Source organism: Lissotriton vulgaris, chromosome 4_1 (assembly GCF_964263255.1).
Source record: "Lissotriton vulgaris chromosome 4_1, aLisVul1.2, whole genome shotgun sequence".
NCBI classification, from domain to species: Eukaryota; Metazoa; Chordata; class Amphibia; order Caudata; family Salamandridae; genus Lissotriton; species Lissotriton vulgaris.
This window is the reverse complement of record NC_141691.1, coordinates 542,089,498-542,666,213: the sequence shown is the minus strand read 5'-3', so window position 1 is coordinate 542,666,213 and position 576,716 is coordinate 542,089,498. Positions and strand designations below refer to the sequence as shown.

The following is a 576,716-nucleotide window of genomic DNA, read 5'->3' as shown; positions in this document are numbered from 1 at the left end:
GCATGTCAGATCAACTTGTGCTTCTATCATATCTGATATCTGATGTTTAGGAACTAAGCTATCTGGGCAGAAAGGTCTCTAGAGCAAAAGCTATTCTATACTTGCTAGGAGTGCGTGTATAAGCGCCTGAGTGTCTGTATGAGAAGCGTGGGGGCATGGGGCCTTCCATGGAAGCATGACAACAGAGGCTATGAATTACTTGCATAAAGACAGGTCGGCCCTTTAGCCCTGTAGCTGAGGAAGGATGTTTACTGAAGCTAGCAGGCTGGAATGTATCTTCGGGGAGGAAAACAGATAACTCGAAGGTTATAGTCAATCTTGGCAGGCAGCAGGCTGAGCTGAGCACGGAGGGCCGCGCTAGAAGTAAGTCAGAGTTCACGGGTACGGGGGCTGCTTGGGCAGAGGCCCTCGCAGTCAGAAGCCAAAAAAGAGGCTCGGTGGCAGAGATTCAGGGCCTACTTTCAGCCAGGCTGAAAAACGTAGGAGTACACTTCAAAAAGACGTTGGCATAGCATACTTAGGAACGGACCATCAAACCCATTCATGGTGGGTCTGAAAGAGGACAAGTTAACGTTGGACGCAAATGTATTTGCGTCTTCATAGCTGGTACAGGAGGGAAGTTACATGCACTTTTAACTCGTACATGGAGTCGGTGGGGTACTCGCTAGGGAACACAACATGACCATAAAATTTATATTACCTCATTCCCTCCTTGTTCCCTACGGACCCTTCATGATATATCGATCCTCATAAATCGATCGGTTTGTTCTTGTAACATTATATGTTCATCTTTCTTTCTCTGACTGTTTGAAAGACAACTGGAATGCTCAATGCAGGATGTGGCACACAGTCCACATATCGCTGGCCCACACTGCAGGCATAGGCAACAACTGAATACTATAACAAGACCAATGCCTAGGAAGGATAAGATCTTCCATCCCCAAGCCGTTAACGTAGTCCAGAACCAACCGGACCAAGTCCAGGTGCCTGGATTCTGATGTATCTGATTTGCAATTTTATGTAAACGGGTGATAGCTTGATAGACAGATGGTGCATTTTGTGGAATGAAAACACAGCAACTTGACCCGATGACCTTACAGGCTCCACCTCTATCTGCCAAGATGACGTCAATCACGAGACGATTTTGAAGGACAACAGTCCGTATAGCAGACTGCTCCTCTGTTAAGTTACCTAGAGCGGAGGCAGTTTCGTTCACTACTGCTTCAAGTGTTCTCGTTAATCTGCGTATTAATTTACTGTTTTGGACAGGTCCTAGGAAGAAAAAGAATCCTTTATTGAAATCAGTGTACTGTTCCCATGCCGTTTCTGTGTAGTCGACAAGGGGAATATCTCTTTTGGGTCTATTCGGTGCTAGGTTTGTATTTCTATGGTAATCAGGGGGAGCTAGAAAAACAGGTGGCAGAAGGAATGCAATGTAACAGGTACCATCCCAGTCTGGAGGCAAACGTATGTATGCGGTATGACCACAAACAAAGTAGGAATGACTGGTAGCTTTAAAGGACGATTTACCATGGTCACTGAACTCGACCACAGTAGTGCATTTACTATGGCCTACGTGTACTGAACCTTTCTTGCTAACACATAATTCACCTGCGACTGGTAATACTATCATATGGGGCAAAACTGGAGCAGTTTCAGATTCAACAGTGAGGATCATAAGGCTAATTGTGTAATTACCTAATCCATATACTTCATTTTCTAGATCAGTTCCTATTCGAGTGGGAAGTCCCTCTTTATCAGGATAACAGACGTTGAGCAGGACTAAGTTCAAGTTTCCCCAAACCCAGCCCCCTTCGGAAACAGCGATATCAGGATCTAAGGAATTAATTATTTTAAACCATGCTCCACAGGAGCCATTGTGAGTGAATGGGTACGGAAAGAGGGGCAGAGCTCCCTTATAATTCTGGTAGGGAGGGAGTCGGCCACATATCCAACAATCGGTGGCATTACTTGTCTGATGGGAATGGTGTAACATACTAATGAATGTATTGTTGCGCAGCGCAAGTCTGTAAGAGAGTTCATGTGCAGGAAGTTCACTAAAAGTGTGTTCAGCAGAGACATTGTAAGCAGATTGTTCACGCCTGAAAATAGGCCAGTACATAGGAAGCAGAATGCTGGCAATAATAATTAGAATACTCAGAATAAACATGATTATTAGTGTCACTATACAGTGACTACGAAGTGATTTGCAATATGTTCTTCTCTTTTCCTCTCTCTCTCTAACTCGATCTAGGGGATACATGTCAGAAACTATTTAACCGATTCACCTAGGGGAGGACTTAAACAATTAAACTGTCTGACTTGCTAGATCGAAGCTTCATACGGTAAATTTCTTGAGGAGTCTTTTCTCTTTTAGGCACAGTAACGTCTTGTGCTTCAACACAGTCTTTGGTGGGGGTGGACGAGTCAGAGTCCTGTTTCAGTCCGTTTTTTAGTTCATTGCATAGCTTGATGTGACTCGTGTGGACCCACCCCTTTCTCCCCTCGATTTTCACGGCGGTCCTGGTGGTAAGCAGAACGGTCTTTGGAGACTTCCAGCGGGGCTCCAGCGGACTTTTCCGGTCGAAGTTCCTGACGAGTACCAGGTCCCCTGGACGGACCTCATGCGCCTTCACATCGGTGTTGTCAGGGAAGGCTGCGGCAACCTGTGAACGACATGATTGGAGTGCAGACATCAAGGAGGCAAGGTAATCTGTCAACATGTTACAATCAACATCAGTGATCTTTTTCGGAACGGGCGTCCCCCACATATTCGGTGGTCTGCCAAAGACCACTTCGTACGGGGATAGCCCTGATCTTGAGTGGGCGACCATTCTCATGTAGAATAGTGCCACGGGCAGGGCGACTATCCAGTCGACCCCTTTTTCCTGACAGATCTTGGCAAGACGGATTTTTAGTGTCTGATTATGCCTTTCTACAAGGCCAGCTGCTTCGGGATGTCGGACACAGTGGAACCTCCACTGATATCCTAGCAAGAGGGAAACTTGTTTCATCAACTCGGACGAGAACGGCTGTCCGTTATCTGAGTACACGACACGGGGCAAACCGTACCGTGGGAAGAATTCACGAACCAACTGTCTGGCAGTGGTCGGAGCAGTGTAGTCTGGGACTGGGTATGCTTCGGTCCAGCGGGACAGAGCACAAACAATTACAAGGACATACTTAAATCCTCTACAGCTATTCATCTGGATATAATCCATCTGGAGGACTTCAAAAGGGTGATCGGGAGGATGGAATCCACCTTGCTCAACAGGGACGCTTTTACCTGGATTGAACTGACAACAGATCATGCAAGTACGCACTTTCTGTTTTGCTGCTGCTCGTAAGTGTTTGTTGTACCAGAGATTCTGTAAACTGTCTAACATGGCTTTCTCTCCAAGATGAGCAGGACTATGTGCTGTATTTATCATGACTTGAACCATTGAATCGGGGAGAAACCATATAGATTTTCCCTTCGTCACCCAACCTTGATCTGTCTGAATCCCTCCTAGTTCAGTCCATTTCTTTATCTCCTCTGGAGTAGCATGTGTCTGGATATCAATTACATCTAGGGCGGGATCTCTAACTGCCATACACTGGGTCTGGACTATTGTCTTTGTCACATCAGTAGTCTGGGTGTGAGTCAGTGCTGTATGTTTTGCTGTCTGGTCTGCCAGGTCGTTACCCTGGGAAACAGAATCTGTGACTTTAGTATGTGCCTTACACTTCATGACTGATATGCCCGAGGGCAAATGTATTGCTTCTAACAGTGCTTGAATGAGGGGGCCATGTTGTATCTTGGCCCCATGGGAAGTCAGAAAACCTCGTTCTTGCCAGAGGACTCCGAAGTCGTGTACAACTCCGAAGGCATAGCGGGAATCTGTGTATATGTTAACATTTCTGTTCTTGGCTAGAATACAGGCTCGAGTCAGAGCGATGAGCTCTGCTGCTTGAGCAGACAGTGTGTCAATACGATGTGTTTCTTTAATTTCAGTTTCAGTGGTCACGGCGTACGCGGCCACTAATTCTCCTGTACTTGTTCTCATGCATGAACCATCCACATAAAGTGTCAGGTCTGGATTTGTCAATGGGACATCTGTTAAGTCTCGTCTAGGCTTAGTTACTGCATTAATTATTTCTATACAATCATGCGGAGCTGGATCTGTCATAACTGTAGGTAACAGTGTTGCTGGGTTCAGGACGCTGCAACGTCTGATTTCTATGTGTGGCTGGAATAGTGTTAATTCATACCCTGTCAGTCGTGCTATAGTTAAGTGTTGAGTCTGGGTTCTGTTTAACAAAACCTCTACAGAATGTGGTACTTGAACTGTTAACTGATGACCTAAAACAATTGAATCACTTTGTCTTATTGCTAACGCTGTTGCTGCTACTGACTTTAAGCACGCAGGGAGTGCTTGAGCTACTGAATCCAATGTACTAGAAAAATAAGCACAAGGCTTATGTGAACCTGCTTGATCTTGAGTGAGGACAGATAACGCTGTGCCATCACGTTCTGTAACAAAAAGTGTAAACGGTTTGCTGTAACAAGGTGTCGCTAAAACTGGTGCTTGGCATAAAACTTTCTTTAATTCTTCAAAAGCTTGTGTGTGTTCCTGAGTCCAAGGGAGGACAGTCGAAGTTGCTGCCTCCTGTGTCGTTAACTGGATGAGTGGTTTAGCTAGAAAGGCATACTGGGGAATCCATTGTCTGCAGTACGAGGTGAGGCCTATGAAGGCCCGCACTTCCTTTTGTGTCTTGGGTTGCGGCATGTTCACAATTAACTGAATGCGATCGGGAGTGAGCTGTCTCCCCACTTTGGACAGTAAGTGACCCAAGTACACAACTTGCTGAACACAGAATTGTAGCTTCGAAGGAGACACCTTGTGTCCCTTGTCAGCCAGGAAATGTAAAACTGTCAGTGATGCTTTTTCACATTCGGGCTCACTTCGTGCGGTGATCAGCAGGTCATCGACGTATTGTAGTAAAGCGGTGTTAACTGGCATTTGAATACAATCTAGTTGTCTTTTCAGTGCTTGACTATAGATGCTGGGGCTTTCTGTGAATCCTTGAGGTGCGCGCGAAAATTTGAAACTGCGTCCATTTAAACAGAATCCGAAGAGATATTGGCTCTCTGGATCAATAGGCACGCTGAAAAAGGCGTTCTTGAGATCAATTACAGTAAAGAACGTTGCTTCTGAATCAATAGCAGTCAAGAGAGACGATATGTCGGGGACCACAGGATACTGTGGGATAATGCATTTATTCAATTCTCGAAGATCAACCACCAGCCGATATACTGGCGGTGCATTGGGATCAGTACGTTTAAGAATCGGAATGATGGGTGAGTTACAGATATTGGAGTCGGTTTCGACGACCACTCCTTGGGCAATGAGCTCTTCAATGATTTTCAGTAAAGCCGCTACAGCATCGGGTGGTAACTTGTATTGTCTGATTCTGGGTAATACAACACCTGCCTTGAGGGTAACGCGGTATGGTGTAATGTGCATACATCCTACATCAGTCGGGCCTTTTGCCCACAAGTAATCAGGTACATTTTTCAATCTGACGTCAAACTCACGAAGGACGTAATGACCCTTGAAATCCCGCAGAAAGAGTCTAACTCCCTCCGGGGAGCAGCATATTATAGCTCCTAGAGCCTTCAATGTTTTAATTCCTAATAGATTCTCCGGACATGATTTTGTTAGTAACAGGTCTGTAACGCGTGATAATGGACCCACAGCCAGGGGAACTGGTTCTGATACTTCATTTACAATAGGTTGTCCTGAAAAACCAAGGGAAACATTTTGTGAGCCTGAGAGGGGTGCCCCTGGAACTTCGTCATGACTTATTGTAGTGCGACTTGCCCCTGTGTCAATTAAAAACTTTCTATCTTTCCCCAATACTTGACTGTGTACATAAGGACCTTCTTGATCTACAGGAATCTCGATAAGAGGCAAGCCACCTTCCCTCTCTAGGCTGTTTCATGTATATCGGGAATATTCGGGGTAAGCAGACTGGGCATACTGGTACATCTGTTGTGAGACTTGCTGAGTTGCAGCAATGGGCTGTGGCTGTGGTACTGCTACGGTCTGTGCTGTCTGTGCAGATGCATGCATGGGCTGTGTATTCTGTGTAGACTGATGCTGGTTATGGTCTTGTCTAGGCGGATGCGGTCTCTCTTTAGTTTTACCTGTCGCTATGTTATGTTTCAGAACTGCACATTCGTGTACGTAGTGACCTGGCTGCTTGCAATAATTGCATGTCCCTTTAACAGGAGCTGCAGTGTGACTTGTCTGGGTCGTACCTTTCCTGTGACTGTCGGATGGGACCGTCTGGGCTACTAACATTTTCATTTTCGTGTCTTTCATACGTTTCTGTTCCTGATCTTGTTCTTCCCTAATTCTATTCTGGTGATATTGTAACATTTGTAACATCTGGGATGGCGTATTTGCTTGCCATGTACTCTCGACCTTATACACTCTATTTTTAACTAACGGTAGGGAATTCTCGACTAACTTTGATACAAAAAGATGTGGGTACGACTCGCTACTTGGCTGGAGGCCACTATTGATAATAAAACATTTCTCGAATCTTGAATAAAAGTCGCTAGTATCCTCATCATGTTTCTGTTTACAGGACGAGATTGCATCCCAATCCTCCTTTCTAGTTGTCAATAATCTGGGCAGGACCTGTACTATTAAACCTGGTAATGCTTTCGTTTTGTCCCCAAGGCCTAACCCTGGAATCCGTTTTTTCTCTTCGTCTTCTATTTCTGCCCAGGCAATCTTTGTGTCTCCCACCTCCCATTCCTTTTCCTTTAATTTCTCGAATATCCCCGTAGGCAATAATACTTTCAACATTTTCATGATATCATCATATGTGTAGTCCCCCATCAGTAACATATCTTTGAGCTCTCTGTGAAAACCTGCGGGGTCTTTATCATGGCACGGGACTAATTTCTTCATTTCTAACAGTTCTAACTTAGTCAGAGGCGTGTGTACATACACGCGTTTCAAAACCTTGTCCTCACCCATAACAGGGTGTACTTCTCGTAAGGGGTTCTGACTTTCAATACCACCCCTGCACTGCATATGGTACATTTTCCTTTCTGGGGGTGGGGCGGGGACATATTCGGGGCTTACAAAGGTATCATATCTGCGTCGTTGTTCTAGAATTATTTGAACCAATTTTGTACTTAAGCCTCTCCATCTATCCATCAGTAGTGCTTCCAGTGTCTCGTGTAAGGGACCTGGATCGGAATAATGTTTTCTGTATTTGATGAGAAGGTGCTGAATCATGTATACACCTGCTAATTTCTGTTCGTCGGGGGAGAGGTTCAGAAATGTCTGTGCTACGGTGTCATCATTATATATGTCTGCATTTTCGGCCCATGATACCGCTGATCGGGCTAATTCTTGTTCATCCATAGAATTGAGTACATGGTACCCAACTCGATCTCGAAGCCGTTTATCAGTTTCCTGGAACTGATGCTCAGCAGAATTCGGATTCGTTAGGGCAGAGAAGAAAACTCTCTTGCTTTCTGGACGGATACCCTTCCTAAGATAAGTTCCCTTACCTACATATGCTATAGTGCTTGTAGTCGGTTCTGGTTCTTCAGATTCTTCTTCCTCCTCGGAGGGAGCCTTTTCTTTCTCTTTCTCGTGTACTGCTATCACTGCTTTCTTAATCTTTTTATACATGGCCTCTATGCAATTTTGTCTGTCATGTTTTCCGTCGGCTATATTTTGACCCCACTTATTCAATGCATCTAATTCACTCTGATCTGTTCCGGGCCTGTCTCGTTCTCTTATTAGACAATTTATGAAAAATCGTAGTATCAGTGCTTGCATGTTAACTTTCTGTTTCTCCAGGGCATCCTTAATACTGTCGGGGTCCTTTCCCGTTTGAACGAACTCATATATTGTATCTAGGCGCTCCTTCATTCCTGCATAACATAACAAACTATCAGTAGCAGATCTTAACCGTAATGACGCTAATATCATTAAGTCGTCCTGTCCGGGTTCTGGATCATATCTACAAACTGACATATTTTCCTTTAATGCGTCAAGCTGGGATGAATTAGAAGAACGGGGGGATCTGTGCGTAAGAGGACTCTGCATACCTCTGAGATTTAATCTGTGAGTCGGTGGCGGGGTCTGGAGACCCGCGGTCGCACCTCCTGAAGCGGAAGCTTGGGCATTATCTCTGTGTGTAGTCAGTATCTGAATTTGTCTTTTAGTAGGATCTGATTGAAGTGGTTTCGGCAAATCAGTTTTAGGTGAGGGAAGTGGCGGGGCTGGCGGAACGGAACTAGCCTTTTTCGGTGTCGGCTGAGCGTGATCTTGGGGAGCAGTACCACCCCCGGCCCCGTCAGTAGGCAGGGCACGAACAGGCAGATTTGTGTAAGCTGGCGCTACATCTTCGAGGTATGAATTTAGGAATATGTCTTTAGTAGTCTTATGCATTACTTTAGTTGGAACTAATGGTGACGGCAAATTTTTCGGTATTTCTGAAATGGCGTCAGGGGTACCATCGGCCAAAAGATACATGTTGTTCACTTTGCCATTTTGGATACGATCTATTTGTTCTACCTTTACTCGAATTCCCTCAGTAACTAATTCGTTTTCTTGGGCCTTTTCTGATTCTTTAAGCCTGTCTTCTCTACGGAGTGCTCTATCAGCACGCTTACGTGATTCCTTACGCCAAAATTCTATGGCGTCTTTCTGAGATTGTCTAGCTTTCTTTTTCCGTAATATTTCTTCTACCTTTATGATGCACTCGGCATCCCATGTTCCGTTAACTGGCCATCGGTATCTTTCTTCTAGGTGCTTGGTATAATCGGTCCATAACTCGAGATACAGGATGGCGTCTATGCCATGTTTATTGTACATAAAATTACCTGGAGTGTCCCTAGGGGGGATTGGAATCTCTTCCTCTAGCATCCCTTTCCTAGTTCCTATCTGCTTTAATTTGTTGAAAAACGGCATTGTGCCTACTTGATACTGAAATGCTTGATCCTTAATGCTTAATTTCGCCTGTAACTATTTAAACAAGAAAACACAATAATGCACAAAAACAATCACATTCATACCACGACATTAATCACATGAAACATTTAAAGACATAGCTAACTTCCCCCTACTCTGAATGTACCCCTCAACGATACAGATACACTGCTGTAACAGTGCAGAAATTCGGAATACTTTATATACTGCTAAACAGTACAGATACACTGCCTAAAAACAGTGCAGACCGGACTTGCGTACCCAAACCCGTCTAGATACGACCCAGCAATGGTACTCACCGGGAAGCACGGAAAACAGAAGGCCTCGGAAACTCGACTGGACTCGACTCGGAACTTCGGAAAACTTCGGAAAACTTCGGAAAACTTCGGAAAACTGGTGGGCCTCTTCACACCTCGGACCTTGCTTCCTTCGGCTGGGCTCTGGTCGGGATCCTCCGCACTCCTCACCGCCTCGTCTGGGCACTGATCGCAGTCTTCGTCACCTCCGTGTGTCAGAGGGGGATGCAGGAAATCCTGCCAGTACACGTGTTGTCCGTCTAACTGATGGCAGGGGACACGGATTGCAACGCACCTTCCGGCGCGTGAGGTGGGGGAGGGGTCCCTATTCGGGCGCCAAAATGATGTAAATAATTAATTTACTCTCTTAATTTCTATGCAGGTAAGTACTTAATCAATAATAACTCAATCGAAATGAAGGAAAACAGAGTCCGTGGTGTAAGAGTTTCTAAGGGTTTTATTCCTCATAAAGGAATCAGGATATCATGTTCTGACCACCACACAGGGTGTCAGAAGGGATAGATGAGCGCGCTAACGTTTATTGACAATACATAGCTTATATACTTGATTTACATCATAATGTTCAATGTAAGAGGCGTAACAGCTGAGAGAAGACAAGATAACAGTATACACGTGGTGCTAGTACATCATCAAGAGGCGTAAACTAGGCGTGAACTATAGGTGTGTGCTAGAAACGTCACTGATAGGTGACGCAAGTGGGTGGCACCAAGGGGTGGTGCTAACAGAATGTTGCAATGTCAGCAGAAATCGGAAGCCTGGATGCGCGCGCAGCTGCATGACGTGTGATAGACGGGGTGCAGGGGACTTGACATTTACACTGACGGAAAGAGACAGAAGTCTGGCATGTCAGATCAACTTGTGCTTCTATCATATCTGATATCTGATGTTTAGGAACTAAGCTATCTGGGCAGAAAGGTCTCTAGAGCAAAAGCTATTCTATACTTGCTAGGAGTGCGTGTATAAGCGCCTGAGTGTCTGTATGAGAAGCGTGGGGGCATGGGGCCTTCCATGGAAGCATGACAACAGAGGCTATGAATTACTTGCATAAAGACAGGTCGGCCCTTTAGCCCTGTAGCTGAGGAAGGATGTTTACTGAAGCTAGCAGGCTGGAATGTATCTTCGGGGAGGAAAACAGATAACTCGAAGGTTATAGTCAATCTTGGCAGGCAGCAGGCTGAGCTGAGCACGGAGGGCCGCGCTAGAAGTAAGTCAGAGTTCACGGGTACGGGGGCTGCTTGGGCAGAGGCCCTCGCAGTCAGAAGCCAAAAAAGAGGCTCGGTGGCAGAGATTCAGGGCCTACTTTCAGCCAGGCTGAAAAACGTAGGAGTACACTTCAAAAAGACGTTGGCATAGCATACTTAGGAACGGACCATCAAACCCATTCATGGTGGGTCTGAAAGAGGACAAGTTAACGTTGGACGCAAATGTATTTGCGTCTTCATAGCTGGTACAGGAGGGAAGTTACATGCACTTTTAACTCGTACATGGAGTCGGTGGGGTACTCGCTAGGGAACACAACATGACCATAAAATTTATATTACCTCATACACACGCCTGACAGCAGGGGAATTTGGCGAAGTATACCTGCTAGGTAAAACACTGTAACACACCCAGGAGATGTATGTGTATGTGTGCATGTGAGTAATGGTTTTCTCATTTACATATAGGGGACAGTGCATATGCCGTCCGCTCATTCATTCTGACACCCTACCTCAACCCTTCAACCCGTAGCCAGAGACGATACAACGTGGCACACAAATCCACCAGGAACGTTGTTGAGCGCACCTTTGGCCTGTTAAAAAGCAGGTTGCGCTGCCGCCACAAAAGTGGAGGGACACGGCAGTACTCACCAATAATCTGCTGTAAGATGATTGCAACTTGTGCAATTTTACACAACCTTGCTACAAAGAGGGGCACAGAGGTGGATTTAAGCGACTTTGAGGACCGCGATGATGAAGATGCACTGCCTGAACCAAACACAGCAGAAGTTGTGTAACCAAACGATGGCAGACAGAGACGGGCAGAGATCACACAGAACTTTTTTTGAGTAAGTAAATACACACAGACAGGTGGAGTATGCACCCAACGTAGTTTAATATTTGGCACTACGCAGGTACTCAAAAGCACAAAGTGCAACACAAATGTCATCCATTCAATAATGGTAATCCTGTCTCACTTCCCCATTTAAGCTCATGGAGAATGGGCTGTATGAGTCATTTCTGGGCACGCCTACCAGTGCCAGATGAAAGTGGCTGGCTGCCCTCACTGGGTGTTTGGGGTGTTGGATCACCATGGAGCCTGCTGCTCCTCTGTTTCTCAACTACAGGGGGGCTTGTCATGCTGCTCCTACTGGTGCTTTCCTCACTTTCCGGTACATCCAGAGCAGCAGTTTGTGCTGTCTGTGCATTAAGCAGCACCGCTACAGCACTGGTCACCCTGGCAAGACCCCTAGACACCTCATTGCTGCTGTGTGTTTGTCCCTCTTGTATATTGATGCATCGTCTGCATAGAAGGGAAGTGGCTGTGGCCAGGCGGTTCATAGCCTTAGTTTGTTGCTGCACATGTTGTCTGTCCTTGTGCCTTGCTAACCCGTCCTGGTCCATTTTACTACATAGGAGCTGCACTGATTATGTCATGTCCCGCACACCTGTGGCCATCTCCCGCATCCCTGCAGCCATCTCCTTCATACCTGATGCCATTTCTTTATTCTCATCTACCAGTGCACTGATGCCCTTCCCTATGTATTCCATATGTGTATTCAGGGTCCTCACCTGGTGTTGCACAGACTGGATGGGCTTCCCCTGCATTCTTTGGATGTTAACCATGCTACCCTCCAGCCCACGGAAGACACTGGAACCCTCCACATGTTGTGCAGCACTGCTATCTCTGGGCCTGCGGCGTCTATAACCTATACGGCCAACCTCTGCACTGGACTGCTGTGTGGCAGTGCTTCCTTCCCCAGCCAAGGTTTGAGTGTCTTCACCCTCCATTTCACCTGCTGAAGTCTCCATTTCTACCAGTGGAGCTACTGCATGCCTCCTGCTCTTTTGAGGTGCAGGTGTTGTTTGCGGCAGTGACGCAGGCAGTTCAGGTGAGGACAGTATCAGAGGGGATTCTGAACGTTCTGGGGACACCTGCAGATGTGAAGACATTTCAAGGTCTTGGGATGGTGGCAGTGGTGTTTGTGCACCAGTGTCCTCTGTGATATTTCTGCACTTGTGCCTGCCTCCTGGCTGTCATCTCTCTGTGGTGCTGTGCCTTCCTTCTCCCTGGTACGCCTGCGAGATATCTCGCCTGTGGACATAAAAGCGTACATTAGCTCTCTGCTCCTGTCTCACTGCTTGTATAATAAATTTTTTTTACTCAAATACTGTATATATTGCCTCAGCCTCATTATGGCTGATATGTTTAGCCTAACTTCTTCATTGCTGTGCTGTATGACATGGTAGGTCTTTCAAATACTACATGTCCCATGATGCATTGCTCCTGTCTAATACTACCTCTACTGCAGTGGGGTAAACTTTGCCACATAGGGAAAAGGGAAGGTGATGGGGTGGGGGTGATTGCTGTGCATGCGTCTTACCTTTTCTGGCGGGAGCTCTGGCAGAGCTGTCTGCTTCTCCCAGTCCACAGACGCTCTCTGGTTCAATGGTGGACCCCACCAGCTCCTCCAGCTCAGTCAGGGGAGGTGCACGGTTCTTCCCTCCTCCATTTTTGTTTGCCTCTTTGTGGAGCTCTGCTTTTTTCTTCTTGGTTATGCTCCTGAGGTCATACCACCTCTTTTTCAGGTTGTCTATGTTCCTTGGAGTCACTTCTACAGCATTCACCTTTGTCTGTATTTCCAGCCAAATCTTTCTTTTTGCAGATTCAGCCACAGTCAGGGACTGCTTTCCAAACAATTTCTGGTGTTCTCTCACCACCTCCTCCACAAGGACCTGCAGCTCCATGGTGCTAAATTTAATTTTTCTCTTCGTCGCTGGATGTTCCGTTCCACTGCTGCTTGCCATTTTCAAGTTTAAAAGCACAAACAAAGTTTTCATGTGGCTTAGTGACTCAGATCTGCTTGCTCTCCCTCTCCAGAAGCTTCTAATTACTTACAGCTGCCTGGATTTGGCCACTTCCTGGTTGGGAGGGGGTGGGTGGTAGCACCTTATTGGCTGACTCATAGGTTTCACTTTCTTCCCTTTCCGATTCGGTATTTACCGATATTTATATTTTGTAATATATTAGATTTGGATATGCAACTAATACCGTCCTGATGATGGTCTCGTGGATCTTGTAGACCGACGTGGGACCGAAACGTCGATGACAGAACACCGTTTTGTTTATATGAATGTATTGTTTACACAGAACAATGTTTTGTTTGATTTCTGACTATATGGTGTTTAGGTTTCCATATTTCTATAAGCAAGAGGTGTTCAAGATACTACTATGAAAGGATTGTAAAATATCAGTAGTATGTATGTTGCTTTTCATGATAAACAAAACAAAATAAGAACTATTGAAAATAAATAACAATAGTTACAAACTCTGGAGCTTTCCTGTATGAGTATAATAATGATCACGGATGTGACAATATTCTGATTTATAACTGAATTTTGAATGTTTCGCCTATGGATATATATATTGTGTGATTACTGTTCCCTCGGCATCTTAGCTCTCCTTTAGTATGCTTTAGGTTTGCTCCTTTGTAAAATCTGCCTTATGTCTTTGGAAAAAGCTCATGTTTTAACTTTGTTGTTGTAATCCTGATTTTATTCTGATTAATGAATTAAATATTGGGATGTTGGGATAGTCTGTATTGTTAAATAGCTCTGTGTTTTAATAAATAAATATATATATATATAATATATTATTGGTGTGCTTTTATAGTTATTTTTTATTGAATGAAGCTTTCACATGTCTGTTATTCTTGATATATTGTGCATCGGAGGCTGCTGGTGGTGTGGTACTTTTCCAACTTGGTCTGGAAAGCCTAGGTGTGAAAGATTTTAACATAATTAATGGGATAAAGGATTGCTTCCCCACAGCTCAGACAAGCATTGCAGTGTGTGAGGGAACATGTACCTGTGTGCTTCCGGGGGAGTGCATGCATGCATGTGCATACTTGTCTAAACAAGTGTGGACAAATGCCTGTGCATGTGTGCATGCATGTGTATGTGTGTGTGTGTGTGCAACTGAGCGCATTTTTATGTATACAGGGGTGTTTCTGTGTATGTCTGAGTCTATGGCTGTGCAGAAAATGCCAGGCATCTGGTGACTAACTCTGGCATGTCGTTTGTCCCCAAGCATTCATTTAAAATCTCTGACACACGGTAGCACACTTCTGAGGAGTTTTAGCAGATGCCCCTGGGATCAGGTGATTATTCTCTGATCGAAATCCCCAGCATAAGTTAGCCACCCCCGACATCTGGTCTTCATCTGTTGCAAGAGATGAGCATCACTGGCTTTGGTGTGTACTCCTGTCTTCTTGTGCTCACACCAGACAAGATAGGATTTATGTGCCCCCATTACATATTATGGCTGTAACATGCATACAACAAAAATCCCTGGTATAAGTAGGCCAACACTGAAATCTAATGATCTTTCAGGTGTAAAGAAGTCATCTATAGCTTTGTGTGGGTATTCGTGAGAACATGTGGTCATCCCTCTCTTAAAGTCACTATCATTGATTCATGTTGGTTATTCCAGTGATTAGGTAGGCATCTCTGGCATAAGCTGTCCTGAAATGATACTGCAGGGTACTTGACATATCGTGGTATCTGGTGGCCACCCCTGTCTTCTACTGCACATTCCTGGAATAAATAAATCAAATCACCTATAAAAGAAATTTGTCACCCATGCCATCTGGTGATTTTTGTGGAACATAACTAGGACCCTTGACACAGGTTTTGTTTTTCGCACCGCAATGCACTGATTCCCTTGATGTACCACTTCCTTTCGGTTCTCTCCTTTTCATTTTGGATGCGGTCGTATGATAGAAGACCTTGACACAACATTTCATGATAAGAGTTAGACCTGTACTGGGCCAACACTCACAACTGCCAAGACAACCTAGGTCTCAAAGCATCACTTCACACTGGAAGTTCCATGATTCCATCTACAAAGATTTGGAGGGTGTAGCCTTTCTTTCCTGGCTAAAATATAATGTGTGTGTGAGTGTGGGGAGGGGGCACGTGTCTCTTTATCAAACTAATGCTCTTGAGTGCAATGACACAATCAAAGTTCATATCTTTCTGAAACAAGTCTGATTCAAGACAAGTTCTCAAATATCCTGGCTTTACTGAATGTGCAAATGCTCACCCATCAATGCTCAAATGAGTATTTGCCAAGGTTGGGGTATCAGAACTGTCTGATAAGGTGCTGCATGAGTACAATGAACATTTAAACCCGCAAATGAAAGTAATTTGAAGCAAACAATGCTTTTAGTGGTAAAGTGTAATTAGTACTGGGATATGGATTAAGTAAATTCTTGTCAATCAAATAAATAGCTGACTCCACAGGACAATAAAAAATAAGTAACAGTACTTTGGAAGTAACTTGGTATGCACTGAAGAGCAAATCTCACAAAAATCTCTTCCTCGAGACACGCCCGATTCAAAAACCATTTTCCTGTGGGTAAATCCATTGAACTCCAGATTCAACTGTAACTTGCTCCTAAATTTCAGATAGTTTATCCGACCAACTTACTAAAAAACGATTCAATCAAGATTAAGAGAAAAGGATAGTTGATAACTGATGTATGAGAGGTGCAGGAATTACTGAAGGCTTTAGGTGTACCTCCAGTGCGATCGACTGCGATATGATGGGATATGGTGTAGCAAGCATAACCTAACTCAAAACAGGCAATATCTAACAAAGAAGAAACATGTTGAGATTAGTGGGAGTCACGGATCAATGGTATTAAAATGTAACTTCAACAGCTGGCAAAAAATACAAGATTTAAGTATCAGCAAAAGACAACAGAAAGGTAATTTTTCTTCCATCTCTTCATTGAACATACAACATATTCCATCATATTTATTTATGGATACAGTCGAAAGAGTGTGACAGAAACTACATTGCCAATAGGGACAATTGTGTTTAGTCCTACATTATGACACAAACCGAAGACAAATGTGGTGCTTTTTAATATGGGTACTAAAGTCTATACCATTGTGTTTAGGTGGATGCAAGAAGATAGCCAAGTGCCTGATTTAAATCGTCAAATTTGTAGAACAAATAAATCCTGAATCAGGAAGAAAAGCTACTTTTTGTATTATAGCCCCTTGCCACCCTCCTATTGAAAAGCATTCCACAGATGGATTTTCCTTGAGATTAGCAGTTCTTCTCCAAATCAGCAGATTTTCGAATAGTACTCAATCCAGCTCCTAGATTTTATTCACTGTAACAGAGGTATCAGTCAGTGTTTCTGGAAGTGGAGATTACATTTCATCATCAGGGTAGAAAGGGAACAGAAAGCAGGCTTGGGCACCGAAACAAAAGTAGTGATTAGTGAATCAAATGGCTAAAAAGGTGATCTACTTTTTCAAATCAGGGTAGTCTTCAACTTGTAAAAACACTCTTCAAATGTGTTTTGCAAGATGTGTGTGACTGCATGCATTTGTGTTTGCTACAATGTTGTGGTAATATCAGGGAAATCAATAGGAAAAAAACAACCCACCAGACTATAATACAGGTCTACAAACAGTCAGAAACTGGCCCGCACATTGACCTGTTAGACCAACACTTCGAGCACTGGCAGATTGCTTAATTGGCCAGGCCAACCCTGTCCATCTTTTATTGTCCTGATTGTACGGTAAAAACATTAAACATATTTGTTCATACTTAACCACAACTGCGAGAGTGGGCTAGGGACATGGACCATGCTATGGTTGCGGAGAAGACTGTATACAAAGGTCGAGGCCGTCCCCGAAAGTTGAATCTAAAGTGGGGGCATGGAATAAACATAGGGGGACATCTGTATCTCTCCCACGGTGTAACTGTGACGGGAGAGAAGTGCAATATTGGGTGGGTTGACATAGACGGGTCTACATAAGTCCCTGTGCCATCAAAGTGAATAGAAGTGGTGAGTCTCCGATCTGTAGAAATAAGTTTTGCCCTCTTTACTTACTACTCTATTGCCATGTGTTATTTGTGATACTCCAAAAGGTTGTTGCACACTGTATTCGTTGCAGAATGCATGTATCCATAGCTGAACTGCCAATGTAATGTCTTTGCTGCTGCTGTTTTATTTTTGGTCTCAAATAAAAATGTTTTTAAAAATACACACATTCTTTTAAGGAATCAAGTAGGTAAAGTTAAAATCACAAATAGAGCACAACTGAGATGCTAAGTAGGGTTATGACTTGCTCCCAAGTTATGGTGATAGGCTATCGATGCCTGCATACGATTAGGTTTTGAAAGTAGTGAAAGCAATTATGGAGCAATAACTGTATTTGAATTTTGTCTGAAAATGGGTGGGATCTGGTTTGTGATGTAGCTTGTATTGCAGAAGCATTCCACATTCCCCATTCTACAACGCCAAGTCGTCCACTCATATTCATATTAGAATTAATTGTGTTATTCATTTAATTATATTTCAGTCTGTGATTTAGCATATCTTAATTACTTTGGTGTGATTACATAAAACTCTGCATTTCGATGTGCGTGTGTTTAGCGAATAATGGCAATTTTTTTTCAATTGAGGTAGGTAAAATATTTGTAAGACTCGCCTGTATAATGTGTCAAAAATTGCAAAAATTTACAGTTTTCAGAACGTGCCTATTGAGCTGCAATTCTAACCTCTGTATTAAACCTTTCACTTGTTTTGATTTTTAGGCCTGGTCAAGAGACAGAGCTGTCTCGTCAGTTTAATCTGGTCAAAATAATGAATAAGCAAAACATATAAATACCTTTAAACTTATATTGTTGGGATTTGCGTCAACTCACTTCGTCCATTGGTCTTCCCAACTGTCCTTCACATTTTATTTCCACTGACCAAATCATGTAGCACGGAGCACTGGATCATCCCACTTAAGTCACTGGATCTTCTGTACTGAGTGACGACATTTTTCTGATTATATAGGAGACGATCTGCCGAAAAGGAAGTGCACTTAAGTGCCACGACTGGAGGGCCAATACTTCACTTTATCAATGCTTTTCTCTTTCCTTTCTTTATCCTTTTTCCATTCTTTGTTCCTTTTTATTTTTTTTGTTATCATTGTGCATTTAAACCACGTTTTCAGGTTACAATAGAACCTCTTCTATGCACCGTCAAGAAATATATTTTGCTATGACGTGCATTAAAATGAAAAGTTCTTTTATATCTGCTTTAAGCACACCTGCTTGCTTTTGTACGGCTTGCCTTCTGTCAGTTGAAAGCCATAGTGTTATCTTATAGGAGGCGTAGTGTCCACACATTGTTACCACTGGATGGGCTCATTGCTACACTTATGTTTGTGCTTCTTATTTGTTAGCTGTGAGGGCTTTCCTTCCTCTTCTGGGTCTCATTTATGAGAAATGACGCATCGCTACATGAAAGCAGCGATGCGTCACTTCTCAGTGCGCACTCCTTGCGACATTCCTGATGCATCATATTTATTGTATGACGCATCATGTCGCAAGAAATTACAGATACGTCAGTATTTCTGACGTATCTGTAAGCGCAAAAGTGACGCATTGCTGGAGTGTGTCACAAAAGTGACGCAACTCCAGCAATGCGTCCTTTCACATGGGACAAGCCCCATGTGAAAGGGCCTGCTTCAGTCTTGTGCCTGCTATGAGGCAGGCGCAAGATTTTGACGCAACGGCGTCCTAAAAGTGACGCAATGAAATCTCATAGATTTCACTGCGTCATTTCTACAACCCTTCCTTGCGCCAATACGCCCCCCTTACATACATTATACCTGGCGCAGGTATAATGTGGCGCAGGGGTTTACAAAGTGACGCATCTACCTAGATGCGTCACTTTGTAAATATGGCGCAACAGGCGCATTTTTTACGCCACTGGTGCATCACAAAAAGTGACGCACCGGCGGCGTAAAAGTGCCGCACAGCCTCATAAATGAGACGCCTTGTGTTTGTCCCGTGCCCCAGAGAATGAGCACAGAACTATGTCGTTTTGTGGCTCACTTTTTCAGGTAACAACAAACACACGAATTAAAGGAGGGTCTAAGGGAATGTTTAAAGACCTAGCGTGGATATACTCCCCATATGGAACAGCTGATTATGCTCTCAAAATTACCTGCTTTGGTAATTGACCTACAGATGTGAGCAGCTGCTATGTGTGGGAAAAGAAATGTGCAGTGCAAAGATAGTTTCGAAAAAGTGAATTCAAATTGGGCAGTGAGAGAAAAAACGTTACTAATATATCTCTTAGTGCTCAAATCTAAAAACAGTGCAATAGACAGTTTTCAACAAAAAAATAAAAGGCATTGTCATTTACAATGTCAATAGCTCAAACTTGCGTAAATGGGAGACCTATCACATTGCTAATGCTTATTTTGTTTAAGCACTCTGCAAAAGTGCATATATTTTGCTGTTGTCCTCCTTGTATGCCCCCTCCATCGACCACGCCCCATGTTCCCCTGTCTCTCTCCTATGTGTGTACTGCACATCAGCTCCACGTTGCTCTCTTTAGCCTGTTTCATTCCTCCACTCTTGCCCTCATGTTGCTTCCACCTCTGCCCATGCCCCGGTGTTGCTTCTCCCCATGTTGCTTCCCCGCCTGCTTTAAAAACTCACCCCAACCTGTGGCCCGGTGTTGCTTCCTCATCAAGTCCCCCATGTTACTTCCACCACCACCCACTCCCTGTGTTGCTCCCACCCACCAACATTTAAAAAAGACACTTTTGCAAGTTCTTGTTTTACTTTTAGTTTAAATTTTGTTGAGTCTAAAGTCTTTATTTTAATTCTTTAGCAATGTGGCTAAATCCTTTGGCAAAGCCACTAGGTCCAAAGGCAAGGGAGGGTGTGGAGGTGGAGAGCAGTCACAGTAACACAATGTAGTGTGGGGACAGAGTGAGGGGGGTGAAGCAATGTGAGGGATTTGTGGGGAGGAGTGAAGGATCAGCAGCACAACAGAAGCCAGGTGAGTGCAGGGTGCAAGCAACACAACTGAGGTGTGGGGAAGGAGGGTTAGAGTACCAACACAACAACGGGCACAGGAAGTGCGGGTGCAAGCAACATGAGTGAGGTGTGGGTAAGAGGGAGAGAACAGCAACACAACGGAAAGTCGGCAGGGGTTAGGGGGCAAGATTATTGACAGTGGGAAGAGGAAGAGTGGGGGACGTGCACTCTTCAAGAGTGCATGTAAAAAATAGCAAGCATTGGCATAGCATATAGGTCTTGCCTAAGCACAAGGTATTTGCTTTAGCAATGTTGTACATTAGAGTGGCTGCTGTTCAGCATGGCTAAATGTAGGTAGGGTAAAGGAGAGTGGCGTGGAGTGGAGTGTCATAAAGTGAAGTAGACTGGAGTGTTATGGAGTGGCATAGAGTGGCATGGAGTAGCGTACAGTTGAGTTTAGTGGAATTAAGGAGGAGTGAAGTGGAGTGGAGTGTTACGGAGTAGCGTACAGTGTTGTGGAGTGTCATGGAGACAGTAGAGTGTTGTAAAGTGGAAGGGCGTTGAATTGAGTTATGTATAGTGTAACACAATGTCATAGTTGAGTAGAGTGGCATAGAGTCGAGTGAAATAGAGAGTCATGGAGTGTTGTAGAGTAGAGTGGCATACAGCAGAGTAGATTGTCATAGAGTGGAGTGGCAGAGTAGGATGGAATGGAGTAGTGTGCCAGAGAATGAAGTGAAGTGGCATGGAGTGAAATAGATGGGAGTTGTGTCGAGTATCGTAGAATGGAGTAGTATCGTAGAATGGAATAGAGTGGATTGGAGTGGAGTGCTGTGGAGTGGAGTGGCATAGAGTGGAGTAAGGTGTCAGTGGTGCAGAGTTTAGTGGAGTAGAACATCATAGAGTGGAGTATGGTGTCAGTTGTGCAGAGTTTAGTGGAGTATAACATCACAGAGTGGAGTATCATGGAGTGGAGTAGAGTGGCCTAGAATTAAGTGGCATAAAATACAATGCTGCATTAGACTGGCATAGAGTCCAGTGGCGTAGAGTGCAATGTTGCAGAGTGGAGTACAATGGAGTAGAGTGTAGTGGTGCAGGGTAGAGTGCAGATGCGTAGAGTAGAGTAGCACAAAGTGCAGTGGCATAATATGCAGTGGCATAGAGTGTAGTGGTGTAGAATGCAATGGTATAGAGTGCAGTAGAGTGAATTAGAGTTGAGTGGTGCAGAGTAGAGTGTAGTGGCATATGGTGCAGTCATGCAGAGTAGAATGTCAGAGTGCAAATTCGTATAGCGCAGGGTCCTAGGGTGGTGCAGAGTACAGTGCAGAAGAGAACAGTGATGTAGAGTATAGTGGTACAGAGAAGAATAGAGTGGCATAGAGTGCAGTAACATAGAGTTCAGTCGTATAGAGTAGAATGTTGCAGAGTATAGTGGCGTAAGGTGCAGTGATGCAAATTAGTTGGCATAGGAGCAGTGGTGTAGAGTGCATTAACTTAGAGTAAAGTGATGTAGAATGCATTGGCGTAGAATGCAGTGACTTAGAGTACAGTGGCATAGCGTAGACTGCACTGGAGAAAAGTGGAGTACAGTGCCATAGAGTGCAGTGTAATAGGGTGCAATGGTGTAGAGTAGATGATTTCAGAGTAGAGTGGAGTGGTACAGGGTAAAGTATAGTGGTGCAGACTGTAGAGTGCAGTGGCATAGAGTAGAGTGGTGTAGAGTAAAGTGGCACAACACTGATAGCAGAGGCGTAGAGTGGAGTAGGGCAGAGTGAAGTAGAGTGGTGTAGAGTGCAGTGGCCTAGAGTGCAGTGCTGTTGAGTAGATTGATTCAGCGTAGAGGGAAGTGGTGTAGATTGGAGTGGTGCAGGGTAGAGTGGAATGGTGCAGGTCAGAGTGGAGTGGTATAGAGTAGTAGCATAGATTGCTTTGGCACAGAGTGCAGTGGTGCAGGGTGGAGTGGTGTGGAGGGGTGCAGAATGGAGAGGCCTAGACTGGAGTGGTGTAGAGTGTGGTGCCACACAGTGCAGTGGTGCACAGTACATTAGCACAGTGTGGAGTGCATTGGTGCATACTGCAGTAGAGTAAATTAGAGTGGTGCAGAATATAGTGCGGTGACATAGAGTAAAGTGGTGCAGAGTGGAGCGGCATAGAATAGAGTGGCATAGAGTACAGTAGCAGAAAGTGCAGTGCTGCAGAAGTAGTGTTGTAAAGTGCAGTGGTGTAGAATGGTGTAGAGTGCAGTGGGGTAGCGTGGAGCAGAGTAAAGTGACAAAGTGCAATGGTGTAGAATGGCATAGAGTGTAGTGTCATAGAGTAGAGTATATTGGCATACAGTTCAGTGGTCAAGTACAGTGGATTGGTATAGAGTGCAGTGGTGTAGAGTGTATTTGTTTGAGTAGAGTGTTGTAGGGAACACTGGTGTAGAGTGTGGTGACACTGAATGGAATGGCATGGAGTGAATTGGTGCTGAGAGGAATAGATTGGCATTGAGTGCAGTGACATAGAGTAGATTGTTTCAGAGTAGTGTGAAGTGACATAGAGTGCAGTTGTATAGAGTAGAGTGTCAAAGAGTGCAGTGATACAGAGAAGATTAGAGTGGCTTAGAATGGATAGGCTTAGGATACAGTGGCATGGAGTGGACTGATGCAGAGTGGCATAGAGTTCAGTGGCGGAGAGAGCAGTGTTGCAGAGTAGAGTGACATAGAGTGAAGTGGCATAGAATGGAGTGGTGCAGAGTAGAGTGGAGTGATGCAGTGTAGAGTGGTGTAGAGTCCATTTTCATAGAGTACAGTGGTGCAGTGGCATGGAGTGCAGTCGCATAGAGTGCTGCAGAGTGGCATAGAGTACAGTGGAGTAGAGTGCAGTGGTGTAGAGTGTAATCATGAAGAGCAAGTGTCGTAGAATGCAGTGTCGTAAAGTAGAGTGGCATATTGGTGCAGAGTAGAGTGGTGGAGAGTAGAACAGAGTGGCATAGAGTGACATGGAGCGCAATGGTGTAGAGTGATGTAGCATGTAGTGGCTTAGAATATTTGAGTGGCATAGAGCAGAACGTTGTTGAGTATAATGGCTTAAGGTGCAGTGGTACAAAGTAGCTGACATACATACAGTGGCATAGGGTGCATTGGTTTTTAGGAAAGTGATGTATAGTGAATTGGCGTAGAGTGCAGTGCTTTAAATTGATGTAGTGTAGAGTGCAGTGATGTAGATTGGGTCAGCCTAGAGTGCAGTGGCACAACGCGGTGTACAGTGCAGTGGCTTAGAGTGCAGTTGTGTAGAGTAGGCTGTTACAGAGTAGAGTGAAGTGGAGTCGAATGATACACAGTAGAGTATAGTGATGCAGTGGCATAGAGTAGTGGCAAAGAGTGCAGTGGTGTAGAGAGCAGTGGCGTAGAGTAGAGTGGCATTGAGTAGAGTGACACAGCTTTGATTGCAGTGGCATAGAGTGGAGTGGAGTGGTGCAGAGTGGAGTAGAGTGGCATAAAATGCAGAGACATAGAGTAGATTGCTTCAGAGTAAAGTGAAGTGGCATAGAGTAGAGTGGTGCAGGGTAGAGTGGAGTGGTATAGAGTAATGGCATAGATGGCCTTGGTGTAGAGTGCAGTGGTGCAGAGTAAACTGCAGTGGCAGAGAGTGGGATAGAGCACACTAGCATTGAGTACAGTTGTTCAGAGTAGAGTAGAGAGGCGTAGAGTAAAATGTCATAGAGTGCAGTGTCAGAGTCCAGTGATGCACGGTAGATTAGAGTGGTGTAGATTGCTTTGGCATAGACTGTAGAAGCGTAGCATAGAGTAGGGTGCAGTGGAGCATAGTAGAGAGGCACAGAGTGGCGTTGAGTAGAGTGGCATAGATTTCACTGTCAGAGAGATCAGTTGCAGAGAGTGCAGTGTTGCAGAGTAGAGTGTCATAGATTGAAATGGTGTAGTGTAGAGTGGCATAGAGTGCATTGGTGTAAAATGCAGTGGCATACAGTGATGCAGAGTAAAATGAATAGAGTATAGTGTCGTACAGTGCAGTGGTGCAGAGTAGATTGGCATAGAGTGCAGTGGCATAGGTGGCATTGGCGTGGAGTGGCATAGTGTGGAGTGGTATGTGTGGAGTGTCACAGAGTGCAATAGAGTGGTGTAGACTGCAGTGGCAGAGTACATTGTTTAAGAGCAGAGTGAAGTGGTGTAGAGTGCAGTGGAATAGAGCAGAGTAGATTAGTGAGGCTTAGAGAGGCTTGGTGTAGAGTGCAGTGGGGTAGAGTTCAGTGGTTTAGAGCAGCATAAAGTAGAGTGCAGAGGGTATAGTGTTGCAGAGTACACTGTCATAGAGGGCAGTGGGGCATAGCAGAGTAGAGTGGAATAGGGTGGTGTAGAGTGCAGTGGCGCAGAGTAGAGTGATTCAGAGTAGAGTAGTTTAGAGTGTAGTGGCGCAGAGTAGAGTAACATAGAGAGCAGTTGCATAGAGTACAGTGGTGCTGAGTACAATAGAGTGGCGTAGAGTGCAGTGACACCGAGTAAAATAGAGTGGCATAGGGTGCAATGGTGTAGAGTATAGTGGCGTAAAGTGATTTGGTGCAAAGCAGATTGCAATAGAGTGCACTGGTTTTGAGTATACTGGTATTGAGTGCATTGGTTTACAGTACAGTGGCATAGAGTGCAGTTTTTTAGAGTAGGGTGGCATAGAGTGGAGTGGCGTAGAGTGCAGTGGTGACCAGGGCAGTGGTGCATAGTTGAGTAGGGTGGAGCAGAGTGCATTGGCATCGAGTAGAGTGGAGTGGGGTAGAGTATAGAGGCGTAGAGTGGAGTGGTGAATAGAGAAGTTCAGTGATACAGTGTGGAGTAGAGTGGCATAGTGTGGAGTGGTGCATAGTAGAGTGGAGTGGAGTAACATGGAGTATGCATGGTATGGTAGCATATTGCTTTTACAGACAACACTTCTTCAATTGAAATGACCATTACATTTGCACTCACATACAGTTTTACTGATAAAAGTATATAGCGCACAAACAATAATGTGTGGAAATGTCATCACTCAATGTATTGATTTGATTGTCAGCACAGTTCATTTATAGACATTTCAATTTTGTTGAGTACTAGAAACAAAATAACATCTGTACAGCCTTCTTCAAGGAGACCTCCACCAGCCAGCATGATTGTCACATAAATCCTCTCATTTTGAAGTCAGAGAAAGAAACATAAACAGAAAGCTCAGTGGAAGACAAAGTCTGACATTTGACCTGGCTTTGAATGCATATCAAATGTGACAAGATTAGAACAAGATTTAAAGGCCTGTTTACAGAAAGCGAGTTTGTAGAAGAATACAGTAAATGAGATTTGGACAACTGGAGGGATGAAGTCGAGCTGGACAGCTCAATGCACCTACAATCAGCAAATAGAAAGGCAGAATATGTGAGCTACAAACCACAAAGCCACTGGTAAGCAACAGATGGAGTGCATTCATGGGTCAACATTCTGAACATCCCCAAGATGTCTTTAGCAAACCAGACAGTTGAACTGTCTGATATGCTGTGACTTAAAAAAAAATTCCTTGCAGGAGCATGAGGCCAAGTGGAAGGATAGTGGCCAAACAGAGGAAACAGTACTTGGTCCATGCTCCACAACAGGAACAAACACTTGAAGACTTAGCAGGATGCAGGTGGCAAGCAGGAGGCATTGAACAATAAAATGCAATGAAGAGAGTGACTTCAATGCCAGCCAATGGTAAGCTATGATTAAAAGTGGGGGGGCTATACGTCTGTTTTTAAGCTTTGTTTTGTTAACACAAGATTTGCTGAAGGTGCACGAATGCTGTCTCAGGCGAAACATAAACATGAATAAAGATGACTACATGTAAAGTTCTACTTAAGATTAATGTCCAGGCCTTTGCAGGATCTTAAAATATGAAGAGATCAACTACATTTTTCTCTGGGTAAGGTGGCAACTCTAGTCTGTTGTTTAAAGCATTGTGAGGGACAGACAGTGGATTATGTACCAATAAATTTCACAATTGTACCAGTCATTATCAAACCAGGGAATATCTGGGACTCTTATTGTTAATAATTGATGATGATGTATAATTGGGTTAAAGGAAACACTACTTATTTTCCACTGAATAGTCCCAATAAAGAGCGGAACAATAATATGTGACCCCTATGGCAGTGTTATACTAGGCCCTCTTTGCAGGGTTACCCCCAAACCTTTTACCTTTACCCCTCCTGATTTCTGAACCAGTTTTTGTTGGTTTTTAGGACGCTGCACTTAATTGCTGCTATTCCTTGATAAAGTGTGGATACTCTCTCCTTTAATATATGTTTATGTATGCATTATTTAATGATTTTGTATTACAAGATCCTGGCAGACAGCTAAGTAGAGATTCTAGCAACAATAATTGCACTGCAAATATACCAATAGGGCTTTTGAGAGACAGTAGCCAACACCAAAATCCTTCCTTACAAAGGTAATATGTGACTTTTCCTGTAGCATAATACCTATCTGTAGGCTTTAATTTTGAGAAATAACAATCCATCCTTAAGTGCCTATTGGCTGGAATGTATGATTTTCATAAAAAATATGTTATAACTACTACATTTATCATAACTTTTCATAATAAACAGAACAGACCTATGGCATCAGAAATACCAACTGATGCCTCCTGCACTGAGCGTAAGCTTTCTCACAATCCAGTCATCAGTCATATAGTCATAAAATTACACTGTATAGAGAATTATAGTCTGCAAAGCAAAATACTCTCTCTCCTTACAGGCCCTCACAAGAACTTTGAGAGTGCAAATCTTATATAGCCACGGATTGTCAAAGGAGGTCAGCAGTACCAAAAACTGTGCCTACAACAGTAATCTGTGAGATTCAATGTTACAAAATACTCTGTAAGCTTTAACATAGAGTGATAACAATCTGCACTTAAATTTGTATTGACTTTAACACATGCTTTTCACAATCAGTATGCCAGGCCTCCTGCCTATTTCGTAACTTTTCATTTTAAACAATCAGTCATATAACCTTTATCACTGGATTGTCACCATCATCAACTCTGACTCACTATGGAGGTCACGAGCCTTCTCAAAAGGCAACCATCATGTGTAAAATTGATTCTATAAATAATATTTACACATATTTACAAAATACATTTGTCAAGACATTATATATTTCCTACTAATAGGACCTAATAAGCATTACCATAGTACAAATTGCCTGTCGCAATTGGTTTGTTTGGGTGGGTAACCCGCAGCAAAACCCTTGCCTACTACAGTTATATGCAACATTCTATGTAACTGAATACTTGCCTACAGGCTTTAGCACAATGTATGAACAATCCCACAATAAAAGCCTGGTGCCTTTAACACATGATCTTCACAATGCTAGGTAACCTTAATTGCTTTATCATAGCTTTTTAGTAGAAATAGATCACACCTAAGCAATATGACAAAGCTTTTCTCGATTAACCAATAAGGCCACTAGCCTTTCCCAATGGCTTCATACTATATACAATCTAGGCCTCCTGAAGTGCTCATAAGCTGCCAACCAGCAGGCATACATTTATAAATTAAAAGTATGTATGAAATTACAGTTGGCAAAGCAATATACAACCCTTCTAAATGGTGCATAACCAGAATCACCACGGTGAACCTCCAGGGATCGACAGAGTGGGAGACCAACACCATAGCCCTTGCCTACTAAGGAAATCTGTGACAGCCCATGTACTAAAACAGCTATCTGTAGCATTTAAATCAGAGTAATAACAATCCACCTTTAAATGCCTATTTGCTTTAACATATACTTTCAGTGATCAATATACCAGGGCTACTGTTGTTAGTGTAACATGTCATAATACTTAATAAGACAATAGCCTTCTTCCCTGACCTGCCACTATAACCAACTCAAGACCACTGTACTGAGCATGAGCTTGCTGCAAGGCAACCAAAAGGCATAGAGTCATAAGAGTACAAATATATACATAAAATAATAGTTTGCAAATCAAATATTCTATCACCTAAGAGAGCCTTTCGAGGATGATTGTGATGTATATCTTCTTTCTCCATGCTTTGATCAGGTGGATCACCAACACCTAACCCTTGTCTACTACGGTAATCTATTAGATGCCATGGAAAAACTTGCCTGTCTTCAGGTTTTAGCACAGTATAATAACAATCCATCACTAAAGGCTTGTCTTGTCTGTAACAAATGTTTTACACAATAGGTAGGTCAGGCCAATGTCTTTGACATCATGTTTCATAATAAACTAATCAAACCCATGAAATCTGGCATGCAGGAGTTTTCCCAATGAACCAGTAAAGCATATACCCTTTTCCACTGGCTTTACACCTTACTCAATACTGGCCTATTCCAGTTCACATAAACTGGCAACCGTCATGCATACAGTTATAAAATTACAAGTATGTAGAGAAAAACAGCTGGCAAAATAATATAAAACCCCTCCAAACAGTGCCTAACAAGAATCTACATAGTGAAAACCCAAAGGATTTGTCAGAGTGGGTGGCCAATGCCACACCTCTTGCCTGATACAGTTATTGAGATATTACATGTAACAAAAAGAGTGTCTATAGCCTATATTATCATGTGATAACAACCGTTAAGGTTTTACTGAATTTAACAAATGCCTGTCACAATAAATAATCTAGACCAACTGCCTTTGTCATAAAGCTTCAAAATAAGCAGACCAGACCTATGTCATCGGACATAACGTTTCCCAGTGCACCAAATCACGTCTATAGCTTGTCACTATAACCAAATCAGACCTACAGTACTGAGCGTAAACTTTTCCACAAAGTAACCAACATGCCCACCATTATAAAATTAGAAAGGTATACAAAATTACAATAGGCTAAGTGTAATAATATCTCTCCCAAGAGGGCCTTACAAGGATTCTTACAGTGCAACACCTTCTATAGCCAGGGTTTGATACACGAGGTAACCAACACCAAAACCCTAACCTATTAAGGTAATCTTTGCGATTCCATGCATCATAATACCTATCTTTATGCTTTCTATAGATTAATAACAATCCTATTGATTTTAACATGCTCTTTTATAATAAACACGTCAGGCATAGTGCCTTTTTCATTGTATTTCATAACTAACAGATTAGGCTTAAAGTATTGAATATTGGCTTGCCATCATAAACAACTCAGTCCTGTTGTGTTGAATTTAAGTTTTGTCCTAAGCCAAAAAGAGCAATACAAACAGTATTTTTAGGGGAAGCACACTAATTTCACCAAATCAAATTATGTACTCAGGGAAACCAACACGTGGTTGAATCCTAAGCCCCCTCTCAGTAGTAATCTGAAATCTCTTTTTTGTTGGTCAGGTGACAGCTGTACTGAGAAGCCAGATATAAATGTCCATGTAAATTAGTGAAGCCCTGGGCAACCTGTAGGGCTTTCAACTACAAAGCTGCCTTCTGAAGTCTAAAGTTAATCACGGAAGAAGAGAGTGCAGGGACTACAATACATTCCTCATGACTGCCCTCTTCCCATCTGTGCTGCTGCCAGAGAAAAGCAAACACCATAAAATATCTAGACACCGAAGGCACTTTATCAACATTAGAAAGCCATGTGTATGCCCCTAGCTCAAGCATCCATGCTACTGCTGGGTAAGGCAGCTGGAAAAATAAACAAAATAATCGCAGCTTCATGTAGGCGAATAACTTTTTTATGTCGAAGCACACAATTTCTGGCTAAACAAAACATGTACTCCTGGCCACCAACATATGGGTGGAGCCAAATTCCCTTTTTGCAATACTCCTGAATGATCACATTACATCTGACAACAGATGCTCTACTAAGCCAGACCTATAAATTACTTAAAAAACATTCCTATCAGGTGAGGTTCACAAATCTTACGCAACTTTTAGGTTTGTCATGGAAATGTAGATTTTGGAATGCAGTTAAATGTAGATCAATGTCAAGGAAATATATATTTTTTAAATTGTGTAATGAATATGATGAAAAGAAAATGATATGCTATCAATGTATGTAGTACTAACAAGATTACAGTGTCACAGAATGGGGCGTGCTCAGGTAAACTTACAGCCGAGGTGTGTTGTTAGGTAAAAGGTACAAAGCACCACTGGACCATGGAGTCTTAAACTTTCACAAATAGCACGTGGTTCCCAAGCAGTTATTGGATGTTATTGCAGAAAGTCCCTTTTTATATTTTAGACACATAATAAACAAGGATAATTACAAAGACCCTTTTTATGCAAAATACCATTCAGTGAGGCATTTCTCAAATCCACTCAAGTCTTTATGTTGGTTCCCTAACAGTTGAGTAATATGTCACGGTTAAACTTTAACTTCAAATTTAAGTGCAAACAAGATTGTTAATTTATAAGACTACTTTGGCAAGCTAAAAAAACACACAGTGACATATGGCGTTTATTTGTAGTGTTCAGATTTTTTCGTTTACCTGACTGAAAATAAATAAAATAAAACTTTCATGGTGTGGTCACACCACACAGCCCCCTCGTATGTCTCCCCAAATTTTTAGTCTGCAACACAGCACATTAAGAAATTGTATGTTTCACTACTCATAAAGTGTAACTCAGTGGAATCATTGGAGCCAGAAGTGGGTGTTCCTCTGAGAAAATTAGACCACCCCATAAAGATACTTGCAATTAGAGTACCTTCATTGTGCTGTAAAATTCCTTGATATGTGTCTAACTTGGAGGTATTTAGTGTACATGTTCTGTGGTACATATAGATTGTGTAGTAGATATTACAAATGGGTACTGAATACCCATGATGGTCATAATCCAAATCTATATAAAAATATTGCCCACTGTTAGATCTGACATCCTTGGCATTGGTTCCCCTGACATTTTGCCTTATGACCTCCTGTTTTGCTGACTTATTTTTTTTTGCTGGCTTTAGGACCCTGGGCATTTTCCCACTGCTATCCAGTGATAAAGTGCAAGTGCTTTTCTCTAAAACATTGTAACATTTGGCATATCCACAATTGACACATTTGATTTAGTGAAGTGCACTACCTGTGCCCAGGGCCTGTAAATTAAATGCTTCTAGTGGGCTGGTAGCACTGATTGTGCCATCCATTTCAGTAGCCCTTTAAAAATGTCTCAGGACTGCCACTGCAGAGACTGTGGGCCTCATTTATGAGGCCCCTTGTGCCATCGGAACGTCACTTTTTGTGACGTTCCGTGGCGCAGAAGCCTGCTTGATATTTATCATGCGGTAAACGTCGTTTACAACGCGGCGTTTACACCGCACGACCTTTACCACGCTGCCATTAGAACGCAAGTCGTTACTACGACTTGCGCTGGATGGCGCTGTTGGTCTAAGGAATATTGTAATATTATATTCCAACACCTTCCCTACTGTTACATGGACTGGTGTTGGAATATAAAATTATAATATTCCTCAATCCGTGCCCTCCAACGCAAGTTGTTGTAACGACTTGCGTTGTAAAGTACCGCGATCTAAAAGATCGCGTTGTACTGACATCCTTATCATGCAGTACTAAACCACTTTTTTTGGCTTAATGCTGCCTGATAAATATCAGTCCCTTTACGCAGTGTTCTGCCTTAAAGGGGCATGCAGTGGGTGTTGCTGGGGGCGTTCGCAGCAACATGCATGACCCTTTGACACTGCCCCAGATTTACAAGAAATCGTAAATCTGAGGCAGTGCCAAAAACTTACGCTGAGGCGTAAGGGAGGCGCAACGGGGAGAAATATCTTTATTTCTCCTTGTTTTTTCTTTTTCTATGTGTGCAGCATTCTGCAGCACACATGGTAAGAGGAAAAGCCTCTTGTGATTTTTTTTGGACAGAAAGGTTTCCCTTACTGTACAAAAATAATCATCCCCGCAATGCAGGCACCCTTGCACCATTGTGCAAAGGTGCCTGCATTGGCGCAGGCAGCCCATTGTGCACCGGTGCAGGGGAAAAGGACAGGAATGCGCCGTATCTTATAGAAATGGGCAGTTCCTGCCCTTTTCTTTTGCCGTAGGGAAGTGCAGCAGGACGGCCTGCTGCACTTCCCTATGGGAAAACCTCATAAATGAGGCCCCCAGTGTGCAGATTTAAAATGCCATGTCGACCTGGCATTCCATCTATTCCCTCCCACCCATCGTCCTTGCAATGGCTTCTGCTCCTGCCCACCCTCAACCCTATAGTCTATGTCGCTGCACTCTATGCCACTGCACTCTCCTCTAAGGCATTGCACTCTATGCCATTGCATGCTACTCTGCACCACTCTACTATAAGCCACTGGTCTCCATTCCACTGCACTCCATGTCACTGCACTCTGCTCTACACCACTCTACTCTGTGCCACTGCACTCGATGCCATTCTACTCTACACAACTCAATGCTATGCCACTGCATTCAAAGCCACTTTACTTTGAACCACTTAATGCCACTGAGCTTTATGCCACTCTACTATACTCTGCACCAATTGTCTCAATACCACTGCACTCTACCTCAACTGCACTCTATGCCATTGCGCGCAGCTGAACTCTACTCTGCACCACTCTATGCCATTATGCTCTACACCACTTCACTCTGTACCACTGCAGTCTGCACCACTGCACTCTACTCTGCACCAGTCTATGACACTGCCCTCCACCCCACTGCCCTCTACTCTGCACCACTGTACTCTAGGCCATTGCACTCTATGCCACTTCATTCTATGCCACTCTACACCACTCCATTCCACTGCACTCTATGCCATTCTGCACCACTCTACTGTATGCCACTACATTCTAGGCCACTTTACTTTGCACCACTCTTCGCAACTGCACGCTATGCCACTGGACTCTACACCAATGCACTTTATGCCACTGCACTCTATGCTACTCTACTCTACTTTGCACCACTGCACTCTATGCTACTGTACTGTATACCACTCTTCTCTACTCTGCACTACTGCACTCTATGCCACTCTAACCTACCCTGCACCACTCTACTCTATGCCCTTGCTCTCTTCGCCACTCTTCACAACTGGACTCTATGCGAAATTACGAATTGACAAAGCACGCTGCAGGAATGGTTTTATGTAATTTTTGTCGTAAACAACGTTTTTTTCTGGGTATTTCAAATTCAACGGTTTTAAGAAAAATAACTGGCAGGTAATTTTCTCTGCCTGCTTTGCTCGTATGTTCAATAATTGGTAGAATCGTTTAAGATTAAGATTTATTAAAACATATATTGGACATTGTCTAAAAACCCAGTGAAATCTGAATACTCTAGGGGCACTTAAGTAATAAACGCTGTTGATACCAGTTACTACATAAAAAAAAATATGGAAACTGTGATGCAGTAAAGGGGCGGGATGAGAAAACGTAGGAGAGGGGGTCAAAGACATGGCTAGAAAAATAAACTATTTTCAAACTCTTTTCAGTCTTTCAACTTCAGGTAACTACATATAAAATAAGGCACAGCTTAACTGAAAATTAAATGCAAATTAAGATAAACAGAGGGAAAAGCACTATCGTACAATTATGAAACCCATACTAGTTAATGCACTACAGAGGTCTGTGTCTGTAACCAGAGAGTCACAGAATAGAATCCTGGTTGATGCAGTGGAGACCAGTACCTTGGGCATCGTTACTGCTACAAGCTCCCAGTCTGTTACAGAAAGCACTGTAAATATGTAAGTTATTATTTTAAACTTATATTACACATAATGCAATATAGGCTGCTACAAAATGTGCAAAAAAGTTTAAGATAAAAAAGTGCTTCCAAAATATAGATTTTAGTTACACCCTGACTGTACTTAGCACATTTTTAATACCTGTCCTTTAAAAGCACAGCTCTGCACAGCTCATCTGGTAACTCCCTCACAATAAAACACACAACATTCCGTCCATCATCTTGTGTGTTTCGCTGTTCACCCTATGTGGCAAGGGTATCACCAGACGTGGGTCCCGTGCTCACTAGGCCACTGGAGTCAATCTATCCTGGCTGAAGACGGCTGATAGCCAGAAACTGGTCCTAGGATGCTTGATTCCAGTCCAGGAAAGAGATGGCTTGGCAGTTCGGGCTGGACTGTTCGCATGGGGCACAGGGTCAAGACTGATTTGTATATGGCCATGTCTGAACTGGGGTGGCTTGTGAGCAAAATAACAATGGATTAAACCCAGATCTGTGACTGGGGGTGAATCTTTTGCCATTGTGCAACATTCCGTCCATCATCTTGTGTGTTTTGCTGTTCACCCTATGTGGGAAGGGTATGTCCACACGTGGGTCCCGTGCTCACTAAGCCACTGAAGTCAATCTATCCTGGCTGAAGACGGCTGATAGCCAGAAACTGGTCCTAGGATGCTTGATTCCGGTCCAGGAAAGACATGGATTGGCAGTTCGGGCTGGACTGTTCCCATGAGGCACAGGGTCAAGACTGATTTGCATATGGCCATGTCTGAACTGGGGTGGCTTGGTGAGCAAAATAACGATGGATTAAACCCAGATCTGTGACTGGGGTGAATGTTTTGCCATTGTACAACATTCCGTCCATCAACTTGTGTGTTAAACTCCCTTACAATACCACTCAAAAATAATAAATCTGTTCAAGAAGCTTTAAGTGCTTCCATCAATAAAAGCTGATACTGGCTTCTAAGCACCCTTTACATTTACACAATGACTAGTTGAATACATGTACATTTCTTTAAGGCAGCAGGCATCCTGGGTGGACCGCTTGTTTCCTGGCTGCCCCTCCCTCGTTTCACAGCACAGGAGACTACCTGCCTTACATTTCAGATGAAGAATTTCAACTCTTGGAATTAACCATCCTGAAACAGCTGTCTTTTCATAAAATTTAAAAGTATGGGCAAGTCACGCCGCTCAGATCTCGCCCACTTCGACCACTGGTTGTTACCCCACAGAAGATTACTTATGTTGTTTTCAAACTCAGAATGGTGAAAGGCTGAGCTATCGCTTTTGGGTTTCTACTCTGCCTCTTATGTAACAGGAAGAAGCCAACAGCAAGGGCACGACCTACTGAGCTATCGTACTGAATGATAGCAAGGCATAGCCGGTTAACTGATACACGTGATCTATTTATTTTGTTATTATTTATGGTTTAAAGCACAATGTGACAGAATTATTATCTGTGACATTATGTGCCATTAGATTTTGATTTTGCTTATGATCATAAAAGATACACAAAAAACGACTGTTCAATGTGATCCATACTTGGCGGAAGAATCTGATGAAAAGAGAATACAACTATGCAGAAGAAGGACACAGGGCTTGCATTTGTCACCAGACCCCAGAAAAACTATTACTCGACCATAAAACGTCTTTGTCACATATTTTTTAAATGGCATGGTGGGGGCTGAGGGACGGAGGGCTGAAGGCACACATAGAGGGGTTTCTCTCTAGTAGAGTGCTTAAACACAAAAAAAACTAAAGTAGAGCCTAACAAAATGAGCAGAGGACGAACAGAAATAATGCATCCATGCTCCAGGGGTGGGACAAACAGAGAAAAGGAAGCAAACCTATTACGGCTGACCAACAAGAAGCAAGCCAATGAGAGAGGCAATTAAGCCAACCAATGGCATACAATGTGCGGCCCTATGCCCACTGAAGGAAAACAAATGATCGTGTGCACGGAAAAGCGCATGCACGGTTCTAGATTAATAATTCTCGCTTCGGTGCCTGACCTAATCATGGGTTCACACTCTGCAACTCTGGGCATTAAGCTTTCTTAATCTCCACAACGGCCCCCCACGGCGGGATGCCTGGCTTTCACCTTGGGGATGCCCTGTAGGGGCTGTCTCACAGGGAAAAACCAAAATAATAATAATAATAACCTATTAAGAACCTGGCTGAAACAAGTGGTGTGTCCGTCTTGATAATATATGGGATGTATGTCATGACAATGCAGGCTTTACACCGCGCTACCATTACAACGCATCCATCACAACGCAAGTCGTTACAACGACTTGCGCTGTAGCGCTGGATTTAGGAATAGTATACTTTACTATTCCAACTCCAGCCTACGTAACAGTAGGGAAGGTGTTGGAATAGTAAATCATACTATTCGTTAGTATATAGTGCCATCCAGCGCAAGTCGTAACGACTTGCGTTGTGATGGCTGCGTCATAATGGTAGCGCGGTGTAAAGCCCGCGTTGTAATGGCTGTCTCCCTAATATATGCTTTAATCAGTAAACATCATGAATATGGATCTGTCACATTATAAAATAAGTGTGTGATGAAAAACAGACATGGATGGTGCTGTACCCAGGCCAAAGTGTTTTTTCCCTTGATGCCCTGCAGAATAACACAAGAAAGGGAGCTAAGAGGGAGGTTGGTAATCAGAGCAAAGAGAGAGTATGTCGAAGAGCGAGATTATAGGAATAACTTCCCCAAATAAATGTCATTCTTTTATGTGTGTGTGTGTGTGCGCGCGCGCGTGCGTGCATGCGTCCGTTTGTGTGTGTGTTTAGGAAAAAGAAGGAAGGATGGATAGTATAGCCAAATCTTGTCTGGGTGGCCTGGACGCACTTCATGACGTATGGCCTGGGAAGAGGAAGAATGATGAGGAGGAAACTGCCTTTTCCCCAGTATGAAAATTGAGCACACAAACACGTCCGATGTCCGGGGCAGAAGTTTCTGCCAGGTCGATTTACAATATGTCTTCATTAGGCTAAAATGTAAGAATTATATTTTGAGCAGTGTGACTGGCCTCTAGTACTAAGGTTTTATCCTTTCAAGATACATGTATCCCTTTGGCCTTTTGGGGCAGTACATGGTCCATCTGTGTGAGTTGGGATGCACTTGATTAAGTAGGAGATTTGTGGCTATGATAGCAGAACCCCGAGGTCCAATCATACCAGCCTGATATAAATAGCAACAGATTTACCGCCTTACAAAAGTGCCTTGATGTGGTGACTGGCATTAGAGGTGCTCTGGGAACAGCCAGAGGTGAGAGGATCCAGGACACCACCACTATTGATCGAGCCATAAACGCATGACTCAAAAGGGCGCAGAACCTATAAATTACACTGACCACATGGTAAGTGAGACCCAGCAGCTCTGCACATGAGAGGACAGAAGCTTTATGCCTGTGTCTGCGAGGAGTTTTTACTGCTTCTCTCGGCCTGCGGTTGTTTTCGTATCCGCTATGTTTTGATACTTAAGGTTGTATAGCTGCCTGGGTTAATTTATTGTTTTACTATGCTTCTATTTGTAGCCAGGTGGTGTCCTTGCGGAATACATACCCTTTTTTGACACCGGAGGGCAAAGGGACACACAAACAAAGGTACCACAATGTTCACTTTGTGGAAGTTTTTCATGGCAAGCATTGGGGCCAGACTTGCTGTCCTTCTCGCAAGGAATTGCATCAGGAAGATGCATTTGCAATGCAATAGGTCTCGCATTTACGTGAGTTTGAGCTATTGACATTGCAAATAACAATGCCATTTATTTAGTTTTTTGTTTTTAAAACGTAAATGAAAGGCAGTGTCATTTACAAAACCAATAGCTTAAATTATTGCATTGCAAATGCTTGTTTATTGTTATGCTGGTGGGCGGGATGCAACACAGACAACAGTAGGGTGGGAAAGAAGAGGCAAAGACATGACAAGGGGAAGTTGGGAACGAAGAAGCAACACTGACAACTAGTTGGACGTGGGAGGAAGGAAGCAACAGGGACAATGGGCAGGTGGGAGTGAAGAGGCAACATGGTCAATGGGCAGGTGGGAGGGAAGAGACAACAGGGACAATGGGCAGGTGGGAGGGAAGAGACAACAGGGACAATGAGAAGGTAGGAGGGAAGAGGCAACAGGGACAATGGGCGGCAGGTGGGAGGGAAGTGGCAACAGGGACAATGGGCGGCAGGTGGGAGGGAAGAGGCAACAGGGACAATGGGCGGGTGGGAGGGAAGAGGCAACAGGGACAATTAAGAGGAACAGGGCCACAATCAAAAACAACAGGGACAATAGTGAAGAATCAACAGGGACAATGGAAGGGGGTAGTAGCAAAGAAGCAACAGGGACAAGGGGGGTTAGGAGGGAAGAAGTAAAATGGAAGAACCAACAGGGACAATGGAACGACTTGCCAGAGGCTTTAAGGAGAATCGACAATCTACTATCTTTCAGAAAAGAGCTCAAGACATGGCTCTTCAGCCAGTAATCTCATCTGTGTCTTCCTTTTGTGCTATATGGGTCTGCCAGCGCCGGGACACTCTGTCTGAGTAGCTGAGCGCTATACAAACCCCCTAATAACATAACAAAACATAACATAACATAACATAACAATGCGAAACAAAGAAAAATAGTAATTGAATCGGAGCATGAGCAGAGGAAGGTAACTCATCTGTGATTTATACTCCTGTGTATGGGGGGAGGGAGGGAGGCAGACAAGCTGAGTCTTGGTGAGACCCCCAGGGCGGGAAGGGTGCATCTTTAATTCAGAGGACGGCTGCATTCAGTCTTGGTGTCAACTCAACATCCTGTGTTTCTGGGCAAATCATTTATTCTCTCTGTGCCTAAAAAACTAAAATGAACGTGTCCTTGTGTATTGTAACTGGTGCGAATGTAAAGCACTCCAATACCTTCGGCTCAAGCTTTCAGTATGTAAAACTGCAAAAAAGAAGGGACCCGACCCCCCACCTGTGTGAAAGTGTAGACTGAGAGAGACGCATGGTACAGGAGAAAGAAAGGGCGGATAGGCAAGTCTGAGGGAGAGGGACCGGTGGAGTGAGATTACAGTGGAAGTGAAAAACCACAGGGGTAAAAAAAGAGTACAAAGAGAGAAAACATGACACCAAAGAAAGACATGCATAGATAGGGAGCAAAGAAGAGACAGGGCGAAGAAGGGCAGAGAGTGAGATGTTGCAAAGAAGGAAGAGGGATGAGCACAGAAAGAAGAGAGGCAGGGCACAGGGGGAGATAATAAACATGGGTGTGTGGGTGGCTTGAGCCGTGGCACATGATGAAAAGACACGTACCAACAGCACATTGTGAAGACAATGGAAAGAATTCGAGGGGAGAGTGGAATAACTGGGAGAGAGACAGAATCACAGGTGAGCGGGAGACTGACATTGTGGATGGGGAGTGACGGGCAGACAGTTGGCGACAGAGGCCATTATGCACGTGTATAAACATTCCGCAGAAATGTGAAGTCATGGGGGAACCTGCACAGAGGTACACACAGACACACAAACATTCACAAGAACTGCTCATTGGCACAGTCACATGTGCACTCCACAGGGGAAAGGTCGAGGTGGGAGTTGCCGTCCTTGGGACCGGAAACCCTCCTACCTCACCCTCAACCAGCCACCCCCCACCATAGACAGCTGTCGTGTGCCGCACATGGGTCCGGGCACAGGCGCTCTACCGGGGATGGGGGGCGTAGGACACACTCTGCATCTGTCAAACATCCATGTTTGTTAAAATCACAGCTGGGCTCCTCCACCTGTGAATAAGTCTCTGGCATTCGGCAGCATCGGTGCCGCCCAGGGGATACACACCTATCTGGACGTGGGACTGTGTGGGGTGGAAAACTGACAAGGGAAAGGGGGGTATGGTGTCTTTGGGAGGGAAGGAACGCGTGGTGAGGGGGTGAACAACAGCACTGAGAAGGGGTATTGAACTGAAGAGACTTTGCAAAGTGAGTGTGTGATTAGGAGAAAGATCATCCTAAACCGGTGAGGAACGTGTGTGTAAACTTTTTCCGTTGATAATAAAAATGAATATAGATTGGCATTTAGGACATACAAAAACCAATTAAAAATTGCACAATCTTCTTACTATCAAGTGAAAATTGCTGCCGCTGCCAATTCTCCTAGGGAAATTTTTAAAATCTTTAAATCCTTGGTCACTCCCCCCTGTCCTTCTAATAAAGCTTCTGACCCCCAGAAACGCTGCGGTGATTTGGCCCATTTTTTTTCCACGAGGGTGTCCAATATCTATTCAGCCTTCCTTCCCATTGATATTACCAACAACACCTCCCTTTTCACGATACCTGCACCTCCTGTAGTTCTTGACTACTTCCCTGTGCTTGATCTATCCACACTAGAAAGACTCCTGGGGAATATTGAATCCAGCTCCCCGTCAGACGCCGCCCCTCCATCGGTCCTTAAGCAGGTTTCGGCGACCGTTTCCCCAGTCGTTAGGGATGTTATCAACTCTTCACTGACGGTAGGTGTGGTTCCATCTCTGTGGAAGCAGGCCAGAGTCAAGGAGCTCTTAAAAAAAACCTAAGGGCATATTATCAAGGGATTTATCTCCGCTTTTTTGGCTTTAAAAGCCAAGAAAGCGGAGATAAAATTATGTCCCTATTAGCAACAGGGTGCTAACACGCAAATTCGCATGTTAGCACCCTTTTTCTCTAAGCTTCCCCTTGCATCTCTAATGAGATGCAAAGGGGGCGTTCCAGAGAAAAATAATAGGAGAAATGTTGTTAAGCGACATTTCTCCTATTATCAAGGATTTCGCTAACCCTGTTAGTGATAAAAAAAAAGCAGCTCTAACCGCGGTTAGCACTGCTTTTTTTACACCTTGTATTTTCCTGACTTAGCCATGATATCCTATGGAAGGTGGACATCATGGTCAAGTTTGTGAGCCCCTATTATGAAGCTAACCACAAACTTCGAGAGATTATCGTTGATTTTCCAGAGATAATCTCTCAATTGGCAGTTAGCCCGAGGATTTTTATCACTACTGAGATAAACCTTGCTAATAGCAAGTTATCTCTGCGATGATTTCCGGCGATGCTTAGCGTTAAAAAATTCGTTGCTAAGCATCGTTAGCGGTAAATATCGCTAAACGTTGGTAATATGCCCCCTAGTCTTGACCCAGAAGATTGGTCTAACTACCGACCCATTTCCCTGCTTCCTGGGCTTAGCAAAATGGCAGAGAAACATGTCAATTCTGCTTCATCGTCCTTCAATGAGAACGAGGAAGCCCTTCACTTCACCCAAACGAATTTAGAGTTGAGCAAGGTACAGAGACCGCTATGGTTGCTGTAGTAGAGGAAACCAGGAAAATTGTAGATGCAGGAGGCTGCGCTGCGGTGGTCCTGCTGGACCTCAGCGCAGCCTTCGACATGGTAAACCACCCACTCATGGTTAACCGCTTGCGGGAGGTAGGAGTCACAGGGGTGGCCCTTAAATGGCTCCAGTCCTTTCTCTCTGAGAGAACCTTTTCTGTTTTTGAAGATTAATCAGCATCAAAACAACTTCCTCTGCATTATGGCGTTCCCCAGGGGTCTTCACTGAGCCTGACCATGTTTAATATCTACATAAGGTCTGGCTGATGTGGTTCTTCCCTGGGGAATTCTGTGGTCACCTACGCCGATGATACGCAGCTGGTCGTCTCCCTTGCTAGGGTGAACGCTGTGGATCCTGGGATAAATAATCTGTCCCCCTGTCTGACTAAGGTCCTAGAATGGATGGACTCCTCTTTCCTAAAGCTTAACGGCTCAAAAACCGAAATCATGTTGTTGGGATACAAGGACCCCATCAATCTCGACCCTTGGCGGCCTAATTGCCTTGGTCCCCCCCTTCACCCCAAAGAACCAAATCAAGAGCTTGGGGGTCTGGCTTGACCCTACTCTGGGTTTCGAAGTTCAGGCTTGAAAGGTCGCCTCGACATGCTACGGCTTGCTCAGGCTTTTAAGGAAGGTGCTGACCCTTCTTCCTTTTGAGGCCAGACGCCTTCTTGTCCAGTCCCTTATTCTCTCCCGACTGGACTATGCGAATGCGGTCTATCTTGGTGCACCTTTAAGCACTATTAAAATACTACAGTCCGTTCAGAACCGTGCAGCTCGTCTGCTCATGGATTTACCCAGACATAGCTCCGCTAGGGATGCCTTGCGATCTCTCCATTGGCTGCCGGTGCAGGAAAGGGTCCGGTTTAAAGCTATGTGTATGGTTCACAAGTCAATAACTAATAATGGCCCGGTAATCCTGTGCCCTTTGTTCTGCCACTATCAATCTCCTAGAGATCTAAGATCTAACCATCTCAATCTGCTGACAGTCCCTAGGGTCAAGCGGTTGCGTATGGGTGGCCGACAGTTCGCATTTCATGCGCTAAATTTTGGAACCAACACTCCAAGATTATTCAGCGTGAATCCAACCATCTGTCCTTTAGGAACCGGCTGAAGACCTTCTTGTTTTGCTGAGGGGTGGTGTCCTGTTCTGGGTCTAAAGGCGCTGGGATGCCTTCGGGTAGCCATGAGCTATATAAGTTTGTATTCATTCATTCATTCATTCATAAACTATATGGTTGGGGCAGGGGGATGAGGGAGAACTGAGCTGAAGTAAGAGAGACATGCGACAAGAGGAGAAACTGTCCAAGGCAGCAGGGAGGAGGCTGGAAAAAGTAGGAGATAAATGATAAGAAAAGGAACCAAGCTCTTGCCATTTTTTCAAAGGCAGCTGCTTGTTTAAAATTGCATCGCGCTTTCACTAAGTGAAATCCCGATGCAAAAATAAACACGAGGCCGCCTTTGCCAAAGGTGACTGAAAAAACATAGTGCTGACATGACTAATGAAGGAGACTGTGTCACGCCGCAAGGATACGATCAGTCGGGATGGGCGGGGCTTGTTTAAATTTGCATTGCGCTTTCACTTTAAGTGACCCTTTTGTACTGCTTTTGGCCGCCATAAGTGTGGCAGGGTATGCTCAGACGTGAGTCCCTTGCTCACTTTGCCACTGGATTCAAGCAAGCCGGGCTGAAGACGGCTGGAATGCCAAAAAACGGTCCTTGGAAGCTTTTTTCCGGTCCAGGGAAGACATGGCTTGGCAGTTCGGGCTGGACTGTTCCCATGAGGCACAGGGTCAGACTGATTTGCATATAGCCATGTCTGAACTGGGGTGGCAGAGTGGGCTAAAGAACGGTGATGGATTAAACACAGATCTTTTGACTGGGTGTGAGTGTTTGATTGGTTCAGATGCTCCGTCCATCACCACCCCCTTTTGTACCGCTTTTGGCCGCCATAAGTGTGGCAGGGTATGCTCAGACGTGAGTCACTTGCTCACTTTGCCACTGGATTCAATCAAGCCGGGCTGAAGACGGCTGCAATGCCAGAAACCGGTCCTCAGAAGCTTGTTTCCGGTCCAGGGAAGACATGGCTTGGCAGTTGGGGCTGGACTGTTCCCATGAGGCACAGGGTCAGACTGATTTGCATATAGCCATGTCTGAACTGGGGTGGCAGAGTGGGCTAAAGAACGGTGATGGATTAAACCCAGATATTTTGACTGGGTGTGAGTGTTTGATTGGTTCAGATGCTCCGTCCATCACCACCCCCTTTTGTACCCCCTTTTGTACCGCTTTTGGCCACCATAAGAGTGGCAGGGTATGCTCAGACGTGAGTCCCTTGCTCACTTTGCCACTGGATTCAAGCAAGCCGGGCTTAAGACGGCTAGAATGCCAGAAACCGGTCCTCAGAAGCTTGTTTCCGGTCCTGGAAAGACATGGCTTGGCAGTTCGGGCTGGACTGTTCCCATGAGGCACAGGGTCAGACTGATTTGCATATAGCCATGTCTGAACTGGGGTGGCAGAGTGGGCTAAAGAACGGTGATGGATTAAACCCAGATCGTTTGACTAGGTGTGAGTGTTTGATTGGTTCAGATGCTCCGTCCATCACCACCCCCTTTTGTACGGCTTTTGGCCGCCATAAGTGTGGCAGGGTATGCTCAGACGTGAGTCCCTTGCTCACTTTGCTACTGGATTCAAGCAAGCCGGGCTGAAGACGGCTGGAATGCCAGAAACCGGTCCTCGGAAGCTTGTTTCCGGTCCAGGGAAGACATGGCTTGGCAGTTCGGGCTGGACTGTTCCCATGAAGCACAGGGTCAGACTGATTTGCATATAGACATGTCTGAACTGGGGTGGCAGAGTGGGCTAAAGAACGGTGATGGATTAAACCCAGATCTTTTGACTGGGTGTGAGTGTTTGATTGGATCAGATGCTCTGTCCATCACCACCCCCTTTTGTACCGCTTTTGGCCGTCATAAGTGTGGCAGGGTATGCTCAGACGTGAGTCACTTGCTCACTTTGCCACTGGTTTCACGCAAGCCGGGCTGAAGACGGCTGGAATGCCAGAAACCGGTCCTCGGAAGCTTGTTTCCGGTCCAGGGAAGACATGGCTTGGCAGTTCGGGCTGGACTGTTCCCATGAGGCACAGGGTCAGACTGATTTGCATATAGCCATGTCTGTACTGGTTCAGATGCTCCGTCCATCACCAACCCCTTTTGTACTGCTTTTGGCCGCCATAAGTGTGGCAGGGTATGCTCAGACGTGAGTCACTTGCTCACTTTGCCACTGGATTCAAGCAAGCCGGGCTGAAGACGGCTGGAATGCCAGAAACCGGTCCTCGGAAGCTTGTTTCCGGTCCAGGGAAGACATGGCTTGGCAGTTCGGGCTGGACTGTTCCCATGAGGCACAGGGTCAGACTGATTTGCATATAGCCATGTCTGAACTGGGGTGGCAGAGTGGGCTAAAGAACGGTGATGGATTAAACCCAGATCTTTTTACTGGGTGTGAGTGTTTGATTGGTTCAGATGCTCCGTCCATCACCACCCCCTTTTGTACGGTTCACTTTAAGTGAAAGCGTGAGTCAAAAATAAACACAGGGCCAAAGGCGAATGGAAAAACATAGTGCCAACATGACTAATGAAGGAGACCGTGTCACTCTGCAAGGAAACAATCCAGTCGGGGTGGGCAGGGCCAAAAGGAGACAGGGTGGTAACAAAGAAGCCTACTTTTGAATCGGAGGCCAGTGTTTAGCACAAATGATGACGCCAGCCAATCACATTGATGGGCGGGGCTTCAACGCCACTTCAGAAATCCTATTGATTACAAAACGCCTCACAGAGCAAGAAGCGCATGCACGCTCCAACGCTAGGCGAGACCAAAAATCACAGCACTGCCTTGTACAAAAGTAGACCAGCACCAGGAAGTGTTGTAAGCCAATGACATAATCACTGGAGCTTGCACTAAACCGACTGTTCTGCAGAAGTTAGTTGTACAAAACCACATTTTCTTATGGTCTAGTCATTTCTTTTTTACTCTCACTGAACATCTCTAGTGGTAAACTTTGCAAATTGGAGCACTCAGTGAATATCGTATACTTCCACAAATAGTTATGAAACAAGTTGTTAATACAAATAAAGTGGCACATTAAATCTCAATCTAGGAGAATTCCTAAGAGAGTAGGTGTGCTACTTTTCATGCCTACTTCTTTCAATACAGGTCCTGAAGCATTAAACATGACTATTTAATACATTATTGAATATAAATGTTTTTCGCCTAATGAGGTCCAACACTTTCATTACTATAGTTCACACAATTGTACACAGGCCCTGTCTTACTTTTACTAAACATTGTTTAGTAGACAGAACAGTCAACATTAACACAGGAGCTACCACTTAATAAACGTGGTAATATGAGTAGCTAAAAGAGTTTGCTGAGACTACTGCAGTAGCATGGATTGAACAGTATACCTTAACACACAGTGCTCTTTTTGTTAGTTAGCATTGTGTTGCTTCTGTGGTGTTCCCTCTGGCAGCTACACACTTTCCTTCTCAAGTTGTTCTGGCTTTGGTGCCCCCCAGCTTTGTGTATTCCTTCCAGAAGCCAACCTGGCTTGGTGTCTGATTTTAGTATAACTTTCTCAGTAGGCTTCGATGTGTTATTCCTGGATTGCCTGATTCCAATATGACTGCCACATTGATTTTAGAGGGTTTGTCTTATCGTGCCTGTCTTCAAGATGGCCCCCCATACACTTCAATGGGCTGTCCCTCAAATTGCCTGACTTCAAAATGGATGCTGCTCAGCTGAAGCATGCATGGCTTGTAGCTCAGAGAATTTCTGCTTTCCTTTAATGCTGCATTCAGGCTTCCTCAGCACTGGTACTTTCTTTTGTTACTTGCCTCCTTAGTCCGCAGGCATGATCTTTGATCCCACCCTCGTCGCCAGTTGTCCTGTTCTGGATTGGTTTCTCTTCACAGCACTGGCAGGCATAACACTCTGCATGAAAGACAGCACCTGGCGTAAGGCAATTAACTTATCTTTATTAACTCCTCAGCTCTTATACATGGCCTACTGATGTGGAGCTAGTCTCCACATGTCGGCTTGTCTCTGCTTCCCTCTATGTAGTTAGTAGGAAACCAGTGCTTCCTGTCTCTTCCCAGGAAGTTCCTGGCATTATACTTCTGTCTGGACCAGCTAGAGCACTGACCTACTTATACAACAATGTCCATTTCTAGAGCACATGACAGAGCCAAATTATTTTACATTTCTCAAGGCTCTAAAAACACATCTGTTAAAATAACTCAGCCAGACTCCTATATTTACTTCTTCAGCGCCCAAACACCTTTGGGTAACAACTTTCTCAATAAATTAATAATAATAGTATCAAAGGAACTTCACAAATGCATAAATCTTTGGCAAAACAATTAATCAAAAAAGCAAATTATGACTTCTGACCAAGACGGAGGCTCATTCAGTTGGTGAAATCGCTGTCCTGAATCCCATCGCCCAGTTGGGCTGAATCCAGTGCTGTTGGCAATTCAAAGAGGCTGTTATAAGGCAACCAGGACACAAAGGAAGGGACACACAGCCCTACAACACCCCAATTTAAATTGTGATGCATAAGAATTAACCTATTCAGTTAAGGCTCAGCATCCCAAGATAACAGATGTAAGGAAGGCAAGGCAGAGCCAGAAAACGTACCAGGAATAGAGGTGGCCTTGGGAGAGAAGAGTAAGAGGATAGCACAACAAACACCAAATGGAAAGAAAAGAAGTGACAGGAACTGCAGCCAGCATCACTCAAACTAGTATCCTGGTGGTGGGGGGAGGATGGAGCAGCTACAAAACAGTTCCGGAAGACTGGCATTAAAACATCATAGACGATAGAACTTTTGCAAAGGGGTGTAGATGAGTCAGAGGAAGGGGGAAGGAAAACATTTTGTGAGGCCCACTAGAAATGTCCTGGGACGAGTTTGGGGCACTACTCACTTGACCCCTGATGAACCACACAAACACATCATTGATACAGAGGCCTAAACCTTCAGTAAGACAGTGGGAGCACGATCAGTAATAAAATTCAGGACATGCTTCTGTTAAAGTGCCCTTGATAAGCTCCCTAGCATGAAAAGCACAAGAAAATCTAGTTCTGTTCCCAGAACTTGAAAGTCAAAAGAGAAGGAAGGAATCAAGAAATACCTCCATATATAGCCCCTTCAAAGTGTCAGGAGCAGATCAAAGTAAGCATGTCAGTAGATATAGCAGCCTCCCTCACAAATGAGCTGATGACTGTCTAAGTGAACTCTAGACAGGCATAGAAAAAAAACTCATTGCACAACTCTGCACTGGACGCAGAATTATGACAGGATATATTAGAATTTAAAAATTACCTACAGACCTTAAATCAAAGAATTGAGCCAGTAGAAAGCCATCGGGACACAGATGAGGCATCTGACCGACTCATTTCATATTGTTTCTGAAGACTCACACTGCAAACTTGAATGAAACATGCGAAGACCTTAGAAATAGACCATTGATAGAGCATTTGCATTTATAATCTCAAGGAAGATACAGATGGTGACGATACTTATGCCTGTCTGACTGAAATGTTTCAGTGAGTGCTGAAAGTAGATGACGCCGCACACACTGGAGTAATTAGAAAGCCCAAAGCAAGGTAATGATCCAAAGAATCTGGTGCCAGGCCCTGGCCATACTATCTAAAATGGCAGATCACAGACACAAAAAAAGCTTGTCTCAAGTCAGGAAACTGGATCATTGTCTTTTGTGGGCCAATAAACTAGAACTCTATGCAGATCAATCAGCAATAACACTCCAACTGTGGAGAGAATTTCAGCCACTTAGCCAAGCACTGCAGATAAAATAGATAGATAGAGATGGACTTTTATTTGGGTTACAATTCAAATGGCAAGGAAAAGAAAGGACAATACAAGATATAGAGGATGGACATTGACTACTATATCTTCAATCATGGGGGGAAAAAGATCACTTGTCCTGCATAACCGGGGTATGCAGGTCGAGAATCTGTTTGTCCCAAATAAAAAACCCTTAAGCACGTTTACAAAGAATCGGAATTAGCGGTATATCTTGGTTCTCCGATATTTAGACACGTGTGTTCATAATCATAGGGTTAGTGTGATATGCATCCTCCACCCAGAGGTTCTTCGCCAAGGTTAAAAGCAGTAGTGATAAGTGATGTGGACAGTGCTTGTTTAAAATACCCAGACAGCCAGAATTTCTGATTTTTTTTGGTATGGATTCGGGTAGTCTGTGGGCAACTTGACAGAATGGTGCATGGATTCTTTGTACACGTGCATGAGGGTTTTTTATTTGGGACACACAGATACTCGACCTGCATACCCTGGTTATGCAGGACAAGTGATCCTTTTCCCCATGATTGAAGATATTTAAGTAAAGGAAGCTGAATGGATCACAACTTCCTTTTCCGACTCACATGATTTAATAACATTGACTACTCTATCCAGGAAGTCAGAAACCAACACAACTGACAAATTAACACAATGACCCTACAGAAAGAAACAGTATAAGGGTCCTTCCATTCCCGGCCAAAGTCATCGAGAAAGCTGTCAACAACCAACTCGCCGCCTTCCTCGAACCCAACAAATCCCTTGACTCCTCACAGTCCGGCTTCCGAGCCAAACACAGCACTGAGACCGCACTCATCGCAGCAACTGACGACATTCGAACCCTGCTAGACAACGGAGACACAGTCGCCCTCATCCTTCTCGACCTCTCCGCAGCCTTTGACACAGTTTGTCATAGCACCTTAATACAACACCTCAGAAACATCGGAATCCAAGGAAAAGCACTGGAATGGATCACCTCGTTCCTTGCCGGAAGAACTCAGAGAGTCCGCCTTCCTCCATTCAAATCAGAAGCTACCGAAGTCATCTGCGGCGTGCCACAAGGATCTTCACTCAGCCCCACCCTCTTCAACGTATACATGAGCCCGCTCGCGGCTATCGCACGACAACACAACCTCAACATCATCTCCTACGCTGATGACACTCAACTGATACTATCACTCACCAAAGACCCTAACACCGCCAAAACCAACCTACATGAAGGAATGAAAGAAGTAGCCGAGTGGATGAAGTACAGCCGTCTAAAACTGAACTCTGACAAAACTGAAGTCCTTATCCTAGGTACCTCCCCCTCCGCCTGGGATGACTCTTGGTGGCCAGAGGCCCTTGGAAAAGCACCCATCCCGACAGACCACGCACGGAACTTAGGTGTCATCCTGGACTCCTCACTCTCTATGAACAAACAAGTCAACGCCGTCTCATCTTCTTGCTTCAATATTCTTCGCATGCTCAAAAAAACATTTCGCTGGGTCACCCACGCACTGGTCACGAGCCGCCTGGACTACGGTAACACCCTATACGCCGGTACCACCGCAAAACTCCAGAAAAAACTCCAACGCATCCAGAACGCCTCAGCCAGACTTATACTAGACATCCCGCGTAAAGACTACATCTCTGGACACCTGAAAAACTTCCACTGGCTCCCCGTTAACAAGAGGATTACTTTCCGCCTCCTAACCCACGCACACAAAGCACTCTACGAAGTTGGACCCGAATGCCTCAACTCACGACTTTCCTTCTACACCCCCCCCCCGCCACCTACGATCCTCCAACCAAGCCCTTGCAACTGTACCTCGCATCAACAAAACCACCATGGGAGGCAGATCCTTCTCCTACCTGGCAGCTAAAACCTGGAACTCACTTCCCACTCACCTTCGCCTCACTCAGAACCACCTTACATTCAGAAAGCAACTTAGAACCTGGATATTCGACAAGTAAGTCCCCACCCTTCCTCAAGCGCCTTGAGACCCTCTGGGTATGTAGCGCGCTATATAAATTACTTGACTTGACTTGACATGTATCTAGAGATAAATACAACACCACAGAGGGACAAGCAGTGGCCCAATGCAAAAAGATGGGCCCCCTGTAGAATGTGAGGAGTGGTCTTGGAGTCTCCCGTAGCTCAAATTTATTCATTGGGCTTGGGCTGAACGGGGACCCAAGAAGGTTTGGGGGCCCCTTGAAGGGTTGGGCTCCCCGTCTGCCGCAGGAGATGAAGGGGACTCTGTTATGCCACTGGGGACAAATGAAAAGAACAGAAAACAGAGACTCTGACATGAAACATATCTGATGATACTTCTGACTGCATGTACAGGGAACTAGAGAATAGTGAGTTGAATAGACATTGCAAACCTTTTTTGCTGTTGACAGAACATTTTCTCCTCTCAGGAAATATATATAGAATATATATCTGCTGGTAAACTTGAAGTAGGGTCAGGCGGAGTACATTAAGTAACACCACCAGTAGGACCAACTGATTTCCTGATATATCAACCTTAGCATGGCGGACTTTGGAGGGGTCTTTTCCGATAGATAAACAACACTATGTCAGGAACTCACTAGTTTTGGATGGCCAGGTTCACACCAACTTAGTTATGGAGGTTTTCATCTGGCAGTGATAGGATGGGATCTTGTGAAAATCCTGCAGTGGTGGGAGGAATGGGCACCATGGAGAAAAATCCTATCCATAGTGTAATAGGCATGTTTAATTTGCAAAACATAAGGTCAAAAGGCATGTGATTATGTACTAAATTATCAAACAAGTGCACAATATTTTACCTCAAGAAATGTATCTACTCTCCTCAGGTCAGTTTAGACTGAGACACAAGGCATATCCCCCACAATTCTAGACCCAGCACCATCTAAGACCAAAGAAGATCTCAAGAGTTGTAATTTGTTTTCAAACACTCTTTCAAGGGGGAAGCTACCCAGGTGGTCAAGGACTGGGAAGGGCAATATATTAAAAATCAAATGAAGATGGCCTTTATTGCTGTCAAGTTCATATACGTATACATGACAAATACATGACAGGATACTTTTCTGCATAGCATTGTAGACAAGTTAATTGAAGAGATTATATGAAACTAATTATTTGGGGAGGACTTCAGGACTTCAAAATGGTTGTGGATCCACAACTAGATCGATAGAATTGAGGGTGGGTTGAGGGAGGCCTCAAATAGGTTAATGGAACAAATGTGGGCGTGTGGTTTGGAGGGCACATGGCACACTCTACACCCAGAAGATAAGGATTATTCATTCTATTTGCATGTCCAATAAACCTAATCCCATATAAATTAGTTGTATATACTGTATAGGTCATACTTATAAAGCTGAGATGTCTAATAACTATTCATATCCAATGATGCACATATTGAGGAATACGTCCGATTTCAGGTACACTGTTGGCTAAACAATTTCTTGCTCAAAGTTCAAAAGCACATATAGGGAAGATCAAAAGGCAAAATGGGTCCCAGACTCCTAGAAAAACAGACAAAGGGAAGCCTTTGAAGAGTAAGTATGCTAACAAAGGTATAATTCCATTGAAGAAATCAGGGCTCTCTTCAATTCCTCACATTTGCCACTCCAAAGCCAGACAGCCAATTCACAAACCAGCAGAGGCACAAAGGATGGCTCAGTAAAAAAAATACCTGCTTTCTAAAAGTGGTATTTTCAAACACAGAATCACAAAATCATCCTTAATAAAAGATGCCCATTATATTCTGAGTTCAAGCATAATAAACTTAACCTTTCTATCTTGTTCCATTTGGAAGTTATATTTATATGATGTTATAAATAAACTCCTATTCTATCCTATGGGACAGATAGCCTTTCAATAGTGAAAAGCGAGATTCACTATTGTTCACTATCAGGACATTTTACACACATCAGGACATGTCCTACCTTTCACATGCACTGCACCCTGACCACAGGGGTACCATGGGCCTACCTTAGGGGTGACTAACATGTATGAAAAGGGAAGGTTAGGGCCTGGCAAGTGGTTGCACTTGCCAGGTCGACATGGGCGTACCAGACTGCGCACAGACACTGCGATGACAGGTCTGAAAACCTTTTGCAAGGCTGCTTGTATGGGTGCCACAATCAGTGCAGCAGTCCCAATAGCAGCATTTGACTTATAGGCCCTGGGGACACACAGTGCACTGTATTAGGGTCTTGGTAGTAAATGAAACAATCCAATCAAGTAAACACCAATCCATATTCACAATTTACAGAAGGAGCATGTGCACTTTTGCACTGATCAGCAGTGGCAAAGTGCCCAAAGCATCTAGACCAGCAAAAACAAAGTACAGCACACAGCAAAAACAAAGGAGGCCGAGGCAATGATACATGGGAAAACCATACCAAGGATGCCTATGTATAAAACATGTCCCCTCCAGCTACCAACCCTCCTGGAACTTCTCTTCACAATGGTGGAAAATTCTGGACCATCTGCATTGTCATGTTCAGCACGAGGGCGGTGTTCCACTGTAAAGTACATTCCCAGTGGGGAAATGGACCACCTCAACAATTTTGGGTACTCACCCCTCATCCACAACAACCAACTGAACCTGAAAGTGAGTCCCAAACAAGTAGGGCATCAGCTTCTTCAGTGCCCAGACCACAGAAAAAGCCTAACGCTCAATTGCACTCCACCTCTGTTACCGGGTAATTAACCTCCTACTCATGAAGGCTACAGTTTGGTCTTGGCCTTCATCATTCAGTTGTGAGTGAACAGCCCCACACTATTATCTGAAGCATCTGTCTGCACCACAAATTATTTTGAAAATGTGGGCGACTTGAGCACGGGCGCCATGCACATGGCATATTTCAGGGGATCAAATGCTTTCTGACAGGCACCAATCCAGTTCGCCTTCCTGGGCTGCTTCCTGTAAGTCAGCTCAGTCAAGGGGGCACCAACTGTGCCATACCCCTTGACCAATCTTCTGCAATATCTGGTGAGACCTAAAAGGCTCTCACCTCTGTCTGGGTCTTGTGGGGTTCCCAAGCCAGAATGGCGTCAATCTTCGGCTGTAGGGGTGCCACCTGGCCGCTTCCTACCTGGTGTCCTAAGTACACCAATGATCCCTGCCTGATCTGGCACTTGCTGGCCTGGATTGCAAGACTGCCCTCTTGCAGGGCCTTCAACACTTCCCAGAGTTCGGGCAAATGTTCCTCCCAAGTGGCACTGAACACTGCAATGTCATCCAGGTAGGTGGAACTGAAGTCCTCCAGCCCGGCCAACACTTGGTTGACCAATCTCTGAAATGTGGCAGGGGCATTTTTCAATCCAAAGGGCATCACTCAGAACTGGTAGTGCCCTTCTGGCGTTGAAAATGCAGATCTCTCCTTGGCTTCATCAGTTAAGACAATCTGCCAGTACCCAGATGTTAAGTCAAACGTACTAAGGTACTTGGCAGCTCCCAACCGATCTATGAGCTCATCAGCTCTGGGGATGGTGTGGGAGTCAGGTCTGGTGACCGAATTGAGCCCTCAGTAGTCCACACAGAACCGGAGTTCTAGCGTGGCAATGGGTGCAGTAACCTTTGGGATCAAGACCACTGGACTGGCCCAAGGGCTGTTTGAGGGCTCAATCACCCCTAGAGCCAACATCTTGGAGTTTTCCTCCTTGATGCTCCCTTTAACCCTGTCAGTCAACCTGTAAACTTTGTGTTTTACTGGAGGACTGTCCCCAGTGTCCATATCATGGACACACTTCTAAGTGACACCAGGGGTCAGGGAGAACATAGCGGCAAACTGCCCCAACAGCTGGTGGCAGACCTCTGCTTTTCAGGAGACAGGGCGGGGGAGAGGTTTACACCATCCACTGACCATCATAAAGATGAGTGACAACAACTCTCTACTCTGTCACCTCCTCTACCATCGGCCAAGAAACACCTCCGCCTTCGCAGAACACCTCTCTGACCTATTAACTCATTCCTCACTCCAGGGTCCAAACAACATACTTCTAGGTGACCTCATCTTAAACTGGAAAGATGAAAACATTGCGCTGTTCAAAACCCTCAATGATCTTATAGGCAACCTCAACATCACCCAACACTGCATCGAGCAAACCCACAACAAAGGTTCTATCCTCTACGCCATTATTGCTCATGCAGACACAGTCTCCATCGACCACACCTTGCCTGTAGACTGATCGGAGCACCATATCATTTTGTTACACCTAACCCAAAAGATCTAAGACAAACCCATGACCTGGGACCCACTGCGCTGGGTGAGAAATCTAAGGCAAATCCCCCTTGCTGACCTTGAGGAAAGGGTAAGCTCCCTCCTCCCCTTACACACAGATGATCTCTCAGAAACTGAACTCACTTCTCGGTACAACTAAACCATGACCTCCATTATGGACCAAATAGCCCCCCTGAAACTAAAAAGAGTCAGGAACATTCCTTCCAGATCATGGTTCAATTCAGACTTAAATTCAGAAAGAAGAGAACTTAGAACGGCGGAAAGACTGTGGCAAAAACAACCCGTCCACAATCCTACGAGCTAGACTCAAAGCAGTAAGAGGGAAATACAACAAACACATAACAAATGAAAAAAACGTCCTTCTTTTGCAACACCCTAGACAAAGCTAAGAACAGACCCAAGGAACTATTCAGCCTCATCAAGCAACAAACCTCCAAACCTCCTCTGACACAAGTTGTAGCCTCCAAAGACCTGTGCGATAACTTTGCCAATTTCTTCAAAGACAAAATTTCTAAAATAGAACTCTCCCTAATCGTAATGAAAAGCCCCTTTGACAGCAAATTGCCCGCTGAGTCAGATTATTTCATACCTAAACACCCCCCCAACTTTTGGAAATCCTTCAACCCCATTTCCGAAGCAGAGGTCATCAATATGATCTCTAACACCAAACCCTCAACACACGCCACGGATCCCCTACGAGCTCAACTAGCCAAAAAGCTCAAACTATGCCTAGCTCCGCACTAGACTAGGATTATAAATAGCTCGCTGAGCACCGGAGTCTTGCCGGACTGTCTCAAAATTGGCCAAGTCACTCCTCTACTGAAAAAACCAGGCTCGGACACAAAAGATCTGAACAACTTAAGACCTGTCTCTAACCTCCCTCTCCTAGCAAAAATTCTGGAAAAATGTGTTCTCACCCAACTCACTCAACACCTAGACAGCACCAACCTTCTTTTTTTTTTTTTTAATTTTTTGAAAACCTTTATTTGAGGAAATGGATGCATACCAATACGGGCCTACAACCCGGGGGCCGGCCACGGAACCAAACTGGAAAGCACCATCATCAATTAAAGGCACGGAGTGGGTAGATGATATTACTATTGTAAGTCGATGTTATTAACTAACTGGAACCACTCGACATAGGATAAAAGGAGGTTAATTTTATGTATTAAATAAGAAAGGATCGGTTGTATAGGTAGCAACATGGTGTACGTGGCGGGGGATAATCCAACTGGTTCATTGCAGTACAGTCAAAAAACAATAATCAGAAAGGTCCATAGCATTTAAAACATAGGTTCGCTTATAGTTCCTCAGTGATAGTATCCACGCCTGACCACATGTACCCAGAAACAGACTGAACAGCGATTCCGCGGTAATAAAAACCATCAGGGAAACTGATAAGTTGCTATCATTATACATCCCAACCCAAGAAGTAAGAAAACAAGAATACTAAAGAGAAAGGGAAGTAGGGGGACTCCACGTTACTGTACCCGCCCCCCAGTGGTAATAGCGAGCAACAGTACAACTAGCGAACGTGCTTGGGGGTGGATCAAGCAATTCAGGAGAAACAGTACCACGGGGACCATACTACCCAAAATACCTATCACTCCCCTCACAGTAACTCACCCCGCGGGGTTACGCACAGTCGTGGAGATCCAAGAAAAGGACACAAAAGAGCCATAGAAACAAAGAACTACCTAATAGACCCTAACCCACCCATCGCACCCTGCACCCCTGCAGAAGGCTATGGCCTACCCCCCCCAGCAGTGTGCCTGTCGCCCTAATTATGAGCCCGAAATATAGAAAAGATAATATAGAGAAACGGAAAAAGAAGAGAAAAAAAAAGGAAAAGCCTGGGGAGAGGAACCATTTAGCCAATGGTACGGCCCCCTCCCCCCGCCCACACACGCCATGAGCATGGCCCAAAACGAAACTAGCAAGTGTTCAGTTATACGTAATTACTAAAGAATCAACAAAGCATCACAATGTAGGGCAGTCCACAATTCCATTCACCGATTAGTAGTCCTCTGAAGTAAGAAACGGGTTCATCCTAGTCCTTTCTTCGCCAACGTCGCAATGTGCATAGATCCAGTGGGCATAGGACATGGCGATGAAGAAAGGCCGTGGAGAAGTTACTGGACCTTCAACGGAAGCAGCCAATAGAACCCCCTCTCCCAAGGACAATGCAGAAACTGTTCACAGCATCCATGTATACCAGTGTCAATGAACACCAGCGGTTCCACCCGTTCTGGTATCGGATCATCGCTACCCCGACCAGAAATCGGGGAACAATCAACGACCTCACCGGGCCCATCCGTATCCTCAAGAGCAGCCCCGGGAGCAATGGCGGTCATCACATCCCCCTGTGCAGAGGAGTCCCGGACCATGGTCGACCTCCAGGTCGTCAAAGCTTGCAGGACGTCGCCAATCGTGGGTTCGAGCTCACCAGTATAGGCCCAAGCGGGGCACAAGGGCAAGAAATCGGCATCCCGGGACCCCGCACAGGACATGGCAACAGCCGCCATTTTGCGACAATTGCGCCGTCTCTCCGGACTCATCTCCAGGGCTGAGCTTAACAGCAGAACCCCGGCGGGACCCCCCTCAAGCGCACAAACAGCACCCAAAGCACTGAAATGGTGACCACAAAAGAGGGGGACCCGCCGGCGACACCACTCCGCCAAAATCCCTCTTCGCCACCGAGCAAGGAGCCCGGTACGGCCGGACGGCAACAAAGGGGGGAGCTACCAAACTCGGCGTCCCCAACCCACAACTCGCCGCACACCACCTCTGGAGCACCGGACGGTTGTCCCAGGCTCGTTCATTTGCCTCCGGGCTCTTCGCACATCGGCATTTCGGACGGCCCCAAACCTCCACCCGAGGCCGCCGCCGACACCTTCTCGCCGGCAACTCGCTAAGGGCGAGGCCCCGGTCTCAACCCCGGGGAGGCCGCAATTTCCGGGCAGACGCCGCTGTGGATCCACCGAACACCGGACCCACCAGGATGGATGGTAAGTGACTGCAAAGCTCTGCATATAAGTTGTTTTCCGTTTTGGGCAGGATAAGCGACAGGATATTCGAATTGAGGCAGGTAGGACGGCGGAGCCGAGCTAACGTGCGGCCATCTCGTTGTCGAGCTTGGCTCCTCCCCAGCACCAACCTTCTTGATCCCCATCAATCAGGGTTCAGAAAAGGATGTAGTACAGAGTCAGCGATATTAAATGTAATAGACAATATGCACAAATCTCTGGACAAAGGCCAATGCTGTATATTCATACTATTGGATTTATTGGCTGCCTCCAACATGGTTGACCACAAACTACTCATTAAAGCAGTGGTTCACCTCTTTCCTACAGAACCGCACCCAAAATATCAAAATCAAGTACTTCTTGTCTGACCCACTCCCTGCATGTAGGGGTGTCCCACAAGGATCAGTGCTCTCCCCACAACTTTTCAACATATACATGGAGCCAGTCACCACCCTACTAAAAATCAACAACATTCCCTTCCACCTCTATGAAGACAATACCCAAATTTACCTGGAAACCTCCTCCATCGAAGACATCCAGAGATTGAAAGGCACACTACAAGAAGTCCAGCACTGGCTCTCATGCAACCACTTAAAACTAAATCAGGACAAGACGGAAAATCCTCCTCAACTCCAACAAAGAGGAGACCACCCGAATCATAGACTGGATAAAAACCATCGAGGCTCTCAATCATAACCTCATCCTAGCTGACTCCGCAAAATCATTGGGAATTACTCTGAACCCCAAACTAGACATGAACAAACACATCAAAACACTGCAAAAAGTGCATTCCTCAATCTTAAACTTCTCCAAAAAAATCAAACTCTTCATCCCTCTTAATGACCTCAAACAAGCCACACAATCCCTGGTACTATCCAGATTGGACTACGGAATTGCAACCCTCACAGGAGCAGCTAAATCCCATCTAGCTCCACTCATATCAACTCTGAATGCAGCAGCCAGAATGGTCACCGGAATAAAGAAATATGATCACATCTCGCCAGAACTCAAAGAGCTAAAATGGAAGGGCATTTCTGCTGCTCCTTGCAGAATTCCTCTCTGGAGGGGGACCCTTCCTGTTTCTAATGGGTCATACCTTGGTTCAGTCTATCTTGAACCCTTGAGAAAGGTGCCCCCTTTTTGTAAATCCTTACGGGGTGATTGCACTCTACATGAACTACATAGCTAATGACCATTACGTCATTCGGTAGTCTTTCTCATTTTCCCGCGAAAACGCCCCATAGAGGTGAGGCGTCATCTGAATTACAACCACTAGCGGGTTTTTGAGACTAGGCATCTCCCCATACTTTGGCGAATCATATCACAACTCCAAGCGGAGGTCCAGAAACTACACAAGCTCCAAGCACTGCATCATTTTGTAGTTCTAGACACACGTGAGCAAATAAAATCGTCACTTCTAACTGAAGTCGGCCCAATGACCTACTCATATCCCAATGAACTACTCATATTCCTTGCACTGCATCACTTTGTAGTTCCCCAAATGATTGTCTTGTGAGACGATGAGCCGGGACCAGGCCCTCCCCAACATTAGATACACACGGGGACACAGCTTGACTCCTTTATCCATGTTAAAATAATTCCTGACATCAACGTTCGTAGGAGAGACAATACAAATGACAACAGCATTCATCGCAGTCCTTCGGCATAACTCCTCCCCAGGAGGTCCTGATTGGCTGTGAGTTTTCACATCAAACCATTGAAGTATGAGCGATGCAGGCAGCCCGTTGCCTCCCCCTGACTCAGTCACAGTTCGAGACAACGACGGACAGGTAGGATGTTAGCTCCTAAGCCTATCCATATTGGATAGAACCATTCTGTTCTTCAGAGAGTTTCTCGTCATTCTACTCTAGACTAGTCGAAATACATTTTGTAACATAAAGCTAACGACATTACGGAAAGTAATTTAGAAGTAGGAACTTACTGGTATATGTCAGTTTACTCCACGTTCAGAATACCGTATGACTTCGTTGATGATGTAGTATCAGAGTAGATCAACACTTGATCCCTCCGTTCATCGTAATCACGAAGTCGGTTTCTGTCCTTGTAGAGCGGGGTCTCACATATCCTGAGCCAGGTCCAGGAAGAGGTGAGGTCCACTCCCCGGACACACTGGGTGAGTATTGAATGTTGTAAATACTCTTGAAATGGTGTATTCCTCTGTACAGACCAGAGAAGCTGGATGTGTTTCACTTGTACGTTTGTCCCCCACATACAGTAACAAGACACCAGGTGCCAAAGAGGAGGTCGCACAGATGAAGGAACATCATATCCTTTACTGTTATACTTCACTTGTGTGTTTTTTCGTATAGTTTTTCACACTTTATTCAACACTTAGCAGTAGCATTACTAAAGAACAGAGACCCTGACGAAAGCCTGAGGAATCGCCCTCTGAGGCTGAAACATGTTGGTCTCTCCGCAGCTATTTGTGTGTACTGCGATGATTTTGCTAAACTGTTCTTGTTTTTAAACAGGAAGGGGCCAACGCTCATTAAAATAGGTTTTTGTTAGTTCCCTATCCTTTTTAATCACCACTCATATTATTTTTGCACTGCACATCCCCATCATGTCAACATCATGTGGTATATCTGAGTGATTGTGGTCGCTACCCCGAACCATCTACGAGGGTATGTATGTGGTCTCAATGATCAAGAGACACAATACCCGGTAAGGATTACCAGATGATAATATTGATCCATACAAGACTTTGATGGTAATCCTCAAACAGGGGTGACTCACGGTTACAGGTGTCTCACATTTTGGCGGTTTGGTTTGTTATCCTACCTATAATTTTTTGTTTCCTACGCACACGGGCTGGCATAGGTACAACATTAGTGAATCACTATTGGATTCTGATTCAGACCCCTAAGTTTATTGTTTATAGTTTAGTCCTATCGGGGGACATTACTTAGGCTTTGGTCTTTAAACGTCCCTCTAGCCCTACTACAACGTTTGGTTTTTCACAAATATAGTTCTGGGGTCAAGCCATATCTCCTTATTAAGGCTCCCTTCATAGGAGCATAAACTATCTCATACTCCTTTGGTAAGGCTAGCAAGGTATCCCTCCCTTCTGCAATGAAGCAGCTCCACAAACTCTTTCCCCAGTCTCTCAGGGTTTCTGTGGGACCTCATTGCTACCTCCTACCCCTTGAACCACTGACTAATGTCATCACTTTTCACATAATCCTTGATCACTTCCTTACGGATGTACACCCTCCCTTCCCCAGGCACTGATGACAAGCTGGCATCATTGGAACTGCACTACACACACTTTTATTTCCAGCTTCTTCAAACTTCTCTCATGCTTTAAGAGCATCATCTTTTCTTCTAGGTCTAGTTTCTGCCTCCAATTTCGTATCCTCCATGTCACCCTCTTTCCCCAACCTGAGCTTTGCAAGCTCCAACTCATGCACTCTGCTTCTCTCTCTGTCCTCTAGCTCCCCTGGAGACAGACCTCTTGAAGACACACTACTTCCCTCCCTGGAAAGCACCCTCCCTCCAGGCAGAACCAATGGCCCACCCTGCTGCCCATTTAAATTCTCTGCCTCCAGCGTACGCTCTTCTGTATGCTCAATGGCATTCCTTGATTCCAAACAGGCCCTCAGCACCTTTTGGTATGTCTCCTTCCTGGAGAGGTCTCTTACTGAGATTTAAAATTCCTTGCAGATAGTTTTCAATTGTGGCACAGTGTAGGTTTCCACCCTATCCTCTTCAAACTCAATATACACAGACACAACTGATGCTGGTTTTGTCATGGTGGAAATTGACAGTTCCACCGAATGTATGTGGTCGCGTAGTGGTCTGCATTATACCAGTCACTGTATCTAGGGCACAAATGCAAGTCCAGATCCTCACTGCTGACCTTCAGTGTTAGAAATTGGAGTCTCTAGTTGGCAATGGTTTGCACCTTTGTCCAAGTAGGGACCCTTCTTCCCAGTCAGGATAAGGGGGATGCACTTCTAAAATCACCCCTGCTCACACCCTGGGTAGCTTGGCACGAGCAGACAAGCTTATCTCAGAGGCAGTGTGTAAAGCATTTGTGCACACATACAGTAATACAGTGAAAACACTACAAATGAACACCACACCATTTTAGAAAAATAAGTAAAAAAATAAGTAATCTTTATCCAAACCAAACAAGACCAAAACGAATCAAAAAGTAAAAACAGTTCTTTCCACAGCAAGATATAGTTGCAACACTTTCAACACAAAGTACCTTGATGCGTTTCAATCATAAACCAAAACCAGCCACAGGGAAGCTGATGGGTCGGTTTGTTAAATATTGAAGGGATTTGTTAGCATGAGCTGAAAGACATTTTGTATTTTGGCAGCCATTTTAGGTAGCCATGTGCTCGCCATGTGCAGTTTTCCTTTTCAGAGCCGTGCACATGGTTAGAGAGGCCTAGCTAGTAGAATGCACCTGCTCCTCTAGTATAACTGTCAGTCTATTTTTGCTGCTGTATGGAGAAGTAACTCTCCTCCCACTTTGTTGAGCAAGCAGATCTTGCATGCCCATATTAGTCATTTTGCATGCTTACATGAGCCAGGACTGCCCCATGGTCTTATGCTGACTATGTAACCCTAAGCATATATAAGGCCCCAGTTTTCTGTACTCCTTATACTGCCTCATTCAGTTGCTAAGGCTTCTGTGTGACATAGTCCCCCTCATCTGAGGTGAATAAATGCATTCTTTTTATATTACAGCTTCTGTGCCAATTTCTTCTTTGCTGGTTTAAAAGGCCCAAGCATCAGTGGGACCCCTGAGAAGGTTTCTATTTTCTACAAATGGCGCTGTAACGTGGACCTCATCAGAGAAGTGGCTATCTAAGGAAGTGATCTTGTCAGGAGACAAAAATCTACTGAGGAGGGCAGGACAGGACTCTACTAAGGAGGTACTCTGTGCACAGAGATTCTGGGAATTCTTTGATTCTGCAGCCCAGTATATTTCTGATCTTCCTGATTTTGATCCTCCATATGATGTCACTCCTGACTGAGAACCTTTTTGGCGTGACCGTTAGGTCATTCAGTACTTGGCAGTTAGAATTTGGACACCAAGTGATTGGTAACGGTTGTTTTGATGCAACACTGGCTGTTGGTTTGATGCCTTTGATTGGTAAGGTAGTTAAGTAATACTTACTGTGGCTTTTGATTTGTATGATTGGCCAATATTTGTATTTGTATGTATATAATATATAAATTGCAATTTATATAGGCAGGTAATGAGGAGATTTTACTCTGTTTGAATTTGTTTGAACGGCGCAACGTACGAAGAGTACCTTAAGCGCTACTTTGGTTATAATATTTGCATATTCTGCAATATTTTTGGCATGCCTGTTTCAAGCACACATCGAAGAATGTGTTGTTTTTTGGAGGTACCATAGTGAGATGTGAAGTGAATTAGCCGGCTCCCCTAGAGGAAATTCATACATAGGGTTAGGTATAAAAACCTATTTCTTCCTTGGTGATTCTGTATCCTCGTGGAATTAAAATATGACAATAATACAAACAAGGATCCTTTTCTGCGCACTTTTATAAATGGAAAAATGCAGAGCGATATTTTGGTGTTCTGCCAGACAAAGCTAGTGAATTGAGTGTATTTTGGCTACTTGAAAATGAAACAGTTTGTTGGGCTGTTTTTTTGCAGTCTTTTGGAATACTATTGAGAAGCTCTCCTTGTAAATATGACTTACAACTAGTATTTACAAATGGTTTGGTTTAAGTACAGTCTGTGGGCTGTCCATTGTTTCTTTCCTAAGTGTTGATCTGTGGGTTAATCGTGTGTTTAAATGTTTATGTGGTTTGTGGTAGTGATACTTCTGTGGGTAAATAGCGATTGCGCTCTTTTGAGTAAAAATGGCTAGCCTTAAGCTCGCTGTATTATGTGATTCCGAGTGTATGACCTCTTCTGTATATGTCTGGAATGAGGTCAATGTGTTGGTTTGTGTTCTTTCTTGCTGTCATCAGTCTGTTATGCAAAATGTCATTTAATTAATAATAAATAAAAATAATAAAAATCCAGAAATTAACCATATGAAATTCTAAATAACTGCATGTTACTGTTAAATTTATAGAGTAAGCAACTATACACATGTACAAACTGACAATGATTAAAAGATAAAAATAGAGTTCACATTGAATAGGAATAAAATAGGCCTAAAAAAACGAAATTGTGTGTTTTGCAATAAATAAACAATTATAAAATATTACTACATTTTCCTTAGATACATTGAGTTAGATATAAACAGGCAAACACATCATCTGAGGAAATTTTGCTGAACTAAACACATATTATAGAACATGCATTGAAATGCTTCAGTTTTAAATAGACTGCCACTGTGCTTACAGTTCAACACTAAAAAAGGCTTTCCAACAGCTGTGCTTTAACTGCCCCTGAGGACCAGCTGTTGTTTTGATTGTAGGCCACGGAGAGACAGGAATGTTGACTCAGCTAGGATTTTGTCAGTTAAACACGGGGTAAAATCCTGCATTTAAGACTGCTGTTTTAAAAAGTTACAAAAATGAGGTTCATTTTTTTGGACAACAGGAAAACATTTAAAGTAGGGCTTCCTTTCTTAAGGCCTTTTTACATGAGCACAGTCTTGGTTCTGATGTTAAAAAATGATTGTCCTTTTAAAAAAGTGGTGCAAAATGTTTCAAGTTAGGCTTCTGTGCTTAGGCTCATGAATGAATGAGTCTAAATATGGTAGGCAAGGAATGAAGCTTGCTTTTCCTATGTGGAATTATCAAAATGATTGGTTTTATTAAAAGCAAAAAAAAAAGATTATGAAAAAATTATAAAAAAAATAACTGCTTTTAAATTCGTTTTTTAATATTTATGAAGCTTAATACTCATACTGTGACCTCCAAGCATCAAAATAAAATTTAAGATGTGTTCTAGCGCATAATGAGGAAATTTGCATATGAAATATCACTCTGCGCAGGCTTAAAAAACTCATTTTTATAAGGGTATATATGATGTATTTCTGACTTCTCACTCCTGGGCTATCTAGAGAACATTCTGAGGATGACTATTTTGCAAAAAAATTATAGGATATTCAATTTTTAAGTGCCCCAAATATCAAAGTCGAAATTGGGCAAAATTAACTAATTTATCCACATGCGCGCTGCTCTGATTCCGCTAGAATGCTGACTTTTTAAAAAACGCACTTTACATGACGAGCTGGGCTCGTCATCAGTGTGCGAGGAGGCTACACCATGACGAGCCCAGCTCGTCATCAGCCTCGAAGGGGTTAAAAACAAATTCTGCAATTCAGAGCAGCTTTTAAACTGCGGTTGGCTTCAGTAAATGTACACATTTAGGTATAATACAAATAGCTGACTTCTGTATTGTTAGACAAGTCTATTGCACACTGCTTATAATTGAAAATATGTATAAAACCAGCAGAAGTTATTATTTTAACTCCACACTGACAAACGGAGGGATGAGTGCTTTCCAGCTCTGTCTCTAGGGTAACTTTGTATTGGGACAGCCACATGGAAACCCTTGAATACAGAATAGGACAGCTGGGAAGGGTTAAATGTCAGTTCTATATTTAGAAGCCTGGCAAGGCTCTCAGAGTAAAGTCTGCTTTGAATTTTTGACCTCTCAAACTTTTTGAAAGAGGACAGGGGAGAGAAGGAGAAGTTTTACTTTTTTTGGCAAAAGCAAGCACTTTTTGGACGCATATGATAGAAAGCTATATAATGGTATATGTGAACTTTGATTAACAGATAAGCTTTGCCACATATATACAGCAGTAATGCTTTTAGTCAGAGGATTCAAAAGCTGAGGCAATGAAATTTAGTTTGAATTAATTCGCCCTCATGCTACATTTGTACATTTTCTAAAAGGATTGGGGTTTGGGAATTCATGTTTTATTAGCTCTCTCACAAGTGTTATGTACTTTCTATAACTTAGTTTATGCCCACTTGCTACATAGAGGTTGATAATGTTGACAGACGTGAAACCTGTTTCTGGTTTCCTACTGTCAAAATGGGGGGAGGAGGCTACCTCCTCTACAAATTAAGGCTAGGTAAAATGAATGTTGCACCCTCTTTTCCTCAATTTTTTAGCCTGTCTAAGCTGTCTGTGAAATAGCAATGAGACATTTAGTTGGCTATTCAGTGATACTGTTTTAAACATTGTTAGCATTAATAAATTGAATAAATATATATGTTATGTTACTGCCCATCCTGTTTGATGAAACTATGACAGTATCAGTAGTCTATATTGTTGTTCGCTTATTTTGATCTTTGAGGGGAACTAGATGTGGATAGTTTTGTTCTACAAGTCTTAAGGTGATAACACCATTATTGTATGTTATTCCATGCTACATAGTTTTGCAAGGGCATTGCTAGTTTTTATTAGCTAGTCTGTGTAAATAAACTGACAGTCCATAATAGAGCTGATGTTGCATAGTTTTGATTCTGAAAAGTAGAACGTAGCGAAGACGCCCATGTAATCCTTAGCAAAAAAATGTTTTGAAGGAAATGTTGTTTTATAGATAAGAACTCATGTTAAATTAGCGGTTTTAGATTTTCCTGTTGCTCCTATAACATGAGAGCATGGTCCTAAGCGTACAATGTAGGTGTTTTTATTAATAAGAATCATTTTAGAAGTGTCTGCACTCCTGTACAAGCAGGGCTGGACTGGCTACCGGGCATTTTGGCATTCTGCTGAGCTGGGGACTGATGTCACTGCGGTGGGGGCTAATTTCGTAGATGGAGACCTGCGTGTGCTTCGAAATCAACAATGCAATACGAATTTCGTTTAGTACACGCAGGTCCCCATCAACGAAATCTGCCCCCAGCTCTGTAGAATGTCAAAATGCCCGGTAGCCTGTCCGGCCCTGTGTACAAGTAATGTAAAGTTTATGAGCAAAAGTGTAGAACATTTCCTTTTTTGAGGGTTTTCAGATTAGTACACAGGAATACCCCAATGTAAGGATTTAGGGTATACATTAGGCGTGGGCGGAAAATCCGTTCCGCTCGCGGATTTTGCGGATTTTCGGGAAATCCGCAATCCGCGAGATTTGCGAATTTCCCGCAAAATCCGCAAATCCGCGAGCAGCGGATTTTGCTCGCACTGCTCGCACTGTTCGCGTGAGTTCGCGCCCCGCGAATAAGTGCAACATTGCAGAAATACGATCTTGGCAAAACTGAAAGTAACTACTTACCAGGTTCAAAAGTTCAGGCACATCATTAGTAGCCATTTCCTGTAGTGCTTCCTGAGGGGCCCCTCCAGAGTTCAGTTGCCAGTTGAAACTATTAAGTGACCCTGCTCTGAACCTCAGAATAGTTACACATATGCCACAAAGGTCCTGAATTACAGCTAAGGGAGACAAGCAGGAGCCAGGCTGGAAGTTAAAATCCATTAATCAGCCCCTAATTCATTATTGTCAGTTGGGGCAGGGCAGGTGTTGTAACTAATTTTGCAACAATGAAAGCACTTAGCAAGTGCAAAAGATCACTAATCAGGGCGCACTAAGGAAGCAGGTGCCAGCTAAAAAAATATTCTGTGACACATTAATCAGCCCCAAATTAATTCAGGTCACTTGAGGCAGGGAAGGTGTGCTTTGCTTTGCAGAAAATAATGTACACTGGACAACCAGAGGGTGTAGTGATGAAACAGAGGGTGGCATGGGTGGGCCAGAGGGTGGCATGAGTAGTCAGAGAGTGGCAGTGGTGACAGAGAGTGGCAGTGATGAAGAAGAGTGTCCCAAACAGGCTGGACACGTAGAAACAACAAGTTCGCAAAACTTGCGACCCGACAGGTAAGTTCGCAAATTGCGAAATTGTAAAAACCCTCGCGAACTGGCAGAAACACGGGCGAACACAAAAAAAAAAAAAATCCGCAAATTCGCGGGAATTCGCGGATTTTGCGGATTGCGAATCCGCAAATCCGCAAAATTCGCGGATTGCCAATCCGCAAAATCCGCTCATGCTTAGTATACATGTGTTGCTTTTCTATTTTCCTCACCATTTAGAAAATGAATACAGACTTCCTTGGCTGCTTGGGATTGGGTGATGTATTACTCTTGTTAGTTCACCAAAGAGTTCCTTTTATACTTGCCAATAGGTCCAGAATGTTTTTTTTTACTCTCTCATAGATAGATGAAAGTGGTTCTTTGGTGCCTTGCTAATATATGGAGCATCCCAAGATTAGGAAGTATTCTGTGACTATCCTCTCTGTTGATAGACTGTTTCTGTGCCTTATCTAAAGACCTTTTGTTCTGTCCACCAATAGATATTTTCTGCCTTATAACCATTGCCAGAGGGGCCCGGACATCAGATTCAACCTGGGGAGTCAGCATCAGCACTAGTCCAGCTTGAAGCCAAAGTGAAGGTAACCAGCGCAGCCATTGCTGGCAACTAGGACCTCAGTGAAGGCGGAAGCCCTGTGATCAAGTGCGTACCCCTGCCACTGTCTTGGGCGAAAGACGGGGTCACAAATCAGAAAGGAGAAATTATGGATCAAGTATTTGAGGCCCAGCTGAGAGTCACAGACCGACCAGAATGGAGAGGAGGATTCACTTGAGGTGACCTCTTCTGAAACAAGGGTTGCTTCAGAGATCCTAGCATCAGGCCTCTGAATCCTGGTCCCGAAGTGAATGCAAGTTTGCACCTTTCTTTGTTGGTCAAGAGGTGCCTGAGCACAATGGATGCAATGTGTGGCCCCAACGAATGAGCAGTGCACCAGCAGAGAAATAAGGGAGTTAGGGAAGGACTTGAGTTTAGGGTACAGGTGCTGTGTCTCTGGTGCCTGTTAGATTGAAGTGTACAAGGACAATTGCTGCAAGTGTGTGGACTAGATTTGAAGAATCCGTGCTTCTCACATGGACAACTGTATGTGGCCAGCTCACACGTTGGAAAACCTTCTGATTTCTTTGTGTACGCACCAGACTGAAAAACAAAAAATACTGTGTATCCACAAGCACTCGAATAAATAAACAGAATTAAAACAACACTTTAAAATGTTTTCCATATTAAAATGAATAAGTTTCAATAAAAATGACACAATGTAAATTGAATGTTATCATAACAAGTTTCTTTAAATTTCCCTTCTTCTGAGATCGCAGCAACGCGTGACGGGTAAGCTAGTCTGATATAAAATCCTAAATTTACTACTTTTGGTATTCACTTTACTACTAATAAATGCCTTCTGTGAATACCAAAAGTAGTAAGTTTAGAATTTTATCTCAGATTAGTTCATTGAATCGGCCCCATAGTGGGTGCTAGCCTAAATCCTTCTAGGAAGGCTGTCTCTTTTCACTCAACCCCTCCTCCTTTTACTCTAGGGTTCTCAGCACTTCCCCCTTTTGTCATTAGTCGTTTGTTCTGTATTAGCTCTCAGTCTCTCACTCTTTTGTTGGGGTCACAGTATGCCTTGGGCAGGCCTTCCACTCTCAGTCCATGTTTCTTCTTCATAGTAGGTTTTCCAGACATGGCTGGGTCATGTAGATGCCCCACTCATGTCGTATAGCGGTGTCCCGCCTTTCGACAGTAGCCCTCTGTAAGTCTTTTCGGTGTCCGTAACAGATGGGCCCTGCAGTTGCAGCAGATCTACTCCTTTTGGAATTGTGATACATTGTGGCAGTCACTTGGGTCGCCAAATGGATGAGGAGGTGAAGTTGTCCTCCTTCCAAGCTCAAGTCCCATGGCACAACTTGAAAGCTTTGAGGCCCTTCAGGAAACAGTGGCTGAGCCAGATCGGATGTGCTGGGAGTAAGCGCCACTTGCAGTCAGTCACTGATTCAGTACATGATGACAAATGCCTTGAAGCAGCAGCTTTTTCTTTCTGAAGCATAGTCCACATGGGTCAAGGGTGTCAAGTGCTGTGGCTATCCACAATAGTAATGTAGTAATCTGAATTTAGTTTAAGTTTATAATCTATGGTACATTACAAACTTAAACTAAATACAGATTACTACACTGACTTTGTGGATAGCCACAGCACTTGTGTTAAAGTGGCACCAAGTCCTACCTGGCTGGCATCAACAGTCAAACAACAAGGTAAAGTGGGGTCAAAGGGTTTAAGAACCGAACTCTTCATTAACAGATTCCTGACCTCCTCAAATGCCAAAACACATTCCTTGCTCCAAATAAACTTAGTGCCCTTTTTGAGCAGATTACTGATAGGACAAACTATTGTTGCATAATGAGGGATAAACCTAGAATAATACTCACAGAGCTCAAGAAGAGATTTGACTCCAGTCTTGTCAATAGGATTAGAGGCATTGGAAATTGCCTCCAGGCGACTAGGTATTGGTTTAACACCATCTTGGGTGAGAATGTGACCCAAATATTCCTCTTCTGTACAAAGGAATTAGTATTTTTCTAATTTTAAAACAACATCATGTTCTTGAAATAAACCCAAACCTTTATGTACAATTGAATCATGTGAAGCAATATCTTTTCCAAAAATGAGCACATTGTCTTGGAAGACTGATACCCCATCAACTCCTTTTAGAATGTTACCCATCACTCTCTGAAATACCGACGCAGCCGAAGCGAAGCCAAAAGGCATGCGCCGATATTGAAGCATGCCTAGAGGGGATATAAATGCAGTTAGATGACGAGAATCAGGATGTAACTCAATTTGGTGATATGCACTGGCTAGATCCAACTTGGTGAAAATATCAGCACCTTTTGTTGATGTGAAAAGATCATTAATCTTAGGGAGAGGATGCAAATCCAACCAAATCTCTTTATTCAGAGATCTTAAGTCAACACACACCCTTAGTTGCTCACATCTCTTCCTGGTGACAACTAAGGATGAAAGCCACACGGAAGACTCAGTGTGTTCTATGAATCCCTTTTCACAAAGTTGTAGTAGTTCTTTTTCTAAGTCATCCCTGACACTAAAGGGCACACACCTAAGTTTGTGTTTGACTCACACAGATTTTTGTTTGACAATAATCCTATGTTTAAAACCTTTAATTTTACCTAGCTCAGAGCTGAAAACAGAAAGAAATTTGTCTTTAAGAGATTAAACTTCATCTGAACAACTAAACACAAGGACTTATTCTTTATCTCCGGGTTTAAAGATCATTCCAAAAAGTCCCTCGTGAAACCACCCTAAAATGTTGAGACCTTCAACATTCACATAGATCTTACCTCTTATCCTCCTTCTCTTAAAGTACAATTCTTTTAGAATGTGTGAAGAACAAAGAGAACCTTGAAAAAACTCTTCATGAACATGAACAACGTTGGGTTTTCAGACTCCAAACAGATGTAAATGGGCTGAACGATGATATACCCTGGGGTGCTTTCAACCGCTAATACAAACAACCTCAATAGTGCATGTACTAGTACAAAAATATGCCTAAAAGAGAATATATAAGACCTGAAAAGACCTTTTGAAACAATTCAACCATAACCAGTATCTGTTTGTATTCATGACTGAGAATATCCCCTGTTTTTTTTGCTTTTTTCTGGTTTGTTCGGATTTGTTCATATTTATTTTCTGATTCTATGCCTACATCTTGTAACTCCACGAATGATTATTATTGTTGTTTTTTCAATATTTTTCAAAATTATCCTCAATATTTCTCCAGCCTTGTAGACAGATTGGACAAAAAACGATGGTTCACAATATACCTCTTTGCCAATATTTGCGAAATTTTTTGATTACATTTGGCAAAAAACTGAACCTATTGAAACTGAAAAAAGACTATATCGCAATGTTCATTTACATCCTCCTAAAATGACCACTCGAGCAAGACGGTCTAGTCTCAACCCGGAAATGGAGAAAACAAAAACAGCGCCCACGGAACGCATTCTAAGATGCGGTCCGAGGGGAAGCAGCTAGGTAATACTGCCCAGCGTTGCTGAATAGGAAGTAAGTGAACCATCTCGTTTCCTATGACAGAGAAAAGAAAAACAAGTCTCTGATACAACTACCGCCTAAATAACTTTCGGTTTCTTGGAAATTAACCGCGTTTTTACAATCCCGTAATTTTACAGCATTGTTTCCACCGAGGCGACACCGCCCCTCTCAGAGACCATGATGTGCTATTAAGCACCTACAAATGTAAATATTTGGCATTCTATCTGGTTATTTGTTAAATGTAGTGTGTGTTCACAGTCTTTGTCTTGTTAAGTCACTTCTGGATGTTTTGTATAGATACTTAACGTTACATACACCTCATGTGTTATTTATCTAGCAGACACCGGACCTGAAAACGTGCACGCACCAATATGGTGGAAAAAACACCATATAGAGTATGCATATATACGTATGTGTATGGAAAACGTGCATCATGTAGGACATAAAATGACCCCGATCTCTCTGAGAGAGGGGCGAGGTGTTTTTAAACTTTGTTTATTTCATTTTTCTTACAGGTTCTTCAGTGAGCAATACATTTGCCCTAAAGGTTTCACGTATGTATTCTGAACCACGCATGTGGAGAAGTGTGGCTCAATGGTTAGGGCAGCAGACCCTGATGCAGAGGTCTAGCCCGGGACCAGGGTTCAATTCCCCGCCTCGGCGGGTCTAGGCCTCAAAATTCCACGGACCTGATAATTCTCGCCTCGGTGCCTATTCTAATCATGGAGTCCCACTCTGCAACTCTGGGCAATAGCTTGCTTAATCTCAACAACAGCCCCCACAACGCTAAGGATGCCTGGCCTTCACCCTGGTGGTGCCCAGGAGTGGACGCCACACAGGGAAAGCCAGGACGGGTTCCACAGCGGTATTCGTACAAGCGCCTTGAGACCCTTGCGGTGAGTTGTGCGCTATACAAGTAGCAATTTACATTTACATTACATTTGTATCTGAGTAGAACAGTGTCATTCACTGTAAATACTTTCTTTCACTAATGAATCCTTAACCCTAAATTAGGTTTCTAGGAGTGGCATATACAGGGCTGGCCCCTGTATGGTCCTGACGAAACGCTAGGGGTAGCGTGAAACATGTTGACCATATACTGAACCTACCTACATTATTGGTCGGTGTACAGTATAACCCCATTTTTAACATACCAGTCTAGGAGCAAAATAAAACATTGAGGCCCACTAGCACGTTTTTTTTAACTCTCACACTCACCCACTCCACTTTTTCTGCACCACACATAGTCCTTCACAACTACAGTGCTCCTACGTAGTTCGCAAGTCGCAGCACGTTCCTTTTCGTCGAGAACTGGGATGGCCCCGATGATGAAGCATGTCACCGTGAGGAAACTCCGGTGAGTGAGGGGATTAAAGAAAGACATTTTTCTTTCTTTTTTGGCTACACTTAGACTTTAGTTTGTAGTTAGCCACCACACGAGACAGGTCTCCGAACCCATATACTGGGCTCATTTCTTCATATGTCTCTTTAGGAGGACGACCTGGTCTTAAGTACCAAGTACCTCCTTTTCCCTCTGGTTATACATGTTGGCTAAGACTCATTTTGTGGCACTCAAATCACTGCTAATGTCGATCGCCTCTTCAGGGTGAAGGCCACCTGGGCATATGAATGCAAGTGCCATGGCTGCAACAGCAGAGACAATTGGAAATTCACTTGGGATACATCAGCAGTGCCACAGAATCCTCCTCTTGGGTTCAATCACCATCTCTGAGTCAGGAGTACATCACTCACACTCGTCTTTGAGTGTCTGATGGACAGGTTCACATAACTGGGGGCAACTGACCTCGCACGCCTCCTGTAGGCTTGGCTGTCTCCTTCCCTCCTTCCCTCTTCTCTCATGCAAGACTTTACAGGCATTCTAGGACAGAAAAATCAGTTATTCCTCAAGACCAGACTGCAGGAGATGTACCTCTACTCTGGGAAGTTGCTTATCAGGCAGACACCGTCTGTGGTTGCACAGTAGCCCCCTGTGGAGCGCACCCTCATTGGTCAGAGAAAACTTGGAAAAAACTTGGAACTGGAATAGCAAGTGTGTGAACTCTTTCACTTTTCCTAGAGGAACACCAACTACTCCAATTGCAACAAGCGGGCTTTAGAGCACACCACAGTACTGAACTAGTGATGCTCTCGGTCCTTGATGACCTAAGAACTATGGCTGATAAAAAACAACCCAGCGCCCTGATCTTACTAGATCTATCAGCGGCGTTCGATACTGTCAATCACACCCGGCTCCTGGACTGTGCAACAGCTTTAGGTCTTCAAGGATCTCTTTCTCACAGGGCGATCCCAGAGGATTCAGCTGGGGAACGGGTATCGAACAGGGCTGTCCTCACCTGTGGTGTCCCACAGGGCTCTGCCCTATACCCGCTCCTTTTTAACATCTACCAACAACCCCTGGTAACAGCCCTGGCCCACATGGACTGCCGTGTCTTTAACTATGCAGATGACACCCAGCTCATTTTTTGGATTGACAACACCGCCTCCGCCCAGTAAACGGCACAAAATATTCTCAGATTCACCACAAATTGGATGACCGAAAATTCACTGAAAATTAACCCTGAGAAAACTGAAGTTCTTGTGATCCCCACAAAAAGCAACCCATGGAATTATTGTTTTTGGCCCCAGGAGTTGGGCAGTACCTCCACTCCCGCCTCCGCCGTACAAAACGTAGGCATTAAACTGGACCAAGAGCTCTCCATGACTAACCAAATCACCATGGTGGTAGGCACCAGTATAGGGCTTCTAAGACAGTGACAGAAACGTGCCCCCTTCTCTCCACTACTTCCCTACAAATGATTGTGCAAGCCACAATTGTCTCTAGACTGGATTAAGGAAATGCGCTATATCTAGGCCTTCCTCAAAAACTCATTAACAAACCCCAGGTAGTGTTTAATGACCATGCCTCCCCTCTGCTTCACAAACTTCACTGGCTTCCCATCAGGCAAAGAAGTTTAAAGTCCTTTGCATTGCCCATAAAGCGATCTATGGCAAAGCTCCTGCCTACATTAAGGAACGCTTGAAGATCTATGTTCCAGGGCGCACACTGCGGTCATCGGAGCCCTGTAACCTGGCCACCCCTAGATGCAACATTGCATCTAAAGGGGGCAGAACTTTCTCTGTAGTACTTCCACAACTCTAGAATCAGCTACCAGATCACCTACGCAAAGAACCAGTGCTTCTCTTATTCAGGAAACAACTCAAAACTCAACTCAAAATGCTTCTGTCAGAGAAGTACTAACTACCGTCTAAACCGCCTCATCACTGTGGGACCTCTTTTGATCTGCCCATGACCACTTGCCTCACCTCCAAAAGCGCTTGGAGACCTGCCGGTGATTAGCGCTATACAAATACAAATACAACTACAAATACAAATAAACAGTTGTCACTCTTATACAAGTTCAATGGACAGAGGATGTGTAGTCTCTGTTTACACTTTCAGGACCGGTTTTGGTAGATTTCCCTTTAATGTGTCCTTTTCACACTGTCTTCTAGGATCAGTGTTTGTCTTGAGTGATGCTACTTGTGGCAGGTTAATCCCTAGGTTGGTGCACCTACAACAGAGGAATATACAGTTGTGACAGTATTCCCGCACCTGGCAATCAATAGCCACATCTGCCAGTAATCAGGAAGAGAAACAAAAGGCTGACACCCTTCTAAAGACCAGTCATACACTAACAACAGAAACAGCAATCCCAACCTTAACTCTCCATCCAACCAACTGGCAGTCTTAATGAAGACTAATCAGCAGGCTCTGCATTAAAGGACCTAATTATATTTCTATGTGGAGCATGTATCCAATTTCCCCAACCACTTCAACAACTAGGTTCCTTACCCTCACACACCCCAGTCTCAAAAATGTCAAGAATAGACATCACACCCCCGTCTCAAGAATGTCAGTAATACACTTAACTGTCTTGGAATTGAACCTCAACTTGGTCCTATGCACATAAATACCCCAAGGCTTCCAAAATGGTACCCATAGGCCTGTACCAGTCTATTTGACTCAAACAATCATACAGTTTGCTCATCATACAAAACTCACTTACATCCATGCACTTGAGATCTCAGCTCAGATCTGGATTCATTGTTAGCAGCAGAGCTTTACACAAGCAAGCCAGTACATCTCAACTCTAGTGACACATATAACAAGCATTGGCATAGCCAGTAGTTCTCCCTTTGTGACCACTTGGCTATGTCAATGATTGTTAGTCTGCTGCACAGCCTCTTTAATGCTGTGTAGCATGGTTAAAGTTGAAAAAAAGCAAATGTCATTGGCACTGATGCTGACACCATGTAACTCTGTAGTCCCAGTCACCACCTATCTGCACACCAAATTGATAAGTGCACTTTTTTACTTTTAGGTACTAATCCGAGTAGGATAGGTAAATAAAAAGAAAATAAAACACGCAAAATTTGTTGTTGTTGTTTTAAAGAAGGTAATGAGGGGAGTAGAAACAACATGGCGGAAAAGCAAAGTAACACAGGGAGGGTGGGGAGAATGACACAGTAACATGGGAGAGTGTGCATGTAACACTGAAGCAACATGGGAAGGATGAAAAAGCAACAGGGGGAGGGCAGGAGTGAAAGCAACACAGGGTTGTGGGAAAGCAACATGGAGAGAGGGGTTGAGAGAAGCAATGGGGAGAAGCGTATGGGAGAGCATAAGAGGGAGGGGTGGGGAGAAGCAGTTGGGGAACAGAGAGCAACACAAAGTGCAGAGGGAGAGACGTATACAAGGGAAACAGCTCGAAAACACACACACTGTAGTGGAATGCTTCATACAAAAGAAAAAAACATTGCTTGAAAAGCAGGCAGTGGAAACAGTGATGCCAGCCTATTAAAAATATTGTAAAAAGGCATAGTTCCATGGGATGGACGAACAGAAGATTAACAAGCTGGGGCACTAATAAGAGGCAGGCAAATAAGAGTGACAAAGAAAACCAAACAATGGTAATCAAATGATGGGCTCCAAGCCCCATTATGTTCTTGGTAAGCCTCAAAATGCCTCGCAACAGGCAGCACATGCACTGTATAGTAGGTTTGACTTGAAAAGGTCTGGTCAAACTATGATCTCTACAAAGCACAGTATGCTGCAATCACCTTGCTACACGAATGAACCTGTGACAGTAGCCCTCTGCCACTATTGGCACTGTTGAGAGTATGCTTGGTTCACCCTTGCAGGTCCTCAAAAGTTTATTATCAGACAGTGATCAAAGGCAGACCTAGTTGTTCTTTCACATGCTTGTTTAGTGTGAGGCTTGGGGAAACATTTAAAACTGGATACCAGATACTCACAGTTGGGCCTGTATGGCTTGGATACTTCTGCCCACCATGCAAAGGACATTCCTGTCCCAACAACGTCCCTCCATTCCAGAAGTCTTGAACTAGTGGATCCTACCACTTATCCCCAAAGAATCTAACTCTGGAAATCAATGTCTTTGTGAATAAGGAGTGCTGACAGTCATCTCAAATTTGACAAGGCATTAAAGACATAAATTGATCAATTATTGTAAACACAAAAGCAAGCTATGATATATACTAATTGATCAAGTAGAATTTTGAAGCTCTGCCTTCCTTCACACTTTACACAACACTGTTTGCATGTCCTCTATGTTGATGTCTCATCTGAAGATGATGTGGTGTAACTGCTACAGCTGCAGAATTTGGAGCTGGGGAACCAGGTTCCAGTCTTGGCTTGGGCTCAACCTTCGTGAAAATCACTTACTCTCCCATGCCTAACCTAAAAAAAGTGTCCTCGTGTAATGTAACAGGTGCTCAAGTAAACCACTTCAATATCTTATATGTCTTTTCCCTGAGCTGGCACACAATGTGAGGCCTAGCACCAACGCTGGCACCCCTACACCAAGCAAGATTGTTTTTGTGCAGGAAGAGACATCTTCCTGCACAGAACAATCCTGAGAGAAGTTGAATCCTTCACATGCAGGCATGTACTCGCACACAAATTTGGCACATTTGTAAATACAATATTTTACAAATGACGTGACTTAGAAATCATATTCATATTGACTATAGACCAGTAAAACCAAAAGCACAAATAAATGACAAAGTGAAAATAGTAATGTAATGTAATTCCATATTTGTAAAGCGCAGCTGTCGCTCCGAAAGGGGCATCCTGGCGCTTAAAGAGTGAAAATCAGTACGTTTGAGAATCTAAATGGCGGCCATTGCCGAGGCATCTGGTAAATTAAAAATCCAGGTCTTTAATTGCTTCCTAAAGACGATCTCTTGGTCCAGGAGTCTGAGGTCTATAGGAATAGCATTCCAGGCCTTAGAGGCCAAGACGATCAAGGTCTCCCCCCCCTTCGTTTTATAGTGGAATCTGGGGATGTTAATCAGATTACCACCCGATGACCTCAGCTTTCTTAAGGGATTGTAGCGGGTAAACCGCTTGGAGAGGTACTTTGGGCCTATGTTGTTAAGGGCTCGAAAGGCAGTCACCAGGATTTTAAACAAGATTCTCTTATGTAGAGGCAACCAATGCAATTGCTTGAGGGCAGCTGATACAGAGGATTTCCTTGGTAATTTCAAAACCAGTCGAGCCGCAGCGTGTCGAACACTCTGCAGTTTTTTTTGCGTGGCATTTTTTTCCCCGGCCATTAGGTCGTTGCAATAATCTAAGCGGGAAAGAATAAGGGCCACTGCCACCGTCTTCCTTGAGTCAATAGGTAGAAAATCTAAAAATTTCTGTAAGGATTTGATAGTGCTAAAACAGCTTCCTGCCACGTTTCTCACGTGCTGGTGAAAAGAAAGTGCGGAGTCGAATAAGACCCCCAGGTTTCTTGCTGATTCAACTGAGTGGGGCGGAGCAGGGGAGTCCACTGGCCACCATTTGCTTGGGCAAACGTGGTTATTCTTCCGTAACGGTAGAATCTCTGTCTTGTTGGTATTGCATTTTAAGTGATTCTTTTCCATCCAATGGAGACGTCCGTCAGGCAGTTCTTTAGATTTTGTTCCGCCACGGTATAGTTTTTATCTAATGGAACAATCAATTGCGTGTCGTCAGCATAGGATGTGACAAGTATGCCGTACGACTCGATTATTGAAATAAGGGGGATCATATCAACATTAAATAGTAAAGGACTCAAAATGGAGCCTTGCGGGACTCCAGATGTTACTTTTTTTTCCTTAGAGAGAAAAGGTCCAAGGGCAGTGGTTTGTGATCTATCTGACAGGAAGGAAACTATCCAAGCTAGAGCCATATCACGGATACCTATGTCTCTCAGCCTGTTAATCAGTATTAAGTGGGAGATGGTGTCAAATGCCGCTGTTAAATCTAACAGGATGAGTACAGCACCTTTCCCTTCGTCCAGTAAAAATTTTATGGAGTCTGTGAGCTCCATAAGGGCTGTTTCCATAGAATGCTTGGAGCGGAAACCTGATTGTTGAGGATGGAGAAAATGATGTGTTTCGACATAATTTTTAAGCTCTTGATGTACCATCTGCTAAGTTATTTTACCCAGCACTGGGAGAAGGGATATTGGACGTAGATTGGATAAATCGGTAGGGGATTTATTGGGTATTTTCATGAGTGGTTTCACTATAGCCTTTTTCCAGTCTAGAGGGACCTTACCTGTGCTAACTGATGCATTGACGATCCCATTGATAATGGGATTGATGACGTCAATACTCTGATGGAGTATCCATGGGGAGCAGGAGTCCGACAGGGCTCCAGATTTGCAGGCTAGAATGACTTCCCGAGTTTTAAGCAAAGAGACAGGCTCAAAGGCACTGAAAGTAGGCCCTTAATATCTTGCGTATCAGGGTCACCCAACTTGGGGGAAGAAAGGGAGTCCGGGAAATTCCTCTGTATCAATTCAATTTTCTCTTCAAAGTAATCCACAATTTGATTACAAAGGCTTAAGGAGGGCGGGATTTCGGGCTGAAGGGCTTTAGGGTGCATGAAAGCATTAACTATGGAAAAAATGTTTTTTGTTTCAATTGGGCTTCTTTAATGGCTTTTATGTAATAATCCTTCTTCGCAGTTTTGATACTGGAAAGGTATTGTTTCCTTTGTTGCACGTAGAGGGTTTTAGCAGTAATGTCGTACGTTTTTCTCCATTTATGTTCACTTCTCCTGCAAAGTAAGTGTTTTTCGAACAAAGCTTGGGAATACCACAGAGCATTTGTGTCTTTCCCCTTTTCTCCTTCCCAGAAGAACGTTTGAGTGGAGCCCGTTCTTTGATTACTTGGTCCATCCAAATATGGAAAAGTTTAGAGTCATGAGTTACATCACCCGACATATTGGGGACCTGTGACTGAGTAATGGGTTTAGACTGGAGACTATCCCCCACCGCCACCCAGTTAAAATGCCACAAAGGAGACAAGGGAACCCTACCCACTGAGGAATCAGGGTCAGTACTTAATATCGGAAACAATGGTTCCAGTGGCACAACAAATGTATGACTGGTAGTCAATACAACCTGTGTTAATCAATAACAATTAAGGGTTGAAGGAGGGTGTTCGACAGAGAAACAACTCTACACATAAGATTTCATAGCATCATTCATTTTATATTTCTTTTTCCATTTTTACTTTCTTTTTCAATAATCAATAAATATTTATAGTGTTACAAAAATAAGTGCAAAGGATAATTGCACTTACAGTGAACTTGGCCGGGTACACTGTTGTGGTGCAGTAAAAGAGTAAGGCTGGATATGCCTATGAGTCTCTAGAGACTGAACCCGTATCGCGGAAGTTGAACTGAGTTAGCAGAGAGCGAGCTAAAATTTTAGCCAGCGGGTATCGTCCCGACTTGGCATTGCGATTGAGCAATTTTCGAGGCATTCAACACTACCGAACTTGGCAACTGCCAAACGCCGCCTTATACGCCATCCAGTATATGACCTACTCTACTAATCCTGGCATTTTCCTGTGCTGCCCCTGTGCAACTTGCAAGCTCATAGGCATATCCAGCCTTACTCTTCTACTGCACCACAACAGTGTACCCGGCCGGGTTCACTGTAAGTGCAATTATCCTTTTATTCACGCATGGTGGTTACCCTCTCGAGTCACTATTCAGCTCATGTGTATCTCAAACGTCTAGTTCACAGAAGTCCCATATTGCCCAGTCCTGACGAGATCCATTATACTGCTCGGGTCGAAACGCCGTCGACGCCCCCAGAAAACGAACCCTTCAAACAGTGCCTATGATTTTCGATAGCCATTGTTATATATTATTGTTATTATCATTAATTGATGGTCGTTTTCTTTTCCCTTGTACATTATTCCTTTTAGAAACCTTGTATGTCACTCCTGTTCCTACTGTTTTGTATAATTGTTGTACTAGGTTGTCACACTACACTTTGGGTCACTTTGCACTTATTTTTGTAACACTACAAATATTTATTGATTATTGAAAAAGAAAGTAAAAATAGAAAAAGAAATATAAAATGAATGATGCTATGAAATCTTATGTGTAGAGTTGTTTCTCTGTCGAACACCCTCCTTCAACCCTTAATTGTTATTGATTAACACAGGTTGTATTAACTATCAGTCATACATTTGTTGTGCCACTGGAACCATTGTTTCCGATATAATTTTTTTTTTTTTTAAAACCCAGTTAAAATGGGCGGGAGGTTGTTTGCTTAATTATGCAATTTTCAAAGTGTGGGGCACACAGATGTTAAAAGGGATAAGACTATGGTCTGTCCAGATTTGGGGAATGGGAGCCAGGGTCTCTAATGAGACAAAGTTGGAACACACCCCATCTAGAGTGTGTCCAGCACTATGGGTCGCCTGCGATACGTTTTGGTGTAGACCAAAGATTTCGAGGGTCTGGTAAAAATTAAGTGCTGGGGTATCGATTTTAGATTCCAGTTTCAGGTTGAAATCCCCCAACAATGTAAAGTGCGGGTAGCAGAGCAATAACTGTCCGAGGGAATCTCCCAAGGAATACAAAAACGTAGTTGCAGTTCCAGGGGGGCGATATACAAGGCCTCCCGAGAAGGAGGTGGACGGACGCGTTTAGTAAAAAAGAAAACCTGATCCCTTCCGCACCCTTAAGGGAAAATAGTCACAAGAAGAAGAAACTTAAATAGGGATACGTCTAATAACGCAAATGTCTAGTACTGCAAACAAGCCGCATTATTACCACATAAAAAGTAGAAAATAACAAAGGAGCTGATTAACCCTAAATTGGCAGATTAGTGTACAATCCACAAAAAGAGTCATACTTCTGCATAAAATAGCAACGCGTTTTACAGCTCATCAGTAGTCTCATTCCGGCGGGAAAATTCCAGTTTTAATGTCATAATGTGACCGTTTCACGAAAAAAGTTCTTCGTCCAAATAAAAACAACTTCTAAAATGATTTTCAGGTGAAAAAATGTCCGATATTTTTTATAACATTTGTACTTATTATAAATAATGGTCCAATAACACGAGCTACAGAAACCCAATGAATACTCCTTGTGTGGAATGCAATTCCCCAATGAAAGAAAGTCTGAAAGTTGTGTCAATGCCATCCTTCAAAGAAGCAAGATTCCAGTCTATATCTGTGACATGAAAAGGTGCAGCACGGGGCGTGGCTTGGATGCCGAGGAGGTAGGCAGCGTGAGCCCGGAGCTCCGCGCCCGATCCCGAAAATCATCCTGATTATCTGATCGGACCCCGGCGAAACTGGGAAAATTCAGAATCTAAAGGCATCACGGAGGGTACGGCACTCACAGCGGACGACCTAAGGCTGTTCCCGGCCCAGAACTTTGTGTTTGAAAGTTCGCATCGGGCGTGAAGTCATCGAGCTAAGATGGCGTCTTGAGCCTGAGACAAAGGAACGACGGGGACACGAGGCCGGACTCCTCTACTAGCCTGCTGCTAATGGTATTGGATGGGTTGACAGGTCCTTCTTGACTCATCCGGTGGTCTCGGGCGAACTTTCCTCGCGCTGACGCGAGTAGCTGGGCTCCGGGACTTCAGATGAGTGTGCTGAGGAGGTGACAATATGGCGACGGCCCTATAACGATGGCCCCGGCCCTTTGAGCACCACTGGCATCGGACGGCGTCAACGGCTCAACGGCTCATCGGGGACACCAGCCCCAGGGGGCGGCTTTATCCTGAGAGCTTGGAGGGGGGCTCATGGTGCGGACCACAGCAGGCCTATCTGCTCCTATTGGCCGGGGAATTTCCTAGTGGTGAAGCCCTGCGGAGTGGAGAGAGGGTGACGAGGTGACACTAGAGGCCGTTACTCTTTACAGCCAAGATGGGGAAGCCGAAAGGGAAGGGGGATGGCGCGACCGACACTGAGGCTGCGGAAGGAGCGGATCGTGACCAGTCTGCTCTTCAACGCATGCAAGACCGTATATTGGAGGCCATCTCCACCACAAAAGACGCCCTGCAGCAGGATATAGCCCAGGTGGCGACGGGCTTGGGCCTCCTGAAAGCAGATCACGACAAGCTTAAGGACAGAGTGAAATCTGTGGAAATTACTGTTCAAGAGTTGGCCCCGGACCACGCAGCGGTGAAGGCACAGATGGCGGATGCACTGGATCGGTTGAAGGTGCTGGAGAGAAGGTCCGAGGATGCGGAAAACCGGAACAGGCGCAATAACGTTCGCCTCGTAGGCCTGCCGGAAAAAATCGAAGGCGATGATATGGTGGGCTATCTTGACAACTGGTTACGCACTGAGGTGGCACCGGAGGGATTGTCCCCTTTCTTCTCCCTAGAACGGGCCCATAGGGTGCCAGCTCGGCCGCCAGACCCGGGCCTCCCACCTCGCCCGGTGGTGTTCAAGTTGCTCCACTACAGAGACAGAGACTAGCTGTTGCAGAGGGCGAGGGAAGCAGGGCCTTTTCAGGTGGATAACAACAGGGTCACCATGTTCCCAGACTATACATTTGAGACTCAGAGGCTCAGGGCCAACTTCCTGTCCCTCAAGCGTGAGCTCCGTGGTGAGGGCATAAAATATTCCCTGCTCTTCCCAGCGAAGCTGAGAGTGGTGGTGGATGAAAAATCACTCTTCTTTACGACCTCGGCGGATGCCTGGGCCTGGTGGGACACTTACAAAGCGGGAACGGATGGCGCTAAGGCCAGGGCGGAGGAGGCTAGAGTGGCACAGCCGATCAGGAAATCCCAACGGATCCGGAAGAATCGTCGGAGGACTGGCAGACCTTCTGTGTCACAAACAGAGACGGAGAGGCAGGCGGCTCTGCAGGCAGTCATGAACTTATCTAGCACAGCCAGGAGCCAGTCCGGGAAGGGCACAGACTCTGAGGAACCAGGCACGGGGTCGGAGATGGGACTTTCGGAATTTGGTGGAGCCAAAGGCCCTATAGTGACGCCACAAACTTCTGGGGAGATCCTTGAGGCATGATACGCTGGACGGAGGGAGCGGCCTACTGGTCAGACACTGGGGCGCTGTGCCCGTGGGCGCAGAACACTGTTATTTGGGGTTTCGTGATTCTGTAATGAGGGGATTGTGGGGCGGAATGTGCGGGATTGATTTGCTTTAACGAACCTTTCGACACCGATCCGCGCCCTACTGGCCCTTACGGTCATCGCAGTGGAGACTGCGAACGCTAGTGCCTTTCCTTGAGGGGTAGTTGGGTGTGACGGTTTGGATGGGGGTACTTCCATTTGTGGGGGGGCCTGTCCTGGGAGGGTGGGAACCGAGAGTAGTTGGGGTTGCTCCGGTTGTTGTTTTTGGGTGGGGGGGGGTTTCTTCTGTTCGGAGTGGGAGGGATGGACAGTACGTGGTTGGCAAACGCGCGTGGTCGATGATTTCTATTGTTCTATCTGTGTGTGCAAAGGGAAATGGCTAGTACGGGGGCTCTGAAATGTGTGACCTGGAACGTGTGGGTATGCAGACTATGACACGTAGACACAAGGTTCAGGCGTACCTCAAGCGTAGGGGTGTGCACATAGCGTTCTTGCAAGAGACACATCTCAACAAGCAGGAAGGGATTGCGCTGCAGAGGCGGTGGAGGGGGCAGTTATTTAACACGACGTATTCAGCCTTTGCAAGGGGGACGCTGATTTGGATACGTGCGGGGGTCCCCTTCCAAGTCACTAAAACGTTGGTAGACCCCGAGGGCAGATATGTAGCGGTGGAGGGGAGACTGAGGGGCAGGGTGGTGTCCCTCTGCAGCGTGTACGCTCCCAATGTGGATTTACCCACATTTTTATCCACACTCTCGGGCAAACTGGCGAGTTATCTAGCAGGGCCGATGCTCATGGGGGGAGATTTTAACTCGGTGGTAGATGTAGTTTTGGACAGGTCCCATCCCCCGCTGCGCGCGTCCCCAGCACATAGGGTGGCCAAGCGCAGGCTAGAGTGGCAGGAGAGTTGGGCTCTCAGAGATGCTTGGAGGACACTGCACCCCACCACTAGGGACTACTCCTTTCACTCGCATTTGCATGATCTGCATGTTAGGTTGGACGCTTTTCTGTGCTCATCGCATATGCTTTCCACGGTGGGTGGGGCGGAGTATTTGGCTCGGACGATGTCGGACCACAATCCTTTGTTGTTGTCCCTGAACTGGATGGTGGAAGTTAACTGTGTGCCAACATGGCGACTGCAACCTGACACCTTGGATGACTTGCTTTTCAGGGAGGCCCTTGGGGAACGCATAGAGCGTTACTTTGAGGAGAATAGTGGCTCCGCCTCCACTAGGGCGGTGGAGTGGGACGCGTTTAAAGTGGTGGTCCGGGGGCACTGTTTTGGGACCATTGCGGGGGCACGCAGGACTTTGATGGATGGTCTTGAGAAGGCGGAAAAGCGGTTGAGGGAGATGGAGAGGGGTCGCCCGAATCACCCTGAGCTACAGGAGGGGCTTAGTGGCGCCAGGGAAGCGCTAGCGGTGGAGCTGGAACGGCTGCGTAGCTTTGACCATAAAACATACATGACGAAGACGCATGCGGAAGGTGATAAGGCGGGGTCAATGCTGGCGTGGCTTGCCAACCCAGTCAGGCGGGGCATGCCGATCATGATGATCCAGGCGGTGGGGGAGGAACCCTGCCACACCCAAGCCGGGATACTGGACAGGTTCCGAGCGTACTATGAATGTCTGTACGAGAGCAGGGAGACGGGCGGGGCGGATGAGCTGGGCGTCTTTCTAGAAGGGTTACAGCTACCGCAATTGGAGGAATCGGAGGCAGAGGAGTTGGGTCGGCCCATCACGGTCTGGGAGATAGGATGTGCAGTGAAGCAGATGGCCAGAAATAAAACTCCGGGTCTTGACGGTCTCCTGATTGAGTTTTATAGTAAATATTTGGAATACCCTGCCCCGCAACTGCAATCAGTTTATAACGAAGCGCAATCGCGAGGTCGGCTCCCGGGTTCCATGTGTGAAGCCCTCATGATCCCGTTGTTAAAACCGGGCAGGGAGGGCGCGGCTCTATCCTCCTATCGTCCGCTGTCCATGCTCACGACGGACTATAAGATCCTGAGTAAAATCCTAGCGAATAGACTACTGGCCCACATGACTAGACTTGTTCATAGGGATCAGTGCGGCTTTATCCCTACACGTAACACCACTCACAATATCCGCAGGCTTACAGGATTGATGGGGGCCCACTGGCCGGATACCATCACTCCATTTGTACTCTCTATTGACATCGAGAAGGCCTTCGACAGTCTTGAATGGGGCTATTTGTATGAGGTGATGCGGCGTTTCTGGCTGGGGGACGGATACATAAACTGGACCAAAGTCCTGTATACTGATGCAGTAGCTAGAGTCCGGGTTGGCTCACTGATCTCGAAGCAGTACCCCGTGCGACGAGGCACTAGGCAGGGGTGCTCCCTCTCTCCCCTCCTGTTTGCCCTGGCAATGGAACCCTTTGCTGTGGAGGCCAGATCGAGCCGCCACTACGCCGGACTGATGTATAGGGACAGGCCGCATCTCATTTCGTTGTATGCGGATGACCTACTGATGTTCTTGGCAGACGCGGACGCAGAGCTTCTGGGGGCGAGACGGCTGCTGGAGCGGTTTGGGCGACTGTCGGGCCTGAAGGTTAATTGGCCTAAATCCTGTTTATTCCCCCTGAGACCAGGAGAACCGTGCCCTCTCACGGCGCAGGAACTCCGGTGGGAACCGCATTGTTTGCATTATCTAGGAGTCTACGTCTACCATACCCCGGCGGATATGCTGGACGGCAATATCACCCGTTGCATTACCGCTCTGAGAGGGAGTATGGAATTTTGGTCCACTCTTCCGCTGTCTCTGGCTGGTCGGATCTCTCTACTTAAGATGGTGGCTCTGCCCAGGCTGTTGTACTACTTCAGGACACTTCCGGTGTGGATCCCGGGCTCTGTTTTTCGGTGTCTAAGGTCACTGGTCATAGAGTTTCTCTGGGGCACAGGGAGGCGGCGCATCGCGCTGGACACCCTTTTGCGGCCCAAGGATGAGGGAGGCATGGCGGTGCCTGATTTTGAAAGGTACTATCTAGCAGCACAACTGCAGGTTTTCACCCAGGAGGTCGCGAGGGTATATAGAGGCCCGGAGCATGCTAGAGATGAGGGTACTCCGCGGCATGTGCTGGCGTATATTACACTGCACCAGAAGCTCTTGGTCAGAGACCTGACAGTGGAGGAACAGACGTACCGACTCTGCTGGAATCGGGCGCGCAAACGAGCGGGGGTCCGCCTTATGTATGCTCCTGAAATCCCGTTGGGGATGGTTACGGCCCTCCCTCATGGAGGGGACTGGTCGCGGCTGCTGGGCTGGGAAGAGACTGGGGTCCAGATGCTGGGCGACCTGTACGAGGATGGGGTGCTACTCCCGTTTCAGGAACTGCAAGAGCGGTTCGACCTGCCGCGAGGCGACTACCTGTTGCATGCGGCGGTCACGGGCGCTATGCAGGATCATTGGGGAGAAGGATTGCAGGAACCGGGGACCTCCATGGCATGTCAATATACGATGATGGCAGCCGGAACCTTCAGGGCTGTCACCTGTCTATACTCCAGAATGTTGCGAGAAGCTTTGCAGCCGCTCGCAGCTTTGAAGGCCAAGTGGGAGTTGGACCTTCAAATGGAGATCCCTGATGCGACCTGGGGTCAGCTGCTGCGACGGGTGCGGAAAAGTTCGAGAAACGCCAGGTTTCAGCTAATCCATTTCTACATCATTCATAGGGCGTACCTCACACCGGGGAAAATACGGCAACACTTTGGGGTGGAACAAGCTGCCTGCCCCAGATGCAATACAGTTGGAGCAGACTTGGGTCACATGCTGTAGGATTGCCCTGCCCTGGGAGATTACTGGCAAGAGATTGGGAGGGCCCTCAACAGTGCAACGGATAGAGACATTCAGTACACCAAGGCAGTGGGGGTCCTACATTGGTTTCCGCACACGTCTAAGAATAAAAATACCAGCAAATTCGTAGATTTGGGGCTGATCCTTGCTAAGCGGGAGATCACGAGAAATTGGAAATCGAGAACGGGACCCACATATAAACGATGGTATGGTGAATGTTTGCGGTGGGCGGCGTGTGAAAGCACCTTGAGGTACCAGGTGGCTTGGAGAACGAATGATGAGAAGGCTATGGAGAGGGCAACTGCATGGGAAATGATGGTACAGGCGCTCCGAGATGATGCTGACGAGGAGCATGAGGAGATGGAGGAATTGGGTACAGCCAACCCCGCCACCATACCGGGGGACACACCTTAGTGAATGTATAAAACCTTCCTACAACACACCAGACTTTCTTTTCAGTAGTAATTTTGTATAGCGCGGCCACGGGGGGGGGGGATGTTTGAAACTGTTGGGGTGTTGAGGGGAAGATGTCTGTTAGGGGTGGGGGAGGGGCGAAAATCACAAAAGCAGCCCACTTTTTCCTGCAACAATGACATCAGACAATGTAGGACACAGCAAGGAATGATCTACGGGTGAAGGCTGAACTGTCTTCTGTATGGGGACATGCCACTCAGGACGGGGGACGACAATCACTGTACTTTTTTGCTATGATTTCTGATTGCACTATGACCTCACTGTCTGTACAGTTATTTTGGTGATGCAATAAAAACGATGTTACAAAAAAAAAAATATGAAAAGGTGCAGCACTTGGCTACTACAAACCACGGTCCTTAGACTGTGTTCACAAGTCTTTATCATTTATAAGGACTGCGGAGTGTACGGCCTTACTTGAGGGGAGGGTACTCCCAAAGAGACAGAGGGGGCTAATTCCTGAAGGTTTGCTGCATGTGAGACTTCATCATCTAGTACTGGCTACTGGCGTGCTCTTGAATTCCTGGGGTGAGCCAGGCGCATGACGTGGGAACTCCTGCATTAGTACGAAATTCCAGGAGTAAGTCATGTATACCTCAAGAGTACGTCTAACCTACTCGTAGCAAAATATTTCAGAATCCGGCGGGCTCAGGTCGTTTAGTAAGTCCACGTGGTGTTTTGCGTTCACTTTGGGGCTACTGAGGCTACAGAGGGACCTCAAATAGAGATTCCCTAATGTTTTATCTTACCTGCTACTTAATGCTGGAAATGCAAATAGGTCAGAAGCAGCTCATATAAAATGGGTGCCAGCGACGCTTGCACATATTATTTCTCATTTTTGTTTTTGCCTTGATGTGCAAATCGAATGCAAAAACACGCAGGATAATAGACCCAAACTGTATTTCTGCAGGAGCGCTTTTGATCCAGATGTATATATTAGGCTCGTACCACAGAGTCCGAATTAATTATTAGTCAGTACGATAAGCTGCTGATATTTTATTCTTTCATCGTACTTGGTCCAGTTTGGGCTTTTGGTGACTTACCCACAGCTTGTGTTAGTAGGGATGCTCTTATATATGCCGTGGATTTACAACTGGGAGCACAGCAACACCATTTTAACCAGCCTGCTATAATTAGAAACATTTCAGCGCCTTTTAAAAGTGCCTTGATGTGGTGACTGGCTTTTAAGGTGCTTTCTTTGGGAACAACCAGATGTGAGAGAATCCAGGAAGCGAGGGCTGTTAAAGAGAGGAATAAACACATGCCTCCAAAGGGCGCGGGGCCTATAAATCACAATAGCCACGCAGGGGGGCCCAGGCCGAGCCGCGCCACACAGGAGCCCAGACACAGAAAGATTATATATAATAATGACTGTGAGGGGCTTTATTGATTCTCCTGGCCTGTGACGTCACCTATCTGCTATCTTTCACCATTAAGGTCTTGCAGCCACCTGGACTTATTTTTATATGAAGACGAATTTTCGTCCTTAAAAGATGCAGCCTACCATCCCCCTGTAGGTGAAAACGAGACCTTACTATACACAGTATGCTCATGTCCTAGGCACGGCTTGCAAGGATTCGTGTTACACAAAAATGTAACTTCATTCATAGGAAAATATTTCCGTGCGTGCAGATCATGGCCTTCAGCCCTGAAGACAATTGAGTTACCTTCATTGACATGCTTGTTAATGCGCTCGAATGCTTGACTGTAATAATTAAAGGTCAGAAAGTGTACTAGCGAGAATGGGCAAGGAGGTGTACCTTTACATTAATAACTGTATTAGTAAGTATTTATTTCGGGCAGAGTCTTTTTCAAGGTATTTTTGGGACCCATTTTGTCCTATTGACAAATAAAAAATTGTCCTGGTGATCTATTGGCTCATGAATCATATGATCCCATAACCAGACGTCTGATGACTTCTGGGCTCCTGCACGATCGTATGATTTTGCAATAGTATGCACTGGATATGTGTATCTGTCTGCGCAGCCATTAAAAAATAATTTTAAGAGCAGAGCCTAAGCGTTCGATTGTGCATCTCTCGTCACCACAACGTCCATGCCATTCTCGCACACAAGATAGTTGGGCATAGAATCAGAACGCATGTTGATCACTCAGCACTTTGGAGGGAATCAAGATTCCACTCACCTATTCGGATAAGCCACACAAGTTTGATGTCACTAACAGTAAATCTAAAGTCCATCCTAATACTCTCAAGACTGCCTTCTGTGTAACAAACCATTTCCCGCTGAGTCACAAGACAGGAATTACAGTGTTATGTTGTTTCCAAACTGGAATGGCTTCCTGTATATTCTCTGCTACCTAGAGTACTCCAATGCATCATAGCAAAATATTTTCCAGTGTGTCACTTCCTGTTTCCTCTACCTACCAGCTTCTGTTTTTATGTCTCGCATAGGAAGCACATGCGCTGCCTCTACGAGCCATCAAGTATTCTCTATGTGTTGGCAAGCGGCTAGTAGTTTCTCCTGATGTTTGCCATTTTCTGAATGTTGCCATAGCTCCTGTTAGCTGGCTTTTTAGTGGCTGTTGATGTGAAACTGACTTCTGTGTAGTCCTAAAGCAGCGGCCACTAACTACAATTTTCGTCCGCTTTTGGCTATGTGTTCGCACTCTTTCTTTGTCTCACGCATGTCTGCCTGACGTAAACATGGCATAGCTTCAAGGCGCATGCGCAAGGTTGCGGCAGGAGTGGCTATGCGTGAGGGGCGCTCGATCGGCGGCTGTAAGCGAGTGTCGGCAAACCATAATGAAGAGTGTCGATGGAAGAATGCTCTTCCAATGGCTCGCTGTATTTGGGGGAACAATATTATCTGAAACGGTGAGTTGCCTGAGGCTCGGAACTCTTCTCGGCTCAGAACTCTTTTTGGTTCCTTTTGTGAGAGTTTGCCAAGCTGCTCTAGTCTATGCGTGTGACTTGCTGCTTGCACTCACCATGGCTTTGACTGGCCACGTTGGAGTCCTGCGTGCTTGGAGCAGCTGTCACTGCCCTTGCCTTTAGTGTGTAACCCACTCGCTCTCGCTCTTATGGCCATGGATCACCATGACCATAAGAGTTTGATCGCATTAGGAAAGAGCATCTACCTGTGTATATTGGAGACAGAGTGCATTTTTACAATGAACTGTAGCAATCCGTGACCTGTTCTATTGCTGTGTTTTGTTTTCTGTGGTGTGTTTGGGACGTAGTGCACAGGCAAGACGCATGCATTATTAAGGGTCCGGCAGCACAAGATTACAGTCCGTGTTTTACTTAAATATGGTGATTTGCTAACTATGGCCTCTGCGGCAGTGTTGGGTAGAATATTTTGCTTGAACAGTGTGTTTGGAGCCAATAAAGCATTCTTCAAAAACTTCTGACGCAGCCTCTTGTTGTCATATAAGGACATTACAATAAAGTTTTCCTTCGCGGGAAGGTTTGACTTCTGAAGGAGTCACAATACGCCCCCTCCGTGAGTAAATCTCTTATGTGGCATAGTAGGATAGGTCTTTATCTCACTTTGGGAGACACCCCTACTTACATCAGTGTGTGACGGTGTTTATAGAGATTGGCTTAAATACTTTCAAATTTGAATGGGAGCGGTACGCGAATTGGGAGATGAACTTTCAACACCGCTATTGGTGTTTCTCGGCATCTTGTTGTGAGGATATTGGCAGATACAAGTAAGTCTTTGGGGTTGGTTTTCTTTCTGTTGGTCGTGCTATTTTTCGCCATTTTCTTTTGGTATGGAAGTGAACTTAGCAGAAATTGGGGTGTTCCGTTGAGGGTCTGTTGATTGAGGTATTATCTGTACGGCAGGAAAATTGTTCCGGAATACAGACCTGCGGTATGCATGACTTGTATAATGTATTAAGAGAAGAGTGATAACTGGGCCAATAGATTTGTGAAGCACTGCACATGACATAGGGGTCGTTTGACAATGTGACTTGCCTCCAAGGTACATGGGAAATTTAAAGGACACACGGCGATATGACACTCATTCGTCTGACTCTATCGGATATAATGAGCTAGACCTTACTTCATAAACATTTGATCTTTACTCAGTCTAGCCTTTCTGTGGCCGCCTTCCTGCAAAAGCTTCTCTCCTCTGGTAGGTGGGACCATCTGCCTCTTTCTATCTGTGGCAACTCGTGCAATACCTTCCTCTCCACTATAGCCTCTGTCGCTTCTCCATCGTGCCCATGAATATCATAACAGCAAGCCACAAAAGGGCTCCGCCTATGAGTCCAGACATCAGTTTTTCACTTTTTTATAACAACAAAAGACACAGATCTAAAGCAAAGCTCCTACCTATTTGTTTTTTTTTCTTCACTACAAAATGCCAAGCTTTCCAAACCACACAATTCAAATGCACGCATTTTCAATCCACACAACATAATAAAACACCAAACCGCACACTTAAACGCAAAAAAAATGTCACTACACACTACACACATCCAATCCACACCAAAAAATTCCACATCATGCCACAAAAAAATACAACTGCAAAAACAACAAGTGATGGACTGAATGTGGATCAGTGTCACACACTCCCCCAGTCAAAAGATCTGGGCCCAAATCCATCGTTTTTTTGCACTCCACACCACCCTGGGTTAGACAATGGCGATATGCAAATCAGCTCTGACCCTGTTGCCCCATGGGAACAGTCCAGTCCGAACTACAAAAGCCATGTCCTTCCCAGAATGGAATCAAGCATCCGAGGACCGGACCGGTTTCGAGGTAATACCTCTCATCAGCCCGGCTAGCTTGACTCCAAGTGGTGTGGAGTGCCTGGGACCCACGTCTGGGCATCCCCAGCGCACTTAGGGCGGCAATTGCAAAAACAACAAGTGATGGACTGAATGTGGATCAGTGTCACACACTCCCCCAGTCAAAAGATCTGGGCCCAAATCCATCGTTTTTTTGCACTCCACACCACCCTGGGTTAGACAATGGCGATATGCAAATCAGCTCTGACCCTGTTGCCCCATGGGAACAGTCCAGTCCGAACTACAAAAGCCATGTCCTTCCCAGAACGGAATCAAGCATCCGAGGACCGGACCGGTTCCGAGGTAACACCTCTCATCAGCCCGGCTAGCTTGACTCCAAGTGGTGTGGAGTGCCTGGGACCCACGTCTGGGCATCCCCAGCGCACTTAGGGCGGCAATTGCAAAAACAACAAGTGATGGACTGAATGTGGATCAGTGTCACACACTCCCCCAGTCAAAAGATCTGGGCCCAAATCCATCGTTTTTTTGCACTCCACACCACCCTGGGTTAGACAATGGCGATATGCAAATCAGCTCTGACCCTGTTGCCCCATGGGAACAGTCCAGTCCGAACTACAAAAGCCATGTCCTTCCCAGAACGGAATCAAGCATCCGAGGACCGGACCGGTTTCGAGGTAACACCTCTCATCAGCCCGGCTAGCTTGACTCCAAGTGGTGTGGAGTGCCTGGGACCCACGTCTGGGCATCCCCAGCGCACTTAGGGCGGCAATTGCAAAAACAACAAGTGATGGACTGAATGTGGATCAGTGTCACACACTCCCCCAGTCAAAAGATCTGGGCCCAAATCCATCGTTTTTTTGCACTCCACACCACCCTGGGTTAGACAATGGCGATATGCAAATCAGCTCTGACCCTGTTGCCCCATGGGAACAGTCCAGTCCGAACTACAAAAGCCATGTCCTTCCCAGAACGGAATCAAGCATCCGAGGACCGGACCGGTTTCGAGGTAACACCTCTCATCAGCCCGGCTAGCTTGACTCCAAGTGGTGTGGAGTGCCTGGGACCCACGTCTGGGCATCCCCAGCGCACTTAGGGCGGCAATTGCAAAAACAACAAGTGATGGACTGAATGTGGATCAGTGTCACACACTCCCCCAGTCAAAAGATCTGGGCCCAAATCCATCGTTTTTTTGCACTCCACACCACCCTGGGTTAGACAATGGCGATATGCAAATCAGCTCTGACCCTGTTGCCCCATGGGAACAGTCCAGTCCGAACTACAAAAGCCATGTCCTTCCCAGAACGGAATCAAGCATCCGAGGACCGGACCGGTTTCGAGGTAACACCTCTCATCAGCCCGGCTAGCTTGACTCCAAGTGGTGTGGAGTGCCTGGGACCCACGTCTGGGCATCCCCAGCGCACTTAGGGCGGCAATTGCAAAAACAACAAGTGATGGACTGAATGTGGATCAGTGTCACACACTCCCCCAGTCAAAAGATCTGGGCCCAAATCCATCGTTTTTTTGCACTCCACACCACCCTGGGTTAGACAATGGCGATATGCAAATCAGCTCTGACCCTGTTGCCCCATGGGAACAGTCCAGTCCGAACTACAAAAGCCATGTCCATCCCAGAACGGAATCAAGCATCCGAGGACTGGACCGGTTTCGAGGTAACACCTCTCATCAGCCCGGCTAGCTTGACTCCAAGTGGTGTGGAGTGCCTGGGACCCACGTCTGGGCATCCCCAGCGCACTTAGGGCGGCAATTGCAAAAACAACAAGTGATGGACTGAATGTGGATCAGTGTCACACACTCCCCCAGTCAAAAGATCTGGGCCCAAATCCATCGTTTTTTTGCACTCCACACCACCCTGGGTTAGACAATGGCGATATGCAAATCAGCTCTGACCCTGTTGCCCCATGGGAACAGTCCAGTCCGAACTACAAAAGCCATGTCCTTCCCAGAACGGAATCAAGCATCCGAGGACCGGACCGGTTTCGAGGTAACACCTCTCATCAGCCCGGCTAGCTAGACTCCAAGTGGTGTGGAGTGCCTGAGACCCACGTCTGGGCATCCCCAGCGCACTTAGGGCGGCAATTGCAAAAACAACAAGTGATGGACTGAATGTGGATCAGTGTCACACACTCCCCCAGTCAAAAGATCTGGGCCCAAATCCATCGTTTTTTTGCACTCCACACCACCCTGGGTTAGACAATGGCGATATGCAAATCAGCTCTGACCCTGTTGCCCCATGGGAACAGTCCAGTCCGAACTACAAAAGCCATGTCCTTCCCAGAACGGAATCAAGCATCCGAGGACCGGACCGGTTTCGAGGTAACACCTCTCATCAGCCCGGCTAGCTTGACTCCAAGTGGTGTGGAGTGCCTGGGACCCACGTCTGGGCATCCCCAGCGCACTTAGGGCGGCAATTGCAAAAACAACAAGTGATGGACTGAATGTGGATCAGTGTCACACACTCCCCCAGTCAAAAGATCTGGGCCCAAATCCATCGTTTTTTTGCACTCCACACCACCCTGGGTTAGACAATGGCGATATGCAAATCAGCTCTGACCCTGTTGCCCCATGGGAACAGTCCAGTCCGAACTACAAAAGCCATGTCCTTCCCAGAACGGAATCAAGCATCCGAGGACCGGACCGGTTTCGAGGTAACACCTCTCATCAGCCCGGCTAGCTTGACTCCAAGTGGTGTGGAGTGCCTGGGACCCACGTCTGGGCATCCCCAGCGCACTTAGGGCGGCAATTGCAAAAACAACAAGTGATGGACTGAATGTGGATCAGTGTCACACACTCCCCCAGTCAAAAGATCTGGGCCCAAATCCATCGTTTTTTTGCACTCCACACCACCCTGGGTTAGACAATGGCGATATGCAAATCAGCTCTGACCCTGTTGCCCCATGGGAACAGTCCAGTCCGAACTACAAAAGCCATGTCCTTCCCAGAACGGAATCAAGCATCCGAGGACCGGACCGGTTTCGAGGTAACACCTCTCATCAGCCCGGCTAGCTTGACTCCAAGTGGTGTGGAGTGCCTGGGACCCACGTCTGGGCATCCCCAGCGCACTTAGGGCGGCAATTGCAAAAACAACAAGTGATGGACTGAATGTGGATCAGTGTCACACACTCCCCCAGTCAAAAGATCTGGGCCCAAATCCATCGTTTTTTTGCACTCCACACCACCCTGGGTTAGACAATGGCGATATGCAAATCAGCTCTGACCCTGTTGCCCCATGGGAACAGTCCAGTCCGAACTACAAAAGCCATGTCCTTCCCAGAACGGAATCAAGCATCCGAGGACCGGACCGGTTTCGAGGTAACACCTCTCATCAGCCCGGCTAGCTTGACTCCAAGTGGAGTGGAGTGCCTGGGACCCACGTCTGGGCATCCCCAGCGCACTTAGGGCGGCAATTGCAAAAACAACAAGTGATGGACTGAATGTAGATCAGTGTCACACACTCCCCCAGTCAAAAGATCTGGGCCCAAAACCATCGTTTTTTTGCACTCCACACCACCCTGGGTTAGACAATGGCGATATGCAAATCAGCTCTGACCCTGTTGCCCCATGGGAACAGTCCAGTCCGAACTACAAAAGCCATGTCCTTCCCAGAACGGAATCAAGCATCCGAGGACCGGACCGGTTTCGAGGTAACACCTCTCATCAGCCCGGCTAGCTTGACTCCAAGTGGTGTGGAGTGCCTGGGACCCACGTCTGGGCATCCCCAGCGCACTTAGGGCGGCAATTGCAAAAACAACAAGTGATGGACTGAATGTGGATCAGTGTCACACACTCCCCCAGTCAAAAGATCTGGGCCCAAATCCATCGTTTTTTTGCACTCCACACCACCCTGGGTTAGACAATGGCGATATGCAAATCAGCTCTGACCCTGTTGCCCCATGGGAACAGTCCAGTCCGAACTACAAAAGCCATGTCCTTCCCAGAACGGAATCAAGCATCCGAGGACCGGACCGGTTTCGAGGTAACACCTCTCATCAGCCCGGCTAGCTTGACTCCAAGTGGTGTGGATTGCCTGGGACCCACGTCTGGGCATCCCCAGCGCACTTAGGGCGGCAATTGCAAAAACAACAAGTGATGGACTGAATGTGGATCAGTGTCACACACTCTCCCAGTCAAAAGATCTGGGCCCAAATCCATCGTTTTTTTGCACTCCACACCACCCTGGGTTAGACAATGGCGATATGCAAATCAGCTCTGACCCTGTTGCCCCATGGGAACAGTCCAGTCCGAACTACAAAAGCCATGTCCATCCCAGAACGGAATCAAGCATCCGAGGACTGGACCGGTTTCGAGGTAACACCTCTCATCAGCCCGGCTAGCTTGACTCCAAGTGGTGTGGAGTGCCTGGGACCCACGTCTGGGCATCCCCAGCGCACTTAGGGCGGCAATTGCAAAAACAACAAGTGATGGACTGAATGTGGATCAGTGTCACACACTCCCCCAGTCAAAAGATCTGGGCCCAAATCCATCGTTTTTTTGCACTCCACACCACCCTGGGTTAGACAATGGCGATATGCAAATCAGCTCTGACCCTGTTGCCCCATGGGAACAGTCCAGTCCGAACTACAAAAGCCATGTCCTTCCCAGAACGGAATCAAGCATCCGAGGACCGGACCGGTTTCGAGGTAACACCTCTCATCAGCCCGGCTAGCTTGACTCCAAGTGGTGTGGAGTGCCTGGGACCCACGTCTGGGCATCCCCAGCGCACTTAGGGCGGCAATTGCAAAAACAACAAGTGATGGACTGAATGTGGATCAGTGTCACACACTCCCCCAGTCAAAAGATCTGGGCCCAAATCCATCGTTTTTTTGCACTCCACACCACCCTGGGTTAGACAATGGCGATATGCAAATCAGCTCTGACCCTGTTGCCCCATGGGAACAGTCCAGTCCGAACTACAAAAGCCATGTCCTTCCCAGAACGGAATCAAGCATCCGAGGACCGGACCGGTTTCGAGGTAACACCTCTCATCAGCCCGGCTAGCTTGACTCCAAGTGGTGTGGAGTGCCTGGGACCCACGTCTGGGCATCCCCAGCGCACTTAGGGCGGCAATTGCAAAAACAACAAGTGATGGACTGAATGTGGATCAGTGTCACACACTCCCCCAGTCAAAAGATCTGGGCCCAAATCCATCGTTTTTTTGCACTCCACACCACCCTGGGTTAGACAATGGCGATATGCAAATCAGCTCTGACCCTGTTGCCCCATGGGAACAGTCCAGTCCGAACTACAAAAGCCATGTCCTTCCCAGAACGGAATCAAGCATCCGAGGACCGGACCGGTTTCGAGGTAACACCTCTCATCAGCCCGGCTAGCTTGACTCCAAGTGGTGTGGAGTGCCTGGGACCCACGTCTGGGCATCCCCAGCGCACTTAGGGCGGCAATTGCAAAAACAACAAGTGATGGACTGAATGTGGATCAGTGTCACACACTCCCCCAGTCAAAAGATCTGGGCCCAAATCCATCGTTTTTTTTTCACTCCACACCACCCTGGGTTAGACAATGGCGATATGCAAATCAGCTCTGACCCTGTTGCCCCATGGGAACAGTCCAGTCCGAACTACAAAAGCGATGTCCTTCCCAGAACGGAATCAAGCATCCGAGGACCGGACCGGTTTCGAGGTAACACCTCTCATCAGCCCGGCTAGCTTGACTCCAAGTGGAGTGGAGTGCCTGGGACCCACGTCTGGGCATCCCCAGCGCACTTAGGGCGGCAATTGCAAAAACAACAAGTGATGGACTGAATGTAGATCAGTGTCACACACTCCCCCAGTCAAAAGATCTGGGCCCAAATCCATCGTTTTTTTGCACTCCACACCACCCTGGGTTAGACAATGGCGATATGCAAATCAGCTCTGACCCTGTTGCCCCATGGGAACAGTCCAGTCCGAACTACAAAAGCCATGTCCTTCCCAGAACGGAATCAAGCATCCGAGGACCGGACCGGTTTCGAGGTAACACCTCTCATCAGCCCGGCTAGCTTGACTCCAAGTGGTGTGGAGTGCCTGGGACCCACGTCTGGGCATCCCCAGCGCACTTAGGGCGGCAATTGCAAAAACAACAAGTGATGGACTGAATGTGGATCAGTGTCACACACTCCCCCAGTCAAAAGATCTGGGCCCAAATCCATCGTTTTTTTGCACTCCACACCACCCTGGGTTAGACAATGGCGATATGCAAATCAGCTCTGACCCTGTTGCCCCATGAGAACAGTCCAGTCCGAACTACAAAAGCCATGTCCTTCCCAGAACGGAATCAAGCATCCGAGGACCGGACCGGTTTCGAGGTAACACCTCTCATCAGCCCGGCTAGCTTGACTCCAAGTGGTGTGGAGTGCCTGGGACCCACGTCTGGGCATCCCCAGCGCACTTAGGGCGGCAATTGCAAAAACAACAAGTGATGGACTGAATGTGGATCAGTGTCACACACTCCCCCAGTCAAAAGATCTGGGCCCAAATCCATCGTTTTTTTGCACTCCACACCACCCTGGGTTAGACAATGGCGATATGCAAATCAGCTCTGACCCTGTTGCCCCATGGGAACAGTCCAGTCCGAACTACAAAAGCCATGTCCTTCCCAGAACGGAATCAAGCATCCGAGGACCGGACCGGTTTCGAGGTAACACCTCTCATCAGCCCGGCTAGCTTGACTCCAAGTGGTGTGGATTGCCTGGGACCCACGTCTGGGCATCCCCAGCGCACTTAGGGCGGCAATTGCAAAAACAACAAGTGATGGACTGAATGTGGATCAGTGTCACACACTCTCCCAGTCAAAAGATCTGGGCCCAAATCCATCGTTTTTTTGCACTCCACACCACCCTGGGTTAGACAATGGCGATATGCAAATCAGCTCTGACCCTGTTGCCCCATGGGAACAGTCCAGTCCGAACTACAAAAGCCATGTCCTTCCCAGAACGGAATCAAGCATCCGAGGACCGGACCGGTTTCGAGGTAACACCTCTCATCAGCCCGGCTAGCTTGACTCCAAGTGGTGTGGAGTGCCTGGGACCCACGTCTGGTCATCTCCAGCGCACTTAGGGCGGCAATTGCAAAAACAACAAGTGATGGACTGAATGTGGATCAGTGTCACACACTCCCCCAGTCAAAAGATCTGGGCCCAAATCCATCGTTTTTTTTGCACTCCACACCACTGTGGGTTAGACAATGGCGCTGTGCCAGAGCAGCCGGTGAGTAATACAGGCTGGGGCGGGCTCCGTAGGGGCTACTGCTGGTGCGGTGGATGGGCGCAGCGTGTTGGTGCATTTTAGGGCGGCCCCGGATGGCAGTGGGTCGCCCCAACTTTATCTAGCATCGACGAGGCTCCCTGGGGGCATTTGTGTTTAGAGCCTCGAGGCTCCCATGACCACGGGGGCATTATTGTCTCAAGAGCCTGTGTGGCTATCCCCTGGCCTTATTTTAGGCACTAGTGTTTGGAGGCATATTTCGTTTTAAAGCACTAATGCGCTCCCGGAGTGCACATGTTGTCCTAGAGCCTGTGGTCTCCAACAGAGGGCGCAGATTTGTTCTAGGGGCTAGTGAGAGCCCCTGTCGCAGTTTTGTCTCCAGCTGCCCAGCAATTAGTGGCCAGCTGCACCATTTAGGCGCCAAGGGAGAAGCATGCCCTGTGTGGGACAGAGATGGCACAGAGGTGCCAGGCCTTCTACAGCTGCATAGCACTTATTGCCAGCTGCAACGTTTAGGCCTTGTGACTGTTCTCAGCTGCCCAGCAAGTAGTGGGCAGCTGCAACGTTTAGGTTTGCGCCGGTGGCACACCCCTGACTGGCGCTGCATTGGCAGCACGCCCTGACATTCTGGACACAGGGCTCTGGAGTCCCCTTGTTGGATGGCCAGTTGGCCAGGGGGCTGGTATGTGGGTAGGGCGCAAGGCCCTAATGTGATTTTACTATGTTTATGATAGTAATTGCCTAAGGGGATGTTTGCGCAGAGTCTAATGTGTTTAGACTAGTGAGGAGATTGCCTACTGTATTTTTACCTGTTAGGCCCAAATGTGAGTTATGCGTTTTGTGCTATGCCATTATGCCTGTGACACCTCTGAATGTGTTTTATGCATTATGTGTCGTACCTACACCTCTGAATGTGTTTTATGCATTATGTGTCGTACCTACACCTCTGAATGTGTTTTATGCATTATGTGTCTTACCTACATCTCTGAATGTTTTTATGCATCATGTGTTTCCCTGTGCTGCACCTCTGAATGTGTTTTGATGCATCATGTGCCTTGTTCTTACACCACTGAATGTCTGTTTGTGCATCTTGTGTTTTCCTTCCCTACACCTCTTAATGTTCTATGCATCATGTGTGAAACTTCTGATTGTTATATGTTCAAAGTGCTATTTCTAACAGTATTTCTAGTTCTAAAAGTGTTGATTCTGACAGTGACCCATGTGGCCCTGTCCTGTAAATAATCCCTTGTGAATATTGCCCGTACCAGTTGGCACAATGTATATTGCGTGATTACTATCTCCTCAAAAACTACCGCCCCATCTCGCTCCTCCCGTTCCCCGCCAAAGTCATTGAGAAGACCGTCAACAACCAGCTTGCCGCCTTCCTCAAGACAAACAGATCCCTCGACCACTCACAGTCTGGCTTCCGAGCCAACCACAGCACCGAGACCGCCCTCATCGCAGCCACTGATGACATCCGGACCCTGCTCGACAACGGGGAAACAGCAGCCCTCATCCTCCTGGACCTCTCTGCGGCGTTCGATACTGTCTGCCACCGCACCCTAGCACAACGCCTCAGCAACGTCAGTATTCAAGAGAAGGCACTGGAGTGGATCATCTCATTCCTCACTGGAAGAACCCAGAGAGTCCGCCTCCCCCCATTCAGATCCGAGGCCACCGAAGTCATCTGCGGCGTGCCACAAGGATCTTCACTCAGCCTCACCCTCTTCAATGTCTACATGAGCCCCCTCGCAGCCATCGCATGCCAACACAACCTCAACATCATCTCCTACGCCGACGACACCCAGCTGATCCTCTCCCTCACAAATGACCCTGCCACCGCCAGAACCAACCTACATGAAGGGATGAAAGAAGTAGCCGAATAGATGAAGAACAGCCGCCTGAAATTGAACTCAGACAAGACGGAAGTCCTCATCCTTGGATCATCACCCTCTGCCTGGGATGACTCCTGGTGGCCCCCCGCCCTGGGCAGCGCACCCAAACCAGCGGACCACGCACGCCAACTGGGCTTCATCCTGGACTCCTCCCTGTCGATGACCAGACAAGTCAACGCCGTCTCATCTTCATGCTTCAACATCCTACTCATGCTCCAAAAGATCTTCCAATGGATCCCCACCGAAACTAGGAAGACGGTCACCCAAGCACTCGTCACCAGCCGACTGGACTACGGAAACACCTTCTACACTGGAACCACAGCCAAACTGCAGAAAAGACTCCAACGCATCCAGAACGCCTCCGCTCGACTCATCCTGGACACCCCCCGACACAGCTACATCTCCGGACACCTGAGAGACCTGCACTGGCTCCCCGTCAGCAAGAGAATCATGTTCCTCCTCCTCACCCACGCACACAAGGCCCTCCACGACCTGGGCCCCAAGTACCTCAACAACCGCCTGACCTTCTACACTCCCACCCGCCAACTGCGATCGACCAACCACGCCCTTGCCGCGGTTCCACGCATTCGAAGAGCCACCATGGGAGGAAGATCCTTCTCTTACCTGGCAGCCAAGACTTGGAACTCTCTCCCCATCCACCTCCTTCGGACCCAAGACCACCTCTCCTTCAGGAAGCAACTCAAGACCTGGCTGTTTGAGCAGTAGCGGACCCCTCTCCCTCAAGCGCCTTGAGACCCTCTGGGTGAGTAGCGGCTATAGAAATTTCTTGATGGATTGATTGATTGATTGATTGACTATCTGATGTGTTTTGGCAATACAAAAGTTATTTTTATATAACCTTGTGTGGAGTTCCTTTTGTGGTGTGCCTGGGATGTTGTTGCTGTTGTGTGCGTCCTCAAATGCTTTACACATTGCCTCCGGAATAAGCCTGTCTGCTCGTGCCAAGCTACCAAGGGGGTGAGCAGGGGATATCTTGGCGTGTGACTCCCTTGACCTGACTAGAATGGTGGTTTCTGCCTGGCTTTGGCGTCAGCCTTCGCCAACCAGAAATCCCAGTTCTAACAGTTACCTGCTCCACGAATCCTGCTTCTGCTCCTAGAATCCTTTCCCTCTTATGGAACAAGTTATCCATCTATATATCAGTCAATGCTCTGCCGGGTATTGCATTTGATGGTTCTTGTCATGCTGCTCTGCCGTTCTCTTTGCTGTAATAAACTTACCTGTCACACATCTCTCTAATTTATGTCAGGGATCATCTTTTCTGGGGAAATGGCCTTTACAACACGGGTTGAGCTATGCATGCTGTTTCCCTGCAAGTGTAAATACGCCTGCATGAACCAAGCATCTGCCTTAACCACGCATATGAATTGTTGCGACAGATACTGCTCTAGTTTCCGGATGTGCGGGGAGAGGAAGAGGAAGCGTCGGATCAGGAACCTCCAGTTGCAGACAGGTAAGTGGGACTGGGGCCGGTTTGGGGGGTAGTTTTTAGGGCTCAGGGTGGGAGAATCGGGGTAGTTCCTGGAAGGGGGCAAGGTCTAAAGGGTCAGGGTGGGGTGGATTGGGGTAGTTTTAAGGGTCGGGCACGATTTGGTGGTTAGTTTTAAGGGTTGGGGTTGGTCTCAGGGTTCAGGGTGGGTGGGTTAGGGCAGTCTTTTTAAAAGGGGCCAGTGTTTTAGGACTCAGGGCAAGGATCGGGGTGTTTTAAGGATGGGGTTGGGTTTGGAGGGTGAGTTTTTAGGGGAGAGTGTCGGATTTAGGGCTCAGGGCGGTGGGGCGGGTCAGGGTAGTTTATTTAAAAGGGTTAGGGTTTTAGGCTAAGGGCGGTGGAATGGGTAGGGGTAGTTTTAAGGGCAGTGTGGGGGTAAGTTTTAGGGCTGAGGGAGGGGGCTGAAGTAAGGGTACTTTTTTGGTAGAGCAGGATTTTAGACCTCAAGGCGGGGGAGGATAGGGGTATTTTTAAGGGCAGGGCAAGGTAGGTTTTAGGCCTCAGGGCGGGGGAGGTGAGGCACGGGACCAGGATTTTAGGGCTTAGGGTGGGGAGAGGGGGTTGGGGTAGTGGTGATCTTTATTTCCCTATCCCTATACCATTCATGCCTTTACAATGACATTGCATAGTAAAGGCATGCGTCGTAAATGAAAGCCTGGTTGAGACGTATTTGTGGTTAGTTCTGTGTTGTAGAGGCATGCATGGTTCAGCCATGTGTGCCTCTGTCATACAACCTCTTTTTAGCTGCCCTTGACTCTGACCGTCACATCCATAACTTGAGATTTCCAGACACCAGATTCCTGAGAGCTACATTGGATTTTGTGGAATTTGAGAATTATAATGTTCCCTCACTTGCATGAAGTTTATCTCAATATAATATCACACAAATATGCTCCATTGAAGTTAAGAAATAAGTACATTTATAGCATGAGAAAATGTCTGGAACATTGCCATATTATATAGTGTTATACGGAGAGGTGGTCCCTAGGTCAGAATATTGAGTATACAAAGAATTCCTTCCATTTACTTCTGTATGTTTGAAAGCAGGACTGGGTTAATTACTTTTCCCTCAGCAGGAGGAACAAAGGCCACCCCACAAAGGTAGCAATTAACCTTGATTAGGTCAGCTCCTGAAGAGGAAGGAATGGATAGGATTGCTCTGCATCAATTATCAGCTGTCATCCTGTGCCGGGAAAGAGGCCTATCCAAACCCACTGAACAAAGGGAGGGAACCTAACCTCTGGAGCCAAACCAGCAGGAGTGCTTCTTTGAAGTTTTTGCTGAGGCAGCCCCTGGCAGTAATGTCAGCGAGGGGTGGAGCTGAGACCCCAAAACCTTATGTGTCAAGTGACTCCTGGGTGATGCCATCTTGAGGTTTCCAAGAAGGTTGTGCTGGGTGGTCGGGACAGGGGCGGAGAGGTGATGTGGCACAGCATGATGGGCAAAAGGTGCATACCTGCTGGAACCTCCCACTCCTACTTAAAAGGTGCTGCACAAGGGTGAGAGTTCTCTATTGGATGCGCTTTTCTTTTAAACACTAGGACTGGAGGCTCATGCCATTGACAATTGGAAGGAAGAACCCCCTGACTGCCATCAGGATGAAGGACTCTGCCTCTGATTGATCCCAAGACCAGGGACGCTTCCTTCCTTACATCCCTTGAGGGCGAGTTGCAGGAAAGACTGGGCATCTGCAAGAGAAGGAGCGGCCCAGATGAAAACAAATCACAAGGCTGGTGGAGGGAGCAAGTGAAACCAGCCGCCTGCAAAGATTTTCACCTCGGAAGCTCTGTGACCTTTGACATTTTTTGAGCTGGAGGTGAAGCACGTGCAGCTCTGCACACTGTAAATAAACGTGCCTACAGGGTGGACAGGGCCTGGACGCTGCCCTAAGGACCTGAACACTGTGCTTTCCTTGTGCAAAGATGGCAAGGGGCCCAGGACCCCATCTCTGGGCCTGTGAAGAAGATGTAGTGAGGAAGCAGCATCGTGCTCCCCTGTGAAGATCGGAAGGGGCCCAGGACCCCATCCCTGGGCCCCAAGAAGAAGGATGATGAGGGAGTGCCTTTGCGCTCCAACATGAAGATGGAAAGCGGCTCAGGACCCATCCCTGGGTATTGATGCCAATAATGGAGAGTGAAGAGTGCCTCCACACTCCCCCGCGTGATTGGTCTCCCTGCCCACTGCACCCTTGTCAGGGGGGAGCGATTGAACCAGGCACCTTCACGTGTATGCCTGCATGAGTGGGCAGGCCAAAATGCTGCTGCCAGCTCCCATGGCAGCCCACTAGATTTCTGGCCGCATGGGGAGCCGGCTTGGGATAGCCAGTGGGTTGGCTACCCACGCTGCCGCCCCCAATGTTTGCCAATGCATGTGTAGTGCTCAGACAGGACTGGGCAAAACAAGAAAAAGTTGAACTTGCAACCAGGCCACTTTGAAAAAAAGTAAAATCTAAGAAGAACAGCGAACCAGCTGTCACCAGTGCAGCAGGAGAGCTGCTGCAAAACAATTTAAAAAGCATGAGCGGAGCCCCCATAATACCCTGAAGGGCCTGGCTGCATTCCATTTACAAAATCACTTGTTTTGGACTTGTTGTGACCCCAGGAGGATGGGGTCACCACCAAATTATTACTGAAGTGTGGGGGATACAGCAGAAGCAGCGCAGCCTTCCTCCAAAAGAAGTTCTATTGTCCCCACGTAACATTGGTTAGGACTCTACAATGATAACACCTCAAGGGTTTCTTCACATGATCAAACATTCCCAGGGCTGACGCTTCAGCTCTACAGCTAGGAGTGCTGCTCCCTCTAGGGGGAATGGCTATGGCTGTTGTTCTTGTGGCCTAAAGTGATACAACGCAAGTTTTCATGGTCGCAGACACTGCCCAGGGATGAAAGGTGTCATTGCACATTTGTTTTTACAAAAGTGATGTCCTTTAGCAACTATGTTAAAAGTGCAGTTTTGTAGGCTAACCGGGTATTGGAAATGGCCCTTTTTTGCAGGTTTATCCCCAAACTTTTTGCTTCTTCCTCCTAATTTTTCTTGACCTGTTTTTGTTGGTTTTAGGACCTTTGTGGGGGGTGGCCTTTGATCCACCTGCAGGAGGAACAAAGGCCACCCCCCACAAAGGGAGCAATTAACCTTGAATAGGTCAGCTCCTGAAGAGGAAGGAGTGGGCGGGATTGCTCTGCATCAATCACCAGCTGTCATCCTGTGCCAGGAAGGGGACCTACCCAAGCCCACTGAACAAAGGAAGGGAACCCAGACTCTGGAGCCAAACCAGCAGGAGTGCTTCTTTGAAGTTTTGCTGAGGCAGCCCCTGGCAAACTGGAGAGTTTGTTTATAACATCTTATAAACATAACTGGTCCGGGGAATTAGGTAGGTAAATAAACTTTAGTATGCCTGAACTCAGAATCTAAAGAAGCATATTTTAATGAAGGTGATTTTTCCATACTATGTATGAAAACAGACTTCAAGCTCTTCTGCCCTTAGCACTGGGGATTGTGTGTTTTGTGCTGCAACAGGAGAAAAAGCAACCCAACGCTGCTACAACATCGCTGGTGACTCCGTGTCCCAGCCTCAATGTTCCACTGCAACCTTGGTCTCACAGACGATGTCTTCTGACGCCGCCACCGAGCTGCTGCTCGCACTGCGACCTGTGGGCACCGCACTTCCCAATGCCTCGCTTCATGACAGCGCCTTGGTATCCCTGACAACGCCGCTCCACGCCAAAATCTACGCTGCTGCTTGCACTGTGGTTCGATGGTACTGCTCGTAAAGTTACATGCTGCACCGCCCTCATCCCGCACCACAGCCTTGGCCTACAGAAGCCAGTGCCAGCGACTCCAGTTTGTCAGCCGACAACAGCGGTTCAGCAACCATGACACCGCTGCTTGCATGGTAACCTGCCAGCACCGCGACGAGCACCGCATTCACCTGGCACCACGATCCAGGTCTCACTGACGACGCCATCTGACGCTGCCACCAAGCCGCTGCTCGCACAGCGACCTGAGGGCACTGCATGCTGCACCGCTGCAATTCGCACTGCAGCACCCAACACCTGCTGGCGCAGCACTCCTGCCTCCAATAGAGAGGAGATCGATCTGCAACGCGTTCGACTTCTAGGGCCCAATAAACTGGAAAAACCAAGTTACTTAAGCACTCTCTAAGAAATTTTGATTATCTGGAAATTTTTCCCTAAGAAATTAATTTTGATGGCTTTTACACCAACTTCAACAATAAGTTCATTTGTAGTTCAAAGGCTTCAAAATATGGATCCAAAACAGTCGTTGTACTTCAAAATCTTTATTTTCAAACACATTAAAAGTTTTCCAGCTGCTGCACCGCTGCAATTCGCACTGCAGCACCCAACACCTGCTGGCGCAGCACTCCTGCCTCCAATAGAGAGGAGATCGATCTGCAACGCGTTCGACTTCTAGGGCCCAATGCCTCCTGCACTGACCTCCGGAACCGACTTTCGGAAGCTCAACGAGAGGTCGCCGACACCATGCATTTCTAAAAGGTACTGTTTGGGGGTCTTCCCACACTGTAGCTCGCCAGTAATCCCGCGGTCAGCCTGAACTGTTTGGATTTGTTTGTTCACGATGCCGTGATAGCCCGGGACGGAGCTATCAACATCAAGGAACTGTTTTTCAAGCATATTTTGATAACTGAAGATTTTTAAGTACTGTGATGGAGCAAGGTTTTACACGTAAAGTGACTTGCTTGTACTCAACCCTCTTGAAATAACATTAATGTACTAATTAACATGTTTTTGTCTTATTAATATTGCATTACACGACATATTAGGTATCTAGGGGAATCTTGTCAATGTGCTTTTACCAACAATAATCCGCTTGCACTAAAATGGCTGCTGCTACGCGGGATTTTCTACTGCGCATGTGTCTGTCATGCCCAAGTGATATGCTTGGAGGGAAAACTTCTGCTTCTGTGCAATAGAACTAAGATGGCCGTTATGTGTCCTAACGTGCAAGAAGCCAGCACCGCTGCCTTGCTAAGCTATCTGTTTTGCATAATCTCTAACGCAATAGTATAAAATAAAATAATGAGAGTAGAGTAGAAAGAAGTGTTATACAATGTATTCATTTATTCTGTGTCTCTAAAACTGTTCTTTTCTATTTTTACATGATAAACTGAATGGGCCTAAATGCCTTGATGAACTCCGTCTTTGGAGAAACTGCGACTGCACGACAAGTCCTGAAGGTACAGAAGCTGTAGCCTTGAATCATGGCCAAGACGGACATGGAAGGCGGAGAAGAATGAACTTCTTGCCTTGACAGAGGAAGCTGAATTGATAAAATTGTTTATTAAAATAAAACATTTGATACATTTCATTACCGGGAGGAATAAAAAGAACATGGGTTGATAAAGTTATGGCAGGGGATGTCATGAATACATGATTGACAAGATGCCTCTAGAAAAATATGGTGTGATGGCTACTCCTCATTCTTGTCCAATAAAATTGTGGGATTTACACATTTGCAACATTTGGGGGTGGTACACTGACCTGAAAAATGGTATAACTAGGGTAGGCTTAGTTAGTTAGATTGTCCGACTTGTCCGAAAAGCTAACCTGTCACTGACCCAACGCACTCAATAGGTGATCGAGAGCAGAGTTGCTGGTGGTGGAGCACTCTGTCAGAAGATTTGATAATCCAATTTGGGTTATTGGGAAGGAGATCGATGACCCAATCGGGGTTCGACTGTTAGTTGCAGAGAGGGGTTTCAACGCTGGCGTTTTGAACTTTAACTGTGGTGCGAGTCTTAACCTGTGGTGGTCCTGTCCTTATCCAATTTGGTCCCTTATCCTGTCCTGGTTCTTATTTCTGGCTTGCACCTCTTCTAACCTTACTCTTTGATTCAGCCTGTGACCAGGATTGGTCATCACACCGAAATAGGTAACTATAAAGTGTGGGTTTGTCATTGTTCTGTTACTCTTTTTTCTCTTACCCACCCTCTGTCTAAATGCTTAACGATATTTTTCTCCAAATGCATTTGCAATATTATATTTTTCATAAATCTGCATTATTCTAAAGAATAAAAAGTTAATCTGAATTTCATGTTATAATTTTTCTAAAAATACTTAGATAAAGATTTAAAACTTTTTTCTGAGTTCGTGGTTATTCATAAAAATATTAAATGTTATTATTGCTACCTATTTTCTCTCTAACTCGCTTGATCCTTTAGGACATAGGTATTGGTGTCTTGGATTGGTAAGATTAATGGTGCAAAATCCAAATGGTAAAAACCCCAATTTAACAGAGTGTGTAGGTTTACCTGTTTAATATATACATAGATATATGGGCCCAGGTGAGTATGTTGAGCAGGTGGGCCCACACTCAGTTTTTTAGGTAGCAGAGGATGGTTAGGGATTAGTTTAGATAGATAGATAATATTGGTTGATTATTGATTGATTATTAGTTATTGATTTTATTGATTTTATGCATTAACCAAAACTATTCGTATCTGTTTTATGTTTTATCTGGAAACCCCGGGGGCAGAATAGCAGATGGTAAATGGAAGCCATTCTGTAGTGAGGTCACTTGTTTGTAGAAGAAAGTGCATGGTTAGGTAAAACAGGAAGCACTGTTTTAGGGATTTTTCTGAATAAATGTGTGAATAATTGATTGCAAAGAGTTCGTTAGTAAACCTTTAGTGTGATATCACCTAGAAAGGGTCACACTGAGGAGTAGCAGGTTCTTCTGAGCTTGATTGACAGCAAAGGGGTTCATTGGTGAAACTTTGGCCTTACATAACCTAGATAGGGTAAGGCCGAGGGAGTAACAGGTTCTCTGATGCTTGTGTGAAAGGTAGACGGAAGGGATCTACTTGTAGTGTGTGAACAGTAAACGGAAGGGAGTTACTGGCAGTGAATTAAAATTCATTCTTTCCTTTTGAGTTAGTTACTCAGACACATTGGCGAATGTTTTTACGTTGTTAATTAATAAAAATTAGCATTTAAAGTGAATCGAAATAAACTCTCGTATTACTTTGCAAAGGAGGGAGTCAGTTGCGAAGCTGCGCTGACGTCACTCAGAGCCTCACTGGTATTGGTTGATACAGCGGGTGTGTAGTTGAGGTCATTTTGTAAAGGAGGGGTGAGCACAGGAGCGTGAAAACTCGTCTCACGGAAAAGCCGTGCAACCATTGCATGAATGAATTAGATCCAAGACCTAGATTAACCCGATATGAGGCATTGAGGAATGGGAAAATAGAGGCTTTTGAGAGAGACAGATTCAGAAGTGATAAAAGTATTAGTACATTTTATCCTAAATTTCCTAAAGAGACAAGAGATAAGCAGATGAAACAATGGAGACAGTCCATGTTAGTGAAAGGATTATATCCTGCCCAAGTTCTAGAAGAACAAACAGGGAGTAAAAGTACTGAGAAAACTAAAAATTTAATGTCAAGTACTAATCCAGAAGATGATTACTTGGAGGATTTATTAATGAAAAATCCGCCACCTTATAATGAAGAGCAGAATCAGACGAATGCTAGTGCCCAATTCTTAAAGCCACCTTTAGTTCCGCAAGTATTACATGAGGCATCATTAGAAAAAACATTACAGAAAAAAAACAAGAAGCAGTAATTAAGCAAAGGAATGAATTAACACAGTTAAATGTCAGATCTTAAGCCTTGACAATTCCAGTAACTATAGGTCCAGTTGTTTCTTTATATGGAGAAAAACAGACTAGTCCCAGTCCAAGACCTCCTGTTCTAACTACACCTGTAGAACAACCAAGGAAAGAAACATTAATAGTGGATGACCAAGCAAGTGAATGTAGGTCAGAAATTTCTTTTATGGATTTACCTATAAGAGAACCAGTAAGTAGTTCAGCTAGGAAAACCACACCTATAAATACTAGAGAGGTACAAATAGAAAGCTCTTCAGGTACGAGAAGTGCAACTGTAGTTACTCCAGAAGAAATTGAAAGATGGTCTCGAGAAATAGAAAAACCAAAATCACAGTCAAAGACATTGGATATTTTTAAATTAAGACTTGAACTAGAAGAAATGATTGCTGGAAATGTGGGATTAGATCGATTACATGTATTAAATGAAGATGAATTGTTGTTTATATGCCGGAGTATCACCCGGAATGCAAAAACATTTCATGAAAAATTAACAAGTCTGGCAAGTGAAATGGGAATTGACATTGGTAAACAAAAGTGTTACAGAAACCATATCGAGATGGATTTTCTGACAAAGATTTAGAAAATATGAATGTGTCAGGTCGTAAATTACAAATCAAAGAATTGCTAGCATTGTTGCAAAAATGGGGTAACGTAGGCAGATGGAAAGCTAGGTGGTTAAAGAAAAAGGAAGCAGCCCAAGGAAAAAGCACTGTATCTGAATATATGATGAAGGAAACAGAAAAAGTGGAAATATTGTGTCCAATGAGAGAAGTACCAGGTGGAGGTTATGTGCATGTTTATTGGTCTCGACAAGATATATTGTCATTTACAAATGACTTTCCAAAACTCAGAAAGACACCTGTAGATTGGTACAGACAGGTCGAAAGATTTGTAAAGGTTTCAAAAGTGCTATTAAAGGATCTAGATGGATTATTCAACATTGTTGTTTCTGACCCAAAAACAGGAGCATCGTCAGATGAGGTGATGAGAAAGTATAATCAGATCATACTGTATTTGAAAGGGAAAGTACCACCAAAAGAGAAAGACTGGACTAGAATAGACAGAACTACCCAGAACAAAGCTTAATCTGTGCATGCATATTATGAACGTCTTTTACAGGTTTTTAAACAGTATAGTGGTTTGGAGAATATTGACAACAAAGATATGACACATTTTATCTATCGGTTTGTGTCTGGGCTTAGACCAGAAATTTCGCAATGCATTAAAGATAATAACATCTGTTGGCAGGCCAAACCTGTAGCTGAAATACTGAAATATGCAAAATATTGTGAAGATGAATTGGACAATAAACGAAAGAATTTGGAAGAAAAAGTAATGTGGGCACAGGTAAAATTAGTAGAACAACAAGAACAACAACTGAAAAATATGCAGACTCAAGGAGATGGGAAATTTAATCGAGAAGAAGCTAAAAAATTCCTTGTCATGGGTTGGCAAGTTGGGGCATTGGAAGAACGAGTGTAAGGCTGTGCTAAATAAAAATAATAATTTGAATCCACAGACGCAGATTGAGGTATCGAAAAAGCAGCAAAAACAGGTAATACAAAATCAGTTACCATTGGAGCCTATGCCAAAACCTGGGAGTCAACCAGCATACATTGTAGGTACCACAAGCTGGGAAGGAAGTGGTAAAAGGGACACAGTGACACCCAAATTTCTTTTGAGCGATTCGTACTTTGATGAAGACAAACCTGATGGTGCCTGAGGGGGGAGGACAAGGAGTGCTACTTGGCGCATCCTTGCAGGTAGATCAGTCATGTCCATACATTGAGGGAAAGGAAATTATGTTACTTTCCTGTTGGATACTGGCGCTACCAGTTCTACTGTGAGAACAGCAGACGTTCCAAACCTACCCCTCTTGGGAGAAGCGATTCATGTCGTGGGCGTTTTTAATAAGCAAAATGCTACTCCAGTTACATAACCAATGGAAGTCAAAATAGACAATTTTAAAGAAATGCATACATTTGTCGTATGTTACTGTAGTCCTGTAAATCTGTTAAGTAGGGACTTGCTGTGCAAAATGAATTGCACTATCTTTTGTACACCTAATGGTGTTGAAATTCAAACCCCAGATGAAGATGGAATTCAGAAAATCATGTTAGCAAAACAAGAAACAACTGAAAACCAAAGTTTACCATTGAAGACTTGCCAAAAGAATTATAGAATACGGTAGATCCTATAGTATGGGATTTCACAGGAAAATATGTAGGATTAATGGCAAACTTTGACCCAGTAAAAGTGACAGTAAAAGAAGGTGCAGTTTATCCAAATATTCGACAGTACAAAATGAGCCCTGAAATAAAAGCAGGTGTTGCATTAGAAATAAAACGTCTGGTTGAAGCAGGAATTTTACAGGAAATAATGAGCAGTCCATGTAATTCACCCATAATTGGCATCAAGAAACCAAGCGGAAAATACAGGGTCGTACAGGACCTCCGCAAAATAAATAAAATTGTTGTCTCATGTTGGACAGTTGTACCAAACCCTACTGTGATTCTGTATCAAATACCATGGGTAGAAGGTTTGTTCACTGTAATCGATCTTTTTCACGCATTTTTGTCGATACCACTGCACCCAGACAGTAAGTATCTTTTTTCTTTCAAATTTGATGATCATATCTATGTTTGGAATCGCGTCCCTCAGGGGTACACAGAAAGTCCATCAATCTTTAATCAGTCAGTTTTGGTGCAGTATATAGATGACCTACTAGTGACATCTAAGTATCGAAAAGAGTGTGTTATTGATACAATTGCTTTGCTTAATCACTTAGGTAAAGGTGGACACAAAGTATCACCTGAGTGTAATATTTGGGGCACCAGATAGAGTGAGGTGTCAGAAGGGTTACCTCTGAAAGAATCAGAATAATTCAAATCATGAATCTACCTCAAACACAGAAAGAAATCAGAATGTTTCTTGGCGTTGTAGGTTATTGTAGGCAATGGATTGTGGTATTTGCAGTTTTAGGAAAACCATTGATACAAATGACAAGAAAAAGAGCAAAGGACCCAGTAGAATGGGATGATAAAAGCATGTCATCTTTCCTAAAATTACGAGATTGTCTGTGTTCAGCTTCAGCATTAGGGATGCCTGACTATACAAAAGATTTTGCATTATTTTGCGATACACAAGACAATTGTGCACTTTCAGTTTTGACTCAGACTCATGGTCTAATGAGACGCCCTGTTGCATATTTTTCCTATACTCTGGATCCAGTGGCAGCAACATTGCAAGGATGTCTGAAAGCAGTAGCAGCACTTAAAATAAATGGTGTAAAATCCAAATGGTAAAAACCCCAATTGAACAGAGTGTGTAGGTTTACCTGTTTAATATATACATAGATATATGGGCATAGGTGATTATGTTGAGCAGGTGAGCCTGTGCTCTGTCAACTGTATTGTGGATTTTTATTGTTTTTGCTCTTGTCTTAAGTATTTAAAAATATTGGATATTTTTCTAAAACTGTTGTGGTGTCCTTTTGTAGTGCTTACACTGTATTACTGTTGGTTATTTGTAAATGCTTTACACCCTTCCCTTAAGATAAGCCTGACTGCTCTTGCCAAGCTACCAAGGGGTGAGCAGGGTTATTTTAGGAGTGTAACTCCCTTATCCTGACTAGAGTGGTGGTTTCTGCCTGGCTTTGGTACAAGCCCTAGCCCACCAAAAATCCCATTTCTAACATTGGTTGTCAGGGTGAGAATAGAACTTACGTTTGCACTTGACATACAGTGATTGGTGTGCACCACTACCATATCGCAGACCATTGCGTACCACATACTGGTTCTTTTCTCTTTTTGGCCTTTTTGTTTGTTCTTGCCAGTTGAACTTGCTACTTCATCATGCAGAAATCATGCAGAGTTGCATCCCTGGAAACTGCCTTTGAGGAGGATAGGTTGGAATCCTACAATGTGAAAGAATTGAAAGCGATTTGCAAAACCTAAAAGTCAAAGTCAGAGGCCTCACGAGGAAGGAGGAGCTACAAAATGCGCTGAGGGCCTGGGCAGCAAGCTGTCTGGTGATCTCAGTGGAGAGGCGGAGGAGCCTACTTCTAGGGTAGATGGGCTTTTGGGAGGGGGAACACTCCAGGCCAAGCAGCAGTAGCTTGCCCCAGAGGAGCTGGAGGACAGGCGGGAAGCAAGGAACTTCAAATTGGAGAATCTCAGGATAGAAAGTGAGAGGGAAGATGAAAGAATAGCCATGGAGGAGAGGAAGATGATGTTAGACCAAGACATCAAAATGAGAGAGCTGGACTGGTGAGCTAGTCTTGTGAGAATGATGTGGGGTACTTTTATGAGGCCCTGGATGGTTGGGTGAAGGGTAGTTTGGTTAACACCTGTGTGCAGCTGTGTGATCCAACTGTTGGAGAGCATATTTTAAGTCCCTGTTTTCCAGAGCTATGCCAACACCCAATGGATTGTGAGTGCTCTGACCCCAGGGAGCTTGCACTGGAGGCAGACCTTTTGGTGGATTCCAGAGGGTCTGGAGGAGCATCTGGGGGAGACCTGGAAAAAAGTGGCTTATGTATTTCCCAACCAAGGGTGGTGGGAAAGATTTGTGGTAGCCCGGATAGGTTCAAATGTCATGGGAAGGGTGTAGGGACTCATGTCCTATCGCTGCGGAGAAGGAGTGGGAATGGGCTGCGGCCCAAGGTGCCCAAAACCCGGTTCCAAAGCCTGGGTGGTTCCAGGAGGGAACACCAGATGGGTAGCCTAGGCTGTACTGGTAGGCCGTCCATTGAGGGGGATCTCCTAGTGTCAGGAAAATGTGGAGTGACTGTAAACTGGGCTCCAGCGGTTCTGGTGTCTGGAAGTGACGCTCCTAAGTGGAGGGTGCAGAAGTCCAGATGGAGAGGTGAGAGGGGGATGCGTTCCCCTATGGGAGAACCAGTGGGTAAGGGGCCAGCCAGAAGGGCTGATCCTCCTAGGAGTGACCATGGTGACACCACTTCTGTCCTGGGGATCTTTGCACACTGTCAGATGGACAGAGGTCGGGAGATCTGCACCAGGCAGACTGTCACACAATACATGAGTCATGTTTTACTCTCGGGGGCATGCATGCTCCCAAGGAAGCTCTGGTGCGCCGGGTAGGTGCTCAGCCACAGGGTTTAGTCCATGGGTTGGGAGGTCAAGTTCAGGTCCTGCCTGACCTGGAGGGAAGGACAGCAATAAGCAGTGTCTGATCGATTCATCTTCTAGGGATACCGCTCCAGGGGGGAGGGTGCAGAACTCTGGAAGGGGTTGCAGAGGGAGGGAATCCTCATCTCTGACCCTGGTTCAACCTGAGGGTTTAGTTCTCAGGGTGGTGAATCAGTTGCAGGGTCAGGGCCCTGAACTGGTGGAAGAATTGTGTAGGAGGTCTGGTTACAGCGTCCTGACAGTTTTTGATTCTGAGGGTTCTTCTCCCGGGAGGAGACTGCGGAATCTCGGAAGGCGAGGGAAGGGGGGGAGAGCCTCGCCCGAGACCTCTGGTCAGCCTGAGGGTACAGACCCTGAATTGGAGGACGAGGTTCAGGGTGTCCACCCTGACCTGGGGGAAGAGATGACTGCTAACAGTGCCCCTACCAGTTGGTCTTCTGGGGGTGCCGCTCTAGGTGGGAGGGTACAGAGCCCCAGGGAAGTGGACCAGGTGTGGGAGAGCCCACCCCAGTTGGGATCTGGACGCTAGACTGGGTTACCAGTTGCAGGATAGCACCCTTGAACTGGTGGACGAATTATGCAGGACACCTGCCACAGGTGCCTTGACAATTCTGGAAGGAGGTACCACTCCAGGTGGGAGGGTACAGAGCACCAGGGAGAAGGAGAGGGTGTGGGGGAGCCCACCCCCACCACCTGTCCAGCCACAGGGTACAGACCCTGGGCTGGTGGGCCAGTGTCATGATGCCATACCTGACTTGGCAGGGGGAGGGTGGAGAAAGGGTACCAGGCACCTGGGACTACCGCCCCCGCTCTCTGATGCTGCAATGGTTGGAGTGTCTTGAAAGACATAAGGCCTGGCTCTCATCGCTGACAGTTGTCAGTTTCCACTGTGGCTGGCTGCCCGGATGGACAGATTTGCCTCTGGGAGGGGAAAGGAGTAACACCTCTGGGGTGGACTGAGGCCACACCCTTGTGTTGGTCATGTGGGTACTGTCTGCCTGTTGGAATACATCTGTGAGCATAGTAAGTTTAGGTGCTGCACAGATGGGGTCCACAGGTGAGGAGAAGGGTTCTCCATGGGTCAGCTTAGTGGGCCCTGAGAGTATGATAGAGGGATACAACTAGGTTTAGGAAGGCATATAATGGAAAGAAAACCCTGCTGTTGCGGGCCAGGTCCCATGTTCTATCACCCCAAGCGGGGAAGTCCATCGAGGTATGGATTGGTCTGCCCTGGTTTTAGGCTTGAAGGGGGTTGTGTGGGAAATGGCCCTTTTAGCAGGGTTATCCCCAAACTTTTTTCTTCTTCCTCCTATTTTTTCCTGAATTGTTTTTGTTGGTATTAGGACTCAGGGCACTTTACCATTGCTTATCAGTGCTAAAGTGCAATGCTCTCTGTGTAAATTGTGTTATGGATTGGTGTTTCCATGATTGGATATTTGATTTACTTGTTAGTCCCTAGTAAATTGCAATGAGTGTGCCAGGGCCTGTAAATCAAATGCTACTTGTGGGCCTGCAGCACTGATTAGGCCACCCACGTGAGTAACCCTGAAAAGGTAACTCAGACCTGCCATTGCGGAGTCTGGGCCCAGTTCGTAACTGCCATGTTGACTTGGCCAGTGCACACACTTGCCAGTCCCTCACCTTCCCTTTTCTTACATGTCAGCTCCCACTAAGGTAGGCCCAATGTACCCCTGTGGGCTGGGTGCAGTGTATGTGAAAGGTAGGACATGCCCTGGTGAGTGTGGCATGCCCTGATAGCGAATTACGGACAGTCATCATGTGTGCCTCTACTAGAATATGGATTGAATGTCTGGGTTTTGGATGACAGAAGGCTGGGAGCAGGAGTGGCTCCAGATAGACTAGGTGGGTCATGAAAGGACTGAATAGATCTGGGCTGCAACTGGGGAAGGGGTAGGAAATTTCATTGCATCTCAAAGGACCTGGAAGGACCACTGCCTGCCCTTAAAAAATTAAACTGAAAAGTTTCATTTTTATTTTTTAAGGAAAACGGGCTGAATTAAAAAACAAGCATTTACAATGCAACGGTTTCGCCTTTGAAAAAGTTAAGAGCTATTGGCATTGTAAATGACAACATTTTTATGTATGTGTTGGTTTTAAAAACAGATAAATAAATGGCATTGTCATTTACAATGCCCATAGCTTAATCTCTCGCAAATGCCACACACAAACACACAGACCCACACAGAGTCCCACACACATACATACCTACAGAGCCACACAAAGAGCCACACACACAGAGTAACACACACACATACGCAGAGCCACATACACATACACAGACACACACACAGCCCCCCCCCCCGTCGGGATGCACCCTCCAGGGCCAGCATGGACGGGAAGTCCTTGCACTTTGAGATGCCGGTGGAGTCGGTGATGCAGGTCTTCCACAAGTTGGACCAGAAGGTGGCCGTGGTGATGACCGTGCCGTCGATGCTCGACACCTTCTAGTAGTCGGTGGGCAGTGTGGAGCAGACCAGCACCCAGCCCGACAGGGTCAGCAGGAAGGCCACGATCTGCCCCGCCATGCTGGACATGGTCACTGGCGAGGGTCACAGGGCACAGGTGTCAGAGCTGAGGGCACGGGTGAGGGCTGAGGGCACAGGGGTAAGAGCTGAGGGCAGAGGGGTGAGAGCTGAGGGCACAAGGGTAAGAGCTGAGGGCACAGGTAAGAGCTGAGGGTACAGGAGTCAGAAGTGAGGGCCTAGGAAGAGCTGAGGGCACAGGGCAGGGTAAGAGCTGAGGGCAGAGGGGTAAGAGCTGAGGGCAGAGGGGTAAGAGCTGAGGGCACAGGTAAGAGCTGAGGGCACAGGAGTCAGAAGCGAGGGCCTAGGAAGACCTGAGAGCACAGGGCAGGGTAAGAGCTGAGGGCAGAGGGATAAGAGCTGAGAGCACCGGTAAGAGCTGAGGGCACAGGGGTAAGAGCTGAGAGTACAGGGGTAAGAAGTGAGTGAGGGCCCGGGGTGAGATCAGATGGCAGAGGATTTAGAGCTGAGGGCACCTGCGAGCACCTGCGAGGGCAGAGAGCAACGCGGTAAAGCACCTTTACCTGCGGAGAGCAACGCGGTAAAGCACCTTTACCTGCGCTCATATTTACTAAATTATCTTATCTGAATACTTTATACCTCATATTGCACAGGTGGAATTTGCTCGTCCTTCACAGTATGCTTAGCAGGGGTAAAATCTGGTAAATGGTTCCGGTGCTGGGTAATTGTGCACAGACATTAGTAGCGGCCAGCGAGTATGAGAATGATATTCACACTGACCTTCCGGTGCGAAAAATACACTCATGACGTGTGTTGTGCAAAACTCTATTGCACGATTTCAAACCTCCATAGCACTGACGCCATGACCGCAATCAGATCACCAGATGTTTATCACATTGTGTAAGTGCAAGAGACGTCACACCCGCCTCCGCCTCCCTGGGTGGAAGGTACAGAGTTAATGTTTCACCTGCTCTGCACTTCACCCTTCCTGGTTGAGGAATGAGACCAGCAATTGTGATCAGGTGAGGCCACCCTTCGAATGGGTCATATACAGCCAGAGCTCACGTGATGGAAAGGCTGCTTCTAACCAACAGGGGCCTCTCCCACCTTCTCCCACAATTATTCCTTCGCAAATATACACATTCATTTCACAAGTATAAGAGACTGGGTAATACCCTGGTGCCCACAGCCACATAAAGCACAATCAATCATTCCGTATGTTTGTAGAGCGCTAAAATTTCCTAAAACTTAACGGCCATAAGACCAAGGTTGTGATACTAGGCAGGGGTAAGGACCTGTGGGGCCCACAACATTGGCCCAAGGACATGGGACCTACCCCGCAGCCTGCAACTGTAGTACGCAATCTCGGGTTTCTCATTGATGAGAATTTCACAATGAGACAACAGGCTGTAAAAGTAGCCTCTATCTGTTTTGCCACCTTGAGATGGCTTCAAAAATCCTGTGGATGTTGCCCCCTTCTACTCAAAGAACGGTTGTCCAGGCGTTGGTTGTTTCCCGCCTGGACTACGGCAACGTTCTATATCTTGGAGCTGATCTGACAACCATAAAAAAACTTCAGGTTGTTCAGAACGCTGCCGCTAGGCTACTCCGAAACGTCCCCAGGAGAACATCTGCCTCGCTAGCACTTTGTGACCTTCACTGGCTCAAAATTCCAAACAGAATCAGATTCAAAGCCCTCTGTCACGTTTTTAAAATTAAGCAAGGCTCAGCCCCTAAATATCTTCAGGACCTTATCCAGGCTTACCAGCCCAGCCGAACTCTGAGATCATCAGGGAAGGGTGACTTCTCCGTTCCCAGAGTTAGGCTAGCTAAAATGGGAGGCCGTTACTTTGCCCATTTGGGTCCCAAACTTTGGAACACTCTTCCTGTGACCCTAAAAACGGAAACTAATCTTTTCCGTTTGCGCAAGGGACTTAAAACCTGGCTTTTTCAACAGTAATTTGTAGCCTCCCTCAGCAACATCTGCATACCTACTGTTCTTCTTTAGTCTGTCCCTGAGCGCCGGGAAACCCACTGCGGGTAGCTGTGCGCATTATAAGTTTAAATAAATAAATCGTCACCCGTGAGGGTATCCAGGCGCTACATTTAAAAAGTGCAAAACTATTCAAAAGAAAGTGCTAACTAACCTACAATTGCACGCAATTATTGTTCTAGTTAATAAAGGTGAGTTTAAGTGAGATAGTGTTACCCCTACCTTTCAGATTTCCCAAAAATTATTGTTGTTTTAAAAAAACAGAATTCCGAAAGCAACAAGAGTGGCGCCTATTTCAACCTCACAGCCTATACACACCACCTCATGTTCAGAGCCGACACCGGCTAATTAATACCGCTCCACCCGAAGGACGCCGGTGGCAGGGATTCATCAACCCATTCACCTTGTCTAATGCATCTCTACTTTCTCTGCCAGGTGAGCTCTCCCACCGGCCTCACACCCTGGTCTGCTCGCTCATTGTCCATGTGCTAAGGTCAGTCTGAAAGATTTCTGACCTGATTTCAGGTAAGTCTATCAAGATTACCTAAAAGAAGCGGGAGCCAGGCAATGGAGGTATCCTGGCCACCCACTGCTTCGATGCCTTTCCTAAGCCACCAGGTTTGGAGCTTTCATGAGGCGACTTAAGGAAGCAGCCTTAGGGAACCAAATTACAACACAAATAATTTTTTATAAAAGTCCTATGGGAACGGGCACACGGACATCGGGAGGGGGGCGGGTAAACAGGCACACGGACAGCGGGAGGGGGGGCGGGAACGTTGGAGGTTTCACGAGGTGACTTAAGGAAGAAGCCTTAGGGAACCAAATTCCAACACAAATAATTCGACTAAAGGAAGCAGCCTTAGCGAACCAAATTGCAACACAAATAATTTTTTTTTAAAGTCCTATGGGAATGGGCACACGGACAGCAGGAGGGGGGGTGGGTTAACGGGCACACGGACAGAGGGAGGGGGGGCGGGAACGGGCACAATCAAAAGGCAGAAAGCAAGACAAAAAAAAAGGAGCGAAGCAACTCGGTTAAGGTAGCTCCTTCATAGCCCACGGGCCCCCCCAAAATCCGGAAACCAAAAAATAAATGTACTGGTGGAGGCAGGGCCTGTACTTTCCCTGCTGGGAAGAGCCACCCTGTAACAGCGGAAGTCAGTCGTGTCGTTCAATAGTGCACGGTTCGTTTGGTACCTGCAATACAATGTTTAAAGGCACTTTGTGCCATCGGCTGGTTTATTTGTGGGCTGTTCCTTCTTGAAACTGGCATTTTTGGAATGGGATTCTGGAGGACATTATTTGTGATATTGGACAAAGGTGTGTATGGTCATGAATCCTTATATGCCCTCTTTTCCCTTTGCTTGAGACCCTTTCAGCAGGAGGTACAGAAGTTCCTATTTTGTGTCACTCAGAATCTTGTATACTTGAAGCGTTGCTTATTCTTTGCAGAGTGTTAGAAACTTTTATGCTACGATTAGATACTGCTGTGCTTGGAGTTATGATTTTAGGCACTTGTGTTGTCTCGCAGTTATTCGTTTGATGAACTTCACCTAAAATCGTTTTTTTTTCTTTTAAATTAAGCCAAATGTAAAGAAAGGCAGTACAAAACAGAGAGAGCCATCTTTAAATATACTACCACAAGTAGATCATTATAAATAGTGAACTGGCTACACAGGAGAGACAATGATCATGGACAGTGTAGACCATGATACATGGTGCACTGAACAAGCGAAGTGCTGGCCACACAGGACAGCCGTAGCAAAAAGAGGCAAATGACAGAGGCCACAGTCAATTCCGACCCGTACGGTACAACAAATATCACACAATATTTGCAATTCACAGGAAAGGCCATCCAACTGGCCTGAAATGTTTTACGTGGAAAAAACGGCTGGCAATCAATTCTCAAAGCTGACAAAGAGGAACTGTGTCATTTCTATATACCCTTCTAAAAGAACAAGTGTCCCACACCGTGATTGCTAAAGTTGCTTCTCAAGAAAAAAACGCATCGGAAACCCCTAAATCAAATTCACATACAACAATAGACAGCTTGAGATTCATGGAAATCACTGCTACAAAGGGGAAGATGTTTCACAAAATGACCAAGAGTTTAAAAAAACATTTAACAGCATGTTTCTCAATGGCAGCAAATCGGTTTCACGCATCACAAGTTACAACTGCAGACAAAACGTAGAACTACTGAAAGCAATCTCAAATGAGCTCTTCCTTATGCTTTGTGTCGAAAGCACCAGAGATGAACAATGAGGAAGTCAACTGTAACTGGGAGGTGGTGCTAAAGGGATTCCTCTTCCACACACCTGTTCTTTTTAAAAGAAACCCCGCGACACACAACCATGGCGTCCTTACCCAGGGCTCGAGTCGGGGTACCACGCGGGTGGACGGCGTCCCCCCACTTATTTTACTGGGAGCTCGATAACTGTAGCAAATGGAGCCACACATTCACTCTTTGGCCTCTCTGGGGCGAGATCAGAGCCCAATCAGAACGCTGCTCACGCGCTGGCTTCTCTGATGCAATCGCATCTAAGGGGTGAGCGAGGGGAGGCAATGAGTCTGATGGTTCAAGCCACCTTTCGTGACGTTACTTCCTGTTGTGACGTCAGCGTCCCCCCACTTCTTTTTTCAGGACTTGTGCCCTGTCCTTACCCAATACAATGCCACAACTCTTTAATCATTTGTGGCTTACATCTTGTTTTATGGGCCCCTATTCAACTGAACCATGCATTTCTGTGTATATAACATTGCAAACATACACAAAACGTTTGTGTTGACCTAAAATATATTAACTACATGCCGTTGTGTCTCACGTGCTTCCTCACTTTGGAAAAAACATAGACACTTTGGCACCCAGAATAAACAAGAAGCACGGGCACACAGACAGCTGGGCGGGGGGGGGCAGGAACGGACAGTGCGAGGGGGGGCCGGAAGGCAAGGAAAACAAGAAGCACGGGCACACGGACAGCGGGGAGGGGGGGCGGGAACGGACAACGGGAGGGGGGCGGGAAGGCAAGGAAAACAAGAAGCACGGGCACACGGGCAGCGGGGAGGGGAGGCGGGAACGGACAGCGGGAGGGGGGCGGGAAGGCAGGGAAAACAAGAAGCACGGGATCACGGACAGCAGGGAGGGGGGCGGGAACGGACAGCGGGAGGGGAGGGCAAGGAAAAACAAGCACTCACCTGGACTTCCTCCGGTGGCGGTCGGCCGCGGAATGAGCAAATGAAACCTCGACGACCAAAAAAATAAACCCCACCCACCGCCGCACTGACGTCCTAAAAGGGGCGGGACTTAAAAAAGACAAGGAAACGCCCCAGAGTCGCGTTCCGATGGGGAAAGAGTGATTGACAGCCAATCTCTTCCAATGGCTAGCCTCCATTTATGGAGCTAGCCAATGGAAGACAGAGGCGGGATTAAGCCCCATATTGTAGGATCATAAGATTTCGCCCTGGGCGGAGCACCTGCTTCGCAGCTGCTACGGCCAGGGCGAAACATAAAAAACTGCTTTATTTAAAAGCAGTGCCAGACATTGTGCTCTGCTGATCCCACCAAGCCACCAACCCTGGGAGTGCCAGACATTCCCAATGGGTTCCTAAATTACAACAGCCTCATTAATCATCATCATTTTGGCGGGGGATTTCAACTTAGAACCATGTGACCACATAGCTGAAATTCAATGAAGTTACGAAGAAGAACAAGGCGGTGCCCTGACACATTTCCCTCATAATAATTACGGGGAAATATTAATTTTGTTATGTCTGAACATAACTTAGAAATTACAGATAAGATTTTACAAGGTAGTAGATGGGAAGCTAGAGATAATATCTTTACCTTTACCTTTGAATGTGCAAGGTCATCTTCATGCATTGACCATTGTATTACTTCAATAGATTTAAGGTCCATAATTTTGGAATGCCTTATTGTCCCCAGCCTATTGAGTGATCACCACCTAGTATTGATAACTGTGAGTATTCCGCCTAGAAAATCGTTCCAATCAGGCACTTGTGAAGCGGCCATAAAAACACATGGGGAAAACGGGATCTCAAACAAATGGGCAGGCGTAGATCCAGATGCATTTACAAATAGAATTTTATTAAAAATATCAAATCATATTGGCACTTGTTTGGACGATTCATCAAGTAGCCTTGATATTGTTAAGGTCTTCCAACTTATTTCTACTGTAATTTCAGACAACCTACGAAGAAAAAGCAAGAAACTTGTATCGAAATCCCCGAGGTGGTTTGATAAACTTTGTTCTAAACTGAATAGGGAATTAAAGTTGGCGCTTAAAATGATCCCACGCAACAGGGAAGGGATCAACACATTACGAAAATTATATAAAGAAGCCCTTAATAAGAGAAAAATGGAGATAAGGGAAAATGCATGGGAGTCTTTAAACAAGGGCGCAGAGCTAAAAGACTCAGTTCTCTTCTGGAAAACTCTGGATCAACCTTTTTTTAAAGATGCGCAATTAGTGAAGATTGATACCGTAGTGGCCCCTGAGGACTGGCTAACTCATTTCGAAGCAATTTTTAATGAATCCAAACAGAGTCTTTTAAGAGTTCAGGATAATGTTGTCATAACCACATATAATATTAATTTAGAGAGTATATCTCAAGATAAAATTAGAACAGCCCTTAAGAATAGTGCCAGTGGTAAGGTTGCTGGCCCTGACGGTGTCCCAATTGATGTATTTAAGCATAACATGGACCTTTGGGTACCTGTCTTGTTTAAATTCTTCAATGCAATAATAGATGGTGTGATACCGGCCACATGGGCGGAGAGCTTAATAGTCACTATATTTAAAAGGGGAGCTAGAAGTTGTCCGAGTTGCTATCGTCCAATATCCTTGCTTGATATAACGTCTAATGCCTTCGCTGCGGAAGTTATTCCCCCGCTGTGCTGGGGGGGCACGCACAGCGCCCGCATGCACATGACGAGCTGAGCTTGTGATGAGCTAAAGTGCTCCTGTGTTCATGACGAGCTCAGCTTGTCACAGGTGCATTGGCTCTGTGGAACGTTGAGCACAGCGGACGAATTCTCCCACACCTGAGCGTTCCACGGGCCATGACGAGCTGAGCTTGTCATGAGCACCAGAGCACCGTGGCTCATGATGAGCTCAGCTCGTCATGAGAATGGAAGAGGCTAAAGTCATGGGACGCATATTGTTGGCCAGGTTAGAGCTTTGGTCAATTGAAAACAATATATTATCAAAGGCACAGTATGGCTTTAGACTGGGCGTTGGCAGAGTTGAGCAGTGCCTGAACTTGGATCTAATATTAGGGAAATATACCCTTGCGAGGGAGGGCTACCTTCATCTCTGCTTTGTGGATTTATCAAGCGCTTTCGACTTGGTGAACCACTCAAAGCTATGGGAGACATTAAGGGGAATGGGCGCCCCGGATGATATTGTTAGTTTCCTATCACAGATTTACGCACAGTTATCGGCAAGTATACGATATGGAATTCAGGGGGAAAGCACGAAGCACTTTAAAATTCTGCGTGGAGTAAGACAGGGCTGTACTCTTGCCCCCTTATTATTTTCATTTTATATAAATGGGGTTGACTCTTTATTACAGAATAGCGGGGTAGATGTCCCAATGATTGGTAAGCAGGCAAAACCCCTTTTATTGTATGCCGATGATGCCGTCCTGATTTCAAGGACGGCAAATGGCTTACAGACCCTGATGGATAATTTTAATAGTTTTATGTCGGAGAAACATTTGAAAATTAACCTAAGTAAGACACTGGTAATGTCCTGTGGTAAAGGGAATATTAAAATAAAATCCCATTTTATCAACGGGACACAGATAGAAAGAACGTCTACGTTTTCTTACTTGGGGATCCTTTTTAACAGTAAGGGCCATTGGAAAAAGCATATAACCCTAAGCAAGCTGAAATTCGTAAAAACGGACAAGGCCATACTTAGATTCTACCACAAAATCGGTAAGAAACCTGTTAGGGAGATTCTCAAGTTGTACGGAGCAAAGTGCATCACAGGGAGTTGTTATGGGGGGCCCTATTGGGCCAGACTGATACTTATCCACTACAAACTCTTGAAAACAACTTCCTTAGATGCTTGTTAGCCGCCCCTGGTGCTACACCTTCTATTATCGTTCACAGGGAAACTGGATCTCCGTACATATATGACTTAATAAGTATGGCCGCATTAAATCTATGGCATCGAATCTGGGTTAGGGAAGAGACTCATTTTACGAGGAATATTATTTTAAATTGTATGTCTCAAGATGGTTGTAAAAAAATTCCCTGGTTAAGTTACATTGTTGGCCTTCTAGAGGACTGCGATTTAACTGCAAATAACTTCATCCTGGGAGATGCTCAATATCCCAGTAAGGCTGAATTAAAAGGGAGATTGTTGAGTGTAAGGGCCGCTCGTAGAGATGAGGCCTCAAACTCTAAGAATACAGTCATTTGTTATCTCGAGGGTTCCATGGCCAGGGGTTTACAACCATATCTTCTACCTTACCAGATTAAGATTATGCTCTTTGTACTTTTTATTTGCATTTCCTAAAAGGGTTAAGTGGTGCGCCATTATGCCGAATTGTCCATGTGATGGCAGTTCCAAACAATGTACCCTTCATGTTTTATTGTTTTGTAAGTTTTATACTGAAATTAGAAAAAAAATCTGCGGCCTATTTTTAAATCTAATTGCCTGTTTACCTATAAAACTGCTTTTAATTATTTACGGTACTTGGATAATGTTCTAGCTAGTAACGCCGTTATCAGTTATATACTGATGGCAATGAAACAAAGTAATGAACTTGCTCATTTGGAAAGACTGAAATATGAAGCAACGTAAGCATATTTGTTCAGCTTTGTGCTTATTTAATTTAAACGATGAACTGATGTCTCCTGATGTTTTTTCTTAAAATTAGATGTGTCTCCTTTTTAACAATCAATGGATTTTAGTCCTTTTACTGTATAGTATGCTTTTGTGGACATTTTGTATGATCCGAATAAAGCTTGTTTTGACTTTGACTTTGCATGAGGCATGCAATTTGCAACTCCATTCGTGGGTTGTACATCTGGCCCTAAATTACAAGAATACCTGATGGTCCAAATTATTTTCAAAGGCCTAGAATTTACCTGAAGTAAAATGACTGAATCACTTTGTCCTACCAAGCTTGTACTGGTCCCATTGAAAGACCAGGATAATTCACAACATTTGGCCTTACTTAGAAGCATATAAGAGACACATAGTTATTTTATCACAGCAGCAAGACAACCACCTGTGCCCACCACATTTAATATTCTCAGCGTACTCCTTTGAACAAAATCCACATACAAACATCTGGAGAAGGTAAGGTGATGTCTTGAAGTGCAAGGCTCCAAGCCTTTGAAGGGTTTCCCACTCTGGACTATAATATCATCTCCTTCAGAATACCACGCAAAATGTACATCATTGTCAGTCTAGGGAGTCAAATAATCAATCACTATGACCAAAGGCAATGCAACAATGTTCACACATGCTTGTACTACTGAATATCAACACCCAGAATACTGTGGAACAAGAATATTGAGATCAGAATATCAAGAGAAAAAATATTAAAAGGTAAATGCATACAGGGAATTATAGATTTCCGATTCCTAAATCCACATCTACGCACCGTGAAGATATATTTATATGTATTGCAGAGGTACACATACCTGGAGTTAGGTACAGAAAATGTATACTTACCTGTTGTTAGACCTTGCATCTTTGGCATGATTTCCCCAGTCTTTTTGCTTATGACCTCCTGTGTTTTGACTGTATGCTGCATTTTGTTTTTGTTGGTTTTAGGACTCTGGGCACTTTACCACTGCTGACCAGTGCTAAAGTGCATGTGCTTCACGTCTAAATTGTATTGGTGATTGGTTAATTCATGATAGGCATATTTGATTTACTAGTAAGTCCCTCGTAAAGTGCACTAGGTGTGCCCGGTGCCTGTAAAACAAATGCTACTAGTGGGTCTGCAGCATTGATTGTGCCATCCACATTAGTAGCCCTGCAAACATGTCTCAGATCCGCCTCTGCGGTGTCTCTGTGTGCAGTTTTAAACTGCCATTTCGACCTGCCGAGTGCATTTGCCAAGCCCAAACGCTCCCTTTTACTATACGTAAATCACAATAAAGTAGGCCCATGGTAGCTAGTGAAATTCTGCTGATTTCATTTTTCACTATTGCAAGGACTATCTCTCCCATAAGGTAACATGGCTATTGCCTTAAAATATCTTTTAAGTGTAAATTCTCATTGAGAGCAGCTGGGGATTTGGAGCTTGGAGTCTCTGAACTCACAATTTAAAAGTACATCTTTTGGTGATGTACGTTTTTAAATTGCGTGCTTGAAAATTTCACTTTTAGAAAGTTGGTGTTAGGGATGGGGATTCCCTGTTGGCTAGGGCATGCACCAAAGCCAGGCAGAAACCCCCATTTCTAGTCAGGGCATGGGAGTTACACACTGAAGATAACCCCTGCTCACCCCCTTGGTATCTTGGCGCGAGCAGTTAGCTTATCCCAGAGGCAATGTGTAAAGCATTTGCGCAACAAACGCACACACATCGGCGACACACTAGGCGCACTACAAAAGAGGCTCCACACAAGGTTATATAAAACAAGCCTTTGTATTATGTAAAACACATTAGAATCACCATCACAGATATATACACTGTGCCAATGGACACCAGGTCATAATTTACAGGGGACTATGTACAAGGCTGCGCCAATCGGATCGCTGCCAGAACCATCACAAAAGTACAAGTAATAAATGTAAAACAACCAGCACCTACTGGTAAAATAATGAAGTTAGCAAAATGGCAGTAAGCATAAACCACATTAGCTCAGGCATAAATTGGAAGCATCATAGTATGACATTAGGCAAAATCACATGAGCATGAGGCATAATCACAGAACCGAATAACTTGATGTTAGGCATCCTCATAAGCATAAATACAACATCCTTAGGCATAAAAAATCCTGGCCCAGTGGTGTAACCAGAGGTGTAGAGGGGCAGAGCTGGATACAGGCAGGATAGTTAGTAGGGACCCTCAGGAGTCAGCAGCTGGGTCTCATGGCAGTTCCTATTGGCAGAGTCTCCCCTCCAAGTAAGCACAAGCACAACAACATGTGGTCACAGCCCCTCTATTTATATTACATTTCTTCTTTGTCCGCCCCTTTCTAGAAGCCTCTGGAAGGGTCTTGGAGGTTCCAGTCTCAACTGGCTCTGGGAGGGGTGTCAATCATTTTGTTTAACAGGCTTCCCTTCTCCTTTGTGAGCTGAAGCTGGGTCATCAGACACACCACAGGGGGGCAGTGCCAGCACTGTACAGGGCAGGTACAGATCTATTCAGGGGCAGGGGGCTTCTCCTCCCACTACTCCAATTGCAGATCTTCTTTTCAGCCTAGTGCTGACTCACCCTGCCCTCCCTGGAGCCACCCACACCTCATCAGCCCCGGTCACTTCTAGAACCAGATATGCAATACACAGCAGGCAGGCAGACACTTAGCACACAAAAATGCCAACTTCTAAAAGTGGCATTCCTAAAATACTGAAAATAAATCTGCACACACCATTGCACAGCATTTATTATTTCCATTCCAAACATACCAAACATGACATACTTATTTTGTTCCATTTAGGAGTTACCCCATAAGGGGGGGGGTCCCAATGTTAGCCTATGGAGGGTAGAGAGCACACACACTTTGCATTGCTAAACAGTGCTAAAGTGCCTAGAGTTCTAAAACCACCAACCCCATTTCAGAAAAAGAACTAGGAGGAAGCCAAAAAGTTCAGGGATGACCCTGAAAAAAGGGCCACGTCCAACAGTGGGCATTTTCTTGCTTAACCACCCTGTGCCTCTGCCTGTCTGTAGAATCCATGTCTGGATTTTGCTGAAAGTTGGGCTCTTGTGCATTCACTGTAGACAGTCACACAAAGGGAGCTGAGGTATACCTTGTAAATCCTCATGGGCCATCACCAGGCTGATGGGCCTACCTGAACTAGAGGGGCCAGAGAGGTTGGAACTGACACCTGAATAGTGCTGCGCCTGGCCTCAGACAAAGCTGTCTCCACCCCCCTGTAGTGTGTCTGGAACCAGATCACGGAAATGCAGCCTCTTGTGCACTAAAAAGACATTCCTCTGAAGTTTGTTTACTTCAAAAGCAGAAAGGGTTATAAGTATTGGACCTCTGACAAGCCAAAATCAGTACACTTGTGGATTAAGGACATTCTGACAGGAAGAAGAGCTGGAAACTGTGGGAGGGACTGACACTCTTCCTGTTCCAGTGTTGTGCTAGCCTGTTGCTTGATGCTTCTGTCCTGGGAGTGAAAGCACTGGACTTTTCTTTCTGTATCCTGCTTTCACAGTTCTCCAAGGACTTGTGCACACTTGCTTCCTCTTAAGAAGTCTCTGGGCCATTAAAGACGTCATCTGCCAGTGCCTGGGCTCCTCTGCTGAAAGCTCTGACTTGCCAAGTGGTGCCAAACCCAGTTCCTGGACCTTTGGAAGTGTAACCTGGTGAGAAAATCTATGCATCAACTCTCGGCGCCCGTTTTCTCGATGCAGCACTGCTGTGCGTCTGAAGTATCAACGCAGCCCCTACTTTGCAGATGAGAAATCACTACAGCATGAGTCCCGGGCACCGTGTCACCCACATCTGTGGCACCCGCTCTGACTCCGACGCAGCCCATTTCACTTCTGAAGAATTTATGCAGCGCCTGTTTCACAGCTGTGAAATTGATGCAGTGCCTGCTTAGCCACCACTGCATCGACGCAGCACAAATGGATTTTTGACACATCGTACCTCGACGCAGTCTCTGCATCGACATTGCCCAGCAGAAAGGAACCTTGGCTGTGTGTCCAGAGATCAATTCATCACCTCCCCTTTCAGTAAGGAACTGGTGCATTACCACCCTAACAGTAAGGAACCAACACATCACCTCCCCTGCATAGCAGTAAGGAACCAACAAATCACCTCCCGTGGCTGTAAGGAACTGACGCATCACCTCCAACGGGAGTCAGGAACTGATGCGTTGCTTTGCTTTTCCTGTGCCTCACATCCCCTGCACCTGTTTTATCTTTGAATTTTGGCACATCCAAGGTACTTTGTGCTAAAAGAAACGCATCAATAGATTTATATGGACTGAACTTATTTAACCTTTGAAAAGAGATATCTTTACTTGTGTATGTTGGATTTTTGACCTTTTGGTCTTGTTTTATTCAGTTACATATTGGCTATTCTTTTTAACTGGTGTGGACTCCTTTTGTAGTGTTTTCACTGTCCTACTGTGAGTGTATGTACAAATGCTGTACACATTGCCTCTGAAATAAGCCTGACTGCTCGTGCCAAGCTACCAAGGGGGTGAGCAGGTGTTATCTTAGCTGTGTGACTAGAGTAAGTGTCTCTACTTGGACAGGGTGCAAACCACTGCCAACTTGTGACCCCATTTCTAACACAAGATCTTATATCGATATTTTGTCCTGGACATTTTATTCCATCGATATTCTGCGGTCAAAATGCTGGATGCACATCTTGACACGATTTGCAGAGAATGCATGTATGACCAGTGACATAAGTGTATCTAGAGAATGTGGGGTTGCCTACGAAATCCTGCAAGAATGCAAGGGGCTAGACAGCAAGATGCAACAAGCAAGAACAAAGGAACAGACAGATTGTATGTAACAAGTTTTGCAAGCACACATTAACAAACGAATACGAGGAAACAAACAGACAAGTAATAAAGTTTAGTTGGTGTTCTCTGAAATCTTCCCAGATCATGAATCCAGTTAAACTACCCCAAATCTGCTCATCTATCATTTTGAACACTAAACGTTTGACAAATAAACACCCAATCTCATAAAATGAGGTACACCTTCCACAGTCCAAAGCATACATTATAAACCCAACATGTTTATCTGGAACGAATGCAAAATGTTTCAATTCCAATTGGCATCTTTCTATACATTCACATATTTCAGTCCTATAATTGAAAAACAACGTATTTCTGGTGAATTTGTTGTGTGAACTGAAATGCAGGAATCATTCACAGTCAATCTGTGCTTGCTCTGGGGAGCTAGATGTGTTCGTTTGGAAAGATAGTACAACACTGAGACAATTGCCTTTGCTGTGCTTGGCAACAAGCGAGCACAATTACCTAATTGCAATTCAAAATACCATCTCCGTAAATATTATGCACGGCACTACTATGACAGCAGATCCCTATTCAGCTCCAGGGCTCCAGTACCGTCTTTTCCAAAAATATCCACACTAACATATAATTGACATCTTTTCTAAACTATGCTAAATATGCAAGTATGAGCTCATTCTCAAGTATGCCTTACTCACAAAAGAATACTTGTGAACTTTTTTAAACTGCAACTTTTTCTTCTATAACTGATAAATCTGTGGTGTTTTAGGAGTACACAATTATTTATTTTAGATGTTTCAATGGCACAAACATGATTGATGAGGAGGTTAATGCAGTTTAGATGAAAGTAGGGTTGTAATACATTTACAAATTTACCATGATCCATGAACGAGGAGAAACATGCATGAGGTATTTTGACAAGCAATATCATATTACTGACCGAGGCCAAAAGGTGGTTACAGAGACAATATTGTTACTAGAAGGGTCCGTGAAGTTAGTTTAGAAGTGCAACCTTAAATGCCATCATGGTAGGCTGTTACTTATGACGAGACACAGAAAAAGAGTTATTCATATAATCCCAAGAGTAAATTATTTTTCAGTGGTATTTGAAGGATGATATAGATGGATGATTTGTGATGATTGTGTGTGATTCCAGATTTTCAGCGCAAGAACCAAACAGAGAGAAATTGTGTGAAGCTTTGTTGCATGATTTACCAATGTGGTTTGATATACAATATGTACATAACATAATAAGTAATGGAAAAAGCAATACATTTGGTCTTGTTAAGCTGGTGCAATAGTTATTATCACTTCCTGGATGAAAATGGCATAAAATGAAAAAAATATGCCGCTCTTTAAATGTGATGGCCATATGCTTACAAAAAAAATGGATTAAAATTAAGAAACAACCATAGCATTAAGGGGTGTATTAGGATGGCGGGCGTCCGCCCGCACCCTAACGGTGCTGGGACTGTCTGCCAGTGGTGTGGCGGTCCCGTACTGGCAATTAGGATGCCATCACCACAGTGGCAGTGGCAACCCGCATATATTACATTGTGGTGGGCGGTGCTGTAAGCAGCACCCGCCACAATGCAATAAATGTATGTTGTGCGATGGCATGCACAACGTGAAAGGCACCACCTGATGCCTTCCGCCTTGTGCATGCCAATGTTGGTGAGTACCATGGGTACTGCCTAAGTGCAGCCCCTCAGCCCCCCACCTCCCTGGGGGCCCTCAACGGGACCTCAAAGGAAATATTGCCTGCCTTTCCATGGCGGAGTCTCCGACATGGGAAGGCATCACACTGCCACCATCGTAATATGGATGGCGGTTGCTGCAAGGCACTGCCACCATATAGCAGGCCTTTTGCACCCGGTAGGCAACCGGGACGATTGCCTACCGGTGGTAAAGCGGCGGACGGTCTTTCCGTCCGCCGCGGTACCCCCGCCATGCTAATGTGGCAGGGGGTAAAAGGCCATCCGGCGGGGTGTTTTGGCGGGTGGATCGCCATCCTAATAGACGCCTTAGTTTTAATAGAACAATTTGTGTGACTCCTAGCAAAGATGTGGAATTAGAAGACATTCAGAATACTTTTTTAGCTGTCATGAAAATGCCAATAAAATACGAATCCTATTGACAAAAGTAACTAGCATTGCAATGCAATTGGTCTCGCATTTCTGAAATTTGGAGCTATTGTCGTTGAAAATGACAACGTTTTTTACTTTGTTTTTTTTTATGCAGTGGAATGATGATACTTGCATAGTGCTACTGCCATTCGCATGACCATGCGACACTGAAGAACCGGAAATGGGAAATAGATTTAGAGGGAGAGGAGACAGGAGTAAAATGCATGCTTGTTTTTTTATTCCTGTGTCAAAAGCTATCAACAACGATTTTTTGAATTTTCTTCACAATGGCCTAACCAGCAATCTATCCTGCAACAGAAAGCTTTGCTCCAGAGTGAGCAGTACTACTTAAACAAAAAAATAAGAATTCTTGAAATTGCAAAACCCAAATAATGACTGCAAATCCTCCACCAATGTCTGTAGTCTTTGAGAAACACGCACATTTCTTTGAAAGTATGTTGAAGGTGGCACTGCCCCTCCCCCACATTCTGTGATCTACTTTCTTACACAGACACACCCTCTCTTGACTTTGTACTCCAATACACACCCTTTGCTAGGAACTAACAACAAAGAAACAGGATTCTAAACTTTCTTCAAACTAAATGTGCTGCCAACTGCTTTTAAGCTCAGCAGGCGAGGACTATGCTGCATGGGCATTAAAGGCATGCTTTAACATAGTCAAGCACTGTGACCAGCACAGAAAGGGAAAATGCTGGGTGAAAAGTCGGTGAATTAGGTTTTTGAGCAGCTACTTACAAGTAGAGATCAATAAATAACCTCTGCTAAGTATGTCATGAAAATAATGCCTTTTTATACAATTATTTCTATTATATATTTTGTTAACCAAATTAGAAAAATCAATCCTTGTTAAAAATTGGATATTACACTAGAACGATTTTAGGACTAGTTCTATTTCAATGGATCAAATAAAACAGAAGATCTACTTACTCAAGTAATTGTTTCCCTACAAAACAAGAGTTAATCTTAGAGCAGCAACAGCCCTAACCAGCCCTTTCCAAAATACAGAACTGACAAGGATTTTCTTTGAACAACATGCCCATACTACTTGAAGAGCCAACAAGAATCCTGAAGGAAAATTAGTGACACTTTACCTATTGGCTTTGGCAATGTTTATTTAGATTGGTACTGTCGGCACGTATGTGGACATGTGTGCACATGGTAGTTGTCTTGGGATGCCCGGATCAAACCAGTAAACTAAACATAAAAAGTAAAATGCATGGAGTGAATACAAATTAAGCTAGACACAGGTGGCCATTTTACTGCTGCCAGGCTCTCAGAAATAAACAAATGGAATATGGTTTCAGAAAGGCCTAAGGAGCATCAATAAATAACAAAAGTATTATACTGGCTGAAAGAAACCTGTAACATTTACTGTTCTAATGTGCACAAAACATGGAAAGAGTTTGTCATTAGGTGTCCCTTGGGACCGCTTCTGGCCACATAAGGTACTGCACCCTGCAATGATTTCTGGGTGCTGTGCAGAAAAAGGAAACCCAGTGCCTGTTTTTGGAAAGGTTTTACGTAGTGCATTCAAAGTGCAGATTCCAAGTGGCAAAATTAAAATACTGAAAAATGCCTTTTAAAAAAAGTTTCCACAATGGAATAGAAGTGTATTGGTATTGTGGCTCCAACACGAGCTCCTGAGAGTGTGAACAGGAGTGCTTCCATGTCCATATGAGAAGTGACCAGGCGAAGCAACAATAAATGAATAACAATGCACAAATAAGCTATATGAATCACATTGGAATGGACTACGAGGAGGAAGCAGGAATGTGTTGGATGGCCAAACAGAATGATCAATTAGTGATGTCCCCTGGGCAAGAACCAAGCACCTAAAGGAGAGCCAATGACAAGCAATGCACCAATCAAAATGCAGGACTTTTGAACAGCATCACAAAGAACCAATTGTAATCGATGGGTGTGATTTAACCTCATTTTCCGGATACAATATGTCTTGTAGAGCAGTGCAAGCACTGCCCAGGCTCGACTTAAACAATTCTATTGGCTTTGAATTATTTTAGCTTGAAGTCATCGTTTAAAAAGACAAGGCAGACTAAAATATAGAAAGGACAAAGAATATAAAGAGGTCTGCAAGTTATTTGATAAAATACTGCCACTCATTGTTCAAGAAAGCCAATGGCTGATGAGGGCTGGCCAGCACCCAATACTAGATGTTATGGTGGGGAGAAGCTAAATATGAATAATGGTTGATAAGACCAATGAATGAAGAGAGCTGACCTAAAGCCTTTTATCTGTGTACGTTCGTATCTATATTTTTGATTACATGGAGCAAACAAGACATCTAGGGCTAACATTAGGTCGGATCAAAAAAAGACACTTTTTACAAAAATGCAAATTAGCATGTTGTATCACACACACATGACCCATGATTTGACAAAAGGGAAATGCTGCCTGAGGTTATTTATTTTAAAATAGGTGTGTGCATAAGCAGCATAATTAAACGCACTATAATCCAGGCCTTTCTACAAAAAACAGGCACATATTCAGTGCATTGTAGGTGAAGCGTTATTTTAATATAATCCAAAATCCTAGTCAGTATATGCAAGTTTAAAAAAACCTTATGGTCCGATTACGACTCTTGTGATCCAAGGACCACCAGACTCGTTGGGATGCAGCTGTGGTGGTCCAGCCAATGGTGGTCCTACTGCCCCATTATGAGTTGGGTGGTTGGACCGACCAGGGAAACCCGCCAGGAACTGCAGTTCCCTGGTGGTGTTGCAGCAGTCAGAGTCCTCAACATGCTTGGCAGGACCGCCGCCTACCGTCAAGGAAATTGCGAGTTTCCTCTTCGCCGGCAGTGTCATGGAAGTTCCTCCTCCATGTACACCGTGGCAAAGAGTAAACAAAGGGAGCCCTACTGTGGTCCTCATTGAGCCCCACGCTTTTTAATGTATATGTAATATCATGAGCTAGGTTGAATCATTCTTTGACTTTTTTCAACAATTTCATATGCTGATGACACCCAAATTGGGGTGTTGATCTCGAGCGGCATAGATGAGGCCTCCAAACGTTTCAATAGCGGTATGAGTGAAGTAGTCGAATGGTTGAGAGACAACTGTTTCAAATTAAATCAGGATAAAACCAAGGTCTTCCTACTTGTGAAAGATACCTCCTTCTGGAACGATTCCTGGTGCCCCCGAAATCTGGGCCTCTTCCCTCTCCAGTCATAAAAGATAGGACTATGGAGTTATCTTTGTTGCAAAAGTTACATCTGCAGTTCAGATTAACCAGGTTACCTCTTCCTGGTTTCTCCTCTTAAGAACTTTGAGAAAGATTCTCCAATTTATTCAATTTGAACTCCAGAAAACTGTAACCACCCTATCACTTTCCAGGTTCGACTACCGTAATGCCCTTTATATGGGCATGCAACAATGTTTTTTTGAACAAATGGTAAGTATTACAGAATGCAGCATCCCAACTTCTTATGTCCCAAATTTAATTCAGTCTCCCAATCTTTAATCGAGTTACACTGGACCTGGTGAAGAAGCGAGTAGCTTTTAAGACACTCCGCATGGCTCACAAAGCATTTCATGATACATGCCCAGACCATCGTAGGAAGAAATTAGAATGGCACATCCCTAGGAGATCTCTTCGACCATCTTCATCCAAAACTGTGTTAATCCCTAAGATCAACAAAGTATCATTCAAACTCATTTAAGGAAACTACTGAAAACCTGGTTATTCTTGTCTACCCCGCCCTATTAGTTCAACGTTGTATTAATCAGCAGACACCAGCACGAAGAGGCATTCGGGCATTCGAAACTCTATAAACAATATCAATATCTTTGACTGAAAAACTATATTTAGAGTGTTGTTATCCTAGAAATTATACATCATCTGAACTCTGATGTACTATGATGAAATGTTGCTCAAACAAGTAGGACGTTTCCCCAGTGACTCTATCCCACTGGTGGAGCTGTCTGGAGGAGAGTGTTACCTAAGCTTAAGGGGTGAGGAGATAAGTTGACATTGCAACTGGACAGATATGGTTGGCATGAACTTAAATAGTCAGAGGCCTGATGTTAAAAAACATAAAGATTCAGGAAAGTAGTGTATTATCATTAGTATTATTATTATTACCAGTATTGTTGTTGTTATGATTATTAATATTATTATTATTATTAATACTTGTTATTATTGTAATGCTTTGACTCTGAAATGTAAGTAAGCAGTTTAATTCAAGTAACCAATGACCATGGTCTTTACTCATAAAAAACTAGGCTGGCTTTATTCAGCATTTCCTGGGCATTTAAATTTTTATAATACACAAATCCTCAAATATTGGAGGGAGAGTAAAATTATCAAAAGTATTCAAGGTTTCCAGGCACCATCTTCAGATGCATTATGATGTGCTTTTACCCTAAATCAAATAGTGCAGAACCTTGCCACCATCAGACTCAAACAACTGTTCACAACGCGAACCCGCTCAGCAGGACACACACTCAAACCCATCTTCTCCGCAAGCAACAACATCTTCATCAGCCACACCTCTGAGACACACTGGACCGGCTAACACTGCGTCCACTTCTCCTTCACCAAACCCTCTGTACTCCACCACAGCCACCGTAATCCTTGCAGAAGTGGAACAAGGTTACCGAAGTCCAGCTCACCACCTCCCTCAGCAAAACCCCACCACCGTCATCCATGAACAACAACACTTCAGCACGCAACCTCCGCCGCAGGATCTCCAACTACGCCACCACACTGGCCACCCTCAGGAAACTCTCAGGCAAGCTGCCCTCCAAGAAAGTCTGCTGGTTCTTGCAGACGGCATGAGAAAAGATGGAGGAGCAGCAAAATCATGGCAGACCACACAGATTTCAAATCCGCTGTCATGGCACACCATGACCTCATCAGAACAAGAAAGGAAGCAGCCATCCAGGAACGCATCAATGCCAAAGCACACAACAGCATAGAAATCTTCGCCATGGTTAAAAAAATCACCAAACTCTGCAGAGAGATGGATGACCTTTCCCCACCTGAAGACCTCTGCGACAACCTCGCCACCTTCTTCTCCCTCAATATCAAGGAAATCTACGACAGCTTTGCAACCCAAGATCCACCCACAACCACTGCACCCAGTGGCTCCAGAGCCCAGCAGACCCTGTCCAACTGGACCGCCCTCACCTCTGATGACACCCTCAGGATCATAAAGAACATCCATTGTGGAGCCCCCTCGGATCTCTGCCCCCACCACATCTTCAACAGAGCCAGCAACTCCATCGCACCCGAACTATGTCACACCATCAACTGTTCCATTGAGTCCTCCGCCTTCCCGGAAGACAGGAAGCATGCAGAGATCAACCCTCTGCTTGAGAAACCCTCCGCCAGCCCAACGGACCTCAAGTACTACAGAGCCATCTCTCTCCTCCCTTTCCCAGCCAAAGTCATTGAGAAAGAAATCAAGACCCAAATGAACCACATCCTGGACCGCTCCAAATCAGGTCTCGGAAGCAACCACAGCACCAAGACCGCTCTTCTCACCGCTACAGACAACATCTGCACCCCCCCTCGACTGAGGCAAAACTGCTGCACTCATCCTCCTGGACCTCTCAGCCTCCTTCAACACCATCTCACACCAAGCCCTTTGAGCAAGACTCCAAGACACCTGCATACACAACAAAGCCCTAGAATGGATCTTCTCCTTCCTCACCGGCCGAACACAGGGAATAAGACTTCCTCTGTTCAACTCAGAACCAATAGAGATCAGCTGTGGAGTGCCTTAAAGATCCTGCCTGAGCACCACCCTCTTTACAAAATCTACATTGCCACTCTTGCAGCCATTGCCAGAAGCCACAGACTCAACATTGTCTTCTATGTTGAAGACACCCATCTGATTCTCTCCCTCACAGATGAACCCACAGCCTCCAAGAGCAAATTCCACAATGGAATGAAGGCAGTCACCACCTGGATAAATGTCATCTGCCTCAAGCTTAACTCAGACAAGACCAAATTCCTCATCCTTGGCCCCTCCCCTGCTGACTGGGATGACTCCTGGTGCCCTGCACACACCTGCGGACCACACACGAAACCTTGGCATCATTCTCGGCTCCTCACTCTCAATGAACCACCAAATCAATGCTGTTTTTTCTCCCTGCTTCCACACACTCTGCCTGTTTCATAAGATCTTCAAGTGGATGCCCACCGAGTCCAGGAAAATGGTCACCCATGCGCTCATCAGCAGCATATTTGACTACTGCAACATGCTATATGCCAGCACCACCCAGAAAATCCAAAAGAATTTCCAGAGCAACCAGAACGCCTCCACCTGATCATCCCACACTGCAGCCACATCACCGGCCACCTGAGAGACCTTCACTGGCTACCTTTCTGCTAAAGAATTACCTTCAAGTTCCTCACGCACCCCTACAAAGCCCTCCACAATGCCAGACCTGCATAGCTCAACCACTGCCTCTCCTTCTACACTCCCACCAGACTTCTCTGCTCTGTCCAATTGGCCCTGGCCACCATCCCACAGATCCTCAAGACAACAGCTGGAAGAAGCTCCTTCTCCTACCTCATTGCGAAGACCTGGAACTCCCTGCCTCTGCATCTCAGGCAATCACCATCACTTCTGCAATTCAGAAAGGACCTTAAGACCCTGATCTTAGACTGAACCGCAGATCCACCCACCACACTCAGTGCCTTGACACCCTCACGGGTGAGTAGTGGTGCTTTATAAGAAATCTGATTGATTGATTCATTAATTGATTGAAATATAATACATATAGGAATTTCCAAAAGACATATAGGTAGAATTGCAGTTACTGAAAATTATAGTCAATAATTTTTGCAGTGATGCTTTTCAGATTAGAAAGCAAGAATTCTTGTAGGTGGCAGAATGAAGCCCACCTTTGTAACAGAAGCGTCATATGGAAACTCCTGAATCTATAGAAAAAATGTATATGTAAATTGTCCCTGTTGTTGTATGATTTTACAGCACAGGTTCCCTTTTATAAGACAAGCAAAAATGATGGCTGTATTTTCTTATTTTTTTGTCTCCAAATATAATTCTTGCTTAGGCTAAGTAAGATGAAAGAAATCTCAGCATATTGTTCATTCCTCTCATCTTGCAATCTAGGAGAGAGGACCGGAGGCCAAGAGAGTTGAAAGCCAAGTGTGCCCTCTGCCTTCAGGATCAGAATGACATCACTAGTTGTCTATAGTAACATAAAAGTGGTGACTAGTGGAGCTGTTTCTAATTTCAAACAACTTCTGACATCAGAACTGCCAGTAATAGGAAAACATTTGGCAAACTCTTAGTGTGAGATCCCACCTTTCCAAGTATGATAATACATAGCAACACCACCACCCTTCCCCATAGCTCATTTCTTCCACGGTACAGACAATGTTGTCTGCCAACTAAAACAACTGAATATCAGTGCTTACCTACAGTCTAACAAAAAGGAACCACACTGTCTCAAATATGAATGCTGGCCCTTGCCTGTATTCTCTGAATAAACACATAATACTGCCTTAGCCCCTCAAGAATCCAACAGGTGCAGTGTATAGTCTACACATTCAGACACAATGATAACAAGCAATCCCATGGCACCAAACACTAGATTCACCACCCTTCACTAATTTCCCTAATGAGAATGGTCCAAATGTTCAGACGGCCTCAGAGTCTACCCCTTTTTTAAAAGCACATATAGGACATCCCAGAAGAACATCTGCTTAAACCAGTTTTATCAGCTGCTACAAATGCATGTTCTATCATCTATGCCACCTGCATGAAAATCTGCCTTGAAAGGCACTAGCACCCACAAAGGGAACACATAAATTACATGAGGAATAATGTGTGCAAACATAATTGTAAATGTAAAATGTAAATTGATACTTGTATAGCGCACTACTCACCCGCAAGGGTCTCAAGGCGCTTGTACGAATACCGCTGTGGAACCCATCCTGGCTTTCCCTGTGAGGTGTCCACTCCTGGGCACCCCCAAGGTGGAGGCCAGGCATCCTTAGCGTTGTGGGGGCCGTTGTGGAGATTAAGCAAGCTATTGCCCAGAGTTGCAGAGTGGGACTCAATGATTGGAATAGGCACCGAGGCGAGAATTATCAGGTCCGTGGAATTTTGAGTCCAAGACCCGCCGAGGCAGGGAATTGAGCCCTGGTCCCGGGCTAGCACTCTGCATCAGGGTCTGCCGCTTTAACCATTGAGCCACACTTCTCCACCCAATCCTAGGCACTTTGGGTACAAGTAATATGAGGATATACACCCCTCACTATAATATCTTACACTGATTCTGTCACCTCGTGGCACTACCAAGAACAAGGACAACCATCCCCAACCTGACAGTACTCAATTTGTCAATCTCAAAATGATAACATGCAGAGCTAGCTCTTGATGCTGGTTGTCCACAGATGTTAGAACAAGCACTCAACTCACTAAGCCATCTGTGAACTGCAAGCTGTTCTCAATACTGCAAAAGTATTATGTTGTTTTTTTCCATTCTTTCCTGTTGCTCATTCCGATAAATACATCAATTTAACAATTTGGGGTCTTATCTATAGCAGGGAGGATTCTGAACATCTGTCAAAAAGTGGAAAGGAAACTGCTATGGAGACTACCTACTTCACCTTTTTCTCCCAGATCCTATTCTTGCAGTTTACTCCCTAGATTTACCCTATCCATGTACCATGATTCCCTAATTCAGAATCAGACAGATCTTTGTCAGTTCCTACACTTTGCTCATGGCAATAGATGCTCAACATTCATAATCAACATGTCCCATGATGACATCCCATATCAATCTAGTACTCAAAAAGAAAAATATGCACAAAAGAAAAAGAGGAATAGAATAACTGTAATTAAAGATGTTATTAAAGATGACTCCTTGTAATCAGATTGGAAAGCAACTTGAATCAGACTCCACAGGAAGTCTTGACCACTGATGCAAGCCATTCTTATCTGGCACATAGACCATGGTTAATTGTTTTATTTGCTTTTCTAAGGACATGATAACTCCTTTCCACCTGAAGATAACAATAACATCCATACCATCACATCGCCTGTTAACCGAGCAGCATTTTGTCAATATGCCATTTTCCCACCATCCTCTTTGCAACATGTCCTCAAATTACCTCATTAGAGGCCCCCTCAGGAATATTCCACCTTTTGGCACAGGGTCCACAACAGAGGAACACAATGTTGTAGCGGAACACGGGGTACTTTTTAAAATAAAATACTTTTTCTTATTTATATTTTCCCCTTCAATATAACCTAGCTAACTGACACTCAAATTGATCCTCTGGTGGATCTAGTATTGTGCTGCTGAGGGGTTGGATATAGGAGATCTAACTTCTGAAAATCCAATGAGGATCAGGAACTGGATAACCAGTTCACAAATGCATAACTAAATCCATGTATATAACTCTCAACGCTTGACTACATATATGTAGAAGATTATTACTGCTAGTCCGAACCCTCTGAAGAAAATTAGTTGGACTAAAATCATGCAAACCAACAATTCTGCTAATGCTACACAACAAAACATTAGTACCTGATGGTTTGAAATTTCCATATGCTGATCTCTCCCTATCATTAATAAATAAGCTGGAATGCACATTCAAAATTTGAAAGGAAAGTCATGATACACCATAGACTAATGCTTCTAGTTTAAATTTAGTTCATCAAAGATTTCAATTTAAGGGAATCACAACAGTAATAAACAGTTCTTTGCCGCCAAAGAGTCCAGAATAGTCTATTAAGTTGGGATTTCCATAAGGTGACAAAGGATTAGGAAAGTTCAGCAAGGACATGAACCCTGATAGCTCATGTGCAGTGTGTTAATGGGAAGGAGTCCAATTATGACACACACAGCGTATATGTCAGTCCAAGGGAAAGAAAACGAGCAGAGTTCACAAAAGATGCAGGAGAAACAAAAGCAATCTCTCGTGATTCAATCAGTCTGTCCAACCATCAGATTCAAAATCTTCTCCCTCATTCATCAGATCAATGTATAATATATTCCTCTAGTTCCCAGGTGACACCTCGTTGGTCACCTCAATGTGTCAGACCACTCAGTCCATTGGTCAGTTCGTATAGGATAATTGTCACACGGCATAAAAGAAGACACATAGAAAGAGGTGGTACTGATCACATAATTTGTCAGATAAACCTGTATATGTAAACCTCTAAACAATGATCCTTTAGCAACAGGCACATGAGTGAGTTCAGGAGGACAGTTTCCCAAAGCCGATTTTATAAAAGTATTAACTTTTGTTGCAATACTCATTGTAAGCGAGTGAGAACTTTTCTAATGAGACACAGTTTCGTTTCACATTGAAAGTTTAGGAAAACTTTTCAAGAGTGTAAGACAAAGCAAAGTAGGAAAAAATGCAGGCCTATAATAAAGTTAATTTAAAATATGCAGAATATAAAGTAATGGAAATATACATTTCAATGGGGAAATCAATATTCTAAAAAATCCTTTCAATTTATAAGCACTCAGAATAGGCTATTTGTTGGATTGCAAAGATCACATGTAAATATGAAACATTATTGCATTTTCAAAATACTAACGTATAAAGTCTTTGATTCATAAAATACTAATGTTTCAAATAGTTTACAATAGTACATATATAAAGTTTATTATCTGACGGTTTCAGCTCATTTGCATTAAACATGGCTATGCAGCATCAGTTTTCGTTTCTTATTCGGTGCACAATTTCTGGTTTCGCTTACTAAGCCACCCCAGTTTGGACCCAGTCATATGCAAATCAGTCTTGACCCTGTTCCTCATGGGAACAGTCTAACCTGAACTGCCTGACCAGGTCCTTCCTGGACCAGAAGCAAGCATCCTGGGACCGGTTTTGGGGCTTAACCTCTCATCAGTCAGGCTAGCTTGAATGCTGTGGCAAAGTGAGCAAGGCACCCTCATCTGAGCATACCCTGTCCACTTAGGGTTAACAATAAGATGATGGACTCAGTGCTGATGCATTTCAGACACTCTCCCGGCCACAGATCTTGGTTTAAACACTCATTTTCCTCTGCTCACTAAGCCATTCCAGTTTAGACACAGCCAGTTTTGATCCAGTTACTCATGGGATAGGTCTAGCCCAAATTGCCAGGCTAGGTCCTCCCTGGACCGGAAACAAGCACCCTGGGACCAGTTTCGGGTTTCACCCTGTATCAGCCAGACTAGCTTGAATCCATTAGCAAAGTCATGGGCAGCTTCCTTCAAACAAAACATGAAAATATTCACATTTTATTTTGTTGATAGTTGTTGATCTCTAACCTTGTGAAAAATATTAGACGGTTTTACCAGTATTCCTCAACGAGAAGTATCCTTTTTAAGGTCTGACTTGACAGAGCAACTGTCTACAGACAATAATGTGAGCATCCCCAGGAAAGAGGCTGTGGCTTCGTCCACGTGTTGGGAGCCAAGAGTATACATTCTGATTGAACAAAGGTTGTGTGCTCCCACAAAACATGTGTTTGCTCTCCACACAGCCGTGATCATTTTGTTTATTTATCCAGCTGCCTGCGCTTGAACTTTAAGGGGCACACACATGACATTGCATTGCTACAAAAGAGTGTCAGAATTTATGTTGTTTTTCTCTGATAGCATCACAGATAGGAGGGCAGCCATCTACCAATATGGATTGTTGTGTCTGGCTTGACAGTGCAACTGTCACCTTGTCTTATAACCTACACAAATATTACTATCGAGTTCTTTGCTTTCACACAAATTCCTGTCCATTCCCGTACTATTTTCTTGTACTACTTCACATTACCATTCAATATATTCCGTTAAAGCCAGACCTATTGACATTGCTAATGCTTATTAGCTGTACCTTTCTAAATGCATGAAACCATCTAGTGATTTGTGGCGCTATAAAAGTCATTCAAACGAAGAAAGAAACAATACATGATAAAATTCTCTGAAAACTCATTCTGTCCTCTGCATCTAGACAGAAGGAAGTTTCCCCAATTCTGTGTACTTTCCTCTGGGGTACAAGGCAGAAATCAGGCCCCCTGTTAAGTCTGAATATGATTTGTGAGGGTATAGAAGACAAGGAAATCACTGCATGCATTCTATTTTTTTCTATGTTGCTTACTATTACTCAAACATATTAGTGGTTATGAAAGGACAGGCCTTTTAACAATGAGTCTATAACAAGAGCAGTAAGATAAGTTACTGCTTTATTTTTTGAACTAATGGCACTTATGCAGAAACCTTTGTGTTAACAGAAAAATCTAGATTAAATTCATGATAAGCTGATTAAGTCCTTTACCCATTCACAGTCTGTAAAGTGCTTACTACTGAATGTGTTATCAGTCAAAACCAGTGCTTTAAGTTGGGTGGGTTTGTTTAAGGTGCATGTCCATTACTGTGAAATAAGTTGGGGTGCAATAAGGGAAAGCTGACAAGAGAAGCAACAAAATACTGGTCAGATGTTCACTATGGGAAGCACAGGATTTTAGTTTATGCGCGCTTAATTATGCAGGCCACATCTCTTGGAAAGGAGTCCTTGTTTCGCTTCCTAAGCTATGCCCCTCTGAGAGAACCCCCTCACTTTTGTATATCCCATTTAAAGCCCTTGTTAAAACAATTGCACTTTATACTACGAAACACATGTGATAAAGTGTTACATGCATACATGGTTTAGTGTTATGAATAAGCATTAGAGGATATGTAAATGTGTTCTTAGAAGAAATGAATCAGGCAATAACTATACCTTCCTATCTAAAATTTGGAAAATAACCCACAGGAAGTTGCAGGAAAATACCTTACAACTTTGAAAGTAAGCATTGTGTAAGATCCTATTCAATAAGAATAAGCCCAGACTTAACACAAGGCAAAGTCCCTTTGACCAGACAACTCACACCAAGATAAGATTAAGGATTAGAAAATTTCTGGAAGTTCAAGAATAGGGTGTGAGAAAAACACTGTCCGTAGCCCAAATTATGAAAAAAAAACAATGGAGTAAAGGATTAGAAGCTGAATAAGGACTCGACTACTCCGACCTTACTCAGGACGAATGGGGCACCATCCGAGTATCTTACAGACCCAAGACAGACTGGCTTAAGTGTCAACCTGAAGGAACAGATGCACTAGCTGAAATAAATTGCACCCACACAGGAGAGTTTACATATCACAAACTGCAGAAAATCATTGGGCAAGGCCAAAGACATAGAGGTACAAGAGATAACTGAGCCCACACAAGGGAGTCCACATCTCTCAGCCTTCAGGGATCCATTGGACCAACTAGGAAATGGGACCTGGCCTTCTCTGTTGAGAACCATCCAAACAATGGAAAACGCGCTAACATACTACTCACTTAGGGTAGTCAATGTTTTATTCATCCTTTGGAAAGACACATGAGAAAATCTTGAACAAGCCTTGATCACCCTAAACTCAGCTAATCAACGCATTCAGTTTACTTGGACTATAGATTCAAAAACTATAACATTTCTGGATGTCCAGATTACTTTGCAAGATGACCGTATTATTATTGACATTTTTCGTAAACCAACCGACCGTAACAATCTGTTACATTATACCAGTTTTCATCAGGTACCATTGAAAAAACATTTACCTAAATCTCAACTTCTCAGGGTTAAACGTATCACTTCTGATCCTAACCTGGCAAAAATCAGAATGGAAGAAATGGTTGATCGCTTTAAATAAAGAGGTCACCCAGAGGATTTACTTAATGTGGCCAAGAATAAGGTGGATAAATTGGACCGATTGAATCTGTTAAAACAACCGAGAGAGAAAAATGGAAATGACCGGATGGTCGTAGTATCTAAATATTCCAATGTCAGCCCGATGTTTAAAAACATTACACTAAAACATTGGCCAATGCTACAGTTGGAGACAGATTTCAAGGATATGTTCAAACCCAGACCCTTATTTGCCTACACAAGAGGAAAGAATTTGGGCGAAATTTTAAAACAACCAAAGGAACCTTCTCCCATTTCTAAAGGCACCAGACCGTGCAATAATTGTAACAATTGCCACAATATTATTCCTGGGAATAAATTGCCACACCCTATGAAAGGATACAACATAAATCTGAATGTCACAGCCACATGTGATACAAATAATCTCATATACCTACTCAAGTGCCCATGCGGGAAGGTTTATATTGGAAAGACGGAACGTAAACTAAAAACCTGTCTTAATGAACATAAATCTAACATTCGAACCAAGAATCTCAAATCATCCGTAGCAACCCATTTTATTGAGATGAATCACAACATATCCCAACTCAAATTCATGGCTTTGGAAATAATCAAAAAGGCTGAGGGAATAGACAATAACAGGATGTTATTGCAACGTGTGAACCATTGGATTTATAGACTTAATTCGATTAAGCCTCATGGACTTAATGAACGATTGAATTTTCATGCTATTTATGATTTTACTGCTATTTGACTGTTAGCTCATTTTATGAGCATTCTGGTTCTGAACCTACTTCTTACCCGTGAATGGCTAACCATCAATTTCATTTTTACCAGTGTTTATGAACTGCTTATCTTTATTTGCCTTTTTGTGATTTAATGTGTCTTACAGATTTTTGAAGTTCCGTTTGTGTTACTAGCCGATTCTCATACACTGTTTTATTCTTATTTTTAATGTAATTCCCCGCTTCGCTTTTCCCACACCAGTCCTCTTTCTTTACTAACGTTTTCACTACCACATGACCCACAAACTTTCCAGCTTCACTTATGAAGCCCATGTTACCTTTCGGTCAAACCGCAGCGATCCGTTGAACCTTGCCGACCGTGTATAAGACCGGTCTCTGACCCTCACATCGTAAGTACTCGTACCACCTTTTCACTGCAACCATTTGTGCCATCACGCTTGTTCGTATATAGAGCTAGTACAAACCGTTACGAGTCCTTAGTTAACTCACCTTCGGTTTAATTGTTTGTTTATTTGTTTAACCACCACATTATTAGTTGAGCATCACGTCATTTTTTCACTTATCATTCATTCACTATGTATAAGCTCATGACAACCTTACAATAGTCATTATTCTTAATCTCCGTTTTCTCTCACTAAGTAATCACACACCATCCGATAATCTTGACCCCTGTCACTATTGGGTTATGGTACTTTATTTTATTTCACGGTTACTTTATTTAATGGTTACAACCAGTGTCGTTTTTTGCTTTAGATGCTCCCCGATGAAGGGCGGTTGCCCGACATGCATTGGAGCTGGATGCAATAATACATTCTTGTGGAGTTGAATTGAATTCTTTTCGAACAAAAACTTTATTGACAATGGATAAAAAGTAAACATTTTTCAACAAACTCAAAATTAATTCTTTGAAAGCATCACTGTTTACTTGTGGAGGATTACACCAGTCTTGAGTGCCTTAAGGGATGTTATCAATTTCCAATTGATCACACTTATTTTGCTTGTTTTACCATTCGCCCCTGGGTGGTGGGCGATACCTAAAGAGCACCTACAAACATTAAATATTCTTTTGGAACTTATTTTTACCTTGACCAGTGCACAGGTCTATTGCACATTGAGTATTACTCATTAGATTTGTACCATTCACCTAAGACATGCCTGCCAAATGCAGTCAAGGATGACAATTCACAACAAGTAAGGGACACCAACGAAGACAAAGGGGGTGAGAGTAGAGTGATACCTACCAGCACAGATGGCCAAGCAGACAAAAAGTGTGCACAGTATTGGGGAGTAGCACTTGGACCACATCCTATTCAAAAACTATATACAAGGCCTACCTCATGTCTGTGCTCAATCAAATACGACCGAACACCCCATCTAGTAAGGACAATCAGCAACACTGAAACTGGGCTAAACTGTTGTCACATGCCTCAGGCCTGTCAGGACTTCATCACGTTAAACCTTTTTGAGAATCACAACGTAAACAGGAGCAGGAACAGTTGTCCAGCATGGATGACCACTACTAGAACACAAGGAACAGCATCTATTCAAACACCTGTGGTTAATGCAGCAACTCAAAATTCATCTCCATTAGAGGAGAGTAAAAGGAGCGGGAGGGTACCACCTGGGTTCGAAAGACAGATTGCAGATCATGTTCATGTAATCGATCATCAAGAGGGTTGGGTCCCAAACTACCCAGAGCAGCTAGGGTAGGACGCCCAAAGAAACTACGACAAGGGGCTCACAAGCATTACCCTGCTTCATCCAAAATACTGTTCACGGGGAAAGGAAGACATCTTAAACCACGGGAACAGCCTCAGACTCCTGAGGCAGATACTGACTTTGGCATGGGTCTCATCAGCCGAAATTAAATCGGTCCAATTCATCGACCCTGGCCTAGGACAGCAAAGCAACTCAACTAAAGTCACCTGGAAATTGGCAGAGACCGCTATAAAAATATAGATCAAAAGTAAACAATTCATGGACTGGGGGATCCTAGTAGAAATTCATCTTGAACCTGGGTACCCACTACCACATACATGGATAGAAAACGCACTGATTGCAAAACAGAGACCTGCACGAGCTACATATTTGGAGCTCATGTACCTCCACTTATCCAGATGAAGGACCTGACCCATATACCCACCCCCAGTCTCAACAGTGGGTGGAGGAGATAAGCAATGAATGGGGATGTGTCACGAGATGGGTCGCGAGTACCATCAACCAGTGAACAGTAAAAGATTAAATAATCAGTTGAATTACAGCCTTGAGCACTGGACCGAAATAGACCACCTCTAAATTAAGCCTCTGCTCGGGGAATATCCATGGGCTGAAAGATCAGCGATCCTGATATACTGGGATACTTTCAATCTTTCTCAATATTAGCCCTTCAGGAAACCTGGACACCAGAACCCATCTCAATTCGGGGATGCTCCCACATCCTGATCCCAGCTACTAGAGAAGCAAAATTTGGACGATGCAAAGGTGACCTAGGAGTATACTTATCAACCGCACTCACAATGAGCTACACTGCTCCAACATCGGAACATGATAGATTTCAGACAATACATCTAACCCTTACAATCATGGGGAAAAACCAGCGCTTTTCGCCGATAAACATCTACATACCACCAATGCGGTATGATCACACAGAGCTGTCAAAACAGCTAGAAAACCTCATCGCTGACCTGGAAGGTGACAATCCAAAAATTCCATTAATAATGGCAGGCTGTTTTAATATGACACTAACAGGCCACACCATTAAAAGTGAAGTTACTGAGACCCAGGAACGGGACTTGGGCATCCCCTAACAAATCCAATTAGGAACAAGGAGGAAGGACCAAATGGGCACACCCCTGGTCGGGAAACTGGAGCATCTGGAGTTACAAGTCATAAATGGCCACATCAATGGAGATATCCCTCCAGCCTTTTTGTTCCACTCCCAATGTAGGAACTCATTAATAGATCGAACAGCTGTGTCTCTCCCCCTACTACTTCTAGCTCTTTCATACAGAATGGGCTCAACAACGGAAAGTGACCACTTAACTCAGGAGCTGGTACTGATTATGTCATCAACAGAGAATAAGCATTCAGTAGACTTAGCCGGAACGATATATTCAATTAACTTAAAAAGAATAAAGTGGACTACAAACACAATCGAAAGACTGGAACACAAAGCATCTTGTCACCTGGAAAATTCCCAACAATTCAAATGCTCAATCACGGACAAATGGGTTGAATTCCCTACCAATTATACAGAACAGTTCCCCACCCAAGTGAACCTCAGAATAAGGCATTTTGAACATACCCTCTCACCTAGCCGCTACTCATATAGGATGGCTAGGCTTAAACATCTAAAGTAGGAAGTCAATAAGGCTTTGAGAGTGCCAACACAACTCCTCAAACTAAATAAATAGTGCCACCCTGAAAAGAGCAAAGTGGGATTTCAGGCGTGCAAAATGGGCAATCAAAAAATAAAACACCAACACCTGTTAGGCAAGACTTATTTGGGACCTCAAGCATAACAACACGAGGAACTTTTGGAACACAGTAAACTCCTTGAAAATTCCCACCCACTGGAAGTTAGGCTCAAATGTATCAGAATCCGATGGGGCTGCTTTTCTATCAGGTGGCAGGTAGAGAGCAGTGCCTGCCACGCAATGCTGGGAAATGCAGGCTATGCTCCTTTTGACATTGCGGAATTGCTGCTGGCAGCAGCAATGGCCACAATGTTAATGGCTGTGATCGCACCGCCGTGGTTGGATTTCGACGGCAGAGCATACTAATTGGACCGGTGGTTATGCCGCGGTCCTGGTGGGCGGTCTATTCCCGCTACCATGGCGGTCGGGGTAATTTTCCACCGCCATCCTAAGAGACCGCTGAATTAGTAATTAATTATGGTAGTTATTTAATTAATTTAAGGTGTGTTTTGTGGTGTTTATAGGTGTAAATGGTGTGAAGGGTGGGAAGTAATTTATTTTTTATTGATTAATTATTAATTCGTTGTTAATTCATTTAAGTTAATTATTAGTAATGAATGATGGTAATTGTGTCATTAATTTTAAGTGTGTGGGTTGTGGTGTTTATAGGTGTAAATGGTGAGAAAAGTGGAAAGTATTTTATTTTTATTGATGAAGTATTAATTATTTCTTAATTAATTTAAATTAATTACTTAGTAATTAATAGTCATAATCGTGTCATTAATTTTAGGTTGTGTTGTGGATAATATAGTGTTACAGTATGTGCACTCAATGAATGTTTATTAGTTTTTTTTTTATTAATAATACATTTTAAATTCATTAATGATTATGTTAATTATGTTAATAAATTTCAATAAAAATGTTGATGTATTTTTTATTGGTGTGATGTTATAGGGTAGGAAATAATAAATACATGTATATTTTTAATAATTTGTTTGTGAATATTTGTTCCTTTTAAATAAATATTGTTTATGAATGAATTTTTTTATATCATATTTGTAATTAACATTATAATATCTGTTCTTTTTATATGTTTAATATACTTAATTGTATATTTTTAGAATATTGTTTATTTATTTTTAAGATTTTTTTTTAATTGTTTAAATGTTATAAGTATTGTTCCTATCCAATACTTTCCCTACTGTTGCACTGACTGGAGTGGGAATTGTAATTTTTACCAATCCGCTATCCAGCACTTTCCCTACTGTTGCACTCTTTGAAGTTGGAATAGTAATTTTTACCCTTCCGCTATCCAGCACTTTCCCTACTTTTGCACTCACTGGAGTGGCAATAGTAATTTTTACCCTTCCGCTATCCAGCACTTTCCCTACTGTTGCACTCACTGGAGTGGCAATAGTAATTTTTACCCCTCCGCTATCTAGCACTTTCCTTACTGTTGGATTCACTGGAGTGGGAATAGTAATGTTTACCCCTCCACTATCCAACATTTTACTTACTGTTGCACTCACTGAAGTGGGAATAGTAAATTTTACCCCTCTGCTAGCCAATACATTACCTACTGTTGCACTAACTGGAGTAGGAATAGTAATTTTTACCCCTCCGCTATCCAATACTTTCCCTACTGTTGCACTCACTGGAGTGGGAATAGTAATTTTTACCCCTCCGCTATCCAATACTTTCCCTACTGTTGCACTCACTGTAGTGGGAATAGTAATTTTTACCCCTTCGCTATCTAGCACTTTCCCTACTGTTGCACTCACTGGAGTGGGAATAGAAAATGTAATACTTCTACTATCCAACATTTACCCTACATTTACACTCAATGGAGTGGAAATAGTAAATTTTTCCCCTCTGCTATTCAACACTTACCCTACTGTTGCACTCTTTAGAGCAGAAATAGTAATATTTATTTTTTCTACTATCCAACATTTACCCTACATTTGCACTCAATGGAGTGGGAATAGTAAATTTTACCCCTCCGCTATCCAACCCTTATCCTACTGTTGCACTCTTTGGAGCGGAAATAGTAATTTTTACCCCTCCGCTATTTAACACTTTTCCTACTGTTGCACTTATTGCAGTTGGAATAGTACATTTAATTGTTTTGCTATCCAACATTTTCCCTACTATTGCATTTATTGTGTTGTGAAATGTACGTTTTAATTTTGATTTATTAGTTTAACATTTTAATTAATTATAGAAGTTTATTTATTTTAAATCATTAATATATGTATATAGTTTATTTGTTTATAATTTAAAAATTAAATAAAGATAATAGTTAATAAATTATTTTAAAGTAAATATATGTATCTGTATTAATTATTATGTTTGTGTGTATATTTTTTATTACGTTTAATTTTTATATTTAGTTAAAATGTATATTAAATGTATTTTATTTTGATGAAGATAATATTAATATTTTATATTTTTAATATATATTTGTTACATCTATATTTTTAACTTCGATACATTTGATTCGATATTTCTGTATTTACCTGTTTAAGTGTAAGGAGTCAATATTTTTGCTAACTATATATTTAGTTCGATATTTTTACCACCGATTTTTTTACCATCGATATTCTATCAGTGAACCCAGTATAAATTCAAAATTGAAAAACGAACACCGTAGTTGGAGGTTCTCTTTAATAATAAGAATTGATTTCTACCCAAATTACCCCTTTTTGCAACATTAAGCTTTGCTCTAATCTATACTTTGCAATGTGCATGCTGTTCTTTCATGAGAGTTAATAGCTTCCTGTTCTATATTAGGATTTTAACTTTTAAATTGCAAGTAACAAAAGGATAACTCTTTTAAAATAGTAACCCACTGACCTATTTACATTATATGCAGTTTGTGTTCTGCATGGTACACGTTCCTTGCATTAGGCATATTAACCCTCTGCTCTACATTACAGTGAGTCAAAACTGCGATTTCTCTCCAGGAAGACATTAATCGCCATAGTTGTTTTGATACTTATAATGTTGCCTGGAATTTGCTGGTTGCATGGAACACTATAGCAGGTGTTTTAAAACCATAATAAACTTGCAAACACAGCGCCCCCCACCGAAGTCAGCACCCGGTGCAGTGGCACTGGTCGCACCACCCTAGAGCTTGCCCGGGCCACTAGCGTGAAGAACTGATTCCAAATCTGGTTAATCTCTGCAATGACATAGAAACAGCGGGAAACATGAGTGTTTTCCACTATTGCTAATTCACAGTGAAGTAGGCTGCACTGAAATAGCTGTCTGAAAGTCTGTCAGTGCACCGCTGGCCCGCTGCGCTTATGGACAGCAATGAGTACAAGTTTGGGAGGGGAGGAAGGGAAGGCACACAAAGTGGTTAGGGTGAACATCTAAAGGTCAGGTATATTTGTTACATTTGGGACAGGGAGGTTTGTCCATGTTATATTTTCTGGGATTCTTGGTGCAATCGTTCTGTGTGATATTATAGACAAATCCAGCTTTGCTCTTGTTATATTTTTGATGTCACTCAGAACCCTGGGTGAAAAACATCCCCATTATTCACAGTTACCTATCTATGATTTAATTCTATATATTATTTTTAATATTATTGCTGTAGTTGTTAATTTTACTATTATTAACAACAAAGCTACTAATATTACAACTGCAACCAACTAAAACTGTATTTTTATTATTATTGGTAATGCCTACTACTAATATTGGAAGTAGTAGCAGTAGAAGTAGTAATATTAGCAGCAGCAGAAAAATAGAACTACCATTATTATTACTGTTGGTATTACAACTACAACTATTATTACAGTTGCTATCAGTATCACTATTATTAGTAGTAGTATCAGTATTATCCTCATTATTCTAAGTAATTCAAGAAAAAGGCAGCAGTAATATTGCATGATTAACACAGTGAAGGCATACGTCCTTTTTTGCCACATTAATGTGATTTCTGAACAACCTACAGCTGCCTCCACCTGATGAGCGCGTTATGACCTCGACAGGGATGTGGAGCTGTATGTAGATTTTGCAACACAATTGGATACAATACAATTCAATCCGTGCTTTACATAGGCAGGTCGTGACAGGCACTGGGTACCTGAAATTCTTACATTTCCATTACCTTTCCAAAGAGATTTCCTGCACTGATCAATTATAAAACAGGCACATTGGGTTAGAGAGTGCATATGCTTCTAAATGTGGATTTAAGGCACTGAACTCAATACAATACAGAGCCCAGTGCAATCACTATTCTTCACTTTGCTGCCCCCTGGTGTGACTACCGTTCATTCTTACTCTAACTTGAAGTATGCATCAATACCTTGTAGCCGCCCTTCAAGCAGGGCTGCAACCAGATCCGAACTTTAGTGGGGCTAACAAGTCAACCAATGGAGGTGGGGATAACACATCAAACAACGGGGCGGAGCAATCCTGGGAGCCAATACAAGAAATAAGTAATGAACAGCGGATGAAGTGCACTAAGAAAAGTATGGAAACTGTGATGTTGTGCACAATAGAAGCAGCGTGAGTAAGTGTGGGGGCGAAGACACAGGCGTGGCTAAAAATCAAAATATTCTATAACTTTTTTCGGTCTTTCACCTTCAGGTTACTGCATATAAAATAAGGCAGAGTTTAAATGTAGAGGAAATGTAAGTCATGTTAACCAGTGGGAAATGCATTTTTGCACATTATGAAACCTTTTTAGTTGATGCGCTGCAGAGGTCCATATTTGTACCCAGAAAGCCACAGAATGTAATCCTGGTCGGAGCAGTAGATGATAGTTAGGGGCTTAACACTGGCCCCTACAGCTCCTGTGGTGCAGCAGCTTGTGTTACACCCCTTTAAAAAGCACACTTTACAGCTCCCTGTTACATTCGCAGATTGACTGGTTGTGCACATTTACTTTTCTTTCAGGTAAGCCGGCACCTGGCAAGAAGAATTGTTTAGCAGTCTGTCCTTCCCTGGGTTTCTTAGCACAGAAGAATGGCAGCCTTCCACTTCAGTTTAAGCATTTCAGCTCTCGAATTAACTAGCCCAGGACAATTATCTTTTTGTAGAAATTAGGGGAACTGTTTCCCTTAAATCATAAAAAGCATGGGCACTTCGCGCCCCTCCGATCCCGCCAACTCAAATACTGCTGATCAATTTCAAACATACTCGCCTCGTCAGGCGTAGTAAGCGCTAAATAAATGCATTTACAATACAATACAATACTGGTCAAGCATGGAAAGATCATAACAAAGAGGTTTTAGTGCGTCTGACAGTGCTTGTAGGATACTGACAAAGATCTTTAAAAAGAGAATGAGTGATTTGACAACTAATAAGCATCTTTTACAGATTCTAATTAATACAAAGCTCTTTAGAACCAGTATTCCGGGCTCTCATTTCTTATCTGGCGCAGCAGAACCCGCCATGCCGCAGTAATCCAAAGGTCAAGTCACACAAGAGTACAATGTTTGAAGTTTGCAAACAAACACTGTAACTAATTGCACTTCCGGCAATGTCACCTCTGCTAGCCCCGACCCGATCTACGCAAGTCAGCCCGCTTGCTTTACATTTCAATGCGACAGACCTGTCACCTGCTGTTTAGTAGGCGGGGGAGGGGGCAGGGGTGAGGGGTATAACATGGATGCACACTAATAAGGAGGCACCCCCGGGATGAAACTGACTTTGATCTTACTTGGAAACGGATTTTCAAGTTCATGGCATTCCAGAAATAGCGCCTACATTAACACAGAATTAGGGATGCCCCTGATACTTATGAACATGCTATGAGCCCAGTGCTGCAGATACACCAGCCCAATTAAGCCCCATAGGGCACTTACCCACGTGGAGTGATGCAGCTTCGCAGACTTCTTCCCATGCTGAAAAAAATAGATTCTTAGGTGAGATACACGGGACTGTCACTCGGCAAGCAACAACAGACATGCAGGTGGGGTGGGTGCCTACCAAGAGGGCACTGTGCTGTTTCCATGCCTTCCACATGCAGGCGGGCAGGGAGACCGACAAATCCATGCTTTCTCGCGCGTTCTGAGCCACATGTGTGAACGGGACTCACGGCTAAGTGTCACTCGGCACTTCCTATGAGAGCGGCTATCGCTGGAATGTGTCTTTCTCTGTATTTAAACTCGCACAGCATTAGTCACAGCCGACCTGTAGTAAGAGGCGTGGCATCCATTGTCCAGGCTGCATGGCAGGGATTTCAGGCACTCGGGACTTTTCCATTCTTCAGATCCGGCAGATCCTGTTCTGCGGCGTCTCATGATAGGCAGTTTCTTAATCCTGGCAGCGGTCTCAGCCCCGACCCGTCCACTTTAAAGAGCACCTGGGGGTCACTAGGATTTTGGAGTGATGGGAGACATGCACACATCAACAGTGATCTAGTTGGACTCATGTACAAATGCAGGAAAGAAATTGTACTTTTGCACTAGAAGGGGTCGAGCCAAACGTTTACCAGGGACAGCCGAGCCAGAGACGAGTCAAGGGTCTATGTTAGCTCTAAGAGTCATGAAAATGTATGACATGACTACCATCCAACAAACGACATGCAAACATATGTTAAAAACTCTTAAAAAAGTATAACTTTAACATGTGGAAGCGTTTCACCTTAGCACGTCAGATCATTACACTTAATTTAGATGCATTTAATAAAAGTGATAGTTTTTAAATATGGACTTAGAAATCTTCATTTCACCCTGGATGACTACCTCATTAATTGTCATTTGTACACTATCTGTGGCCTAGAGTCTTATTATTGTATTTATTTATTTATTTTTAGAGTTTTCTTAAGCGTGGACCAGACCTAGGGTAGGGTATCAGAGCGCTTTACAATGAGTACACAGAGCGAATAAAACAAGTATCAAAATAAAGCAATACATAAAATCAACATGTTTTGTCAAAGATCAAAGGGGCACAGGCGTCAAAGTTGTTCGGAGCAACAGGTGATAGGGACAAGGGAGTCCTTAGTGGGGGAGAAGAGGCAAGTGTGAGGGTGTAGAACTGGAATGGTCCTGTGAGAGTTTACGGGAGGAATTTGCACATCAGGAATGATTTTACTTCTCTTTTGAACAGTGGAGTAGAGGAGATTTTCCTGATGTAAGTAGGGAGTGAGTTCCATATTCTTGGTGCTGCTCCGGAGAAAGCTCTGTCAGATGTTTTTTTCTTGCTGAAACGTGAGGGATTCACGAGTAGGTTGTCGAGGCTCCTAGAATGTCTGATTCCTCCAGATAAAGTAAGTTTTTGGGATAGGTAATGGGGCGTACTGTGGTGAATCGCTTTGTGAGTGATGCATTCCATTTTTAGGTGGATTCGAGATTCATAAGGTAGCCAGTTGAGTGCTTTCAGGTGTGGTGATATGTGGTCAAATTTCCTAGATCCTGTTAGGAGTCTTGCTGCGGCGTTGAGACAGGCTTTTAGAGGGGTGGTTGAAATTTTGGGAAGCCCCACTTCCTGGTGCCCACTGACTACTGGCTAGTAGTCTCGAACTTGGTCCCCTCTGCTTTCAGGTGTCATCTATCTTCGAGATCCAGGCTTGGATCCAACTGAACTTTCTCCACTGGTCACCGGCCAGCATCTTTTCTTCCGGCTCCTGGTCCGTCTACGAGGATTCCCGACGTCTTTTCAGACCTATGCAGCTGCAGCCCCTGGGCTAGGTAACTTCGGCATTTCGGTGCCCCAGCATAGCCTCACTATCCAAGGGTCAGAATCTACTTTCGTTTTCTCCCTACCAGGTCGGGTTCGCCCGAGAACACTAACTTTCTATTTCCTAGCTACCATAGACTTTTGTCCGCATCTCGCGTGAGAGTGCACACACTGCACCCGAGTCCCCTAGGCCTCCTAGTCGTAATCTAACGATTCCCTAGTCAAGTCCTAGCGATTCCAAAAGCTATTAGTACTGTACTTACCTGCTAGGAATTTCACATTCCACTTTCAGAGTATATGGTTTTCCGTGCCCCTCGGGCATTTGTATATACTGTGCTAACTTAAGTATTTTTGTAAGAGTTTTGGTTTGTGCTTAGTACCCTGTCCTCATAAAGAGTACAGGGCTGTTGTGATCTTTAATAAATAACTGTTTATTTTCATAACACTTGTGTGGTGTCCTTTCACTGGGTATTCAAGGGGTATATGTGTGGTAAACAGCTGGCTTAACACGCCCTCTCGAGTCTTTAGCCTTAGACTGCTCGTATCCATGCTACTAGGATAGCTGGTCTATAAGGTTGACTTACAACCAATCATCAATAAGGGTTGCTGGACTGATACATAGTGGGCACTAGAATAGTGACCACTGCATATCAGGCCACCTTCTCACACTGTGGTGAATCGCTTTGTGAGTGATGCATTCCATTTTTAGGTGGATTCGAGATTCATAAGGTAGCCAGTTGAGTGCTTTCAGGTGTGGTGATATGTGGTCAAATTTCCTAGATCCTGTTAGGAGTCTTGCTGCGGCGTTGAGACAGGCTTTTAGAGGGGTGGTTGAAATTTTGGGAAGCCCCACAAGGGTGGTGCATCCGTATTCCAGCTTTGAGATGATTAAGGACTAAACTGCAGTTTTGAGGTCCGGGTTTTCGATTAACCTTTTCAATTTTCTAAGGTAACTGAGGTGAAAGTGTGCGTTTTTAGCTAACAGGTTGATGTGTGTTTGCATGTTAAGGTTCTTTTCTAGTGTAATTCCGAGTGATTTGGTGGAGTCCACCAAAGTTGGCATGCAGTTCAGTGCAGTGATCAACTTGGTCCATTCCTTAGTCTCCAGGGAGTTATTGAGGGGGGGGGGGAAGATTAGAAGAAATTCTGTTTTTTGCAACTTTAGCTTGAGGAAGTTGGTCGTTAGCCAGTGGACAATCTTTTTGAGTGCCACGTTCATTGTCTTTATGTCTTTAATGGAGGAGATCTTGATATAAAGTTGAGTGTCGTCCGCGTACATATGGTAGGCAATGTTCGCTTGCTGTAGTAGCTCAGTTAGTGGTTCGACACATAGGTTGAACAGGGTGGGCGATAGGGTGCAGCCTTGTGGTACACCTCGAAGGTTCGGTGAGGAGGGAGAAAGATTGGTCTTCACCATGAACGATTGCGTTCTGTTTTCCAAAAAGGATTTAAACCATTGACCCGTGCCCGTGCAGGTAACAGAGGTGGAGCCGTGCATGGAGATATTTTGAGGGACGATGCAGAGGGAACATTAAATATTTATTTAATTTTCCCTCTGCATCGGCCCTCGGAATCCCCCCTTACACAACCCCATGGCCCCACGCCCCACCGCTGTTACCTGCATGGACCGCAGCTGATCAAACAAATTTTTACGCAGGAAAACCAAATCCTTTTGACATAATTACTTTGGTGCAGCTTGTAATACTCCTGAAGCAAAATTAACAGACTACTTCATCATCATCATCAATGAACTTTATTCGGTTTTATACATAACACCATACAAGTCATAAATTCATCGATAAAACAACTATAATGAGGATAATACTGATACTACTACTAATAATAGTGATAATGATAGCAACAAACATTCCCCCCTTTTTTTAGGTGATTGATACATCAGCTGACATGGAGGAATAGGAATACATATCCTTTATGTTGTCACTTTATTTGTTTCCTTTATGATTTTGATTGTGGTTCGCACTAGCAGTAGCAAAAGATTTTCTAAGAACAGAGGCCCTGAAGAAAGCCTAGTAAGTTATCCCCCTGATTGGCAGAAACATGTCGGCCCCTAAGCAGTTATTTGTTTACACTGAGTTTTTGCGCTGTTCTGGTTTATAAACAGAAAGAGGCTTACAGCTATTAAAGTTACCTCACTGTTTGTTCTCTGTTCTATTTTAATCTTCACTTTCTGTACACATTCACTCTTTGCACTGCACTTGGTCCCATTTAGTGATCCCACGCATGGTCTACAAGTGATTGTGGGCTTGACCCCAGTCCTATCAGGTGAACCTGGAAGCAGTCTCAATGATCTAGAGACACTCCAGTCCAACCTTTGGATGACCAGATGAGAAAATAAGATCACTAACAAGATTTTGATGGGAATCCATCTCTGGATCTTGGGTCTCACCTACGTTTGCTGGTGGTTGGATGCGTTGGATTATTAACTCTATATAAGACCTATTGGTTATTCTACTCAGTACTTTGGTGACTTTTGAATTCTATAGCTTTTGGAGTACATGACTGTCTCTTTGATGCTTAGACCCCCAGGTTTCTTTGTATTTTCATTATGTTAATTAGGGGATGATAGCCTGGGCAGGTCTTAAAACTCCCTTAGATCCTCCACCCCCCGTTTATGTAAATATGGCTAAGTATATGAGCCAGGAGCGAGCCACAGTATACTTATTCAGAACCAAATTTAAACACCGTTCCACTGTGGAACGACCTGGGCAAAAGCCATCTCTGCTAAAAATAGTTTTCTTCAACCCAGGATACAAGTCTGTCAAGGAACATACGACCCACCACCTTCACCACAGAATCCAAGAGGGAGATTGGCCTATAACAAGAGGTGCTGTCCTTATCTCCCTTTTTAAATACCGAGACTGTTAGAACTGGCTATTTCTGGTTGGCTGAGGCTGACACCAAAGCCAGGCAGAAACCACCATTCTGGTCAGGGCAAGGGAGTCACACGCCAAGATAACCCCTGCTCACCCCCTTGGTAGCTTGGCACGAGCAGACAGGCTTATCCCGGAGGCAATGTGTAAAGCATTCGCGCAAGCACCCACCAGCAACAACATCCAAGGCACACCACAAAAGGAACTCCACACAAGGTTATATAAAAAATAACTTCTGTATTGTCAAAACACATCAGATAGAAATCACACATGTACATTGTGCCAACTGGCACGGGCAATATTTACAAGGGATTATTTACACCATGACAGGGCCACATGGGCCACTGTCAGAATCAGCACTTAGTACAAATAACACTTCTATAACTTAGAATAAGTATACCACAAAATAACAGTTATAAATCACAACCAGTAACTATTGGTAACAGGTAAGTACCACCTACGCAACCCTAACCACCTTAGGAGAATGTCACGCAGGGAACCAGGACCTCACTAGGACCATCTGTACTAGAAAGAACAACCACCTAAGTATCACAATACCTGTAGGGGTATACGCATGAACACTTTACACATGATGCATCACAACATTCAGAGGTGTAGGGAAGGAAAACACATGATGCATAAACATACATTCAGCGGTGTAAGAACAGAGCACATGATGCATCAAAAACACATTCAGAGGTGCAGGGAAAGAAAACACATGATGCATAAACCAACACATTCAGAGGTGTAAAATCAAGGAAGACACATGATGCCCAAAAACATTCAGAGCTGTAAGATCAAGGTGCGTAATCATATTAAATGCATTACATTTCCTAGCACCACATCACATTGCGCAAAACTCACATAAGCCACCACTTGTGGCAGTCCCTAGGCCATCTGGCCTCTCTAGGGCTAGGAGGCCCTGTGTCCAAAAGCCAGGGGCCTAAACGGTGCAGCTGCCCACAAAGTGCTGGGCAGCTGTAGCAAGGATGATGGGGGCAACGTTGGAGCCTCACAGGCTCTAAGCAAATAGAATGTCCCCTGAGCCTCACTGGCTCTTAAAAACAATGGCACCTCGAGCCTCGCTGGGCTGGTAAATCGAATATGGGCAGGGAGCCTCAGGGCTCTACAGCAAAGAATGCCCCCAGAGCCGCTTGTGGCTCTAACCAAAGAAATGCCTGAGCCTCCGTGGCTCTGAACACACAAAGATGCGGCTTGAGCCCCTCGGGGCTCTGCACAAATGCCGCCTGCGCCGGAGGCCCCCCTCTGGGGACTCAGAATGAACAAATGCGCTGTCGTTGGAGCCTTTCAGGCTCAAGAACTGCCTTCGATGCTCCCGATTTGGTGGAGTCCCTCTCGGGGGACTCGAACTAAAATACTGCCCCCGGGAGCCCTCACTCGGGGAGAGAGCGCTGGGGGGGCGGGCACTGGCAATGTGCCCCGACACCTCCCCCTTCTTTGGGACAACCACTGCGTCACTCACCCGGTCCTACAGCAGCAATGGCAGGACTCCTCCGGTGGTCGCTTTGGTGCCGGTCACCACGGGGCTCTCCTGGGCGGCGGGGCTCTCCTTCTGGCAACGGAGCCCCGCGTGCACCTTTCGTCGCCGCTCTTCTCGCTGACCGGCTCCTTTCCCGGGGCTCTCCGTTCGCTCGGGAGCCTCGGGGAGGACACCGCAGGCTGCTTCCTGCTTCCTCCTGTCTTCTGGCTCCGCCCAAGTGCTGCCTGACTTCCTGTGGGGGCAGCCAATGGCAGTGCGGCCCCGCAGACGAGCCCCCAGGCTCCGGGTCGCGCTGCTGAAAGCAGTGGAGATTTTCCTCTCTAAATTACGGGGGAAAGACAATGCCGGGTGGGCACCGGCCTTTACAAATAAAGAGCTTCCAGCGCTAGTTTGAGGAAATAAAGTGCTCCCAGTGCTAGGGATGAAAGAGAAGCGCTCCCAGCGCTAAAAGGCAAATAAAGCGCTCCCCAAGTGCTATGAGCAAAATAAAGCACTCCTAGGCGCTATGGACATTAAAGCGCTCCCAGGTGCTTTAGGAAAGCACAAGTCCAGTAAAAAGTCCTTCAGGGGTCCAGGACAAGTCCATCAGGGGTCCAGGACAAGTCATCCAATCCCCCCAGGCAAAGCAGAGGGGTCCCAGCACAGGGTCCATAAGGTATCCAGGGGCTGGGCAGGGCTCAGGGAGGCAAGCCTTCCCCTGAGCCCAAGCAGCAGCACGCCCCTGGCAGGATTCAAGTCAGAAATAAGAAAATTTTGGAAGGGGACACAGCCCCTTTTTATACAGAGAAATCCTTTGTCTAGCAGGGTGCAGGCAGTGTGAGAACCAGCTAGAACTGGTTACAGGGAATTCCTTTCACTGGCCAGGCTAGGGACATCAGACGTACCCCAGGGGGTGGAGCCAGCATTGTGGGGGAAAATCCAGCCTCATTCAGGACCCTCAAACCAGACGGTCAATCCACAAGCAGGCCGAGACTCACTCCTCCCCTCACATCAGCATGCTAAACACTCCATTCACCACCAGGGCAGACCTTCCCAGACTCTTGGAGCCAGGCTCACCAGCCAGCCTCAGCCAATCACACGCCAGACACAAATTACACAAATATGCCAACTTCTAAAAGTGGCACTTCTACACTAGACACAATCATGCCGCATATACCATTGCGCAGCATTCAATCTCACGAGTTCGCACATACCAAACTCGACCCTGCACTCCCCACACATCAGGAACTACCATGGGCATACATATTCCCCATTCATTCCTATGGGAGGGCAGGTCACTCACCACTCATACACAGAGAGCTCACGCACTTTACACTGTACCACAGTGAAAAAGTGCGCAGAGGCCTAAAATCACCAACACCAGGTCACAGAAACAGGCTATGAAAAAGCAAAAAGTTTCGGGGTGAACCTGCCAAAAGGGCCGGGTCCAACAGGGACTATGGTCGAAAAGGCCCACGAAGCAGGGCGACTAACCTGAACTGTAGCGTAAATGACAGCTGTGAGGACAGGCAAACAGGTTTCTACATGGGCAATGTAGTGGTGTGGCATAATCCCATCTGCCCCCAGAGCCTTGTTTTTAGACAATGCTGCTCTCTTCTTGAGTGGTGAAAACGAGTTCCGCACATGGCTTCCTTCCTTTCCTGCCCCTCAGTTAACAGGGTGCCTTACTGAAAGATACCCTCAAAGTAGTGTACCCAATCATCCTCTGTGATGGGGCCATCCAGATGGTTAACATTTTCTCCAGATAAAAGTGGGCTGTTAATAATGCCCCAGGATTTAGAGCTTTAACGCAATGTGCCTGACTCTACTAAATTAGTCCATGCCTCCTCCTTCTGGGTGGACTTGCAAGTTGCTATCGCAGACTTGTATGATCTACGTAAACCTTTGACCACCTCCGAGTCTTGAGGCTTAACACTCAAGGCCTGTGACAGGTTCCTGGAAGCCTGGGAGCACGCAGAGTTAAACCATTCTGGGCCTAATTGCTCACGGCCCGAGCCCGGGGCCCGTAGCAAACTCCCTACGGCACTGAGTTAAAAGGGACTTGTGGAATAGCTCTTGGACAATATACCCCCACTTTATGCTCCTTCACGCTTCCACCACTTTGAGGGACTCTCACCACCCCACCCACCTTGATATGTCCATGTGATCTGGACCATCCAGTTGGAACACAGATTAGGTTATGGTCACTCCATTCACTCGAATGGACTGAAAAGTCAGTGACGAAAGAAGAAAAAGGGGTAGATACAAAAGTAAAATCTATCATAATCTCACACCATCTTCCGATGAAAGTGGGAGTAATATCTGTTTTCCCCAGGGGCAATCTGTTCATTACTGATATTACATCAAATTCAAGCAGGATGGAACTTAGCTCAGTACACTGGGGAGCAAGTTCCATGTGCAAACCTGCTTGTCGTGCACAGGCCATAGCTTCCATACCTCCTTGCATGATATCCCACGCATGTGAATGTTAAAATCCCCTGTTAAGAAGATATAATTGCAACTCTCAACTTTCAAGATACTACCCTGTAAGACGGACCCAAGCTGCATTATGTTACTATCATCCGGGTGTATAGCTCCTGCATTGTAAAAATGTACTAGAAGGAGCTTGCTCTTGCCACTGGACAACAGCATCACTTGCAGGTTGGGCGAGACATGTAATAGTATAACAGAGACGCTGAGGACAGCTAATGAGGCAAAGGTAATAGCGCCCCCCCCTTGGCTCTCCCTCACCTGTATGGAATAGCTGGAACAAAGAGGATTTTATAACCATCTAGGTAGTAATTCTTTTCTACAGCCCATGTTTCCTGGAGGCATATCACCTTGAAACATTTCACAAAGGCCAGTCTATCAGCATTCTCGATCTTACTTGCCAGCCCCGTGATGTTCCAAGAAAGAAACTTGCACCCTCCATTCACACTCAATACCTTCACTAGGGGCATAATATTTCCCTGTGGTTCGAGAGCCATGGGGACCGAAGAACCCTCACAATGTCAATCAAAGTCTTCCAGTGAGCTCAATGGGGTAAATCTATTTGCTACATTTACCCCTATATTCCCATCTGTGCTGCCCTTATAGCCCCCCTCAAGAAACCGCTCGCGCTATGGCCCTAGTTGATAATTACTAGGTCTGTAAAAGAATCCCAGCAACAGAATACTTATCAAACACACTTAGACTGTAATAACAAAAAAGAAAATGTTCGGAGTGGACTAAAGCTATATCTACAGCCTCTGCCCAAAAGTAGAACCAGATCTGATTGAATGCCCCTGATCATTTTTATTTTAATTCTTGACCTGCCACAACGTATGCTTGTGAAATAGCTTTACAGACCCAGCAACTTAACATAGCTGTGGAGTACTGTTTACCATTATTGGCAACCACATAAGATACAAATAGAGCATTTGTTTTTACAAACGTGCTTAATTGTTTAGGAATAAATTAAACATTATTTTTTAATATCCCAAAAATATAAACTAACAAGTCACTATCCAAAGTGTATGGAATGGGATTGGAAGAATTTTGATCTAAAACCAGTTACCCAGTTTCATGAGCCCAATGAAAATTACCCTGCACCTTAGATCTAAGTGGTTTCACCATTACCATATCAGGTAAAAACCTAAGGCTCCCACTCCTATTTCACACTACCTTTTAGTGGATGTAATTACCAATAAAAATGCTACCTACTCTGACAACTAAGAAATACTTGTTTCATTGAAAGATTCATAAGGTCCTTTCTGCCACCCATCTAACGCTGCTGGCAAATCACAGGTTGCATTAGAATTAGGAATTACTCATTTTCTTAGTCTGAAACTCTTTATGAGTCTGAAAGCTAAAGGAAAGATTTGTAAATTATCAAAGCAAGATTTTCTGATGGATATTATTGCCAGCTACTGGGCTGTAATAGTAGTTAGTGGCAACGCTCTGAAAATCCCATCCCTCAAAAATTCCAGAATTTGGAATTGATTACATGATTACACTATCAAATACTTTGTTCGACACCACTTTTCAAAGTTTCTCTAGTGCTCAGCCTTGGAGGATAAAGTTGATAGCGTCTTACAGAAGGTAGCGGCTGACTGTCCTAGAGTCGGCAGGCGAGGAATTCCTGTTCTTTTATGCGCAGATGATGCGGTTTTAATATCTAGAACTGAGAGGCGCCTTCAAGCTTTATAAAATGCTTTTAAATCATTCATGATGGATAGAGACCTTTTGGTTAACAATTTGAAATAATTTGTCATGCAGGTAGGCCGACAACCAAGCGGGAGCTTCCCATTTAAAATTGACGAAGCAGTTATCCCTATATCAAAAACGTTCTCCTATCTTGGGGTTCTTTTTGATACTAAATTAAATTGGGGTCCACATCTTGTAAAAAAGAAAAGAGAATTAGTCAGAGTAAATGCCTCCATTTTCAACTTTGCATCAAAACTGGGGGAAAAACCTACCGGTGCCATGTTGAAACTTTTTAATGCTAAATCAGTGGCAACTGCCACATATGGTAGTGAAATATGGGGGTATGTTGGTGGTGAAAAGCTGCAGACTGCCGAGAATTTCTTTTTAAAACGTCTCCTGTGTGTACCCGCAGGTACGTCCAATCTTGCAGTTCACGAAGAACTGGGGAGAATGAAGAACTGGGGGCGCAATATTTAAGTGACACTTTCTCTTTACGCCCCCTGACATGCTGGATAAAACTTTGGTTGAATCAGGACATACCATTGACACATCTGATTGTGAGGGACTGTCTGACACAGGACAAGGTATTGGATATTCCTTGGATAAAATAACTGAAATCCAGCTTTTCTAGGCTTGGTCGTCTTGACCTGTTCGAACACCCAAACCTGATTGTCAAGGGGGATCTTGAGGTACCGAAGCGGGCCTTCCTTGAGGGAAGGAGTTGAGCTCCAGAAACAAAGTGTGAGAACATTTGACATGCTTAAAACGTGCGAAACCACTGAGCCATATTTATTGGGCTCACTAAGTTCGCATGCAAAGTTCCTGCTAACTAGGTTTAGGTTGAATCTTTTTCATCATCTGCTGATTAGGCCAAAAACGGATATTTTTAACAGGTCTGCAGCACCCTGCGGCTGCGACGGAAAGTCTCCGCAGGACATGCTGCATTTTATATTTTTATGTAGGTTTTATGAATATCCACGCAAGCGTTATCTGGTGACTCTTTTAAAAAGACTTAATTTTACTCAGATCAGACCTGTATTGCTGTATTTACAACTATTACACAGTGACAGTATTCTCCAAATTACGGAATTTTTAAAATTGACTGTGAAGTTGAGAACTTGTTTGGACCCTTAGTGGACCTTCGTGATGAATGCATTAATTCTTTGTGATTTCAATGTAATGAAGACAGCACATCCCTGCACTTTCTTGCACTTTGTTAGATATGTGTTTATAACTAATGAGTCTTGAACCGTGATGTTATTGTATATGTACTTTTATGGTTTGAACAAATGCCGAAATAAAGTTTTATTGAATTGAATTGAATTGAGTATCTTAAGCTACCTCCTAAGAACAGCCTACATGCTGGAGAGCTCATCTTTGAAGATCCAGAGAGGGAGATGCAGATTTGTTAGCTACATTTACATCAGATTTGAAAATCTGAGAGGTAAAGAATGAACTGAAAGAGAAAAGGATTGCTCAATGGCCATCTTCTGTAGTAAAAATTACTGAGAATTACTGTTACCCTCTTCCCTGAATCTTCAGAAGTACTTTTGCAAGGAAGAGAATTGGGTGTAATGCATATATAATTCTGCTTTGCCACTGGACTGACAGAGAATCTACCGCCAAAGCGGGAGCACCATTTGTTTGTGTACAAAAGAGTAGTAACAGAGGATTGTCTGGCAAATAGATTTAATCAAGGATCTCCTGTTTCAATGGATAATCTAGACTTGATGGAAAATTCTGACTGATTCTGTCTGGCAGAACATTCTATTTCCCTGGAAGATACATGGCTTGTAGATTCAAGACATTCTATTGAACCTAAGCATATGACAGATACACTATCTGCGCTAACAAAATAGTCTCATTTATTAGAAATTGAGTCTCTAATTGACAGAGGTATGCACCCTGTCTAAGTAAGGACCAGAATACTAGTCATGGTAATTCACAACACAATCTAAATTACACTATGCTCACCCTCTGGTAGCTTGGTACAAAGCAGGCAGGCTTAACTTAGAAGGCAATGTTAGCAATAACTCATAAAGTAACACAGTGAAAGCACCACAAAAAGACTGCATGGCAGGTTAGAAATATTGATTATGACTTTATCAATAAAACATGAACAAACCAAAGAAAATCCAATAAGTAGATCCTGAGATATGGAATTTTAAAGATTTAGGTGGAAAATAGCACATGAAAGCTGAAAGAGCCAACTGTGGCTATCTGGTCATGCTGGACAGGGACAAAGTCACAAATTCAGGCCAACTGTGATGGAGCGCAGACCGGCTACAGGCATCTACTTGGGCCGGTAAACACAGTACCTTAAATCCTGGTCCACGATCTGCTTGGCGTTACTTTGCGAGGCTTCATGATGCTGTTGCACTTCTGCTCCGAGAGGCTGTGCGGCAGGACTTTGTGGGGCTTGGTGTCGCTGTGTGGTGGTCCAGGGGAGCTGTGTGGCGAGGCTTTGTGGGGCTTGGCATCACTGTGTGTTGATCCAAGGGAACTGTGTGGTGAGAGTTTGTAGAACTTTGTGACACCCGGTGGTAATTCCGGTAGAAGCTGCGTGGCGAGCTGTGCACGATTCCGATGAGGACCACAGAAGATAGAGCGCATTAGGCAAACTTCCAGGGATCCAGGACTGGGGTGGCAGCACTTGGCAGGGCAGACTCACAGCTTGCAGATGCAGGTAGGCCAAGATTTTGAATCAGTTGTATTTGGGAACAGGAGGCAAGCCAGCAAGTCCTTGAAGTAATTCTCTAGGTTCAAGTGATGCAGGTCCATTCCTTCTCTACCAGGCAGAGGAACAGCAGGCATCTCAGCAAAGCAAAGCCCAGCAAAACAATAGTCATGCAGAGTAGCAGTCCTTTCAGCAGCACAGCGGTTCTTCTTGCTGGCAGAGTAGTCACAGACCCAGAAGTGTACTGCCTTGGTAGGGACAGAGACTCAGCATGTTTTTTGTGTGGAATTTGATATGGAGCTAACTTGACCCAAAGGTATCAGAGTACTTTATATGAGCAGCAGTTGCGTTACAGACCAACACAGTCTTATACCCAAATGTGCCTTTGAAGTGCTAGAAGCTTCAAAGAGTGAATTTGAAGTGCACAAGTATCCCCTTCAATCCAGTCCTGTCTGCCAGGCCATCTGTGGTGGGTTCCACAGGAACTCTGGGTACTCTCTAGTGTACCTTGCCAACACGGTCATGCCTTTCCACTGATGCTGCCATCTTCACAGCGTACTGGAGCTGCGCTTCTGCAGTGGGGTGCCTCGTGACCCAGGCAGGGCCGCAATATATCCATTTCTCAAAGCCCAACACTTGAGGTGCCACACACGGACATGTTAAAAGCCTTATTTATTGGCAGGCTGCAAGAAAACCAGCATTCCTTTGCACATTACATTGACATCTCCAAACATGTATCGGGCTGCATAGCTCTTGGTCGCCGGATTCAAAGGAGGCACAGCTGCATAATGTTTCTCACTGTTTTTAAAGTGGAGATCATAGTCCCGCCCTCGTGGGCATGCCCAAGGCTGCATTCTGGTTAATGTAGTGTAGATAAAATCCATAGTGGAATGCAGCTGTGTCCCAAATTGTTTTAAAAACCTGTAGTAGGTTGTTGTCCACAGGATTGCTGGGTACTCACTAGTGTACCTTGCCAACACGGTCATGCCGTTCCACTGACGCTGCCATCTTCACAGCGTACTGGAGCTGCGCTTCTGCAACATGGCGCCTCACTACCCAGGCAGTGTTGGCAAGGTACACTAGCGAGTACCCAGCGTTCCTGTGGACAAGGACAGATGGACAGGCATGTTCAGCAACTCCCTCTGTCCAAAAGCAATGCTGTCTCCCGTAGGATATGTTGACGTTATGTCTATGGGGGGTTTTCATTTTTTGAACATGACTACAGTCTGAACCGCTTAACAGAATGACACCAATGTTGGCAGAAAGCTAGATGTTGGTCCAGAAAGCATACATTTTGTGATTTAGTGTAAAACCATTAAGCAGTTTCAGTGATATTTAGGTTTTAAAAGTATAGATATCAGGGAGCCCAAAATCCTACTGAAATCCTACTAAAATTTGATTGTCCAAGAAGTGTTGGCAGCCATCTTTGGACTCAGCTTCAAGCCAAGTCCCACAAAAAGGGGGCAGGGTAGGAATACCCTGACCCCCTAGATATGGTAGAGGTCCCCACATTAACCCCACCATGTACTAAAAAAATAGGTTTAAAAAATAAAGTTTCTGCAAATGCAAGGGTGGATCCATGGATAAGTGGCAAAATTGAAAAAATAAAACAGTGCTGGCTCCCGCACTTCTTTTAAAGGAAGCCCCTGGGTGGGCAAAACACCAGTGGTATATGAAAAATAAGAAAGGGGGCACATAAGACCCCCTTGTAGGGTTTAATTAAACCTTAGGGACCACCACCTCCCTGGAGTTTTTGATTTAAATTATGCGTGGGGTGAACGCATAGTACCCCTGCGCCTGAGGGACCACCACCTAAAGGGGCTTCTTCAATAATTTATTAAATGGGGTGGGCGTTTTGAACCCCCTCAGCCCCAGTGATCACAACCTCCCCAAAGCTTTCCAAGTAAAAATGGGGGCGGGCTGTGCAGACCCCCCACAGCACCATGGATCGCCATCCCCCGAGGACTTTTGACAAATTGAAGGTGCGGGGCCTTCCCAAGGACAAATTCAAAGAAGGAGAGGGCCCCTCTCCTGAACCCATAGATGACCCTGTGCACAATGTGTCCCCCATGGCTGGTTCCTGCTATGTCCCAGGGTGACCGCCCGTGGAACGTGGCTGTTTGCTATGGCTTGGCGGGAGCTTTAGCACTCCTGCCAAGCTGTGGCGAATGCTCTCCACTTTCAGACAGCAAGAGCATTGAAAATGCTCTCACTGGCTGAAAGCGGAGCCAAATGTCTTTTGGACAGATAGAGACGAATGTTCAGCAACTCCCTCTGTCCAAAAGCAATGCTGTCTCCTGTTGGATACGGGGTGCCAGCAAGCAAGGGCTGTGGGGTCATTGAGGGGCCCACAGCAGTCTCCATCAGTGACAAGTGTGTGTCCTGGGTGGGACCAGTGCACCCAAAACAGCAGCCGGGCATCAATAAATGGGACCACTGAGGTTAAAATCGGCCCCCAGCCTTAAATCTTCTTGGAAGAAAAATGTATAATTGGCCCCATTGACCACACGGCTGCCTTCCCATTGAAAAATGGGCTGGCTCCGGGGGATGAGGTCCCCGGGACACAAAATGGCCCAGGGAAGGGGGTTCACGTTCCCCCCCTTCCTAAAAAACAAAAAATAATAATTAAAAAAAGACTGGCAAGTTGCTGGAGGCACTGCCCCCTTTCTCCACCACTCTGCAAATGCACCTACTGCCGAACTGCTGTTGGGGTGATCAAGTCACCTTGGTGGCAGAGGATTCTTGGGGGCCAACAAGAACTCCTGTTGCCTCCAGTAAGCCCCACATAGTGGGATTGCTGAGAGGTCTTCGGAATCCATGGCCCCATTTTCCACCAGTCTGCAAACATACCTTCAGGTGCACTGCTGGTTGGGGGTCAAAGCTCACTTGGCTGCTGAGGATCCTTGGGGTCAACTATCCCTCCTGGTACCTTCAGTATGACCCACACAGCAGGATTGCTGAGAGGTTGTTGGAGGTCACCCCCCCTTTCTCCACCTATCTGCACACTCGACTCCTGGCTAACTACTGGTTGTGCGATGAAGTCCCCTTGGCTCCAGAGTGTCCTTGGGGTCAACTACCCCTCCTGTTACCTCCAGTAATTTCCATAGAGCACAATTGCTGTAAGGATTTCAGATGCTATGCCCCCCTTTCTCCACTACCCTGCAGACAGTCCTCCTGGTGCAATACTGGTTGGGGAATGAAGTGCTCTTGGAAGCTGAGGGACTGTAATACAGCAGGCAAAAAACTGGTCCCACCCAATATGGGTACCGAGCACGATCCAAACACATCCACTGGTTACACACTAGACAAGCAGGATAAAAGCAGAGTGCTGGGCGTTGCTATAAAAGAAGGACAAGGTATGCTGAGAGTGAGTGGAAGGAAATTAATGAACAGGACTCACAGCAGATATAGATCATCAGAGCCAGAGATGCGAAACGACGCTGACCAGGGGGAGCAGACCAGAAACCACAGAACTACCACCATGATGTCAGACAACAAGAACCTGGAAGAAAATTCTGCAGGTGCAGAACAGTGGGAACAGGCAACTGATGAAAAGGAGCCAAGCTACAAAGACCCAGAGATAGAGGGAGAGATAGCTCTTACAGCACCGCTAGGAAGTCCTCAGTACACCACGGTCATGGAGGGCTGTGGTAGCAGGCAAGTTTCACTGTTTCATTTGGGTTTCCTAAAATGGTGTGGAACTGTTTTCAAGGGCCCAAAAAGGAGGAGGGGTGTTAACCTCACGTGCACCAAGCGAACACTACACACCAACACACCTTGGTGGTGGGCACGTTCACCTGAGCACATAACAGCAGCATTGAGCTTAATTCTCACTGACAAACAGTTATCATATTTTGTGTTTTTTTTCTCAAAGGGCACTACAAGAGAGCCTGTGGGACCACCTAAGGGGAACAGACCAGCCTGAGGTCCGGAGAACAGAGAGTATTAAGTATCTTCTGAAAAGGAATGAAACGTGAAGAGACTGACAGTCAATCCTCAAATCTTTACTATTAAAACTTATTATAATTTTATTTCTCTGTATAACATAGCTGAAATAAAGAACACATTTGTACACACATTTTTGACCTCCAGTGCATTCTTCAGACCCACAAACTGACCAAAGGGACCTTGGGGGCCAATAAGCCCTCCTGTTACATCCAGTAGTACCCTTACAGTGGAATTTGTGGGAGTTGGTCAGAGGCTCAGCCCCTTTTCTCCATCACTCTGTAAATGCGAGGCCGTCCTGTTGAGGTCGTGGGCTCATGTCGGAGAAAATTGTGTTGGATTGTCGAGGAGTGAGCCTGACCCGCCTGCAATATACACCAAAGTTGAAGGTACGGAATGTTCCAACCTGTTATATGGAAGTGAAGCATGGCAAGGGAAAACAAAGCAACACTATTCCCTTTGCGAAGGACTTTGGAAGAAAGAAAGGCTCTGCAGGAGATAAACAGTAATATAGCATCAAGTCATTTTTTTATTAACTTTATCAGCTCATGGAAAGTAAACTGTATACATGAAAGTAAAAGTCTGCACTGTTCCCACAAATCAGTAAATAATATGGAAAACGGAATTGCAGGCACAAACAAAACAAAATAATAAGTGACAAGATTACATTCCCAATGCATCTTGGACATTATAGGATATCAAGACTACGTAGTGACACTGCAGTCTTGAAAAGCCAGACACAATCTTTTGGTTATGCCTCAATCATTCATATGACTCACCTGTGAACAAGACTCTACTGGAGCCAAAACGCATCAGGACTTGCTATCTGACAAACAAGCTGCCATTCTGGTGTGTGTGTCAAATAAAGCATCTGTTACCTTTCAAAGTCTGGTGTGTGGCGTTCTTCGTTGTTTGCGGATAAGCGAGATGTTGTTGGATACAAGCGGGGTGCTCTGATCCACACATGCCGAGGCCGCCCTGTTGAGGTTGTGGGCTAATTGTTGGAGAAAATTGAGTTGGAGATATTGATATACAGATATATTTATATATTTTCAAAGAATATACCTTTATCACTATCAGTATCTATCTGTATGCATCTATAATATCTCTCTCTCTCTCTCTATATATATATATACTAGCAGCCTGCCCCGGCGTTGCCCGGGGCAGAATGGGGCTGGGGGCAGCATCGCAACAGGAGAGGCGCAGCAGAGCGGCCGGGAGCAGCAGAGCGTACTTACAGTGTTTCCTTGCTCCCGTTTTGTTGGTCCTGGCCGCTTCTTCCCACGCTCGTGTCCGCAGTTTCTCCGCGCTCGTTTTCTTGGTCCTGGCTGCTTCTGCCGATGCTCCTGTCCGCTCTTACTCCACGCTCCCCTGGGCATGTCGACGCTCCTCTACGCGCTCCGGACCTTGGAGGGTGTCGCTTCCTTTCTCCTGTCCGCTCCTCGCAGGGTGTTACTTCCGGCTTCGGCGCTCCCCCGTGATGTCAGCATGCATCAGCACGCACGTCGTTAGCTGGCGCTACTTCTAAGGGACTACTTTACCTTAAAAATTACTTTTCCCTTCTAACTTATATATTTTTTTCATTATATAGTTTATATAGCCTATGTCCTTCTGCTTGCCCTGACGTTTTCAAAGATGTATTGGGTGTTTGGATTGGTGGTGTACTTTTCAAGTTTACCGGCCTGAAAGGACACAGTTCTCTCTTTATAATAGTATATATATATATATATATATATATATATATATATATATATATATATATATATATATATATAGATAGATAGATAGATAGATAGATAGATAGATAGATAGATAGATAGATATTATAGATACATACAGATAGATACAGATAGTTATAAAGGTATATTCTTTGAAAATTATAAAAACAGTAATTAAACAAATTTAGAATACATGAAATTAAAAAAAGATACACATAACTAAAGCCTAAATGTGTCTAATTTAAATATTAACATTTCAGAAAAACTAGTTTTTGTTAATACTGTGCACTAAATGTATAACTAGAATATATTCATATATGTATTTTTTTAAAGAATAAAGTTAAACAATAAAAAAAATTGATTTATAGTAACTGTAATAACTTGAAAAGTTACATTGACACATATCTTGACATTAACATATATCCAAATTAGCTAAAATATTTAAAAAGTAAAATTGAAGCAATTCAGGTATTTTCAAAAAGTGTTATTACAATTAAATAAAAGTGTTATTAAAATTAAATAAAAAGATAAACAAAAAATAAAATATGCTATTAAAAGTGTTGGAATGCAAAGGAGTCAGATTAATCTAACTTGAATTTAAGCAAAAGTAGTAAGATTTGAGTTTGTCTTTGGAGGTGTTGTAGTTAGTATTTCTACTCCAATATAAGCAACTGTAGGTAACCTATTAGATGTTGGAGAGGTAACATTTACTATTCTCACTTCAACCTAAACACTAATAGGGAAAGTGTTTGGCCTAGGAATGGTAAGCATATACTATTCCAACTCCTAATCATTATTAAACAATCACTTAACTAGGTAGCATCATAAAATAATTAAAAAATATTCAAATACAGAATGTCTACAGGATAAATAAATAACATTAAATGTAAATAAAAAAACATAATAACAGAAGAATTATAAAAGATTATAATTAATTTGAAATACATGCATTCCCTTCCTAGTACCCAAAATAATTCACTAAACTCCACAAATATTTAGACTGAATTCCAAATAAAACATTAATAATGTTAAACAAGTTATTAAATAAAACAAATGATATTGAAAGCAACAATAAATATGCATTTTAAAAGGTTTACTAGGCAAACCTATCAAAAAAATATCCATGAATAAAAATACAACAACAAGTTTACATAACAAACGATTTAAATAACGAGCAATCAATTAAAAAATTGACATATTAAATTGCCAATTAATTGTAAAATCAACATATATAGTAATTCGTAGGAATAAACTATAGTTTAAAAATCTTACCACTATATCATTCTACAAGCGTAACACCGTAGAAATAAAATGTAAATTAGTTATTAACCTGTATATAAATAAATATACATTACTAGTCAATAAATATACAATTCAATATTAAAATATTTTAAGTAACAATAAACTTAATTACTGAACAATTAAATAGGTAATTAATATCAAAATCAATTGCAAATAAAAAAGCAACAGTTTTGTATTTTAAGTTAATTCTCATTTAAATTATTTCACAAAACCAGCAAACGAGAAAATTATAAATTAATCATTAAATGTAAAAACATAATTACATATTATATATATGTGTGTGTGTGTGTGTGTGTGTGTATATATGTACATATGTATATACACACACACATGTATATATATATATATACATATGTGTGTATATTTGATTAAACAACAACATTAAATATACCAATATTAAAGTAAATGATATTATATGCAACAATATTTTTTTAATTATCAGTATTCTTGAAACTATATTTAAGTAATGCAAACTTTTTTCATATTCAAATGATTTTATTGATTTTTATGTAGTTCATGAACATTGAGATAGACAAATAGAATCAGTAACGTTTTTGAGTATGAATAATCTAATACATTTGATAATTATTAAATAATAAATATATGATAACAGTGTAGCGAAAACAGTTGAAGAAGCCTAAAATAAAACAATAATTTTAACACTATGGGGGTCATTAGGATCGCGGACGGACTTGAGTCCGTCCGCGGCCCCAGAGTATGAGGGAACGTCCGCATCGGCAGCGGCGTTCCCTTTGTGCTGATTAGGATGTGACCGCCATGGTGGCGGTCACATCCTATATCTTTAACATTGCGGCGGGTGCAGCTTCAAGCTGCACCCGCCGCAATGTTAAAAATGCATACAATGCATTTGTATGCAGAAAGCGGCAGGCACCGCGCGGTGCCTGCCGATTTCTGTATACAAATGCAGGGGGGTACCATAGGTACCCCCACATGTGCACCCCCCACCCCCCCTTCACCTAGGGGGCCCGCAACGGGCCCCCGCAGTGAAGATACACATGCTTTTCCTCGGTGGAAAACCCGCCGCGGAAAGGCATCTTTGGAAGCCCATCCTAATATGGTGGACGGTGTCTGAGAGACACCGCCACCATATTAGAGCTTTTCCGCCGTGGTTGTAAGCCAACCGCGGCGGAAGAGCTGCGGACGGAAACCAGGACCCACCAGCCATCCTAATGTGGCGGTGGGTCTTTGGTGGGTCCGCTGCGGTTTTTCCGCATCCTCTGGGCCGGCGGTGGCTTCTGCCGGCCCAGAGGATGCGGAGATTCCGCAATCATAATCGGCCCCTTAATGTGGGGGTATTTATTTAGTACTGAGTAATACAATTAAAAGACAAACACATTTGCAGGTAGCAGGTGTGAATATATTAATCCAGGGTATTCCATATAAGTGATTTGATTGGAAATGTTTTTTGTACTGCTTAAAAGAAAATTCAACTCCGTCACAAAAAATGAAGATCCAATCACACCATACCTGTACAGATAAGAGGTCAGCAAACTTCCAATGCAATGCAATAGATTTAATAGTGCATGGGATAAAAAGATCAAAGAATTTCATATCCATATATGTTAAAAGAATAATTTTTAAAGGTTAGCGGAATTGAAATGTGAAAGATTAGAGAGAATCTATCCCAGACATGTCACAAATATTGAAAGATAATAGAACATTCAAAGAGCATATTCTCCAAAGTACCAAGTTCAAATGGCAGCAATCTTAATTGTCACATAAATGTGCATCATATAATTTGACATGAGAATAATAGCTATTATTTAATATAAATGAGTTAGATTGACAATAGAGCAAGGTAACGAGTTGGAAATATTACAAAGTCGAATTTTCTTTATTTGCTGTTGAGTATATTTAGAACCAAAACATAGGATTCCAAAATGTACACGATTTCATTAGATGAGAAGAGTTATTAAATATAATTTGCTCAATACGTTTTAGAGGCAATATGGCCAGAGAAGCTATGAATATTAAAGAAAAGCCTTGTATCTGAGCAGTGGGGTGAGGAATAGTGAGGTCATAAGCATGTACGGCCCGATTTTGATCTTGTTCGGAAAGCATACCTACCGAATCGGTTCCGGAATGCTTTCCACACTACTCAGATCGGGGGAGTTCGACCGACCGAGTATGATGCATCCATATGCACCCCGATACAATTTGGTCGGACTGTCATTGACTTCAATGTGAGCCTGTGTTCCGAACATGAACACAGGCTCCTATTGAAGAAAGGGGTGGCTAAGGAAAATTGTGCACCCAGTGTTGTGCACTTCATTGTGCCTGTCACACTGTGCATGGTTGGGAAGAGGGGACCCATGGGTACACCCACGGCCCAGGTCCAGATGGCCCCGGGTAAAGGGGGGCCTGCTACAGGCCCCAAATACTGATTCCAGCAGTGTTTTCCTTCCGGGCAAACAGAATTGAAAAGGCTGTTTGCATCGGTCATCGTACTCACTCGTTCAGAAACCAAGTCCAAAGAGCTGTATGAATCCACTCCGGAAAGGCTTGACCTGTCTGATTGCCTTTCAGAACCGATTCGGTCAGCCATAACGTTTTCCAGGCATCTTACTTGGTCATTCGGAATTGGGAAGGAGTCGGTCGGAATCAAGGGTTCCGGATTGGATTCGGCAAACCGAAATCCGGTTCAGAGCCCTTCCAACCGTCATCGGAATTGACCCCATACTATTGCATTGCATAATGAAACATATTTATGGTAGTCAGAATTAGGAATGTGAAATTTACCTTGTATATCTGAGAAAGATAGAAATACATTGCTGTAACAAATGTCAGAAATATAAAATATTCCTGCATCTATCCAGTCAGCAACTGGTGTATGTCGTCTGATTGTAGCATTATACCACAATGATAATTTTATAGGGGGCACAATCTTATTGTTAAATCGGGTAGCAACAGAAGCTAAGGCAAGTTTTGCAGAGAATTGGAGAGTTAGATCTAATTCTTGAAGGTCCATGATAAGGATTGCTGGTAAAGAAAAAGGTGAAACAATATTCCCCTCTAAAAGAGTCCATTTGGGAATTAGGTATGGTCCTTGCTTTGAAAACCAACGAACCCCCTGTGTAGTTTAAATGAGGTGTAATATTTCTGAAAGTTAGGGATTCCAAAGAGAATTGTAATATTTTATATAGGACCCATGAAGGAATTTATTGAGAAGTGTATTAATATATTTTAAAAAGGTTACTGAAAATGACACATGTAACATTGACAGTACATATAATATTTGTGGGGTTATTACATTTTAATAGCTTCAATTTTGCCCCACCAAGACATTTGTAAAGATAACCATTTGCTTAATTTCTGTGACATTTTAGAGAACAGTTCCCTTTACTGAAGTTTGAAAGTACATTCCTAAATACTTGAGCTCAGATGAGTTCCATATGAAGTTTGTGCCACGTAAGATGTCAGTTGTACAATAAACATCAAGGGCTGATTACGATGGATGTCGGATGAGCATGCGAACACCATTGCCACAGGAATGGAACTGTCCACCTGTCTAATTTCAATGCGATCGCTATGTAAGCATTCGGAAAAAGGCCTTTTTCCATTGCAGCTTGTGCTGCGGCCTCGAAAATGGCCATAGCACAAGCTGCAACAGAAAAAGACATTTTGTAAACATCCATGCACCATGTGGCAGGCAACATGAGGAGCCTGGCACACGGTGCATGGATGTTTGGGGGCACATTTGCTCCCCTTGCCCCACAGTAGAGGCCCACGAGGACGTAGGTCCTGCTAGGGGTCTGTAAAATCCCTTTACATGGTGGTTGGACCACCAAGTAAAGGCAGAGGGAAAAGGTACATCGCAATTCCTCCAGTGGTGCCTCCACAGACACCGACCCCGTTGTAGGGATTATGGTCAGACCAGCGCTCCGTCGGGCTCCTTGAGCCTGCGGGAGAATTGGGCGTTCCCTTTGATCCCTGTGCTCCGACCGACCACATCATTATCTGGCGGTCAGACCGCAGCCTCAGATGTCAGATGGACCATCACCGATGGACTGTCGGTGGCAACCTGCCCATCATAATGAGGCCCTAAGAGTGAAAAATTCAGTCTTATTAATATATTCAAAGTATAACTGTAAACTAAGGCATTATCTTTACTAAGTTTAAGTATAATTACCATGGAGGTGATGGAGTCACTGTGAACAGGAAAACTTTTATTTTCTGCAGAGTTACAAAAGTGACATAATAAAGGTTTGATAGCAAATAAAAATAATAAGGGGGACAACGGGTAACCTTGTTGTGCACCTTATTATACAGGAAAAGATGCAAAGCTAATACCATTAACATTTATAGCTACCTTGGGAGAGGAATATAATGCTCTAATCATTGTAATAAATGTATAGTTTTGAACAAAAACCTCCAATTAATTGTATTAAATGCATCTAATGCTAACAGACCAGTAGGATTTTTAATGTTACGCAGGGAAGCAATAGCGTGACAAACTAGTTTAATATTGTGCACTGATAGTCTTCCCTTCATAAAATCTGTTTGGTCTCATTGAATACTATTATTTAGTATTTCACAGTCTTGGTTAATAAGTCAAATGGGATGGTTGTTTGGAAGTAGTTTGTGGTCTTCATCTGGTTTAGGGAGAACCTTAATTGTTGCATCTTTAAAAGATCCTTCAGCAGAAGCCCAGGAAGCAAAATACTGGACTATCGATAAAAGCACCAGAGATAATTTACCAGTAAAAGTTTTGTAGAATTCTCCTTTGATTAGCATAAGGTCCTGGGGATTTTGGGGAATTTAAGGGTTTGGTTGCAGAGCGTAGCTCCTCCGTACCTGGTGGTATATTGCAATGGTGAAGAAAGTGATCAGTTGTTGCATCTTGAGCATCCTTAGGTTTGCTATTGAGAATTGAGTAAAAATGTTGACATTCTTTATCTATCTATGTGGTGGTTAGTAACTTTGTCCTGTGGAGTCACGAATAGTGTGGATCTGATTCAAGACTTTTAAATTCGTAAATAGTTAGCAAATATTCGACCAGCTTTATAAGCATTAAATTAGAAATTGACTATTTCTTTAGAGGTATAAAGGCTCACTTGCAGAAAATCGTATTCGTAACGATGATTTAGTAATTTTGTTTTAAAATCCCTTCCCTATTCCTATTTGTTTAAAGGGTTCCTGCGATAGGACCATTCTGGGTGACAGCTGGCAAATAACGAGAACAACTGTGGACAGCCCACACCTCTTTGGACATCATCTTGTTGTCCAGTTTGGCACAGGAAATATGAATGCACCTGTATGGGCACCAAAGCATTCCGGAGCTGGAAAAGTTAAACATTTCTAACATACCGGCTAGGAAGCAAAGCACTCTCATGTACATGCTATATGAATGGGTAATACTATTTTATTCTGAAGTGGCATTCATTTGAAATAATTTTGCAGGGTCTAATGTTTGCTCTGCAATAATAAATATAGAGGCTCACTGTTTGAAGAAATAAGGAATCTCTCCTTCTAACCCGACGTCACAAAAAAGTAGAGAGGTCACAAGTCATGTTACTTTTCATCATTCTATGATAAGATTTTTCTTTTAAGTGCTATCCATTCATCTCAGAATGTGTCGTGACTCAACGTACCAATTAAGAAAACCACCATAGTAAGCTGGTTTTGAGAAAAAAGGCCATCTGCTATTGCAATGTTCTTTTTCGGTTTCCCCCTTCAATTAAGACATTCCATTTCAATTATTTCCATTGTGTGTGACTAAAAACTCTATGCAGGCACATGCTTTCCTTTAATTCATCCTGCCTTTCTCTGATGTAATGTTACTTCGTGGGGTGGTAACACAAGAGAACACGCGCATGAAATTGTTGGGCTAAAGTTTTTTCACTTTCTTTAGAAATTCAGAGGAAAGCCTAGGAATAAAGAATGAACTTAAAGGTAACAAGACTGAGACGCAAACATCTGAAAGTGGGCACTCTGCATAAAAAGGGTAAAATGCTTCTAAAAAAAATCATAACGGAATCACATAAGAAAATCTGTTTAGTTGAAGAAACCCTAAGGAAAATCCTTAGCAACATTTGCTACAAGACTAGGGTCTGTTGTAGAAAGACGCGGTAAAGCTGAGCTTTTACGACTGCTAAAACATATTAAACCCAATTATCAATTTAGGAAAGGTTTTTTGAATTGCTAAATGGATCATTAAGGAATCGCTATTCATAAGGGACGTGTTAAGGACATCTCCTATAAATACCAATTCCTTAAGATACGTATTAATGTTTTTCAACCTAAACCTAGCAGCAAAACCTTAATATTTTATCACCAATTCACAATTGATGGTAAGCCATTCGCAAATAGGAAGGAGTCACCGGAGACCCGTTCCCCTTTGGCAATGTAAGCAAAAACCTTGGGCCATCCATGCCCATTCGCAGTGTGAAGTCTATCACAGGTTTGCCTGTATTGTGGCTTTATAGGCCGTCTGAATTACCAAAGCCTTGCAGCTCATGTACCGAGTTCTTCACAATCCTGTACTTAAGTTTTCTGTTAATAAAGGACATTTATTTTTAGTACATAGATCAGTTTGCAAAACTCTGACCACTTTTTGTGAATGTTCAATTCATACATCAGGCCCTAAGTTCCCTTGCAGTTAGGAGAAACAATTAAACTACACATATCCCCACATGATGTCCACACAGTTCCACGTTTGCTCAATGATGACCTCTTTGAGTTTTGGATGGTGCAATCAGCTGTGACTTAGACACATAAAATGGCACCAAGACTATTGTGGGAAATATAAGCAAATCTTTTCAAACTGTCCAAGCCAGCATGCAAGGTGGTTGTATCTCTTCCTTGACAGGATATATCCAGAACAAACATCTCTTGTAATAGGACTGCACATACAGGCACTCCCACCCAGCCAATTGGTAACAAATCTATGTACTTCAAAGATTTACACTAAAATAAGCTCCTACACAGTGAGCCCAAGCTGCTGAGCCTGTGTCTAACAGAAGTTTCCCATGTCACTTGAATTTCCTAATGCCTTTTTCATACAATCTACGCATACAGTAGGGCAACAGCATCCAATACATAGTACAGAGGCCATATCTTCCTTTTTATTCTCACAAAAAATGTGGATGAAAGGCTATGAGTCATGATTAGCCTCCTATCATTGATCTTGTCAGATGTGGCCAATAGGTCTGGTGGTACAATTAATAATGCAAAAACAATTGATGGACGGAATGTTGCACAATGGCAACGCATTCACCCCAGTCACAGATCTGGGTTTAATCCATCGGTATTTTGCTCACCACACCACCCCAGTTCAGACATGGCCATATGCAAATCAGTCTTGACCCTGTGCCTCATGGGAACAGTCCAGCCCAAACTACCAAGCCATGTCTTCCCTGGATCGGAATCAAGCATCCTAGGACCGGTTTCTGGCTATCAGCCGTCATCAGCCAGGATAGCTTGATTCCAGTGGCATGGAGAGCATGGGACTCACGTCTGAGCATACCCATCCCTCTCGGGGTGACAAGTGCAAAAACAACAATTGATGGACGGAATGTTGCATAATGGCAAAACATTCACCCCCGTCACAGATCCGGATTTAATCCATCGTTATTTTGCTCACCACACCACCCCAGTTCAGACATGGCCATATGCAAATCAGTCTTGACCCTGTGCCTCATGGGAACAGTCCAGCCCGAACTGCCAAGCCATGTCTTCCCTGGACTGGAATCAAGCATCCTAGGACCGGTTTCTGGCTATCAGGAGGTTGAGGCTACTGAATGGGTTTCTCCGGTAGTGATGGCTTGAAAGGCCAATGGAGAGGCCCGGCTTTGTGTTGACTTGAGGGAGCTCAATAGGGCAGTGATTGTTGATCACTACCCTTTGCCGAATATCACAGAATTGTTGTGCTCTCTGGAAGGAGTGAGATATTTCTATTCGTTGGACCTAACCTCGACTTACCACCAGGTTAAACTCTACTCTTCTTCACAAGATGCACTAACTTCGTGACTCCCTTTGAGATCTTTAAATATTTCAGAATGGCTTTCGGACTAGTTTACGCAGCCTCTGTCTTTCAGAGAGTCATGGAGGTCATACTGGGAGGCCTTGAAGGAGTTAAGGTGTATCAAGATGACATGCTCATTTTTTGGGCGGATCTTGGTCAACATGATATGAGGTTGAGGTCTGTGCTAAGTCTTCTACAGGATGCCGGTCTTACACTTTGTGATGAAAAGTGTAACTTTAATGTTTCAGAAATAGAATACCTTGGTCATGTTGTCTCGGCAACAGGTATTAGACCAAAAAGTGCCTTAGTCAAATCCATTCTTAATTTACGTTCACCATCAACCAAAGAGGAGTTAGTAACATTTTTGGGTATGGCAGAATTTTACCATAAATTCATTCAGAATGTTGCTGCAAAAACTGAATCTTTGAGGTGCCGTATGAAAAAGGGTTGTGAGTTTGTCTGGTCACAAAATTGTGAGGAGGAATTCATTGGCATAAAAAAAGATCTCAGCAATGCCCCGTCTCTCAGTCGCTTTGATCCTACTAAAGTTTCCTACCTCATGACTGATGCGAGTTCAACTGGGTTAGGAGCTGTTTTATTACAAAGAGTTGATGGGTAAGAAAGAACAATCCTATTTATCTCCAGGCCTTTAAGGGGTGCTGAATGTCATTATTCTGTTGTGGAGAAAGAGGCTCTTGGTGTGTTTGGAGCCATTCCAAAATTAGGAAAGTTTTTGTGGGAAAAGCAGTTCAAGGTTTTATCTGACCACAAACCTCTGAAAGACGTTTTTACTAAGAAAGGTATTAACTTTGTTTCTCATCGATTCACAAGTGGGTAGTGGCTCTTCAGGAATTTGTGTTTGATGTGTCCTACTTACCTGGTGCAAATAATGTTATCGCTAATTGTCTTTCAAGACTTGGTGCTGTTAGCAATGATGATGTTGATGATGTTGAATGGTTTGGTGGTGAATGTTTTGAAGAAGAAGTTAACATATGTTTGATTACAGAAGGGATAATATCTGAGAGCGAGTGGAAACAATGTCTTGTGGGTGATGATGTTTTGCAGATGGTTATCACTTTGGTAAAAGATGGTTGGTGTGAAAAAAAAGATTGTAGTGAGGATCTAAATGGATTTTGGAATGTGAAAGAAGAATTGACTTTAGTGGATGAAGTTCTTTTACGTGGAAGTAAACTTGTTCCTCCTTCTTCACTGAGAAGTAAACTAGTCCATAACACTCATGCATCTCATATGGGCATTGCCAAAACCAAAGAAAGAATTAGAGAAGCATACTGGTGGCTAGCCATGGACGTTTTTGTGGAAAGAATTGTTCAGGTTTGTGTAGAATGTACAAATTGCGACAAATTACTTAAAAGCAGAACTCCACCAATGATTGTTAGGGAGCTGGTGGTCAGCCCTTGGTCAGACATCTTGACTGCATGGATCTGTTTTCTCGGTGGCCTGTGGTAAAAGTTATAAACTCTGTTGGGCTACTGACTGGTGTATTCCCTACCCCTTACTGACAAGAAGTGGGAGGTGTGTTTATTGAGAAAAAATTGCAATAAGCAATACACCAGCTCTTTCAAAATTGAATGCCCTAAACTGACCTAGGTCATTAGTGTATTGATGACTTTCTGAGTGGAGGGCGACCTAGGTCTGTATTTCCCTCTTAGCTCCGTGTTTGATGTGCATAAACTCTGTTGAGACAGTTGCTGTGATTGAATTTTTAGATGAGATGTTTGAAAGTGAGGGATTTCCACAAACGCTTTTGTCAGACAACGGCGTACAATTTACTTCGAAAATGATGCAAGAATTTCTGTCTTTGAGAGGAATTAAACATAAAAAGTCTTCTTTGAACCACCAGCAATGCAATGGTGTTGTAGAAAGATTTATCAAGGTCCTGAAGGAGTCTATGCAACAAGCAATATCTTGTGGTGAAAATTGGGAAGTTGAGTTAAAAAAAGGTCAGGGAGTATAGGTTTACTCCTCATTCATCTACTGGTGTAGCTCCTTTTCGCTTTTTTAAAGGGAGAGTTGCAAATACTGAAACGGTCCTGTTGTGTTTATGTGACAAAAGGTCCTAGGTGTGTGATAATGTGGGAAGCACTGATGGTTGGAGAGAAAGGGAGAAAAGACTAATGAATAAACGGAAGACTCGGTATGATGAGACGAAAGCTGTGAAGAGTACGGTTGTTGGCCTTGGAGATTGGGTCAAGATTAGGTCTCCTAGGAAAACAGGAGGTGTTTCCAAGTTTAGTGCGCCTTTTCAGGTTATAAAAGTGTTTAAAAATGCTCTAAAGACAAGCGATCACAAAATTTGGAACCTAAGCAGAGTAGCGAGATTTCACCCTGTCACATCTTTTCATTGAACTGTTGTACCTTCTACAGGTGAAGTGGTCCCAGAGTCTGATACTGACGAAAGAAGATCCAGACCTCTTCGTATGAAACGTGTTCCTCTGAGGTTACAAGATTGTCTCACTTGATTCTTCTATTCTTTTGTTGTTACTTCATATGTTTCAAAATACAATGTGTTTATTTTTTTTGTATCGTTCAGTAAAGTTGTTGTTTTGTGAAGGGGAGAGGGGATGTGGTGTTCTTAGTATCTCTGTCTGAAATCTCTGTCAGAAGCAGGTTCTGGAAAGTTAATTGTCCAGAATGAGGGCTGCCTAGCGATGTTTGAATGTTTGGCAGTTGCCTTCAGCTGGCTGCTGGATGGGGTCCTGTTAAATGCCTTATCCTGAATAAATCATCATTCAACTACCTTTCATGTGTACAACGTCTTCTTGGAAAGCACTCACCTCCACAAGAGCTTGTACGTTTTCTTAAGTTTTCTTAGAGCATTTAGGGCGTGTTAGTTAATCCCCTGGTATCCTTGCGTTCCATGTCAATATTTATGCCTTTAGCATTTGATTCTGTAAAGCAGTGTTGTCTTAGCTTTAGTGGGCTGATGATTGACTCTTGCTTCAGAAATGTTCCTATATTCTTTTCTTGTTAAATATACATTCTTTGTGGGGTTTATTTTTTATGATTTTTGGAGACGTGTACTTTAGCAGATCGAGTTGTTTCAGTCAGAAAACTAATCGGCTAAGTTTAGAGGGTTTTGAACTGGGGTGGTAAGAATGGGCGAGAACGTGGAAAGGAGCAGATAGATGATCTGACCAGTCAATGCAGGGGGCGGAGGGGGTTCAACATCTGAGTAGATTGAAGTCAAGGGTGAGGTCCAGCATTTTGCCTTTAGTGTGGGTAGAAAGGGAGTAAAGATGGAGGTTGTGTAGATTAAGTTATTGATTTGGTAATGTGAGTAGCTTGAATAGATTTTGGGCAGTCCAGTCCAGGTTAACATCCACAAGGTAGACGTTAGTTTGGGAAAGCAGTCAATTCTATGCTCAAAATTCTGTTAATTGTGAATGAATTTATCAAGTGTAGCTGAACTGTGTCAGTGTAAGTAAGTAAATCTTTATTGCTCAGTTAATTAAAACCATTACAAATATTAGCATATAAAAAATTAGTTAAATAAAATTATTGTAAAAGATATAAAATGAGAATGACCATATAAAAATATAGTAGTTAATACAAAACTGTCAGTGGTCAATTGGATAATCCATAACTTGAGGCTTTCAACTGCGCTGTATGTCATGAAGGGGAAGGCCTTGCAGTTCAGTATGTTGAGAATGCTTTATGCTTTATCTGAAGAATTTGTAATTTTTTGGGTGTACAAGAACTAATACTGATCATCAGCATTTATTTATCCAAAATTAATTAATTTATTAATGCCTATTGTTTTTCAAAAATGCTTGGTAGCCAAATTAAATATTTCTTTCCACAGTTAATATGTGAACCTAATATTTAACAGTATACTTGAAAAGCAAAGTTGTGGCAAGGGCAGGGGTAGATTAAATGATTGGGTTTGATGTAGATGAGGGTATTAGTGATTATGTTCTATTAAAGGATATGTTTGTGCTTTTGATTTTTTTTGCTGTTAATAAGGATGGGAAGGATATTTGCATGTAGATATACGGTTGTTTAAATGCAGGAGAGTGTGAGTGGGCAAGCTCTTAGTCCCCATTGTTCTAAAACGTTGCTGTACTGACCAATGTCGACCATTTACAGGCTTAGTTTTTATTCTCTCTGCAATTTAGCATTTATTTAGTGTTTATCTATTATTTAGGTATTTTGGATTATTTTGGGTACAGTGTATTTCTTTCTGTGCCATTCTGCTGAATTTGTTTTACTTTTTCAGAACTAGCACTGTTCTATTTCTGCTTTTGACCACAGGGGGCATACATGCACCCTCAGTTTTGGAATTGTAATCTTTCTTCTGTTTTTATGGTCTTGTATGGGTCTAAAATGGCTGCCACCCCATGGCAAAACTGGCACCATCTGCCTTTAGATCCCAGAAGCCTGCTCATTCAAGTTGCAACACTTGAGCAGAGTCAGATGCCTCCATGACCTAACACCACATTTCAACTTTCCTGTATTGTAAAGCACTCAGAGGTGTGATTTCATTAGGCAGGAATGCATCTTTGAACTCATCACCTCCAGTGCCTTTCGCAACATGAGCCACCAGCACTGTAAGATCTGGAGTCTAGCATTCTGGTCGTGCTAAGGTATGTGACATGTGGAACTTCATCTTGTGGTCTGCTAGTTTCTGAGATTCATTTTCAATCAACAGACGCCTTGTAGAAAATTGGGGTTTTGGTTGACCTGGGTCTAAACCCTGATAAAGCAGCAACCACTGTCCCCATCAGGGTGAGACATAAACCAACCCTAAGTTAACCAATGCTCAACCCTCTTGTAGTGTAGTTCCTATATTCCCAATAGGCTCTGCGCATTGGAATAATTTATCCTATAGATTAGACGTAGGACTGAGGTCGACTAGGTCTCTATTGAAAATATTAAACTTAATAGTGAGTGCCAGCTAGCTCAGAGATCACTAGAAACTTTCTCGAATTCACAGGAAGGGATTAGTTTCTGACAACCGCATAAAGATTTGAACAAAAGAGAGACTAGAGTAGGACAATATTTAATGGGGTACAGTGTACGAGTCCAACAACTAGTAGCACAAGAAAGGGTACAGAGTTCTCCGGGAAGAGTGGAAAAAGTAGTGTGCGTGTACTAGAAAAAAGGGAGAGAAGGGGGGAATCCCCTTGTTGGAACTAAAACCCTCACACACCCAGACAACTAGGTGTCATGCTTCATCATATGGGTTCTGCTCCTCGTCAGACTGGCTCTGATAGATTAGCCGCATTTATCTCCCCTCCCACCCTTTTAATCAAGGGAGTCCATATGGCCGGAACAAAAGATCTCCGATAAAGAGCCCCGGTCTCGGGAGCCCGTCAGACATTGCAGCACCACTACTTTTTCCACTCTTCCCAGGGAACTCTGTCCACTTTCTTGTGCTACTAACCGCATAAAGATGACAACTTTGTTTCCCAAGAATAAGAACTGTATCTCTAGAGTCGTGGAAACAATAGGTAAGAATTTCACTCAGTCAATTGTGCATGCTTCGTTTCAACAGAGGTGCAGAGAAATTGAGAGACGGGCGTTTTCAACAAAAGGTTTTATTGAACAGTCTTCTTTCTCATGCAAGTAAAGTGAACTGCTACAATCATAATGCAGGCTGGAAAGTATAGTGTGTACAGCGAGAACAATATTATAAAATAATACTTTAAAAGCATTGTATGGTTTCTAAGCCATATACAAATACATACATAAATACATTGACTAAAATACTCAACTGCTGCTTCTAAAATACGCCTACCCCAATGTACCTAACCTAAGTCTAGTACGCGGGAGGGAGTAAGTTTTGTGTAGGATAGGTTTGGTTTTCTTTGCCAAGAATCTATTCAAGATTTCTCTTAGGTTCTAATCAGCTCCATACCTTAGTTTAGAATGAAGGAGGTCTGGTATCTCTTGTCTTGGGACTCGATTTCCCAACACCCCACAAGGGGAGCTTGGAAACATTGGAGCTGGATTCTCAGCGAGAGAAAGGACAGCTTCTCGATCAGTGCGTAATCTGGACGGTTGGCTTCCTTCGGCACTTGCTGTAGCGAGCTGCGTCGGGCAAGTAGATAGTCGAACTGCTCCGAACCACCGTGTCTTGCTAGAGCAAATGAAGGCATATTTATACCTTGAAGGTGTCTAGTGGGACGTAAAGTCAGGCATAATATTGTCAGTAAAGAACCCCAAGGCAATAAAAGTTCTTTGTAAAGTACATGAGTTCTTGGACAAATCAATATTCAAGCAAGGGGAGGTCCCTGACTGCTTAAGCCGATTTTCCAAGAAATCGTTGTGACGTTTTGGTATGGGTGGAAGTACTCATGCCTGTATTTGGACTGCATGGGCTATGTCTAAATAAGGGAATGAATTCTATGCCTATATTAGGGCAATGTGAATTGTACCTATATAAGGGCATGAATCGGGAAAATTTGCTCGGATCCTAAAACGCCGTACAACACTCTGGTGGCTTGGCACAGAGCAGTCAGGCCTAACTCAGAGGCAGCATATAAAATAGTTGTGCAACAATTCAAACAGTACTGAAGTACAAAACACCACACACAAAAAGATCACACAACAGATTAGAAAATTAGAGCTGTCCATAATAAATAAAACAAGACCAAAACAACAAAAGTTCAATCAGTAGAACCTGAAATATGCAGTTTTAAAGATCTTAAAGAAAATAGCATCAAAAAGTACCAATCAACAACTATGAATATTTGGTTGTGTCAGACTAGGATAAACGCACAAGTTCAGGCTGACCGCGATGGAGTGCAGGCCAGCTACAGGGAACCAGTTAGGCTGCTTGAACAAAGTACCTTAAATCCTTTTTTGTGGAGTGTTGCAAGGATCCGCGTCAAAGTGATGCATAGTTTCAGAGATGCAGCGAGGCTGCAATGAGAGGGCTTCCATTGTCGTGGACAGGACTTGCAATGTGAAGTTTGCCGTCAAGGATGCAGCGTACAATCAGGGCAATGTGTTGGTTCTTGGAGCTGTGAGGAGCTGTGAGGCTCCGATACGGAGTTTATCATCAAGGCTGCCATTAGCAAGGGATGCGAGGTACTGCACCAAGGATGAGTCGTGCTGCAGTGGTTCTGATAGGGAAGCAGAGGAGATGTGAGTCTTTGCGATCGGTCCATTCCATGCAGCAGCAGCGATGCATCAATTCTGCTCGGGTATGCACCATGCAGCAGTGAAGATGTGTAGGTTCTGCTGGATCCACAGAGGCTGGTAGAGAAATGTATTCCCTATTCCAAGGATCTAGGATAGGGGTTGCACCATTTGGAAGAGTCCAGGTGCAGGTGAAAATTAGTTGGAAGCCTATTGTGTCCCTGAGGCTTCAGATCAGAAGGCCAGGCAACTAGCCCTTGAAGTCACTCTGCGTTTTGTGTTCAATAGTTGCAGGTCCAGTCCTTCTCACCCAGGCAAAAAGGCAGCAGGCAACTAGCCAGCTCTGCGGTGCAGCAGTCTTTCAGATCAGCTATCCAGCAGAGTAGCAGTCCGTTCAGCAGCACAGCAGTGCTTCATTCTGGCAGAGTATCTGCAGGCCCAGAAGTGTACTGAAGTGGTGGTGTCTGAGGTCCAGTATATATACCCGTTTGTGCCTTTGAAGTAGGGAGAATCCTCTAGTGGCAGGCTTTTTAAGGACACAGATGCCCTGTCTTCCAGGCCTTGGCTCCAGACTAGGTACAGGGGTATTCAATCCTTTTTGGAGAAACAACACATAGCCTATTCAAGTGTAAGTAGGGCTGGGCCCTGCTTTTCCCTCCCATTCTGACGATAACGGCCCATCCAGGCACACCTAAGCTCCCACTTGTGTGTGGCTGTTAAGGAGGAATAAACCACGCCTAACTATCAACTACCCTTAGCCATGTGACCCAGAGACATACTGCATACATCAAAAGGATAAGACAAGAAAATGGCAACTTTGAAAAAGTAAATGGCACACCATTGATGGACAGAATGCAGAACAAATCAAACATTAACTCCCAGTCAAGAGATCTGGGTTAAATCCACCTTTCTTTTGGTCACCGTGCCACCACAGGTGGAGACAAGACTATATGCAAATCAGTCTTGACCCTGCTTCTCATGGGAACAGTCCAGCTCAAACTGCCAAGCCAGGTCCTCCCAGAAACAAGCATCCTAAGACCAGTTTTAGGGTATCACCCCTCTTGAGCCAGGTTAGCTTGAATCCAATGGCACAGTGAGCACAGAACCCACGTCTGAGCATGCCCAGTGCACTTGAGATGGAAAAAACTAAAGACACACAAATGATGGACTGGATGCAGAACAAACCAAATATTCACTCCCATTCAAGAGATCTGGGTTAAATCCATCATTCTTTTGGTCAACATGTTACCCCAGTTTACACCCAGCCATATGCAAATCAGTTAGGAATTTTCATTATAATTCCAAAGCATGAACTGGTTACCTATTCCCATTTGTGAAGTACAACTTATTAAATGTAATATTATAACTTCAGTGTTATCCTGTGGTAAAGGTAAATCTTGTAGCAGTAAAAAACGAATTCAAGAGTTTTTCACTACCAGGACATGTAAAAGTTAAAAGTACATGTCCTACCTTTTAAATACACCTCACCCTGTTCACGGGACTGTCCAGAGCCTAACCTAGGGGTGACGTATATGTATTAAAAAGGAAGATTTGGGCTTTGCAAAAGTTTTGTATTGCCATGTCGAAATGGTAGTTCAAAAATGCACATTTACAGGCTTCAATGGAAGGCCTAAAGCATGTCTAAAGTGATATTTGAGTGGATGGCACAATGAGTACTGCAGACCCACTAGTAGACTTTAATTTATTGGTCTGGGCAAAGGCAGGACCACTTTACTAGGGACGTACAAGTAAATTAAATGTGGCAATTGGGTATAAGACAATTCTTCCATGGTTTAAGTAGAGAGAACAAGCACTTTCTCCGTGGTTAGCAGTGTTAAAGTACGCAGATTCCTAAAACCAGCCAAAACAAAGTCTGCCAACAGGAGACCTAAAGGTAAAATGTTAGGCGAAAACCTGTGTCATGGATGCCAGGTATAGCACACCTCCATCCAAGGGTAATGATACACATCTCATCTGCCAGCCAAACAGGCATGCTTCACTCTGTTTCTGTAAGTTTACGCAGTTGGAATGTCCACTAATTAAAATCAGGAAGTGGAGAATCTAATACATTCTTGAAGATGAAGATGAAATAGAGGAAGGCAATCCTTTCAGGTGGGCACTTTGGATCTTTTTAAGTAGGTGAAATTAAAGAATGATTTTTTGTCATTTTGCATTGATGCTTATTCCCATACTTTTTTCGCAGGAGAATGATTAGAGAAGATAATCTCTGATGAGAACGTTCAAAGTGTGACTAAGAGATATTTTATTCTCAAAACTGTTGGCTGAGAGTATTTAGGGTACCTTTTGTACAGGAGGAATTGACTTACTTTCAATTATCACATGAGATATCAGGCAAATAAATTCTGTGTAATATGCATACTTGTGGATAAAATAAGGGGCATATTATCAAGCCTGGGCGATAAAATTATCGCCGCTTCATCGGCAGGAAACTGCTGATAAAGTGGCGATAATGGCTTGATAATATGCTCTATGGAATTGCAATCGAAGCTCATGTTAGATGTCCTTCACATTTAACATGAGCTTCGATTGGAATTTCATAGAGCATATTATCAAGTCCATTATCGCAACTTTATCGGCAGTGTCCCACCGGTAAAGCGGCAATAATTTTATCGCCAAGGCTTGATAATATGCCCCTAGGTTTTTCCCATTCCTGTACTCAAGTGGAAAATCTATGTCTCCGTAGTGGCCAGTTTGAAATTCTAATCGGAAAGCAATTGTTGGACCTGGCATCTTTTGGCATGTTACCCCTGTGTTTTTGCATTCTGATCTTCTGTTTTGACGGTATGCTGAACTTCTTTTTGCTAGTTTAGGGTCTCTGCGCCATTTCTCACACCTATTCAAAGCTAACGCGCAAGTGCTCCTACTGTAAATTGTGTTATGATATGTTTTCCATGATTGGTATATTTGATTTACTAGTAAGTCCTTAGTACAGTGCACTGTGTGTACCCAGGGACTGTTAATCAAATTATACTTGTGGGCCGGCAACACTGGTTGTGCCACCCACACAGGTAGCCTTTCAAAGGTGTCTCAGACCTCCCACTACAGGGTCTGCTCACAATTGTTACTGCCATGTCGATATGTTAAGTGCACCCACTTGCCAGGCCCTAACCTTCTCTTGTCGTACATTTAGGTCACCACTAAGGTAGGCACAAGGCGGGGGTGGGGTGCAGAATATGAGAGAACTTTCAGCAACCTATTTCCTGAGTTTCTTCAAGGGTTTGAGGTAGAGTTTTCCCCCTATTCAAGAGGTCTCAGGAACCTCAAAGACTTCAGTTTCATCTACCAACAGCACTGGGAACTGTGTATCTTGTGCTGCAATAGAAGTAAAATAAACCGGAAGCTGTCAACAACACCGCTGCCAGCTCTGCGACCTGTTGGCACCGCAGAGAGCATTACCCCACTTTGCACTGCAGCCTTGGTATCACTGAAAATGCCACATCGCCCCTCCACCGAGCCGCTGCTTGCACCATGACCTGAGGGCATCGCACTTCACACTGCCTAACTTCACATGGCTGCCCTGGTATCCCCGGCAATGCCGCTGCACATCAACATCAACACCACTGCCTGCACCTTGGCCTGGGGGCACTAATCGTATGTATTACAATGCACCACCCCAACTCACACTGCAGCCTAGTCCCACCGACTCCAGCGCCATTGACTCCAGAATGTCTACCGACGACAATGCCTCAGCAACAACGATGGCTCTGCTTGCACTGTGACCTGCCAGCACCGTCCTACTTCGCACTGCAGTTCTGTTGTCACCAACGCCGTCACTGAGCCGCTGCCTGCATCCAACCTGAGGTTGCTACTGACTTCAACCTCACAGAGTTCACCCTGCAAAGCATTTGTGACTTCAAGGCGCTGACAACTCATGCATTGTCCTCCAGTCCCAACGCCGACGACACCTTCTTTTCGGAGTTCATCGCAAGGTCCACGATGCCCTTCATTTCCAAAGTACAGTTTGACGATCTTCCAGACACCATAGCTGGCCCATGAAGCAGCGGCTGGACTGAACTGTGGGATTACCTGGATGGAGCTATTGACTTCAAGGAACTACATTTTAAGTTTATTCTTGCAGCATTCATATTTGTATTACTGTATGTTGGATTTTGTTCTTGTTTTGCACAGATAAATATTGTCTATTTCTTTAAACCTGTGTGGTGTCCTTTTGCAGTATTTTCACTGTATTACTGTGTGTTATGTGCACATGCTTTACACATTGCCTCTGATATAAGCCTGACTGCTCGTGCCAAGCTACCCATGCTTTGAGCTGAGGTTATTTTAGAAGTGTAACCCCCCTTACCCTGACTAGAAGAAAGGACTAGGACTAGGTGCAAACCTGCACAATCAGACATCCCCATTTCTAACAGCCATGAAGAAGTAAATTATTATATCTGTGAAATAAGTGTTTTGCTTAATGAGATAACAATGCTCTGTTAATTATTGTTGACTATCAATATCTCACACGAAATACATAGGTGTTGTCCATACCAATTTTGTGTTTATAGCATTGTAATTGTGTATATTTGATTAAACCATACATGTTTTAACCCCACTTCTGCCTAAGACTAACACATTGATTCATTGATAGATCGCTGCAATATATTACAGCAATGTAAATTGAATAATAAGAAGAATTGTTTATTAAAATGTTAGCACCACAATTTATACTGATATACAATCTATTGAGAAGTTGGGGCCTCTCATTTGCTCAGCACCTTTGTGTTTTTTCTGTTGCCTTAACCAAGAGTGCGAGAAATCTGAATGCTTTTAGAAAGGGTTATTCTGTTTTTTTAGTGAGGCACTTTGAAGAAGTAAAGCACCCTTGCTATATTTCAGCTACATTTGAGCTATGCAGAATATTTTTCTGTTTCGTTGAAAGAACCATTCGATCCACCTCAAAAAGGGTTGTGGATTATGTTTCAGGCTCACCCCTCCATTAAAACATCAGGGGGTAGATGTATCAAGAAATCGTTTTGCACTTCTCTAATAGCGATTGGTAAGGAATCGCTATTAGAGAAGTGCAAAATGGTATGTATGTAGGAATTCGCTATATTTTAGCGATTCCTTAACATTCCTTAATTGCGATTAGCAAATTGCTAATCGCAATTAAGGAATAATTTTCCCATTCATTTCTATGGGCCAGGAGGCCCATAGGAATGAATGTGCATTAATTCTCAAATTGCGAATTCGCAATTTGCTATTCGCAATTTGAGAATTATTTCAAGGGTGCAGGGGTGTCTTATGGACACCCTGCTGCACCCCTGAAACTTACATGTGTGTGCATATGGCACACATACATGCCCTATGGGCATGTATGTGTGCCACATGCCACCTTCAAAATAGTGATATTTTGTTGTTTTGAAGGATTTCGCAAATTAACACGAACCTCAAGTTCGTGTTAATTTGCGAGTCCTTAACCTCAATTCGCAGAAAAAAAAAGTTTCATACATGGCATTTAAGGAATCGCACATTTGCGATTCCTTAAATGCTGATGCAAAATAAGGAATCGCAATTTATTGCGATTCCTTATTTTTCTAATCACACATACATCTCAAAAGATGCAAAATTTCAGTTTACGATTCGTTAAGGCCGAAATTCGCAGAATTTCGGCCTTAACGAATCGCAAACTGCTTGATACATCTAGGCCCAGGAGTCTAGGTGGAATAAATGCATGTGAATTTCCTATGGCAAAAATGAGGTGTTGGAATAGAACAAATTCAACTGGCAAAGATCGAGGAGATCTGGGAGCCTTCCGAAGAAACATAATGTATGTTACTGACCTTTGTAAGCCTAACAAGACACACCATAGTTACGCCCTTGACTGCCCAGACATACAAGAAGGAGACAAATGCCATCAAGACTGAGGCACGTCAGTAAACCTCAAGGAGAGTGGAAAAGAAGAGACTATTCTGCTGAACTGAACAGGAAAATTAGAGAACATTCTGTCCCTTTTATTAGGTAACTTCTTTGCCTAAAAAACATAAATGGATCACCGCTGAGAAACCAGTTGCACTATTTTTGGGTTCTTAAGCAGTGCTAGCCACATATGTTTGGTACTGTCTTAATGATGCAAGCTAACCACTTAAATAGTTTCTAGCCATGAATGGGGCAGCTCATACACTTTTCAGTGATGTAACTCACAGTACGGGTTACAACGCACAATGTAATGGAAACTTCACATGGAGATATAGATGAACTGCCATTATGACCATAATATCAGATGGTAATTTCCCATATTGAATGCCCCATCATGCTGTACCTGAAAGTCAAATGCTTAACATGAAACAGAAATTACCTAAACAAACCGCACTACAGAGCCAATAAATTGCTACTCTTAGGAGGCAAGTGTGTTCTATCAATGAAGAGTCACACTTGCCAACCAGGGCTTCATGAAGCATCACACTGAACCAATCGTTCTCTCTTGTGCCATGGAAAAACACTAAGAGGCATATTTACATGTTCTGGCGCATCTCTGCAAATCAGCAGGGATGCGCCAGAACAGATGTGTCATGCAATCCCCTCCTTTCTCCACCACAGATGCGCTGCATTTACAATGCGACACACCATGGTGCAAGAAAGGGGAGATGCGTGACACATCTTGTGGCGTATGGGCGGCGCATTGCTGGAGTCGCGTCGCAAGTGCGACGCAACTCCTGCAATGCACAGGGGCCACCCATACTCAACGTGGTGCGTCACTCCTTACGCCTGCTTCAAGCAGGCATAAGGATTTGACGCAGCAGCTTCTTAAAACTGACTTAGTGAAATCTTGTAGATTTCACTGTGCCAGTTTTACGGGGCTTTCCTGCGAGGGAACGCCCACCCTGCAACAGAACGCCCACATGAAACCTGACGCAGGTTTCATGTGACGCAGGGCTTTACAACATGACGCATATCCCTAGATGCGTCACGGTGTAAGTAAATCGCAACTTGGCGCATTGTTTACGCCGCCGCTGCATCAAAAAAAGTGATGCAACGGCGGTGTAAAAGTGTCGCAAGGGGCTTGCAAAACTGCCCCTTTATTCCATCCCCAAAAACATATCTTCTAAAACAGGCCCCCTTAGTCATCTGAAAGTAACTATTCAGGGACTACGCTAATTTCTTACACCTCAGTCTTCTCCTGTGGCCATATGTCTCTAAGTGATGTTAATCCTATATATTAGTGCACTTTGCTAGGTAAATAGGAGTCTGCCTGCCTAATCTATTCGTGTTGAACATTCTCTATGATAAATGTCCACAATGCATTGAATTTATTAGCTAATGTAATTTTAAATCGGCATCTTAAATCATCCCTTTGGATCTGATTTGGAGTTGGGCGGTGCGTTACTACATCAAAAGTTTGACTCCTGTTCATCCTATTACAAGTGCATCATACCTTAGGGCACTAGTAATAAAGTGAACAGGATATCCATCACAAAGTGACAGAGTGACTTGTCTGCTAAACTCTCTATCACGCCCTTTGTTTTCTTCTATGTCATGGCCACTCCAGCTTGTAAATAGCCTAGATTCGGTATCAGGGGGCTTTTATCTGATGTATAATACGGATACATCTTACCCCATGACACTGCCCACAGCTTTGTTGTGAATGATCACTAAATGGCACGTGTTCTGCTGCCTCTGGCAAAGACTGCTGTTTTTATCAGTCATTCTACAAATAGCCTAATTACACATTACAGTCTGTTGCAACAATCCAACCAGATCCGAACGTGCTAAATACCTCTGTGCCAAACAAAATATTTTCAAACTTTATGATGAGAAACGAGTTCTTAAGATGTAAGAAGTCCATTATTGTGCCGCATTCGTCCTCCCCTTAAACACGCGTTCTCCATTTTGTAAATCAAAAGAATCAACATCTATTTATAGCTAAAAATATGTACATGATGCATCATAGGACTAAATACGTATTGGCTTTGATCTTTTTTCATAAGAACTATGCTTGTAAAGTATTTTTTATTTTCATGTAAATTCACATTTACGTTACGAAACTAAGCAATTCCAGGGTGGACAGCAAATATATCTTAATGCCCGAAGCACAGCTGGGAGCAACCCTTAATCAGGGTTTTGCTTATCTTTTGGTAGCAAGAGAGATCAACCAAATGCCAAATGTAAATGTAAATGCCAGCATTTGTAGAGCGCACGGCTACCTCCAACGGAAGTGTACTGGCGCTGTCCTATACCGCTTAGGAACCCTTCCTGGCTTTTCCCTGTGAAATGTCCACTCCTGGGCACCCCCAGGCATCCCAGCGCTGTTGGGGCCGTTGTGGAGATTAAGCAAGCTATTTAAACCAACGTGTTTAAATTTCACAACGAGAAATGTCCAAAGTAGGGACATGTTCTTAGAAAAGGGATGTATGACGTTACAACGCATACTTTCACAACGCATACCATTACAACGCAATTTTTACAATGCAGGATCCTTTACAACGAATGCCTTTACAACGCATGACATTGCATAGCAGATGCTATTACAACGCATGCCATTACAATGTTAGTATAGGTAAGTATATTATTTTTTTTTTAAATGTAATTAATAAATATTTACTTAAATTGTATTATTAAATTAATTTTTTATTAATATATTTGTAAATATATATATATATTTTTAAAAAATAGTGTAGGTGTTTTAAAATAATATTCTAACACCAGGGGGGAGTAATATTAGGGTAAGTGCAGGATAATGTAGGGGTAAAATTTACTATTCTAACTCCAGGGGGGTGTAATAGTAGGGTAAGTGCTGGATAGTGTAGGGGTAAAAATTACTTTTTTTTATTTTTTGTGAACTTTTTTTAATTAATATTAAAATTACTTAAATTAATTTATTTAATTTATTTATAGTTTTTTTAAACGAAACCCTTAAAATACCCCTGTACCCCAAAACCCAAACCTAGCCCTGAACCCTAATAATACCCCTGTACCCCAAAACCCAAACCTAGCCCTGAACCCTAATAATACCCCTGTACCCCATAACCCAAACCTAGCCCTAAACCCTAAAAATACCCCTGTACCCCAAAACCCAAACCTAGCCCTGAACCCTAAAAATACCCCTGTAACCCAAAACCCAAACCTAGCCCTGAACCCTAAAAATACCCCTGTACCCCAAAACCCAAACCTAGCCCTGAACCCTAAAAATACCCCTGTAACCCAAAACCCAAACCTAGCCCTGATGCCTAAAAATACCCCTGTACCCCAAAACCCAAACCTAGCCCTGAACCCTAAATATACCCCTGTACCCCAAAAACCAAACCTAGCCCTGAACCCTAAAAATACCCCTGTACCCCAAAACCCAAACCTAGCCATGAACCCTAAAAATACCCCTGTACCCCATAGCCCAACCTATCCCTGAACCCTAAATATACCCCTGTATCCCATAACCCAAACCTAGCCCTGAACCCTAAAAATACCCCTGTACCCCATAACCCAAACCTAGCCCTGAACCCTTTAAATACCCAAACACCCCAAAACATATACCTCAGTACCCCAAAACATATACTCCTATACTCATACTTACTTTTTAAAATTACTTAAATTAATATATCTAATTTATTTTATAAAATTACTTACATTAATATATTTATTTATTTTAATATTTATTAAATTAATTAAATAATTTTTAGAATTAAATATAGGTTTAAATAAAATGATATACTTACCTATACTTACGTTGTAATGGCATGCGTTGTAATAGCATCTGCTATGTAATGTCATGCGTTGTTAAGGCATTCGTTGTAATGGATGTTTCGTTGTAAAAGTTGCGCTCTAATGGTAGTGCGTCGTAAAAGTTGCGTTATAATGGTTGTTTCCCTTAGAAAAGTTTTCTATGTCTCAGAGGGCATCAATAATTATTGTCATGCCCGGACCATCACTTGTGCATGGCGGTGCTTGGCAGCAGCAATCATGGTGGACATGGAATTAGAAGCCTGCACTAAAGAGGGTGGACTTCCAATATATTGTTGGCCTATGGTGCATTGATTTAGAGGATGTTTGCTGTGGGAAACTCAGCGATGGCACTACAACTGAAAGTACAGTACAGCCTCCCCTCCCACCTCAAAAGGACGTAGGGAATCAAGTTTTGGCTGTGCAAGGTATCCGTCAATTTCTGGAGGATGTCCAGTTACAGCCCAGCTCAAATGAGCCCCATTTGAATGTTCCCTTCATGTGCCCTTATATTATCAACACAGTGTTAAATGTTCGTCCATTCTAATCTCCGACTCCACCATGTTTTCGATTCTTATATTATTATTTTTGCTGGTACGAATTTCAGGAGCATCATGCATCGGTGTTCCTGTGACTCGCTTCTCATTAGTTATTACTTCTTGATGAAAACTTTATAGCTACACTCTGAAATCATCTCTTAGAATAAACTCTGTGTTTTTAAGTGTACAATACTAGATCCGGAAATGTGCTTGAGTGACCATGTTTCTCTTACAAAGAACTTTCTTTATTTCAGCTGTGTTTGAGAGTTCTGTTTGCAGCAGGCTCAAAGATAGACATTCTGCTGTGATCTTTTTTTGTTGTGTTTTTATGCAGATATCCATTAAGGGAGAGCTATTGTAAGTGCATTCTTTGGAGCTAAGAGTTAAATAAAAAAAACATATTGTCCTCTTTATTGGGATACACATTGACCCCACATTAAATTGATGAGATACTAATAAAAATATTAAATAGATTTATATTTTCCTAATCTGTTGTTGTGAAAAAAGTTGATAGGTTGTCACAGAGGTCTTGTGAAGGGGTGATGTAGTTGGTGGCCGCTGTGGCATTGGAGAATTCTTTGATGATTGTGAAGAGCTCGAGCTATTTCCATTCTGAGAGGATGTGGGACTTAGCCAGGTCCCTGTCAGGAAGGTATACAACTGTTACAACAAAGTTTTTACCACGCACTACCATTACAACGCAGGCATTACCACGCATACCATTACAACGCATTGCGCTGGGGGGCGCTCTAGGATAGGGAATAAGTATAATTTTATATCCAACACCTTCCCTAGTGTCCACGGGGACTGGAGTTGGAATATAAAATTATACTTACCACTATCCAGCACCTCTAAGCGCTATGCGTTGTAACGGTATGCGTTGTAAATACCGCGTTGTAATGGTATGCGTGGTAAAAGTATGCGTTGTAACGTCATACATCCGTCAGGAAGATTACTACTCAGAAAACCAAGGCAGAATTGCCAAGTCACGAATGCACATCCATCCACACCATTTGCCGGAAAGTCATTTTCAATAACTTAGTATGGTTTTGTGCTCTCCAGGCATTAGGCCTCCCTCCACTTTTGGAAGACCAACCTGGCTCTCCAAGGAGATAGCAATCTCCTATGAGATCCCCAAATGTGTTGCACATATGCCGAGGTCAGTCCAAGTCTGTATGTAAGGCAGTAGCCATCATCATGAAATAGAAGAAGTCCATAAGGTGCTCTTTATTTCTTATTATGTATCCTTTTATTTTCTTGCCACAATCCAATCATAAGCAACATGCAGCCGACACGTGTTTCGTCTGAAAGGACTTTCTCAAGGCCAACAATGGGAACATTTTATTTTTCCTCTGTTTTATTACAAGCAGTGACTCCAAATCAGAGAGTTTCAAAGAAAGAGCATATGGAAACAAATGATAGAAGACCTGTAGTAACCAGGCAGTTTGTATCCATATCCGTTATAGTAATTAAAAGTAGGAACAAGCCTTGTTAAGCCTGCAAATCTGGTGGCTTTAAACCCGCCATGGTGTAAACGCCGAACCGTTTAAAGCAGCCAGATTTGCAGGCTCATCATGGCTTGTTCCTACTTTTAATTACTATAACGGATATGGGATAACACCCTGTCAGGAAGATATTCGGAAAGTGCAGCTCGATGGTGTACTAGATCTCAGAGGTTTGTTTTTTGAGAGATCTACACCAACATGCATCAACGATTTGTGCATGCGCAAACGGTGCGATTCGCTAAAATCGGCCGTTTGCGAATGCAAAATCATGTTTTGAGATGCATCATGCATTTTTGGGAAAATCGCTATTTTTAGCGAATTCCAAAAATGCGATTGCTTCTAAGGAATCGCAAATTTGCGATTCCTCAAAAGCAATGCATGAATAATTTTAAAATTGCGAATTCGCAAATCTGGGGTGCAAATTACCACGAGGTTGAACCTCGTGGTAATTTGCGAAAATGTGTTAAAATGCTCTATTTTGCATTTAAAAACACTGTCATGTTACAGACACACATGTCCTCAGGACATGTATGTTTGAAACATGCACTCCAAAATACATTTCAGGGGTGCAGGGGGGGTCCAAAGGACCCCCCCCTGCACCCATGGAATGCATCAACAGTTTGCGAATTTCAATTTGCGAATTCGCTATTCCCATTGATTCCTATGGGCCTTTTGGCCCATAGGAATCAATGGGAATTGCGAAATCGCAAATTGAAATTCGCATAATATTTGCGATTTGGTAAAAATTGCGATTTTTGCCGAATCGCAAATATTATGCAATTTATATCATGCATCCCGTTTTGCGATTCCTTATTTGCGATTCCTTAAAAATCGCTAATAAGGAATCGCAAAACGTTTTATTGATGCATGTCACCGCTAGTGTTGAGGAGCATGCATGCAGACGAGGTGAGACGTGTGTAGCATGTGAGGGGTATGTGTTGGGGCAGCTGAAATCATGGTGAGTACATACGAAAAGGCCTACAGTGGAGCAAGGCGAGGCATGAAAGCAGCTGCTGTGGTGGCATCAAGTGTTGAGTGTGATGCAGCGGAAGGGGGTTTTGCCAATTTTTACCATCTGAACCCAATTTAATTCCTACCAGTCCCTTTCACGCTGCATAAGGACCTAAATAAAGAAATAATCATTCAATATAGCCTTTCAAAATTAATAAAGAAAGACTCTGATTACTTATCAATATACCTTTATCTAAATTAATGTGAATGATCATCAAGTACAATACAGCTCAAATCATAGATCACCATACAAGAGAAATAACAAAATAGTAATTCATAAAACACATCTCAAATATCCGTGTCATGAGAGTGGATAGGTGAAGTGACAAAAGTATAAAGACATTTGCAAACAAGATTAATGCAAATTCAGAATATCCTAAGAACTTATTAGCACAAACTGCTAGAAGTCTGAAAAGCTACTCTCGGGCCGAGAGAGTACGCTGGGGCACCCTCAAAAGATGATGAGGAGCAAAGCTAAGAGTCAGGATCAGCAGAACAACAGCCAGCCAATTAAGTTAGAAAACAGCAACATGGCTCTCTCCTCTCGCAAAGTAAATCTCGGAAAAATAAAACCTCCACGCAAGCCTCTTTTCTACAAACATTTCAGTACTATGAGTTATACACCCAATTCACTAAAGATCCAACACCCAGGTGTCATCACACGAAAAATCCTCGAACCCCATTGGATTAGACCAAGGGGTGTCTGGTAACTCCACTTTCGATGAGCATAACTTTTCAACAGTTCCTTTGTCATTAGAAAATTTCCATCATCGACCTTCAGCAGAGGAAGGTCTGAAAATCTCTTCTGCGGCTTGCACATTTCTCCAGGTCACTAAGGTATTAAACTCATAGCACCATTGTCCACATACTCCACTCGGCAAGGAAATTAAATTCATTATGTTCACTACTTCCTCCACACAGCCTTGACCATTATCAGGAACTCACAGAGGACAAAATACATTTCTCTGTAGCCTACATTTGAATAAGCACATTAAACCTAAAAAGACTCTTGAGGCCTTCTCTGCAAAACAGTGAAATGTGCTCTAGGAAAAACAAATACACATGTGATTATCGTTGTCACTTTACAAAAATCCACTATTAATGCATCTAAACATCACATTAAATACATTTTCAAACAGTTAGTGAAAAGGAAAATAGCATGTCCTTTTTAAGATTCTATTATTAATATTTTCTTTGGCTGTTATTTCTGCATTATTCATTTACATTTGCAGCCTACTACAAAAGGACTGGAAACAGTAGTTTCTTTCGAGCACGCACTTGCGCAATTTCCATCGTCCCCTTTTTAGTTTCGCACTGTTAATTTTCACACATTTTGTTTATAATCCACACAATGAGGAGGTCAATCTGAGCAGGATTTATTTCACAAAACCTTGCTCCAGCAAATGCATGCAGGCTGGAAGCTGTTAAGAGGTGGTGTTTGGCTGGACCAGGATCCATGGTGCTGGGCGCTGTACAGGCATGGTCGGGCGTAGTCAGATTTGCCTTTGGTGCTCCTTCGCAGTGGCTGCCATTAAGTAGATCCTGGGAGGGGCGAGTACGGGGCGTGAGTTTGGAAGGGCGGGGCACAGTAGGCAGGAGTAGGCACGCAGATAAGGAGACGGAGACAGCAGAGCGTGAAAGTGTGAAGCCAAGATATCCATTTGCTCTAAGAACATATGCATGATGACATTAGAGCTTTTAGGGCCCGATGTAGGTACCAAATACCGGTCGGAAACGGCCGATTTCGGCCGTTTCCGACCGGTATTTGGCCTACTGAGATGTAGGGGACCTTTTTTTGTCCGATTCCGTATTTTACCGATTCAGTAAAATTACCGAATCGCAAAAATACCGAATCGGTAATTTTACCGATGTTTTAAATTTGGGATGTAGGTGGGACTACTTTCAGTCCCCCAGGCCCTTCAGATTCGGTATTTTAACACCCAATCCAATTGGGTGTTAAAATACCGAATCCAGGTGTGCATGCACATGTGTGCATGCACACCTATGCCATGTGACAGACAGACATGCCCTTAGGGCATGTCTGTGTGCCACATGGCTCACATGCCTTTTTTTGGGGTGCTGGAGGGTGTCAAAGTGACACCCCCTGCACCCTTGCACAAATCGGTAATTACCGAATCGGTAATTACCGATTCGGTAATGCCCATTGATTCCTATGGGCTTCAAGGCCCATAGGAAGCAATGGGGGATACCGAATCGGTGTTTACAGAATCGGTAAATACCGAATCTTACAGATTCGGTATTTACCGAATCTGAAATACCTACATCTCCCCCCCTCTAATTTATCACTTCATATATACCGATTCGGTATGATTCGGTATTTATGAAGTGGTAAATGTATATTTACCTACATCGGGCCCTATGAAACAAAGATATACACAACTTTATTCTTTTCGAATTCCTTTACTTGCATCTGACTCTTTTTTAGGAATTTTGGATGAATAGTTTTTCTGGTCCAAAAGGACACTTAGGGCCTGATTCACAAAGGTAAGTTTACATTTGCTTGTTATTTAGAAAGGGATTTACAGGTAGTATCTTTATGAGTGCTGAGTCTCCGCAGATAAAAAGACCTATCTTTTTATGTGCAGACACTAATAAAGATACTACTCCTAAATCCCTTTGTGAATAGCAAATGATCCTAAACTTACACAAAAGTGTCAGTTTACCTTTAGAAATCAGGCCATTTCGGTTTGGTTCTCTCAGCACCTTAAAATATGTTCTAACTGTTTCCATCCCTTTTCTCTGTGAAAAGAACCTTGGAGGGATTAACCATTATAACTTTCAAATATACTATGTGAGATACCGGTTATATTCAATCAGGCTAATCTACTCCACCACAGGAACATAACATGTTTTACAGACATATGTTTTGACCCTTAAATGTGACAGTTTCCCCCTTTTTGATTTGAGATTACATAACACATTTGTGGAAAACTCTATATTTTATCATCCCTTCTAGGTATTTTAATAGAGCCATTGGATTACGAAATCCCTGGATCGCTATAAGTTTAAAACACTTTAAGAAGATGCATCCTCACTCACAGATCACTTTTTAGTGTGGATTTAGCCAATCAGCATACCCAGAATGACTTTCTGTATAGTCCGTCTACTATTTCTTCATAATACATTATCAAGGTGTCCTGCACTAGCTTGTGCTAAGGGACCGTTAGTGGACGATAGCAAAGAGATCTGTACCGGCAATAAGGCCATCATTTTTGTACCCCTCTGAAATCTTACTAACTCATACTTAATCTATAATAATTAAGTAAAGTTTACTACTGAATTGCAACATGACAATATTTTGGTAGCAAGTATATGTGTACATTTTATGTTTAATTTCTCAAATACTTTCTCATTGTTTTGAACAGCAATAGATTGATTGGAAACTTTATAGGCTTAACTTAACCTTCAACACTGACTGTTGGGCATTCCAACAATTAAGAGTACTGACCTATAGCACCATCAATCAATCAATCAATCAGAGTACTTTTAAAGCGTGCTACTTACCCGTGAGGGTCCCAAGGTTCTAAGGGGAGGGGGGGGGTGCTGCTGCTGCTCGAAGAGCCAGGTCTTGAGGAGTCTTCTGAAGGCGAGTAGGTCTTAGCTCCACTGTATGTGGGTAGGGAGGGTGTTCCAGGTCTTGGCGGCGAGGTAGGAGAAGGATCTGCCGCCGGAGGTCATTTGTTGGAAGCGGGGGACAGCGGCGAGGGTGAGGCTGGTGGAGCGGAGCTGGCGGGTGGGGGTGTGGAAGCTGAGTCTGCTGTTAAGGTAGGCTGGTCCGGCGTTGTGAAGTGCTTTGTGTGCGTGGGTGAGGAGCTTGAATGTGATCCTCTTGTCAACGGGGAGCCAGTGTAGGTCTCTCAGGTGGGGGGTGATGTGGCTGCGGCGGGGGACGTTGACGATCAGTCGGGCGGAGGCGTTTTGGATGCGTTGTAGTCGTCGTAGGTGTTTGGCTGGAATTCCTGCATAGAGTGTGTTGCCGTAGTCCAGTCTGCTGCTGACAAGGGCCTGTGTCACCGTTCTTCTTGTTTTGGTCGGGATCCACTTGTAGATCCTGCGGAGCATGCGGAGGGTGTTGTAGCAGGAGGGTTCACCTGCTTAGACATGGAGAGGGAGGAGTCGAGGATGAATCCTAGATTGTGTGCATGGTCAGTGGGTGTTGGTGCTGTTCCCAGTGTGGTCGGCCACCAGGAGTCGTCCCAGGCTGAGGGGGTGGGTCAGAGGATGAGGACCTCCTTCTTGTCCGAGTTCAGCTTCAGACGGCTGCTCCTTATCCAATCGGCAACGGCCTTCATTCCCTCGTGGAGGTTTGTTTTGGCGGTGTGCGGGTCCTTGGTGAGGGAGAGGATGAGCTGGGTGTCATCAGCGTAGGAGATGATGTTGAGGTCGTGATGGCGGGCCACTTTTGCGAGGGGGGTCATGTAGGTGTTGAAAAAGCGTTGGGCTGAGGGATGAGCCCTGGGGGATGACACAGATGATGTCGGTGGCTTCGGAACAGAGGGTCGGAGGCTGACGCTCTGGGTTCTGTCGGAGAGGAAGGAGGTGGTCCAGTCAAGAGCTTTCTCTTGGATTCCGGCTTCTAGGAGGTGTGTCTTTAGAGTGCGATGGCAGACCATCTCGAAGGCAGCTGTCAGGTCCAGGAGGATGAGGGCTGATGTTTCGCCATTGTCTAGTTGGCGCCTGATGTCATCTGTGAAGGCGATGAGGGCTGTCTCGACTGTGGTTTCATCTGAATCCGGACTGGGACGGGTCCAAGATGTTGTTGTTTTCGAGGTGGCGGGCCAGGTGCATGTTGACGATTTTCTCGATAACCTTTGCCGGAGACGGGAGCAGGGAGATGGGCCGGAAGTTCTTGATGTCCTTGGGGTCTGCTTTGGGCTTCTTGAGGAGGGCGTTGATTGCGGCGTGCTTCCGGTGTGCCATAATCAACGCCCTCCTCGAGTGCCTCGAGTGCTATAGGTCAGTACTCTTAATTATTAAATATCTGGTGTCTATATAAGTGGCTATTTTGCCTGTTGCATTACTTTTTTTACTTAATTGGATTCTATTTATTTCATTACTCTAAATATAATTCATGTGATTATGTAATCCCTCTATAAAGGGCAGTCTCTTCATTTCTTTATAATCGGCCAATTGTGATACACCTAAGTGTCAATTATAAAGAAAACACATCAGAACTAGACTATAATAAGTTATTACAGTTTAGATTTGATGTCACAATGCCTGCTGCCAAAGCCCGTAGCTGGGGTGAAAGACAGATGTTGTCAAGGTGCATAAATGAATGAGCTGTTTAAAGCAACAAAAGTGGAATGCTGCTTTTCTTTCTTCTGCTCTATTGTAATAGCTTATAAAGACAAGCAGGGAGAATATGTTTATTTTATGCACTCCTTAAATAGAGAGAAGTGAGAATCTTTCTGCATGTTTCTACAAATTTCAAGCACTTACCGCTTTTTTTTATAAATGACTGATTTTGAACTATTTCGAATATCTGTTTGCAACAAATATCAAACAGGTTTTTGATGTTTTTTCATTTTGCAAACATGTGCACTCTTTCATATGAAAGAGCTATTCACCAAGGGCCAGATTTACTAACATTTTTTGTCAACGTTGCACCACGTTTGTGGTGCATCCATGACAAAAAATGCTAGTAGATCATTACAAAACCATGCAAAAGTGCGCTTTGCACCGCCTTGGGTGGATTTGTAAAAAAAATTGTAACACAATGCAGTGGCTTGCACTGCATTGTGTTACATTTCATTCTGGGAAGCGTTCCAATGGGGGAATATGGGCATTCCCATTCATCCACACATAAATTTCACACAATTCAAGATTTATAAACGGTTTGTAAACCTGGGATTGTATGAAATCGCTACACCTTCCAGAGGAAGGCTTAAAGAAATTCTCCTCGTTATTTCCTCTTTCTCTGTGTGCTGAAATCTGAAGCACACATAGAAAGAGTAAAGGGCCTAAAGAGATTGTTTTTGTGTAGGAAAGTATCCCTTCCTGCACATAACAATTTTCCGTCAACAGTGGCACCCTTGTAAACTGTGCAAGGGTTCCTGCAGTGGCGCTAGGCTACCTGAAATGCATCAGCACTATGAAAGAGCAGAAGTGCACTATATCTTAGTAAATATGGCTCATTCAGCTCTCTCCCTTTCACGAAACGCAGCACAGCAAGTTGCCTTGCTACACTGTGTTACATGAAATGTTAGTAAATCTAGTCCAAATGTTTTAGGTGGTTTGTGGGAAAATTAATGGTGTGCACATGTATTATATGGGATAAAGAAGCCTCTGATGTACACAATAAGGATATTGCAAGTTACCTCTGAGTTCCATTCCCATAAAAAAAGAACTCAGTCTTAGTCCTCATTCCTCTATATGGTTATCGAACTCCTGGGTGACTTGCAATATCCTTATAATATTTGGCATGAGGTACTTTTCCCCTTATTTAGTATACCCCTAACATTCATTCACTAGTCGGTATAGGCAACTCATTCTTCTAAATATCATCAGGGAAACACATGACTCTGCAGTGACGACCAACCAATTTATTTTCATTCCAATAGTACAAAACCTAAGTACGCTCTTGTGCCAACACCTATGTTACCATTATGAAACTTCCATTTAAGCTATTCTATAAGGCCTTCAATTAACACAAGCCAAATTGATTTTTAACAGAAATCCCCTGAATCTGCTATTCATTAGGAGAAGGACTTGTTAAGGTATACTCAAGTTCCCGTACTGGTATCATCGACAGGCAGCCTAATGTGCTCTTTACATGAACTTCACAAGACTAAGACTAAGATTTTAGGTCCCACGTAGCAATTAATTGGGGAAACGCTCTTAATCAAATCATATACTTCTCTTCCTTTCTAAGCACCCTTACGTTGAAGGCTGCTCTCTCCTAGTAGGTACGACGCATGCAAAGTCACACAATCACAGGTCACATGATTTGTATTGATATCAAAGTATATCATGATATTTAATTATGTTGGAACTACCCTGGCATAACAATATCACTTTCTTTCTTTGGCAGCTCTCCCTCGTCCTTTAAGAAGCTTGAAAACAATAATTTAAGCAATTATATGAAGGAGATTAATGATATTTGGCAAGTTGTAGCAAATCTCAACAATATTGTACTTACAGCCTTGACAAATTCCATTGGATTAAACTGGTGCTGGCTGCACAATCCCATAATTCCAGTGGACCTTCCTATACAGAATTTGAGGAGAAAAACATTAGGAGAATACTTTTGTGTGTTTTGTCGTCTATCCATATACCTCACTGATTGACTTTAGGGATAAAACTGATATGTAGGGATCTTTATGTCTTGATGAAAACAGCTGGCTTAGTTGCTCACAGAGGTTTGACCATAACAGGTCAACAAAACTAATATTGAATATGGTTGGACAATAATATCTCATAACGTTCACAATAAAACATTTTTTTCTTTCAATCATGTCAGGGTAGGACTTATGCCCCGTGTACTTTTAATTGTATGTGTCTCTCAGTCTTTCTGATCCGAAACTATAATATTTTCTGCACCCACTAAATAGTCGAGCCTATCCAAACACAATTTTGGGCTTTGGCAGCTGGGAAAAGCTCAATGATGAAGCTTGCCATAGTTTTGTTGAGGGTTGTTTTTCATAACTCAGGGTTCTTTGTCATCCGAGTAAGATCACATCTTACCTATTATCTTGTACTCTGTAATGGGGGGCGTAGCCAAGCCGGCTACGATGGCGGACGCGCTGTGCTGAGGCTCCACAATCGGGCCAGCAAATTGCCCGTTTTTTGGCACCATTCTGGACTGCTGAGGTGATGCCCAAACGTCGGAAGGCAAGTTACATCCAACGGTGCCCTTAACCCTCAATAAACGAGGACCCTTCCAAGGGAAAACAGAGGAAAACCTCACCCAGGCTCTCGGCGACAAGATGGCGCCCGTCCGCTCCTGACCTTAAGTGACCGACCCTAAACCACAGGTCGAACACTGGAGACGGGACCTGCAAACCAACGGCCCATATAGCGGCAATGGAAGACAGCCCCCACATTGGCAACAACCGCCACTAACCCCTGGATCCCACAGGAAAACTGACATTGCACGCAGCGACAGGGGCCTATGCCCCATGTTCATCGTATCGGCCGCCACCTGACATATGCACGGCCCTGAAACCCCACTGCGAGGAGGTCCGAGGTGCAGATCAATGCCTACAGTTTAGACGGGCCGACTGTCGCACCTGATTCAGGAAAGGTCCGCGGGATCACTCTGTGCCGAGGCTGCCTGGACCTAAAATGGCGCTGAAAACCCACAATGGCTGACGAGAGTAAGACCTACTCCAAGGAGGCCTCCACGGACTTCCAGCACCAGCAAAACAGAGGTGAGCGGACAGATCCCCCGCAGCGGACGGCAGCACTAGGGCAAACCCCCCCTCCTCTCACTTCGGCAGGAACGTCAAGCACCTAAGAGGGACGCTGCCTGACTTTAAAATGACGGTGGAGTAACACTCAACTGCACCAGCCCACATACTCTGCTGAAAGCGAAGTGCAGGAACATTCTCCATTTGAACCTGCAGGGAGTGACCCGGACACTAGGGCAGCCAAACTAGGAGCCCCCCTAAGACTTCTCCCCCACCAACAGCATGTGCAGCACCTCCCTCCTTTCCTCGTAGCACCCGCCCTTCATTCAAACCTGCAGGGAGGTGGACTGGCAGGCGGAACAGGAGCTTTTTCCCCCATTAGAGGCCCCCAGCACTCTATGACTCAGCGCCTTGCCACTTAAAATCAGCCTAGCACTGAGACCAGTTAACTCTACATCACAACGTCACAGAGGCAGGCCCCACACCTCATAGCCCCCGACAACGCCTGGGACAAGTGAATCTCCCCTCGTCACCTCAATGGGGAAATCACGAGCATCCCTGGAAACTGCAGTGCCTGAGACCGCCCCAGAAAACATACCCAACATGGGCATGGGTCGCATCCAATACACCCCAGCCTGACCCAACAATTTCAGGCAAGCTGGATCAGGTACTGTCGGCTATCGAGCAATCCAGGATCTCCATGGAGAAATGGCTGGGCACCCTCACGACGGACATCAGCCTCATACCAGACGACCACCGCAAACTCGCCGACAAAGTGACGGAGGGGGAGAAGACCCTGGCCGAGCTGCAATCTACTATCAAGGCGCACCAGCAAACACTGCAAGACGTCCTAAACCACCTGTCCACCATGGAGGAACGTACGAACGATTTGGAAGGGTGTTCACAACGTGCTAAGCCTTTCGGAGGGAATCAAAGACGCAAACTCGCTGGAATACTTACAAACATGGGTGAAATACTGCACCCCCACGACGGACAGGACAGCATTTTTCTCCATAGAACGCGCCCACCGAGTTCTGGTTCGCAAACCCCCACCAAGAGCCCCCCTAGACCAGTGGTGGTGAAATTCTTACACTTTCTAGACCGGGACGCATTACTTCGAACAGCCATACAAGCAGGCCACCTGCGTGTAGAAAACAAACAGATAATGATATTCCCGGACTATGCACAAGCGGTGCAACAACAAAGATCATTTTGTAAAAAAGACGACCACGCGCAAACAATATACAATACTCCCTCCTGTTCGCTGACCGCCTCAAAATCCTCCACAATGGCTCCACTTCCTTTTTCATGAACGCCGATGAGGCACATGAATGGGCGGAGCTCCACTGCAAGCAACAATCCAGATCTGAATCCATACGAAGGCCGACATTCAAATCGCTACGTGCTAGGAGGCGCAACTCGAAGCAACAATGAGGGGGTAGACAAAGGGAAAGCTCGGGACTGGCACCCAAGACTCTTCGGACCTGGAACAAATTATGAAGGAGAAACGTGAGGTCTTACAGGCGGTAATCAACATACAGACATCCCCCCCATACGGAGGACATAGACCGGGCCCCACATATCTTCTCATCATAAGGGGAGGATGACAGCGACGGAACACTCTCTGGAACAGATTCAACTACACCCCCCTGGTCACTCTACAAACAGCTGACGCTATATTGGATGGACAAATAAACTCCCTCCCAGCCTGAGATGGCCCCACCAACAATCCTACACGATTCCTTCAGCCTGAACTCACTCACTGAGACCACATGACTTAGAAATGATCCATCTTGCTCCAGATGACGCTTAATGCTCCTACCAAGGCCCGATCGATGGAACACCTTGCAAGCACGTATTACCACCCCCACCATGTGTTATTGTACTCTGCCTCTTTGAGAGAGTAGGTTTGGATGTATCGTGGACAGCGATGGGTTCTCAGCATTGGAAATGTTTCCTGACCCCAGTTTCGCAGTTTATTGTCCTGTTTAGACACACCCCATCCACTCATGGAACTTCACATAACAGGGTGCTTGAAACACGTATATGGGAGACAGGGGGTATTATATTTGTTCCTCACACAATAGGTAACCCATTGGTCATGGTACTCCACTTGTCTCAATCCACTCTAGCGCACAATGACATCACCTTATGGCTATGACGACACAGAATACTGACGTTAGCCTCCTAACTCTCAATGCCCGGGGCCTACATACAAAGAGCAAATGTTATGCCGTATACTCATATACAAAGCGCAAAAACGCCCAAATTGTGTTTTTGCAGGAGATACACCTCACCAACATGGAGATAAACAGGCTACAGACCAAATGGCGAGAAACTATATGCGCCACATCATAGTCAACATATGCCCGTGAGGCCCTAATATGGATTCGACCAGGGACCCCTTTTCAGACGGGTGGTGGACAAAGAGGGTAGATATGTCCTACTAGAGGGACTCCTAGATGGACATTCAGTGCTACTGGGTAGTATATACGCCAGAACGTGGAGCAGGATAAGTTTTGGGATCATCTCACTTGGGTGCTAGCCCAATTTGCCTCCATTCCGTGGATTCTAGGGGTGACGTCAATTGCACTCTAGACCTCACTTTGGACCGCTCCCACCCCTACCCATACGTTCTGTCACCCAGAAGTAGACCGAACCATTCAAGGCCTGGGTCGCACACTGGGCGCTTACTGACACATGGAGAATGCACCACCCACAGACTCGACTGTACTCATTCCATTTCATCACACACAACCTACGAGTCTGACTAGACAGATTCTTATGCTCAGCGGCGGTTGGTCCTACAGTGCAACACATAGATCACATGGGTAGGATCCTTTCTGACCATGACGCCCATATTATACGACTAAATTGGAGAACCCCACATCCCCCAGTTCCCATATGGCGACTACCACAGGACTGCCTAACGGACCTAGTTTTCAAACATGACCAGCGGCAAAGTATACGGGACTACTTCGCTAACAATGCGTGGACAGCATACTCCGCATTAGTGGAGTGGGACACAATCAAGGTGGTGGCCCGGGGGGACTGTATCAAACAAGTAGTGGGGGTAAAACGGACCCTAGAACTGGCACTCACTAAAGCCGAAAAGCAACTAGCTCCAGCCACAAAGCGGACCGACTTATTGGAAGAAGCGGCAGCACAGTTAGCCAGGGCCAAGACGGAATATCTAGCCACATCCATTGACCTACGTCAATATAACTTTAGGACGTTTGCTACCCGGATGCATAAGGAATGGAACAAATCAGGCACCATATTGGCATGGCTAGCCAAGCAAGACAAAGATGTAAAGCATATCACAGAAGTGATAGATCCCCACGGCAATCTAATACTGTCCCAAGATAAGATCCTCTCAGTATTCCATCAGTACTACTCAGACGTCTATGGTCACACAACACCAACCGCGCAGGGCACAATAGACCAATTTCTTAATCCCCTGATGATCCCCAAGATCACAAAGGCGGATAGCACAACGTTAGATACGGCGATACAAACCCCGGATATCACTCAGGCCCTCCACGCCTTAGCCAGCAAGAAAGCACCAGGGCTAGACGAGTTCCCCTTGGAATACTTCACAGCCTTCTCCCCCTTACTAGTCCCCCGATTGGTGGCAATGTTCACCACCCCATTGGAAAAAGGGGAGCTACCAAGATCCCTCTGGGAATCCGTTATCATGACCTTCCGGAAACTGCACCGCGACCCACAAATGTTGTCCTCTTACCGCCCCATCATGCTCCTATCTACCGACTGTAAGATTCCGGGGAAGATATTAGCAGATAGATACGCACATGTCATACGGCCTTTAATCCATCCTGACCAATATGGGTTCGTCCCGGGTAGGAACACATCTCAGAACGTGCGCCGACTATTCCATGTCCTAGATCAAGTAGGTGACACATATCCTTGGACAGCCTGCCTTATCCTGTACCTCGAGAAGGCCTTTGACACCCTCACATGACAGCATCTCTTCACGGTCCTGGAACGAATAGGACTTGGCCCAACCCTCTTGGCGTATACCCAACTCTTATACAACAAACTGACCTTGCATGTTTGTATAGGATGCTACATCTCATTGGAGACTGCAGTGCAAAAAGGCACGAGGCAAGGCTGCCCACTCTCGCCTTCACTCATCGCTCTCTCTGTAGAACTGCTGGGCATACGGCTGAGACAAGAGGGGGAACATTGGGGCATCCCCATAGCAGATAACGTGCACAGTGTTTCCATGTATGCGATGATCTCTTAATATATATTAGAAACATTACCAAAGATCTCACACCCATCTGGGCAACTCTGACAGATTTTGAGGAAGTCTCCGGGTTACGAGTAAATTGGGATAAACCCACAGTGTATCCGCTACATCTGAACCTCCCTCCTCGGGATATCAAGCTGGGCAACCAGAGCATAGCCTGGAGCACAGACACCCCACCATACCTCGGGATACGTCTTTACCACATCCCAGTCGACATATATGAAGGCAATCACCGTAGGGCACTAGCCAGTATCAGATCATCGATTGGTTTCTGGAGAAATCTCCCACTAGTCCCGATTGGCCGCGTAGCTCTTGCCAAAATGATAATAGTCCCACGGATACTATATTACTTCACAAATCTACCAATAATTCTGCCCAGAACATTCTTCCGGGACTTAGATTCACTCCTCTGCTCACTGATATGGGGGACGCATAGGATAGCACTGACAAAGCTACAACTACCCACCACACAAGGCGGTTTGGGTGTCCCATCTCTCGAATCCTATTTCCTAGCAGCCCAACTACAGTGGCTCTCTTACTGGATGGTAGGCCGACACTTAGGGGAAACATTCACCACGACTGAACCCTGTTGTTTACTATTACTAGGCACCAAACCCAGAAGTACACACCCCCTACAAGTAGCAGTAGCATGCAAATGCAACTTGCAAATGCATGCAAAGGATACACTGTATATCATCACAGAGACCCTCATACTCTCCACTGTTTCTGCTGGTGGGCTAGGCCAAACTAGACAGATATTACATATCTAACACGCTTCATACATGCACAGAATGCGGCATCACCGAAATGGAATTGTTATTCGAAGACGGACAACTGAGACCATTTTGACAACTTATAGTTCACTATGAGATCCCCCTGGTCAGTTCCTACTCCACTGCCAACTCCTCGAAAATTACCGCCCGCATCATGATCTCTCGACAGGGGAACCGGGTACACATCCGGTCATACACACAATCTTGTACATGCGAGTGGGGCGACACTTGACCACATGGCTCTAATAAGCCATGAGAGAACTCATGAAAAGACCCCTACAGACCCTACAGACCACCTGGGAAGACAAATTAGGGCAGCCTCCACATGAGAAAGAATGGGAGTAAGCCCTCGAACACCCCAAGAAGGTGTCTCGAAACGCACATTTCAAAAATATACAATACTACATCCTCCATAGGGCTTATTTGACATCAGCACGCCTCCAACAACTTTATCCCGACACCCAGTTTCTATGTCCCAGATGCCACTCACAAGCAGCAGACTTTAATCATATGTTCTGGAGTTGCCCCACATTACAACCATATTGGCAGCACATTCATACCTTACTTAGGGATCTCACCGGGTTCAAACATCTGAACACCTGGGAGGCCTGAGCATTAGGTGTCTTTCAGAAGCGGAAACAACTCAAACTGCCCCTCAAATTTACCTCGCTGGCCATTTTACTAGCCAAAAGGAATATAGCCATGCAATGGCGGTCCCCCACAGGTCCTCCGATCGCAGCATAGGGGGTGGCGGTACAAAGGTGGGCAACCGCAGAGGAAGAAGCACTCCGAGAGAAGGAGGTGAAAGGAATGTGCAAGCACCCTATATCCATGGAATGGGCTCTACTCTTGAATCACTTCAAACAATCAATACCCCATGCCGACCCATAGGGTGACCCACCTGCCCCAAGGGACCCACAATCGCAAGCGCAGGCACAAACACATGTAGTAGATCTCCCTCTGCAACACGCACCTAATGATCATTGATACTAATACTGCACAACAAGCCTTACTCGACAGCCGGAACCCAGAGCAAGACCGATCACAGTTCCCCCCTCATCCCCAGTACCACTCAGGAACATCGTCAAACGAGGCGCATATTGCCCTACTGCCCCACCTGACACCCGCGCCCAGAACTCCATGAAACATCCCCAGTTCTACACCCCCAGTTTCACGTAGAAATTATACGTCTTAAGACCGGCAAGTTATTTGTCTAATCACTGTACGGATGGCAATGTAATATGGTATAAATGTGAGAAATACAAATTGACATCCTGTATCTAAATGCACTTTGATGCTGTAAACTACAAATGCCAATAAAAATATGTTACAAATCTTGTACTCAGTAATCAACCTGTGCGCTAAATCTGCATCTGTCAGTCGGAATATCATCTAACATGAATATTGTGTCCTAAATATCATCTACAAAAATATTGTCTCTTTGGAGCTAATAAGTCTACACCCAATGGAACCTTGTTTTTGTAAACAATGAGGTATTATATTTATGTCACATCATATTTCTTTATATGATCTTTTTACATAAACCCCAATAATCAAACACCCAAATTATGGTCCACAATAAAAAATTTAAAAAAACAAGAATACAATTGGGATATTTATTCAAAGAAGGGACTAAAAAAAACAATGCAGATAAACATAGCAATCCAGGAAGTTCACAAATCAAAGGAGCATTTACGTTTTGAACAGAATCCCCAGTGGCATCCACCACAACCGCACAGTAGGCCACTGGGTGGTGTGCAGCTGGGTACACAAACATGGGAACACCACAAAGGTGCAGGTGCTCATATAAACAATCCAACCCTCTTACAATACACAGACATGATATCAGACATTGTGAAAGATGTCTCAATCTAATACACATACACTTTGTCTGTTACAGACTGTTATGTGATACCTCCAAAGAAGGAGAAAAGCATGAAGAAAATGGTGAGTCGAGAATAGGAAACATTTCCAAAACTATAAACTATTCAATTGGCTAAGCATGTTTCACATCTTCTTTCTTTTTTGGACAACTGAATTTTTTGTAACTCTACTTTGCTGTAATAAATGATGTGGTGTTTTAGTCTCAGCGCACTCTAAGCTGCTTATGGTTTTACCTGAATGTCTGATAAAACACCAGGCTGTCTCTGGGAGCTGTGATTTTTTTTAACTATAGCATACGGGTGACACTGTCAGGTCACGTGCGAAGGGTATGGGGATTATTCAGCCGACTTTCTAAGCATGTCTCGTTTAGGTGCAGGACTATGCGTATTTATGGAAATGTACATTTATGACCTAAATTATCATCTGACCTCTAGTGGTAATGATTGTTAGGAAATTGACTTAGTGTGTGGCCTTTGGCATGAGAGGATCAAATCTGAAATCAGATTTTTGTTACCTATTTCATTTGCAAAGTTGTTGCAAGTTATGAAAATGTATTATTGTGTGCCTTTTTACCTTGAGTAAAATAATAAAAACTGTAACTACCATTCCTGTATTGTGTTCTGTAGAATCCACTCCAAAACCTTTTTCTAATCCTGAATATCTTCTTCAGGACTGCAGAGTTTAAAGTAGATAGTACAACATTTCAAGGACATATCTGATCCTCAGGACCTGCTTTTAGGAACCAAGAAAGCCAGCTTCCTCATTAGCTTTTAATCACATTTATGCTAGCCTGCAAGGGACAGTTGCCCACCATCACAAGGACTGCATTCCAAAGCAAAACACTTTTTTTAAAGCAGCCAATGTCCCTTAAAGGAACCTTCTGTTTGGAAAACGTCAAGGGGAGCATCCTCTGGACTACTGCCTATTCCCCTCAGGGTTGCCAACACTTTTTCTGAAAGGGAAGGTGCCCTAAAGGGACCCTTTCTATTTTGCAAGTCAGTTAGCACCCAACCTCGGGGAGCAGTAACACATCAAGATTTGCTATCAGAATTGCGGTCATAAATCATTGATACATTAAAGTCAAGACAAGTCACATTTCTTTTATTCGGCTTATTGCTGTAAAAGTACTAAATGAAATTCAATAAATTCAAGATATTACAAAGAAAAGGATAAAATTGACACATTCCATTTTGAATCTGAAATAGACAGTGGGAGTGTGGGACATCCCTTTCACATTCTTCCAATTTGTGGAACGAGAAGGATGCAAAAGCCCTCTTATGAGTCTGAAAGGATTTTACTACCTGTAAAAGTACCTTCGTACATAAAGAAGATCCCTTTTGAGGTAACAAATGCTGCGATTTTGTGCTTTTGACATCAGACCCTACTAAGGACAGCTCCCTACCTGCTAGCTAAATTTCACCTCAGCTGCTAAAAGTCACGGCGGGATTGGCAAAGTACAGATCCCGAGGAGGCTGCTGATAAGTCAACAAAATGCGGGGTAATTGGTGTGCTGCTGATGAGCCTCAAAATTCTTCACTGGTGCTGGGTTCTCCAATTGCTGTTTTGCAGTGGACTTATGCTAGAAAAAAACATAAAACCAGCTTAAAAAGATGATTTTGCTTGACATATCTTCTTTTGTGAGTCATTTTCCTGGCTTGCTTAGTATTTAATGGTATGAGGAGACTGATAAGAGACATGAGATTTATTCTGATGAAGACATAACTTCTCTTGATAGCTGCACAGCCTTATCCCAGTCAAAAACATGAATCTGTAAAAAACATGTTCACATTGGTCTCTAACAAGTTTAGATTGTCTTGTGGAGTGGAGCTCTTATTAGATAAATATGTCATATTTATACTCCTGGATAGCTTTGAGCCACATTAAAGTGGCTAAGTCTGAAAGAAGGAAACTTCACCAAAATAAGCTGCGTATTTAGATTTGGGTAAAAGTGCATATTGACATGCCACTCTTTATCCCATTTCCAATCAGAAAATGTCCATCCAGCTATTTGTTTTTTTTACTTACCAACATCTCTCATCAAAACCGTGGTCCACTTACCTTAGTTTGCTAGTTTAATATTCAACATATACCGACCAGAATTGCAGAGAGATTCTCCCTCCTAATCCTCTTGAAACAACTTATCACGCCAATAAGTACGGATGTCATACCATGACTGCAGGTGAACCAATTCTGTGTATACTAAGATACTATTCCACTGGGTACCTGGAGAGAATCAGCATTCCCAACCATCCACCTCTGAGACTCTGTGACAAGCCGCAATGCATATAGGCATCAAATTGCCAAGCACATGACAAGAGATGCAGCAAGTACAAAGGGACTTAAATGACCTCAGTGACTTTCCCTGGCTATAAGGGCAATTGGCTGGACACACATATGACCAATTTCACAAAGAAAGTAGTGAAACTATACTTGTACGGTTTCCCCTTAGTTGTGAGTGTAGACATACTGGGGCAAATTATCAAGGGGGTTTATCTCTGCTTTTTTGGCTTTAAAAGCCAAGAAAGCGGAGATAAAATTATCTCCCTATTACCTAGCTGTCGCTAACACCAGCTACTAGGAGATAGCGACCATCTTGGGCCCCACTTTGCATGTCAGTGATATTTATCACTAATGACATGCAAAGTGGGCGTGCCAAGATGTTAGCAACTGGAACCAGTCGCTGACATCGCTATCTCCTATTACCAACTTTTGGAGATATTCGCGCTAAGCGCAAATATCTCCAAAAGCTAACACCTGCCCTGAGCAGTTCTTAGCCATGTTATCCAATGGGAGGTGGATAACATGCCTAAGAGCATTAGCTCGCTAATGCATGAATATCGCGGACTTTTCAGCAATATTCATGCATTGTGGCCGATTTTTATCGCATTTAAATTGTAAATTGTGTGTCTTGTAAAGCGCACTGCTACCCGCACCGCAGGCCTCGTAGCGCTATAGACCGCTGGGGAACCCGTCCTGGCTTTCCCTGTGAGATAGTCCCTCCTGGGAGTCTCCAAGGTGAAACCAGGCATCCCCGGCGTTTGTGAGGGGCCGTTGTGGAGATGAGGCAAGCTTAATGCCCAGAGTTGCCGAGTGTGATCCCTGATTAGAGTAGGCACTGAGGCGAGAATTATCAAGTCCGCTGATCCTGTTCCAAGACCCTGCCACGTCGGGAATCGAACCCTGGTCCCAGGCCGTTCTCTGCTCTCGGGTCTGCCGCCTCTAACCAGTGAGCCACACCACTCCACTCCGCATTTGTGATAAACCTTGGTAATACCAAGGTTTATCTGCGATAAAAATCGCCGCAGCTCGGCGATAATTTTTTCACGCTAACCAAGCAATAGCGATAATTATCGCTATTGCTTGGTAATATGCCCCACTGTTTTCTGAGATTCACAAAATTGACTAGGAATCCGCACACAAAAAAATACACCAGGCATGCATTTCCATGCAGATTGTTGGAAAGGTCATGTGATATTCCCATCAGGGTCCAAGTCCTGTTGTGTGGATCCCTCTAAATTTGTGAACTTTATGTAAGGGGAATAGGAACCCTTGTGCAAACCCACATTCTTTTTCTCTGTGTGGAAAATATTTTTCCATGAGGCGAAATACTTTCCCCTTTACCTCTACCAAATCAGAGAGTAATTCATTCGCCATTGACCCTGGAAAAGGATTTACAACGGCTCTGTGCTGGAGTCAGTTTCCAGGCTCGGAAAAGAGAACAAGAGCAGTTTTGGATGCCCATAAAATTACCTGTTTTTGGGCATTAACAATGTTCCCAGGCTAACCATGCCTTGTAATGATCATATTCTTACAGTTGAGTAGCATTGTGGCTGCGATATCCACAAACGTAAATAGGCAGACGCCTGCCAGAAATACCTTTGTGAATACCGATCAGGTGTAAAAAAGCGACTATGGTTATAAACTTATACTTATGACTGAAATTACTATTGCGAACAGGGCAATTGTCCAGCCACAAAATGTACCCTTCATCTAATGCAAAGATTATCCAGCTGTAAATATGTAGTAGCTATGTGATACTAAGCTGCACTTCATCAAATACTCAAAATATTTGTTGAGTTTATGGATTGACACGGGCTATCCTGAGGACTAATTGATTTTCAACAAGCATGTAAATATCAAGGTAGGCATTTTGTGTCCCATTAGGTAAGAGCACAGACAGACAAATACCACACATCACATCTACATGAAACCTCAACCACTCATGACTCCCAACCCTTAGAGGAACTACGGCTAGCCACTGAAAACATGGTTTGTAACACCCTATTTGAATGTAGTAAAGAATGGAATAGAGGGTTGACAACAAGAATATATTTCTGTGGGATGCACTAATAATGGTGACAATGTGATGCTCAAACAACTTTTTATTTGTCTATATCAGGGTACATGTAGGTGTCAAGTAGAACCACTGACAATTAATAACCTGCTACAGGTAACAACTTACCATAAAATGTACTTTGGCAAATGACTACCAAATCTAAAGGACCACAGACACTCTCTGCCAGGGTGAGTATAACTTTTATTCAAGCATGGAGTGGTTAGGTAAAAGATATCCTGTGATGGCTGGCAAGCAGATGAATGAAGCTGTGAGAAGTGCTCCTGGCATCAAATAATATCCATGCTCAAGCCATTTACTAGAGATCCAAAGAACCACGACCACCTTGCCATTCCCGCACAGTATAGGCTATATACAAATTAATAAAGGACTACAAGTTAAATACTGTGTTCTGATTAACAGATGCTGAAAAATGAAATATAATGGGGGTGGGGGAGGTTGGTTGGTGCACATCACATATAAGGCCTGAATACTATAGTCTGAATTCCCCCCAACATTCTGCTTGACGGAATTGTACAACACCACACAGGTGATCTCCAAAATATAGAATAACATCGAGTACACCAATGGAATGACTATTAAGTGTTCCCTCAGTCTCGTTATTTAGACTATGGTCCTGCAGATAGAGAACTGTGCCTAACCACACCTGACTTTCACCAGGTGGGGACCCTCAGACATTCTGCTGTTGGATAGCATCATCTATATCATCAAAAATCACTTGGAGTTTTCATCACACATCTAAGATCATGTCCTTCACTTTTTTTTTTGTACAATCATTGACTCACATATCGCCTTAAGTTCCGTTTCCATAGAACGCAGTGAATCATGTAGAAATGCATGTAGAGATGCATACCTCTTCTACTCCATTTGTCCTGTGTTTCTTGAGAAATGCAGGACTCAATCATATCTGATCTAGAATTCATGCATCCTTTTATGTTCCAACTCAAGGTTGCAGTTAGGATTTTGACTGTACTATTTTAATATTCCTGGTGACTTCAAAAAGTGCTTGAGAACCCCCATTACAAGTAGTGGAGCCCAGTCATATGCAAATCAATCTTGACCCAGCGCCCAATGGGAACAGTCCAGCCCGAACTGCCAGGACAGTTCTGGGCTGGACTGGAAACAAGCATCCTAGGACCGATTTCAGGGTTTCAGCTCTCATCAGCCAGGATAGCTTGACTCCAGTGGCATGGAGAGCACAGGACCCACGTCTGGGCACACCCGTCCCAAACGGGGTGACAAATGCAAAAAGAACAATTGATTAACAGAATGCAGAACAATGTCATACATTCACACCAGTACAGAGATCTGGGCCGAAATCCACTGCTCTTTTTCTCACCATGCCATTCCAGTTTGGATTCAGTCAAATGCAAATCAGTCTTGATTCTCCGCCCAATAAGAACAGTCCAGCCCGAACTGCCAGGCAAGGTCCTCCCTGGACTGGAAACAAGCATCCTAGGACCGGTTTCAGGTTTTGAGCCCTCATCAGCCAGGATAGCTTGACTCCAGTGGCATGGAGAGCATGGGACCCACGTCTGGGCATACCCGTCATACAATTTTGGGCCCAGATATGTGAAGGAGCGACCTCCATGATGGATTCTGAACACCAGGGATGAGGTCTGAATTCAAGATCTCAGTGTCTGCCTTGGCTGAGAAGGTGTTACTAGATCCTGAATATAGCATGAGCCTAGTCCAGTTCTAGCCTTGAAGATAAAACATAAAGCGTTAAATTGAACTTTATTTCAATCGTGAGCCAGTGCAACTCATGGAGAAGATGTGAAACAGGGGTATGCTTTGGGAGCTGATGCAGGAGTCTAGAAACAGATTTCTACACAACCTGCAAGCAACAAATAGAGGCCTAGTGAATTCTTAAGTAGTTAATGCGGACATAATTTACTCATGAGAATATCAAGGCCTGGATCTGTGTTCTTTGTACTGAGTAGGGAATATTGTCCAAAATCTTTGTCACCCACTTCATCACGGCAAAGCAAGTGGAGGACTCTTTAACCACTTGAGGTCTCATAGAGAGGTTTTAATCCAACCAAAAACCCAAACTTTTTAACTTTTGCGGAGAGTGCTGGAAGAGCCTCCAGGGACTCAGGACAATGTTGCAGACCCCAGTGCTAAGGATTCTTGGCAAGCACCATAATCTCGGTCTTTTCACCGTTAAATTTGAGCAAGATGCTATTCATCTAAGAAGAGATTAAGGGTGTCTGGCTCGTGCCCAGATGCAGAAGACACATAGAAAATGATTTGTGTGTCATCTGCATAGGAGAACAAGATTAAACCAAAATTCTCCACCTTGACTGGGCGAGGGTGAACCAACAATTTAAAAAACAATGAATTCAAGGCTGAGCCCTGGGGGACTCCAGATGTCAAGGCACAGATCTTTGACCTATCTCTAACCTAGCGTCTGACAAAAAGACTTGGAATGACCTGTCTTTCAAGAAGGAAGTAATCCAAGCTATCACTGCTCCTTCAAGGCCCACTTTCCTCAGTCTTTCCACCAGAGTGGAATGGGACACAGTATTGAAGGACATGCTGAGATCTAAAGAAAATAAGGGTGGCTATTCCGGCCTCATCCAGGAGTCATTTTAAATGTTCTGTGACTCCTAGGACAGTTGACTACGTACTGTACCCAGCCCTAAAACCGGACTGAGAGGGGTGTAGGAATTAATGGGCTTCAACAAACGTGGTGTACATCGAATTTAAATGTTTTTTAAAAAAAATGAGCAGCATAGAAATGGATCTGAAATCCACCCAGTTGGTTGGATCAAGATTAGGCTTCTTTAGAAGTGGGAGGACCATAGATTTTTTCCATGACTTTGGGACAGAACCCTCATGAAGTGAGGTATTACGAAGATTCGCCACCACTTGTAGCAAATCAGGGTTTAGGAGCCGCAGCTTGGCAGGTGGAAGTGGGGTCTAGGGGAGAACCTGATTTGATTGACAGTGGTATATCCAAAACTCATGAAAGGTCAAGAGGAGGCCACAACTCTATTTTGGGGGGCATGCCTAGCATATCCTAATAATGATTAGGGCCATTTAAGGGAGGACGCCAAGTGATGCTATTTCTTTGAACACACTTAGGAGTATCTTAGGACAGTTTTGAGCATGAGAAAGTATAGCTGAATAATATGACTCCCATGCAGCTCTACACAGTGTATGATTTTCTGAAAAGCAATCTTATATGCAGCTTTAGACTCCACAGTATAAGACTTTCCCCAGACTCTCTTGGGACCCTTGCAACATTTGTTCTTTAGATGAAGAATGTTGTTATACCCAGGAGCCAGATAATGTGATCTCATTGAATACTTAATTATTGTTGGAAGAGTAATCTCCAGAGAATTTCTAATCCAGTGGTCTATCATGGGCTGATCAGCTTCAACCCCTCTGCTTTAGATGTGGTTTAGAGCTTCGAAGCTGTGAATTCAAAGCTGAGGCATCCAATTTGAACAAGTTACTAGATGTGCTTACTGGTTTGGAAGCGCCTATGGATGGAAATGTTTGGATCGGAATAGAAAATGGGCTTGCAAGTTAGTCTGAGCAAGGAAGCAATATAGGCGCCATTCTGAGGTGATCCCCCATGCTGGACAAAATAAGGATCCAAGAGGTGGCCAGCCTTGTGAGTGGGAGTTGAGTTAAAGATAGTCAGATATGAAACATTAAAATTATCTATAAGTGCAGCGCCCTGGCTATGCATTGGGTTCTCTAAATCAATATTGAGGTCACAGAGCAGGTTAAAATTGTCACACCTGAGGACATAAGGAGAAATATGATCTGAAATAGAAGTGCACCAATTTTGGGCATTCCCCTATGGGCCAGTAGATCAAACCTCAGATATCGTTAACCCCACGGCTGCTGCCGAAGTTCATCGGACGTCGCGTGCACTACCTCGGTAGTGCTGCGCACGTCCGTTGAACATCGCGGCCCCGCCCGCTCAATAGAACGTTCCGCACTAGCACGGAACGTTCAGCGCAGGCAAGGGGTTAAATTATATGTGAGACAGAGAGAAAAGAAAGCATCCTCCCAATCTGGGATGGGAATTTCTTCAATTTAGGATTTGAATTTGTCAGTAAAGATGATTGCAATCCCACCTTTCATCTTATTCTGTCTCTCTCTTCTCACAATCGAGTAATTTGGAGGGAGAGTGGTAATTACATCTGGTAGAGATGTCATGCATCCATTAAAAACATGACATCTGGGGAATTTCCCCACAGGAAATCCAATAAATATGGCTTGTGCCTTGGTAGGGAGCGACAATTGAGACTATAGAAGCAAAATATATTCCTGCTTCTAATCCTAGAAGAAATTACTGTATGAGCCAAATCTGCATTTCCTGTTGCTTTAAAATGACTGGGGTCATCTAACTTAGCTGAAAAAGTGCAGCAAGGGCATAAAAGTGGTATTCCTGTTGGATCTCAAGAGGTCTAGCAGCCTTCCAAGCAGACCGGTCAAAGTTCCTTAAGTTGTTCGGGACAATATGACAGCCTGTCTAACTGAAATAGACTAGGGCTCCTTGACCCTGGGCACCTTCTTTTGCAAACGGGCGCAGGCACACTTGCCTTAGGCACTCCTTTTGCGCACCAGCGGCACGTCCACAACATGGCCGAACTCAATAGGGCTAGGCATGCTAACACTGGACCACTATTATCCGCTGATTGGCGGCACCGCAAAAATGGCCACCAAGTTCGATCAAAGCGGGCACTTGAACACGTGCTCCTTGCTTTTAACAAAAGTTCATGTGGACTAGGAAACTGGAAGAAGGTCCCAGTCCCCCCACTTAATCAAACGCAATACTCCAGTAACACTTTAAAAACACTTAGGAGTGACAAAAAAATCCCAACACAATCCACTTTGTAGAGGTGCCTCAATGACACCCTACTTATGCAATCTCAAAGGGAGATGTTATTGGCTGTCACTACCTCAACCAGGAAGTGGTGGCAGCCATCTTAAGACTAAGTCCTGAGTCCTAAAAGGAGCACAAAAAAGATACTAGGGGAAGGGTAGGATTACTCTGACCCCCAGGCATGGTGGTGGGGTACCAGAGGGACCCTGCCAGAGCCCACGAAGTAAAAAAAAAAAAATTCCACACATTTACAAAGGATCAGCAAATCCACAGCAAAATAAAAAGAAACAAGTGCAGTCTTCCGCACATGATTTTTCAACCGTCCTCCCCCCCACCCAGTGGGAAAGGTCCCAGGGGACCAAATATTTAGAATTTTAAGGAGGGAGGCTTCTGTGCCCCCCTCCCAGGGCGGATTTTCGGTAAATTCGCAATCTGCGAACTCTCGCGAATTTACTGAAAATCCGCAAATTTGCACGCAGCTGATTTTTTTCTTGGTGATACAATATTGCGGCTTGCGGCGTTCACTTACCGTCATTCAGCGTTTGCCGAGTTGTTTTTCTCGATGTTTTGCGAGTGCTGCGCCATTTTGGATCTTGCTGCGGGATCCCGTGGGAGTTTGGCGATGCATCGCGAGAGTTCGCAATTGCGAACATGTAGGTGCGGCGGGCAGCAACAATCTCGCACTCGCGAAATTACAAAATTTGCAATTCTGCACAAGAAATCCACTAGCAAGCAGCATAGACCTTCTGAAAATGATGATTTTTATCAAAATAACTCCTCAGGTTGACATTTGCCTGCACTTTTTTAGGATTTGAGGCCTTTTGACTTTCTTTGGATCACTTTTGGATTAGAAATCAACTTTCACAAGTAAGTTTGTTTGGGGCATTACAGTTGCTGTTCTGCAGAAAAACGAGTTTTGCAAAACTGAAAGCACTCAGCAGGTGCAAAAGTTCACTCATCATTAGTAACCCTTCCCTGTAGTACTTCCTGAGGGGCCCCTCCAGAGTTCAGTTGCCTATGTTTCTTTGGGGCATTACAGTTGCTGTTCTGCAGAAAAACGAGTTTTGCAAAACTGAAAGCACTCAGCAAGTGCAAAAGTTCAAACTCATCATTAGTAATAGTAACCATTCCCCGTAGTGCTTCCTGACTGGGGCCCCTCCAGAGTTCAGTTGCTAGTTGCAACAATTCTATGACCCTGCTCTGACCCTCACAGCAGGCTCATAGAATAGCTACAAGTAGGCCACAAAGGTCCTGGGAAAAAAAAATTGCACTGCAACAGAAAGCAAATTACAGATAAGTAAGCAGGTGCCAGACTGGAATTTTAAAACAGTGACGCATTAATAAATCAACCCCAAATTAATTCATGTCTGTTGAAGCAGGGCAGGTGTGCTTGCTTTCCCCCCCCATAATCTACAGTGATGATGAACCAGAGGGTGGCATTGATGTACCAGAGGGTGGCATGGGTGAAACAGAGGGTGGCAGTGGTGAAACAGAGGGTGCTAGGAACCTGTTATGATGAACCAGACGTAGAAACAACATAGTCGCGACCGTTGCGAGCCGACAAGTAAGTTCGCAATGGCGAACTGATACAAAACCCTCGTGAACTGGCAGAAACCCTTGCGAACAAAAAAAAACGCAAATTCTCGAGAATTCACAGATTTTGAGGATTGCGAGTTCGCAAATACGCAAATTTGCGAATGCCAGATTCGCAAAATTCACCCATGCTTAAAGGGGGCATGTGGAATCCCTCTGTGGGCTGTTTTCAGCCCTGGGAACCCCACCCCCAGGGCTCACCTGTGCAATAGAAGGAAAGGGGGGCAATCGGCACCCCTCCTGTGACCCCTTTTGGCCCTGTGGACCCCATCCCAGGGGCCTAACCATGCACCTAATGGGGTGGGGGGTTGACAGCCCCCTTCCCTGTACCACGTTGTCCCCTGGGGACCCCATCTCCCGGGCCCGGCTGTATATGTAAAGGGGAGGGAGGCTGCATGATCCCCTTACCCAGGCCATGTACGGCCCTGGGGACCCCATCCTGTGGGACCCGGCCATATATGCGATGGGGAGGGAGACCATGAAGCCTCTTCTCTGGGCCATTAATGGCCTAGAAGATCCCTTACCCCGGGGCTCACTCATATCATATGCTATGTCCCAGGGTACCCACCAAAAGGACATAGCATTTTCCTTGTCCACAGAGGTGCGGGCAGGGAAACATGTATGTGTACTCGCTTCACAAGAGGAATTTCAAAACTGGTCACAACTTATCTAAAGTAATTATAACTCATGCCCTAAGGCAACTATAACTCGTACCTTCGCCATGCTAATTACCCTACATATCATATCACTCATGACATCTTCTTTTAGATAATTGATAATGTCACTGTGCATGGTGGAGGCATGAGTTATAGTTACCTTAGGGCACAAGTTATAATTTCTTTGTTTTTATAGTTTAACACTGAACATTTCACCTAACTATAACATTACTTGACCCTTTGGCTTCTTCAGTGAATATAAGTACATATCTTCTCTGAAAAAAACCAAAGGTTCCAGGGATGTTATAGTTAGGTTGACATTTCATCCGTGCAAAACCAGACAAAGTTGTAGTTAGCTGAGATTTTTCAGTACATTTCTAAGGTTTTTAAGGTTTTTTTAAATGTTAATTCCTAACTATAACATCATATATACTTATATAAAACTTTGACATCTTACACTAGAATATTACATTTAAGTTTAACCATTACTGTGCATTCTTTTCTTCTACCACTTACAGAATAGAGTAAGGTAACACAAGTGCAAAATACACTGCGATGGAAATATATTTTAAACGAACTTGACAGAACCTAGTCTGCACTTGAGACAAAATATATATTAGTTACCTATTAATAGATATATAAAAATACTTGCAATTTCAATTACATATCATCCTTTCTTTTTTAAATAATTTTAAATGCTTATATATATATATCTATTTATATATTGAGCTCCTGGTTGACACGTGCAGTTTGGAAAGCATTCGAACAGCTACGTAAACCTAAACCTGTTCCTGGTATGGGCAGCATCTGCCTGCAAGCAGAAATAAATGCAAATCACTTTTTTGCCTGACGCGTTTCGTTTATTCACTTCTTCAAAGGCAGTACCATGATGAACACTCTCCCATTGCTTTTAACGTCTATTTAACATCTGCCATGCCTAGATGGGCTGTCCGAATGGAACTGTGGTGATTTCTGGGAAATGGAGTGTCCGAAATTAATCCTCAGATGGAAGCACATTTCTTGTAAGCTCTGGATGAGCCCCACAAGCGTCACTGTCCTCAATCCAGCGCAGTTGCCCCATGATCAGGTAGGTGAATACCAAGCCTCATGGCCCCCAATGTTCGCGGGGTGGTGCCCTTCCGACGGCCGTGCAGCCACCAAAACATCAAGCTCCATTTCCCATAAATATATATGTATATACGTCAAAATATTTTATCACAATATGACATCATTTTCTACCTTATTAATTTGTTTTGCTTTCAAATAAATATAATTTACATACCAGAATATTGAGCTTGTTGGCAAAATCACTTTTTTCTCTTATTAGATAGATACAATGTTCTCAGGGTTTGTAAAAACTTAGCACGCAAATTGCAAACCACTTTCATACAGAGCAACTATAAGTGGCAACCTTCTGAACTTTGCATTGCCTGATACTGCAAAATTCAGCGAATAAAAACAATACTTTCATATTTCATTGTTGTAACTTTATTTCTGAATGGTTACTGTCTGTTAACCCTTTCACTCCTCTTCAGAGGATGCACAAAACAGACTTCTTTGTGTCAAATTAGGGTTGCAATCGTGATCCTCGCGATTAATTCACGAAAAAAAAGGGAGTCAGAAAACCTACTTTCCTTTAATTGTTTTATATTTTTAACACTATAATACACTTTTTAGCTAAATCCTCACTAGGTAATCTTACTTACCTAGTAAAACATTGAACCTACACCTCTCCAATTCGAAAAAATGAATACCTGTTTTTTAACACCGTTCCTCCAATACACCCTCTGCATATTATCGATAGTAACCCACTAAAACCAGTAGGTCACAAATTCAAAAGACATTGTACTAGTTACAAAATAAATTACGGCAGGTGTGGTTTACTGCATATACTGTAAAGCATATCCAACTCTCTATAACATTTTTTTCTATTTACCAGACCTAAACAAACATCTATTTCCAAATCATTTTCAAATGTTACCTACTTTTTTCAATGCATTTTCCCTCCACCCAATCACATTTTTAGTTTTTTTCCAACTACCAGCACACATATATTTTCACTGTCTTTCATGGCCCCAAATGTGATATTTACCCGCAGACCTGTCCTGTGTGCTACTCCTCCTTCCTACAAAATGTTTAGAGTGTGGCTCGTGTGCCACAGCTATGCTTACTGGGCTTAAGAGGCTGCAAAAAAGAGAGGTATTGAAAGCGACTTGGGTTCGCCGAATGTGGAGAATAGTTGGTTTGGCCAGAGAGGGTTAAAGTTTCATCAGTTGCTAACTGTGGTTAAAACCATTATGGATTGCAAAGCTCCTCACTTCATGATTGTGCTCTGTGATAGCAATGACCTAGGCACATTGACTGGGGTAGGGCTGAAAATCCTAATGAAGGATATCTTTGCGGAACTGGTGTCGCTTTTCCCTCACACTGTCTTTGTCGTGCTCTAATAGATGCCAAATACTGAATTCTATCCACAGATTGACAAAGGCAGAAAACATGTTAATAAAACAGTTTCTGCTTTCCTCAGAGACCATAACATGGGCTCTATCTACAACAATAATCTACGTTTTGACATGTATGCAATGCAGAGAAGTGTCGGAGTTCCCTTTAGAGACGAAAGGAACAGGGTGTTTCTAAGCAACCAGAAACTCTTCTGACAGACTCATCGGTACCTATCTTATACACACTCTCAACACAAAGGCTCTTGTCAGTGCCACTGGAAAAAAAGCCCTACATTTTGTTCATTTTCTTGAAAAAAAAAAAAGAAAAGATTTCAATTTTTGAAATCCGCAATGATCATCATGATCACATTGCAAAATCGTAAAACAAAAGCAGACATTGAACGACCAACACTACATTCAAAAAGTTTAACTTAAAAAATGTATTCTAAGTATCACAATACACAAATTACTAACTGCATCAGTGCTTACAAAACATGTTTGTACACATAGTTTTAGTAAGATTTCTAAAACACTATTTGACCCCTACTTTCCATCTTTGCGATGAGACCGATAGTCGCAAGGACTTCGGTAACCGCGACGATCGCCCTTTTTTATGTGGTGTAAAACACATATATGCACACATTTTACAGTATTTTAGAGACTATGGGTCCCATTCACAAAAGGCAATCTGAGACAAAAGTCTAACTTTACGACTTTTGGTATTCACAGTGGTCATTGACAAGTCAAATCTTTATGTCCGCAGTTGGGCCGGAAAATCCGACTTGGGCCATACTCTCCGCAACCTGAGAGTCTGCAACCGGGCATACTCTCCGTCTTGGGCAGGATTAAGTGTAATCAATGGGCCAAAATGCAAATTCTACAAAAAGGAACATTAGAAACATGTAATAAATGGTAGAGGACGTCATGAAAATCAGTTTGGGCAGGGAAAAGTGTGTGGCCGGACACTACATCATATCCCAGGAAAGTTTGCTCCTTTGCATCATGGTACATGCAGTCCACAATTTGCGCTCCCTTCATTGTTGACTGAGTACACTACTTTCTGCCTGGATTTGTGACAGAGTGTGTGAGTGACTGTATGGGTGTGTGAGTGGGTGTATGAGTGTCTGAATGAATCTATGGGTAGGTGTATGAGTGTCTGAGTGGGTCTGTCAGTGGGTGTGTGAGTGTCTCAGTGGGTCTGTTAGTACATGCATGCATGTGTGAATGGGTCTGTAAATGGGTGCATGAGTCTCTGAGTCGGTCTGTACATGTGTGCATGACTTTCCGAATGAGTCTGTAACTGGGTGCATGAGTAGCTGAGTGGGTCAGTAAGTGGGTACATGACTGCCCAGGTGGGTCTGTGAGTTGGTGTAAGATTGTCTAAGTGGGTATGAGACTGTGCGCATGAGTTTCTAAGTTGGTCTCTAGGTAGGTGCTCTAGTCTCTGAGTGGTTTCTGTACATGGGTTCATTACTCTCTGAGTGAGTCTGTAATTGGGTGCATGAGTACCAGAATGGGTATGTGAGTGGGTGCATGAGTATCTGAGTGAGTATGTAACTGATGTATTAGTGGGTGAGTTGGTATGTGAATGGGTGTATAAGTGTCCGAGTGAGTTTGTGAGTTCGTACATGAGTCTGTGACAGTGACTGGTGAGTGTGAACAAATATTTTTTGTTTATATTTTCATCAATATTTGTGATGTTGCACTTGAATTAATGTGAGGGGGCCGCGAGGCAAAATAAAAGAAAGGTGTCGGGCATGGCCCCCTCCTAGAGCCAATTATGGCCTTTGGGACTCCCACCCCCCAGGGCCGGTTCTTGCAATGTTGCGAGGTGCCCACCCCCAGGGCATTGCTATTTGCTATGGCTTGGTGGGATCACTACTGTTCCCTCCAAGCTATACCAAACACTGCTTCGCTTTCATCAAGCTTGAGCATTAAAAATTGCTCTCACTGGCTGAAAGCAGAGCAGAATTGCTTTTGAACAGGGGGCTGCATGTTCATCAGCTCCCTCTGTCCAAAAGCAATGCTGCCTCTCACATGATGCAGGGATCTGGCAAAGACCACAGTGGCCTTCAGGCTCCTCTTACGGTCCCCAACAAAGTTTCTGGGTGCTTTGGTGGGACCAGTGCACCCAGTCTAGAGGCCCTGCCCCCGGGCCTGAAATCTTCCCGGGAGGGGGGCCATGTGGCACCCCTCCTTTTTTAAAAATTAAAAAATGGTGCATGCCCTGAGGGATGAGGTCCTCGGAATGAAATTGGCCTGAGGAGGGGGGCTAAGCAGTCTTCCTTCCGTAAACAAAGAAAATACCCCAAAAAATCTGCAACTTGCTGGAGGCGCCACCCCCTTTCACCACCACTCTGCAAATGCTCCTCCTGCTGCGCTTCTGGTTAGGGGATCACGTACCCTTGGCTCCAGAGTGTCCTTGGCTGCCAACAAACCCTCCTGTTACCTCCAGTAAGTATTGCCTAACTATGTTGTGCCTGGATTTGTGGTGGGGGATGAATTGACTAATGGTTAGTAACTCATGAAAGGGCATTGAGAAAGCCAAAGGTTGACAATCAACGATGGAGACCATTGTTGTGGGGGGGTTGGTGCCTACACAGGGGAGGTCGACACTCCTCATTCTAGATGAGGAAGTAGCAGAATCCTACACTCATGAGGGATGCACTAATGTTTAAATTAGGGCTTACTCCTGAACAGTAACATAAGAATTTTACATACACTTACAAAGATTCACAAGAGTGTTGGGATGACTTTGTAGATATCTCATTGAAAGCACTAGAAGGCTATGTGAGCAGCACTAGAAGCACTGGAAAGATATGTGAAAGGCAGTGAAGTAAGTGGGGATGCTGCATTTGTTATTCCTCTTCCTGCTGGTCTATAGAGGTTACTGAAAGGGACTGCTGTTTCTGTTCTGCTGGTGTCTGAGCCCATTTCGCCCCTACAAGGACCAAAAATACATTACCCAGAAGCCTGTGGCCCTTGGCGCTCCCTTACCGCATCACTACTGTGCGCCAGGAGGTGCCTAAATTCGAGGCAAGCCCACGCAGCGCGGGACGCTGCATTTGTTATTCCTCTTCCTGCTGCTCTGTGGAGGTTGCTGAAGGGGACCGCTGTTTGTAACTGCTGCCGGTGCCTGAGCCCATTTCGCCCCCACAAGGACCAAAACTACACTACCCAGAAGCCCGTGGCCCGTGGCGCTGCCGTACCGCGTCACTACTGAGCACCAGCAGGTGCCTAAATTCGAGACAAGCCCCACGCAGAGCGGGACGCGCGCGGGACGCGTGCAAGCCAAGTGCGGGCCCATCCGTGCCCTTCTGCGGCTGGCTGAGGCTGGGCTGGGCCTAATCTCTTGATTCTGCCGTTGAGAACGGGACAACATTTGTAACTAGTAAGAGCTTAATTAGTTTTTACTGTCTTCTTGGCATTTTGTTGAATTGACCTGTGACTCGTGGACTAATTAGCCAATTTGAACTAGTGACTTTGTTCAAGCTATCAGATTGGATTGTTTCAACTAAGCACTCTGCTTGAGTCCCATAAAGTTGGTAATCTCTAAGGGCAATGGGGAAAAGGAAAATGTTGAGCCCGAAGGCTTCTTTGGGTAAAAAAAGCATACCGGCCTCACAACAATCCTTACTAAGTTATCTTACGGGGGCTATGGGAGCTTTAAATAAACAGATAACCTCAGTTGAAGAATTTATAGAGGCAGGTTCCTCTCAATTATCGACTGAATTAGAGCAATTAGTCGAACAAGTGTCACCAGGACAAAGTAGTGTGCCTAAAAATCACACGAATGGCTGTATCCAAAACATCTCTGACGACATAATAATAAGTGAGCCAGATTCATTTACACAGCCCCCACATAAAAAGCATAAAACCCCAGCCTGCCCTGACAGCACTTGTATTGTAAGGGGCCCTATCGTGAAGGGTAAGAATACCTCAGATGCAACCACAATTACTACATCAAAACCCATCCACAATGGGAAAAAAAAGACAACAGTGAGGAAAGGTTCCTATGGAGGGAAAGAGGACTCTTCAAAGAAGTTAGATGTGCTAACCAGCGATCTAAAGAGAATATTAACCCTGGCTGGAATGCCTGGATCTTTATTTAAGAGTGAGTCTGGACCAAGTTCGGGACAGACTGACGCTTATTGAGGATCACTTGTCCCCAGACAAAGGAAATCTTGTTGACCCTGTACTAGAGTCAAGGGACGGTAACAAGGGAAACTCCACTCAGGCAAATAACAACCGATTTCCAGGGAAAGTCAATTCCAATTCGAAGGATAGTGAGCCCCTTTTAAAATATCTACCCACGAAAGTAGTTAGCACTATAAATCCTGCATTGGTATCCACTCACAAGAACTCTTTAATGCCCCCACTCATTGATGATAGACACGGGAGTATAGAACGCCATCCAAAACACACAGGTCATACATCCTTAGCACCCTCATTGCAGGCCCACCAAGAAGCACCGCAGTTCCCATTGGCCCAAAACTGGATTCAGTACTCGATCTTCCACCATGTGTGACACCCTATGTAATCGTCTTAGCAAACGTGCCACCTAAGGGACCAGAAGAGAGCGAATCTTGGGAATCACTAAGGAATAAAGCTCTGTATTGGTTGGGCAAGAAGACGGGTCTAGAATCCCAACTGTTTGCAGAATTCGAAATGGCAAGGAGGGTTCAGTGGGTGGGTAGTACCAGGAAATCATTGTTGGGTGACTGCATAGTACTCACATTCAGATCTCCCATGCTGGTCAAGAACATCCTTTGGGGGGCTAGGAATAACATTTTAGTGGCAGGATTGATTAATATCCTCCCACTAGGTTTACCACCCCCCACGTTCTAATCATTGTAACCTGCCGGTGACTAGCTATACTGCTCCAACTCCAATCGATTATTACGGTGTCCCAACTTTTTAATGATTTAATCTGTTATTTGGGCAGGAAGGTAATGATTGACTGGATAAACGCAACCATATAAAATTAGGTCCACTGGAACTCGGGACTGTCACGCATAAGAAGAGCAATTTCCAACTACTCTCCCTCAACTAATTTTGACATTCAAAATGAGGCAGGTAGGAGTAAGGGTAATAAGGAGAATGTATACCATACCCCCATGGCCGGAATACTAAGTCTGTCACCACCTGTCCCTAATACTACGAACAATGAAGGGATCAATTCTATCACAAACTTTGGCCAGTATGAAGGATCCATTAAGCAAATCCTCTGGCAACCTCCACCTTCACCTATGCCCGACTTAGAGCTAAAATCGTTTTCTGGAACGTAGCAGGACTACGGTCGAAATTAACTAATGATATCTGGCTACAATTTGTAGATCTTTTTAACGTTCTTTGTCTTCAGGAGACCTGGGCTACAGCTCCCCTACACATAGAGGGCTATAAAACCTTTTTTTCCAGTGCACTCCCCTCTGCCTCCGGGAGAGCCAAAGGTGGCTTGTCAATTTTAAATTCAAACCTTTTAGTAATTAAGAAAACTGTGTCCTATAAAATCGAACCTAACTTTCAAATTATAACATTAGACTTAAATCGTTACGATACCTATGTTGTGGTTAACTTCTATAATAATCTCCACCAGACTGATTTAATAGTCATCTTAAAAGAAATAATGTTCTATCTACAGGATTTAAAAATCAAGTCCGACAAAAATTTTATAATTATTTGGGGGGGGGGACTTTAATTTGACACTATATCCTCAAATTAACAATTGTAATTGTGGATATCTAGATGAAAATAGAACATCAAAAACACACTTCTCTCATATAAACACTGGAGAGCAAATAAATAAGGTGTTGTGTCTCTAGATTTGGGGTTGGCAAATGACTTGGTGGTTCCTTCATTCCCCCTAACTAAAACCTATAATGAGAGGGGAGCATCTAGTATCATAGATTTTATATTTGTCTCAGTCACTGCAGTGCCCCACATTGTTCATTTTAGTATTCATGATAATTCTACAAGTGATCATTTTCCAAACATCATAACAGTACTATTACCAAATAATCAACATAAGCAAAACCCCCATGAAAAATTATGGACAAGGAACTTTACGTATGGAAAGACCGAACGGATATTCACATAAATGGGAAAAGATTGATCCTCTAGTAATAACTACTGAAGTAGTAAAACATTCCCTACAATCGGTAAATAGCTGCTTGGATCTTAACACACTGATGCTGAGATTTTAAAGAGCTTCGCTAATATAATATCAACAGTAAACGAATCCTTAAGGGAATTAAAGGAAAAGCAGCCAAAACATAGAGGATGGTTTAATAAAATCTGTACGAAAGCTCACTCAATTCTAAAACTGGCCTTATATAAAGTTCAGAGGGATAAGCAGCAAATTGCCCACTGCAGAAGGGAATATAATAAGACTATAAAAACCAGGAAAACAGAACTCAAAAAAGATCTCTGGATGGAATTGCACAGTAGCTGTACCTTTAAAAATAACATTGCTTTCCGGAAAGTTATTAGATCACCATTTCTTTCAGATAATACTAACAACGATACTGTAAATATAGATATTGATGAGTCAGTATGGGTCCATCATTTCCCAGGACCGGGCGGAGTCCGAGTGGACCTTTACAAGTACAACATGGACCTGTGAACCCCGATACTGTCAAGAGTCTTTGAGGCATCCTGTGCCGTGGGCCTCCCAGACTCTTGGTCAGACTCAATCCTGGTGCCAATCTTCAAAAAGGGAGACCGTAATCTCCCATCATGCTATAGACCAATATCTCTCCTAGATTCGCTGGGGAAGGTGGCAGGCCGTGTCATTCTCAATCGTCTGCAGATATGGGCTACAGATAACAACAAACTCTCTGATCTACAATTTGGATTCAGAGAAGGACTAGGCACTATAGACCAAGTGCTCAATCTATCTCTCCTAGTGGGCAAGTACGTAACAGCTAAAAGTGGAAATCTTTACATGGCATATGTTGATTTGACAGCAGCCTTCGACTGCGTCAGTCACTCCAAGTTGTGGGACATTTTAGCGGATATGGAGGTTGCGGCCCGCATTAATAAATTTCTTACGGGAATCATACACCAACGCCACTGCAAGGGTCAGGTTCGGCAATAAGGGGGAACTCACGGCCTCATTCAGAGTACAGAGGGGAGTCAGGCAAAGCTGCGTCCTGGCCCCCTTCCTTTTCACCCTTTACACAAATGGGTTGGAACTTGCCATGCTACAGGGGTGCCAGGACCTACCCTTAATTAAAGGACGATCACTACCAGCCCTACTGTACGTCTATGACGCCGTGATTCTAGAGCGTACACCTATAGAACTTCATTGTGCTGTGATAAGATACCATTGTTTCATGACCGACCTTGACCTTAAAATAAACATTAAAAACTTTTATTATATCCACAGGTAACAGGTGCAAGAAAGTTAGAGATATTTTTGTTGAAAATATAAAACTAAAGACAACAAAAACGTATTCCTACTTAGGTGTCCTGATGGACGATAAATGTTCATGGAGACAGGCCATAGAGACAAGAAAGCTGCTTTTTATGAGGGTCACAGCAGCTTTGGTTAATTTTACACAGAGGCTAGGCAGAAGACCTCTGATAGAACTAATTCAAATCCACCGGGCAAAATGTATCAGCGTAGCAATTTATGGAGCAGCTCTGTGGGGATACGGAAATACTGAAGCCCTACAAAAAGTTGAGAACTGTTTCCTAAGATTTTTACTTGCCGCCCCTCGAAGCTCTTCAACCTATAACTGCCATTTAGAGCTTGGCCTTACATATATAACTGATATAGTCAAGCTACAACAGATGCTTCTGTGGTACCGCATTTGGTCTTTTGACACTGCAGCTTTGAGTCAAGGGCTTTGAGAGGACTGTCTCTCTCTTGAAAACGGGTGTAAAATCAAATGGCTTAAGTACATTAAAAAATTTCTGTACGACATAGGACTGGAGAAATATTACCAGTCCCCAATAACAATAACTGAAATATCTAGAAAATAATTTAAGAAATTATGTTTTACCCACTTGGACAACTCAGGCTCGCTAATGAGACAAGTAAATCCTCTGTTCAACATATGTTAGTAATACAAACTAAAGTGGCCATTCAGCCTTATTTAACATTTGAGCTGACTGCCTACGAAAGATTCCTGCTGACCCGTTTTAGGTGGAATATTTTTCACCACTTGGTCTCCTTTCCAAAGGTGAATATCTGGGCAAAACATCCAACAATTTGCCTTTGTGACAAAACCTCCATACAATCCACTATGCATACAGTCCTATTTTGTACATTTTATAAGGAGCCTAGGACTTGTTGGTTGATCCCGTTATTAAAACACCTGGGACTAAGGAGATGTTGCCTTCCTACCTTGCCTTGCAATTACTAGAGACTACATTGCAACATTTTTTAAGTTTAGCGTTAAACACAGGGCAAACTTATGTTAGCGAAATGAATTGTTTAGGATTATTTTAACTAAGGAATTTTGAATAATGTGTATCATGTCTAACGCCCATAATGATATATACTGTTCCATTTTATTAATTGGAGAATGTATCATAAATGTAATTGTTATTCTTTAGGATTCTTATTTTTAACTCTTCGATTTTAATGATTTTATTATGAATTTGTACTTTTATGGTCTTCTAATGTTGAATACCGAATAAAGAAGTTTTGAATTTGAGTAGTTATGATCGGCTAAACAATTCCGTTATGAAGGAGCACATCTTGAGTAATTGTTTTACACCATTGTATGAATTTGAGATACTGATTAAAGGGAGTGTAATGCTGCTCAAGCAGCAACATAAATTCTGGCCAGAGTGAAACACAAGCAAACCTCTAATTATCCTGTACTTAACCCTCTGCTAGCTTGGCACAAAAACTGTCAGGCTTAACTTAGAGGCAATGTGTAAAGTATTTATGCAGCACTTCAAATGGTTATAAAGTAAAAACATCACAGGAGAAAAATCCCATACCACCAATTTTAAAAAATAGAGTAAAACGTAACAAATTATTTGACTCCAAAATGGCAAAAATCCAGTCACTGGAACTAAAGTTATGCCATTTTTAAGATTTAGGTAAAAATAGTGCTTAAATGGCCAAAGCGACAACTGTGGTTATCTGGTCACTTCGCAGTGGGAAAAAATCACAAATTCAGGCCAACTGTGATGGCGCAGGCAGAATACAGGGGCCAAGTTAGTCCCACTGAGAAATGCTCCTTAGCTACCCCATATGGTTGAGAATCTATTATTTAACTTTTTTACCTTTTTTAAGCCTCGACCGGCAGCCTGGCCACCTTTTGTGCTTCAATCCATCTAGAAACTGATGAACTCTCCCTGTTATTCTGACCATTATTAACGTGTGCTCTCCCACGGTAACAACTTCCTTCATTATGATTCGCTAATTCAAACTATGCTTGTGCCCTGTGCCTCCTGTGCAATCTGCTTTTGTATGAAAAAAATAAAGATACTAACTCTAAATCCCACCATGCTCTTCTCTACAACCAGCCCAACAGATCAAAACGAAAATGCACGGTTTACACCGCCAAATGAACCCACACATCTCAAAAACTTAGATGCGTTATAGAAATTTACGATGTTAACCATAAAAATAGTGCAAATACAGTGAACACCACTACCATCCTCAAAGAATATGAAGTAATCCAGTACCATTGAAATGGCAAATAGTTCAAAAGAAACCACTTGAGTAGTTAAAGTTCAGCTACCATACTGATCGAATGTAGTTGTCCACATGAAAGATGTTCCTTCCTTAACCCCTTCGCCGCAGCGCAAATTTCCTCCAGGCCGTCATGAGTCACGGTAGGCGTATGCTCATGACAGCCTGGACTCGTCAGAACTCCGCCCACTGATTAATTTGCCCGCACAGGCGGGGAATCAATCGCACGTGGGCGGAGCGGCAGAGGCAGGCCGTCATGAGCACACGACTACCATGACTCGTGACGGCCCCGTCATGAGCACCGAAGGGGTTAACATCCTTTCCAAGTCTTCTATGTTTCCTCTGTCTTCGTGATAATAGACTCTCTGTCGCCAATTTTTATCACCATATACTGAAACTTTTTACCAATCTTTATGTCATCAGTCTTCCTTCATATATTACCACGGAGAAAGAATGGTTGCGCTTGAATGCTTTATTCATCATTTTCAAATGCCTCCTGCCGCCCAATCAGTCAGTACTTTATCTTTTACAGAATGTTCGAATTGAGTAGTGAGCTGAGCTGTTCTTTTAATGTGTTACAGTGAACCCTGCCTGACGAAGAGCCAGCATGGCTCAAAATTCATTGGGTATGATACAAAGAGACTTCTCTGATGTATGGTTGTATTTACGTGCCACTGGTGAAAGCCTACATGGGCAGCAGTTGGCATTTGAAAATTATGAATAAAGCATTCAAGCGCAACCATTTTGTCTTATATCTATTAAAGAAGGAGGTTTAGGCTTGGCAAAAGGTCGAAATGGCAGTTTAGAACTGCATTCACAGGCTGCAATGGCAGAACTGAGACATGCTTAAAAGGCTAAGTAAATGGGTGGCACAATTAGTGCTGCAGGCCTACTAGTAATATTTAATGTACAGGCACAGGGTACATCATGCCGTAGCTCTTTACTAGGGACTTACAAATACATTAAATGTGAATTGGGTAGGTGCGCAGAGTCCCAAAGTTCAACAAAAACGAGTTCAGAAAAATGAGGGCTAAAGATGGAATGTTTGGGAGTGTTTGGTAGTTTCGGGGTGATCCTGCAAATAGAGCCAAGTCCAACAATCAGCATTTAGTAGAGTCCATGCTGACCTATCCCAGGAAGTGTGGAAGGGCAGCCAATGTGTGTGTACACGCTAGGTTGTCCAAACAATCCTAGGGGGAGACAATTTTGGGGGGTAGCCCTGCTGATGGAGCCAGATCCAACAATCTGCATTTAGTAGACTCCAAGCTGACCAATCCCAGGAAGTGTGGAAGGGCAGTCAATGTGTATGTACATGCTACAGTGTCCAAACAATCCTAGGGAGAGACAATTTCTTTGGGGGGTGGCAGGCTTGGAAAGCAGGAAAAGTAGGTGAGCAGCAATGTTTAATAGAAAACTGCTTAGGACCCCAAAGAGTTCCAAACCACTCCCTTAAGGGAAATGGGACTGCTTTTTATTGTTTTACAAAAAAAAATAGTTTCTATTATTCTTGATGATTTAGTGAGACCTGGTAGTGGTACTTAAATGAGTTACCACCTCAACTTGAGGCAGTAACTTTTCTAGTGGTTTACAACAGGAATTTGTGTCACAAGCCTTTGATACATATGATACCAGATTGCAGTTTGGAATGGACGACCACAACACAGACCCTCGAGATTGCGATTTTAGAATCAAGTCATAGACCGATTTCAGGAGTCAGTAAAACCTTATTGATTCATAAAATGGTTTTGGTTCATAGGGAAAAATGTTTTTGCAGTTGTTTTGTACATTAGTTCCTATGTATTTTATGTTAGAGTGAGTGTGATGGTATTTTTTCTATGCCTTTAGGAGATCAATGTGTCCTATGATTGCCTGAGCAATATTTTCTGTGCGTTTGCAAGTTCGTTGCCAGTTGTAATCTATTTCATGGAAGAAGTGTCATATTGCTATGATCCATATCAATATGTAGAGAGGCTTTTACTAATGTAATTCTAATGAATGTATTTGTGGGGGAAAGATTGATATTAGCAAGTGCATATATGGTGGACTTAAGGACACACTCATTTGATTGTGCCTCAGATAGAGCAGTGGCCATATTATCAAAAGGAACCATGAGGAAAATGTGTATGTGTTCCCACTGCCTTTCCAGGACCCTACAAACTGTAGTACAAAAGAGCCTTCAAGGCACATTAACTTTTATTTCACTAAACGTGGTGGCGTAAGGGAGCTTTCTGTGCCACGTTACGTGAAAGGAATAGAACTTAAATGATCCGTATTTAAAAAGATATGGAGCATTCATGCTCTCCCTTTGCCCTGGCGTGCTTATGACTGCCGAGCACCAATACAGGCTCCCTTCTAAAATAGTGCAAGGAGGCCTGTGATATGGGCAGGTAAGCTTTTCCGCAGGAAGGGACACCTACCTGTACAAAAACAATCCTTAGACACTTATTCCTCTTGATTATCGTCATCATGCCTCTCTCTGTCGGATAGATGCACAATTCTTCCTCAAATCCAGCTTTACAAGGTGGATGCATGGGAATGGCCATGCTCCACATGTGGAACTCCTACCCAATGCAAAGAAATACATAATACATGGATTCAGATTGCCATAGTACAGGCGGTGGCATATAAGAGAGCGTTTTTCATAGGACACATTCTGAGCCATCCATGAAGTGTTGCACAGTTAGGGTTTCTCCGCCCCCAAGTGTGCCCGTTGGAGAAAGGGTAGAGGGAGAAACATCCACAGATCCTCTCTAAGGCAGTGCAGTTGCATGCCGGCAGTCATCTGCAGGGCCTGCCTGGCCATATGTCCAAAGACAGGTAGGTTTTATTTCCAAAGTCAATAAGGGTGTCTTCGAAGACAAACTATTATTGGTTTTGCGTTTGTGCCCTGCCCTAACGGCTCTCAAAAAGTTTGGTACCGTCACAAACTGTGCGTACCCTGGTGGAGCCTATTAGAGACCCCCTTGAGGGACCTCTTGCAGAGACACACTGTCTTGCTGTGATCTTTCACGCACCTTCACTAACTGAGAGTTAGCACATCTGCTGCAGAGAACACATTTTGTCGCTGATAGCTTGTATTTCCCGCGTGGGTACTCCCAATTAGCAATCAATTTCAAAACACTTTATTCGGTTTTAAGTTTTAAAACCATAAAAGACACATAATTAAAAGATATTAAAACAGTTTGACAGGAGTATACCAGGCATGTAAATCCTCCCAACAAGACACAGCATAAATTGTACAAATTGATATAATGTACAAGATTCTTCAGGGTACACCTAGCAAATACATTTTTTTTAAAAACAGATGCGTCATACATAATCAATTTAATCGGGCAGACTATTTCTAATCCTAACAGCAGCTTTTAAAAATCCTACCACAAATAAAGTACATTCTGGGTGAAGCAGCTGTCGATAAAAGAGAGCAGGCGGACTTGAGAAAATGTCTGTTTTTTTAAAAGAGGAAATAAAAAATATCGACGAGGTTCCACATAAAAATTACAGAAAAACACAAAGTGAAGCAGATCCTGTGGAGACTTAAAGTCGCAGCCGCAGGGTGCTAACACTTGGCCTCTTTGACTACCTTTTGGTACTGCTAATAACAAATGTAAGTAGTCTAACCAGAATCTTGTCAGTAAAAAACGTTCCTGAGTAGAGATGGGGTACGTAAGTTATGGCTCAATACCCTTGACAGTTTTTAACAGTAAATGACTACGGACACTCTCTTTGCCTAATTCGTGGTCTTCTCTACTAGTAGACCTTAGTAGGAAAAAAGTATTCTTTATAAAGGCAACATCTCGTTTAGTAATCCGGTCAGGTTTAGAAAAAAGATCCGGCTGCCCCAGCTCCTTACAACAATTTTTTATGTACCTTACCCATGGGATGCATAATCTATGATCTAGATACATTATTTCAGCAAGGATCTGGTGGGTAAGAACCAACTCCTTGTTTAACCAGCAGTTTAGCCAGAAAAGTATGGGGCGTAGGGCCAATACATCGCTTAAAACTTGCACTCCCAGTTCCTCATGTACCACCGCATTTGAAGTACTGTTAGGCACCCCTAATAAACATTTTAAAAAGGCATTCTCCACTGTTTGGAGTGCACCCAAGGCGACATAACCCCAAATTTCACTGCCGTAGCTGGCTATCGCTACACTTTTGGCCTGGTACAATTTCAGCAAAGCCACCACTGGCCGCTTACCCATTTTAGAGGCAAAATTAAATATGGCAGTATTTGCCCTGGTAGCCTCCCCCCTTTTTCTCTGGAGGAGAGGGCCCCATTTAAGGGTGTCATCGAACAACACCCCCAAGTAACAAAAGTATTGAGTTATTGGGACCTTTGCATTAACCACTCTAAAAGGATACTGGGTCTTAGGACGGGTGACGACCTGCATAATAAAAGATTTTGCATTATTGATGTTCAGGTCTAGCTCTGACATAAAACGCTGAAAAGCCTCTAGTAGGTTCTGTAAACCCCTAGCTGTTCTTGCAATAAGAACAGCATCGTCGGCAAAAAGCAAAACGGGCAAACCCCGTTTCCCTACGCAGGGGAAATCAGTCTCGGTGTTAACAAGATATTTCTCCAGGTCATTGATATACAAAATAAAAAGAAAGGGGGCTAGGATACAACCCTGGCGCACCCCTCTCTTGATGTTAAATTTACCGGATACCTGGAGATCCTGGGTCTATCTGATTTTCGCCATAGTATTACGGTGTAGATCCTCCAGAAAATTAACCAGGTTATCCTCTACCCCCATGGCCCTCATGGCCCTTCACAGCTTCCCCCGATTAACACAATCGAAGGCTAAGGAGAGGTCCATGAAGGCCATGTAGATTGTACCCTGATGCGCCATTGTGAACTTTCCTGTGATTAGATAAAGGTTTAAACACTGGTCTAGAGTAGAGTGGCCAGGGCGGAAACCATACTGTATGTCTGCCATAATCTTATTTTTTTTGCCCACACTGAAAGCATTCACATTGGTGCTAACATGGCCCATACATCCTGTAGATTCAACAGACTCCTGATGACTGTGTACAGTTTATGGGGCATTTGTACAAGGCAAGTGGCTGAGTGAGGCTTTAGCCTTCCTGGCTTAACCCTCACTCTTCAATCTCTATATAAATGTGCTTAACCCTCACTCCGCCACTTTAGAAACGCAGGGCTACACCATATTTACAAGTATATGGTGCAGCCCTGTGTTTCCGCCTGCGCTTGTTCTACACTTAGCAGCCTAGCGCCAACACAGGCACCCTTGCACCATAGTGCAAGGATGTCTGCGTGCAGGGGAAGATTGTCTATGTGCAGGAATGTCCCCTTCCTGCACGTAAACAATCTTAAATGCTGTTTTGTATATGTGCTGCTTACTGCAGCACACATGGAAATTTTAAGAAAATATTGTTTATGTTCAGGAGGGGGGACCTTCCTGTACATAAACAATCATTGGCCTTCTGCTGTTTTCATGTGTGCTGCACAAGTCAGCACACATGGAAACAGCAAAAATTAGGAGAAATGAATAATTTCTCCTCGTTGCGCAAGGGTAAGACCAGGTTTGACCTGGTCTTAATTTTGGTGCTTCCTCCTTTGTAAATAGGAGGCAGGGTCAGAATCAATGGGTGTTGCGGTGGAACGCCCCCAGCAACACCCATTGCCCATTTCTTTGACGCTAAGCATAGCATGAAAGGGTGCCTTATTTACCAGGCAGTGTGAAGTCACGTTAATGGCTTAACGCTGCCTTGTAAATAAGGCAAAGCCCCTATCACCACAAAAACATCATAAAAAATGACGTTCCTGTGGCCATAGGGGCTTGTAATTATGCCCCTCTGTCTTTTAAATTAGCTGTCTTTTTACGCCAACCCATCACAATAGACAAAAGAAAGAAATACAAAATTACTTATCGATTTCGGTCACACTATTTCTGTATCAAGTCGGTAACTTTGGCAGCCTTAAACCATATTCAGTTACCATAGTTTACCATTGCATCATAACCAGCATCATCTTACACCATTGATACTTGATCTACATGTAGCTGTCAAATGTCTTGCCCCATCAAAATCCCACGTTTGCTTGTTATTTGCATAATACGTGTCTCTATCTACGCACATTCGGTCGTATCATGTTCCCAACTTTCGCAAGTATAAAATAATGTGTGAAATTCCAGAGCAGACCTTCCTTCTTTAGAAAAAAAACATGCAAATAATTAATCACTGTGGATCATCAGGTTGTATAGAAAAAAGATTTAGTCGAGGGCAAATCATTTGGCAAAAAATAGCATTTGCAGAGCATTTCCATATGTTTTTTATTTGTATTTATGGGAGTTTTGTATAGCGCTGGCTTCACCCAAGGGAATCAGAGCGCTTAACATTGTGGGTATGATAATCATGAGAATAACAGGACAAGTGTATCAAAAAAGCAATCAACGAAAATACACAGAGATAACATTATGAACATAAAAGTTATTGGAGAGATCTGTTAAGGGATGATCATCAGGAAGATATAACATTAAGAGGATGTCATAACACAATATTATACTGTAAGAATTCAACTAGGTTAGTTTAAACAGGCTAAGGTTGGCAGGTACAGTTCATAAATGAGGTGAGATGAGAGTTGAATGGAGTCGTAAACATAAGGGTAACGGGTTACGAGGCGGGGAGTGGAAGGTTGAAGAGAGGTTGAGGTGTGGAGAGTGGTTGAGTTTGGAGGGGTTTTCTCATAAATGTATTGAGCCGGGCATATATGGTTAGGGGAGAGGTTTAAGATAGGAGGTAGAAAGGGGGAGGAGGAGGGGGATGTAGTGAGTGGGGGAGAGAAAGATTGGGGAGTGGGAGGGTGTAGAAAGTGTAGTACATAGGGGCCCAGTATTTGTTGAGCATGTCTGTTTTAAGGTCTTTTTTAAAATTGAGATAGGAGGAGTTTTCTCGTAGATTTCTAGACAGGGCATTGAAGATGCTGGGGGCCTTTCCAGAGAAGGAACAGGATTTTGAGGTTTGTTTTTTTAAAAGTGGGGGATGAGGAGAAGAGAGTTGGTGCTTCTCAGCTGTCGGGCGCAACCTGCTTTCTTGAGTTTATTTGAGAGGTAAGGTGGGGTTTTTTGTTAGATGGCTTTATGTGTAATTCAGGCTATTTTATAGGAGGAACGTCCTTCAATAGGGAGCCATTTAAGGGTCTTGAGGGCCGGTGATATGTGATTGAAGAATTTGCAGTCTGTTGTGAGCCTAGCCGCTAAGTTGAGGATGGATTTGAGGGAGGTAAGGTGAATTTGGGGAGTTCCGGCGATCAAAGCATTTCTGTAGTCAATTTTCGAGAGGACTAAAGATTGGACAGTCAATTTGAAATATTCAGCAGGGATAAACGGTTTGATTTTTTTTAGATGCGGGAGTGTGAGAAGTGCTCCCTTTGCCGAGTTTTTTAAATGGGAATTGAGCGTTAGCTCTCTGTTGATGGTGATGCCAAGAGATGTAACTGATTCAGCTAGGAAAAGAGGGCAGTTGAGGACATTAAGGTCAGAGATCCAAGACTCAATGGGGAGAGGATTGTTTTGGGTTGAGTTTACGGTGATTGGAGTAGAACAAAGCTTGAATCTTGATTAGGGCAGAGTTGAGGAGGAGAATATTGGCATGTGATTTAATTTTATAGTACAATTGGGTGTCATCCGCATATAGGTGGTAATTTATTCTGGCTTGTTTGAGTATGAGGGTCAGGGGTTCCATAAAGAGGTTGAAAAGTGCGGGAGAGAGAATTGATCCTTGGGGGACACCAAGGGAGACAGGTGTGGGGCAGGAGAAGTGGTTTTGAATTATAACTTCTTGGGTTCTGTGTTGGAAGTTGGAGGTAAACCAATTAAGGACAGCGACATTTGAGCCAAAACGGTCTTGAAGTACCTTAAATAGGGTTGAGTGGTTTACTGTATCAAATGAAGCCGTAAGATCAAGAAGAATGAGTATGCACGACTCTCCCTTATCTAGGGCGAGGTGGAGATCATCTACAATATGAAGCAATGCTGTTTCTGTGCTGCACCCTTTGCAGAAACCAGATTGAGGTTATTGGTTCAATATTAGTAAGCTTATCGTGGTGTTCTTCTCGGGAGGTTATGCGTCCCTTCTGCTACCTCTAAGTTGGTCAATACTTGGAAGAAGATTCCGTTATACTCACATCATCCCCACAAGAACCCCTCTGAGGGTTGGAATTATCACCTCAAATTATAACTAAAGAAACAGTGGAGAATAGCCTTGAAAAAGTCGGGGGTTACATTCCCCAAAACGACGAAACACGTGTCGGCTGTGACGTCTCCTGAAATAAACAACAACCAACCCTGAATAAAAGGAATGAGAATTTAATTTCTGTGTGAACTGTATGGTGGAAACACATGTATATAGTTGTAACATAATATACTAAACGTGTGATCCCTATAATAACAGGGATGTCTGATTGACGGAAGGAAGAATCCTTATGGGTGGGCTTATTGCGGTATGAGTCACAGATGTCAGCTAGGTTGGAGGCGGAGTAGTCATTTAAGGCACGAACAGGTCTGTGTGAGCGGTTGAGAAGGGGGGTGGATTTCTATTGTTTTGGATATAGGTATTTGCTAGGTCCATAGAATAAAGAGGCCCATGAGGGGGTTCTGTGTTTATGGGACTTGAAGTTTTTGAAATCTTCCCTAAGCCTGATAAATTCAGTAGTCAAGACAGAGATATTGCGTTCAATGTTACAAAGAGTTAAAAAAGAGGGGTGGGATGAGGTTGGGTCCGGGGTAGGGCAGGGAGTATGGTTATAGTTAGCTGGGGTGGTAGGTTTGGGGTCAGGGGAGGGTGAGTGTACGGGGGGATGGTGTAGGGGCAATAGAAGGGGAAGGGACACTACCAAGAAAGCAACAGACTTTGCTCTATTCTTTGACGAAAAAGTGAAATCCCTTGTGGCTCAGGTAGCTCACCCTACCCCTCCTGAGGATCGCAAATCCTTAGCCGTTTGGCATTACTTTGACCTCATCTCTGAAGATGCCCTCCTCAAATGCATCCTCGAAACAAAGCCCTCCAACCACTCTCTTGACCCCATCCCTAGTGCCATTGCTATCAACTTCTATTCCTACTCACTGTCCTATTGGACCACTCTGGTCAACCTCTCCCTCTGCCAAGGCTCCCTTCCTGTCTCCTTTAAAACAGGGCAGGTCACCCCTCTTCTTAAAAAACCCTCTGCTGATGCGAATGACCTCAATAACTACCGCCCCATCACTAACCTTCCCTTTCTTGCGAAGATCACAGAAAGATGTGTAGCGAAACAACTCTCTCGTTATATCAAGGACAATGATCTTCTTGACAAATGTCAGTCCGGCTTCATCCAAAACTGCAGCACTGAAACAGCCCTATTGCAAGTGATTGATGACGCGCTGAGGATACTTGACTCGGGGGGGTCCTGTCTCCTTATTCTCCTTGACCTCTCTGCAGCCTTTGACACTGTCAACCACGACACTCTACTCAACATTCTGCAACAGAGAATGGGCATGGAGGGTAATGTGCTTAAATGGTTTGCTTCCTTCCTCTCAGATAGATCCCAAATGATCAAAATAGCGAACAGCCTTTCATCTCCTCTGGCGGTAGGTCAAGGGGTTCCTCAAGGCTCTATACTTGCACCTACTTTGTTCAACCTCTACATAGAACCACTGGGAAATCTCTTAAGTAAATCTGGGATCAACTATCACCTCTACGCAGATGACACTCAAATCTACCTCAAAGTTGCCTCCACCCACGATCTCACTTTCCTTAGATCAACTCTCGACTCCATTCAAAACTGGATGTCAACTCACCAACTGATTCTGAATCCCTCCAAAACTGAATTCCTCCTCCTCTCTGCCTCACTTGCCCCTCCCGCGGTTCAATCTTGGATGGATCAGACAAATCTACTCAACAATAAGCACATCATTGTTGAAAGCGCAAAATCCCTTGGTGTCTTACTCGACAAGAATCTCAATCTAATCCCTCACATCAATTCCATTGCAAAGTCTGCACGATACCAACTGCGACTTCTTTGGGGAATTTGTCGCTTTTTTCCTGAGCATGACCTTAAAACATTGGTGCAATCGCTGGTCCTCTCCAGACTAGACTACTGCAATTCTCTTCTTACTGGCCTCCCCAAATCCCACCTATCCCCCCTGAAATCGGTCCTACACTCAGCAGCCCGTTTCATCTATGGAGCTAAAAGAAGAGACCACATCACACCGCTGCTATCCTCCATGCGTTGGCTTCCCATCGAGGCTAGAGCTATCTACAAGACTGCCTGTATCACCCACAAAGCCTTGCACTCCTCCTCTCCTCGCTACCTGTCGAATAAACTGAAACTCTCTGGAGGCTCTAGACCTTCTCGGAATGCGGAAAATCTTCTGCTTGAACCCCCCACTTTCAAGAAGGAAAGATCGATGGCCCAATCCTTTTCAGGCAGCGCAGTGAGAATCTGGAACTCTCTCCCGCCTCAGCTCCGGACTACCTCCTCCTCTCAGGCCTTCAAACGGGACCTTAAAGTTCTCCTCCTCCAAAGACACCTCCAAGTCTAACTCACACCCTTGCCTTCGTTTGAAGGAAGACCTCCCATTACTGGAAAGTCTTTTGGCCAGGAGTATGGTCTTCCTCCCCAGTGTGTTTTGGTAGTTTAAATGTTTAGTAATATCCTAACACCTGTGTATGGTACCCTTTTGGAACTTGCACACGTCACTTTTGTTTTATAAAACACTGTTCGCTACGTCACACATTTCGTTTGTTTTAGATACTTGCACAAGTGCCTCCACTGCCTACGTAACGTTTGTTCTTGTGATGGAGTGTCTGCCTTTTATTGCAGTACTATTCTTCGACTTGTTTTTTTGTACATCTTTGCAACCTGCACCCATTCACTTTTTTCTCATGTAATGCACCGACTGCTACCTCATGTATTTTGGTTGCTCACTAGTGTCACTTTTGATCCATGTAACGTATTGTATGCATTTGTATTTTGTTCCTGTATTTCATTATTGGTCCTTATGTGAAGCGCTCTGACACCTTCGGGTAAAGTCCGCGCTATATAAAATTTCATAAATAAAAATAAAATAAATAAATAAAAGGGGTGGGGTGAGAGATGCCTGTGGGAGGCAGAATGGAGGACAGCGAGGACGAATGGCGGGGGTGGGGATAGGGATGATACTGGGCTTGAGGAGGTCGGGGTCTGTCAAGGGGGAGTGGAGGACTGTGATTGGGGAGAAATAAAAAGAGGGTTGAGGTCTGGCTTGGGATTCTGTAGGGAAGGAGAAGGGGAAGGAGGGGGTGTAGTGGCTAGGGGGAGTGTGCGAGAAGGTGTATGTTGGAATGGAGGAAGGACTGAAATGGGGATCTTGGTTGGGGCTAGGGTTGGAGTAGAGGGGAGAGTGAGAGATTGTGTGGGTTGAGATGGAGGAAGGGTTGAGGTGGGGGACAAGGTTGAAGCTATGAGCAGCGCTGGGGGTAAGGGGGAGGCTGGGATATGAAAAGGGGTTAGGGAGAGACAAGTATTAGTGGATAGGGTGATATGATGTGTGGTGTCTGATTTAGGTGAGATGTGGGGGTGAGGGCAGGAGAGTGTGGTAGCATGGTGCTCATAGGGAGGGGAATGTCATTGATGTTTGGAGTAATTGTGAGGTGGGGGGTTGACGTTGGGGAGTCAAGGGAGAGCCATGAGATTTCTTGGGGTTGCGCAGGTGTGGGGAGAGGAGTTAGTATGGACATCTGGTGAGAGAGGGTGTTGAAATGGTGTTCAAAGATAGTGAGGTGGTATATGGAGGCTTGTATCAAGATGTTACCCGTTTTGAAAATGGAAATGTCAATTTCACCAGAGAAAAGAGGAGACGGGGTGGTGGAAAGTTTAACCATAAGGAATTTTGCATGATTTAGATGTAGGGAGGTGCTTTTCCACTTAGAGGGGCGTTTGGAGTAGAAGATATAATTACTGTTAATGGGGAAGTGAGGCTGTGGTAGTTGTCAACAATAAGGGTTTTAGGGTGCTGGATAAGTAGTTTGTGTTTGAGCTTTTTCTTGGCATTTTTGGTAAGCTTGGGGGGGAAGGAATAATTCAGGAGTTTGGGGGCCGTGTTTGGTGAGGGAGGGGCGTTTAGAGGGGATAGAGGGAAGGAGGAGGAAAGTAGGAGCATGATTGTAGGTGGACATGATAGGTCAAATTAGTTGAAGGAATAATCGAAGTAAAGAGGGGTGATGTGGCGTAGTGAGAGGACACTGCAAGGAGGGGGGTGGGAAGGGAGATAAGGGAAGATGAGGATTTGGCCTGAGTAGGGAGAGGATTAGTTGATGTAGAGTAGCATGGGGAGTGCAATAAAGAAAGGGAGAGACATAACTACAGTGGGGATTAGCATAGAAGGAAAGTATGAGTGTTATGATGTAAGAGTATGAGTGAGTTAGGGCGCATGTGGGTGTGGTGGGAGAGGTCAGAAGGGGGCGATTTTGAAGAAAGTATGAATAGAAGGACTAGATGTGGGAGCAGTGAAGATAGAGTATAGATGATAGTGAAAGCATTCAAGCAAACAAAACGAAACAGTACAGGACTATACAAAGAGCATAAAATCCAAATTAAATAGAATTTAGGAGGCAAACATAAACAATAATTGCGGTGTATTTTGGTTAGAGAGGTTGAGGCCTAGAGGTGAACAGTAAATATATAATATGAATAAAGTGCAAGCAGGCCAAATTAAACATTCAAGCAAAAAGTATTTAGGCAACATAAACGAGACAGTACAGGATTATACAAGTGCATAAAGTCCAAATTAAATGGCATTTAGGAGGCAACATAAATATCAGTCATAGCGTATTTTAGTTATAGGTTCAAGCCTAAAAGTGAGAGCAGTAGGGCTAAAATATAGTAGTAAAAGTGGTAGCCTTCAGGGATCATTGAGAACGGTACAGGTTATTCAAAATGCCAGCAGGTCAAGTTAAAAGGTAGTTGGGAGGTGACTTAAAAATAAAAATAGCGTATTTTTAATTCAAGGGTTAATTAAATGGCAGTAGGTAGATGTCCTAAGAATAGCCATAGAAGCGAGTTAAAGCTAAAAATAAAGCAGTGATGGTCACCAGAACGGAAGGTTCAAACTGGGAGTGAGTTATATAGATTTTTTTAAAACATTTTTTAGGTGTGTAGGAGTTATACAAAATGGGCGCAAGCCTTAGGGACAAAACAAAATGGGGGGGCGAGTTATGTAACAAAACAAATAAACAAAGTCCAGTAAACCTCATAGATGGGATGATGTGGAGTGTGTCTCCATTGGTGATTTGCCCTGAACTCACCTTGCTAACGTTGAGTTGCGAGGGAGAGGTGGTATCGCCAGAACTAGGTTCAGGGAGTACATTAGTTTGCAATTGTCGATGCGGGCCAGAGGGTCAAGACTTGTAGGAAATCAAGCGCAGTGACGTCGGGACTCCGGTGAAGTGGTTTAGGAGTCAATCTTGGTGAATTCACTGGATCGAGGTCTAAGCAGGCAGCAAGAGCCCACAGCCCAGCAGTGTCCCCCGGCAGCACCAAAAAGCCCCTAACTCACTGTGCTCCGTCTCCCGGTTGGAGCCAGTAACGCGGTTATATGGTAGCTATTTAGCAAATATTTATCCTAATAAGGTATCCCAGAGGTAGGATGAATCTAAGACAGTGTCAGGCTAAGATCAGGTGAAAATGGCGGATGGCCAGAGAGATAGGTTTACTGTTTATAGGTAAGCTGTTGCATGCTTTGGCTATCATAAATGAGAAAGATCATTGCCCAAGTCTCATACTTCTGAGTAGTTAGGTAGTCTCATATCTCTGAATAGGTGAGGAGTGGGGAGGTGAAGGGAAGCACAGATAAATACATATTAGAAATCTTACTACAAAAATGAATTGATAAATGTAGCACACGAAATTGTAAACGTCATACTTGGATGGATACTGTAAAGAAATGTGTCCCTGTGTGTACAAGAATAGCATTTGGTTGAAAGGTGGAGTTATTTTCATACACACATTGTTTAATGTGTCCATCTAGCACAGTAATGTCCTTTAGGCACTCGTTACTAGTGGCCTGATGTTTTCCGACTCCAGCAAAAAACCCTCTTTGTGCAGCAGTTGGAATTATAAATTAAGCAAATTTTATCATATCTGGTAATTAGTGGGTGTGATAAAGTTTGCATGTCCTGTTTCAGTTCAGTTGGACAAACCTATCAGATTTGAATAGGGGAAAATGACAAACAATTCCTGGAATGTGACTTTTGGCAGTCAGCACCAAATCTGCATGTTATCTTCTCTGAATTTCAATAACAGAGTGTCAGATTACGGCGCCGAATCCGATTATATGTGCTATTTATCGTGCCTGATAAATAATGATATCAGGGGGTACTTTATTTACCAGGTGCGATAAACAGCACATATTCTACGTTTTTGGTGAATAACATGCAGTAAATACCGTACACTTATCTCCTGTTAAATTCCATCAGTTTCGACTTACCGAAATGTAACGAAGAGGGAGGTATGTAACACACGTGGTAATGTCACCCACCTTAGAATTCTGATCCCAGCACAAACATGTTGACTCCCACCCACTGAAATCAGGGCCTAAGTTCAACGCGAGAATAACAAACTCTCCTCCAGGCCATTCGCAGAAAGCGCTTAAAATCTTCTCATGCAAGTCTACGGTGAATTTCATATGGTGTCTACTTATGTGGCTAAGACCTATAAAGTCACCAGATCTCTGTTCTGGAACATCCAATCTGTCTATCTAGGTATGATAAATAATGGTGTTGGTGAGATGTTACATTCCCCTTGCACTAATATTAATTGAAAACACATTTCAAACCATGTTGTTGTATGGTAATATATTACCCAAATAGCAATAGAAAAATAAATAGCTTCAAACCTCAGAGCTGCTCTCTGACCCCCTCCCAGAACTTATCACGATGTTCAAACTCTTTGTGATTTTACTAAGGGTGGACACCGGAAATGACTTTCTCCAAGGAAATGGAGATTGAAGCAGGCCCGGCTCCAGCATTCGGGTTCTGGGAGGGCCATAACGAAGCATAGATGGGCAATGAAGCTGAATGGAGTAGCCTTACCTGTCCGGAATGCACTTCCTACCTCTCCCTCCTTCCTCCCAACTACATCTTCCTCTTGCACCACGTCACCCTCCTTTCTTCCCACCTCACCCTGATAGTCTCATGCTCTGCGTCCTATTGCCCCACCCTCTTCTCTCTTCATCTCTTCACCTCACCCTTCTCTTGCTCAATCCTCCTCTCTCTTCACCTCGCCATTCCCTCACTGTCCCTCACTTTCATCCTTTTGTCTCCACCTCATCCTTTTCTCATGGCTCATCCTTCTCTCACTGCCATGCTTTCGACTTCTAACATTCACCGCCCTTCTTCTTCCGTCCCCTCACCTCACTTACTTTTCCTCACTATCCTCGCTGTTCGCATCACCCTACTTCCTTCCACTCACACTCCCAGCTATCCCCCCCACCAACTCTCTGCGTCTACCCCAAGCTCCACTCTCTCCACCCAGTGGTATAAGCAAAATGATGGGGGCCCCTTGCAGCACGTGATGAGGGGGCCCTGAGTCTTCCATAATTATAATTGACTTTAGACTGAATGGGGGCCTCTTGGAGGGTGGGGGGGGCTGCACCGCAGGGGCACTCCATACACCTGAGTTACACCCCTGTCTCCACCTCTGCCAGCATCGATTCTCTCCACCTCTAGCCATACTTTTAAAAAGTAATGTGCTTTCCTCTTTGTATGGTGTACTGCCACTTTAAGAGAACACGTAATGTCATGCATCCCTGGTGTATCGCTTTTCACCCCCTTTAAACAGAATGTAAACTCTGCTGAGAATAATGCATCCATTATCCTGGCAAACAGAAGACTTGGAGAGAACAAAAGATTATAGAAAATGCCTGTAATTCTCTAGATTATCCACAGATTGTCGCACAAAGAGGAAATTACAGAAAATGATCCTCTCCGCTATTGTCCCACACACCAGGAACATACCGATGAGAATTTTCTAAGAAAACTTCACTTGATTTGAGGCTGCATCACAGGATTTTCCGTGCGCCAAACGTTGTCGAGAGGACCGCAAAGTGATACCTCGACACTCGGCGTGAACCCTGCGGGATCTGCCTGGAAAAACGTCTAGCTCCTTTGTTTAAGTGAAATAACGTACTTTTTGTTGACTGCGATTCCTATGGACTGTGAAACTCCTAAAGTTTTGAAATGTAGTAGTATGTTTATTTTTAATGCATTGCTTTCTTTCCTGAAACTTCATGACAAAATCAAGTCGCAAAAAATTGCCCTGGAAAAAATGGTAGTACAGTGTTGACTACCACCATAAGTAAACATATGTAGGCAAATATAGATTTATTTATTTAGTGTGTTTTGGTATCGCGCACAGCTACCCCAACGGGGTGTCCCGGCGCTCCTGTATAACTACATGCAGACCTTTGATGGTAAAATGAGGCAGAAGTAACTCAGCAGAACAGGTGAGTTTTGAGTGCTCGCCGGAAAGGTTGTTCATCTTTGATCAGCCGGATGGCAATAGGAAGTTTATTCCAGAGGGCCGATGTCAACACTGGGAAAGTTCTAGTCACAACTCCACAACTAGGTACCTCGAGGAGGTTTATATCATAAATGTGAGAGTTTGGGTATTGGTTAAGGGGTGGAAGTCCCACTCAGGAAACAATCACAATCCTTGTCAGGGTGAACCACAAAATGTACTAAATTAGCCTATGCTTACCCATCTGGTGGCTTGGCACATAAGTAGTCAAGTTTAACTTTAAGGTAAAGTGTAAAGTATTATTCATGCGGCACACAAACAGTAATGAAGAGAAATCACATTGCAAGAAAAATCACAAACCAATTTAGAAGAATAGGGCCTTATTTGTAAGGAAATGGCACAGTGCGGCACCGTAAGCCATTTTGTTGCACCGAGGTGTGTTATTTTTAGAGCACAGGGATGCGCCGTATTTCCAGCAATACGGCGGATCTGTGTGCTCTCTCTTGCACTGTTGGTAAAATAGCACCAGTGCGCCAACTCCGGCACCCTTTCAAGGGTGTAAAGGTACCTGCATTGCAGCAATGATTGTTGTTTTGAAGGAAGGGACACCTCCTTGCACACAAATGATAATTGATGGCATTTTCCTCTTTCTATGTGTGCTGCACCACATAGAAAGAGGTAAAAACAAGGAGAAATAAAAGTATTTCTCCTTGTTGCGCAACTCTCACACCTCCCCTGAGAATGCATAGGATTCTGATGCATTCCCAGGTTTAAAAAAGCTCTGGAACTGGGAAGGCGGCAGAATCCATGGTTGCTGCGTGGGAACAACCACAGCAACACCCATGGCACACCCCTTTCATGCAAAGTAATGCATGAAAAGGGACTAGATTTAACAAGGCAATAAAAAACCACGCAGGGTGGATTTGCCTGGCCTTGTAAATGTGCACCGGCAGCACAAGGGGCTTATAAAGGAGCCCCATAGATTTTAAAATACAAGGAATAATTTGAGACTAAAATAACAAATATCCAATCAATGGAACTGAAAATTTTGAATCTTGGAGGTTTGGGTAAAAGTTATGCCAAAAGGCGCAAAGCGCTAATTGAGGGTATCTGCTCGCACTTGACAAAATCTCAAGTTCCGGCCAGCTTCAATGGAGCCCAGGACCATGTTTGACAAGGAGAGGATTGTACCTTATGTTCTTGGTGCACAGTCTGTACGGCGTTGCTTTGTGGTCCGGCATTGTATCTGATCAAGCTGGCAGTGGGGCTTTTCATCACTCAGTGTCAGTTCTGATGAAGCTTGCAGCTGTGGGGTAAGGCATTGTGGGGCTTGGCATCACTCCGCGTTAGTTCTGATGAACCTTTCATCTGTATGACAAGGCTTTGCAGGGCTTTGCTGCCCTTAGTGTCAGTTCCTAGGAAGCTTTTAGCTGTGAAGTGAAGCTTTGCAGGGCTTCATGATGCTTTATTTGAATGAAAATTCAGTTAGACCAGGAGGTGTTCATTATGATGCCAGAAAAGGGTACAGGTTGTGGGGAGGCACCTCTTTGGGATCTGGAACTCACTCCATGAGATGCCAGAAGGGCTCCGGCAGGTCCAGTTGCAGGCCAGGAAAGTCCAGTGCAGCAAGTCAGCTGGGCAGCTGCAAGGAGGTCCTGGAACTCATTGTGTCCCTGTAGCTCAGAATAGGAGGCCAGCCAACTGACCCTTGGAGTTACTCAGGTAGCCTGGGATGAAGGAAGCTGGTTCAGTCTTCTTTTTCAGAAAGCAAGGCAGGTCTCAAGCAGCAGGGCATTCCTCCTTCTGTAGTGTCCACAGATCCAAGAGTGTACTGAAGAGTTAATCTGAGGGTTCCAATTTTTATACTAAAAACATGCTTTGAAGTGGGAGAAACGTCTAGGCTTCCCTTCACATCTGGTTCTAGAATTTCCTTCCCTCCCCTGCGCAGGATTCTAGGAGTCTGGGGTGGCAATAGTGGTCTGGGGTGACTATTGGCGGTTCTTTGTGAGTCTGCAAGAGACAGAACCATTGAAATGTTATTGGAACAGAGAACAGCTCTCCCTCCCTACTGCCAACTACACACAGTCATGTGACCCAGGATACAGGTTGCACATACCAAATGTATAGGATAAGAAAATGCCAACTTTCTAAGCATATGAACACAAAACCCGGGATCCTATTTTTTGGTAAAGCAATCACACCATATACTTTTTGTGATTGGGGTTATTTATTTACCCACTTTTTTTTCTTTATTTTAGATACTTTTTTAGGGAAATTCTCTCCTTTCTAGAAAAACACAAAACTTATAGTACATTCAACATTAATAACAGTGACATGTTTAGACGACGTTTAACAAAATTTTTTTTTTTGAAAACAAACATCATATAGAACACAATATGTCAAAAACTCCACAACATTTAAACCAATATACATCACGTCTATCGTTGGATTTAAACAAACACCATATATTACTTAGGCATATATGTGAATATATTATGTTCTTCTTGCACTCTTAATTAAATCAATTCACTTCACCAAATCTACTATTAAATATCATAGAATGATTATGCCAATTTTCTAAGCATGGCAGTTTCAGAATTATGACTTAAAATCTGCCTTTCCATTAAAGAGAGTTTTAATTACAATTAATTTGAGTGTGGACATGACATTCCTAACTGCTCACCTCAAAAGATGTCACTTAATGAATGTAATAGGATAATCCAATGATATTCGATGGTAGAGGTAGGCCTTGCAGTACTGAAGAACAAATTTGAGTAATGTAAAACTTAAAGGTACATGTCCAACTTTCTGAATACACTGCACTCTGCCTTTCGGGCTGCTTGGAGCCTAATTTAGGAGTGACTTAGTTGTAGTAATAATAATAATAATAATAATAATATTAATAATAATAACAATAATAATAATAATAACAATAATAATAATAATAAATGAGTTTCTAAAGCGCCTGGTTATACTGCCTAGTATGTCCCCGCGCTGCAGCTGACCTCCCAGATTGTTTCGGTAACATGAGAAAGTCCTTCAGGGTCAAAAAACTATTTATTTATTTATTTATTTATTTATTTATTTTTTAAACTTATAAAGCGCAACAAATACCTCGAATGGTGTCTCGGCGCTGGGCAGACAGAGAGGCACCTCCTGTGCATTATTGGATGAATAGCCATGTCTTCACTTGCTTTCTGAAAATCATCAGCGAGGAACTGCTTTTTATATGGTGGGGCAAAGTATTCCAGAGCTTCAAGGCGGCTACCAGGAAGCGTCTGTCTCCCCATGTAACCGTTCTCACCCGTTGAATGCATAGAGATGCGGAAGAGGCAGATCTTAAAGCTCTATTAGGGACATACACCAACAGTGATTCCTTAAAAAAGTCAGGTCCTAGGCTGTTCAATGCTTTGTAGATGATACATAAAGCCTTAAATTTGGTTCTCTTTTTTACTGGGAGCCAGTGAAGTTGGTAAACAATAGGAGAGATGGATGCGAACTTGGGAGTTTTGGTCAGAATTCGTGCAGCAGCGTTCTGCACCATTTGTAATTTTTTAAAAACCTGCTCCAGGGCATTCAACAGAAGCCCATTACAATAATCCACCTTGGATAACACCAAGGAGGACATAAGGGTTTTCCCCGCAGACAGGGGAAGGAAAGGTAGCAACTTTTTCACTTTTCGTAACGTGAAAAAGGAAGAGGAGACTACCGCATTAGCATGACTGGTGAAACTTAGTTTGTTGTCAAACAACACTCCCAGGTTTCCAACCTTTGAAACTGGGATGGGTGGGTTACCCATTTCTGGTGGCCACCAGACCGGGGACCAAGATGGTTTTAGGTCTCCAAACACCATTACCTCGGTCTTATCGGTGTTTAATTTTAGACAATTACTGTCCATTCAGTGACTAATGGCTCTCATACCTGACTGAAAGTTGGCTGCCACCTCACTCCCATTTTTATGCACTGCTAGCACCAACTGAGTATCGTCGGCATACGAAGTCACTCCTATTCCATGGGTTTTAATGACCCTCGCCAAGTCCGACACATAGATGTTAAAGAGTGTCGGACTTAGCGAGGATCCCTGGGGGACTCCGCACGGCAGTACAAACGTTGGTGAATAGAAACTCCCCATCTTTACCGACTGTTCTCTGTTAGACAGGAAAGAAGCCAGGAGCTCCACAGCTTTGCCCTGTATGCCCATAGCAGTGACACAGTCGATCAGGATGTTATGATCGATCGTATCAAAGGCCGCTGAGAGATGAAGCAAGATCAGGACTGCTGTGCCACCCTGGTCCATGATCTGTCTGATCTACTCAGAAGCCTTTATGAGCGCCGTCTCCGTTCCATGGCCTCTCCTAAACCCGAACTGAGTGTTGTCTAGCAGGTTATTATAGTCAATGTAGTTGGCCAGCTGTTTATTTATAACTTTTTCAAGTATTTTAGAAGGAAATGGGAGCGCTGCTATAGGGCGATAACTTTTTAATTTCATGGTGTTAAGGGTGGGTTTCTTTAGAAGTGGCTTTATTATAGCTGTTTTCCATCTTTGAGGATAGTTTCCTGATTCGCAGATGGTACTGCAGATGTTTTCCAAGATTGGAGCTACCACATCAGTTGTTGATTTTATGATGGTCGGTGGGCAGGGATCCAGGGGGGAACCCGACATTGTAGTTTTAATGAGATCTTTTATTTCTGACAGTGATGGGGGGAGGAATTCATTCAAAGAGGAGGATATGAGTTGTGTGTTCTTAAGGCTTTCTGATGATTCCCCTGTCATGTTGTTCTTAAATTTATCAAAGATTTCTGTGACCTTGGTCCTGAAAAAATCAGCCATTTGATTGCAGAAATCTTGGGTGGTATCTGTAGTATTAGCTGTTGGTATATTTGTTAATGTTGCCACTACCTGGTATAATTGCTTACTGGAGTTCTGGGCCTTTTCTATCTGTTCACAAAAGTATTTACTCTTTTCCAGTCTTAACAGCTTCCTGTAGCCTGATAGTGCTTGTTTGTACCTTTCTTTATCGTTATTATGATAATTAACTCGCCAACATCTTTCTAGATTGCGGCATTTCTGTCTCTCCAATCTTAAAGGTTCAGAGAACCAAGGGGCTGATGGTGTTGCGCGATTTGGACGCATTTTCTTTAAAGGCGCTACCTGATTAAAAGTGTCTGTGAGCCATTGGTTGTAGTTATTTGCTGCTAATTGAGAATCTAACGCTTTAGATGGTTTGTTATTTTCTAGTTTCTCAGATAGTGTTTTTATATCTATATTTTTCCAGTCCCTGCACATCCTAAGTTGCCTTTTAGCCGAGTGTTGATTTTTGTGTTTTTTAACACAGATATAAAAGACTACCACTGCGTGATCTGACCATACAATTGGAACAACAGTAGGGGGAGTAATGGCCGGGTTATTCGTGAATAGGCCGTCAAGAACATGACCTGCTTTGTGCGTGGCTGTAGTAACTAACTGGTTTAGCCCAGCTGCCTTAAGATCCTCAATAAGGCTCAATGTATCTTTGTCTGTTATTTTTTCTAAATGAAAATGAAAATCTCCAAGTATTGTATATGCGGAAAAGCCAGGTCTTTAGTTTTTTCCGGAAAATCTTTTCCGAAAGTTCTGACCTGAGCGCCAGAGTGAGGCCATTCCAGTGCTTAGCGGCTAGATAGTGGAAAGATCTTCCACATATTGGTACTCTTTTGATTACTGGAATTCTAACCTGTCCTGTCCTCAAAGATCTCAAGGCCCGGGTAGGAGTGTAAGGGGACAGTAGACTATGTAGATAGCTAAGTCCCTCTCCCTGCAGGATGTGGTGGCTGATACATAAGGCTTTAAAAAGGATTCTTTCCCTCGCGGGAGCCAGTGTAGGGCAGCGAGGGTGCTCCTGGACAGAGCTCTCTTGGGCAGCATCAGAACAAGGCGAGCCGCCGCGTTTTGAATGCATTGCAGTCTCTGTATACACTTACCATTTGCTCCCAGATATAGAGTGTTCCCGTGGTCCAGACGGGAAGTTACCAGCGCATGGACCAGAGTTTTCCTGGCAGCTATGGGGAGCACATCCAGGATCTTCCGAAGGCCTTTCATTATTATAAAGCATTTCCCGGCCACAATCATGGTGTGGTGGTCAAAGGAGAGCTTAGCATCCTGCCACAACCCCAAGCTCTTAACCTGATCATTGTGGGAGGGGGTGGGGCCCAAAGTCTGTGGCCACCACGCTGAGGACCATATAGAAGGCGCTTTACCCACAATTAGAACCTCAGTCTTGCTGCCGTTCAACTTTAAGCAATTACTTGACATCCAGAAAGCCAGTTCCTGTAAACAGGTGGAAACATTGGTGGCTGTCTCTTCATGGGATTAAGATAGTGACACCACTTGTTACATGTCATCCGCATATAACACAACACTAATGCCGTATTTCGCAATCATGTCTGCCAGAGGGACCATATATAGATTAAAAAGGGTGGGGCTGAGTATGGAGCCCTGGGGGACTCCTTGAGCCAGCATAATGCTTTTAGAATAGTACAGACTTGAACGCTTCGATCCTGTAGGAAGGATCTCATCCAATTCAAGGCCAATTCATCCAGCCCTCCCTTTTTGAGGTGTTTTAGAAGCAGTGGGTGGGCGACGGTGTTCAATGTGGCACTGAGGTCCAACAGTACCAAAGCCACTATCTGGCCATCCTGTACGTGTCTGCAAATTGTTTCGGTTGACAGAATCAGTGCTGACCCAGTAGAGTACGTTGCCCAAAACACTGATTGTGTGTGGTGTAATAGGTTGTGCTTGTTAATGTGCGTGGTCAGCTGAGTGTTGACCACTTTTCTGCAATTTTAGCGAAATATGGCAGGAGCGAGACCGGTCGGTAATTATCCAACTGGCTCTCATTCACCCCTGGCTTTTTCTTAATGGGTATGACAACTGCTTCCTTCCTCAGTTTTGGGACTGTCCCTGATTCAAAAGAGAGTTTAAGAAGGTGTCTAATACAGGGTACCAGGATCTCCATGCTCTCCCTCAGAGTTTTGGGTTTCGTAGGGTCCCTTGGTGACCCTGACTTAATACTTAAGGCAGTGTTTTTGAGCTCATCGTAGGATGGGAGGTCAAGTCTGGAGAGGCACAAATGGTTGGCTCATTTTAAAACAGTGTATGGGGATAATGAGACGGACTGTCAGGCTTGTCACCTGGCGGTCCCGGATGCACCCCCGATATGTTTCAACAGTGTAGAGGTCGAGAAAGTTATTCTGGCCACCACCAAGAACAAGGCACCTGGCCCTGATGGGGTGCCTGCTGATTTTTATATACACTCACCCAAGTTATGGGCGGGAGTTCTGGCAAATGTCTTCACCGCTGCTAATGGCAACCCTCTACCAACCACTTGGGCAACTTCTACCATCGTCCCCATTTTCAAGAAAGGCTAGCGTGATGACCCCGGGTGTTACAGGCCCATATCCCTCTTGGACTCTGCAGTTAAGATTTTAGGCAGAGTCCTTTTGGTCAAGCTGAGGGATAGTGTTGAGAGCTGTGGGGGGCTGGCCGATATTCAATATGGGTTTAGGGAGAGGAGAGGTACGGTAGAGCAATGCTCCAACTTACATCTGTTGATCTCGAAATATACGGTGGCCAAGGAGGGGTCTTTATTCCTAGCGTTTATGGACCTCTCCTCGGCCTTCGACCTGGTGAACAAGTCTAAGTTGTGGGCCACTCTTCTGAGGATGGGGATAGATGAGGCACTGGTTAGGTATATGGCTTCACTTCACCAAGAACTATTTGCAGCGGTGCGGGTCACCAACGAGGGAAGGTGTACGTCTTGTTTTAACTCTTTGAGTGGGGTCAGGCAGAGCTGTATATTGGCCCCCTTGCTCTTCACTATTTACATTAATGGATTGGGCACCTACCTGGAAGACGTGGAGGGAGACGTTCCACGTGCAGGAGTAGCTAAGATCCCTGCGCTCCTGTACGCGGATGACGCGGTGCTGATAGCTCGCACTGGTGTCTGCCTTCAACATCTTCTGGATGCCTTTGGTACATTCATGGACCATTTGGATCTAAAAATAAATAGGAACAAATCACACACAATGGTCGTTGGGTGCCAAAGAAATAAGGGGAGATCTAAAACCTTTAAATGCAAAGGCGAGGTTGTCACCAGAGTCCCGACTTTTCCCTACCTGGGGGTCCATTTTGATGAAAGGGGCTCTTGGGGACCCCAGGTTAGGGCTAAGAGCCTGGCGGTGATTAGATCCTCAGCAGCCCTCATGGGATTTGCAAATAGGTTGGGCGCTAGGCCGATGGAAGCCCTTTTAAAGCTTTATAATAGCAAATCTGGTGCATTGGCTCTATACTGTTCACCCCTTTGGGGTTATGCAAATCTTGAACCGATACAGAAGGCGGGAAACTGATTTGTACGTTCCCTGTTGTCCGTCCCACAGTCCACACCGACTTTCTCCATACATATGGAGGTGGGCCTGGATTTTGTCATTGACAGACTGAACATGGCACCTTTGATCTTTTGGCTAAAGACGTGGCTCAATGAGGAACTGTCCCTTAATCATAAGATTATGACTGATGTCATATCTCTAGACCACTCTAAAAGGGTGCCATGGTTGGCTTACCTGATGAAGTCCTTCACAGATCTGGGATGCCCAGAACTCTTTACATCACCTCTGGACATCAAGAAACAGGATGTAGATACAATCAAGAAGCAGTTCATGAGCAGGGCAAGAGTTGGGCGGGAGGAAAGGGAATTGCTTAAACCGTCGGTGAGGAAACACTATTTGCTTGTAAATTCCATGGCACTAGCACCTTACCTTAGTTTGGTCACAAAGCCATTTCATAGGTTTCTCCTGACCAAGTTTAGGTTTAACCTGATACATTTTTATTTGGGTAACTTCAAAAATTGGGAAAATCCAGATTTAGCCCCCGCCTGTTGCTGTGATAACTTTTCCGTCCAAGATACCATGCATTTTGTTATGTTTTGTGGCCTTTTTTTGGAGCCTAAGAAAAAAAATCTGTTGCCTGTTTTAAAGGAGGCTGGTTTCACGCAGGTGAGACCAGCCCTGCTCTATCTTCAATCACTAAATAACATTCGCATTACATTTTGCATGGCTAATTTCTTGGTGGCACTATTTAGAAAAAAGTTTAGCTAGGTATATATTTCACAATACTATTCATGTTACAGTGAGATAGACAGAAAAACCAAAAAATATATAACACTATCAAAAGTCCATAGATATACACAAATTAGTTATCAAAATATAGTTTTTATTTATAAATATTTTCGTTTTATATATATTTACACATTATGACATTGTTACAAATTTATATATCCAAAATACATGAGACAAAAAAGATGATGGGGGCAGTGCGGCAGGTGTCAAACCAAACTGCGCGCGTTTCGGCAAACGTGCCTTCGTCAGGTAGCCGTCTATTGCACATGTGAAAATACAGGCTTGCATACAGCAAACATTCCAAAGGGTTCATATAATCTCCTATGCGCAGTTGATGCCGGTTAATTTATTTTGCACATGGATGGCAAGATCGGCAATTATTTTCACAGATTAATGCCATTATTGTTTTCCTTCTCTCTCTTTGGGTTGCAGAGATAGCGCTTTAGGTAGGTAATGATTCAGTAAAGTCTGTTATGAACATATTCCGATAAATGATTGCTAACTTTACTATTACCACACGATAGTCGAATGATTCATGCAGCGAAATTTTAAACAGCTGCAAGGTCGGGGAGAATGATAATCTCTCTCCTCGTTGAGAAAACGCTTCAGACTGCACCCATGTATGCAGACGATAGAGCTCTTGGTGGCGGCAGCTAGAATTAAAAAATGTAACATAGTAATGGGCCTGCCCAAATGAGTTTTATCTTTTAACCTTGTATAAAATGAATTAAGCCGCGCTTTTAATACAATGCCCGGAATAAGAATCTTATTGTACGCACTGATTTGTATGATATTGTAAATAGCTTTTTATTTGTATATCAATGTTTTTATTTCTTTGTATGATTTTTAACTAAATCGAATAAAGATTCTTGACTGACTGACTGCCTCCTTCATTTTTGTGCAGTCCTGCCCCCTCTCCACTTCCATTGCGTGCCTCGTCTGGGAAGGTGGTATACATTCTTTCTACCTTCTCTGCAAAGAATTCTGCAATCAGGTTGCAAGAATCCATTGAGCTGCTGTTAGGAGTCGTGGTTCTAGCGAGTGACGATATGTCCTTAAAAATTACGAACAGCTCTCGGGACGAGTTTTCAGCCTGCTCTTTCCTAGTATTGTAATGAGCAGCTTGAGTCCTCCTTATGAGTGAATGATAACATTTAAGACCAGTTTTATATTCGGTCTTCCTTTGCTTGGAAAAATCTCTTCATTGAACCATAGATCAGATTTTGACTGTCTCCTTCGTACACTATCAGACCATGAGGCTGCTTGGTCTAGCTCCTCAGTAATCCGTATATCTAGCGCTACATGCAGTTTCGATATCCTTGCCTCCCGGTGGCCCTCCCATCTGAAGGGTGTTATTGAAGTTATCTGCAGAAAACCTTGCCCTTTTCCTCTGCATTCTCCCAGCCCCTGCCTTCTTCAGAGGCGGGTGTTAGGTACTGTAGTGCTAAATGGGATCAGATAATGGTCTGTCCACGGAACTGCACTAGGGCTTTCAATCGTTAAATACCCCAGTTAGCAAAAATTGGATCCAGTAAGTGGCCCTGTTGGTCAGTCGGGAGGGAGGATTGCAGCACCAACTGCAGTGCGGCCAGTTCCCGATAGAGCTCTTGCGCTACGCAATTATCCTTGTCGTCAAAGTGTAGGTTCATGGAAAGGAAACCCTATGCACACACATCTAGTATCAGAAATAAACCTATGTAGTTGGACATGCAACAAGTAAAACAAGTAAGGCTGCAGAAAAACAGTGATTTCCTGAACAGAAAAGGTAGTTTCAGTTCTTTAATTTTCATTAACACAACAGCAGCCAGCCGACACGTGTTTCATCGATTCCGCGAATCCTCAGGGCTGGGAATGATAAAACAATTTTTTACAAATAGAGTATCCCAAATGTTAACACAAAGTATTTAAACACAGTTGAACGTGGTTCTACAAATCTTGACAAGTTCTAAATGACAAGTCCCCTAAGACACATAATGGATGTTCTGTGTCCCCCCAGTGCACCCCATATTGTGTGCAGCGGGTCAAGTATCAAGTTGCCATCGTCGACATATAAGCGAATAGTGTCTGTATAAAAATACTCCCGAAGTCGTGTGTGAGATTCAAAGAAAATCGCCAACTCCCACCTTCTGACGTGCAGTTAGAGAGAGAAGACCTAATAACGTTGAAAACGGTGGCTCTGTGTCCAAAGGTGAAAAAGTAGCACATATTGTGGTCGGCGTATTTATACAGTGGTGTGACAGGCAGTGACACAAGCATGTGAAGTGTGACACTTGAGCTGTTTTTAAGCCAACACATCCCTCAAAATCGACTGCGTATATGTCGAAGGTCTATGGGGACAAAAGTAAGCAAAAGAAAGAAGAAAAAGAGAAGAAGGGAAGGGGGGAGAGAGAGTTGAGTCTTCTTAGTTGAACAGAAATAAGAGCAATACTGAGAATAGCAACACCAATGAGAAGCACCCACTCAATAGAGTGTAATAAAACGCTCACCGCTCCGCTGGTGATACTTCTGACCCGGTGGGGCCCGTGACCCATTCAAGTGATAACAAGGAAGTAGGGACGGTCTCTAAATGCAAGAGTAAAATGAAAAACATCTCTAATAAGAATAGAGACTGTAGGAAAGAAACTCATCTCTAATTTAAGTGAATTCCGAGCGAATAGCACCCAATCAAAGTAGCACGCCCTGTACACAAATTTTGGGGCTAATTATTTCAAATTATATAACCATGGTCAACTGTTCGTAGTAAACCATCTATAGCGACATAGATGGTATATGAAAAATATTCTGGCACAGTGTGCCCACTATATAGGAAATCAAATAAAAGAGATGGGTCTGCGTGTACGTACAAATTTCAAAAGACACAGTAAGTCTAAAAACATCTACACTGGTTGTATCTGATGGGTGGAAAGCTACAGACCGTATTACAGCCCAAATAATTCCATATCTAAAGCATGCCTTGATATGCATTGGCACTCTGTGTGTGCCCTAAAACTGCAGATTACCCCTTTTGGCGAGAATTATTATATCAAGTGGTAAAGTGTAGGTTCATGTTTCCCAACACCAACACTTTGGAGTACCGGAGTGCCGGTTGTATTACTTGTTCCCTGAGGCTAGATGCAAACTGGGTGCTAGGGCCTGGTGGTCTATAAATTAAATAGCCTTTGATGACATAGCTCTTATCCGCCGTGATTGTAAAAAAGCCTGCCTCGCTGGCTTCGATATACGCCGGTTCTAAGGAGCATTGTATTGATAGTTCATGGATAATTGCTACCCCCACCCTCTGTTCAGTCTGGTAATCCCATAGTTCAGAGGAAGGGCCTCAAGGATTTCAGGCGCAGAATCCTCATTCAGCCAGGTTTCGGTGAGAAAAATAATATCTGGCTGGCTATCGACCAGGTGATCATGAATCTCATATTTATGCTTGTTGAGGGATCTACAGTTAACCAAAATTAGATTACATTTCTGCTCTCTCCTAACTTGCTTCTGGTTTGTCACCATAGTATAGGGGCAATGGCTGTAATTCTGTGTACTGTATCCCATTTGTATACTATGCTTACATGTGTCTGGGATGTGGGGACATATAGTGTGTAGTTACTCTGGGGTATATTTAAGATTTGCTAAAAAACGGGCAGGGGTTCTGGCCCCAGACCCCAAACGGCCACGGACTGGTGCTGACAGGCTTGACTTTGGGGGCGCCGTCTGCTGCTCGTTAGCTCAGGCATGTGCGTTAAGTAGGTGCCTCCGGTCTCCACACTAGAGCGCTGACTGCCGCCCAGAACGGAAAACCAGAAGTGGTTCAACCCACTTCCCTGCCCTCCGTTCAATCGGCACAAATCGCCGAGACGGACCGGGACGGGAAAGTGACTCTGCACCAGGTGCTTTGCAGAGCTTCAAACCATGAGTGACAAACAGTTGTTAAAAGCCAGTATATTGGTAGTTATTTAAAAAAATCAGTTCAATTCAGCTCGTATTTAGTGCAGGTTAAAGTGATTAATTTAAAAAGCGCTTTACAATGCCTATAGCATTACCGCCACAAACGTGTTGCCGCAGACCCTTCCACAGTCTGCTTGGCAAAGGGGATATTTTGCCAAGTTTAAATGGCAGTTTAAAACTGCACACAAATTGGAATGGCATATTTAAAGGGCTACGTTGGTGGGTGGTGCAGTGGTGCTGCAGGCCCACTAGTGGCCTTTAATTTAGAGGCCCTATGTACATGCAGTACCACTTTCCCAGGGACTTACACGTACATTAAATGTGCCATTTGGGTGCAAGCCAATCTTACCATGTCCTAGGGAGAGATGACCAGCACTTTAGAGCTGGTTAGCAGTGGTAAAGCACACAGAGTTCTAAAGCCACAAAACAAATTTCAGCAAATAGGACGGAGGAAAGCAAAAAGTTTTGGGGACAACCACACCATAGGCTGAGATTATGGTACATAGATGTGGAGTTAGGAATAGTAAATCTAATTGTCTTATGATTAGAAATGGGATCTCTGGTTGGCTAAAGCTTGCACCAAAGTCAGGCAGGGACCACCACTCTAGTCAGGGCAAGGGAGGTACATGCCAAAGATAACTCCTACTCACACCCTTGGTAGCCTGACACGAGCAGTCAGGCTTATCCCAGAGGCCATGTGCAAAGCATTTGCACAGGAACACAGTAACAACATCCAAGACACACCACAAAAGGAACTCTACACAAGGTTGAAAAAATAAGCCTTTGCAGTATCATAACACATTAGAATAGTACTCACATAACATACATGGTGCCACCTGGCACTAGGTCATATTTACAAGGGATTATGTATACCTGACAGGGCCCACTGGACCACTGTCAGAACCATCACAGAGTGAACTTAGTAGAAGTAAAACATATCATAAACGTACAACCAGTAATCACTGGTAACCACTGTACTCAGCATCATCCTGTAACATAAACTACATTATGCACAGTATCACATTAGGTGTGAATTACATTCTGCGCCAACCTCACCAGCATAAACACATTATGCAATCATCTCATAAGTCTAAACACATTAGACCCTAACCTCCTAAGCATAACTCACATTGGGGGCATAAATCATAGTGGAGGATAACCTTCCAAGCATGAGCCATATTATGCAAATAACCTCATAAATAAAAACCACATTTAGAGGTATATAACACGGTGCATAAATCATACTACATGAATCACATTTCCTAGCACCATATAAATCACATTAGGGCCTGGCGCCCTACAAACACAACAATCCGCCTGGCCAACTGGCCATCTCAAAGGGGGGCTCCAATGCCCTATGTCTCAAAGTCAGGGCGCTCTGCCAAGGCAGCGGAAGTCAAGGGTGCACACTGCGCATTCCTAAACATAGCAGCTGCCCACTACTTGCTGGAAAGCTGGGAATGTATGTGGCAGAGGAGTGCATCTCACTCCTAACTCAAAACATGCCCCCAAAGAACTGTGGCCTAAACAATGCTACTGGCACTAAGTTCTGTGCAGCTGCGGATCACGTGAAGGCCTTGGCACCTCTGTGCCTCCTGTCCCACTAGGGACTCTGCCATTGTGGGGGCCCTGGCACATCTGCGCCTCTACAGTCTCACTGGGCTTCTTTGCATAACTCCATGTGCCCCCAAAATGATGCAGCTGCCCTCTCACAAGCGGGGCAGCTGTAGAAAAATGGCCAAAACTTTGAAAGAGCACGGGCCCCTCTGGGCCCCCCACGGGGCCCTGAAACTACTGGGCCCCTCTTGGGGGCCACCAGGGCTCCTGAAACAATATGCCCAACATTGGAGTGGCCCGCAACGGCGGGTCCGCTCTGGGAAACAGACAAGGTGCCCTCACTGGCACCACACCGGGCTCTTTAAATCAAATTAGCCCCATCGTTGGAGCGGCCCGCTGCCAGGCGGGGCCGCTCAGGCACTCGGCACATCTCGCTCCCACCATCCCCACTCACCGGGCTCTTCATGCCGTGCTGCTCTTGTCTCCTCTTAGCTTCACTGGGACCGGCAGCACTTCTCTTGTGGCGCGGGGTTTCCCTTCCCTCCTGGGATCCCTGCACTGCCGTCGGCAGCCTTGACCGCCTTTTCTCTTCACCCATGCCCCCTCCTGGGACCCGGGACTTTGCAGCGATGCTCGTGGAGGTGGGGTAGGCTCCAGTCCTCCCTTCTGCCTGCACTCCGGGGCTCCCATCGGCTCATGGGAGCCCCGTACCGTCACAGGCACAACTTCCGGTCCTACCACCAGCCCCGCCCAGAGGCAGGCGAACTTTGCCTGGCTTCCGGGTCGACAGACTCGTGCCACGGCGGTGAAACACAGGATGGGCTCCGCTTTGTAAAATAAAGATAGAAGCGGGGTGGGCACCGCCAAAAGCTCCGAAAGAAGGCGGGGTGGGCACCCGCCCTTTAAATAAAGAAATAAGGAGGGTGGGCACCCGCAAAGCTCTCAAAGAATGCGGGGTGGGCCCCCGCCATTTCTGCATCGCTAAGGGGGGAACCCCACCTCAGGATTCCCTCGCAACAAGCTGCAGCTCAGCGCTGCAGTGGAAAGCAGAAGTGCTCCTTCCTCCTGGGGGAAATAAAAATAAAGCACTCTTCAGGGGCTAGGAGCCATGGCTCCTTTAGAAAAAGTCCATGAGAGGTTCAGGGGCATAGCTGGGCCCAGGGGCCAGCACACAGGGCCCTCCAGCAGGGAGGCAGCCCCCATGGCGGTTCCTCCAGGGCCCGAACAGCAGCAAGCCCCCCTCCGTCAGGAACAGCACACCAGAACAGGAACATTTTCATGGGGTCACAGCCCCTATATTTATATTACACAATCCCATTGTGTCACAGCACAAGGCTTGGGGATACCAGTCAGAACTGGTTTAGGGGGATTTGAAACACTTTAATTATCGCAGCTCCTTTCCCCTTTGTCAGAAGGGGGCTCAGTGATCAGACACACCACAGGGGGCAGAGACAGCATTGTACTACGGAAGCACCATCCTTTTCAGAGACAGGGGATTTCTCCTCCCACCACTCTCAGCTCAGGTGTCCCATTCAGCCTAGCTTTGACTCATCCTGCCCCTCCTGGAGCCACACACACCTCTCAGCTCCTGTCAATCACAAGCTAGACATGTAATTCACATCAGGCAGGCAGAGACATAGCACACAGAAAAACCAACTTCAAAAAGTGGCATTTCTCCACCAGTCACCATAAATCTGCGCACACTATTGCGTGTTTATTCTCACGAGTTCATACATACTAAACCCGACCCTGCACTCCTCTCACACCAGGAATTACCATGGACGCACTTATCCCCTATGCATTCCTATAGGAGGGCAAGCCAATCTCACCACACGCACTCAGAAAGTGCACATACTTTACACTGGGCCACAGTGCTAAAGTGTCCAGAGGCCTAAAACCACTACCACCATATCAGAGCTTAAGGCAAAAAGTTCAGGGGTGAACCTGCCAAATAGGGCTAAGTCCAACAGTGGCGCAGTGGTGCTGCAGGCCCACTAGTGGCCTTTAATTTACAGGCCCTGGGTACATGCAGTACCACTTTTCTAGGGACTTACAAGTACATTAAATGTGCCAGTTGGGTGCAAGCCAATCTTACCATGTCTTAGGGAGAGATCACCAGCACTTTAGAGCTGATTAGCAGTGGTAAAGCACATAGAGCTCCAGAGCCACAAAACACATTTCAGCAAATAGGAGGGAGGAAAGCAAAAAGTTTTGGGGACAACCACATTATAGGCTGAGATTATGGTACATAGATGTGGACTTAGAAATAGTAAATCTAATGGTCTTATGATTTTCTCTCCATTCAAGTGAGGTATTGCATGATGTATTAGCTTTCCCTTCTGAGGATATACCAAGTACTTTTTGATATGGCTGTTGTATGATTGGGGTTTTTATGTACTTTCATATTTAGCTCTGCTTTCTAACAACGTTGTACCTACAATTCTCTAATAAATAAAAAAAAGTACGAACACACATATATTCTCACACATACCAGGATGGTACGGTCGTGTTCATATTCCTGTAATCAAAATGTTCGCAGTTTGTCGGTCCACATGCAGCACGCACTATTGTGGTAGAACACCTCTGTTCTAGTTTAAAAATAAACACATTTTTATTTTATCATTAAAAATAACTTCCACGGGTTAATATGCTATTTGAACATAACAAATGTATACCACAATATATCTAATAAGTGCCCATGAGGTAAAGGTATTATGAAATCCAAATTCTGAATCTTTTGCCTGTACAATCAGAGAACAGTTTGGAGCATATTTATGGCTGCTCAGGGATTAAAAAATCATCAAATGAATACTTCTAGAAATCTAAATTAGTCATAGATTTCTCCTGTTGCACTAAGAGATGTCAAATCTATGTGTGTACAATTTTCACTATGTGGAAATTTCTGTAGATTGGAATCTGATGCAAATGAGTATTTGCACACCAAGCCCATATTCATGAAAGTTTTGCATCCACCTTGAGCCATGCAAGAGCCATGCAAGAGGGTGCACGGGTGATGCAAAACCTAAGTTGAATTTATCAAGCCTCGCAAGGCCACCTTGCATGGCCTGCATGCTTGATAAATCCAGAGCAACGCAGAGCAAATCACGGTGTTGAGTTTCTCTGCCCCAGCGAGGGGTTCCACAGTGGAGCATGGGTGTTCCCATGCATCCACCCATGAATGTTTGGTGCATATCCAGATTTACTGTTACTGGTAGACCTGCAAATGCATCACAATTCTATGCCTCCCCAGGGGAGGCGTAACAAGGAGAAATATATTTATTTATTTTTCCTCTTTCTATATGTGCTTGTTTAAATTAGGGGTCTCTAGTTGGCAGTGGTATGCACCCCGTCCAAGTAGGGACCTTTTCCTTCTAGTCAGGATAAGGGAATTACACACTTAGATAACCCCTGCTCACCCCCTTGGTAGCTTGGCATGAGCAGACAGGCTTATATCTGAGGCAATGTGCAAAGTATTTTCACATAACACACATAGTAACACATTGAAAACACTACAAATGGACACCTCACCAGTTTGGAAAAAAAAAGTATCTTTATCTAAACCAAACAAAACCATAACAACACAAATCCAACAAACATTTATCAAAATATGACTTTTAAAAGGTTTCAAGCAATTCTGTCCAAAGATCTCAATGGATGCATGATTTTACACAATGTACCTTCCAATGCGTCACAATTCACAGGGCAAAACAGCTGCAGAGAAGTGAAGCATCAAAAACACACTGCGATGCATCAATTCCAGAGTCCTCGTCGAGGCGATGCATCAGTTCTGCAGCACTCAGGAGAAGTGTTGCATCGAATCCGGACTGTAACAGGAAGCAAGGTGTGAATTCCAAGACAATTCTGGTCTATGGGTGATGCAGTGGCGTTAAAAAGGGTGCTGCATCGATTTCCTCAGCCGCGATCCAATGATGCGTCAATTCTTTCAGCTGCACAGCAGGGCCTGCGTCGGAGTCGGTGAGGCCAACTTGAACTTCAGAGGCCGGTGCATGAGACTCAGCATACAGTGTATTTTTCAGCCACAGACCGGCACTGCTTTGATTCTTCAGCTGCACAGCAGCGGTGCTTGGGAATTCTTCCTGCATGGCGGTGCTGCATAGGACAAACAGGTGCTGGAAGGGTGATGCATTGATTTTCAAGTTTATTGGAGTTCTTTGCAGTTCTCTGCAGCAGGGACAGCCTCCAAGGGCCTAGAACTGGAATTGCCACCACAAGGCACATCAGAACTCCCAGCAATGGAGCTCCAGGATGCTGCAGGTGAAGTTTTTGTGTCCCTGATACTTCAGAACAGGAGGCACGCTCTTCATCAAGCCCTTGGTGATCTTCTTTAAGCAGGATACCCCAGCAGGTCAAACGTTTCAGTCCTTTCCTCTGCACACAGACAGAAGCAGCAACTTCATGCCAACCCAACAAAGCAACACATAGCAAAGGGGCAGTACTCTTCCTGGCAGCTCTTTAGCTCTTCTTCTTGGCAGGGTCCTCTTAGTTCCAGAAGTGATCTAAAGTTGTGGTGTTTTAGATCCAATACGTATATACCCCAGTTTCTAGTCTTTGTTTCAAGAGTCTCTGAGCACACTGAAAACCGGTTCTGTCCTCCCTGGTCCATCTTCACTACAGGAGGTGAAGACAGCATTGTGCAGATCAGACACAGCCTATTTAGGTGCTAGTGAAAACCACTGCCACCAATCTAAATTCAGAAAGGTCTATTCAGCCTGACTATGAGTCACCCAGGAAAGACATGACACACCTCAATCCCCTTTGTGACTGTCTACAGTAAATATACATCCCAAGCTCCAGTCACTCAAGAGCCAGGTGATGAATACACAAACAGGCAAAACTAGAAAATATCCACTTTCTAAAAATGGCATTTTCAAACACACAATTTATAAATCCCCTTTACTAAAAGGTATGTTATTGAATTCTGAGTTCAGAGAGCCTAAACTTCAAATCTCTAACTATTCCCAATTGAAAGGTACACATGTAAAATGGTACCAGACAGCTCCAATGATAGCCTAAAGGAGAGCTAGTCTTGCAATAGTGAAAAATGAAGAGCACAGTATTTCACCATCAGGACATGTAACACACCAGTACATATCCTACCCCACACAAACACTGCACCCTGCCCATGGGGGTGTCTTGGGCCTATTTTATAGGTGACTTACATGTAGTAGTAAAAGGCAAAGGTTTGGCCTGGCTAGTGGGTGCACTTACCAGGTCGGCATGGCAGTTGAAAGCTGTGTGTGTAGACACTGCAGAGGCAGAGTTATGTCACATTTGAAAGGCTGCTTATATGGGTGGCACAATCAGTGCTGCAGGCTCACTAGTAGCATTTGATTTACAGGCCCTGGCACACTCTGTGCTCTTTACTAGGGCCTTGCCAGTAAATCAAATATACGAATCATGGATAACCAATCATAATCAAAATTTACACAGAGAGCATATGCACTTTAGCACTGATCAGCAGTGGAAAAGTGCTCCGATTCCTAAATCCAACAAAAACAGATCAGAAAATTAGGAGGTAAAAGGCAAAAGTTATGGAATAAACCTTCAAAAAGGGCCAGGTCTAACACTACTGCATTCTGCAGCACACATAGAAATAACAAAATCCCCAGAGGATTACCCTACACATTTACATAAAAACATGAAATAGATCAATTCATTTAGAGATACAATTGTATCTCTAAATAAATTGATGTATTTAAGTCTGGGCTGTCTGTTTCAGGCTGCTTGCCCCACCTCGCTCTGGAGCAGGAGACGGAAGCCAGACAGTAAATTAACTTTCTTAACTGTAGTGCATGAGACATCATCCTTGTTTTAGTTTCAGACATCCATCATTCAAAGGCATAGCTCCCACCATTTTGTCATACGTGAGAGTGGATGCAAGCACGTCTGATCCAGTGCCTTGTTCTTGTTAATGGTAAGTATTTGCAAGCTAATGTTGTGTTATATATATTGTGACCCCATGCCCTCACTTCACATCTATGGGTCCTTTAGAAGTGGAGCTGCAGCATTTGTTCCCCCGCGAAATGGATCCAAATAAGGAGCAGGGTTCATGTTCCATTGCGAAATTGATCCAAATATCTGAGTCAAGACCAAAGCGAGATATATGTGCTTCTGTGGAGCACTTGCTACAGTGGCCAGTTTTCTGATGCATGGCCCTGTCTTTATGCCCCTAAGTTAACCCTGATGGCAAAAACATGGATTGACTTGCAAACAATTAATGTTAAAAACGCCAAGGGAATGCATTTCAGCCATTTAGCTCTTTTCTTATTTCACATGCTTTACTTAATCTTGCATTCCCCAAGAGTTAGCTATTTTAAATGTTGTTGTTTATCTGTATATTTATCTGTGCATACTTTGAGGCTTGAGCCATGTCAGGTGTTTATGAGGGGCTTTGATTGAGCGCGCAGGTGCTAAGGCTGAAGCCAAAGTGCTTGTCAGTGGGTTGGCCTCTCTGCAGAGCACAAAGAACAATGTTTATGTATTCCATTTGCAACTGAAATTTTGTGGATATGCTTGTGAAGAGGGTACACAGATGTCAAAATATGTGCAGATAAATGTAGGAGAAAATAAAGTGCTTACATTTGAAGCAGTGCTGTTGGGGGTGGTGATGTGACAAAGATGTGAAGAAGTGCATTCAGGGAAGAGTGAGAAGAGGACGCTGAAAAGGAAAAAGAGGGGGTTGAACATGTGTAGATGGACAAGATATGCAGAGAAAAAGAGGATACATATCTAACATAAAGCACACATAACTGAATGCCAAAACTACTTCCACAGGCCTCAATGTCATTTAATTCACAGACTCACAATTTCAGAATTTAAACATTTCAAATGTTCATTATTTAAAATAAATCATTGTTTTTCCTCATTTATCTTAAACAGCTAACACCCAGTGACAAAGCCAATCATACTGACAGGCTTTAGGTGTATGTCAGTTGTTGTGTCATTTATCTGGATAAAATTACATCTCAGAAAGGAACCAAAATGCCGGTAAGGTGGCACACTATGGGAATCGCAGGAATGTATTTGACATGTTTCTACATAGAGAGTCCCACTTTTTAAATCTGACTTACAGACCTGTCTGCACATATTTCTATATGACTGGTTACAGACAGCATCTGTGTGTGCTTCTCGAAATCTGGTTAGAACATATTTTTCCAAAGTTAATGCAGCATGCAATGCAAGACACTGGGTAAGTATACATTTTAAATGGCCAAAGTTGTCATGCTCTAAAATGTACACATTACAGTAACTGATGAACATATTAATGCAGGAAGATATTGGGCAGTTTTTAATGTGTTTAATATTTCAAGACTTTAAATTCCCACTGCTTAATAAGCCTTGCTTTATCGCTACATTCATTTGCTTTAAGATGCACCATTTGCCAATCTTTTTTTCATTTCTTTCTTGGGAGAGGGAGCCACCCTGGACCCCAGGTTTGTACATTGAACTTGTTCACATCGCTCGCTATATAAAAGTCATGCCCAACGTTCACGCCCCACCACTTTCAAATGCCACCAGTCACCACAGCATAGGAACACCCACGCTGCGCCCATGGAAGGCTTCCCTGGGTCAGAGTAATGTAATGCAGTGATTTGCACTGCATTGCGTTACCCTGGATTTCTGAAGCCATGCAGGGCCACGCAAGGTGACTTTCCTTATTGTGTGCATTACTATTGGCATTAGGCTGCTGTAAAGCAATTGTTTTGAGCACTTAAATTGTTATGGGTGAAAATGACACGTTTAAAATACCATTTCCTTTATCTATTGTAAGGATACAAATTTTACAGTATTACATTTTCTCTTATTTAGCACATATTTTAAAACATTTCTGTGTTTCTATTATTCTCTTATTTCTGTTAAATAATTAGCATCATTAGAATTAAATACATCATCATATTTCATCTTGTTGACAGTTCAAGTAGTTTACAGACAATAAATTCTATGGGCCAAATTACAAAGCATTTTTACTGGTGCTATTACATCTCTTTGGTGGTAAGTATGTGGGCATACTGTGCCCTATGTGGATTGATGGTGCAATGGTAGTGACTATAGCAAACACAGTGTCCCAATAAACCATAAATCACCCAATATTGTTTGAACTTCAGTCATGTTTTTCCTTTACACATGTATTTATTTATTCTAAGAATTTGGTTTAATTAGTTTCACAGTATATAGTTAGCAACATTAGGCATTATTAAAAACATTTTGAGTTTGCTTGTACAAAATCATAAAAATTCAGAAGTTATAATTACCAGAGCTAACTATAGCCTACACTCTCGCAACGCACTGCTTATGACCTCACATATTGCATCACTCATGACATGGTCTGTGACTTCACTGATAAAATATCAAATGACATCACTGATGACATCATTCCATGAGTGTTAGTGTATTGTAAATGTTTCTGAGACTTAAAGATACATATAAACTACTACAATGTTAAATTACTATACTTTATGTACTACTATTGAGTGATGCTATTTCAAACATATGTTATGTGAGTGGCTGTGTGACTGTGTATCCATGTGAGAATGGGTGTGTTAGTGGCCATGTGTGTGTGTGAGTGTTTCTGTCAGTGAGAGTGGGTGTATGAGTGGTTTTGGTGGGGGGGTGGGTATGTGTGTGTGACTCTATGGGTTTGTAACTGTTTGTGTGAGTGGTACTATGGGTGAGTGAATAGCTGTGTGAATTGATGTATTTGTAGGTGTGTGGGTGCGCGAGTGGCTATATAGGTGACTGAGTGGCTGTGTGAGTGTCTGTTTGAGTGATTGACTGAGTGTATAAGTGTCTGTGTGGGTGAGTGAGTGGCTGTTAAAGTGGGTATTTAGTTAAATGAGTTGGTATATGAGTGACAGTATTTAAAAGAGAGTGTCTGTGTGAGTGGCTGTATGTGTGAGTGAGCGGCTATGTGAGTGGTTGTATGGATGGGTGAATGAGTATGTAAGGAGTTGTATGTGTGTGAGTGGCTGTATGTGTGAGTCAGTGGCTGTGTTGAGAGGCTGTATGGGTGAGTAAGTGGGTGTGTGAGTGGCTGTATGGGTAAATAAGTGGATATCTGCAAAGCTGTATGAGTGAGTGTGTGGTTGTGTGAGTAGTTATATGGGTGTGTGAGTGGTTGTGCAAGTAGCTATATGGGTGAGCGAGTGGGTATCTAAATTTCTGTATGAGTGAGTGGCTGAGTGGGTGTGTGAGCGGCTCTATGGATAAGTAAGTAGACATGTGAGTAGTTGTATGGGTCTGTGAATGGGTTTTGTGAGTGGTTGTGTAGATGTGTGAGTGGGTGTATGAGAGGCTGTATGGGGGTATGAGTGGTTCTGCAGATGATGTCATGAGTGATGTAATTTGAGATGTCAAAGACTATACCATGTGTGTTGTAATATGGAGGTCATAAGCAGGGCATTGGGTGGCATAACTTATAGTTAGCTCAGGTAATTATAACTACTACATTTCTATGGCTGTGTATGAGTGAAATTTGAGCCAAACTAAAATGTCCCTGTATGGTTTTTGTACTAAATTTCTAGGTTTTTTAAATTATATTTTCCTAACTATACTGTTACCTTAGTTTTTTCAGTGAACTTCTAAGATTTTTATTAATTCTCTTTTCTAAATATAACGTCCTTGTAACCTTTGCTTTTTCAGGGCATTTCTACATTGAATTTTTTTTATTTCCTAAGTGTAGACTGTCACCTTTGAAAGTGGGTTTTTCAGTGGCTGTATCGGTCAGTAAGTGGGTGTGTGAGTGGCTATATGGGTCTGTGACTGGGTGTGTTATTAGCTGCATGTTTCAGTGACTGGGGGTGTCTGACTGGCTATATGGGTCTGTGAGTGGATGCATGAGTGTCTTAGCAGGTGTATAAGTGTCCCTGAAGGCCTGTGAGTGGGTGTGTAACTTTGTGGGTCTATGAGTGGGAGTGATAGTTCCTGTGTGAATGTGTGAGTGCCTGTGTGGGCTAGTAAGTGGGCCTTTGAGTCCTTGTGTGGGTCTGTGAGTGCCAGTGTTTCTGAAAGTGGGTATGTGAGGGGTGCTATGGATTTTGGACATTTGCATACTTAGGTAATTTAACCGCTTAACTGCGGCGCCAACTCCTCCGTGGTGTGGTGGTTTCAAAGAGTGGGCGGAGTCGCGTCGGCCAATGGACCTGCACAGCACTACCGAGGTAGTGCTCGCAACGGCCGTTGGCCGACGCACACAGCAAACAGGTTAAAAGGCAAAACCATGTACTCTGCTGTTACCAGTATAAATTAATGAAACCACTGACCACAGTCACTACAGATCAGATTGTGCTCCGATAGATCAATAATAATTCCACCTCCATTAAGGATTTCATATCATTTTTTAACTTGGAATACAAGAGGAAATACACTTGCTTTGCCTTTGCGAAGCTCAAGAATTTACAATCATTTGTGCTTTACAGAAGTGGAGCTTCTCATGAGTATTAGGGCCATGATGGAAGCAAAATTTTGAAGAAAATGTCGTCTGAACTGGAGTACTTTCTACTGGTTAATTAGTAGTGCTACCTTGTTGGGTAAATGTCTATTGCAAATTCTACACTACAGCTGCATAAAAGACCACGAGGTATGGTCTCCAGTGACCTTGTGTGCATGTAATTTCAGCAATATGATTGTTAGTGCAGCATCTTCTTCCACAAATCTGTGATAACACGTATCCTTCTAAAAAGTAGAAGACAAGACTGCAAGTAGGTGAATCTCCACCAAACCAGAGGCACTTACTCTTAACTAAACAAAGTAAGTGCTTGTTTGTTTGGTGGAGATGTCCTTGTATACCTCTGCATGAAGAACGCATCACCAAAATCAGCGGAAAATGCACTTGAAGGGCCTTATGGTAAGCTGTCAATCAATGTGGGAAAAAGCGGGATGACCTTTGCATAATACTAAGGACCACGAGGCAGGGACAAACGAGTGGGGCCTACAGATGATTTTGGGCATTTTTATACTTAGGGTAAATAAAAGAGAGAACTGTGCTCTCTGGTTTCATAATCTTACAAGGGAGGGAGCCACGAGGCCCCTCTCCCTGGGCCAATTTTGGCCCCTGGAATCCCATCTGAGGGCACGTAGTCTCCAGCATTAGGGATCGTGGGTAGAAACTTAATACCCCGTGGTCCAGTACGGTGGTGCTCAGCCCCCTTCCCCTTTATTTTGTACTTCTGGGTGGTGTTAGTCCCCGGGCCATTACAGGGCCAAAGAGGGAGATCCACGCGGACCCCCTCCAATTAAGTATTGAATCCCTGGGGAGGTGGTGGTCCCTGGGGCTCTTTTGTACTTTGGGTAGGGGGTCCAAGCAGCCCTCTCTGATATATTTACAAAGCCCCGAGGAGCCAGTGGTCCCTGGAGCCCTTAACAGTCTAAAGAGAGGTGCAGCATTCCACCTCCAATTAAAAAAATATTCATCCTGTCCTGGGGAGGTTGGGGTCCCCAGGGCCAGGATTGGTCATGGGGAGGCGGGGCTGCGTGTGCCCTGTCCACATATTATTAATAATAATAGGCCCCCGGGACCTTTCCTACCCGCAGGTCCACCTAGAACAAGCTCTGGCGAATGCACTTGGTTTTTTCAGTTTTGCTAGAACTTCACGAATCCATCATGAAATTGCAAATTTTTTTTATTTAAAAAATGCCTTTTTTGCCTTGGTGGTGTCCCTGGGGGACCCTAACAACAAGTCTAGAGGATCGGGATAATTTCCCTGCCACTCGCCTATTTAGGTCTCGCCTTCGCAGCGCGCATGCGCTGCAAAGGCAAAAAGACCTTTTGCGATCGCTTGGGCTTTTCAGCCCAAAACGTGCACGCGTTCCATTGCCTTCAATGGCAACACATGCACGTGTGGCTATTCACTTGCGGGAGCGAGCGGCTGGTGCCATATTTGATCAATTATCGTGGCGCCAGCCACTGGCTCCCGCAAGTGTATCGCGCAGGCCCCCTCCTCTCTCTCCTCTCTCTCCCCCTCACCCCACCACGCGAGGAGCACGTGCTTGCTTGTACTTGTTTACCTATTCGCGAAGAGGATCAGAAAATGTTTGTGAATACCCACATTTAAGGATTCTCTGTGCGAGTAAATAAATACAGCTGCACCTGCGGGCCTAATCTTCCTGAGTTGTATAAGTGGTTCTGCGCGCAGGAATGGCTGTTCGTTAACTGCTTTGTGTATTCGGCCCAGTGCGTTTCAATCCTGCATACACGACTCTTGATGGAAATGTAACGTTAGAGTAAGGCATGCTTTAAATGGGAAGTACTGTCCGGTACGCAGTGCTCGTACTTCTTTCATCTGAAAGAAAGAGCGCCTGCACTTCTCAGCATTGCTGCAAACAATTGAATGGGAGAGTACCGGTACTTTGTGAATAGCAAACAGGTACAGAGTGAGCACCAGGCTTCTACATCTCTATTGAAAGCACCGGGAGTGACCAGCTCTTCTGGCGTGAACCTCTGCCTCTTCATTTCAGGATAGTGAACAGGTCAGGACCGCGCCATTGGGTACACAGACTTCAAGAAACAGATCTACATGTAATACGCTCGCACAAGAGTACGTGAAGCTAAGTGACACATAAATATAAACACTTGGGCCTTCGCCTTTCATATAAAAAACAGTGACCAACCGTCCTTAAAGGAAAAGAGGTACATTTATTTATATTGCAGATTCAAAATGGCCGGAGTGTAACCAGAGAGGGAAATTAAAATACAGAAATAATAACGATTACAGAATATTTTGATTGCCTGCGAAAATAACGTTCTGATTTACACCTGATTTGATAGCTTTTTATTCCAGTTGGTCATTTGAGTAAACCAGGTAAGGCTGCTCAAAGGCGAGTACAGTAATAACAGTGTGTGTTTGCCCGATGCTGGTGAATAATCATGGGTAAAATCTCTGAGTTACGGAGCAGAGTTTCTGGCTGGGCCCTGCATCCTTGATTCTTGCTGAGCAGTAAGGCATGATTCTGGGTCGGCGTCCTCTGAGGTTGCGCTAAAATCGGACGGAGTACTGTAACCACAGGGTGCATTTATTCAATCTAGTATTCAGATTAATGACCACACCTTAAACATAAAACCGCACTGGCTTTCTGTGCTCGTTTGGGATACAGAAAAGGCTACGCATTAAACTCCCCTGGGCTCTGCTATACTGCTGCTTTTCGGCTGGATTGTTTATTCAATTCCTTCTGCCCATACTGTGAAGTCGCAGCTCCTAGAGGCGAAAGAAATGCTATTTTGAGCGCTGTATAAAAAAAGATTTTATCAATATTTCAATCAATGGGCACATGACATATGGGTTCCTGAGACTCATTTTATCTCGTCACTTCAGGCACTAATCCCCTCGGCAAACCACCCACATGTCTTGTGATGACCGTATTCAGAACTGGGGCGACCCTCGATGGTACGGATTGTTGGATTCGTAGGACTCGGTTAGAGGGCATTTGTAGAAAAGGCTGATTGCAGCTTCTGGGCACATATCATCTGTGTTTGTAACTGCTTTATCATATGAACATATACATTTAGCACACTGATAGTATTAATAATACACATTTATGTAGAATCACAGTCTATAAAGATCGCTCTGGATCCGAGGGAGCCTTTAGACCACCATATCTGCAGGAGAATGCCCTAAAATATGCATAACAGAACCACTAGAATTAGAGGTCCTCACCAGTCATTATATATATATAATCTCAGTTGTCCACTACATAAACATTTTTAAACGACTGGGCTAGTAGTATATACAGAAAAGTGCAACATACACATGGCGGCCAAATCCTAAAATACAAATACGTTAAAAGTATATGAAAACAAACAAATATTATTATAAAGATATGAAAACAAACAAATAATATTATAAAGATCAGACCCTTCTCGTGCAGTCTGGAGATGTGCAAGATTTATTCCTGAAGCCATTCCTGCCCCGTATCTTACAGTTTTATAAAATCTGTACTGTTTATTAGAGGAAGCCCAAAGACTTCTGCTGATTTGATCGATCAATGCCATTTTGCCTTCAGAAGAGACAGGGCATTGGGGAGCTTCTTGACTCAGTGCATACGTATTGCATCCATTGGGGTAGAAGTGCAGGACAGATGCAAACAATATGCAGTAGTGACTCCAGTTTGTACAGGTGACATAGCTTTCAATGCCTCACTCTGACGGCCAAGCTTGCCTAGACTCCATTAAAGGAGAACAGAGAAAGCAAAGGTGACTGAATCTCAGTCTTAATGATTTAGCAAAAGGATGGGGGAAGTAATTAGCCAATGTATCACTCAACAAGGTGCTTCGCTGTGTAGCCTCAAGACTTCCTGATTGACCTTTCCATGACCCTAATTTTAGAAAGAGCTTTTACCTTTTCCTTAATTATGCTTTAAAAATAGACCAGGAAAAAGTATATATATAGATCTATTGTCGAAACCGGTCATGCCAAATTCTTAAATAAAAGTCCTGTGAAGCCCCGCAGTGTCCCTTTCTTCTGTTCGAAGTGAAACAAAGGTGGTGTCTCATATATATATATATATATTCACTGAAAAAACCATGGGTTATAGACCATATATAGTTAGGAATTAGCATTTACAAAACCTTATTTTACTCACACAAAACCATTGAAATTCCATATATAGTTAGTTGCACTAACTATATATCGCGCACCCGCAATCCACTGCTGATGATGTCACATATTACATCATTCATGACATGGTCAGTGACATCACTGATGACATCACTGATGACATCTCAAATGACATCACTGATGACATCACTGATGACATCATCCAGTGACTGTGTGTTTCTGTAAAGTTTAAATATGTTTTACATATTGAAGAATGAGTAGATGTAGAAGTGTCTGGATGAAGGATTTAGTAGGTGCGTGACTGACTGTATGAGTGAGTGATTAAATGTGTCTCACTGAGTGCATGGGTTAGTGACTAAACTGTCTTAATTTGTGCATCATTATGTCTGTTGTTCTGTAAACTGCTGCATGTGTTGATCAGTAGCTATATGAGTAACTATATCGGTTATTGATTGATTGTCGAAGTATTTGTATGGGAGACTGAGTGTGTGTGTGGCTGGCTGGGAGATGTGTGACTGTGCAGATCAATGTGTTCTCGTATCAATGATTGTATAAGAGAGTAAGTATGTGTTAGTATATGTTTGAAAATGTAAGGTACTCTATGTTTAACTGTATTGATTAGAAAATGGAAGTGTGATTGATTCTTTACTTGACTGACTAGGTGTGTGAGTAACTCCATGGATGAGTGGCAGAGTGTGAGTGTCTGTATAGGTGAATGAGTGCATATGATAGTGTTGTAAAGATGAGTGATTGTATGTATGAATGATTGTATGGGTGAATGAGTGAATCTGTGTGTAGACATAGGAATCAGTGAGTGCGTATGTAGTAACTAGTATTGGTGTGTCAATGGTTTAAAAAATTATATTCTGTATTTTACACTGGATGTAACAGAGGTTATATTAAAGTTTGAGGAGATGCATTGTATTGTCACATGAATGATATCATCAGTGATGTCATTTGAGATGTCATCAGTGATGTCATCAGTGATGTCATTTGAGATGTTATCAGTGATGTCATTTGAGATGTCATCAGTGATGTCATCAGTGATGTCATTTGAGATGTCATCAGTGATGTCATCAGTGATGTCATTTGAGATGTCATCAGTGATGTCATCAGTGATGTCACTGACCATGTCATGAATGATGTAATATGTGACATCATCAGCAGTGGATTGCGGGTGCGCGATATATAGTTAGTGCAACTAACTATATATGGTATTTCAATGGTTTTGTGTGAGTAAAATAAGGTTTTGTAAATGCTAATTCCTAACTATATATGGTCTATAACCCATGGTTTTTTCAGTCAATTTTCAAGGTTTTGTAAATGCTAATTCCTAACTATATATGGTCTATAACCTATGTTTTTTTCAGTGAATTTCAATGGTTTTTTAATAGCAACTATCAAAAGCTTTAAAATGTCAAGTACGTGGTAGGTAAAAACATTTTCGTGTTTATGCACGCTCATGTGCTTTGAACGCTGCCCCCCCCCCCTCTTTTCTTTTAGGAGTATTCTCTCTTTGCAGATAGTGAAGGGTAGGTAACGCAGGCCTTTGCCCCCGTTGTAATCCGTCGTGCCTGCTTCCCTCTCCATTTGATTGATTGTTATCCAAGCATTTACTGTTTTGGAATTGGTTCTCTTTGGTTCATTCTCTATTTACAAACAAGCACAGAGTCGCAATACTCTGTTTAGTCTTTGCAGATAGTGAAAAATCGTTAGAAAAAACAAAAGGAATCAAGCAAAATCAGTAGGCCACTAATGGGATCTCTTTTTGACCTCGCTAAAATAGAAACATTAGGAACAACCCCTCATGAGAAATATGAAACTAGTGACAGAAACTGAGCTCGACGCCATGATGGCTGCAAGACAGCTCGGCTCCGCCGCCCACCCCGCCCAAAATAACGACAAACCCTATGCAAATAATATAAATATATACAACACACCAGCAAAGTAACAGGGTAAAACTTTTTATTAAATAACTATTTACATGCCAGCCTGCTGCAACATCGATCCAAATGCATGCCGCCGTTCCCGGTATTTCTCCCCGACTACTCTGCGGCCTACGAGATGGAGCGGCCGGGGCATTGACTAGGCGGGGCCTCTGGCCGCAACCACAGCGCCAACGATCACTGCTGATGGAGGGGAGCCTTGCCGGTGAGAGCCACTGATCTGAAGAACAGCTGCCTGCGGTGCCTCCCTGAGCCGCTTGACGGAGGTCCCCGAGGGGCGGTGTGATGGCGCGGACTCGGATGGGGCGCTTGGCTCCTGCCCCCTCCCCAAGTCTTGTTGCCCTGGTGTGACCTGAGATCGCCCCCGACATAGGCGGCCGGCTCCCGGGGTCAGGCGGAACTTGTTGCCTTTTGGTGACTCTTCCATTCTGGACCTTGTCCCACAATCCGTTTGACCTGAAGACACGGCCTGCGGTGCCCTGGTCCAACCATCACATATACCTGCGCCAGGAGATGGCGTGGGGTGCACTGGAAGGGAGAGGCGGCGCGAACGAGCCTCCCCCACCTCCCCAGGTGGAGGTTTCTCAGCTACACCCCAGCGCTTCACTCGGCCAGCTGAGTTGCGCCCGCTCCTGCGGCACAGTGCCTCGCTCGGCCAGCTGAATTGCGTCTGCTCTTGCTATTACAGCGTCTCACCTGCCATCCGGCTGAATTGCACCCACTCTTGCGGTACAGCGACAGGCGGCTGCCACGGAGCTCAGGAAATGGCGGTCGGCTTCACAGATTTGGGCCTGGCCTGCAAGGATGGCTCTGGGCAACCCTGGAACTCGGACGCTTGACTGCTAGGGCATGGGCCCCATTCCCAAAAGCGTCCCCTCAGCCTTGAAGATTCTACAAGAGTCACCGGGGCCCCCGACTCCCGCAGACTTCCGGTGGGGAGCGACTGCCATGATTGCTCGCGGAATGGCCACGACGTAGCCACGGGGTGCTCTCATGCTGATGCCAGCTTCAGTCTGAAACATCCAGAAACACTGTAGACTACCAATTCGATCAGTTCCGGTGGAGCCCCAACGTGACCCGGTAGAGAAGAACTTGCCCTTCCCTCTTTGACTGATGGTTCTTGTTGCCTGTCCCTTCTGTTGTCATTTAACGGAACTTTTTGGACTGCTGAAAGGGGTTCTGTTCCGACCGCTGGTTGGTGGAGACATTTTGACTATATTCTGGACCTGCCCGGCCTCGCCCAAAATGGCGTCGGTATAAATGAGACTCGCAACTCCTTGATGTGTACTGGTTGCTCAGCCTTGATATCATGAGATATGTATGCAGTTTTGGAGCACATGGCGGGCGGGGTCGGGTACTGATTGAACATTTGGACATCCCTATTGATATTAGGTTCTGATGTATTATTTATTACTGTACTATTGAAAGTTCGAATTAACGTTACTCATGGTACTTGCCCGCAAATGTATATCTAGATAATTTCATTGTAACTGTTAGACACCTTAATTCCTGCAACCTAATGGCCCGCCTGTTACGTTTTTCTACAGTGTAAAGGTCCCCTCATCATATACGATTCCAGTTTGCTCCGTGGCCGGCCCACGTGGTTGTAGGCCCGTATTTGTATACTGACATTTTTGCAAAAAAGAGTTTTCGAAGGAAGTATGGAATCAGCGTCATAACAATCGTCTAGGTTGGTAAGGTTTTAGAATAATGGCTGTTATTCCCAAACAATAGAAGACAGATAATGCAGACCCTTTGCCTGAATTTAGGATTGATTGAAATTTGTATCCGTCACACCTGCCCTTTTTCCAGAATTGTTAGAAAATGGTCGACCGTAGCTTAAGGTATCTGCCGAATGTAAGGTGTGGTATTTTGTCCCATAAAAGAAGACTAATTGAGAAACAAATACACGAAGAGGGAACTCGAATTTAGAGACAAACAAAATGAAACATTTTTTGGCATCATAAGAAGGGGAGGATATGTTACACAGAAAAATAATGCGAAAGGGATAGCCAAGATCTGTTGTATCACACGTTCCTGCAGCTAGTCTGATACATGGTAAGTAGAAGCTTTTTCCTGTTTGCGCGCGCTGACATCCTCTGAATGCTGTATCACCCCCCTTTCTTTTCTCCTCTGTAGGTTACATCGGAGTTCCGACTGAAGAATGGAGTGGACATGGACCGCACCGTGCTCCATGTAAGGAAAGACATAGACAAGCGCTGTGAGATATTGCATGGAGTGCAGACCATCACTGGGAACGTGAAAAATTGTATGGTATGACTGTGCGTATATGCCCTGATTGTATGGTATGAATGTGTATGTATTCCATATGCCCGGCCGATAAACGTTCTGTTTGCGCAACTGCCGCGTTAGAAAACAACATCGTGACGCGTCGCGTAACCGCGACGTATCGCGTTGTCGCGTAATGCGTCATATGACGCGCCGCGTTAGCGCACCCGGAAGTGCTCCGGTGCGCGAGGCGCGAAGCGCAGCTTCCCGGAAGCGATCCGGGGCGCGGCGCGGAGCGCGTAACGTAAGCATAACAGGTCATGTGACTTGTTAATAAAACTTTTTATTGGTTCATTTCACTTTTGGGTTCCTAATGATGTAAGGCTAGGTCATGTGACCTAAAAAAAACACTTTTCATTGGTTTAGAACTATTTTTTGTCCCAAATGATGAAAACCCCTCCTTGTTTCCTCACTCTGACTTTCATCTTTGTGAGAGGAAGACCTTTTTTCATCACTTAGCAATAGCAAGTGTTGTAGCTTCAGCTGGTGCATCCCCACCACCACCACCTCCTAGGAAGAGAGTACCACCTCCTCAGGTGGTGGTTGAGCAAGAGGTGCCCCCCGACACCTTCTTGTTGCCTGATTCGGCCAGCTCAATCGATCAAGCATGAGACTCTGTTGTGATCTGAAGAACCGCTGCCTGCGGTGCCTCCCTGAGCAGCTTGACGGAGGCCCCCGAGGGGCGGTGTGGTGGCGCGGACTGGGAAGGGGCGCTTGGCTCCTGCCCCCTCCCCAAGTCTCGCTCGGCCAGCTGAGTTGCGCCCACTCTTGCGGCCTACGACATGGAGAGGCCGGGGCGTTGACTAGTCAGGGCTTCCGGCCGCAACCACAGCGCCAACGATTGCTGCTGACGGAGGGGAGCCTTGCCAGTGAGAGCCACTGATCTGAAGAATGGCTGCCTGCGGTGCTTCCCTGAACCGCTTGACGGAGGCCCCCGAGGGGCGGTGTGGTGGCGCGGACTGGGAGGGGGCGCTTAGCTCCTGCCCCCTCCCCAAGTCTCGCTCAGCCAGCTGAGTTGCGCCCACTCTTGCGGCCTACGACATGGAGAGGCCGGGGCGTTGACTAGGCGGGGCCTCCGGCTGCAACCACAGCGCCAACGATCGCTGCTAACGGAGGGGAGCCTTGCCGGTGAGAGCCACTGATCTGAAGAACCGCTGCCTGCGGTGCCTCCCTGAACCGACTGACGGAGGCCCCCGAGGGGCGGTGTGGTAGCGCAGACTGGGAGGGGGCGCTTGGCTCCTGCCCCCTCCCCAAGTCTTGTTGCCCTGGTGTGGCCTGAGATCGCCCCTGACATAGGTGGCCGGCTCCCGTGGTCCGGCGGAACTTTTTGCCTTTTGGTGACTCTTTCATTCTGGACCTTGTCCCACAATCCGTTTGACCTGAAGACACGTCCTGCGGCCTGGTCCCTGAATGTGTGCAGGGGGACGGTATTGATTGGATCAAGATGGCGGCTTCACACAATGCTGACTCAAGTGTTGCTGCTGATGCTATGGAGACAAAAACTGGTTTTCAGTTTGTACATTCTTCAGGATTTTTCCATCCAAGGCTGGTTGAGAGTTTGTAGAACGATGGCTTCAGATTTTCAACATACTACTCTTGAACATTCTTCATAAATGTAACAATGTGAGACTCACTAGGAGAACAACCGTTTATCTTTCCTTTCAAAATGCTGCCAACAATATTTTCTGAATTGAAGACACCATCTTGTAGCATAAAGGGCTGCGTCAAGGGTGGTATTGCCCAGAATGTCTTGTTTTCTAGTGCTCGTAATGACGAAGCCAGAACTGCCGAAAGGGATTCTGGTCCTGCCGCTACTTATTGGAGACATTGAACTATACTCTGGACCTGCCTGGCCTCGACCAAAATGGCGCCAGTATGGGAGCGACTTGCAACTCCTTATGATGTTCTAGTTACTTAGCCTTGACGTTATGGGGGATGTATGCGGTCTTTGTGCACATGGCGGGCGGGGAAGGGTACTGACTGGGAATACGGACAACCCTATTGATGTCGATTTTTCATTATTGATTATTGTATTAATAAAGCTTCGAAGTAATGTTACCCATGATACTCGCCCATGGTGTGCGTATGGACGATTTTATTGTAACTGATCCTGTTATACTTTCAATTAAAAAATCAACCTTCACTGATCCTGCAACCGTTTGTCACGTTTAGTTTTTTCAATTAAATGGCTCGCTTGTTACATACTCCTATACCCCTGGCTTTTGAAAGACACCATCTTGTAGAATAAAGGGCTGCGTCAAGGGTGGTATTGCCCAGAATGTCTTGTTTTCTAGTGCTCGTAATGACGAAGCCAGAACTGCCGAAAGGGAGTTCTGGTCCTGCCGCTACTTATTGGAGACATTGAACTATACTCTGGACCTGCCTGGCCTCGACCAAAATGGCGCCAGTATGGGAGCGACTTGCAACTCCTTATGACGTTCTAGTTACTTAGCCTTGATGTTATGGGGGATGTATGCGGTTTGTGCACATGGCGGGCGGGGAAGGGTACTGACTGGGAATACGGACAACCCTATTGATGTTGATTTTTCATTATTGATTATTGTATTAATAAAGCTTCGAAATAATGTTACCCATGATACTCGCCCATGGTGTGCGTATGGACGATTTCATTGTAACTGATCCTGTTATTCTTTCAATTATAAAATCAACCATCACTGATCCTGCAACCGTTTGTCACGTTTAGTTTTTTCAATTAAATGGCTCGCTTGTTACATACTCTTATACCCCTGGCTTTTGACCCTTTCCTACGCGCGGTCTGTACTACCGCCCTCGGGCGATCTATGTAATGAACAGACTACCATTGCTAAAACACAAGGGAATGCATCTCAGAGAGATAAGTCAAGTACGTGGTACATAAAAACATTTTCGTGTTTATGCACGCTGATGTGCTTTGAACGCTGCCCCCCCCCCCCCCTCATCATCATTTAGATTACCACCGCCCATTGCACAAAAGCGTACCGGGCGCTCCCCCACGCAAAAAAAACAATGTTTTTTTTTTTTTGCCCCGCGGGGCCCTTTTAAAGCCTCCACATCAAACCTAGGGGGTCAGGGAGGATCTACTATGCCCCCTTATGGTCATTTCCCCCTTTGTTTTGGCCTCCTCTTGTCTCTTGATCCTACCGAGAGACAAGATGGCGGCCACTCCGGACTGTTTAGAATGTTGACAGACACCGGAGAGCCAATCGGCTTCGCTTCGCAAAGTTCCGTTACGCGTCAAGTACGCGAACCGGAGCGCTACTTGGAGCGCTGTCACAGATATATGTATTTTTTTGAACGTTAATTTATCAAAATCCACTGGAGCACATATATTGAGACCTAGCAAAGGCACATCGGGCTAACAGTCCCTACAATTTTGCCAAGTTTCGTGCAAATCCATTCAGCCGTTCGAGCTAAAAGTGAGGCCAACTGCCCTATGGAAATTAACATGGGAAAAACGTGTTTTGGGACCCCCCTTTTTTCTCGGCCCCCCCTTGACGAAACCCCCCCCAAATTTTCAGGAGCTGCTCAGAAACAAAATGTTCAATTTTCCTGAAAATTTCAGCCAATTCCGTCCACAAACACTAAAGTTATTAGACATAGAATTTTCAAAAATCCCATAGAGAAAAAATCCTAACTATATATACCTACTGCTTAAATTGCCGAATTATTTTGAGAAGGAATTTACATGTTGAAAGAGGTCTGGTAAATGTATCAATGGGTAATGTTGTTGATTTTGAGAGATACAGAAGTAGAGATGGAATTGAATTTTTAAAAATTAAATTTGATGGCATTGAGGAAGTACAGCTAATTGGTCGTTGCTCTGCTAGGTTTTTGCTTGTTAAAGACTTATATGTTCGCCGTAAGCAGTTTCCTGTTTGCTTGGCATATGCGGTGACAATCCATAAATCGCAAGGTTTAAGTGTAGACACTGCTTTGGTGAATATTGGCAGTTCTGTGTTCAAGGAGGGTATGGCTTATGTAGCATTGTCACGAGTCAGAACTTTATCGGGATTGTACTTGATTGACTGTGATGTCACAAACATTTGTGCGGATCTAGATTGTGTTAAGGAATACAATAGGTTAAGAAGAGAGTATGCGCCACATTTGCCTCAATATCCTTTGTTTGAGAAACGTGTGGTAGGCTGGAAACGAAGAAATATCAGTAATAGTAGGGAGGTTGATGCAAAAAGACCAAAAGTCGATGAACCCAAAAGTGGAAGCAGCAATAAAATGAATTCTGTTGAAAATGTTGTTGGTTTTAAATTTGAAAATAGTTCTGGTGTCAACTGCTATGCTAATGTAGTTGTTAATGTTCTCTTTTCACTAGAGACTTTCAAAGAACAGATTGTGATAAATTCGGAACAAAGTTTATGCTGTTTGTTGAATTCTGTGTTAGAGAAATGTAGTGCTGATAAAACGAGAATAGAAAGTGTGTCTGAAATTCGTTTTCTGTTAGACGAATGTTCAGGTCAAACAGAATTCTCTGAAAATATTCAGCAGGATTGTCAGGAGTTTTTAATGTATATGCTTGATGTATTGAAAGATGAAGGTGTAGATGTAGATTATCTATTTGGCCTTTCTTATCAATGGCAACATGACTGCGAGAACTGTAGGCTATCAAGTACTAATAGTGTAGACTCAGAAAGATTTATATATTTAACTTTGCCTGACAGTAAATCAGAATCCTTCAATAAGCTAGTAAAGGCAGCCGATCAAAATATGGAGTGCAGCCAATGTAAGTCTGGAATGCTGTCCACGTTAATTTTACGAAGTTATGGCCAGTATGTCATTTTAATGTTCCAACGATGTAGGCCTGATGGAACTAAATTGACAACTTTAATTAATAATTTTGTGGCTTCGCAGTTGTCAATATCAGGAAGGACTTTTAAAACTACTGCAATTATATATCATAATGGTCCTTCAACTAATTCAGGACATTATACAGCCTATTTGAAATCTGAAAATGGCTGGTCATTCTGCAATGATTCTGTTTTAACTTTCCAAAAAGATTGCCTTTCCACCTTCAAAATTCTTACCTGGTGTTCTTACAACCAAAATTTTTGGAAAAAAAGCTTGGGATTTGTTCAGAGGAATTTCAAGATGTTCTAATGGCTCCTACTCTATATGGCCTTGTGGATAATTGTAGTACAGAGCGAAAACTGTTTGTTTTTATAAGCAAAGTCAAGTAACAGATCAAAATAAGGAGTAGAGGAAATGTAAGTCTGCAATGCTGTCCACATTATTTATGGAAACTTATGGATGAAATGTCATTTTACAATTTCAACTACATAAACTGGAAGAAAATAAGTTATCCAGTCTAATTAAAAATGTTTTGGCTACATAATCATCGATTTCAGGAAGAACATTTGCAACTGCAGCTATTATATAATATACTGGTCCTTTGACAACATCTGGATATTACACAGCTTATTTAAAATTTATAAAATGGCTAGTCTTTCAGCAAACATTACTAATTGACTATGAAGCAATGTTGCCTTTTGACTTGTTTTTTGAAGTCAGAATTTAGGGTAGGTAATTGGACTATAATGATTCTAGGTGTTGCCGTAACTTAGTCTGCTGTTTCAAATTGCTTTGTATGTCTCAGTTTTCTTAAAACAATTGAGCTTATCTTTCAGAAAGTGGCGGGCAGAAAATAGTAACAGCACAACAGAGTATACGCTGTTCATAGGATATCCTTTGACATCATAGAAAGTAAGTTACTTTGGAGGAGTTCTTATTTCTGTTTAGTTATATTATTTGGGTTTTTTAAACACAATCATTTTGATTGTGTTTTTTTTCCCCGCTGGTATATGATGAATACCTTCAACTCACTGTTTTCAGTGAAATTTGATATTTTCTGATAACAGCAAAAATAAACCATTAAATATGTTTAATTAATTTTCTACTTTGAATTGTGATTTCTAATATATATATGGATTGGTGTGGCTCACTGGTTAGAGGTGGCAGACCCGGAAGCAGAGGTCAACCCGGGACCAGGGTTCAATTCCTGACGTGGCAGGGCCTTGGGCCATGGTCAGCGGTCTCGATAATTCTCGCCTCGGTGCATACTCCAACCATGGGTCCCACTCAGCAACTCTGGGCAATAGCTTGCTTAATCTCTACTAACGGCTCCATCAGCGCCGGGGATGCCTGGCTTCACCTTGGGGATGCCCAGGAGGGATCATCTCTCAGGGAAAGCCAGGATGGGTTCCCCAGCGGTATACAGCTCTGGGATGCCTCTTTGCTGGAGCAGCTGTGCGCTTTACAAGTATTTAACATTTAACATTAATTTTGTCTCATGCTCACACTTTTTTTACCACCTTCTATTAATTTAAATTTTTTTGTTCTTTCTTACACAGATTAAAAGTATAAAAAAGATAATTTAGTACGGTAATGACAATTAAAAGGTAAGTGTTTAGAACTCTTTACGTTACATGTCTATCAGATTTAACTTTTATTAGTTCCACTGCTTCTTTTCTTTAACCCTTAGTTTCCTGTCTTTGCTACTTCCTTCATTTCTTTTTCTTTTACTTACTTATACTACTCTTTTCACTTCTTCTATCAGTCCCTCTTTCAACAGTAACTGTGTATTACTCCCTCTATTTGTCTTTCTTTTCACATTACTCTCTGTTTATTTCTTTGTCTTTTTTAAAAAAATATTTTTTTTAGTTCGCTCCCGGTTCGCGTACCGGAACGCTAACCGGGAAGCGAATCAAAAGAAATAGAGGATGCTAGAGTGCTAAACATTCTAGCAATTTTTTAAAAAAGAGAAGGTAGTTCTGAAAAGAACTTTTTTTTATTCTTTTTGATGTTTTATATTTTTTTGTGTTTTTTGGAGGAAGGGGAAACAAAAATGATTCACTTCAAAGGGCTCAACAGGAGCAACAAAAAAAAAATTACTTTCTTGGACGGTTTGGACATTGATGATTTTCAAATGATGTATTTATTAAAGTAATACTCATCTCTCCGCATGAAATTAATTTTCCAGATGCTAGACATGTAAATCTCATCTGCCCAAAGTTCTTTTGGAGATTTGGGACCGTTTCTCTTGCCGCTGACTCACTTATTGCTAAGTCATTGGTGGATATTTTAGCCGGTCGAGGGTTATCCATCAGATCTCGAAGTTGTGCTTTAGAATAATTAAGAGGGTGCCACCTCTCCATGTGCCGATGCATGGTATGATTACCATAGCTATATTTTTTTTCGGTCCCTCTTGAGAGTTTTTTTTTTGCAGATGAGGCAGGTAACGTATCTGGCATTAACTTTCTTTTCATGAGAAGGATGAGAATAAAATTGCCAGATAAAATTCACTTTGATATGGGACGTTCTTGGCATTTCTTTTAGAAAGCCACTTGTCCCTTGCTCCAGTTCCTCGTCTTCCTCTTCTTCTTCCTGGTCGAAGATGACCTGGCTAGTCGGTCCTGTCTTCTTTGGTGGTGGTGGAGGTGGTGGAGATCCACCAGCTGCAGCTAATACAAATGCCATGTCTTAGCAAACAAAAACAGGTCTTTCTCTCATAAAAATGAAAGTCGGAGTGAGGAAAAAAGGTGGGACTTTCATCATTTGAGAAAAGAAAATGTTCTAAACCAATGAAAAGTGTTTATTTTCCGTCATATGCTCAAGCGTGCCATCATTAGGAAACTAAAAGTAAAATGAACCAATGAAAAGTTTTATAAACAAGTCACATGACCTGTTATGCTTACGTTACGCGCTGCGCGCCGTGCCCCGGATCGATTCCGAGCCTTTACGTTTCGCGCCTTGGTTCGCGTTCCAGAACGCTTCCGGGTGCGCTAATGCAGAACGTCTTAAGGGACATTACGTAGTAACGCGATATGTTGCGTTTACGGGACGCATCGCGATGTGCCTTTCTAACGAGGTATTTGGACTAACGGAACGTTTACCGTTTCGCGGATCGGCAGCGAAACAAGAAAAAATAATTTAAACTATAATATAAATTGAATTTAAAAAATATAATACAAATATATATAAAATATATTTATGAATTAGAATAAGAACATATGTTACAGCTATAGATATTTGCTATTAAAAAACCATTGAAATTCACTGAAAAAACCACAGGTTATAGACCATATATAGTTAGGAATTAGCATTTACAAAACCTTGAAAATTCACTGAAAAAACCATAGGGTATAGACCATATATAGTTAGGGATTAGCATTTACAAAACCTTATTTTACTCGCATAAAACCATTGAAATTCGCATATATAGTTAGTTGCGCTAACTATATATCGCGCACCCGCAATCCACTGCTGATGATGTCACATATTACATCATTCATGACATGGTCAGTGACATCACTGATGACATCATTCAGTGGCTGTCTGTTTCTGAAAAGTTAAAATTTGTCTTACATTTTGAAGAATGAGTGGATGTATAAGTGTCTGGATGAAGGATTTAGTAGGTGCATGACTGACTGTATGAGAGAGTGATTAAATGTGTCTCACTGAGTGCATGGGTTAGTGACTAAACTATCTTAATTTGTGCATCATTATATCTGGTGTTCTATGAACTGCTGCATGTGTTGATCAGTAGCTATATGAGTAACTGTATGGGTTATTGATTGGTTGCCCAAGTATTTGTATGGAAGAGTGAGTGTGTGTGTGGGGGTGGCTGGGAGGTGTGTGACTGTGCATACATGTGTGAACAGTTTATTTATTAGATCTATGGGTTCAAAACTGCATGTGGAAACAGCTGTATGGGTGGTTGACTGTGTACGAGTGTATTGGTGAGTGAATGGATATCTCAGTGCTACATGTCAAAGTAAGTACATATGTAAAACACAGTACATGTGAAAGTTCACATATATAAATTACTGTGTATAAGAGCCAGTGAATGTGTGAGTGGCTGTATGGATCATTGTGAACTTGTATCAGGGATTGTATAAAAGAGTAAATATGTGTTAGTATATGTTTGAATAAGTAAGGTGTGTATAACTGTATAGTTGAGGATATGGAGGTGTGATTGATTCAGTGCATGACTGACTAGGTGTGTGATTAACTCCATGGATGAGTGACAGTCTGTGAGTGTCTTTTTACTCTGAGTGTATCTAAGGTTATATTAGAGTCTGAAGAGGTTGATCGTATTATCACATCATTGATGTCATCAGTGATGTTGTCAGTGATGTCATTTGAGTTGTCATCAGTGATGTCATTTGAGTTGTCATCAGTGATGTCATCAGTGATGTCACTGACCATGTCATGAATGATGTAATATGTGACATCATCAGCAGTGGATTGCGGGTGCGCGATATATAGTTAGCACAACTAACTATATATGCGAATTTCAATGGTTTTATGCGAGTAAAATAAGGTTTTGTAAATGCTAATCCCTAACTATATATGGTCTATAACCTATGGTTTTTTCAGTGAATATATATATATATATATATGGAAATATCTCTGAATCCCCTCTGCAGTGCCCAGCCGGAACACAGCCAAAGGAACGAAATACAGACTCCAATTTTCAATTTTCGTGGATTAGCAGATCTTTATTCTACAAATGTTGTCAGACGCATTTCGAATACCTCCGTATTCTTTCTCTCTCTATATATATATATATAACAATCCAGCCGGTAACCGCGCCAAAGTTCCAAGCGCAGAATCCAGCGCGTGGACACCAAAAATCACGCCCAAAGCCAGTCTTGTGATGTTCGTTGCTTTTATTCAATCATAAGGTGCAGGGTGAAAAATAATGCCGAACAGACGCGTTTCGGACAGAGCGTCCTTGCTCACTGTTGGTGGGAGTGTGGACCACAATACATATATATAGCATTCATTTCATGTTGTCGCGCCCAAATTCGAAAAAGGGACATAGAAATGGACATAGGACTCACACATTGCCTAAGCCTATACCGGAACGAAAATGGGCGCCATTTTAAAATGGTACAAGTACAATACTGCCATGGTGTAAAATGCTACCAAATACTTAATGTACACCTGAATACTAATAGTATGTGCTAAGGAAATGACAAGATTCTACATATCGGATCAAGTCGCGCAATTAATAATGCAAATATCCATCAATAAAAACTATGACTGTACAAATACATATGTGATTAATACTACACATTGATGTGTAACAAAATTAAATTAATGGATCGGTCTACCTATACACTGCATTAAGTAAAGCAATCATAGGGAATTATATATGACAATCATAATTTAAAACAACACATTTTTAGCTCATATATCGACATTGATTTTATAGATTCAATAAATAGGAAACATTATATAATAATAATAAAGTGCATAATGCAATATGTAAACATCCATATGTCCAAAGTTTTGCCTAATAAAGTGCAAAGTGCAAAAGTGCTTTCATATCATACTGTGCAAATACGCATTAATGTCCACCTATACTGTTTATTATAAACAGCCTAATATTGAGATGCTTGAATGTGTTGTGTTAATTTATTATCATTTTCAAAACACACTTTCCCTATGGTTTACATCATAAATACTGCATGAGAAGTGGCGCGAATGATATCCTGATAAATAGTCAAAGCACATACTAAATATAGTGTATCTAACTGCTAATATTTTTATAAGGGTGGTCTCTATTTGATCGGCTTGAATCAAAATAATAATAATATGTGAGGAGAAAAACGTGACAACTGAAGAATATTATGCATAGAAAGCTTTTGTTTGAATAAAATGGACCCTGTGTTGTTGCAAAAATATATAAATAAAAATAGAAATAAAAAAAATGGATGGAAAAGATATCAAAAATCTGCTGTAAGAAGGGCCTGAGGTACATACGGCAATCTATTATTGTCACCAGATAGATGACAAATAATCATGGTGAGCTTTAATACAGAGAAAATTGTGTCTATGGAGATTCTTGAATTGCTGAAACCAAGGTAAGCAAGGCAGGCTATGGATTACTCACAGAAAATTGCTTAGATCTTCACCCATATTTAACCCCCCCAGTGTTTTGCTGTTAAGTTGCACAATATATTGTGATTCGAGCTGCCTGAGTTTAGTTTCATAGTCTCCACCTTTTTTAGAGGTGGTCACAGCATCGATCACATAATATTTTAAATGTGCCAAGTTTTTGTTGTGAAATTGCTGGAAATGTCTCGCTACAGGGTAGCTTTGATCCGCATTCACAATATATATATTCCTGATTCCACTCCCAACGCCAGCATCCATACGACGTCCACAAAAAACGAGAGAGACGGACTCTTTTCAAATTCAGCAGCCGCTGAGATTCTTTATTTTTTCAGTTATATAAAGTGCATTACCGTGCCTAACCAAACGCGTTTCGGCGTACCTGACGCCTTGCTCGCTGGTAGTGATCGTGAGGTTCCCTCCATTATTTAAATTGTAAAGTGCATCGTGATTGGTCAGTGCAAATGAATGAAAACAGAAAACATACTATACATTACAATTCGGAAGACCCGTTTTGTCACCATTGTATCAGCTTTCATTTTACCACATTTAAAACTGATACTGTTGCGTTTTTTCACAGCGTTAGAGTTAAAATAATTATTAATCATTCTCAAATCAGGTGATATATGATGTCAATAACAATCGCACATATCAGGTTTATATTAAATGAGAGTACTCTATTAATTTCATGAGTAACGCTGCGCATTTAAGAATGCTACATATTAACAGGCTTCTTGCTTGTATTGGTTTTAGTTTTCACTAATATATTCCAGACCAACTACTTCACCTGTTTACGTGCACATGTGCTCAAAAGTGCAAAATAAAAAAACCATATTCAGTAATGGTAACATTTTTATCCTTCCAGCAGGAAGTATATAATTAGGTTGCAGGGATATTATAGTCCGGAAATAGCATTTAAAAAATATAGAAATTCGGTAAAAAAAACAAAGATTACAAGGACGTTGTAGTGTGGAAATATAATTTAAAAAAACCTTAGACATTAACAGAAAAAGCCCAAGGTTACAGGGATATTATAGTTAGATACAGTTTTCTTATCAATAATTTCACAGCAAATGCTGCAGTAAAATTATTAGTGATGTCATACAAGATGTCATGAGGGGAAATTACTTAGCAGAGCATGGTGAGGGTGCGAGTTATAGTTACGTTAGGGCACAGGTTTTAGTTACTTGATATAACTATAACAGCCGAATTTCTATGATTCTGTATGTGTAACATCTGAACCATGGAACTGAGTCCTGATGCACATTTTTTGTAATTTATTCTAGAGGTCGGGGCTGCAGTTGTGTTCAATGTCCCTTTGGGAAATTACATGGGGAAAACTCATTATGGGATCCCCCTTCTTCTTGGCCCCTGCTTGAAGGATCACCCCAAAACTTTTCATACAGTAGCTAAAGTGACTGGCAAACTAGTTTCAAATATTTTGTGAATATTTATCAAACAGTGCCAAAGTTATTAGCAAAATAATATGCTTTTCAGAATGGAACTAGGTCCTAACTATAACTTCCTACAGTCGACCACCAGTAGCTGAGGGAGCAATATTGGCACCACACCGACTACTATTCCCAGCATGCACTGTCAAGTATAAACTCACATGAGAGGCCCACCGGAGGGCCATCATTTTTCAGCATGTAACTGAGAGAGTGTGTGTGTTGGCACATCTGTGACTCTCAGAAATGCCTATGAGTAAGGAGCTGGGGGCTCCAAAACCTGTCAGACTTATTTAAAAATTGGAATACAATGTGCTGGTTTTTTTTAAATAAAGGAGTCAGAAGAATTATTTCCTGTTGAGTGCGTCTTCAAATCAGGGCAACTTGAAAACAATTAACACCTGGCAGTCCAGCCGTGGGAGACTGCACCACCATTACATGGAACAAAATAGAGCCGCAGGGGCTGGGAACTGTGCTCAGCCTGGAAACAGAACAGGAAATTCGCAAATGAAACACGGATTTATACTGTTAGGCCCACTGGAGGGCTCTAAATGTGACAGATTAATCTATTAAAGAACACAAAACCCAATGGAGGGAGAAATATCGGCACTGCTGATCATTTTAAATAAAGGATTCAGAAGAATATTTTGCTGTTGAAAGTTGGAAACACACGCATATGCATATAGATATAGATATATAGATATATTGGCTGATTACGACTTTGGTGGTGTGGGAACGGGCTGCACACCACCGCCCCACTCCCACACAAAGGCAACCTCCAGCCACCCCCTAGATTAGGAGTTTTCTCCTGGTCTAGCGGGTGGTCCTTTGGCATTCCCATTATGGTGCCTTTGAAAAAGGCACAAGGCACCGCAATGAGAATGTGAAAGCAAGTTCCGGGACAGCAACGACTGTTTAGTCCATGCTGTGCAGGAACTATCCATGCATGCACACAGGGGGACACACTATGTGCCTCCTTTATGTATTCCAGAATACAGGAGCAACGAGGGGCACTGTAGAGCCCCATTTGTTTATCCACTGACGCACCACCATGAAAAGGATGGCAGTGGGTAAACTCAGAATATGCTTGGCAGTGCCCCAGAGGGATGTACGATGTTACAACGCGTACTTTTAGCACGCATACCATTACCACGGATTTTTTACAACGCAGGTCATTTTACAACGGATACCTTTACAACGCAATACACTACAACGCAGATACTATTACAACGCATACCATTACAACGTAAGTATAATTATAGGTAAGTATATAATATTAATATGATTTGATTTGATTTGATTTGATTTGGACTTGTAGAGCGCATGGCTGCCCTGGAGCGTCCCAGCGCTAATCCTAATCTGAACCTGGTGAACTCAAGCGAAAGCAAGGTTAGAGGGTGGGAGGGAACAAAAAGGTTTTAAGTGCTCTTCTGAATTTCAGGTGATCCGGTTCCATTCGGAGTTCTCTAGGGAGAGCATTCCATTTGTTTGACACATTCAGAGAGAACCGTCGGCCTCCTGTTCGTGCTTTCCTCACTCGTGGGACAATGGCCAAATTTTCTCCATCCGAGCGAAGGGCCCTGGTCGACTTGTAAGGTCGGATCAATCCTCTCAAGGCTGGAGGGCCTTTACCTTGCAGGGTCTTATGTGCAATACAAAGAGACTTGAAAAAGACCCGCTCCTGGATGGGGAGCCAGTGCAGGGCTTTCAGCAATGGTTTGGCTGAGGCCCGTCTCGGCGCCCCCATCAGCAGCCTAGCTGCGGCATTCTGAGCTCGCTGAAGAGTCTTGATGGTAGCAAGAGGGGCTGCGAGGAAAAGGGAATTACCATAATCCAGTTTGGACAAAATCAAACCCTGGATTAACAGCTTTCTAGATTGAAACGGAAGGAGAGGAAGTACCTTCCGGGCTGCCCGGAGCAAGCCGAAACAGCCTCCAACCACTTTCTGCGCATGGGTCTTGAAGGTCAGTTGGGGTTCGAACCAAATCCCTAGACTTTTTATTTGCTGCTTAGGGGGTGGAAGATCTCCCATACAGGCAGGCCACATCTCAGGAGGCAGAGAGGTGAATTGATTGCCTAGGAGCATGATCTCCGTCTTAGATCCATTTAGTTTAAGTTTTGAACTGGACATCCAGGAGGAAATGGCTGTAAGACAGTCTGGGAGATCAACCGGGCTGCCCTCATGTTGCGACAGCGAGACGACAAGCTGCGTGTCGTCGGCATAACTTATAGCTTTAACCCCGAATGGGGCTATCACCTTCTCCAACGGGGCCATGTAGACATTAAACAGTGTGTAAAATGTAATATGTATTTTTGAATTATTAAATTTAATTATTTATTATTTAATTAATAAAAAATATATTAATAAAATTAATTTTATTTTTTTTATTTGTAAATATATATTAAAAATAACCCTGTACCCCAAAAACCAAACCCAGCCCTAAAACCTAAAAATACCCCTGTACCCCAAACACCAAACCCAGCCCTAAAACCTAAAAATACCCCTGTACCTCAAAACCCAAACCCAGCCCTAAAACCTAGAAATACCCCTGTACCCCAAAACCCAAACCCAGCCCTAAAACCTAAAAATACCCCTGTACCCCAAAACCCAAACCCAGCCCTAAAACCTAAAAATACCCCTGTACCCCAAAACCCAAACCCAGCCCTAAAACCTAAAAATACCCCTGTACCCCAAAACCCAAACCCAGCCCTAAAACCTAAAAATACCCCTGTACCTCAAAACCCAAACCCAGCCCTAAAACCTAGAAATACCCCTGTACCCCAAAACCCAAACCCAGCCCTAAAACCTAAAAATACCCCTGTACCCCAAAACCCAAACCCAGCACTAAAACCTAAAAATACCCCTGTACCCCAAAACCCAAACCCAGCCCTAAAACCTAAAAATACCCCAGTACCCCAAAACCCAAACCCAGCCCTAAAACCTAAAAATACTCCTGTACCCCAAAACCCAAACCCAGCTCTAAAACCTAAAAATACCCCTGTACCCCAAAACCCAAACCCAGCCCTAAAACCTAAAAATACCCCTGTACCCCAAAACACAAACCCAGCCCTAAAACCTAAAAATACCCCTGTACCCCAAAAGCCAAACCCAGCCCTAAAACCTAAAAATACCCCTGTACCCCAAAACCCAAACCCAGCCCTAAAACCTAAAAATACCCCTGTACCTCAAAACCCAAATCCAGCCCTAAAACCTAAAAATACCCCTGTACCCTAAAACCCAAACCCAGCCCTAAAACCTAAAAATACCCCTGGACCCCAAAACACAAACCCAGCCCTAAAACCTAAAAATACCCCTGTACCCCAAAACCCAAACCCAGCCCTAAAACCTAAAAATACCCTTGTACCCCATAACAAAATACCACTAATAAATGTTTTTTTAAAAAAAGATAAACTTACCTATAATTATACTTACGTTGTAATGGTATGCGTTGTAATAGTATCTGCGTTGTAGTGTTTTGCGTTGTAAAGGTATCTGTTGTAAAATGACCTGCGTTGTAAAAAATCTGTGGTAATAGTATGCGTTGTAAAAAATCTGTGGTAACAGTTACATACCGCCCCAGAGGCACCGCCAAGCATATTGCTGCCCAGACCACCGCACCAGTGGTTTAGGCGGGCCCAAAGCAGTTGATCTACCATACTTGTAATAAGCTAGTCGGATCACGAGTGCGGCTGTCCCCGACCGTCACCACACCTCCACCACAGATTCTGCAGTCCCAATCATAATCAGACCATAGATACAGATATATATATATATATTACCTACTGGCGGTCGCCAGTAGGTAGTTATAGTTAGGATAATTTTCAATGTTAAATCTCAACATTCTATTTTGAATAACTTTGGCGCCGGTTGACGAATCTGCCTGAAATTTTCAGGAAAATGGTCTCATGGCGGTCCGGTCCTTCCCTGAAAGTTTGGGGGGGATTCGTCAAGCGGGGGCCGAGATAAAAGGGGGGTCCCAAAACGCGTTTTCCCCATGTTAATTTCCATAGGGCGGTCGATTTCACTTTTAGCTCGAACGGCTGAATGGATTTCCACCAAACTTGGCAAAATTGTAGGGACTGGTAGCCCGATGTGCCTTTGCTATGTCTCAAGATATGTGCTTCAGTGGATTTTGAGAAATTAACCTTCAAAAAAATATATATATCTATAGGCGCTCTCCGGTGCGCGCACCGGAGAGCGCTCCCGGCGCGACACGCGACTTGCGCGCAGAAAGCTGATTGGCTCTCAGTTGTCTGTAAACATTCTAAACAGTCCGGAGCGGCCGCCATCTTGTCTATCGGTAAAATCTAGTCATAAGAGGTGGCAAAAACAAAGGGTGGAATTGACCATAAGGGGGCAGGGTAGACCCCCCCTGACCCCCTAGGTTTGATATGGGGGCCATTAAAGGGTCCCGCGGGGCCTCCCAAAAAAATTTTTTTTTTTCGATTTTCGCGGGGGGAGCGCCTGGTGCGCGCACCGGGGAGCGTATCGAGGAGGGTACTATGGAAAAATAATCACTTCAAAAAATTGTATGTTTATTAATTGTTTTTTTTAAATTTTTTTATTTTATGTAAGTACCTACATGTAGGTACTAATGAAGAGACTTAAATTTAATGTTCACCATCTTCTTTGTAGACATCTTGCATGTTGTTATTGTATTTTTTGTGGTATATGGAATTCATAATATAGTCTGTCTGGAAAGGAGAAACAGATCTTTTAAGCACTCCCTGAGAATTTCTAGGGGATCATGAGTAGTCTATCCTGTTCACTTATGAAAATGAGGTGAAAAATATTCATATGAGATAATATAGTGGGAGAAAGGTAGTAACTATGAGTAAACTTACTATGTAACAGAAAAATAGTTGAACAGTATACTATAAGTCTCACTTTATATTTTAAACATTTTTGGTAATACTTCATGAATTACATATAAAAAAGAATATTGTCTGAAACAATTGAAATTATTAAAGATAAATTTATTCCTCTGATTCTTTTTCGTAATTTAATAAAATTTCTAACATAATATTGTCCGGAATTTCCTTATAATTATATGTACATGATTCAATTTCTTCCAAACATTCTATAAACTGTTCATCCAAAGAGTCATCCATGAAATCAACTTCTTTTTTTTCATCTTCTGGTTTTTCCACCTTTACTTTGATAGAAGTATCATTTGCCTTATTTTCTCCTTCCATTTTCTTTCTGAAAATTGCATATAAATTAACTATATTAGTAGAGCTAGTATACCAGAGAAGCCTAACTCAATCCATAACTATTACAGAGAAGTCTATCTCTATCTCTAACTATTAAAGAGGGATAGCATATCACTAACAGAATATTTTTTAAGAAATAAACTTAACGTGTACAATATACTTCCATAATTAGAAGTTACCTTAGAGAAATTAGTTGAAGTTGTCAGTGAAATTTGTTTTCAAGTGTACTTCAGGAAGCAGTAGTCAAAATGGCTGTGTTTCCCTCTCTTCTTTTATATATATTGTTGTACTTAACCAATCAAACGTCAGGAAATAATCGTAGAAAATGAGAGATACTTTTTAATTGGTTGTAAATTCTAACATTACAAGTGTGTTTTTGTCATGTAATTTACCTCAGGATATTTAGACAGGCCTGTAGCCTAAATGTCTCAATGGAATTTCACCAAATTTGGGCAAATGGTAGGGACTGCTATGTAGTAGGGCCTATTCTATATTTGATGAAAGTGTCTCCAGTGGTTTTTTTGTAAATTGCTTTCCCACCTTTTTTTAACGAGCGCTTAGGGGTGCGCGCTCCTTTACGCGCACTGGCAGCGTTACGGGAGTCCTCCATTTTGTGTTTCGGAACAATCGAGACACAAGATGGAGGGTAAACAATGTTCGGAATGGATAGAAGGGGGAACTGTAGAGACTTCTTGACCCTCTAGGTTTTCTGAGGGGGGCTTAGGAGGCTCATAAACGTAAAAAAAAAAAAAAAATTCTTTAATTTTTCGCGGGGGTAGCGCCTGGTGCGCGCACCTTTAAGCGTACCCGAAAGCGTACTTTGGTGAAAAATAGTGAAAAAAGTTAGAAAAAAATAAACGCTTTGAATGATCAGAGTTAGGGTAGCTCTGAAAAGAGCTTTTGGGTTCTGTGGTTGATTTAGGTACCTACAAGTAGGTTCCAATACACATTCTTAAATTCAGGAGGAATATTCTATTCCCCTCATCTGAGAAGTGCACTCCATCTCCTCTGTAGATGTCTTGCATGTTGTAACGCAAGTTATTATTGTATAATGAACCCATTCCATAGTCTCTCATGTAAGCAGAAACAGATTTATTTACATGTTTCCGTGCTTTCTCAAATTGTGGACCAAATTGGTTGGACCAGTTCCATTTCTGTCTTTGGCATATATTGGAATATACCAAGGCAGTGTGGGGAAAAAGTATCATCAATTGATGAAAGGTGTCCTTTAATAGCATTTCCAGACCTACCCCAGTTAATGTGCCTAGATCGTTTCCACCACAGTGCACAATTATAAGGTCAGGTTCTGGCAGATGCAAAAAGGTTTTCACCAATGGTATCAATTGGTGACATTTTAATCCTCTGTGGCCAATCCACTTGATTTCCACATTTGATAAATCAAGGTTATGAAAATTTCTGCTAGCTGCATACCTTTGAGCCCAGTGGATGTAGCTATGTCCAATAACCCAAACAGAGTACATGATGTGAGAAGGATCTGGTCCAGTCAGATGAAGTGTGGGAATGAAATGGCAGTTGGAACAGTAGGAGTTCACAAAAAAATAATTGTGGAGTTTCTGTGCTCTTGAATCACAAGCAATGATTGGTGGATTCAGATAGTTGAAAACTGAAAGTTAGGGTGTATGGTTATGTTGTGTGAAAGAAGCAATTTGAATGGTTTAAAAAAAGTCACCAAAAGCAAAAATACCCTGTATAGGCTGCTGTATTGACAGGTTAAACATCCTTGCTGAGTTAATTTGCAACATTGTAAGATAAACTTTTGAACCTTACAGTTCAGTTAGGAGGGAGTTGCTATGGTAATAGATAGAAAGGTTTGAGAGGGGGATGGGTGTTGGTTTGAAAATAGTGAGGGAAGAGTTTTCATTGGTTGAATTAAGGCATATGTGTACAAAGATAGAGATTTTCTATGCCAGTCTTGGTTTCAGTGTATTGAGAGCACACCTTTTCCTCTGTTAAAGAAAAATTGGTGTGTGTGTCTGACACTGTTTTCAATCTCCAAAAGCATTTGTAAAGGTAAGTAATGATTCATTTAATTTAGATAGAGATTTATTTGCTCTATGGAGAATATTTGGAAGCAGATAGTTTTGTTTTAGAAGTGAAATTGTATGTTAGTATATAAGTCCTGCGCAGTGTTTTTTACATGTTATTTAAAAATCGATTTTGGGTGCAAATGAATGGTATTTTTATTTGGCCCTTATTTATGATTGCCATGTGCAACTGATGCATGACTTTAAACATGGGTAATAAGTGACGCACTGGTGGCGCAAGGCTTTCATAAATAAGGCCCTGACTTTGTTTGATGATATTGAGTGGTTGTACTTAGGTTCTGCGCAGTGTTCTTTACATGTTATTCAAAAATCGATTTTTGGGTGCAATTGATTGGTATATGTATTTGGCCCTTATTTATGAATGCCATGTGCAGCTGATGCATGACTTTAAACATGGGTAATAAGTGATGCACTGGTGGCGCAAGGCTTTCATAAATAAGGCCCTGACTTTGTTTGATGATATTGAGTGGTTGTACTTAGGTTCTGTGCAGTGTTCTTTACATGTTATTCAAAAATCGATTTTTGGGTGCAATTGATTGGTATATGTATTTGGCCCTTATTTATGAATGCCATGTGCAGCTGATGCATGACTTTAAACATGGGTAATAAGTGACGCACTGGTGGCGCAAGGCTTTCATAAATAAGGCCCTGACTTTGTTTGATGATATTGAGTGGTTGTACTTAGGTTCTGTGCAGTGTTCCTTACATGTTATTCAAAAATCGATTTTTGGGTGCAATTGATTGGTATATGTATTTTGCCATTATTTATGATTGCCATGTGCAGCTGATGCATGACTTTAAACATGGGTAATAAGTGACGCACTGGTGGCGCAAGGCTTTCATAAATAAGGCCCTGACTTTGTTTGATGATATTGAGTGGTTGTACTTAGGTTCTGCGCAGTGTTCTTTACATGTTATTCAAAAATCGATTTTTGGGTGCAATTGATTGGTATATGTATTTGGCCCTTATTTATGAATGCCATGTGCAGCTGATGCATGACTTTAAACATGGGTAATAAGTGACGCACTGGTGGCGCAAGGCTTTCATAAATAAGGCCCTGACTTTGTTTGATGATATTGAGTGGTTGTACTTAGGTTCTGTGCAGTGTTCCTTACATGTTATTCAAAAATCGATTTTTGGGTGCAATTGATTGGTATATGTATTTGGCCATTATTTATGATTGCCATGTGCAGCTGATGCATGACTTTAAACATGGGTAATAAGTGACGCACTGGTGGCGCAAGGCTTTCATAAATAAGGCCCTGACTTTGTTTGATGATATTGAGTGGTTGTACTTAGGTTCTGCGCAGTGTTCTTTACATGTTATTCAAAAATCGATTTTTGGGTGCAATTGATTGGTATATGTATTTGGCCCTTATTTATGAATGCCATGTGCAGCTGATGCATGACTTTAAACATGGGTAATAAGTGACGCACTGGTGGCGCAAGGCTTTCATAAATAAGGCCCTGAGTTTGTTTGATGATATTGAGTGGTTGTACTTAGGTTCTGTGCAGTGTTCCTTACATGTTATTCAAAAATCGATTTTTGGGTGCAATTGATTGGTATATGTATTTTGCCATTATTTATGATTGCCATGTGCAGCTGATGCATGACTTTAAACATGGGTAATAAGTGACGCACTGGTGGCGCAAGGCTTTCATAAATAAGGCCCTGACTTTGTTTGATGATATTGAGTGGTTGTACTTAGGTTCTGCGCAGTGTTCTTTACATGTTATTCAAAAATCGATTTTTGGGTGCAATTGATTGGTATATTTATTTGGCCCTTATTTATGAATGCCATGTGCAGCTGATGCATGACTTTAAACATGGGTAATAAGTGACGCACTGGTGGCGCAAGGCTTTCATAAATAAGGCCCTGACTTTGTTTGATGATATTGAGTGGTTGTACTTAGGTTCTGTGCAGTGTTCCTTACATGTTATTCAAAAATCGATTTTTGGGTGCAATTGATTGGTATATGTATTTGGCCATTATTTATGATTGCCATGTGCAGCTGATGCATGACTTTAAACATGGGTAATAAGTGACGCACTGGTGGCGCAAGGCTTTCATAAATAAGGCCCTGACTTTGTTTGATGATATTGAGTGGTTGTACTTAGGTTCTGCGCAGTGTTCTTTACATGTTATTCAAAAATCGATTTTTGGGTGCAATTGATTGGTATATGTATTTGGCCCTTATTTATGAATGCCATGTGCAGCTGATGCATGACTTTAAACATGGGTAATAAGTGACGCACTGGTGGCGCAAGGCTTTCATAAATAAGGCCCTGAGTTTGTTTGATGATATTGAGTGGTTGTACTTAGGTTCTGTGCAGTGTTCCTTACATGTTATTCAAAAATCGATTTTTGGGTGCAATTGATTGGTATATGTATTTGGCCCTTATTTATGAATGCCATGTGCAGCTGATGCATGACTTTAAACATGGGTAATAAGTGACGCACTGGTGGCGCAAGGCTTTCATAAATAAGGCCCTGACTTTGTTTGATGATATTGATTGGTTGTACATAGGTTCTGTGCAGTGTTCCTTACATGTTATTCAAAAATCGATTTTTGGGTGCAATTGATTGGTATATGTATTTTGCCCTTATTTATGATTGCCATGTGCAGCTGATGCATGACTTTAAACATGGGTAATAAGTGACGCACTGGTGGCGCAAGGCTTTCATAAATAAGGCCCTGAGTTTGTTTGATGATATTGAGTGGTTGTACATAGGTTCTGCGCAGTGTTTCTTACATGTTATTCAAAGATCGATTTTTGGGTGCAATTGATTGGTATATGTATTTGGCCCTTATTTATGATTGCCATGTGCAGCTGATGCATGACTTTAAACATGGGTAATAAGTGACGCACTGGTGGCGTAAGGCTTTCATAAATAAGGCCCTGACTTTGTTTGATGATATTGAGTGGTTGTACTTAGGTTCTGCGCAGTGTTCCTTACATGTTATTCAAAAATCGATTTTTGGGTGCAATTGATTGGTATATGTATTTGGCCCTTATTTATGAATGCCATGTGCAGCTGATGCATGACTTTAAACATGGGTAATAAGTGACGCACTGGTGGCGCAAGGCTTTCATAAATAAGGCCCTGACTTTGTTTGATGATATTGAGTGGTTGTACATAGGTTCTGCGCAGTGTTTCTTACATGTTATTCAAAGATCGATTTTTGGGTGCAATTGATTGGTATATGTATTTGGCCCTTATTTATGATTGCCATATGCAGCTGATGCATGACTTTAAACATGGGTAATACGTGACGCACTGGTGGCGCAAGGCTTTCATAAATAAGGCCCTGACTTTGTTTGATGATATTGAGTGGTTGTACTTAGGTTTTGCGCAGTGTTCCTTACATGTTATTCAAAAATCGATTTTTGGGTGCAATTGATTGGTATATGTATTTGGCCCTTATTTATGAATGCCATGTGCAGCTGATGCATGACTTTAAACATGGGTAATAAGTGACGCACTGGTGGGGCAAGGCTTTCATAAATGAGACCCTGACTTTGTTTGATGATATTGATTGGTTGTACATAGGTTCTGCGCCGTGTTTCTTACATGTTATTTAAAAATCGATTTTTGGGTGCAATTGATTGGTATATGTATTTGGCCCTTATTTATGATTGCCATGTGCAGCTGATGCAAAACTTTAAACATGGGTAATAAGTGACACACTGGTGGCGCAAGGCTTTCATAAATAAGGCCCTGACTTTGTTTGATGATATTGATTGGTTGTACATAGGTTCTGCACAGTGTTTCTTACATGTTATTCAAAAATCGATTTTTGGGTGCAATTGATTGGTATATGTATTTGGCCCTTATTTATGATTGCCATGTGCAGCCGATGCAAAACTTTAAACATGGGTAATAAGTGACGCACTGGTGGCGCAAGGCGTTTATAAATCAGACCCTGACTTTGTTTGATGATATTGAGTGGTTGTACTTAGGTTTTGCGCAGTGTTTCTTACATGTTATTGAAAAATCGATTTTTGGGTGCAATTGATTGGTATTTGCATTTGGCCCTTATTTATGAATGCCATGTGCAGCTGATGCTTGACTTTAAACATGGGTAATAAGTGACGCACTGGTGGCGCAAGGCCTTTAAAAATAAAGCCATGAGTTGCTATTGTATAAACTTAAATATTTTGCAATTTATTGTTTATATTGTTTGCTTTTTAACATTACTTTGTTGTTTACTAATAGTGGTCTTTCATGTGTTTTTTTAACAGAACAACAGATTCAAATCAACTTCTGAAAAGGAAGCAAAAATGCCTTCAAGGCAAAGAAATATCAAAAATACCATACGGAAAAGGAGAACATCAACAACAGAGTTTATGGAATCCTCTTCAACAACTACTTCAAAAAACACCAGAAAAGCTTCTGGTAAGCCAATTAAGTCTTTTCTTCGCAACATATGTCGTAGGAAAAAAAATGAAATTGCTAATGTGAATATACAGAAAAAGTCAACAAATCTAAAAAGGAAAGAGAAGCCCACAAAAAATGTTTCCATTGGACCAGGAGAGAAGAGAATTGTTAGCAATAGAAGGGTAAATGTTTTTAGGGACATTCGTAGGCGAATGTTTCGCAATAGGGTAGTTTTAAATTTGCTAAAAAATGAAAAGAAAAGTAAACTAAAAGCTGCTTTTTACAAGAAAAAGAAAAGTATTGAAAAGATTGTTGATCAGGCTTTTGAAGTTAAGAAAAAATTATTTATTTTAATAATCAATAGAATTAGGATACTTAATAAGGCAATGGATGTTTTCAAATCGAACAGTAGATGGAAAAGAATTATTAATCGGAGTAATTTTTGTGAAGTATTTTCTGGTGAATGGATGCATAGTTCAAGTTCTGAGCCTTTTTTTAATGAGGAGAGTTACTTTCAGGAAAATGATTTGGTGCATGCAGTTGACACCAGTGGTCGTGCATATGAGGTGAAAGATAGTTGTGTGATGGAAAAAGAGAAACTTGTATCTAGAGATGCAGAAGAGGTGTTAGCTGATGAAGTTTTAGGGAGACGTACTAAGGGTCCAGTGTACACATGGAAATGCAGTAGTATTTGTAGTGTGCGACAGGAATCAATCGATTTGCTTCGAAATTTCTTACGTACATATAGTAAAAAAAGTCTCAAACAAAAAATGAAGATCCTGCAAGAGTTAGATCCTTGCAGAGTGAGAGAAAGCACAGGTTTGCAAGGGCATTCACTAGCATGTCTTTCTAGAAAAGTTTGTCGGAGTGTTTTTCATCATTTTAGGATGTTAGCAGTGCATCATAATAACGTAAGGAAATTAGTGAGGAAGTTGTATTATGCAAAAAGTCCTGCACTTAAGCTTAAACAGTTAAATAGTGCTCTTTTGCATGGATCTGAAGTGGATGTGAAGACTATTTGTGAAGAAATTGAGTTTTGTTATTTTGGGAACAAAGAGGACAGTGTAGAAATAGATATAGTAATGGATGGTAATGCAGAAGATAATGGACAAATTTCAAGTATTGAAAAGTTTGATGAGGAAATTATCAAGTTTAAGGTGAAATCAAGTGAGAGGCCTAATGTAACTTGTGTGTGTTGTCGACGGACTCATTATAAAATTCAGACTAGGTTAGTTGATTTATATGCAAAAAGTGAATTGGAAAATAATAGTGAATGGGAGGATTTTGTAAGTTATTTGTTGGTGGAGAATTCTTTTGATTTGAGTTTGGATCAGCGTATTTGCACTTATTGTTTGAAAAAATTAAATGAAAATAGAATGCCTGCAAGAGCAGTTTATAATAATCTTCAGTTGATAGATATTCCTTCTGAATTGATGGATCTAAATACTTATGAATCTATTTTGATTCAATGTGTCCATCCTTTTCAGGCTATTGTACGCATGGAGCCTAAGACAGGGAAATTGCCTCCATCAGATTTACTGAGAGGATTAAAGGGAAGAGTTGTTTATTTGCCTCTAGATGTAAAGAAAAATATTAATACAATTGGTGTAGAAAGAGTAGAAGAAGATCCTTTAGTTATTCTAGTTAATGGGGTTCCAACAAAGAGTAAGAAAATTTGGCAAGATTTAGTGGATGTTAAAAAAGTCAAGAAGGCAACGTTGTATTTAGTTAAAAACAATGAGTACTACAAACATGTAAGTGTTGGAGTAGAGGAAACAGCTACAGAAGAAGATAGTGATTCTTCAGTTGGTCAAATTGAAAAAGTTGATGTGTCTAGAACTGAAGAAATATATGAACATTATACTGTTCATCCTTTGCATTCCAAAGAAGTAATGGGAAATGCAATTGACTTGTTTCAAATGAAGGCAGCAAAAGGAAGTCCCATTAGTGTATGGGAAGAAAGTTTGGAAGCTCGTTGTTTTCCACAATTATTTCCAACAGGTTGTGGTGGACGATATGATGATCGACCAGTTCAAATTCCTGCAGCTGAATACCGGACTCTAAGATTATATGCAGAAGATCCAAGGTTTCGTCAATGCATTCCATATTTATTTCATCTACTGTTTGAAAGTGATTTGTCTGGGCTTTCTTATGCAGTTAATCATATATTAAAAAGTGGACCTCATTTGCAAAATGTATGTGCAAGGGACTTTATGGAGAAAGTTAATCTGCAAGACAGTATTTTGGAATCTCAGCTAATCAATCTCATGGCATGTCAACGTGGAACCAACGAGTATTGGTTTCGTCGTCATGGAGAATTGAAATGTATGCTAAGAAACTTAGGAACTCCTACATGGTTCCTCACTCTTAGCTGTGCTGAGTATGCATGGGACGATTTACTTCAATTTCTACGAGAGGCAAATGAAAACATACCAAATATAGAATTGAAAACACCAGGAGAACTGTGTTCTTTAGATCCAGTGAATGTTTGCAGATATTTTAATCATAGATTTGAAGCTATGATGTCTTTTATTACCAACAAAAAAAAACCTCCCCTTGGAGAGGTTTTGGATTTCTTTTGGAGGAAGGAATATCAAGCGAGAGGTGCTCCTCATATACATATGTTGTTGTGGATTAAAGATGCACCCAAATTTGGATCAGATTCAGATGAAACAGTGATGAGTTTCATTGAAGAGTATTCAACATGTGCTGTTCCAAAATCTACTGAAGAAAACAATTTAAGGCAACAAGTTTTACGTTTTCAATCTCATCGTTGTGGAAAGTACTGTCGTCGAAAATTTAAAAACAAGGAAAAGTACTACACGAAATGTCGTTTTGCATTTCCTCGACCAGTGATTTCTAAGGGAAGAGTAAATAATTTGATGTCATCTCTACGACATACTGTGACGAGAAAATCTCCCAAAAACACATATAATTTGAAAAGAAATGAAGAATCTAAGTACATCAACGATTACAACCCAGTGATTTTGTCCATGTGGAATGCTAACATGGATATTCAGTTCGTTGCTGACAACTCTATTGCAGTGGCTCGATATGTGACATCTTACATCACCAAAAAAGAAAAGACAGAACTGAAGGAAATGTGGGAGGACATTTCACATGAAAAGAGTCTAAGCAAGAAATTATACAGTTTCAGTCTGAAGATGTTGTCGCATCGAGAAATTGGAGCATATGAATGTTCTGATCGGTTATCATCAGCAAGTCTCTATGCCAAATCAAGAACAATCATTTGGGTGAGTCTTGGTCTTGCTGCAACACGAAACCGAGTTTTGAAATCTGTACAAGAAATTGAATATTTGGCGGAAAAAGAACCAAACAGTACAGATATTTTGAAGACAAATATGTTGGATACATACTATCCAAATAGAAGTACTCACCTTGAGAACACATGTTTGTATGAAGTTCTTCAAAACTACAGTTATAAGAGGAACATCACAGAAGATATCAATAATGGAAAATATGCACTCATTGGCTATGAAGGATGTCTAGTGAAGCAGAAAAAAGGCCATTTGATTAATCATCGAAAATTGAGTTGTGAAGTTCCAGACAAAAGAGAATTTTACTATTTAGCTCTTTTGCAACTCTTTAAGCCATGGCGTACAGAAGAGGAACTACTTGGAGATTTTCTCTGTTATGAAGACTCTTTTAATGCAACTAAGGATACCATAGAATGTCCTATTTTTCTAATTTATCTGCAAATGTTGAATGAAGAAATGGAGCAAGAAACCACAATTGCTGAAGAGATAGCTAGAAACAGTTCTCAAGATAGTCAGAGTTCTACTTCATTGAGCCAGGATCCACTAGGAGGACCAATTATCCAAAATGAAGCTGCCACTGCCATGGATGAGGTGGAAAGAGCTATGGAACAAGCTCAAGAGGATGGAGTTAACTTAGAAGATTTGGTAACGCAACTAAACATTGAGCAGAAAAAGATATATGATGAAGTCACAGAGCAGATTGAACATGGATTCAGACATGAGAAAAAAGAGTGCTCATGTATATTATTTGACCCTGTCCGATTGTACGTAAGTGGAGAAGCGGGGACAGGAAAAAGTTTTCTAATTAAAGCCGTTGCAAGTTATCTGCAGAAAAGGACTGATTCACCACTGTCTTGTGTTGTAACTGCTCCAACTGGTCTGGCAGCACATAACATTAAAGGGATTACTCTACATCGTTTATTGATGCTGCCAGTTGAACATGATAATAAATTGCATTACAACAAGCTATCTGGAGATGCGTGTTCTGAAGTTTCAAGAGTCTTGAAGAAAATGAAACTTCTTATCATAGATGAAGTAAGCATGGTCTCAAATCTAATGCTTGCTTTTGTGCATTTGAGAATGCAAGAAATTCTTAAAACAGACTATGATGTGTTATTTGGAGGAAAACACATTATTGTTTTTGGAGATCTATTGCAGTTGACTCCAGTAAAAGGACAACCAGTGTTTAAAATGCTCACGCATGAAGATACCAGGAAGTCCCTTGGAAGCATTGGAAATGTTAATATATGGCTAAATTTTAAATATGCTGAACTGCTTCAAAATATGCGACAGGCCAAGGATGAAGATTATAAAAATATTCTACAAGATGTAAGAATTGGAAAAATGACTGAGAAAGGGAAAAAAGCTTTGCATAGTCGATTAATTTCAAATTTGTATCCAAATGAAAACATTCTTCCAGAGAATATTTTTAAAAAAATGACTGAGAAGAAATCTGGGATATGTTTGATGCCAACTCTGCAAGAATGTTCCATCTTCAACCAAAAAATGTTAGACTTAGAAAATGAAGAGATTGTGAAACTGGAAGCAATAGATAAAATAGAGCATATGGGTGCAACAATTGTTTTGTCAGAAAATTTGAAAACTAAGTTGCATTCATTGGAGAAAAGTATTTCAAAAACAGCTGGTTTTGAGAAGACTCTGAATGTGTGTTTAAATTGTCGTATCATTTTGAGAAGGAATTTAAATGTTGAAAGCGGTCTGGTAAATGGAGCAATGGGTTATGTTGTTGATTTTGTGAATTACAGAAATAGAGATGGAATTGAATTTTTAAAAATAAAATTTGATGGCATTGAACAAGTACAACAAATAAGTCGTTGTTCTGCTAGATTTTTACTTGTAAAAGACTTATATGTTCGCCGAAAACAGTTTCCTGTTTGTTTGGCGTATGCGGTGACAATTCATAAATCTCAAGGTTTAAGTGTAGATAGTGCATTGGTGAACATTGGAAGATCTGTGTTTAAAGAGGGTATGGCATATGTGGCATTATCTCGAGTCAGAACTTTATCAGGATTGTACTTGATTGCGTGTGATGAGACAAAGATTTCTGCCGATCTAGATTGTGTTAAAGAATACAATAGGTTAAGAAGAGAGTATGCTCCACATTTGCCTCAATATCCTCTGTTTGAAAAACGTGTGGTAGGCCGAAAAAGAAGAAATGAGGATAATTGTAGTGAGGTAGTTGCAAAAAGACAAAAAGTAGAGAAAACTGTAATTGAAAACAGGAAGAAAAAGAATTGTGGAGAAAATGTTGTTGGATTTCAGTTTGAAAACAGTTCTGGTGTCAACTGCTATGCTAATGTAGTGGTTAATGTTGTTTTTTTTCTTAAAAGTTTACAAGAACAGATTGTTGAAAATCGGGATCAAAGATTGTGTGGTTTATTGAATTCTGTGTTTGAGAAATGTAGCAGTGTTACAGCACAAATAGAAAGTGTAACAGAAATTCGAAATATTTTAGATTTGTGTTCTGGTCAAGATAAATTTTCACAGAACATTCAGCAGGATTGTCAGGAATTTTTAATGTATATGTTTGGTGTTTTGGAAGATGAAGGTGTAGATGTAGATAATCTTTTCAGTCTTTCTTATCAATGGCAGCATGACTGCCACAATTGTAGTTTATCAAGTACTACTACAATAGACACTGAAAGATTTATATATTTGACTTTACCAGACTGTAAATCAGTGTCTTTTAAAAATCTAGTTAAAGCAGCAGATCATAATATGGTGTGTACCCAATGTAACTGTACAATGCTGTCCACATTATTTATACAAAGGTATGGGCAGTATATTATTTTAGTTTTCCAACGATGTAGACCTGATGGAACTAAATTGACAACTTCTATCAAAAATTTTGTGGCTTCTCAGTTATCAATTTCTGGAAGGACCTTTACAACTGAAGCTATTATTTATCATGATGGACCTTCGACCACCTCAGGACATTATACATGCTACTTAAAATCTGAAAATGGATGGAGTTACTGCAATGATTCTCATTTAACTTATAAACAACGTTTGCCTTATGACTCTACAAATTCTTATCTAGTGTTTTTAAAACCAAAGTTTTAGTAAAGGGAATTGGCCTTTGAAGACGGGAATAGTTAATAAAAGTTAGTTAGTTAGTTAGTTAATCTAATATTTTAAATTATTTATCTCATGTAGATACTTTAAGTGGATCTCAAAGTAAAAAATACTGATATATCTGACACAAATTGGCCGTGAGGAAAATGTAAGATATGATGTTGTTAGATCTTTTTTCATAGGAAGTTGATGAAATCGAAGTTATAGAGCACAGCAGACTTTTTTTCACCAAAAGGACCTTCACTATCTGCAATCTCATGTAGATACTTTAAGTGGATCTCAAAGTAAAAAATACTGATATATCTGACACAAATTGGCCGTGAGGAAAGTGTAACATATGATGTTGTTAGATCTTTTTTCATAGGAAGTCGATGAAATGGAAGTTATAGAGCACAGCAGACTTTTTTCCACCAAAAGGACCTTCACTATCTGCAATTTGGTCTCACGGAAAAGTAAGTGAATCAAAGATTAGTGTACTTATATGAGATGTATGTTTGAATGGGTTTTTTTAAACACAATCTTTTAGATTGTGTTTTTTTTTTCCCGCTGTTATATGATGAAGACTTTGATCTCACTAATTTAAGTGAAATTCAATATATTCTGAGAACAGCAAAAATAAATAATGTAACATATTGTAGAAGTTATTGTGTAGTTTGCATTGTGTAATTTATATTGTGTTCACATTGTCTTACACTCATTTTCTTTTTCACCCTTATTTACCTCTCTTTACTAATTTACACTCTTTTTTCATCGCTGTTTCTTTAGTGCACTTCATTCACAACTTCTCAATCTAATAGGAACTGTCTGCATTTCCTCTGTTCCTTCCACCACTTTTTATCTTTTTCATATTCTCACAGTACCACTGCTTTAGTTTCCTAACCCTCTCTTTCTTTTTCTCCATTTTTTTTCTTTCGCATCCATTGTACTGTAGTTCACTTAGTTCTTCCTTTTGTCTTTCTGTGTACTTACTCTCTCACTCCTGTTTTATCCATCGTTCTATACTAACTTCATTCCTTTCATCCCTTCACTCTGTTACTTTACTTCACTCACTCTCAATCATCTTCTATTCCTCTTTTTTATTTATAGTTTCTCAATCAGACTTCTCTCCTTTTCACTCATTTTTCTTTTATTTTCTTATCTTTACTGATTTTGATTTGATATCTTACATTCTTTTAGTATCTTATTTACCTTTAGGAATTTGTTCTCTTTCTATTTCTTGTTCCTTTTTTTTTCTCTTTCTACATTACTTTCTTTCTGTTTTTGTATCCTTCACTATTGCATCATTTCTTAGTAAACTTTTGTAGATTTTTAAACCTCATGAACTGTTGCTTCTATTTTATTATATATTTTTAAGAAATTATAACGTGTTTTTTCTTTTATCTTTCATAGATACAAGTTTGCATTGATTATATGGTAAGTGTGTTTACAAAATCTTTTTTGTTATCACCTTTTGTTTTATTTTCACTATTTTTCTGTCACCCTACCGCACCCCTATTTCCTTACTTTGCTTCCCTCACTTATTCTTTTGTTCCATGTTTACTTCCGACCACATTCAATTTCTTTCAGTACTTCTGCCTATGCACACTCCTTCACTTACCTTTTTTACTGGTTCACTTAGTCCCTTTGTGACAGTCCTTCTTTTACTCTCTCTCTTCTTTGTCTCTATTACTCCCCATGTGTTACCCTTATTCACTTACATGTACCCTCTTTCACCCCTCTTTACTTATATTCACTGATATTTACTTGCCCTCAATCACTGCTATTCTTTTCCTCTGATTCCGTCACTACCTGACATTCCCATACTTAACTGTCCTTCCTTTTACTTTCAACATCCATTTACAATCTCCCTTAACCTCTGCTTTAGTCTTCTTCCTATTTCTTCTTTCTTTTGCTCCCTTATTCATTTTTCTTTTCTCAGTTACTTCCTTTTACACTTTTTATCTGTCTTACTATCTATTACACAGTCCCTCCTTCATTTTTTTTTTCTTTTTTTTTGTTAGTGCGCTGACGGTACGCGCACCGGTGCGCGCACCGAAAGCGAAATATAAAAAAAATATTTTAAATTAAAAATATTATCTCAATATACATTATAGTGTTCATTTTTACAAAAACATACTTTAGCAATTCACTAAAAAACACATAGGTATGAGTATGAATAAAAAGTTAGGAATTAGCATTAAAAAAACCTATGAAATTCACTGAAAAAACCATAGGTTTCACACCAGTTATAGTTAGGAATTAGCATTTAAAAAACCTATGAAATTCACTGAAAAAACCATAGGTTTCACACCGGTTATAGTTAGGAATTAGCATTTAAAAAACCTATTAAATTCACTGAAAAAAACATAGGTTTCACACCAGTTATAGTTAGCTGGAAATTTTACTGATATAAAACCATTGAAATTCCCACGTTATAGTTAGTCGGACTCACTATAACTTGCGCGTGCAATGCACTGCTGATGACATCACATATTACATCACTCATGACATGGTCAGTGACATCACTCATGACATCACTGATGACACCATCCTTGTGACACAGTGACAGACCTCCTCTCAGTGTAAAGTAACCCTTGAGACACATATTCAAAAATAGAAACTGAAATTTTTTAAAAATGGACATACCTATATCAGTTACAACAAGCAATTCTGTACTTCCACTATCTATATACACATCCACTCATTCACCAACAGTTCTATATAGTCACTCATACATATACTCACTCATCATATGAAGAGATACACCTATACATCCTGTTACACACCGACATTCATCCAAAAGTTACTCACACACATATTCACACGTGCAAATAAACTATTAAACAACCATTTATTTGAATATAGAGTTATACACACACTTCCACCTTACTTCTATTGAAAATTACACATATTTATTCTCTTAAACAATCACTTATAGAAACACATACTTATTTAAACAGGAAATCTTACAATCTCTTACTCTCACATATACTCACTTATATACATCAATATTCATATATACTAGGTTAAAACATATGTAGTTACTGATAAAGACACTAGTGAGACAGTCATTCACTCACTAACAAACACATATAGACACTCATCCACCCATACAGTCCTGTACATATGCTGTCTTCAAAACACATACAAACAAAGAGTCAGTCACTCATGCATCTATGTGCTAAGTAATACCCCCACCAAACCATATAGACACTCATACTGATACTAATAAAAATATCAAATAACCCATATACATACGCATGTAGCTACTTATCAACACATGTAGCCACTTATACACAAAGTGAAACACTAATATATGTATTTAAATATTTAAACATAACTCACTAATATTTATTTTTCAGAAAGACACATATTCACTGGATGGTGTCATCAGTGATGTCATGAGTGATGTCACTGACCATGTCATGAGTGATGTAATATGTGATGTCATCAGCAGTGCATTGCACGCGCAAGTTATAGTGAGTCCGACTAACTATAACGTGGGAATTTCAATGGTTTTATATCAGTAAAATTTCCAGCTAACTATAACTGGTGTGAAACCTATGTTTTTTTCAGTGAATTTAATAGGTTTTTTAAATGCTAATTCCTAACTATAACCGGTGTGAAACCTATGGTTTTTTCAGTGAATTTCATAGGTTTTTTAAATGCTAATTCCTAACTATAACTGGTGTGAAACCTATGGTTTTTTCAGTGAATATATATATATATACCAACAACAGCTGCTTCTGCTGCAACGCGGTGACCCGTGGACAAGTGGCGTACACTCCGGCGAAGCAACCGGAAAGTCAATATCCAACAACGAAAAATCCAATATTGTACGCTCTCAGGAATCAAACACAGTCCAAGAGTGAAAGTAGAACCTTGGTTTTAATTACACAACGCGTTTCGGCGACCTGCCTTGATCACGTGTGACATCGATTGTGAAAAAAGTGTGCTATTTACAAACGAGTACAGCAAAACAAAAGTAGGACTATGTACAAATCAACACATTGCGTCGGACATATTGGAGTGGTTATCTTTAACCTAGACAACTGGCTTAAACATATAATAACTCACATTGGTTAGAAATTTCACAACTGTGGCATTAATTCATCATACCACATAGCCCCCCGTCTGCTGGGTGAGATAGTGTGAACCCCTGCCACTGTGTCCATCCCCATATGACAACGTACAGATAAACTCGTCATGTTGGCCATATTACAATGGTAAAGTACCGCATGCAAGAATATAACTATCCCGGCATTGAGCATTGTGTATCTCGTATGGTTAAAGAGATACACTGGCGCGGCAATAATACCATGCCCCTAATCATGCACATCATGGGTATTTATAAACCTGTGTACCCTGATCTCACCCAAAAACTCATAGAGCGGCAATGTTGGTATTGACAAGTGTCCATAAATCAAAAGAACAACCTCAAAGTCAGGACTGCGTACTGAAGAATATACGACGAAGTCCTATGTAAATTCAGGAGGTAATGCCAAAACATAACAAGTCGAAGCATTATCTCGAGTTAGAGACACATGATTCAAGAGTCTATCAAGGCACAATAAGTGTAGGTACTCTGCAAATACGACAGTCTAGGCGGGATGAAAGGTCAATAAACAATTCATATTGGCCCCCTCCCACCCCAAGAATTTCATGATAGTGTATAAAGTGCTCAAGTGCAACATGCATTTCTGCTGTGGCCTGCAAAGGTAATACTGCTATGCATCAGTCAATAACGTTAAAAACAGGGGTTCATAAGTTCTTCATGACCAGTGTCCATATGAATAGTCTGTGCCAGCGTAGTAGCCAGTCTCCAACTTAGTGCTTATAATCAAGCTCTGCTTAGTCCTACTGGCGACTGTAACAATTGTGCCAAACAGGTGTGTAAACAATAACTGACCGTGAGAAAGTGTCTAAAGAAAGAAGTGCAAACCGGAAGTGCCAGTGACAGTGGTGCCCAATTCTGGAATCCATTCATACTGGGAAGCCCTGCCTGTACACCTGTGAATCAAATACACAAAAGGTAGAAAATACAATTAAAATAATGCATTTAGAAATATGTTTCTAGCACACATTTAAACATGTTGGACAGAAGCAAGCAATTGAAGAACACCAATCACATTCTTATAACTTCGGCAAAATACTGTAAGGTACACAGGTGGTAAGATACTGTCATGGTCATGAACTGGAATGTAACACTAAGAGTCAACCCTGAGATGTATTTCTAACTCCTCATCCCAGTTGAGCCCACCCGGGTACTTGCTTTGGAAGTTAATAATATGTCTTGACTCATGTTGTCTCAGGGATAACAATCTATCCCCTCCTCTGGGTTTGGCCTGAACCTGTTCAATGAGCATATAGCTCAACAAATTGGCATCCGAGTAATGTTTTTCCCTGAAGTGTCGTGCCACCGGGTACTTAGGGTCCTGGTTGGTTATGGCCCTCCGATGCTCCAATATTCTCTTTTTGGCACTGCACTTAGTACTCCCTATATACCATAGGTGACACGGGCATTCAATAACATATACTACATAACTCGTGCTACAAGTCAGAAATTGGGTTATTTTTCTTCTGACTCCATTGTAAGAAAGTTCATTTTTGTATACGCTGTTGCTACAGGCTTTACAGTGACTGCAGGGATAAAAACCCTGCAGTCCATGTTCTGTGGAGTCCTTGTATTGTGTAACATCATTCCTAGATACCAGATCCCTGATATTAAGGTTGCGTTTATACGTTATACTGGGTCTTTCATTGACAACATTACCTATGGTATTGTCGTGTCTTAAAATATCCCAATGTTTGGCTATGACTTTTTTGACAGAGGCCGACTGAGAATTGAAAGTGAGTATCAACCTAGTCGTCTCGTCAGTTTCTTCACACACAGGTTCTGCCTTTTCTAGTGTTTCCTTCCTATCCACCTTGTCTGCTCTTGTGGTAGCTTGTTTGATAACCCAGTTGGGGTAACCTCTTTCCTTAAACCTCTCTGTTATGATATCACGTTCTCTCTCAAATGCTTCTACTGAGTTGCAGTTTCTCTTAGCCCTCAACAGTTCTCCATAAGGTATGCTCCATTTGAGCACCTCAGGATGGCTGCTGAGGGCATGCAATATGCTGTTGCCTGCTGTATCCTTGCGAAACAATGAGGTACAAATTATGTTGTCTTTGATCTCAAGTCTTACATCCAAATATTCCACCATGGTGTTGCTGATGGTTCCTGATAGTTTGATATTGTATCTATTGGCATTGAGTTTAGTCAGAAAGGTCTCAGCTTGTATTTTGCTCCCCCTATAGACAATAAATAAATCGTCTATATAGCGTAGCCATACCACTACTCTACCAAAGTCTTCCTTCAGGGTGGCACTGCCATGGATCTCCTGCTCCCAGTGTCCCATATATATATATATATATATATATATATATATATATATATATATATATATATATATATATATATATAAATACATACATACTCAAGTAAAAAACAACATGAACATGTCTCAACAATTAATTTCACAAATATACCAAATAGTCAAATCTTTGAACACACACCCATGAACACATTTACTAAAAATAATATAAACATTGAAAAAATGAAAAAATAAAAAACAGACAATATTAAATATATAAGTAAATTCAATAGTATTGTAAATTCTATTTCACCAATACTAGGAAAAGTGTTGGACTCAAGAAATATTAGATATTGTATTCCCAATCTATTATTTCCACTACACTCTAAGTAACAGTAGTAAAAGTGTTGGACTTCAGGGTGGATATATTTACTATTCTTATTCCAATCTAAGTAACAGCAGGGAAAGTGCTGGACTACTGAGTGGATACATTTATTATTCCTACTCCAGACTAAGCAACAGTAGGAAAGGTGTTTAACTTCAAAAGCATTACTTATATGAACAGTCCTAATAATTAAAAAAAATAATTAATTGCTTAATGTAAATATTGCTTCATAGCCATATATACAATTATATAGACATATATTTAAAAAACATCTTTGTGATATATATTTTAAATAAAAAGGAATATTTTTTACATAAAATAATATCAACTTCCATAACTATCAAAAAATAACAAAATGATGAAATTGATTATGTATTTAATTTTAATTAATCCATACAAAGGTAATCAAATTTGAGTAACAAATATGATAGCTCAAACTAAATTTCCCATACACTTACCATTACATTATCTTAAACAATTTTTAATAAAAGAATAAACAAGAAACAAATTATACATCATTTTTTACCAATATATATTAGATATAAATATTAATTATACTCAAAATATTATGTATTTATTTTCTTCCCAAAGCAACTCACCTACAAACAGTCATGCAACATTAAAACATACATGTGTAATAAGCATATACAATCTATAATACATACAAAAATAAAATAAAACAGTACAAAAATGGCACATTCAATATTAAATTAAGTAATCTACATAATTACTAATCAAATAATTAATTTTTAAAAATGCATTCAATTGTATTACTTTTAATTTTATTTAGCGACCCCATTCCTTACAAAACCAGCAACCCGCAGCTGAAATCTATCTTAAAGAGTCAATAATAAACAATTTACATAATTAACCATCAATTAAATAATTATTTAATGATTAAAAACTATTTAATAATAATTTTATTCTAACCAGACAAATGCAAATACCTGATAATAAAATATAGGTTATTGTTTCTAATAATACAAATAAAATAACAATTAAAAATTCATATGAAATTCAAAATATAAAAAAGCACATAAAAAGGTACATCATGTATAATAAATTTAAACATTAATTAGCAATACAAAACAAATTAATATTAAAATGTATATATTTCTAATTTAAATAACATCCCACCCTCTACTCCTACAAACTCAACAATTGCTAAGACACTATAGAGTATTAATAACAAAAAGAACATTTTGATCACTTACAAACTGTATTGTTAAAAATTAGTGAGAGTGCGGGAGAGCACAGTTTCCATCAGTCGGTGTTATATGTAGTTTGGTCCTGGGTTGTGAAGAGCTTTGTAGGCGTGTGATAGTTTTGAGCTGGCATATCTTCTGGATGGGGAGCCAGTGGAGGTTTCTGATGTGTGGAGTAATGTGTGCCCATTAGCTTAGATCCATGATATGTCTGGGTGCTCTGTATAGTCTGTAGTCTTCTGAGGAGCTGGGTCGGAATTCTGGCAGAGAGCATTGCCATACTTAATGTGACTGGTGACAAGGGTCTCTGTCATGGTTTTTCTGGTGTTGATTAGGATCCATCTGAAGATTCTGCGGGGCACACTGAGGGTGTGAAAGCAGTAGGAGGAAACTGCATTGACCTGCCATTTCATAGTCAGTTGGCTGTCGAGGATCATGCCGAGGTTGCGTGCATGATTGCTTGGTGTAAGCATGGGTCCGAGGTCTGCACGTCACAAACTGTGGTCCCAAACAGAGGTGTTCTTACTGAAGATCAGGCTTCTGTTTTTTCAAAGTTGAGCTTTAGGCAGTTGACTCTCATCCAGTTGTCTGTGTTGGTCATGGTGTTTCAGAAGTTGGTTTTGGTGGTGGAGAGGCTTTGGTGAGTGAGATGTTTAGCTGAGTGTCATCTGCGTACAGGATTATGTTAAGTGCATGGGCTCTGATGTCATCTGTGGGTGATCATGTAGATGTTAAACAGGGTGGGGCTGCCTTATATGATGTCCTTCGGTGTGGAGGTGAAGGGGGGAAGTTGTATGCTTCTGTAGAGTCTGCCAATGAGGGTGTGGTGGGAGACGGTGTTGAATGCAGCAGAGAGGTCGAGGAGGATCAAGGCCACAGTTTCTCCGCTGTCGAGGAGATTTCTGATGTAATCTGTGGCAGCAATGAGCACGGTCTCAGTGTTGTGGTTGGAACACAATCCTGATTGTGAGGTGTTGAGGTGGTGGTTTTATTCTAGGTATTAAAATGAGCTGTTGATCGATGCCTTTCTTGAGTACTTTGGCTGGGTAAGGGAGCAAAGCAATCGGTCAGTAGTTTTTTTGTTCGCTTGGGTCAGAGGAGGATGTTTCAGGAGGGGTCTGACCTCTACATATTTCCATCTCTCCAGGAAGGTCACTATGTAGATGGAGATGTTGAGGATGCTGGTGAGCTTTGTGCTGATCGGTTTGGTTCTGTGGTTGAAGAGAAGATGGAGCAGGGGTAAGTGGGTGCCCTGAGTAGATGGACGACATGATGGCTGTGATGGTCTAGGTGGTGAGTGGAGATCAAGTGGTGATTGTTCAGCTGCTGTCTGTTGGGGGATTGACGTTGCCGAGACTGAGAGAGATGGGTTGATCGTAGCAATTTTGCTATGGAAGTGTCCTGAACCCCCCATTACCTTCCTTAACAGCTCCTTAGCGCAGGGAGTAGTGACCCCTATGCTCAAATCAGCCACCATAGTGCCCATCCTAAAGAAGCCTGGCGCGGACCCATCCATCTCAGCCAACTACCGCCCAATTTCCCTGCTGCCATACTTGGGCAAGGTGCTGGAGCGCTATGTCACCTCGGTACTCAGCACCCACGTAGAGGCTAATGGGGGATTGGCTTCCCGCCAGGCTGGTTTTCGACCTAGGCACTCGACTGAATCAGTCGTGGTATCAGTCCTGGACAACCTCAGGATGGGTATGGATCACAACAAACACCAGGCGCTGGTGCTCCTCGATCTCTCTGCCGCATTTGACACGGTAGACCATACCATCTTATTGTCCCGTGTCAAGGCGGCTGGAATTGAGGGATCAGCCCTGGTGTGGCTTTCCTCCTTCCTGAGGGACCGCACTCAGGCGGTCCGGCTTGGAGACTTCACAACCACCCCCTCCCCGTCACGTGTGGTGTTCCCCAGGGCTCTTCCTTGTCCCCCTTACTATTTAATCTTTACATCTTTCCCCTTATCTTCGCTCTTCAGCAGCTGGAGGTCGCCGTGTATAACTACGCGGATGACCTCCAGCTCATCTTTGACCTTTCCGCTTCTCCCCTCTCTGTCTCCAGCTTTCAGCACACTATGACATTTATTAGGGACTGGATGAACCATAACCATCTCAAGCTAAACCCGGACAAAACCGAGTTGGTTCTTACCGGAGGTCCGTCCAGTCCCTGGAACTCTTTCTTCTGGCCCCCCACCCTTGGTCCCGCCCCCACTCCTTCTACTACCGTCAAAACACTGGGGGTTAAAATGAATAATCAGCTCACCCTTCACTCCCAAATCAGCTCTGTAGTTTCCTCCTGTTTCCTCACCCTCCGAACTATTCGCACTGTTGCTCGTTTCTTCTCCCCCAAGGCACTCAAAATGATCATGGCCGCCCTAGTGATATCACGGCTGGACTATGCCAACGCCCTCTACAACGGCATACCAGCATACAGCCTAAGGAGACTACAGCTGGTCCAAAACCAAGCCGCCCGGCTGGTTTTTGGCCTCCCGCGCTATCATCACTCCACACCCCTCCTTAGGGAGCTTCACTGGCTCCTGGTCAAGGAATGTTCTCTATTTAAAACTGCCTGTATGGTTTTCCAGGCTCATCAAGGCACCGCCCCCGCCTTCATTTCCTCATTAATAAAAGAATATGCTCCCCCCAGAGAACTCCGTTCCTCCACCAAGTCCCTCCTCCAAATCCCACGTTTCAGACGTAAAAAGTGGGGTGGGTCCAACTTTTCGACCTTGGCCCCCACTTTCTGGAACTCCCTCCCAGACCACCTTCGCGCGGCTACCCATTATGTATCCTTCCGTAAGGAACTCAAAACGTTTCTTTTTAAACAGGCATTTCCTTTGTAACCCTCCGTCCCCGGCTCAACCTCCGGGTCCACCTTTGTCTCTGTAGCCAATCCCCTTCACTAGCGCCAAGAAACCGTTCGGTGCACGTTGCGCTGTATAAATGTTTTAAATTAGAAATTAAATTTGGAAGTAGATCTGAGATGATGTCACAGAGTTCATAGGAGGGTTGGATGGTGTTCTCTGTGGCTGTCAGGTTGGAGAATTCATTGACTATTTCGAAGAGCTCTTTCATATGGTGTGGCATTGTATCAATTCAGGTGGTGATGGCTGCTCTCTTGGCTTCCTGGAGGTTTAGGCGGTAGTTGCTGAGGGCTGGTTGTGTGTGGCTCTGTTGGAGGGAATCTTAGTGGTGCACCACATTCTCTTGAGTCATTAGCAAGACCATTTGGTGGTTTTGAGCTCTGGGGTGTACCAAATAGCCTGCTTTGAGATTTTGTTTGCTTTTGCTGGTTTCTATGGGGCGACTCTGTTGGTGCACTCAGTGATCAAATCGCAGAAGTTCTGGACAGCCTGGTTGATGTCTGTTACAGTTTTGAGTTGTGTGTTGCTGAGGGCCTGTTGCCACTGAGTTTCGGTTACCCTGCTCCAGCTTTGGTTGAAAGGCAGTGGTGTTTGGCAGTGGTGTGCTGGGGGTCAGAGATGAAGTGAATGATGGCGTGGTAGGTCCAGTTGAGATCCGTGACAAGATTGAATTTGACTCTGTTATTGGAGGTAAAGAAGGAGTCGGTGGGTGTCCTGCTCTATGTGTGGTTTGGTGACCAGTTGGGTGATGCTGAGGTTGCTCAAGTTCTCCAGGAGGGTAATGGAGTTGGCATTGTTGGAGCCATTGACATGGAAATTGAGGCAATAGAGTAGGACATAGAAGAGGGAATCAATAACTGGGGGGTGATTAGGTTGGAGATGGCATCGCAGAAAGCTGGACTAGGTCCGGGTATCTGCAAGCGAGGATGCCTCTTATCATCATCTTAGCATTGGTCTTTAGCCGTAAGTTGAGGTGCTCGATGAGAGGCATCAGGTCATAAAGGTAACGATGAATCGGATGGTTTCCTTGAAGATGATGTTGATGCACCATGCGTGTTTGTTAGAGCAGTCTCAGTGGATCAAATCATAGCCATCAGGAGTGGAAGTGGCGATTCAGAGTTTGGGGTTCGAGGAGGGGTTGAGCCATGTTTCGCTGATGAAGGCAATGTACGGGGAGAGATTTCCAAGTGTGTTTGCAGAGGGAGCAAGCCTTGAGCACGATGCATTAAAACTGTTGCAGGTTGTTCAAATTCTTCTGATTGGTAGTGGTGTAGGGTTCAATTTGGGTACGAGTTCCTGGGTGGCAGATGAATTGACGGTGGTGGCAGGTAAAGGGTCCTTTGGTTGATCGTGGTGAGACCTTGAAGCAGCTATTGTTGTGGTGTCCAGGCTTCAAGTCAAGGAGCTCCTCAATGGTGTAGCAGTGGGTGGTTGGTGGGCAAGGAGGTGTGGTGCAGGCATGGATGGGTGGATGTCAGGGAGGCAGGAGTGCAGGGAGTAGAAGCAGTGGGGGGGGGAGAAAACAGAGTAGAAACAGTGGGGGGGAGAAAACAGAGGAAGGGAGCTGTGCAACCAACGAAGGGGATAAACCAAAGCCAAATACGAGGGGATGAACCAAAGCCAAATAACCATGAAATTAAAGTAAAATAAATTAAAGTAACTGGAATAATTATACCCAAACCAAACCAAAGGAAATGCCACCAAAATTAAGCAGTGGTGTTAGACCTGTGGACAGTGGGATTGATCGGGAAGGCAGTGGTGACTAAGAGCACAGTCCCAGACTCATGGAGCTGTCAGTGGCAATGGGGGAGCAGTACCATCACCAAGGGTCAAAGGCACAATGTAACATGTGGCACAATACAAAACTAAATGAATGAGTAAAGAAATCCAAATATTCATATGTCACATATTATAATAATGTTAATTAATTTTGGTGTTATTTTCAATAAGATAAATAATACTAATATTAATAGTCATATTAATTACAAAACAATAGCTGCTTCAACTAATACTGCTAGTACTACTACTTCCACTACTCCTACCACTACTACAACTACTTCTACTACTACTTCTGCTGATTCTACTACTACTTCGACTACTATTACTACTACTACTACTACTAATACTAATACTAATAATAACTAGAAGAATAACATTGGAGCCTATTCACAATTGCATTTTTTTCTTGGTCCTCATATGTGACAGACCTGCAAAGGTATATGATCAGGTATAATCCGCTTCTGGAGTCACATGCCCTCAGCCTGCTGGGCATTTTCTCCCCTGATGCACCTTTCTACATCCAATTATAGGGGTTTGTGGGGTCGCCCCACCCAAACTCCCCATGGATGAGGGTGTCCTAATTCTTGTACCTTTGTGTCAAAACTGATTGGTGGTTTGAGGTGTATGCTATCAGCGGTTCCCAGGTGTTGACTCTCTTTTTTGGACCCACTTATACAATCTAATCAGCCAATACTTCTTGCTGATTTTAGCCACCCTGTGCAAGACGGTGCTGGGGAAGAGACCCAATTAATCCAGATTTCCCTGCGGGCTATAATTATCAAAATAAATAAGAGTTGCTCTTGCAGTTTCCCATCTCTTCCCTTGATGCCGCCCCCCTCTAGCACCCTAAATATAATCAAAGATAAGCTTACCTCTATTCCCTTTTTCATAAGGGCTGTTAAAATCTTACCCACTTCTTGCCAATAAACTTGTACTGCTGGGCATTGCCAAAACATGTGTACGTCATCTGCTTTCTCCAGTTCACACTTCGGACAACACTTAGGGCCCAATTCACAAAAGTAATCTGAGACAAAATCCTAACTTTACGACGTTTGATATTCACAAAAGACATTTAGTGCAGAGAAAGTTTGTAACAATGTATCCAGAATAAGAATGATTACAAGAAAGATGGTCACTGCCAACTTCAAGAACATGAACAATATCGGAAACTCTCCCACAATCCCATCAATAAAATGATCGATGAATTAAAGAACAATCTCGACAATTGACAACAACACAAATTAATTAGTGATGAAGAACGTTCATTCCTACTAAAAGAAAATCCCACAATTCCAACTGTATATTTCTTACCCAAGATTCATAAAACACTAATCAATCCTCCCGGCAGATCGATAGTGTCATCATGTGATTCATTATATGAAAACATTTCATCCTATGTAGATCACTATCTGGCCCAAATCGTCCAAAATTAAAATTCATACATTCAGGACACTGGAGACTTCTTATGCACACTCTCTAATACAACATGGAATTCATTGTACATCATGGCAACCATTGACGTAGTATCCCTCTACACCTCAATAGATCACACAATAGGCCTGCAGGCTTGTGCATATTTTCTCAAACAGCGGACCATCAGTGAGATGGAACACTCTGCAATGCTGCTATCTATGATCGAAACTTGTTTGACTAACAACATCTTCTTTTTTGACCATGAACTATACCATCAATTACATGGTTGTGCTATGGGCATTTCCTTTTCCCCAAACTATGCCAACATCACTATGGGATGGTGGGAAAAGGAAATAGCCTGGGGCCCCAAGAATCACAATGCCCTTGATAAGATCATACTGTAGACACGCTAAATAGATGATCTTTCATAATTTGGAACGGCAGAAAAGAGGAATTCATGGAATACTTTAATTGGCTCAACAACAATGACATTGGATTATCATTCCCATGCTCGGTCAGTAAACACATAATAGATTTTTAGGACATCACAGTGTTTATCGAAGATGCACAAATCCACACTACTCTTCATAGGAAAAAAACAGCGACCAACATCATTCTCCATGCGGAGAGCTTTCATCCTAAGCCTCTCCTAAAGAGCATCCCATTCGGAGAATTTATCCGAATGCACCGCAACTGTTTGAAAGACAACAAAGCCAAAAAAGAAATCACGAAGTGTGTAGAAAGACTCAAAAGAAGACGATATATAGAGAAAGAGATCTCAATGCAAATTGAAAAAAATGAGAATATATCACGCACAGAGATTCTAGTCAAAACAGCCAAAAACAATGGCAACAAAAAAGATGATTACAGTCAAGCATCAGATTAGACTGCCCCAAGACTTATACTAGCATTCAGTAAAGAGGCACACAAAATTAAAAAAACTATCCAGAAATATTGGCCATTGCTCTTACAAGATAAAGACATTGCAAAAACAATTGGGGAATGGCCACTAATCACCTTTAGGAAGGCACCATCACTTAAGGATACACTAATAAAAAGTCACTTTCAAACAAAAATAAAAAACACAAATTGGCTAGAGAAACAACAAATTGGCTTCGAAAGATGTAACAGCTGCAAAGCTTGCCAAATAGGAACAAACAAAAATTAAATACATGATCCAGAAGGAAGAGTCATTAAAATCCAACAAAAAATAACATGCACTACTCAATATGTAGTATATGCCATCCAGTGCAATTGCGGCCTGATGTACATAGGCAGCACAGTGTGCATGCTTACAAAATGGATTCTGGTGCACATACGTGCTGTCAAAAAGAAAGATCTAACGTGTGCAACAGCCAAGCGCTTACAATCATGCCAAAATGGGGATTGGCAAAACATGAACTTCTTTGGTATTGATACTGTGGAATCAAGTGAAAGGCTGGGTGTCAGGAAAAAGAAATTAAGACAGCTTAAATGAAAGCACATTATCAGGCTCTGCACAAGGATCCCCAAAGGGATGAATTTTGACGAGGAATATTATGTGCAACTGTAAAAGCAAAAATGATAGAACTTGACTTGTCAACATCAATGTATGCTTCTGTCAACCAATAATAAACCATCTGGAACTGAATGTTATCTGAAAACCATTAGAGCAAGGGTACTAAACCAAAAATATTGAAAACTTTCTGCCAATCTTAAAAGCTCCAAACCTTTTACACAATAGGTTACCAAGGGTCAATTGACCACAACGCTATCACAGTGAAAATCATGTACTAAACTTATAAAATATATATAAATTAATGTAAATCAATGTTTTACAAAACAATTGTGAAGTAAGGCATGCACTGTATATTAATGATTGCAAAAAGTGATTCTGTCAGGAGGGATCTAGTAATGTTTATTTAATCAAACTACAACTCCCAGAAGCCTATGGGAAATGTAAGGCACAGGAAATGCTACAAACACAGAGAGAAAAGTAGTGCCCCTTACCGTGAGAAAGGCCGAGTTGGCCAAAATGTGTCATTGTGACAGACTGGCTCTGTATCAGTAATAAAGATTACATCGCAATATTCCAGAGTGCAGCTTCCTTTGTGTTTAAAATTGAATAGGCTATTGGTTCTGCCCAATGCCTGCACCCCCTGCTGTGCGCTCCAACAGGAACCACATTGAGCAATATATATATATAATAACGAACCATCGACGGATGAACATGCGGCCTGCTAATAAGCGTGCAGTAAGCTACTCAGCTTTCAAGTGCACCAGCCTTGTTGGGCCACGCTGATTTCGGTGAAACTTGAATGCAGAGACTCTGCACTGTTTTGTGAGCCCCTCGAAGCGGGGGGGGGCACAGAATGCCACAGAAGCTGCACAGTCTGGAGGCTCCTGGATTACAGCCAGCTATTCACATAGGTCCTTGGTTCCTGGCCGCTATGCAGCTACGCTGGGATAAGCGGGCTGCAGCTCAGATTTACCTCCGGGGCGCAGACAGCGTTGTCAGCACAAGCGTGTGGCTGCGGTCTGTGATACTATCGACAACACCAGAGGATCACCACCTCCAACAACATACGTGCCCCCCAAAAAAACCCACACCAGGTGAGGAAGGCAGATAATATTGGAGTTGCACCACCTGCTGAGACAAGAGTACAAGGTATTTCTCAATATACACTTAGGAATGCCCGGGTAGATTTTGCCCCTGTACAGTATAGGGGGGAGGACTTGAGTGGATCCCCCCAGTAATTACATCAAAAGTACATAACCCCATTACAGTGACAAGTCTGGTAATTTAAAATCCCCTCCCTGATCACATACTTTGGAAAAAAAGGGTACAAGTTGGTGAATATACTAGATCCTTTGGGATGGAAAATTACAATCACCCCCTCCCTAAGTTCCTTCTTTAAGGTACAAGGGACTGAGAAAAGTACATCCACCACTCGCATCAGTGACTCACCCCATACATACAGACTCATCAGGATGGAGCCTCACATAACAGGAAGGTCAGAGGAGGTGCCTTTAACTAATAGGTTCCAGGCTTTGGCGGATGATCTCCTGAAACCATAACTGTAAAATAAATCGGGGAGAATCCACCTACAGTAGAGGAGGACACACATCCATTCCCCATGACATTGGGGGAGTGCTGTGTACACTCTCAGAGGAGATTTGCAAATGTCTGAAGCAAATCAAACAAAAATCTGGGACGCTTGTGAAAGTCTTGAAAACAAACTAACTGGCTTGTCTTAAAGAATAGGGAATCTGGAAATAGCTTTGGAGACCATGAGAGAGGAAGCAGCAAGGGACAGCGAAGATATCAAAAATCCTAAATTGAGCAAGACATAGCTTCAGGAAAAGATTGAAGTATTAGAAAACAATTCCAGAAGGAACAATATAAGAATCCTTAACATTTCTGAGGGGAGAGAAGGAGGGAATACGAAGAAGTTTGTTGTAAGTCTGTTAAAAGAATTCATACCAACAGTCTGGAAGCTATATCTTCATCAGGACATACAACGAGTACATTAGGATCCTTTTAGGAAGAACCCCAACATAGACAAGCCTAGTAAGATCCTTGTAAATGTTAACACCTAACAGACTAAATAAATGATTCTCACTGAAGCGCTAAAAGCAGGCTCATACACTAAGGATGAGGGGACCTTTGCATATGCTCAGATATGGCTAAGGAGACACAAAACCGACAGTGGGAGCTACGCAAATACATACAAGAGCTTAAATCCTTAGATGCCACGGCCCAATTAAAATTCCCAGCAATGTTAAGGATACTGTGGAACAACAAGATGTACAACATAAAAGAGCCGGCCAAAGTACAAAATTGAATTACACAAATCAAAAGCTAGTGCTAGGGTACTGGTCCATAGTCAAGATAGAGACACGTATTCAATCCAGAGAGGTGTGGGCTGAGAGCATGATGAAAATGCCCAGATTGTTTAAAGGGTGGGTTCCTCCGGAGAGAGGGAGTAAGCACTTTAAAATTGATGCAAATAACACAGTGGGTGGGGAGAAGTGGGAGAAAATAAAATAAATAAGGTTTGAGTATGACAGCCAAAATAAGAATGAGTAGTCCGGGAGGAAGGTGGGACCTAAGAAGATAGCCGCTTCCATTAAGATGCACAGCCTGAGGGTAGTAAGCTGGAATACAAATGTTCTAAGGATGCCAAGCAGAAAAAGTATAATTCTCCCATATTTAAAACAATCAAATCATGACATTTTAATGTTACAAAGCTCATAGATGGATCAGTCAGTTTACATGCACAAATCAAAATTGTAACGTGAAAGGGGTTGCAATTTTAATAAAAAGTTCAGCCCACGCTAAATTAATAAACGTTACTACGGACCCTAAAGGGAGATTGTTAATCCGGGTGTCAAAAATTAACACCATAAAATACTCTTTGATAACTTATTATGGGCCAAATAGAGTAGAACCATCGCTGCTTAAGGAACTACTTCAAGAACTCTTGGACAATGAAAATATAACAATAATGGTGGGTGATTGTAGCGCGTTACTTGATCCGGTTCTAGATAAATACTCACCCAGGCCAATGGTCAATACACCTAAAATTAGAGATTTTATTCAGAATCTAATGAAGAACTTGCGCTTGATTGACCCCTGAAGATACAAGACAGGTAGAAACAAAGGCTACACATATCACAATAAAATATATGTTTATGCCTCTCGGATAGACTATCTCCTGATTGATACTAGGTTAATGAATAAAGTAACTGCAGTCACTCATCAACCAGAGCAATTATCAGACCTCTCCTCTGTGAAACTAGGGTTAAACTCGGATTGCGGTGCAATCATTCGCAGGTGGAACTTGGACAGATCCCTTTTAAAAGTACAGAAGGACGTAACTAGTCTGAAACATGACACCCTAGAATTTTTTGAGCTGAATAGGAATACCGCCCACTCAAGAATATTCTGCGCATAGGCGGATGGAAGCTAATCACAAAATAATCAAAGGAAAATTGCAGCCGGGTACATAGAGCTACATGAAACAGCTGACCTCAAAATGGAAACAGGAATTCCAATGCAGTTGGATGAAGCTAAAAGGGAGCTTACTGAGCATTTTGAGGAGGTAATACAAAAAAATGGAATGCCAGCCAACTCGCACACTACGAATATGGAGAAGGCTGCGAGAAATTACTGGCATGGAAGGCAAGGGATGTCATGGTTAGAAACTTAATCAAAGAAGTAGTAGTGAAAGGAACTGGGGAAAGCTGTCAGAACAATCAGGACATTGGAAGGGCTTGTACTTGTGTCTTTCAAAATCTATACAGGGAAGACTGTTTAGTGACAGAAGCGCAGATTAACAGCTGGCTGAGGCTTGATCCTCCTCTAAAGATCACACAAGGTTAAGAGGAACACCTTAACAAGCTACTAAGTGGTAGAGAGATCTTTAAGGCCATAAAGCGTTTAAAAAAGGGGAAAGCTCCAGGGCCAGACGGCATCACTTGTGAGATATATAAAGTCTTAACGGAGGAAATCACCCCAGTATTGACCTCTTTATTTAATACACAAACTGCATTTTGTAATATGTTTAGTAGTAGTTCAATCGTACTGATCCAGCGCCCCTACAGAAATTCTGTCTCTTCAACACTACCCAATACCATGATACTCATATTAATCATAAACTCTCACAAGGCCCATAAGTAACCGAGACAAATATTGAGCAACTGAATCATGTGACCTAATTAATCAGAACTATTCACATACCATTTACACACAATTGCAGTTTATCATCATTATATCATATCTATAGAAATTTAAAGAAAAATGTAATTAAGTCACTTAGGTGATTGGATCAACTGATGGTAACTAGACTAAGAATAATCAAGACCAGCTTGTCATTTCAAAATCTAATTTATTTTTCAAAGAATGAGCATTTAAAATAAGTATCTTTTTATTAGCGAATAGCAGATTAGCAGCATATATTAAAATAAAGGCACATCAAACTGACATTTCAAAGTTATTCAGAAACATGAATATTAATCAAAAATCATTTCCATTCCCTAAATCTATTTCCCTAACTGACTCACTTCACCTAGAAGGGGAAAAATGCAAAGTCCATAAACCCTATTATCCTTACGTGAGCAAGAAGTCCATCAGCAAGTCACGTCTCTCAGGAATCGGAAAGTGAGGAGCACCCTCTTGTCATGGGGCCAGTTTTTATACCTTTCTAACTTATTAATCTACACTAAAAGAATACTTTCCACTGTCATTCTGCGTTCTGATTGGCTGTCAGCTGTCAGTCCATATGAGATCATAACTTTTTCAATCCAAAATCGTGCCTTTCTAAAACGTCTTTGTCCTTTATTCACAGGCAACATTAGCTTCCGAGGATTTGCAACATCTTATTAAACAACAGTTCACTGCTTCCTCAGCTTGGCTAATCTGCCATTTCCGGTCCTTGAAGTTATCCAACCCAGAGCACATCTTGCACAGTTCCATTTATTTATTTTCTGATGAATGTCATTGTGGCAAAACTTTTCCACTTTCTTAACTGTGCTCGGCTCATCACGACAGGATTCCAAACACCCATTTTAAAAGCTAGGCCTGAGGCCTTTTCTTGCAGGCTAGTATTAAAAAAAACACAAAACATTAATTAGTTTGAGGAATGATAATCATTCTGTTACCCACCCCCTTTACTAATGTTTACCCATTAGTTTATGTTATCTAGCTTTAAGCACATATAAGCAGCGTTTTTATTGACCATCTTTTTTTAGGCCATCAGGATTCTCCACGAGCCTTTGCCACATATAGGACACGACATAGACAAAAGCACATTTAAAATAAGCACATGCCATTAATTAAACAGCCGCAATTATTGTTGACAAAAACATTAGACAAGGTTAGTTTATTCGTTTTTCAACGTACTTGCAGATGCAACATAGAGCACATAATGTTAATCCCGTTTGTCGTGAATGCATTTTTATTCTAGTTTGATTAGTACATTTTCATGCATAAACTCATTAATACAATTAATTATTATGGAAGTTAAACTTCGCGAGTCGAAATACTAACAAACAAAGTACTACTAAACTATAAAATGATACTTACAAACTTGTCAGTACAAATCTCCACCTCCACCTCTTCAATCTTTTGTACGGGGAGATCATCGCACTTGTAAATTTACAACTTTGTAGTAAATGGGAGGGACCAGGTGAGTGGCTGAAAAATATGCATACTTGCAACTATATGAAAGGGGGTTAGGGAGGAGTATGGAGGGGTTTGAGGAAGGCTGGGAAGGGGTTTAGAGAGGGATATACATCTACCCACTAAAGAGTAAGATATTGCTGTTCGCAAACTGCACTTCTAAAGTAATTGCAGTCGCAAAGGGAATCAAACCTGTAGGAAATTACTTTAATTCAAAAGTAGGTTAATAGTGTTGTAGCAATTTGTTTTGTTCTACATTTTATTTATATTAATATTGAACCTACATTTTTTTGACTAATTATTCAAACAAATACACGTTTTAACTTTCCGTATGAATTACCATTGAGAGACCCCTATAGGGGTGGAGATCTCCCTAAGTTAAAGTGTAGGTGATATTAAAAAAGTTTATTTAACTTTAAAATAAATATTCCAGTAAAAGGATTTTATAGATGGATTTTAAATGTGCAACAAAATACAAAATGCTGCAGCACATATTTTTTTTATTAATGTAAATATGTAATAGATTTAGATATATTAAATTAAATAAAGCGTATTTTTCTGAACCTTAAATAAAAAAATGTAATTCCTTCCTAAAGTAATGATATGCAGACTTAATTAAAAACAGTTTCAATAAATCTTTATATAATAGTGTTACATTAAGTTATTAATTAAAAACTGTCTTAAAAATGTTTTACTTTTGACTTTTTTTGCATTAAATTAAATGTAGTTTTATTTCAAATAATTTAATTTAATGTAACATTATTGTCTATGGAGTTTTATTTGAAGTCCCTACCTTCATTATATTCTATGGCAGAGTTTTGCAGCCCCAGTAATGGGCCAGGCGAGTTGCTGGATTTACTACTGTTTGCTTTGGTTCAATTCCCTGTTTAACAAGGTGAAGTCATGTATGTACTTTTGACTGACTTTACACCCAAGATTTAGTGAATAGCCCAAACTTTTAAAGTTACTCTAAAGTGTGAGAGTAACTATGCACGTGTAACTTACTCACAAGTGTAAGTTTCTTAAGAGAATAGCTCCAATAGTTTTTCATCATAAAGATTGTAAATGGGCGTATCAATATAATAACAATAATAATAATAATAACAGTAATAATAATACTTATTAGTAATAATAATAATATCGATGTTATTAATATTATTATGTGTGCTATCATCATCTTCGTTATTTTTATATTATCATTATGATTATGATGATTATTATTATTATAAATAATAATAATAATAATAATAATAATACCACTACTACTACTACTAATAATAATAATAACAGTGTTATAAATGTTATTACCATTATTATTTGTATTATTGGTGTTGTTTTGTGACCCAGAGAAGGTTGGACGGTACCTCTTGCTTCTGGATTATTGTGATGATAGACCTTATGTAGGAGATGGGATGCAAACGGAAGCAATAGCTGAGTAAGTGTTTCACCATGGAGTGCTCATTGTCCTATCTTTGAATGCTACAAATTAACATTGTCAGGTCTGATAACTTCTATTCAAAGGAAACACTATTCTATCACAGTTTGCTTAAGCACAACACCTGTTAAAATGCAACTTGAATTTAAAAACATATATGTAAGATCCTTTAGGAAGGAAATAAAGTTATTCATTGTGATATGTTAGGATATTCCATAAATCATATATCTATATGAATCAGGTCACTCCCTACAGAAACAATACAAATATTAACTTTACTGGTTCTGTGAGTGAGAAGCAGATAGCCTTTTCTGATCTATGTAACAGTTATAGTGACCAATCCAATGCTGAAAAACGAAGTTCTATTTGGTACCTGTGGGAAGAGGTTTAGTCTATACGCCCAAACACTGCATTCGGAGCCCTTTGCATCATGGCTGTGGATACAGAGTTTACAGACTATGTGTTCTTTGGCAGTTGACAATCATCTTATGTCTGTGTTACTTGGCTATAGACCAGGAGTCTCCACAAGTGTTCTGATTGTGGAATTATAGGCTAAATAAACAACAGCATTTGGGTTCTCCCTATGACTGCATGGTTGCTGGGCTGAGATAATTATCTTGAATTACATTTGGCATTATCCTTCAGCTGTTCTCCCATTCAGCATTCACGTATGTTCAACTTCTCTTCAGGGCTCCATAGTGTATTGAGACAAGGCCTGCATTATTAGGTATTTTTCCTTAATTGACTAAGGTTTTTGCCCAAATAGGTTGAGTTTAGGTACATAATTGAATCCATTTGTGAAAGCAACATTCCAGTCATTTACAGGGTTAGGGCTGGAACAGTATTATTTGAAGAAATCTGATTTATTAGTTTAGAAATGTTGCCAGTGTGTATGAATTTCTACATTTGCTAATGTAGATTGATTGTGGTTGTGTGGATGTCACTTGAAGATCTTAAGTTCAGGTTCGCATCCACATACATGTACATTTTTGGGTGGTCATATGACCTTTCCAGGTAGTTGCCTTCTATTAGTAAGCACGCAAATGTACTTACGGCAGGAGTTAGAGCATTTACTAAGTCGCAGTAGGAGCAGAACAGCCCAGGGAAAAAATTAAACAAGGCTTATGAATAGGGTCTTCTCAATACGACAAATATTTCTCCAGAAGAGTTTAAAAAATAAATGTCCAATTGCATATTTGCATCTGATTTCTACCTAACGTGTTGCAAATTGACCATTTGGGCACTCCAGGCAACCATTGTCTGGCCAAGATATTTTGTAGTGCTCCTTGTAGATCCTTTATGAATCCCTAAAAACTAAAAGAAAAAATTGGCTAAACATCAGAACAATCTTATAAGAGAACATCGAATTTCATTAACTGTCTCATGTGAATCTGGCCCAGTTTTATGAAACAGGATTTCTTTAGTTAGTTAAAATAGTGCACTTTAACTCTGCAACTGTGACTTCATCGCTCAGCAGCTCTGGTGTGCTTTGCAATTCCCTCAGCAGTGAGATTCTTGTCTGTATTTCCACTTCACTGCAGCTGGGGTAGAACCTCATTCCCCAGTAGCTCTAAACCCAGGAGGAGTGGCAATGTAGCTGCAGCATGCTCAAAGGCGCTTTGGGACTACAGTGTGCATCACCTGAGCTTGTGCCTGGGTGCATTTCCGGGCTAAGAGCAGGCACATCTTCACCAGTAATCACCACGAAGAGGCAGGACAGGGCCATTCCCCTTGGTTCTGCTCGTAGGAAGGTACAACTTTATTGCAGACCTCTTTACCCTGTCTATAGAGTCTTTAAATGTTCTAAATTAGGAAACATGAGCGAATGAAATGCACAGGCGTCCAGAGGGGCAAAGGACTCTGTAACTACTCTTACCCCCTCTATCACTCTCTACTTTTCCACTGTTATGCGATCAAATAATTCAGGAATCAGCTTGGTGGAGGAGAGAATTGACGCTGTTAGGCAGCTCTCTGTACCACCGCCTACCATCACCCGCAACCCTGGTGACTTTAGCCTTCCAATGATAACCAGAATGAATGTACCTTTGGCTGCAAAGGAGGGTAGTGGGTTAACTGCCACTAGTATTGGCAGTAACAAGGGGAGATTTGGCTATTCTGATTTCCATTAGGATACCTTGTGTAAAAGTAAAATCCTTAGGATCTTCCCCCTCGTTCCAAATACTAATTTTGGCTGGGGTGGGTCCAGCCAATTTACTAATTATGAATTTCTATCATAGTCATTTGATTACCACTGTACTTATGTAGTGGCTATGTCAGAAGATATGATCATAAATATGAGTCCCAAAAATCGTACAGCCACTGATATGGGACTGATATCAGTGAACTATAACATGAATGCTCATCAAGAAATAGTAAGTCAGTACCCTTCACTGTTTCATGGGTTAGGAAATCTCAAGTCTATAGAATTACAATTACATATAAATGAGGACGTTTCTCCCTTTGCTCAAAGACACAGATGAATTGTATATCATTTACAGGAAGCTGTTCAAAGGGAATCTGAATCATTACTCAAATGGATATCATTGAGTGCTTCACTGGTCCAAAACCATGGGTTTCTCCTACAGAGGTAGTACCTAAAAAGAACAGTGAAGGATCTGTGAGGATCTATATTGACGTGCATCAAGCAAACAAGGGAATTAAAAGAGAATGACATCCTGGTCCACACATTGCTGACATGATTACACAATTGAATTGTGGAAATATCTTCTCTTGCATTGATTTGAATAAAGGATATCATCAGTTGGAACTCGAGGAAAATTGCAGGTACATTACAAACACATGGTGTCCGTTCTGATATAAAAGTCTAGGTTTCGGTGAGTCATCAGTTATAAAGTTTTTTCAAGAGGTAATTCGACATACCATACAGCCTGTCATGAATGCTTTCAATTATAGTGATTGCAAACAAAACAGGTGATGGACAGAATGTGGATCAATGTCACACATTCCCCCCAGTCCAAAGATCTGGGCCCAAATCCATCGTTTTTTTGCACTCCACACCACCCTGGGTTAGACAATGGCGATATGCAAATCAGCTCTGACCCTGTGCCCCATGGGAACAGTCCAGTCCGAACTACAAAAGCAATGTCCTTCCCAGAACGGAATCAAGCATTCGAGGACCGGACCGGTTTCGAGGTAACACCTCTCATCAGCCCGGCTAGCTTGACTCCAGTGGTGTGGAGTGCCTGGGACCCACGTCTGAGCATCCCCAGCGCACTTATGGCGGCAACTGCAAACAAAACAGGTGATGGACAGAATGTGGATCAATGTCACACATTCACCCCAGTCCAAAGATCTGGGCCCAAATCCATTGTTTTTTTGCACTCATCACCACCCTACGTTAGACAATGGCGATATGCAAATCAGCTCTGACCCTGTGCCCCATGGGAACAGTCCAGTCCGAACTACAAAAGCAATGTCCTTCCCAGAACGGAATCAAGCATCCGAGGACCGGACCGGTTTCGAGGTAACACCTCTCATCAGCCCGGCTAGCTTGACTCCAGTGGTGTGGAGTGCCTGGGACCCACGTCTGAGCATCCCCAGCGCACTTATGGCGGCAATTGCAAACAAAACAGGTGATGGACAGAATGTGGATCAATGTCACACATTCACCCCAGTCCAAAGATCTGGGCCCAAATCCATCGCTTTTTTGCACTCCACACCACCCTGGGTTAGACAATGGCGATATGGTCAAAGCTGATTTGCATATCGCCATTGTCTAACCCGGGGTGGTGTGGAGTGCAAAAAAACGATGGATTTGGGCCCAGATCTTTGGACTGGGTTGAGTGTGTGACATTGATCCACATTCGGTCCATCACCTGACCTGTTGTGTTTGCATATTCCGCCCTAAGTGCGCTGGGGATGCCCAGACGTGGGTCCCAGGCACTCCACACCACTGGAGTCAAGCTAGCCGGGCTGATGAGAGGTGTTACCTCGAAACCGGTCCAGTCCTCGGATGCTTGATTCTGTTCTGGGAAGGACATGGCTTTTGTAGTTCGGACTGGACTGTTCCCATGGGGCACAGGGTGAGAGCGATTTGCATATCACCATTGTCTAACCCGGGGTGGTGTGGAGTGCAAAAAAACGATGGATTTGGGCCCAGATCTTTGGACTGGGTTGAATGTGTGACATTGATCCACATTCGGTCCATCACCTGTTGTGTTTGCATATTCCGCCCTAAGTGCGCTGGGGATGCCCAGACGTGGGTCCCAGGCACTCCACACCACTGGAGTCAAGCTAGCCGGGCTGATGAGAGGTGTTACCTCGAAACCGGTCCGGTCCTCGGATGCTTGATTCCGTTCTGGGAAGGACATGGCTTTTGTAGTTCGGACTGGACTGTTCCCATGGGGCACAGGGTCAGAGCTGATTTGCATATCGCCATTGTCAAACCCGGGGTGGTGTGGAGTGCAAACAAATGATGGATTTGGGCCCAGATCTTTGGACTGGGTTGAGTGTGTGACATTGATCCACATTCGGTCCATCACCTGTTGTGTTTGCATATTCCGCCCTAAGTGCGCTGGGGATGCCCAGACGTGGGTCCCAGGCACTCCACACCACTGGAGTCAAGCTAGCCGGGCTGATGAGAGGTGTTACCTTGAAACCGGTCCGGTCCTCGGATGCTTGATTCCGTTCTGGGAAGGACATGGCTTTTGTAGTTCGGACTGGACTGTTCCCATGGGGCACAGGGTCAGAGCTGATTTGCATATCGCCATTGTCTAACCCGGGGTGGTGTGGAGTGCAAAAAAACGATGGATTTGGGCCCAGATCTTTGGACTGGGTTGAGTGTGTGACATTGATCCACATTCGGTCCATCACCTGTTGTGTTTGCATATTCCGCCCTAAGTGCGCTGGGGATGCCCAGACGTGGGTCCCAGGCACTCCACACCACTGGAGTCAAGCTAGCCGGGCTGATGACAGGTGTTACCTCGAAACCGGTCCGGTCCTCGGATGCTTGATTCCGTTTTGGGAAGGACATGGCTTTTGTAGTTCGGACTGGACTGTTCCCATGGGGCACAGGGTCAGAGCGATTTGCATATCGCCATTGTCTAACCCGGGGTGGTGTGGAGTGCAAAAAAACGATGCATTTGGGCCCAGATCTTTGGACTGGGTTGAATGTGTGACATTGATACACATTCGGTCCTTCACCTGTTGTGTTTGCATATTCTGCCCTAAGTGCGCTGGGGATGCCCAGACGTGGATCCCAGGCACTCCACACCACTGGAGTCAAGCTAGCCGGGCTGATGAGAGGTGTTACCTCGAAACCGGTCCGGTCCTCGGATGCTTGATTCCGTTCTGGGAAGGACATGGCTTTTGTAGTTCAGACTGGACTGTTCCCATGGGGCACAGGGTCAGAGCTGATTTGCATATCGCCATTGTCTAACCCGGGGTGGTGTGGAGTGCAAAAAAACGATGGATTTGGGCCCATATCTTTGGACTGGGTTGAGTGTGTGACATTGATCCATATTCGGTCCATCACCTGTTGTGTTTGCATATTCCGCCCTAAGTGCGCTGGGGATGCCCAGACGTGGGTACCAGGCACTCCACACCACTGGAGTCAAGCTAGCCGGGCTGATGAGAGGTGTTACCTCGAAACCGGTCCGGTCCTCGGATGCTTGATTCCGTTCTGGGAAGGACATGGCTTTTGTAGTTCGGACTGGACTGTTCCCATGGGGCACAGGGTCAGAGCTGATTTGCATATCACCATTGTCTAACCCGGGGTGGTGTGGAGTGCAAAAAAACGATGGATTTGGGCCCAGATCTTTGGACTGGGTTGAGTGTGTGACATTGATCCACATTCGGTCCATCACCTGTTGTGTTTGCATATTCCGCCCTAAGTGCGCTGGGGATGCCCAGACGTGGGTTCCAGGCACTACACACCACTGGAGTCAAGCTAGCCGGGCTGATGAGAGGTGTTACCTCGAAACCGGTCCGGTCCTCGGATGCTTGATTCCGTTCTGGGAAGGACATGGCTTTTGTAGTTCGGACTGGACTGTTCCCATGGGGCACAGGGTTAGAGCTGATTTGCATATCGCCATTGTCTAACCCGGGGTGGTGTGGAGTGCAAAAAAACGATGGATTTGGGCCCAGATCTTTGGACTGGGTTGAGTGTGTGACATTGATCCACATTCGGTCCATCACCTGTTGTGTTTGCATATTCCCCCCTAAGTGCGCTGGGGATGCCCAGACGTGGGTCCCAGGCACTCCACACCACTGGAGTCAAGCTAGCCGGGCTGATGAGAGGTGTTACCTCGAAACCGGTCCGGTCCTCGGATGCTTGATTCAGTTCTGGGAAGGACATGGCTTTTGTAGTTCGGACTGGACTGTTCCCATGGGGCACAGGGTCAGAGCTGATTTGCATATCCCCATTGTCTAACCCGGGGTGGTGTGGAGTGCAAAAAATTGATGGATTTGGGCCCAGATCTTTGGACTGGGTTGAGTGTGTGACATTGATCCACATTCGGTCCATCACCTGTTGTGTTTGCATATTCCGCCCTAAGTGCGCTGGGGATGCCCAGACGTGGGTCCCAGGCACTCCACACCACTGGAGTCAAGCTAGCCAGGCTGATGAGTGGTGTTACCTCGAAACCGGTCCGGTCCTCGGATGCTTGATTCTGTTCTGGGAAGGACATGGCTTTTGTAGTTCGGACTGGACTGTTCCCATGGGGCACAGGGTCAGAGCTGATTTGCATATCGCCATTGTCTAACCCGGGGTGGTGTGGAGTGCAAACAAACGATGGATTTGGGCCCAGATCTTTGGACTGGGTTGAGTGTGTGACATTGATCCACATTCGGCCCATCACCTGTTGTGTGTGCATATTCCGCCCTAAGTGCTCTGGGGATGCCCAGACGTGGGTCCGAGGCACTCCACCCCACTGGAGTCAAGCTAGCCGGTGTTACCTCGAAACCGGTCCAGTCCTCGGATGCTTGATTCCGTTCTGGGAAGGACATGGCTTTTGTAGTTCGGACTGGACTGTTCCCATGGGGCACAGGGTCAGAGCTGATTTGCATATCGCCATTGTCTAACCCGGGGTGGTGTGGAGTGCAAAAAAACGATGGATTTGGGCCCAGATCTTTGGACTGGGTTGAGTGTGTGACATTGATCCACATTCGGTTTATCACCTGTTGTGTGTGCATATTCCGCCCTAAGTGCGCTGGGGATGCCCAGACGTGGGTCCCAGGCACTCCACACCACTGGAGTCAAGCTAGCTGGGCTGATGAGAGGTGTTACCTCGAAACCGGTCCGGTCCTCGGATGCTTGATTCAGTTCTGGGAAGGACATGGCTTTTGTAGTTCGGACTGGACTGTTCCCATGGGGCACAGGGTCAGAGCTGATTTGCATATCCCCATTGTCTAACCCGGGGTGGTGTGGAGTGCAAAAAATTGATGGATTTGGGCCCAGATCTTTGGACTGGGTTGAGTGTGTGACATTGATCCACATTCGGTCCATCACCTGTTGTGTTTGCATATTCCGCCCTAAGTGCGCTGGGGATGCCCAGACGTGGGTCCCAGGCACTCCACACCACTGGAGTCAAGCTAGCCGGGCTGATGAGTGGTGTTACCTCGAAACCGGTCCGGTCCTCGGATGCTTGATTCCGTTCTGGGAAGGACATGGCTTTTGTAGTTCGGACTGGACTGTTCCCATGGGGCACAGGGTCAGAGCTGATTTGCATATCGCCATTGTCTAACCCGGGGTGGTGTGGAGTGCAAAAAAATGATGGATTTGGGCCCAGATCTTTGGACTGGGTTGAGTGTGTGACATTGATCCACATTCGGTCCATCACCTGTTGTGTGTGCTTATTCCGCCCTAAGTGCTCTGGGGATGCCCAGACGTAGGTCCCAGGCACTCCACACCACTGGAGTCAAGCTAGCCGGGCTGATGAGTGGTGTTACCTCGAAACCGGTCCGGTCCTCGGATGCTTGATTCTGTTCTGGGAAGGACATGGCTTTTGTAGTTCGGACTGGACTGTTCCCATGGGGCACAGGGTCAGAGCTGATTTGCATATCGCCATTGTCTAACCCGGGGTGGTGTGGAGTGCAAACAAACGATGGATTTGGGCCCAGATCTTTGGACTGGGTTGAGTGTGTGACATTGATCCACATTCGGCCCATCACCTGTTGTGTGTGCATATTCTGCCCTAAGTGCTCTGGGGATGCCCAGACGTGGGTCCGAGGCACTCCACACCACTGGAGTCAAGCTAGCCGGTGTTACCTCGAAACCGGTCCGGTCCTCGGATGCTTGATTCCGTTCTGGGAAGGACATGGCTTTTGTAGTTCGGACTGGACTGTTCCCATGGGGCACAGGGTCAGAGCTGATTTGCATATCGCCATTGTCTAACCCGGGGTGGTGTGGAGTGCAAAAAAACGATGGATTTGGGCCCAGATCTTTGGACTGGGTTGAGTGTGTGACATTGATCCACATTCGGTTTATCACCTGTTGTGTGTGCATATTCCGCCCTAAGTGCGCTGGGGATGCCCAGACGTGGGTCCCAGGCACTCCACACCACTGGAGTCAAGCTAGCTGGGCTGATGAGAGGTGTTACCTCGAAACCGGTCCGGTCCTCGGATGCTTGATTCAGTTCTGGGAAGGACATGGCTTTTGTAGTTCGGACTGGACTGTTCCCATGGGGCACAGGGTCAGAGCTGATTTGCATATCCCCATTGTCTAACCCGGGGTGGTGTGGAGTGCAAAAAATTGATGGATTTGGGCCCAGATCTTTGGACTGTGTTGAGTGTGTGACATTGATCCACATTCGGTCCATCACCTGTTGTGTTTGCATATTCCGCCCTAAGTGCGCTGGGGATGCCCAGACGTGGGTCCCAGGCACTCCACACCACTGGAGTCAAGCTAGCCGGGCTGATGAGTGGTGTTACCTCGAAACCGGTCCGGTTCTCGGATGCTTGATTCCGTTCTGGGAAGGACATGGCTTTTGTAGTTCGGACTGGACTGTTCCCATGGGGCACAGGGTCAGAGCTGATTTGCATATCGCCATTGTCTAACCCGGGGTGGTGTGGAGTGCAAAAAAATGATGGATTTGGGCCCAGATCTTTGGACTGGGTTGAGTGTGTGACATTGATCCACATTCGGTCCATCACCTGTTGTGTGTGCATATTCCGCCCTAAGTGCTCTGGGGATGCCCAGACGTAGGTCCAAGGCACTCCACACCACTGGAGTCAAGCTAGCCGGGCTGATGAGAGGTGTTACCTCGAAACCGGTCCGGTCCTCGGATGCTTGATGCCGTTCTGGGAAGGACATGGCTTTTGTAGTTCGGACTGGACTGTTCCCATGGGGCACAGGGTCAGAGCTGATTTGCATATCGCCATTGTCTAACCCGGGGTGGTGTGGAGTGCAAAAAAACGATGGATTTGGGCCCAGATCTTTGGACTGGGATGAGTGTGTGACATTGATCCACATTCGGTCCATCACCTGTTGTGTTTGCATATTGCGCCCTAAGTGCGCTGGGGATGCCCAGACGTGGGTCCCAGGCACTCCACACCACTGGAGTCAAGCTAGCCGGGCTGATGAGAGGTGTTACCTCGAAACCGGTCCGTTCCTCGGATGCTTGATTCCGTTCTGGGAAGGACATGGCTTTTGTAGTTCGGACTGGACTGTTCCCATGGGGCACAGGGTCAGAGCTGATTTGCATATCGCCATTGTCTAACCCGGGGTGGTGTGGAGTGCAAAAAAACAATGGATTTGGGCCCAGATCTTTGGACTGGGTTGAGTGTGTGACATTGATCCACATTCGGTTTATCTCTGTTGTGTGTGCATATTCCGCCCTAGGTGCGCTGGGGATGCCCAGACGTGGGTCCCAGGCACTCCACACCACTGGAGTCAAGCTAGCCGGGCTGATGAGAGGTGTTACCTCGAAACTGGTCCGGTCCTCGGATGCTTGATTCCGTTCTGGGAAGGACATGGCTTTTGTAGTTCGGACTGGACTGTTCCCATGGGGCACAGGGTCAGAGCTGATTTGCATATCGCCATTGTCTAACCCGGGGTGGTGTGGAGTGCAAAAAAACGATGGATTTGGGCCCAGATCTTTGGACTGGGTTGAGTGTGTGACATTGATCCACATTCGGTCCATCACCTGTTGTGTTTGCATATTCCGCCCTAAGTGCGCTGGGGATGCCCAGACGTGGGTCCCAGGCACTCCACATCACTGGAGTCAAGCTAGCCGGGCTGATGAGAGGTGTTACCTCGAAACCGGTCCGGTCCTCGGATGCTTGATTACGTTCTGGGAAGGACATGGCTTTTGTTGTTCGGACTGGACTGTTCCCATGGGGCACAGGGTCAGAGCTGATTTGCATATCGCCATTGTCTAACCCGGGGTGGTGTGGAGTGCAAAAAAACAATGGATTTGGGCCCAGATCTTTGGACTGGGTTGAGTGTGTGACATTGATCCACATTCGGTTTATCTCTGTTGTGTGTGCATATTCCGCCCTAAGTGCGCTGGGGATGCCCAGACGTGGGTCCCAGGCACTCCACACCACTGGAGTCAAGCTAGCCGGGCTGATGAGAGGTGTTACCTCGAAACCGGTCCGGTCCTCGGATGCTTGATGCCGTTCTGGGAAGGACATGGCTTTTGTAGTTCGGACTGGACTGTTCCCATGGGGCACAGGGTCAGAGCTGATTTGCATATCGCCATTGTCTAACCCGGGGTGGTGTGGAGTGCAAAAAAACGATGGATTTGGGCCCAGATCTTTGGACTGGGATGAGTGTGTGACATTGATCCACATTCGGTCCATCACCTGTTGTGTTTGCATATTGCGCCCTAAGTGCGCTGGGGATGCCCAGACGTGGGTCCCAGGCACTCCACACCACTGGAGTCAAGCTAGCCGGGCTGATGAGAGGTGTTACCTCGAAACCGGTCCGTTCCTCGGATGCTTGATTCCGTTCTGGGAAGGACATGGCTTTTGTAGTTCGGACTGGACTGTTCCCATGGGGCACAGGGTCAGAGCTGATTTGCATATCGCCATTGTCTAACCCGGGGTGGTGTGGAGTGCAAAAAAACAATGGATTTGGGCCCAGATCTTTGGACTGGGTTGAGTGTGTGACATTGATCCACATTCGGTTTATCTCTGTTGTGTGTGCATATTCCGCCCTAAGTGCGCTGGGGATGCCCAGACGTGGGTCCCAGGCACTCCACACCACTGGAGTCAAGCTAGCCGGGCTGATGAGAGGTGTTACCTCGAAACTGGTCCGGTCCTCGGATGCTTGATTCCGTTCTGGGAAGGACATGGCTTTTGTAGTTCGGACTGGACTGTTCCCATGGGGCACAGGGTCAGAGCTGATTTGCATATCGCCATTGTCTAACCCGGGGTGGTGTGGAGTGCAAAAAAACGATGGATTTGGGCCCAGATCTTTGGACTGGGTTGAGTGTGTGACATTGATCCACATTCGGTCCATCACCTGTTGTGTTTGCATATTCCGCCCTAAGTGCGCTGGGGATGCCCAGATGTGGGTCCCAGGCACTCCACATCACTGGAGTCAAGCTAGCCGGGCTGATGAGAGGTGTTACCTCGAAACCGGTCCGGTCCTCGGATGCTTGATTACGTTCTGGGAAGGACATGGCTTTTGTTGTTCGGACTGGACTGTTCCCATGGGGCACAGGGTCAGAGCTGATTTGCATATCGCCATTGTCTAACCCGGGGTGGTGTGGAGTGCAAAAAAACGATGGATTTGGGCCCAGATCTTTGGACTGGGTTGAGTGTGTGACATTGATCCACATTTGGTCCATCACCTGTTGTGTTTGCATATTCCGCCCTAAGTGCGCTGGGGATGCCCAGACGTGGGTCCGAGGCACTCCACACCACTGGAGTCAAGCTAGCCGGTGTTACCTCGAAACCGGTCCGGTCCTCGGATGCTTGATTCCGTTCTGGGAAGGACATGGCTTTTGTAGTTCGGACTGGACTGTTCCCATGGGGCACAGGGTCAGAGCTGATTTGCATATCGCCATTGTCTAACCCGGGGTGGTGTGGAGTGCAAAAAAACGATGGATTTGGGCCCAGATCTTTGGACTGGGTTGAGTGTGTGACATTGATCCACATTCGGTTTATCACCTGTTGTGTGTGCATATTCCGCCCTAAGTGCGCTGGGGATGCCCAGACGTGGGTCCCAGGCACTCCACACCACTGGAGTCAAGCTAGCTGGGCTGATGAGAGGTGTTACCTCGAAACCGGTCCGGTCCTCGGATGCTTGATTCAGTTCTGGGAAGGACATGGCTTTTGTAGTTCGGACTGGACTGTTCCCATGGGGCACAGGGTCAGAGCTGATTTGCATATCCCCATTGTCTAACCCGGGGTGGTGTGGAGTGCAAAAAATTGATGGATTTGGGCCCAGATCTTTGGACTGGGTTGAGTGTGTGACATTGATCCACATTCGGTCCATCACCTGTTGTGTTTGCATATTCCGCCCTAAGTGCGCTGGCGATGCCCAGACGTGGGTCCCAGGCACTCCACACCACTGGAGTCAAGCTAGCCGGGCTGATGAGTGGTGTTACCTCGAAACCGGTCCGGTCCTCGGATGCTTGATTCCGTTCTGGGAAGGACATGGCTTTTGTAGTTCGGACTGGACTGTTCCCATGGGGCACAGGGTCAGAGCTGATTTGCATATCGCCATTGTCTAACCCGGGGTGGTGTGGAGTGCAAAAAAATGATGGATTTGGGCCCAGATCTTTGGACTGGGTTGAGTGTGTGACATTGATCCACATTCGGTCCATCACCTGTTGTGTGTGCATATTCCGCCCTAAGTGCTCTGGGGATGCCCAGACGTAGGTCCCAGGCACTCCACACCACTGGAGTCAAGCTAGCCGGGCTGATGAGAGGTGTTACCTCGAAACCGGTCCGGTCCTCGGATGCTTGATTCCGTTCTGGGAAGGACATGGCTTTTGTAGTTTGGACTGGACTGTTCCCATGGGGCACAGGGTCAGAGCTGATTTGCATATCGCCATTGTCTAACCCGGGGTGGTGTGGAGTGCAAAAAAACGATGGATTTGGGCCCAGATCTTTGGACTGGGATGAGTGTGTGACATTGATCCACATTCGGTCCATCACCTGTTGTGTTTGCATATTCCGCCCTAAGTGCGCTGGGGATGCCCAGACGTGGGTTCCAGGCACTCCACACCACTGGAGTCAAGCTAGCCGGGCTGATGAGAGGTGTTACCTCGAAACCGGTCCGTTCCTCGGATGCTTGATTCCGTTCTGGGAAGGACATGGCTTTTGTAGTTCGGACTGGACTGTTCCCATGGGGCACAGGGTCAGAGCTGATTTGCATATCGCCATTGTCTAACCCGGGGTGGTGTGGAGTGCAAAAAAACAATGGATTTGGGCCCAGATCTTTGGACTGGGTTGAGTGTGTGACATTGATCCACATTCGGTTTATCACCTGTTGTGTGTGCATATTCCGCCCTAAGTGCGCTGGGGATGCCCAGACGTGGGTCCCAGGCACTCCACACCACTGGAGTCAAGCTAGCCGGGCTGATGAAAGGTGTTACCTCGAAACTGGTCCGGTCCTCGGATGCTTGATTCCGTTCTGGGAAGGACATGGCTTTTGTAGTTCGGACTGGACTGTTCCCATGGGGCACAGGGTCAGAGCTGATTTGCATATCGCCATTGTCTAACCCGGGGTGGTGTGGAGTGCAAAAAAACGATGGATTTGGGCCCAGATCTTTGGACTGGGATGAGTGTGTGACATTGATCCACATTCGGTCCATCACCTGTTGTGTTTGCATATTCCGCCCTAAGTGCGCTGGGGATGCCCAGACGTGGGTTCCAGGCACTCCACACCACTGGAGTCAAGCTAGCCGGGCTGATGAGAGGTGTTACCTCGAAACCGGTCCGTTCCTCGGATGCTTGATTCCGTTCTGGGAAGGACATGGCTTTTGTAGTTCGGACTGGACTGTTCCCATGGGGCACAGGGTCAGAGCTGATTTGCATATCGCCATTGTCTAACCCGGGGTGGTGTGGAGTGCAAAAAAACAATGGATTTGGGCCCAGATCTTTGGACTGGGTTGAGTGTGTGACATTGATCCACATTCGGTTTATCACCTGTTGTGTGTGCATATTCCGCCCTAAGTGCGCTGGGGATGCCCAGACGTGGGTCCCAGGCACTCCACACCACTGGAGTCAAGCTAGCCGGGCTGATGAAAGGTGTTACCTCGAAACTGGTCCGGTCCTCGGATGCTTGATTCCGTTCTGGGAAGGACATGGCTTTTGTAGTTCGGACTGGACTGTTCCCATGGGGCACAGGGTCAGAGCTGATTTGCATATCGCCATTGTCTAACCCGGGGTGGTGTGGAGTGCAAAAAAACGATGGATTTGGGCCCAGATCTTTGGACTGGGTTGAGTGTGTGACATTGATCCACATTCGGTCCATCACCTGTTGTGTTTGCATATTCCGCCCTAAGTGCGCTGGGGATGCCCAGACGTGGGTCCCAGGCACTCCACATCACTGGAGTCAAGCTAGCCGGGCTGATGAGAGGTGTTACCTCGAAACCGGTCCGGTCCTCGGATGCTTGATTACGTTCTGGGAAGGACATGGCTTTTGTTGTTCGGACTGGACTGTTCCCATGGGGCACAGGGTCAGAGCTGATTTGCATATCGCCATTGTCTAACCCGGGGTGGTGTGGAGTGCAAAAAAACAATGGATTTGGGCCCAGATCTTTGGACTGGGTTGAGTGTGTGACATTGATCCACATTTGGTCCATCACCTGTTGTGTTTGCATATTCCGCCCTAAGTGCGCTGGGGATGCCCAGACGTGGGTCCCAGGCACTCCACACCACTGGAGTCAAGCTAGCCGGGCTGATGAGAGGTGTTACCTTGAAACCGGTCCGGTCCTCGGATGCCTGATTCCATTCTGGCAAGGACATGGCTTTTGTAGTTCGGACTGGACTGTTCCCATGGGGCACAGGGTCAGAGCTGATTTGCATATCGCCATTGTCTAACCCGGGGTGGTGTGGAGTGCAAAAAATTGATGGATTTGGGCCCAGATCTTTGGACTGGGTTGAGTGTGTGACATTGATCCACATTCGGTCCATCACCTGTTGTGTTTTCAATTATAGTGATGACATATTGGTTTTCGGAGCTACACAGAAGGAGCATGATAATGCTCTCATGAAAGTGTTTTGTTTACTTGTTGATGTAAGTTAAACTTTGTATGATGAGAAATCTGAGTTCCAAAGGAAAAAGCAAAAATGATTTGGCATATATTCTCTAAAAGGGTTATAACACCCAATCCCGCTAAAGTGTAAGCATTGTCAACTGGCAGACCCTCACAAGATGTTTTCATGTTACGTTCATTCCTTGGCATTGGCCAGCTACTGTTCTAGATACATAGAAGCATTTACCACTGCAGGTGGTCCAGTGAGTGGCTTGACGAGAAATAAGGTTTTATTTAACTCGTCATGTGAATGCAGTCAAAGCTTCAAGAAAATCAAACAAGCTATTGAGAACCCTACTGAAATGACATAGGTTGATCCAAAGCTTCATACTGAGGTTGTTGTTGACGCTATCCCAGTGGGTTTAGGCGCAATCCTTGCACAGCACACCAAACACACAAATGCTCAAAGACATATTGTTGCATATGCAATCAGAAGTTTGGCCCAAACTTAACATGCTTATTCACAACTAGAGAAAGAAAGTTTAGCAGTGGTGTGGGCTTGTGAATATTTCCATTTATTCAAATATGGAAAGCCGTTTACGCTTGTGACAGAACATCAAGCATTGTTAACCATCTTTGGTAATCCAAAGGCCAAGATGCCTCCTCGCATTGAATGTTGGGGCTGACGATTGCAAGAATACAGCTACACAATTGAGCACTGTTAGAAATTAAGGTCTCTAGATGGCAGGTTGTTACCCTGTCCAAGTAGGGACCCTTCTTCCTGGTCAGGATAAGGGGGACACACTTCTAAAATAATCCCTGCTCACCCCCTTGGTAGCTTGGCACAAACAGTTAGGCGTATCTCAGAGACGCTGTGTTAAGCATTTTCACATAACTAACAGTAATTCTTTGAAAACACTACAAAAGGACACCACACCAGTTTCGGAAAAATATCCAATATTTTATCTGTAAAACACAAGACAAAAAACGATAAACATCCACCATACTGTTCTTAGAAATATCAAGAAACAATAGACTTGAGATACAGTTTGTTAAAGTCGATAGCTCCATCTGAGGCTATCATGGGATCATGAACAACAAATCCAAACCGTTCTGGCTGACCGCAGTTTTGCGCTCTGTCTATGGTGTCGGAAAGATCTGCAAAACAGTACCTTTATAAACGCAGGGCATAGGTGGCCTCACGGTGAGCTCTGAAGGGCTGGCGTCTGAAGTGTTAGTTCTGGAGGTCGTTGCAGGACTCATCAGGCTCTTGAAGTCACACACATCCGGAGCACCGGCAATGGTAGTCATTGGGCTGCAGTGCAAAGCGCAGCGGTGAAGCCTGTGGTGCCCTGAGGTCACCAGTGCAGGCAGTGGATTGGTAGAGGTCGAAGTGATGTGGTATTCATCATGGTGCTGGCAGGTCACGGTGCAAGCAGTAGCGTCATCGCTGAAGCACTGTTATCGGCTGACAAACTGTAGTCAATGGTGTCGGAGTTGGTAGGCCAATGCTGTGGTGCAGGATGAGGGTAGTGTGTCATGTAACTTATAAGCAGTGCCTTCAAACCATGGTGTAAGCAATGGTGTCAGTGTGGAGCGGCTTCATCAGGGAAGCAGTGCAGATTGCGGTGCTCACAGGTGATGGGGCAAGCAGCGGCTTGGTTGCGGCATCAGGTGTCGTCGTCTGTGAGACCAAGGTTGTGGTGGGAAGTGTCGCAGTGCCCTCTGTGGTACTTTCAGGACACGGAGCCGGCAGTGGCGTCGTTTAAGGCATCGGGTTGATTTTTCTTATGTTGCAGCACAAAACACACAGTTCCCAATGCTGTTAGCAGATGAACCTGATGTCTTTGCAGTTCCTGAATGGTATTCTGGCCATACCAGCATTTTATCTCTTCCTGAATAGCTTCTAGGGTTGCCTGAGCAAGGTTCCTGAAGCAGGCAGTTTGATTTCTAAAGGCCAGCATGTAGCTATATACATTCTGGGGAATTTTCCTGGGAGTAGTCTCCCAGCCCTCATTCACCAAGTTGAGAGGTCCTCTCACAGGGTGCCCATACAGAAGCTCAAAGGGACTGAACCCTTATGACTTCTGTGGTATCTCCCTGTATGCAAAGAGATGGGATTGTAAGAGGACGTCCCACTTATTCCTCATGGGTTCTGTGAGACCCATGATCATGCCTTTTTAGCTTTGGTTGAACCTTTCGACCAACCCATTACCTTAGGGATAGGAAGAAGTGGTGAACTTCTAGGTTACACCACACTTCTCCCACAGGAATGTCATATACTTTGATTATGAAATTGATATACCCCAGTCAGATACCATCTCTCTGTGGAACCCCACTCGAGGAAAGTGCCCATTAATGTCCGGCCCATGACTGGCACCGTCATTTTCCTGGGAGGTATAGCCTCCAGGTACTGGGTGGCATGGTCCACCAAGACCAGGATATAACTGTAGCTCATGGCTGTCTTGGGGTCCACTGGCACCACAATGTCCATCCCTACCCTTTTAAAAGGGATGACAAAAACTGGAAACTGTTGGAGAGGAGTCTTACACTTTCTCCCACTCTTACCATTTGCCTGGAAAGTTTGGCAGACCTGTAATGAGCATCAGACTGCCTTCACAGTTTGGGCCAAATGAAGTGGGTGACAATCCTGTCAAAGGTCTTGTCAAAGGCATGTCATGAGCCAGATTCAGTAGTAAGGTCCTGAAGCACTGGGGTACCACCAGCACACAGGCTGACCCAGGATAAGCAATCTTAGGCTTGATTTATAGGAGACCGTTCTCCCGGTAAATCCAGTGTGATCCAGACTGATCACCTGCTGCCTGGTTTCCAGCCTGCTGCTGCAAACCCTTTGGAAAAGAGCATTCCTTCTGCTTCCTGTAGAATTCTTCTCTGGTGAGACCTCCTTCTTGCTGCCAATGGATCAGTTCAAATAAGTTCCCCAGTTCAGCCACTTGCTCCGGTGTAGGTGCCGGAGCATCCCCTTCAAGTTCAGCCTTCTCCCGGACCCTGAGAACTTTGGCAGGCACCTTGGTGACTGTTTCAGGCTACAGGTCCTTCTGATCACCCTTACTGGCTGCTATGGACCGAGTGGTCACGCATGCCCACTCTGGCAACCCAAGCATCTCGAGTGAGACCTGAGCTCCACGTCCTTCCACAAGGACTACTCTAGGTCATTACCTAGCAGACAATCTACAGGTATGGTATAGCTCACAGCCACCCTGAACGGACCTGAGACCCCCCCACCATTCAAAGGGAACTTGCACCACCTTACACTTGCCTGCTTAGTTATCCACATCAAATACTTGGTGGAATGCCCCGGGGACTACTTGCTCTTCAGAGACCAAGTGACACCTGACTGAGGTCACACTGGCTCCAGTACCTTGTGAGCCTCTACTCTTCTCCCATTGATGGCCAACTAAGCACTGTACTTCTTAGTGTTGTGTAAGAGGATGGGCCTGATACCACAAAAACACTACAAAGACCAGAATCCTTCCAGACCGAGAATGGACATAATTGGGGGAGTCACCAATTAATCAAAATACAAGAGGAAATTCCACCCACCTCTCGTCTTCCTTCACTGAGCCGTACGGAAGCCATTGAGGGAAGAGCTAATCCCGGAAACGATAACACGTCTTCCTTGAAAGACAGGACCCAGCAAGACGGAGGCGCGTTTCCTGCCGAAGCGGAACCCAAAAGGAGGAGTCGAACACGGAAGTACCTGGCGACCTGGAGGAACGGGAATGCAAAGACGATGACGCAAGCGAAGACGGAGAAGACGACTACTGGACCGAAGATTGGTGGCGTGCACCGGAGGAGGCTGATGAGCGGCCGGAGCTCCGCAGAGTTGCGGCAGGGTCGGTGAGTCACACCGCTTCACAGGCAGTCGGGGAGGGTTGTGACGAGGGTGGAGGGAGGGGAAAAGCAGTTGGGTAAGAACCGATTTTGTTGTTTTTTAGACTCCTTTGGGGAGAGGAATCCTTCTGGCACACAACGCTCGAAATCCCGCACTCCCACCCATAGTTTAAAACCCACATTTCCTTTATTCCTTGTTTTCCAGCCTCATTTATAAAAACTGCTTTCAACCACCGGGTGTTGGTGACGGAACTGGATGTGCCTTGTTACAACGCATGCTTCTACCACGCATGTCTTTACAATGCAGGTTTTTCAACGCTAGTCGTTACAACGACTTGCGTTGGGGGGTGCTGGATAGTGAATAGTTTAATTTACTATTCCAACTCAAGTCCCTGTAGATAGTAGGGAAGGTATTGGATAGTAAATTAAACTATTACCTATGCTACAGCGCCCACCAGCGCAATTCGTTGTAATGTCTTGCGTTGAAAAACCTGCGTTGTAAAGGCACTGCGTGGTAAAAGTTGCGTCGTAAAGGATGTTTCCAGACTGTACCACAAAGCAACACTATTCAGATAACACTGACGGCCCCTCATTTTCTTCTTTCTCCTTGATGAGCCTCCAGGTCCGGACACCACCACGGAGGAAGTGAAGTCCCAATCCACGGCCCCTGGCCCCATCCCGGGAGACACCAAGACCACTCCATCGCCATCAGAGGATTCAGAAGAAGAGGACACCTTTTTTCCCACCTTATCTTCACCCACTGTACTTTCTGATAATAAAACAACCATTACCAGGCAATACATAAAGCCTCCGCGTCTGTATATCCGGCCTGCCCTCACATATGTTGGCAGGCACTTAGTTTCCTGGGACCATCTCACTATCTCATAGTGATAAAAGGATCATCTCTCTGGGATCCCCACCAACCCCTGGGTACCCCACCTGCTCAAGCACTACACTAGTCAACATCTTGGACTGCCCTCTGGTGGATAGCTGTGCTTTTTTGGGGCACTTGGGGCCCCCCTCAACTGACCCACCTGCTAACAGACATAGTACTTGGGGGGACCGGTCTCTAAAGGCTTCCCTGGAGAGATCCCTGGTTTCGATTCTTTTGGGGGATGAGAACCTTTACCCTGGGTATGAGTTTGGGGTCCTTTAGAGAATTCCTGTGTTTTACACTTGTACCCCTACTCTTCTCCTGGGGACCCTGCCCACCTTTGGCAGAGGCTCCCCATACACCTTCTTGTAGACCCTAATATTCACCCAGCAGTCCATCTCCATAGCAAACTTCCCGGGGTCGGTCAGCTTACTATCAGTCAAGTGCTGATGCAGCTCTGTAAAACATAGACTAGACAAGTGCACCCACACAAACAAATTGTAGAGACCCTGAAAATCTGTCACATTACTGCCCTTCACTCAACCATCCTGTGACCTACAAAAAGAATCTACACATTCTAACCAAGTGTGTCCATCAGCTTTTCTACTGGACCTAAACTAATTCCTGTACTTGTCAGGAGTGAAACCATACCTGGTGAGGAGGGTTTCCTTCATGGAGGTGTAGGTGAGGTTATACTCCTTTCCAAAGCCACTAAGATATCTCTCCCCTCTTCAGGGGAAAAAAGGCCACAGAACCCTGAAACCACCTTTAGATATTATCATCGTTCTTGTACCCCTTACCTAGATTTTTAGGAATGTTTACTATTCTCTCTGAGTACACTGAGGAATTTTTGCCACCATATGTGCTGGATCGACTCCTCTGATCCAGCTCTTTTACTCTAAGCTTGTGGTCTAACAACATCCTTTTCTCTTCCATTGCCAACTTTAGCCTCTCCAGCACCATTGCATCTCTCCTTGCTTCCTGCCTGTCCTCCAGCTCCTCTGGGGACAAGCCACTGCAGCCTGACCTGGGGGGTGCCTCCCTTCCCACAAGCATATCAACCTTTTCAATAGGCTCCTCCGTCTCCATACCATGATCTCCAGATTGCTCATTAGCATATCTGGCTGCTACCCAGGCCCTCAGTGCCTTTTATACTTCCTCCTTTCTGTCGGGCCTCCGATTTGGACTCTAAGGTGTTTGCAAATAGTCTTACTCCTTTATGTTATAGGTTTCTAACCTTTCCTCTTCAAAGGCTACTTCCAAGGATGCAACCGATGATGCTCTTGGCTGTGGGATAATGCAATAGAAAGTTCAAGTTCAAAACAAATGACACTATAAAAATAGACCAAAAAAGAAACAGCACATGGTATGTAATGGACTGCGATATGGTAGTAGTGTACACCAATCACTGTAGGTAAAGTGCAAACGCAAGTCCTAGCCCTCTACTGCCACTAATGTTAGAAATTAGGGTCTCTAGATGGCAGGTTGTTACCTTGTCCAAGTAAAGCCCCGTCTTGCTAGTCAGGATAATAGGGATGCACTTCTAAAATAAGCCCTACTCACCCCCTTGGTAACGTGGCACGAGCAGTCAGGCTTATCTCAGAGGCAGTATGTGAAGCATTTGCACATAACCATAAGCAATACTCTACAAATGGACCCCACACCAGTTTAAGTAAAATATCCAACATTTTATCAGTGCAAAACAAGATTAAAAACAATGAAAATCCATAATACAAATCTTATAAATATCAATAAGCAAAAATAGACTTAAAATACAGTTCATTGAAGTCAATAGCTCCATTCAGGACTATCAAGGTGTCATGAACAACAAATGCAAACTGTTCTGGCTGACCGCCACATCACGGAGCAGCAATGGTGTTGGGAAGACCTGCAAAACAGTACCTTCACAAATGCATGGCATCAGCAACCTCAGATTGAGCACTGACAGGCCCATGACAGCAGGCGTCAGTCAGTTCCAGAGGTCGGTGCAGGCGTTATTGGACCCTTGAAGTCACATACATTGCAGATTGAACTCCTCGTGGTTGGAGTCTGGAGCACCAGCATTGACCGGCATAGGCAGGCGTGGGGCTGTGGTGCGAAGTGCAGTGGTGTGGCGCATTGTGCCTTCAGGTCATGGTGCAGGCAGCGGCATGGTGACGGTTGTCCAGTGGCATCGGTGAGAACAGGGCTGCAGTGCAAAGTGTTGTGGTGCTTGTCGCGGTACTTGCAGGTCATGGTGCAAGCAGAGGCATCGTTGTTGCTGAAGCGCTGTCGTCAGCTCACGAACTGTAGTTGATAGGGCTAGGGTTGGTAGGCAAAGTCTGCGGTGTGGGATGAGGGTGGTGTGTTGTTTAACTCAAGAGCAGTGCCATCGAACCAAGGTACAAGCAGCGGCGTCAATGTGGGTGTGGAGCGTTGTCATCCGGGATACCAGGGTATTGGCGTGAAGTGAGGCGGTCCAGAGTGCGTTGCCCACAAGTTGCGGTTCAAGCAGCGACTCTGTGGCATTATCAGAGGCGTTGTCAGTGAGATCAGGGCTGCGTGCAAAGTGTGGGGGTGCCCTCTCTGGTGCCTTCAGGACACAGAGCCGCAGCGGCGTCGTTGAAGGAGTCGTGTTGCTTTTTCTTCTGTTGCAGCACAAAAAACACTGTGCCAAGTGCTGGTAGCATATGAACTTGAAGTATCTGCTGTTTGTAAGACTTCATGGGCAGAGGACAAGCTCTACCCAAAGCCCTTGGAGTAACTCAAACAAAGAAGTGTCAGAAAGTTCAGTCCAGTCCTTTCCCTGCCCAAGACCGAAGCATCCCCTGTAGGCCAACACAGCAAAGCACACAGCAAAATGGTAGTTCCTCCTCACAGCTTCTCTAGCTCTTCTTCTTGGTAGGTTCCTTATCCAAAAGAGTTCTAAAAATTTGGGTTCTGGGCCTCAATGTTTATGCCACTTTTCCATTTGTTCTCTTGTGGCAGAGAATCTCTGTGCTTAGTCCAAACCAGTTCTGTTCTCTCTGGCCCAGCTTCCTAGCAGGAGGTGGAGACAGCATTGTATAAGGCAGATCAGGCATATTCAGCTGCAAGGAAATCTCCTCCCACTACTCTAAATGCAACCCAGGTCTAATAAGCCTAGCCCTGACTCACCCAGGAAAGGCAGGACACACCTCACCCCAATCCCACCCCCCAGTGACTTTCTACAGTGAATGCACATCCCTAGCAACTTTCACTCCAAAGCCAGTCATTCCACCACCCAGCAGAGAGACACAGGATGCTAAAGAAAGAAAATGCCTACTTTCTAAAAGTGCCATTTTCAAACACATAATTTAAAAACCATCTTTACTAAAAGATGTATTCTTAAATTCTGAGTTCAGGCACAGCTAACTCCATTTTCCCATCTTGTGCCAATGGAAAGTTATGCTTGTAAGATGTTACACAGCAAATCCCATTCAATCCTACGGGACAGATAGCCTTTCAATAGTGTATTTCACTACCAGGACATGTCACACAAACCAGTACATGTCCTACCTTTCACATACACTGTACCAGTAGTTGCAGCTGTCAACACAGAGTGCCTCTGCAAAGTGGCAAAGGTTCCCCTTGAGTGGAGGGGAGGGGTTAGTCAGGTACCTTGAGAATAGCTGTGAGGCCAGCCATGCCTGTTGACTGTCTGCTAGGTAATGATAAGGAAAGTTTCCCTTGGGGAAAAAAGGGAGTGTATGTCTCATTTAGAGATGAGTGGGCGTGTGTGACCACTCAGTCTATGGCAGCCAGTAAGGGCAATCAAGAGGACCTGGAGCCTGAAACAGTGGCCCAGCTGCCTGGCAGAAAGAGAAGAGGGAGGGGTTGCGGGAAACCGGCCCCGAAGTTCCCAAGGTCCAGGAGGAGGCAAATCTTGAGGGGGATGCCCTGGAGAATACAGGGGAGCAAATGGTTGAACTGGGAAACCTGCCTGAGCTCACCCATTGTCAGCAGGAAGGATGCCCCTTAAGGGAGGAATTGTGCAAGGAGCAGCTGAAATGCCCTACACCCCAAGACCCAGACAGAGGTGAGAGCCTTTTTAGGCCTCACTGGGTATTACAGGAGATTTGTTAAAGGGTATGGCACCATTGTTGCCCCCTTGGCAGAGCTGACTTCCAGAAAGAAGTCCAGGAAAGTGAACTGGACTGACACCTGCCAAAAAGCTTTTGATGCCATGAAATCTGCCATGTGTACGGCTCCCATGCTCAAGGCACCCAACTTCTCACAGGAATTTGTGGTGCAACAGATGCTTCAGAGCATGGTGTGGGGGCTGTTCTCTCACAGCTAAATGAGGAGGGCCTAAACCAACCTTTAGCATTCATTAGTAGGAGGTTACTTCCACAGGAACAGAGGTGGAGTGCGATTGAGCATGAGGCTTTTGCTGACGCCATACTTGTTTGGGACTCACTTCCTGGTTCAGACCGACCACATGTCCCTCAGATGGTAGATGCAGATGAGGGAAAGATTTTGAGGTGGTCCATTTCCCTACAGGGGATGGACTTCACGGTGGAACACCGCCCTGGTACATAGCACGCCAGTGCTGATGGTCTGTCCTGATTTTTCCACCTTAGTGAAGAGAACTCCCAAGAGAGAGGGTAGTTCTCCCCACATTTCAGCTGAAGGAAACACGTGTTAGACCTGGCATCATTGGCGTGGGTTTCCTGTACATTTTTGCCTTTGTCTCCTGTGTTTTTGCTGTGTGTTAGACTTCATTTTGCTGGTCAAGATGCTTTGGGCACGTTGCCACTGCTGTTCAGTGCCAAAGTGCAAGTATTTCTTTTGTAAATTATTGTTATGGAGTGGTGATTCCATGATTGGCATATGTGATTTACTAGTCAGCTTATAGTACAGTGCACTATGTGTGCAAAATGGCTGTAAATAAAATGCTGCCAGCGGGCCTGTAGCACTGATTGTGACACCCACATAAGCAGCCTGTAGATGTAACTCATGCCTGCCATTACAGAGCCTTTGTGCAGTCTGGTACTGCCACGTTGACTTGACAGGTGCACCCACTTGCCAGGCCCTAACCTTCCATTTTCTTAAATATGAGGCACCCCTCATATAGGCCCACGGTACCCATGTGGGCAGGCTGCAGTGTATGTGATAAGGTAGGACATGCCCTGGTGTGTGTGGCATGTCCTGATAGTGAAATACTGCTAATTTTGTTTTTCACTATTTCAAGGCCACCTGTTCCCATAGGATAGAATGGGGAGTTTGTTTCTAACATCTTATAAACATAACTACCCATGGGAACATGGTGGTAAAATAACAATTAGTATGCCTGAACTCAGAATGTTAAAATGCATCTTTTAGTGAGGATGATTTTTACATTCTGTGTTTAAAAATACCATTTTAGAAAGTAGGTATTTTCTTGCTTAGCCATCCAGTGTGCCTCTGCTAGGATGTGTTTTGACTGCCTGGCTTTGGAGTGACAGGGCCTGAGGATGTGTAGTGGCTCCAGAGAGTCTGGATGAGTCAGGGCTGTACTGAATATACCTGGGCTGCATATTGAGTAGGGGTAGGAGATTTACTTTCACCTGAATGGGCCTGGTCTATCTTCCATGATGCTGTCTTCACCTCCTGCCAGGAAGCTGTACCAGAGAGGACAGAACTGGTTTTGGCTGGGCAAAGAGATTCTCTGCCCCAGAGAACAAAGGATTTTACTGTATAAAAAGAGGGGCCAGACCCCAGACTTTCTGATCACTTCTGGGAATCAAGAAGAACATGGGAATCAATAGGAATATTTGCCAAGGAGTAGAGCTAGAGGAACTGAGGAGGAATATTGCTCCTGTGCTGTTTGCTGTCTGGGGTTGGCCTGCAGTGGCTACTTTCTGCCAATGAAAGGGAAAAGGACTTTGCTGTTTGCTGTGTCCCCTGCTTGTGGAAGATCTCCAAGGGCTTGAAGAAGAGCTTGCCTCCTGTTCTGAAGTGTCAGGGACACAAAGACTGCTCCACCACCAGCTCCCCTGATCTTCCTTGCTGGGAAGTCTGTCCTGCTAAGAGGTGCCTGTTTTTGTTTTGGACCTCTGCAGGCAGTTTGCCACTGGAAACTGACAAAGTCATGCAACTTTGAGAAGCACAATGCATCAGCACCTGTTGTCCAATGCATGGCCGACAAAATCGTCCCAGTGCCTGCTCGCGGCCCGAGGAATCGCTGCATGCTTCATTTAGTGCACTGGTTTCCAAAGTCTGAGATCACGGCACTGATTTCAACGTAAGCCCTGCTGTGCAGAATGCAAGAACACACTCATCATCATGGATCATCGCATCGCATTGAGGTACGCAGTAAGAAACAGATGCATCTCCGTCCCACACAGTAAGTAACCAACGCATCACCTCCTCTACGGTAAGGAACTGATGCATCACCTCCCCTGCACAGCAGTAAAGAACCGATGCATCACCTCCACCGGAGTGTAAGGAACTGACGCATCACGTTCCCAGTAATCCGTTGTGTTTGTGTGCGCAACGCATCTAAGGTACTTTGTGTGAAAAGTGTTGCATCTGCAATTTGCTTTGAATTGAATTCTTTCTACAATTTGAAAGTCATATTTTTATGACTGTTTTGTGGATTTGTGTTGATTTAGTCTTGTTTGGTTTAGATAAAGATTACTTATTTTTCTTAACTGGTGTGGTGTACATTTGTAGTGTTTTCACTGTATTACTGGATGTGTCCACAAAGGCTTTAAGCACTGCCTCTGAGATAAGCCCGTCTGCTCGTGCCAAGCTACCAAAGGAGTGAGCAGGGGTAATTTTTGAAGTGTATCCCTATTGTCCCTATTTGGACAAAGGTACCTACCTCTGCCAACTAGAGACTCCCATTTCTAACAGCTGCTTTATTGCAATAATTAAATATAACCACTTATTTTAAGCAACACTTAATTATATTTTTTACAAATAGCAGCATCTATTAGTCATTCACTGTTTTGTGACCTCAAGCTTGAACAAGTTTTACTTTAGATTTTGAAGATGAAGAAAATTGCTGCATGGCATTTCCCATTGTAAAACCTGTTGGCGAGGAAACAGGTAGATGGATTTGATCTCTTCCTTGGTGAAGAGGGGTACGATGGTAACTCCATCTTGGCCACATTTGCTATTGGGCCAGCATGCTGCTGTATGGGACTACAAAATCACCAGGGGTGAGAAGGGAAGCTTGAGTCAGCTGCTGAATGTCAATTATCATCAGACTTATGGATTACGAGTGAATCTGTTGCCAACGGTTTGGAGCTAATGGAGTTTTTTCTATTGGTATTTTATAATGATATAATACTGAAACTACATTTATTAGTGTGACATACCTTTTTATTAAGTCATTTAGCCCAATTGCACCAATCACCAGATATCATATGTTACTATCTGACAGGATACCTTATGTTTTCATAAAAACATTGAATATCAAATTCAAATATCAATAAGGACTAGCTAGTCCTTATTGATATTTACATATAAATCAGGGGATACGGTCTAGCATATCTAGTCCTCTCTCTCCCATTGATCTGAGCAGCAATATTTCTGACAAGCCAGAATATGTACATAGTGGCAATTACGTTATGTTGCCGGTAGGAGCTGCCTCTACATAATGTTTGTGATGCCATATCATACTCTGTAAATTTCATATACTGGGTATCCAGTTAGTAGGAATGCCTTTCATGTGTACATGTTTTCATGAATTGAGGGGTTTGTTTTACCAACATAGCCCTGTGTATTACCTGCTGGTTGCCTAAGTTGTTCCGGGAGCATTGTGACATCTTAATATAGGCCCTCAACTTTAGCCAATAGTTCCTCCCATTCATCTGACAAGGTATCGTTCTGATTCCCTCAACTTCTTCAGAGGGCAACAAGTTTGTTTCAGCTTCAGCCTGTTTTTAAAGCTCTAGCTGTCAACTCCTAATTGGGGCCACTTTGGCCTTCCATTACTTGGCAATCATGCACTTTGGCACCATGAGAGCAAGATTTAGAAACCAAGAAATGGCCTTGCCATTCAGTTGACAGAGGAACTGCCCCGGTATACAGCATCCAGGGTTATTCATGTTGACACATTGATCAGATATCGACATAAAAACTCTTGTAACCAGCATCCATCATTCAACTATTACCAGGCAGTCCCAGAACGTTCCAGAAGCCAGCCCTGCCACTCTAACATTTTATGTACTTTGATGTGGCTGCAAGGTATTAGGTATATCTTATGTAATGTGTTTGGGGATAAATATGCCCTGTGAAGGATGATACAGTTCAAACCACAGTATGGGTTTTGAAGAAATTAGGCTTATAGTCAATGCAGCTGAGTGTGCGGGGGTCTCCTAAAAAATTTGATAGTTGCTTGACCTTTAGTAGCTCACAACGATTTTCACTGACCAGAAGTAGCTCTCACTACAAAAAAGGTTGCAGACCTCTGTATAATGTAATGCAATGTTTTATGCAGACATAAAATGGGCATTTGTTGGAAATTGAGAAAAGAGTGCAAGAAAGGAATCCTCTCAATCACTTTACAATGTAAGTTGCTGAGTTATGGCCCTCAGTGCCTCTTCAGTTAAACACAGGATGACAGCAGATAGTGTCTGGATTTGCCACAAGAGTACAGATTCCAACCCTTCCTTTTAGGCTGCATAGGAGAGAGACCTGTAGCTATCGGCACAGCTTTGGGGGTAAAAACGTGCATGCGTTGCATTGCTTCCAATGCAAACGCGTGCACGTCTGGCGATTCCCTTCCGGGAGCGCGCAGCACAATACGGTGGCGCCATATGGTTGCCATCATCACGCCTTGCTGCACGCACACGAATCGTACAGGCTCCCCTCCCCCTGCTGCCACGCGCTTGTGCTGGTTTTATATGTTGTCGTCAGCAGCTGATCTATGTCAACAACAAATCCGGCCTCCACGTTAGGCTGTTCCGCCACCGTTCATTGCGGGTGCAGGAAATGTCAAGTAGACTGCTTTGCTGGAAGTGAGTTCTGAAACTCTCATTGTTTATGAGAAGAAGTGAGTCTACTCCTGGTAAGCCCAGGTTGCTGGAGATGTCGGAAGCCGCACAGAAGCATCCTGTTTGCAGGGGGTTTGAGGAAGCTTAGTTGCCAGCAGAGGCTTTGCCAGGTTTGAGAATGCTGTACTGCAGACCGGCTGTGGGAGGAACCTGGTAGCTATACTGGTGGGCAAGCTGAACGTGCCCCTCAGTCTATCAGAAGAGTAAGGCAGTGGGTAAAGGCTTTAGTGATGCTCTTCTGGTGACCACAAACAGAAAGTGGTGTGAGGAAGCCATACGGGTCAACAGAAATGAGACAATGGAACTGTTAAGATTTCCAAACATTTCTGAGTATCTGAAAAGCTCCTTTGACGCGAGTTGTTCTCGTTCTGGAGAGGCAATGCTGGTTGTTATTTAAACTGCTTATCTGTATTCGTTACATATCCTTTGCTTTAAAGTAAATCAGTCAATATTTTGCACAATAGTCCCTGGTGTGTGCCTGGCAGATCAGAGGCGGTGCTAGAGGTGATCTCCCCTCTGGTGTTGGCGAAGAAGACTCATGGTTCACATGTTGTAATTTAGCAGCGATTAGGTTAAGCATTAGCAGAAGACATCTTGTATTTAGAGACTATCTTGTACGTTGTGTGGAATTCATTTTGTATTTCTGGCAGCCATTTTGTTTGCCATGTTATCACCCTGTACTTTGTCCTGCCTTCCTGTTAACTGCTCTTGAAATCTGCCTAGAGACGAGATATTTAGCCTCTTCTACTTCGCACATGCTCAGTTGAGCTTACAGCTGTTTCCAACTTGTAACTGTCAGGATGTGTTCACCAGAATTAGCTATCTGTCAGCCCCTCTCACTTGTTGCCAGCACACTCTCTGTATGACCTTGTATGTATTTAAAACCAGCATTCTGTACTTGTACCACCTACATTTGAGCCCCTGTGTGTGTATAAAAGGACCAAGCTCCTTCCAGTCAGTGTGCTACTTCATGCATTACCGAAGGGTGCTGTGTTAATGCAGTTCCACCTCATGGGGTTTAATAAACTCTATCTTTTTGATTCCAGTTTCTGTGCCAACTTCTTCCTATTGGTCTGAGGACTCTGTGCAGAGATGGGAGAACCCCTAGCCCTGGTAGGACTTGCTGAGGCTCAACACCACAAATTGGCGTTTCCAACGCGGGGCTCATTGGCGACTCGGATGCCCGAAGGACTGGTCGCAACGAAGGATTGGAATCTCGCTTTGGACGATCTGACCATCCAGGTGGTGCCTGTCCTCGACTGAGATCTCTTTTGTTGATTCGCCGTGCAGTGACCATTTGGTCAATTTGAGAACTTGGAAGTTGGAACCTGGACACCCTTTGATTGGTAAGAGCCGTTCTGCAGCACTTGCTGTTGGTTTGCCGCCTTTGATTGGTAAGGTAGTTTAGTAACACTTACTGCAGCTTTGTTTGTATGATTGGCCAATATTAGTATTTGTTTGAATTATGTATGCATTGAAATTCCTATAGACAGGTAATGAGGAGATTTTTCTCTATTTTTAACTTTGTTTGAATGGCGCAACATACGAAGTGTACTTTAAGCGCTACTTTGATTATAATACTGCATATTTTGCACTATTTTTGTCATGCCTGTTTCCAAGAACACTTCGTAGGATGTGTTGCTTTTGTAGTGGTACCAATTTGAGACTTGACGAAGCACAACCGACCCCTCCGGAGGGGACGCTTAATAGGGACATGTATGTTAAGTATGTTATTTCTTCCATAATGTACAGCACGTTATGGAATAAATAAACTTGTAAAGATCCTGAGTTGCGTTGGCCTATGCATGGGTCATTTGATTTGCGAAAGATTCAGTATGTGGAGCAACAAATGTTTAAGCGAAAGGCTAGGCAAGATATGTGTGACTGTGTGCGAATGTGGGAGAAAGAAGTGAGTGAATGAATGAAGTGTGAGCAAGCCTTGATTGAAAAGGAACAGTGAAAGAATATCTATGCAAAAGCATTAGAATTAAAAAATAGGGAATTAAAGAAATTAAAGAGAGGGAAGGTAAGGAGCGTCATTTACAGGTAAATGGCCAATACGCTGTTCTTAGACCTCTTTATCCTATTCTTAATAAACCCCAAGATGATTCTGTCCTATTAGATCGTTGTCCACCTCCGTATACTCTTTCTTCTGCTCCTTATGAGCCTGATGAGGACTCTCCTACAGACCAGGACAAAGAAAAATTCGCTCAATGTTATCTGCTGAGCGTGCGTCAGAGATTTGATCTTCTGCCCGTAAAGCCGTTCGTAGTACTGCCACTGCTTCTGAACTTTTACATAGTATAAAAGGTTGGCAGGAAAGGGAGCAAATATATTTTACTGATACATTTGTGGCAGAGGTTATGGAACAATTTAGGAAACATTCGGTAGAAATGGAGCCCGATGATGTAACAGCTGATTGTAAAAAACTACGTGAAGGTCTTTTTGTCTTCTACCAGGTGGCTGACACGATCAGACGTTTAGTTAAACTGCGTGTTGAAGCAGCCCGTTTGCGAAAGGCTAAAAAGGCAGCAAACGCAGCTGCACAAACATTCCGAATCAACATGGCACCAACTTCTACTCCTGAAACGGATAAGAATGTCGTAATTAATGTGAAACCCATGCGGGAAGCCGCACCTATATATGTTCCTCCTAAAGGAACGGGTACAAGTGATGATAAGACTTCTGTAGATACTAAAGGGTATTTTATTTATAATTGGTTTTACACTCCTTGGAATAGAGCAGATGTTATGGCCCTTAAAAATGCATTGCCTGATCCGCGAAAGAATTCAGCAGCCTTTTATGAGGAAGTTAAGGGTGCAATGAGTTCTTGTACTATGACTTTGTCTGATATTGATTTGTTGTTTGGATTAATATTACCGTCTGATATGTGGAGAACTGTGCATAAAATTGATGACCGTGCGACATTTGGAGCATTATGGAAAGATTTAGAGCAGTTAGATGAAGATAGAGAACCTGCACAGAAACCGTGTCAGTTAATTTTAAATCTTCCGGCAGTTATGTTAGTTAAGCTAAAGACGATTATTCCCCCTAAAAAGATAGATTGGACTGTATTAGCATCGTGTAAGCAAAAGGCAGATGAATCGGTTTCAGATTTCTTTACACGCTTTGAAGAGGCATTTCTCGATTTTAGTGGCCAGTCATTGACGTATGACACAGGTAGGCATCTGTTTGTCGATAAATATGTTGCAAACCTTTTTCCAGGAATAGCTAGTCGCCTAAAGGCCAGTGAGAGTTCATGGACTACCTCTTCTCCGGTTTCTCTCCTAACTATAGCTCAGTATTATGAGCGACAAGAATTAGAAGCTAAAAGTAATGAGGATAAAAAGTCTAAAGAGTTAAAATCAAAGCTTTTGTTAGCTCAAGCTTATGGACCACCTTCTAGAGGTAATGATAGAGGTGGACGTGGATCTTATGGTTCGTCTTTTCCTTCTTATTCTCGTTCAAATTTGTCTGTTGACCAGTGTGCGTACTGCAAGAAATTTGGACTTTGGCTTTTTGATTGTCCAGTACTGCATGCTCAGCAGTGTCCACTTGGTCGGGGACAAATGAGAAATCGCTCCGGATACTCAGGGCGTAGAGGAAGCATGGATGATCGTGCTAGGGTTGTTGCTAATACATGTGGGCAGGATGGGTTTAACACTTTTGATAGAAGGAACCAATATCAAATGTCCGACTATGTGCCGTCTGATTTTCAAGATTCTGCTTATGCATAGGATTGCCTAGGATGGGGTAAGGAATCAGTTGAGGTTCCAGTAGATCAGAGTGGTCCCTATTTTACAGCACATGTTTTGGGTTCTACTGATCAGTTTCTGGTTGATACAGGAGCTACTCGTAGTGCCTTGTCTAAACAATTGGTTCCAAGGACTTCCCTGTCTGGCTTAACCATTACATTGATAGGTTTCGATGGAACACCTTTCCCTTAGACCATTGTCACAACCACTCGCATTCCATGTTGATAAGTTTACTGCTCCATGTCCGTTTTTGCTTTCTCCAAACCCACCAGACAATATAGTGGGTCTTGATATGCTTAAATATTTCAGGGCTATGATACGATGTTCTCCGGAAGGAGTACGGGTATTTTGAATGACGATCTACCCTGTGATTGAGAGATCTTGTATTGTTAAAGAGGACATTGCACTAGCCTCACTCCCTAGTACTTTGTGGGCTACTTCAGACACCGATGTAGGGCAAAGGTTATCCAGCCAGTGCATATTAGTGTCAAGGAGGGTGCCTCTTTGCCAAGACTGCCTCAGTATAAAATTTCTAAAGAAGGAGCAGAAACACTTACATGCATTGTTCATGATTTGATTAAAGTGGGGGTTATGAAAGAAGTTCCTTACAATGTTTGCAATAGTCCGATTCTTCCCATTTTGAAAAATGATACTGACACCAGGATTTATAGATTCATCATTGATTTAAGAGAAGTCAACAAGATTGTAGTACTGCAGTACCCTGTGGTTTCTGACATAACGACACTACTTACTTTGGCTCCTCCGACAGCAACTACATTCTCTGTTATAGACTTGAAGAACGCTTTCTTTTCGATCCCTATTCATCCTGACAGCCTTTAGTTGTTCGGTTTCACTTTGAATAATCGATCGTATAGATTTTGAAGAGTTCCTCAAGGCTATACTGAGAGTCCTAGTATATACAGTCAAGCATGGAAGAGACAGCTTGATTCCTTTACTTTGCCTGAAGGAGTGGCCTGAATACAATATGTTGATGACATCTTATTGGCAGCTGATACGCCTGAACAGTGTGAAAAATGTACTTTGTCTTTGCTTTGTTTTCTTGCTACACACCATCATAAAGTGTCATGAAAGAAATTGCAATATTGTAGACAGAAGGTACCCTACTTAGGACCCCTTCTGTCTAAGGAGGGCCGTGCATTGACACCAGATCTCATTCAAGCAATTTTAGACACCCCAGTACCTTCCACACAGAAAGATGTCTGTGCGTTTATTGGTTTGACTTCGTTTTGTAGGCAATGGATATTGGGCTTTTCACACATTGTTAAAACCCCTGCTAGCGCTTTTGACTAAAAACACTCCGATCGCCCTTCCATGGACAGATGAATGACAAAACGCTTTTCGTCAGTTAAGACAAGCTCTTTGTTCTGCACCAGTGTTAGGCACACCAGATTACACGAAGGCTTTTAGACTCTATGTACATGAGAAAAATTGATGCGCATTGTCGGTTTTAGTACAGACACACGGGGACAAACAGCGTCCTTGCGCATACTTTTCTGCAGTTCTTGATCATGTTGCTCGTGCGTTGCCTGGATGCTTCCATTCAGTTGCAGCAACAGCTGTGTCCATACGTCAGAGTGAAGGGATAGTTTTGTCACACAAACTGTTGGTGCTAGTACCCCATGCAGTAGATGCCCTTTTGAATCAGACCCAGACACAACACTTAGCTAGTGCTCGCCTGACAGGATACAAACTGACACTGTTAGCACCTCATATTACCTTGAAGAGGTGTGCGACACTGAACCCAGCCACTTTGTTGCCATATCCTGCAACTCAGTCCCAGTCAAAGGAACTTCACGATTGTACATTCCTTACTGAGGAACAGACAAAGGGTTGCATCGATTTGCAAGATACGCCCCTTCCAGATGTAGATGGGGAACTGTGGGTTGATGGGTCCTGTCTGAAGTTACCAGATGGCACGACTTCAACTGCTTATGCAATCACCACGCTTGAGACAGTAGTGGAAACAGCTTGCATACCTCAGAAGTCGTCTCAGGCAGCTGAACTAATAGCTTTGACACGAGTGTGTGAACTTAGCACTGACTTGTGTGTGAACATTTACACAGATAGCCGCTATGCTTTTGGAGTGGTCCATGATTTTGACCTACTCCTGAAGGAAAGAGGCTTTCTTACATCCCACAGGATGCAGGTAATGCACGGATAATTGGTACATAATCCCTTGACTGCACTTACATACCCAAAGAGAGTTGCTATTATGAAGTGTAGCGCACACAAGAAAATCATTGACAAAATAGGACAAGGCAATGCCTTTGCAGATCGCGTAGCTCGTGAGACTGCGGTGCAGCGAAGCACTACTTCCATGTACGTAGTGAAGTCCCAAGCTAAGCGTTGGCATGCCGCTAGAGAGGAAGAATTGGATATACAGAGATCTGCCTCTGTGGAAGAGCTTGAGCAATGGTCTAAAGAAGGAATGTGAGACGCTGAGGGTTGTTGGCGTAACAAAGAAATGAATAAGTGGAAATTGCCTGCAGCCTATTTACAAGCTACGGTTCAAATGGCACATGAGCTGGCATATGTTGGAGCTCTAGCAATAACTAAATTGCTTACACAAGTTTGGGAGCATCCTGAAATTGCCAGCACAGCTAAAAGATTAGCACAGTCCTGTTTGATCTGTTGGCAGTATAATCCTGGAAAAGGGACATGGACTCCTACAGGAGGGTTTGCTACAACAACCGCACCTTTTAAAGTCTTGCAGATGGATTACATCCAACTCGAACGCTGCAATAATCTGAAGTATGTCTTAGTGGTGGTATGTGCCTTCAGTAAATGGATAGAGGCATTCCCTACAAAGGATAATACTGCTCTCACCACAGCAAAGGTGCTTCTTAGGGAGTTTTTCCCTAGATACGTTTGTAAACTTTTGTGGAGTGACAATGGATCTCATTTTATTGGGCAATTTGTTGAGCATGTCCTGAAAGGATTAGGAATCAAGCAGAAATTCCATGCAGTCTTCCACCCACAATCAGCAGGATTAGTGGAGAGGTACAATGCTACTTTAAAAATTGAAGTTGCCGAAAATACTAGCTTCCACGTCTTTAAAGTGGCCAGATGCATTACCCTTGGCATTGTTGTCCATAAGATCAGTGCCACATTCACGATCTGGTCTCACCCCGTACGAAGTGGTCTTTGGGAGACCGATGAATATTTGGGGAGTTCCTAAGCCAAGCCCCATACATGATTTTCCTTGTGTTCTGATGAATGATTATTTGGCACAGTTAACCGACAGTTTGATCTCTATTCATCAACTGGTTCGAGAAGCGCTTCCTGACAGATCTACAGGTGAGGCCCACGAACCCCATCCTGGCGACTATGTGATGGACAAGGTCTTTGACAAATCAAACAGCCTGGAACCGAGGTGGCGACGTCCGAAGCAAGTGCTCCTTGCCACAAGGACAGCAGTTCGAGTGACGAACAAGAAGAACTGGGTCCACAGCACACACTGTAAGCGTGTGTCGCCTGCCTTGGTGGAACCTGCTGTGCTGACCGACCATCGAGAGATTTTGTAGATGGAGAAAGGTCAAGGTATCTCACCTGACAAATCTGCGGAAGTCTTCCCGGACCACACGAATCCTGGAGCATGGCGATATCACTTGAGACCAAGGAAAGAATCTACAGTGTTGAAAAAGACTGGTTGAGCTACCGCCCTGGGTTAGTGAAACGGAGAGCCAATGTGTCAAGGGGGGGATCAGCCCTGCATTGGTGTAGTGACACCCGTCTTGGCCCGTGGTGAAGAAATCAGTGGCTGCCCAAGGGATAAGAGCTCCAACCATTATTTTCAACGAGTTTTAGAAAGATCAATTATCACTGTTGCTGAAATAAATAACAAAAGAATCATTTGTGCTGTAGGGTTAGTTGTTGCTCTCTTGGTTATGGCGATAATCACCTGGTTTGTTGAGAAAGGGGCTCCTGCTTGACAGTTTCTTGTTGCCACTACTCCAGCTTCAGTGGAACACCAATATTTTACACTTCCCTACCATGAGCAGAAACATCGACAATCCTACTTAAATAACACATTCATCCAGATGTTGCATCATACACACAATGCTACGAATGCTACCAACTGTTGGGTGTGTGGAATGATACCTGCACACCAAAAGAAAGGAGGAACACCTTTTATTCCTCTTCCGTTTTCCCATAATGGTTAATGTCAAGCTTGGTATGCCCTTTTGTTTGCTTTCGGAAAGCCCTCAGTAGGTGGAATTATCTTTCGGTTTAATAAAGTATACTACCAAGATGAAGATGGTTATCCTCAAGCTAAAGGAACTAAATGGGAATGGGAAGAGTTCCAACCGGACAATATTTCAACACCATATGTCTTCACGAATATGAGGAACATTAAAGACAATGGACCTTTTGTAATTTCTGTGAACAGAGCTAAAACAGAACTGTGTATGAGTAGTGCTGGAAGAATTCCTGTAGAACGGAGTGAATGTATTTTGACATAGACAATTGAAGGTGCTAATAACAGCAGCTTTACGTCTTCGCATAACACTTAGTTTGTATGTGGTAATAAAGGATACTATCAATTACCTGTTGGGTGGTCTGGGGTATGTTACATATCATTTTTGCTACCACCTGTGTTCTTAGCCCCTCCATCATATCACCTGAATTTAAAGTTGAATAATGATATTTCCAAGAATAGATACAAGCGAACAATAAGTACAGATGAGGTTGACCAGACAGTTACCACTTTGCAACAATATGTCGATTTCAATTTGGGTTTGTTCTTCTTTGTGGGTGCTGCATTGAATAGCAGAAAGATAAGGCGATTAACTTGTGTTGTGGAAGCTGTCACCAATCAAACAGCTATGGCACTTGGGAACATTACAGAGGAACTACAAATTGCGAGGATTGTAGCATTCCAAAATAGGATGGTGCTAGACGTGATTTTGGCTGATCGAGGTGGTGCATGTCGCATCATTGGTAGCAGTTGTTGCGTATTTATACCGGATCACTCACCTTCAGTATATGATTCAATCTCAAAACTGCATAAAATTGCTGCAGAAATTCACACTGAGACTGGTACATGGACATTTTCAAACTGGATATAGACACTCTTTGCTACTTGGGGCTGGAAGCTACTGACTATTCTATGTATACTACTGGTGATATTATGTATATGCTTTACTTGTATACAATGCGGTCCTATGCTTTGTTGCATGTGCATCACTGCTTGTACACCTGCCAAAAGAAATATTACAGATATAAAAGCACAGCAAATATTAAACAAAGAAATAGCTGAGATGATGAACATCAATGTACAGGATGCATATCTAGATTACCCTAGATAAACGAATGTCTTCAGCTAATGCTGAAAGGGTCATCTGTTTGTAATTTAGCAGTGATTAGATTAAGCATTAGCAGAAGACATCTTGTATTTAGAGACTATTTTGTCAGTTGTGTGGAATCCATTTTGTATTTCTGGCAGCCATTTTGTTTGCATGTGCCCACCATGTGCTCTGTCCTACCTTCCTGTTAACTGCTCTTGAAATCTGCCTAGAGACGAGATATATTTAGCCTCTTCTGCTTCACACATGCTCAGTTGAGCTTACAGCTGTACCCAACTTGTAACTGTCAGGATGTGTCCCCCAGAATTAGCTAACTGTCAGCCCCTCCCACTTGTTGCCAGCACACTCTCTGTATGACCTTGTATGTATTTAAAACCAGCATTCTGTACTTGTACTGCCTTCATTTGAGCCCATGTGTGGGTATAAAAGGACCAAGCTCCTTCCAGTCAGTGTTCTACTTCATGCATTACCGAATGTGAATGTAGTTCCACCTCATGAGGTTTAATAAACTCTGTCTTTTCTATTCCAGTTTCTGTGCCAACTTCTTCCTATTGGTCTGAGGACTCTGTGCAGAGAAGGGAGAAACCCTAGCACTGGTAGGCCTTGCTGAGGCTCACCACCACACACAGGTCTGTTGATTGGTTTTATACTCTGTGGGCCGAGAGGATTCACTAAGCCCAAGAAGTAAAAGTCTGAAACATACTTCCACATTGTGACTTCCACATTCGGAATCGATTGACTTTTTATAGGATTCTGAAAAGACGTTCAGAATTACTCCTGGAAATATGTGACAGTCACAATATTTACAGGCGTGGAATATCCAGAAGTGTAAATGATGCAGAAACGTTACATGCCGTTTTTGTCTCTACATACAGAAACTACTTTTCTCTGAGGTGAAGCCCATTGCCCTGGACTCCTAATAGATTTAGGATGGTTTGCTGCGATTTTCCAATCTGGAAATGCATTCATTTTTTGCCCTTCGCAAAAAGATTTCTGTGTGCATGTTTAGGATGGTAAGGTATCTGCAAATTGTTTATGAATGGCAGTAATGTACAAAGCCACAATCCTTAAATGCCCACATTCTGTTGCTGATCAAGCATATAAGAATGCAGAGAATCCATAATACATAGTGACAAGAGGAAAATTTAGCTTTTCCTAAAAATATGATTCATGATATAGATGGCACTGTGGCAAATTTATTCTTAAAATTTGTGATAAAACCCAGACATTATCATGTCTTTAGCAAATCTACTTTCTCAGCATGGTGACCCCAGATCTTCCACCTTTTTATGGACCCTGTTTTTGAGGGCTTTGGCACCTTAAGCACTTTAACACTGTTAAAGAGTAGTGAAGGTTCTGTGGTCCCCTCTAAAACATATGCTGTACATTGGACCTCTCTTTATGGCTGTAACTTCCATATTCGTTCATTGTAAATGCCACCTAAAGTGCACCTGTGGCATACAAGGTAAATGTTAAGTGTGGACTGCAGGGTATACTTACTCCACCCATAAATGAGACATATTTCTGCCAGGAGTGCCACTGTATTCTGGCTTAGCTTCAGTTTAAATGTAGTGCATTGATTCATAGCAGGGAAAGCTGCCTTTGACTTGTTGATGTTGATGCCCAAGCCGAAAAAGAGGCAGAAGAGGTTCTTATTGACAAGACTTCATGGTGAGTGGGTTTCTATCAGCTGCCAACTTTTTAGTTTGCTATTAGGAGATATTTCTATTGTTCGTGTTTGCATATGTGTGACATTTACATGTTTTATGTGGTCCTATGAGTCGTGCTCATGAAGGTGTTAAACTCTGTTATGGTTTATTTTAAACATCTCGCCGATATTGCAAAACAATTGTCTCAGGAGTTTTAATAATTCAAACCTGTAACAATATTGCACATATCATACACAATTTGAGGACCCTCTTATCCCATACTCACATTTTGGGCAACTGTCTGGGAAACACTGAGGCTTTGGGAAATAGTAGCCAACATATCCCACCCAATAAGCACACTCAGCATTTACAGTACTGCGCATTCTGGATCACTGTTTTATCTACATGCCAAGGAGATCTTATAGTCAACTCACAACATCTGTATTATCCCATACATTCTTATCTACCTAGATACATCTTCCAAAAACAAGAACATACTGAATAACCTCTTGCATAGTTGCTACGGTTCCAGTTTACTTATGTGTGACATTTCCAACATTTAGTGCGTTTATGAGTGACATTGTAGTGCCACATGGGACACTTCGATGGACTCTTTCTCACAAGTGAAAACAAGGAATAAGGTGTACTTAAAGAGATAAATAGCAGACATTACCGCTTTTTGTGCACTGGGAAACCATACAGAAGACCTAGAAACTGCTGGAAAACCACTGAAATGGAGGGTCCCTAACTGATTTTGCCTTTCTAAAGAGATATTACTCTAGTGATTACTAGAAAGGGCCTAGACTCATTGAGTGCTGCCTGATCACTTTTTGGGAGAACTGATCAGACCCTTATTCTGCAGTGAGGATGGTATGCTAGACAAACCTCTCAGTGCTTACTCAGAAAGATTTGCATCACTCAGTCATTGTTAGGGTTAAGATGAGACCAATATTTCACCGTGTTTAGGTATTTTTAAGCTAATGCAGGTAAAAATGGAGAAAACCTTTCTGAACTCATATTTGTTCCTTGTAATATAAACCCTCAGCTCCAAACAGTTCAACAGTGTTTTTGAGTTGTCTAAACTTTTTATAAATGAGTTTTAAAGCAAACCATCTTGACAGAAGCACTGCATTTAAAAAACCCAAATAATACAGAATGACTCAGTATATTATTGAGGCTTTAAACTGTTTCAAATACCTGTTATTTTTCTTTGCAAAAAGTAGCAGTCACTGATATCTAGACAATCCTAAGGCAGGTCCTAAATTAGAACCGCTGCAAACCTTTCATATTGCACACCTGGGCTGAAGTCTAACAGCTTTGCTACTAGCTCCTTCTCATTCTGATAGCTCCTGCACTGAGTGTGTTTTATATTTCAGGTCCCATCTCGCAGCAGACCGCGGTACTACTCGGTGTCCCTCCCTCAGATAGCGCCCTGAAGGCGGGATGCTGCATCAATCGCTTCATTTTTTCCTGTGAATAGTGAAGTGCCGCTCCAGCGAGTACCCGATCACGAGTAATCAAGCGAACCCTCCATGACTATACAGGAAGCAGACAGTGAGCATGCAGTCAATCCCTCAGTACCCAGGGGGAGACAGTGACTTCCTGAGTGCATCGCCAAAGCAACATCAGCACATCCTCACCTCAACATCAACACAGCGTCACCTCAACATCAGCACAGCGTCACCTCAACATCAGCACAGCTCCACCACAACACCAGCACAGCACCACTTCCCCACACCCGTACAGCATCAACACAGCACCAACTCAGCATCACTTGAGCACCAGCTCAGCCCCACCAGTTCAGCATCACTCGCACCACCTCAGAATCACCAGACCACCACCTCTGCACAAGCACACTACTGTCTCGGCACCACCTCAGCATCTCCTGAGCATAAACCCTGCACCAGCACGATACTACCTCAGCAACACCCTAGTCTGCCCTTTGAATCTGTTGATTCTCCCCTAGTGTCCGTCCGCTGGTCATGTTGTAATCAGGTACTACTTCCCAACTTCCACTCTCCTTTTGTTCATTTCCCCCAATTAACAAAAAAAACCTGTACCAAATAAGCATTAGTTCAGGCAGGAAAAAGTTGCCAGCATTTCAAGGGCAAAAAAACTAGAAGGCTTTTTTTATGTTAATTCTTTTTTAATAGGATTGTTCGGTTGTACATAATGTCTTCTTGGTTACATATAAAGTAACAACAAGCATTGGCATAGCCAATACGTCTTGATTTTGGACCTGTATAAGTGTTTAGCCATGCAACAGTTGATGTTTCTGCATCAAGGATATTGTGCTGCATAACAAAATACTTATAAGGTCCCAAAAGCGAGAATTATTGGCTATGCCAATGCTTGTTGGATTTAGTGCCTCCCAGAATCTTGCAGCAACGGTCAATCAATAATTAGGGGTTCCAACAGTTTTAAGGCAAATTTAAGTTACACAAAATATACCTTTCACTCTACTTACACTTAATTGTACAGGCTCACTGATCATGCAAGTGTCTGTTGTGCATTTATAGATACTGAGAGGTTGAGGATTATGCATGCTTAGGCAATACCTAAATAGAAATTATAATATTCATACAGCGGGTATGGTGGGACTTTTGTATTCATACCCAGAACATTCAAATCCAGATAAAAGAGCAATGGGGCCTATCACCTGAACGAATATAAATTAAAAGGATTACCTGCTTAAAGATCACAACTGTCAGTGTAGAAAAAAGTAAAAAGAAACATATATTTTAAGGTTTATAAAGTGTTAGCTGTGCTGACAGGCTTTCAAATTAGTGTCCTCGTTTTTTAAATTTGGTCTATCACCTGCTGTCACAAAGCGAGGCTGCTCTCCAGTTGTCTTACCTAGCTAGTGCTTTTACACACACCCACATCCTATTGACTTGAATTTGCTCAACAACAGCGCAGTATGCTATTAAGAAAGGAACATCTGAAGGACTTTAAACTGTGCAGTACAGTAATCCTCCCTAATCTTACCTCGCACTTTCTAATGCTTTATAATCTTTCTGTGGCTGCCGGTTACCTGTTAGCAGTGTGATTTTAAATACTTGTTTGGCTTCTTTTTCAGTGCCTTGTGGGAAAATGCGCATAGGCCATCTATGTTTACAGTGACACGGCCGTGGTGTACCACTTCAGTGCTTTCTGTACAACCAGTAACTTGTGAGCCACTCCTAGATTTAGTACCTTTGAAAATCAGGTACAGCAAGTACATTGTAAATAAAACATTGCTCAATAAATTGTGGTTTTGAACTTGCTTACATTGTTTCATGTTTTCTTGCTGTTGTTGCAGAGTCAAATCAAGTCATAAATCTTATTTGCAGTTCAGCTATGAAAGATCAACATATAAATAAACTTCTGCACAAACTTTCCAATCAATTTAATGTAGTAGAAACATTTTCCCAAACAAATAAAATCTCACTGTACAATAAAATTTCCCAGAAACCGATATAATATTGTGAAAGTGCTTGACAAAAATAAATGAAGAATATCTCTTTCTAATAGTTAGAGCAGGAGTCTCGAACCTCTTCTGTAGTGAGAGCTACTTCTGGTCAGTGAAATTTGTTGTGGACTATAAAGGGCAAGCAAATCACACATTTTTCAGAGAGATCTGCACACTCAGCTTAATTGACCATAAGCTTAGGTGTTATTAAAGTGTTAATAAAGTGAAGGGCATATTTTGTCTAATTTACATTTGTCTTAAACCTGAAAGATTTTGTGAAGCATTGCATCCAAAACGGAAGAGTTTGAATCTGTACACTTATGGCAAATCCAGACACTATCTGCTGTCATCATGTGGTGAACTTAAGAGGCACTGAGGGCCAAAACTAAGCAAGCACTTACATTGTGAAGAGATTGAGAGGACTCCTTTCTTGTACTCTTTTCTCAATTTCTAACAAATGTACATTGTATTTCCGCATAAAACATTGCAATACATAATACAGAGGTTGACAACCTTTACTGTAGTGAGAGCTACTTCTGATCAGTGAAAATCTATGTGAGCAACTAAAGGACAAGCAACTACACATTTTTACGAGAGACCCCCTACACACTAAGCTTCATTGACTATAAGCCAGATTTCTTCAGAGCCCATACTGTGGTTTGAACTGTATCATCCTTCACAGGGCCTATTTACCCTCAAACACACTACATAAGATATACCCTCCAATCACATCAAAGTACCTGAGATGTTCAAGAGGTAGGACTGCTGTCTGGCACGTTCTGGTACTGCTTGGTTATATTTGAATATTGGACGCAGGTTACAAGTGTTCTTATAATAATAAACTGGATGTGTGAATATAAATAACCCTGAATGCTGTCTACTGTTGCAGTTCCTCTGCCAACTGACGGGCAAGATCATTTCCTGGTTTCTAACTCTTGTTCTTATGGTGGCAAAGCATATGATTGCCAGGAAATGGAAGACCAAAGTGGCCCCACCCACTAAGAGGTGGCAACTAGAGCTTTAAAAAGAGGCTGAAGCTGAAACTAAGGGCCTAATTATGATGTTGGGTGGACTTAAGTCCAGCCGACATTGTTTCAGTACTGGGATCGACCGACCTCCTGTGGGCAGTCCCGACCGACCAATTAGGATGCGACCGAACAGTGTTCGGTCGCACTCCTATTCATTACAATGGGAGCATGCATTCTGATTGGAATGCATGCTCTCATTGTAAAACGAAGAGGTGCAGTTCATCCCTGCACCCCATGGCAGGCACTTCAAGGTGCCTGGCAATGGGTGCAGGGATCAAATTGGCCTCCAATCGAAGGCCATGCACCCATGGGGGCCCTGCTGGGGCCCCCAAAGTCGACTTCCGACAGGCTCTCATTGTAGGAAAGGCCAGCACAGAAAGGCTGTCAGATTCTGACATTTTAATCACTTGGGCAGAAACATCCACCCCTGGGATTACTGAAATCATTCTGACTGGCGGACGGGCTCTCCAAACCCATCAGAAGCCAGTCGGAAAGACCGGTAGAATTCCTTTCCGACCGACACCATCATAATGTGTTGGTCAGAAAAGAATCCGACTGTCTGATTATGATGCGTTAGTCATGGCTCCGACTGGCTGTCAGAGCCGTTTCCTAATGCATCGTAATCAGCCCCTAAGTTGTTACACCTTGAAGAAGTTAAGGGAATCAGAAAGATACCTTGTCAGAAGAACGGGAGGAACTATTGGCTAAAGTTGAGGACCTAAATAAAGATGTAAAACTGCCCCCTGAATAGCTTTGGCAACCAACAAGTAATACAGCAGGTTGTGTTGGTAAACAAACCCCTTAATGTATTGAAAAATGTATGCATGAATGGCAGGCCTGCTAATTGGATACCCAGTATATGAAAGTTACAGAGTATGGGATGGCATCACCAACATTGTCTAGCGGCTGCTCCTACCTGCAACATAATGTAATTGACACTATGTACATATTCTTGCTTGTCAGAAATATTACATGATACACATGCCAGCCCACTGTTTGGTTTTAGTTTGTTTTGTAGTTTGATACTATTTTGCATCTTGTATATTACTGAGTCGCAAAGATGGACTCACTTTTGGAAGAATTGGATGCACTTAGCTCTAAATAGTGACATAAAATGAAAATCAATATAACCCTGCGACATAGTAGGTCCAATGTTTCTTATCAAACCATATCTTATCCCTTCAAAATCGTAACATATAATGATATTTGGTGATAAGTGTGATTCGCCTAAGTTACTCAATAAAGAGGTATGTCACACTAATAATTTTACTGTCCATGTTACATCATTATAAAATACCAATAAAAAAGCTGTTTAAAAAAACAACCATTGGTCCCACACAGTTGGCAACAGGTTCACTCCTAATCCACAGGTCTGCCGACAAGGACACTCAGCGGCTACCTCCAACTTCCCATCTCACCCCTGGTGATTTTGTAGTGCTATAGAGCGGTATGCTGGCCAAATAGAAAATATGGCCATGCTGGAGTTACCTTCTGATAGTACTCCAGGTTGAAGGATAGAAGAAACACTTTTATCTACAAGCCTCCAATATTCTTTTTTCACTGTCTGATGAAACTGCTGATATCAGCTTTTCTAGTTTTGAGTTTCGATCATGTGACATACTCTCGTCCCCGCCCCTCACCATCAGACTTCAACCCAGATAGAAATGAAAAGATTGAATCCATCTGGAGCACAGCTAGTCTTAGTCCAACTACCTGTTCCCCCACCAAAGGTTTTTACAATGCGATATACTAAACAGAAATGTGTTCATCATCTAAATCTAAAGGAATTTGTCTTCAGGCTAGAGGTTACCGATATAATTGTGAGAGACTAAAATATGCTGCTGTTTATTTATTTTTACAAATTAAACTACTTTATTTTAATGGTTACATTTAATCATTGAAATAAAGCAGTGTTACATTGAAAAATAAATAGCAGCATCTATCTGAGATCAGCTGAAGTCCCCAGCACTTAAAACATTTTTATTTTAATCAGTAAAATAAGACAGAGTTTCACTACTTTTTTTTAATGGTTTGGTGTGCCCTAGACTTCTACTGAGCCACCTCACACCCATATAACTATGAGGCTAGGACAAGGACTCACTATGAGTCAGTTGAGCTGGCCAGGTCAGCGCAGGGCTGCCATACATGAAGCTCCAGTCACATTAACAGATGACAGGCAGAAAAAGGTAGGTGGCGATGGTCCTGGTAGCAGTTCAATACTGTGGGGCATATTACCAACAACTAGCGATAATTATCGCTATGTTGGCTTAGCGGCAATATTTTTATCGCCGAGCTGCGGTGATTTTTATCGCTTAGGAACCTTGCTATTATCAAGGTTTATCTCTTAAGCGATAAAAATCGGCCGAAATGCATGAATATCGCTGAAAAGTCAGCAATATTCATGCATTACCGAGCTAATGCTCTTAGACATGTTATCCACCTACCATTGGATAACATGGCTAAGAACTGCTCAGGGGCAGGTGTTAGCTTTTGGAGATATTCGCGCTTAGCGCGAATATCTCCAAAAGTTGGTAATAGGAGATAGCTATGTTAGTGACTGTTTACAGTCGCTATCATCTTGGCACGCCCACTTTGCATGTCATTAGTGATAAATATCACTGACATGCAAAGCGGGGCCCATGATGGCCGCTATCTCCATTAGCTGTCGCTAACTGGTGTTAGCGACAGCAAGGTAATAGGGAGATCATTTTATCTCCGCTTTCTTGGCTTTTAAAGCCAAAAAAGCGGAGATAAACCCCCTTGATAATATGCCCCTGTGTGCCCATATGCATGCTTTCCCGCAATGGCTGCTCCACTCCTGCACATGTCACATAGGATGAAAAGCATGGTGCTAGAGTTTGAAAAGCAAGTGGCACAAGGATGAACAAGGTAGGAACAACGTTATCCTCTTCGGCTGCCCCACCCTACCCCAGCTAAGTTCAGGGAAGCCAATCTAACCATCTGGTTTGCGTGACGGCTGGGCAACATTGCCTAAAGGAAAGCCTCAATATTTTAACAATGTTAATGGGTACTAAATTGAGATGCTACCGGTGAGAGCTACTCACAGGATCTTGGCGAGCTACCGGTAGCTCGCGATCGACCAGTTGGAGACACCTGATATAATAAAATGTCAATGCTGAAAACAGTCACTAAGTTCTAGAAAATAAAGCCCAAGCTAGCAAGGTCCCCATTGAGAACTCACTATGCACGCAACATACTTCCCTGAGAAAGCTGAGTCTAATAAATATCTTTTGTCCACCAACTATTTGACCTGACTTTTTGACCTGTTAAATGTCCCTCTTCAAATTTTCCAACTTTCTGCTTTTCACATTGTTTGTATATTACTCTCATGTCTTTGGTCATATACGCTATTACATGATGACCATTTTGAACATTACTGTCCCTAAAGGACTATGGCACCCCAGTAGTATGGTACGAGCTGCACAAAACTGCTAATAAAGAAATGTATAAAGGAAACAAACAGGCATCCAAATCTTAAACTGTATCCTCCCCAGACATTGTGGAACAAGAATTGATATGGAGTTTAAATATCCAACGGATTGGAGCAAGAGCAAAAATGGTGGGCCACAAGATCGATGTAAAATACATTTCCTTGGGTGGCTGAGTTTTCTTTCAATCCCAAAATCACAGGACTCCATTCTTTAGGAGGTACCTTGTGAACACTAAACCCTTCTTTGTCTTCCCATTACTACACTGCAAGTATGCATTGTAGGGAAATCATTCTGTAATATTTAACTCTTCAGTCCCTTCTACAAGTGTACTGAAATGTGTAAACAAACATAATGTCTGATATGTGTCAATAAAGGCACTAGGAATCATCAATGTTTCATACATATAATCATTTTAATTTTAGGATAGAAAAATTGGCCAGTGGAAAGACATTTGTTAAAAATGACAAAAGATAAAAATTATTTGCAAATGGATGTCAATAGTAGTACATGTTTTCTGGACACAGACTTACGTGGCAAACTGGTGGTGGAGAGTTAAACTGTTGCTTTAAGGATGGCTCCGGATGTCATCTGAAGATGCAATAGTATGAACACTGGGGCAGTTGCATCACTGAAGATGTGAAGATAGACATATACAAAGTTATGAACTATCCTTACACAAATTGTATTGGTCTATATTTTAATATGTATGATACTCAATACATAAACAACAAAAAACCTCTTCAAGACTGCAGCAAGCTAGTTAAAGTTGTTTGTATTCATACACTGACATGACCTGAGAGAGGCTTAGCCATGGCACCAAAAACTATAACTGAAAAAAGTAGGCAATGGGCTCATGGGTGCACATAGTGGGCGATAAAAGCATATACATATAGTTATCATAGAACCTGCGCAATGACTCCCATCAGAAAATAAGGAGAGAGACATTCTGCATATATGTTCACTGAAGAAACTATTTTTTGACACATGCAAAACAAAAGGAATGTACTATTTTACAGAATACTATGTTACATATCCTAACACTAACACAGAGACAAATATGGTTATGCAAATTCCAATTTATGTTGTTGAAGACTTACCAGAGTCTGCCATCCATCTGTTTTTTTGTGGCTAATATACTTATTGGCTTGCATGTAGGTATAGAATATGGTGTGGTGGTGGCTGACACAGGATCTTCAGTTTGAAAGAAGACATGTTAGGGATAAGCATACTACGGACACATTTAACTACAAAATCTATTGAGTGTATTTTGTAGCAACATTTATAATAAATATATCTTAATGTCAGTGTTATTGTACAACAATGGCATACAATTATTTTGATTTGTTTGATACACACAATGGGCCATACCTCTGTGAGTGGTAGCAATGTGTGGCAGGGTGTACCTAGTGACAGAAAAGGCTCCTCCTGCTCCAGCTGTTGCTACTATTGCACTTGATACGAGGGCAATATAAAAGAAAGTTAGAGTATGTCAATATTAGTATAATGAATTTACAATCTATGGATGCAGAGTAATGCTGAGTGTTAGTAAGAGATGTGAGATGTGAGTCTTTCTGTGGGGTATGGCGTAAACCTGGGCAACATTTCTTAACTGGCAGCATAATCTCTTGTAATTTCTCTTGTTTTAACTTTTTGTTATTGACGATTATTGACCGATATTATGCCAATGCGCCATATCATGAATAAAAGATTTATTTTGAATAAAGAATCTATTGTAGTAACAAAGGAACAATGCTAGAATGATTTTCATAATGTAAGAGACTGATTTCTTTTTAACACTGAACATCTATTATCTACTAAAAATTAATTTCAAGTGGTTTTGAGCTCAAAATGAATCTTGCTTTTTATTTTACGATGGAAGTGGCATGGAGAAAGAGACTACTATACATAAAGTTTCAACTTTCTTTTCATGTTTTCAAGATTCCGCTATGTTCTTTGTTGAGGACTTGTTCAGTTTGGATTTGGATTCTAGGGTAAAGCAGCACGCATCCCTAGTGTGCAATCTCTGTTGCATTGTGCGCTCTTGGAATTTTTACAATAATCAGGTCATTTCAGTGTAGTACTTTGCAAAATGTTTGTTTAACAGAGGAAGGGCCGGCACCATCATTTTTTATTTCTTTTCATTTTCTTTGTTTATTGTTGGATGGCCTTGAGTTTTTGTAGGGGCTGTGTGGCAGGCCCATATGGATATTAAGCGATAAGCGTGTGGAACTTGTGGCCTAGTTTGATGTAAACTAATCATGAATTTTAATATGTTTTCCACATTCTCTTATTGATGTAGGCAATTGGATATTATTTGGGGTGGTGACAGTGCACTTCAAGAAATCTTCACATTTCTTGCTAGTTTGAACCCTTACAATTACTAAATGAATCTAAGCTCAACACCCTGGAATTTATGGAATGCAGCTGACAGGCTTAACTGAAGGCAGTGTCTAAAATATGTATGCTGAACAAAAAAGTAATAATGTCAAAATTCCAAGCAACAAAAATCCCAAACTGAATTAGAAACTGAGAGAAAAATATTGTGAACATAATGATCCCAAAACAACAAAATTCAAATAAGGGAAACCAGTTATATCAATTGTTTAAGTGAAATAAGTTGCGATTGTAGTCAATAATTGCAGGAGACTGGGACCTAGACACACTTTGAGACCAGCCATGATGGAGTCCTGATTGCATTCTCCAAGGGGATTGGTTTCTATAAAATCTGGAAGTCTAAAAGTTCTAAACAGTTTCAAAGACCTGAATCAAGAAAGATCATTGTTATTTTTTTTAAAGAAAAAAAAGGTCTTCCCATGGGATAAATCTGCAATATAGTGGTGCTAATATAATGGTGCTAGGCAACTCCCCCCAAAAATCTATTGACTCTCTGTGGCCACCAGCACTAGGCCCAGCCCCCCCAGCCAGGGATACCATCAAGAGCCTGGGCATCTGGCTGGATAGTGCATTAACTTTCGGCCACCAGGCAACCAAACTAGCAGCCACCTGCATGAGCATTATGAGGCTCATTCGAAAAATCTTACCACTTCTCCCTTTCAAGGCCAGACAGATCATGGTCCAGGGTCTTATCCTGTCCCGACTGGATTTTGGTAATGCCCTATACCTAGGTGCTCCTGAATCCTCCTTGAAAAAACTGCAGGTTATCCAAAACTGTGCTGCCCGCACTCTCCTGCGCATTCCCCGCCGGCAATCAGTGAAAAATGAATTAAGAACACTTCACTGGCTGCCAGTAAAAGATAGAGTCAACTTTAAAAGCATGTGCATCGCTCACCGTGCCTACTGGAGGAAAGGAGCAATCCTCAACCACACACTGATTACCCCCTACCTTCCCAATAGGCAGCTAAGGTCGACCCATGCCTTCCAAGTCGTTATGCCCAGATACAAAAAAGAAAGAAGTGGAGGCAGAATGTTCTCTACTAACGCGGCAAGGCTGTGGAACTCTCTTCCACTTTCGATCCGTTCAGAACCAAACATCCTGCTCTTCCGAAGAAAATTAAAGACCTTTTTCTTCAGCAGATAAATCCCGACCTGCCCCACACTCCCGTATTCAGTTACTTAGCGCTAGGACGCCTGCGGGTAGCTATCGCGCTCTACAAAAACCTATTCCATTCCATTCCATTCCATTCCATATAGATGATGCCGTATAATTTGCTGATCCAATAGCTGCCATAGGTTGGTCCGGTTAAGTCTCTGGAACTTTTGAGATTTTTGGCTTGAAAAACAGAGAGTAATTTTGTCATTTTTTCAGACATGCAGGAGCCTCTCATGGGGACAAATCTGAAATTCAATCTGATGCTGTGAAACTGCTGATCAAGTAGTTATTGAGGTAGGTCCCCTTTTCTTTTTTCCCAAGCAACCACAGAACTGCACTTCTAGTTTCCCCAGGATACAGGTGGGGGCGGGGTGGGGGGTGGACTTGAGATCCTTAGGCTACCAGGCAGAGGCCACCATCAAAGTCCAGTCCAAGTTCTAGTTGCCACTATTCAGCTGGGAATTATAGGGAAAAGACCTCTGGCAGCTTTCTCTGTACCTACAGCCACAAAGGAGTTCAGCCAACTGACCCTTGGAGTTCACTTCTTTGTCTTCGGTACAAGGGAGAGCAGGTCTAGACCTTCGGAGCTCCTTGGAGCTGAGACTGTGAACAAGCTTCACACCTAATTCAGGCCAAGCCACAACTATGAAAGTGAATGCAAGTTAGCCTCCAGCAGCAGCAGGCAGGGTAAAATTAACTTTCTCCAAGTTACATGTCCCATATATTTAATAAAAATCCAACTTTAACATTCAATTCGAAAATCCAGCCCTGCATCAATTTTTGACTCGTGAATGCATTTTACTAAAAAAAAGTACAAAAAACAAATGCAAGGTGACTGGCAGCAATGGTATTCTGTTGTTCAAATGTATTTGCTTTAATTTATAAAGTGAATGGCATATTTGTCTTAAATTTGATCATCAATAGTGAGCAATTAAGCAAAGTGGCTAATGGTATAATTTTAGTAATTTCGCATAATTAACTTCTGCCTAAATTAAGATTTGCAGCCTTTCCCACTTTTGTAACATCCGGGATAATTCATGAGAATTTCATACTAGAGAAAGTGTATCCAAAATTTGTTTTGAAGAAACCCACATAAATATTCTCCATTTTCCCCAGATTAGGTCAATATCCTATGATGTGACAAAATTCTGGAGACTGTTGCTAGTATTTGTTTGAGATTGGAAAAATTAATAGAGCATCATTGGCATAAACCATTTCTTTGTTTCATTCTTTGGTAATCTAATTGGATCAATATCTCATTGTTCAATGAGCATTTAAATGAAAGGATCCACATATAATTCATAAAGGTAGAGTTAGAGTGGGCATCCCTAGCAAGTGCCTCTGGAGATAAGAACAGTTTTAGAATCTATCCCAAAGCCTGAGGGTGAGGTGTTATACAATTCCCACTAGAAAATGTAGGACTGTTTATTAGGATGAGAGAACTTCAGAAGGCAGGGACTGAGTCCATTTACACCACCAGAAACTATCATACCAATTCTTGACTATCTCATAATGCCTCCCTGGAACCCCTAGACAAACCAGGGTATCAGATGATTTTGGCAACATCAAACAAGACTTTTTGATTGCCTAGGGAATCGAGAAAACAGATTTGACCCCTTTTGCTGTTTAAACAAAAAACCTGTTGCATTCTAAATTATGAAAGTACAGAAAATGGGTGTCTCAATGGACACTTAAAAGTTCAAATTTCCGACGTTGGATAAAAGACCACCAGTAGTTCGGCTCCTCTTTTATTGTGTTTAAATGGCCAGCCGACACGTGTTTCGTCGCAAAGGAATACAATAATTCTGCGACTCCTCATGGCTGGGGAGGATACAAAATAAACCAGATGAAGTGCATGGTAGCATGACAATGTACATCACGATTGCTTTGGTGATCTCATTTTGTGCAGGTGCTGGGTAAGAGTGAATATTGTGACAAAGAGCAAATAAAATGTAGTGGATGAACACAACACCGTACCCTCATTCCAGTGTTAAAAGAGGAGCCGAACTACTGGTGGTCTTTTATCCAACGTCGGAAATTTGAACTTTTAAGTGTCCATTGAGACACCCATTTTCTGTACATTCATAATTTAGAGTGCAACAGGTTTTTTGTTTACCTTGTGTAGCGTGTGTTTCTCACAACACGCTCTTGGAGGGGTTATAGGGCTTCTCCCCTCACCAGTCTGCACCTATTGTCAACATACCAGCATCGTCACTTTCTGCGCTTTAACCGTGAGCAGTGCGCCCAGTATTTCCCTCACTTTAAAAAACCCTGTCCTCAATCGAATCGTACCCTTTTGCTGTTTACTTATGCATGATCATGGTAAAACACAAGAAAGATATGAAGAGAGTTTTCAATGCATTTATTGAAACTATTATAATCCTGTGGTAAAACTAAGCAAAGTAACCAACTTATTTGAACATGGAGAAAAGAATGAACATTCCAACCATGGCAGTATTAGTGCTATATCTGTATTTCTCTCTATCACTACCCTTCATCTGAGAACATAGTGGGTGTACAGTCTGCATGATCTCTTAGGTTGTCCTGAACCCCCTATATCTGGATACCATGGCCAGATGATTGGCCTGAAGTGGATTGTCAATCCCTTTCTGTAGGATAGAAGATCATTGATTGCAGGGCTGCATTCTGAACACAGCAATTTGTCCCAGGACGGGGTAGACCAGAATGTTCATCTCTGCCCTCCAAAAGGATAGGGGACAGTTTCTATAATAAAATCACTGTGTTAGAGATACAGCTCTGATGTAATAATGTGCCTAGATCTTAGAAGCTGTCTCAGAGTGGACAACATAAGCACCATAATATCTTGTTTTGTGTTCTACCCTTGTACTTAGAAATACAAGAAAAACATGTAAAATATAACCTTGTTAAAATGATGTCAACCTAAAATGTCTAAAATGTAAAACTAAGTGGGGAACCATGGTGAGCCCAGGAGGGAAATCACCAACCCCTCACCACATAATAACAACAAAACATATAGTAACAATGGTCATGTTCTCAAGCTAAGTGAACAGAAATAATATAAAAATACGCAAAATTAAAAGTAAATATAAAAACACTACACTTTAAAAACAACTCAAAGGAAACTCCAAAGATGTCATCCAAAATCACAATGTTGCAGATATGTTTATCAGGTTCAAAGAACAAAAGTGGTCATCATCATCTGAAGGCATGTCGTCCTACAGTGCACCCGCATTGAGATAGCCCATTTCCATGAACTCAGGAACCACAACATTCACATGCAAGGAGAAAGATGGTGCATAGAAAGCATCCTGCAGAATTGACATTCCCATGGGACCAACTCCAGGAATGGGTCCTCATCGGACTCCCAATCAGATTTATGCCCATAGATGGTACCCTTTGCATTGCAAGGCAGACGTCGTGTGCACCCTCAAAAGGGCACCACAGACAGCGGAACACAGGCTGCATGCAGGTAAACCACACAGGTCGACAGCACAGGGACCAGTTAACACTTAAGGCCTTCACTTTGTTGATGGATTTACTGCCCGCCTACTTGGTGGTTCCCCTGCTCGATTTAAGTATTGGTAGGTCCATGGACAAAAGACCACCATAGTCCCGCCGACTCTGCCAGGTATTCTCACCTGCATCAACTGCTTCATAGGCAGAAGGAGCTGTCGAAGGGAGTCCAGCCAAGATGGCCACTTAGCTAATCGCGATTTGTCTTTCCATTGAGGCAACTTTGGCCAGGAATACCTCCTACTTTGAATTTATGGAATCAAAAGTAATGAGGTAAAAATGTGCCCTTTTTCTGTTTTTCACTTCCATTTCCAACTTGAACCCCTTCATCCAGGTCCCTTCTTTGCAGCTCCGACTCCACCACAATGCCAACAGACTCAGTTGTCGCGGGGATCTAAGGTAAGCCCCTTTACAATTGTCTTACTATGAATCATGTGTTAATGATTTCTGTTACCTTGTGTATATTTGCAGTGCTCTCACATACAATTTTTTCCTATGTGCAATGTAGTTGTGTTCATTTTCCAACTTATCCAGGTGAAATTAAAACACCTCTATTGACACTTAAAAATAATATTGTTGTTGTGGTACTTGGGGGCATTGTGCTTGTGGTGCCTGTATGTGTGCATACAATAGTGAGTGTATGTTATTTGTGTGGCACGCAATATGTAACAAAAAGGGCCATAACACATTACCTACATATGTTTTTTAGGCAAATACAACATATATGTGTATTGACATAAACATAAGTTGTACTTACCAGTCTTGACTCCACCAGGGACTCACTCCATCAGCAAGCCGTCCCTATGACAGTGCCAGACATCTAAATAGGATCTGTAGTATACCCCAGCTTGACAGTGATGGAGCCAACAGAGCCAGCACACTACTAAATACGTCAGCCAGACTCCATCAACTCAACGAAGCACTCAAAACTCAGCTGGACGGGTGGTAGATCCGTCAATATTTGGCCTTTAAATGGAACATCTATTTCAAAAATAGGACCAAAAAAACTCAGCTTAAGAATAACACAAGTGTTATGCTTCCAAAAACACTGGAAAATATAGAATGAATGATGGATGGTCACCCCAAAAATAGTCTGAAACGTGCTCAAAAAAACAAACTCTATCACCTTAAAAATGTGCACCACAACAGCGGTGTTGGAAGCATTAAAAATGCGATGTACAAGCTCACCAAAATGCTTAGGGAGGCAACTTTGCGATTTGCAGTTCAAAGGTTTCATAGTCAGATGTAAGTGCCACGTCCTTCTGGAACATTAAATCTTTCAGGCTGCTCAGTTTGTTAGAATTGACCTTGAAAGTCAGAATGGAAGGCACCAAGCTAAGCACCGAAGAAATGTGAGTTGGAGGAAAGAGCAAAGAGTTGCAACATTTTACTATCTGGGAGACCAAATTCACATATGGGACACCTGCTCTCATCCCACAGCAATCTTGATTGCTGAACATCAAATTACTTCCATTTGAAAGTAACTTATTAACTGGACAAATTGAAAAAGCTTATATTCCCTGAAGCTAAATTTGACATAGAACCATTACATGCCCTGTGCACTGTTATGTGATTACAAATAAGTGAGAGGCCAAGCAAATATTCATATTTTTTCCACTAAGGAACACATTTTGCTCACCTGTGACACATCAGTAATCCCAGGGTAATGACTACAATTTGTGGATGAAACTCGCCTCATTTCTGCCCCCTGGAAAATATTTCATCCAAGATGTGAATTGAAACATTGAAATTGGCAATGAGATCACTCCATGTATTAACCATACAGCTGATGGCATTTCTGCTCCTGCAAAAGGAAAGTGTTCAAACTTCTCGATGTCTAACATTGCATAAGTGGTGTTCTTCTTAGCCATCAATCATTGCCTGCATGTTAAATTAAAAGGCAGGATAACTGTGTTGTGTTCAAAAGGCACCAACGCACGCTTTTGGCGCTGAATTGCATAATTGACCTAAGCTGACTCTGTCCATAATATAACGAAGTCAATAATTTTTCATAATATCAATTCCAGATGATACAATGTATTTTGTACTGTAAATACAAGTTGACAGCCTATTCATGCTATTATCAGCAACAGCAAGCATTTTTTCAAGTTTGATAAATTTGCCTTAAATGTGAATCAGCCTCCATTTGTGATAACTTCCAAATCTCATTATAGGAACATAAATAAATCTTTTAGGACAAGGAGACTTAGGACCCAATAAGAAATCTTGCAAATCCATGTCTTCTGATAGGAGAGAAAGATATTTTAAATGACAATCCAAAGGTAAATCCACGGAGGAACCAGATAAGTGTGTTTCAACCAAAGAATAATGTCAGGGAATCGATGCAGTGAAGTGTTAGAGGAATCAGAAGAAAAGTCATCAACATCCACAAAATAGTCAAAAGAAGTCTGTTGAAAACAGTAGCTGTAGTTGGAAGAAGAGAACTGGTATACACCTGCATTGGTGGTTTATCATGAACAACTTTGTTGTTAGAAGTAGTAGAAGGAGGTGTTACACTCACATCTGATGCATTGCTTGTATTTGTAGCCAGAACAGGAATAAGCAACAGTTCGGTCTCCACCCTCCCCAGCAAAGAGGAAACTGCAATAGTGTTACTTAACATTTGTAGTGGATATTCTTGTGAGGTAGCAAGAGGAAATATTTAATTATCCAGGAGTCATCATTGCCTACTATGTAGTACTATTTCAAGAAAAATGGGGTTGACCCTGTGTCCCTCAGAACCTGGGTGAATTATGATTAAAGAAAAAATTTGGTTTTGTCGGGTAGTGAAACAACTGATTTGTTAATCCTCTTTGTGTGAAGAGATCCCTCCTCCCTCTGACAAGGAATTCAAAACAATTTCTTACAGTAAATGAAAAGAAAAGAGAAAACCTGTATATAACTATTTATATCTTTGTATTTTCAAGATGCATTCATAGTAAATCATAAACGACTGTCATAGTAGAAAAGTGCAACATGTGACAAAAAAGAATAGTGCTCATGTGACTTATACAATATATACACTAATGACTTGCTCTATAGACAATTTATACAAATATATACAAAGTTGATTTTCAAAGAAAGGCCATCCACTAATACGAATTTGCAGAATCCCATGCGCTACTAGTCAATTTGGGTTTCTGGAGTATTGGGGCCAATTGAAGTGATGTCGACGTTTCGACCCTTGGCGTGCCTGGCTAATTGAGGTCGCAGCGGGTCTTTCTCAAGACGGGTGTGACAAGCACGACAGTCCTCAAGTTCAAGTGTTGCTGAGTCACCTGGACTAGATTGTAGTATACTGGTGTCATCAAATCAGAAAAGGTAAATGAAGCTGTCCATACGATTCTGGGCTGCTTTCGGAGACGCTGTGATTAGGCTGATTAATTGTCGACATCACTTCAATCGGCCCCAATACTCTAGAAACCCAAATTGACTAGCAGCGCATGGGATTCTGCAAATTCGCATTAGTGGACTGCCTTTCTTTGAAAATCAACTTTGTATATATTTGTATAAATTGTCTATAGAGCAAGTCATTAGTGTATATATTGTATAAGTCACATATATATATATGTTCATACTGTTCAAGAAGCAATATGTTACTGGGTATGGGGGTATTCATGTTCAGATTGGGTTTTTAATGTCAGCTCAAAGACATATTCTACAACAGTAGCCATCAGGGAAGTGGCCCATTGTAACCTACGTGGATGTAAGTCTTTTGCTTTAGGGACGCTGGCCTTGGTGACAGTCTCTAAGGATGGGATGGGAGTGACAACAAATATGCATTTCCTTTGAGCCAGTGGTCTTTCTTTTATGACAGTCATTTGAACTGAAATCAGTATTTTTTCAGTATATTCAAAACGCATTTCTGCATTAAAGTATCAATGCGATATATTTGCTATCGGCAGTCTGTTTTATTGACAGGTGCGTAAGGGTCTTGATGCAAGCATGTCAGTTTGTAGTGATCTGAGTATTTGTATATGTTCTGATGTCCAATGTGTGTTGGAAAAATCAGGGCAAATTAAATCATACAAACTCTTTGTGCTTAATTTGGTCTGTAAGTTCTGCCTAAGTTAAAGAATGCTATTAAGGATTGCAATATTTTAAGTGTGTTTGGTGGTTGTAGGTGAGAACATTTCTCGAGGAAATGTGGAATCAGGCTTTTCCCCTCATTTGTTAACTCATATCGCAGAAAAGGACACTGAGAATGGCAATTTATGCTTTTTTAAATTACATTTTTAGCCATGTTCAGCAAATCCCGATACAATGAGATCTACTTTGGGTACATGTGTGTATAGATCATCATCCATTTGATATATGTCATTACCATAGGACAATGCTCCTGAGTGAATATCATTTAGATTGACATCACACTGGCAGCAAACAATCCAGAACTGCTCTTCTACCCGTGAGTGATCTGGAAAAACTGGCATTGAGAGCTAAGGGTGGAGAAAGCGGTTTAATGTCCCTCTTTTAGAAGCTATGTTTTGGAAGAAGGAACTTTTGGAAACATCCAAGGAGTTTTGTATTTTTGATGGACTATATTGTTCATTCGAGCCGTACTGTGTGAACTTTGAATTACAAATCTGCTTATATAACTGTTTAAATGTCTATAGTCTAAGACTATAAGATAAGAGTGATCCAGTTTAGCAACCAGAAACAAGGGATTATTCATAGGAGATACACATGGTGCTACTATTTCCTGGTACTTTAACTGTGAGAGGATCTCTTTCACCGGAGCCTTGGCTTTATATTTAATAGGGTAGTGTGGTTGCACTTGTGGGGTGGACCTTATGGGTGTAACGTGATAAGGCGAGTCCTTATCCCAATCTTCATGGTTGTGGTATAATGCTGGGGCTTGCAGCATATCCCGAAAATTGACATGGGATGTACGGATCAACAGGGTCCAACAGTAGTATGGTTCCACTCAAGAATATTTGTTGATTTAGTCCTAACAGTTATTGGTTAAGATGCCTAGTATATAATGTGTATGAAAACCTACATAAAGGTATAGAACGGATAAATGGCTCTTGGCAGGACTGGGACAATATTGGTCACTACCAGCAAAGTAAGCCCAATGCAATAGTAGTAACAGATACATTATATTCTGAGAAAATTAATTCTGAAAGTAGAATAAAAGAGCACTACTTAGAAACAAAATAGGGAATGATAGAAGTATGTATTCAAGTAAAGAGCAGTTAACTGGAGTCTAAGACAGGGCACGCTTTAGGGCAGTGTTACGGGTGCGGTCGCACTGGGCACTGACCTGGGAGGGGGGCACTGACCTCGGGGGAGGGGGGACACTGTGTTTAGCACTAACTTATGATAGGAGAGATGAGGGGCACCTTTGCCCGGTGGTAGTGAGAAATCCAAGGAGGCTATCATAGGGTGCGGGGGTGCCAAAAATGATTGTCGCACCTGGTACCACCAGCTCTAAAACTGACCCTGGTCTAGGAACAACTTCAAGATTGGAATTGGACAGCGACAGCAGTTTCCCCCAAAAGTCCAGTTAGAAAACCCCTTCATACCCAATGATAAGCACCTAATGATTCTAGCCTGAAATATTGCAGGGCTAAGACAATATAGGGAGTTTTAAACAACATTTTAAAAGAAAAGAAATGTGTTGTCATCGTCCTGCAAGGAATGTGGCAAAGGGAGGATGTGTTATCCCAGGACAATAAATGTTATACAATAGAGACAAAAAGGGATATTTAGACACCCTGTTAGTGGCTTGATGACTATGATTGCGGTAAAGGCAAATGTCAAGACAGAGAAAATAGTAAGAGAACATGAGGATTTCCTGGTCATTAACAGGCTTTGGGGTACCAGGAGATCCCACAAAAGCAAAGAGGAGTATAATGCGACTAATTGTTGTCAATGTCTATCCACCTCTGACAGTTCGGGATGGCATCATAGACATAAAAACAAGAGGACTACTGCAGGATATTAAGAATAAATATACTGGAAGGACAATTTTGCTGGTAAAGGATTTTAATGCAAAAATATGTGTGGGAAAAGGAAAAAATTCAACCAACATTGCACTGGAAAGCAGTCTGGGAATTCAACCTCACATATTTACACTGTCATTAAAAAAGACAACTGGGGTTAGGAGAGGGAAGGTGAAAGGGAATATCCTGAAAGATTTCGATTTGTCAATAGTGTCGTAATTGGCCCGTTTGGATTAGCGATTAGCTGAACCTACACATTGTCCTCCTTAACTTGGCTATATACGATAAACGCCATTTTGAATGTTGCAGCGGCCATCTTAGACCATGAGCGGCCTCGTGGCCGACGTGCCCTTTAGTCCTTTGTCCGTTCCACTGACCACTCTCATCTGCCCAGCAACAGGCTATTTTTAGTACTGGTCAAGCCACACATGCGCAGTTCTCACTGACCCGTAAACCTTCAGGAATGTGCCGCTAACTGACCAGTGGGTTTGAAACTCTCCAATGAGCTGGCAGTATCCCAAAACATGACCATATATGTCTCTAAAACTGTGTCTTAACTTGTGCCGCCTATCTTTTATTGCCCCAAAAATGTATATAAACGGGGTCACACCGGTGTTCGGTGTGATACCTCTAGCATTACCGAAGGGTGCTGTTTGAGTGTACCACCACCCCATGGGGTTTTAATAAACTTGTTCTTTGCATCTTACAGTTTCCGTGCCAACAGTTCTTGTGTAAGTGGGTAATCTCTGGAGCGTGTAGGCCTTGGGAACCCCGAAATACTTCAATTGGCGACCACGAAGGGACTCATCGGTGACTCGGATGCCCGAAGGAGAGGTCGTGACGAAGGCTTGGAAATCCGCCATGGGCGCGCGCTGCCACGAGTGACCCGAGTCTTGGCTGCCACGGTGTTTTTTCCTTTCCTTCCGATCTGACCTTCCAGGTGGCGCCGGTCTCCGACTGAGTTTTCGAAGTGTCCGCATCGCTGAGAAAGTGCCGTTTGGCTGATTTGGCTTACAAGACCTTGGCAGTTGGAACCTGGATCTTTGGGAATTTGGTAAGCTTTGTGTTCGGTAAGGTAGTCTTCGGACGCTTACTGAAGTGCTACGATTTGTGTTCGGTAAGGTAGTCTTCGGACGCTTACTGAAAATTTGCGCTTTGTGATCGGTGAGGACGCTTGCCGAATTCTATGAACTTTGATTTGAGTTAGCTAACATTGTGAATTTGTGATCTTTGAACTTATATGTGTAATGCACTTCACATAGGCAGGCATGTAGAGATGTTTCTCTAACTTTGTTTTTTCCCTTGAGCGGCACAATCGTGTGGAGAACTGTAAGTGCCATTTGGTCTGGTGTCACGCTTTCGTGATACTTTTCGAACATGCCTGTTTTTAGCACACTTCGAGGAATGTGTTGTTTTGGAGAAGGTACCTCAATTAGGTTAGCGGAATCACAGCCGGCTCCCCCAGAGGGGACTCCAAATAGGGAAATGTATATCAAGTTTGGCCTCCCCCCTATTATGTACAGTAAATTATGGCATAAATACACCAAGGCCGATCCCGAATTGCAATGGCCCCTACACGGGTCGTACGATTTGAGTAAAATCCAATTTGTAGAGCAATGTATGTTTCAACGCAGGTCTAGACAAAACATGTTTGATTGTGTGCGAATGTGGGAGAAAGCGGCGCGTGAGCGAATGAAGCGTGAGGTTGCCTTGGCGGACAAAGAGCAGCGCAAGGCTGTTCGGGATAAGGCTTTACAGCTTGAGGAAAAGGAGGTTCAGGAGAAGAAAGAAAGGGAGGAACGGGAACGTAATTTGCAAACTACTGGTCAGTTTCCTATTCGTCGACCACTTTATCCTGTCCTTAATAATGAAATTGATGATTTCTCTTTGTTAGATCGGTCACCGCCTCCGTATGTTACGCCGACGGCTCCAGCTGTGGATTCTGATGATGACGGACAGGATAAGTCGGGCAAGAAGGGTGTATCCGCTCTCAGGTTTACTGCGGAAAGGTCCTCTCATCTACGTAGTTGGGCTCGTAAAGTGAATAAGCGTACTGTTACTCAGGATCAATTGGTATCAGAAAAAGGAGGGTGGACGGATCTCGAATTGATGTATTTTTTGTCTTCCTTGGCTGATGAGGTTGTGAGCGCATATCGTGACCTTTCTGATACGTTAGAGCCCAAAGCGTTGTCGGTATATCGTGAAAATTTGACTAAAGGTGATTTTGATCTTTCAGATGTTGATGACCTGTTTGCGCAATTGATCAAGCTGCGGGATGAGACAACTCGATTGCGGGAGGAGCGGAAAAGGAAACAAAAGGAGTCTGAATCGGAGCATGATGGGCAGGCCAGAGGGTGTTCTCTCCGTGGTTCAGATAAGAGTTCTGCGTTGCATGTTATGCCTATGCGTGAAGCTGCGCCTTTGTATGTTCCACCAAAAGGGGAAGGTACGGATGACGACAAGTTGTCGAAGGATGCAAAAGGGTATTTTGTGTATAATTGGGTATATACGCCATGGAATAGAGCAGATGTGATGGCTTTGAAAAATTCTTTACCTGATCTTCGGAAGAATCCGGCGGCATTTTATGAAGGGGTGGAGGGGGCTATATCGTCTTGTGTGATGACTCTTGTAGATATAGATTTGTTTTTTGGGCTAATTTTACCACCTGATATGTGGAGGCAAATTCGTAAAACTAATGACGAAACGATTTTGGGGGGGACATGGAAAGATATAAATGCTGCAGATTTAGATAGAGAACCAGCATGTAAGCCTTGTCAGCTAATCCTAGATCTCCCGGCAGCCATCTTGCATAAATTAAAAACGCTTGTTCCATCCAAAAAGATTGATTGGACCATGTTAACGTCGTGCAAGCAGAAACCCGATGAAACGGTCTCAGATTTCTTTACACGCTTCGAGGAGGCATTTCATGATTACAGTGGTCAATCTTTAACTGACGATACGGGTCGGCATTTGTTTGTAGATAAGTATGTGGCTAATCTCCTACCAGAGATTGCAAAGCGATTGAAGTCGAGTGAGAGTTCCTGGGCCACGGCGACCCCTGCGTCCTTGTTAACTATGGCTCAGTATTATGAGCGGCAGGAAGTGGAGGCTAAAGAAAGTGTAGAGAAAAAGACGAAGGAATTGAAAACGAAGGTGATGTTGGTGCAGGTTCGGGGAACACAGGGTAGAGGGAATGAGAGAGGTAGACGAGGTGGAGGTAACGCATCGTATGGTCGTACGGATATTGCGGAGGATCAGTGTGCTTATTGTAAGGAGTTTGGGCATTGGGCCGAAGATTGTCCGGTACTTCGTGAACAGCGTAGTCAGCGTGGTCGAGGCAGTGGTAGGTCAAGAGGAGGTTATACTGGAACGAGAGGTGGCGGAGGTGATCGTAGGCAGGTAGAGGAGAGGGGCCGTGGCCAGGACGAACGGAATACGTTTGATAGACGGAATCAATATCAGATTTTGGAAGGAGAGAATGTGGAACATCAGGATTATGTGCATGCATAGGATTGCGTAGGATGGGGTAAGGAATCAGTTGAAGTGCCAGTAGATCAGCAAGGTCCATATGTAACAGCGGGTATTTTGGGTTCTACTGATCAGTTTCTAGTCGACACAGGAGCTACTCGTAGCGCGCTGTCGAAAAATTTGGTTCCGAGGGCTCCCCTGTCTGGCGAAATGATTACGTGTGTAGGGTTTGATGGCACACCCTCCCCCAGCCCATTGTCCAAGCCCCTTGCATTATGCATTGACAAGTACTTTAGTTTTGGGCAATTTTTGTTATCACCCCATACCCCCGACAACATCCTGGGCATTGATTTGCTTAAGTATTTCCGGGCGACAATACGCTGCGCCCCAGAGGGAGTGCGAGTTATCCTGAACGACAACTACCCTGACCCTGATGATTGCCCTGACCCTGACAGATTTTGTGTCATTTTAGATATTCCTGCTTTGGCCTCTCTGCCGCACACGTTGTGGGAGACATCAGATACGGATGTGGGAGAGATGCGCATTCCACCAATACACATTACTGTTAAGGAGGGGGCCCCTCTACCACGAGTGCCACAGTATAAGATCTCGAAGGAAGGTGAAATTGCACTGACACATATTGTCCAGGATTTGATTTCTGCAGGGGTAGTGGAGGAGGTCCCTTATAATGTCTGTAACAGCCCTATTCTACCGATTCTTAAGAGAGACTCAGATGGCAAGATCTACCGATTTATTATTGATTTGCGTGAAATAAATAACATTGTCATTCCCCAATACCCAGTGGTGTCCGATATCACGACTTTGCTTACTTTAGTTCCACCGACGGCCACCACTTTTAGTGTTATTGACTTGAAGAATGCGTTCTTTTCCATCCCTGTGCACCCAGATAGCAGATATCTGTTTGGTTTTACGCTCAATAATAAATCGTATAGATTTTGCCGTGTTCCCCAAGGATATACTGAAAGTCCTAGTATCTACAGCCAGGCTTTGAAACGACAACTAGATTCTTTTAAATTGCAGTCTGGCGTTGCGCTCATCCAGTATGTGGATGACCTTTTGCTTGCCGCCGACTCCTATGCACAATGTGAACAGAGTACGCTTGCATTACTTTCCTTTTTGGCACAACACAATCACAAGGTTTCCAAGAAAAAGCTTCAATACTGTAGACCCCAGGTGACCTACCTCGGTCATCTGTTGTCTAAGGAGGGGCGGGCATTAACATCTGATCGAATTCAGGCAATTTTAGACACACCAGTCCCCCGCACGCAGAGAGATGTGCGTGCCTTCATAGGGTTGACATCTTTTTGTAGACAATGGATCATGGGTTTTTCACATATCATAAAACCTTTGCTAGCATTATTGTCCAAAACTACACCGATGCCTCTTGAGTGGACAGACGAATGTCAGAAAGCCTTTGAGCAGTTGAGACAGGCCCTTTGTTCCGCACCCGTGTTAGGAACACCAGACTACACGAAACTTTTCACATTGTACGTACACGAGAATGATGGGTGTGCGCTGTCAGTGTTAGTGCAGTTACACGGGGATAAGCAGAGACCATGTGCATACTTCTCTGCCATTTTGGATCCTGCAGCACGAGGGCTGCCTGGGTGTTTTCGAGCAGTAGCGGCAACAGCAGTAGCCATACGACAGAGTGAGGGCATAGTGTTATCACACAAATTGTTGGTGTTAGTTCCACATGCAGTAGATGCCCTGTTAAACCAAACAAAGACCCAATACCTCACGAGTGCACGACTTACAGGATATGAGCTGACACTTTTAGCGCCACACATAACATTGAAAAGATGCGCTACTTTGAACCCCGCGACTTTATTGCCCTATCCGGCCGAGGAGGGTCAGGAAGAAAAACATCATGATTGTGTTTTCCTGACTGAGGAACAGACAAAGGGTCGTGTTGACTTACAGGATGTGCCACTTCCAGATGTGGATGGGGAACTGTGGGTTGATGGATCGTGTTTGAGGCTGCCAGATGGTACGACTTCCGCAGCATATGCGATCACGACTCTTAAGACGGTGGTAGAAACAGCTAGAATACCACAGAAATCGGCTCAGGCAGCAGAGCTAATAGCTTTAACAAGAGCCTGCGAATTGAGTGCTGGCCTATGTGTGAACATATACACGGACAGCCGGTATGCCTTTGGAGTGGCCCATGACTTCGGGCTCCTCTGGAGGGAACGTGGGTTTCTGACGTCACACGGGGAGCACATTATGCACGGAGAGTTAGTGCGTGATCTCCTAAACGCGTTGCTTTGCCCCAAGAAAGTAGCGATAGTGAAGTGCAGTGCCCATAAAAAGATCACGGATAAAGTGGGTCAAGGAAATGCCTTTGCAGATAGCATAGCAAGGCAGACGGCTATGTCCCGAACTAGCTCCCCTATGTACGTGGTACAATCACAGGCTGAGAGATGGAGTGATGCTAGAGCAGAGATACGGGATATTCAAAAATCAGCTACGGAATCTGAACTTGCGGCTTGGGCAGTAGATGGGGTACTAGATGACGAAGGTTGTTGGAGAAGCAAAGACATGGAGAAGTGGAAATTGCCTGCGGCTTACTTACAGGCGATGGTCCAGATGACACATGGACTGGCCCATGTCGGAGCTCTTGCAATCACTCGGCTTTTAACACGAGTTTGGGAACATTCTGAGATTGCGAATACTGCAAAGAGAGTAGTGCAGACCTGCCTGGTATGCTTGCAACACAATCCTGGGAAGGGGACCCATACTCCGAAAGGAGGGTTCGTTCCACCTTCAGCACCGTTTGAAGTGCTTCAAATGGATTACATCCAACTCGAGCGCTGCAATAACCTGAAGTACGTCCTAGTGGTGGTGTGTGCTTTTAGCAAATGGGTTGAGGCCTACCCCACGAAAGACAATACGGCTTTGACAACAGCTAAGGTGTTGCTTAAGGAGTTCTTTCCTCGCTTTGGAGTTTGCAAATTTTTGTGGAGCGATAATGGGCCCCATTTTGTTGGAAAGATTGTGGAATATGTACTGAAGGGGTTGGGGATTCAGCAAAAGTTCCACGCTGTATTCCACCCTCAGTCAGCAGGTTTGGTCGAGCGGTACAATGCAACGTTGAAACTTAAGCTGGCCAAGATTGTGGCGTCTACATCGTTGAAGTGGCCAGATGCGTTGCCGCTAGCACTGCTCTCTCTTAGATCAGTACCCCACTCACGAACTGGCCTTACGCCCTATGAGGTGGTGTTTGGCCGCCCTATGAATATCTGGGGGGTGCCCAAGCCGCGATTAATACATGATGTGCCTTGTGTTATGATGAATGATTATTTGGCACGATTAACAAATGATTTGCTCTCTATTCATCAACAGGTTCGAGAAGCGCTCCCCGATAACTCCACTGGAGCAGGCCACGATCTTCGTCCTGGGGACCACGTGATGATCCGCTCGTTTGAGAGAGCAAGCAGTTTGGAGCCCAGGTGGAAAGGCCCCGAGCAGGTCCTCTTGGCGACCCGCACCGCAGTACGAGTGACGAACAGGAAGCGGTGGGTGCATTCGACCCATTGTCACCGTGTCTCTCCGAACCTGGTGACTCCTGCTGTGCTGACTGACTATAAGGAGATCTTGGAGAAGGAAAAGAGCCCAGCTGTGACGTCGGCCGAAGTGGAGGGAGCCTTCCCGGACCAATCTGCTACCGGAAGAGAGCGCTACAATCTACGCCCGCGATAAGAAGATTTTTTGTTCTTTTTTTTATGACTGGTTGGTTACCGCTCCAGGTTTGTGAAACGGAAACCGGGAATTCCAAGGGGGGGGGGATCAGTTCTGCCAGAGTAGCGACACCCGTCTTGGCCCGGAGAAAAAAACAACGGCTACCTCGGAGTTCAGCACCGCATTTTTCTTTTTTTCTTAGGTATACACGCACGTGTATCTGAACAATTTGTGAACAATTCGTGCTACTTGAGACTCTGTACAAACTTTCTTGAACTATGGCATCAACGGCATCTCGTGACAAGAAAATATTGGGTGCCTTTCTCTTTGTTCTGACTATTGTGGTGATAGCTGTTATAGCCTGGGTAGTCGAACTCGTGGTGCCTGTACGTGAACATTTGCTGCCGACTACCCCGGCACCGTCTGAACATTTCCATTTTACATTGCCATTCCATGAAGAACGCCATCGTCAAACGTACTTAAATAACAGCTTCATTCAGATTCTTCACCACACGCATAATATGACCAATACCTCTAATTGCTGGGTGTGTGGAATGTTGCCTGGGCACCAGAAGAGGGGGGGCACCCCACTTATTCCACTCCCGTTTTCGCACAATGGGTCATGCAATGCCTGGTACACCCTCCTCTTTACTTTGAGACGGCCAACAAAAGGGGGGGTGCTTTTCCGTTTGAATAAAGTATGTTCCCTGACAAGGATGGGTTTCCCCGGGCTGAGGGTACACGTTTCGAGTGGGAAGAATACAGGCCTGATAATGTATCTGCTCCACGAATATATAGCAATCAGCGAAATGTGAACGTATCCAGTGCTCATGTCATAAATGTCATTGCCACAAAAGCCGATTTATGTATCCGAAACAAGGGCACGATTGCAGTGGGGAAAAGCGAATGTAATATTACTCTCACGTTTGATAGCCCGAATGGCATTTCATTTGTTGCATCTCGAAACACCTACTTCATCTGTGGAACGAAGGGGTACCATCAGCTTCCAGTGGGGTGGTTGGGCACATGTTATGTATCGTTTGTGCTACCTCCTGTATTCATTGCCCCTCCGATGTACCACAACGACTACACTCTGTACCACGATTTTGTTTTGAACAGAGTTAAGCGAACTGTTGCCCTAGAGGACATTGATCAAACGGACACTGCATTACAACAGTATGTGGATTTCAATCTGGGACTATTCTCCTTTGTGGGGGCTGCATTGAACAGCCGGAAAATCAGACGGCTGACTCGCGTTGTCGAGGCTGTTGCAAATGACACTGCTATTGCCCTGGGGAATATTACCGAAGAGCTGCAGATTTCCAGAATTGTCACCCTCCAAAACCGGATGGTGTTGGACGTTGTTTTGGCTGATCGTGGGGGGGCATGTAGAATTATCGGAAGCAGCTGTTGTGTTTACGTACCTGACAATTCTCCATCTGTGTATGATGCTATTTCCAAGCTGCATAAAATAGCTGCCGAAATACACCCGGACAATGGAACTTGGACACTGTCAGGATGGTTCTGGTCCATGATTGCAACTTGGGGCTGGAAACTGTTGACAATTCTCTGTATACTTGTGGGAGCAATGTTCTTTATATGCTTGTGTATCCAATGTGGCCCTGCCTTATGTTCAATGTGTCTATCAGCTTGCTTACCATCGAGGCGAGCTCTTGCCCATGACAAAATGATGCTACACAAAGAGGTGACACAAATTATGTTAATAGACATCGAGGACGAACATCCAGAGTATGTTCATTATGAGGTAGATTCAGCTAAACGCTAAAAGGGTCGTCTGTCGTAATTGGCCCGTTTGGATTAGCGATTAGCTGAACCTACACATTGTCCTCCTTAACTTGGCTATATACGATAAACGCCATTTTGAATGTTGCAGCGGCCATCTTAGACCATGAGCGGCCTCGTGGCCGACGTGCCCTTTAGTCCTTTGTCCGTTCCACTGACCACTCTCATCTGCCCAGCAACAGGCTATTTTTAGTACTGGTCAAGCCACACATGCGCAGTTCTCACTGACCCGTAAACCTTCAGGAATGTGCCGCTAACTGACCAGTGGGTTTGAAACTCTCCAATGAGCTGGCAGTATCCCAAAACATGACCATATATGTCTCTAAAACTGTGTCTTAACTTGTGCCGCCTATCTTTTATTGCCCCAAAAATGTATATAAACGGGGTCACACCGGTGTTCGGTGTGATACCTCTAGCATTACCGAAGGGTGCTGTTTGAGTGTACCACCACCCCATGGGGTTTTAATAAACTTGTTCTTTGCATCTTACAGTTTCCGTGCCAACAGTTCTTGTGTAAGTGGGTAATCTCTGGAGCGTGTAGGCCTTGGGAACCCCGAAATACTTCAATAGTAAATAATAGATTTGGAAAGACCAGCCTGCAAATAAGACATTTTATATTGGAAGGGTGGGATCTCTGTTAGAACATGCTGCAATTTCCGCCCTCAACTTTGACTGGGTAAAAGATTTCACTCTCAGATAACAATTTGGAAGGGATCACACGCCCATATTCACCAAGTTAGAACTTCACTTAAAGGAGAGGCCAGCCTTGCATGAAAAATAAGTCAAACAAATAAAAGAATAATAGGAGAATAGTTAGGAAGTGTTATCTACCTAAGAAAGATCTAGCAAAGAAACATTTTAATAAAAACAAATGCGCAGTGTTTAGAAAACACAAAATCAAGCTCAGAGGAAATTCCTGATAAAAGAATACAGAAACAAATATAAAAAAGAAGCAAGGAGAGCTGAGTGGCAAGAAAAGGAACAGAGATGGAGTAAAGTTATTGTTGCCTTACAAAGTGGTGAAATTAAACTATTCTGCGATCTGATAGCAAAATCGATGAGAAGCATAAAGCAATCTGTGTCACACCCAGTGGACGAGGAATCGTGGGCCCAGTATATCGAGTACTTGCATAGTATAAAAGTTAAGAAAGGAGTTGAGGAAGGTTCGAGTGATCCTGTCCAGTATGTTAGTACAAAAGTGGAAAAAGCAAACTAAGCTGTGAGTCCAGCGTCAATTTTAAAGATCAAGTAATTTATAAAGAAATTGAAGTCATCAAGATCCCTAGGCCAAGATGGGCTGACAGCTAAGAATTTTAAATTAGACCTCAATTTGCAGGCCCACATTTTGGCCCCCTTATTAGTCACTGGTATAGATGGGTATCATGATACCTCTATTCAAAAAGGAAGATGAGACATACTCAGCAACTATAGAATGAACACCCGCTTGGATATATCAAGCAAAATGTATGCTAACCATTTATTAAGACGTTGGAAGAATGGGTAGAGACATATCAAATACAGCCAATGACACAACTCGGGTGTAGAACAGGGCACTAGAATGTTGACGGATGTTTGGCTGTAAAATTGATAGCAGAAAAATATGTTGTCAAATCAAACCAACCTGTGTATAGTCTGTTTATTGACTTAACAGTAGCTTCTGATACAATCAACAGCTCCAAACTATGGGAAAAACTGTCAGTTAGGACCATTCCACCAGATGTATTAAATCTGAGTATCAGACTGCATAAAGATCCTGGTCACAGATGGAGCTAGGAAGTATGAAGTACTATCCCAGAAAAATAAATACACCAAAGGACTGTGGCAGGGTTGTATTTTAGCACCTTTGTTGTTCTCCATTTACATATCAGATATTATGGAGGCTCTGTGGGTAGTCCAGTCATTCCCTTCAAAATTGATGAATGTTGCTTTATCCCATCTCTTTTATGCAGATGACGCAGTTTTGTAAGATTTGACACCAGTAGGTTTACAGCGACAAATCAATGAATTTGGTAGATACTGAGAGCACAATGTTTTAGCAGTTAATACAGAAACAAATTAAAATAATGATGTTCTGTAAGAAGAAGAGTAAAGCACTAGCTTTCAGGTGGTGATGGGCTGTTAGACAACTAGCAGTTGACCAGGAATATTTGTACCTGGTGGCTGGATGGTGAGCATGGATATAAGCCAGTGGAATTACAGAAAGTTTCAAGCCTGATTCTGTGTGGGTATGAAATTCTAGAGGAAGTATCAATCCAACACGTTCAGAGGGTGGAAATTACAATTTAGAATTCACAATTTAGAAAAGTTGGTTAGAACTCTCTGTCCCTATTCCATTTGTACTCGACTATGAACAGTGGAGTACCAATGGAATTCGGCCAAATTTGTATATTATTTAAATACTATTAAAGGATGTTCAATTATAATGATAATTTGGAGCTTGGTACATTAGGCAATTATTGAACTCCTTTTTGAAGGGTCAACAGATATTATCAATCCAGAATTACTTTCTAAGTGTACTAATAAGATTAGAGGTAGGCCACAAACCTAACACCAGGGTAATGTCAAGATTGTGTAGGAAGAAATTGATAGAAAAGAAAGGTGAGTGTGATGGCCCTTTTAAGCAATGTGGTAGACTATCAGTGTAGACCTTCACTCTCGCTTTTCGCGCTACCTCAAGTTTGAGGAAAAATGCAACCATATTTAAAGGACACAAAATGCAGAAATACTAGGAGACAGGCCCTGAAAATTAGATTAGGGCAAATGGTGATGTGTTTAGAGTAGAAGTTGTGGGATAGCAATAGTGTTAGGGATAAGGACCAGAGTAGACTTTGTAAGATAGACTATTCTACATATGATTCTTTTTTGCATAAATGTCTTTTAAAGAAAGGAAAAGCAATTTAATTCCTGTTTTTAGAAATCTTCAAATAAGGAAAGTAAGTGAAGCAATATTGAGGGTGAGGAATTGCTATTATATAAAGATATTTTATGAAATTATGTTAGATTAACATAGTTCATACATTTTTTACATTGTTTTTTTATTTGATTTCTACAAAAAGATGTAAAGTGTATATTTTTATAGGTGAGAGGGAAACAATGAATTAAGTAGAAAGGATAGTAGTTAGGGGGTATTATTCTGAGGAAATGAGTAGGATTACATGAGAGATTTTAAATAATCAGGCCAATTAATAGATGGGTCCCAATCAGCATGAGTAGAATTCATTTGACTTGCACTTAAACATTACAGGATTGGGTGTCTGAGTATTGGTTGTACTGTATGTACAGTTAAGAAATACAATGATGCCAATGGACTTTTCTTATAATGGTATATCTTGTCCCAAAGTGTATTTTTAAAACTTTAATTTTGGATTGCAGTGTTGCATTTTATAAGGTATATGTGACTGTTTGTGTTACCTATTTAGGACATGATCAAACAAGAAATTAATTAAATTAAGAGAAATGGAGTTCACAACGTTCTTTCACTATCGCCAACCGGAGATCATTCTATTATTTACTAATGGATCAGGGTTTACATCTACTTTTCCTGTTCTGCGTTAATATATTTTTTTGTGAAACATTAAAATACTGTTTCACAGATATTTTTCATTGTTTCCATATACACTTTAGTATCACTCAGAGTGTTTTCTACCAATCACTCCACAAATTGAAGTCTTATTTCTTTGAAGTGGATGAATTTCAGGCATTTGGGCACTTTCCACTCAAGTTTCATGTTTTTCACATGAGACGGTTGATTTTCTCTCTCATATAACAGAGGTTACATGCATGTAAATATATATGCCGAGCATTTTTAAAAAAACATTATTTGGTTTAAACAGTTTGAACATTGAAGGAACACTGACTTTGAGCTCTCCTCCTTCATCACCTTTGCTGTAGTCAGTCTCTTTCTATTTTTTTCACACTGTGTCAGAATAAAAAACTGACTTACTTCCATTTGACTTTCTCGCCTGATCGGATACAGGAGTTGAAGTGTTTCTATTGGTCATTAATGATGTAATGAAGCAATCTGTGTAGCTCACAATACCGATACAAGGATGAGACAGCGTAATAGCGTCATCCCAGTAGTTAATAAAATAGGACTTATATACCAATATACTAAGGAAAACATGGCACAAGTATATTCTTTCCTAAACTGTGATGAAACAGTCCCAGTTCTCTATAAACAATTTTTCGCGCTCTATCAATCAATTATTGCTTTGTATTGCACGTTATACATGAATTGTGCTACAACAGAGCTTGTTTTATTTATTTATTTATTTATTTTGAAAGTTTTATATAGCGCGAACAAGATCTTTGCAGATATCGGAGCGCTTTACAGACGAAGGTTATAGCATGTGAGTACATAACAATTGGGGTGGGGAAGGTACATGTGGGAGCATAGTTAGACTCAACAGCTTAGTCAGATCAGACAGATACATCAATAGTGATACAATTAGGAATATATACGTATAATAATACCACTGTAGAATGCAGACACCCTATCTTTGTCTGGCGTGAAAATATATGAGGTAGCAATCGTTGCATACAGGTGAAGAAAAAGTGGAATGCGCAGGATACAATTAGGAATATATACATATAAAAATACCACTGTAAAATGCAGACACCCAATCTTCGTCTGGCGTGTAAATATATGATGTAAATATATGAGGTAACATCGGTGCATTATAGGTGAGGAAAGAGTGAGATGTGCAAGATCCAACTAGGAATATAATGCCCCTGTAAATAAAATACCCCTGTAAACATATAATATAATATAGTATCATAGCATATATAATAGCATATAGTATAGTAACATATCAAACCACTGTAGAAAGGCAGACACTCAGTCATGAGGAATGACTAGTCCATGATGGTCGTAAATAAAATACCACTGTAAACATGTAATATAATAACCTATTGTATAGTAACATATAATACCACTGTAGAGAGGCAGATACTCAGTCCTGAGGAATGACAAGTCCATGATTGTCGCTCCGGATAGACAGTCTAAGATGGCCGAACCAATATGGGAGATAGGGGAATTAGTCCTCTGTCTGCTGCTATTGCTTTGGACACAGGGAAGGGCAGTTTCACTTTCCATTAGAGCTGTTCATAGCATGATGGGAAGGAGGCTTATCTCTACTTCTGGTAGACTTGTGTGGGGAGTTGAGCTGGGAGCCTCGTGGACATCAGAGGCATGAGGGGGATTTATTGCTACAGTTTTATGGCCCCAGCCATTTTGAACAAAGGAGATAGCTTAGAAAATGTGCGCAGGCGGGTGGGGTGAAATAAATACCTTATGTGCAAGCTGCACTGTGAGCATGTTGAGTGTGCCAGCAAAGCTTTGCAGTTGTAGACCTTAATCAAAGCGTGTATAGGTCTGGATGGGGGCCTCTTTCAGCCCTCAGATATCGCTGTCACCTCCAGCCTCCACTGATCCGACGACCCTCCTTGACCCTCCCGGTCCTGTTAGCCTCAGCTCTCACACCTCTGAGCAGCGGTGCCCCACAAACTGCAGCAAAGCTAGCGGCAGGGGGGGGGGGGGGGTGGTCCGCTGTCATGGCCGCGGCATGATGTGGGCTGGTCGCGGCAACCGTAGACAGCAGCCCCCGTCTCTGCCGTGGAGCGGGGGGGGGATGGGGGCGGCTCTCTCTGCCCTCCGATGCTGCCGTGACTCACCGCTGTGGAGCCGGCTGATCTGCTCTTCTGCTATTCACCACCAGTGCAGCAGCCCGCGGGGGCTACTCTTGGCCTGAATGGTGACTTTATTCTTACCATACTCTTAATACCAGCTAATTTTGGTTTTAAATCAGGTGCTGGGATACTCTAAGGGGCATATTTACTTACACTTTGCAATGGGCTTGTGTCACCAAAGTGACACAAACAAGCAAAAGATGTTGTTTTTGGGATTTCGTTTCCTGCGCAAATTCTGTTTTGCTTTGGGAAGTAACACTAAACTAATGCAAAAAAGTGATTTTTGCTACTTAATTCACGCCCTCTCTATAATCTGAAGGAAGAACTTCCATTATAGAAAATTCTATTTGCCATAACTATGGAAGTGCCTTCCCAGCGTGTTCTTGTGGTTGGAGTGTTTGCCATTTATTGCAGTATTATCCTTCTACCTGTGTTTGGTACTTTTTTGTAACATGCACACGTCACTTTTCTCTTGTAACACACTGTTTGATACCTCTTACATTTTGCTCGTTTTAGATACTTACACAAGTGAAACCATTGCCTACGTACCGTTTGTTCTTGGGCTTGAGTGTCTGCCTTTTATTTCAGTATTATACCTCTACTGGTACTTTGTATGCTTTTGTAACTTGCACACATGTCACATTTTCCTCCTGTATTGTACCGATTGCTATCTCTTGTATTTTGTTTGCTCACAATTGTCACTTTTGCCTCATGTAACTTAACATTTGCTTTTGTAATTTGTTCACATGTATTTTGCTCCTTATGTATCATTACTGTTCCGATTGTGAAGCTCTCTGACACCTTTGGTTAAAGTCTGCGCTATGTAAAAGTGCATAAATAATAATAATAATAATAATAATAATAATAATAATAATAATAATAATAATAATAATAATAATAATAATAATAATAATACTTTGAAACAAGGGGACATTTCATGCATGACATGCATAAGCAAAAACAACAGTTGATGGACAAAATGCAGAACAATGTCGTACATTCATCCCAGTACAGAGATCTGGGCCTAAATCCATCGTTTTTTTGCTCACCATGCCATTCCAGTTTGAACCCAGTCATAAGCAAATCAGTCTTGACCCTGTGCCCCGTGGGAACAGTCCGGCCCGAACTGCCAAGCCAGGTCCTCCCTGGACTGGAAACAAGCATCCTAGGACCGCTTTCAGGCTTTCAGCCCTCATCTGCCAGGATAGCTTGATTCCAGTGGCAAAGTGAATAAGGGACCCGCTTCTGGGCATACCCTGCCAACTAATGGCGAACAAAGCAAACCCAAAGGGGATGATGGATGGAGTATTAAACATTGCAAGAGCTCACCCCCAGTCAACTGATCTGAGTTTAATTCATCATCATTCTTTAGCTCACTTCGCCACCCCAGTTCAGACATGGCCATATGCAAATCAGTTGACCCTGTGCCTCATGGGTACAATCCAGCCCGAACTGCCAAGCCATGTCTTTCCTGGACCGGAAACAAGCATCCTGGGATCAGTTGACTGGGGGTGACTGCTTGCAACGTTCAACACTCTGTTTATCATCATAAGGCAATGTGCTTCCGGGAGCGCAGCGGACGGGCGCAGCGGGCGCGCCGGCGGCGCACCGAAGGCGCGCCAAAGGAAAGCCCGTCTGTGCCCGTCCGTGATCGCACGGGACCCGGGGCCTGCCACCATGCACGATCCTCCATTGGATACTCATCCAGGTACCTGTCATCCCTGTGTAAAACCCACCCCATAGACCCTACTACCGCCTCTCACATCCTGGCCCTAGGTATTGCTCGCTCCTCCCCTACACCAGAGACACCCAACCCCTTACCCCCACTCCCTAGCAGTTCCACGCACCCGGGCACCTCCGTTACCCTACTAAATACTAGATCGGCAGTCGCGCACCAGCAGGAGATTTTCAACCTCCTCGATAGCGACAGCCCTGACATATTATGTTTAACTGAGACATGGTACCGCCCTGACTCCCAACCTAGTGTCCTGGCGGCACTTCCTCATTCTTATTCCATCTTACGAGCTGACCGACCGGATGGCAAAACCGGTGGTGGGGTTGCCTTAATTTTCCGTGACAACCTCTGGTTTCAAACACTAGCATCCCCCTCCTTACCCACAATGGACTGACTGGTTGCACGTTCTACTGTACCTAAGTCCCCTGTGACCTGCGTGCTGGTATACCGACCTCCTCATACCCCTTCCCAGTTTATCCCTGCTTTTCAAGAGTTACTAGCCCCTCTTGTAGTCAATAATGCTTCTGTTCTTGTGCTCGGTGATTTTAATTTTTGGCCCAACGATCCCTCAGAAGACCCCACATCTAAGGACTTCACCTCTTTATTATTAAGCTTGAATTTTGTCCAGCACGTCCGCGTCCCAACGCATGTCCGGGGCCATACTTTAGACCAAATATGGACTCTCAACCTACCCACTACCAACTTGTCCATCGCTCCCTGCGTGTGGTCCGATCATCACCTATTGTCTTTTTCCCTGGACCTACGCGCGCAAAATGTCCCCCGTGGCTCTAAAACCCTGTGGGTTCGAAGTTGGAATCATGTGGATACCTCTGCCTTCTGTGAGTCCTTAACTGCCTCCTGCCCAGATCTTACTGACACACCCCCTCAACAACAGCTGGCCACTTTGGACAGCTGGATAATCCACCTTCGGGATAAAAAGGCCCCTTTAAAAAAGGTTATTATAAATCACATCCATCATGCTAACAAGTGGTTCACTCCTGCCCTGAAAGCACTTAAGTTAACTGTTCGTCAAGCTGAACGGGCTTGGAGGTTGAAATACTGCCCTACTAGCAAAACTCACTATACCACCCTGCTAGCAGAATATAAAAAAGCCATCCTAGCGGCCAAGAAAGATTACTTCTCCCAACGCATTCTGACAGCAGAATGCCAGCCACGTGAAATCTTTGCTACAGTTCATGAGTTAGCCCTATCAGACAGGCCTTCACCTACGATTATACCTTCCCAGTCACTGTGCAACTCACTGAACGAGTTTTTCATTGAGAAAGTTGCGCAAATAAAAGCTCGCATTCCTCCTCCATCTAACTCTTCATCAGATTGCTCCCCGCCACAGAACACCCAGTGCCTGACTTCTATTCCGGTGCTAACCAGTGAGTCCCTTCTTCCACTCCTCAAGCGTGTAAAATCTGGGTCTCCCTCTGACATGTGTCCGGCCCGTATTCTGGCCCAGGTGTTCTTGGCCTGTCCCGTCCCCGCTCTTACCGTCCTAAACAATACCTTCATTAAAGGTCAAGTTCCCACTGCATTTAAATCGGCCACCATCATCCCCATTTTAACCGCATCGCTGCTGCGGTGATTTTTGCGCTGTGCTGCAAATGATCATTTTGCTGTTTGCATGACGAGCTCAGCTCGTCATCAGCACACGACACCCGTGGGTGATGACGAGCTGAGCTCGTCATCAGCATCGAAAGGGTTAAAGAAGCCTGGGGCTGACCCTGCCTCCCTAACCAACTACCGACCCATATCCCTGCTTCCCTACTTGGGCAAGGTGGCAGAGACGCATGTGTCTCAAATCTTGAGCACCTTTATCGAGGACAGCAATTATCTGGCCCCATGTCAAGCTGGTTTCCGACCTCGACATTCTACCGAGAAGGTGGTGATTTCGGTCATGGACAGACTTAGGGAAGGACTCGACGCCAATACCCCCAAGATCCTGGTCCTTTTGGACCTATCCGCCACCTTTGACACCGTGGACCATAACATCTTGCTATCACGGGTCAGGGCGGCGGGGATTGGGGGGCTTGCATTTGCCTGGGTCGAGTCTTTCCTGAAGGACCGTAATCAGACAGTTTATCTCGGCACCTTCTCGGCCTCCCCACGTACTGTCAACTGTGGTGTCCCTCAGGGTTCTGCTCTTTCCCCTTTACTTTTTAATCTTTACATCTTCCCGCTGGTTTTTGCTTTACAGAACATGGAGGTCACTGTATATAACTATGCAGATGATCTCCAACTCATTTTTGACCTTTCCTCCCCCTCAGGGGTTGGCAGTTTCCAGTCCGTCATGCTATTTATCCGAGACTGGATGAACACCAACCAGTTAAAACTCAATCCGTATAAAACTGAACTTGTGGCGATGGGTGGTGCTGCCAATCCCTGGTCCTCTTCCTTCTGGCCCTCCTCACTTGGACCCCCTCCTCTCCCTTCTTGTTCAGTTAAAACCCTTGGGATCATGCTTAACAACCAATTAACTCTCCACTCACACATTAATTCGGTGGTCTCTTCTTGTTTCTTTACACTTCGAGTTATCCGGAAAGTTGCCAGATTCTTTTCCACCTCTGCACTAAAGCTAATCCTGATGGCCATGGTCCTGTCAAAGATTGACTACGGAAACATCATTTATAATGGAGCCCCTGCTTATGCCTTGAAGCGCCTACAGTTAGTACAAAACCAGGCTGCCCGCCTGGTCTTTGGCCTGTCTAAGTCCCATCACTCGACCCCCTTGCTCAGGAGCTTACATTGGCACCCGATAAAACAACGAGCCAGGTTTAAGCTAGGGTGCTTGACTTTTCAAGCAAGAGTGGGTACAGCCCCTGCCTTCATCAATTCGGCAATTTCTCCCTATGTTCCTTCTAGGGACCTCCGCTCCTCTAGCCTAGCCTTACTAACTACGCCCCGTTTCAAAAAGAAGCGGGCAGGGGGGCAGAAGTTTGCCGTACTTGCTCCCACCTTCTGGAATGACCTCCCCCTATCTTTAAGACTCTCTTCCTCCTACATGGAGTTTCGGAGGTCACTAAAAACGTTATTATTCCAGCAGGCTTTTGGCACCTAGCTCTCTTATCTTTACTAGCTCTCTTATTTCATTCTTCTAGGGACCTCACCAGTGCCATAAAACTGACTCAGTGTACGTGCGCTCTACAAGTTTTTTTAAATTCAAATTCAAATCATCCCCTTTGGTTTTGCGACTTTCCATGCATGATACATGTTTGATCCCAGGCAACGACCCATCGATTATAATGCAAAATCCTATCTCCTGAAAAAGGTAGACAGGACTTTGCACTGATAATGAATGGCTCCTTGAGGCAGGTATATAGTTTGAGAAAAGTTAATTTTTTGGTCAAGATAAGTTCAACTTTGGATGTGTGCTGCACTTTACAACAAGCACATTAAGTAAGAATAGTATTCAACTATTTCTAAAAATTGAATCTTGTATTGGAAAGACATCTTTCAGTAAAAAAACTTATACTTGACTTCACACACATCCTTACACTTTGCTGCAAGAATGTGTGGTTTGACTCAAAACAGCCTAAAGCGGGTCAGTACAGACAGAGAAACAATTAGATATGTTAGTAAATATAGCATTATTCTGCTCTTTCCTTTATCGCGGCACAACAACTCCTCTAAAAAAGATCCTAACTGTAGAACATATGGTGAAGAACATTTATGTGAACCCCCAGCAGTACAAGTCCCATGAAACTATGAACCTCAGCAGCAGTATCCAGCTGTTAGGAACCATCTTTTACCACTAATCAATTACATTAGCCTTTGATCAAGGAAAGTATTAGGGCTGCCTGAAGCATTTCCTTTGCTTTACGCAGGGTTGGACTGCTCGTGCTTTACACATGAGTATTTGTTTACACTTACTTATTTAAACATTAAATCATTTTTGTAAGTGATGTGTAGAGCAAATTGTCCTGGGTCTTGAATGGACTCCACAAATGACCCCATCACGCACCTGAATAATCATGTAGGCAATTAGTTTCATTAGAAGAGAGAAAGCAGCTTTTGAGATAAAATAAAGGGTTAGATGTGGGTGGTGGTTGTTTCGAAGTAAGAATACCAAGGTGCAGGCTCTGGCATGTTCACTATAAATGCTGCTACCACGAGGTTGCAATAGCACGTCCTGTTCCACCTTTGTTTACTCTTAGCTTCGGAGCACGAGAAGACAGACAGAGGTAGGGTTGCCTTTATGAAGACAATAATACCATGCGTTTATTGTGAAAGTGCATAACATTAAAATATGCAGCAGTGGCGTAACATTAGCCCCTGGCCTGGGAGCTCCTGATTGGGTCCGGGCTGGTGGGGAGGGGGCTTCCATGTATTTTGCAGGGGGAACCCTCAAGTGTCGTTACCCCACTGCATAAGGATAATCATTGCACTGACTTGAAATAACTTGGCAAATGTAATCAATAAACAATGCAAGTGTTAAAGGAATTAAACGTGAATAAGGTGTGCTTTTCAATCTCTATTAACCATTGTTCTGGATTATGTGCATTTCAGTAATTTAGCTGTAATCTTGGAACGAGAAAAATATGTAGAGAACATGAATTTGAAATGCTCACCTGTTCCCACCAAGCTGTCCTGACACTACAACAAACCTCCACACAGTAAAAGAGTGCTTGCCTCACACCTAGCAACATAGGTTTCTTCTTGAGCAGTCGTAAGTGATGTAGCGCACAATATTTTTTTTATTGTAGGGGTGCATCATAATCACATGTGTAGACAGCATCTACATATAATCTTATGATGTGTTAACCTAAGTGTTACAATTTTGGAACGTGGTAACATGAACGTGATATATATAGGCTACTATATAGAATATGTGAAGAACGAATGTGAAATAATTAAATGTAACCAGCAGAAACACTAACAGAAGCACTTGTATTGTGCAACTGACAACCATTTATTACTGAATGTGTTTACTAATTCTGTCATTTTATATGTAGGAATACATATTAATAGAATGTGCCTCCTTTCCTATGTAAATTTGTAAAGCTTATGTTGCATTTCTCCTATGTTAGCTGCATTCTGTAGGCCTGAAATGCATTTTCCCTGGAAGCTTTCACATTAGAATTAATAGTTGAAATGCATGTACACGTTGGATTCTGTTCTTTCTTACGTTCCTGTTGCAGGTGAAGGTATCATTCTTGTTAGCTAGAATGTCATTGCTTTAAGAGTTAGGCAAAGAGAGAAGGGGATACATTGAGCGTTGATACTGATAGTTGAGAACTGTTGTACTTTCTCATCGGAGAGAGCCTGGGAATCTAGGTAATCTCACCGAACACGGGAGAATCACTGCCCAACGGAAAAATACCTATGAGGATGTGGCCTGAATCAATGGCATGACCTGCGAAGTATCCTGGGACACCACATGTGCTAATAATGTATCGTAACTAGGGCGAGAGCCCTGAGTACTTCTGCCTTGAGGGAGAGAGCATCTTAGAACAAACTTTGTCTTTTTAGCTTTATGCTGCTTGACCCAACTGATGTGGGGAGACTTCTTAGGAAGACTTCACACTCTGACACCTTAACTGATCCTGCCACCCAAATGCTTATTAAGGGATGTCACATTAGAGTTAGTGTCGGAACAGATTAATGTTTTATTCCTGTGAACATCCGATGCAGGGGAACCTGGACGTTTGTCCCTAATGTTTTCTATCCTGATCCTCGAATTTCTTATTCTGTGCATGTAGCACCACCCTAATTTCATTCACAGCTTTGGCTTTGTATTAGTTCCAATGTATTTCTACATCTTCATCTTGAGGTACCTGTATGTCCGGTTATTTTTGGCTTTGTAATAAATCAACTAACCCTATTTGGTAGTGTGTGATTCTTAAGGGTCATGGTGAATTGGAATTGAAAGGATTGACCCGCTAATAATTTCTCTCCACCCCACGCTTTCATGCTGAGAAAAAGTACCATTGACACAAGGTTCTAGAGTGGATCTAGAACATAGAACTCGGCTCCTTCATAAGTTATGATCACTAAGAAAGGATTAGCCAGAAAAGACTGCTTTATCGTCTGGTGCATAGCTTAGAATATTTGCCATTATTTAGAAGCGTGTATTAAAGTTTATGAGCTATGTTATTCTACACTTTGTTTTGTGAATGGAGTGGAAATCGAGCAATACGTTGGAATGTAAACAAAAGTTTGCACTCGTCAGCCATATCAAATGTATTCACATGCTTTACAAATGACCTTAGTACCCTTTCTGATTTAGATCACACAAATGTAGACTCATTTGACACAAGGTTTTAAATTCAGGAAAGTATACTAGTAAATCTGGCATGTGTTGTTTGCTTGTTGCAGAATTGCAAGCACATTTTTCTGAAACAGGTGCTGTCCGACAAACTGCATGTGGGAAATGATTGCTTGTGGCAACAAGTGTGCTGTGCAGCCCAACACTCTAGAATGTGCCTGTAATTAATGATTGATGCCCTTCAGAGCCAGAAAATGAACGGGTCACATAAACATGCACTGAATTGGCTTACAATGATTGCTGCAACATGTTGAGCGATTGACATGCTATAAATTAAGATGGTGGTGGTTAATATAACATATATGTGTCATTTGTGTGTGGTGTAAGATGATTTGCATAAACTGTAACAATACTTCGTAGTATTGGATGTATTGTTGTTGTAGATGCACATAGAAGTCGTTTCTGGGTTTGAAATATTGACTGCATTGCATGAAGTGGGGTGATGTGCACAAGAGCAAGATATAAATTCACATGACTCAATTGTAGACATTAACTTTCTCAGTGGTTTTGTCAAATTGTAATTAATAGTTCACTGTTGCTCATAAAGGGGTCTTAACAAGCACTGTGATTGTGGCTTGGCATGTATCTGTCACATCTTTGAATGTTAAAGTGTCTCTAGAAAGACTGCTAAAATTGACATTCTGAAGGTGTGTCCAAAATGGCACCCAAGTGAGTGCATTCTTTTGGAGCCCCACTGTCAGATCTTCGCACTGGGGTGGATGCTCTGCTTCCCTTGGGCTTTTTTTGCCTGTATTGTATTGTAATTGTATTGTAAGGGGAATTTGTAAAGCGCGCTGACACCATGGGTTTCCTGGCGCTGGTTGGAAACAGAAAGACCAGGGGGACTTAGCTGGATTGAGGGAAAAGCCATGTTTTTAGGGTTTTACGGAAAAGAATGAGAGAATTAGAGGTTTTGAGAGAGAGGGGAAAGGAATTCCAAAGTTTTGGGGCCAGGAATGCAAATCGCCTGTACCCAACTCTGGGTCGACACCCGACTGAAAACTGGGGTGTAAGTGGCTCTGACACTGGCGGTGCTTCCCAGAGTGGCATTTTGGCATGGGGGCATCTCCGTCGACCGGGCTGCCAAGATGGCAGGCGCACCAGACCCCGGGGCCTGACTGCCTCCTTCATCAGAGATTGGAGGCCTGCCGCATCTCACCACCCCTCTGGACCTGTCATGAACAGAGCCCTTATACCAAGGATGCAATCCCCAGTAGTGTTTTAGCTAATTGCCCACAGTCTCTGCATTCTCCGCATCTCAGCAATTGCCTGCCTGTACTGCCTGAGCTCTCCACCCAGTCGGGCTCCTCTGGAGGTGAGCGTCCATGCACATTCAGAGCCACCTGCCAGCGATTCAATGCTGTTTGTTGGATGACATCCCACTGATGCCCCTGCCTTCCAGTCTGCTTGGAGTCACGGGTGCCTGGCTTGTGGTCTGGAGCAGAGCCCAGAGAAAAATGCAATTGCCACCTGTGAGGAACTGGGCGGGAAGGTATGTGGAGGACCTGATGAGGCCTAGTGGGTCCCTTAACTGCCCCAGTGCTCCATAGCATGAAGCCTTCCTGTGGGAGCCTATTCTTGTTCAGTGCCTCCCCGCATGCATAAGAACCCCGGAAACAGATGTCCTGTGAGCAGGGAGAACATCTAGAGGGATGAGCTGAACTTGGGCTGCGCCGTTGTAAAGATACTACTCATAAATCCCTTTGTGAATAGCAAGCAAACGTAAACTTACACAAAAGTGTAAGCTTACCTTTGTAACTCAGGCCCTATATCGTAACAGTACTCCGATCTACAATAGGTGTGTGGTACAGGGTGCAACTCCAATGGGAATTATCCACCCCCATTTCACCACAGACATCGATTGTAGGAAATCTAGACGTCTCCCCCCTGCACTCCATGGCTCGACATATATCGCATGGCAAGAGGTTAACTGCAAACTGATAAGTGGCCTATTTGATACCTATGACCTGATGTACTTTTCTCAGGTCCAGTCAGCCAATGAACTCCCATCCGTGGCAGGTTGGCAGTAGATGACTATCCGCCACTGGCTGTCACTGTCTCTGCTTCATCCTCATGCTAGTAGACCACTCACCCTTTTCAAGTGATGGCTCCTCAACCACTCCTTCGAAAAAAAACATCTCCTTTCCAATATCTACGCCTTTCTCACCACACTGTAGACATCATCAAAAACATATGTGCAGTGACAGTGGGAGGTGGAATGCGAATGCATCTCCACTGATGAAGAATGGCACGATATTGTCCACCCTGCCTGAGCTTCAGCCCGCAGTGCCTCTAGCAAAGGAATGGTCCACTTCAGCCAGGGTTGCCCAGTGTAAAACAGACGAGTACAATGCATGCTGGCGGTGTTGTGGCCAGACAGTCACCCTCACTCATATCCTCTGGCAATGCCCCAAGATACGTTTCTTCTGGCGGGAGGGGCTGGCCGTGGTGCACATAATGAATGACCCAGACTTACCTAGGTTTTCCAGCTGCATTTTGCTAGTACTCCCAAACCCCTTGTCCTATCCCCTAAAATCTGCAAAAGGGCACGCCATTTCCCTCGGACTGGGAGCTGCCAAACATCTCTAGCTTTCCAGTTGGGGCTCTGAAGCGATTCCAAGACACTTAGACAGGCTCCACAAATTATGGGTACTGCTAGGACTGGAGAAATTAACAACAGTGGAGATGCACGTGTTACTGTTGATTGACAAGACATTGGGCCTTGGATTTACTTATCAGATGTAAGCTTGCCTCAACCTGACTGTAAACCCACCTAAACCGGTAAATGAATTTCCATTTCAGCTTCGTTCACGTTCACCCCACTGCTTGTGTCGTGTAACTGGTGTATCGCCCTTCCCTTAGGTGATCAGTACAGACACTCACACACACCTGTCCTCGTTTCATATCCTGACTGTTCTTCCCTCTGTTTTTACCCACCTAACCTTCTCATGTTATGAGTTTACTCAGTGCTACCCCACTGGCCACTGGATGCTGGTGGGCTGATTGTTGTACCTTCTTGCCTACAATAATAAAGGGGAAACCCAAAAGGGACATTTTTTTAGTCGACTTTAACACTGTATTTGGGTCTCACATCAGATGGTTTCTTGTTTCTTTCTATAGGCTTACATACACAGTTTGCATTCTATTGGAAAGAAAACTCTACCCGCTATATTCCTAAAACCCTGCATGAAACACCTTGACAGGGGAAGCTAGCGCTATATAAATGCATTTTCATTGCAATGTAATACAATGCCCCATTCATTATGAAGCTTTGGATGTATAACTGAGGCTTAATTATGCTTTGACTTGCATGATTTACATCCGCAGGCCTGTTGAAATACCGCTGAATGCATTCGTTTCCTTATTTAAGGTGTAGTGAAGAGCCATTAAACCCTGGTGTGCAGTATGTAAAAAATTCACATATTTGTCTCTTATGAACCTTACACATGTCCCTGTAGCAGGCGAGCACCAGGTGGTGCCTAGCATTGTAAAGAAACGTCACGGGGAGCAGACAAAGTGGAGCATCCTTGATTGATAAAGGACAGACCTGCTTCTTCTTTAACAACATCCCAATTAGGCGGATAATGTATGTTTTAGACATGTAGTGTAAAAAGTAAGCCTTGTATAAAATGTGTTTTTGCAGCCCATTGGGAAATGTTATGATCATGTTCTGTAAATCCTTTGATGAAAGTGGTACACAAATTAAGGAGGAAAATCCAGGCGGGTTTTCAGAATGACCAACAATTATGTACATAATTAATTAAGTATATGTAACTGTGTCTAGGTCGTATATATTGTGGATATTTTTAAAAGCTTACTGAATTATACTGTTTGACAAGATTAGCCTGGTATTTCATTTTCAAGCATTTAATTAAGCAACTTAGTCAAACACACATGCCCCTCAACTGACTCTTAAAAAGATGTAACATGCATAGTAAAAACAATGCCTAGCTTGTTAATGTTGTTTGTATTAATAGTTAGAAATGAAGATAAAGTTTGTTGAACATAAGAATATTGTTTTTGACTTCCACTACTTTGCATAATGAATTGGAATTGGCATAAAAACTCAGCCAGTCTTTTGTGAACAAAATCTGCCCTAATTTTCAGTATTAGCAGCAAGCTAGCATTTTTTATTCTTAATTGTTCATATGATGTTTGACATTGTGGAGAAGTCTTCCTCGAGTAGCTCCATTTAGACACACGCGTCACATTAATCTTCTAAAGCGGATTCCTAAAACAGCCAGCAGTGACAAAGCCAATATGTTTTGTCATCGAGACCTACTGGCTCTTCCAATGCCTTTTTGCAATGCTGAAGAGTATTGGTAAAAGCACAATGCTTTTTGACTACACTATTTCGTATTGGGGAATAAAGATGCAATGACGTGCGAGGTGTGAGCGGGCTCTCGCTTTGTAGGGGCGTGCAAGCATAATCCCATAATGACGTGGGTGCCATTCGATCTTTTTATTGACCGATATGATATGGTGGGTGCCACTTAGAATAATCAGTAAAACAATTAAGTGTAAAGACCAGCAGCAATGTTCGACTTGCTAAAGAGGCTGAAGGTGTCAATGGAATAGCGGATGAGGTGTCAATGGTGAGTGAGTGGGGGAGTTTTAAACTAAAAATGGACCCAGAGGAGCAGGAGACATGCAGCACATAGGACAAACAGCAACATAAGGCAGGGGAGGGGAATCACAGGAGGTACAGGGCAACATGGTGCGCGAGTGTTGGCAGCAGGAGAATAAGACATGAGAAAGATATCAACACCAAGCGAGGGCAAAATAGAGTGATGGCAAAAGGGCAAGAGGAAGAGTGTTAAATAACATATGCACTCTCATGAAGTGCTCAAACAAAACAAGAAAAGTAGGGGCATATTACCAAGGGGGGCGATAGGCAATTATCACCGATTTAGCGGCCGTTTTCGGCCGCTAAGCGGCGATAATTCGATCGCCCTATTAGCAAGCTGTTGCTAACTGATGTTAGCGACAGCTTTTAGGCGATAGCGAGCGGTTTGGGGTCCGCTTTGCATGTCAGCGATGTTTATCGCTAATGGCATGCAAAGTGGGCGTACCCAACCAGTTAGCGACTGAAAGCAGGCTCTAACGTCACTATCGCCTAGTAGCAAGGCAGGCGTACGTTGGAAATATTCGCTCTAAGGGCGAATATCTCCAAATACTAACACCTGTCCAGACCAGTTCTTAGCCATGTTATCCAATGGGAGGTGGATAACATGGTTAAGAGCATTTCGTCGCTAATGCGTGAATATCGCTGTATTCTCAGCGATATTCACGCATTTCGCCGCTATCGCTGGATATTTTAGCACAATGGAGAAAACATTGCTAATAGCATGTTTTCTCCGGTAACATATCCAGCGATAGGCAGCAATAAAAAAATCGTCGCTAAGCCTATTTAGCGATAAATATCGCTACTTGTTGGTAATATGCCCCGTAGTTCCCTAAAAGTGAGAGGTGAAAGAATGCAATTAAGCCATGCAAAAGTCGTAATGAGGTTATGCTCCAGGAGAGAAAGAAACACAAGATAGACAAGGAAAGCCATTGAATACGAAGAAAGCAAATTAAAGTGACATAAAGCTAACCCAAAAACTCAAAGGGAGTGAGAGAAAAACATGATCTCCTTAAGTCACTGTCTGGTCCTAGTGATGCAAGCAAGAATTGGTTTGCCGATCCGAGAGTGAGAAGTGGTTGATGGAAGAAGATTTTCTTGGTCAAAAGAAGGTTATATTAAGTGCACGGCTATATGTACACTTGTCGGGCCTTAATGGCTACCTTAGATTGAAATGGTAGCCAGTGCAGAGATCTGCTTTGAGCACAACGTGGTTTTATGGCATCTTCTGGAGCACCAAATAAGAATAGTGCTTATATATTGGATTTGTTGAAAGCAATATTGTAGCAAATGGAAATTGCTGTAGTCAAGTGTGATGCCCATAAGGACTGGCTCCTTAAGCCTCTGCCACCTGCAAACACATCTGTGGAAAGCCTCAAGGTTCATCGTTCAGCCCCACCCTTATTAACGCATACATGATCCCTCTGTCCAGGGTCATTTGCGCACACATCAATGTCATCTCCAAAGCAGATGACAATTAACTTATACTCTCTCTCCCATGGACACGATCCCAACACAAGAAACAAGATCACCTCATGCATGACAAAGTGACTAACAGGATGAAAAGCAACTGCCTCAAGCTCAACACCAACAAGACGGATGTAGTATCTTCGACAAGAACACTTCACAATGGAAATCCAACTGGTGGTTGGCTCAACTTGGACTCATCCCACGAACCAACAGCAGTAATCTTGGATTAATCATCAGCAGCAAACTGGACATGACCACACAAGTCAACGCTGTCACCGCTTCCTGCTTCCACACCTTGAAGCTGAGAAAGATCTACAAATGGTTCCCAAGCAACACTAGAGTAACTGTCACTCACACTCTGGTCACCAGCAAGTTGGAACTATGGAACGCCCACCATGGATTACCAAGCAACTCATTAGAGGACTACAAACAATCTAGAACTCAGCAGACAGACTCCTCCTAAACCTCTGACATAGAACTCACATAACATCACATCTCAGGGGAAACAACACTTACAACACAACTTTTACAACGCACTACCTTTACAACGAAACTTTTACAACGCAACATCCATTACAACGCATGCCATTACAACACAACCATTACAACGCAAGTCACTAAAACGCATACCACTACAACGTATGTCATTAAAACACAGTCATTACAACGCATATCATTACAACTCATACCTACACTATCCAACACTTACCCTACTGTTGCACCCCCTGGAGTTAGAATAGTAATTTTTACCCCTACACTATCCAATACTTACCCTACTGTTGAACCCCCTGGAGTTAGAATAGTAATTTTTACCCCTACACTATCCCACACTTACCCTACTGTTGCCCCCCCCTGGAGTTAGAAAAGTAATTTTTACCCCTACACTATCCAATGCTTACCATACATGCAATGTAATGGTATGCGTTGTAATGGTATGCATTGTAAATGTAGTATGCGTTGTAGTGAAATGCGTTGTAAAGGTAGTTTCAAAGAATTCGTTGTAATGGAATGTGTTTAAAAGGAATGCGTTGTAATGGATGTTGCGGTGTAAAAAATGTGTTGTAAAGGTATGCGTGGTAAAAGTATGCGTTGTAACAACATACATCCAATCTCAGGGAACTACACTGGCTCCCAAAGACATTTACACCCAAATAACGCTCCTCGCATACACATTCAAGGCACTACACAACACAGGTCCCACATACCTGAACGTCACAGCTCCTTCCACCAACCACCCAGACAGCTTCACTCCACAGGCTCCTACTAGCTCACATTTCATGCATACACAGAACCAGATTAGGCAGATAGACATTCTCATACATTGCTCCTAAAGCGTGCAACAACCTTCCACTCCAGATCAGAGCCTCATCCACTCTTCTTGAATTCCAAAAGATGATGAATTCCTAACTAGGCACACACACCTGCACAGTTCCAGGATACCCTTGCAGATGATAATACCCTTTACAAATACACATAACATACCATAGTGTCATGCTTTTTTATGCTCTGTTTTGTTAGGTATGTTGTGGTATGCTGTGTAGTTTAACGCTATGGTGTTTTGCATTATTTTCTATGATGCAGTTAGTGTGTATTACATTGCATCATTTTTTGCTATTGTGTGAAATTGGGTTGTTGATTGACTGGATTGTGAGCCCTGGTCAAACAACAGCCACAATCCCATGCAAGCTGAAACACAAAAAGTCACTAAATTAACCTGTGCTTAACCCTGGGTAGCTTGGCACAAAAAATAGACAAGTTTAACTTTGGGGCAACATGTCAAGTATTTATGCAGCACACAAAGAGTAATAAAGTGAAAACACAACACAAGAAAAATCCCAAACCAATTTAAGAAAATAAAGTACATTTTAATTAATTATTGGACACCATAACAACAACAATCCAATCAGTGGAACCTGAGTTATGATTTGTTAAAGGTTTTAGTGAAATCTAGCACCTAATAGTTCAAACCGCCAACCATGGACATCTAGACCCATGAGACTGGCTTAAGGTAGAATGTTAAGGCTAGCCGCGATAAAGCGCAGTTTGGATATCAGAAGTGGAATAGGCCGGATTAACGCTTACCTTTGGACTTAGAACGATTCTTGAAGAAAAATGTATGAGAAGGTAGAATTCAGTGGGGCAAGGCATCACGAGTGTCCGCGGAGGAAGCGTCATTGTCGGGTGGCCGTGGTGCAGCTGTGAATATTTTTGCCCTCAGATTTAGTTGCCAGAATGGAACTCAAAGCCCTCCAGCAGGACAAGGCAGAGGGCTGTAGCTGAAGACAATTCCACAAGGTCATATTCTTCTTTGGAGATGGACCGCTGAAAATGATTAACTAAACGTAGCAGTAGAAGCTAAAAAGTTGATCCTACCGGTGATGCACCTTGGACGGATAGGCAAGCAGGTTGGTCCCAGCCTTCTCCTGGTTCTCAGAGCAATATATACCCAAATTTTGTCTTAAGCGCTCAGTTTTTGAATTTGGACATCTGGGCACATTTAGCACCGCAATCAAAGGTCCAAGATTGGGGGTACACCTCTTGTGGGTTCAAGGCTAACTCAGATTTGCAGTAAAATAATTTACAACTCTGCTCCACCATACTCAGTAGCGGGAAAAAGGAAAACCTTTTTTATAGAACCCTCCCCCACTGTAGTAGTGCCATGCTTCATCATTGGGTTCACCCTGACTCCTAAATGTCAGGGTGGGCTCGACCGTATTCCTGGGAGCTTTTTGAAGAACTTTTGTTTTTTGGTGGGGTTACATACTATTAGAAAAAAAATCCTAATCTATTCCAAGGTATCCCTTAATTGATGGGGGGATGCGAAAGATAAAACTATAATTATATTGGGAAACGAAGATGTTGTGGTCCAATGACCCAAATGTTAAAATGCCCCCAAAAATTCTACCCTATACTACTGGCCTAACATTGGTCCTGGGCATTCCTCAGAGTGAAAGAAATGAAATGGTTACCCAGTGGCACACTGCTTTAAAGAATTTTACAGGTAATGCATAGCATGGTAAGGTAAGCTTTCGCTTGCAGTTTAAAAGTGGTGTAGTTGCTGTTTTGAAAGTACCTGTGAAAACAAAGAAGAAATAAAAGCTTCTGTAGCAGTATCTATATAGCATATGTTAGCTTGGCAGCGTGTTTATAACCTTCTCTTATAAAAATACTGTTGTAAACTGCCAACATCTGTATTTATTGCGCTCCTAAATGTCCTAAATTTCAGGTGTCACAGTTTGGAGTAACGTAGTTTTGACTGTTCTGCGCTTGTTCTGCTTATTTCGTGACAGACTTCTCTCAGCTCTGTGTCACTTGTCATATGTATGAATTTCAGACTAATCTCTGTGTTCAGCATACTAAGGGGCCTACTATGGTGGAGGTTGGAAACCTCCGACAGTTGGTTTCAATTCAAACTGGCTGATTGTGTTTCAGCCAGTCGGAATTGAAACCGACCGGTCATTCCGGCTGGCTTCCGATGGGGTCAAGGAGCCTGTCGTCGTAATTCCTATGGGAGTATGTATTACGGCCGGTTTACGGCCGTAATGCATGCTCCCCTTAGGGAAATGACAGAATGTGATTCCGCCCGTCATCAAAATTGGACCTATAAAAGCATTGTTAAAATAGTGATTCCTGTGAGGTAAAGCTTAACAAACTGACGAAAGGCTGATTTTCCGTGACATGCAAAAGTCACAAAAGTCGCAAAAGTAGATAAAAGCACTAAGTGCGTGTTACATTGTCAAAACTCCAACAACTTAGTCTAGAGTTAGGAAAAGTATACTCTTCAAAGGGCGGTAAGGGTAGGCCCTGTAGTCCCGCTCTAGTTTACAAAATAGTAGAGGAGAGAAACGTGGGGTAGGTTTTGCTCCTTGTAATGTTTCTGGAAAGAGTTAGTGTCACGGAGGGAGACCAATGGGGTCCAAAAGACCCATCAGCCATCTACTCAATCATCAAGGGTCCCTACTCTAAGCCAACCTGTTTGGCGCACTGCTCTCCTTGGCTGGTGGATTGTGACTGTTCTGGTTGCTCATTATATCCCCTGGGGTCAGACCAGTTGAAATCAATATTCAAGTCACATGCGGATGTGGGATGGAGCACACACACACGTTCGCATGATTGTCATCAACGGTGTCATACTCGCAGTCTCTCTGCTTAGAGGTTGGGAGGGGCGTTTACTGCAGTGAGGCTTGGAGCACCTCTCCCAGCATCCGGGTACGAGCAGTGAAGGGAGATGCACAAGATCATGTGTCCTTCCAGATATAGCAGCAGTCTGGAAAAGTGCACAATAGGTCACAGCACAGACAGTCCTCTGAAAGTCCTTCCACAGGTCTAGTAGTGATCTGAAAAATGGGTTGGACGGTCCTATTTTTATGTCTGAGCGCCCTTATTCTGGAAGGTGGTAGAAGCTTCTGGAAAGATCTTTGAAGTTCATGACATTTCCTGACTCTCCTTCCCTAGCTCCAAGCTGGCTGAAGTGACAATGCAGGGTTGTTAGGCTCTTTGTGTGGGGACAAGACTCAGCCTATTTATGTGCAAGTGGAGCTGTGCTCAGCTCCGCTCCTAACATCCTGCCAGTTGACGGCCAATTGAGGCACACTTATTCCCTCTGTTTGTGTGACTGTCTGGGAGGAATTCATAAAGTCTAACTGTCACCTACACCCACTCATGTGACCAAGACAGGCTGAGGGCACAAAGGGCTAAGGGCAGGAAAATGCCACCTTTCTAACAAGTGGCATTTTCAAAATTGTAATGAAAAATCCTACTTTAGCATTAAAGAGAGTTTATCATTACAATCTATCTGCCTGCCCTCAATTAGGAATTACAGCTTATTAAATGTAATAAGAAATCCCCAATGTTATCCTATGGGAGAGGTAGGATTCATGAAAAACGGATTTGTGAGTTTTTCAATTCCAAGACATGTAAACCTTAAAGTACATGCCCAACCTTTTAATTACACAGCACCCTGTATGGGCTACCTAGGGCCTACCTTTGGAGTCACATTTATGTGATAAAAGGGGAGTTTAAGGCTTGGCAAAGGACATGTATTAAGGTGACGTGTTTTAAGGTGCTACATAAATGGTTGGCATAGTGCGTTCTGCAGGCCCACCAGTAGCATTTAATTTAAAGGCCCTTAGTATATGGTATGCTGCTCTACAAGGGACTTATAAGTAAATTAAATATGCCAATTAGGTGTATACCAATCAAACCATGTTTAGGGGAGTAAGCACAAGTACTTTCGCACTATTTACCAGTGGTAAACTACACAGAGTCCTAAGGCCAACAAAAATGAATTTCAGCAAATATGAAAGGCAGGTAGGCAAAAAGTTTGGGGAAGACCACCCTAAGGATGACAGGTCTAATAGCTGTGGTATGTTATAATATGTTGCTTTGTTGTGATGTGAAGTGTTATGCAGTTTTGTGGTGCTTTCCTAAGGTCAGTTGTTTTTATTTGTTCAGTCAGACAGGGAAATACATCAAAGAAAAAAACGTGTCTCATTAGGAACAAAAATGAGACAATGTAACTATCTTTGAAATGCATTAGATTTATGGACAATCTATTCAAGCAATGGCAAACCATAACAATCACATAATATCCAATGGCTCAAGGGCTGATCCAAAACCATCTCTCAATATGCGCTTCTTTTTATTGTACTTTTATAAAATTGATTATGTGAGGTCAAATATAGCTCGGGCTGCCAGCAGCCACACTTAAGAGAAAGCTCTCATTCATAATGGTGTAAATAGTTCTGGCCATACAAATGTTGAGGTGGGGGTGGACAGTGAACTCACAGCTCTTCATGCGGTCAAAAACGTTCTTTGCTCTTTTTTCCTTTTTTTAAATGTACTTTGAACACTATTAGTTGGATGTGAGCAAACGTAGACAATTTACGTGACTTTGGGCCTTAGGAAGACTGTGAGAGTAACGCAAAAATAGTTTAAACACTGAAACCCACTATCTAGTCAATCATAAGCCTGATTACTCCTCATTCCTCTGTTTTAGAATCATTTTTCAAACATTAACCAAGATCGTTTATTCTGAATATGTTATGCTTTCCATTGTCTGATCTTCAATCTCAATGGCAGTCTCACAATGCTGCAAACCTATTTATAATTCATATTACATCATTGCAACAGTCTTGCACTATTTCACAAAGCCTTTTCTCAATCATATCCTCCAGTGTCTCCGATATTTTGATGTTCATCTTTTGTGAGGCAGCATACACACTGTCATGCTTGGTGCTCTGTATCCTATTAAAGTCAACTGATAATATTTATAATAGAACAACATATTATTCACAGCATACATTTGCAAATTCCTCATATTAAACGTTAGCATTGTAGATACTGGCAGTGTCCAAACTAAATCAAATATCACTCTTTTCGGAAATATCATACTTCCCATCTCCGCTTCTGTGCTTCAACAAATGCCTACATTAGGTTCGCATTTGTACACTTAGGGGCAGATTTACAAGCCCCTTGTGACACTTTTTTGCTGCAGTTTTGTCACTTTTTGTGATGTAGTGGCGTCGTAAACAATATGCCACGTTGTGGCACATTTACAACGTCACGCATCTAGGCAAATCCGTCACCTTGTAAAGCTCTGCTACACATTATACCTACGTCATGTATAATGTATGCAGGGTGGGTGTTCCCATGCGGGAAAGCCTTGTAGAAGTGATGCCCACTTCTTGGACGCCATTACGTCAAATCCCAACTCCTGCTTGGAGCAAGAGTAAGGAGTGATACAGTGTTTTGGGAATAGGCCTCTCCGTGCATAGCTGGAGTTGTGTCATGCCTGTGACACGACTCCAGCAATGCGTGACTTTTGCACCGACAAATGCATCAGAATTTCTGACACATCTGTCAATCTTTGCCCTATGGTGGGCTGTAATGTAAATACGATGCATCCATGGTGGCGCAAGGGTTTCGCATGCAGGAGCAGGGAAACTGACGCATCTGTACAGATGTGTCAGTTTCTTTTAAATCTGCCTCTTACTTTCTTTCAGAAAGAAAAAATGTATAAAAAGAAAAAGCCAAATTTTAGGAAACAGACTGATCAGATAGACCTGTTATGAATGGGAAGTGAATGATAAGGACCACACAGTGCCCCAATTAAGAGATAAAGGGGAATGATGTTTCCTGTGCCAACAGATTTCGTGCAGTGATCAGAATGAGGACTTTTGCATTAAATCGTACACTACCACAATTTTCCCCTGAATAATTATTTAGAAAAATATGCAGGTACAAATCTGACACATTAAGAATTTGGGAGGTAAAAACTGATCTATCCCTAATTCCTCATTTCTCTCACAATCTCGGTCTACAATATATTTATCACTCCTGATAAATATATCAGGCCAGTGTATTGATGATTTTCAGGTCATGTAATACCACCCTCTATTCTGCCAGACTCATAAACAGGTTCATAACAATATCTATAATTCTCATATCTCAATAGCCACACTTTTGTTTACAAGGTAATTATTTACAATTTTTGCTACAAGGCGTTTATGTGATTTTGTATCTAGAGAGAGAGTACCCCACTGTCTCCAGGGAACAGGGTACAGTGACAATCAGTCAGTAAGGAATCCCTGGGTGCACACTCACATACGGTCTTATTCTACTTACATGCCCATCTGTCTAGGCCCTCAGACTCGAACAAGAAAAACTAATTCAGTATACTGTATTAATTAAATGTTAATTTCCACACCAGAATTGGAACGTTCACAGTCTAATTTTAATAAAAACATATACATAAATAAGTTGGCGCAAAATAACAGGTTAAAATTTCAAAGAAAATTTCTTTGAAAACAGTAAAATAAAACAATTAATCATAACAATTCATTACATGTACAAACAAATTCGACTTAAAACTGAAAGCAAGAGAATCATACACAGATAAATGCTATAACGTTCACAGTCTAATTTTAATAAAAACATATACATAAATAAGTTGGCGCAAAATAACAGGGTAAAATTTCAAAGAAAATTTCTTTGAAAACATTAAAATAAAACAATTAATCATAACAATTCATTACATGTACAAACACATTCGACTTAAAACTGAAAGCAAGAGAATCATACACAGATAAATGCTATAACCAAATATTTCATCAAATCACAAATCACACATAGAAGAAAATTTTGGAAAACATATTTGAAGACAACCCCCTATATTCAATGTGGCCTATTGGTATTTTTGCCACTGCTGATCTCTGGATCCAAAGGTCTTAAGTTCTTACAAAAGTGATAACAACAGTAACATTAATACATGTATATCAGTTGCTCACTGGACCCTAGTTGGATTCTACATATGAGAAATTTGCGTTGACGCGTTTCGGTGCAGCACAAATTATACTGTAGCACCTTCTACAGGACTTCTGTATTTGGGGTCACCGGCTTCGGTAAATAGTGCTTAACACCCTCTCTGTGGATATACGGGAGAAAAGCAAGGTATCACTATATTTGCACAGGTTTAGTGGTGTAAACATGATCTAAGGCTCTTTTCCTCTTACAACAGATAATTATATATCCTGTTCAGTTTGTCTCTTACATCTTGTTCTTGTTGTTACAGATATTCAGTTCTTTGTCTATTTACCCACTGGTGGAGTTTGTCTAATTCTCTTTGCATATACATGATACTAGAGTTCTCATATACTTTTCTATACTTGTAGTCTCACTCAGCAGTTTATATACCTCATTACAATAGTATATCTTTGTGTATCTAGTCCCTCCGTTTCCATTTTGGTGTGGAAATATCTAGGGGGCCTTGTGTGCTTTCTATAGGACACTCGCTCACATATGGATTATTGCATTCAAACACATTCTTACCCCTTAGGTGTAGGGCAAAGCATCCAAATGGGTGTTTTTAGGACTCTCAGATCACGTCTTCAACTCTGGAGAATAGTTGATCCTATTGGGGTACATCGGATATTGTCAGGATCTATGGTCTATCCATTTAATCTTTTTTATTAATACAGACTGATCATGGGGACCATTTACCTTTTCACATGTATAGGGTTCACCGATATGGAGCCTCTTCTCTCCTTTCCAAATCTTTAAACACTTTTCTGTGTATCTACATTGACAGAAAACTGTATTTTTATTATAGCCCACCTCTTATATGGTAGTCGGAAAGATCTATTTGTGTACTACGATACGGCTCTTTTGTAAAACACCTTACCTTAAAAGTTTATAAAACCCTTCTCGAACGGGCATAAATCTGTGTACCTCCTTCGGTGAACTGGATATGTTCTGTGAAGGTGAACAAATGTATAAATATGTTTGTATACCTTCTGGGTTAGACTTCCTCATTTCATTTCTATTTTTAGTTGGTGTGCATTTTATTAGTTAATCTAGCCCCTTCTTAGTGTACTATCCTCGAGGCTGCTTAACTCATTGCAATTTTTCTATTCTATGTTATGCTACTTTGTAGTCACGTTTGTCGCTTCCCTTCTACATGTTGTGGGGGATTATTTATTTAGTTGTCCCTGTGTACTGTTTTATAAATTGAATTACAGCGTTCTAGTAGCACCCTTATTCTATCCCTTAGGTTTCGAGCTGGGGCCCGTTTTTGAATATATCACATCTTCAAGATTTAGATTTAGGTGTTGTGGTAACCCCTTGTTCTATCACCCGCTTTTCGGACTAAGACCCGTTTTTTGGTTATATCATCTATCCCGTCTAGTTACTCGATATGTCCTATATCCCCCCTTACCTTGTATTTTCTGGAGTCACGTCTCTGCCTCGTTCCTTCACCATCATCGATGCAGATCGTGACTTGCTCTTTTTATACAGGTCAGGTTTTGGTAGATTGGTTTCACCTGGAATACGCCCCTACGTTTGCTGGACGTAGCTAGAACCTGAGTTGGGCACCATCTTTAAACGGTGTATCTTTTGTGATACAATATCGTTTACGAGTATGGAGTTCTATAAAACTGTATTCTTATCATTTCGGTGATACATTTTGGCGAGTCCTCGCCTCTTATTGTTGAGTATATAAAATCTATTAAAATATGTTATATCTGTCTTAGTTAGATTTAGGCCACTCGATTCCATCTGAGTTGGTCGCATGCGTCAACTCGATGGGGCTTTCATAAACAGAGTCGCCATCTTTTAGTGGCCTGTTCCTTATTCTACTATCTGTTAATTTAAGCGTTATTTTGAGTACTTTACCTAGGTATCAGATAGGATTGTACTATACAACAACTTATTTTTATTTTACAGTTTATATTGAAACTAGTTTCTACCCGACATACTACTCGGGGGCATGGAGATTGTTACAAATATTATATTTATAACCTCAATTCTACTTTTCATTATTATTTTCTCAGAGATTTCCTCTTAGTTTCTATATTTGTGTCTCAAGTATTTTGATATTTAAATACTTTGTATAGGCGTTAGATGGAGTTGTGGTACGCACTAATTTGTTTTTGTTTTATAATTTATATTGGGTACCGTTCCTGCCAGGTATTTTAATTAAAGGCATAATTCCAAAACGTAGTGTAATGTTTGTTGCTTTTGTTATATTTATTCTATTTTTCATTGTTCTTTTCTTATTTGAACTGTAAGATAGCGGTAGGGTAAAATGTACTATTACCACTCCAGAGAGTGCAACAATAGGGAAAGCGTTGGATAGCGTAGGGGTAAAAAATACCATTCCCACTCCAGAGAGTGCAACAGTAGGGAAAGCATTGGATACCAGAGGGTAAAAATCCCTATTCCCACTCCAGAGAGTGCAACAGTAGGAAAAGCGTTGGATAGCGTGAGGGTAAGAATTACTATTCCCACTCCAGAGAGTACAACAGTATGGAAATCGTTGGATAGCGTAGGGGTAAAATTACTATTCCCACTCCAGAGAGTGCAACAGTAGGGAAAGCGTTGGATAGCGTAGGGGTAAAAATTACCATTCCCACTCCAGAGAGTGCAGCAGTAGGGAAAGCGTTGGATAGCGTAGGGGTAAAAATACTATTTCAACTCCAGTGAGTGCAACAGTAGGGAAAGTGTTGGATAGCGTAGGGGTAAAAATTACTATTCCCACTCCAGAGAGTGCAACAGTAGGGAAAGTGTTGGATAGCGTAATGGTAAAAATTAGAATTCCCACTGCAGTAAGTTTAACAGTAGGGAAAGTAATGATTTAATATATTAATAAAAATACATTAAATATCAATACCAATAAAACATTCATTAAAATAATTACCAATTTAACAATATATAATAATTAATTAATTAGAAATACAAATATATATTAGTAATTAAAAATCAATTACATATTCATAATTAGTTAACAACTAATTAATTTTCAATAACAATAAAATAATTAATAATACAAATAATACCAATTAATAATTAACAGTAAATTAATTATCAATACACAAAAAGTATTTTTAATATGTAATTAATTACAATTACATTACTTCCCATCCTATTCCCCTAAGAACCCACAACCCACTACAAAAAATAAATTCATTAAATAATCATAATTATCAAATAATTAATGAATAAAAATTAATTACCAGCTAATAAAAATGTATTACCAATTAAAAATTAATTAACAGTAAATTTAAAATCCATACCAATAAATAAAAATATATTATTTACTTAAATACAATTAAATTACTTCCCACCCTATTCCCCTATAAACCCACAACCCACTACAGAAAATACATTGATAAAATTAACATAATTATCAATTAATCAATTAATAAAAATGAAATACCAATTAATAAAAGTTAATTACCATTTAAAAATTAATTAGCAATAAATTCAAAATGAATACCAATAAATAAATACAAATATTTAATTAATTACAATTAAATTACTTCCCACCCTATTCCCCTAATAACCCACAATCCGCTACAGAACTAAAAAGCAAAAATAAATTAAAAATAATTAATTACTGCTAAAAAATAATATTTAATTTAATATAAATAAATTACTTCCCACCTATTGCCTTATAAACCCACAACCCGCCTCAGAATTAAATTACGCAAAAATGTAATAACATAAAATTAATTACTTAAAATAAATTAAATAATATACACATTATACATATATACTAACATACAAAATGCTTTAAAAATGTTGATATTATTAAAAATTCGATATATTTTAATACCTATATTATATACTTTGATATTTTAAACTTCTATATTTTGACAATCAATATTATAGTACTTACCTTCAATTCAATATTTTTAACCACTATATTGTGTCCATTTGATATTTTGTCCATTCTATATTTTTACTTCGATATTATGTCCATTCTTTATTTTGTATTCGATATTATGTCTAGTTACCGCTGGCCACACATGCGGAAACAGTTATAGTATCTCTTCCACCTCTCTGCCTAAATGAATGCATGGAGATTAGAGGAAGCAATATATGAATTTTAGTAAAGACGACAATCGGACTGCAACGATTAATTTATTTATTTTATTTATTTAAAACACTTATATAGCACAACTGTCACCTGACAGGTATCCTGGCGCTGAGGCTCACTCCTTAGGATGGAAAGAGACAGGAGGTTAATTAGGGAGTTTAGCAGTGAACGGGTTTGGGGAAGAGCCAGGTTTTGATTCGCTTTCTGAAAGGTAGGAGTTTTGGAATTTGGCGAATGTCGACCGGCAAACTGTTCCAAAGTTTGGCTGCGGCCACTTTAAAGGATCTTCCCCCGGTCCTTACCTTGTTAAATCTGGGTACAGACACAAGGCAGGCTGAGGTGGATCGGAGAGTTCTGGTGGGGGTGTACTAGGAGAACATTTTTTGTAGGGATCTGGGGCCCGTTCCGTGTAGTGCCTTGAAGACGAGGCAGAGTGCTTTAAAGGCAATTCGCTGCTTCAGAGGGAGCCAATGTAGCTCGGCTAAGGCTGCTGTGGCCGAGGATCTCCTGGTCCAACCAAGGGCCAGTTTGGCTGCAGCTGACTGGACTCTTTGGAGTCTGTCCAGTAGAACAGCTGGAGACTCGAGCAAAAGAGCATTACAATGGTCAAGGTGACTAAGGATAGTTCACCTGACTATTAGTGCTCGGGCCTGGGTGGGGAGTAGTGGCATGATTTTACGTAAAGAACGCAGTAGGGCTGAGCAAGTAGAGACTGTTTTAGTTACCTGCGTTTCCATGCTGAGGTTGTTGCTTAGCATAACACCCAGATTGCGGACACTAGTGACCGGCTGTGGTTTTTCTGGGTTTTCCGGGGGCCAGAATTCTGTAGGAAATAGGCGAGGAATCCGGCTTGCAGAGCAGAACAGGACCTCAGTCTTGGAGGAATTGAATTGCAGGGAATTCATGTGCAGCCAGCCGGCTGTGTCTCTTAAGCAGTCATGGAACGATTCCATGGGGATTGAGTCCTCCCCCTCCCAGGAGAGGATGAGCTGGGTGTCGTCCGCGTAGTTTACCGTTTTCAATCTGTGGGATTTGATTGATCAGTGGTTTTAGATAAATGTTAAAAAGGATCGGGCTAATGGACGAGCCCTGGGGTACACCGTGAGGTACTGGGGAAAAAGCGGATTGAAAGGGGGGAGGGACACAGCCTGTTTCCTATCTCTCAAGTATGAGTGGAACCAGAGCAGGGCGGTGCCTTCGACCCCTGCCTCTCTGAGCCTCTTCAGCAGAATCACATGGTTAACCGTATCAAATGCGGCAGACAGGTCCAATAAGATCAAGGCTACTGCGTGGCCCCTGTCTGCACGCATCCGAAGTTCTTCCATGGCTGTAAGCACCGCCGTTTTGGTGCCATGGGCTGGGCGAAAACCGAATTGGAGGTCGTCCAGGATGTGATTCTGCTCAAGGTGTGCCGAAAGACAGGAGCTAACCCAGCGTTCCACCACTTTCGCTGGAAAGGGTAGGAGCGATATAGGTCGAAAATTGGCTAGGCACTCGGGGTTCAAGGAGGGTTTTTTCAGCAGCGGGGTGATGAGTGCTTGCTTCCAGGGGGTGGGGACAAATCCACAGCCCAGAGATTGGTTACAGATCTTGCGGAGGGTGTGGAATAGTTCATTTCCGCACGCTTTCCAGGTTTTAGGGGGCAAAGGGTCGAGGGGGGACCCAGAAGTGATTCCGTGTGCCAGTCTCTCAAAATCTACTTCGGGGATAGGGGGGAGAGCCTGTAGGCGTTCCCTTGGTAGGTGTCCTGGGCTCGGCGGCTCAAGGTTGGTAATAGCGGCTCCAGGGGAGTTTAGATTATCTTGAGGAGGGGGAGTTGCAAGATTCTGAATGATTGTCTCAATTTTGTTCGTGAAGAACTGTGCGAGATTATCGCAGAGGGTCTGAGAAGGGGGGATAGTTTTCTTGGCACAGTCAGGGTGGATAAGGTTGTCAAGGATCTGGAAGATGCTTTTGGAGCTATTTGCGGCGTTGACTATAGTGGAGCAGTAATAGGTGGATTTGCTCTCTGTGATGGCTGATTTGCATTCAAGGAGCTTGTTTTTCCAGCTAGCCATGAGCTAGCTGATTTCGCTAAAAAACCTGATGGAAATAAATATTTAAAAAACAAAGGTCATGATCATAACACATTGTCTCCCCAAACTGCCGAAATTTACAATTGACAACTCTGAGTTGGAAGTAGTTGATGGCTACAAATACTTTCGGATACATTTGGACCGAAGGTTCTCATTCGCCACGCATCATGAAATAATTCAAAAAAAGGGAAAGGCTCTACTGTTTGCATTCTGCAGGTTATCAAAATAGTTAAAAGGCCCATTGTTCACCCCACTTCTGGCAGTTATCAAAGCAAAACTACTTCCAACTATTGCCTATGGAAGCGTGGTCCAGAATGCAAACAGTGCACCAATTCTAGATAAAATTCAAACGCGAGTGTACAAAAGAGTATTTCGCTTGCCATGTGATGCCTCACCAGCTCAGGTATGTCTAGAGTTTGGATTACAGCATCAAATACTCCATAAAAGGTATGAGACAATTAAATTCTGGTACAAAATATGGCTCAATCGTGACTTACAAATCAACTCAGCACTCTGGAAAGCCTTGGAAAACGATCCGAAATCCGAATATGCGAAGTACCTAAGTGCCTCGTTAAAAATAACAAAGATGGCAGATATCTGGCAAAGGAAATTACCATGGACATCATTCCAGCTGATCATGAAAAAAGCTGCAAACTCGCACTCTCTAATTGAAGATAAAGCAACCCTAAGCCGACGTGCGCATGCATGGCTGGTTTTACAATCCTATACAAGGCTTGAGCCAGCAGCATACTTAGGCCTCACTTTTTCCACCAACCTAAAAACTAAGGGCCCCATTAGGATGGTGGGCGGATTGCCCCCGCCGGGCTGACGGTAGCCACCGTCGGCTCGGTGGGGGCAATCCGCCCGTCATCCTCACTGAAATGATCCCCCGCCACATTAGGATGACTGGGGGGTCCGCGGCGAGGCGTACATATGGTGGCGGTGTCTGCGAGACACCGCCAACCATATTACAAGGCTTGCGGTCCTATGCCTTTCCACGGCGGCATTGCCGCTGTGGAAAGGCATACGGTCTTTGCTGTGGGGGCCCGTTGCGGGCCCCCAGGGTTAAGGGGAGGAGTGGGGGGTGCACATGGGGGGTACATATGGTTCCCCCCTGCATTTGCATGCACAATGCGGCAGGCACCGTGTGGTGCCTGCCGCTTTGTGAATGGAAATGCAAATATGCATTTGTTACATTGCTGCGGGTGCTGCTTAAAGTACTGCCCACCGCAATGTTAAAAATGCATGATGCGCCTGCCAGTGTGGTGGGCGCATCATAATGTGTACGGTGGGACCCCCGCACATATCGTGGGCGATCCCGTTTCCCGCAAGGATGGCGGGCGGACAAAGTTCGCCCGCCATCCTAATGGAGCCCAAAGTATTTGGAGCTGCGCATGGGGAAATTGCCCTCCAAGTCTGATCAACCTAATTGGATTGTAACTTATGTGGAGCATCAGTTCAGGACTTTATACACCTGATATGCATTTGCCCCGTGTTATAGTGCCGTCGCCCGGAATCTACTTAGGTGGAAGTTTAATGAAAGAGGCATCCGCATCTGCCGATCAGCAATACTAAAAACCCTGGAGTCAGAGGACCCACAATTAATTTGTCAATTAATTAAATTGTTAACCTATTTTGAGAATTTATTGAAAGAATAATATAGGTCATAATAATAATTCAGCAATTCATGCTTGTTTTTAAAAAGGTACATATTATGTAAATTTAATTCAAATTTTAAATGTGGTATTAATTGTTTATATCTATCAAAATACATGAAGGAAATAAAAAAAAATTATGCTTTGGAATATTGTAATGGTTTTAATTAACTATAAAATAAAGAATTTTATATTTTTCTGTCCTCATAGAATAGAATAGGGACTTTGCTCTTAACATCTTATGAGCAATACTGCTCATAGGAACAAGATTTGAAAATAAAGTTGGATATGATTGAACTCATAATGTTAAGATGCATCTTTTAGTGAGGGTGAATTTTACATTCTGTGTTTGAAAATACCACTTTTAGAAATTAGATATGTTCTTGCCTAACCATCCATTGTGCCTCTACTAGGTTGTGTATTTAATGTCTGGCTTTGGAGTGGCAGGGGCTGGGGATGTGCATTCTGTTCAGACAGCCACTTAGGGGGTTGAGGTGGGTCCCGGTTGCCAGTGTGAGTTAGGGTTGGGCTGAATAGGCCTGGGCTGCATTAGGAGTAGGGGGAGGAGATTTCTTTCACACCTGAATGGGCCTGGTCTGCCATAGATAATGCTGTATCCACCTCCTGCCTGGAAACTGCGCCAGTGAGGACAGAACTGGTTTTGGCTGGGCACAGACACTCTCTGTCTTCAAAGAACAAATAGGTTAACTGTATTAAAAGGGAGACCCAGACCCCAGACTTTTAGATCTCTTCTGGGAATCAAGAGGAACCTTTGTCAAGGATAAGAGCTGTAGAAACTGAGGAGGAATACTGCCCCTATGCTGTTTGCTGTCTGGGGTTGGCCTGAAGTGGCTACTTTCTGCCAAGGAAAGGGAAAATGACTTTGCTGTTTGCTGGGCCCCCAGATTGAGGAAGATCTCCAAAGGCTTGAAGAAGAGCTTGCCTCCTGTTCTGAAGTCTTGGGGACACAAAGACATCTCCCCCAGCTACCCTTAACGTCCTTGCTGGGAGTTCTGACCTGCCAAGAGGTGCCTGTAGAAGTTCTGGGCCTCTGGAGGTTGTTCTGGCTGTTGGGAGCTGGAAAAGCAACGCAACTAAAAGAAGCGCAAAGAATCAGAAATCGCTGTATGCCACATCAATTGCACTGGTCTCCGTTGTCCGAGATCACCGAACTGATTCCGAAGCAAGCCCTGCTGCAGCTGCAAGAATCCAGTCATCATTCCGGTTTGTCGCATCGCATGGAGGCACCAGGTCTGTCGCATCATTGGGGAATGCAGAAAGAAACCGACACATCACCTCCCCACGCAGTAAGAAACGGGTGCATCACCTCCTCTCCTGCAAGGAATGGATGCATCACCTCCCCTGCGTAGCAGTAAGGAATCGATGCATCATCTCCCCTGGAGCAAGGAACTGACGCATCACCTTTCCTGCCACACTTTTTGTTTGTGTGTGCAACACATCCAAGATACTTTGTGTGAAAAATGTTGCATCTGCAATTTGCTTTGAACTGAATTATTTCTACCATTTAAAAGTCAGATTTGTATTACTGTGTTCTGGATTTTTGTCGTTTTGTTCTTGTTTGGTTTAGAAAAAAATTACTTGTTTCTCTAATCTGGTGTGGTGTTCATTTGTAGTGTTTTCAATGTATTACTGTATGTGTTTACAAATGCTTTACACACTGCCTCTGAGATAAGTCTGTCTGCTTGTGCCAAGCTACCAAGGGGGTGAGCAAGGGTTATTTTAGAAGTGTATCCCCCTTACCCTGACTAGGAAGAAGGGTCCCTACTTTGACAAAGGTACCTATCTCTGCCAACTAGAGACCCCCATTTCGAACAGGTAGTATGCCCCATTGACCCTTTGCGAACTGAAGCCCTAATAAGCATTAATAAACCATTAAGCACTGTTGCCAATGCAGCCCTGCTGTATGCCTACCAAATCACCATCTTACAGTCCATTGTCTACTTAATACTGGGCATTGACAACAAATTGGACCGCCTGAACAGTCTGATACTCAGAGCTCAAGAATCAGTGCAATTAGAGCCGAGGCAAAATGAATGTGCCTGTGGGCCAATACTAGAGAAGTTAGCAACTCATCCCAAAGTGATGGGTTATTTGCTTGAGGATTTGAAAAAGAACTCAGCTGCCGAAATCTTGCTGAATTTATGATTATGCCATCTTGTTCATGTGACACTGTGCGCTCTGCTAGAGCAAACAAATATTTCCAATATTATAGGCCTCAACTCCCCAGGCAATGGCTCAACTGCTTCAACCACCATGGGTGCCCGTTTGTGAAGTAAAAATAAGAAAAGATTTTTTTTAAAGTATTAAACATTACAGAAGCAGAAACTCACCCATTCTGCTCCAGCAAGACAGTCAAGCCCTCAAGAGAATGGCTGACCAAACAACACCAGTTTTAAATAGGCCTTTGGGCTGCAGACCCAAAATAACTCTTTCAGAATGAAGCTGAAGTTATTGTAATAGACTCCCCGAATCATCCCACTACATACTAAGCTCTCAGCGCAGTTATAAGGTTGGATAGTACCCTCAAAAAATCCTCTCAGGATGACTTTGAAGTTATTGTAATAGGCTCCTCAAAGCAAACCATATAAAAAAAAGCTCTTAATACAATAACAAGGACATGTTTTTCAACGGGAGGCCCATCGCCAAAAGATTTCTAAATCAAATTACACCAATTCAGGTTTTAAATACAGCAGTACAACCTAGTCTACAAATGGATGATTCACCGCCAACAACATATGCCACTGCAAATGCAGGTCTATCAAGCAAGCACCTAACAATAGTCCCAGACAGGCACACTCCATGGTAGCAAATGACCGCAACACCTACAGAATTGAGAGGAGCGGCTTCCACTCCCATGAACTACACCGAGCTAGGGAGAACTATTGAAAACAACAGCACCACAATGGATAATAGGAGTACCCACATGTCATCTACATTACATGTCGATCTCCAAAATGCACCATCCCCGGGACCCTAAAACATCAATTAGCATGAAACAGAATGGCAGCGAGAAAGACAGTGGGTTGCACCATAGCCCTGCAGATAGAATGGGCAGAAGGCAGCATAACAGGTGTATTCGTTAAGTGCACGTTCACCCGGAGGTGTCATGGCATTAAATACCATGTTTAGTGTTACTTAACTCAATGGTACTCATTGTATTGACCTCAGATGGATGAAAGGCTGAGTGAACCCACTGGGGTTTGAACCTGTGATCATGAAGTTGAACACAGGGCCCAACAATGGACGCATTAGTCCACTGAGCCACCAGACCCGGTAAGTAGAAGTTCAACCCTCCAAGTGTGACTCCGATCGGAAGATAATATTACATCCTGAGTATGTCTCAAGAGGAAAGTGAGACATAATTAGCAGAGGAAACATTGTGAAACTTTGTGCTAGCGATCGAGGATTGGAGAAAATTAACACCACTGTGATCAATGGAGTGGCTTTCCTCTCCCCTGAAATTGGAGAGTTAAATGAATGCACAGACATTATATTCACCAGCCCCGTGCCAGTAAACACTTTAAGGAAGAAAAGGGTGCAACTGGAAAAATTAGGATTAAAAGTTGTAACGCCTACAGTGCCAAAGTACCCCACTGTCCTCAGAGAGGAGAATGCCATCACCAATAAATCACTATGCCACGGGGTGAATAATGGCAACAAGTCAAACAGCAGCAGGTCAAATAACCCATCCATCTTGGTTTTAAGGAGCATTAATTAGGGAAGCTACCCTCTGCCAATCGTAGAAGGATGACTCATAATAACACCAAATAAAGAAGATGACCGGCACTAAGCAACATGACCATTAAAACCCACAGATTGGACTTGGCTCCCAAACGCCCTTAATTCTTGATCCTAGTGTGCAGCCCATTGAAAATACTACCAATGAAAAAAGGTTATGGCTGAAACCCTGTTCATGGAATACAAGGGGTTTAACTGATTTGGAAGAAAAGAATAGGGCCATTAACAATTTGAAGAAAAGTGACATCATTGCCCAGCAGGAAACCTGGGAACTTCCCACGTTCCCTTGGTCTGACTTTACAGTCTATGAAGCACCAGCAAAAGCATCTCAGGCAGAGGGCCATGCCTATGGCGGTGTGTCTTGGTATGTTAAGAATGATCTGGCGGCTACCGCCATGTTGCTTTGCACAGGGAACAGTGATTACATCTTTTTATGGGTTTCCTTGACTAAGTCAAGTAAAGCAAGCCCTCAGCTCACCCTTATTTTAGGGTGTATTTATCTCCATCCAGCCCTGCTCCCAACCTTGAAGGATATCTTAGTTCTACACCCAGATGACATGTGGTCATGATGGGAAAATTCAACACCAACCTATTGTACGCAGAGTCAAATAACACATTTGTGGAAGTTGACAACCAAATATTGGCCATCCTGCTGATTGAAATGCAGTTCCACAGGGTTGAAAAACAGGGCAATGCCATAGCCTCTTTCCTAAACCAGTTAAGCTTGAGAATATTGAATGGAAGATTCCAGTCAGTCTCACTCGCTGTATATATGAACACGTCCTGCTTTGGGATGGCTACTCTGGACTACACTTGGGTATCCTTGGCGTATTTTCCATCAATAGGTAAGTTGGACGTCATACCGACTCTAGTCAGTGATCACACAATCCTCATATGTGAAGTACAGGTCCCGTGCCCTATTTGCATTAAAACACAACTTGCAGGAAAATTAGAAGAGCTGGAGCAAATTATATAACATAAGTGGTCTGTGACAAATAAAGATGGACCAGGGATAATTGCAGAGCAATTTCTGGACAAGATTCAGTGAGTAAACCATCTAGTTACTGATCCAAACATCTGGAGCCTCTTGGCCGATTACCTGAGTAAACATCTGGTAAACTTGGAAAGGCATGGTAAGTACAAGAGCATTAGCGACGCCAAAATGGCAGCAAACAGCAGGTATGAAATAGCGGCCCTAAATCTTGGACTAATCCCCTTCAAATCATACTAGTATGGTTGCAGAGACATGGATTACTTTGATAGGCAATGTCGCCTCTTGTCTAAGGGTAAGGAGTCATTAATGCACGTTCTCTGTACCTGTGTTAATTTGCTCCCTTCAAGGAAGTGGTGGCTCTGGCCAGTATGGCGCATTTTAAATATCAGGACCTGCTGAGGTGCCAAAGAAGTCGCTTGAGAGGATAGTCAGCCCAGATAGTCGCTCACTACATTGAATGTATGAATTCTGTAGTCATGCTGCTTTGGTCCTCCAGATGAAGGTACCTCCCTTATGCTGAGTAGCTCCTGTCTAAAAGAATCATCTTGTCAAGGTTGGGTTAACCTGGTTTCTCAGTTTGGTCTTTACTTTTGTCTATAAAGAACAGTTGAAGGGGGATAATGGTGAGTTTTTTAAGATTGTGGAGTAAAGGGTTGTCTTCCACTCATAAAATTCATAAGTATTTTTATAATAGATTTCAGACTTTTTAATTCCTATTATTCAACAGTGTATTTTTATTGCATTACATTACATTACACTCTGCTTGGGGAATCTCAAAAGCAATGATTTTAATTAATTTGGCAAATAAAGATCTATTTATCTTTAATAAAACAGTTTGTATGCAACCAAGTACCACTATATTATGATAAACAAAGGTTTTATTAGAAAGCATAATGGCCATTTTCCCCCATCAAAATTGTGTTACACCATAGAATTACACAAGCAATATTTAGTACATAAGCCTCACAATGTCTTCATAAAAACTTTTTTTCAAGTGAAATAATGCAATTGTTTTAAAACAAGTAGTTTTTAACACAAATAGCTTGACATTTAGAATAATAAATAGTGATAAATGAAAATATTTTGTTCCGAAAAGGGGCGCAGCACAAGCCGCAATGGAAAAAGGCATGTTTTTGAACATCGATGGTACCTGGCACACGCTCCATGGATGTTTAAGGTAGCAACACATGTGCCCTCTGGCTTCATAGCAGAGGCCCAGAGAGGATGGGGCCCACGCTAGGGGCACCCAAAGTCCCTTTTCATCTGCTTTTACATGGTGGTCAGACTGAATCTCTGGATGTCGGGCGGATCACCACCGACGGCCTGTCAGTAGCCGTCCACTCAACATTGTAATCTGGCCCATAGTCTTTGTGAGATCGTTCCCAAACCAGACACCCACGTATTTTAGTGCCTTATTTTGCCATTTTAATTTCGTAGGCGATATGATGGATGCTGAACAGTGGACATTTAATAGTCAGACATTTGTTTAGTCCTTGTTAAGGGAATAGCCAGAAACCTCAGAGTAGATCCAGATTTCCTTCATTATACATGGTAAAGCAGTGTCAGCTTGTTCTGTATGTAGTAAAGCATCATCCACATAAGGGGCTGCTTTTAGGTCTTGAGAGGGAAAAGGAATCACCAATACTCTGTATTTTTTACTTATTGAAGTGAGAAGCGGCTTGATCAGTAGAAGAAAAAGTTGCTGTAACAGTAGGCATATTTGTTGTGCACCTTGTTTAATTTCAAAACATTGGATAGAGTACCATTGACTCTAACAGAAGCTTGAGGGTTGAATCTAGTGCCATTGTCATCTCAATATATATTTTCCTAGTCAAATGTATGAAAGACAGTCTTCAGAAAAGTCAATGACACTCCGTCAAAGGCCTTTTCTGCATCAAGGGCTATAGCCTCCCCTGGGGAGTATGAAAGTTTTGCTTTTTCTAAGAAAGGACAAAAAATTCTTATACAATAACTAGACATTATTCCTTTGAGAAAAACTGATTGTGTGAGGTGGATTAGGTGTGCGAAAATTAATTGCAAAATAGTAGCAAGTATTTTGGCATTGATCTTTCAGTCCAAGTGCGTTAGGAGGAATGTGCAATAGTTATTTATGTCTGATGGTTCCTTATTTATTTATTTATTTAGTGTTTTATTTGGCGCAAACAAGTCCCAGAAATGGGTATCAGAGCGCTTCACATATATATAGCATTGTAGCTTTACACATTACCAGAGCGTATCATATATATATATAGCATTGTAGTATTAAACAGTGCAATAGAAAGCCATAAATGGTTGTAGTTGTCTCAATAAAAATGTGAAGCGAGGAGAAAAAAGAAAAAGAAAAACATTTGTACAATCACTAATACAATTAGAAACATCCTAGGTTATAGATTGTAATACATTTGGGCTTGTTCTGTGCATTCTCAGTGGTGACAGTAGGGTAGCAGTCTTCAAGTCTCTGTGCGAGTAAGGACCAGCAAAATGCGCCAAGTAAAAGAGAGTAAGGAGCTCCATCTAGAGTCCCGTAACGGATGGGCTTACAGAGAGAGATACTCCGCAGGCTTGGGTTGGTAGATTGATTGTCTGAATTGAGGTTCTAAAACATGGAGTGAATGGGCTGCTGCGGATTAAGGGAGGAATTTGCTCATTAGGAAGGACTTAGCTTCTTTTTTTAATGTCGAGGTAGAGGAGATTTTCCTGGTTAGAGCAAGTTCCATATTCTTGGTGCAGCTCCAAGGAAGACTCTGTTGTATGTTTTTTTCATACTGAGGAGTGGTGGTTTTAGAAGAACAGTACCGGCCTTTCGTGAGAGTCTGCTTCCTCCAGAAATCAACATTTTCTGTGCTAGGTACAGTGGCGTTTTGTGCTAGATTGCCTTATGAGTTATGCAGGCCATCTTTTGAAGGACTCTTGCTTCATGAGGCAGCCAGTTGAGCTTTCAGATGTGGCGTGATGTGGTTACATTTTTTTGATCCTGCATTAAGACAAGCTTTAAGCGCGTCCGTTGAGAATTTTGGGCGGTCCTAATAGAGCAGTACATCCATATTCAAGTCACAAGATGACTAAAGACTCAACTGAAGTTTAGAGGTCTAGTGGTTTGATGTAAGGTTTCATTTTTCTAAGGTAGCTGAGGTGAAAACTGGCATTTTTAGCCATCTAGTTGATGTGTGATTGCATATTAAGGTTCTTGTCTAGAGTGATTCCTAGCAACTTGGTGGATTCCATCAGGATCGGAGTGCAGTGATTAGCTTAGTGCAATCCTTCCTAAACGTGGAGTTTTTTTGGGGGGGGATTAGAAGGAAATTGTTTTTTTGAGAGTTTAGCTTAAGGTGATTATTTGTTAGCCGTTGGATGGTCATTTTTAAAGCTTGGTTCATGATCTTAATCTCTTCCATAGCAGTGATCTTAATATATAGCTGGGTGTTGTCCGCATACATGCGGAAGCAGATGTAGTATTACAGTAAAGGGTTCGATATAGAGAATAAATAGTGATGGGTATAAGGTTGATTGCAAAAAACACAGTTGATGGACAGAATGCAGAACAATGTCTTACATTCACCCCAGTACAAAGATCTGGTTCTAAATCCATCGTTTTTTGCACTCCTCACCACCCAAGGGCAGACAATGGCTATATGCAAATCAGCCTTGACCCTGTGCCTCATGGGAACAGTCCAGCCCGAACTACCTAGCCATGTCTTTCCTAGACTGGAATCAAGCATCCAGGGACCGGTTTCTGGCTATCAGCCTTCTTCAGCCTGGATAGCTTGACTCCAGTGATGTGGAGAGCCTGGGACTCACGTCTGAGCATACCCAGCCCACTCGGGGTGAAAATTGCAAAAAACACAGTTGATGGACAGAATGCAGAACAATGTCTTATATTCACCTCAGTACAAAGATCTATGCCTAAATCCATCGTTTTTTTGTACTCCACACCACCCTAGGTCAGACAATGGCTATATGCAAATCAGCCTTGACCCTGTGCCGCATGGGAACAGTCCAGCCCGAACTACATAGTCATGTCTTCCCCAGACCGGAATCAAGCATCCAAGGACCGGTTTCTGGCTATCAGCCTTCTTCAGCCTGGATAGCTTGACTCCAGTGATGGGGAGAGCCTGGGACTCACGTCTGAGCACACCCAGCCCACTCGGGGTGAAAATTGCAAAAAACACAGTTGATGGACAGAATGCAGAACAATGTCTTACATTCACCCCAGTACAAAAATCTGGGCCTAAATCCATCGTTTTTTTGCACTCCACACCACCCTAGGTCAGACATTGGCTATATGCAAATCAGCCTTGACCCTGTGCCTCATTGGAACAGTCCAGCCTGAACTACATAGCCATGTCTTTCCTAGACCGGAATCAAGCATCCAAGGACCGGTTTCTGGCTATCAGCCTTCTTCAGCCTGGATCGCTTGACTCAAGTGATGTGGAGACCTTGGGACTCACGTCTGAGCATACCCAGCCCACTCGGGGTTAAGCATGGGCGGAAAATCCGTTTCGCTCGCGGATTTTGCGGATTTTCGGTAAATTCGCAATCCGCGAGATTCGCGAATTTCCCGCAAAATCCGCAAATCCGCGAGCAGCGGTTTTTATGGCTTGCTCGCACTGTTCGCGTGAGTTCGCGGCTTCCCAGTACAACTTCGCGCCCCGCGAATAAGCGCTAAATTGCAGAAATACGATCTTAGCAAAACTGAAACTACTTACCAGGTTCAAAAGTTCAGGCTCATCATTAGTAGCCATTTCCTGTAGTGCTTCCTGAGGGGCCCCTCCAGAGTTCAGTTGCCAGTTGCAACTATTATGTGACCCTGCTCTGAACCTCAGAATAGTTACACATATGCCACAAAGGTCCTGAATTACAGCTAAGGGAGACAAGCAGGAGCCAGGCTGGAAGTTCAAATCCATTAATCAGCCCCTAATTCATTATTGTCAGTTGGGGCAGGGCAGGTGTTGTAACTAATTTTGCAACAATGAAAGCACTTAGCAAGTGCAAAAGATCACTAATCAGGAAGCACTAAGGAAGCAGGTGCCAGCTAAAAAAATATTCTGTGACACATTAATCAGCCCCAAATTAATTCAGGTCACTTGAGGCAGGGAAGGTGTGCTTTGCTTTGCCACAATAATGTAAAACTGGACAACCAGAGGGTGCTGTGATGAAACAGAGGGTGGCATGGGTGGGCCAGAGGGTGGCATGAGTAGTCAGAGAGTGGCAGTGGTGACAGAGAGTGGCAAACGCAAAAAAAAAATCCGCAAATTCGCGAGAATTCGTGGATTTTGCGGATTGCGAGTTCGCGAATCCGCAAAATTCGCGAACGCGAGATTCGCAAAATTCGCCCATGCTTACTCGGGGTGAAAATTGCAAAAAACACAGTTGATGGACAGAATGCAGAACAATGTCTTACATTCACCCCAGTACAAAAATCTGGGCCTAAATCCATAGTTTTTTTGCACTCCACACACCCTAGGTCAGACAATGGCTATATGCAAATCAGTCTTGACCCTGTGCCTCATTGGAACAGTCCAGCCCGAACTACATAGCCATGTCTTTCCTAGACCAGAATCAAGCATCCAAGGACCGGTTTCTGGCTATCAGCCTTCTTCAGCCTGGATAGCTTGACTCCAGTGATGGGGAGAGCCTGGGACTCACGTCTGAGCATATCCAGCCCACTCTGGGTGAAAATTGCAAAAAACAGAGTTGATGGACAGAATGCAGAACAATGTTTACATTCACCCCAGTACAAAGATCTGGGCCTAAATCCATCTTTTTTTTGCACTCCACACCACCCTAGGTCAGACAATGGCTATATGCAAATCAGCCTTGACCCTGTGCCGCATGGGAACAGTTCAGCCCGAACTACATAGTCATGCCTTTACCAGACCGGAATCAAGCATCCAAGGACCGGTTTCTGGCTATCAGCCTTCTTCAGCCTGGATAGCTTGACTCCAGTGATGGGGAGAGCCTGGGACTCACGTCTGAGCACACCCAGCCCACTCGGGGTGAAAATTGCAAAAAACACAGTTGATGGACAGAGCAGAACAATGTCTTACATTCACCCCAGTACAAAAATCTGGGCCTAAATCCATCGTTTTTTTGCACTCCACACACCCTAGGTCAGTCAATGGCTATATGCAAATCAGTCTTGACCCTGTGCCTCATTGGAACAGTCCAGCCCGAACTACATAGCCATGTCTTTCCTAGACCGGAATCAAGCATCCAAGGACCGGTTTCTGGCTATCAGCCTTCTTCAGCCTGGATAGCTTGACTCCAGTGATGGGGAGAGCCTGGGACTCACGTCTGAGCATATCCAGCCCACTCTGGGTGAAAATTGCAAAAAACAGAGTTGATGGACAGAATGCAGAACAATGTTTACATTCACCCCAGTACAAAGATCTGGGCCTAAATCCATCTTTTTTTGCACTCCACACCACCCTAGGTCAGACAATGGCTATATGCAAATCAGCCTTGACCCTGTGCCTCATTGGAACAGTCCAGCCTGAACTACATAGCCGTGTCTTTCCTAGACCGAATCAAGCATCCTAGGACCGGTTTCTGGCTATCAGCCTTCTTCAGCCTGGATAGCTTAACTCCAGTGATGTGGAGAGCCTGGGACTCATGTCTGAGCATACCCAGCCCACTCTGGGTGAAAATTGCAAAAAACACAGTTGATAGACAGAATGCAGAACAATATGTTGCATTCACCCCAGTACAAAGATCTAGGCCTAAATCCATCGTTTTCTTGCACTCCACACCACCCTAGGTCAGACAATGGCTATATGCAAATCAGCCTTGACCCTGTGTATCATGGGAACAGTCCAGCCCGAACTACCTAGCCATGTCTTTCCTAGAGCGGAATCAAGCATCCAAGGACCGGTTTCTGGCTATCAGCCTTCTTCAGCCTGGATAGCTTGACTCCAGTGATGGGGAGAGCCTGGGACTAACGTCTGAGCATACCCAGCTCACTCGGGGTGAAAATTGCAAAAAACACAGTTGATGGACAGAATGCAGAACAATGTCTTACATTCACCCCAGTACAAAAATCTGGGCCTAAATCCATCGTTTTTTTGCACTCCACACTACCCTAGGTCAGACAATGGCTATATGCAAATCAGCCTTGACCCTGTGCCGCATGGGAACAGTCCAGCCCGAACTACATAGTCATATCTTTCCCAGACCGGATTCATGCATCCAAGGACCGGTTTCTGGCTATCAGCCTTCTGCAGCATGGATAGCTTGACTACAGTGATGGGGAGAGCCTGGGACTCACGTCTGAGCATACCCAGCCCACTCAGGGTGAAAATTGCAAAAACACAGTTGATGGACAGAATGCAGAACAATGTCTTACATTCACCCCAGTACAAAAATCTGGGCCTAAATCCATCGTTTTTTTGCACTCCACACCACCCTAGGTCAGACATTGGCTATATGCAAATCAGCCTTGACCCTGTGCCTCATTGGAACAGTCCAGCCCGAACTACATAGCCATGTCTTTCCAAGACCGGAATCAAGCATCCAAGGACCGGTTTCTGGCTATCAGCCTTCTTCAGCCTGGATAGCTTGACTCCAGTGATGTGGAGAGCCTGGGAGTCACGTCTGAGCATACCCATCCCACTCGGGGTGAAAATTGCAAAAAACACAGTTGATGGACAGAATGCAGAACAATGTCTTACATTCACCCCAGTACAAAGATCTGGGCCTAAATCCATCGTTTTTTTGCACTCCACACCACCTTAGGTTAGACAATGGCTATATGCAAATCAGCCTTGACCCTGTGCCTCATGGGAACAGTCCAGCCCGAACTACCTAGCCATGTCTTTCCTAGACCGGAATCAAGCATCCAAGGACCGGTTTCTGGCTATCAGCCTTCTTCAGCCTTGATAGCTGGACTCCAGTGATGTGGAGAGCCTGGGACTCACGTCTGAGCATACCCAGCCCACTCGGGGTGAAAATTGCAAAAAACACAGTTGATGGACAGAATGCAGAACAATGTCTTACATTCACCCCAGTACAAAGATCTGGGCCTAAATCCATCGTTTTTTTGCACTCCACACCACCCTAGGTCGGACAATGGCTATATGCAAATCAGCCTTGACCCTGTGCCTAATGGGAACAGTCCAGCCCGAACTACCTAGCCATGTCATTCCTAGACCGGAATCAAGCATCCAAGGACCGGTTTCTGGCTATCAGCCTTCTTCAGCCTGGATAGCTTGACTCCAGTGATGTGGAGAGCCTCGGAGTCACGTCTGAGCATACCCATCCCACTCGGGGTGAAAATTGCAAAAAACACAGTTGATGGACAGAATGCAGAACAATGTCTTACATTCACCCCAGTACAAAGATCTGGGCCTAAATCCATCGTTTTTTTGCACTCCACACCACCCTAGGTCAGACAATGGCTATATGCAAATCAGCCTTGACCCTGTGCCTCATGGGAACAGTCCAGCCCGAACTACCTAGCCATGTCTTTCCTAGACCGGAATCAAGCATCCAAGGACCGGTTTCTGGCTATCAGCCTTCTTCAGCCTATATAGCTTGACTCCAGTGATGTGGAGAGCCTGGGACTCACGTCTGAGCATACCCAGCCCACTCGGGGTGAAAATTGCAAAAAAGACAGTTGATGGACAGAATGCAGAACAATGTCTTACATTCACCCCAGTACAAAGATATGGGCCTAAATCCATCGTTTTTTTGCACTCCACACCACCCTAGGTCAGACAATGGCTATATGCAAATCAGCCCTGACCCTGTGCCTCATGGGAACAGTCCAGCCCGAACTACCTAGCCATGTCTTTCCTAGACCGGAATCAAGCATCCAAGGACCGGTTTCTGGCTATCAGGTTGAGCCTTGTGGTACTCCTAGTAGGTGAAGGGATGGTGTGGATAGAATTTGATTTACCAGGAATCTTTGCGTTCTGTTGTCTTAGAAGGATTTAAACCATTTTAGGACTGTCCTGATAAACCCATCCTGTTCTCAATTCTCTCGAGAGTTTTGCCATGGTTAAAAGTGTTGAAAGCAGATGAGAGGTCAAGTATCACAAGCAGGCATGTTTCATTACGGTCTAATGCTAGTAGGGCGTCATCTACAATATGTAGAATTTCTGTTTCAGCGCTGTGCCCGGGCCTGAAACCTGATTGGCAGGTGTCTACAAGCTTGAATTCCATACTGTGTTGGTTAAGCTGTTGTTGAACATATTTTCTATTACTTTGGCTAACACAGGAATATTGTTTATTGGTCGAAAATTGTTTGGGACATAAGGGTTCTCTGTTAATTTAATTAGGATGGGGATGACTTGGCCAGTTTTTAGGCAGTCCGGGATGGATCCTTGAAAGAGTGATGCATTGATTATATTGGTCCAAATGGGGATGACAGTATGGTTTATAGAAAATAGGCAACTCGATGGGAGGGGGTCTTTGTAGTGGTTGTTCGGTTTTATAGAGAATAAGATTTTGGTGATGTCTCTTTGATCATAAAGTTTGAAGGAGGACCAATGGGCTTGTCATTGGAGGCCTTGAGTTCCTTCTCCAGGGAAGTGGGTTTAGCAGTAAAGAACGAAGAGAACTCTTCGCTGCTTAAATATTACTTAGATGTCAAGAGTGTGTATTTGGCCATTTTGTTTGATTGCTGTTTTAGTATTTCGAATAGTTTCCTCAGTCTATTTTTGGTGTTGTAAAGTTCTGACCTAAAGAAGTCTTTATTAGATTTTAGGATACTTTTGTAGTAGGAGTTTCTGGACTTTCTTAGCAGTCTTAAGTGAGGGGATGAAGGATGTTGTCTCCATTGCCGTTCAGTTAGTCTCAGTTTGCATCTTTCTTCATTGAGAGAACCATTGTAACAGGGGTTTTTGTCTTTGTACGGTATCCTTTTGAGATTTGGCGGTGCTAGGGCGTCAATAATTTTTGTCATTGTGGAGTTGTAGTGTTCCGTAAGCTTATTGACGTTCTCCATATTAATAGGAGGGAGAAGTTATTTTTTGCATTGTGTTGTTAGTATCTCCAACTTTATGTTTTTTATGTCACAATCCCTTGGACTGGGTTTGGTCAATTGTGAGGCTGGTTTCTTTCTTGTAGGGGGTATTTGGAAGGTGATAATATTATGGTCTGACCAAGTGCATCTTCTTTGGGAACTACAACTATGGTGGTTTGGGCGGACGTGTCATGGATGGTGCCAGTTCTTGAAAATCATTAAGAAGATTATGAAGAGGTTTAGGAAGGGTATGTGCAAAGATTTTATCAAATGTACTATGAAAACCAGGGCTTTCCTTAATTTCAGGCTGTGTATTGCTTTCAGAATTTCTTCCTGGGTTATGAGTTTGTTGAGAGTCTCCTTTGCCTCCTTATTTGGTTTAGGGAGTGTGAAAATATTAATATGAGATTAGCAGTTTTTAATGAGGATCATTCTACCTGGATTATGTAGGTTTTCATAGATGTCCCCTCGTTTGCTTTTTATTACGGGTATAGTGGTCGTCTTTTTAGTGAGCTTTAGATAATTAGCCAAAAGAACATCAGACTTTGTTTTTTAGACAGATGTTTTCTACTTTTTTGATAGAAAACCATTTCTGGATTGTTTTACTTAGTATTTCATTATATTCATATTTTAGGTTTTTAGTTCTGTGATTGCTGAAGAGCCTTTCGGTGTGCTGATATAGATAAAAATATATGGTCTTTTTTGTTTTTACTGACATAATATTGATTATGATCCCCTTTTGTAGCCTTTAAGGCTACCCAGAAGATCTCGGGTGAGGTATCAGTTATGTTGTTTTTATTTATGTAGTGTTCAATGTATGAAAAAAATAATTATTTAAATCATCAGTTTCCACTAATAAGTAATTCATTCTACATTTATATTTGACTGGATTGCCTTCCCAAATTTGATACCTATGGAGATGCAAGTAGGGATGGGTGCAGCTTGTGGAGTTGCACTATGTGGAATTCCGTGGAGTTGCATAAAAACTCTTTGGAATTCCGTGTAGTTCCATGAGCGGGCTGAGTTGCTTCACTCACCCTGCCACCCAACCCTACCCCTCATCCTGACATCTTTCTGCCGCCATCACCTCTCTGATGCACGTTAATGCGGGAAGAGGTGGTCCCCACCTGGAATGTAATGTTGAACATTCTCAGGGGCCTCAAGCGGTTTCAGCAGATAGCATGGATATTCAATGCTTTTGGGGTGAAGAAATGCAAATTCTCACAGTCTGAGGGGATCTGGTGACAAGGTGTGATAATCATTCACGCAGAGCCTGCTGGAGTCTTAGCTAAATTCAATTCATGAAAACTCCAGCTCCTCAGGGAGTCTTGAGCTTCCGACAGTTACACAGCCTGCCGCCCACTGTACTTCCAGGTGACTCTGCACCCTCATTGTGCATGGGGGTACAAATATGTGCTCTCCTTCTCCCTCACAACAGGTGCACACTCAGATTGTGTCTAATGTCCCCGGGTCAAGATCTGAGAGGGATGGAGGGCTGGGAGGATGAAGAAGAGTCAGTTGAATCTCAGAGTACACATGGATTACAACCGGAGCAGTTTGGTGGGCTGCAGGAAGATCCTGAAACTGGAACACTGAAACAGGTGTAAATGGTCACAGCCCCCCATTTGCTCTCACAGGTTCCGGAGTTCCCAAGCTGGCAGGGGAGGAGGGAAAGTTCCACAGTCACTAAACCCAATGCACAAGGGTTGGGACGTTCCTCTGAAATACTGAAATAGAAGTACAGCCGGTGAGCAGGCAGGGCTCGGCTCTTGCGAGGGCAGAGCTTTGGGGTTGGAATAGGCAGTCAGTTGTCTGACTTGGGCACACACTTTCAGCAGATTGTTTTACACATTGCCTCATCGGCCGGACTCTCGGGCCGGTAATCCTGGGGGTTTTGAAGTGGATGTTTCAAAACCAGTAGACTTTGTGGATGTTCTGATTGGCTCACTGTGGGTGAGGCTCAATGCAGACGCTTGCTTAAAGTGCCGCTAAAATGCAGGGATGTTACGGTATAGACAATATTAGCAACAGAAGTCAAGAGCACAGAGCTGAGTGTCAGTTGCACCGGTTGTGAAATATACCTGGCAACAGGCCACCCAAAACAGCCAGGGCCACAGATCACACTATGTTTTGGGAAGGGGAAATTACTCCCAAGACGTATAACTGGGTATGCCCCCCTCCCCATAATGCAAAAATACTGTACACCTGTCAGGGTGGGGCTGAGGAGCCCACTTTCCAGAGAATGGATCAACGGCTCTTAGTTATCAGTCGGCCCAGGACTCTGAAAGGGATACACGCATGAGCAATCTCTTTGTTCCAAGGTACCCGAAAGAGATCCAATGCAAGACCAATATGACTCCAACCCAACCAACAAAATGGCAGTAGTTGATGACAAAGTATTGGCATAAAACGTTCAACAATAATAATAATACTATGCTGGGGAGCCGTTAAACAACAGTACGTGGTGGAGTGAAGAGAGACAAAAACTGCAGAGTGGAGTTTACCATCCAATCTTAGATGCAAGCATGTTCTGAAACTACTATTGGTTTGATTTGGGGTTAGATGTTTGCTGAAGATGCCAGCTATCTATTAGTAACTAGTTTATCCTAGAGAAGGAGTCATGGAGGTGCGAGTAAATTGGAAAGTCACTCTGTGTTATTATGTATTACCCAACTGTAAATAAGGTTGTTTGATTTACATAGAGTTGCTAATGGAGTGTGAGTTTTATTAGGTCTAAACCTAAACTTTAAAATCCTGTTTATGTTGCCATCTAGTGGAAGACTGAAGTCTCCTCTATTTACTAATCCTACATTATGTGGTATGTTTGAGATTTCTTAACGCAAGTTCGACCAGAATTCCAGGGCATCATTATTATTAGAATATATTTTACTATATAGAATTCTGTGTTATCTTTCCATGCAGACAGGATAAGCCATTTATCTTCTTTATCTGCTTTTTACAATTGCACAACAATATTCGATTGATTTGAAATCAGGGTTATCACCTTGTTTTTCTTCTGTTGCGCCAGGGAGCTGAAACAGCCCTCAATCAAATTGTATTTAAATTTAAGGTCCTCTCAAGGGCCTATTTTTCTCTTTTGAAGTAATATAATAGTAGCATAACAGCAATGCGATGGCACCTCATCATGTACGCCTGCCTGAGTATGCCTACCAATACACAGATGCAGTACTGATTGCTGCAATAACCCCAAATACTGGCAAGAGATAACTTCCCCAGCGCTCTACAGACTGCAAACCAGATCCAAAGCGGACGGCATGTTCGTGCAGAGCACGCGATCATATGATTGAACAGGTGAGGGGTTGAATGTTAAGATAGCGAATGACAGAAAGCCTGAAAGCAAAAGTGACATCTGTTAAATGGACGTGGCCATTTTGCCCTCATAGAAGCATAACAGCAATGCAAAGGCGCCTCATCATGTACGCCTGCCTGAGTATGCCCACCAATACACAGATGCGGTATGGATTGCTGCAATAACCCTAAACACTGGCAAGAGATAACTGCCACAGCGCTCCACAGCCTGCAAACCAGATCCAAAGAGGACGGCATGTACGTGCACGGCGCGCGATCCTATGATTGACTAGGTGGAATCCTTTTTGATCCAGATGCACCACGAAATGGCTAAAAATGAACATTAGCCACAAACAGATCCCACTGCAATGTACTATTATCAACTAATGGCAAAGACTGGCTGTGAGTAAAGTGTTGGGGTACACACCACTGCAATAAACAAAAAAACAACCATTGGCTGGTACACTAAGAAATTCTACGTCACAAGACATCTCAATCTACATATTACTCATGTGACTTTCAATTAGCTATTAGGATTTTACCAAGTGCCTCCCCTAGACAGCCTGTCACTCTTACACAATTTAATACGCTTGACAGAAGGAATCATGGGCAAGACAGATAAGCAACAGCGGAAACTGTCCTTTGACAGCCGCACCACCACCAAATCCACCACGGCCCACTCAGGTACAGAGGTTGATAGCGATCGTGCCACAAAATACAGCTATGGAGACAGCACTGCAAGCTATCCAGCAGAGCCTTCAGGCAATAGACAGTAGAATTGACACCCTGACTATTAGAGTGGACCACATGGCGGCCAAATTAGATACTAGAAGAGCTTAATCTTATTTTGCAGAGCTGTGCTATGGGCTATTGGCAATTCTGGGCATTTTTATTGTGATAAGGCTGGGTCTGCTGTCTGTGGGAATGTTTCTACCCGAAAATTGACCTCATCAGTACGGCGATCCTCCTCAGTGCGGTGCCTGGCCCTCAGATGGCACCTGGGATTTAGCTTTCAGCACCATCAAATCAGCAAATCAGCCATCTGAACTTGCTGCAACATAGAGCTCGCTTCAACCCTTCCTCTTACATCAAGCTGGGGAGCTCTCTGCCAATACAATCAGCCGGAGTCTTCCTTGCCTTGCAATGTGCTGGTGCCAGTTATAATCTTCATGGCCTCCTAGAAGTCACCCTCAGCCTTATGCTCTGGAGAGTCAACAACCAGCCCTAGAACAAGAGCACAAAATCTCTCTACTACTCGCACTTCCCCTCTAAGGACGGCTCTGGAATCTCTAGCCCGCCTTTCCTTATAGGGTGCCTGCCCCCCTTCCCACTTAGTCACTAAGACATATGCCACATCAGCATACTCCAACCCCACCTCTGCGTACCACTTAAAACCGCACTGTCCGAACTCCTTCTCGATCAGCTTCCCCCTTTACGTCTCACCTAAAGCTAAAAAAACCTTTAAACAAAAACTGATCAGACAACACCCTGAATCACTGTTCTTGGACATCTATCACTGCGCCTCCAAAGGATAATTAAAAATGGATCTCATCTTCCACTCTAAAAGACCCGAAACATGAAACTCTATCCTCAGATCGCAACTCAATATCTCCAAAATGGCTAACATGTCCCATAGTTGCAAACTGACTTTCTCAGCCCCTAACCACACGAGGCAAAATGGGAACACCACTGCAACCATCTACTCCAATGGCAGTGTCCTGATACAAGCCAACATTGACAACATGGAAATCTTGATGCTCTCTTCCCATCCCTCTGGACTTCCCCTTCCCACGCACTCCTCCCCTGCCCACCCATCCTCCTCTACCTGCAGAACCTGACCCGCCAACAGAACTCACCCACCACTCCGGTGCACCCTAGTAATAACACTTGCCTTCGCCGTGAGACACTACCAGAGAGAACAAAACTCCTCTACCCCCTGCTGGAAACCACCCTCTCTCGACTCCCGCCCCTTCCCTCCCTACCCACTTCGAACCACCTCAACACACAGTACATGACTCTCAACCCCCTCCCCAGTCCCTCATGCAATTTCTCGCCCCACCCCCTTTCCTCCCTACCTACTTCAAACGAGCTCAACACACAGTACGTGACTCCCTACCCCATTCCCAGTCCCTCATGCAATTTAACATCTACGCCCCAACATGGCCCCAACCTCCCTGCACCACCGACCCCGCCTAGATCCTACACAGACACCTCACTCGCTAAAGGGCAACTTAACAACATTAGGCTCTCCCCCTCCAGGTTTAACTTTCTCGCACAGAATTCCCACACAGACATAGAGACTGGGCAGCAGCTCACCCTGCGTGAAAGCCAAATACCCACTATAATCCAGGGTCTTAGTGAAATCCTTACCAACCTCACTGCATCCCTAAAGCCACACTTTTACCCTTCCTTCTCCTCTCTCCCTCAACAGAGGCTTTCCAATGCTCCCCATCAAGAAGGGATCTCTATCCCCCTCTCTCATCAGACACAGAGACCGAAAAGAACTAGAGATGACACATCTGCGAGTGAAGCGGCAGCTCTCACTTCCTTGTACAAAAATCTTATTAATGCCACCTTCCAATCCAAAATACAGGTGATCACTGGACCGAGAAGAGAACAGGCCGTTCTGAAATCACCTAGACAGCCGGCCACATGCACTATCATCCCCACGGTCCCCCGAACGATAAAACACACAACAGAGATGCCCCTGACTAACTGCATGCTCATAAACTGCAGATCAGCCACCAAGCATGCCACATAGCTAGCGGAATCCATCCTCACCCATGACATAGACATAGCATTCATCACTGAGACATGGCTAAATGACTCCTCATTGCACTCATGGATACTCTTGTCCCCCCTGGCTTTGCTATCACCAACAAAGATAGGAAAGATCAAAGAGGTGGAGGCATAGCCATCATCCACAAATACAATATTTCCGTGACAGAAAAAGACTCCTTCATCTACAACACCTTTGAATGCCTAACTGCCAACATTAACACTAGCAACAATAAAACACACATCTGCCACCTCATTTACCACCACCCAGGCAACACCACCACATTCACTGAACACCTGTCCGACCTGATTGCCCACTGCTCTCTACGAGATATGAACAGCCTTAGTCTGGGCAGCGTCAATCTTCACTGGAAGGAAGAAAATAACCTGCTAATCCAGAACCTGAAGGAACTGCTTCACAGCAACAACCTTACCCAATACTGCTTAGAAGAAACCCACATCAAAGGAGCAATCCTAGACTCCATTATCGCCCAGCACAGCACTGTCACGATAGACCGCACCCTGCCCGTGGACTGGTCCAAACACCACTTAATCCTTTTCAACCTCACTCAGCCTTTCACACCTAAATCTCCACCAAAGACCCTCCGAAATGGACTAGAAACTTCACCCAGATTAACATGACTTACCTAGAGGGAAGGGTTAACTCTCTCCTCACTGCCTCCACGGACGATCTAGCCACAACAGAACTCACCGCCCATTACAACACAAACATGACATCCATTCTAGTTCAAGTAGCCCCCTTGAAACTAAAAATAAACAGGAACATCCCAGCCAGATCTTGGTTCAACACAGACATTAACAACGAAAGAAGACAAGTAAGAGCTACAAAAAGACTATGGAGGAGCAACCCCTCCTCAAGCCTACTCGAACAACTCAAAGTAGCCCGAAGGAAATACAAAAAACACATCAGCAGCGAAAAATCTACCTTCTTCTGTGACACCCTGGACAACGCAAAAAAAAGGCCCAATGAACTGTTCAAAATCATCAGACAACAAACCTCCAAACTCCCGAAGCCTCCCTACAGGCCTCCAAAGTCTTGTGTGAAAATGTTGCCAACTTCTTCGAAGAAAATCACCAGGATTGAACTTTCACTGGATATCAAGGTCAACCCCGTCTGCAAAAACCGGCATCCAGTGACAGTAGATACCTCACCCAAGCACCCCACAAAAACCTGGAAGTCCTTCAACCCCATCCCGGAAACCTAGATCCTCAAACTGATCTCCACCTCCAAACCAGCCTCACACGTCCTTGACCCGATTCCAACCAAACTGACCAAAAAATGGAGACTCTCCATAGCTACGTTCTGTTGCAAGATCATTAACAGCTCCCTGAGAACCGGTATAATACCTGAATGCCTCAAAGTTGGCCAAGTCACACAACTACTAAAAAAAACAGGCCTTGACTCCAAGGAACTGAATAACTTCATACCCGTCTCCAATCTCCCCCTCCTATCCAAAATCCTTGAAGAATGCGTTCTCCAATAACTGATACATGGATAACATCAACCTTCTTGACCCCCACCAATCAGGTTTCAGAAAAGGCTACAGCACTGAGACCAAGATCCTTAATATCACAGACGACATCCACAAATCCCTCAATACTGACCAATGCTGCCTCCTTATTCTCCTAGACCTATCGGCAGCCTTTGACATGGTTGATCATCAACTTCTCATCAAAGCTTTACTAGAAAGGGTAGGAGCTGATAAGGTGGTCCTACGCTGGTTCTCCTCCTTCTTACACAGCCGCTCACGAAGGATACAAATAAAAAACTTTACCTCCATCTACACCCTGTCAACAGGGGTGTCCCACAAAGTTCAGTGCTCTCACCTCATCTGTTCAACATATACAGGGAACGCCTCACCACCCTACTCAAAACTGCTAGTATCCATTTCCACCTCTATGCAGATGACAACGAAATCTATCTAGAAACCTCCTCCATTGATGACATTCACAGACTAAATGTCACTCTAAAAGAAATCCAACATTGGCTGACGCTGAACCACATAAAACTCAACCAAGACAAAACTGAAATACTCCTCATCTCCAACAAAGAGGAGTACCCTCATATTTCAGAATGGCTAAAAGCATTGGATGCTCCTAATGGCAATCACACTCTGATCCACTCTGTTAAATCATTAGGTATTACCCTAGACTCAAAACTCGACATGGCCAATCACATCAAGAACTCCGCAAAGAGTGCCTTTGTCAACCTGAAGTTACTCAACAAAATAAAACCATTCATCCCAACCAACGATCGCAAACAAGCCACCCAATCACTGGTGCTATCCAGACTCAACTATGGGAATGCCACCCTCAATGGTACCTAGCACCCCTCAAAACGACTCTCAACGCAGCAGCTAGAATGGTCACTGGAATCAGGAAATATGATCACATTTCACCGACACTCATAGAACTAAAGAGGCTCCCAATCGAGCTGCGTGCCAGTTACAGAACTGCCTGCCTCACACACAAAGCCCTCCCACAGGAAACCGTGAGTATTTGGCTGCCAAACTCAAGAGGGCTGGTCAGACAAGGAACCTCAGGAGCTCCAGCACCCTACTACTCATCCCCATGAAAACACGCAAACAAAAAACTGCCACATGGTCCTTTGCCGGAAACGCGCCCAAAATCTATAACGCCATCCCAGTCGGTATCAGGACTATCTCGTCCTTCACAAAATTCAAAAAGCAACTTAAAGTCCTTTTCCTCAACCGCTCCCTACCGAATGGATAGCCGCCATCTATATGCTACAAGCTTTTCCCTGCTTGTTGTCTCTTCCTGACATTGTTGCTTTAAGACTCACCTCCTCCCTGATTTTCATCCCCCAACTCCCCCCTTAATTGGTTCAAACCCAAGACAACATGCATTCTATGAGGTTATCTCATGACTCACGGACTACCTCAATGCTGCTCAGCACACTTGGTCTTCTGAACCTATATGTAGAATCTTCCCTTAGTGTATCAACCTCAAGACTAGGTGCACTCTATGAGTTTATATCAGGACTCACACACTACCTCAATGCTGCTCAGCACTGCAGAGTCTATATGTAGAATACTGTTTACTGTATGAATCTTGCTCAAAAACTGTTGTGAAGCACTCCTGTACCCTCAAGCCAGGCTAGCGCTATGTACAACTCCTTAATACATAAATAAATAAATAAATATTAGCTCCTTTGAGGTTATAACAATAATCAATATGTTTTTCTTCTTAATAGGGTAGTTTAATACATTTGCATTCAGCAAATGCACCTTAGTGAGTTGGGTATTTGTTGTAGACTTTTAGCATGTTACGATTGGTAGTATGGAAGGTCGCTCTGTAGAGGTACGCACTACCTAATAGAGAGATGACCATTCATTGTTCATCAATGTGTGATTATCATAGAACTGTAATTCTAACCAGCTCCATAAAGACAGGGAAAGAAACGGGAAAGTGAAAATGAATAACGAGAGTAAGATAAAACTAGAATTGAGGAACAAAGAGAGCCTGAACCAGACGCCCCAGAACCTCCAGGAAGAACTCTTGGGATCTCTAGCCCACCCTGCAATAACATCCTGAGAGAAGGAGTGCCTCCAACATCTAACTTAAGGTAGTCTAAACAGCATTGTGGCAATACCGAGCGTAAAGTAATGGTGATGCAGAACAGTCTTAAATTTGTAGCAGAAATATAATAACAAATATAACAATCACATTTCTATAAAGAACACAGAGAGAAATGTTGGCAGAGCATCAATACACAATAAAAGTGAGATAGAAACAGCACGTACATCCAATAACAATATGTTTGAGTAACAGTATATTTATGCTTTATGGACCAGTTTACATGGTATACATTTAAACACACCAAAGTGGAGATGGTTAAGGAAAGGAACAGAGCTACAGAATTCTGGTATAAAAATTGTCAACGAGTAGCATGCCATTAAAGTTAGACGTGGAGGAAAGAATTATAACAGTTGAAAAAACACTCAATAAACCTACCTATTGTAGTTTATGTCAAGGGTCAAAGCCAAGATTGGGTAAATCTCAGATCAACTGACAAAATGATGGTCAATGGACCATTTCAGCGAGTGAGGTACTGGATATAATGTCACAAAGTTCTTGTGTGTCTTCAAAGTATTGTGGATTCCCTTTAAATATGATTTTGAAATGAGACGGCCTGCAAAAATGATGGGAATGGAAAGTTACTTCCTCAGCCTTTCCCTGCATTAAATATTCTCTTTACAATAGTCCTACACAATGCCAATCTTGAGTCCATTCCATGTTAGTTGCATTTTCATGTGATTTAGCATTTCTTCAGTGTGCCTGAATCTTAAGGGTCAAAAGATCATGGCTTACAGGTTTTTTTGGTCCATGACAAACTCTGGGTTTTGTTTACAAGGGAGGATTTTATGGGTTCTTTCAATTTTAAAGTCTTTTGTGAAGGTCAAATCAAATGTTTTATGAACTCAATTTGGCTCTATATTCTGTACCTTTTGGGAGGCTAAAGATTCTTAAGTTATCTCAGTGGCTTCGATCTTCCAGAGCTGTGATTTCCTTAGTTAGGACAAAGATTTTGGTGCAGAGGGAGTTTGTAGGTTTAGGATTTTGGGATTTATTGTCTTCTAATTCTTAACTCAGCTTCTGAGATTCTGCCTGTCAGGTCTTTAAAGTTTTGCATTAGACATTGTATGTCAGCTTTAATGGTGTTTGTATGGGATATGGTCACCTCAGCTAGATCATGTACACCTAATAGTCTCTGTAAAATTATTTTTATATTGGCTGTTTGATATGATTTTGATCTTATAGTATAGTCCAGAATCAAAAGGTCCGATCTTGAACTTTTTTGGCCTGTATTAATTTCTTTGATGTCCTTAGAGTCTTTTCGTTTACATTCCATCATGGTAATTGAGTCAAAAGAGAAGAGAGGTGCACTGAGAGCTGAACAATAATAGTATAGAGTTGAACCGCTTGATAGATGGGAGTTGAACTGCACTTGTGAAGGAAAGTTTTAAGATTATTTCCTGTTAAAGCACTGGAAGAAGAGACCTGAGCTTTGGTGCCAGACTACTGTGCAAAAGGATTTTATGAATTTTTGGTCACTGTTACGTCATTCTGGGTCAGTCAAAGAAACAATTTGGTATTGAGATGGCTCCTAGAGGTGTGTGGATTTAAATATTTCACATGGTGTCAAGTACTGAAGTGCGCTACATTTATGTCAGATCAAGATCACATTGCTTCACGGGTAGCAGGTAGACCTCACTAATAAGTGCACATCATTGAAGTTTGGAGGGTTTTTCGATGTATTGTCCCTGGCTATACAAATTAGAAAGTATTGTCTGCTATGTTAAGCTCAGGGAGCATGTTACCTCTCTAAGTGTGGCTCAGACACATTGATCAATGAGGGAAACCAGAGAGATCCTCGTCAGCAGATAGATATTAGGAGGCGGGGTCCCACTACTTCGGATACCAGCCAGCGATTACTGTAGGAACGAGGACACCACTATTTTTTCCAACTTCTGGCATCTCCAGTAAGGTGTGTAAGCACAGGAGATGACTCCAAATCACCTGAAGATTCTAGGTAGTCCCAGAGAAAATAGCAAGGATTCATATGCTGAATATCCCACTATGCATCGCCGATATGAGTCAGTGTAGGAAAGGAATGCTGTGTGGAGAGATTGGTTGTGTAGAGGGACAGCTCTAAGTGATCATCTTGCTCAGGCACTGGCCATATAAATGTGTTTTTTACCTTATTCTTAGTTGCTATAAAACTACATGTGGTGAAGAGAGCTGGAACTGTTCCAGAGGTTAAGGATATTCATAGAAGGGCGGTAGTGGGGAGGGGAACATGGCGGCTGCGAGGTAAATGGTCATGGACCGCCAGAGAAGCGAGGAGAGCAGCTGAATAGGAGAGCGCTCCCCCGCTACACTTCCGCGCCTAGAATGGAAAGATTGCGAGGCGAATAAGCTGAATCTACGGTACCTTTGCGGGTCACGGATGCAACAGCACAGCGTTATCTCGGGGAGCAGTCAGGGAGCAGGAAGAGGGAACATTTCCAGGTACACTCTGAGGCACCTGGGCACTCGGGAAATTGACCGGGGTAAGTCTCGATTTAAAAGTACCTTTAGCCACGGTGGTCCCCTGTGATACCAGCGCTAGTAAAGTAGGGGGCCACGCCCGAACAAAGTTGGTGAGTGCGGGGAAGTCTGTAAAGTAGTTGGGGAAGAGGACATGCGGAACGGGGAAAAATCACCCCCGCAGGTTAGGGTCACACCATCCCTCCAAACCTTTTACGAAGTTTTGACCCACTCAATGGCATCAGGGGTAGAGGGTGGTAAAATAACAGCTGAGTCCCAGAAGGAGCCTGAGATGGAGGGGGATAACCCTAAGCCTACAGTATTCATTGTAGCCCAGGACGCTAAAGGAGGTGCGGAAGCAGGAAGCAGTGATGGAGTGGAGGCCGGCATCACTTTTCAGATACCAATGCAGAACAGTTATAGCGTACTCGCATTTAGAGATTAGGAGGTGGGTGAGAGGGGACAGCGATATGATGCCTGTCATGCAGCAGGGGCAGGGGGCCTGAATTCGCAATCTGAAGACCCACTGGCCCCGCAGGCCTCCATCCTTCTTGAACTGAAAGAGGAATTTGGAAATAGGATCAAGACAAAGAAAGCCCACCAAGTTGACATACAAGCCTCCTGCACGGCACTCGCAGAGAAACTGGATGAGGGCAGGAGTATTAGAGGAAGAAGTAGGGCAAATGAGGAGGGACATTTTCAAAAATACTGAAGGGCTAGAAGCATTGGTCAAAGAAAATTCTAGGACTCAGGGAAAATCTGGAAAGAATTGAGAATCATTCAATGAGAAACAACATATGAGGGGACTAACATCAAAGCCTTCATAATTAAATTACTAAAAGAGACTTTTGAAAGGCAGGCCTGATATTAACTTGGACCATGAAATACAACGGGTACATTTGGGACCGCTTTAAGTGGAATATGCAGAGACAAAAGCCAAGGAAAATACTTGTAAACTTTCTCCCATATATAGTCAAAGAAACCATCCCGACAGCAGCATTGAGGAATGGTCCATTTACAGCCCAGAACTTTACTTTCTCAATTAGGTCGGACGGATGCTATGCACCAGATCAGAAGCAATGTGAGCTGGGTAAAAGGATGTAGGAGTTAAATAAACTTGGATCCAGAGCCCTATTGAAATTCCAGGCGATGCTTTGCGTCATGTCGAACAATGAGATGCATAATTTTCGGACAATAGAGGAAGCAGACAGTCTGATAGACAGTATAAAAAAGGGTGGAGTATCTTGAGGAATAGTCCCAAATTGGAATTGAAATTGAGAATCGTACTTTAAGTAATCATAGGTATTGGAGATTATCTGGGACAAATCCAGGAACTTAGATTGTCGTTAATTGGGACAATGGATCTAGCAGTCGCGGGCTCTATTCCCTTGGCGGTGATCACTATAGACGCCGCCAAGGCCTTTGACTGTGTCAGGTGGGTATTTCTTTGGGCAGATCTGGGATCAATGGACTTCAGTGCTGACTTTGACATGGCACTCCAAAGGCTATACAAGTTGCCTATGACCAAAAGTCTCCTAAATGGTTCCCTGACGAAGAACTTTAATATCTACAGAGGGATGAGGCAGGGCTGCACCCTGTTGCCCCTCTTGTTCGACATATATAATAAAACATTGGCACACAATTTGGGGAAAGCTAATCAGATAGCCCCCATCTATCTACACCCCTTCTGCAGTCACATATTTTTATAAGCTGATGATTTGATAATCTGCACCTCTGATCCAGCTCATAAGTTACCTAGGGTGAAACAGCTTACAAAAGAATACTGGGCAGTATCCAGGTACTTAGTAAACAGTTCTAAGATGGAGGTAATGTACTGGAGTATGGAGGATTGGGAAGGTAGAGTGTGCACAGAGATAAAATACTTAGGGATTGTTTTCTTAACAAAATAGATGAGATCCCTTCGCACAACCTGAAGCAAGTGGCCAAGGAGGTTGACAGATGAGTAGCAAAGTCTCCCGTGACACCCTGTACGAAGGGGTGAAAGAACTTCTGCAGAATTCTCAGCAGAAACCCCGCAAGTTCTTGGATACTGTGGAGCTGCAGATTAGTCTGAAGAACTATGACCCTCAGAAGGACAAGTGTTTATCAGGCACAGTCAGGCTCAAGTCCTGCCCCCATCCCAAGTTATCAGTTTGCGTCCTGGGAGACCAGCAACATTGTGATGAGGCCAAGGCTGTTGACATGCTCCACATAGACATAGTAGCACTGATGAAGCTCAATAAAAACAAGAAGATTGTAAAAAAACTGGCTAAGAAGTATGATGCCTTCTTGGCATCAGAGTCTCTGATTAAGCAGATACCCGGTATCCCGGGACCTGGTCGAAACAAAGCGGGAAAATTCCCTTTGCTCTTGACCCACAATGAAAACATGGTGGCAAAGGTTGATGTAGTGAATTCCAACATAAAGTTTCAAATGAAGAAGGCTTTGTGATTTTTATAAATCCTATATCTTAACCAGAGTAATCTCAGACCACTTCTTTGACGGCAAGTCTTGCATCCAGAGGTAAATCGTCTTTGGTCAGAACTGGGAACAGTTGACTCTAGTCAGTCATGTGACTTAATTATAAATACAGAATCTTCATTTTGGGTTTCAATTGCAACAGCTTCCAGTGTGCAATAAATTACAAAGTTCATCTTGCAAAGAGGGCTACCCTGTTGCATATGACAATACCTGAATTAGCCTGGAGATATCAGCAATTGAAGCTGCCTTTTTGGAGAACACTACCCAGCCGCGTACTTCTGACCCGATAGTGCAGAAGCCAACAAAAATTTCCCCATTGCTTCGAAGTACAGGCGTACAGGAACTTCTGAGGGAGGTTTGGAACGCAATGCTGCATGGTCCCCCCACCTTGCCGAGATGACCTACCGTGATACCCCACACTGTGATTGCTCCTGAAATACTGCCTGTACCTGCCTAAAATGATGGCCACAATCAAACCCTCCTGCGTATCTCCTGACCTTATCTCCCTTCTCCCCCTAACCACCTACCCCCTACTCCCTACCCCTCTCCGCTCTACTCCACTTTCCTGCTACTGACCTTTGCCCTCACCTTTCCTGGCCCTTAGTCCCCACCCTGTTTATCTGTGAATTTTCCCTTGTCAATTGAGATCTAGCTATTTTGTATGATGCCCGATGGAGCTACCTGGTTTAGCTATAGGGGAAGACAAGCCGGGGATTCCCTCCTTGGACGTCACCTACCCAGTCGGTCTTTAGACAGACTTCCTTTTGTCTCCCCTGTCATCTCTTCCCGCATCCTCCCTCTATTTATGTCTCTCCTTCTCTCCTCTCTCAATGTATTGAGACTGAACTATTTTGTCTGATGCCCGATGGAGCTACCTGGTTTAGCTATAGGGGAGATGGACCATGGATTCCCGCCTTGGTCATCACCTACCCAGTAGGTCTTTAGACAGACTTCCTTTTAGTCTCTCCTTGTTGTCTCTTCTCTTACCCTACCTTTCTCACCTCCCCTACCCCCTCCACTACTTTTCTCTCTCCTTTCTCTCCTCTCCTAATTGTATTGCCTATTTTTTTGATGCAATTGTGTAATTGTTGAACTTTTTCTGTAACATTGTTGATTCTCATGTAAAGCGCTCTGATACCTTAGGGTCTAGCCAGCGCTATATAAAACTCTTTAAATAAAATAAAATAAATCCAGGTGGAAGAACTTACCATTAACTATCTATGGGAGGGTCAACCTAGAACAAATGTCTATTCTATCAAATATGACATACTTATTTAACTGCATCCCACTCAAATTCCCCAAGGAAGAAATAAATAAAATACAGGGGAAAATAACTAGTTTTATCTGGGCATCCCATGTGGTATGGCTTTAAGATGTCATCTTAAGAAGGGTGGGTTAGCCCTGCCAGATCTCAGTCTCTATTGTATGGCATTTCAATTAAAAAACTTCTGTATGCTTATGGGGGAGCCTGCTTCTTCTACCAGGGGCTTACTATTAGGGGAAATGATCAAAGAGTTTGGGCCAGTAGCTTTCCTATATAAATTTGGACCCCAAAAACTTCTTTAAAAAAGTTAGGTTAAAGGTTCATAAAAACCGCACTAAGTCATTGGTGTGGATTAAGGAAGATGCTAAAAATCAGGTATTTTTTAAACATCTGGTATTTTCCAGAATTCACACTGATTTGGGAATCCCCTGGGACACTGGAATGCTTGAAGGATGGACTGATTCTTCCCTTAAAACAAGCACGAATATCTAAGTGGGGAGACTTGATATCAACAGAAGGCGTTCTACCCTGGGAAGTGCTGAGTACAAAGATGGGCAATAGACTGTCTAGATTTAAGTATATGAAGCATACATCATTGTTCGCAACTGCCTCCCAGGACACAGGTGGGATTTGGGATTTTGAGGTCCTTCTCCAGGAAGTTAGCCCGAAAATTAAGAAGTGGCAAAGTGCAATAGGCAATTCCTGGAGGCAGAGGAAGAGAAATTGGAGGCCCTTATGTGATCTGGTCGGATGTACCAGGGCAAAAACATACAATCTTTTTCGATGGATTCTCTAAAATTACTATATTCAATAGTCACGCCTGCAAACTTTAAATGTCATCATTTCTTTGTAATTAACAGGCTGTATTGGACTCCTCAAATAGTGGCTACGTTTCTGTTAGAGCCAGTTCCCAGTTGTAAAAAATTTAACTTTTCAAGAGCAGACAATGCACATATTTTCTTCACATGCCCCAAGATAAAAGAATATTGGAAGATTGTGGAAACCACTATGAGGGAGATTTTAGGGGAACATGTCGTTTTAACAGAGGCCTTGGTACTCTTATGGGTGGACAAGGCTACAAACAACATCTGGAATAGTAAGCAAAGGGGCCTAGCATTCTACCTGTTGCTCTTGGCCAGGCGGTAGATCTGTAAACACTGGTTAGACCCTGCTCCCCCACACCCTATGGGGTGGTTAAAAGTGTCAAGTGGACTAGCATCATGGACATTAAATACAATCCATGACGGTCGGGGTACATTTGGGAGAATTTTATTAAGTGGGTAGGTTAGTACTCATGATATTACGTAGGGCTGTTGGAATAACACCTACATACAGTCCTATGATTACACCAGGTCATGGACGTGGGAGTGGCTTACTGCACCCCTGATACGACCAGAGCCTGGGAGGCACGTGGCGAGTGAATGCAACGGACCACAATATGAATTGAGGGTGCTAAAATGGTCCAAGATTTGCAGACACCATGGTGATATAAGGACTAAACCATATTTTTTATTTAAAAAAATAATGATGGTAGCTTTTTACAATGTCTGCAATGAATTCTATGGGTGATATACTAAAGTATGCAAAAAGTGATGGATGGAATGCTTGAACTTATTTCATCCATGTGTTTGAATACTTCAGTATGTCACCCTAAGTGGGATGGATATACCCAGGGTCCTGTGCATGCTGTGTCACTGGAACAAAGCTAATTTTCTGCAGTGTAGTGTAAGTGAACTTTGTGATAGTAAGAATTCTAAAATACTGTTTCATAGAATAAAAATTGAATTTTCCCTCTCAAAGTGCTTTTCGTCTATCTAAGTGTGAGGAATCATTTGTAACTTGGTATCAGAATAATGAGTTAAACCACAAAGCAGTTAGATGCTGCATGGAAAATGTTGCTTCCACTTTTATTCCAAAAAGGTATATGGTGCCTAAATGTACAGAAAAGAGAAACCTAGAGTTGTATATGGGTTCAAGATTTCGGGCCTATTTCCCTGCCTTATGGTCCCATTCACATGGCTAATAAGTATCCCTTGAATTTTCAGTACAATTTTCTCGATTTACTTCATATCCTTTTCAATAAAACTGTTTTGGGTCAAATCTGCAAGACACTGTTGTTAACAAAAATAGATCGGAGCCCACCAGTTACTTACCATTTGTTGGCATGTGTTGCACTCTTCTTTGCAGCTTTGTAGTTCATAAAGGTGGCCTACAATAATTTCCATTCCACTCTGTGGAGCAGGGACCAAGCACTGATTGGTTCAACTTAATCAGTGCCCATCCGCTTCCCCTGACATTTTTGAGGTACGTTGTTGTTCTGTTTAACATTTAATGCCCTGCAAACAGAAGGCATGTGACTGACAAAAACGTGCCTAGCAGGACAAGCAAAGCTGCAAAGATTTATTTTCCATAGTTAACTTTATTTTCTCACTTTGCACTCTTTTTTCTTTTGTTTTTGCTTGGAGGCGCTCTTCTTAAAAGATGGGGATTATTTTATTGAAAAGCACCATTGTTCTTTTCTCACATGCAATTTCTGAAAGGATGCTTCACACGTAATCATGCAGTACACCCCAATCCACCCCACTCCAATCTGAACCATTCCAATCTATGCCAATTCATCCTACCTCACTCGACACCAATCTGCTCAATACAATTCAATCAATCCCAGACCAATCCACCCCACTCCACCCCACCCCACCCACCCCTATCCAATCCACTCCAATCCACTCGGCTCTAATCCTCCCAACCCACCCCACTCCAATCTGCCCCACTTCAATCTACCCTATTCTAATTCACACCACTCGGATCCAAAACAATCTGCCCCACTCTATAATTCTGCACTCCAGTCTGCCCCTCTCCAATCCAAAACAATCTGCCCCACTCCAATCCATAATAAGCTGCCTCACTCCAATCCAAAACAATTCCCCTACTTATTCCAAAACATTCTTCCCCAATTCAATCTGAACATAATCCCCAAGCACACACTAAATCATGTTACAATTCATGCAAACAATTAATGCACAATAGTTCTTCTTCATTTTCTTTTTTCTCTCTTCTTTTGCCCACCCAACACGTGTTTCGTCATATAGGGAGTTTCCCAAAACTTATTCAGGGCTGTCTTCTTTTTAACATTTCTGCCATGCAATTCTTCACTCCAAATATTGGGTCTGGAGGACAGAGTGAATATGGACGGCGTGGTCGATAGACCTTAGATGAATCTTCTAAGCTTTCATCAACTTCAGGTTATGAAGGACGTATAGATTATTCTGGAGGGGTAATGGACCCAGTATTTAGATTGGTGGATAGAGAGGCCGAAGATCTAAAGTTGCGGGAAGAGGGAAACAGTGAGTGCATATATTGGATTGCCGGAGTGGAAGTAAAACTGGTCTTAAGGTTCGACTTCACAAACGTTACAAAGGAAGACAGCCCTGAAGAAGTCTTAGGGATCCCCCTATACAACGAAACGCTTGATGGCTAGGCAAAAGAAGAAATAAGAAGGAAAATAAAGATAACGAAAAACAACTATTGTGCATTAATTATTTGCATGAATTGTGATCATCACAGTGATCTTTGAGATCCAATTTGAGGGGGCAGGATGATTGATCCTTCCTTCAGAGCATCACAACAGATATTAAAGCCCTTCTTGTTAGCACTTGAACTGTGAGCACCGTAACTCACCCTGTCCTTATTCACCCCATTTGATGCCACTTCAATCTGCCTCTCTTCAATCTGCCCCACTACAACCCAAAACATTCTACAGCAATCCAATCCACCCAAGTTCAATCCAAAACAATACACCCCACTCCAATCTCCCCTACTCAAATCCAAAACAATCTGGCGCACTCCAATCTGCCCCATTCCAATCTGACCCACTTTAATCCATCCCAATCAAATCAGCCCCGCTACAATCCAAAACAATCAGCCCATTCCAACCTACCTCACCCCAATCTGCCCCACTTCAGCAATTTACCCGACTGCAACAATTTGCCCCACTCCAATCCAAAACAATCTGCCTCACTCCAACCCAAAACATTCTGGTCCACTCCAATCTAAACAGTCTGCCCCATTGCAATCTGCCCCACCCCAATCTGCCTCACTCCAATCCAAAATAGTCTGCCCCACTCCAATTCAAAATGATTGGCCCCTCTTGAATCCAGAACAATCTGTCCCACTCAATCCAAAACAATCTGCCCAACTTCAATCCAAAACAATCTGCCTCACTCCAATCAACCCCACTCCAATCTGCCCTATTCCAATTGAAAACAATGTGCCCACTCTAATTTTCCCCATTCGAATCTGCCCATTCTAATCCACCCCTTTCTTATCTGCCCCACTTCAATCCAAGAATTTCCACCCACTTCAACCCGCCCCACTCAGATCTGCCCCACTCCAATCCAAATAGTCTGGCCTACTCCAATCTATCCAACTCCAATATACCTGACTTCAATCCAAAACAATCTGCCCCAATCCAACCTGCCTCACTCCAGTCTGCCCCACTCCAAACCAACCCACTCCACTCCACAACAGTTTCCCCTCTCTCATCTGCCCCACTCCAATCTAAAAAAATCTGCCCACTCCAATCTGCCCCATTCCAATCCAAAACAATCTGCCTCACTCCAATCAATCGCATTCCAATCTTCCCCACTCTAATCCAAAACCTGGCCCACTCCAATCCAGAACAATCTGCACCACTTCAATCCGCACAAATCCAACCTGCCCCACTCTAATCCGCCCCACTCCAATGTGCATCACTCCAAATCACCCCTCTCCAATCCACCTCTCCTCAATCCAACCACCCCATCCCAATTCAATTCACTCCAGTCCGTCACAATCCACCCCAGTGAAATCCAACCCACCTCACACCAATCTAATCCGCCCCAATCATGCCCAATTGAATCTACCCACTCCAACCCAATCCACCTCTCCCCAATCCAATCCACCCCACTCCAATCCAATCTACCCCACTCCAATCCAAAATAATTTGCCCTACTCAAAACAAAATAATGTGCCCCAATCCAATCAAAAACAATCTGCCCTCATCTAATTCAAATAAACTGCACCAATTCCCCATTCCAATGTGCCCCACTCCAATCCAAACAAATCTACCCTACTCCAATCCAAAACAATCTGCCCTACTCCAATCAGCCCCACTCCATTCGGCCCTACTCCAATCCTAAACAATCTGTCCCACTCCATCTGCCACACTCCAATTCAAAACAATCTGCCCGCTCCAGTCTGCCCTGCTCTAATCCAAAACAATCTGCCCAACTCCACTCCAATCCAGTCTACTTCACCCCAATCCAGTTCACCTCACCCCAATCCAATCCACACCTCTCCAATCCAATCCACCTCACCCTATTCCAATCCACCCCAATCCAGATAAATCCAATCTACCCTACTCCAATCCACTCCAACCCACCCCACTCCAATCCAACCAACCCAATCCACCTCAATCCAATCCACTTTACCTCAATCCAGTTCACCCCACCCCAATCCAATCCACCTCAATGCAATCAGCCACAATCGAGTCCACCACACTCAATCCAATCTACCTCACTCCAGTTCAATCAACCACACTGCAATCCAATCTACTCCACTTCGCTCTAATCCCCCCACTCCATACCAATCCAATTAATTCCACTCAATTCCACCCCACTCCAGTCCAATCCACCATACTCCTGTCCAATCCAACACACTCCAACCCACCGCAATCCAGTCCACGCGACCCCATTTCATTCCAACCCATCCCATTACAATCTAACCCACCACATCCACTCCACCCTACTCCAAATCCACCACACCCCACACCAATCCACCTGACTCCACTTCCTCCAATCCACCTCACTCTCCTCAAGTCCACCCTACTTTACCTCAATCCAATACACCCCCCCCCCAGCTCAGCCCACCCCACTCAATCCAATCGATTTAACCTACCACACTCCGATCACCCCACTCCATTCCAATTCACACCGTCTAATCCATCCCACTGCAATTCAACCCAACAGACTCCACTCCATCCCCTTCCAGTCCAGTCCATTTCACCCCTCCACTCCACTCTAATTAAACCCACTCCAAATTGCCCTAATCTAATCCAATCCAATACACCCCATCCCAAACCAATCTAATCCACCCCACTCCAATCCACCCCACAAGGCTCAATTCAACCCACTCTATCTTCTGTCTAACCCACCCTAATCTACTCCAATTCAATCCCAGCACTACCTCAATCCACTCCAACCCATTCCACCCTATTCCACACCACACCATGCCACTCCACTCCACTCATCACCACTTAACCCTTTGCCACTCTACTGTTCACCACTCCACTTTATGACACTGCACTCCACTACACTCTCTGTCAGACTGAACCACTAAACTCATCTCCCCTCTTCTCAACTCTATGACACTGTACTCTCCCTACTCAACTCTACTCCAACAAATCCGGTCTATTACAATCTACTACCCTCACTCCACAACACTCACCAATGGTGAAAAACATGGCAAAACACATTGCTAAAGCCACTATCTGTTGTATAGACGAGACCAATTGGCTTTGCCAAGGCGTGTTTGAAACGTTATGACTGCTGGGTAGCATTGTCATATGTCTTTTTCCCGTTTGCTTTTAAGACTCCTCTCTTCCAGTCTCCTTCATGACCATTAATACAAAAACAATAGTTTCTGCTGAAATAAATTGCTAGATATGATGTAACAATGATATAACAAAGTAAGAAGTCCGCCTTTAAAGACTTCTTTCTTCACATTTGATTTAAAAGATGGAGTTTAGGTGTGTGGGCCACAGACGTGGAAGCAAGTGTCGCAATGCATCACTGGCGTCAGGAGAGGAGAGGCAGACAATGTCACCCAGCCGTAGTTTTTCTGTGGAAAGCATTAATGCCACAGGTGTAAAGACGCCGTCTGATTCAAGCAGGGCCAGGAGGAGGAAGGCATTGTTCAGAGTCAGGCCAAGGCCGACACGCCATCTCCGGTGTTGTTTTCCCCGTATGAGCAGACAAAACCGCAGAGCTGAACACCGCTATTGCACAAATGAGTGAGTCATCCTCATGTCCCTGTAGTTGTAAACGGAACCTACCTGCTTGGATGTCCTCCAGGGCCTGTGATTTTGCTCCGATTGGCTGAGGGCGTTTATTATTCATTGTCCCGAAGCAGCTTCTGCAAAGCCAAGGCCGAGGTGCACTGTGCTGCAGCTGGCGTCGCTTTGTTTAAAGACAACAGTCCCTGGATCTCACAGCGGTTATTATGATAACGCACTGAATACAATCATTAAACACTACAACTAAATACAAATATCTACACCAACACACTTGCGCCAAAGAAATAGCATGCATGCTAACCATACGAAATGTAACAATGCCATTTTTAATTTGAATTCTTCATTGCTCTCTATTAAGGACACCAACGAGCTGCCATCCTTTTTGGGATCTGCTTCAAGCTAATTAAAATAAAAATAAATAAAACATAATTTAAAATGATCCTGTGTTGAGCATTGATCTGAATGGCAGCTCACGCCCCATCAGCCTGTTGCTCTAAGCATAATATGAATTTGATACTTCTTTCTAGTTGTGTTTGTATTTGTTTAATTTTAATTCCATTTGCACAGATGTCTTTTAAAACTTAACTTCCAGACAACAAACTTTATTCGGCATTTTTTGCCATCAAAGTTCATTCAATTAAAAATCCCATCCAAATTGCAGAAATTAATAATGAATATCAAAATAAAAATATATACATTCATTAAGACATACATACATCATTAATATAATTAAAATAAAATAAAACAGTATATACGTTTCACAAGACAATCTGCACTATTAATCTAATTATTTCCATCTTGGGCAATACTATAGCCTTATAGCCTGCCGTAGAGGGCTATACCGGCTATTAAAGGCCCTCTCCGGCGTTAAAGGCCCGAGCCGAAGGCGAGGTCCCTTAACAAGTGAGAGGGACTTTAATAGCCGGTATATTCCACCTACGAAGTGCTATAAGGCTATTAGAACATTCTGCCACTACAGGTCAGAATGTTCTAACAAAAAAGAACAAAGCCTTTTGTGGGTGTGAGGGGATTGGAATCCCCTCAGGTTCCCTGAAGCCTTTGTTCACAGCCAGAGCTGTGAACAAAGAAACATTGGAATGTTGGAGCTCCAGGCTTATACCAGCCATTATAAGGCCGGAGCACTCCATTGTGTTCAATGGAGCTCCCAACATTCCAATGTTCTAATAGGCGATACATTCCTTCTAAAATTGTGTTGCCTGACTATCCACATGGTCAATAAGAATCGTGAGAGTGCGAAGACTACACAATGGGAAGTGTCACTATTTACACTTTCAGAGCCTCTCTATTCATTCTAATTCCAAGATTGCAACATAATGGACACATGTGCGCTCTCCTAGCACCTTGGTATGCGTGACAAAAGAATAGAGCCTGCTCTAGTGTTTCATTTGCTTCTATGCAGGAAGGAAATAACTGAGAACGGGTCCTAGCTTACCCCCTATCTAGTTGTGAAAGAGAAGAGAGGCAGGGACCCATATCTAAACTGCGCAAATAGTTTCCTTGCATTTGCCAGCTCAATTTTGTCCCAAAAAATCTCCCACTTGTAACTATCTTTCTGTTGGAGAACGCCAAGGCCAGGGATCCAACATTGGTCGGCCTATGCTGAAAACTCATCTTGTATAGCCAGTAAGCATTCTTACCTTGAGCCTTGGAGAATTCAAAGGCCTCTAATGGCGCATTAAAAAACGGAACTAAACCAATATGAAAGAAAGTAACTCTTACATACGGGATATCATCTACGCTTGCACTACGTAATATCTCCAATAACCCTGCCTGATAAGCTGCCAGCTCAGGAGTAGACCAGAGTCTATTCCAATATAATAAAAGGCCATAGAGCAAACACATTGTTATATATTTTTTTGACCCGTATCTAGTTTTAATGGGAGCAATGGGGTACAGATTGGGAGACCAGTTGAAAGGAAACCAAAAAGGCAAGTATACCAATGTATCCAAAGTTTGAAGGGGAAACCAAAAATACAGAAATAAATATACTTTCAATGAGGAAAGTACCAGGAGCAGGGTATGTTCATATTCCATGGACTAGACCAGATATATTGACCTTTACAAACGATTTCCCAAAATTGAGAGAAAAACCAGTTGAATGGTATAGACAAGTTGAGAGATTTGTGAAGTTTTCGAAGGTTTTATTAAAGGATTTTGATGCCTTGTTTGACATTGTGGTCCCAAGTGGTCTATGGACTGACTATAAGATTACAGTAATTTGGGCAGAAACAGGGCATGCAGGAGATTCACAAACTGGTGCTCCATCATCTGAAGTAATGAAAAAATACAGCCTGGTCATTATTTATTTGAAGGGAAAAATGTCTACTAAGGAAACTGATTGGATAAAGATCAATAGGACAACACAAGAATTGAAAGAGACGGAGCATACTTATTATGAGAGACTTCAACATGCATTTAAGCAATATAGTGGAATGGAAAACGTGTAAGGGAAAGAAATAGGACATTTTGTATATCGGTTTATGCATGGATTAAGACCTGAGATAAGTGCAATGATACAGCAGCATTTGATTTGTTGGCAAAGCAAGCCCATAGATGAGATTCTAAGATGCGCAGTGATGAAGTGGATTCCAAGCATAAAAGTGTATGGGGGCACATGTGGTGCCCCCGTCTCCTGGCACTGTCATGTGTAACTGTTTGCCATGCATGACATGGGGCATGGCACACGTTGCAGAGATGTTTCAGAGGGACTGCACAGCAGCGCTTTCTGCTGAGGCCCTTTTCTACGGCCGCAGTATGCCCCTGCCATGGTGTCACCAACTTCCGACCATCAACCCTGGGGCTGCATCGAAATACAGTGGTCGGACCACCCGCATGCTTGTCGGTGATCTCCTGACAACTGCAATATCGGCTGGCCGTCCGACCGCACAACATTGAAATCAGGCCGTTGGTTGCATCTTCCTATAACTTGTATACCAACAGAAATTGCAAGCCATCCTCACACTCATAATCTCCAAGCTTGACTATGCCAATAGTTTATACCTTGGCGCACCGTATTCATCCTAGGCAAAATACAACTTATCCAAAATGCTGCTGCAAGACTTCTTCACTTTCACCCACGATAATGCATTATTCCATGCTACCAGATACTAGAAGGCAATGTTCAAGGCAGTCTGCATTGTCCACAGCGCTTTCCTACGAGAAGGGCCATTGTACCTACAAGTAAAATTCAAGCAATGCTAGCAAAACTGAACACTACGCTCCAGACTTGCACTACTTATTATCAAACCACCTTACCATAAGAAGCCTGTAGGAGGCACTGCTTACTCGGTACATATTGCCAAGCTTTGGAACTTATGACCAGCCAGCATTTGAAGCCTCCAAGAGAATATACACTTCAGAAGATAGCTGAAAACATGACTATTTCCAAGGTAACTACATCACCCCACATTGCAGCGACAGAACCTTAAAACACAGTCCCATCCTCAAGTTCAGCCTTCAGCTTGCAACCCGTAGACTGGAAGCAACCCAACCAGCTAATTACTTTCAATATGCAGATAATCTTATAAGGGCTGACCTATGGTTGACTGGGGCAATATCTAGTTATATAATATAATTTATAGCATTTCTGGCATACGATAATGCTTAGGCCACAATACTCAGCATTCAATTATAGCTTATACTTCTAGCATTCACATGCTATTAGAGCTGTCCATTACCAGTACTGTACAGCCGATAAGCCAAATCCATCACCAAATAAACAGGCATGGAATAACTGAAGAGATCTGCCACACGCTGCTGGACAACTGGAGGACTTTAGTCTAGTCCAATACTGCAGGACCCAAACATCTATACACTATGAGGGCTTCATTACATCTCACAATGACACGCAGATACAGGATGATAGTAACAATGTCAAACCTAGGATATCTCTTCACTTCTTTCTCCCTCCAACCATACCAGCTCCACACCACAACTATACACACAATTTCAGACTGCACAACCCAGTGCAGTAACTAACTTATAATCAAAATAAATATCATAAAGGGACCCTCAGAGATGTTCAAAACTGCTAGCATACTGAAAAACATAAAACTACATGTCTGTCTCTCATATCTCTTCATCCACCACACTGCTAATTACCATAACATAATAACGGTATCTTTGTGGTTCTCAGTCATGACCTTTTAAAACACTTCCCACATAGTATCACAAAACAAACACAACACCCTTCCAACCACACACCAAACAAGGCATAGTTTGCTGGCCATGTAGATAAGTGTTTCTGTGCCCCAGATAAAGTAGTAAGTACTATCTAAATGCTGCAATAGAATCAATCAATCAATCAAAGACATTTATATTGCGCACTACTCACCCGGAGGGTCTCAAGGCGCTTGGGGAGGGGGGGTCCGCTACTGCTCGAACAGCCAGGTCTTGAGCTGCTTCCTGAAGGCGAGGTGGTCTTGGGCCAGGCGGAGGTGGGTCGGGAGGGAGTTCCAGGTCTTGGCGGCCAGGTGGGAGAAGGACCTTCCTCCTGTTGTGGCTCTTCGGATGCGGGGGACGGCGGCGAGGGCGTGGCTGGTCGATCGAAGATGGCGTGTGGGAGCGTAGAAGTTGAGGCGGCTGTTGAGGTAACTCGGGCCTTGGTTGTGTAGGGCTTTGTGTGCGTGGGTGAGGAGCCGGAAGGTGATTCTCTTGTTGACCGGGAGCCAGTGCAGGTCTCTCAGGTGTCCGGAGATGTGGCTGTGTCTGGGGATGTCGAGGATGAGTCTCGCTGAGGCATTCTGGATTCGCTGGAGTCTCTTCTGGAGCTTGGCGGTTGTTCCGGCGTAGAGGGCGTTGCCGTAGTCCAGACGGCTGGTGACGAGGGCCTGGGTGACCATCTTCCTGGTCTCGGTGGGGATCCACCGGAAGATCTTACGTAGCATGCGCAGGATGTTGAAACAAGACGAGGAGACGGCGTTGACTTGTCTGGTCATGGAGAGGGAGGAGTTCAGGATGAAGCCCAGGTTGCGCGCGTGGTCTGTCGGTTTGGGTGCGGTGCCCAGGGCGGGGGGCCACTAGGAGTCGTCCCAGGCGGAGGGTGAGGAGCCCAGGATGAGGACTTCCGTCTTGTCTGAGTTCAGTTTCAGGCGGCTGGTCATGATCCACTCCGCTACGTCTTTCATCCCCTCGTGTAGGTTGGCTCTGGCGGTGGCGGGGTCGTTGGTAAGGGAGAGGATCAGCTGTGTGTCGTCAGCGTAGGAGATGATGTTGAGGTTGTTCTGGCGTGCGATGGCCGCAAGGGGGCTCATGTAGACATTGAAAAGGGTGGGGCTGAGCGAGGAGCCCTGAGGAACGCCGCAGATGACTTCGGTGACCTCTGACTTGAACGGGGGTAGGCGGACACTCTGTGTCCTTCCAGCGAGGAAGGAGATGATCCACTCCAGTGCCTTCTCCTGGATTCTGACATTGCTGAGGCGCTGCACTAGGGTGCGGTGGCAGACAGTGTTGAATGCTGCGGAAAGGTCTAGGAGGATGAGGGCCGCTGTTTCTCCGTTGTCGAGCAGGGCTCGGATGTCGTCGGTGGCAGCGATGAGGGCGGTCTCGGTGCTGTGGTTGGCCCTGAAGCTCGACTGTGAGGGGTCGAGGGATCCATTCGTCTCGAGGAAGGTGGCCAGTTGCTTGTTGACGGTCTTCGAGGAAGGCGGCCAGTTGCTTGTTGACGGTCTTCTCGATGACTTTGGCTGGAAACGGGAGGAGCGAGATGGGGCGGTAGTTTTTGAGTTTGGTGGGGTCCGCTGTTGGTTTCTTTAGTAGAGCGCTGAGTTCGGCGTGCTTCCAGCTCTCAGGGAAGGTGGCGGTATCGAAGGAGGTGTTGATGATGTCCCGCAGGTGGGGTGCGATGACAGCGTCGGCCATGTTGAAGACGTGGTGAGGGCAGGGGTCGGTTGGAGATCAGGAGTGGATGGAGTTCATCGTGCGGATGGTGTCTTCGGTGCTGATCAGGGTCCAGGCGCTGAGGGTGGTGGTGGGGGGCGTTGGTGCGGTCGTGGGGAGCATTGTTTGTGGGCTGAAGCTGTTGTGTATGTCAGCGATCTTGTTGTGGAAGTAGGAGGCGAGGGAGTTGCAGAGGTCTTGCGATGGGGTGATGTCGTTGTTTCCGGCGTTGGGGTTGGAGAATACAATGTAATATGTATTATTTTATCTTGGCAATTTAGATTCTGCTAGATGAGAGAGTACCCTTAAAAAGGCACATGCATAGTAATTGGATTATATTTTATGGTCATAGTTCAGGAAAAGCTCAACCAGATAGTTAGGAGAATAACCCGTCAGTCAGTAAGAGGAAACTAGACCCTTACAGCCAATAAAAAAAGGATAAGGAGGAAATATGATGAGAACTATACAGCTATAGACCTGACGAGGAATAAGATCATTCACACAAAAGTTGAGTGTCCAATTTTCCAGACCTGTATGTTAACACTAGAGAAGAGGGTTAAACATGATGGAATTGGCAGCAAATGAAAATTCCCTGCCACAGGGGGTTTGGGTAAGGGATGAAGGAACAGAAAAATATCTGGTTATCCAATAAGGATACTCAGAAAAGAATGGAAGTGGCCCATTTCGAAGAGGTACAACAAAGACTTTGACTCAGAAACAAAATGTAAAGAATGCAAGGATACATAAACATAGCAAAGAGAGAGGTATCCCTAACTACTGAAGACTTTTTGAATTCAAACATAGCTGTGAAAATGTGTAACAGTTACGATGTAAGTCATGCTTGTACATAAAGCATTATCTCCCAGAAAATATTCCCCATGTCATTGCCATAAAGTCATGGTCATTGTAAGTTAACTTCATTTTTAAATCAATACAAATCTGAGAAATCTGAGAATTTAAGAAAGAGATGTCAATTAGTTGTCCTTGTGCTGGGAAGCTCAGAAGCACTGGCAGTCATTATGCAAGTGTTTGGTACCTCTGGACGTCCTGAGCAATGGATATTACTGTGCCTCAAACTCAAATGCTAACACAATTCTTTTTGAAGCTTTGACTTTTTGGGTGTAGTGTGATGAGGCTTGACATCGAGGGTTGAAAGATTGTATATGAATACAAACTCAGATAGAGTTAACTGTGAAAGAATGAACAGTAAATTCAATGAACAATCAGTGATATCATTTAAAAAAGAAATGTGCCTTTTAGTCATGGATTCAGAGGTTCAGCGTGCATGTGAAAGCTCACGACTAACAAATTTTGTGCCTCATATCTAGATTCCTGAGGGAAGTATTTATCAGGGGTGTGTGTTATGCTTGCACCACTCAACATGATACATGTCCGATGCAAACCTCTATGACAGATTTATGGAGCCAACAAAAGTCCCTTTGTGTGGCTCTGAGTGGCTTCATAAATTTGGAGTATGGGAAAACAGTGCAAATTTCTGTGTTGTCTTACCCTTGCCCTGGGTAGACGTTTCATAGGCATTGCGGTGGGTGTTCCCATGCAATTCCCATGGATTGTGATGCATTCTCTGATTTACAAGGACTTGTAAACCTGGAAATTTGCTATATCTTACGCCTTTCCAGGGGTGGCTTAACAAGGACAAATATCTTTATTTCTCCTAATTTTTTCCTCTTTCTATGTGTGCTGCATTCTGCACCATATTGGATAAACACTGTGCATTCCTGAGCTTTGCCTGTCAAACAGGGTAGTGCAGCAAGTTGACTTCCTACGCTGCCCTACTCAACTCAAGTCAAAAATATGGTACTCAGTTCATAATTTTCTACAATTGTCTCATATTTCCTCTTGGGCTCCAGTGATGTGCACTGTAGTTCAAGTGCTAGGAGGCATGCTGGTGCAAATTGATTTTGTGTCATCAGTAATGTGGGTATCAGACCACGGGAACATACTCTTTTTACAGCTAAAATAAATTATGAGGAAACATCAGTTAGGGCAGCTATCAAATGATGTGGGTAATGAAAACATTCCCATTGAGCTGATTAGAAGCCTCCCAGAAATGGATTGGAAGCTTGGAAAAAGGCAGTCACAGTGGCAGTTAATAACAGTCAACCCACAAAAAGATAGTGGTTTACCCCAAATGCTCTTAATCTCTTCCCTTTGTGGAAACCGCTTCTTCACAACAGCATGAAATACCCCTAGAAAGAGGTATGTTGATAGATGGACTGAAACATTTTATTTTGGAATGCCATGGCCAGTTAAAGCAAGCAGCAAGTCCATGTGGAAGGAATAAAAGTTCTTAAAATGAATCTCATAAGGTCCCTGATCCAGTTCTCCCCTTGCTGCCCAATTTGCAGGTCTCCTCACTCTGCTGCTCATGTCCCTCTACTTCCCCCTGTGGGGTTTAGCCTGTAATCATTAACTTTGCTATTCTGTTTAACTTTGTTAAGCCTTTTAATTGTAATTGTCATTTTTTTTGTTTAGCCTTGTAATTGTTAACTTTTCACTTGTTTTGTATTGTCCTCATTGTTCTCTGTTTTGTTCTTCTCTCTTTTGTAACTCCTGTATTTGTTGCTTTTGAGCCAGCCTGCCACACCACTATTTTTTCTATCCTGCCCCCTTACCCACTCTTACTTTATGTCACCCAGTGCCCCTGTCAGGACCTACTTGGTGCAGGCTGAAGGGCGACCACATTGCCAAGGTCCATAACCAGCTGCCCCCTTGCTGTCCGATCTGCAGGTCTCCCAACACGGATGCTCGTTTACCTCTGCTGCCCCCTGCTGGTTCAGCCTCTAATCATTACCTCTGTTATTCTGTTTAGGTGTGTAATTGTCAATTTTTTGTATTTTGGTTAGCCTTGGACTTTTCATTTGCTTTGTTCATTTTATTATTATTGTCCTCATTGTACTGTGTCTCTGTTTTGTATCTGTTGCTCTCCATCTGATTTTGTTGCTATTGAGTCAACCCGCCTGCCACTCATTTCTTTCCTGCCAAATTCACCACTCCCTATTCCCTCTACCCAGCACCCCTCCCAGGACATACTTAATGGTGGCTGAAGAGTGATGCACTAAAGGTGCGCCAAAGGCAAAATTGTCTGCGCCCATCTGTGCATAATACAAGAAACCCTGGCATTCCTGCTTTACCCAATTACACTGCCGCTGAAGTCTGAGCCCTGGACACCAGACTCTGCAAAAACTGCTGCCGACATTCCCCTTGATCAACGGTAGAATCTTTCACCTGCTGTCACTGTCTCTTCTGCAACACCAGAACACCCTCATGCACAACAATCACCACCATGCTGATTATGCCAACCATGACTGTCTCAGAACAACTCCACTGCCTCCTACTCAATGCTCAATCATTCTGCAAGCACGCCTATGAGATCTAGGACACAATCACCTCCCTCACCCTGGCATCATCTTCCTTACTGAGACCTGGCTCAAACCCGCTCCAGCTCCCGAAAATCGCTGCAGCAACTCACAACAGCTACTAGATAGCACACAGGTACCGCACTAACAAACAAAGGAGGCGGAATACCAACACCCACAAAGAAAACATACATTGCATCACCATCACAGATGACACAATCCGGATCATGGAACACCTTAACTTCCAACTCCAAATCTACAGCAAAAGCACCATCACAGGCACCCGCGCCAACAGACCCCCAGAAGCATGCCCCAACTTTTGCAGCGCCACCCCTCTCTGGAATGAACTGCTATCATCTGATATTTTTGTCATACCTTTTCCAATGCTGTTGAGTCAGCTATACTTCACAGAGCTTAGTGACTGGCACTGATCACAAATCACCTATTTTCATGATTGCAATATGCATGTATCTCATACAACTTAACACATACCTATTAAACTGTGCCAACAAAGATACTTAGGCACTGATTACAATTGCTGCGGTGATCCCAACTCAGAATTCCTAGTGGTGCGCAAATATCTCATTGGCCTGGTGGATTTTCCAAATACAAATTTCACCAGGTACAAGAAATAAAGGGGAATATTTGCAAGAGGTTTATGCCACCAGTACGTCTCTTTTTCTGACATTCTGGTGGTGTTAAGTCCTTTGCCTTATTTGCAAGGCAGCTTTAAGCCACTCAATGTGGCTTAATGCTACCTTGTAAATAATGCCCCTATTCACACAGCACTTAGCAAGAAAGGGGCGTGAATGTGTTCTGCAGTAGGTGTTTGGCCCCAACACCCATTGCTTTTTGACGCTGACCCATATTTACAAGGTTTGGGGCAGTGCCAACAATATTGAAAGGGAACACTTGGTCTTAAGCAGACGATACGAGGAGAAATGTTTCATTTCTCCTCGTATTTAGACATTTGCTAGTGTGCTGCAGTTTGCAGCACACACAGAAATGGCAAATTGCCAATAAAGATTGCTTATGTGCAGGAAGGTGTTCCGTCCGGCACATACATATTCACCCCTGAAGCACAGACACCCTTGGAACATGGTGCAAGCGTGCCTGTCCTGGTGGATCTTTAGCGCTAGGGAAACGCAGGGTTGCGCCACATTCTTGTAAATAACGCACCTCCCTGCGTTTTGAAACCGACGGAGCGATATGTTACCAATTTTGGCGTGACACTGTGCTCGACCAGTTTCTAGTAAATATGACCCAAAGAGCCTGGGCCTCATTTATGAGGCCTCTTGCACCACCGGAACATCACTTTTTGTGGCGTTCCATGGCACCGGAGCAGGCACGAAATTTATGTTATGTTATCAGGGTATTTGTAGAGCGCACAGCTACTCAACAGAGTGTCCCGGTGCTAGTTTGGTGTGGCAGCCGAACTGAAAGCGATGGCGTAAAGGCTACTGCTGGAACAGCCACGTTTTCAAAGACTTCCTAAAAGAGAGGAGATCTTGCATCTGTGTTAAATTAGGCAGCAAACAGTTCCACAGTTTGGCAACTTGAACCTGGAAGGATCTACCTCCTATTCGAGATCGTCGGAACACAGGGGTCCACGCCAGCGACTGGGATGCGGATCTTAAGGAGTGCCGAGGAAGATAGAATTGAACTCTCTTGCTTAAACAAGGCGCTCCAGAATCGTGAAGTGCCTTGAAGGCCAGAACAAGGGCTTTGAAAAAGATCCTCTTGCAGATTGGGAGCCAGTGGAGAGATTTAAAGTGTAAAGACGTCCGCGTTCTGAGGCCAAGTAGAAGGATCGCCCTGGCAGCGGCGTTTTGGACCACCTGAAGGCGAGCAAGGAGATACTCCCGCAGTCCTAAATAAAGAATGTTAACATAGTCCAGCCTGGATCCACTGCTTTCCTGTGGGGGACCGAAAGAAGAGTAGAAACTGCTTCAGCATACTTAGGAGGCCAAAGCATTGTCCCGTTTCTGAGATTTCATATTGAGGGTGTCATCCATTTTCACCACCAAGTTCTTAACTGCTCTGACCGAGTTTAGCGGGGATGAATATCCTGTGGCCACCAGCTGCGCCACATATTATTACATCACTTTTTGTGGCGCTCCATGGCACAGGAGCATGCACAAAATGTATTAGGCAGCACTAAGCCACTTTTTGGGCCGTAATACCGCCTGATGAATACCGTTCCATTTAACGCAGTTTTCTGCATTGAAGGGGCGTGAAATGGGTGTTGCTGGTGGCCCCCTTGGGAGACATAAGGGAGGCACAACCAGGAGAAATAACTTTATTTCTCTTCTTTTTTCCTTTTATTTTTTCAATGTGTGCTGCCTCGTGTGACTGTTTTTGTGCACAAAAACAATCATCGCCTCTGTGCAGGCACCCTTGCACCATAGGGCAAAAGTCCCTGCGTTGGCGCACGGCAGCCCATTGTGCATTAGTGCCAGGAAAAAGGACAGGAATGCGCTGTATCTAATAGATAGGGCACATTCCTGCCCTTTTCTTTTGCTGTGCAGCGCAGCAGCAAGGCCTGCTGCTCTGCCCTACAGCAAAAACCAATAATAAGGGTCCTCTATGTTTACTGTCAGAACAGAGGAACATGTGGTATTACTTCGTTCTACCCCATTTCTACATGTAGAACTCAGAATCAGGAGGAAATGCCGCACCATTGAAAATGTGAACCCTGCAGAACTGAAATTCCCTCAGATGATATTACTTCATTGGACTGCTGTGGCCATTATAAATAAGGTTTTAGTTTTTAATAACACTCATTAAATGATTAATTTTCGAATTCAGCTTGGGTACCGACTCCACAAGTTTACAGCAATACAGTGATGTCTGGTGTCAGGTGCAAGTTTATAGCAGGAAATGCGAGCAGATTACTTTGTCTATGACCCTACAGGTCATTTTCTTAATGGTACCCAGTCTGTTCAGCAATTACAAATTAGGCCCATAGTCTCAGTTCTAAGATCCACTGTTTCTAGGGCAGTGCTTGGTTAACGTTGTCCTACTCCAGCACAGCGTAACTCTGGCACAATGCCCTCATTGGATGTAATGTGTGTGTGTGTGTGTGTGTGTGTGGTCCTAAATTGTTTTTTTGGTGCTGCCAGTAGAGCTGCAGATGGATGTTTAACCGGGGCTGCAAGCTGGTGTAACTAAGGACAAAACATAAAGCCCAAAAGCACAGGTCAATAGTGTGTTCATCGGAGGGGGGGCCCTGGCGGGTCAAAGGTCACAGGAGGCACCACCACGCATCATGGTTATCAAGTGTACAACACAAGAAAGACAGCAAAAGGTGGTCACTCTTCATTATGCAGAATCACAAGCGAGAGAATGAGAGACCCGGTGCTGCAGTCAGGTAAGCTCCTGTAATGTCCGTTCTGCTCGAGTGACCATGGACTGCAGTCATGTGTGGGATCCTTGGTGCAGCCTGCTTGGATTAAGTGGGTGATGTAGGGAAGTCCATTCTAGCGCTTGAGTCAGCCCCTGAGATGACTGGGACTGGTGTGATAATAGCCATTAGTAATGATTGGACTCCTTAGCGCAGAGTGCATACCTCAAATCAACTCCTGCAATGACCCTCCAGCCACATTTTTCTCATCTGGGCTGTTCCCTCTTCCAGGTCACTTCAGGTAATCTTCTTTGTACACAGATCCACCTGCAGGGATGCCCTCCTCTCACCTATCCCAGCAGGTTGGGCAGACTCCACTACAAGGCACATCCACATCTCTCCTTGAGCAAGTAGTTTGCAGACGTTCAGGTGGTGCCCCATAGCCTTTGGGATTTGTTTATCAGAGACCTAGACTGTGAGGTGAAACCTAGACCATGGGTGCAGGCCAGCACTCTCCCCTGGAGCTTCACCGTTCCGCCGCATCCTCGAGTCTCCCGCAGTCAGGTTTCGCGCTTGCAGCCCGACCAGCCTCCGGGTGATTTTGTGTTCATTTGTGCTCATCGTATTTTTGCGTTACTTGGGATACTGTTCATTTGAGATTGCTATTGCTTGTATCTCTGATTGACTCCTTGATTTTTATTTTTTATCTCAACTCGCCGCCAAGCCAGTTTTTCCGCCGTGCTTGCCCAGTGGCCCCTCCCACCACAACACAGTCACCGCTTCGGCCTCCCTACCTTGTCCCGCCCCCTCCCCTACTTAATGGCGACCGCTGCACGGTTGAGCAGCGGGCACGCCACTGGCACGCCCAAGCCGTGCCTAAGGCCAACCCGTCTGCGAGCCCAGAGCTGCTAATTTATTATTAACTGATCCTTCAAGGAGCACCCCATAAAGCCCTGCAAGGGCTATTTACATTTTATTTTAAGATGTACCTAGATGGGGTATGGGGACCACAAAATTGTTTTTTGATGTTTGCAGGGGCTGCATGGAGTTCTGCAGCCCCAGCAACATTAGAGAAAATACAGCTAGTCTCCTGAGTCATTGAATTCATGATACTAGGAGCACTTACAATATTCTTTAAAACACTTCCCAACCTGGAGCTTTTGCTCTACATGTGGGACTCCAGAGCCCTTTATTGGCTTAATGAATGACTGCATTTATATTCCCTGGAAATGTAGTTAAAAAAAAGGGAAGGTCTTCTGGTTGTTTTTATGATTGCATTTTTTGGGGATGAAAAATATAAAAGAAAGACAGAGGGACATGCTTGCTTTTTTTTAACAATGTGTCTCTGACTGTTTACTTTTACATTTTTCAATCACAAAATGAATACTGAACCATTTGTACCATCCACATTTGGGGTTGCATGTAAGAATTGGTTGTGGTCCTGTTCGGATGTCCTCAGTGATCTCGTCGTGGGGCCTAAAAGAGGATCCGAGCAATCCACACCAGCTCATGGCAATGCAGGGCCAAGGGCCTCAGGCATTGCTGGTGGGAGAGGAATCCCAACACAATAGATGTGTCTGCAGCAGCTACCCAGCAAATTCCATGAAGCACAAAGGTCTTTGTCGGAGTCTGGCTACCCCAAAGACTATCCAACAGATGCCTGTGCATCAGAGTCAGGATGGCAGGAGTACCCCGACTTTGAAACAACTACGCTTGAGGTGGAGCGGGTGACATGAAGGTGGGACTCGTAGCGAATCCTCTATGGGCCTACAGTATGGCAACGGAAAGACACAGCGCAGTCCACACAGTCCCGTGGAAGCCAGATGAAGAGGACCTCAGGGGACTCCTGTGAGAGGGAAATCCTGGTAAAAGAGGGGAATCATGGTGAGAGAAGGAAGCCGGAAGGTGCTGCACCATCGGTCAGCTAGAAGCACTGCAGCATCTGAGGAGGCTCGTCAACAGTCTCCCAGATGTCATCAGTCTTTGGAGGCTTGCAGTCTATGGAGGCAGAGTGTCTTTGAAAATGTATCATCAACAGACTTCACAATTGTTCCACAGGCATCCTCACAGCAAACATTGTATATAGACATCCATGCAGTGTTGCCAGGTGGGACAGGACCTACAGTGCCCAAGTGAACTGTGAGCATTTGGACTGGCGAGTGATCAATCTAGATTTCATCTACACTGCCATTCGTGCCCGAGCAGTCTAGTTAAAACAATGGAGGCATGCCCTGATGACTGGTGCTTCCAGCTGCACCTGTCCACTCATCCTGTCTGGCAAACAACCTGAAGAGACTAAGTTGAGTTTTGTTTTGTTCTCTCCCTTAGGTTGGACTCATTCATCCCATTTTTAATAACATTTGGGAGGGATGTAGCAACAGGCTAGCCACGTTCTAGTGTTTCTCTGCAATGTGCTTCCACCAGCCACCCCTAGAAGACTGGCTTCCACACTCACCCTAAACCAATACATCACAGGTGTCACAGGTCATGTGACCCTGCCAATAAAAGGGGCCGGGCGCACGTGCCCTGTGCCAGTTTTAGATACTATACCACTGTGTCTGCATTTGTACTGTGTTAATGCATGGCGGCCTCGGCCCGACCCTTAAAATTACCTGCATGGATCCACCTGTCCGCATCTCTTTACAGCTCCATGTACAGCCCCGGACTGGCCGTTTTGGGCACCGGGCAATCCCCCGGTGGGCCGCACGGGTGGGGGCCGGTTTGGGGCCTCTGGGGGCCGTTTTTGTTACAGGGCCGTTTTGCAGCATAGCTGCAAAAACGGCCCTGTAACAAAATCGGCCGAAAACCGGCCCTGGCAGAGAGCGCGGCCGCCCCCCCACCCCCAGGGGGTAGGGAGGGTGGGCTGGCCGAGCACTTTGCCAGGGCCGGTTTTGGTTCCCAGTCCGGCCTTGGCCATGTACCTTTCCATACCTTACTCTCCACACCTGTCAGTACTTGCATATCCGCATCAGTGCCTGTCCATACTTGCCTATATAATTGAGTATTTTCCTATCACCAGTGATCGAAGTGGTCGGGATCGGCAGGGCACGGCGTGCCCCTACTTCTTAAAGTCAATCCATTCCATGCACCTACTTCTTTTTTAAAACTTGTGTCCAGGACAGCTGAAATAGCCTACAGATAAGGCTCGGCGTGCGGGGCGGGTGAGCAGAGAAGGAAAAGAAACCTGGCTTTTCCTTCATGCCCAGAGAAGACAATGACGGTGTCCACTTCTGCTTTGCTGCTGTCAGCTGCCCCTCCTCTCTCGTCCTCTTATTCCCTCTCTTTCTGTCTCACTTCTCCCCACTTATTGAAAACCATGACACCATGACTTCGAGCTACGGTTCTCACCCTCTCTTTCTTCTGCTCGTTTATTTGTTCACCTGTGAAATGGATCCAAAAAAGAAAAACACTTTTGCTGAAAAAGTAATCTTTTTTTAACATTTTTCGTTTCCAAAGTGCAGCTTCTGGATGGATAGAAATAGAAGGTTTAAAATCTGAAAAATAAATAAAGCAAGAGGAAGTCGTCTCAAAATAGTCAGATTGTTTGTCTTCTTCACACCTCAACATATTAGCACCACTTTATAGAGTTTGCTAGTGAAGCGCTTCTTTTGTTTTCTCATTTTTTTTAACAACATTGTTTTCCCAAGGTGGGGGAGTGCACCATTCCTGGAAGTACTACAATTCCTGTTTAATGTGTTCAGGGATGTGGTCTTTTTAAACCATGCTCCTCACATTCTGTAAGGATATAAGCAATGGAAATTAAAACGGGTACCTTCTGGGCCCTGTAGTCATGTCCTTAACTTTTTAGACAAAATCACTAATTGATTTCTGAATAATGAGCATATAAAGCATTAAGGTAACCATGTTTTTTCTACTTACATTTCACATGCTTTACTTAATCTTGCATTCCCTATGAGTGTTTGCTTTTTCCAGGATATTACTTTTTTTCTGGCAGCATTTTGCTCTTGTCCAGTGCATAATTTGAATTGAGTCGCATCCAGGTGTTTATATCAGGGCACTATAGGGTTGTAGTTGAAGACATTGCAAGTTTCTCTCAGTGGGGTAGTTTGGTGTTCACTCGGGGAGAGGATGTGTCACTATGGAGAGAGACGCTGAATTTGGAACTGGGGAACCAGGTTCAGCCTTCATGACCAGTCCCCCTGACCACTTTCCTGTGGGAGCTCATTCCCATGCTAGACCTAAGAAGGCCTGCAAGGCCTTAGAATCCCTTTTGTCTTAACACCAGCAGGTGTACCCTAATGGTGGAAAGTGTTATTTAACTATGAAGGCATGACAACCACAATCCATACTGAAGTTCACCTCCCGTCTTGTAGCCAGGCTTTTCGAAGTACCACATCCTAGAGCAACAGTGACTCTCTCACTGAGGTCATAGGTCCTTTGAGCAGGCGGCTCTAGGGTGGTGAGAGGCACCTGCCACTGACTTTGGGTGGGGCCATCATGTTTGCAAGTATATTATGGTTTTAAATGCACTTGCTGCCTCCTTTCTTGCCTCCAGCAATTTTCTCCAACAATAAAAATGCCATGATAACTCTAGTGAATAATGTTCTTCTAGAGAGATGTCAGAGTTTTGTCTAGTGAAAGTTTTGACTCGTCAAAAGGTAGCTCAGAGGGTTAATGTGCCTGCTGCATAGGACATCTACCATACAGATCACAAAGTGTACACAATGGAAATAGTTCAGTGGGTTACTGCTTTTGTCAGAGAGATCCTTTTATTACTTGCAGTTTATAAGTTAAAATGCTAACATGAGGTAGATTTGTTGCTGATTTCGTATTCCTCCATTGAACGGACTAACCTCAGGTGGACGCGGGGCAAAGGAACTTTGTTGTCGCACACCCACTATGCAAGTAAGGCGGGGAGGGGGGAGGGAGGAGACGGGGGCAGGAGGAGGGGAGGGGGGTGCGGGGGAAACACACATGGGTTGATACTATTCCCTTTTCTTTTTTCTATCTTTCTACACCCTTTTTTTCTATTCCTAGAGAGATATGATAGGGAACTAAAACACAAAGCCAAGACAAGCAGGAACCCAACTGACAGCCAGGTTGATAAGGAAAGGAAATGACACACAACACGCACCACAATCTCAAGACGGACATCAGGGTAGTGTCAATGAACGTTAAAGGTCTCAACCACCCAGTTAAAAGTAGGAAAGTCCTAGAACACCTGTCCAAGATAAAGAGTGATATCTATGTCCTGTAGGAGACAAGGCTAGAGGAAGAAGACATAGACCGCCTAAAGGCCAGCTGGATAGGTCACGTAATAGGTTCACCAGCAAAGAACAAAAAAAACGGGGTCATCACAATACTCAGTATAAAGCCAAACCTCACACCAGCCAAATCAAAGAAAGACACAGTGGGCAGATTACTAATCACCAGCCTACTTAGAGGGGAGGAACCTATACACGTGGCAAACATTTATGGCCCTAATACGGAGGATAAGCAATTCTGGGAACACATAGGCCAGGAACTGGAGGCACTACCTTTAGGAGAGCTCCAAATAGTAGCCGGAGACATGAACCAAGTACTGGACCCAGCCATAGACAGGCACCCACAAAGACAGAGCCAGAATACACAGAGGGGCAACCCGCTGCGGAACCTCTGCTCAAAACTTAGGCTAGCAGACCCATGGAGACTAAAAAACCCAGATGGTAGGGAGTACACCTTCTACTCAAACCCACACAACTCCTACAGCAGGATTGACTACATACTCATATCTGACACACACACGCACCTCATAGAACACACAGAGATTGGCCCAAGAACGATCTCAGACCATTCCCACATCGGTCTAACACTAACGGGCAAGCACAATGAGCGCCCGACACGTAGATGGAGGTTCGATGACGACCTTCTTAAAAACGCAAACAGCAGCGCTGAAATAGAACTAGCCATAAAAGAGTACCTCAAAAATAACGACAGCCCAGACATAGAAAGAGAGACGCTATGGGATGCCCTGAAAGCCACGGTAAGAGGGACCATAATAAGCATCAAGGGAAGACAGAACAAAGAGAGAAGCAAAAAGATAACTAACCTAGAGAGCGAAATCAAAAAATTAGAATCAGGACACATAGCCAACCTAGAAGACAGGAACACCCTCATGACCCTAACAAAGAAAAAATACGAATTGAATAAGATTCTGAGCGAAAGAGCAGGGACCTGGATTAACAAATACAAAGCAATAAACCTACGCTCGGCCAATAGAGCAGGTAAAGCACTTGCATCGTACCTCAAAGGCAAGCAGAGACAGCACATAATAACAGCCGTCAGAGATAGCAAGAACAGATCACACACAACGAACAAAGGAATACTAGATACCTTCAGAGACTTTTACATGCAGCTTTACAAAAAATATGAGACATTAAGTGCAGATGGAGGGAAGGAACTCCTGAAACATATCATAACACCAGAACTGACAGAAGAGCAGAGGGAAAGACTAGACTCAGAAATAACCGGCGATGAGATAGAGAGAGCGGTCAAAAGTCTAAAGGATAAAAAAGCACCAGGGCCAGACGGGTTCACAGCCATGTTCTACAAGCACTACATTGCCACACTTCGGCCAACAATGACGTCAGTGTTCACAAGCTGTGTACACAAAGGCCGCCAGACGCATTCGATGGCTGAAGCCAACATTATAGTGATCCCGAAGGAAGGCAAAGAAATACACAACATCCGAAGAACTACAGACCAATCTCACTTATTAATGTCGACTGCAAAATCTATGCCAAGATCCTGGCTACCAGACTCAACGTGTACCTACCATCCCTCATACACTGTGCACAAGTGGGCTACCTGAAGAACAGGATGTCGCACGACAATACAAGATTACTATGCCACGTAATCAATCACGCAACCAAAAGCAACAAAGCGGCGGTTATGATCGCCCTTGATGCAGAAAAAGCATTTGACAGAGTGTCGTGGCCTTACCTTGACCAATGTATGCAAAAATTCGGCTTATGCCACAACTACAGAAAGATGGTAATGGCACTATACAATGAACCCAAAGCCCGGGTGGTAGTGAATGGAGGCACGTCAGATCTGTTAGACCTAAAACGGGGAACAAGACAGGGATGCCCGCTATCCCCGGCCCTCTTCCTACTGGCCATAGAACCACTACTGAACATGGTACGATCAAACCCAGACATCAGAGGCATACCGGTCGAGGGAGAATCTTTTAAATTGGCAGCATACGCGGACTATGTCCTCATTGTAACAGAAGACCCAGACAAGTCTATAAAAGCTCTAATGGACACTATAGATCAGTATGCACAGGTGTCTGGGTACAAACTCAACAGAGAGAAATCTGAATGTAAACCACTGAATATCCACACCTACAAGACAGCACTGGGATCCTCTGGTCTGACCTGGCAGAAGAAAGCCATTAAATACCTGGGCCTCCTTTTCGAACGAGACCTGCGGACCACCTTAGACCAGAACGAACAAGCAATTTTAAACAAAATTAAGGAGAAGCTAGAGGGATGGTCACCCAAATTTATGACATTGTGGGGGAGGATAGAGACCATCAAGATGATGGTCACCCCTATGGTTAATTACATGCTCAACATGCCACCACTAACTAACACATCTGACTTTCACAAAAAATTGGACAAATTACTGAACACATTTCTATGGAGGGGAAAGAAACCCAGAATTCGCCTTCAGAAACTCAGACTCCCCAAGGCACTAGGAGGTCTTAACCTAACAAATTTTAAAACCTTCCAAACAGCCTGCATGGCAAAACAAGGCTTGTACTGGCTATCACCAAGGAGTGATAACACCCCGGCCTGGCTCTCCCTAGAACGGAGACTGCTAGGGGGGATGGACCCCATAGCTCTACTCACGGCAACGAAACACCCCGCAATCAAACAAAACGCAATATTTAGGAACACAAGACTGGCCCTTCTAAGACTGGATAAAGTACTAGACACAAGCGTCAGACAAACTCAGCTAGAGTCCATCTGGCACAATCCCAGAATAAAGTACAGAAACAAGACACTGGACATGCACACATGGTACCGACACGGCATAACAACAGTGAGCCAACTACAGGACAAAGGAAATCAGGCAGCCTTTGACACACTCAAAGAGCAATACAAGTTTGACAGCGCAGAGCTCTATAACTTCCTTAAAATAAGGGTGGCAATCACCAAAGCTGGCATAAACAAGCTCATCCCATCAATAATACAATACGCCATGAGCCTGAACATAATAGGACACCAAGTAGCGCACATATATAGAGCCCTGAGCCCCAAAACCTCTAAACTAAATAACAAAACTATAACGTACTGGAAGCAGCAGCAGGGAGTGAGCTGAATGAGAATGAAAGGGCGGCCTATGTTCCTCCACATCGAGAAGGAAGGTGACAACAACTCTAGATCAGACGAAATTCTGGCTAGTACACAGGGCCTACTGGACCCCAGCACGCCTAGCCACCATGGGCATCAGAGAGAACGACTCCTGCTGGAACTGCAACAAGCAGAAGGGAGACCTGGCACACCTCCTCTTCCAATGCACCAAGGTTAGGAAGTTCTGGGACTCCGTAAATACTCTAATCAATGACGTAACAGGCGCCACACTATCACTAGACTTTCACTATCTAGCACTAGGATACACCGACCCATCCATAGCATCCGAACATGACAGAGACCTGATTGACCTCCTGCTCACAGCGGCGGTCAAGACGGTGCTGAACAATTGGAAAGACACAGCTAAGGCCACCTTTAAAGCCTGGTTTAACTGGGTCATATTCCTACGAGGAGCCGACACCATAACGACCAACAGCCTACCGAACTCAGGGAAAAAAAGCGAGATGTGGCTGTCGCTAGACAACTACCTGTCCTCTCATAAGCCACGCTGAACGTCCAGACTAGGCAATACTGCATAAACAACATGCATCACCTACACTGCAGCATAATGTGCCTCTCTCTCTCTACTCTCTATATCTATATACCTTTCCTTTCTCTTCATGCCACCAGGGGAGCGAAAAGACAATCAGACAGTCTGTAAGGGGGTGAGGTTCCGTGACGATTTGAACCCGTGTTTTCAATATTGTCGGAAATACATAATTTTGGTATCAATGAACCGCAAATGATCCATTTAGCATATCCTGGTGTTTTCGCTATGCTATGAGCAAGAATACTCCTGTTACAAACACATTTCCGATCTACCCATGGCATCCATCTTAGATCATGGCAGCCATTTTGTGCTTCTTGCCCTCACATACGCAATAACCTCTGATTACTTCATTTCGATTAAGGACACGTAGGCTTAGCCGGCGATTCACCTTTCCAGTGACACGTGCACCTTAGAACAGAACACGCTGTAGCTGCATGACTCGACAAAGGCTACCTCCTCTGCCCGAGGCCAGTCCTGCTATACTGGTTCTTGTGTTCGTTGGCCTGATCATGATTAGGCGGCCGAAGCCGGTAGCCTTGCCCATTTACAACCCACAAACATCTCTTATCCTGCTTTTCTATATTCTGCACCTGGCTCTGCTCCTTTCCTTCTGGGCCTTTATTAGGGGGAGGTAACAAAATTTACGATGAGGCGGTCCGGGTCTTGAATGAAAAGTTGACATGAGATTATGATGGAAAAGTGGGAACCCCTCGTTCGTAATGTTTTGACATCAGATATTGTCGACGATTCCTGTGCAACGCCTAATATTTATTGTTTAGGACACAAAGGTTTGGGAATGTATTACATGTAAAGAATTTGCCTCAAGCTCAAATTTTAGTATATAAGGAGCAAACCTTTTTGTACAAATCGAACAGGCTCCTAGATTCTGCTCTGTGTAGTTTCTGTGACTTCTGTGTCCCTGCAGTAATAAACCTTTGGTCTTTGACGCCACCATCGAGAAACCCGTGTTTCTGTTTATTTGTGCACCGAGACAGGTGGAACTCCGGGGTCTTCGGGTGTTATCCCTGACACCTCTGGACGGAACCAAAAAGTCCAGAACTCCAATTGGCGCCCAACGTGGGGCGACGTCATTCGGTACCGGTCCAAAAGCCTGAAGAGTTCGAGAAGCTTTGTGTGAAGATTCCTGAGGGAGGCGCCCCACTTCATCGATCCCGGCATATCGCAAAAGTGGCCCGACGTTCTCTTCCACAAGGGTTCCCGTTCAGGACGGCTGCAGTGGTCCGTTGCCTTGACCGTCGCCCTGTCTTGGACCCGAGGTGCAGTCCTTAGTACGGCAAAACGTGAGGGGTTTCTCCTTGGTGACGTCTTCAGTGCCTCAGTTAAGTATTTAGTGGTTGACTTCGTAAGGGTTGTTAAAATCCTTTTAGTTCTTGGTTTGGTTTGGTTTCGTAAGATTATCACTGGTTGTTCTGGTTACGATAATCTATTGGTTTAGTTTGGGTATCGATACATTTGTTCGCTTTTGGTAGGCCTAAGTTCTTGGTTCGAGTGCACATTCCTGTTTGTGTTTGTTTGTTCTGTGTTCCGGATTATAAAATGGTAAGTCAGAAAAATTGTATGTTGTCGTGCTTTGGTTGCAACAGTGATTCCCGGTTGGAGGACTCATGTCTGGTTCCTCCGATCGGAACTCCCCTATATGATCTTTATTGTAAGTTTGGAGTGGGTCCTATATCTTATAATGAGGTGTGGGTCCGATACACTGAAAAAGATGGTGTCCTTAGTTGGCCACTACATGGTAGTTTTGAACCTGAAGTTCTTGACAATTTAGAAGTAAAATTGTTTAAGAAGAAAGCCCGGCCGGCAATGTTTGATTCTTTCCGATTCTGGCGAAAAGAATCTAAACAGAGAGAAATTAAAAGGTTGAAAAAAGAACAGAAAGAGCAAGAGTTAACTTTAGAACAAGCGGCTAAGCAGCTGCAAGACAACGAGTCTGAGAAAGCAATGGAGATAGCTACTAGAGAGCGTAACTTAGCGATAGATAAGTGCTATCCTGCCTTGCCATCGAGTATAACTAAGATAGTAGAGGACCCCGAAAATGATCCTCTGTTGTCTTACTTGTTACGGTCACCCCCACCGTATGCACAGGGTGCTACGGCTCCACCTGTACCGAATGTTCAATTGCCGGTTGCTGGACAACCTGGTATTCCTGCTCCTGCCCCTCAGAATCAAGCTCCTGTACCTCCTGTGGATAATGTAAATGTTCCTACGGCACCTCCTCTTCCTGGGTTGCCGACTTCTTTGCCTATACCTATATTGCTTACACCTACTGCTTCACAAGCTACCTTATTTGATACCCCTACTGTCCCTGTACTATCTGTTCCAACTGCTACTGTGTTTTCTACATCTGCTAGTATTATGACTCCGCTTTCTGTTCGTCGAAGAATCACTGATTCTGTCTCTAACATTCTGTCTCCTTTCTATAAATATTTAATTAAGACTCCTACTTCTGAGTCTGTGCAGAGACGTAGTCAGCTCCCAAGTACTGAGGAACGGGGAATATTAGATTCCACGGCTCTCCGATGGATTTCGAAGAGTAGGAGATATAGTACGAGAGATGTACTAGATACATTTATGCAGTGGAATGAACCAACGCAACGATATGTATTCGACGAGATGTGCTCTCTTTTTCGTGAGGAACTAGAAATAGATGACTCCGAATCAAATTTAGAAGACTTAATTAAAGTTCAGAAAGAGTTTGCTGCAGGTATGATAGTAGGTCAAAATATAAAAGAAGCGATGGAACTGATTTTAAGTTATAGGAATGATCCATCACTTTGTTCACCGAGGGACTTAGAGAAAAGTAGTACGAAACAGAATCGCCAATATCCAATGAGAGAGGTTCCTCCAATTTGGCGTGAAGCTGTGCAAGCTAATGTAAACCTTGGTATTGCGGCTGCTCCGGCACAATTCCAGATAGTGTGGATACACATTCCGTGGAAGCGAGCTGAGGTATTGGCAGTGAAACAGGCCTTGCCAGATCCGCGTAAAAACCCTGCCGGATATTATAAGGAGTTAGCATAAACAGTTGAGGCTTGTGTAATGAATCTAGCGTACATTGACATGTTATTTGGGAATGTAGTTCCGCAACCAATTTGGGCCAAAATTCGTAAAGAGAATCACCCAGTTGCTCTAGGTGGTGATTGGGCGGCTATCATTGCAGCAGACGGTCAGCAAATAGGTGGTTCCAAACCCGAACCTCTAATTGCTAATCTTCCAGGTAGGATAATTGACTTAATGAAGACTCTGATGCCGGCATTGAGTGTTAACTGGGACAAGTTGTCCGCATGCAGGCAAAAGAAAGACGAAAGTGTCTCCGACTTTTTCACGAGGTTCGAAGAGACTTTTGTAGATCACAGTGGTCAGGATATGAGCACAGAAGGAGGACAGAGATTGTTTGTCGATAAATTTGTACACAATTTGCTACCCGAGCTATGCAATAAATTAAAAGATTCCGAGAGTGCGTGGGCTGTCTCTACAACTGCGCAAATACTTGCAACTGCACAGTATTATGAAAATAGGGATAAAGAGGAGAAAGAGAAATCAGATAAGAAAACGAAAGACTTAAAAACTAAAGTTCTTCTGCAACAAGCATATCCGACTCGCATGAATCAGACCAATACACAGCAAGAGTCGTATCAAAGGACAGATTATGGTTCTCAGAGACCACAATACCAGTGGAATCAGTGTGCGTATTGTAAGAAAGAGGGTCATTATAAGAATGAGTGTCCAGTCTTAGCGCAAAATAACGCAGCAGCAGCTCAGAGAGGTCGTGGTGGTTTTGTGCAACATTCTAGAGGTCGAGGACGAGGTGCTATGCCTCCACAAACAAATGATCGCCCTCCCAATCACTTTGATCAGCGAAATGGACAGTCTGCTCAACAGAATAGGTCGCAACGGTATCATGTCGAAGACTATTGTGAAAATGATGAGGGATTTCAACAAACTGAGTACTAGGACAGCCATGGACAGAGAGAGGGAGTAGTATCAGTTCCAGTGGATCAGAGTGGGCCTTATGTCGCAGTAGCAACATCAGGTGTAGTCGAACCGTTTCTGTTGGATACTGGTGCCGCAAAAAGTTCTATCATTCATGCGAAACTCCCTGGCGCACCTTTGTCTGGCTTAACAAATGTTTCTGTAGGTTTTTCAGGCGCCCCTGTTCACAACCCCGTATCTGGTCCTTTGTCTATTTCTGTTGGACCGTGTCAATTGAAAGCACCCCTGATTTTGACGACAGGTTGTAATGAAAATCTGCTTGGTTTAGACTTGTTAAAACGCCTACATGCGACATTGTACTGTTCTCCGGAAGGAGTACAGCTAACGTTGGGTAAAAGAATCACCTCTCCGATGTACTTGTCAATGGATGCACTCCCACCAGAGCTGCGTTCTCTCCCTGATACTCTTTGGGCGACTGGTCCTAACGATGTAGGCCTTTTGGAAATATCACCATATGTAGTCACTTTGAAAGCAAATGTCAAATTTCCACGAATTCCTCAATACAAGATTTCTAGTGAAGGTGAACGTGCACTTTTACTAATTGTACAAGATTTGATTAAGAAAGGTGTGGTAGAAGAGACTAGAGGAAATGTCTGTAACAGTCCTGTATTACCGATTTTGAAACGTACTGATCCTTCAAAACCTCCAGTATATAGATTTGTTATCGATCTCAGAGAGGTTAATAAGATTGTGGTTCCGCAGTTTCCTGTGGTTCCAGACATTACTGCCTTATTAACATTGATTCCTGCTACAGCTACATGGTTTTCAGTCATCGACTTGAAGAATGCCTTTTTCAGCATTCCGATAGCCGAGGAAAGCAGAGATATTTTCGGCTTCTGTCTAGGAGGTCGAAGCTTCAGGTTTAAACGCGCTCCACAAGGCTATTGTGAGAGCCCATCCATTTACAGTCAGGCATTAAAAAGTCAGTTAGATTCCTTTGTACTTCCTCCAGGTTCTGCTCTAGTGCAGTATGTAGATGACCTTCTAGTGGCTGCCGATGACAAGGAAACTTGCAAAGCAGCTACGATTTTGTTATTGCATCATTTGTCTAATTTGAATCACAAGGTGTCACCTTCGAAAATGCAATACTGCTGCCAAGAAGTGACCTACCTAGGTCATCTCTTGTCAAAGGAGGGAAGGAAGTTGACCCCAGAGAGAATAAAAGCAATTACGCAGATGAGTGTTCCTCGCACACAGAGAGAAGTACGTGCATTTCTAGGTATTACCTCGTACTGTAGGCAGTGGATCCCAAATTTTTCTCTTTTAGCAAAACCGTTGGTAGCTTTGACTGGGAAAAATTTTCCGAGTCCGGTGCCATGGTCTGCTGAATGTCAGGAGAGTTTTTCTGAGTTACGAAATGCACTATGTTCAGCTCCTGTATTGGGTACACCCGATTACAACAAGCCATTCACGCTCTATGTTCACGAGAGAGAAGGTTGCGCGTTGAGTGTTCTGACACAGAGATTCGGTGATAAACAACGCCCTTGTGCGTACTTTTCATCAACATTAGATCCGGTAGCTAGAGCGTTGCCTAGTTGTTTGAGAGCTACAGCAGCAGCTGCGGCTTCCATTCGACAATCTGCTGGTTTAGTGATGAATAACATGCTAGTGGTCATGGTTCCTCATGCTGTGGATACACTCATGAACCGAACTAAGACGCAACACCTTACCAGTGCTAGATTATCTGGCTACGAGCTGACACTGCTAGCGAGTCATATTCAGATCAAAAGATGCAATGTATTGAATCCAGCAACATTGTTGCCGGCTAATCAAGAGTCGAGTGATTCCGAGCCCCATGATTGCTGTTTCAGAACAGAAGAGGAGACAAAAGGACGAATTGATTTAAAAGACACCCCATTGTCAGATCCAGATGGCACGTTGTATGTTGATGGGTCATGCTTTAAATTGGAGAATGGTGATGTGACTGCTGCCTATGCAGTAACGACTTTGAGTACGATTGTGGAGACTGCAAGAGTGAGTCAGAATTCTGCCCAAGCTGCAGAATTAATCGCTCTAACGAGAGCGTGTGTTTTAGCTAAGGGAAAGAGAGTGAATGTGTTCACAGATAGTCAGTACGCGTTCGGCGTGGCCCATAATTTTGGCCGTTTGTGGAAAGAAAGAGGTTTCATTACGTCCCATGGGACTAAGATTCAACATGGTCAGCTAGTTAACGACTTGTTGGAATCTCTAACCTTGCCGACTGAAGTTGCGATTGTGAAATGCAGTGCTCATAAAGCAATCACGGTTGATGTTGGTCGTGGGAATGCTTTTGCTGATGAGACCGCTAAACAGACAGCTAGAGATATGATGAGTAGAATGTATGTTGCAACGTCTGCAAGATGGATTTCTGAGTCTGGAATGTGTGAGGATACAGTGGAAAGTGTGAAAAAGATTCAGAAAGAGGCGACTGAGGAGGAAAAGTGTGCATGGAAAGAAAGTACGGGCAAGTTGGATTCGAGTGGGTGTTGGATTGACTTGTCGGAACAAAAGCGTTGGATGTTGCCTGATGCGTATGTGCTTGCAGTGGTGACAATGGCACATGGAGTAGCGCATATAAGTTCTAAGGGGATCTGTAAGATGTTGGCTCCAGTCTGGAAGAATGATGGGATTAGTAAATGTGCAGAGAGAGTGGTGAAAAATTGTATGGTATGCCTGATGCATAATCCTGGCAAGGGAATCCCTACTCCTGCTGGTCACTTCGCTCCTCCCTCTTGCCCTTTTGAAGTGATTCAGTTAGACTTCATTCACATGGACCGGTGCAATAACTTAAAGTACGTCCTGGTGGTAGTTTGTGCTTTCTCCAGATGGATCGAAGCATATCCACTAAAGGACAACACTGCCTTATCAACTGCCAAAATTCTTCTCAAAGAATACTTCCCTAGGTTTGGAATGCCACGGATTGTATGGTCAGATAATGGAAGTGAATTCGTAGGGAAAGTTATGCAGAGTGTGTGTGCTGGCTTATGGATAAAACAGAAGTTCCACAGTGCGAATCATCCCCAGTCAGCTGATTTAGTTGAGGGTTACAATGGCACCCTCAAACTAAAACTCGCTAAAATACAGGCATCCACGGGTTTATCCTGGCCAGATGCACTACCCTTGGCTTTATTATCAACGAGAGCAACTGTACATTCTAGAGTAGGGCTTAGTCCCTACGAGATAGTTTGCGGTCGTCCAGCTAACATTTGGGGAGTGCCTAGGCCAAAGGAATTTTGTTCTCTGGAATATCCAATGTTGATTGATTACCTTTACGACTTGACTGCTAAATTGAGTCTTATTCATCAACAGGTTTTCGATGCATTGCCAAAGCCACCGGAGAGTCCAGGTCATCAGCTGAAACCAGGTGACCACGTTGTGGTGCGGAACTTCGCCAGGACAAAGAACCTTCAGCCCAGATTTGTTGGCCCCTACCAAGTACTACTAGCAACGAGAACTGCTGTTCGTGTGGCCGGACGCAAGCACTGGATCCATGCGACACATGTCAAACGTGTGCCCCTGCCACTACCTTATGACGACTGGGTTAAGAAGGGAATTGGTGCCTCTGAGTCCGAGCGAACACCCAAGTTTGTCCCTTTCAGCGATGCCGAATTGATAACTGACACATCGAACTCTGACTCTCCTCCTGAAACTACTCCTTTGAACTCCGAACATTTGTCCTCTGCATCTGAAGAAACTCTGCCATCTGCGAACCTGAACATTGCAACATCCACTAATGATACACTGTTTCCGGATCAAACAGTTCCTGCAAAACTAAGATACAATTTACGGTCTCGTAATATGGACAAATAAAGCAGGAAACTGCCTACTATGATATTTGAATTTTAACATTTTGCCTTCAGCCAGGAAGTTTGTTAGTGATTTATTGTTTTTAAAATTGCCTTGCCGTCTGGGTAGCCGTAGGGTCGTGGCTGTGTGCCTAGTTGAATCTGCAGGGATTAGACACAAGGTCGATCTTTCTGTTGGTTCTGGGAACTCCCAGGGCTGATAGAGGCATTTTCATCTACGTACACATCATCAGTGGTCGCGAGCGGATTGTAGAAGATGGAGCTTCCTGCGCTGCAACGAGAAAATGTGATTTATGTTCGCAGAAACAGACTTTACAGAATTCTCCACAGCAAATATTTTCTGATGCAATGTGCTATTACGTTTTTAATTGTTTTGATAACGTTGGTGGGTGGAATTGTCTTCGGTGTGAATTTGATTTTTATGCCAGTAACTACAGTACCTCCCCTTGATCCTGCTACTTCTACTGTTTCTTCTATGCACTCTTTCCACTCATTTCCTGAACATGAGCAAGCTCGACGCTCAGAATTCATCAATAACACTTTCGTACAACTCTTGCACCAACACCAACTGGTAGTTAACACTACAGACTGCTGGGTGTGTGGCTTGATACCCCACACTATGGATAAAGGCATTCCCTATCTGGTGTTGCCTTTTAGCTATAATGGATCATTTCAGGCCCTTCAGACCATTTTTGCTTATGCCCTTGAAACCTATCCTCCGCGTCCACCACGTTCCACTAAATATAACTCTGCCAACAAAGCGTTAGTCCAGGGAATTATTGACATGATCAAGGATGTCAATAATACTCCATCTTACCCTAGAGATGAATTACGAGTATATTTGAGTTGGAATTCTTCAGAGTATCGCCTTAGTTTAGGAGAAAGCAAGCGTAAAAGCTCAACTCCAATCTGGGTCGTGCCTCACCGAGGTCAGGTCTGTTTGCAAGGAAATGGGAGAAATCCGAGAGCTCAGCTAGGGAGGAGTGAGTGCGTTGAGACTTACGTGTTTCCGTCTAACTCTTCCCCTGCTTTTCTTACTGCTAGGGGTACCTACTTCATCTGTCAAGACAGAGCGTATACATGAGTGCCTGCTGACTTTTCAGGTTCATGTTATATTGCTCGATTGTGGCCTCCGACATACACTGCTTCATCTGATTATCACAAGACCAGAGTAGCAAGAGGTGTCTTCAGCAAGGAAGATACCGCTGGTCAGGAAGCTGGAGACTTCTTCAAAGGTTTCCTTCCGTTCTGGGGGCCTATGGCCAATAGTAGAAACATACGTCAGCTAACACGGGTAGTTGAATCTACTATTACCGAAACTACTGGTGCCCTTAGCAACTTGACAGCTGAGCTTCAGGCGGATAGACTCATGACGTTGCAGAACCGTATGGTTCTAGACGTAATACTTGCAGATCGAGGTGGGGTATGCAGAATGATCCAATCGAGCTGCTGTGTTTTTATTCCCAATAATGCTCCAACTGTCTATGAGGCGATCTCTAAGCTACACAAGATTTCCGACTCTATACATGTAGACAAGGGAAACTGGTCCTTCATGGAGTGGTTTTGGACTCTGATATCAGCGTGGGGATGGAAGGTTCTAATGGTCATTGGTGTCATCTTAGTATTCCTGTTCTCGTGTTGCCTGATTATCCAGTGTGGTCCAGCTCTGTGTAGTCTGTGTGCTGCAACCTGTTGTAGAAAACCACCTGCGTTTGGAGAAAAGGCACGAGAAAGGATGATGATACAACAGCATGTCACTGACCTGATGAGCATAGAGTTAGACTCTGACATAGACTGAGTAATTGCCTATGTAAGGGCAAAAGGAGGGTCTGAGGTTCCGTGACGATTTGAACCCGTGTTTTCAATATTGTCGGAAATACATAATTTTGGTATCAGTGAACCGCAAATGATCCATTTAGCATATCCTGGTGTTTTCGCTATGCTACGAGCAAGAATACTCCTGTTACAAACACATTTCCGATCTACCCATGGCATCCATCTTAGATCATGGCAGCCATTTTGTGTTTCTTGCCCTCACATACGCAATAACCTCTGATTACTTCATTTCGATTAAGGACACGTAGGCTTAGCCGGCGATTCACCTTTCCAGTGACACGTGCACCTTAGAACAGAACACGCTGTAGCTGCATGACTCGACAAAGGCTACCTCCTCTGCCCGAGGCCAGTCCTGCTATACTGGTTCTTGTGTTCGTTGGCCTGATCATGATTAGGCGGCCGAAGCCGGTAGCCTTGTCCATTTACAACCCACAAACATCTCTTATCCTGCTTTTCTATCTTCTGCACCTGGCTCTGCTCCTTTCCTTCTGGGCCTTTATTAGGGGGAGGTAACGAAATTTACGATGAGGCGGTCCGGGTCTTGAATGAAAAGTTGACATGAGATTATGATGGAAAAGTGGGAACCCCTCGTTCGTAATGTTTTGACATCAGATATATTGTCGACGATTCCTGTGCAACGCCTAATATTTATTGTTTAGGACACAAAGGTTTGGGAATGTATTACATGTAAAGAATTTGCCTCAAGCTCAAATTTTAGTATATAAGGAGCAAACCTTTTTGTACAAATCGAACAGGCTCCTAGATTCTGCTCTGTGTAGTTTCTGTGACTTCTGTGTCCCTGCAGTAATAAACCTTTGGTCTTTGACGCCACCATTGAGAAACCCGTGTTTCTGTTTATTTGTGCACCGAGACAGGTGGAACTCCGGGGTCTTCGGGTGTTATCCCTGACACCTCTGGACGGAACCAAAAATTCCAGAACTCCAGGGGACGGGGGAAGCCTGAGGGTTTGGCGAGAAGAAAAAGAAGCAAGCATGAGAACATGGAAGAACAGACACATGCCAATCGAGACAATGCTTGCCCCCCCCCCCGGGCGCGCTTTTTCCCTGTCTTTTTTCCATCCCCCATGTGTTATACTCTGTACCATGTAAATATGCTTTTTATTTTCAATAAAAAATTACTGAAATAAAAAAATGCTAACATAGAGCAGTGAGCTATGAACAGTCATCTAAGAGCTGCATGCAAACTGCAAGGTATAAATGAGAGCGTTATGTTTTCCCCTCAGTCTTTAATTATCCTAATGTTTCAAAAAGTGTTCATTTGGATATAAATCAATTGTGATTATTAAAGAGAATCCCCAGCCTTGGTATTGTGTTTTAAATTCTGAGTGTGTTCTTCTCCAGACCAATCACTATTAAACTATACTGCCTTCTAGTATGATTGTCATGTAACTCATACAACTTGTAGTCCTTTGTATTATGTAAAATTTCCTATACAGTGACTATACAGTGATTTACCCACATATGATTGATTGTCTCTGTGTAATGTGCGTGATGTAAAGTGCTCTGACACCTTACACTGGTTTCAGTGAAGCTGTAAATCAAACTAAATGCATGTGAGAGAGAGTGTGGTTATGGAGACTTGAGGGGCACTGTTAAAGGGTAGTAGTGAGGGAATTTGTGGCGGAGGTGGTTATTGAGTAGTGTGGCTCACTGGTTAGAGGCGGCAGACCCGAGAGCAGAGGACGGCCCGGGACCAGGGTTCGATTCCTGGCGCGGCAGGTTTCTGGACCAGGGTCAGCGGACTCGATAATTCTCTCGCCTCGGTGCCCACTCTGATCAGCGATCACACTCGGCAACTCTGGGCACTAGCTTGCCTCATCTTCACTAACGGCCCCACCAGACCGCCGGGGATACCTGGTCTCACCCTGGAGATACCCATTAAGGGACCATCTCTCAGGGAAGCCAGGAAGGGTTTCGCAGTGGTCGAAGCGCCTTGGGACCCTACGGGTAAGTAGTGCGCTATATAAATGCCAATACATTTACACATTTACATTGAGGGGCACAACAAATATTGTTGCACAGGGAGCCACCAGCACTGAATTCGGCCCTGCCCTTGGGTCCAGTCTGCCACACCCATTGGTACCACCATTGGCCTTGTTTCAGCTGTAACAGCTGCAACTTACCAGGGATGGACAATGCAGGATTTACATGCACACCAAACTAAGGGGCATATGTACAAGCCCCTATCGCCACCACAACATCACTTTTTAGACATTGTGGTGGTGATAGGGGCTTCCGCTTATTTACTAGGCAGTGTCAAGTTACTTAATGTTGCCTAACACTGCCTTGTAAATAAGGCCCCCTTTCACGCAAAGGTTAACATGAAAGGGGTGGGCAGTGGGTGTTGCGATGGGCGTTCTACTGCAACACCCATTGATTTTGACGCTGTCCCCTATGTACAAGGGCAGCAGTGCATAGGAGGCAGCGCCAAAATTAATACTAGGGAAAACCTAGTCTTAACGTGGCGAAACGAGCAGAAATGCTTTATTTCTCCTCGTTTTTGCTTTTTCCGTGTGTGCTGCATAAGGCAGCACAAATGGAAAAAGCAAAATGCCATGGATTGTTTATGTACAGGAAGGTTCCCCCTTCCTGTACATAAACAATCTGTAAAAGAAAATCCCATTTTGTGACTTCCATGTGTGCTGCATGAAGCAGCACACATAAAAGTGACAAAATGGCATTTTAGGATGTTTAAGTGTAGGAAGGGACAGCTTCCTACACATAAACAATCTTCCTCTGCACGCAGACACCCTTACACTATGGTGCACGGGTGCTTGCGTTGGCGCTACACTGCTAAGTAAGGCTGCACCATATTGTTGTAAATATGATGCAGCCTCGTGTTTCGGAAGTGGCGGAGTAAGGCGTTAAGCCATGACGGCTAAAACCTCACACCGCCACTTCACTTGTACATATATCCCTAAGTTTGCAAACTTCACAGTCTCTCTGCTTCATGCACAAGCACTTTTAAAATGTGCTGCCTGCTTTGGGGGCATTGGAATTATGCAGCAATAGAGAACAACAATATGCTGCAGCGTTGACTAAATTATGCAGGAAAAAAAAGGCTGCAGCGTAATGCAATATATTTTCTGATACTTTAATATTTTGACATTTTTACAAATGCTAACAGTCTCTAGAAAAATGTTGCCACATTAGTACCAGTTTAACATACACATTCAGAAGTGAGAGAGGTTCAGTCAATCTTTACAAAGGGCCGTCCACTTTGCAGCAACATAAGTCACATTTTTTGTAACTTTTGATCTGTTTCAGTTACAAATTATTTGTCACAATTGTTAGATTATGCAGCAGATGATGTATTATGTGTCAAATATGGCAGAGCCATATTTATATAGAAAACATTTGCAATCTAGGATATTTTGCCATTCATGTTTCAACTGCTCTTGTGGAAAGAAAGGGAGGAGAAGTGCTGATGACAAACGCCATGGCTCGGAGGCAAATAGCTTGTGCTTTCCATTTTCTGTGATTGAAACCATATCCCACTTTGTGAATGTATTTTAATGTGCAAACTGATAGTAAGCTTTGAAAAATAATGATGTGTATACATTGGTTGAATTTAATAACATAATAAGCTGTAACTGATCAGTGAAATGTCAAACAAAGAAAAAAAAGAATGGGATGTTTTGCGCATTCTGGCCACACCTCTGACTCCGCCCACTGATCCAGTCAACGGGTTATTATGCCCTCTGATTCTCAGCCCACAGTTTCCCTACTTTTTCCTCCGACCACTGCCTATCACTGCCTTTCACAACCGTCTTTCTGTACCTAAGGATGATGGTACATGTTTAGCACCTTTTACAAGGTTACCTGCCTATGCCACTAGCTAGCAATTCATGCCTGTATCTTGAATTCAAACTATGTACCTGTCTGCACCTGCACCCTGTACCTGTGTGTACTTGTCTGTGCCTTCCTTGCACCACCTGCTCTGGATACCTGACCTTTTGTCTGTCCATACTGTTCCAACTTATTTCAAGGTGATCTCATATGTGGCTATACGAGGTCATTAGCACATATGAGAGCGCCTTGAAATACAAGAGCTCAGGAAAGGCGCTGTACAGAATGGAAACCTTTTTTGTATGACGCACATCCTGAGCGCATCTATTTCAAGAGGTCCCATCACTTTCAAATTCCACCAGCCGCCAGCGCTTGAGACTTTGGTCACACTGGATTAGCCAGAACCATAAGAGTGCCAACCCTGATAAAGGAAGTGATCAGAGGGAAAGCACCAAATACTTCCTGCATCCCTGCCAACCTGCTACATCGCTATGATCCGGCACGGACGGAAAAATGATCTCCACAAAACTGAAATTATGCAAATTTGGTTTAGGATCATTAGAATCGACAGGAACAATAATCTGAAATCATCTCCTCGAGGACTCAGTAACAAGTTCACTAGCAGCAGCTTTATAAAGAAATGAAAGGACAAACACAACTAAGGTGATGACTTCGGATGCTCCTCTCCAGCAGAGAGTCTGCGAAAATCTTTCTTGGCCCATCTCTCCAAATTTGTAAAAAAGTAAAAAAATAAGGTCCAGGGCTCTTTTCAGGAGGCCACTGTAGATTTTACCACACATTGCCCATACCGTGTAACCAATGATAGCAACAATACAACTACTTGCCATTACAGTTCTACATGTGTGACATTTTGGACTTTTTCAGGCCCCCAAAGCTATAAGAATGGCTTGGGATGTAGAATAGCATTCATAATTAACTGTTGTTGTGGTCATCTCTAAATTAGCTATACAGCTAAACTCGTGGCAGGCTGTCAAAGTACCAGTGCTGACAATTAAGTGCCAGTCCGAGCACCGGAAACCACCGGCTCAAATTACGCACTGCCAAGACCAATGTAATCTGTGAAATTTACATTTCTGGAATCGTACCTCCTTACAGTTAATTTTTTTTTAATTTGTAGTTTTTTATGTTGCCTATGGAACTCTACGCAGCATCACCATGTTAATTATATGACTTATAATTGTTGCATTGTTTACGGCTCCTAGAAGCTGAGGCCCTTGAGGCCCTTGAATCTTAAACAATAACAATGACTAATGAAAATTGAAACTGTGCCTTGTTCAGAAAAGTACTTCACTACCACTTATGAATTTTTGACAACCGTTTTTAGAACCTATTGTTCATTTGAATTAAACATGTAGGTGCCAATTACGAGCTGGCCTGTAACTGCAGGGGCAGATAGTAGGCCTGGAGTTACTGATTCTGCCTCTTATTTACTCCATGACACCCGCTACTGTAAGCTCTGGTACCCTGAACCGACAATAACACTGAGATCACTGAATGACAAGTATTTTATCCAGTGCTTGATATGGAAAAATAGAAATGCAGGTATCCTGTACCAGAGCACCTGCTTATTCCTGAGAAGTGCTCCAATGAAAAGTATTACATCACTCCTGAGAAGTGCTGGTACTCTCCCTGTCAAAATAAAAAAAAGTGCTGTACTCAGTACCGGACAGTACCGGTCCATTTAAAGCACTGATTTTACCACATGCGGTTCTCGACATCAGGCACTTTTACGCACACAGGGACATATTATCAAGGACCAGTGTTAAAATTATCGCTGTTTTATCAGCAGGAAACTGCCGATAAAACGGCGATAATGGGCTTGATAATACGCCCTTGATAATTCCCATAGAAGCCCATGTTCTGATGTTAACATGGGCTTCTATGGGAATTAATAAGGGCATATTATCAAGCCCATTATCGCCGTCTTATCGGCAGTTTCCTGCCGATAAAAATGCGATAATTTTAACACCGGTCCTTGATAATATGCCCAAAAGTCTTCTTATTTTATCAGGAAGAGTATGGGGCATATTACCAATGATTAGCGATATTAATCGCTAACTAGACTTAGCAACTAATTTTTTATCGCTGAGCATCGGCGGAAATTATCACTGAGATAAATTGTTATTAGCAAGGTTTATCTCAAGAGCGATAAAAATCAGGCGAAATGCGTGAATATCGCTGAGCGATATTCACGCATTAGCAACAAAATGCTCTTAGCCATGTTATCCACCTCCCATTGGATAACATGGCTAAGAACTGGTCTGAGCAGGCGTTGGTTTTTTGGCGATAGCGGGAATATTTCCATCGCTACTCCTGCCTTGCTAATAGGCGATAGTGACGTTAGCGACTGCTTTCAGTCACTTACAGGTTGGGTACGCCCACTTTGCATGTCATTAGCGATAAATATCGCTGACATGCAAAGCGGGCCCCAAACCGCTCGCTATCGCCTAAAGCTGTCGCTAACTGCTGTTAGCGACAGCTTGCTAATAGAGCGATAGAATTATCGCCGCGGCCGAAAACGCCCGCTAAACCGGCGATAATTGCCTATCACAGTGCTTGGTAATATGCCCCTATGTTTGCAGAAACGCATTAGCTGTTCTCACCCTTGGTAAACCTGAACTCAGAACTGTGTGGGTGAAGGGTAGTTCCCCTGGTTAAGTTTGGCCTCGCATTACTCTCTGTATGAAATACGTCGTAACAACTTGCATGATATCACTGAATATATTACAAAAAAAAAGTGACTCGTTCTGCTGAGCGCCCTTTTGCTTTAGATGAAGTGGGTATTAGAGTGGATGTCACGCTGCTTGTTCAGGTTTCTACCTTTGTTGTACTAGACTTGAACACGAAGTATGGAGTTACGCTTGTGCGGCACAGTATTTAGAGAACGATACTGCGATCCGATTAGAAGTTCCCGGGTGCACAAAGGGGCCCATCTGGATCGCTCGCGATGCGTCGCAGCGGCGGCTGGGCCTGTGCGCGTCAGACAAGTCAATACTAGACTGCTGGCAAGCACGCAGTTTACCCGGAAGAGCTGCTTGGCAATGCAGAAAGACATTTTTATCTGTGACTGACAACTCTGTAATTACTGATGACGTCAGCAAAGTCAATAGCAGCTAGCTCGCTGACACCTGCGCACGGTGTTTTGCAAGTCTGTGACTGATACAGAGTATTAATCTGCGTGATATGACTGACGTAGAGGCTGTACTGATAACATTAAAAAAGGGACGTTTTCGGTGTGATGCTCAGTACACAGGAAGCTACAAAGACATGACTGTCTGGTTACAACACAGTGCACTGCTGATTGTCACTCACTCCTGAGGCAAATTTACAAGTGAAGTGGGCATGACTTTCGTTCGCAGTCTCATTTTTCACCCAGTTTATGATTTCAAATGTCTCCTTTTTTCTGCAGAATGTCCCCGCAGTGCATTCACGTTATTTTCTACTGCATCTTCCTAGCAGGATGTTCACACAAAATCGAGTAGCTTGAAGAAAAAGGTGCAGCCGACCGAAAATCACTACCAAGGTGCCCATATCTTCTCTAGTAAGAACTGTCACTGCATTGGAATACGTATTGGATATTGACATTCAAAGTGTCAAGGCTTTACAAGTAAGGCCTCACCAATGCCTGATTCTGCTTCCCTTTTTATAAATAATGCTGAATTCTAATAAAAAGCCCCCATTCGTAAATATTTTAGCCTTGGGTGCTGGTCGTTATGGTGTAATTGCTGGTTACGTTATGGCAGATTTTGGGGCTTGGATGGTGGGACAGCCAATGAAAACAGGTGAGCGCACAACTTATTAGTATGTTGGGGGTGGGGGGAGGGGGGTGTCTCACGTCGGAACGAGATGGCTGTACTGGGCTCAGCTCCACTCGGACGTGGAGCTCTTTTCCACATTTACAGCCTGTTTTTGCCACTTGGGGAGAGGACACCTCCATCTGTGTTCTCCCTGATAGTCGGAGCGGATTTTGGAGCTGCTCCGAAAACGAATTTCTTCCTGGCTGACCCGGAGCAGCGGCGGTCAAATTCTTCACTACAAATGTTGACTTGACTTGACTTGACAAATGTTAGCGGCCGCCATTTTATGAGCCTGCCACTGGCTCTTGGAGATCTCCTGATGAGGTAAAACCGGCGTTGCTTTTTTTAAGGCTCGGCAACCTTTTTTTTCTCTTCCATGTGCTGCTGATACTTTTCCTAATGACTATTTTGATTTTTCTGCTATGCCTGTCCTTTAAAATGCGCTTTTTTTTTTACATCAATGGGCTCCTGTTCCCTGCTCTTTTTTGCACGCTGTTGCCTCACATCATGTTTTTTTTGCATTGACTTTGCTTTATTTACCATACGTCAGTTCGCTGAACAGCTTATTCCTTTTTTTAAAGGACATTATATCTAATTAGAATTTTTTCTTCATACCTGCCTTCCTCTGCATAGTGTGTATAAGCATATGGGCAGGCCGAGGTCTCCGCCAAAGTTGTCACATCGTCCTTCTCGACGTGCCACTATGGCCAGTGATGTTCCAACCTCCGTTAGAGTTTCGTCTTCTGGCACAAAGCCCAAGAGGGTTAAAAATGACCCCCTCACCCATTTTGTCATCTCACAATCATGTTCTTGATACTATTCTTGAAGAGGTGAGACGATTAAACTCCTTTAAGTCCTCTACTAATGAGAAATTCCAACAAATTTAAGACAGATGGATTAATATGGAAGCAAAGGTGTTCGATATGGAGTAACGTATCAGTGATTTACATGACGTTACTGATGGAGCAAGGATTCAAGAAAATGACACTTGCTCTGAGAAATCCCTCATTACCTTTTACTATAACCTTAGAGGCCCGCCGTGGAGGGCTATACCAGCTATTAAAGACCCTCTCCAGCGTTAAAGGCCCGAGCCAAAGACGAGGGCCTTTACCAAGAGAGAGGGACTTTTTTAGCCGGTATAGCCCAGCTACGAAGGGCTATAAGGCTATTAGAACATTCTGCCACTAGAGGGCAGAATGTTCTAACAAAAAAGAACAAAGCCTTAAAGGAGCGCGAGGGGATTGGAATCTCCTCCGGCTGCTTGAAGACTTTGATAACAGCCACAGTTCTGAACAAAGAAACATTGGAATGTTGGAGCTCCAGGCTTATACCAGCCATTATAAGCCTGGAGCACTCCATTGTTTTCAACGGAGCTCCCAACATTCCAATGTTCTTATATAGCCTTATAGCCCGCCGTAGCGGGCTATACCGGCTATTAAAGGCCCGCTGAATTGTTAAAGGCCCGAGCCGCAGGCGAGGGACTTTTGCGAGACAGCGGGACTTTAATAGCCGGTATATCCCTGCTATGAAGGGCTGTAAAGCTATTAGAACATTCTGCCACTAGAGGGCAGAATGTTCTAACAAAATAAACAAAGGCCCGTAGAAGCAGGGAGCACTCCATTGTCTGCAATGAAGCTCCCAACATTCCAATGTTCTAATAAAAGTTAAAAGCTGTAGAATGAGACAAAACTAATATACACCAGACACAGACGTGCTGGAGACAAGTTTTAAGCATATTTGATTAACACGGAATAAATGCAACACAACTAAAATTTGCTTTAACTTAGAAAAATGCTTTGGACATATGCAAACCTGAATTACGAAGAAGTAACGTGACTAACCCTTTTTGAGAGGGAAAAACTCTCACGCATGAGCAAGAAGAACTAAAATGAGGTTGTAAGGTAACACAAGCCCGGCATATGCTTGCTTGAACTAAAAAGAAAGCTGCTATTATTAATGCTTTTGCTCACGAGAATAATAGTAACATGAGATAGATAGAAGTGATTGGTGAACAGTGAGAACTGTATATTTGAGAGATTAACATCTGTTTATGATTCCTTTATTGACAGTGCACATTTGGGACTGCTATACTAAACGAACAAAAGAAAATGTCGCTGAATTAAACGAGAGCCGTGCATGCTCAGGGAATTCGCAATGTGACCTTAATGACCGCTAAATTGAACGACTGCCAAAGAGCAAGGACAGAAGACATGGGAACACGGAGAGGAGAATCCTTTGTCAAGGGAGCTGTCTTAAATGTTAACGAAATTACAACAATACATGTATGAGAATTAAAAGTAATACATGAGCTAAAGGGGAATGGTTTGCAGGACAATATGAATGTTAATAAAAAGGAATGTGTCAGCATGGTGTGATAAGAACTCCCCTTGCCCCATCCAATCATATTCAATATTTCATCCGTATTTGCAACTTTTGAGGGTGGGACAAGCAGACATAAAGACTATAACTAGAGTGACTTAAGTTAGCAAGGTAGACATCAATGCTGAGTGAGAGAGAGAGAGGGAGAGAGTGAGAGAGAAAGGGAGAGAGAGTCTAAAGCTGTTAGAAGGAAAGAAGGGTGAACAGACGGGGAACATTCAGATCCAAATGACAGCCTGATTAGAGTTGAAGATTCCGGAAGAACATCGAGGAGGGAGTGAGTTCCAGAGTTCTCTATATACCCGCTGTGTCGGGTATATAGAGAAGTCTGGTAACTATCTGTCTTTTCCTGATCCTGATCCTGTCCTATCATCTTTGTCTCCTGATCCTAATTAGGGGCACCCCCACCAATCCTTTGGCCAGAGGGGTAGTTTTCGGTATTTCTTTAGGTAATCATCATTTTGTCTCAAATTTTCGTATTTCTTTGCAGATGTATCTTATCTATATGTCTTTTGTCTCTACATCTATCCACTCTTTTGCATTTTTGATTTGTTGAATGAATTCTGTGTTAATGAATATTCTTGCTAAATGAATTTTTCTCTCCCATGATAAGAATGATGGTGCTTGCACTGTGAATCTATAAATGAGAGTTCCATTTTATGACTGAATTCTTACATAAAGCCTATGAATCTTACCTTCAGTCTGTGGTTATTTCACTGAGATTTGTGGATTAGTTAAATAGTTGTTACTATCACCATCAACTAACTCAACTACTGGTCCACCGACCAGAGAAAAGAGTGTTGATTCATGAAGATTAGTTAAGCACTGAGTTTTATTTCCAGACTAATATGCTGAAAACTAACTAATCAGAACTTAAGTGAAATATAAAACTTGACCCCCCATCAGATTGGCCAGGGACTTTGAATGAATATTTTGGATAAATGAGTCTGGGCCCATTGACATATTTGGTTTAGCGAATTTTCCAACCTTGGCCTTCCTCTGGATCAGTTTATTTGGTAGCAGAGTTATTGTTATTATTGATTAGTTTGGTGACTATTGTTTACTGATTAATAATTATTAACTATATGTTTAACACCAAGTGTAAGTGTTGCATTATATGTTGTCTGGAGGCACAGGTACAGAGATACCTGGGAATCCCGGGAATGGAATTTAGAAGAGTGTGGTAAGGAAATCACACTGCAGGAGGTTACTCGTCTGTTGTCATAATACCTAAAAGCTACGAAGGGCTGTAGGTGTTATGTAAGGGACTATATTGTATAAGAGTGGAGTGTGAGTGATAGAGAGGGGTCTACCTGTGAAGCTTTGGCCTTATTCAAAGGAGGAGTATCCAAAGAGGAGTAGTTGGTCCTCCCGAGCTTAAGTTAAGGGTAAACAGTGTTTTTTACTCGTAGTGAAAGGAAGTACTTTTCACTTTGAAGCAAGTGAAGAAAATTGCCTTTTGGTTTAGCGGAGCAGACAGAGTAGCGCTGTTTTCACGTTGTTACTAACAGAAATTTACAAAGAAAAATTCGAAAATACATTGTTGTAATACCTTGTGAAGGGAGGGTCAGTAGCAGGAGTCATACTGACGTCACATAGAGCCGCGCTGGTATTGGTTGAAACGGCGGGCATGAAACAAGTGCAGATTTTAAAGGGAGGGTCAGTAGTAGGAGTGATACTGATGTCACAAAAAGCAGAGCAGGCATTTGTCAGACAAATGGGTGTGTTGTAAGCTCTGAGTGGCCAGTAGACAAGAAACGCACTGGTACTGGTTGCGAAAAAGGATACGTGAGATTATGAAAGAGTTTCCTGGATTTTGCCTACTGAATTTGATAGTCACAGAAGTTGGGAGAATGAAGTTGATTAATAAAATTAAACATTTTTTTAAGAAGGACAAGCGAGTAGTAACTAGGGAGGGAATTCATAAGCCACCTCCTAGTATACCTGCTTATTTTATAATGATGGAACAAGGATATCATACATGTGTTTGGTTGGAAAATGGGGTGGAATATACGAAAAGTGATGGTGTTCTAGCTTTTCCAGAACATGGTACATTTAATGTGAGGATTTTGCAAAATTTAAGGATGAATAATTTAGAACCAAATCCTAGATTGACACAGTATGAAGCTTTGGAGGGAAGGGAAGTTGAGGCACTTGAATGGGGAAAAAAAGAGTAGGTAGAAGAATTAACAGAGGATATTTAGCCAGATACCCATTTGACACACAAGGGGATCAGATGAAAAGATGGAGAAGAGCTGTAGTAACGGAGGGTTTGTATCCAGTGTTAATGGCTGAGGATCAAGAAGGAAGTCAATGTAAAGGAAAACAAAACATATAGGTGGAACAGGAGTAGGGTGTGATGAATCTGATGATGAGTTATTAGAAGACATTTTAGTTAAAAGACCTCGTCCCTATCAAGAGAATGTTAGAGATACAACTCCAAGTGTGCTAATGATGGAAACTACCTTAGTTCCACAGGTTCTCAATGATCCAACAGTCACCAGAGTATTACAGGAAAAAAAGGGATGCATTGAATAAGACAAAAGAAGAAATAATTCAGAAAATAAATCAATTATGTTTAAATGCTGAAGCATTGACAATAACAATATAAATTGGTCCTGTTATTCCATTGTATGGTGATAAGCGAGATACCCTGAAATTACAAACAGTGACAGCCCCACAGACTAGTGCTACAAAAGAGGTAGTGATGTTAGAATATCAAACTAGTGAAAATGACTCAAATGTCTCTTTACTAGATGTCCCTAATCTTGAGACAGTGACTGGAACCCTGAAGAGAATTTCACCAGTGAATATAAGAAGAAAAGAACCGATTTTGAATCCAGTGGGAGGGAATTCTAAAGGGTTCCCACCAGAAGATCTAGAGGACTGGGAAAAACAATTAGAAATGAAGAAGCCCCAAAAACAAAATATAGATATAAGCAAGTTGAGAGTGGTTTTGGGAGAGATGATTATTGGTACCATAAGTTCTGATAGATTAGGTTCATATGGAGATGAGGAATTATTATTTTTGTGTAAAAGTATAACCTGTAGATCAAAGAATCTCCATGAAAAGATAGTGGAAGTGGCTTCAGAATTTGGAATAGATGTAGAAAAGTAAAAAATATTACAAAAACATATAGGTCAGAATTTACTGATAAGGATTTAGAAAGTTTGAATGCGTCAGGAAGAAAATTACAGATAAAAGAATTGATGTATATTTTAAAGAAATGGGGAGATGCAGACAAATGGAGAAGTAGATGGACACAAAAGAGGGATGAAACAGTTACGAAGGAAACATCCGCATTTCCATGAAAAGAAACAGATCAGGTCGAAAGAATATGTCCAATGAGAGAAGTTCCTGGTGGTGGATATGTTGATGTTCCTTGGACTAGACAGGATAGTCACTCTTTAGCCGACGACCTTCAGAGACGTAAGCCCTTTTGCTACATGATCCATGCCTGGATCGGCATTTTGTCTCAACTGTGACTTGACAAGGAGCACTCACGCAGCATGGTTCTCTCTCTTTGGGTATGCCCTCATGTTGGGTTACACTGTTAATGCCGCACAAACACCAGAATTGTTTTAAACAGGGTCCTGTTCATGATCACAGTGGCAACGTACGCAATATTTTACCACAGTATTTTACCACCCATTTCACAGAACGCTGTGACCACACATGCATAGATGCCTGTTTATATATTTTATTCTTTTTTTAGCACTGTGTCATCTTTGCTTTCAAACATCCTACGTTAATTTACCCTTGACCCTGCCTCCAGGGAAGTCCGTCCCCACACTGCGAAGCTCCACTTGACTACACCGGTGCTCCCAGCCCAGCTGCTGCCGCTGTGACCAGGGTTCAGCACCTACTGTAGGCTCTGCTTGTTTTTCCCTTTATTCTTTATTGTGCAGTATTGCCTCTCTGTGCCACTGTATTGTGCCTGCTTTTTCTGCCTTGCATTCATAAAGTTTTTCTGCCCCCACTGTTTGTCCCTTCCCTCTGCCCACCACTCGCCGTTCTCCCCGATTCCCGGCTCCCGCAGTTGCGTCCCCTGCGGCCTGCCCCCTCATCCTCCATTGGACTCCCCGCTCCCGCTTCCCAGCTGGACCTCCCTCCACCTCCCCTCATATAGCGGCCGTGCAGCAGACGCACCCCATGCGCTCCAAAGGCAAGCCCGTCTGCACCCGTCCGTGCCTGGACCATGCCCAGCACCAGAACCCCTGGCCCCCGCAAACACCACAACGCCCGAATATGCTACGAAACCAACACCCTCCATGCACTCAACCCCAGACGAGAACACACTTGCTACCAGGTCACCCCGAAGCACACCCAAGGACTCTTCACCTGCTGGAACTGCAGCTTCATCAGCATCCAGCCTACCAAACCCCCAACCAAAGAACGCAACTACCTCAGATGCATCCTCCTCAACACCTGCTCCGGCCGCAAACACGCCATCGAACTCTGGGACCTTCTCAACTCCATCTCCCCAGACGTCACTTTCTGATGGAGACCTGGCTGAATCCTGCCTCAACTCCCAACATCGCCATAGCCATCCCGGAAGGCTACAAGATCACCCGCAGGGACTGCCCCAACAGCCTAGGAGGAGGTATTGCCATCATCCACAGGAACACCATCAGAGTCTCGACCAACACGACGACACCCTCAGCACAGCCGAACACATGTACTTCCAGATCCACACTGACCCCAACTCCACCCTCAGAGGAACCCTCATCTACAGACCCCCCGGACACTGACCACAGTTGAGCGACTCCATCGCTGACTGCATCAACACACACGTCCTCACCTCCATGGACTACATCCTCCTCGGGGGCTTGAACTTCCACCTCAAGAACAACAATGACACCAACTCCACCACCCTGATCGACAACCTCACCAACCTTGGACTCAGACAGCTCGTGACAACACCAACCCATGCCGCAGGCCACACGCTCGACCCTATCTTCAGCGCAAGCCCCCATGTCTCCTTCAACCACACCACCAAACCCCACTGGACCGATCACCACTGCATCCACTTCACCTTCAGGAAGCCCACCAAGCACACCACCTGACCCATCAGTTCCCCCAACGCTGCTGGAGCAAGGTCACAGAAGACCAGATAACCAACACCCTTGCCCAGAGCCCATTCACCGACTCTACCGACCCCGACACCGCTGCTCGCAACTTCAGACAATGGATCGACAACTGCGCAAACATCCTCACCCGCTCAAGACACCCTCCAACAGCCATACCAGCAAGAAAGCCACTTGGTTCACCGAAGACCTCCAGGCCTCCAAGCGAACATGCTGAAAACTGGAGAAGAACTGGCTCCGCGAACGAACACCGGTCAGCTACGCAGCCCACAAGAACGCCACCCGCAGACACCATCAACTCATCAGAGCTGCCAAGAGAGCTTCATTCAAAAACCATCTGGATAACAATGCACACAACAGCAAAGAGCTCTTCAACATTGTGAAGGAACTCTCCAACCCCGGCTCCACAACAAACGACATCCCGCCTTCGCAAGACCTATGCGAATCTCTGGCCACCTTCTTCCACAGCAAGATCGTCGACATCCACAACAGCTTCAATGCCACGATCGCCCCGACAGCCACCGCCCCCACGACCACCACCTGCACCAACCGCCTGCTCTCCTGGAACAGCATCAACAATGAGGACACCAGCGAGCTCATGAATACCATCCACTTCGGATCACTGCTGGACCCATTCCCTCACCACATCTTCAACAAAGCCAGCAAAGCCATCGCCCCCCATCTCTAGAAAGTAATCATCATCTCCTTTGAGACAGCAACCTTCCCGGAAAGCTGGAAGAATGCAGAAATCAACGCCTTAATCGAGAATCCCAAGGCAGACCCCAAGGACCTCAAGAACTTACGACCCATCTCCCTACTCCCATTCCAGGCGAAGGTCACTGAGAAAATCGGCAACAAGCAACTGACCTGCTTCCTCGAGGAAAAAAGCATCCTGGACCCATCCCACAGCAACCACAGCACCGAAACTGCCCTCATCGCGGCCACCAATGACACCAGGACCCTGCTTGACAATGGAGAAACAGCAGCCCTCATCCTCCTGGACCTGTCAGCCACCTTCGACACTGTCTGCCACCACACACTGCAAACACACCTACACGACACCGGGATCCAAGAGAAGGCCCTAGACTGGACCACATCCTTCCTCTCCGGCATAACTCAGAGCAACCGCCTCCCCCCTTCCACTCCACTGCCACTGAAATCATCTGCTGCGTACCCCAGGACTCTTCCCTCAGCCTGACACTGTTCAACATCTACATGGCACCCCTCATCCACGTCGCCCGGCAGCACAACCTCAACATCATCTCCTACGCCAGGGATCTCCAAACCGGTCCTGGAGGGTCGGATCCATGCCAGATTTTTTTGGATATCCCCATTGAGATACATGAGGTTATTTTAAAAATCTGGCATGGATCCGGCCCTCCAGGACCGGTTTGGAGACCCCTGTCCTTCGCCAACAAAACCCAGCTGAACATCTCCCTCACCAAAGACCTTCGCACCTCCAAGACCAACCTCCACGAAGGAATGAAGGCCGTTGCCGAATGGATGAGGAACAGCTGACTGAAGCTGAACTCAGACAAGATGGACGTCCTCATCCTCGGCTCCACCCCTTCAGCCTGGGATGACTCCTGGTGGCTGACAACACTAGGACCAGCCCTACACCCACCGACCACACACGCAACCTAGGGGTCATTCTCAACTCCACCCTCTCCATGACCAAGCAGGTCAACGCAGTCTCCTCTTCCTGCTTCAACACCCTCCGAATGCTCCGCAGGATCTTCAAGTGGATCCCCACCGAGACAAGAAGAACAGTCACCAAGGCCCTTGTCACCAGCAGGCTGGACTACGGAAATGCCCTCTATGCAGGAACATCGGCCAAGCTTCTGAGGCGATTGCAACACATCCAGAACGCCTCGGCGTGTCTGATCCTCAACATCCCCCGCCGCAGCCACGTCACACCCCACCTGAGAGACCTTCACTGGCTTCCCGTCAACAAGAGGCTAACCTTCAAACTCCTCATCCACGCACACAAAGCTCTCCACAAGACCGGCCCAGCATACCTCAACAGACAACTCAACTTCTACACCCACACCCGCCAGCTCTGCTCTGCCAGCCTCACCCTCCCCACAGTCCCCCGCATCCGAAGAACGACGGCCGGTGGCAGATCCTTCTCCCACCTTGCCACCAACACCTGGAACACCCTCCCCACCAACCTACGACAGACCCAAGACCTACTGGCCTTCAGTAGACTCCTCAAGACCTGGCTCTTCGATCACTAGCAGCATCCCTCCCCCCCAACGCCTTGAGACCTTCACGGGTATGTAGTGTGCTTTATAAATGTCATGATTGATTGATTGATTGAATGATATTTTGTCTTTCATGAATGATTTTCCCAGGTTAAAAAAAAACTGGTTGAATGGTATAAACAGGTAGAGAGGTTTGTGAAAGTTTTAAAGGTTTTGTTAAAAGATTTGGATGGCCTGTTTGACATAGTGGTTCCAACTGATATGTGAACTGAATGTAAGATTATTGTTGATTGGCCAGCTGAAGAGTATCCCAGGGATGCTAGTACAGGGGCACCTTCAGAAGAGGTGTTGAAAAAGTATCATCATGTGATTACTTTCTTAAAAGGTAAAATTCCTCCAAAGGAAACAGATTTGGTTTAGATAGATAGAGCAACTCAAGAGTCAGTGCATGCGTATTATGGAAGGTTATTGCAGGTATTTAAGCAGTATAGTGGATTCAAACATATTGGTGATAAGGATATGGGATATTTTGTATATGGATTTGTGTATGGATTGAGATAAAAAAATTAGTCAGATGATTCAACAGCATATGCTTTGCTGGCAAAGCAAGCACATAGACGGCATCTTGAAATATGCAAAGTATTGTGGTGATGATATTGATGCAAAACACAAAAAGTAAAAAGAGAAAATGATGTGGGCACAAGTATAATTGGCAGAACACAAAGAGGCAAATCCTGGTTCTCAAATTGATAACCAGACGAATGTTCAGAATCAGAATAGTCAAGTATTGAATGGAAATAAAGGAAAAGGATGAAGGAGTAGAGAAGAAGTGAGAAAGAAGTATCCTTGTCAAGCATGTGGAAAGCATAGACGCTGGAAGAATGAGTGTAGAAATGTTCAACAGATTGTTGGGTAAATCAAATTTTAAATCCACAGTTGCAGAATGAGGTGGCTGTTCACCAACAGCAACAGCAGCAGGTAGTTACTTTTCAGTTGCATGTGCCACAAGCCCCTATGCCCAACCATGTGAGCACTCAGGTGCAGAGGTACAGTGCGAACACTGGATTTCGTGGAGAAAGTGGTAAGAATACACAAGAGGTTCAACAATAGTGTATGCAAAGTAATGAGAGGGATTCGGATGTGTCTCAATGACGGTGCCTGAGAGTGCGTGCTTGGCGCATCTTTGGCAGTAGATCAGTCAGGTCCATTTGTTGATGGGAAAGTAGAAGGAAATGACATCACTTTTCTAGTGGATACTGGTGCTACACGTTCTACTGTGAGAGCAGCAGAAATTCCAAGCCTACCCCTCTTGGGAGAAACTATCCAAGTTGAAGGAGTCTCAAATAACCAAATAAGGACGCAAGTCACAAAACCAATAGAAGTGAGTATTGGAAACTGCAGGTACATGCATCGGTTTGTGGTATGTGATCCAATTCCGCTAAACCTGCTAGGGAGGGACTTGCTGTGCAAGATGAATTGCAGCATCTTCTGTACACCTGATGGTATTGCTTTTCAAACACCTGATGACAATATTGTTTTTAAAATTATACTAGGGAAACAGGGGACAGAAGTGGATGAGATGTTTTCACTTCTTACTGAAAGCAGTTTGCCTGATGAACTGAAAAACACAGTGAGATCAGATGTGTGGGAATTTTCTGGGAAATAAATTGGTCTAATTGCAAATGTAGACCCAATACAAATAATGGTAAAATAAGGTGCAATTTATCCCAATACGCCCCAATACAGAATGAGTCCAGAGGTAAAAGTAGGAGTTCCTCCAGTAATTGACCAAATGATTGAACAAGGTATTCTAAACTAGATATTAAGCAGTCCCTTTAATTCACCAATCATGGGGCTTAAAAAGCCTAGTGGCAAGTGCAGAATAGTGCAACATTTGAGAAAGATTAATAAGATAGTAGTACCCTGTTGTCCAGTAGTACCAAATCCAGCAGTGATTTTGTATCAGATACCTTGGGATGCACATTGGTACACAGTGATTGATTTGTGCCAAGCATTCTTTTTGATTCCTTTACACCTGGATAGCCAATATCTTTTTGCATTCAGGTTTGGAGACCGTGTTTTGGCATGGTGCTAAGTTCCTCAAGGGTACACAGAGAGCCCCTCGATTTTCAATCAGATTTTTAAAAAGTGTTTGAGACATTGGTTATACCAGGAAATATGGTGGTATCAAAAACACGAGAGGCTTGTGTCACTGACACAATTGCTTTACTGAACCATCTAGCAGAATGAAGACACAAGGTGTCGCCATAAAAATTGCAGTTTTGTCAACAAGAAGTTCGATAGTTGGGACACAAAATAGAAAGAGGAGTCAGGAAGGTGATGCCGGAATGAATAAAAGTGATTCGACAAATGAGTCTGCCTAAAACTAAGAAAGAAGTTCAAATGTTTTTGGGAGTAGTTGGATATTGTTGTCAGTGGATCGGTAGATTATCACTGCTTGCAAAACCTTTAATGAGGTTGACACGAAAGGATGTGATAGGACCGATTGAATGGGATGATGAAAGGGAGGATGCATTCATTAAACTGAGAGATTGTTTGTGTCAAGCAACAGCATTGGGAATGCCAGACTATACAAAAGAATTTGCTTTGTCCTGTTGTGAAAGGGAAGGATGTGCACTTTCAGTGTTAACCCAGAGACATGGATTGTCACGAAGGCCAGTGGCATACTTTTCTGCCACTCTGGATTCAGTGGCTGCGGCATTGCCTGGCTGCTTAAAAGCAGTAGCTGCTACATGTGTGAGTCTGGAACAGAGTGACTCTATTGTGGTGGGACATCCCATAAAGGTGTATGTTCCACATTCAGTTGAGTCCTTTTAACAGGGACTTGTACTCAGCATTTGACCCCGAGTCGACTGACTAAGTGAAAGAGTAATACTGGGCACTGAAAATGTAAGTGTGATAAGATGCACCACGGTTAACCCAGCAACCTCGTTGCTTGATTCATATTGTGAGGAAGTGAAAGAGGAAGTTGATCATGATTGCTAGGATCTGATAGAAATGTGCACAAAGCCCAGACCAGACATTCTTGACGAACCCCTTAGAAGAATCAGACGCTGTAATGTTTGTTGATTTGTCATGCTTGAGAAAAGAAAGCAGAGAATTGAGTTCTGCCTATGCTGTATGTACTGTATCTGCTATTCTAGAAGCATCCTGTCTTAGAGGAGTGAAGTCTGCACAAAAAGTCAAATTGTTCGTTTTAACAAAAGCATATAAAATTGGGAAGAGATTGAAAGTAACCATATTAAAGGATAGTCAATATGGTTTTGGGGTTGTGCACAATTTTGACCAATTATCGATGCAAAGGGGGTTTCTGACTTCCTCGGGTTCTCCTACCAGGAATAGTAAAAATGTCAAAGAACTATTGGAAGCACTACAATTGCCAAAAGAAATTGCAGTGATCAAGTGTGCCGCACATGAGCCAGGAAATTACTGTTTGACACAGGGCAACAGATACGCTGACCAAGTTGCACAGTTTTGTGCTTGAAGTATAATGTCTTTGAACAAAGGGTTGGAAAAATAAGTTATCATTTGCCAACTAATGTTCTTTTCAGCTTTTGAAACATGGGATGAAGTTAGGCAGTTACAGGATGAGGCAGATGCAAAGGAAAAGGAACTCTGGATTAAATCAGGTTGAACAAGAAGAGCAGATGATGTAGTGTGGGCGTGTCCAGATGGTAGACCAATAATGCCAGTTATCACAAATGGCTAGGGTATATCATGGAGCTGCACACATTGGGAGCGATGCCATGATTAGACATTTCAGACAGACATGGTACAATCCCAAGTTTAGGGTAATTGCAGAGAGTCTCTGCCAAAGGTGTTTGACCTGCCAAGAACAAAACCCATGTAGGAAACCAGTTGTCAGTTGTGGAGAAATTGGAAAGGCAGAGGAACCATTTACAAGACTGAAGCTTAATTTTATAGAACTGCTACCGTGTAGTGGTCCTTGTCATTTCGTGTCTGTTTTCTCGATGGGTAGAAGCCTATCCCACGAGAAGGAAGGACAGTCTCACAGTCGCCAAGCTACTGTTGAGAGAACTCATTCCTAGGTTTGAATTTCCAGTCACTTTGGAATCAGATAGATGACCTTATTTTAACAATGAGATAATTAAATTAATTTGTACAGCTTTCAAAGTTGAGCAGAAACTGCACTATGCCTATCAACCGCAGGCCTCTGGGGTGGTGGAGCAGCTCAATGGCACAATAACATCCAGGTTAGGGAAGATGTGTGCATCCACTTCACTGAAATGGCCTGATGCTTTGCCCCGTGTATTAATGAGACTTAGAAGCATTCCTGACAGAAGGATGGCATTGAGTCTGCATCAAGTCCTCATGGGAAGAGCAATGAGACAAGCATTTGCACCTGGAAACATACTGATGCATATAACTGATGATCTGGTGTTGGACTATTGTAAAGGACTAGCTGATCTGGTACGTTTTGTGTCTCACCAGGTTTGTTACTACAAATAGTTCGTTTTTTATGATGTGAATATTTATTATACTCTATTTGTCTATGAAGCAAGGCCATTGGAATGTATGTAAATGTTATAAACAGCTCAACAATGGTTATGCATGTTAGGCCAAATATCAAATATGCCCTAATTATATTTGATCACGTACACCTATTCCACTAGTTTTTCCTAAAACTTCTGAAATCACCCTTTTATTAGCACAGTTGAATTTGTTTTTTATATTACATTCATTTTCTAATGCACCAAATCATGCAATGTTTCCCTGCCTACCTTATGGTGCCTGCAAATTTAACATCAAAACTGTGTGGTGAGCGCAACAACAGCAGCCAGTCTCTCTGTGTAACCCAACCCCTATACCACTACTTTACACGTTTTCAAGGCATGGATTTCATTGGAGTGAGGAGGGGTCCGCTCATGCATGGCTCCAATATCTTTATGCAGGATTTTCAAATTAGCCAGCTGGGAAGATGTGGTTGAGATGCAAGGTAAAGTAGGCTGAGGATGTCTAGTGTTACCGTTTGCTAGTGCAGGGATGTTGCAGCAGGAAACTGTCTCATGATTTCCTGTTGTATAGCCTCCATTGCAGCAAAACCTCGCAGGTAAAATTGTATATTTCATTTGACATTTGGCGTACTGCTTTCCTATTTGCGCAAGACTCAGCCGTGCCAACTATATGTTGCCATTGCCACAATCTCTGGTTTCTGTGCATCTGAATATGGATTCCTGTAATCGACCTACTTTCCTGTTTTTGAAGCCACTTCAGGCTAGATATGTTGTCACTTATTAATCCCAGATTCACACCAACAACTACAATGGCTAATGTGGCAGTTTGTGAATCAAATGTGGTGGAATTTACAATTTTTTTTTTGGAGCGGTTGAAACATCTTCATTAGAAAGTCAAACAGGAAAGTTGCCAGATAGCAGGTGTCGTGGCTACGGATGTGGCTTCAGATTGTGGTAGTGGTGGTGATGTGCAGAGCTCTTGTTAAAGTGCCTGTGTTATCAATTTTGTGTATGCTATTTCTTGGCTTTGGTTTTCTAGTGGGTACGTGTGCTAGGCTTAAAAAGGGCAACCTCTACTGTGTCACCTGCAAGAAAAGTATTTATACCATGTAGGTAGCTAGAAATATTTCTCATGGATCAAAACTGCCATTTCTTACCCCTGACAGGCACAACTGTCCCTGCCACCAATCCTGTAGCTGTTACCATTTCCTATTTCATACCACCTCAAGTATAAGATATATGTGTTTGTAATGGCCTGCAAGCAGCTGTTGCTCCTAACAAAAAACACTCTCCTTCCAAAGAGTTGAGCTGTGCGTGCTTTACCAACTCTCCAAAGATAGTTTATTGGCCATCAACATGCCCACCTAATCAATGGTGTTTATTAACAACTGAAATTCTATTTTACCGAGTGTGTATATGTGGTATCAATGTTTTTAGTGCGTCATGTTTTCCCTAAATTATCACAATATAAGTAGCATGTTTGTTGAAATTGATGAAATTTTAGTGGGCGCTCCTTATTTTTTTTATTTATTCTTACATATTTTTTCTTAAACCAGTCTTATGAACTACTGTGCATATGACTGTCCTGCATATGGCTGTCCATGTTTTAACGATTGTAATGATTTTTTATGAATCCGACAATAAAGGCTTTATTTGAACTCTTCAGTCTTCCACATTGCCTCTGCTCACACACCTGCCTCCCTGCACCGTGCAACAGTGGCAAAACCAAAACCTATGCTTACATTTACCTCTTTGTAAAAGTGCTATATAAAGCAGTGTGTATATCAACACTTTATTTAATCAGTCAACTACGAAAACATTTTTTTTAAAATTCAGATATTGATGTCATCTTCCAACATGCATTTTGGACAAAAACAATGAAGCCACTTTTTCTGAATGTGCAGTAAAACCAACCAGATTTGGTTGCTATGGCACCATTGTTTCCACCTTGACTTGGCTGACTTCCAAGAAGGAACCCAAGAAGGTGTCTTGAGCCTCTGTGCTCAAGACCCCTGACTTTTCCCATTAGATAATTGCCCACAAACGCAAATGTTGCACATTTTACACCTCCCTAACCTGAAGTTATGTGCCAAGTGGAAATGTTTCTGTGATCAGTAAAAGAGTATTTTATTTGCTTTTATTCACTTTTTAAGCACGGATTTGAGCATGTGTAGTATTATCACATGATAATGCGATAAAACTGATCATGCACAAAGAACATCATGTAAACATGAAAAGGCATAAAAACAGAGAACAAATTATTTGTACTTGAAACACTGAATTGGATTGCAAAAACGTGTATCATATAATACTAAAGAAAGAGATCTCTTTTTTAAACTGCAAAAGACTGCTTTGTTGAAGAATTAATGTAATATCAACAGTAGCGGCACATGGAAATAAAAATAATGTTGCGCGTGTTGCATCGCAATAAGCGATGCAGCGCGCGCAACAAATTTCATTTTATGTATTTAATTTTTTACTTACCTCTGTTTATCCATATTCCGGTGTTTACTAACCCCCACCCTGCCCATCCTCCGCCCGCCTCACTGCCCCACGGAACTCCCCCCTCGGGTCGCTACTGAATATCATACTCAGTGGCAGCCATTTCAAACATTGCAAACCATTTCAATGTTCTAATCTAATAGACTTCCGCATTTCAGACATTCACCTTTTGCAAGAATGGCCTCTGAATGATTGGGGCAGGTGTAGTTTATGCATAAATCAAACAAAAACATCACAGTGGAATGAATCAAATGAAGCCCGTATTCAAGGAAAAAGTATTGTGCAAAATAGGTGTCAAAATCAAAGATAAGATCAGTCATACCTGAGATTCAAACCACATAACAATACAACATAGTCCTGGGTTCCACAGTGGCATGTGAAATTATGAACAAGCTTTGTTTACGTGAGATGGCCAAGTCCTTTGAGCCATATGATTTACCGATAACTGTGCCATCTAAAGTTCAGACATTTTTCTAAAATAACATTCTCATTGTAAAAATGAAGTTCAATACAAATGTTTTTGTAACATTATTGGTTTCTAAAAAAGATTTATGTCACACAACAAAGCAATGAAACATCCACTGCTACCCAAATAACCCCTTTAAACGTATTTATGATAAAGATAAATGATTCCTTAACTACTCAGTTATATCCCCACTCACTACACAAATAAGCCCTCATGGGTGAGACATGCACAGAATAATGGGATGGTGACTTAATAGATTGGTGGAGCAACTGGTAGTTTAGTGCTACTAATCTGTTGCTGTTATGAAAACAATGCCGATGCCATTCTACCACTACTAAGTAAATGTAAAACCCAAGTATGGCAATCCTTCACTGACATAATTTCAAAATGGCTCCGTCAAATTGGGTAAAATTACTGGTGTCATGTGGGAGGTGCCAAATAATCCTTCTACTAGTACATCCTTCTGCCAAAGCTTAGAGACCGTTGGTGATAATGCGCTATATAAATGCAAATTACAAATTACAAATAACAAAGCCAATGTATTATGGCTTTGATGTGATCTCTGCATGTGAGTGCTATATTCTGGTGTTCATGCCAGACATATACTAATGTCTCTGCATCTGGACTAACTTACAGAGGCCCTCTGAGTTCATAATCAAGCTTTCCAAAAGCTCCACAACAGCAGCCTTGAGTGTGCATGGGTCATGCATCATAGTGGTCTGTAGAGCCAATATGTCTGATAGAGCTTGGGCAGTTCTCATCAAGGTCTGTGGAAGTGGAAGCTCCATGCACCCTTCTTATATGTTTGAAAGAAGGTCCTTCAAATATTCACCATAATCAGTACCACAAGCCTCCTCATCAGTACTGGAGCCGCCTGACCAATATTTTGGTGTCTCGCTTTGTGCTCTCTGTTATTGTTTTCCAACATATAACACAATAATGCAAATGCACCTAAAACACGCAAATCCTTTTGCCTAAGTCAATATCTGTTAGCAGTATAAAATAAATGAGTAACAACAACAATTTTATTGTGGATAATTAGAAATGAATATGTTTCAAATCTGAAAATAGGAGAGTGTAAATTAAAAACTGCTAAGGTCTTTGGAAGGGGTAGTAGTCTTGAGAATGTATCATTCATTTCTGTTCTTCCTATCACATTACTTCCCTCTGCAGACACTCATTTTGTTAGACACTTACATCCTCTTTCTGAAATCCTCCATCTGGATATCTAATACCTCATTTTAGTACCATCATTCCACTCTCTTCTGCGTGTATCTCCTGGAATCTCCTTCACTTCACCATACACCAATACATAACTGTTAGACCTGGAATCCTTGGCATGGTTTCCCCCTAATCTTTTGCCTTCAGACTTCCTGTTTTTTCTGACTTCGTTTTTCCCCCCTTGGGTTCAGTAAGCTTTACCACTGCTAAGCAATGCTAAAGTGCTTGTGCACCTTCCCTAAAATATGGTTACAGTGGCATGAAATAGGAGGCCAGTTCATGTTTGGTGTCTCTGGAATCAAAATTTTAAATCCCAACTTATAGTGGAGTTGAATAGGCTGTGTACCATCTCCAGACAAAGCGCTGCATACCCCCTGTAGTTAGTTTGGAGCCAGGAAGGCAGAGCACTTGTGCACTTCAAAGGTATGCCTCTAGAAGCTTCTCCTCACTTCAAATGCACAACTGAGTATAAATAATGATCCTCAGACATCAAATCTTCAGTAAACATCTGGACCTGTGGATACTCTGCCAGGAAAAATAACTGCTGTACTTCCCCAAAGACTGCAACTCTGCCACTTTGCTGAACTGCTGCTCTGAAGGAACTACTGCACTGCTGTTCTGACCTGCTGCCCTCTTGCCTGGGTCAGAAGGAGTAGACCTGCATCTCTTGAACCCAGAACTGTCTTGAAGGGCTAGTTTGCAGGTCTTCTGATCTGAAGCATCAGGGACATAACAGGATTCCAACAAACTTGCATCTGCATCTGGACTCTGCCATCTGTATATTTACCCTGTCAGGTGGAAGTAGGTGCTTACTAGCCTCTGTGGAACTAGAGGAACCAACGTATCACCTCTGGTGTGCGGCACAAACTCAAGCAGAACAGATCCATCACCGCTGCTGCATGGATTGGACCCATTGCAAAGACCTGTATTGCACTGCAGCCCGTCAGAATCGCCACATTACTCAGACTGTACAAGTCATCCTTGTTGCAAGCCCTAGCACACCTCGTCAGTAGCAGCCTCAACGATGACAACAGTCTCTGCATCGCAGCCTCACAGCTCTTTGGAACCAACACATTGGTCCAACTGTGCACCACTTCCTCGATGCCTGACTTCACTTCACACCGACGATGGGATCCTTGGCAACGACACAGGCCCTTGCATTGTAGCCTTGCCGCATTTTGGAACCGACATGTTTCGGCTGTGTGACGCATTTTCCACTTGGATCCTCGCAACGTTCTACAAACCCAGATTTAAGGTACTTTGTTCTGCAGGCCTACCTGGGTCCCTGTAGCCGGCCCATGCACCATTATGGTTAGCCTGAACTTGTGACTAAGTCCCGGTCCGGTGGGACCAGATATCCACAGTTGGCTCTTTGTGATTTTTGGTGCTATTTTCTCTAAAAACTTTAAAATTTTATATCTCCGGTACTACTAATTGGATTTTTGTCATTTCAGTCTTGTTATATTTATCAAATTTGCTCTACTTTCCTAACATGGTGTGGGATCCTTTTTGTGTGGTGTTTTCACTAAGTTACTGTTTGAAGTGTCGCAAAAATACTTTACACATTGCCTCTAACATAAGCCTGACTGATCTGTGGGATGTCAGGTTGCTGCTTGACCCCAGTTAACCAACAGCCAAATTTCTCACAACAACACAACCATTCACCTGTGCTGTTGTGTCTGTTGGGCCCAAGGCTAAGGTTGGTGGGATTTTCAGAAACTGATTTTACGACTCTCTTGATCCTCTGATGGGCCTTGCTTTATGCCAATAGGTGTTGGATATAAAGGGTCTCATCAGTCATCCAATTCAGACCAGGAATTGGACAACTGTACTGCAAATTTGATATCAAGAACATATAGATTACACTCAAGACACTACTATACAGATATAGGATTAGTACTGCAGGCCCAAATATCCCGGAGAATGGTAGGCAAGTCAAAATCATACACACCAAGAGTTCAGCTAGAGATATACAGAATAATAATATTAGAATTGGGTGCTCAGAGATCTCTCTAATATGAGCTCCTGTAGTAATTAGTAAACAACAATTGGAAATACACATTCATTTATGTAAGGAAAGTTTAATTTATCCAAACGTTTTGTAAGATAAGTGCATCAATAGATAGCAGCAGGTAATAAGACAAATTAATAAAGGTCAAATAAGTACCAAAGCTCAACAGTTCCGAAAGGGACACAAATTTGCCGGTTCAACTAGCCCCCTAAGGAAGAGACCACTAAGCGCATATAGCATATGCATCAGTTGGGTAAAGAAGCCAGATAAGCCCGCATCAGGCAAGTGAATTTGCCAGGCAAGTTCTACAAATCTCGATTAGCAGTTCATAATCAGCAGGCATACAGAAAAGCAGTCTCCCTTCACCACCATACTGTAAATGCAGAAACCTCAAAAGCCAAATGCTCAAGAGATATCAAGAGAAGGGTCCCAAATCTGTTAAAGCAGGCAATATTATATTCTTACAATTTCCGAGGGTGACACCGCCTGGTATCACCTCATCTGGTCAGACCACTCAGTCCATTGGTCAGTTCGTATGGAGTATGTATCAGGCGACATAAAGAAGACACAAAATGCAGAGAAATAGGAGGGACAATTACGCAGTCCTTAAGCCATTCGGTATGGGAAACAATAGAAAAATGCTACCTTAGCTAGAGCCTACAAAGAGTTCAAGAGGACAGTTTTCAGGCAGTTGTCCTGTAATGGTAACAAGACTGTGGCACATCTTTTGTACAGTACATGAGATCTCAGTAAGAAAAACACTGTTGCCTATAATCTGTTAGACTGAGGAATGCTCTCATGAACAGTGAGCTTAGTGAAGCAGGAAATGTCAAAAATGCATTCAGGCCCATTTTAATGTAGGCTCATATAATGCAGAATATAAAGAATTATAAGCATACATGCCTAAAAGATCATGAAAGAGTCATGATACAGCATAACTTCTGATGCACTTAGGAACATTTAGTAGGATTACAAATAAAATGTGTCAGTATAGGGTACTTATGTCTTTTTGTATGTACCAACGTGTTAATACATTTAAAATCATATCTTTTTAATATCATTTCAAACAAATAAGATTGTTATATAGGAGAAGTACATGCTCTAGAAGTCTCATAAAAGCATCATCAATCACAAATGTATAGCACCCACTTTTCGTTTGTCATTTTCGGTGAACATGGTTACACACACAAAGAAATTGATTTTAGTAAAATTCACTGTCAAAATCAGGATTAATCATACTATTTGACAAATCTCATTAGTTATTCTTTCCTATAAATACATTTCAGCAACCATTAGAGGTAAACTGTTTAACGCGAGAGCTCATAATTTGCACATTTTCCTGACACAGGTTAATAAAAAGTAACAATCTATGTTACTTATACAAATAATATCATCTAAATTATACTTTTCCTGCATGTTCTTATGATGAAGTAACTAAAATCTTGTTGTCATCTTTGCAAAAATGTGTATTTGATGGACACTTATTCATTTTTCTCCCAAAGAGTTTCATGTTCGGTTTCTCTTGTCATTAAACTTAAATGCGCTGTGAGCAATGTTAAATGCCTTTCTCAAACATTGCCCACTTCAAACACCCACCCACAACTCACACACTTAGAAGTGTGCACTATACAAGAGTAATAAACTGTCTAATTTTTTTGGCAGAAACACAACATCCTGGAAAAGCAAACACTCTATGGAATGCAAGATGAGCCAACTCATTTCACAGTACACACTATGCAAAAATAATAAGTTGCATGAAAAAAATACAGGAACAGCACATTCTGGAAAAAGCAAACATGCTTATGGAATGCAAGATTAAGTAGAATATGTGAAATGTACACAGGAATTACAGCACTGAGATGGATTACCTTAACTGTCTTTACAGTTTTGTTTAGACATTGGTCTGTGTTTTTCCTGTAGAGAAAGGGACATTCATTTACTACCAGATGTGAGCGTGTCAAAGTCTGGTTTGTATTACTTTGAGGTTACAGACCTGCAGGGACCTGCACTACCTATAGTGACAGGACCACTGCAGGCTTGCTGGGACCTATTGCACTGCTTATGTCAGTAGCTCCTCTATATTTTCTTGGTGGTAGTTCATGACTAGCTGGTGGTTCTTCACCATCATCACCTGCAGCACAATCTAGAAATGTAATAGCTTTATATAGATTCAGTGATCTGATATTTTGAATTCACTTTACTCAACAATAATGAGATAAAATACAGCAATGTTGATTATTACAACATTATAAATGCAGATTTCTAGCTATCAAACCACCATATTCTAGAAATGTTTGTTCCATTATGTGAGTTATAGAAACTTGTTTGACCAAAGATCTGCATACTATTTGTATAGAGGTCTGGTGTTTTAGTACAAACCTGGTGAGAGAGTAAGACCTGAGAGCCTTTGAACATAAAAAGATATGTTGCTCAAAAGTGTAAGTTTACCTTTGTGAATCAGGCCTTGAGTATTTTTTTCAATTTACATATATAAAAGTCTTGACTGTGTTAACTATGGTGATATTTTAAAGAATGAAATTTGCTTGGGATACACAATGTGACTTGAGACACTGTTCTTTACGAATTTAGGGGCATATTATCAAGGGGGGCGATAGGCAATTTTCACCGCTTTAGCGGCTGTTTTGGGCCGCTAAGCAGCTATAATACTATTGCCCTATTAGCAAGCTGTCGCTAACAGCAGTTAGCGACAGCTTGTAGGCGATAGCGAGTGGTTTGGGGACCGCTTTGCATGTCAGCGATATTTATCGCTAATGACATGCAAAGTGGGCATACCCAACCTGTTAGCGACTGAAAGCAGTCGCTAACATCGCTATCACCTATTAACAACACAGGTGTAGCGATGGCAAAAATTTGTGCTAAGCGCAAATATCTCCAAAAACTAACACCTGCTCAGACCAGTTCTTAGCCATTATATCCAATGGGAGGTGGATATAATGGCTAAGACCCTGTTATCGATAATGCGTGAATATCGCTGTATACTCAGCATTATTCACGGATTTTGCCGCTATCGCCGCAAATTTTATCGCTTTTGAGATAAACGTTGCTAATAGCACGTTATCTCAGCGATAAAATCCTGTGATGGGCGGCGATAAACAAATTGCTGCTAACCCTACTTAGCGATAAATATCGCTATTTGTTGATAATATGCCCCTTAGTCTCTAACCACATATTTACTGCAGTCTGATTCCTAATGACCACAAGGAAAATCCTCTGTACCCATTTTCTGACCCCCGACATACTATGCCCTCCCAAACTAGATTGATCCGTCATATGAGTCAGATGGAACGCCCCAGTGGAAAATTGGTTCTTTGTTTATCATATTCCATTCTTTATTTGTTTTTAATTTTCCCCCTTTCTCCACACTTGCTCCTATTGTACTCTGGCACTCAATGACACACCTTACCAGTGTGGGCTACCACTATGATACAATTTACCTGAACGTGTACTGACTTTTTACCATATCATAAGGCACTCCTTTATTTAAATCATTTACCTGTAATCAGCCCAGTTATTCGTATTACATCAAGAGTATGACCGCATGACATTGCCCTTGAATATGACTGTATAAAATATGTTTAGCAGAAAAATGCTTGGGATACACAAACGTCCAGTTGCATCAATATGTAAATTTATCTTTGCTTGTGCAACGTCACTCAATAGAATAGTACCTATATATTTGTTGGCTTGAAGTCATATTATGGGTCACATAATTATTTACATTGGTGATTAATAAAACAGTTAACTTGTCCTACATCCTACGTAAAACAGTTATTTTTTAGAAAAAATCCATAGGATGTGACCAAAACATAAATATTTGTGCATTATAATGATGTTGCCATGTGGCCTAATTATCTATTTGAAAGTGTCATACCCTTGTGCTATATCACTTCTTTGAGTCAAACAAATCCGTGTCTTAGTGAATCCATTATTCACGTTTTAATTTGACTGGTACACTTCAAATTCGCTTCACCAGTATTGCTATGGTAAAACATTATTCGACTTTAGTCAGTCAGTCAGTCAGTCAGTAAGAAAACTTTATTTGGTTAATTACAACCTTAAAAGTATACCCTATACATAAAATTACTGTTAAAACTTAAACAAGATCATATTAAAAACATGGCATTTGTACTTCACATAAAATAGTACATTCCTTCGTACTAAATACAAAAATACCCCTAGGGGTAATTAAGTCAGGTAATTTCCATCAGCATCAAATCAATTCCAAAGGGTCCAAATCATAACGTTAACCTTTACATGTACAGGCTCATCCTCCACCCATGAGCGCCGCATAAGATATTTACTCTGTACACTTTAGGAACAACTTGACTTTACACAAAAATTTCCCCATAGCACAAGCAATATCTAGATACATCATTTCAGCTATAAAGCTAGCAGTTTGCATCCTATTTCTGATCCTGTATTTTTTAAATATCGGGCATTAAATCTTTTTTCGTAAATCTAAAAACATCATACAGTCTAGTAAAATATGTACAATATCGCAGTGGGTACCCAACGCGCAAGTACAGGTTCCATTATTATTCAACATAAAATTTTTGGCTTCCTTGTTCCCACAGCAGGGGTTTATCCCCATTCGTACTTTTAGGACCTCACCTCTTAGCTGGTAGCTTGGCAATCTGTCTAAGTAGGGGTACTGTTGGTTAAGTTCCCAGGCCTGGGTCATATACGACACCGAAACTTTCTGCGAGAGATACTCTCTATCATATGTGCGGGACGTCTCAGCTCCCAGTGACCTCAGTTCCTTCTTAGCTATACCTGGATGACCCAGTTCCGGGCATAGTTTTAAACCCAACACACCATAGGCTTCACTTAGTTCGGCTCTTGTTTCTTTCGCCCAGGTCAGTTCGCTAGCGACAATTTCACTTTGCACCACTGTGAAATTTTTAAATGCTCTCCAGACCCTAGGCGCTGCCAAAAGCGGATTAGTGCCATACAGGCAGTTACTGCCCAGGAGGTAATTCCCAGCTCCAGTCTTGCAGCCTGTACCATAGAGGATTTAGGCAAAGAGAACAGGTTTTTTTAAATATTTCCCTCCTCTTTATCCCACCCTTTTTTCCCACTTAAATAGAGCACTTCTGCCCCATACAGGAATTGGGGGGGGACCATTGATAGGTAGGCTTTTATGACCGGCCTATCTGAGTTTTCTCCGTCCACACTATTGACTTTAGTCAGTCAGTTTTCTTTCACAGTATAATTAATTAAAATCCTTATAATATTTGTGTAGAAAACCTAAAAATTCAAGAATTCAAAAGAGATGCTATAAAAGTTATCACGGGCTGAAGCAATCTCAAAGTTATAATACACGAAGAGGCCAAGTTTAAATAAATGCCATTAAAATTTCACAATCATAAACAGAGCCCATGGAGTAAAATCAGCTCATTAGTGTGCGAAGTAGCTTAACTGTACAGACAGCATATGTAGTGCATATGATCGTAAACACAAGCATAGACATTCTCAATTACATAACGCAGCTGGGAGTCATAAAAATTTGGGAATCATGTGGCTAGATACCAGGTCATTACTGTGCAAGATGGATCAGTTGTGCAACCAGTGCATAAACAGCAAATAAACTAAATGCCATAAAACAGACAGCAAACTTTCCAAGCGGATTTTGAAACCAACCATTTGAAACGATAAAATTCAGTGATTTGATCATTTTAGTAGGAACGATGAATAGTCTTGTTAGCGTCTTCACAGTGGCGTAACGATAATTGAGGGGGCCCCCTGCCAAGTACGTGGAGGGGCCCCCTCCGGACTCTATTAGGAGCTCTCATGCCGAAGTGCAGTGCTGAGGGGGCCCCCTTGAGCTTGATGGCTCCCCCGCACTGCGGGGGCCTGTGTTACGCCCCTGCGTCTTTAAATAATACTTGCAGCAGGAGGATTTGGCAAATTTCGCCAAATCACACGGCTCCACTAAGTTATAATCAAAATTCATTGCTGCTGTACAGGTTCGACTCCTGTGTGTGAGGAACAGTGGTTTTAGCAAGGTGCGTGGGTTTTCCGAAGTGCAGGTGGTTAAATGTTTCCTTTTTATATCCACAGAGTCTACATTTGACTGTATTGAAAAGTGAGTGCTATTTTGGATCAAAATTGCAGCCATGATTTGTCTTAAACTTTTTATTCCTACCGAGCACTTGAGGTATGGCTGTGGTCTCAGACAAGGAAGATGATGAGTGGTGTTTGATGTGGCCGCTGCTTTAAATAGCAGAGTGCACTTTAGCTTTAATTTTGAAAATCAGTTAGCCTTGACTGTGATTTTATCTGTATTTTTAGGATTGTTTTAAGGGCTGAGTGCAAAAGCAGTTTTTTGTTTAGCACAGCCATGTCTATTTGAAGGGTGCCCATTGATGTGTTTAGATAGTTCGACCAAGTTGTAGGGCTGATTTTGAGGTGTAAGTTGTGGCCTTGATAATCCTATAATAATATTTTACGAATGCGCCCATATTAGACCATGGTTAAAACGTACTATTCGCACTCCAGTCAGTGCAACAGTAGGGAAAGTGTTGGATTGTGTACGGGTAGAAATTACTATTCCAACTCCAATTAATGCAACAGTAGGGAAAGTGTTAGATAGCGGAAAGGTAAAACTTACTAGTCCCACTCCAATGAGTGCAACAGTAGGGAAGGTGTTGGTTTGCGGAGGTGTAAAACTTAGTATTCCCACTCCAGTGAGTACAACAGAAGGGAAAGTGGTTGACAGCGGAGGGGTAAAGCTTACTGTTCCCACTCCAGTGAGTGTAACAGTAGAGAAAGTTTTGGATAGCAGAGAGGTAAAACTTACTATTCCCACTCCAGTCAGTGCAACAGTAGAGAAAGTGTTGGATTGAGTAGGGGTAAAAATTACTACTCTCACCCCAATGAGTGCAACAGTAGGGAGAGGGCTGGATAGCGGAGTGGTGAAACTTACTATTCCGACTCCAGTGAGTGCAACGGTAGGGAAAGTGTTGGATTGTGTAGGGGTAAAAATTGCTATTCCTTCTCCAGTGAGTGCAACAGTAGGGAAGATGTTGGATAGTGGTAGGATAACATTTCCTATTCCCACTCCAATCAGGGCAACAGTAGGGAAAATGTTGGATTACAAAGGGGTAACAATTAATATTCTCAATTGAGTCAATAAGAAAGTAAAAAAACAAACAAAATATTAACCACAAAAATATTTAAAAACTAAATAAATTAAACATGTATTAATATATTAACAATTAAAATACAAATATATTTAATGATATCAATTAAAAAACATGTTATAATGTTAAATGTATATGACAAATACCTTAAACAATTATATTAAATAAAAAAAAATATTTCCAAACAAATACATATTTTTATTAAAAAGTTATTTAGAATCAAAAACATTGTTACATAAATTTACTTTTTTTATTTCCTACCCCATAACAACAAACAATTCACAACCAACATCAACATTTTATTTTTTTAAATGTACTTACATAATTAACATATTCAGTTACCAATTAAAGAAATATTATTAATTAAAAAACTAATTAAAACTAATAATAATTAATAATTTTACCATACTTTACCCCTATAATCCCCAAAAACCATTGGAACAATTAAACTGTAAAAAATGTATTACACAATTAAAACTTATTTTCAATTAAAAACTATTAGTGTATAAAAACGAATTATAAAGTAAGTAAAATTAATTTCCTCCCCACAGTTTACACCTGAAAATGTAAAACCCACACACAAAAATATTTTTTTTTAGTTTAAGAAATTTTTATTAAGCATTGAAGAGCAATACAAAAAACATGCCATGAAAAATTAGGAAAAGTACATATGAATATATTAATAAAAGACATTAATCCATAGGAATTTATATAAGGGAAAGAAGGGTAGAAGAAATAGAGAAAGGAAAGAAGGAAAGAGAGAGAAAGAAGAAAGCAAAAGTGAAGGAAAAGAGTAGAGGAGAGAAAGAGGAGAAAGGGTAGGTAATCAGAGGGATCACAAGGGGTGAGAAGCACGCGGTAAGGGAGAAGGATTAGAGGAGAGATAGGAGGTAAAGGGAAGCCATAATAGATCAGATTTAATTTTCATAGAAATAGAGGTGGAGGAGGCAATAGATATTCTGTGTTCATCACAAATATAATTCCACCATGTGTGGACCGAGAGTTTTGAATTGTCTTTCCAACACGATAAGATAACTTTAAATGCAAGAGCAATAAATAGATCAAACAGTTTAGCAGAAGAAGATGTAACAATATTAATATCCTCAGATAAAGAACCTAAAAAGATACGTAAAAAGGACAATTGGGAGGTAAGAGATAGTATTTTCATACATATAGTCCAAACATCAGTCCAGAATGATAAAACAGATGAACAGTCGTACAATTGGTGTTGAAGAGTACCAGTAACTGTAGAGCAGGACCAACATAAGGGAGAAGAGGTTGGGGAAAATTTATGTATAGAAACTGGGGTAATAACAACTCTATGATATATAAAAAGTAAGGATTGAGTAATGCGTGCAGCAACAGAGACTTTAAAAATCCTGGACCATAAACGATCCCACATTGCAATGTCCAGAGAGACATCAAGGTCAGTCTCCCAGGCAGTCTCTATTTTGGATTTAGAGCGAACAGAAGAATTGGACAGTAAAAGTGAATATACAAGAGCAGCTTTAGGGAGTTGAGTAGAAAAAAGAGGATAAAGTGGAGTGACTGGAGTAAAGGAAGAAAAAGATTCGGAAGAAAAAGATAGAGAGGATAAGTGAGATTGAATAGCAGATGTTATAATAGAATATTCAGAGAGAAATGAGGAAGGTAGATTAAACATGTTTTGTAATACAGGAAAAGAAATAATGGAGGAATCAAGAAAAAATTGATGTACAAACATTATATCCTTTTCTTTCCAGTGTTTAAAATAGAACGATTTACCTTTATATCTAAGGAATTTGTTATACCAAACTATAGAGGATAAAAAACATTGCAGAGGGGAGAGATTGGAGGAGAAAACATGTTGCAACACATTTTGGGAATACTTCAAAATGGGGTATTTGGATATAAAGGTACAATTTGACATAAAAGTAATATGCTGAAATGAGAAATCTTTGAAAAGAGAGCGTTCCAGAAGAACCCACTTAGGGACAGGAGTATCCAGGAAGTTGTATGCCAAGGAGAAGGATTGTTTGATCAAAAAGGCAGAATGATATGAGCCAAAATCAGGAAAGCGCACACCACCTTCATTTTTGGGACGGATCAATTTAGGTAAACCAATACGGGGACGTTTGCTGTTCCACAAAAATTTTGTACATACAGAATTGATACGTGAAAAATAGGATTTGGGAATTTTGAAAGGTAGCATAGATACAGTGTACAAAACATGAGGGGTAATCATCATTTTGAGTGTGTCTAGTCTACCCCACCAGGATAGAAACAAGGGGGACCAAATTTGTAAAAGGGATTGAATTTTACTAATTAACGAATCAAAGGTTAATTTAAGGGAATCTTTCAGAGAGGAAGAAAACCATATACCTAGGTACTTAATTTTTGATGGGCACCATGCAAAATCAGTATCACTAAACATGTATTGGAAGCACAACGGGTTAAGGGGTAGAACTTCCGTTTTAGACAAGTTAAGCTTATAACCTGATATGGAGGAATACAACTGAACTTCGCGCAAAAAGGGTGGAAGGGAAGATTCGGGATTAGCCATGTAAATGAGGACATCGTCAGCATACGCTGATAATTTAACATCAACAGAGGAAAATTTTATACCAGTAATATCAGGGTTGGAACGAATGCGTTGTAGAAAAGGTTCAAGACATAAAATAAATAATAAAGGAGAAAGGGGACAGCCTTGTCTTGTGCCTCTGGACAAAGAAAAGAATCTGGAAAATTGGTTATTAACAAAAATACTGGCACGGGGTGAGGCATAGAGGAGTTTAACGAAGGATATAAAATTTGGGCCAAAACCAAACCAATGGAGGGTACGGAACATATATTGCCAATTAATACGGTCAAAGGCTTTTTCAGCATCTAACGAAAGGGCTGCCAACGGGGTGGGGACATTTTTACTGTGGGCAAGGACATTGGAAAAAAGACGAGCATTATCAGCAGCAAGTCTTCCCTTAACAAAACCCACCTGGTCAGTGTTGATTAAGCGAGGGATAATGGAGTCAAGGCGAGAGGCAAGGATTTTAGCAAAAATTTTACAATCATAATTGATTAAAGATATGGGGCGAAAATTTTTACATTGGGAGTGATCTTTATCAGGTTTGGGGATAATTACAATGAGAGCATCCAAAAAGGACCCAGAGGCTTTAGCTTCCAAAATAAAAGAATTAAATAATTGAAGAAGTTTAGGAGCAAAAAAGGAATGGAAGGAGGAGTAAAATTCAACAGGGAGACCATCGGGACCAGGGGCTTTTGATTTTTTAAGAGAACGAATGGCCGTGGTAATTTCTTGGAGAGTAATTTCACGTTCCAAGTGGGAAAACTCATCAGGGAGGGAAGGAGGTGGGGGGAGACCATCAAAAAATGTCGTTAAGTTTGTATCAGAGGGGTGGGTATCATCAGTATACAGGGTTTGGTAATAATTATGAAAGACTTCAGCAATGTCTTCGTCGGAGGTAACTAGTCTATTGATAGAATCATTAAAAATTGGGCCGACAGCTTTACGTTCAGACTTGACTTTTAAATAGTTGGCCAACAATTTACCTGCTTTGTTTTGGCCGCCATGAAATTTAGATTTTATTTTAAGGAGGGTGTGACAAGCTTCATTAGTGAGAATTTTATTAAGTGCCGTTTTAGCAAGAATCAGGTCCTGAAGGGCAGATGAGGATTTGGAAGTAAAATATATGTGCTCTAGAGTTTTAATCTGTTTAAGTTGATCCTCATACTTTTGCTTATTGAGCTTCTTTTTTGTGGAAACATAGGAAATTGTAAAGGCTCGAAAAGAAGCTTTAAAAGCATCCCAGGTGTTAGGAATGGAAGTGTCAGCAGGATTATTGAAGGAAAAGTATTCATTAAAAAATTCAGTACATTTTTTCATGAAAGTGGCATCCGTTAAAAGAAAAGAATTAAATTTCCACCGACTGAATTTAGCTGTGCTGAGGGAGAGATCTAGGGTAGTATAAACAGGAGCATGATCAGAAATAAAAATGGAACCAATATCAGATTTTTGAATGGAGGGGAGAAGGGATTTGCTAATCAGAATATAATCTATTCTTGAACGTGTGTGATGAACATTAGAAAAGAAAGTATATTCCAATAAATCGGGATTGCACAATTTCCACGAATCGAATAAAGGACGAGAGGCAATGGCAGACTGAAAACTTTTATGGGTTTTGTCAGGTTGAAATTTACTCGAAGACAAACGGTCTGAAAAAGGATCTATCCATTGGTTAAAATCACCAGCTACTATAAAATCCGGGCAATCAATAGATGCAATGAGCAGTTTGATGTCTTTCCAAAATTTGGGATCGGGGCGAACAGGGCCATATATATTCAATAAAACCATCGTCTTGTTTTGTATAACAACCTTTGCCATTGCCCAACGACCTTCATCATCATTTTGAGAGGAAATAATTTGAACATTTAACGCTTTATGGAACAATATAGCAACCCCTCCTTTTTTGTTAACAGCCGGAGAAAACACAACCTGACCCACCCATTGTCTCTTAAGCTTGAGTGATTCAACGTCTGAGCAGTGCGTTTCCTGGAGAAAAACAACCTGTGAATGGAATTTGGTTAAATGTGACAATACCTTCTGACGCTTGACAGGGTGACCAAGACCTCGCACATTCCAAGAGACAAAATTACACATGTTGGGAGGAAGAGAGGATGGGTGACAAGTGGATTCGAAACATGGCAAGGAGGTCACTGTAAAAGGGGAGACAAAACATGATAGGTAAATAGTGGATTCGTAAGATGCTCATCATGTGAAAACCAACAAGAATCAGGAAATAAGGGATCAACAATCGAACAAACATAGAAAACAATAGAGACCATTTAGGGAGAAGAAAGCAAAGAGAAAGAGAAGAAAGAAGGAGGAAAGAGTGATAGTTAAGGACAGAAAGAAGTAAAGAGAACAGATCAAGGCACAAAGGCTCGATCTGAGAGAAAGAGAGTAACCAAAGCATGTGAGACGAGGGTGCACCAAAGCGAGGACATGACCCACGAGCACACAGGAGACGGACATTATGAAAAGGAGAAGCACAAGGATGTGAGGTAAATAACCGACAAAGATAAAGAGGAAAGAAACATCAAGAGGAAAGAAATAGAGTAATAGTTATATATAAAAAGAAAAAGAGAACAAAGAGAGACGGAAAAGCATTAGCTAGCAGTATCCATAGTGGAAGGAGAGACACTTAGCAGGTAGTCGCGAAGTGTCTGTGGATCATCATAGGACTTGGTGCGACCATTATGTGTGATCTTGCAGAAGCAGGGATGAAGTATTCCATATTGAATGTTGAGCTGTCTCATCATAGGACGGAGGTTCAGGAACTCTTTACGTCTAGCATTTGTAGCAGAAGATAGATCCTGGGAAATGAAAATGTTATGTCCAGACCACTGGAGATGACGTTTGGCTCTGGCAGCCTTCAGAACAGCCATTAATTCAGTGAATTCCAAGAAAAGCATAATGATGCCACGTGGTTTGGAGGCATTGGAGTTAAGACGGCCAAGACGATGTGCTCGCTGGATGTTGAGAGGGTATGACACAGGTTGGAGTTCCAAAAGTTCCTGGAGGAATTTTCTAATAAAGGAGACCATGTCAGCCCCCTCCAAATTTTCCGGAACACCATAAACGCGTAGGTTATTGCGTCTGTTACGATTTTCCAAATCTTCGGTGTGTAACTTGAGCTTGTGGATCTCTTGTTCAAGGAATGGTATCTTAGTTGAGAGATCTTGGACATCGCTCACTCGTTGTTCTAAGTTCAAAACTTTGTTTTCCATGACCACCCAGCGCTCCTCAATCTGCTGTAGTTTGGCATTAGTAGCAGTCATAAAAGGTTGAAGACCACGCACCTCTTCGAGGATAGAATCCAATACAGGGTTATTGGAAGAGTTAATTGGTGACGGCGGGTCATTTTTATGCCTTTTAGGCTTGGCTCCGGTCTGTACCAACTTCGGTGAAGTAGAAACATTCGCCATGGTTAGGATAACAAAGGTAAGGAGTATCCAATGAAAATGTAGCTTGTAAATTGTGAATTGGACTGGAGATGCACTGTGAATAATAGGAGCACACCGTGTGGTAAATATGAAACCGCAAAATAACGCACTAGTATTCAATGCGAAGACAACGGAAAACCACACAATTTCATGAAGAATGCATCAACCTGGAGCAGAACATGAGCAAGGCGATAAGTCACAGCAGTAATATGAAGTGGTAGGTTGGAGAAGCAGAAGGTGGTGTACCGAGGCTCGGAGAAACAGAATAACAACAGAGTGCAGGAGGCAGATGTTCATGGGAGGCGTGATAAGCAAGCGATATGGAGCAATAATGAGGCAGTACCAGAAAGCCACTATGAGGAAGTAGAAAACATCATGGCTAGAAGACACAAAATGGTGGCCGTTTTACTTGAGGGGTACTGTTGCGCATTAGCGTAAAATAGGCATGGTATAAAAGGTTCTGAGCAGTCATTGGAAAAGGAGCATCTTAATATAGTGTCCCGAACAAGTTAAATGCCAGAGTGAGAGGGAGGTTAAAGAATAAGCGCAAATAAACATTCGCGCCGGCATCAGACAAGATGGCGGCCGTTCGTGAAGAAATGCCAGAGAAAAGTTACCGTTTCAAATTATTTGCAATATTGCGGTCCTCGAGGCTGCAAAATAGCTTCATCGAAGAGTGTCTACCTTCCGACACTGCTGTGAGTCAAAAAAGCCGTCCGAAAAACGGCATGAAGGGTCCTCACGGCATCCGCGTTTCAGGTCCGCAGCGGAGCTCACAGGAAAGGCGTCCTCAGCCGATGGCGCGCAAGCCACGCCCCTTCCACACACAAAAATATAAACAACTACCCTAATGTCAAATTAATAATTAACATTAATGATTAACCAATTATTAGTTAATTAAACATAAATTACTTCGTACACTTTACCCTTATAAACACCATAACCCACACCTAACATGAATTACACAAGTTCCATATTTAATTCTCAATTATTTAATCAATATTAATTAAGAACTGATTATTTATTAATTAAAAATAAAATATGTCCCACCCTTTACCACATAATCTCTACAACCCACACCTAAAACAAATCACACAATTACCATAATTATATATTAATTAATTAGTTAATATAAATCAGTAACAAATTATTAATTGATCAAACATAAATTATTTCCCACCCTATTCCCCTATAAACCCACAACCTTTTACTGAACTAAAACACGTAAAATGTAATTAAAATAAAATTGATAAGAACTAAAAATGTAACATATATTAAAAAACATAATTCTTATACAAAAAACATACTTCCCATACATTTAAAATATAAACTAAAATACATAACATTATTAAAAAATAAATATTTTAAACAAATTTATTTTTGCAAACAATATAAGGGACTTCTATGTTTTTATAAACAATATTTCTTAACTTAAATTCGATATTTTTGACCTTGGTATTCTTGCTGTTGATATTTGTGAATCACGATATTTCTAACTTCGACTTTTCATACGTCGAAATTTCCTACTCGATAGTCTGTCTCCACACCCTCCATTTGCTGTTAGCCACACACCCAAATAATTATAAGAGGTTGTCCTTCAAACTTTTATCGGGCCGAGAGTCTAGACAGCATTTGTTTTCTTGGTTGTTCGTCCAAAATCTACAACTTTTATCTTTATCTTGTTGAGTGTCATTTTATTGAATTCATTAAATTTATGAAGGGCAGTAGGGGCTTTTTGAATCCCCATTCTCGAGCAGTCTAATAAAACTATATTGTCTGCATATTGCAGTAATGTAATCTAAAATGCCCCAATTTTTGGTGGAATCAAATTTGCATGTTTTAAGCCTGCAAACATGTCTGCTGTATACATGTTAAATAGGAGGGGAGCCAGGACACACCCTTGCTTTAGTCCACTGTCGGTAAGAAATGTCCTGCTTGTGACTGTTTGAGATAACTTGACCTTCACCCAAGTCAAGGTATATAATGACATTATTGCCCACAGCAGATAACTTGGGTTGCGCCAATTATGTAGTGTCTGCCACAGTTTGTTTCTGGCCACTGAATCGAAGGCAAAAGAATACTCAATAAAACTTGCATAATGGGGATGTAAATTATAGCTTATGGGTTTGTTGGATTAAAAAGGATATGGGCGTGATATTGTCAATGGTTTATAAATTTGCTCTAAAGCCGGTTTGACAAAAAGGGATCAAATCATGTTCTTCCACCTAGGACTCTAGTTCTTTTAGGAGGAAGGATTTGTATCCCTTGGCTTCAATATCAAGAAGCACAATAAGGCTGTAGTTGCCAGGATCCAGCCTGTCTTCCTTCTTAAATATTGGGTGTAATATGGAGCCTCTCCAGCTTTCTGGAACCTGCCCAGTGACACGACATGTGTGATATAGTGGGAGAAGTATGCAGGTTCATAAGTCCACGTCTTTCTTGAAAAGTTGGGCTGGGAAGCTGTTAGGTTCTGGAACACCCGTTTTGCTGTAAAAGTTGGATCATTGTTAAAAACCTCAGGCTCCGTACTAAAATTATAATTAATAGGAGCAACGGTTGTTTTGGCTTCATATAGTTTATTTTTAGGCAGCGTCCACTGAGCCTCCTCTATTGCATTGGGTCGTAATCCGTCATGGGGCATTTTGTGTTTGATATAGCTCCACAAGATAGGTGTGGTTAAGTTTGCCTAATAACAAATATATGTGTAGCCATTCTTTCTCCATTTGTTCATGCTCAGTGGACCAGACCAGATGCTTGTGTAATTTTAACTGACCCTTTAATTTTTGTTACAGGTCTGTTCTAAGTTGTCGATTTTGAGGTTTGTAAAATAATTTCCGCATCCTGCCATTCTTCTGCTTGCTCGCTCTTACGGGCCCTTTTGTTGGGGCTGACTGGCCTTAGACCGGCAGAGGGGAGGTTTGCAGACTATTTTAGAGTTTATATCTTTAATGATGTTGTCCCAATGTCCAAATAGGATTTTTTGTTTTAGCGCCTTTAGCAATGGGCTGCTGGCAGATTTCCAGGTATTGAATCCCCTTTGATTCATTGAAACTCATTAAAGAAATCGTACAGCTCACATGCATCTTTGTTATATTTGTCTACCCTGCATACCGTCTGTGCTTGTGAGGCTGCTACTTGTATACTTAAAGGTCAATTCAGGGGCTGGACCTTCACCAGGTGTGTGTGTGTGTGTGTTTGTCACAACTATGCTTCACTAGTAGCCCTTTGATTTGTTCTTTGAGGCCTAGAAGTGTACTATACAGTTTTCCACTTTCAAACATTCTCCTTGTTGGTGATGTTCTTCCAAATTGTGCCTCTGATAGAGCAGTCAATGTATTTACCCTGTGTCCTATTAGTCTCGCTTTCCCCTTTTCCTGCCTTCCCTGCCGCCAGCACCTGCTGATTTTTCTCATCAAGGTAGCCTATCTCAGTACTTAGAGGCTATTGCTTAGACTGGTGTTATGTTATGGTCTAGATGGCTTGCTGTTGGTGATGGAATAAAATCTCAAATATGACTGGTCTAGATGCAGCCGTGGCTGGTCGTGGGATTACCTGCTGGGCGGTGACGTGGAGAGGGGGAGGGGTAGGGGGGTAGTAATGTATGGATTATGGAGCTTTACAGGTAAGTAAACATAAAAATAAATAAAACGAATTTCGTTGCGCGCACTGCATCGCATTTGGTTATGCAGTGCATGCAACAAAATTCGTTTTATTTATTTATATGTTTACTTTCCTGTAAAGCTCCATAATCCATACATTACTACCCCCACCCTGCCCCTCCCCCTCCCCACGTCACCGCCCGGCAGGTACTCCCACTACCGGCTGCGGCTGTCTAGATGGCACAAGAGATGATTCCGGTAACTGCCTTTGTTTGCTTGAATTGCATTCATTGCACGTGTAAACTGCTTTATACACTATCTGTGTGCTGCCCCTATTATTTGACCTAGTTCCTGAAATGAGAATTGGGATTCCACTAACTATTCCTGTAAAGTCTCATTTGATTATGTGTTGCCTAAAACATATCTCACTCAAATTTTGTTAGGTGGATAGTGGAATCTTACAGTACCACTGTTTTTCAAATTTGAGTTGTTACATTGAGTTCTTGGTGCTAGGGGTCTTGAAGACTTCTCTTGTAAAGTGCTCTGCACATTCATATTAGGTGATATATTCTTTAACATAGTAACAGCCTTGCATGGAAACATTATTGGTGAAAGCAGACGGCGTACCCTCCAAATGCTTTTAGTTAGGTCAGAGCAAGCGACTTGGCTATCCCCTCTCATCAAAGATATTGTTGCTTTCTTTCGATCTTTGTTTGAAACAGAGCCTCTGTTGCACTCAGGGGTATTATAATTACGAAACAAAAATTAGCATCTAAATCTGTGCTCTATCTCATTGTTATCCTCTTATCCATAGCAGATGCTGGACTGCCTATCACACAATGTTAGAAATTATCAGAGTAACAGAAGGTATCAGGGTATATTCTGAATAGAACAAAGTTTGGGTCAGTGAGGAAAATTATGAATGAGCCATTCATTGTTAAAATATTGTAATAAAACTAGTTATTTGACCTTTGCCAGATGTAAGCATTTTGTTCCAAAACATGGTAATTTCACCATTCTCCCTTTTACAAAAACATGCCCATGCCATAATTTGACCCTCAAGTTTGTTCCTCTTGCTCTCCTGAATATGGGGGTACTTGACATGTATACATTTTCTTTGGGTTTATGATGATACATTTTTGTAGTTTTCATACATGTTACTGCCCAAGAGTAGGTTTCCTATACTCTCTAGTGAAATTGCAGGCTCAATGCCAACATCTCACTGGACACACTAATCTGGTGGATTAAGTCTTCTGTGCATTACATGAGAATGGTGTGTTCTGGTCTATAATCAGCCCTGTGAGAGTCACAGGAGTACCTGTTGTTAATGGTTTCAAATCCATTTCACCTTGAAAAGGCACACTAAGGAGTAAACACTATGAATATATTTTATGATTTTTGATAAAATTAATGTCATATTCTTGTGCAAATAATCTATACAGTTGTAATTATAATGTTAAACTAAACAAACCAGTGGCAATGAAAGTGATTAATATGCAAAATATGAAAAGAATTCCAATATTCTAACTATCTTTCAGAATGTCCTTTCATGGAAAGGCAAACCACTTTTTGTTCTGAAACCTTCTCTTCTTGCTAACTTATCTTAATGACAAAAGGGCCTGTTCGAGTTTGTATGAGAGCCTCTCACTCAAATACATTAACAGTACAACAGTTGTGTCTGGCCTTTACTGAGAAGTTTGTTTCTGGGTCTGGGCTCTACGCGTTCTGGTGTCCCCAGCAAGCAGATACGGCAATGCTGGCTCTGAGATGCCTGCCTTTGACCTTTATAAAGAATGCCTGCTTGAACAACGTCTCCCAGGAAGACGAAGATTTCCTCTATGCCTTACACTTACCTCTTCTCAGCTTAAATATATTTTTCTGATAGAATTTGAAAACGGTAGGCATCATATTGAATGTTGTCAAATGCACTAATTCAAATATTAATCAGGTTGCTACTACACTTAATTCTGCAAAACATTATACATCGTGAACACATATACACGTGATTGATCTACTATCAAACCATAACACAGCTAATATTATGAAGTCTACATGTGCAAACAATAGTAAATGCAGCATGAGTTTATCAATGAGAAATGTGCACTCAATTAAACAAATATAGACTATTTATGAAAAATGCAGAGGGGGTACATAAGCAGAAAAGGGGAAGATTATATCAATAGGGCCCACACGCGATAAAGTTGGTGCAATCCATCTTGGAAATTCGGCAGCTGCAAGGAAAATGTCGGTTTAAGGTACCTGCTTTTTACTCACAGATATCACCTTTAAGCTGGATAGAAAAATAACACAACCATATATTTCTAACTTCTATACATCCTGCGGATTTTTTCAATAGGTGTCAGACCTCCTTCACGCTTACTGGCCAGCCATAAGATCTTATTGCGCATGACATTTGACATATTTTCAGTACAATTTCAAAATATGTTAATTGCTTCCATTCTCCCTCATGCAGAAGCTTATCGCTGCCTAGACATGACTCTCAGCTAAGTTCTTCATGGTCTCCTGAGTGTGGGAGTACCATGGATATATGAGTTTTTTATGAGTTCAGGGTGGCCACGTATACTAAACTTGCCTCAGTGCATTTTTGAAATGTGGAAAGCAGCTGCAAGCATAATGCTGGTTTAAGGTACTTGATATTTCCTCAAAAATCCCCCCTGAAATGTCTGGAAACACCCTGCAACCATATGATTTTAATGTCTACACAATGCACTGAACTCAATGCATTGAACAAGATTTTGTCAGATTTTCAACATTTATTTCCCAAAACATAGTAGTTTCCGTCAGTCTTTCTCACAAGGCACAATATCTTGCCCACGGCTGGACCCAAACCTGTGTTCTCTATGTCTTCTTACTGTGGAGTTATCAGTAATGGATGCGTTTGTGAAAGAAATCCATACACTAGACAGCATTTTTTTTTGTTATGGTGGCGATTACACGTGAGATGTATAGAGTAAGACACTTTGTCATGGAGAGGACCAAATGCAGTGATGTGCTTAGATAAGTGGGTGATTAATGGCATGGAGAAATTGGGGATGGAGGTGGCTCTAGAGGGAGAGGTGGTAGTGTATGGAGAGGACTTTGGTTAAAAGAATTATATTTTACTAGATATGGTAGTCTGCCTTTAATGTTGCATCTTCTGTGAAAAGTAATAACGAATATTGACAAGTAAAAATTAGTTTACACTTCAAAAATTCACACATCAGTTAAAGTCAAGGGGTCTGATGCATAAAGGTGCTTTACATTTGGAAAGCCAATGCATCTACATTTGCCATGTAGAAAGCCAACTACCCTCGTAATTTCCTTTGAGAACCACAATATACAACTTGATGACACTTACCAGTTGCAAGGGAAGGGAGCAACCAGTGGGATGCTTCTCCCCCATGTATATTACATGGTATCGCACAAATATATTGCTCCTGCTGTTGGGCTTGTTACTGACTGATGATGGTAAACACAAACCCTTGACAAAGTATAAACTGTCAGTTTCCGAGAGATAACTTTCTGCTTTTGCAGGCTGCTGGTACTGAGGGAACAGACAGGTGCCCATATTATGTTGCATGGTGGTGGTAGTTTGCCTTGATGAATTGAAGTCTGATGTATCACAAAGGTCTTCATCCCATCCTTCATTATCCTATGAAAAAGGAGTGAAGATTATCCCCACCCCATTAAATAAAAATAGCTTGTAGCACAAAACACAGCATTGCATTTCAGGCAGCCTCTTTACAAACAAGGCCAAGGGACCTGTCGTGAATACAGAACTTGCAATTTGATATTTAAGCGATTCCCAATACACAAAGGATTTCTTTGAATTGACTTGAAGGAGTGGGTGCTTGCAGAATTTTGAAACCCTGATAGCACTAAAACTCTGTCAGCCACAGCAAATAGGGTGATTGGCAGCCTTTCCACTCCTTTTAGAATTTCCCAATGGACATATTGTTATTTCTCCAACTTACTAATGGTGCTAAAGAGGCATCTTTTTTCATGCATTGTTATTTTCAGAATTTTGGTCATGATTGCATATAGCCAATACAAGATGCTGGTTTGCAAGCTACAGTATGTAGAGGATACAATCCTTCTCAAAAGACCATGAGAAAGCATTTATAAAAATACATGGCAGAGAATTGTTGTAACTTAATCCTATATGAATTACCTGAAAGGTCTACTCGTGTAGCTTATATTTATTTAACACATTCATGTTTGCTGTAGACAGAAGGAGTTGGTATGCGTATCTTTTTTAGTGCTATTCAGGAAAAGAAGAAGAATGCCTTGGCAGCATATTAAACTGCTACATAAAATTATACAAATGCTATACCCAAAATGTCTCCAAATCAATCTTACTAAAATGGAGATATGCTTAGGAAATAATAGAAGACAAATTGTAGGTTTGACCTGACACTGAGTGTTCAACCTGACCCACTGACTGTCTTGCCTTTTCCTTGGAGGAGCATCTCTTCGTAATGCTCCTCCATTGTTTGATATGAGGTATCTAGTTGAACTACTTGCGAGGCTAATTTTTAGAGACCCAAAGGAAACACCCCTAGGGCTCTTCATTAGGAAGAGTAGGGGTCAGATTCTTCTGAGGTACATGGGTACACTGTAATCAGAGAGGGGCTCCTGCACCAGTGGTGGATAAGGCACATGCCCACTAGAAAGTCATTTGCCCACAGAACTCCTTTAGACCTCTGAGAGGCAGATGACATGTGGAGAAGCACCTCAGCTGTATCTTAGGGGATTACAGGTGCCCAAAGACCTCTTGAGTATCACCAGGATATAAACCTCAGGACCGAAGTCATTTAAAGGAGTGAATAGTGCCCGAAGTTGACGGATCAACTCCAAAATTCCAGATTGTGCAGTTTGGTAACCAGACTTCCACACAGAGCAACTGAATTTTGCAGTGATAAAACTCAGGGCTCAAAGTTGGTACATGTAGAAGAGGACACTGTGTCATGCAAGGTAGGTTGCCTCCCTTGCAATCAAAAGAGCATCTCCGCACCATTAAGTAGATGGTTGTCAGCTTTGACAACACAGTTTTTGTGAAGATAGCAAGGGCCTTAAGGTTTAGGATCCCTACCTCTCACCTGTTTGGGAAATGAGGAAAATGTTGGAAAGATATTCATTCCACCTCACTCAATGCTTCTTCAGTTCCAGCAAGGAAGGGCCCAGACTTACAGGGCTCAAAACTACCCCAGTCCGAAGGCATAATACTGTATTTTGATTAGCCTCAGAAACCACAGTTAAATAATTTCCCCTACACCTTAGAAGAGGATTGCTTGAGCACAATGACAATGAAAGGCCCAGCTGCCCACCATCATGGAAATGAAAGAAGTATCCCGAAGAACATCAATTTAGATGGGTGCCAGAGTCCCTTTTGTGCCTTCTGTGCATGCAGAAGACGAACTGTGTATACAGGAACTTAAATCTTGCGTGATGGTGACCTGGATCAGACACCTCTCCTGTTAGGTGGACTAGATGGTGAAGTCTAAAATGACCAAAAAAACAACTGCTGATGAGGGCAAATATTTCTTGAAGTCACAGTAGGGAAGATGACACTGGTGTACTGGGCTCTTCAATGTTGTGTCCTACCTTGGTTTCAAACTACCTAAAATCATTTGCCATTATTTGATAATTGCAGTGAAGGTCTCCTGCATAAATAAAAATATGTTTGGAGTCACATCAAGCAAACAGACTTTCAACCAAGGCTGCTGACAATTGAGTTCAGGTGTGCAGGCAGCTCCAGGATTCCCAAAAAATCTGGAGAAAATTCCCATTGCCTAAGGAACATCCGCCCTTGTTACTTGCATATCTGACTATAGAAAGTTGCCTCCTCCACACTTCAGCAGGATCTGGTAAAATCTATTGACTGTGCCAGATGTGCCTACATTGAAAGTGCAAAAAAACAATATATGGACAGAATGCAGAACAATGTCATACATTCACCCCAGTACAGAGATCTGGGCCTCAATCCATCGTTTTTTTGCTCACCATGCCATTCCAGTCCGAACCCAACCATATGCAAATCATTCTTGACCCTGTGCCTAATGGGAACAGTCCAGCTCGAACTGCCAGGCCAGGTCCTCCCTGGACTGGAAATAAGCATCCTAGGACCAGTTTCTGGGTTTTACCCCTCATCAGCCAGGATAGTTGACTCCAGTGGCATGGAGAGCACGGGACCCACGTCTGGGCATACCCGTCCCACTCAGGGTGACAATTGCAAAAAGAACAATTGATGGACATAATGCAGAACAGTGTCATACATTCACCCCAGTACAGAGATCCAGGCCTAAATCCATCGATTTTTTTTAAGTGAAGCATGACACATTTTATATATTTCTGGCATGGGACTCTCTAAGTTCTCAGGTGGCCCCTTGGCAGCTGAAATTGTAGTAATTCGCACATTTTTCCGGTCAGACTCCAGCTGCAAACATGTTACTAACTGCATTTTCTGATTCGGTAACTTCTACAGCCCCATTCTGTATACTTCATCAGATTGTGTAATACAGTTTAGCTTCACTTAGTCTTCTCTTAATGGCTACCCTAGAAATGAAATTGCTTTTGTCGACATTAGCCATTGCCTCAACAATTTTCCAATGTGACTTGCAATTGGCTCATTTACTCATCCTTACCCCAGTGGCACAGCTCTCCACCGACCCAGTGAGGGGAAGGGGAGGGTTATAGTTGCATGAGATCCTTCTTATTGATCATGTATTCACGTCCTCCCTTCGACTGCTCCACCCAAAGATATCCCTTTAAACCTACCTGTCTGGATCCCACAGGTACTCTTTCATTAAGCTTGACCTACTTTCATCTCTTTTAATCCTCTCTCATCACCTTCCTCAGAAGGCTTCAAGGACCATTGATACATTATCTGTCTCTTTTTCAAATTCCCAGGTGCTCCCTGAAGTCACTTACTGACTTTACCCACCATTTGTCAAATTCACTGCATAGACCTCTTTTTGGACAACTTAAAATGCCCCTTACTTCTTCTTTCTCTCAGATGGCCATGCTCAAAAGCACTTTGTCAATACATGTATATATATCACAGACCCTCCTTTTCCTGTCCCATGCTTTGCGCCTTTCTTTTTGTCTCTCTTCTGATCCTCTGTAAAGAGGCTAAAAGTCATACTTCTTCACACACCGCTTCTGGGTTTCAATATGTGCTTTTGCTCATCTCTCGACAAAAGAACCACAAACCTGCTTCTTCTCCCCAAATCCAGTCTTTTGTCTGAAAACTCTGGAAGATGATATTGTCCCTAGGGGCTATGTGATTGCATGAGTGGGACCCAATGCATCTTGGGAGGGAGGGCTCCTGAACGCTTTGGCCCTCTTGTTTGCACAGGAAACATATTTACAAGTTATGTGATAATTATCACGCTCTCACAGTTTTCATCTGATAACTTCCAGCAAGCCAAACCTGCTGAAATTTACTTGGTGAAAAAGACCAGAAAAACTTGGTTGTGAAAAAAAAAAAAAAGACCAGAAAAAAAGCAATACTTGCGGAATTCAGTATGTTTTAAAAAAAATTCAGCATGTTATTCCCCATTTTTCTTTTAAAACCTTGGAATGGGAGATATTTACCACACATAGTAAATACCTTATCACGGGAAAATGGAATTTACCAAGTGTGGTAAATGCACCACCCTGTTCCTACAAACTCATAATGAATGGGATCTTCAACTCATACATTCTTTTACCTTCCTCTTCTCACTTTATTTGTTCCTTCTGTGCTCTTATCATATCTGCAAGAACAAACCTCTTCTTCTCTTATCATTCCCCTGACACTCTATAATCCAGTGTCACGCTGCAGGATGCCACATTGTACTGCACCCATTGGCGAAGCTAGCCTTCGGGCCACCCGTGGTGGTAACTGCGTTTGGTGCCCCACAGCGGCCGCAGTGAATAGCGGGGGTGCTGGTGAGTTTGACACGCATTGAAGAGGGGAGGGGGGGGGGTGTTGCTATTGCTGCCCCAAGATGGCAGGTAAGAGCAGGCGGAGACCGCCACCTCCAAAACTCGTGCTGCCAGGGGTTGCCCCCCCAGCTACACCACTGACTGCGCCACACCACACTACATGCCATTCAATACAACATAGCAGACGACACTACATAACACCATACCTCGATAAACTGTATTATAACACATCAGTCCACTTCACATAACATGACATGATTCATCACCTTATCTCAATACACAACACCATATTGTTCCACACTACACCATACATTATCTCACAACATCACCCATTAGCATTTCTCATAGCTTAGCTAGAATCATAACATGCTCTGCAGTTTGCTAACTTAGTCAAATTTCCCAACTAGATTGCTGAGATATGGTTTAAGTACCATTAAACTGGGTAATACTAATGGACGTTATTGAGCTGAGGAACTGGAAGTGAAATGTAAAAAGGAATTATTACGAGAAGTGTTGTTTCTTTCACAGACGTACTTTCAGCAGATGTGGTCTTATTAAATATTCTATTTAAAGAAATGTCAAAAAAACATTGGAAATGTAATGAAGTTTACAGAGACCTCGACTGAAAAAAAATTGCAAAGATGGAAAGGAAAACCTTCCATGCATACTCAGAAGCAATTTGACACCAAAAAATACATTACACCTTACCACCATGCATCAAAATAGCCCCCACAATAATACATAATCATGCAACAGCGCTAAACATGCCACACCAAACAATGCATCATGCCACACTACATCACATCATACCTAACTGCATGTCACTATTTCTCATACCAACACGATTCACCACAATACCCTTCCATCCTGTCACACTGGACCAAACCATCCAGCCGCTCATAACTCAATACCATTTTACACAATAATACTTCAACACATCTCACTGTAACATAGCCCACAACAACATAAACCATCCAACTCCATGTAATATCAATCCGCAAATTACACTTTTGCACACCACACCAAAACCAGACTACATCATCTTTTTCCACATTATTATGTGCTACACCAAAGCAAATAAAGTCAAACAACACAAACCCTAAAAGAAGCATTCAGGAACACATGACCATGCGTACACTAGAGCATACAAGAAAGTGATTGATGGAGTGCTTGAATTAATCTCAGCCACTGGAAATTACTCAGGCCACATCCCAGTCCATCCTTGGTTTGCAACCATGCCACCTCAGTTTGGACTCAGCCATATGTAAATCAGCCTGGATGCTGTTCCAGAAGGAATATTCCAGCCCGAACTGCCATGCCAGGTCCTCCCTCAACCAGAACACAAGCAACCCAAGCTTGGTTTTGCTCTGATAAAGGCTCACAGGTCGGGTGCTGATTGGCTCCAGTGGCACAGTGAGCACGGGGCTCACACCTGGGCACATCCATCACACCTAGGAAATCGCACTGAAGCATACAAAAATGTGATAGATGGAATGCTTGAATCAACCTCAGTCAACCAGTGGCTGAGATAAATTCAAGCATTCTACACAACTCTGTTTTGTTTATGTCATGCATAAAATACATTACGGCAAGTTACAGTGAGAATATCAAATCCCACACCACCACATGCCCCATCATCCAAAACTGCATGGGGCTATACCTTATCACACCAGAGTGTAATTTTATACTTCTCAAGAATACACACCGCTTTCTCATTGTACCACAACATACAACACCATACAAATCACAATATCTGATGTAGTAAGATACAAACTATTGGAGGTAGCAGCCACGGCCGGTAGTGCGAGTACTGGTCGGGCGGTGACGTGGGAGGGGGAGGGGCAGGGTGGGGGGTTGTATTGTATGGATTACGGACTTTAAAAGGTAAGTAAACATAAAAATAAATAAAATGAATTTCGTTGCACACACTGCAATGCAAAATGCGATGCAGTGTGTGCAACAAAATTAGTTTTATTTATTTTTATGCTTACTTACCTTTTTAAGTCCGTAATCCATACATTACTACCCCCCACTCTGCCCCTCCAACCTCCCCATGTCACCGCCTGGCCGATACTCCCACTGCCGGCCGCGGCTGGGAGGTAGGCTTAACAGTATCAATGTGGTGGTGACCCTGTGTCTAAAAGAAGCACAGAGTTGTTGACTGTTGG

General features: G+C 43.4%; 1 pseudogene; it reads left to right on the top strand.

Annotated features, from left to right (window-relative positions):
• The first annotated feature begins 481,860 nt into the window (after positions 1–481,860).
• LOC147722213 (large ribosomal subunit protein uL1 pseudogene) lies at positions 481,861–482,352 on the top strand (annotated as a pseudogene).
• The last annotated feature ends 94,364 nt before the right edge of the window (positions 482,353–576,716 follow it).